General features: G+C 41.3%; 16 protein-coding genes and 1 long non-coding RNA gene across 26 annotated transcripts; 11 read left to right on the top strand and 6 right to left on the bottom strand.

Moving 5' to 3' along the window:
* The first annotated feature begins 102,245 nt into the window (after positions 1–102,245).
* Positions 102,246–132,543, top strand: lama4 (laminin, alpha 4). The gene is made up of 40 exons (XM_053445411.1): positions 102,246–102,578; positions 108,867–108,968; positions 109,096–109,223; positions 109,316–109,396; positions 110,375–110,589; positions 111,124–111,224; positions 112,268–112,448; positions 112,915–112,998; positions 113,125–113,276; positions 113,841–113,951; positions 114,248–114,359; positions 114,477–114,641; positions 115,966–116,159; positions 119,151–119,267; positions 119,887–120,035; positions 121,110–121,251; positions 121,344–121,437; positions 121,518–121,634; positions 121,849–122,034; positions 122,213–122,352; positions 122,625–122,789; positions 123,887–124,032; positions 124,373–124,535; positions 124,637–124,770; positions 125,018–125,189; positions 125,393–125,524; positions 125,611–125,753; positions 126,416–126,545; positions 126,787–126,924; positions 127,134–127,267; positions 127,888–128,052; positions 128,328–128,478; positions 128,586–128,779; positions 128,868–129,057; positions 129,169–129,324; positions 129,959–130,118; positions 130,565–130,692; positions 130,781–130,874; positions 131,769–131,888; positions 131,964–132,543. Exons 1-40 carry the CDS (start codon positions 102,471–102,473, stop codon positions 132,107–132,109), a joined length of 5,640 nt encoding a protein of 1,879 aa, XP_053301386.1. The 5' UTR covers positions 102,246–102,470; the 3' UTR covers positions 132,110–132,543.
* A 1,560-nt stretch (positions 132,544–134,103) lies between these two features.
* Positions 134,104–148,549, top strand: tube1 (tubulin, epsilon 1). Of its 2 annotated transcripts, XM_053445822.1 has the most exons (12): positions 134,104–134,279; positions 134,444–134,517; positions 137,172–137,224; positions 137,311–137,359; positions 137,888–138,003; positions 138,768–138,889; positions 139,379–139,566; positions 139,647–139,819; positions 140,656–140,796; positions 143,766–143,906; positions 144,882–145,056; positions 145,746–148,549. In XM_053445822.1, exons 1-12 carry the CDS (start codon positions 134,255–134,257, stop codon positions 145,902–145,904), a joined length of 1,416 nt encoding a protein of 471 aa, XP_053301797.1. In that variant the 5' UTR covers positions 134,104–134,254; the 3' UTR covers positions 145,905–148,549. The 2 variants fall into 2 exon arrangements, with proteins under 2 accessions (XP_053301797.1, XP_053301798.1); XM_053445823.1 differs by lacking the exon at positions 134,444–134,517.
* On the bottom strand, positions 144,399–153,622 carry ccn6 (cellular communication network factor 6). Its single transcript, XM_053445824.1, has 5 exons — positions 153,407–153,622; positions 149,054–149,333; positions 147,603–147,839; positions 146,794–146,966; positions 144,399–146,709 (listed from the first exon to the last, which is right to left on the bottom strand). The coding sequence occupies exons 1-5, from the start codon at positions 153,452–153,454 to the stop codon at positions 146,428–146,430; spliced, it is 1,020 nt and encodes a 339-aa protein (XP_053301799.1). The 5' UTR covers positions 153,455–153,622; the 3' UTR covers positions 144,399–146,427.
* Positions 153,623–165,457: 11,835 nt separating this feature from the next.
* Positions 165,458–178,203, top strand: si:dkey-119m7.4 (uncharacterized protein LOC560629 homolog). The gene is made up of 10 exons (XM_053445838.1): positions 165,458–166,005; positions 166,876–166,979; positions 167,111–167,265; positions 167,766–167,934; positions 168,454–168,577; positions 170,421–170,527; positions 175,079–175,290; positions 175,476–175,584; positions 177,170–177,382; positions 178,122–178,203. Exons 1-10 carry the CDS (start codon positions 165,655–165,657, stop codon positions 178,201–178,203), a joined length of 1,626 nt encoding a protein of 541 aa, XP_053301813.1. The 5' UTR covers positions 165,458–165,654.
* A 19,948-nt stretch (positions 178,204–198,151) lies between these two features.
* Positions 198,152–200,975, top strand: LOC128460429 (uncharacterized). Of its 2 annotated transcripts, none has more exons than XR_008342211.1 (4): positions 198,152–198,450; positions 199,603–199,689; positions 199,802–199,979; positions 200,469–200,975. It is a non-coding gene; the product is annotated as an uncharacterized LOC128460429 (long non-coding RNA). The 2 variants fall into 2 exon arrangements; XR_008342212.1 differs by lacking the exon at positions 198,152–198,450 and adding an exon at positions 199,105–199,468.
* A 5,460-nt stretch (positions 200,976–206,435) lies between these two features.
* fynb (FYN proto-oncogene, Src family tyrosine kinase b) lies at positions 206,436–274,931 on the top strand. 4 transcript variants are annotated; one of them, XM_053444742.1, is made up of 14 exons: positions 206,436–206,590; positions 220,635–220,703; positions 244,088–244,344; positions 249,707–249,803; positions 256,491–256,589; positions 258,596–258,699; positions 259,034–259,183; positions 263,583–263,747; positions 264,105–264,260; positions 265,602–265,781; positions 267,793–267,869; positions 268,496–268,649; positions 270,857–270,988; positions 273,293–274,931. In XM_053444742.1, exons 3-14 carry the CDS (start codon positions 244,098–244,100, stop codon positions 273,499–273,501), a joined length of 1,770 nt encoding a protein of 589 aa, XP_053300717.1. In that variant the 5' UTR covers positions 206,436–206,590; positions 220,635–220,703; positions 244,088–244,097; the 3' UTR covers positions 273,502–274,931. The 4 variants fall into 4 exon arrangements, with proteins under 4 accessions (XP_053300717.1, XP_053300714.1, XP_053300716.1 ...); XM_053444739.1 differs by lacking the exon at positions 263,583–263,747 and having other exon boundaries at positions 206,438–206,590; XM_053444741.1 differs by lacking the exons at positions 206,436–206,590; positions 220,635–220,703; positions 263,583–263,747 and adding an exon at positions 222,534–222,665.
* A 3,279-nt stretch (positions 274,932–278,210) lies between these two features.
* On the top strand, positions 278,211–281,333 carry LOC128460648 (probable G-protein coupled receptor 139). The gene is made up of 2 exons (XM_053445892.1): positions 278,211–278,337; positions 280,324–281,333. The coding sequence occupies exons 1-2, from the start codon at positions 278,211–278,213 to the stop codon at positions 281,331–281,333; spliced, it is 1,137 nt and encodes a 378-aa protein (XP_053301867.1).
* A 1,371-nt stretch (positions 281,334–282,704) lies between these two features.
* Positions 282,705–287,402, top strand: traf3ip2a (TRAF3 interacting protein 2a). The gene is made up of 10 exons (XM_053445053.1): positions 282,705–282,820; positions 283,181–283,224; positions 283,320–283,808; positions 284,220–284,367; positions 284,485–284,660; positions 284,760–284,848; positions 284,937–285,005; positions 285,098–285,202; positions 286,187–286,261; positions 286,805–287,402. Exons 1-10 carry the CDS (start codon positions 282,813–282,815, stop codon positions 286,949–286,951), a joined length of 1,350 nt encoding a protein of 449 aa, XP_053301028.1. The 5' UTR covers positions 282,705–282,812; the 3' UTR covers positions 286,952–287,402.
* Positions 287,403–291,089: 3,687 nt separating this feature from the next.
* LOC128460231 (uncharacterized) lies at positions 291,090–292,470 on the top strand. The gene has a single exon (XM_053445315.1). It carries the CDS (start codon positions 291,222–291,224, stop codon positions 292,398–292,400), a length of 1,179 nt encoding a protein of 392 aa, XP_053301290.1. The 5' UTR covers positions 291,090–291,221; the 3' UTR covers positions 292,401–292,470.
* A 5,270-nt stretch (positions 292,471–297,740) lies between these two features.
* Positions 297,741–367,285, top strand: rev3l (REV3 like, DNA directed polymerase zeta catalytic subunit). Of its 2 annotated transcripts, XM_053444602.1 has the most exons (32): positions 297,741–298,387; positions 324,301–324,490; positions 324,664–324,738; positions 325,681–325,841; positions 328,967–329,096; positions 329,344–329,438; positions 332,210–332,314; positions 333,413–333,497; positions 340,280–340,425; positions 340,870–340,998; positions 342,719–342,941; positions 343,373–343,515; positions 348,648–352,482; positions 353,330–354,264; positions 354,374–354,459; positions 354,704–354,829; positions 355,165–355,357; positions 355,592–355,703; positions 355,973–356,088; positions 356,282–356,400; positions 356,901–357,019; positions 357,259–357,400; positions 357,850–358,094; positions 359,642–359,750; positions 360,709–360,915; positions 361,217–361,326; positions 362,151–362,265; positions 362,515–362,652; positions 362,939–363,129; positions 363,725–363,971; positions 364,777–364,992; positions 366,387–367,285. In XM_053444602.1, the coding sequence occupies exons 1-32, from the start codon at positions 298,249–298,251 to the stop codon at positions 366,525–366,527; spliced, it is 9,123 nt and encodes a 3,040-aa protein (XP_053300577.1). In that variant the 5' UTR covers positions 297,741–298,248; the 3' UTR covers positions 366,528–367,285. The 2 variants fall into 2 exon arrangements, with proteins under 2 accessions (XP_053300577.1, XP_053300578.1); XM_053444603.1 differs by lacking the exons at positions 359,642–359,750; positions 360,709–360,915; positions 361,217–361,326; ... (4 more) ...; positions 364,777–364,992; positions 366,387–367,285 and having other exon boundaries at positions 357,822–357,993.
* On the bottom strand, positions 364,712–374,349 carry mfsd4b (major facilitator superfamily domain containing 4B). 2 transcript variants are annotated; one of them, XM_053444604.1, is made up of 4 exons: positions 373,473–374,349; positions 370,673–370,841; positions 369,567–369,683; positions 364,712–369,059 (listed from the first exon to the last, which is right to left on the bottom strand). In XM_053444604.1, exons 1-4 carry the CDS (start codon positions 373,743–373,745, stop codon positions 367,777–367,779), a joined length of 1,842 nt encoding a protein of 613 aa, XP_053300579.1. In that variant the 5' UTR covers positions 373,746–374,349; the 3' UTR covers positions 364,712–367,776. The 2 variants fall into 2 exon arrangements, with proteins under 2 accessions (XP_053300579.1, XP_053300580.1); XM_053444605.1 differs by having other exon boundaries at positions 373,455–373,529.
* Positions 374,350–375,067: 718 nt separating this feature from the next.
* On the bottom strand, positions 375,068–412,815 carry slc16a10 (solute carrier family 16 member 10). The gene is made up of 6 exons (XM_053445136.1): positions 412,330–412,815; positions 390,238–390,382; positions 388,629–389,058; positions 379,493–379,636; positions 378,782–379,010; positions 375,068–377,840 (listed from the first exon to the last, which is right to left on the bottom strand). Exons 1-6 carry the CDS (start codon positions 412,655–412,657, stop codon positions 377,614–377,616), a joined length of 1,503 nt encoding a protein of 500 aa, XP_053301111.1. The 5' UTR covers positions 412,658–412,815; the 3' UTR covers positions 375,068–377,613.
* A 363-nt stretch (positions 412,816–413,178) lies between these two features.
* rpf2 (ribosome production factor 2 homolog) lies at positions 413,179–421,362 on the bottom strand. Its single transcript, XM_053445429.1, has 10 exons — positions 421,206–421,362; positions 420,861–420,993; positions 419,452–419,489; positions 417,810–417,849; positions 417,633–417,714; positions 417,357–417,433; positions 415,407–415,506; positions 415,203–415,305; positions 414,803–414,947; positions 413,179–413,857 (listed from the first exon to the last, which is right to left on the bottom strand). The coding sequence occupies exons 1-10, from the start codon at positions 421,226–421,228 to the stop codon at positions 413,672–413,674; spliced, it is 927 nt and encodes a 308-aa protein (XP_053301404.1). The 5' UTR covers positions 421,229–421,362; the 3' UTR covers positions 413,179–413,671.
* Positions 421,363–429,927: 8,565 nt separating this feature from the next.
* amd1 (adenosylmethionine decarboxylase 1) lies at positions 429,928–443,523 on the bottom strand. The gene is made up of 9 exons (XM_053444992.1): positions 443,200–443,523; positions 437,632–437,718; positions 436,523–436,649; positions 436,283–436,385; positions 435,643–435,685; positions 433,397–433,541; positions 433,169–433,261; positions 432,923–433,078; positions 429,928–432,834 (listed from the first exon to the last, which is right to left on the bottom strand). Exons 1-9 carry the CDS (start codon positions 443,310–443,312, stop codon positions 432,691–432,693), a joined length of 1,011 nt encoding a protein of 336 aa, XP_053300967.1. The 5' UTR covers positions 443,313–443,523; the 3' UTR covers positions 429,928–432,690.
* Positions 443,524–444,629: 1,106 nt separating this feature from the next.
* cdk19 (cyclin-dependent kinase 19) lies at positions 444,630–508,572 on the top strand. 2 transcript variants are annotated; one of them, XM_053445711.1, is made up of 13 exons: positions 444,630–444,739; positions 450,090–450,165; positions 473,353–473,463; positions 475,129–475,269; positions 491,530–491,587; positions 492,820–492,951; positions 493,947–494,090; positions 494,505–494,574; positions 494,665–494,737; positions 497,766–497,863; positions 498,534–498,612; positions 500,674–500,931; positions 503,796–508,572. In XM_053445711.1, the coding sequence occupies exons 2-13, from the start codon at positions 450,142–450,144 to the stop codon at positions 503,919–503,921; spliced, it is 1,314 nt and encodes a 437-aa protein (XP_053301686.1). In that variant the 5' UTR covers positions 444,630–444,739; positions 450,090–450,141; the 3' UTR covers positions 503,922–508,572. The 2 variants fall into 2 exon arrangements, with proteins under 2 accessions (XP_053301686.1, XP_053301685.1); XM_053445710.1 differs by having other exon boundaries at positions 444,664–444,959.
* Positions 508,573–522,731: 14,159 nt separating this feature from the next.
* tab2 (TGF-beta activated kinase 1 (MAP3K7) binding protein 2) lies at positions 522,732–565,705 on the top strand. Of its 2 annotated transcripts, none has more exons than XM_053445707.1 (7): positions 522,732–523,142; positions 553,095–553,284; positions 555,681–557,355; positions 560,177–560,337; positions 561,141–561,234; positions 561,931–562,011; positions 563,553–565,705. In XM_053445707.1, the coding sequence occupies exons 2-7, from the start codon at positions 553,183–553,185 to the stop codon at positions 563,690–563,692; spliced, it is 2,253 nt and encodes a 750-aa protein (XP_053301682.1). In that variant the 5' UTR covers positions 522,732–523,142; positions 553,095–553,182; the 3' UTR covers positions 563,693–565,705. The 2 variants fall into 2 exon arrangements, with proteins under 2 accessions (XP_053301682.1, XP_053301681.1); XM_053445706.1 differs by having other exon boundaries at positions 522,740–523,142; positions 561,931–562,026.
* Positions 565,706–566,925: 1,220 nt separating this feature from the next.
* On the bottom strand, positions 566,926–576,235 carry LOC128460488 (probable ribonuclease ZC3H12D). Its single transcript, XM_053445708.1, has 6 exons — positions 575,911–576,235; positions 574,404–574,863; positions 571,516–571,655; positions 569,328–569,562; positions 569,103–569,209; positions 566,926–568,286 (listed from the first exon to the last, which is right to left on the bottom strand). The coding sequence occupies exons 2-6, from the start codon at positions 574,700–574,702 to the stop codon at positions 567,337–567,339; spliced, it is 1,731 nt and encodes a 576-aa protein (XP_053301683.1). The 5' UTR covers positions 574,703–574,863; positions 575,911–576,235; the 3' UTR covers positions 566,926–567,336.
* Between the last annotated feature and the right edge of the window lie 481 nt (positions 576,236–576,716).

The raw sequence follows: 576,716 nt of genomic DNA, 5'->3' as shown, positions 1-576,716 counted from the left end.
CCAGCAAATTTGGAAAACATAACCTGCCTCTTATTTCATCCATTATAAATTCTCTAATTGTACTTTTTTCATTATAACAAATTTCACATTTTCTCACTGGTACAATAAGCTATCAATAACAATACTGATGGAACCGGATAATTGATTTTACAATTGTAGAGTCTGAGTCAAGTGCAAGCTTGACGTAGCTACAGTCAATCGTCAAAAATTCCAGGATAATCTCATAGGCAAAATTATGTTTGCCAACCCCTAGCCTTTGTCAATGGAACATGGCCATTGCCTACAAAAAGAGAACCATCAGTCAGTAGTTAAGATAGCTGCTAGAGATAATGATTTATTAAAGCCAGAAGAGGGAATTTAATTATAAGATGCAGTACCAGATCTTTTATAGGACAGAATGCTGTTCTGAGATCTTACAAAATATATTTCTTCCACTTCAGTTTTGCTTTGCATGTCTGTTAGCTTTAACTGGTCAGGCTCTGCTTGCCTTGCTTGTCCTGGAACAACATTCTGCCCTATCTCATTTTCAATTTCATCACAAAAAGGCTGTAAGAGTGCTGGGCTCTGAGGAGATTTAATGCAGTATGAGATAGAATTAAAGACATGTATGGATGGATTCTTCAATATGGATATCATTCCTAAAGATAGCTCGATCTATCACTATACTGCCATCTTTAGTCTTGTCTAGTGGATTGCAGGGGACTGCACTGACATTTCTCCAGCTGGAATGAATGCCAACCTTCTGTCATGGCAGAATGACCCACATTCATTTATCCCGAAAATAAGTTTAAAATGCTGTTCATTAACTCCTGTAGTGAATAACACAACATTGCTGTTACATCAGGGTAGAACAAATCCTAAAAAAACAATATGTGTACAGTGACCATCTCTACAACTGTCTTATGACAGTCAATTGTTTTCACAGATTTTATCTGCAAACGGAGCTGGATGCTTACGAGATAGCTGCTAACCCCACTGCTGCATCAGTATTGTGTCCAGTTGCCTCAGCCCCTCCACCACCCCAGCATCCACCTGTAGGCTCTGACAGGGCGTTAGAAATATTTGCTCTTCAGCCCTGTCATATCTATGTAATCATATCTTGGGGAATGATAGAGTTGGAGTCTCGGCGCCAAACACTAACATGTTCCACTGTTGTAATAAACATTTGACAGTGAGTTGTCCAACTGAACTGGGTATTTTGTAAGCTCTTACTGTTTGCATATGTGTGTTTGAAAAAATTACTGCTAAGGTCAGGGGTATTCCATTGGAGGCATATATTGAGGAAAACATGTCAACAAGAATGTTCCGAGTGGTTTCTATCTCTTGATAGTTGAGTTTGTTTTCCTTTGTCAGGTGAGTACAAATTAATTAGAAGTTGACAGCCTGCACCAAACTACTGTGAAATCAGGCTTCTACCAAAAAACAATGCTGCAGATTTAGTACACTGAGAATGCAAAATGTACAGAGCACATAAAATAACAATTCAAAATGCAATTATATTGGCCTAAGGAAATAGATGTTGACATTTGATAGTCAGTTGAGCAAGATAAGAACAATTTTAGGAACAGAAACAAACTGAGAGCAATGTTATAGTCAGGAAGAGATAAACATTTTTGGTGTATGTAAGCTCATGATCAACATGTATTAATGTTTCTACCTGTTTGTTGTACAAACGCTGAAAGGAAACAACAAATCCATCATGCTTTGCCTAGATAATATTTTCTAAGGTTAAAAGTGCAAGTAAATAACTCCAAAGGTGTCATGTACACACATAACACTTGTATGTTCATGTAAATAACATTAGTTTGAACCGTTTCCCAAATGGGGAACAAAAGTTGTTGTATTTGTAAATGTGACTGACAGTGCTGGAGAGCTAGATCAAAACCCAGTTGGCCTTCTCTCCCTCAGCCAGATTTCTTTTGCAGGTGGCTCAGGACGTTCGATTTCCCCAGTCTTTGTAGAATAACGAAAATCTATCAACCAAGGATTCAGTCTACATTGTTTCAACCTGAAATATAGGTTTGTATTTAACTTTTGTGCATTTAACCCTTAGCTTGTAGTTTTTTCCATCTTCATGGTGATCGTATCAGTGTTGCCAATTCAGCGACTTTTCACCCTCCCTATAGTGACAAGTGAAATCTTGTCTAGCGACCAAGCTAGTCAACATCTGCTACTTTGGAAATCTGGGTTTTTCTTGTTGGGCAATAGCAAAATCACATTCACTCATTTGTGAATGATGTCACCTTTGCCTTTCTTAGTGTTCTAGCGTTCCCAAAGTAATTGTACTCCCACGTTGTTACAGCAGCTCACCTATGTAGAATGGTTTTCTAGTCTTGATGACCTCTCAAAGCTATTTACAGTACAGTTTACATTCACCCATTCACACACACATTCATACAGTGCATCTATTAGAAGCACTTTATTGTTATATGAGGGGCCATTCGGGGTTCAGTATCTTGCCCAAGGACACTACGGCATGCAGATGGAGAAGACTGGGGATCGAACTGCCGATCTTGAGGTTGGAGGACGACCGACCGCTCTACACCTCAGCCACAACCGCCCTGAGTACTCCGTTGTAATGTCTGAAAAGTAAATTCATCCCCATGCACTATATAGAGAAGAACTCAAGCTTGTTCACTATATAGAGGATGAATGGACATCGGACATAGAGAAAAGAACATAGAAAATTAGGCATTTAGGAGAATTAACATTTAGTAATAATTTTAGGCAACTGTCCTTTAACTACGTCTCTCAACATTTCGGAATTTTACACTCAGTACATCACAGTGGCAATGAAAACTAAAATGACGGTAAAATCTAAAGTCACCTAACATCGTAACAAACGGGCACTGCACGGAGTGGGAGAAAAGCAAGAGAATGGCTTTTATGGCTTTTACAGCATATGGGGTGATGCTTGGTAGCTAGTTCAGGCAACCAACTTGAGCTGTGCTGCTGATCATGTGACATGCATCATTGTCCAAAACCCTCTATAATACATACACTCCCATATTTGGCAGTCTATTTAAGCCACAAAGATTTCCCATCTCCCCCTTTGCTTGTCAGTGCCTCTACTGCCCTTCATCAGTATCGCTGCCTCTGGATTCAGCCCCTCCAACACCTTGCATCCACCTGTTAGCTCTGAAAGGAGGGTTAAAGATATTTGCTCATCACTCCACATTATGTCAATGTAATCTTATCTTGGGAAGTGATACAGTTTGAGCCTAGATGCAAAACTCTAGCTTTGTGCTGCAGCTGATTTCAAATGTGAGTTGTCCGACTGAACTGCGGTTGTACTGCAGGTAGTGTTAATATTTGTTTTCCATTTTGATCAAAATTGTTCTGTCATGTTCAGTTATTTACAATACCAACAAGTATTTTTGTTTACATTTGTTTAGTATTAACACAATTATCATGGTAAGTTAGTTGATATCATCAAATGTATCTGTGCAGCAATCGGCAGCTCCTCAGCACAGACGTACGTTCACCTATATGAATAAAAATTGTACATGTATGGTTTAATGAACTTTGTAGACATTTCAGATGTTAACTGCATATAGCTTTGAATTTTTCTCACATATATGGATACCTGCATCATTACATTACAAACAGTGACAACATCAAAATAACTTTCCTTAAAGGGATAGTACACCAAAAAGGAAACTACACTCATTATCTACTCACCACTACACCAAAGACAATACACCTGCTGGATGCCATGACATACACTTTAATCACATCAGTAACCGACTGTGCTGAAAAAGCGTTAAATGGATTTCGTTCTGAGATTATAATTAATAATATAAGTGATGAGTTTAACTTGATGATTTATTAAAAGTGGATATTAGAGAACAAGTTAAGAGGGAATGCACACACAATCTCCGCCAACTTATATATTGAGGGATAGCTATACTAAGCTATGGCTTCAAAGTTAGTGATTTGCTATTTAAGCAAAAATATCAGAAGTTTTTTCATCACTACTATGATTGTGCTCCTATTGTGTGTTTAAATGTGTTTTAATAAAAACAAGTATTTTGACTTTGTTTGTGCTCAGTAACTGTTGTACAATGGACAGTGATGGATTATACTCATTATGCTATTTATCTTTATAGATTTCTGCTGAATCTATACATTACAGGGTCACTGTTTACTGTCCAATCCTCATTAACTTCAAATGTGAACAACATCCTGCTGCTGCTGCTTCACATTGAAGATGTGTGAATGCCAGAAAACCTGCCAGCTTTTGTTTGGAAGGTCTGAGGACAGGGAGTATGGAAAACGAGGAAAGGCAGTATAGTTTAAAAGGGAAACAAATTAATTATTTTCACTAGTAATACACTAACTGTCATCATAGAACAGAAATAATAAGAATTTGAAGTCCTGTTCCAAACTCTAAAGCACCCAAGTCTGTCATCACAGAGACACAAGACGAGATGAGCAATTTCTGGGCAGTACACATGAAAAATGGCAGAAGTAATTTTTTTTGAAAATATTTAGTTGTTGGATGCATGTGCTAGAATTTTACCATTAGAGGGATGAGGTATGGATGTTTCAGACACTGTTAAACAATTGGACAGATCTGTTTGTTTGGAGCATACTGAGGCCACAACAGCCCTGTGCTTAACTGCCACTACTGCCCAAGACTAGTTTCCCTATGGGACAATAAAGTATACCTGACCTATTATTGATTTTAGGTTGATTTCGAAAATCTAAACTGTGACAAAAAACACTAATGACCTTTTAACCAATTACTAAAACAGGATGAGGACAAGACAGCATCAACATCATTAAACAATAACTGTGACTATAACAATATGCAATAATAAGTTGTTTTCAATGAGAATAACAGTTTGGAAGCAGAGGTCAGCTACCATGCAACAGTTTAAGTCCAGACGGAGCTGGAAAGCTACCTGCTCTGCAGTCTAAGAGGTATTTATCCAAATCTCTGTGATATTAAAAAGCAGATCTGGAATCCTGGAAATTGCTGCACATCACGCACAGGCACGGAAACTCTCCTCGACTTTGAAACCGTTCTGTAACTAAAAATACCAGTGGGCCGTGCTACCTTGCCAAATTGCCAATTTAGATAATCCTGATTATAATTATATAAATAATATATTTCATCCCCTGAGTCAAGGTGTGAATGGCTGCTGTGAGTATTTAAGGTCACAGGTGAGTAGTATGTGCCCTGTGCATCATGTTGAGGTGTCTTGGGAGAGAACTTAGGTCAGCATCATAGGTGACTGATAATCTGTACCTCAGACCACCTCGGCTGGGGCTGAGGGGTAGAGCGGTCGTCCTCCAACCTGAAGGTCGGCAGTTTGATCCCCAGTCTTCACCATCTGCATGCCGAAGTATCCTTGGGCAAGATGCTGAACCCCAAACTGCCCCCTATAGAACAATAAAGTGCTGCTAATAGATAGCACTGTATGAATGTGTGTGTGAATGGGCGAATGTTAAACTGTACTGTAAAGCGCTTTGAGTGGTCATCAAGACTAGAAAAGCGCTATATAAATACAAAACCATTTACCATTTACCTCCTTTGTTGAGTGATTGTTTTCTTTCATTAGTTTTCAAACCATCTATCTTCTTGCTAAAAATCGGAAATGAGACAGGGAAAAGTCTTGGACCTGGATATGTTGCCTTTATTATAAACATATTGTTTTAGAAAAAAATGTCCAGTCCATCCGGTTAATCAAGATTTCCTTTTCTGCTTGGTTTATTACAAGTACAATGAGGAGAGCATGTCTGCCTGTCTTTCAGCGGCCTGCAGTGAAACTGTCCAGGCTATCACATCTAAGAAGCTCACCCCCTTTCTGTAATTATAATGGATGGATGCCAAAATAATCACGTTGTAATCCGGAATGTCAATCCATGAGATGGAGACGATCCCCAGACACCGAGTGTAATTGAAAATGTCTTGGATACAGCTCTGCAAGGCTTAATCTCTGCGTCCTCAGATGACCATATGAAGAGGGGGTGAAGAAGAGTTCACTATTCTCATTTCCCTCTCCAAACGCTGCCTTGCACAGAGGCTCTGCTTGGCATCTGCTCTTCTCTGGTTTTCCAGTTTGGCAGGTCACTCATAGACGTGGCTGATAAAAACCATGACACAGGCAGATTTGTAAACTCTTGACACAAGGTCTCTTCCAACCATTCAGGAGTTCCATCTGATGGCTATATATTACACTCACGGGGCTTTGAAGACATGTTTTCCATCATATTGCTTTGGGCTTTTGTGGTAAAGTTACTCACAAATTTGATTCATTGATGTTTTTATTCTTTAACGGAGATCTGTTGAAGCTTGACTATGAGTGTAATGTGTTGGTTTTTAATAGATTTTAATTCATGACATTGGAAGCAATAAGGATAGTTTAGGATGAAGAACATCCGTATTGTGTCACATAAAGTAAAGCATAAAATGAAGCATCAAGACTCTGCACATATATATGAATTCCATTGAGCCTATGCTAATGAAGAATAACTTTTCATATAAATTATCTTAAGAGATAATTTAAGAAACCACTTGAAAATATATTGGTGTATGAGGCCCAATATTCATATTGGTATAAAATTCTCTTTCCATTTGTTCTTCCCAAATAATTCAACGTTAGTTCCATCAGTCCACAAAACATTTTCCCAGCAGTGTTATTTAGTATCAAGGTGCTCTATGGCAAACTTCAGTAATGTTTGCTTTGGAGAAAACCAGTTCCTCAGTGGTGTCCTGCGATGGACACCAGGCTCCGTGCATCATGGTTTTCAGATTGTAGACTCATGAGGAGAGACTTCAATCTAAACTGAATATTTTAAATGAGAAAAATCCAATACATATCTGAAAAATAAATTGATCTGTGTCATAAATAAATTAAGATTCCGAAAGGCTCTCTTACTTTTTCTTGACTCTGTGTAGATGCTATTAATCTTAAAATTAATTAATAAAATAGACTCCACCACTAACTTTCCAGAGCTTGAATTGGAACCATTAAAAAAGTCTACAGCCTGACCGGCCCCTATAGTCAGAACAAAACCTGAATGGATGCGATCTTGAAATTTCAATTATATATTTAATAATACTTTTTTCCTTTACAATAATGGACATAAGCAGACAAATGAGCATGTAGGAAAAAAGGTCTACATTCGTGTTCATGTGGCTATCTTGTAGAAAAACTCAGTAACCAGGACAGCTGCCAGAAGGACAGAAGCCACAGTGAGGTCTCTCTTTTATTGTTAAATAGAGCATTCAGTCTGCACATCATTGTGACAGGAATTTGGCTCCCAGGAGACTAATTTGGGCTCATTTAGTCTAATGTCTATTGAGTTGTTTTCCTTAACAAGCAATGTCTTTTCATCCACTGCAAACCCAGCAAAGTGCAAGTTTACAGCTGTAACCTAAGCTCTGTTTTTCCATCAGTCGATTCTAACATGGATACCACAGACCATTAAACACAAGTTGACTGTACTTTCTAAATAAATGATGTCTTCATGTCTAAGATACAGCTGGTCCAAGGCCATGTGACTTAACCCACAGTGTGTCATAGCACTGACTGCTCCTTCTCTCATGGAACCAAACATCGGTATTCACCTTTAATTCACTGTCTGAAACAGCTCACTTTATTTACAGAGGTTTTGTCCAGCAAACAAATCCAGCTGTATACAGTAGGTTCAATTTCTGCTCACAAGTTTTTAGGACATCATGATGACACTTTATTTTGCTTTTGACTGATATCAACAAACCTGTTGGTCATTAATACTTAGGCTGCATTGCCCTCGATATTATCCGCAACTGTACTGAATGATTATACATCTAGAGTGATCTGAGCGCTGGAGCCAGTAAGCAAAACTGGCTGTTAATGGCTTTTATGTTCATGTGGATTACTATTTTTTTTACCAGTGAGACATATGAATAAGAATATACACTGCTCAAAAAAATTAAAGGAACACTTTGAAAACACATCAGATCTCATTGTGAAAAAAAGTATGTTGGATATTTATACTGATATGGACAGTTTAATGTCTTAGGAACAAAAGGATGCCACATCTTTGATGGAAATAAAAGTTTTCAGCCTACAGAGGGCTCAATTTTATAGACACCCCGAAAATCATAGTGAAAAAGTGATGTGGCAGGCTTGTCCATTTTGCCAAAATTCAAGTTCTGCAACTCAAAATGCTTCTCAATATCTTGTGTGGCCCCCACGTGCTTGTATGCATGCTTGACAACGTCGCGGCATGCTCCTAGTGAGACAACGGATGGTGTCTTGTGGGATGTCCTCCCAGATCTGTCTAAGGGCATCAGTGAGCTCCTGTAAAGTCTGAGGAGCAACCTGGCGGCGTCTGATGGACCGAAACATAATGTCCCAGAGGTGTTCTATCGGGTTTAGGTCAGGTGATCGTGAGGGCCATTCAATTTCTTCATCCTCCAGGTACTGCCTGCATACGCTTGCCACATGAGGCCGGGCATTATCGTGCATCAGGAGGAGCCCAGGACCTACTGCACCAGCGTAGGGTCTGACCATGGGTTCAAGGATTTCATCCCGATACCCTCCATGGATATGCCTCCCCAGACCATCACTGACCCACCACCAAACCGGTCATGCTGAACGATGTTGCAGGCAGCATAGCGTTCTCCTTGGCTTCTCAAGACCCTTTCATATCTATCACAGGTGCTCAGGGTGAACCTGCTCTCATCTGTGAAAAGCACAGGGCGCCAGTGGCGGACATGCCAATTCTGGTGTTCTATAGCAAATGCCAATTGAGCTCCATGGTGCTGGGCAGTGACCACAGGGCACACTACAGGACGTCGCGCCCTGAGGCCACCCTCATGAAGTCTGTTTCTGACTGTTTGGGCAGGGACATTCACACCAGTGGCCTGCTGGAGGTCATTCTGTAGGGCTCGGGCAGTGCTCAACCTGTTCCTCCTTGCACAAAGCAGCAGATATCGGTCCTACTGATGGGATGAGGACCTTCTACGGCCCTGTCCAGCTCTCCTAGAGTAACTGCCTGTCTCCTGGAATCTCCTCCATGTTCTGGAGATTATGCTGGGAGACACATCAAATCTCCTTGCAACGGCACGCATGGATGTGCCATCCTGGAGGAGTTGGACAATCTGTGCAACTTCTGTAGGGTTAAGAAATTGCCTCATGCTCCCAGTAGAGATAATGACTCTAGCTAAAGCCAACACTAATGGAAAACCAGTCGAAGTGATCAAGAGGGAGAAACTTGAATTGGCCTCCACATGCAAAACCACTCCTATTTTGGGGGTCGTCTCATTGTTGCCCCTCTAGGGCACCTGTTGTTAATTCCATCAACACCAATGCAGTGGAAACTGATTAACAACCCCCTCTGCAACTTAACTGACCAGATAATTATAAAAAAAGTGCAATTGAATTCATGCCATACCCAGTATAAAAAAGTGTTCCTTTAATTTGTTTGAGCAGTGTATGAATAAAAATGGGGCCTGTTGTAGTCGGGCCTGCTGTAGTCTGGGCTACAACAGGCCCAAACAAACTGTCCCTTCCCTCTAGTGTTTCCACTGTGTTACCCCCTCACTAGTATTTCCTGTGTGTCTGTTTACCTCAGCGGTATTACATCCCGGCCAGCTTCCAATGTTTTTTGCCTTACCTGGTCTTGCTTCGTTTTTTGATAATATTCTCCTGCGCTTCAGGTCCACTTCTCACCAGCCTCCAGCCTGCCTTGTCCTTGCCACTTCATTCAACATGCAAAGACCGCCTGCCTTGCTCTCCACCAGCCTGACTTGTAATAGTAGGAAAACACATTAATACTACCCAATTAGGGCCCAGTATAAATTGTATCACTGAAAAACATGCTTACAGCACTTACCACCAGGGATCTACTATGCCTAAACCACACATGAGGATGCTCAGTCTAACTAAAGCTGTATTTTTTTTGGCAAGCTGAATGTCTTTCTAATGTCAAATCGGCTCTTTGTCCAAGAATTAGGGGCAAGGTTTGAGAGCTGGTTATGGGGTGAACTCTCACGCACTGATCTCTTTGTCCACCAGCCCCTCAGGGCAATGGACCTTCAGGACCCTCCTCGCCACAATGAGTGTGTTTCACAGTGGAAGTATTCAGTGGCTAAATTGGGGTCATGTAATTCTTCAAAATATGCCCCTGGAAGAACATTGCGGTTCAACGAATGGCCACTCTATGCAGGAGGTTCTTTGTGCATCATCATTGTTGGAATCCTGAATCTTATCAGGGCAAATATCATCCAGAGTCTGAGAAACATGGCCCATATGCATTTACAGCTGTATTTTTTAAAGTAAACAGCAGCACAACAATCAAACATGAAAGAATAAAAAGTACTTCATGCCATGTCATTATTCAGTCATTTTAAAGGAAGCGGTCAAGGCTCCTTTTTGATTTAACTGAACTTAAAGGGAAAGTTCACCCAGAAATAAAAAAAAATCCCTCATTATCTACTCACCCCTATGCCGATGGAAGGGTGGGTGAAGTGTTTGAGTCCACAAAACACTTTTGGAGTTTCAGGGGTAAACAGTGTAGCAGTTGAATCCAATACAATTGAAGACATTTGTGACTTCTCTTCAGACTTACTAAAAAAAAACTGAAAAACCTTGCATGCCTCTTTACTGTTCGTGTAGTGTCATCGAAGTGTCTGCAGGCCCAGACATTCATATTCAACTCAAACGAGGTAATTTCTATCGCGTTTTTAGCCCAAAAGTCCACCAGAAGTGGCTTACACAGTGGAAGTTAGAATTTCCGACTATCACTGAATGCACCTCGATGTATGATATCAGCAGACACATTTCACAAGAGTTGTTTGAACTAATTGTTTCAGCTCAATATGATTCCTGATTTTAAGACTTTATTTAACCTGCTTTCTGAAACCCTGGATACTTGTTTATAAGTGGTTGTGTTAGGGTTATTTTTTTTTTACACTTAGACCTTCAATTGTCACTTAAACCTGACTTGCCTCCTTGCATTGAGACATGAAAGTTGCATTCAGCTGCCAAGTGACACATTTCCAGACCAATAAGACGCCACTGACTGAGTCTTATAGTTGATTACATAACAGACAAAACTTCCATTAAAATTTGATTAAAGCCAGACAATAATAATTAATCCAACAATTACAATCATACTCTTTCATGCATTGCACCCAACAGGACCTGATATGAACCCTAAAATAGTGTATCTTTAGGTTCCTTATACCCAAGTGAATACATAGTGGTCGAGTCCAGCTGTGCATTGATGCAGGCTTCTAAGTGGACCGATGCTGCCTTTGTCTGGCCAAAGGTTGAACATGGCAAACATTTCATTTGCACTGAATAATTTCAGCTAATATTCAACAATTTGTGACACATTCTATTAAAATCTACTATTTTTCTAGTAATAATTATCTGAAGGGTCCTCAATTCATAATAAAGCTCCTGTGCGGTTCAACCTTACATGAGTGAGTTCACGAAATTTGCTTTTGAGCTCATTACATGCATGACTGCAGCGCATGCATGATTAATCATTATGTACTGTAATTTGTTCAGGGACACTTGCCACATTAATTGCATATGAACATCTCCTCATAGTTACTACAATGTTTCTGCAGAGGAGGCTTATGCCTAATTTTAATGCATGCTACATGCTGTTTAATTATATCTTAATGACATGAATTAGATTCTTAACGCAAGAGTTGGTTTTCTTGTTATAAAACAGTAATTTCTCTATTTTGTTAACATATCCCTAGTGAAATTGTGTTTTCAAAGGAAACAAGGCAACAGTTGTTCAGGTAGAGGTGATTAAGTATTGATGCTCTATGTTTGCCCTCTTAGAGTCACTGAATCATGCAGTACAGTCCTCAGCACTGTGCATCAGAGAGCTGTATGTAAGTACATTTTTACCAGTAAGCCACAGACAAACACAGATATCTAGTTACTGCAACATTAACTAGGATTAGGGCTAGTGAAAATCATTTTATATTAAATGTAGCTTATTTAAGGGCATTCTGCAACAGGTGAAAGATCAGCTAGTGTGACATGTGAGAGGTAATTGGTGTATGCCAAAGTTCCCAGACTGTCTTTGGCTCAACTTACGGTCTCAAACTTTGCATGACCCCAGTTTTTGATGTAACGACATGAGCAGATACTTATTTAATGAAATGTTACAACAGAACGTTTAAGTCTGCAGCGCTGCCATTTCAGGACGTCTTGTGTTGGTCAAGTTCATGAAGGTAAAATGTTGTATAACACTTATTTTCAACAAACATAGTAGAATAGGATACTGCCAAACTATTGCTACCAGTCAAGCTGGTTTATATATTTCGTTTTGAATAATAAACAGCTGATATTTCTATCTGTTTGCTGGAGTAAAATCCATTTTGTTCTCCACTGTCTTGACTTCTTTAGTCTCATCTCTCCTGGTTCAACACAATGCCAGAGCAATGGCAGAGAGGAGCTTCACACATTGCTTGTATTTTCACACATTAAATCAGCAGCATAAGCCCACTGCTGCCACAATCTGTCAAATGTTTTCACATTGATTCAAGTAAATAGCAGCTTTGCGCATAACTCTCCACAGCTGCTCTGCCATCTGTCAGCCAGTCAACTTTCAGTGGTGCAGGGCAACAAGATACTGAATATCAAAGATTTTGGACTGACATTAATGATTCTTCTGCACATTGCACACTTTTGCTGTCTGAAGGGTATAATCCTGCAAAAATAATGATGACCTAGTGTAACTTGGCAACCGTTTGACAACTTAATGGTAGAGATATCTCTCTCTCTCTCTCTCTCTCTCTCTCTCTCTCTCTCTCTCTCGTGGGGTGTCAGAACAGAGAGAGCAGAATGTCAGCAGCTGTTTTGGGTTTTGCTGCGTAAGCCCCGGCTGTCAGTGAATTACAGCTGTCAGAGCCAACATCCTATTGCTCTTTGTAAGGCCTTCACTTCATCAGCATTATGCCCTTCTGTCATGCATAACACAATCCTTAACTGAACTCAAACCCTCCATCAACAAGTTTAACTGACCCTCCACACCATGAGCATACACACACATGCATAAACACATTTATAAAATAATGATGAATCTCTTTGCACTGAAAATAGTGGGTGTGGGTGTGTGGGTGTGTGCCACTTGCCTGTATACGCATATGCACCATCAAGATATTAATAGGGGCTCACCTAATAATAAAATACATCCTTTTTCGGTTTAAGTTGTTTGTTTATCATTTGGTTTATAGCATTTTGGTCTTACATGACAAACCTATATCAATCAATTTGTGATTAAGTTCTTACAAAGATCTGCATCTCAGCAAGTTCATTCTAGGTCGAACACTAGGTACAATCCGAACATGCATGGAAATCATTTTAGCAATTACAGTCTTTTCATTCAAAGACTGACTTGCTCTTGAAACCCGAGGGGTTCATCATGTGCTCACCAAAATACAAAGCTGTCATTCATTTTCCTACTCTTTGCATTTCTGTGCTCCAAAAGACAAAACGTTGTGTTTTATCCCTGGGAACTTCATTTGTTTCCAATTATTGTGTGAGATGACTATTTGTTCTTCAAGTAAGTCAGCACTCCTTGGAGACAAGTGCACAAAGGACCTTTCTTGGTGGCTGGGAGTTAATTCATTGTCTGAAAGCTTCCTCCCACCACATCCGATCAAGCGCTCGCATAGCTTAAATTGTCTCACTAGAATTACACTGAACATCAGAATATCAACTCCAGTTCCTTGAGCGAAAACCCAGATTGACACTTAAAAATGGCCAACCATGAAACCATTATCTCACATTGAGATAATAAATCTTTAATTTCACATTGACCCTGGCCATTCTACACATGACATACTGATGAGAAATATGCATGTTGCAAAATGCAGCCTCACACTGGTAAGCTGCTGTTGTCTTTGTGCCTCAGGGGAGAAGAGGCAGAGTAAAGGATCTCACAATTCGATCAACCAAAAGCAAGAAGAGAGTCAATAGTGAAAGTCAATAGTTTGTACATTGCTGAAAGCTGTTTCTACGATGTAAGTACCCATGAATGACGGGGATTTACCAGTGTTTTCAAATTTGTGTTCTTCTCTTAGGCAAGAAAATAATTTAAAAATGGTAAAAAGTATAATAAGAAAATAAAACACATTGTTTCACAGCCCACAAATTGTTTGTCTTATCTGAGGACGCATGTTTTTTAAGTTTAAGAAACATTAAAAACATGAGTATTATCAAATATTTTTTTTTATCAATCAAATTTTATTTGTATGGTCCATATTCACAAATCACAATTTGACTCATGGGCTTACCAAGGTGTCACATCCTCTGCCTTTAACTCTCAACAATAGTAAGAAAAAACTACCAACGCCCCCCCCCCCCCAAAAAAAAATGTGAGGGATCCCTCTCCCAGGACGGACTGAAGTGCATCAGCAAAATAAGAGTATTTACATCATTGATTAAAATAAACAGTTTGTAACCTAATGGAAAGTAAATTAATTGATGGGTTATTGTCAATAATGATATGTGAGTATGTGAGTAAGCATATTGTATATCAAGCAGTCTAGTCTTAATCATAGTCCACGATCAGCTTCCACAACGAACACAATCGGTTGCCACCATAATCCACCATAGTCCATCGTCATGGTCCACCACCACTATCAACAATCAAATGCTAACACAATGCAGGATCCACCATTGCGATCACGATCTCTGATTCGTCATCCACCATCACAATTCCAAATATGGCCGCAGCCGCGGCCCTGGATCTGCAGACGATAAGGCAAAGGGACTCCGGGGAAGAAGTCAAGTCAGTAACATGTATTGATGAGATATTCATTTCTTTGATGTGATAAGGAGGGAGAAGAGGAAGGAGAAGCTGGGAAGAGAAGCCCTGTGTGTCATGTGTCCCCCAACATTCCATACCTATAGCAGCAAAACTAAGAGGAGGTCTAAGACAAGCCTGGACCAGCTCTAACTATAAGCTTTATCAAAAAGGAAGGTTTTAAGCCTACTCTTAAACGTACAGATGGTGTCTGCATCCCGAACCGGAACTGGGAGATGATTCCACAGGAGAGGAGCTTGATAACTGAAGGTTCTGGCTCCTACTCTACTTATGTTCTTATTGTTATGTTTTAGATTAACTATAATGATTCGGCTGTTAAATTTGAGAACTAAAGACTTACTATTGGTCCACTGATGCCAATTATGGTTATAAAAACCCTTGGATGATACTGTGTGCGTTAAGAGTCTCATTTGGTGGAGATACTACTCGTAGATGGCCTTACACAGAGAACATCTTTTTAGTGATTGCACAGATGAAGGAGATGAATGGCTGCTGAGCTTTTTCAGCTGCTCAGATGTTTTTCGCTATACTTTGACTTCCAAATGTCATTAGTGCTGTAGACTACTCCCAGATATGCATCAAAGTGCCCTCTCCAGATCCCTTCCTATGCTCCAGCTCCTGGAAGCAATTCTTAGTCAGTTTCTGAGAAGTGTGAACTGATCTCAGCAGTCCTGTGTGATGTTGTGTTGATTGATATCAGCTGTTCCTAGATCCCGGGATTCCTTCTTGAGGCCCCAAGCAAGGCTAAGGTTGCATCATGCATGAGTAGCCCACCAAACACACCATCAAGCTTCTGCAGGCACTTTAGCCTTCCTGTCTATGAACCCTGATTGGAGCTCCAGAGGCCTGCCCGGTCCCCTCTTTCATCAAAATCAAACCTAAATCCTGGCATGACATACATTTTTCATGTGATGAAGCTGTACATGAACTCATAATGTTCGCTTTATTTTAGAACGCAGCCTCTGTGGATGCATAAGCCAGTTGTAACCCTAACCCAGTCCCAAGCTCAGTTATCGGTGGAGGGTTTTGTCAGAAATGGCATTCTCCAAATCAAATATTATAATCAGATATTTAATCATTTAACACTTTAATGTTTGACCAGATCCCTGAGGAATGTAGAAAAAGTCAACTGGTTGAAAGACAGATTTGAAAGAATACAGGCTCTGGTAATTACAGAGGTATTTGGCAAAACAGTATGGCTGAGAGTGGCAAGGGCAAACCAGCTGTGTTTCAATAAGGGCAGGCAATAAAACAAATCTTCAAAGTTCAAAAGAAGCAGAGAGGTTGGCCAAAGCATTCTGCAAAAGTCACGGATGATCAGATGGGGGACTCCTGGTGGAGGAATCGATCCGTAATGGAATGTTTTGGAGTTGAAACTTAAGTCTGAAGATGGACTGACAGGAAACAAAGGGATGACTCCATAATCATACATTAATATAAGTAAGGGGTGTTAAATCTACATATTTAAACAACAACGCAAAGGATAAAGTGCTCTGGTTAAAAATGCCGTATATTTGCAATTTGTTCCCATCTAATTCCACAAAGCAACTTTGATGTGTAAAATCAAATGTAACGGTTTGGTGGAGGAGATGGACCCAGGATGCAGAGGTTATAACAAAAAGGTGTATTTAATATAAAAGGGGTCTTTAAACAAGACAAAAACAAAACATAACCGGTGACTACTGGAGAGTCAAAAACCCGGGGATTAAAAACACAGGTGCCTACTCTGGTGAGCAGGAGCAGAAGTTGAGCGTCAAGGCGCACAAGGAACACAGAAGATCCGCAGGGGAAAGCTGCACGAGACAGCAGTACAAAACAAACCTATAGAAGACTACGTGTAGAAACGAGTAGACAACAACGAGTACAAACCGACAGAGGACAAAGGGAAACACAGAGGCTTAAATACAGAGGAAAGGAAGGGGCAATTACGCACAGGTGAAACACATGATTGGGCACGACAATCAACAAAAGGAAGTAAAGACCGAAACACACAAGGAATGCGGGACTACAAAATAAAACAGGAAACAGAAAATACAAAGAGACTGAAATTAACAAACTAAAATGACAGGACGTCACATTACCCCCCCCTCAAGGACCGGATTCCAGACGGTCCATAACCGAGACGGGTGGGAGGAGGGAATCCGGGAGGTGCCAAGGGTCTCAGGCCGACGGCTCCGTGGCCGCTCCGGGGCTGAGCACAGAGGCTCGGGAGGACGGTGCCGTGGCCGATCAACGGCAAAGTTCTTAGGCTCGGGAGGGCGGCACCGTGGCCGCTTGAGGGCAGAGTTCTTAGGCTCAGGAGGGCGGCACCGTGGCCGCTCAGTGACAGAGTTCCGAAGCTCGGGAGGGCGGCACCGTGGCCGCTCAAAGGCAGAGTTCTGAGGCTCGGAAGGGCGGTCAGGAGCCCAACACGGGAGCTCCTCGAGCAGGTGGCCCAAAGACCAGTCAGGGGCAGAGGGCAAGAGCTCCGACCTCAGCCCCGGACGTGGGGCAAGAACTGGAGCTGGCACTGCAAGGATCTCCGACGCCGGAACCAGACTGGTGTCTGCCTTGACCCTCCGGCGTGGGACAGGGACTGGAGCGGGGACAGGAGCAGGGACTGGGAAAGCCGCCGCTGTGAAGACCACTGACGTCGGAGAAAGAGAGACATCAGACGGGAACCTCTGCCGCGAAGCAGGGACTGGAGCTGGGTGCGGAGCTGGCACCGCGAGGATCTCCGACGCCGAAACACAGGGGACGTCAGCCGAGAGCCTCCGGCGCGGAGCAGGCACTGGAGCAGGGACTGGAGCTGGGTGCGGAGCTGGCACCGCGAGGATCTCCGACGCCGAAACACAGGGGACGTCAGCCGAGAGCCTCCGGTGCGGAGCAGGCACTGGAGCAGGGACTGGAGCTGGGTGCGGAGCTGGCACCGCGTGGATCTCCGACGCCGAAACACAGGGGACGTCAGCTCAGAGCCTCCGGCGCAGAGCAGGCACTTGAGCAGGGACTGGAGCAGGTGCTGGAGCAGATGCCGCTGTGAGGACCACTGACGTCGGAGAACGAGTGACATCAGCTGAGGGCCTCCGGTGCGAAGCAGGGACTGGAGCAGGTGCTGGAGCAGATGCCGCTGTGAGGACCACTGACGTCGGAGAACGAGAGACATCAGCTGGGAGCCTCTGGCGCGGAGCAGGGACTGGAGCTGGTACTGGAGCAGGTGCTGGAAAAGACGCCGCTGTGAGGACCACTGACGTCGGAGAACGAGAGACATCAGCTGGGAGCCTCCGGAGCGGAGCAGGGACTGGAGCTGGTACTGGAGCAGGTGCTGGAGCAGGCGCCGCTGTGAGGACCACTCGCGTCGGAGAGCGAGAGACATCAGCTGGGAGCCTCCGGCGCGGAGCTGGGACTGGAGCTGGTACTGGAGCAGGTGCTGGAGCAGGCGCCGCTGTGAGGACCACTGGCGTCGGAGAGCGAGAGACATCAGCTGGGGGCCTCCGGCGCGGAGCAGGGGACTGCGACCCAGTCGGGACTGGAGGTGGCTGGTCCCTGTGAGCATGCTGCTGGAGGGATTGGCTTCTGCTGGGGATCCCCCCTCTCCAACGTCCACAACCCGCCACAGGAAACCCCTTGAGGTTGCGGGGTCCCCAAAAGGCCCCGCCCCTTCCAGCGTACAGGACTACGGCTGGGGCTGGAAGGTGGTGCCTGCGAGCTGGCCTTAGAGATGCGGGGGCACTGCTCCGACCTCTGCCACCAACCGCAGACCTCTGCTGCAGGCTGCGGGGTCCACCAAAAGCCAGGCGGGTTCCCTCAAACGGGTTAGAGGATGGGACTGCATGGCTGCGCAGCTTCCTCAACCTCTCCTGCATCTCCGGAAGGTATGGCACGGTGTGGCTCACCCAAGGGGGATCCTTAAGCCAGGCCTCCACCACCAATATCTCCTCCAGGGTCTCCGCAGGGTCTGGGACTCCCTCCTCCAGCTCATACACCAGAAACTCAAAATAATAAAAATAAATTAACCTCTGCTGGGTCAATAGTTTGGTCGGTTTGTTCTGGTACGGTTTGGTGGAGGAGATGGACCCAGGATGCAGAGGTTATAACAAAAAGGTGTTTTTAATATAAAAGGGGTCTTTAAACAAGACAAAAACAAAACATAACCGGTGACTACTGGAGAGTCAAAAACCCGGGGATGAAAAACACAGGTGCCTACTCTGGTGAGCAGGAGCATAAGTTGAGCATCAAGGCGCACAAGGGACACAGAAGATCCGCAGGGGAAAGCTGCCTGAGACAGCAGTACAAACCTATAGAAGACTACGTGTAGAAACGAGTAGACAACAACGAGTACAAACCGACAGAGGACAAAGGGAAACACAGAGGCTTAAATACAGAAAATACAAAGAGACTGAAATTAACAAACTAAAATGACAGGACGTCACATCAAATCCCCATTAAAAACTGTTGGATTGCTTGTGTTTACCTGTCCACTATTGTAGGACTGAACTATGCCGCCTGTTCACCGTATATCAGCAATAAAATACATATTTTTGGGGGTTATTCAGTTTACCAAAGGTAAATTTAAAATGTACTAGTAATTCGGAGGTGTTTCAACATAAGATGACGTCATCTGTACAGTATAAAGCAAACTATTGTTACAGTTTCTTTTGGGGTTCCCTATTGTGTTGTATATTGATTTAGAGACAACGTCATTATCCATGTGTCAAGTAATGCCTTGATAAGCACTTCCATATATTTCCTCCCACATAAGGTGTCCTCACTGAGGTATCGCAGTCAGTAAGTGGATTACTGATAAAAAAAGTGTTGGCCTGTCACACTGTGAAAGCCCTGTGTCCACAATAATGAGTCTGAGCTGCATTGTGCAGGCATGTCAGTATGTACTGTATCTGTGCCTGCCCAGTAAAACACCAATTCCCTGACCAGTAGACCATGGGAGAGAATGTTATGTTGGTCACAGACAGGCCATTTGGCCGTTTCAGGCCATGCACTGCAGACTCACCCCTCCCCTCCATTCAGAGAGCACTCAACTGTGTCCATAATCCGGCCCTCTGCTGGACCTGCATATTGATTAGGATACTGACCATCTGAAACCACACACACTGCTCAGTCCACCGAAAGAGTGATCAAATGAGACAGATCACCCAGAGAGTGTCATATATTGTTGCTTTTTTTTCCATTGTTTGCTCTCTGGCAGAAATCAGCCTGCATTAAATTACACAGGAGTCTTTTATCCACCATTCTGAATGATGAGTCTAAGGTTTGAGTTACAACATGAAAGAGTGTTTGCTCAGCTGTTCTCAGCTGTTCCCTTAGATCCTTCCTGCTGGAATTCAGAGAGTGAGTGCTGTTAGGAACCCCGCCCTAGTGTTGTCAAACCAAATTTCACTTCAGTTGATTAATTACAATGATCAATTTCCCAATAACTCTAATCTAAATAACATGTTAAATTACATACACCAGAGCAACAGTTACAGGCAGCTCAGGAATACAAATATGTTTGTTTTTTCTTCAGCGCCACAAGATAATCAAACAGAAAGCCAAGATCCACAGTGTGTTTTCTAGGAACTGTAGGTTTTATGTTTGGTATTACTTGATCACATTGTAATTAATATTAATATTTTTCCTCTCAATCATTAAAATCAAAGTATACACAAACCAATTTGAAATAGTATTATGAAATTATCTTTTAATACGTTTATTTGTACTTTGTGCAGGCAACAAAGTAGCCCTCCCTGAGCTCAAGCTCACACAAACACATGCTCAGTTTTTCCTTAGGACACCAAAAGCTAGCTGCCCATCTACTGTAATACCTGTGGTAGCCTATTAACCTTTACATAAAGCATCAAACCTCACAAAGGTTTCTACTCGGACTGGTAAGGAACAAAAGAACAGCAATTCTGTGGACATAAATGTCTTACTAAAGGAGAATGGCAAGTCTGTTTGGAGTTTTTAGGTTGGAACATGATGGCTATGGTATCTCATATAATCACTCTTTGCAATTGTTGTGACTATATCAATGCGTCATTGTTTGAATGCTGGAGCCTGTCTAAGCATTTTCTCTGGCCATGTGCATCACAGCCTTCTAATTGCTACTTTCTGCAAGATAATGCTCCATGGTCCATGTCACAAACCAAGTCATCTCAAATTGGTTTCATGAACAGTGAGTTTAATGAACTAAAATGACCTCCCCTGTCATCGGTGGCCAGTGTGTGACCAGTACAACATCTTTGTGACTGGGTAGAACAGGAGACTGGCAGCATGAATGGGAGGCAGCAGAAATGATGTGATCCTGTTAGTAAAGCCTCCAACACCAGAGATCTGTGCTACGAAGAACTGAGACTGCTTGGACAGAAAGGGGAGAAACTACCCAGGATTAAGATGGTGGTATAAAGTTCTTGCTCAGTGTAGATCACTAGTTCAAGTAAAGTTTTTAAAGAATATTAGCAAAAAAGGGACCAATTTATGTTGCATTTGTGAATCTATATCCAATATATACTTTCCTTTAGCTCTGTTTTGATCAGTCAACTACTGTGAAACTTGTTTGAGCCTTTTCACAGCCTGAAGCTACTTACTAGGTTGAGATGTCTGGAGGAAGCAAAACACAAGGTTGCAGATCATAAAACCAAAACAATAAGCCAAATACTCTTGTTGCGCAGAGAGCAGATTAGTTGATAAAATCACTGGGTAATCATCATCGCAAGTGACACTGTAACAGTTCACATTTTACTCCTAGTTTTATTATTCAAAGTTAACACAGCCAAAATATATTCACCAGAGTAGCTTAAAGTATAATGGCATGACAGCTGTGAAATAGGGATCTGATCACCTTCATCTATGTGTCTGAGAGTAGTTTGGAGAATGTCTCTCTTTTTTTGCATACAACCACCCAAACCACCGAAGTAACAGTAGCAGCATGTCTACCCAGCTATCAGCTGACAGGGCCACCCCCTCTCTCCTGAAGCGCTCCTCATTAAAGTTGCATTAGTGAGGATTCAGCTGCGTCATACCCCCTGTGAAGGGGTTTTTCTCCAGACTTTCACTTCCCCATGTTCAGCAAATGCACATACAATAGATTCTGAAAGACTTATATGCTTGGCTGAGCATTTGAATGGCCAGGGAGGATAAAGCAAAATGGGAAGTACGGAGTCTGCGAGGGGCCACTTCCTCAGCGGCTTTCTGATTACGAAACCCTGTAATGCTTTACATTTTGCTGTAAGAGAGACATTAACAAGGTTTCAAAGCCAAACATTTTGTCATAGAACATTTTAAAAACCCTAATGTGTACTATCGGAATTCTTTGGCCAACTTTAACTGATTTAATGATTTGTTAAATCCCCCACGCGATTAGCATTGAGCAAAACATGAAGATAATATTAGTCAGTCGCAAAATAAGCAAACATTGCATGAATGGATTTTTTAGCAATTTACTCGGGAGGGTATCTGCAGATTATTCATTTCTGAAGCTTATCAGTGGCGTGAGGGTGACACCACTGCAGTAGAGAATTGTATGTTTGTTGTGTGAATGTGCGCTGCAAAGGCCGTATCAATAGAGGATTCAGCTTTACTGTTTTCAAACAAAGAACAGACATGTCATTCAGTTAGCACCACTGACTATATGATGACCTGCACACACAACACCCAGCACTCTCTTCTTATCTTCCAGAATTATGTTGAATGCTGCATGCTTATAGCCTGACGTTGTCAGACTCACAATTCTAGTCAGAATGTGAGTCTGAGACCGCTCCATTGGGCTGTGATTATGGGGCGTGTTTCAACTGACCAGGAAGTAAAATTCTTCTTCGCTCAATTGGATAGACCTACAACCAATCAGAGCAACGTAGTATGTGACGTATGCTAAGCAACGCATTGTGAGTTATTTACTAACGCCGGGTTCACACCGGACGCTTCAGCGCAGCGCCAAGCCTTAAATAACAGCTGGCTCCCATCCACTCCCATGTTAAAACTTTGTGCCGGTCACACCGGAGGCTGAAGCACCGCGAGGCAGCCTTGGCGCAGCGCGGTGCTTCAGCCTCCGGTGTGACTGGCACAAAGCCGTGCAGCGATCTACTGGATCAACGGGTGATATTATTAGCGCTGCCCGTCGGTTCAGCGTCGCTTCAGTGTCCGGTGTGAACAGCCAAGCGCCGGGGCAATAGGGATTAGCGCGGTGCTTTGGCGTCGCCTCCACGTTCTGTGTTCCTCTTTCAAAATGAATGCGCTGTCGATGTCTTCTAAAACAGACTCAATGGCAGCATCTACACATCTCAGCTCGCCAGCGGCAGGCATGTTTGTTGAAAACGAATTCAACCCAAGGGCACTTCGATGACGTGGTTGATTACGTTACCGTTGATCATCTGTCAATCATCGTATAAAGCCCGCCCTGACAATCTGATTGGCCCGGTCGTGCATAATTTTTTCCCAACGGAGCGACTCCAGACCGAACTGCCCGAACAAAAATGTTGTGGGCGGGGCTAAGTTCGTCTGGCATCCAGGCTAGCATGCTTGCCCAAGATAGTTAAATCTTTATGATATTCTAATGGCCACCGGCATGAATAGGATTTCTCTTGGTGCTGCTGATGGTCACTTATTCAGGAGAGAGGGACTGCAAGGCAAAGAGCACTGTCAACCTGCTGTGTAGGATGCCATTCGGATTCAATGCTGAATGAATAAACAGTGGCAGCACTAATCATAGGATGTTCACTTTCTCATAGGGGATACGCAGATGGCAGAATTGAAAGCTCAGGGAGGGGGATGGGTTTTTTGTCATTGGCATGGTGTGTGTCATAATATGGCTGTAGGTTGTCAAGCTTTGCACACAAGCATGATGAAAAATGTGAAATACTCCCAAGTGTATTTTGCATGCATCTACACTTAATGAATAAAAGGTTGTTTGAGATACTTGATGGCGAGCACCAAAAACTAAATATGATCCGATTCAATTACAAAAGCCTTGAATTAATTCATATCATTTTTCAGACAGTTTCCAACATATACAAACCTACATATACAAAAATACAGCACATACAACATGAATGCTTTGATGATTTATAGCGGATATTATTACAATGAATATTATTGATAATATACAGTATTATCTATGATGAGCCAGTCCCAATAAATAAAACAGAGTCTCTGTGTGTTTGTTGTTGAGGTCACAACATCTAAGATTCAGATTTTCTGTTATGAACTAACTATACTTAACTGAGCTGTGTTGGCTTTACAGGGCTGCCTGCACTGTAAACAGTGATAAGCAAACATTATCTCTGGTCTAAAACTGTAAGCATCTATTCTGAGAGTTTCACAGATTCCTGGTGGAAATCAAAACAAACCAGACGACATAATCACAGTGTGGACATATTTGAAACAACAAAACAATATTGTGAGGTCAGGAGTCCAGCCTGGTCAGCGTGGTGGGCCGGTGTGTTTACTCTTAGAAGAGGAAGAAATTGGAAGTGTGACCACAGTCAAAGAATGTGCGTGTTGATTACTATCTCACATGTTCCATATACATTCTGAGAGCAGGAATGTCTGTGGTTTTTCCTGATAAATGGTAACAGCTGTTTCTGAGTGATGTGTTTGATGGAGGTCGAGAGAGCAGTCTGCTTTTATTTACTTTGGCCACAGCCTTGGAAGGGGAACACTTCAAAAGGATGCAGTCTGCCATCAGACGCCAGGCCCAGCGGTAAAACATTCTTTGGTTTCCTGCAGCAAAACATGGCATGTTACCCTGGGCATTAGGTTTCAATGGGAAAGACCCGGTTTGCTGGGATTTTACAGGTCAGCACATTTCAGCTGGAGGATTATGGGAGGGAAAAGGACACTAAATAGATTCACTTCTGCTTGGGAATGTGTTTAAAGGCAGCTGGTTATTCACACCCCAAAGACAGTTTAGTTGTTTATGGTTTTATCTCCCTATTTTGTGTATATGTGTATCTGAACTTATATAATTGGGTTGCTGCTTTTTTCCTGCAGGAACAACATCTTTTTTTCAGTCACGAAAATAACAAACCCTGTTTCTGTATTCGGGGCAAGGGAGTAGAGAAAACATGTAAGAAGCTGGAACCAATACATTTGAATCATTCTTGACTGAGAAATGACTCAAGAGATTAATTGTAATTAAATAACTATTTACAGACTAATTTTTGTTCTGGCTGTAAATAGCAGCATTAAGTGTCTTTAAACCCTTAAAAATGACACAGTGTAGGAAAGCACTACACAGGTTTAGAAGGTGCTGACAGATGTCAAATAAAGGGTCATTTCTAAAGAAAGTGTTATTCAGAAGAATTGGTATCAGAAGGTTAAGACATAGATCCAACAAAGTGCACTTCCTCTTTGAGTTGTTATCCAGAGAGTACTTCACATACAACAGACACTTTGCTTTTACAGCACCTATCCTGAAATAACAGATAAATGTATGAATTGTGATATTATCAGGGGCGGTATATTGTTTCGGGAGCATTTTAGGGGTTAAACTCTTAATGCCATATTTTTTCATGTCATAAATGGACTGAGCTGGATGAACATAGATTTAAAGAGATGATGTTGGAAGTAGAATCCAAATCGATCTTGTCTACTTTGATCATGTTCTTCTCAATCCACCTTTGTCTGGCTGTTATGTTGTTCTTTCTTGCCTCAGCCTCTGCCATGACCAAAGACTGTATAAAGACTTTATCTCAATGTGCAGAAATGAAGCCAAAATTTACCCTGGATACTTGTGCTGCCATTTTGCACTCGTGATGCAGTTTGGAGCCAGAGTTTGCACAGTGATCGTAAAGTGGAGCTGTGGTATCAAAGCCCTGTCGTTATAAATGCTCGACCAATAACAAGTCAGTATCAGCTGTAGTTTAGAGCAACATATATCTGAACGATCAATGGCTGGAATTCCACATGATCTTAGGGGGATATTTTTGTTTATGTTTACTTAAATTTTGATGGTATTCTCTTACTATAATGGGACAGCCTCTATCTACCATTCACTTGTTCTGCCTGCATGGATGCAGGTAGCCCTTCGTCTGTTTCTGCATTGAGTCTACCACTTTGTATAGCTCCTGACTATTCATATTTGGTATTTTTGGAGCCAAATGAATGAATATTTTATCTGCATTGCCCCATCTCATGAATATTGTTTATTGTTTATCTCAGCTTTGTCTAGTAAACTTGATTAATTAATTTTTTAAGGAAAAGCTAATATGGAGTCCTGGGTCCACGCCCCTTTTTTCCCATGTTGCCCACTCCTTTATGATGGCAGGTGAATCCCTGCAGAGGGTGGCCTCAGGTAGAGTGGTGCTATACAGTTTTTGACCGCATCTAATTGAGTTTCGCACTCTTTTTTTTTTTTTAGGCCAGATGATCATTTTCATTAGTTTTTACTCAGTACACCTATTGATGTTGTTATTTTGGCTCGAGTAAATATCGATTTTTTTCAATTTTATAGCAAATCTTGTTGGATCTTTTGTTCATTGTTAATCCGAATTGAAGCGTGTCTGACAGCTATCACCCAGACAAGGATGGTGGTAGGAATTGCTTTTATAGGTATGAACATACTATTTTATCTGCCAGATCTCCTTCCATACATGTGCTGTGACTCCAAAATCCCCACACGTTTTACCATGCCAGCTGAGTGACCTTTACAAAACCTTCAATCATTTTAGCTGGGAGAAGCTAACCAGTTTACATATTTATCTCAATTTATTTCCACTATTTCATGGAAGTGGTACTCAAGAGTAACCCTCATTTTCCAAATTTAATAAAATGTGCAATAAACTGCTGTAATCTCTCTCTGCGTGGGGAAGTGAAAGTGAACTAAGTCAACCCTGGCGGTAATGTCTTCACCCTCCTACCCACCTCCTACTCCCCTCAAAGACACAGGGTAGACAAGTGGGAGCTGAGCAATGCACTTCAGCACTGGCACAATGGAAAGCTTTTGAGGAAGATCAAAAGAATATTAGTCACCACTAATGAGATTTGATGTAGGACTGCCATTGTCAGTTCAGGCCAGATGGGCAGGATACACAGCGAAGCAACCAGTCTCCAGACATCAAAGACGAGGTGATCCCTGTATTGCGTACTCGAGGTGATCCCTGTATTGCGTACTCTTCTGGCATTTACTGCAGTGACAGAAATGAAGAGAATCATTAAAAGCATGGCTTTTGTCAGATCCAATGCTAATGAGGAAGCTGCTCTGATGTGCGGCCTCAAGCAGCAGCCACCTTCAATCCATGACTGGGTTTTCGCTTTGAACTTCACAACAAAACATCCTCTTGGGTCGTATTCTTTTCATCTACAACAATCCATACTGCGCCTCCCTCTGACTGTCCCCTTATCTTGGTTCACTTTTCCTCGCCAGCTCTGTTTGCTCACTCCACTACTGTATGATGACACAATCCTAAAAGTGGTGTAATCATCTTCACGAGATAGAAATCCTCTAAATGTCTCCATGAACAACAATTCAGTAAAGTCTCAGTTTCTATATAATAAAAGCGAATATGGCAGTTGTGATTTTTTTATTATTTTTTATTCCAGTTGGTTACAATGTAAGTCTTATATTCGTCATTTTGAGTATATTGTATATGATTACCAACCTATTCATCAACTTTAAGACCGATCCAATGAAAATCAAATGTTTATCACCGTTAGCATGTACAGGTGTTTTTATTTGCTATATACGGTGGCCCTGAGAGCTCAACGAACAGCAACTTAAGAAAACACATGCAAGTTGACAAAACACCAGCAAAGTAAGAAAACATCTTCATCAATTTCACAACACAACACAACACATTACAGAAACGCGCAGCAAATAGACAAACGCGCAGCAAATAGACAAACGCGCAGCAAGTAGAGGAGAAAACACAACGGAAGTGTTTCCAGAGGACAGCTAAAAGTGATGGACACTGCTGCCACAAAAACGTCCAATACACCATACAAATTCGGTTCAACACAGGGTTCGGCCACCCACGGCTCTGGAGCCGAACGCGGCTCTTCAGCCCCTCTGCAGTGGCTGTACAGTTCAGTGGTGTTCATATGTTTCGCGAACGCTGAACTTAACGAATCAGTTTTCATATTATTAACGTGAACGTAACGATGAACGTAAGTGAACGTCACGTACATTTTTTAAATCATCACCGTATCAGGCCATCATGAAATACCAGGAGCGGGCGTGTGTGTGTGTGTGTGTGCGTGTGTGTGTGTGTGTGTGTGTGTGTGTGTGTGTGTGTGTGTGAGTGTGTGTGTGTAGCCAGCGCTCCGGTCCAGGGCATAACTGTATGTAGGTCCCGGGTCCCGGCGCTCCGACCCCGCCCACTCACTCGGAGAGACCCGTCTGATCACGGAAGATGGTCCGATCTAGAGACATGTCGTCTCCTCCTGTTAAACTGAATAAACAGCGCTAACAAGCAAGCCCCTGTTTGTGAGGCAATATATTGTCCATAGTGTGCAGGGGTACGAAACCTTTACTAACAAAAGAGCGAGTGGGCGGGGTCGGAGCCCCGGGACCCGGGACCTACATACAGTTATGCCCTGGACCGGAGCGCTGGCTACACACACACACACGCACGCACGCACGCACACACACACACACACACACACACACACACACACACACACACACACACACACACACACACACACACACACACACACACACACACACACACACACACACACACACACACTCGCTCCTGGTATTTCATGATGGCCTGATACGATGATGATTAAAAAAATTTAACGTGACTGTTATGGCGAAAAAAACGTGGTTGGGTTTTTCCTATAACCCCAAGATTCCAAGTTGTCCTTTTGCCACACGGAGAAAGCTGGTGATGGCATTGTTTGACGCGCAGTTTGTGTCCAAAAAAGAGTAAGAGTTTGACTGTCCAAGGCCGTCCTTTGGCCGTCATCTATTGTAAATAAAATATAACAAATTAAGGATGCATATATACATCAAGTTGCACAGTTCACAAACAGACGGTCAATAACTGTATCTGCTTGCCAGCCTTCTCCTCGTCATGCACTTCCGTGTCCTATTTAAAGGGTGCACCAATCAGCCCTTGTCGCAGGTGTGCACTCAGCAAAGGTGGGAAAGAAGGAGAAATTAGTGAGTCACTTAAATCATAAGAAACTTAAATGCGGCTCCTACACACCGGCCCCTAATTGTTCTCTATAGAACCAATTACTCAAATTAATAATAAAGGAGCCATAAGAGGGGCAATTATCGTTGAATTGAATAAGCACTTAATGCTTTTAGGTATATGTAATGCATAATGTTTTTTTTTAGAAGGTGTGAAAACATATATACATTACATTCCTTTGAAAGGTGATCAGGAACCCTGGTCACTCTTCAGCTTCAAGGATTGGGCACAGTTTGGTAATGGGCCTCTCAAGGACTGAAGTCTGTGTCTGGAGCTTCACTGACCGCACCAGACCCCTTGCATCAGGTTTGGTCTCCAGCACTCTTCCTAATGGCCAGGACCCTCGTGGAGCGGTGGGGTCAACGACCAGGACAATGTCTCCGACGCTCAGATTCTTCTTTACTGCAGTCCATTTCTGTCTCTCCTGCAGCAGTAGAAGATATTCTTTAGTCTACCTGTGCCAGAATAGATCAGCCATGTACTGGACCTGTTTCCAGCGGCGCCTGGCATAGAGGTCGGACTTTAGGAAGGTTCCAGGGGGTAGGATTGGCTGGGTTTTCAACAGGAGGATGTGATTTGGAGTCAGTGGCTCAAGGTCATGTGGGTCTGAGGACACTGTGGAGAGAGGACGGTTGTTCAGGATTGCCTCTACCTCGCAGAGCAGCGTTTGAAGGCCTTCATCATCGATGGACTGCTGTTGGAGAGTGGAGTTCAGCACCTGGCGGACAGATCTTATGAGCCTTTCCCAGACTCCTCCATAGTGTGATGCTGCTGGTGGATTGAAACTCCATTCGATTCCATCTGGGAGCAGGGCATCTTGGATTTTCCGCTCATTCAGTGACTGCAGGGCCTTCTTGAGCTCCACGTCAGCACCCCTCAGGTTGGTTCCATTGTCTGACCTGATGTGCTTAACTTGGCCCCTCCTGCAGACAAATCTCCTCAAAGCATGGATGCACGAGTCTGTGTCAAGTGAAAAAGCAACTTCAAGATGAACAGCTCGACTAGACATACAGGTAAAAATAACTCCGTACCTTTTGATGGTGGTTCTTCCTCACTTCACTACAATTGGGCCGAAGTAGTCCAACCCGACATTTGTAAAGGGGGGGAGGTCAGGTAGGATTCTTTCCAGCGGCAAATCTGCCATTTTCTGTTCACCTGCTTTTCCCCTTGCACGCCGACAAACGACACATCTTGAGAGCACCTTCCTTGCTACCAAGTTGCCCTTTACAATCCAGTACCTTTTCCGGAGCTCTGACAGCATGTGGTTTCTGCCATTGTGGCCAAAGCGTTCATGGATGTGTCTTAAGAGCAGTATGGAAACGTGTGAATCTTTGGGCAAGATGCAGGGGTGTTTTGTTTCCTCGGGCATTGCAGATTTGTGCAGTCGGCCACCTACTCTTAGAATGCCCTCGTCCAGCACAGGATCAAGCCTGCAGATCTTGCTGCCCTTGTGCACTCTAGGCGGGGTCATCTCTAGTGTTGCTATTTCAGCAGGGAATGCTCTTCTTTGCATGTACGTGATGACTGACCTTTCTGCCTCTGCCATGTCTTTTACTGTGAGAAGCTGTCCACCAAGGTGAGACCTGAGATCTTCAATTTTTATCCTTAACCTTTTCCTGTTTGAGCGGGTACTTATTTGACATGATGGCTGCTCCTTTCCCCCTTTCCTAATCAGCATCAAAATCTTTCTCAGCCTGAGGTACCATGCCACTGCTTTAAGTAGTCTCATCCAGTCTGAAAAGAAAGAAATAAGCTGGTCTGTGGGTGTTCCAGTGTTCACTACTGCTGCCAAAACAGTAGCCTTTTTCCTGACCTCTGGATCGTCCTGTGACACTGATCCCAATGCTTCCTCCACCGGCCAACTTTCCTGAGTGTTCCATAAGAATTCAGGGCCATGTATCCATCTCCTTTGCTCCATGAATGTTCCTGCATTCAATCCTCTCGATGAATCATCAGCAGGATTGTCCTTGCTGCGTACATGTCTCCACTGAGACAGGTCTGTATTGTCCCTAATCAGTGAAACCCTATTGGCTACATAGGTCTTGTACCTAGCATGGTCATTTGCAATGTATTTTAGCACTGTTTGGCTATCAGTCCAGAAAAATGAAGGCTTTAGGTCAAGGTGTAACTCTCTTCTCACCATTCGATCTACCTTCACAAGTAATGCGGCAGCTGCCAGTTCCAGTCGTGGCACTGTGATGTTCTTAAGGGGAAGGACTCTGGACTTTCCAAGGACAAAATTGACATGAATAACATCCTGATTGTTCAACTGTCTGATGTAGCTTACCGATCCATAGCCGCTCTCACTGGCGTCAGCAAAATGATGCAGCTCGGCACAGTTTGTCACTCCCTAGCCCTTTGGTTTCAGACAGCGGGGAACACTGAAGACTTTGATCCTTTCCAGGCTGTTGGTCCATTCCATCCACCTTTCAGATACTGGCTCGGGCAAAGGCTCATCCCATCCGTAGCCTCGCTGGCAGAGCTCCTGTAGCAACTGCTTGGCTGGGAGAATGAGAGGAGCAAGAAAGCCTAGTGGGTCAAAGATGGAACTAACAACAGAGAGTATGCCTCTGCGGGTGTGTGGCTTTTGGCTTAATTTGATGTTAAATTGGAAATTGTCTGAATCCGCACACCACTGCAGTCCTAGTGCTCTTTCAATGGGCAAACTGTCTTTGTCAAGATCCAGTGTTTTAATTTGCTTTGCCCTGTGTTCTTTGGGGATTGATGCCAAAACTGCTCGGCTATTGCTGACCCACTGAGTGAGCTGAAACCCACCTTTGCTGCATAGTGCAGTGAGATCTTTTACCAGCTGGATGGCATCGGATTCCTTGGCCACAGACTTGGCACAGTCATCGACGTAAAAGTTGTGCCGGACTGTTTCAGCTACTTGAGGGGGGAAACAGTGTTCATTGTCAATAGCAGTTTTTCTTAATGCAAAGCTTGCAATGCTTGGGGAAGACACAGCACTGAAGATGTGTACAAGCATACGGTGTGACTTGGGTGCTTGACTGGTGTCACCTTGTGGCCACCACAGGAATCGCAAGTAATTAACATCAGACTTGGCTACTCTAACCTGATGGAACATTGACTTGATGTCGGACATGATTCCAACAGGCTCTTTGCGAAATCTCAGGATGACTCCAATGAGGGAATTTGTCAGGTCGGGTCCCTGCAGCAGTTCTGTGTTGAGGGATACACCCTGGTAAGAGGCGGCACAATCAAAGACCACTCTAAGCTTTTTCTTTTTAGGGTGGTACACCCCATGGTGTGGCAAGTACCATACTTTTCCTGTTGACTGTCCGAGTTCTTCCTGTGGGACCTCCTCTGCATAACTGCTCTCAAAGATGTCACCAAGAAATGCAACATATTCCTGTTTATATTGCTCGTCCTTGTTCATTTTCCTTTTTAGGCTCTGGAGGCGCTGTTCTGTAATTTGGCGATTGTTTGGCATACAGACCTCCGCCTTTCTGAAGGGCAATTTCAGATTGTAATGTCCATCATTCAGAACTGCCTCGTTGGCCATTTTCAAAAATCCTTTGTCCTCAATGGAAATTTCAGTTTTCTCCTCAGATGCAACTTCATAAAAATCCTGATTGTACTGGGAGATCAGAAGCTCTTCCAGCCTTGCCACTGAAATCCTATTCACAGAAACACTCCTTACATTGCCAGTTCCCTTTCTAAGTGGCCCATTTACCACCCATCCCAGTAGTGTTCTGACTGCATAGGGGCCCCCACTTTGGCTATTAACAACCTCCCATGGTTCTATCAGGTTTGGAGCATTAGTTCCAATTAACAGCTCTACCTTGGCACTAATGGAGGGGATTTTGACTTTACTTAAATACCCCCATTGCGCTAAGTCATGCTGCCTGGGGATTTTGCTAGTTGTTACTGGCATCTCCTTTTGAGTGAAAGTGTCAGGAAGAGGTGAGAAGTAATCGCTGTCCAATGCTGACACTTCAATTCCTGAAACAACATGAGTGGGAACAGATTTTTCCTGATTCATTGTGCGTAGAAGGATTTGTGTTTTCCTTCCGTTTAGATTAAGACGCGTCATGAGCTCCTCAGAGCAGAATGTGGCAGAAGACCCTGGGTCCAAGAGAGCATACACCTGCAAGACTTGGCCGCCCTTTGCTGCCTTAACCCTAACTGGGACGATTGAAAGTGCGCACTCTCGGTCTCCGGCCCCTATATGACCACATAACTCTGCTGATGCACTGCCTGTAACACCAGAGGGTTTTCCTGCTTCTTTAGCTGTGACGTCCTTAAACTCAATATGCAAAGCGCTTGGGTGAGCCTTCTCGCACACTTTACAAATAAGTCGCTTTTTGCATTCTTTGCTAATGTGGCCTGCGGATAGACATCCAAAGCATATGCCCTTGGTCTTTAAAAAACTAATCTTGTCCCTATGTATTTTCTTTAAGAAGTCTTTGCACAAGTCCAATGTGTGCTCTGAGCTACAGAAGGGGCAAGAGGGTTCAGGCTTTGTCTCTTTTTGGGCAAGAGCAATGCTAGTGGCATAGCTACTGCCATACGACTTTGAGGGCTGTGACTTAATTGGGGATTTAGCCCTAACTCTACTAGATGACTGATCCTGTAGATTACCAAAAATTGGATCAGCTGCTATACGGGCTTGTTTTTCAATGAAGGAAACAAGATCTAAAATTCTCACCCTACGTCCTTGACGTTCTTGCAGCTCAAATGCCTTGTTAAGCCATTTCTCCCTGAGCTTGAATGGCAACTTGATGACAATGCTTCTCATGCTGGATATGGTGTCCAGCTCCTGCATGTATTCCATTTCCTCCATGGCGTTGCAGCAGCTCCTGAGAAACATGGCATAATCTTGTAGCATTTTAGAATCATCAGATTTCATTTGAGTCCATGATAAAACCTTTTCCAAATATGCACAAGAGATCTTATAATCGTTTCCAAAGTTATCTTTTAGTAACTGCTTTGCTTTCTGATAGCCTCTATCTGGTGACATGTATTCACAACTCTTGACCATTCGTTGTGCTTGGCCCTTAGTATATTGAATAAGGAACAGTAACCTGTCTGTATTGTTGTCTGTTTTCCTTTCAATGTTCTGTTCAATTGAATGGATGAACGATTTGTATTCCAGAACATGTCCGTCGAAGAGTGGGATGTTTCGTTGGGGTAGGGTAGCTAGAAGTTGTTGTTTCATGAGCATCCTTGTCAGCTCACTTTGATTCTCCAAAACGTGGATGATGTGATTCCCCTGATCTGAGCTAGCATGTGGAATAACAGGGGGAATGTCAGAGGAATAGCTATGAGATGAGTGTTGGGCAGAGGGAAAGCTATATGTGGAGGTGCGTGGCTGTTGTGACCTAATATCACTGCCGGAACTGGGATGGAAAGTAGGCCTGTCTGCGCCTAAATGTTGCCTATCTGCACCTGACTTAAGCAGGGGAAATTTAACATGGGTACCCGTCTTACTCCTGACTGCTGGAGCAGTCCCATCATGAGGATGAAGCGAATAGTCTAACCTTTCCTCCAGCTTCGCTTGTGTAGCTGTTGATGTATCAGATGTGACTTGAGCTGCTTCAGCACCTAATACGGGCCCTTTAATAGAATGCACAGGGTTAGATACAACAGTGTCAGATTGCACAGGGTTAGACATATTCATTGCAGCATTTAGATAGTTGATTTTTACTGTAGCAGCTTCAATTTCTGCATCCAATTCCAATGTTTCTCTATTTTTCCTTAACATTTGTTCCTGTTCTTCTATTGCATGCTTCTCCTTTAATCTTGAAGCTTTTGCCACTAAAGCTAATCGTTCTGCCTCTGCGCCAATGCGCAATGACGAAGACAATGTAGATCTGTTGGACCTATGGGAAACTGAAACTGATTGCGCATCGGTGTTATCGACGTCTGCAACATTACCAGATTCAGCTGGGTCCTCCTCCTCCTGCATGACGGCAGAAGAGGCAACCCCACCTTCGCTAGGGGCACCAGCGTCGTCTGCCTGCGAAATCCAGTTATTCACACGCCTCACGAAAGCCATGATCTGCATTCGTCGCGGCTTATACCATGCCTCGTTATCCTCCTTGCGTGCCTCCTCATCCAAAAACTGTGCGTAATTCGAATGCAAGGTTTGGAATGAGTCAAGCATTTCCTCAAACTTGGTTAAGTTTCCTCTCAATTCCTCAAGATACTCATTCCATACCATCAAATTATTCATAATGTTCATCCTTCGTGTAAGGTGAGACATTTTACCGGACCTTGCTGCGCGTAAACGCGCTGCCTGCTCGCCGATTCCTTCCACCGGTGACATTTCGGCTTCGTCCGAACTGTCCATTGTGCTTAAAATAAACTTCCAAAAATAACGAAAGGTATTTATCCTCTTTCAGATGATTCGAAATATCTCCAAAAAAGATTTAAAACATTTCATGTATTTTCCAAAAACAAAAACTAAATATCTCAGTTGATTAACGAAAAAATCATCAACGAAACATGTTTCTAAATTAGTCCATTATTACATGTTAACGAAAAATCCATTAACGTAATGGTATCTTCACTCACAAACCTCTGTGAAGCGTTCCTTTGTTCTACTTGTTCCACGCGTTTGGCCGACGTTCCTTTGTCTCCAGAACGCATGAATCCAAATATCATTGGGAAAAAATCAAAAAATCGAAGCATAGTTATTGACTATTGTTATGGCGAAAAAACCGTGGTTGGGTTTTTCCTATAACCCCAAGATCCTAAGTTGTCCTTTTGCCACACGGAGAAAGCTGGTGATGGCATTGTTTGACGCGCAGTTTGTGTCCAAAAAAGAGTACGAGTTTGACTGTCCAAGGCCGTCCTTTGGCCGTCATTTATTGTAAATAAAATATAACAAATTAAGGATGCATATATACATCAAGTTGCACAGTTCACAAACAGACGGTCAATAACTGTATCTGCTTGCCAGCCTTCTCCTCGTCATGCACTTCCGTGTCCTATTTAAAGGGTGCACCAATCAGCCCTTGTCGCAGGTGTGCACTCAGCAAAGGTGGGAAAGAAGGAGAAATTAGTGAGTCACTCAAATCATAAGAAACTTAAATGCGGCTCCTACAGTGAAATTCACTCATGTTCATCGTAACGTTCACGTTAATAATATGAAAACTGATTCGTTAAGTTCAGCGTTTGCGAAACATATGAACACCACTGAACTGTACAGCCACTGCAGAGGGGCTGAAGAGCCGCATTCGGCTCCAGAGCCGCGGGTGGCCGAACCCTGTGTGGAACCGAATTTCTATGGTGTATTGGACGTTTTTGTGGCAGCAGTGTCCATCACTTTTAGCTGTCCTCTGGAAACACTTCCGTTGTGTTTTCTCCTCTACTTGCAGCGCGTTTCACTATTTTCTGCGCGTTTGTCTATTTGCTGCGCGTTTCTCTATTTGCAGCGCGTTTCTCTATTTGCAGCGCGTTTGTCTATTTGCAGGGTGTTTGTCTATTTGCTGCGCGTTTCTGTAATGTGTTGTGTTGTGTTGTGAAATTGATGAAGATGTTTTCTTACTTTGCTTGTGTTTTGTCAACTTGCATGTGTTTTCTTAAGTTGCTGTTCGTTGAGCTCTCAGGGCCACCGTAGCTATAAGACATAAGTAAGAGTTTCATAAATCACATACTTCAACTGAGGGCTAGCAGTTGAGAATATTATCATTATTAGGTGTTTGATTATGTACAGTACTCAAGCTGAAGGCTCTTGTTCTCTTCTGCTCTAACATTTCTAACGTTGTAGAGATGCACGTAAACTATATATCATCATTCTGATAATTCGACTTGTAGGCAACCATGTGCAATTCATTCATTGTCTTTAGATTCCATTCCTGATTTCAAACATGCCTTCCTCTATTCCTATCTTACCACTTGTCACTTGCTGCAGGTGAGCTGTAAGGCTTGCTATTCTTTATATTTTTAAATCTGCGAATGATAAATGAGGCAAAAGTGTGGAGTTAGATCCGAGCCATTTTAATAAGATGAAGTGATTTTATTTATATATTATTTATTCATAAGGAAAAATACTTTTAAATGTGTAATTCTAAGTAACATAGCAGGGTTTTTAGGTGTTTATCAGAGAAACCTTGGAGATCTGAGAACAGAAAAGATACAAGATACATGACTCACATACAGGTTAAAAACAAATCTCAAGGTAAGAACCATTTTTTGTAGAGAAAACAAAAGTGAATGCTAAAATGAATACCCAAATTTGCCGTTTCCAGACCTTTTGCATGGTGCAGTAGGCCCCACTGTCAATATACTGTCAAAGACCACTGCTGATTATTTGGAGCGTGCCCATGTCACTGCAGAAAACAATCTTGAGGAAAATTAGTCAGGAAGGATAAGGAGAGAGCAATTGACTGTGGCCAAAACATGTTAAACTATTCCCATTTGGGGATTTACAATCATTTGTGCTTCCTAAATGGACAGATTGATATCTCCGAAGTTTAACTGATAGTGTTCCCTAGCAGTGCAGTTATCAACCCACCAGTGCAAGTGTATGCAAAAGTTCAGCCGAGGGGATCCACTTCAGTATCTGTCACTTTCGCTATGAGCTGTTTTGAATGTTTGACACCACACTTCCTCTGCCCATCTAAATAAGTCACTTCTCTGGTGCCTGGAACAGAAGCTGCTCAGCCAGTTTCCACATTTCACACAGTGGAACCAGAAAGTGTTTATGCTGGAATACAGCTGACACAGATGAAGTCTGCTGTGACTGAAAGAAATGCACAATTACCATCTGACTCCTCCTCATGCCTGGAAATGAAAACTGGTTTGAAAGACACACTCTACTCAAAGAACTGCAGAGTTTAACAAGCACAGCAACATTGGTTTTCAACTTGAAAGGAAACCTTATGAGATATTTCCGGATCATACTGTCAATTAAGAAATGTTTCTTTTCGATGTTCCTAAATATAATCAGCTAAACTAATCAAGATGCTTCCTTGACGTCCTGGATGGGAACAATATGATGATTACAACAAATAAAAAACAAAAAACATTTGCTCCTCAGCCCCAGAGCCTTTATCCGAGTGTGAGAGTCTGCTGACACACATTGTGTATAATGAATTCTAACCTGGTTAAGTCCAATTTTTATCTCAATGTCGACATATCTTTTGACCTGTATCAAACCAAATCAGTGCTTAATAGGTGAATTTTAGTCAGTGAAATCAGGGTTTTCCTAAAATGTGATTTTTTTTGTGTAGTGTGGCTCATTAAAAAAGTTCCTGCATCCAACAATTATCTTATAGTTCTAACCTCAGCCAGAGTAGCTGTGCTTAAAGTGTCATGTTTTCAGAGATGACAAAGCCTTAAGCATCAGAGGCTTAGGAGAGAGGAGTGTTTTTGTTTTGGCCCTCAAAGGGGCCCAGATGCCGTCTGTCCCTCCCTATCTCCCTTCTGTCTGGCTGTGTGTGTGTGTGTGTGTGTGTGTGTGTATGTGTGTGTGTGGAGAGGGGGGACGACGTGTGTGTGTGTGTTTGTGTAGAGGGGGGCATGGTGACTTTTGACACTGGGCATCTGCCGCTAAACCAAGACCCTATTTCTGGAGTCTATGTTCAAACAAATACTTACCAACACCCCACTGCACAAGTGGCTTCTGACTCGTAACACATTGGCCACACTTCTCAGGTTATTGATACACAAAACGTCATTGGATAGTGCAGCGGTAAAACTCGCTTCAAGAAAAGTTTGACAAACTAAACTTTTGGTGCATGTTGATGTGTGTGAGTAATTTTACAGCTCATTTCCTTGCAGGAATTAGTTAACGACTCTATGTCCTCTCCAGAGGAAAGAAAACACAAACAATGTACTAATTGGGGCAGTAGCTACTTTCATTCTTTGTCTTCCATCAGAACATTAACAATGTTGTGTTTACAACAGTTCTCCCAAACGTGTTTCATAAAGCTTGTAATGAGTCATACAATCTGCCTCCATTTGGATAAGGGGGATTCCCTCACTGCTGCCAATCTTCGCCAATCTGGGCTTTTCCTCTTAATTAAACAAGGTGTTTCTTTTTTTATTTATCTAGGTCCACTGAGTTCTCACTCCCATTCATCAACGGCACTGCTGTGATTAATGGCTCAGTTTCAAGCAGGGAGCGTGCAGCATCTGTTATCCTCTCGGTCAGGGGGATGCAGAGTGCTTTTGAACGTGTAGGATCACAGATTCGGACAAGTGAAGACAGTGGGATAATACCCAGGAGCAAACAGATCACTCAGCTCTGAACAGATCTGGTTCAGTGACCATAGGATTTGAGGTTTCTTTTAGGCTAAGCCTGTTGAAGAAAGGGGCAGACAGGTTTTTAGCTTTTACTTAGTTTTTAACATCTAACATCTTTTTTTTCTACTGTGTAGTCATGCCGTGTCAATATTACAACCAGATTCAATTTTTTTTTACCTATTGACATATAATGAACATAATGTGACATATTTCATCCTCTTTATCATAAAAAACACAGGCCTTTCATAATGAAGATGCCACAGGGAGTGTTGCAATGATCCTGACATAGCAGGTCAGTATGCTAATGGTTAGCTTCAATTGAGGACTGATCTTACTCAATGTATCAGCAGGAAGTGTGAGGGAGGATTTGACATTTGTTCACAGTAAGCAGCCCACGCCACAAGAATTCCTCCATTCCTTCACAGATACATCCTAGAAATACCCCAACAACATGTAACCTTTCGACTAACCCTTTTTCAACCGCTTTAACCTTAAGTACGTACTGAAATTCTCTACTTCATGTGATTACAGCAGAGCTATTGCCATTTGCTGCAGATAGACTGAAAAATCTGAGAAAGGAGGGGAACAAATACTGACAATACAAAATACATGCTGTTTGCTTATATAGGAAGGCTGTGTCTTTAAATTTACTACACTACACACATTTTTATGTTTAGGTTTGTCCATCTTGCTAGGTCTTCATATGGCGATATACCTGTTAGCTGTTATGGGTTGAACACCAGTGAATGCTAGCACGGATCAGCAGGCCCACCCACCTTGACTAGGTAACACAGTCAGCCCCCCTGAAGGACCTGAAGACCTTTGTCCAGGAGCTGCCCAGCTCACTGGGCCAGAGAAAGCGGTCATGTGCTCCAGTGAGCCTGGTGCAACAACTAATAAATCTGCCATCAAAGTGATGTCTGATTGCACATGCGAGAAAGGGGGATGAGAAAGCAAACCAAACATTGAAGGCTTCCAGTTGGAGGTTTCGTGCTTCAATCTCTGCAGTGTTTAATGTTATACTTTATGTGAAAACAGCAATACAGAAACTGACACTGGCGTCAAGCTAGAGTAGCGTGTTTCAATCCCTATTTAGTCATTTACAGAGATAAATCTTTGGACCCAGTATTAAGTGCTTGTGGATGCCTACCACGGTCTGGCTCTGTTCCTTGATCTATTACATGTCAGAGGATCTATAAACAATGACTATCAACTAGAGTGGCACCCTCTAACTTGCATTATCTCTGTGTCCAGATCAAATGCTTTTTATGATGGATATCAACACTACCTCAACCATAGTTCCAACTGTGCCAACCATAATTGAACATTAAATTAATATATTTAATTTAGTCTCCATTTAAATCCCTCAGAATGGTGAAATGCTTGCTTTGGTATGATTTCATTCTCTATGCAATAAAAGAGGAGGTGGACTATTTCACAAAGGTCATTTCCTCCTCTGCGGAAAAGTATGTAATTTAATGTGGAAGTCATAATCCAGCTCTGACCTCCTGGTGCCCCTCCCCACATCTAACATCAGTACCACTGTCACAACAAGAGCGTCCAGAAGTCAATTGAAGGGAAAAAGAAAAGTCTGTTAAAAGGAATTGTCCAAAATGTTACTAAGTATTTCCAAAGTAAAGCCTAAAACGCTTATTGAGGGTGGGCCTCATCTGTTAGAGGAGAGACTGGAGGCTATGGGTGTGACATCCAAGGATACTGAAATGGCTTTTTCGTTCTGACCCTCTCTCTCATGGGCACACAGGCAGCTATAAGACTGAGGTCATGACAAAGCTTTGTTTGTCACTGGCAGGTCTCCGTTTCCTTATCAGATAATCTCATCATGATCCTCTCCCCCTGTACAGACTATGATGTCATACTTGCCAGGCCAAAAGCAGGAAGAATAACTCGATATTCTCGTCATTATGTTTCAGTCAAATCGCAGCCCCACCAATGAAAACACAGTCTTCCTGCAAATCCAATCAACCTCATTCACTGAATGTGGCCTCATGCACCCGTGACATTAATGTGTTTGCAGTCAGACCTGGCTGCCCATCCGTTCTCCTGAGCTATCTACCATCTGCTGCATTTTTGGACGTTGGAGGACTGCATTTGTGCATTGCTTTCTCGGGCTCATCCGTTAGTACTTTGGAACACACACACAGGAGACCATTTTCAGTGTTCAAAGCAGAGCCATTTAATTTTGCTTTAATTTCTTGGTAATTTCCTTAGCTTTTTTCTGTGCGTGTGGTTTTAGCTCTTCATAAAAAGATCAAAGTATTAATATAACATCAGAAAATCTCAACAGAAATAGTGGGCATTGGTAAGTAAAAAAGGGAAAAAAATATCAAATGAGGAATTCGACCCACCGATGGCTGAGGTGAAGAAGACAGAACAAAGGGAGGAAGGCAGTATTTAATGACTCTGATTAGGCCAAAGTTATTCCACCTGAGGGGGGCGTGTCCTTCCCAGGCAGGGGCACTTCATCCAGTTTTCCCCTTGCCAGGGGATGTCTTGTGATCTCTGAAGGGGACTTCTGACATATACATATATATATACCTTATTGGCTTTCTAGTGTTTTGTAGATCGCATCACACCAAAGAGCAGTCTGTCAAAGAAGATCCTGATATGTGGGCACTGATTTTAGGTTATTTATACCGTACGTACTTTCCCTATGATATCCACTAACCCTAACCCTATTTGTATGTTTAGTTGGTTGGAGAAAGATCCTGGCCCACTTCACATTTTGAAATAGACTTACAGACAGGACACATTGGCCTTGTCAATATCTATCACAAATCATGCAGTCTTTCTCTAACATAAGCATTGATTGTTATCAGCCTAGACCTTAAACAGAAAAGATGGGATGCATAATGTGATACCAGTTCTCCAGGCCTATTTCTTTGTTGCCTCATGTTGTCACAGATATCATAAAAAAAACCTGAATAAAACCAAATAAAAAAAACTCACCTTTGAGAAGGACTGTATTGGTTGGGCAACATGGCATTGTATGATTCAGATTGTGACATTCCTCAGTCAGCAGCACCAAAAACAAATATACAATGTGAATTTGAGCATGGAGGCATATTTTTAAGAGGTTTGATTATTCTCACCAGTAACAGTAGTTTTAATTTCAAATTAAGCAAACGCAACAACACCAAAGAAAGAACATTAACAGTAAAATTTGAAGGTATTGAGGATAAACAGAGAGCCTCAACTATGAGCTGATAAGCACCCTAATCCAGGAGATAATGGGAGTGTAATAGTTACATTTTACAGGTCTGTGTGTGTGTGTGTGTGCGTGTGTGTGTGCGTGTGTGTGTCAGGTCCAGTCATGACACACTTTAACCACATGGTATTCCAGTACAAAAACATCACTGTCAAATGAAGACAAATATATACCTGTCAGTTTCACAGACATAGTAAAACAAACCTCAGAATTGAATGGGCCAACTCTCCCAGGTCTTTCACACCTAACAGCTGTGGCCAAAAGTTTTGAGAATGACACAAGTCTTGGTTTTCACAAAGTGTGTTGCTTCAGTGTTTTTAGATATTTTTTTCAGATGTTACTATGGTATACTGAAGTATAATTACAAGCATTTCATAAGTGTCAAAGGATTTTATTGACCATAACATTAAGTTATTGCAAACAGTCAATATTTGCAGTGTTGACCCTTTCTTGCATAATCAATGCTTGGAGTTTGTCAGTATTTGTGGGTTTTTGTTTGTCCACCCGCCTCTTGAGGATTGAACACAAATTCAGAATGGGGTTAAAGTCTGGGGAATTTCCTAGCCATGGACCCAACATTTCGATGTTTTGTTCCCCGAGCCACTTAGTTATCACTTTTGCCTTATGGCAAGGTGCTCCATCATGGTGGAAAAGGCATTGTTCGTCACCAAATTGTTCTTTGATGGTTGGGAGAAATTGCTCTCAGAGGATGTTTTGGTACCATTCTTTATTCATGGCGGTGTTCTGAGGCAACATTTTTAGTGAGCCCACTCCCTTGGCTGAGAAGCAACCCCACAGATCAATGGTCTCAGGATGCTTTACTGTTGGCACGACACAGGACTGATGGTAACCCTCACCTTTTCTTCTCCGGATAAGCTTTTTTCCAGATGCCCTAAAGTTTAGGGCCTAAACAATCGGTAAGGGGATTCATCAGAGAAAATGACTTTACCCCAGTCCTCAGCAGTCCAATCCCTGTACCTTTGGCAGAATATCAGTCTGTCCCTGATGTTTTTCCTGGAGAGAATTGGCTTGCTTGCTGCCCTTCTTGACACCAGGCCATCCTCCCAAAGTCTTCGACTCACTGTGTGTGTAGTTGCACTCACACCTGCCTGCTGCCATTCCTGAGCAAGCCCTGCACTGGTGGTGCCCCGATCCTGCAGCTGAATCAACTTTAGGAGATGGTCCTGTCGCTTGCTGGACTTTCTTGGGCGCCCTGAAGCCTTCTTCACAACAATTGAACCTCTCTCCTTGAAGTTCTTGATTATCAGATAAATGGTCGATTTAGGTGCAATTTTATTAGCAGCCACATCCTGGCCTCTGAAGCCCTTTTGTGCAAAACAATGATGACTGCACGCGTTTCCTTGCAGGTAACCATGGTTAACAGAGGAAGAACAATGATTTCAAGCACCACCCTCCTTTTAAAGCTTCCAGTCTGCTATTCTGTCTTAATCAGCATGACAGAGTGATCTCCAGATCTGTCCTCGTCGACACTCTCCCCTTAACACTCAAGTTAACAAGAGAATCACTGACATGATGTCAGATTGTCATTCTTTGGCAGGGCTGAAATGCAGTGGAAATGGTTTTTGGGGGATTAAGTTCATTTTCGTTGCAATTAATTGCAATTCATCTGATCACTCTTCATAACATTCTGGAGTATATGCAAATTGCCATCATAAAAACTGAGGCAGCAGACCTTGTGGAAATGAACATTTGTGCCCAACACTTTTTGAAATTATTCCTGTTTGATGTTTTTTTTTCATCTGCTAATATTGAGGTATTGAAAGGGTAATGGGATTGCACACACACACGCACACACACACACACACACACACACACACACACACACACACACACACACACACAACGGGTCGAAATGCTTTCAGAAGTAGCCTTGGTTAGAGTGCAACTGTTCTGGGTGATTGTTAATTCAATATTTCCATGGCTGATATCATTATTGACATCTTCTTAAGAGATAACCGTCTTTAAATAACCTAGTTTGTATGAATTGTTGTCAAAACAACACATAATCTGAATGGCTGTTTAAACAACACATACATTACCTGAATGGCTGTTTAAACACTTTCTTAAAACTTGTTTTTGAATGAATCCAGAGTACTCCAGCATTTCTGTTAACTGAATCCATTCATTTGTTTTCATTTTAACAACATTTTTATTGTTTTTATTGCAGGACTAGAAGGTGTCCGGCTCCATAGCCTAGTGTCCTACCCTTTCATTGAGTACAAAGGCCTCTACTTTTATCGGGAAAATACACTAGTCATACCAAGAACCTCAAGCATCAGCTCTGCAGCGTGCCTTCAGCAGACTCGCTACCTGTGTGAACAGCAGACGTCTGTGAGACGCAGTAGATCTGCAGTGCAGCTGTCTGACACTGTGGTCAAGGCGCAGGGTGAGAAGTCTGAATAGAATTATGTACATGACAGGAAGCCACTGAAGAGAACTAACTGTGGTTGTAATATGGGACCATCTTTTTGACCTAGTGAGAAGTCTAGCAGCATAATTTTGGGTTACTTGTAGATGCTCATCTGGTACAATTAATTATTGTTGTTTTCTACCGAACACCCGGTTCTTTGGGAGATTTTTTGGCGGAATTAGACGTCCTCCTGTCAAACTTCCCAGAAAATTGCCCTGGACTTATCCTTCTTGGTGCCTTTAACATCCAGACAGACAAGTCATCTGACCTTTTACTTTTACTGTATTCTTTTGCTCTCTCACTCAGTCCTTCCCCTCCTACTCACAAAGCCGGTAACCACCTTGACTATATTTTCACCAGAAACTGTTCAACATCTAACCTCACTGTAACCCCACTTCATGTCTCCGACCACTTCTTTATCTCTTACTCTCTCCCACTATCTCAAACCGACAACCCTACCACATCCACAGAGTCTGTACCTGTCCGTCGCAACAGTCGTTCCCTCTCTCCTGCCTCTCTAGCCTCCTCAGTTTTATCAGCCCTCCCTTCCACTGACTCTTTCTCGCTAATGCATCCTAACTCTGCCACAGACATTCTCCTTTCTACTCTGTCCTCCTCTCTTGACTCTCTCTGTCCTCTTATGTCACGACAGGTCCGCAAGTCCTCCCCAGCGCTGTGGTTGTCTGACTTGGTGCGTGTTGACAGAGCAACTATGCGAGCATCAGAAAGGAAAATGGCGGAAATCGAAACACCTTGATGACCTGCTCGCTTATCAGTCTCTTCTCTCCCCTTTTTCTTCCTTTATTTCCACAGCCAAAAGCACTTTTTACCAAACTGCAATTCAATCCTCATTTTCTAACCCCAAAAAACGTTTCTCCATCTTATCCAACCTCCTCGACTCCCCCAGACCCCCTCCTCCTGCTAGAGCAGCCTCTTTCTCCTCTGTCCTCATCCTTCTAGACCTCTCTGCTGCATTTGACACAGTGAACCACCAGATCCTTATTTCCCCCCTTCAGGACCAGGGAGTCTCAGGCTCTGCTCTCTTCCTGCTCTCATCCTACCTCATTGAACGCACTTATCGGGTAACTTGGAGAGGATCTGTGTCTGAACCTTGTCCTCTCACTACTGGGGTCCCTCAAGGTTTATGTCCTGGGTCCTCTCCTCTTCTCTATGTACACCAACTCTCTCGGCTCCAACTCTTCACTCACATGGCTTTTCCTACCATAGCTATGCTGATGAAACCCAACAAATTTTCCCCAATCGGAAACACAGGTAGCAGCACGAATCTCTGCCTGTCTGACCGACATCTCTCAGTGGATGTCTGCACAGCACCTGAAGATTAACCTTGACAAGACTCAACTACTTTTCCTTCCAGGGAAAGACTCTCCCACCGACAAACTGACTATTAACTTTGACAACTCCGTGTTATCCCCCACTCAGACTGCTAGGAACCTTGGTGTGACACTCGATAGCCAATTCTCCCTTACTGCCAACATTACTGCAACAACAGAGTCCTGTAGATTCATTCTGTACAACATCAGGAGAATACGCCCACTTCTCACTCAGAAGGCGGTGCAGGTTCTGGTCCAGGCTCTGGTCATCTCACGCCTAGACTACTGTAGCTCCCTCCTGGCAGGTCTACCTGCTACTGCGATCCTACCTTTGCAGCTCATCCAGAATTCAGCAGCTCGACTGGTTTTTAACCAACCTAAATTCACTCACACTTTTCCGCTCCTCCGCTCCCTTCACTGGCTACCAGTGGCTGCCCACATCCGGTTCAAAACAATAGTACTTGCGTACCATGCTGTGAACGGATTAGTTCCAGTTTACATCGAGGACATGGTCAAACGTTACACCCCAGCACGTTCTCTCCGCTCTGCTTCGGCTAATCGGCTTGTTGCTCCCTCACTGCGAGCTAAACACTCTGAGCTCCCCATCAACATCCGTACATCAGAAAGTTTACACATCTTCCGCCGAAAACTAAAAACGAACCTCTTCCGACTATACCTTGAATAAAAAAAATAGAAAATACTAACAACTTCTTGAAACTAACATTTTAGTAGCACTTAAATGGCACTTACTTATAGCACTTTGTAGTATGGGTTTATTTTGAAGAAATTGTACTTTCTTGATTCTTGTTGTCCTGGCTATGGTCTAAACTTCCTCTCTATGGGCAGAGATTTAATTTATTTATATTGTGATTAATTAAATTTATTTATATCAGGGTATCCACGGGGTCTTGAAAAGTATTAAAAGTGGATAAATCCATTTAGACCTCTACAGACCAAAGAGTATCTGTTATGTGTGCGCCATTCGCCGCCGCGGCGTAGCAATTCTCTGTAGGCGCATTGGCCTGCGAGAGAATATACTACCTAGTGGAACTGTTATGTGAGCCATTCACCGCAGCGGTGTGGCCATTCTCCATAGGCGCATTGCCTGCAGGAGAATATACTAACTAGTAGAGATGAGCATCCGGTACGGATAAAGCACTTTTGCCGAGCACGAGTATTATACGAGTAATACGAGTCAATATCTGTGCTCGGATTGAATGAAAATCCTCACACAGCGTCACAGCGCTCCTCCCCTTCACACACCGCTCTGCTCACTCACTCACAGAACAGCTCTCTTTCTCTCAGTCACTCAGGTTCGCGGGTCTTTTCCGTTAACGTTTAGGGTTTCTTCAGCTTGAAGTTTGTTTTTATATCCGTTTGTAACAGTGTTCATTTCGTTGACGAAAACTATGACGAAAAATATTCGTTAACGATCTTTTTTCCATGACGAAGACGAGACGAAAATCTGTTTTAACTTTCGTTGACGAGACGAGACGAAAATGTTGGTGGTTGACTAAGTCACAATAATTTATAACATCATCGTATCAGGCCGTCATGAAGTATCAGGAGCGGGCGAGTGAGTGTGTCTGTGTGTGTGTGTGTGTGTGTGCGCGCCCCGGATAGCGCACTGGTCCCGAGGCTCCACCCCCGCCCCGCTCACTCGCTCAGAGATAGGTAGTAGTGGTATAAAAAATATTACAAATTAAGCTAAATAAACACACACACACTCCCCCTCTCTCTCTCTCTTACTCACTCATACACACACTCTCACACACACACACACACACACAAATCACAAAAAAATGTCATAGTTAAAAAAGAAAGTTATGTTGAGTATGAAAACACTTGTTATTACATTTCATTCATAATTGCAACAGCATGTGTTGTATTCATTGTTGCAAAACTTGTTCTGTAAATAGTTTGTTTGCTATTGTGATCAAAATCATTGATCTGAAGCTCAATGCTGATGCTGTCCTGTAATAGTTTTCTAATCAGCAATAAATATAACAATTTCTGATCAACCCATATCAATTGCATGCTTAAAATAACATACTGGTTAAAGCCCCGCCCGTTTCAAGACAACCTGGCCTACTTCCGGGTTAAATCCATCCCACTTCCGGGTTAAATCACACGCACTTCCGGGTTAGGCCCCGCCCACTCCGAGTACGGATACGGATACAGATAATTCATATGGTTAACAGATACAGATACAGATACAGATAATGCTGTACTCGCTCATCCCTACTAACTAGTGAACCTGTTATGTGCGCCATTCACCGCCGCGGTGTGGCCATTCTCCATAGGCGCATTGCCTGCAGGAGAATATGCTAACTAGTGATCCTGTTATGTGCGCCATTCACTGCCGCGGTGTGGCCATTCTCCATAGGCGCCTTGACCTGCAGGAGAATATACTACATAGTGAAGTGTTACGTGCCCCCTTTCTGTTTTGTATTTTCAATGTGAATAGCATATTTGTCCAAAGATTGTTTAAAGTTTATGTGAATTCAATTATTGTAGTCCTCACGACAGCGCAACAAAATATCTGGCATTCAAGCGGGGACGGGACTCGAGCGGCGTAGCTAGGCAATGTTTGTCCCCGAGCAAGAGGCCGCGACACGAATAGCGCTTGTCGTTATCAAATCTTCCTTGTAGAGGACGGTTAGCTGCAAATATTGCACTATTAATTCCTTATATGGCTGTAAAGGAATAGGCAATGGGGAAGTGTAAATTCGCAGAGTCATTGTTGGAACACGAGCAGTGCAAGCCCTGGTTGAAGCCCGTCGCTGGGAATGACCGGAAGGCTTACAGTTCAGGCGCTAGCCACAAATCCGTTACGGCACGCAGACAGCGGATGTCCATCGAGCATTGGGCAACACCTTCCTCGGCTACGTTGTTACACCACCAAGTGTGAGTGCGACACCTGAAGCTTGTAACGTTAACGTTACTGCTAGCGTTGCTAACGTTGACTCATTTGCTGCTGCTTCAACTTCTACAGACCTCAGAGTGACAATGGGAGCCACACCAACTAGGGCTGCACAATTAATCGAATTGCATGATCGTCAGCGATATTGACATTTAAAATGCGTGCTTTGCTACATATCAAATCAAGCGCTTTCTCAACTAACATTCACTAACCACCAGAGGGAGAACAAGATGGGAGGTGTCATGCACGCACCCTGCAGTGGTAGCCTGAACCAAAGTTCTGTCTGCAGCCGATTCCGGTATTTATTAGAAGAGTAGAGATACAGAGAGTAGACAGTCACGGTATCGTGTGAAAGGTAAATCAAATATCAGGAGCAGAAGGCGAGGAGCTAGTCCTTCAAAAAGGATCATCATCCGTTGTTTGGAAGTTTTGGAATTTAGGGCAAGTGATGTAACCAAGAACAAATCATGCACAGAGTGCGTTTAGAGTTGTGTCGGCGCCACATAGCAATACAACTACCTTGTTTAACCACCTGAAAAATCCCCACAAACCATAGTACGACAAGTGCATTAAGGCTAAAGCTAACGTTACCTCACTGAATCTCCGTCCATGTCCAATGTCAACAGAGAAAACCATAAACGACCATGCATAGCGCGACAGCGTATCCATCCACCTCCCGAAGACACACTGAAATAACGGATGCGATCGCATTTCATTTGGCCACAGACATGTGTCCAATAAATACTTTGAGCAATGAAGGCGCAATTATTTCTCCAAACAGGCCTTACCTGCACTAAAATAAAAATAAACGTTGGGGTAAATACAAAGGGATGTCACAGCTGTCGAGTATTTTCGCGACTACGACTGACCTATTGCCAAGCACAACAATGGAGCCGTACATGTCCCTGACAATTCACTGCATCGATTGTAATTTGCAATGAAGAGTCGATGCTTACAGACGTCATTTTTTCCCATAAGAACCCACAGGAGAGTCGATTGCCCAGGAACTGATCAAAGATGTGTACATTAGCTGGAATGTAGCACAACATGGAAGTGAAAGCAGTATTCTTGTGCATTTAAACATGAAAATGCAATAAAAAGAATTTAGGAATAATCATGATCATTGATCATTGATCATTGATCTAAATAATCGTGATTATGATTTTGGCCATAATCGTGCAGGCCTTACACCAACGCTGCGCGCAGAAGTGTTGTGGTGTCTCGACACAACAGTAAACCACCACTCTCTCACATCCAATGAAGGATGTTCAGAAATTTTCAAAGAAGGTTTCCCGAATCGGACATCGCCAAGACGTTCATCTGCGGAAAGGAAAACCCGGGTGCATAACCAAATTCGGAATAGCACCATACATAGAGCTACAGCTTGTTGATGACGTCAACAAGGCTGGGCAGTTTGTGCTGTTGTTGGATGAGAGCCTCAATCCACAAAGAATAACAACACGATGTCCACGTTCGATACTGGCCGATGGTAATTTTTTTTTCTTTTTCTTCAGGTTAAAAAACAGACTAGTTTCCCTGTTTTTGTCAGCTGAAAACGTTGTTGCATTAAAGATATGCCACATCGTGGCTCTTTTTGAGAAAGTTGTAGCATTATATCGGTGACAATGTTAACCTAATTTGTATTATTTATGCTGCAACATAGTGTTACTTTAATTATTTAAAGTATTATAAAAGTTCCAATTGCAAAGTTGACTGAACCATTTACTGCTCAGTGTGTCTGTGAACAGTTTCTCACACCACAAGTAGATTATGACCACCAACAGTAGATTCTGACATATTTATTTCCTCAAAGTGGACCAGATCGTAGTCGACAAAGCGAAGACAAAATAGTTGCCCGCGAAATTGATAGTCGATCATTCGTTAGTTACCTCATAGCGCGTGTTTATTCGTGCAGCTGTAATAAACTTTGTTTTACCGGAGGTGCTGATGGAAGTAGCTGAGGAGTGAGCCATCTTGCTCCCTTCCTGTCATATACGGTGGTTTTGATGCGCTTGCGCATATACTGTTGGTTATACGGTAGTTGGGACGCATGTGAGTGACGTATATGAGTGACGCATGTTGTGAGACACGGTCTGCAATAAAGCAAACTTAGCAACTGAGAAGCCTCCTTAACATTGATTTACATGGTGTCAGAAGTTAAAACGGAGTCATGCCAAAGTTCGCTCCCCCAACAAACTTTTCCTTCGATAAACCGGGAGAATGGCCGGAGTGGAAGCAGCGTTTTTTGAGATTCAGAATCGCCACCAAGCTGGATAAAGAAGAGGGCGCCGTACGAGTGAGCAGCCTGATATAAGCTATGGGAAGCGAGGCGGAGAACATCTTCCGTTCGTTTACATTCACAGAAGATGGACACAGAGATGATTATGTGAGGGTGCTTGGACTGTTCGATGATTACTTTGTGCCGAGAAGGAATGTAATACATGAACGTGCATGTTTCCATCTGCGAGTGCAAAGACCGGGAGAGAAAGCTGAAACTTTTATCAGGGCCTTGTACGAACTGGCGGAGCATTGCGAATTCGGCGGGAACAGAGATGAGAATATCCGCGACCGGATCGTAGTTGGAATACTCGACAAAGAAGTCTCACGGAAGTTGCAGCTGACGAAGGACCTAACACTAGCGCTGACTATAGAGACAGTCAGGCAGTCGGAGGTTGCTTCGCAAGTCAGCATGCAAGGAGAGACAACGGGGTTGATACAGGAAGTCACTCACGAGCGCAGCAAATACCCCAACCACTACAGTAAGCCAAAAGGGGGAAATAAAGGACAATGTGGACTGTGTGGGAAAGCGTGGCACAGTAAAGATGAAAATTGCCCGGCCAGAAAATCTTCATGCAATACATGCAATAAAGTTGGACATTGGAGTAGAGTGTGTAGGAGCAGGCAGGCAGTGAGTGAGGTTACAGAGCAAACGGAGCAGCAGCAGTCATACTTTCTTGGGGCTGTGAGTAAAGCAGGCGGGTCGCCAGAGCAATGGGCTGTCGAGTTACGGGTGGGCTCTACACCAGTTGACTTCAAAATCGACACAGGGGCCGATGTTAACGTCATCTGCGAGGAAACCTACCACTCACTCATCCCCAAAAGACCACTGGAGCCTGCGGATTTACCACTGGACAGCCCAGGCGGTGAGCTGCAGTAGTGATGGGAAGTTCGGATCTTTTTACCGTGTCGGTTCTTTGAATCTCGCTCAGTAAAATGAACGAATCTCTTTTTGAGTCATTCGTTCGTTTCAAGGGGGGGGGTGCAAACGATCCAAAGACTCGTACCCGGCAGATGAACGAATTGTTCAACTCCCGACCATGTGTTTGGATCAATGATCGGGTTCATCTGCCCACAGAGTCTTCGGCCGACGTGTCGGCCACACAGAGCGAGCTCATCTCGCTGGTGACCGCGGTGCCGGCGGCGCACGGGAAAATCGCCCGGCACCTCCATACCGCTGCACGTCCACCCGGACATGAACGGGAATCTATGGAGCTGCTGATCCGCACGCTGCCAGCACATCCAGCTGGCCCGCCGCATCCGCGGACACAGAGCTTAAACTGCTGCTGATCCACTGACTATAACAACGCCGCATTCAAATAAAAATGTGGGAAAGAATATTGTACAGTATCTAATATTGTGTTGGTCATATTTAAATCATTCATTGTTTTTTTGGGGGGGAAAGAGAGGATAAAATAAAAGAATCGCATATTAAATCTTAATCGTTCAGCCCTATTCAGCCCTATTTGTTATTTTCACTTTACATTTACACTTACAGTTTAGTGCAGTGTAATTATTTCCCGTGATAATTAAATGCCAGTGTGACAATAAATGACAATTTAAAACCATACAAACTGTCATGTTTTACTGTATTTAATAGAGGAGGTTTTCTTAAAAAATATATGATCTGCCACACAAAAGCTGTCAGTCATGGCTGCTTTTTAACAGCGGTCACGCGAAAGGGAATGAGGTAACTGTTTCCTCTTCTGAGCCTATGGAGGTCACGTAAAAAATGATCAAAAGACTCGTACCCGGCAGATGAACGAATCGTTCACCTCCCGACCGTGTCTTCAGATCAGTGTTTCGTTCTTCTGCCAACAGAGTCTTCGGATCAGTGATTCGTTCATCTACCGGATACGAGTCTTTGGATCCTTTTTCACGTGACCTGCATCAGCCTATGCAACAGTCCCGATGCGCGGCCACGAGAAAATGAACGAATCTCTCTTTGAGAGGACTCGTTAGTCCCGAGTCCTTGTAAGGATTCGTTCAAAACGAACGAATCGTTCACGACCGACACATCACTAAGCTGCAGTGCATAGGGCAGTTCCAAAGTACTGTGACCTACAAAGGAAAGACTCACCCACTCAGAGCATATGTCATCCGCGGACGTACTGTAAACAACCTACTCAGCAGGCCGTTGTCTGTGAAAATGAACCTGGTGAGGAGAGTGAATGAAACGGTGTGCGACAGAGGACATCCACAGGCATATGGCGAACATGGGACTTTAAAGACTGAACTGGTGAGAATACTGCTGAAAGACAACGCTCAGCCATATGCTGTGTACACAGCACGACGCGTGCCTCTCCCTATGCTGCAAAAGGTAAAGGAGGAGCTCCAGAGGATGGAGGGAAATGGCATCATCGAGAGGGTGACACACCCCACAGACTGGTGTGCACCCATGGTGTCAGTCTTGAAGAAAAGCACAGGTAAAGCCCGCATCTGTGTTGATCTCAAGAGGCTGAATGAGGCAGTAAAAAGAGAACAATATATCCTGCCTACTACTGATGAGATTACAGCAAAGCTGAGTGGGGCCACTGTCTTCTCTTCACTCGATGCCGCCAGTGGGTTCTTCCAGATACCGTTGCACCCAGACAGCTGTAAGCTCACTACCTTCATTACGCCATTTGGCAGATTCAACTTCAAGCGGTTACCGTTCGGAATAACAAGTGCACCGGAAATCTTCCAGAGGAAGATGATGGAGACCCTGCAGGGGCTGGAGGGTGTCGAGGTCTTCATGGACGACATTCTGGTGTATGGGACCTCTACGGAGGAGCATGACGGTCGCCTGGAGAAGGTTATGCAGCATTGAGACAGCTGGTCTGAAGCTCAATCGTGAGAAGTGCTCCATCAGGCAGAGTCAGCTGCGGTTCCTCGGGCATCTCATTGATCGGTCCGGGATCCGGCCTGACCCCGACAAGGTGAAAGCTATTCGGCAGCTGTCACCACCAGCAGACGTGCAAGAGTTGAGAAGGATACTGGGAATGGTGAATTATCTCGGAAGATACATCCCCGGACTCTCTACCGTAGGACAGCCGCTGTATGAGCTCTTGAAGGACAAGAGCACATAGACATGGAGCCACGCGCAACAAACAGCTTTTGAACACATCAAGGAGCTGTTGACAACTGCACAAGTACTTGCTTTCTATGACTTGAACAAGCCCACGGCTGTGTCAGCAGACGCAAGTAGTTATGGATTGGGGGCCGTACTCCTTCAGCTCCACGGGGAGCAGTGGAAACCTGTGGCATATTGCTCCAGACGCCTCACTGAAGCAGAAACCCGCTACGCCCAGATAGAGAAGGAAGGCCTGGCTGGTGTGTGGGCATGCAAGAAGTTCGACAGATATCTCAATGGACTGGAGCAGTTCAAGCTAATCACTGATCACAAACCGCTAGTACCTCTCATTAACAACCGCAGTCTGGACAATGTACCTATACGATGCCAGCGTCTTCTCATGAGGCTCATGAGATTCAATCCAGTGGCAGAATATGCGCCAGGGAAAACTCTGGTCATCGCGGACACCCTGTCACGCAGTCCACTGGCCGGCATGTGTGCAGAGACAGACACACACAGTGAGGTGGCATGCTACGTTGATAGTGTAGTAGAGGGGATCCCTGCGTCTACAAGCAAGATGGATGAAATCAGAATGGCGACAGCAGCCGATGCTGAACTGCTGTCAGTTGTGAACCTCATAAAGAACGGATGGCCTGAACACTTAAGCAATGTGCCCATGGACACGAGAGAGTACGTCCAAGTGAAATCAGAGCTATCACAACACAATGGCCTGGTCCTCAGAGGAAGCAGGATTGTCGTGCCAAGGCCAATGAGAGGTGAGATCCTTCAGAAAATTCACGAAGGGCACCAGGGCCTAGTCAAATGTAGAGAGAGAGCGTGCTCATCTGTGTGGTGGCCTGGACTCTCTACGGAGATAAACAAGCTTGTGACGTCATGTCAGGTGTGCTCTGAACTGAAAAGAACACAACAAAAGGAACCTCTCATCTCCACACCGCTTCCGGAGCGACCGTGGAAGAGAATTGCAATGGATCTTTGTGAGCAAAACCACCACAACTACCTGGTAATCTCAGATTATTACTCCAGGTTCTTAGAGATACTGCAGCTGCCCTCGACAACGAGTGCACAAGTGATTCAAAGAATGACAGCGGTTTTCACCAGGTTTGGCATTCAAGATGAGGTGGTGAGCGATAATGGACCCCAATTTTCAAGTGCGGAGTTCAAGGAGTGCGCAAACAGCTCGACTTCAAGCACTGCACATCCAGCCCTCACCATCCACAGGGCAACGGGCACGCAGAGAGAGCCGTTCAGACAGCGAAAAAGATTCTCAAGCAAGAAGATCCTGTGATGGCTCTGATGAGCTATAGGTCCACTCCCTGCTCCACCACAGGCTTCAGTCCAGCCGAGCTGTTGATGGGGAGGAAAATCAGAACCACACTCCCCACTCTGGAGAAAAATCTCTTACCCAAATGGCCCAGCAGGACAGCTGTGAAAGAGAGGGACGGGAGGGAAAAGGCTAAACAGGCTCACTATTTCAACCGCCGTCATGGAGCCAGGCCCTTATCTGCCCTGCGACCAGGAGATGTTGTATTCTCCAAACTGGACCACAAAAAGTTATGGTCTCTACCAGCGGTGATCTCAAGCGAGAGCACCACCCCGAGATCCTTCGTCATCAGGACGCAGCATGGAGCAGAGCTGCGGCGGAACCGCCGTCACCTTCAACCAGGGCCGGTTCCCCAGCCCATCCCAGCAGCACACAGGGAGGTTACAGGCACAGGCGCACACTCTGACGAAGCCACCATGTTAGAGACTGTTCCTGTCAGTCAGAGTGTGGCCACACCCACACCCCCTCTACCCGGTCCGGCTGTGACCAGATCTGGACGGGTGTGCAAGCAAGTCGACAGGCTTGACCTGTAAATAAGTGAAAATCATATGGCCTTTGGGGGGGTGGGAGACACGAAAAGTTGTATTGATATTGATGTGATATCTTTGATTTGCGAGAAAAAAGAAAGTTGTATAGTTTGTACAGTTGTACATGTTGAAATGTCTTAATTTAAGTTAATCTTGGTTTATGCTATGTGTTTTCTGAATAGCCATTTTCAGTTAAAGTGTTTCTATGATGTTATTGACATAACACTCAAAAGAGGGGGAGATGTCATATACGGTGGTTTTGATGCGCTTGCGCATATACTGTTGGTTATATGGTAGTTGGGACGCATGTGAGTGACGTATATGAGTGACGCATGTTGTGAGACACGGTCTGCAATAAAGCGAACTTAGCAACTGAGAAGCCTCCTTAGCATTGATTTACACTTCCTATCCCTGAAACTCGGGCATGTGCAATGCGACAAATATAGCACATGTCGCGTCCGTTGCGACACCATTGCATGCCAGAAGTTATATAAGAAAGTCATATATACAAGTTATTTACAAGTAGTGCATTCAGTATCTTGCCCAAGGACACTTTGGCATGCAGATGGGAAGACTGAAGATTGAACCACCAACCTTTGGTTGGAGGAAGACCACTCTACCCACATATATATATTATATTATATAATTGAATGTTTTCCGGAATAACAAAACAGATTACCTGCTAGCATTTGATTCCTTTGGGAAAGGTACTGTTTGTCAGGAGACAGGAGCCTCGAACCCATGGCTGGAGACTGGACTACAACTCCCATAATCCTGTTGGAGTGACGTACCAGGAAGTACTGTAACACGAGTTTGCACGCAAGTTTGTTTACATCACGTGCAGGGAAGATGGCGTGTTATTCGAGACTGAATTGTTTCATTCATAACGTTCAGTGCAGACTTCATTCAGCAGAGGAGACAGGATGAAAGCCCCACCGGATCCAGGCGCGCTTCCTCTGCCTCCGAGGGACAACATCCCGAGCTGAGGGAGCATTTGGTCGAGCAGAGATGTCCCGGGAAGAAGCAGTCAGCGACCGCTGCCGTCAGCGTTTGTTCGGCCTCGCGGAGCCGCCTTTAGTCAAGAAGTAGTTGAAACTTACTCCAGGCTCAGACCCGATGAATTAAACGCTTCGGGTGCGCAGCTCCTCCAGGATGTGGTGCGCGCCGAAAGAGGCCCGCGGGAGTTGTGGCGCAGACGCTTGATGTCCGGTTCACACGTAGTGGATCTCGAAGGACCGAGCCGAAATTTCGGAAATAAAGCGAACTTCTTCGGAGGACGAATCACTCGGATTGAGAGAGACAACGACCCACGGAGGAACGACGGTCACTTGGTCAACCGCTGAGACGCTGAAGCAACAGGTAGCAATACTGCAGCAGCAGTGCGAGCAAGAGGGGTTGATGGGAAATGTCTCTCTGGTTAAATAGACCACCTGATGAGGTGGGTTGTGGAGATTGAGGTATGTCACATGATGTATGTCACATGATGTATGTAATATGATTGGCGCAGCGCAGCTCGAGTTGTCTGCCAGAACTAGCTCGCAGGCGTCGCCATATTTCATAAAAACATACAGGGGGTCTGGGTTAAGTTACCCATGCAATATATGACACATGATCACTGTTAGAGACACACTTTGTTTACTTGTCTATTTCATTGGGAACCAAAAACGTAAGGATACTATTAAACATTTTAATCTAAATACATATGAATACAGATATGCATTTTTATAAACAACCCTTACTTCGAAAAGGTTCTCTTCTTTAGTATTTTTAGAAATTTACTCAACAAGTTCCTATATGTATATTGTAATTCATGTTTCAATAAAAAAGTATTTGAGTTCACCCCCTAACAGACTAATTAAATATGTCTTTCTTTAAATTCGTACATATATTCCTTATCCACTTGTTGATTGTTGTTGTATCATAACTAGTAACCATAGTTTATCTGCCTGGATCCAGTCACCCCTCACCTCAACAATCTTTGTTTGTGAGGATTGTATAAAACAAGTATTGTAAAACTGTTGATGTTGAAACTAATCCAAGGTCATCTTGCCTGCCTATACAGAAACAACAACACCACAAGGTCATTCTGCAAAACCTGGAGTCATTTCGAATGAACAAATCTTGAGCGTTAAATTTTTACAAATGCAAAAATTTGGCTCTAGGAATAGCAATGTTGGTCTGCCAGTCAGTTGATCTCTTGGTCAGTCGAAATGTCAGTCCAACTCAACTATAGAGCGGATTGCCATGGAATTTGGTCCAGACATCCATGAACATGATGATTGCTCTAGTGGCTCCAGACACCATCAAACACCAAGAAGTTGACATTATGTTATATTAGTTTTTCAGTGAAGTATCTTTATAACTTTTGGCTGGATTATCCTGAAATATAGGACACACATCCCTGATTTCCTAAGGATAAATTACAATAACTTTGATTTCCTGAGGCCATAATCACTAAACAATAAGGTTAAGAGTAGCTGTTAACTCACTGAAAATTCTACATATAAGGAACATGTCGGTTGTACCTGTAGGATTCTTCTTTGTTTGTTTGTGGTCTAAAACTAATCCAAAATGCATACCCTTAGATGCATGAGTGGGTCAAAAATGACCCGGTGAGGTTGTTTTCTTGAAATATCTTCGTAATGAAAAATTATTATAATTTCATATTCCAGGTATTCCTCAAAAAACATGTTTTTGATATAATGCCATTTACATTTTTAACTTACCTTTTATACATTTTAAGAAATTGTAGTTTTTGTATTACTACCCCAAGCTTCCATAAGTGGGTCAAAAATGACCCGCATGCATTTTCTATGGAATCCAATGGGAACCTTTGATTCTTATCAACTGTGGCTGTCAGGAGTAAATTAACTGTGGACAACACAGACTATATCAGAAGTTTCACCCGTCAAGATTATTTTACACAGCAAGATCTGATACGTGTAAGTATTATCTTCATATAATATTGTGTGTGTGTCTTTCATGACTTTTGTTATTATTATTTATCAACAAATTAGCCTACTTTATAACTAGTTAACACTAGCTAGCAAACTAAGTTAGCTAACATTACTATATATAGTGTGTGTGTTTGAGTGTATTTATTTATATAGCTACATATATATATATAGATTCATCCCCAGTGATTGTGTCACTGTGGACGAACAGCTTGTGCCATTCAGGGGTAGGTGCAAGTTTCTACAGTACATGCCAAGCAAGCCCGCCAAGTACGGCCTGAAGATCTTCTGGGTTTGTGATGCACGCATCCCCTATGCAATAGATGGTATAGTTTACACGGGGAGACAACCAGGGGAAGAAGTTCAGAATAATCTGGGGGAAAACATTGTCCAGCAGTTGTGTAGTAGATTTAGAAACACAGGTCGCAACATCACCATGGATAACTTTTTCACCAGTTTGCCTCTTGCGCAGCATCTCCTTCATCCCTCCTCTGATGAAGCCTTCCAAGTCCAGGGAGGTTCACAGCACAGAGTTTGGATTCAATGACAGCCTTACCATGGTCAGCTATGTCAGAAAGAAAGGAAAAGCTGTTGTGCTCCTGAGCCTGATGCACCACGACAAAGTAGTGGATGAAAATAGCAGAAAGAAGGGATCACATTTTACAACAAGACAAAAGGAGGTGTAGACACCACTGACCAGATGGTTGGCACCTACACCTGCAAGCGCCAAACACAGAGGTGGCCCATGGTGCTGTGGTACAACATAATTGACATCGCCACCCTGAATGCCTACACCTTTTCCATGGCTCAGCACCCAGAATTCAAGAGCGGCATCACCAATGCACGACGGCTCTTCCTCAAAGAGCTGTCAAAGGAGCTTGTCACACCACACATGAGGAGTCAACTGGAAGGCTGCCCCCAACTGCAAACCCCGATTATTGAAGCAATGGAAAGGTGTGGGGTGACAAAAGCCACAACCCAGCCACAGGAAAGAAGCAGACAGGGCCAACCAAAGAGAAAGAGGTGTCAGATCTGCCAAAGTAACAAAGATCGCAAAGTCAACAACAGGTCTGGGAAATGCAATGTACCTGTGTGCAATGATCACAGCCAGAAACAGGTAGTTTGTCTGAACTGCATACAGTGATGAGACAAGAAGGCAAAACAGGGAAAAGAGAGAGGAACTTTCAATGACTGGACAGTCACACACACAAACACACACACACACACACACACTGGATGTTCACATTTTTCTATTGCTGTTCTGGGTAATTTTCTTTTTCAAAAATGTCAAAAAGAGAAAAATAAAGATATTTCAAACATGAAATCATTATTGTGTGTTCCTAAATATAATACTAAATATTATACAACTGATTATTCTTAACCAAAATGACGAAAATGGCATAAAAACCCATTGATTCGAATATGGGTCATTTTTGACCCACTTATGGAAGAGTGTAGGGTCCAGTCACTCGTGCATCTAAGGGTTAAGCTTTAAAAGGCGGTTAAATCAGAGGCATTCCAAAGAACTCTTGAATCACTCAGACATGTTCACAACCAGTCATTTAAATACCAACGCTACATTACCCACAATTGGTGCTGTCTAGAATGCAAATACGCAGCTTCATGCAAACATTTAGCTCAACACTAGCATTAAGTCCAAAGCACCACTCATAGAGCTTGTTTATGAACAGCAGCCTTGACAGCAACAGTTACATTAAAGGTACATTGTGTAAGATTTAGTTGATGGGGATCTATTGGCAGAAATTGAATACAAAATAATCCTAGCAATGTTTTTTTATTAGTGTGTTTCATCTAATTCTTACAACTTGTTGTTTTCTATACCATGACTTGAGCAACAATTTGCAGTGTTCAACATGAAACCCATCCATGCTACTTGCTTTGCGATCCTCCACCTGGCTTTCTTACATTGATGACTCACTATATCTGACAATGGACATTGATGTGCACGATGCATAATGCTTCAATATGAATGAAATTCTAGTGATGTGGCACTACGGTCACACCCGTAACCAGATATTAGGTATTATAAGAAAATATGTGCATATAAATTCCCAAGTTAGATCTAACAAGAACCATGTGAAAGATGTGTTAAGATCTGAACCCTGGCACTGAGAAACACTTGTCTTTTACATAATTTCTGATTTCTGAAAAATTTATTCTGTATTCAACAACACGCCTCTATTTCTCCACAGTCTTTCTAGGCAACAGCTTTGAAGTCCTGTGAGTTGGTCTTCGCTGCCAGCCATCTGTATAGGAAAAAGGAGCAAGTTATATTTAGATCCACCTTGCATTCATGTTCATGTGTGAATTACAGTTACAGTACACCTCCTTCCTGTGTCATTCATTGGCTGCTTCCTCTTGGGGGTTATCATATGCAAAGCAAAAGGGTTACTTCACCTTACAAACATAAACTGGAGAAACATCTTCTACCCATCAATCACTTCTTCTTTTTCTTCCAAGATAATGCTTCAAAATAGGCCATGTATCATTGTTAATCAGGCAGTGACAGTGATCTTTATACCATATGTATTGTATGATAGTGGCAGGAAGATCTTTGAGTCAACATGAACATCGGTGGTTCCCTGGAAGGCAAATTGAAATCCATTCCAACGCAAAACAAAAGAATTGAGGGCTTGTTGAAGGGGACGTCAAGAGTCAATCATCATGTAGGATGTAAGCCGCTAGCACCTGTTGTTAACTGTCCTGTTGGGAGTGTTTATAAACCCAATTTAACTGTGTCAGGGAATCCCTCCTTCCCTTGTATTCTTACCAGTTTCCTCTCCATTGTGTTACATGTTTGTCCCTGATCTCTCTCTCTCTCTCTGTAATATGTGTTTGCATGTTTGCGTTAGCCTGCCTCACCCGTCCCTTATTTGCAGGCTCCAGATCAAGCTCCAGTTCGCCATCAGCACATCCTCCTCAAATCAGTCTCAGCAACACACAACGAACAATATACCAGTCATGTAGCCTTCATCAAAAATGTAGCCTCATTGTGTCTTTGGTGACTTTCATGCCGTTTGCATTTGTCAGTGAAATGTTTTATTGTCTCGCAAAACAGCAAACAGGGGAAGTACATTAACAGTAAGACATTACTTACACCACTTCCAGTTAGTCACTTTTGTTTCTCGTAACAAGAGCAGGAGAAGGTGTAAGCTCGTCCTCCTCACATGCTGCTGAATCTGTAAATCAGGTTATTCCTGATCCAAGCTTTTTTATCGTCTTTGTTAAAAAATCTATTCTATTTGATATGTCATATTATTACCAGTCAGCTCGCAGTGGATGTAACTTATTGATGTCAGACGCACCTGAGGCGGGACCTAGGTTTTGACCAATTGCATTAGATTTAAAAAACTCAAATCAATACCTATTGGCTGTAATTAAAAATGGGAGTGGGGTTAGAGAGCAGCCTCAATCCTATGGCTGCCAAACGTTTCAGGACCCACATTCACATCCACTGTGCTGGCGCCCCACACCAGGAAGTATTGTGTGTAGTTTACCGAATACAATTCGAAAACAACTTATATTGAATGCTAACAGGTGTTTACGGTCAACCAGGAGCATTTTACAAGTAAAATATGATGATATAATTAAATATAAATAAAAATTATTAATTACATGTTTAAACCGGCTTTTTTGTCTCAGGATGTTGACCCCAGCATCCCGTATTAACCAGCCGCACTGACTGATACGTATATTATACAAATCTCCGGTCATAAATTCATGTGCGAGTTTGTGCTGTTGAGAAATAGAAATACCATTGGGACAGACCAAAGTATCTGCTGGGTGCTTCACCTTTAACTTCAATTACAGCTTTTTTCATAGTCAAACATAAAACAGCACACAAATATGCAGCATAAAAAGGTTTATTTCGGTACACACAGAGAACAGTACAGTACTGTAAACCGGCCTGCTCAACCCCCCCCCCCCCCCCCTTCACAAAAATTACAGTTTTTCACAATTTCTCAAAACTGCACACAGAAAACTAAAAACCTCACACACAAAATGCTGACAGGCCTCGACACTCACGTCGCCACAAGCCTCCTCCATGGCCTGGAGCAGTGGGACCCGGTCCTGTGGGTTCCGTTCATATACCTTCCACCTCCAAGCTGAAAATAATTCCTCAATAGGATTCAGGAAAGGAGAATAAGGTGGAAGGTATAGAGCGGAAAAATGTGGGTGGTCCTGGAACCACTCACGCACTTGAGCAGCCCGGTGGAAGCTCACATTGTCCCAGATGACAACGTGATCGATCCGCTGTGGGTCATCTATCTGGCCAGGTGGTACCAGCAGGTCATGCAGGCCATCCAGGAAGACGAGGAGACGGGCAGCGTTATAGGCCCCTAGGTGGGCATGACGGTGCAAGACCCCATGGTGATTCATTGCAGCACACATTGTAATGTTCCCACCACGCTGGCCGGGGACCTCAACAATGGCCCGCTGGCCAATGACGTTTCTGCCCCGTCGCCTCCTCTTCACCAGGTTGAATCCCACCTCATCAATAAAGATGTACTGGTACATCACATGAGCTGTGTCATGTTCCTGGATCCGCTGACACAGACAGCATGAGAATGCAAGTTACAGTATGGACACAGAGAGGTCAACACAGTGGGCTACAGTGAGACACTGTAGAAAAGGAACAATATTGGATTACAGGTACAATATATGCATGTGTCAGTGCTGAATGTATGATACTTACAATCACAAACTCTCGCAATAATTCCTTGATGCCTGTGTTCTGTTCAAATGGGACCCTGAACACTTGTTTCATCACATGGCATTCCTATGAAGAATACGCTCCAATGTAGAGAGGCTGACGATCTGGACATTTCTAAATGTAGCACGGTCAGCCAGGATCCTAGTTTTTATTTGTCTGAGTGTGATAGAGTTGTTCTCACGAACCATATCTACAATTTCAGTCTCCTGTTCGGCTGTGTAAATGAGGTGAAATTGCTCAACAGACCTGAATGTTTAGAGATTTGAGTATTTGTGTGTTGTAGGTTGATGCTTTGAGATTTTACTCGAGAAGTGTGTGCAACAGCTGAACATTGTGTGTAGTGTTTTGACAACAAGGTGATGTGTAATTGACATCAGAGTGTAAAGAATGAAAGTCAGAGTCTAATGCAGATAAGGGAGTGTGAAGTAGTGCCAAATTGGGTCGGGTGATTGGTACATGAAGTAAAGGTTGTGCAAATTGTGCAGAATTTTCGCTTTTTGTGTGTTAACAACTGAGAAAAACTGTAACAATTTCCCTTGAATATGCAACTTTCATAATCCACACCTATTGGCCAGTTATTTTGTGGGATTCATGGTTTGTCCCGTATGTGTGGGGGGTGCTTATTCCTTCCTCACTCTATTCAGTAGTCCCCCTCAGCCCTGGTCGGAGCTGTCTTCCACTGCCATGTACTGAGAACTGCAAGGACTTATGGGTGCAGCCGCTGTAAATCACTGAGCTCAGCTGCACTCTTGGATCAACTGCTAGACAAGCAGGCTTTTGTAGTGTCTCTAACTGATTCCCCACCGAGGTTATCCTCCTCTGTGTTGCATGCTCGAGCTGCATAGACTTTGTCCAATGAAGCACACATACTTGAGATAGCAATGCAGAGACTTGGAATCTCTGGAACACCTGTTGCGATCCACTCTATGTGCACAGTTTTGTTTTTAGCAGCTCAGGGTCTAGAATGTGAAACCAATACCTGCAATTCATCATTTGAGAGCTCAAAGTAAATGTGACATATACACATTTGTAACTGGAAAATGTGAAAACATCAGAAGCAGACTTTTAACCAGTTTAGAGAACATTTTTAGTAACTATCTTTATCTCCTACCCTTAAAACCCCATGAAATATATCATGAAATAGAAAGTAATAAGCATACATTCTTACAGTGTCATATGTAGCCTTCATAATACTACTCAATACCATCCAAGAAACCGTATATATCCAAAATAATGATCCCTTGCTAAAGCTTTAATGCTCATTTTTTAACTATACAAATAGTTATTCAAAGATGTTATGACTGGCTGGATTTGGTCAAACAAGAATATCAGTGTGTTCGTGTAAAACAGAAAGGAGATCTAGCCCAAAGTAAATTATGTATAAGTGGAAATCACATGAGTCACTAAACATGTAAAGTTGATTAAAGTATCCCACCATATTTTAAGTGATAAGTGAGGTATGTACATGTTATCAAAAATATCATAAAAGGCCAAATCAAAGCACAAATGGTACAAGCTGCCTCTAAACAGCATCAGACTATTGGTCTGTTTGGGAAAACTTGTATCATTATCCCCCTTCCACCTCATGTCCCCAGGACTTGGCTCTATGGATGGTATTGTCTGCCGGTCAGTCCACCACTTGGGTCCAGAATGAGAGACAAAATCGTAAGTGAAGAACTTATTGTGTCGTACTGTTATTTTAACCTGCTGCTCAGTGTTGGCAGCTGATAAACCTCCCAATTAAAAGGTAATATTTTAATGGATTTCCCAGATGATATCATTGACGAAACTACAGCCAACCACTAACGGTCATGGATGTGGCCATCACAATATTGTATTTTCAAATTAATGAACTATTTGTGATTACAAGTTAAAAAGATGGGAGGTTTAATCAAAGTCAAGATCATCCTGAACAAGAAAGAGACGTTGCTGAAGGTAAAGAGGAGAAAATGGACAAGAAAAAAGCAACATACTTGTTTGTCAGGGAGTTGATCTTAGTTGATCCCCTGTTGATCTGAGAGCATGGGGGTTGTGTTGGGAGTCGTTCCAAAACCAGAATAAATTAATCAGAAGCTTCAGTCGCTGCCTGGCTCCTATGGAGCAGCCGGTCCTGTAATCAAAACAGGACTCAGGAGGGTGCATTGTGTTTCCACAGAATCATCAGGAAGATATCAGTGTCTCCATTTATCTCACCAGTTACAAAGGAGAAAAATCCGGCAAATTCCGATAGACTCTCCTAATTGTGTGATGATGCAGGAGTTTTGCTGACACTTTGGGACACCCTAATTGAAATATGTTAACCTGTACATTATCAACCCCTAACCAGCGCAATCGTTCAATTAGTCTGACTTTTTTGTAAATCTCATTCTTTCTGGATTGTTTTTTTTTAATTCGTAATGAATAAACATTTATATTGACCTTTAAACTCTTCACAGTGAACGTTCACGAAAAAACTTAATTGTCGATATATGTGTTTTTCTTTAGCTAACACCTGTGAAAATTTAGCATGATGTTATGTTCAGGCAACACAGAGCACATTGTTGGGATTAGGCAAAGATAGCGGTTTTAGTAAAATATTGAAAAAGTCAACCCGTTCATGACCCGGACCACAGGAAAAATCAACTATTCCTGTATTTAACCAACACAATAATCAGTCCCCAACCTTAGCATAATAGTTGTTTCTGTCAAAGAGTGAGCAGAGAAGATCAACACAAGCACCATGCCTGGACAAACTTAACTTGGGTTAGCATAAGCACCAGAAGCAGGGTAAAATAGCGAGCTCTGCACAGGCCTAATACCTGCTTGCTTTTTGACACAAGCCAAGTGTTAACTCCCTGGTTGAATTCCAACCAAGCTTCAAGCAGAGTTTATTGCTTGCTTTGGAAAGGCTTCCTCACACATAAATAATTGTGAAAATAGACCAAGACAGAATATGGCATGGCCTACCGGGACATCATATGTACTTCCAAAGTGGCAATGCACACATTGCAGTCAGCTACTGGCATGTAACCCCATTGCAACACAAAGTAATGAACTATCTGTCCAACAGGTCAGACGATTAACTTTACCTTTTCTCTATATCAGCCAGATAAATGTTGCCATTAAATTTGAAAATGTCTGAACATAACAACAGACAACCATAGGATCTGGAGCGTTAAGCCGCTCTGCTCCTCTGGAACTCCCTCCCACCAGACATTCATAAAATTGACTCGCACTTTTTTAAATCCAGTCTCAAACCCCATCTTTTTAAACTGGCATATTAAGTTTGATTGTTTTGGTAATTCTTGGCTTGAATAGGATGTTGAAACTGATCAAAATCATCATCTTTTGCGTTTCCCTGATGAACTAAACAACATGAAATAACTGTTTATAGATGTCTTTTGTTGGCGACAATGTTAGCATAACACCAGTGCAGTCAAAAGCTATGCATCACTGCTATATTAATATATAGTGTAAAAACACTATTTGAAGTATGGACATATAATGTACGTTAAGTATCACATTGACCTTGGTTGGAATGTGTGCTGTGGTTAATATGATTTATGTCATAACTCCAGCATGTTTTTGCTCCCAATGGCCCATTAGTTTAGACACATAATGAAACAGGAATCACTTAGCCAAAGACTTTTGTTTGTCTGGGAACAAAAAAGCTATTTTATGACACAGACACACTTCGTCTGCAGCGATGAAGAATGTCCCTATAATCCTACCCCTTAATTACATTGCAAAATAAAGAAGATTTATCTCAGTTTGTGAGTAACAATCAGGGTATTCGAAGACCCCCGTCTCACACTTCATGATGAGTGACACTGCCGATCATTGTTGTCCCAAGCACAGAGACACACTTCAACTTCTCAGAGGACTGCACTGACATTGTAGTACGAACCAACTTCAGCACTAGTCCACACTCACAGTGATTGTTATTCATCATCAAACCGTGTTGCTGGTTGGGTATTGGTCATGTTTAGAAAGTATCAATAGTGATCAGTAAAACGTATAAAATGTCTCAGCTTGTTGGTGTTCCTAATGTCTGCTTAATCAAATATTATTATTATTCATATTATTCATGAAGGAATCAACTGACCCATAATCCATTTGTTGTTTATGGGAGCAGGGGATTGTATACAGAAAGCTCTCGGCCAGAAAATGAAGCAATCCAAAAAGTGTAAACATTTCTGAGGGTTTGAAATGTGGCTCCCTCAGCCCAAATCATTACAATGGCCACGTCTAACATGCATAAAGTAGTCACGCTATTTCAGAATAGGAAGATGACAAGACAGCGCCAACATCATTAAACACTAACTGTAAATACATCAACATTAAATCAATATCAATTAATATTCTCAAGAACCAAAAGGCTAGAACGGCCCCACGCTGGGTGTCACTGTGGCACATGACGATGCCACCTGGGTCTCTCAAACATAGCCAGAGATGAACCAATCGCTTTTAAGCATAACTTTATGAAATCCGACATGAATTCACAAACTCTTAACTTACAGGGCCAGTACTTTCTGCCGGCGTCTTAGCTTTGCAGCTCAACTTAGCTCAACTTAGCTCAGCTTAGCTCAGTGTTTCTCCCGTGTGCGTCCCTTGTGTGTCTCTATGTGAGTCCCCCTGTCAGATCAGTTGCTGCCTTTTTTAATCCAGGGAGAGATGATTGGCCAGCTGGTCTCAGATGTGCCAATCCCCTCTCCCTGGTTCAGCTGGAGGTGCTCAATGAGCCACCTCCACCTCCACAGCTGGACATTAGACTTACTATTGTAGTTGCATCTTTCCTGACTAAATTGTTAAAATCAAAAGAGACCAAAATTTAAATTTTTCTAAACATTTACTTAAAACAAGAACAATGAGGTTGACAAAAAGTAAATTTGTAATCTCAGAACTAAGACGAAGACTTTATCTAAAATCAGCGGACAAAATGAATACGGGCATCATCCACCCTCCAACCCTCAGGTCCCATTTGTCTGAGCAGAGCCATTTGCTAGGTTAGTGACACAACATGGTCGAGAGCCACTCAAGACCATACAGCAGATGGCACTGGGCCTGTGGTGTTTATCTGAACCTGTGTGGGAGCGTGGGTTATGTTGGCCTTGTTTTTGAAGCCTTGTTAAGAACAAATTAACATCCTCTTCCCAACACACAGTTCTGAAGAGAAGGAAATGAGAGAGAGAGAGAGAGAGAGAGAGAGAGAGAGAGAGAGAGAGAGAGAGAGAGAGAGAGAGAGAGAGAGAGAGAGTTACCAAGGCAACTGGTTACTCAGCGACAACCTCAGCACAGAAATACACTCATGTTACATCAGTCCTATTACTCCATCGCTCCCCTCCCCCATCATATCAGACTGAGAGCTGTTTGAGTGAGATAAAACCACATGGGTCATTATTTTACAAACCTCACATACTTGTTTATGTGCCTACAGCCTCATCAAACACTTCCCATTTGAAATGAATCCTGACTTAAAAGATCCGGCTTGTTTATATTCAAGCTTTGAATTGACCGAAAATATTTGGCACCTGAATATTTGGCAGCCTCACTCAACAGTTGGTTTGAAGGAGCAGTGTTTGTGTGGCATTCTTTGCTTTTAAGAACAGCCACCTGCAAGGGCTGCTTTGCTTGCCAGGGCTGAATAGTATATAGGTTACCATGGAAACGTTGGGAGCAAAACTGAAATAAAGGGAGTGAAGGCAGCAGACCTTTTCTGGGTGACAAGGGACTGATACTCTCTTTGTAGAGGAGAGGAATGTGAAAAGCTGCCTCATCTGCATTCTGGCACATGAACCAACCCAAACATATCCTGTGCACAATTGCTGTCCCCAAGGCTCATTTAGAGGTGGAAGGATTCTCTGCTTGGCCTCTGCTCCATTTAAAACGTCAACAATTCTTCTCAAGTTATTTTTTTGGATACAACTCTTCCTGGACAATTACCAGCTTCACCAGATGAACAGGATACAAACAACTGAGTGGAATAATGCAGTGTCTGAGTCCATCCCCAGAGTCTCCCTTGTATGGCCGACAAAATGTATTTAAAGCCCCCACTTGTGCTGAGTGGTTAATGGAACATTATCGCAGACTCAGACCAGTTCCAATGTTTGCTGAATTCGATTCGACTTTGTGTAAGCCCCAAAGAAACCCATCGCTCCAGAGTAATGATCTGATTGGATGAGAACCAGCATCAGTCAGATTCTACCATTGGCATACTTGCAGGAAAATGAAATGTCAAAACAGCCTGCCATGCCAAGGAGCCCAGCTTGTTGATGTAATGAACATTACCGTTCAACAGTGCAGAGGAGGTTTGCGCCCAGGTCAGAGTAGTCACCCGTCCAACAAAGCAACTCCTTTACACTGAAAAAAATTGGTAGTCCTGGAAATCAGGAAGAGGCAGAAAGATGTGCAAAAGCAAAGAAATGCAATTCAAGGGACAACATTTGTCTGTGAGCAGGGACAGACAGGACCTCCTCCACTGACCAGGAGTCTGAAGATATGTCCCTAACATCCGCTGGTGCTCACTAACTTCCCAAAGTCCCATATGGTGGTAGGCTTTATTGACTGCGGTAGAATGTACAAGTGATATTCTCCCAATTTTGTCCTATATTCTAAAATGGCAAAGCGATTAGTTATGACCTTTAGCTTTAGCGTACCCTCAAGTTCAGCCTGTATCATTGATTACAAGGCCAAACCACTTGAAGTTATGTCCCTAGCCTCTGTCGTTGGACCCTAACACCTGCTAACATCTAATAGTAGTTGGCAATTGTGCAGAAGACCTTCAAATGTACAAGGGATATTCAACACATCGTCCTTTATTTTAAAAAAAGAGGAAAGCTAAAGAAATAATATGAATATCCATGTTGCTCATTGGCATGTTTGCTTGTTAATCATTGCACATGAGAATCATCCTGCAGAAAAACAATTGCAGTTAGTCAGTTGTGAAAAACAGAATCTACTTCCTACTCGGGCTGACTCCATTTGTGATGAACACATCCCTGGGGAGGGAGCCAACTGCAGAGTGTAGGAAAATCAGTGATAAAAACACACAGATGCCTCCGATTCCAAATATTTTCAGTGTGCCAAATGAAATGGTCCCATTGATGTCATGGTCACTCACACGTCTATTCCTACATCTTTTAGTGCTCTGCCCAGAATATTGCACTTTGAGACATTCTCCTCCTCATTACCCTCCTTACTGGGCAATTGCACTTTCCACTCCCATCTTGTGGATGAGCCACATGTGGGTAAATGGGTGACCCCTCTACTTCCCTGGACACAATAGCCTTTGATACCAAATGGTGGGAAAGAGAGCAAAAGGGGGCTCAGTGCAAATTCAACCGTATTTGGACGGCCAGGGGCTGGAGCGACAGCAGCCCCTGCCATTGATGGTTAAATCAATTTGGGATGGTGACAGCGTAGCAAGGCTCCAGACTGTAGCAACTGCAGATTACAACAATACTAAGCCCCTCCCCCAACCCCCTCCTTCTCTGGACTCCCCCTTTTTACACTGCCTTTCAATAAAGTGTGGGGACATCAGAAGGGTTTAGAGGGGCGGGGCTGGCGGATGAAGGGGTACTTTAGATGGGTGGGGAAAGTTGAGGATGACAATAGTAAAGGTTCGAGACATTGGGTGAAAGTAAACGCATAATGCTGTTTCACTCTTTTCCGACAAAGAAGAAAACACTGGTGCAAGACATTACTCAAGGATGAGAGCAAGCTGCATCACCAGGCTGATCTCTGTCCTCCTATCCCTTCTCTCTGTTGCGCACGCACAGTCATGGGTGCATGCCAAGAATATACACATTTCTTTCTGTAGATTTGACTGGTGGGTGCAGGGGTCAGTAAGTTTTAAATCCCAGCCAGGGACTTTAAGTGCTGAATGGGTGGTCCTGCGTTTATTGTGCGGGTTGTGACACAGCAGGTTTGCATGGATTTTTTGTGCTGGGGAAGTGTCAACAGGGCTTGTCAAGAGAAGGCTCAAGGCTGCCCTCCTTAGTCAAAAAAGGGAAAAACAAATTCTTAGTTCTGCATTGCCATCTCAGCATTCTTTTCGCCTGCATGTACACCGCCGTATAAAGTGTTTGTAAAGAGATCAAATGATTGACATTGATATTCATTTAAAATGTTCACAATCTTTATTGTATTTAATGTATCAGTGTTTTGTAGAAGTGGACAACATGTTACACCATTGTTGAAATGCACCATCATGCTATCAAGATGTGAGATGGCAGTGTGTTTGTGTGTGCAAAGGGGGATGGGGAGGTATTGACCGACAGATGCACTAGAAGCCAAAGGTGGCCAAAAGTTTCCATGGTGACCGTGTGAGCTGAAGGAGGTGTGAGAATATTTAGTATGCAAAAAATGGTCTCCTGAGATCTCTGAATGAATTTAAGATGGCAGTCAGAGAGAGACTAACCGGTATAGCATTTGCTGTAATGACAGCTTGAGGAGATGTATTTATAGGGTTTGCAGCTTCACTTCACGGAGCACGCTGCATACAGTAGCATGAGATGAAGACCAGTTTATGTTTCAGGATAAATTCTAATGATGAATCAACCCAAGATACTGGTTGATTTCATCTACAGTCTGCTTTTATTTCACCGCCTCTCAGCAGAACAGAACTGTCCTTCGTGCAGACCCCTGTTGCCATGGTCTCAGTTACTATGTTAGGAAGCAAGGAAGTAGATCGTTTCCAGATGCTTTCTTTTTTTTCCCACAGATGGAAAATGAAAAGAAAATATTTTAAATATGCAGATTTTCCGGATAATATATATAATAAAAGGGGAAATTCATCATATACCAAGGGGAAATCCGAGCCCTGCATTTTCACTTGAATAAGAGAATCAAAGAAACAGCTTTGCAATTGAGAATTTCTGAGGGTTTATGCAAACTTTGCAATAGTTCAGTATTACTGAATATAATCTTAATAATTATGACACAATTCTATATGGGAACAGTGCACAAACAAAGTGTGTCGCGTAGATGCATCTTGGCGTTGGTTGCCACCCGCCAGTGTTCCAAGCTAAGAAGAAGAAGAACAGCACAAAGGGTAAACATTGGGTGCCAGTGATGCGCCTTGATGCTGGTTGCCATTCAATAATAAAGTGAACAAAGAAGAACTAATTCAATTACATTTATACCGGAAGACCTGATGATTTAACTCTTTATTTCTCACTTATTAATATTTATATCTGCAGCTCCAATTATTTAAACTCTTTATTCATCACTTCTTATAATTTATCACACATGTCTGACAGCAAATACAATTGAGAGAACAGATTATTAGATCGGTAAATGATAAAAGAGGAGCCCAAGAATAAAGGATCCAGAGAGAGGAAGATGGTTGTTCTCCCCAAAGTGAATAGAGGCGACAGTTTAACTCAAAGTTCTGTTACACATAAAAGTAATAATGATGAATGTATACATGATACATGTATACAACCACTGATAGCTTGTTATGACAAAGGACCGTACAATACAGCAAATACATGGATCTTGGGACTGTCTTTGATACATATATGTCATTTTCACCTTTCCATCTGGCACCTGCTGAAGCTGTCTTGTCTCGGGAGACCCCAAGCCATGACAACCAGGGATTAAGTCCAAGATTCATTATATGCAAAGCTTGCACTCCACTACTGACCTAACTCTCTTTTATACACAATTAACATTATCTAATCCAAAACTCTTTTCGTTAAATAAAACAGAAATCTCCTCAGGGTCAGCTATGTGTCCATTTTGTGTCTGGACTGTGTAGACGAAATTGCTGAAAGGGGTAACTGAGTGCAAGTAACATATTCTAAAATGGTTTGAAATGTGCAAGGTGCAGATCCCATCTCTACATTTAAGGTTATACTTAACCCATTCCTCTTTGATAAAGCTCGTAGTTAGGACTGGCTCAAGAGAGCCCCGAACAACCCCTCATGCTGCTATAGGTCGAGACCATCATGCACTGAGCCCTCTGTCTCTCTGTCTCGCTACAGTAAAATATGTATATTATGATTTGGCTCTACAAATAAAAATGAATTGAACTGAGAGCCACATGAACATAAAAAAAGCAACCAGCCTATAGTAGGTGAAGTTTGCTCAACTGTAATTGTTCTCAAATAAACTGTATTTATTTTTAGGAGTTGATATTCATGTTTTAAAAGTTGAATGTATAGTTGAATGAATCAAATCAGAAACCATTTACAACTCAACATTCCCAGAGCTTTTCACTGTCTTTGCGTTCTTTTGTTGGACTTGATACTCTGATTTCCTCCATAGAAGGCTGCTTACATCATAGAGCTCACAGTTCCATGGGAGGACTCAGTTAAGGTGGCCTATGAATGTTAGAAGCTGTGTTACGTAGAGGCGGCTGAAAGAAGTAGCCAGTAAATTTGGCTCAAGCCGAATCACCCATGGTGCCAAGTACATCAACATAACCGACTTGAGAACCAAACCCCTGTCAGTGGTCAGTCGTGAGATCCCCCATCTGTCAATAATCAACCAATCTCAACAACAATCTTGTGGAAAGTATTCAATACCTATTGGCACAAGGGACAGCTTTTAACATCAGGTCCTGTCATTTTGATTCTGGATACTAATAATCTCATCACCCGGTCTCTTTTGTCTGTGACTGTCAGTGACCTGCTGGCCCTGGCTAGACACCGCAACCATCTCTGCCTCACCAGCTATGATAATAAGAGGGATATTCATCCTCTCCCAGGCTATGTTTTTCTTCTACTCCTACAAGCACAGACCTCACAGCTATCAGGCCATCAAGGACTCAGAAGAGGGTTCAGATTGAGGTAAATGGACAGTATGAGCTTATGTGGATAGGTGATATGTTATCTCAACTATGTCAGATGTGTCCCAGACTAGCCTGGACTGAGAAGAGTCATTGTTTACTGGGGATTTTAGATAGCCGGGAAGCATCTCACTTGGGAGACAGCAGCTCATAAAGTCAACTTTGGCTGGAAGACTCTCTGCTTTTGGTTGATGGAGCCAACTTCTCACTTTCTAACATCTGTCAACACTTTTTCACTGTGAACAATACAGTTGTGGAACAGCTGTGGACCAGCTTGCTTTTTATTTTCCGCGCCTATGTTAACAGATTAGAGCTGGCACACCGGCCGTGGAGTCGCCCTGCTCTTTTAATGATCCATGGTCTCACAGATTTTCACGTTCTGCAAGCGGTTCACATCAATAAACAGAGAACACCTACCTGAAACCTAAAGAATATAGTAGTATTAAAAGTTAAGAACTCTCTTTCTCCCTCTCCCTGTATTTCTCTCTCTCACACACACTCACATACTTATGGCCATTTTTTTATGCAAACCTTAAACAACTTAACGCTGGCAGTAGAAGCTTTGCTGCAGACCTGCGGCTGAAGTTACAGTTTCGTTGTTTGGATTAGTGGTCAAACTTCTGCTTTAAATTGTGTGATGGTGAGCGAGGATACTCCCTCTCCCAAATGTTTCTCTTTAGTGCTTAACTCTCATGACATCTCAAGCTAAAAAAGTTTGTATCCCCTATCATCATCAGCACTCACTTCATATTACAGCTGTGTGTTACTGATAGAGACCAGGTGCTTTGTTGCTGCGTATTCATTAAACAGGCTAGCTCACATTCCTTCCTCTGTCATCAACACAGACATGAACCCAGGGAGTTATTGGAAATTTCTAAGAGCATACATTGCCTGAACCGCCAATGGAAATTCCCATGACCAGTTGAGGACTGTCAAACATCTGTTGGAGGAATGTGGGGATAGAGTGGGCCCACTTCCTGTCAGTAAAGCTGCCAAGTTATACACATCCTCCCTTACATTGGCCAACTCTGCTTCCCTTAGCACAGTGGGTTCCAAAGTCAGACCCATATAACATCCGGCATCCTCATACTCACATATATCTACATATAGATGAATATGTGTATAAAGTACTTTACAGCAGTTTGACCTATAAAGCTGAAGACCACAGCCACATCCAATCACTAATATGTTATATTTTCTCATCCATCCAGGAAAGCAGATGAATTTCCCACTAAACAGTCAAGGAGTCAGTCTCTAGTTACCATGCTGACTTTGTTACACTAAAAAGAATAACAGGGATGAAAAGGTTTTGCAGAAGTTAAGTTTAGGCAGCTTGTGAAAAGCTAAGTGCATAACTTGAAAGGTGTTATTCACAGGAAGGAACCCCCTGATAATCATTGTCCTAACTGTTGTTCTCTGTGGTTCTGTTGAGCACTTTTTAAATCATTGTTTTGGTTTTCTCCCTAAAACTTTGCTTTCAATCAACTACGTTTCCAACTACTACAGCAGTTTTCAAAAATAATTTGAAAAAAACACATTGAACACACTAGAACTGGTGAGTTCGGTGCATTTTTTAAAGCAGCTCAACCAACTGCTTGCTACCAAATTCACCATAACTATATGTTTAAAATGTGATGATATGTCATTATTTGCAATTTTGCAGTTTCTGTTTGTTCTGTTAATAATAAAATCATAAAAAAGTGAAAATACTGGGCAGAACCTTGAGCTGTCATGAATATCTGTAAACCTCAAAAACTGTACTACCACCTTTTTTGTCAAATTATTGTGTTGGTGAGCTATGATCATTGGGACAGGCTAACTGCAATACTGTCAAAAGGATTGCTTTCAAATGAAAAACTTAGATAAGGTAAGGGAAATTAAACAGTTTTGAAGTAGTAGAACCGGCTGCTAATATTCAGATATGTGAGGATATTCTTTGTAACAGTTCTAGTTCAGCTGTCTGCATAAGAGCAGTCTAAATATTGACATAAAGGTGCATATACTATCCATCTATTATCTTTACTGCTTATCTTTTTGAGGATCACTGGGGGAGCTGGAGCCGATCCTCCCAGCTGACATTGGGTGACAGGCAGGCTACACCCTGGACTGGTCACCAGTGTATCGCAGGGCCTACATTCACAGACAAAAAAACTATTCACAGTCACATTTATACCTACAATCAATTCAAATTATCCAACAAACCTTGTGCCAAATCTGGATGTCTTCGGACTGTGGGAGGCTCAGTAAAAATCTCTAAACTGTAATACTCCGTGTAGCACCAGTGCAATTATTAGTCTCTAAAAATAAACTAAACATGATTTTAACCAGCTATCATTATTTTAAAGTTGTTATGGAGTATTCAAACATTGATTATTGTTCTTCTGCCTAGCATAATGAATCGCATATTCTGTGATTTAACCATGCGTACATTTTGCTGAAACTTAGCAGAAAATTCAGATGTTAGAGAAATTTACTTTAACTGTTTTTTGTGCACGTTTTAACAGAATACGTGAAACTAATTAGGGATGTGTTTCATCCAGAGACGTACAAAATAATCTTGTGGCCCCATATTCCAAACCCAGTAGGATGTCAGCCATTATGGACTTAAACAAACTCCACCATGAGGATTAATCAGATCAACATCAAATTTGTTCAGTGCGATCTAAACACCTTCATGATAAAAAAACGGTCCTTTTGTGAGATTTTCTGAGACGGCGCGTCCATGGAGTATAGTTGAATTTCAATGTTTTACCATGAAAAAGGAAGTTGCTGTAACTTCAGTGTACATTATCCAATCTGCCCCAAACTTAACATGTTTGACAGGAGTCTCGGCCTTAACACATATACATGCCAATATTCAGTCAAAATGCATGGAAATGAGTTTCTCTTTTCCGTGCATTTTACTTTAACAAACACCTCCCAGAAGAATAATCTGATTGGCTTCATACTGGGTCAGTGTAATCTGAAAACACCTTAAAGATAAAAAAAAATTGCCGTGAACAACAAAGCAGACATTTGAATGCAATTTGTGCTTGGTTTTGCTATTTTGCAGGAATTCTACTTCAATTAAATCCTCCTTAAGAGTTAATCACATCAACTTCAAATTTGTTTAGTTCAAACTAACCATCTTGACAATGAAAAGTTGTGCTAATAGTAACAACAGCATGCCCATGGATATATTTCCATGTAACAGGAAGTTTCCACATTTACTTGCCAAAATAGCCCTCAATCAATCAATCAATCAAATTTTATTTGTATAGCCCATATTCACAAATTACAATTCATCTCATAGGGCTTTAACAGGGTGTGACATCCTCTGTCCTTAACCCTCAGCAAGAGTAAGGAAAAACTACTAAAAACCCTTTTAACAGGGTAAAAATATGTAGAAACCTCAGAGAGAGCCACATGTGAGGGATCCCTCTCCCAGGACGGACAGAAGTGCAATAGATGCCACGTGTAGGAGAACATCATCAATAATCAAAGTCTCTAGCAGCATTTGATGAGGGTAGACATCCCGAAGGACAACCCCAACATGACATGCCAAGCAGTCACGCTGCAAGCACAGTCCATGCTCAGCAACCATCTAGACCACGATCCACCATCCAGACCAGACGCCACTCCAGTCCTCAGTCACCGTCCACCGCCGCCCACCAGGACCCATCATGAGCCACCACCGCGGTCCTGGTCCACCGCCCGTGCCCAATGCCAACGCGACACAGGGTCCGCCACCAGCACCACGATCAGCCCACATGACTCAGAATCCGCCACACTGGATCCAACACCGCGACCCCCGGTGCGCGATCCACAAACCGCAATCCATGGTGCGGCCACAGAGGCCCTGGATCTGCGGGTGATAAAGCAAAGGGATTCCGGGGAAGGGGGATAGGGATGGAGAAGAGGAAGGAGAAGCTGGAAAGAGAAGCTCCGTGTGTCATGTGCCATAAAATAGAACAAGTAACGTTATGGTGCACTAATTAGCTCTAACTATAAGCTTTATCAAAAAGGAAGGTTTTGAGCCTACTTTTAAACGAAAAGATGGTGACTGCCTCCCGAACTGAAAGTGGTAGATTATTCAACAGCCGAGGGGCTTGATGGCTAAAAGCTCTGGCTCCTACTCTACTTTTAGAGAATTTAGGGACGACAAGTAGGCTTGAATTCTGGGAGCGGAGTGCTCTAGCGGGTTTATAAGGTACTAACAGCTCTTTAAGGTAAAAAGGCGCTATATTATTAAGGGCCTTGAAGGTGAGGAGGAGAATTTTAAATTCTATTCTAGATTTAACTGGAAGCCAGTGTAGCGATGCTAATATTGGAGAAATGTGCTCTCTTCTCTTTGTTCTCGTCAGGACACGTGCTGCGGCATTTTGGACAAGCTGTAGAGTCTTTAACGACTTACTGCTGGAGCCAGATAATAATAAATTACAATAGTCCAGTCTCGATGTAACAAAGGCGTGGACTAGTTTTTCTGTCGTCTGTCGGCAATGTCGTCTAGCGCAGCTATATCATTAGATAATGCATCTCTAAGGTGTTTGGGGCCAAGTATTATAACCTCTGTTTTGGCTGAGTTTAATAAGAGAAAATTGCGGGTCATCCAGGTTTTTATGTCCTTGAGACATGTTCGAAGTTTAGTTAATTGATTACTTTGTTCAGGTTTTATTGACAAATATAACTGGGTGTCATCCGCATAGCAGTGGAAATTTACCGAGTGTGTCCTGATAATGTTTCCTAGTGGAAGCATATATAATGAGAATAAAATTGGGCCGAGCACAGAGCCCTGTGGAACACCATGGTTAACTTTGGTGCGCACAGATGACTCATCATTAATTTGCACAAATTGGGAGTGATCAGAAAAATACGATTTAAACCAGTTCAGGGCGGTTCCATTAATGTTAATTAACTGTTTGAGTCTTTGTAATAAAATGTGATGGTCAATTGTGTCGAATGCTGCACTGAGATCTAACAGAACGAGGATAGACACAAGTCCCTGATCTGAGGCTATTAAAAGGTCATTAGTGACTTTGGCCAAGGCTGTCTCTGTACTGTGATTGGCTCTAAACCCCGATTGAAAGTCTTCATATATATTATTTTCCCGGAGAAACTCACACAGCTGATTGGCAACAACTTTTTCTAAGATTTTAGAAATGAAGGGGAGATTAGATATTGGCCTGTAATTGGCTAAAACCTCTGGGTCTAGGGTAGGTTTTTTGAGTAGGGGTTTGATGACAGCTATTTTAAAAGACTGTGGTACATAACCTGATGATAATGACAGATTGATAATGTTAAGTAACGAACTATCAATTAGGGGCAGAATTTCTTTAAGTAATTTGGTAGGAATGGGATCTAAGATACAGGTTGTTGGTTTAGAACCTGAGATTAATTTGGTAAACTGATCACGGGTGATCAGAGAGAAGCTGTCTAAGTAATGGGTAGGATTCTCAGCCGTTTCTGAGATCTCTGTTGTTGGGAGGGTATTAGTGCTAATTGAGGGCAGGAGATGGTTGATTTTATTTCTAATAGTTTGAATTTTATCATTAAAAAAGGTCATAAAGATATTGCTATTTAGGGATCGAAGAATACTGGGTTCGGTGGAGGTGTGACTCTCTGTCAGCCTGGCTACAGTGCTGAAGAGAAACCTGGGGTTGTTTTTATTCTCTTCTATTAGTTTTGAATAGTAGGCGGCTCTTGCTTTGTGGAGAGCCTTTTTATATTCTTTAACACTATTCTTCCAGTCTATTAGATTTTCAACATTGTTGCTGGAGCGCCACTTCCTTTCTAGTTTTCTTGATAATTGTTTTAACTCATTTGTCTGGGAATTATACCACGGAGCTAATTTACTATGTTTGACATTTTTCTTTTTTAGAGGGGCTATTGAATCTAATGTTAATCGTAATGAGTCTGCAGAGCTATCGACGAGGTGGTCGATCTCAATGGAGCTCAGGGTTTTAAAGACTTTGTTGTTTATATCTACTGCTAATACGGGTTTAAATGTAATTGGGATTATTTCCTTAAATTTAGCTACAGCACTATCAGGTAGACATCTAGAAAATGAATTTTTTATTAGTGGCATATATTCAGTTATTGAAAAATCAAAGGTTATTAAATTATGGTCTGATAGAACTGGATTGCGCGGAAGTACTGTTAAATTTTCAATTCCGACACCGTACGATAATACAAGGTCAAGTGTGTGGTTACCACAATGAGTAGGTTTGTGCACACACTGACTGAAACCAATAGAGTCTAGTATTGAAATAAATGCTATGCTAAGGCAATCTTTATTATTATCAACATGAATATTAAAGTCACCAACAATAATAATTTTATCGGTCTTTAGGACTAAGTTTGATAAAAACTCAGGGAATTCCTTTAAAAATTCAGTATAAGCCCTGGGAGCACGGTAAACTACGGCAAATATGATTGGCTGTTGGTGGTTCCTGGATTGGCGTGGAAGACTAAGAACCAGACATTCAAATGATTTGTAGCTGAGTTTAGGTTTAGGATTAATTGATAGACTGGAGTTAAAAATAGCAGCAACTCCACCTCCTCGCCCAATTTCTCTAGCAACAGGATACAAGCCTCAAAAGGATATGACATTTAACTCCTTCATGTACTGTGCAAACGCACAACGCAATACCAAGCTGTGTCAACCAACCTCCAGCAACTACACCGCAGACGCAGCACACCCGGACACTTAAACCTATGTTATCCTTCAGGTAATACAAATTTGGGAGGCCCTCTCTGGAGCTAGTGTTTGGTTTGTGTTTTCAGGTCTACTATAGAAACATATTGGTACAACGTTGTGGACCCTTTGGAAGAGGTCTTGCTCGATGTGCAGCTATAAAGGGCTGAATCCATGTTCACAAATACACTAAGGTTTCTTAATTTCAGGTAAGAACATAATTGGAATATTATAATCAATTTCTGATCCCTGTAATCCCATACATTAGAGTTCTAATTGACAAAGCCAACAAAATCCTTGGTTGGCTTTGGTTGAGCTGAGCTCCCATAAGGCTAAGTCTGAACTCCCATGAGAAAGGACATTGGATGGTATCATGGGTTCCAGGAATGTGACAGAAACTACCATATTTTGTCAGTGTAAAGGTAAGAGAATGGCTTTTACTTTTTACTTTTTAGGGTCCAGGGAAGTGCAGGGTCGAATTTGGTGTTAATTGGACACACAATTAACAGGCAAAGAGCATCTTACAGTCAGTGGGGACAGGCCAATCTGTTGGCATCTATAGAGCAAGTTGAACATGTCTTTTTCTTTGTCCTTGAATAACCTAAAACAGCGGTCAGTAAGTGGCAGCCTGTGGGCAAAAACTGGCCTGTCAGTATTAATATCTGAACCAGCAGGTCATAGTTTGTTCATTTTTATTTCACCATATCAGACTGACACAGATATTCGCAGACGTTTCTGGTGCTCAACTCTATCACGTCAACAACATTCGAATTATCACTTCACATCACTTTGTCTACAAATAATGTTTGTTCTGTTGCTGCAACCCTTCATATCGTGCCGAGGTTATATTTTGAAACGTTGTGAAATGCGATCTGAAGATTGTGTCGCTTGCTAATCAGACATCTGAAATAGCCAACATGCAAGGTATGTAAAATATCCCAATTCAAATATATAGATAAGCCATACATACAGTAATATATAGATAAGCCATACATACAGTAATAAACCAAATTCAGTTTCATTTTATGAAAATAAAACGGAGATTATTAAGAGCATTTTTTAGACATATTTGTCTAATAATTCAAGAAACCTCTGGCTTGCACATCTCAAGAACCCCCCATCTTACCAGGCATGTTAACAATGTGCTCTGTTCTTTTTAATACAATATTTCACAGGGGGGCTTAAACCTTAGCTGGCTGGAAAAAGTTGTGCAGGTCAGCAAATATCTACCACTGAAATTATTTATGTTGCTCAAGGCATTGCATCTCAGTCATTTACTGACAAAACACTGAATACTTTACATGAGCCATTTCCCCAACGGGCATCAATAGACTGTAACATGAAACAATCTCTGACTCAAAGAGCAGGTGTAAAGGTTTCCATCACATGCCTCGGCCCATAGCAGGATGGACAACATTTAGTTATTTTCTTTCAATGTGGACTTGAATTTGCTCTTGACAGCTTGTTGATGGGCAGTCCATGTTGCAATCACCCTAGAGTAATGGTGTGACAACAGTTTCTGTCACTTTGCTCCATTCACATTGAGACAGCTAGACAGGGCAGCTAGGGGCACTTTTGTCACAGTAGGGCAATAACTGTGGTTCGTGCCTACCCACGTCCTCTGTCCTTATAATTCTATCTTAAGCTTCATGTCAGGTTTGTATAGAGATATATGCCATTTAAAATAAAAGAAGTAAGAGGCTATTTCGGACAGAAATGCAATGGATAACCAAGGTTTAGAGAACAGCCTACTACAATTAAGCGTCTTAAGAAATTTGATTGAATTTGAATTTTACAGTTGTGATTTTGGTTATTATTAGACTCAGATGATTATGCACGCTGCATATTTCATTACTCTGTGCCAGAATGATACATTTCAAACTGACTGTTTAAGGTCTTGTCTAAACCTGATTTGAATAACAAACGGCTCAGCGGTTTGACAAAGAAATCTGACTCAATCTTTCAACTGCCACTCTTGCAGTCTTTCTCACCGGATGGAGTTCCCTCAGTCATCATGGAGGTAAACTTGGTTACCTTAGTCATGTGACAACAACTGAACTCTCGATCACATCTTAGCAAACATGAACTGAGGAGGACCGTGAGAGGCCAATTAAAGCTCAAGGCAAACTCTATTACAGTAAATTGGCTTTGAATACATTCTTACTTTTTTGTGACACTTTTGGTGGTGTGGAGGATACATTCTGAAATGTCACAACCTGAGGGACACCTGCTCTGAAGTGTGTCGGTAAGTAGGTGCTTCTCTAACTTCTCTATTGCCAGATGGAAGCAGAACCAACAGGCTGTGTCTGGGGAGGGGGATTGTCTTTAATCATCTTCTGGGCTCTGTGCAGGCGCCTCACCTCAAAAACCTCACGGATGCTTAGTGAGGTAATAAAGATGATGCTTTGAGTGGTTTTATCGGCTGCAGACATCATGTACTGGGCCATGCACAAGCACACTAGAGTTACAAAAAACAGACTGACTTAGCTATTGTGGCCTGAAACTTCATATAAACAATTTTCAATCCTAAACTGTTTTCAGTCTTTAACCCCCTAAAAGGATGTTTTCATTTCGTTGATTTTGGCGCCTCTTCGTACAAAAAAAGCGGGAATGTTTCCACCATCTCCTAACCCGGCCAGATTACCCACAACATCATAACTTTATTTTAGGGAACCCGACCCTAACACAGACATTGAGAATAGTTTATAGAAAAAGCAAATTTTCTCCCTGATTGTCTCTTTTGCTGTTGTAGGTCACAAAGATGCAGCAATATTACAATTAGTCAGTTTCATTACCACTTAAAAACTCAGTGTAGTACATTTAAGTAAAGCAACTCAACCAAGTTGGTTAGTGTATGATACATGTTATAATATGATATGTTATTTTAGTGGATAGGATGCTTATAATTTCAATAAATATGGGGTAAGAGGCTTATGAAAACCAATTTGCCTCAAATTATTCCATGTATTTTTTGCATTTATATTATTCTGAATGAAGGTCAGATAAGTCTGAGCAAGGTTCTATTGTTCACTCAAAGCTGATCCATTAAAGACACTGGCCTCATCCCTGGCCTAACATCCATGTCTGCATGACTTCAAAAGTCAGGCAGGCCAGGAAGCAGATGGTCGAGGGTCTGATATATCACTACATGCTGTGGTCAGTTGTGATTGACTGTGTTCCTGTGTCAATGATGACAATCTGATGTTATCAGTGCAGAGTGTGAGGTGGCCATACTATTTAGATCTTTCCTGCACTAGGGCCTGACAAAAGCAGCTGGGCGACTGCACAGGGTTCCCATTATTCATGTGGGGTACTGGCAATAGCACCCTGTACTCTGCTGTGATGGGGTTGCGGCACCAACTGCCATTTGTGTGTAGAAGGACACAACACAGGAGAGGCCAGGGGGAGCAGAAGGTTTCCTGGCAAGAATCCTTAAGAGCTCATGATACTTTCAAAGTAATCGTGTTTATTTGTTGACTGTTTGGATGATTTTACGCCAATGTTGGTTGAAGTGTTATTCAACAAGTATTATTGCGATATTGTTAAAACTATCTTTCAATGTCCAAAAATTACTCATAAAATGTTTGGCCATCATCATCGGAATACAAACCATGACATACAGAACTAGAAGGGTGCTTTGAGAGCGCATATCCCTCATGTCGAACCAGTGATTCCAATTTATTATCTCTAGACTGTGGAGGCCCACCATATTCTAATTTGTCCAACCACAGTTTCAAAATGAACCCCTAAAATGTTAGCACTTCTCATAATGACCTAATTCATCTCTAACTTGGTGTTTTGCTCCATGGCTGCCTTATATAGCTGTGTGCAGAGCTATTTACCGTGTGCTCGCTTGCGCTATCTTTCACAATTTGTAACACACAGACAGTCAGACTAGAAAAGTGCTAGCAGTCACAATAGAGGGGTCTCTCCAGGAAACAGATTAAATCTCTTCTCACATTTCCAAGGCAAGAAGCACACACATACAATCAACTCAGTCTCATCAGAAAACGTTCAATGGCAGCGTTGGTCCACTTGGAACGACGTTACCATCTCACAATCTGGCCTCTCAGATTGTGAGATGGTAACATTTAGTCCTCCCATTGTTTTGCATTGGCGTGTTCTCAGGTCACGTGACTCTCAAGCTCCCGTCTGCGGAGAGGAAAACATGGCGGAGATTCCCTGTTTTTTCAGATAAAAATATAATTTTGTAACTTAGTTTGGGCATAAAAATACATTCTGACACCATTTCTAGCGAGAAATGTGCTCTTTGCTTCCACAGTCTTCAGCCAGTTCGTGCTTATGATAAATATTTTAATAGTTATCACGCATGTTTTTATCGTTGCTATGATGGTTGCCATGCCACCACGGCGCAGCTTGGTGTTTAAATCACAGTCCCTGCGTGGTGTCCTTCAGTGATCGTGAATGTTATTCATGTTATATAATAGTAATATTTGAGGCTAGATTACATCTCTAATGAGAAGGATCCTGTGAGTCTGTTCATACCGAGGCCGGCCCGAGTGCGCGAGCCGAGCGGCCCGAGTGCGCGACCGGACCGAGTGCGCGAGCGGACATGACGTGTGGCTGTCGTAAAAACCCTATTTGTAAACAACCAGTCCTCTAACTCAGCGCTGCGTCATAAACACGGAGCGCTTGGAAGACCACGATGTCATCTTCCTTCTGTCAGGTAAGTAGTTTATTGTTTTTAAAGATCGTTACGATCTAGGTTTACAGTCCGAGTGCGGAGAGAGTCCGTCAATCCACACTATGGACGCTGTTCATCAGCTAATACGCCATTGTTAGCCACATGCTTCAGCCCACGGTAGCCTGTGCTACCTGGGAGGTGAATACATGGTTGTTGAAACCAGTTCAAGACGCTAAGCTCATCATTGAGGGACGCTACAATATAAATATAAACATGAATTTGATTTATGAATGCTTAAGATTAATAAGGAGTGTATTTGTCTACCATTACTCCACAATATCAGATCAATTTGGTTTAATGTATAGTATGCAATATGACAATGTTTTCATGTTATGGAGTTGCAGCTACAGGAGTTTCGTTAACGTCAACAACTTGGACCGAACAGTTTGTTTTGCTTGATGAAGAGCAGGAAGGGCAGCCTGGAGAGAAAGAGAAGCCGGGTTGAGCCCACTACCATCATCCACGTACCACGAGGAAGATGAGGGAGAGAAATGATCCTACCATTAAAGAGGTACTTTTAAGTTATATACCAGAAAAAACATTTTATATAATTTGCCAAATATACATTTGTATTAAATCCCCAAAGTACGCTTGCTGAAATACAAGTTAATATCACACTGAAAGAATTTTGATCAATCATGCTTCCCTGCTGTGATTGTTTAACTGGGAAAACAACTTTTTCCACAGGAAGGCAAGTCAATTTAAGGAATACATGTGCAAAGTTTTCCTCTGTTATGTATAATGATGACCCCCATCAAACATAATGTTAGCAATATTTACACCTTTTAATTTATACTGTTTATTTCTGTCTACATGTGTGAATTTGCCTTCATTAGTTTCAGAAAAGAGCGATGATGTATCGGTCAGTGGGCGGCAGCACGAGACTCCGCAAACTAGTCTGTAAGCAAAGTAGACGAAGGCACCGAGGTTGCGGCCTGCCATCATTGTTATTTTGCTTAAGGGACTGAATATGTTTCATGTAGAAATATTAGCATTTCCCTTATATCTACCAAAACTGCTTGTTTCACAGACTGCAGTTTGGTTTTGATCCGATGTGGTGTGCAAATACAACCGTATCTGCAATGGGTTGTGGATATTAAGGCATCTGCTGGAAATGATATGATCAACAATTCTCATGCAAAAAATACTTTAAAAACTATACAAATAGTGTTTTGGAGAGGGGGGTTTCAGAGGGAGGGGGCAGCTCTGGAGAAAGGTCTGTCAATCCAGGTCTGCTGCTTGGTGTGATGGAGACATGAGGTTAGCATCAGGAGCGGCGGCTGCAGGAGGGACCGTGGAGCTGAGGCACACCTGTACTGCTTCTCTTGAGAAGAACTGAAGGACACAAACAAACCATAGTGTAAAATTATGAAGATGGTTCCCTCAGATTTTTTTTTTTAAACATAAACGTCAGACAGGCCACTAAAAACTAAAAATGCTGAAGCTAACAGCTACCACACAGCAAGCTAATGCCTTCCTAAGGCTGCCAGGGAGTAGCATGAGTAGCCTTGTAGCAAGAGAGTGTAGCTAATCACAGCCCTCACAGTTCTTCATCAGTGGAGAAGTACCTCGCCATGTTTTCATCTTCAGAGGAGTCATCTAAAGACTGTGCTGCTGTTCCAGAATATGTCAGGCCCGCTGCAGCCTGCTGGGCTTGAACTCTGAGCACGCAGAGTAGGCCCTCACGTCCCCTCTCAGTAAATGCATCAGTACTGCCTGAGAATATATGATAAAAGACAAAAACGTCTCAATTGTGCGTTTGTGTGTATGTATACATACACACATACAGGGCTTTCTTTTCTACAGAAATATTTTTCCTGAGTTGATGACTCTGCTTATTGCCATCTAGAATGTCAAAATATATTTTTTGGTGTACCCATACAAGATGTCCAATGTAACACCAATAAAATCCAATCTACTACACTACGGTTTTAATGCCTCTGCAATAGCGAGTCGCCGGAGGCATAACTGCATGTTTTCGGATTGTCTAACTTTGTATTTGTCTTAAAGTAAAAAGGTCAAGGCCACACTGACCTCATCTTATGGTTTCAGTTGTCAAGAGATACAGTGTCATTTATATGAGAGAAAATATGTAGAAATATGTAGACGGACACTGCACTGGTTAGCGGAATCATAGAACGCAGTGCGGTAATTCTAGTGTAGTTTTTTTGTAATAAATGGGTTATCTATTTTTACAATCTACAAAAAGTTATCTATACATTTGGTCACAGAATGTTACACAAATAAATTGGCATTAAAGTTGGCATCTTGCTGTCTCACCAGTCTGACGATGCAGCTGAAGCGTCCATCAAGGGCTTTCTGCAGGTAATTTTGATTGTTTGTTTCTTTTGAAGAGGAGAATAACATGAATTCGTACCGATATCAGTTTACAATCTAACATTTTTGTGTTGACCTTGTTTAAACAGAGTCAAAGGACATTGTACAACAATGACACACATTTTCCCACAGTACCTGTCGTTCACTACTGAACTTCTGACACCCATTACTGGACTGTGTCTTCCTGTAGAGTGGTGATGTTCTCAACGTTCTTTTCACAGTCTGTCAAAACAAAATTAGAGTTACAAATGTTAATGCCCCACAACCCATTGCAGATACGGTTGTATTTGCACACCACATCGGATCAAAACAAAACTGCAGTCTGGGAAACAAGCAGTTTTGGTAGATATAAGGGAAATGCTAATATTTCTGCATGAAACATATTCAGTCCCTTAAGCAAAATAACAATGATGGCAGGCCGCAACCTCGGTGCCTTCGTCTACTTTGCTTACAGACTAGTTTGCGGAGTCTCGTGCTGCCGCCCACTGACCGATACATCATCGCTCTTTTCTGAAACTAATGAAGGCAAATTCACACATGTAGACAGAAATAAACAGTATAAATTAAAAGGTGTAAATATTGCTAACATTATGTTTGATGGGGGTCATCATTATACATAACAGAGGAAAACTTTGCACATGTATTCCTTAAATTGACTTGCCTTCCTGTGGAAAAAGTTGTTTTCCCAGTTAAACAATCACAGCAGGGAAGCATGATTGATCAAAATTCTTTCAGTGTGATATTAACTTGTATTTCAGCAAGCGTACTTTGGGGATTTAATACAAATGTATATTTGGCAAATTATATAAAATGTTTTTTCTGGTATATAACTTAAAAGTACCTCTTTAATGGTAGGATCATTTCTCTCCCTCATCTTCCTCGTGGTACGTGGATGATGGTAGTGGGCTCAACCCGGCTTCTCTTTCTCTCCAGGCTGCCCTTCCTGCGCTTCATCAAGCAAAACAAACTGTTCGGTCCAAGTTGTTGACGTTAATGAAACTCCTGTAGCTTCACTTTGATCCTCCTTGATTAAAAAACAGAACATAGCAATTGTTTTATAAAATGAATCGCAACTCCATAACATGAAAACATTGTCATATTGCATACTATACATTAAACCAAATTGATCTGATATTGTGGAGTAATGGTAGACAAATACACTCCTTATTAATCTAAAGCATTCATAAATCAAATTCATGTTTATATTTATATTGTAGCGTCCCTCAATGATGAGCTAAGCGTCTTGAACTGGTTTCAACAACCATGTATTCACCTCCCAGGTAGCACAGGCTACCGTGGGCTGAAGCATGTGGCTAACAATGGCGTATTAGCTGATGAACAGCGTCCATAGTGTGGATTGACGGACTCTCTCCGCACTCGGACTGTAAACCTAGATCGTAACGATCTTTAAAAACAATAAACTACTTACCTGACAGAAGGAAGATGACATCGTGGTCTTCCAAGCGCTCCGTGTTTATGACGCAGCGCTGAGTTAGAGGACTGGTTGTTTACAAATAGGGTTTTTACGACAGCCACACGTCATGTCCGCTCGCGCACTCGGGCCGCTCGCGCACTCGGTCCGGTCGCGCACTCGGGCCGGCCTCGGTATGAACAGACTCGCAGGATCCTTCTCATTAGAGATGTAATCTAGCCTCAAATATTACTATTATATAACATGAATAACATTCACGATCACTGAAGGACACCACGCAGGGACTGTGATTTAAACACCAAGCTGCGCCGTGGTGGCATGGCAACCATCATAGCAACGATAAAAACATGCGTGATAACTATTAAAATATTTATCATAAGCACGAACTGGCTGAAGACTGTGGAAGCAAAGAGCACATTTCTCGCTAGAAATGGTGTCAGAATGTATTTTTATGCCCAAACTAAGTTACAAAATTATATTTTTATCTGAAAAAACAGGGAATCTCCGCCATGTTTTCCTCTCCGCAGACGGGAGCTTGAGAGTCACGTGACGTGAGAACAAGCCAATGCAAAACAATGGGAGGACTAAATGTTACCATCTCACAATCTGAGAGGCCAGATTGTGAGATGGTAACGTTGTTCCAAGTGGACCAACGTTGCCATTGAACGTTTTCTGATGAGACTGGGTTGCATACAATGCAGTCAATTAGTTACAGGTCTATAGATAGATAGATAGATAGATAGAATCCTTTAATAGTCCCACAGTGGGGAAATTTAAGGTTTACAACAGCAGCGCAGGTACAGTGCAACAAGAGAAAAAGAAAGAGCAAAAAAAATAAAATAGTAAGAAACAAAAACAACAATGAGCAACAAAGTAAATAGTAAATAAATTGTAAATAATAGAACAATTAAATAATTAAAACAATTAAATAATTAAATAAAATAATTAAATAAATTGCACAAATTGTGTTGTTGTCTGTTAAATGGGATCACAGCTGGTTGTACAGTCTGACAGCAGCAGGAAGGAAGGACCTGCGGTACCTCTCCCTCACACACCGGGGGTGAATCAGGCGGTGGCTGAAGGAGCTGTTAAGAGCTGCCAGGGTGTCCCGCATGGGGTGGGAGGAGTTGTCCATCAGGTAGGATAGTTTAGCAACCATCCTTCTGTCTCCTACCACCTCCACCGTATCCAGTGGACACCCCAGCACACTGCTGGCCTTCCTGATGAGCTTGTTAAGTCTCTTCCTGTCGGCTGTCGAGATGCTGCTGCCCAAGCAGGCCACTCCAAAGAAGATGGCTGATGCCACCACCGAGTCAAAGAAGGTCCTCAGGACCTAGGATGCAGCAAGCTGTTATACCCATGATGCTTTTGGCTGTTTGTTGTTTATGCCACCAGTGGTCTTCAACTCATTTGGCAAGACAGATGCTTAAAATTAAATGAATATTTTAAAATCATATTATTTCATTGTACTTGTTTTCAAGTCAACCTTGTCCTCTACCCAGTCACCTTGAAAATGTATAGAATACAGGTTAGACAGGACATTAGATATGCATCAGAGGGAACTGTACACATGTCCACTTTCATTACTGCTGGTTGCTCAGGTCATGTTCGTACAATGAGTCTGATTTTACCACAAGGTAAAAGCTCTCGCTCTGATATTTGAGATGGACATTTGTCTTCAGTGTGGGGTCAGTGACCTGGTGGAGGTTGATTTACAGCTCAGGGAACGCAGAGAGACAGGCACGATAGTTGACATATGAGACTGATTGAACATTACAGCCAAATCACATGAGAGTAGCCATGCCCAATCAAATGCTCTTACACCCCCACTGTCATCTAGCTGTTTTCAACGAATAGAATGCAGATATACAGTGTATGCACAGTTGTCCAGGATCCTTATAGAATTTCAGTTCCCTCTCTGTATTCACTGTCATTACGGCTTGGAAGCATACACCTTAGCATGTTATCATTACCTTTACATTTCTCCAGAGAGACAGCACAACAATTGTGAAGGACCAGTAGCCGGTACATGTAAGGGTGTCAAACCTCTACCAAGAGTCCAAATAGAGTTTTACAGTGTATCTCTATAGGCCTTTACTGTCATGGTAATTATATTAATTTCATAATTCAGACTTGACCTCTGAGTTCCCAAATAATCTGATGTATGCTTTAATAATTATTATGCATCCTGGATAAACATTAAAAAATCTCTTCTTGGCAGGACCTAGCACTTAAAGATTCCGAATTGATATGTTCCTTCCTCAAGAATCATATATACACCTTGACAGTTCTCATGGATCCAGAGCACACAGCCGTTCAGAATCTTGACAATTACACCTTGAAAGCACCAACCCTAACCCACTGTTATCTTTCAAAGCTGTATTATTCCGATGAAGACAGTATATAACATACATTTGGAGGGCTCTCAAAGATAGATGGATAGATAGATAGAAAGAAATAATCGATTAATCTCAACAGTCCTCCAGGATCATAAAGTTTACACCATGGGAGAACTTAAGGATGCTTTTCCAAAAAATGTTGACATGAATTCACTAATAATAAATTATACTATTAGTAATGAAGTTACAAAGTCATTTTGAGAATTTAATAATTACATCTTGAGAGTACTCCCACACTTTACACCCAGCGTATTCAAAACCTTTTAAGGAACTACTGTCCTCGGAGGTCCACATTATTATTTATACTGATTTAGCTGCATAAAGTTGACATACACTCCAGCCATTAGGGGTCCACAGTGGACTTCTACGGTCCTCTGAAGTCCATTAGTAGTGTAGAGGAACACATTTGGTGTGTTGTTATTTGTCTGTCTATAGAGGTAGCGCAGTCTGCTACAGATCAGGTTATCCATTTCGATTCCTAAACAAAAAGAGCCGCTGCAGAGAAAAATGATCCTCACAAATAAAATCTCATAAAACACAATATATATAAGTCCTAGTTTGAATACACTCCAATGGCTAGATTTGTAGATTTGTGAATTGTATTTTGTGCAACACAGTATTTTTTTTCTCCACCTCTCACTGTTTCAGAGGGAGGCTGTCAGGGGTACAAAAGAGGAAGATAGCCTCCTCCTTGTCGGGGGCCTTGGGTTCACGCTGCAGTCGGTTCATCCGCTTCAATCTGAGGGCAACACTGCCCTCTAGAGTGTCTATTGCTTTAGGTGCACTGCCACACAAAAGGGAGGGAGGCAGACTACCAGCTTGCTCTGTGCTGCCATAGTGAGGCAGTGACAGTTCTGGGGGGACGTCTGCTGATGATGACAAATCAGATTGTTTATTCCAACTGGGTCTGATTTAGTGCTTTGTTTTCCTTTGTAGATGTTGACTGAGCATTAGCAACAGCATCTGTGTTTGCATGTTGGAGAGTTGTGTGTGTGTGTGTGTGTCTGTGTGTGTGTGTGTGTGTGTGTGTGTGTGTGTGTGTGTGTGTGTGTGTGTGTGTGTTTGTGTGTATGTGTGCGTGTGTGTGTGTGTCCATGCAAATACCCTTTTCTGTGGTGGAAATGCTCATTAGATGGTCATCAGAGACCTCAGAGGTTAATTGTTAATTAAAGGAAAATGACACACTGAAATAATTTCAAGCAGATTTTCTGTGATTGGGTGCCTGTTGTAAACTCATTAAGCTGATTAATTGTATGTGTTGACAACGTTTACTGTGTTTGTTCACACTCAGTAAATAACTTCAATCCTACTAAGTGTTCAGACTTAAAAACTTGGAGGATTGAGGAGGTTTGGAACCTGGACCCTGGATGTAGCCTTTATTCTATAGGTCCATGAAAACTGGGAAGGTGCCTGGTTTCATTTCTAGATTCTCTTCTTTTGATCATTTTAAAGATGAGTGGTGGATTGTGAACCCAGATTGTTGCACTCATGTGACTTGGCTGGCAGATATTTTCCTCTAACTTTGAGGAAATGAGAGTTTCGGAGCAGACATTTATGTTTTCAAAACAGCTTTTTGTCTGTGAATAAAAAAAAATTCCGATGTGGTCAAATGACAGTGATGTTATACTCATAGTTTAACCTTGCTTTTGTTTACACTGTAGTTTAGTGGCACTTAGTATTGTTGTGGATGATGCATCATCTCTCATGTGCAACAGTGTTTGGATTTTGTATGAGATCACCAAAATCCCCTTTTCAACAGGATATATTCTGTCTGTATAGAAACTACAAAAAAAAATGAAAATATTTTCAATGGCATCACAGTATTTATACAACAATGTTGTCTAAAAACAGGTCAAAGGCAGAAACCCTGTAGGGCTCAAGTCTTTAAAACTCATATTTTCCAAATGTTGACTGCCAAGAAAAACAAGACCTGTACTATGGAGCTGTAAAAGGTAGTTACACTGCATCCTCCCTTCCCTCACTGAGGGCATCTGATCACAGTGTGGTCCATCTTCACCCCGTCTGTCAGAGACTACTGATATAGAGCATGAAGACACAAACAGAGTCCACCGACAAATATAGTGAAATAATTCAATTAAATTATATTTTTATAGCGCAAATCACAACACACTTAATAAGGTAGAGACCTTACAACTTAAAGAGAAACCAAACAGTTCCCACAACGAGCAAGCACTTGGCAAATGTAGTGAGCAAAAACCTCTGGCAGAACCAGGCTCAAAGTGGGCAGCCATCTGCCTCGACTGGTTTGGGTGAGTGTGGAAAACTATGGGAGAGAGGAGAGGTGGGTGAAACAGAGGGGAGAGAAGAGAACGAAAGGGAGGTTGAAGAGAGAGGCCATGTTTAAAGGACCCATCGTATGCCCATTTTACCACAGTTGATATGGTTCCTTTGGGTTTAATGAAATGTCTGTAACATATTTTGGTCAAAATACCAAAAAAAATCCTGACCAAGACTCAAATACCTTTGGATCCTTCTGAGCCTTTAGCCTACTGACTTTCTTCTTTTGTACATTGATGAGTTCTCTTAGGTGATTATAAAAGATTTGTGATAGCATCCATTGCACAAGGTTAATTTAAATGTTAATACCAGCACACACAACAGAGACCGACCACAACAGGTGTATTTAAATAGTTTTAAATCCAGTAAGTTGGTTTAAAACACAGGGCTCCCCAGGGTTGTGTTTTATCCCCCATTCTTTCCTGTCCATAATATAACATCTCCCGTAGCCCTGGCCCTGTTGGCTCACCTGACTGACATTCATGCTCCGTCTCAATACCAGCGAACAGAGTATTGAGGTACCAGGTACTACTGGTATTGAGACCTGGTACCTGGTACCTGGTACAAACATTTTGGAGCAAATTCACTGGAGCTTAACATCCTGGTTTATCTCCCTCACTATCAAACAAAAAATAAAACACTCACATATAACCAATCAGGCCAGGGAAATAGTCAGTTCTCCTCAAACTCCAATATCTGATCTTTATAGACGCTCAGTGATTAGGAGAGTCCCCGTTTCCCCCGCAGGAACATCTAATCATTCATTCCATCCACAATAACCATCCATCGACACAGCACGCCAACCTGTTGTCATGTATTGATCTTTCATATTAGTTGCAGGATGATATGCGCCGCAGAGATGTGCGCTGCAGGACAATGTGCGCCGATGTGCGCCCCAGGATGATGTGCGCCGCAGGATGATGTGCGGTGATTATGATATACGCCACAGGATAATGTGTAAGGCAGGACGATGTGCGCCGATGTGCGCCGATGTGCGCCGCAGGATGATGTGCGGCGATGTGTGCCCCAGGATGATGTGTGCCGCAGGATGAGAGAAAGAGAAAGAAAGTGATTAAATAAGTGTGTGTGAAATGGAGACTTGTGTGTGTGAGTGTGTGTGAGAAAGGGAGACATGTGAGTGAGTGAGTTAGTGTTTGTGTCATACTAACCCAGGGGTAGTCAACCTTTACTATCGAAAGAGCCATTTTGCCCCCTCTTCCCCCAAATTAAATCTGCCTGGAGCCAAACAAATATTTGATAACACAGGTTATAAAGTTATATATATAGTTATACAATATATATAAAAACTATAGTTTGTTGCATTTATTAAATTATAGAACGACAATAAAAAAACAGTTTAACTGCTATTTTAACCTGTTACAAAAAAGGAAAACACCAAACTCTTATGAAGAGGAGAACATAATACATGTGTAGGCCTACTTTGAATTAAATGAAACACAGAACTCTGCTTTTTTTGCTCATCTCCAGCTTGGTACTTTTCAGCAGATGCTGTGTGCTCGCTCTGGAAATGTCTTTCAACATGACATTTCTTATTGTTTGCTAATTCCTCGCCACATATCAAGCATACAGGTGTATGACAATGTATGGTGAATTGTCATACACCTGCATCGTTGCATCGTTGGCAGTGAAAGCAAATTAATCTGTCCACGCAGAATTAAACTCTCTATTTACCTCATCTTCCATCCAGTCTGCATCTGAGAGCTCTGGGCTGTCCTTGCCTTTCTTTTCACAAAACTCTTGAATCTCTGCTCTCAGGTCCCAAACTGTTTTAAGCACTTTGTCCAGACTGAGCCATCTGACAGCTGTGAGGTAGCCTATGTCCCCATGTTCAGTCTCATGCTCCTCCAAAAGTGCAACAAACTGTCTGTGATTCAGCTCCTGCCCTGATAAAGTTAACTAATTTAGTTACATCAGTAACATGATTCATTTTTAGCACTGACTTACACAACACCTCCTGATGTATAATACACAGGGTTCATACACATTTGTAACCCATGGATTTCCATGACTTTTTCATGACTTTCAATATCTTTAAACCAACTTTCCATGACCAAACATTTTATGAGATCTCAGTGTATACATGCAAAAGAGACTAAATTTAGTATTTAAGCTAACAATGACAATGTCAAAGCATACAGTTAACCTTGAATTACACAAATGAGTGAGACAATAGTTTGATTGACGTCTGTTGTAACATATGGCATGTACTTTTCCATTTATAGCCAAGCATGGTTAAATCTACACTTCCCTGGCGCAGTGCATTATCTCACCTGCTTCCCCACCGAACATTTCAATTAGTATGAGATAGTATGCCTACTTATATTTTGTGCGTATTTCTTTTAAAAGCATTTGAATTAATTAAAACTCAGCGTAAATGAACGACATGAAAATATGAATATAACAAATCTCCATGACTTCTCCCAAACTTTTGGGATTTTTTTCAAGCACTTTTCCAGGACTGGAAAATAAACATTTAACAATTCCATGACTTTTCCAGGTTTTTCATGACCGATGTCCTCGATCCTTCTCGTTACGTTTCGTCCGTATCTCCGTGCTTTGTCTCGTAGTGGCGGTTCAAATTGCAATCCTTAAAAATAGCGATCTTTTCTCCACAAACTAAGCACACAGCTTTCCCATTGACTTCAGTAAATAAATACTGAGCAGTCCATGTCTCGTTAAAAACTCGATCTTTCTTCTCTTAACGTGGGCTGACATGTTTGCGGACTTTAACAGCTAACTCACATCTCTTCTTAACTCTGTTCGCCAACACATCATCCGCTCGCGGCATTCAGGAAGTACGTCAGGTAAATGTTAAAAAAAGGCACCTTCAAAATAAAAGAAATGTTGTTGTATTCTCTGCATGATGTTCACTTATTTACATGTGATTCCTAATATTCCGTTGACCTCACGCGGGCCGGTCACAGACAGCCAAAGGGCCGGATGCGGCCCGGGGGCCATACAATGCCCAGGTCTGCTGTACAGTGTTGTGCGGGCGAGTGTGTGCGTGTGTGTCCCCAGACATCACACACACACAGGCCCCGGGGCTCCGCCCTCTCACATTCGCTCAGAGACACAGAGTGAGATCAGAGCTCGTTCCTGTTAAGCAGCCGGTCAGTGACAAACAAGACACGGTGTTCAAAAACCAAGTTGAAAAGAAAGTACGATGAAGCCTGTCTTGCTATTGGGTTCATATTGAATGAAGGAGGACATGAGGAGTGATTTATTTGAAAAATAAAGAAAAAAATCATAAATACGACGAGGCCCCCTGGTGGCCGAGGCCCTGGGCAACTGCCCGACTTGCCCAATGGGACGCGCCGCGCCTGTGCGCCGATGTGCGCCCCAGAATGATGTGCGCCCCAGGATGATATGCTCGGTAGGATCATGTGCACCGCAGGATGATATCTACCGCACAAGATGTGCACTGCAGCACGATGGGCGCTGATGTGAGCCCCAGGATGATGTGTGCCTCCGGATGATGTGCGCCGATGTGCGCCCCAGGATGATGTGCGCTGTAGGATCATTTGCAACGCAGGATGTTGTGCGCCGCAGGATGATATGCGCCTCATGAGATGTGCGCTGCAGCACGATGGGCGCTGATGTGAGCCCCAGGATGATGTGCGCGGCAGGATGATGTGCGCCTCCGGATGATGTGCGCCGATGTGCGCCGATGTGCGCCCCAGGATGATGTGCGCTGTAGGATCATTTGCACCGTAGGATATTGTGCGCCGCAGGATGATGTGCGCCGATGTGTGCCCCAGGATTATGTGCACTGCAGGATCATGTGTGCCGCAGGATGATGTGCGCCGCAGGATGTAGCGCTCTAATCAGTCAGGGAGTTTCAGTTTTTGGCTAAGAAAGCTTGTGTAAGTGGAGATTCAATCATTCTATTTTCCCACTACCCAAGTGGGACATTTTTTTAATCTCTCTCTCTCTCTCACACACACATAAACACACACACACACACACACACACACACACACACACACACACACACACACACACACCCCTCTGCCTTCCATCTGTTTCGAATCAACACCCACTGCTGATAGCTTGATACACTTCCCCTGAAGAGACAACTCACAAACCTTTGACAGAAATTGTTATGTGGTAGTGATGTGGTTGTAGTGTTAAGTACCAAAGGAAAATAATCCTTCAATTTTATACAATTAGGTCTACTTTAAGAGCAACCGGTGTCCCTTTGCAAGGCCCTCCCTTACCACACCCAATTCATAAAGTGTAGTGCATCACTCTGCCGCGTTCACAGCAGCAACCAATCTTGCGGAGGGTTCAGGTGAGGGGTGGTGCAGCAGAAAGAGGGAGGACGTAAGGTATTAATTCTGCTATGGAGATTTCGTGTTTTGGTTTACAGCACAGTTGGTGTCTTCTATGTTTATGGTATCACTTTTCATCCGGAGACATTTGTTTTGTTGTGATCTGTGATAGTGGATTGTGACTGTGATGGTGGATCAGGATCGTGATGGTGGATGATGGTTCAGGGATCATGGATCATGGATCTTAGTGGCATCTGATTGTGGATTGTATAGATGCACAATATCCCTGCTCACATACACTACCATAATTGTCAATCCCTCTATCATTACAGCTGCCATTACTGCATCTCTTTCAATCACTTTCTTTTGTATAAATACTTTCAAACATTGATATAACTCTCCATTTATGTTAGACACTGGCTTTTCTCGTCAATGTTGTAAATATGACACCTATTGGGATCCCTGTCTATGATGTCTCTAGTTCCCCCTAGAGACATCAGGGGGGGGGGGGAACAAATTGTGATAAGGTTCGATTGGCTGATTGATTGAGGTATGTGAGGTATATTTCTGAAGAGGGTATGTTAATGCTAATGATTCCATTCCTAAACATCATATTTATAACTTTATAAATATATAATATTAACTAATATCTAATGTCAAAAGCTAACTTTCATTTTTCTTTTCAAACTTTTAGTTCTTCTCTTCCCAGGGAGCTTTCCGCCCTGCTACAGTGTGTAGCATTAAAGAGAGGAGGTGTTTTTTGTGATAGAGGTTATATTTTTCTCTGGTATGTGTGGAGAGTGTAAGGAGACACTGCTGACCAAGGGGAGAAGGCTGAACTCCTAGACATTCTGACCTCCAGGGCCCACTCAAGGTAGGTCTATCTCCCCTGAGCTACAGCACTCATGAGTTTGGAGTCTTTTTTTAAAAGTGTGCATACATACTGTAAATGGGTTTATTTCTGCTCCTACAATTTGGATAAAGAAGTATTGTAATACAGAAGGTATTTCCCAATTTTTTGGTCAGCGAAATGTGATGGATTGTTTAGATAATCATTTTTACAGTTAACATTTGTTTATTGACTTCCTGATACAGTAAGTCTGGGTGACCATAGAGGTGGTTTAAAGCCTATTAGATCACATCTCATGTTTGCTGACCCATCTAACTTATTTTTAGTGTTCACAAATCTTAGGAGCTACTTTAGTGCAATGGCAACAATTCCATTAGAAGAATAATGACCAGAACTACAAATACAAGACCGAACCTGTAATATACTGACATTAGTCTCATGATAATATGAATATTGTCAGTCAAACGAAAGTTAATTAATGTTTCAGTAACTCTGTCGTTTTCATAATGGTAAGCTGTGCTCTATTTTTGTCAGATCTTGTGAGCTCTCTCTTCATCACTGCAGTTGGATCTCTACCTGTTGTTTTTGGCTCAGATTGCAGTGTTGCCCTGTGCCATGCCTGCTGTATCACTCAGCTTCCAGTTTCAGCAGTGGCCTTAGATCACATGAATGGTTTTAACTGAATGGGTTGGCAAAGAAGACCACCTAAGACAACCTCATCCCTTTGTGGAGAAGCTAAGAAGACCATGCTGCTGTTGTGAAACCTCGTCGCGCTGAATAAGGCCCTGGTCATTGAGTGATGCTGGTGTTTTTACTGTGCCTGTGCTGAGAATAACAATGTGCAGCGAGCCAAACATGGAGAAGTAGAAAGTCCTCTCCCTCTCAGTGAGCTGGTTAAGTAAACAGATTGTGGTTCAGCAAAGCCTTACATCTGTGTATTGGTGGTTAGTGCAGTCCTATTGCCAGTTTCATTGCCTAAAGGTGTTTTAGAAAGCCTGAAATTAGGTATTTAAGTCTGCAGTTACTGCAAAAACAGCAATTTAACTCTTTATGGTAGTACTGTCTTTTCAAAAGCAAATAGATGGGCAACAGTATGAAGGCAAAATTAGAGATGGCAATCTTTGGCTGGATACAGGATGGATATTGATGCATTATTTAAGCAATCCCTATGAGACATACAGTGTTGGACCTGGCCGTCTGAAGAATGAACATGTCTCTTAATAGAACACGCTATGTGAAGTAAATTTCCTTCTTTTCTCTTACTCACTTCTCAATGTCTATTCTCTCTCCATTGTCTCTCCAATTCCGGTCAGAGTGCTCATGAGAATCAAAGATTTAAATGGCTGAGGGGTATCACCTGAGGTCCAGAGAAGATGGCATCTGTGTCCAGATCTGTCCTAGAGGATATATAAGGCTATGACCTGCTCCCAGTAGCATACCATGGAAATTGACAGTTACTGCGTTGCTGTATCAACACCACTTCTCAGATAACATGAGAAATGCTTTCCCCAGCAGCTTTCCTCAGAGGCTTGGACTTACATGCTCTTCCAACAAATATGCCTAACTTTGTTTATCCTTTTTAATTGGAAGACATAGCTGCAGTCACATTATATATAATATTTACTGACACAAAAAGTTAAGAATGTTTGGAATAACAAATACAGCCTGAAGTCTTGTTTTGCGCTTGTGTGGATCACATCTCTGCCATAGATAACTGGAATGTGGTAACCTGTTTATTAGTCACTTGAGACATATAACTTCCTCATGGTCCGATGGGCTGGGACAACATAACTTGGATGTATTTGGAGCTGTGATCATTGTGGAGTAAAGAAAAGTGTGACAAGTCTGCACAGGGTCATGAGTTTCAACAACTTCCAATTGGCCTTCACTGTGTCCAGCAATTCATATGTTAGGAAACAGTATCTGACAATACTTTGTCTGTGCTGGAAGTTTGACAGTCAGGCTCTTCCGTTTAAGAGTCTAAAATAAGGGCCATAAATTTAGCAGCTTTTGATGGTCTGACCTTGGAAAACAAACAAAAGCTCATGTCTGAGGCTACGAGGTAGAGGGGGAGCTGGGCCGGGATAGCAGCTGTTTTTTCTATGCCTGTGGAGTACAGAGTGAGTGCTGAAGCTTTAAACCCACTACCCACCATGGCCGAGCTATCTGTGTGTGTGTGTGTGTGTGTGTGTGTGTGTGTGTATGTGTGTGAGAGGGGGGGGGGGGCAGAGGGAGGAGGTGTAGCCTGTTGAGCCCAAGGTGAAAGGGTACCACAGACCTGCAAATGGAGACGAGGACCTAACACTCAATCTGACTTTGCCAGTAAAGGGGGGTGAGGTGTGGAGTGGGCAGGGGAGGGGGTGGTGGTCTCGGTGCCGTTTGGATGTGTGCACTGTCTGCCAGAGACAGAAGCCCTCTGTTGCTCAATTGACTCTATGTCATTCTTTCTCTCCTTTCTCTCCCCCTCGCGCTCTTTCCCTCAGTTTCCAGCCTTCCCATCTGTTTGTGATTTGGGCTCAGGCTCAGGGGAGAGGCAAGTCCGCTAGGGGAGAGGAATCAGGGCAGGGAGGGAGGGAGTGAAAGAGAGGAAGTCCACACAAGTTTGTTTTACAGGACTCAGCTCGGGCCGGGACTAGGCACAGTGCCGCATCTGGAGGTCGGAGCAGCAGGAAAGTGAAGCCAACGGGTGCAGCCGAGCAAGAGGAGCTGCCCAGAGGTTTTCCTACGGCCAGGACACACTGACAGAGACAGGAAAGGGGGCTCAGTGGTCCACTGGGCCAACACACAAATATGGCTGCTAAATCTCTGTCCTGCCTTTGCCTTCTTTGCATCCTCTCAGTGATTGCCTATCCAGCTTCTGCCGCCAGGCTCGGGGAACAGCAACAGTCACAGCTGAAAGTAAGACAGATTTGGTTTTCTCTTTATGGCTGCTACACTCTGCATGCTAGTACGGCTATATTTAGTCTGTACAAATACAGAATGTAATGGGGCTGATGATCATGTACACCAATAATTATGTGAAAAGTGTCAAGGATGATTTGGGAGTGGTTATCTGGGTGAACTTCACAATGTTCCTGATCTATGTTCATCCATGTGTGTGTTTGTGTTATCAGAGGTACCCCAAGGCTGAAGCTTAGATAGGCTCTGAGTTTACTGTCTGCACCACTGTCATGCCCCTCCCTGACAGTTCCTTAATGGAAACCAGCTGCCAAATGTTGAGCAACACCCCAGAGAGAAGACAAGACTGAGAGAGAGCACAATAGACATTGAGGGCATGAGAAGCATAACAGAACAGTCGGCACAGAGGCCAATATTTCCTTGATTTAGTATAGCTCAAATAGTCTGATAGGTCTATCAATTAAATCTCCTGACAATTTTCATTTTATACAATTTAACTTATTACATCTTTTTCAGATTGTGGGTTTATCTGTCTGCTTTTAAGTTATAACCGGGAATCAATCACATCAAACCCGTCTTTGTATTTATGACCAAAGAGCCATAGAAGATATTTGTAATAATCTATTTACCTCCCCGCTTGACAGAGGTGGATGTTTGATTGCATGCATTCACACACGAGTGTTGCATTGGACTTTTGAATCTAATTTAATTGCTTTTATAATTGTCATAATAATATAATATGGTTGTAGGTTTGCACAACGACATTTTCTGATTTAGTTTTTCTCTTCATTTCTGTTGCATTTTTATGATTTTAAGTAAATTGTTGCTTGTAATTCATTTTTACTTAGAAGATTGTAATTGCATCCCCATTCACAAAATATTAAATAACAGGACGTGATGTATACATGTATTGGAAATTATAGGGAAGACAAAAGCCACTGCATAAATGTGATTTCAAGCTATTATCTTAACTACATGCATAGACAGGGTTCAACACTACCTTGTAGGCTGACAATGTTTATTATCATCATCAACCATGTAACATGATTTGGTTTTTTTTAATCCTCTCATCCTACTCCTTATTTTGTTATGTTATATTTGTTTGCATTCCAAACATTACTCTGGAACCAGTATCTGTTAAACGAATGTAGCGGTCTCCTAATCAACCAGAATTGTAATCCAGTATAACTTTCATGGATTTATTTTGGGTGATTGGGTCTGCATACAAAGGTTATTGACTAGAGTTTCTAATGTTTTTTATATATGATTTGATTTCTGGATATAATCTGGCGATCCCCCCTTGGTGTTGTGCAGCCCCCCCAGGGTTCAAACATTATTATTTATTATACATGTGCAAGCTGCCTTTCACTAGAAATAAATGGATAAAGTTGTAGTTTATAAGTGGCCTTACATTTTAAAATCTTCTTTAATGCTTTGACTGTCATTATGTGGTTGCTGTGGATGCTTTTGAGGTTAATGTTCATCTACTTGGCCATTAGAACAGCACAGAAATCCAAAACTCTTAAGTAACATTTCTCTGAAGTAATCTGTACAAAAAGATATTCTCTGGAAACATGCTGTGGATCAAAAATGTTAAAGAGAATGTAGAGGGATACATTCCCAAAGCTTGGTAGGGCTAAAACAGTGCAATTATTATTTCGACGCACATGTGTATTTCTTAATATCTGAGCTTGCTGTGTGGCTGGTCCCCTGAGAGCAGGCCTCACCCCTGTAGCCAGACTGTCTGAGAAGTTATTGAGATGGGATGAGATTCCCATGACCCAGGATCTGTCCCATACTCTGGGTTTAGCATGACTAAATCCAGTGTCTGAACCCTTCTTCAATGTCAGTACAGCAGCCAGCTTTGGGAAACTAAACGGAAATGAGACTCGACCTTCAAGCATTAACACTTAATCCACTTACGTCTCCTACTCTTGGAAAAATCTGTAAAGAGTTGAGGCAGATGTATACAGTACAGGACACAAGCACAGGACAAATTACATAAGAAGTTATCTCTTTAAAAAAATTAAAAACTTTTAGAGGTCCAACTCCAAACACTCCATAATAGCTGTATAGCTGAACAGTTTTTAAGCCACTTAACAAGAGAATGCGTTGACTTTGGATATCAGACATCGAGGTCGATCTAAGCTTCTTTTTGTTCAGCTCTGTATCGCAGAGATGGAGACCAAAGGTCTAAGGGCAGGACAAATGGGAGAAGAACAGACACTGAATCAGTGGAAGAGGCAGCATCACATGAAACTGAGAGACTTTATAACATGTTGAATGTCATCTTTGTTCTCCACTATAGTGGGTACAGTGAAAGGGCCACAGAAATAGTTCACATTACTGATTGTGCTCATGGTTGGCAAAAGGAGGCTGACATCAATTTTAATTCCTTTAGTTAAGAGGCATGTCCACCATTTTGAAAAATCTGAAAATCTGAAAATAACAGATACAAATTTGGAGAATTTCATATATATTCATGGAAGTAAGTTGGCAATATTGACATTTCAGTCAGACAACTCACGTTTAAACATTTATTGCAGCAGTAGAACAGGTTTAGTGTTTGGCGTCTGGGCTCCAGCTTAATCACCCATATGATTACACAGGAATGATGGGAGTGATGAGCAAATACATGAAACCCCCCCCCCCCCCTACAGGTGGATGCTGGGGTGGTGGAGGGGCTGAAGCAACTGGTAGCATTACTGCAACAGCATTGCGAGCAAAGGGGTTGATGGGAAATTTCTCTCTGCTTAAATAGACCACCTGATAAGGTAGGTGTGTATGATAGATGGTTGTGGAGAGTGAGGTATGTCACATGATGTATGTCACATGATTGGAGCTGTGCAGCTCGAGTTTGCTGCTTGAACTAGCTCGCAGGCGTCAAATGGAACTTGTGAGCTTGTTGTAACGGCCCAGGAACCTCTTTAGTAGTAAATTCTCTCAAGGTTTTTCTTGATCCATTGTGTCCGATTTACAGCACTGGACGTTTGGAAAGTAACAATGAGCTTCACATGATGCAAAAACAGTGGTTCTCCTTTAAAAGATAACGTACACACCAATATTTAAAAGTTAACAAGATATAGGTGGATAATGTAGTACAGTAAATTGAAAGGCAAAATGATGGATAAAGATAAAGATCAGTATCTTGTAAATATCAATATTTTCCTCAGATATTTAATACAATTGCTAGAAAAGGTTTATACTAAATTATAATGTTCTTACCGCCATTGCCTTAGTCATTTCTGAAAATACCAGACACATACAAACACAGTTTATACTATCCTAAAATATAACATCTTATAATGTGGTCATATTAGTATTATAATCTTATAAGGTTGGTTTTCCTTAATGTATACTATGCAGTGGTAACCTAATCTATACATCCAGAGTGAAGCAGCATAGCATTAGATTTCATATATTATGGTTTGGTGCAAAAAAAAAAAAAAAATTGGAATTTCTTTTCCTATACGTGTCTAAAATAAGTCAATCATTTACTACTTTTTTGTTGTTTTTTATGTGTCCAGCACTCCTAAAAAATATTTGAGTCTGTAGCTGCTTAATACTTCACTATAGTTAACAGCTAATCACTGACTTTGATGGATACCGTAAAGTGGATTTATCAAAGCATTTTGCTGCATGGATAAACTTCACTAAGTTTGCCAAGAAGTAGCTCTGACACAAGTTCATATACTGTCCTTTTCACTTTCTGTTCACGTCTAAATTAAAGACACAAGATATTGGATATTAATGAAAGACTTTTACAGATGAGGTAGGCTATCACATGGTGACTCCAGCTTCACTATCAAAAAGAAACTACATCAGCGTTTTTTTTCAGAATGTTGAACTAGTCCTTTCAAGATAATCATTTATCCTTCATTGTCCGACAAGGGGGGGCTTTGCCATGTCACACAAGCAATGGGGATAGTAAAATTGGAAGCATCAAAAAGTAAACATGGATTATAAACTTACTTAAAATAGAAAAAAAGAAATGATGTACATAATTTTAACAAAATATACAGTGTGAACAAGCACATACAAGATATTGCTTTCTTTAATCTTAAAATGTTAATCATGGAAACATGTGGAGAAACGTGTTGTTCCACAAGCTGCCGGGTTGTATACTTGAGATGCATTCCTCTCAATTTAGAGGAGTCTAAAGGGTCCACATCCTTCTTCTACACCATCTGCTCCTGGTCCCACCAACCCTTAACTCCCCGTCCTACACTCCCCTGTGTATACACACCGCAGCTGTTCTCACCATCAGCAACTGTCACACAGTTTCAAACTCCTTTAAGAGGCTTTACAAATGGTAAACAGCACTGGATCTCTGTGGTTTTCCCATAAACGTGTGGTTTACTGCTCCTAATGGCTGGGACAACCATTTGGAGTCAAATTTCTTCTTTCTCTCATTTGCATCATTAATTGAATTTTCAGAGTGTGTTGACATGGAAGGTTCCCACATTGAGAGTTTCAATGGTGATCCTACTCATGAATAGGTCCTCTATCAGTGTATGTGCACGTGGGGACAGGGGAAACCACAGGAAAAAAGGTCTGCAGGAAAACTCAGTGCTGCTGTTCACAGGATGTTTCACATTATCTGGCTACAGCAGAATGTTGTTGCGTCACAGCCCGTCTGTGAATAAATCAAAGGGAATCATGAATCACATGTAGGCCTAATGTACTGCATAACTGGGGAATGTTCCATCTTCTGGCCCACAATATCAATGTCCCGTTGACTGGGTGGAACAAGGAGGTCAAAGGATGAAGATCTTACAGACTGCTGCTATTGTATGTTTGCATGCCTCATTGAATGGTGCTCCCTCCAAAGCTCAAAGTTGAGAGTGTTTGTGTGTGAGTTTGTGTGTGTGTGTGTGTGTGTGAGTGTGTGCACGGTGTGTGTGAGTGTGTGTGTGCACGTTTTGAGGGCCTGTTAGAATTTTAGACCTCTGAAATGAGGACCAAACATCGCTTTTTGACACAACGGCGACTATTTGAGGACTAAGACTCAAAGTTATGTTTAAGTTTTAAATGTGACGGTCACAGAAAGGGTGAAGTGTTCAAGAATGCAGTGTTTCAAAGTGTGTGGGAGAGTATGTCTGTGTGTCTGGATGGGTGGTGTCAGGGGGGTGGGGTGGGGGGATGTACACGGCTGTGAACCCTGACATCACACCATCCTGAGAAACTGTGGTGAACAAACATCAGACAGGATGCAGGTTTTAAATTGAACGGCACAATTCAAAAGAGTTTCCTCTGAGTTCCCTTTGTGCAGTTATAAGAAATGCACCTTTTTGCCTGAAACACTCAAATCAATGCTTTTCACTAATTGATTATCTATTATCAGTATTTCACTACATAAATGAAAACGGTGGTTATTTCAGGTGTATAATTTCTACATTGATTTTGATTGTATTTCTAACAACATAACACTGTTAACTGCTGATCTTATCAACTACTTTACTTTTCAAAATGGACTGACAACTGCTGTGCTTTGAAACACATTAACTATCTTTGTTATTTAGTAAGATACATTAGTAGTCATGTAATTAATAATTATATAAAAATTACTAGCAGCCTCTATGCAGTTAGTATATAGTATAGTATATATATAAAAAAAGGATAATTAAAAAATTCTGAAATACCCAAGTATAAGTTTGTATTCTGTGATTATCCTGTTGATGACATATCTGTGAAGGATCTCAGTCACCCAGGTCATGGTATCTATAGGTGTTGTACATGTTTACATTGGCAACTGGAATTTATTGCGAATGAGCATGTCTATTTCCTGAAGACTTGTTAATGAAAGTCTCTGGCTCTGGCCACTGGACATTTGGGTGGGTTGGCCTGTGGTAGGTGCACATGTACAGTAATGTAGTAAAGTGAGATTTTTTAAACCAAGAGTTAAATATTTAGGAGATTCACCTAGTTTGTATTGGAAATACAGTATCGGGTTGCGTGCTACTCTCAGTGGTCATAAATACTTGGATTCATGTTGCGTCTCTATCTGCTTGAGAGAAAGGGATTCATCTATAATTGCTTCTCCCATGATGTTCTTGTCTCCTTTTGTTGTGTTATAAATTGTTAGGGGATTATTTCATTCTCTTTAGCTCAGGCTGGCTCAGGACCCTTTGAGACACTATACTGTATGTTTGGAATCTATAAATAAACCTGACGTATTAATGTTAATTTTGGTCAGTTCGTGGGTCAGTCTGCCCTCGTTTTGACACAAAATATGAATTAGAAATCTGAAATTCAACTTGTTATTGTACATTTCTGTCCCCATTTCAGGACTGTGCCAAGGGATTTTTCCTCAGTGAGCGAAACATATGCTTACCATGTAACTGTAAAGGCCATGCTGACTCCTGTGAAGACATCACTGGCATTTGTATAGTAAGTGATCCATGCCGATTGTCATGCTTTAAAATGATCAACTATTTCATTCATATTCATGAGACCCGCTAAGGTTTGCTAACACTGTGAGAAGCAAGGTACCATTAGTTTACCCTTTCCCTTTCAGGACTGCAGGGACCACAGTACAGGCGATTTCTGTGAAATGTGTGAAGATGGTCACATGCTGAGGCCCAGCGTGGATAGACAACACACCTGCCGACCTTGCGCCTGTCCCCTCTCAGTCCCCTCCAACAAGTAAGTCAGTCTGTTCTTGTTGTTATTCAGTGCTACATGTTGGCAAGCAGTATGTAAGTACTGAAATACCTTCCCCCTGTCTGTTTGGCCAGCTTCGCAGTGCGCTGTGACAGAGGAAGTGGCATTCTGCGGTGCAAGTGCCAAGAGGGCCACGCCGGACATTCATGTGAGAGGTCAGTGCTGACAAGGATTCAAACAACCAATTGAGAAGTTTTCCTGTCCAAGGGGTTTTACTGTAGGTTATACAGCAAGTCCCAGTAGAACTTACAACATACAATTACATTTACGTACATGTACAGCAGCCAAAGGGTTTCATCGCACCCTTTAAACTGAAAAACTACTTTTAAATGGGGTTCAAGAAATATAGATAAAACAATACTTTATGAAGCCCGTCACTTACTACCTGCAAAACCTTTACAAAGTGGGCCTCATGAGAAAGTGGTACTGTTAATTGTACTCAGAATAAAACAAACAATATCTACCTCCCTCTAAAAGGGAGTAGGTTAACCAATCTCAGTACACCAACACACACAGCATGGAAGCTGTCAAATGGCCCACTGCCCCCTGCAGCATCCCCTCTCCCAGCCTCTGAACTGACTCAGATGAGCAAGCTGTGTGAGGTGTAACAACCGGCTGAAGGAGGGAGCTGAATGAGTCGAGAGAGGAACACATTCATCAACAAGATGAACTTTTGTTTGCCCGTTCCTTTGCTTGCAGCACTTTGAGCCTCCTCTGCCTAATTTCTACATTCGATGGCCACAAGTAATGTGCATGACAATATATATATATATACATATTGTGGCTTCAATTGTGAATGGTCTTCCACTGGAAACCAAACCAAAATACAATGCTTCCACAAGATGGAGCATTTTAACTGGGTTGAATGGCCAACAGAAAAATCAGCCACTTATTGCATTTCGCATGCCATCATTATTGCTTCCTACACTTGTTATAAGTAATTGAATGCACAAATGGTCCCTTGTCTCTGTGTTCCTTAAAAAAAATAGGGAGCAAAGTTAAAAAAAAAACTCCCCACAAAGAAACTCTTCACACTGAAGATCAAGGACCGCATCTTAATGGGAATAGTTCCTTAAATGTTTCATTGCAACAGGCAATGATATTGTCACTCATCTACAGTTCTCCCCATCCAGGTGTGCACCAGGTTACTATGGCAACCCCATGGAGATTGGTAACTCCTGTAAGAGGTGCGACTGCAATGGTAATTCCGACCCCAACCTGATTTTCAATGAGTGCCACAACATGACAGGCCACTGCCAACACTGCTGGGGAAACACCGCCGGGGCCAACTGTGAGAGGTGCACTCCAGGTTTCTACGGCGACGCCATCAGTGCCAAGAGCTGCAGAGGTGGGGGCAATGAGCAAACTCCAACATCTTCAAACCCTCATTACAACATGTTTGATCTAGACTTTAATGACTCTGTGTGTGTATGAGTATGTTATGCTATAGTGAATATGTTGTTGTTGCTTAATGTTGTATGAGACCTGAAAAAATCTTCTTTTACATCTTTACCATCACACGCCAGGACCTAAAAATCTAACATTTGTTTGTTAGTTCGTTTTCAATTACAGCAGATCAGCAGTCTTCAATGCCAGTGTTGGATATTAAGTTATGAAGTTACACTATATTGGAGTTAATATATCATTATGTTGAATTGCTGTATAGTTATCTGTTTTAGAAATATCAAATATCAAGCACCTAACATTTTAATGGCTTTGTGGTCTAATAGTGTTCAGTGGGAAAATAAGACAAGGTCACAATCCAGGATCCAAGGACTGGGTTTTCCCTTTTGAGGCCCAGGAAGTCCAAAAATAACTGTGCTGGTGACATAATTTGACCTCTGCTGTTCTCATCACTGCATGTGTCCTGTGTCTGTCCCAGCGTGCTTGTGCAATAAATGTGGCACCTCCTCATGCGACGACAGGACAGGAGTGTGTCACTGCAAACCAGGTGTCACAGGTCGACTCTGTGACCAGTGTGAGGTGAGCGAAAGCATGTGACTCTGCACAGATCCACTGGTATCTCTTCTGAGGGACCCAGTATTAAGGAGGTTTAGAAGAGAGTGTAGATGAGATTCGTTACAACCCAGGTATGTTCATGGTATTGATTATACAAAACCAAGGATAACAGTATGGTTGGTAATGAAAAAAATGCCATATATAAGGTCATATTTAGCAAATGCAGAAACAGAGGATAAGAAACACCTCATGTTAGCCAAATATATTTGGATGGGGAAAAATTTGAAAAATATGTGTAGAAAGGTGTATATTATCTGAAAAAACTGAAATGAAATGAGTTGTCATCAGGAGTGAACGCTCTGACTAACTGTGAATTGTTGATCGGTTGAGTAAACGAAGACTTAATGTTAATATGACGCTTTTATCTCATACCAAGCACTGAAAAGAGTTCAAGTTGTACTTTAAAAACTGTCAATTGACATAAATTTGGTAAAAAATTAAAACTCTATTAAAACTATTTGAAAGCAGTTGAAATGTCAGTTAAAGTTGAGGAGCTTGAGATTATTCTTATGTTTATACTGAAGACAGTGTAGCATGTGAGCATTGAGAGCAGTGTAACAGCTGAACACTTTTTAAATTGTCATTTGAAGGGCAGAAGCTGGAAGTACCCTAAAGCTCACCTTATGTGTAAGCAATGTTTTGAAGAAAAGATAATGTAACATCCAGCAGCACCAGGTTTACTGACTGACAGATGCAAATTCGAAATAGGATCTACTCCATCGTTGGGTGGTCTAGATAATTTGAATAAAGTGATAGTGTGTTGACAACCAGGCCAGTAGTCCGTCTGTGTGTTTCTGTCCAACCAGCTTTAGTAAAGTCAGTAATATCAGCGCTCTGAGTTCACATTAATTACCTTAGGGTGCATGATCGAAATGGTGGCCAAAATAAAACCCATCTGTTGGAGACGAGAATGATCCTTTAAATGAGCCACGACAAAGTGATAATATAAAATAACTTAAACAGGCAGATGCTTGGATCTAACAACGTTTCCTTTGTTTGTAATCTAGGAGGGCTACTCAGGTTTCTCCAGCTGTCAGGGCTGTCGGAGGTGTGAATGTGGGCCAGCTTCCATTCGCTCCACCTGCCATCCTCTCACCCACAGCTGTCCGTGCCGCCCGGGGGCTGGCGGGCGTTACTGCGAGCGCTGCCTCCCAGGTCACTGGGACTACAGCCCCTCCGGCTGCCAGAGTAAGTCTTCTGACTCTCCTACAGCATGTCTTTTTCTCTTACGCCCCCAGATCACTTGTCGAAACAATCAGTGCAGTTATCACTTTCCCAGTGAAAAAAGCAAAAAAGCTGCAGTAAGGGTTCACATTCCCACACCCACTACCACAGTAGTACACATGATGTCAGAGAAGCATCTGCTGAGAGCTGTGACCCTGTGGCCGTAGACTCTCTCCGGAGAGGCGGATGAATTCAACATGGAACCCAAATCTACAGTATTCAAACAAACAGCTGCTAAAACAGACCCTCACAAAGAGAGGCCACGAGACAGATGTGAAGGACTGAAGCCAAGATGCCGTCTGTGGTCTCATATACAGTATATTTGATGACGCCACTCAACCATTTCCAGCTGGTCAAGAATTTAAAGAAATGTGTAGAACGTTCTGTCCAACACTTTATGATGAAATGCTTCTGCATCTGTTTTACATAGAGTGCGACTGTGAGAGCGGACACTGTGATATGCACACGGGAGAGTGCCTGTCAGAGGCTGCAACAGTGAACCTGTGCAACATCAGTAAGTGGAGTTCTCAACAATAGCTGAAATATAGAATATAAAAAAGGAAAAACAAAACCTGGTTTGTCTTTTCCGCCTCAAACTGTTTGAAACATCCCAAACTCACATTTCTTCTTGGGTTTTCAGAATGTGATGAGTGCATTTGGCATCTGATCGGGGACTTACGTGTGTCAAATAAGACACTGGATCAGCTGAAGGTTGGAGTGTTGAACATCTCCACTGGAGCTGCTGCTAACGACAGGCTCAAATTCTACAACTACACAGCACATCGATTGCAGGTGCAACATTTAAATAGAAGAGTTAAAGCTGCTCAATTCAGTATTTTGATATGAACACAGGATGTGTGTGCTTTGTTTTAGCTTTAACTTTTTAGTTGCTTTTAGCTGCTCATAGCTCAGTATTTTGATGTTATGACCAACTTGTTTACTGTCTTGGTCATCTCTCTCTTATCAGCAGAATGCAGCTGCTACCTGCCCAGCACCAAAATCAGCTTGCTAGATAATTAGAAGTAAAATAGCTTGCAGCTAAAGCTATAACATCTTGTATATTTATTCTGCTGAACAAGTACATGTCAATGTAGCTCATTCCTGATTTGTCAGACCACAGTTTTTTCTCATGTGTTAATTTTACAAGATCATAAGATCTTCAACATCTACTATTTTAATATGGAGTTGGAGTCAAAGTGTGTAAATTTAAAAACCATAACGTGAGTAGACATATGGTGATGCTGTCTAGATCAGGAAAACATGGCATGGCATTGGTTTGTGTTGTCTTTTTGCTTTGAATATTTATGCTGCGTTGAGCTCATTAATAATCATGATATTAAATATGATGATTTCCAGGCTCAGTTTCAAGGCTGGAGAAACAAGTCATCTGCAATGAAGGCACAGACTGGGGAGCTGGAGGAGGCCACAGACGCTGTGGTGTTAGAAATCAAACAGCTGGGAGAATCGGTCAGAATCAAAGTCATTCATTCACTTCATGTATACTCAGCATTTAAAAGTCCCTTGAAGACTTTAGAAGTTCGAGCCAATTTATCAGTGCAGCAGCTGTTCCTACGTCGCCATACTTTATACAGACTATTAATAAATTATAGTAGGTGGATTTTTTTTACAATATATAAAGTAGAGTTATATCTGACTTAATTTACAAGACACTCAGGAGTCATAGTGCTGTCTTTACAAGCCACTGATTTAGCCAGTGGTTAAAGCTACCAGCGGGCATTAGTATGTGTTGTTTTGTTTTTCAGGAGCTTGTGGTGACGACTTTGTGGAAGAGGCTTGATAATGAAACGCTAGAGACCCTAACCCTGGCCGACCAGCTCAGTACAAACCTCACTGACCTCAACATTCGCATTGAAGGTACCTACATTTAGGCTGACTCACACTTTTGACTACCTAATACACACAATGCGTGCAAGTTGCACGCTGTAATTACTGTGTCCGTATATGTTAATGTGTTCGCGTGTGTGTGTGCAGAGATGATCCAAGACTGGGAGCTGTACAGTGTTCAGCAGGATGTGGACCCAGAGGTGGTCAGACGCAACACAGACAAGGCCCGGGTAATGTTGACCAGGATGAGGAAACTGGACCTGTCCCCACGAGAGCCTGTTGCCACCGACGAGTCGACTGAGGCTCATGACTGTGAGTACAGACAAGAAACATGACAGAAGAAGAGAGAAAGAAGAAACACACACATACAGTACACAAAGTTACATGTTCTTACCCTCAATGATATTGCATGGCACTCCTGACATTGAATGCAACTAATTCACTTTTGACCGTTGTATGGAAATTGAAGGTTAGAAGAACTGTATCCTCATGTTAAAAGTCCCCCCATGTTCAGCTGTGTGCTGAACAGCAAATAATCAAATCGATCAATGAATCCAAAAGGATTATGGTAAATGATAACAGTATACAAGAATTGTTATAAAGTAAGAAAACTGATGTTTTTTTAACATAAACATCTTTGGTGATGTTAGTAATTCCCCTCAGGGTGTTGATTAGAGAAATGTGTGTTTTTATTTATTTTTGGCCAACATTTTATCTTTAAGCCCCAAAAAAGAATACATTTCAGACCAGCTACCGTGTTTTTCTTTAGTTTTAATATTACAAAATTCCAAAAACATCCAGGCATAATATACATTTTTCAGCAGAAGAGACCAACTGAGCCTTAACAGACCACTATGAACACCAACAAAACTAAGTGAAAGATTGCAGCTTTGTAGATTGTGCTAAATGCTACCATCAGCATGCAAACATTCTTAGAATAAAAATGTTAACATACTGATGTTCAGCATGAATTGTCCATTGTGGAAATGCTTAGAGTCCGCAAGCCATCATCTTGTAAGTTGTACGTTTTTAAATCCATCATTCTTGCTACAGTTCTACTTCATTGTCAGTCCAAGAATATCCATCACTGTTCTTCTGCAGGGTAGACAATGCACTTCCTGTTTACAACGCTATGCACATGATCAGTCAGAGTGAATGATCATGTGATATTTGTTTTCAAGTGTGTTAGCATGGACAGATATAATTTCATGTCGGGACGGAGAACATTATGTTTTAATATGTAAATGAAATGATGTTAGCTTTATGTTAGTGCTTTAGAATGCATTTGCTTTTAAGAACTATAAAAAAATATAAAAGATGTTTATTGGACCATTATTATTATTATTAATAAACTAAAGTTCTGACACACTGAGCTTCATCTGATGTACTAGAGGCATTGCCTCACCTCCAATCCATGAAAGCCTGTTAAAAAATGTATTGCAATCAATGCAATACTCCTATTCTTCAATGCACACATAGAGAGGGACCAGACATATTTAAATTACAAGCTCATCTAGATTTTCCCTCAGCAACAGTGTAACAGGGCTGCCCATTTTGGCCTGAGATCATATTGTAGCAAGTCACTCAAGTGTTAGACAAGTGACAATAAGTAATGTTTATCTTATTGTGTTGTCAGTGCTGAGGCGTATCCGTCAGTTGGAGAAGAAGCTGATGATCACAGAAGGCCGACTCTCCCCTGTCAGGGAGATCCTGTCCCGCTTCTCCACCAAGCTATCGGACGCGCAGACCTCTCTCCAGAAGGCAGCTGGCGACGTGCAGGACACGGAGGACATGAACAAAGCCAACGTCCTCAAATTCCAGAGGAGCGAGGTGAGCACTCCTCTCTCATTCTGTTTGTCACTATAAATTAATTTGGAAGGAGAGGACATTAGTCTGGTGCTAAATGCAGTGTGAGGGAGATCTTGCTGTACTTTGCCAGGCAAGTCAGAGGAGCATATTCTATGTGGTTCAGAACAGAAACACTAAACCATCTGTGGGAGCTTTGGACTGTTACATTAGGAGGAGGCCCACAGTGGGGGATGAGAAATGCTGCAGTGCAATTTTTTTTCCCTATGACAATATCCAGAGCTTGCACATGAACATCAAGGCTTCCCATGATGTAATATTCATCCGAAACGGTATGTAATTACTGTAGGAGGGGATTCAGTTTCTCTTCTGCCAACTTTTGGAGAGTAACTCAAAACGTAGTCATGCATTTAGACTGCCAAGCAAAGAGTTTACTCTATATATGGTTGACAGGGGGATAGAGGTGCGTATATGCAGATTTTTGTGATATTTACATACAACTTGGTAGGAAGATTTCCCTTATAGCTTAATTCATCCAGAGATACATACTGTTTTAAAGTTTAACTTTATCCCTAAATTCTGGTTGAAGTGCCTCTCACTGGAACTCCAAGAAATGCCTTTTGAAAACCATGCTTGGAGCCACATTTGTTTGTTCATCAATAGCATCATATCCCCTTTGTGCATATATCAGAAGCCAGAAGCATCAAAACTGAATTTTCATCCAGTTTTAATTCATATTTTTTTGACACAGTTATTTAATCTTGGTTGTTTTGAACTGTATGTTTTATCTGGATGAAGGATTGTAGTGATCAGATGTCCGTGTCTGGACCAGTTGAACATATAGCTAAACCAAACAAGAGGTAAAAGAGATGGAATATTGGGCCGACATGTTATTGCTGATGAAATTTGACCAAAAATACTACAAATTATGTAAAACCTTCATATAAATATGGATTAATATCAATTTATGGATTATTAAATAAGTAGAAAATCTGATTTGAAGCTCATTGTGAACTGCAGTATCTGAGAGTTCAAGTAAGTTTATGTTCACAGTGCAGTGGGATGTAGAAATCATTGGCTGCCTTCTGGACAGGGAACATAATAAAACATCTAGACAGCTTACAATTGCTTTGCACAATGTTTGGCAGTAATGTAACTATACAGGGGTTTAAATAAAAAAATTATAAGAACAATAGTATCAGTTGTTTAGTTTATATGGTGTATTGAGATGTCATCATCGTGGATTTGTTGAATTTCAACTGTGTAAAATCAAGTGGTTGGAATTTGGATCCAGGAAGTTGTAACCATGTCCTAGTTGACATTGTGGGTCTGCTGCACAGAACAGCTGTGGCTGTACAGTGTGTGTGTGTGTGTGTGTTTGTGTGTGTGTGTGTGTGTGTGTGTGTGTGTGTGTGTGTTTGCGTGTGTGTGTGTGTGTTTGCACGCGTGCATGTGCGTGTGTGTGTGTGTTCACATGTTATCAGTAATGGGGATCTCCATGATCAGGGTCTCCCATTCAATGCCATGAATGCTGCACTAACAAAACCCAGAGCGTCTCCTAATCTGGGGCTCTTCAGCACAAACCGGTTGACACCAGTTGCAGCCACAGTTTGCTCACTGCTGAGTTACCAAGCCAATCACACCATCTCAGCATTGTGCCATATTTAGTCATGCGGTGTGGGTAGTGTCAACTTCAATCGCAAACATCCAAATACCACAAATGTTAATCCACGTCCTTTACAGTATGTGAATTGATCATTGTGTTTTGTGTGATTGGAACTTTAAGATGTTAAGCATCACAAAGAACTGACACAGTGAACTGGAAGCACAGAAAACTGAATACACAAAGGATAACCAAGCACAGGTCCACACTTTAGGACAGGTGCAGACAATTCTAACTGCAGGAAAAGGGACAAAGACAGGAAATCAGAATCAGCCTTATTTGCCATGTATAATACTAAGAATATGACTCGGTGTAGTTGCATTCAGTAAACCTACACAAATAGACAACACTACCAGAAACTAGCTAAATAAGCATTACCACTCTGTGCAATAGAGATAAACTGTACAAAGCAGTAGTGCAACGGGAAACAAAACGTGAAAGGGTTGACAACAAACATTTAAATACTAATCATGACCAGAAGACAATATTGCAGTGGTGCAGAATGCAAAGATGCTGATACAAATATGGATCGATAACATACAACAACAGACCAACCAAGTAAATGGCACACAAGGAAAGTGGCCTCAAAATAAAAAAGGAAATAAACTTGAGGAGTCAAACAACTGAAAGTCCAAACAAAGAATTCAAGAAGTCATCAACAATTTAACAATATATTATAACATATTACAGTCTATATAGGAGCAGATCTTAATATGTTCAATATCTGTTTTTGTCTCCTGGCATTGTGGCTTTACTGGATTGTTGCCTGTGCAGAAAATAAGCAGGTGTGATGTGTAAACTTGAAGTCCAATATCTATTTGTTTAGTGGAGTCAAGAAGCCTTAATTTAGCATAGCACAAAATACATAACCATGAGTAAACTAGATCACACACCTTCTTCTTTGCACTACCATATTTCACATACATGAATTGAAAACAGATACATCCAGCTCATTATCTAGAGCCACACCAATTTCACACAGTATTAGATATCACCACTTGCGTGATTTCTGATATTCTGAGATCTCTCCTGAGACTCTTAATCCAATCCACAGTTAACAGGCTCTCAAGTTTAAAAAAAATCTGTTCTGTAGTTTTTGTGTAATCCTGCTAAAAGACACACAAACAGCCATGTGAACACAACCTCTTTGGCGGAGGTAAAAAGAATGTAGCTCATGTGATTCTGGTTCTCAGCTATACTCTTTTAAAGATCACAAAGTAGATCCTGATCTCAAAGATTAAATGAGGGCTGTATGTTTATGAATGACTACCCCGACTTAGGTTGCCACTATAACTCTGACACTATAACTCTGACACAAACTGTAGTTAAGGATTATCTCCCTGTGCCCCCAGACGAAGCAGCTGCTGCTGACAGAGGACCAGACTTCTGTCAATGACACACTGGAAGCAGCCAGAGTTACCATCTCTGACACGGAAAGGACTGTGGCTGAGGTGGATGCTATGGTGCAGGTGAGGCCTACATGACTGTGAGGACTGTGTTTACCTGAACCCATAAGGTGGGTGCAAGGGTAAGAGAGGAATTATCAGTGTCCCTGCTGTATAATGATGTTCAGGTTTCCTCACTGGATGAGGTAGTATTATAACCTCATAGACTGTTCTAAGGGGTTGCACTATCTCAGGCCTTGCATTGGATTAATTAACTCCTGGGATTCAGCCTATGCCAGATTCTAAAGCTGGTCAATTTGATTTGGAGGCAGTTTATGGATTGTCTGTGATTGAATCAGCAGTGTCCTTCAGCAGTTCTCTGTTGGAAATTACAAGCATCCAGCAGTAACTATGTAAACTTTATATGTGTGTGTGTGTGTGTGTGTGTATGTGTGTATGTGTGTGTGTGTGTGTGTGTGTGTGTGTGTGTGTGTGTGTGTGTGTGTGTGTGTTTGTGTGTGTGTGTGTGTGTGTGTGTGTGTTTGTGTGTGTGTGTGTGTGTGTGTGCGCGCTTGCGTGCGTGTTTTCATGAGTTTGGGTAATCACAAAGTAAATGATGATACTTGTAAGAACAACGTCTGTGCAGAGATGACTGATTACTGTCGCAAGTTAGTTAAATGCATGTGTTCATTTGTCTGTACAGAATGTGACTGAGTACCATGCAGCGATCGATGGCGCCAGCCAAATGCTGACAGAGAAGACGCAGAATCTCTCTCTGGCTGACAGAGATCTGGTTCAGAGGGCAGACGATCACGCCAAGGAGCTTGAGGAACAGGCCAATGAACTGGAGGAGTAAGACATACTTTCATACACATTATCAAGCCCATGCACATCAGCAAAATGTTCACCCTGTTTGCATCACTGAGCATTTAGCCGACTGAAGATCTAAATCTTTGAAAATGAAATATTGTGTACTTTTACTTCTGAAAATGGATCAGGTGCCCACTGTAGTTCATAAAAAATAGTAGCCAAACAGGAGAATTATAGTATTTGAAGGAAGCAGCAGCACATTAATAAACCTGTGGTGCACTAGTGTGTGTTTCTGCAGATGGCATATGTAAGAATGTATGTAAGATTAAAAATAAACTTCACTGACAAAGCTCTATGACACAAAGGAGAAAGATTTGGATTCACAAAGCACAGTATTTGTTAGTAGGACACATTGCGTGTTATTTTTTTAAACAATAAAATACAAAATAAAAAATGCAATTGCAATCCATATTCTGAAATAGCAGTTTAGTTATTTATTTCCTAGTCTTGATCAAAGACATTTTGAGCCAGTGAGCCAACAACAACAATACTAAACAGAAGTAGCTTCATGGAAATGCAATCATTAATTTTGTTATTATCAATTTGGCTTATGGTTCTGTTAGATGTCAAATGTCTACAAAATGTCTACAAAATGTCAACAGCAGAAATCAAGAATACAGTTTAAGTGCTATTTCTTATTTGGCTCTGAAAAAAGCTGCTTTTGAAAAATTGAAAGAAAAATTGGACACTTGAAGGCAGCAGAACATGCTGAAATCATGACATAACGTCATCAGTTTGTAATGCATAATGAGCAAGCAAACATGTTACATACTCCCACATGCAGAGGTCACAGGGCAACATTAGCAGTCATGTATTTGCTGCTGGAAACCGGGTTGATAGGAGTATTGAGCAAAGACGAAAAAACACAAAAATCGTCACAGTTGGAATGATGATTCTTTGTGGGGCTGTTACTACGAGCAGCCTATTTAAAGGAAGTCATTTGATTCATTGTAATCATTTTCTCCGATTCAATTATTGCATGTTTTATGTGATGTCCTGTTGCAATGTAGACTCATGGAACAAGATGGTAAATTATTACCCTCCTGTCTCATCCAGGGATCTGAGAGCGAGCGATGCCAACGGCTTTGTACAGAGAGCCATAAGTGCTGCCAACGTCTACAACAACATTGTGAAATACATTGACGATGCAAATATCACCTCACTCACAACCTTCAACTTATCACAAAGAGCTGAAGATGTAAGTTACATTGCAGAGCTATGCAACATCAATCTGCTATAATTTAAAACTGATACAATACAAGTTTTCACCCTGTGTGTTCTGTGTTTAAGGTTGTCGCAGTGATCAACACTCAGCTCGGACTCCTTGTAACACAGAGTGACAATGTTTTCAAGGAATCTGTGTCATTACACTCAGAACAATCTGGTATGGTATGCTTTATTCACAGATATAATTATAGTCAAAGTCCCAATTGGATGTCATTAACAATTTTTTTTCTTTAACAGAGGTTGAAACTGAGGTGATTGACAAGCTTAAATACATTGAGGAGACCAAAGAAACCATGGATAAGAACACCAAAAAGCTTGCAGACATAGTGCAGGATATCGGTGGAATTCAGAGAGGTAAGATGACGCTTGGTTGTTTTAAAGTTAATTGTGTTAACTGTGTGTCCTGTTTTTAAAAAGTAGCTTGCCAGTGGGAGAAAGCAGCCAGCTGACACAGTCTGAGTTCTGCCCAGTTGAATGATAACCCACTTTTCATCATCAACTATATGTCGCAAACCCTGTAATACTATTCCAGAATGTACGCTCTTTCATCCTCTGCATCCATTTCCAGACGGAACACCACAGCGGCTGGAGTTCACACTGGAGGTGGCCGAGGGGACGCTCAACCACTCAGCAGAGGTCCTTCAAACCATCACGCCCATAAGCAGCAAGGTTGAGGAATGGGCCAAAAACATGAGAAACAATGAATACTCTGCATCTGCTTATGAAGAGGCTGTTTCCTCTGCCGGAGAAACAGGTATCAGACTCAGGCCAACACACATGTATCTTGAATGCTGCAATGATTATCAGCAGGCAATTAGTATTAAACCATTTATCATGTGTCGACCCTGCTAACCATTCAATCTACTGCACTGACGGTCTCTTAGTATAAGCATCATGCCGAAACCCTCTCTTTCTGTTGAACTGTTTTGCAGTGGAGACCCTGAACGTGCTTGTTCCCGAGCTGCTGAACAAACTGAGGGTGGTTGAGGAGAAGAAGCCTGTCAACAACGTGACCACCAACATCATGAGGATCAGAGAGCTCATAGCCCAGGCCAGGAGCGTGGCCAAGAAAGTCAGTTGACTTTAAACATGGTTAAAGTGCAGTAGAACTAGGAGACACATGCTTAATTTTAGCCCAAGAAGCCCACAGCAGTAGTATAGACTTATTGTCAGGACATACACTTTTGTATGATTTACTTACAATATTACTTTTGGAGTCAAAACTGTCCACACATTTCCAAACCTTTTTTTATTGTGCACCTCATGTTGATATCTGTTTTCTTTTTTTCTCACACAATCATCAACTTCATTGGTCTGGTCTCTGTGGTTTGATTTCAATCCCAGGTCCAAGTGTCCATGAAGTTCAACGGCCAGTCCTCGGTGGAGGTCCACCCTCCCAGTAACGTGGAAGAACTGAAGACAGTGACAACAATCAGCTTGTTCATGAGAGTGGACCCTGACAAGGATCCCATTGAGGATCGTTTCATCCTTTACCTGGGAGACAGACATGTGAGGATAGAATTAGTTGTTCCTTAGTGAATTAACAATGCTTAACAGGAAGAATGCTAAGCAACAGCAAGTACACTGCATGTACTTGCTGTTATTGTGCCAACTGCTTAACAACCAACTGCTTAATGTAGTGGCTGGGTATGTGACCCACAGCCGTTGCTAAGACTTTACAGGCCTGCACACAGTGGCTGAGGTCAATGATGAGATGCAGGGAGCAGCTTGTGGATATGAATAGTTTGTTGTGTTCGTGGGAGCAGGAATATCAGCCTTTGAAAATGTACAGTTGCCCCATTCAGGAGACGCCTGTGACAATGCTGCATGTGAATAGCTTCAAAGTTAGAGTTCATTTACATAAATACCGTTAACCCGCCCACTGGGGGGGCACAGAAAGAGAGCAGCTACACAATGTGAGGTCTCTGTGTTCTCTGACATTTTACCTTGGCGATGTTACTGCCAATGAACTGTAGTGCATGCAATGGTGTTGGTCTACAGCAGAAAAAAGCAGTGGGGATAAAATATAATGCGGGAGGGGGAGGGGGAGGGGCGGCTGCTGTGCAATGCAAAGCCTGCCGCAAAAATGTTGCCTCATTGTGTTGTCTAAATGACTCTGGCAACTCTCATACCGTTTGCATTTTTAAGAGGGATGTTTTGGGTCTTACACCCCGTCACAGTTACTCCGTGCTGACACTTTGAAACAGCAAGCAGGGGAAGCAATACAAGTTATTACTTATTCCACATCAAGTTAGCCGTCTCTGTTTCTCAAACCTCTTGTTATGAGAAACAGAGTTTACACATCCTCATCACTTGCCAGCTGCTGAATCTGTATGTCTATATGTTTTAGAAGGAAATTAACCAAATAAAGATTGAATACAAATTTTATTGCATGCTCACAGGCACTTATGGTCTACTGGGAGCATTGTACGAGTAAATTATTATTATTATAAAAATTAAATTATGTTAAACATGTTTATACAGGCTTTTTTGTCTCAGGATATAAGAGGAGGCGTGTCATATTAACCAGCCGCCACTGTTGTAAACTAAAAAAAGGCCATGTTCGGAAAACTCACTCTGTTGTTTTCTGGTGATTATTCCCTCAGGGTAAGAAAGACTACATGGGTCTGGCTATCAAGAACGACAACCTGGTGTACGTGTACAACCTCGGGGGTGAAGATGTTGAGATCCCGCTGAGTTCAAAGCCTGTCAGCCAATGGCCTGCAGTCTTCAACTACATCAAAGTAGAGAGGTATTGTATATGGGCCATAGAAACATCCACTTTGTGCAAGAAGCACTTGTACAAACAGATCTGTTGGCCCTTACAAATTATTTAACTTATATGTCAGATTCCCTTGTTTAATCTGATTGAAGCTGAAATTTAAAGCTGTTGCTGCAAACCAACAAATGTATAATTAAGATAAACTACTTTTAGAAACCCTGTGATTCACTGGCCACTAGTAGCACTGTAATGTTTTTTAAGCAATAACTTTTAAATGTTCAACAAAATTATTTTGGTTGACAAATGTGTGTGTCTCTTAGTGTTAAAATGACTTTTGTTACCTTTGCCTCTTTGTGATTTCTGCCTGAAGGCTAGGCAGACATGGAAAAGTCTTTCTGACCGTCCCCAGTCAGAGCTCCACAGACGAGCAGAAGTTCATCCAGAAAGGCGAGGCTCCAGGCACAGACTCAATGTTTGACATTGAGCCCAAGGATATAGTGTTCTTTGTTGGTGGTGTCCCACCAGATGTCAAGGTAATATATGAAAAAAATGCCCTTAATACAAATAAATATTTATTTAATCGCTAGGTTATTTTTTACATGTGACTGTGTTGTTGTAATTGTTTTCAACCTAGCTTCCTCCTCCTCTGAGTCTCGCTCCTTTTGTGGGCTGCATCGAGTTGGCCTCGCTCAACAATGATGTGATCAGTCTGTACAATTTCAAGGCGACTCACAAAATGGATGAGGTGACATCATCACCATGCCCCAGGTACACATGTGCATGTCTGGATTAAGTCCACATTCTCCGTTCTCTCAAAATACAATCCACAGAGCAGACTAAAGAATATCTGCCTGTGGCTCATGCTTGTCAATCAGTACAAATGATCACACTACAATCAGCAGGATAATTTGGCTGCAGTTTGTTGTGTTTTTGAGATGTATTATTTCATTTGTGACTTTGGTATTGTTCTTTGGTGGATCACATATCCAATCACATTTCTTGTTTTTTCTCTTAGGTACAAGTTGGCATTCTCACAGAGTCGCATCGCCAGCTATCTATTTGATGGAACAGGCTACGCTCTGATCAACAATATTGAGAGGAGGGGCAAATTTGGTGTTGTTACGAGATTTGATATTGCAGTGCGAACAGTTGCAAACAATGGCGTCCTTTTCGTCATGGTCAATGAGGTAAGTCCAAAGACTGTAGTCCCCCTTTAAGACTCCACATGTGTGACATCTTGAAATGTATTTTAAGACAGGGATTTGCCCTATACAGCAATTTGTGTGGTATTATATAACATTTATTTCACGTATTATAATGGTTTAAGTAGAAACACGTTTAATTATACACTGCAATAAATTATTCTGCATTTATTTTCTACTTTTTGCAGGACAAATACTTCCTTTTGGAAATGAAGAATGGCTTTCTGCGTCTAATGTATGACTTCGGCTTCACCAATGGACCAAGGGTTTTGGAGGATAATTTACCAAAACTGCAAATAAATGACGCACGATACCATGAGGTACGTTTTACATTTGTAATTTAGTTGGCTGAACATGCATGAGTTATGTTTTGCTGTAACTGTTGGTGTTTGGTGTTTGTGCACAGTTGTCAGTCATCTACCATCAGTCAAAGAAGGTGATCTTGCTCGTGGACAAAAGCCATGTTAAATCGTTGGAGAATCCAAAAACCACACTGCCGTTCTCAGATATATACATCGGTGGGGCTCCATCAAGCATCCTCAAATCCAGGTGAGCAAAAATAAAAAGGCATTAGAGAGAAACTGATTGTTATTCTGAAAGTCTGAAGATAATTCATGTTTCTACATCAGTCATTACTCTCCCTGTAACTCTGTTTTGGTCTTCATTAACTCTAGTTATGCCTCCAGCTACAGTTGTGACTAGAGTTTCAGTTTCTCCGTACTCGTGCACAGACTTCCTCCCTTTCTGTTGAACATAATATCTCAGAAATTTTCAGATTTGGCCCAAAGTTTGATTTCGTCTCAATGATGAACTGATTACATTTTGGCAAAAAAGGTCAACGTCTCAATAACCTCACAAAACAAGTTTTTTGTCATGACAAAGGTCCAATAGGATAAAAATATGAAGTGATAACGTATTTCATTTAAAAGCTCAAAGGTGAACATCACTGTGACATCATAATGGTCTCCAAAAACACTTTCTCTCTTTTGTTTATCATTTCGTATACCTCACGTACAGACATTTTGGCAATAATTCCTACAACTTGCCTGGTTGGTGGAGCCAAACAACCGCAAAGCAGTAACTACAGTTAAAGTCATAACTCAGGAACAGGCAGACATTGTCACTTTCATGTCCTGCATATTGACGTCTTGTTTGAGCATCATAGAGATTCTCCACTTATTGGTGACAATACTGTGTGCATATCATCCCAGGCCAGAGCTGTCGGCTGTAGTCGGCCTTAAAGGCTGTGTGAAAGGTTTCCAGTTCCAGAAAAAAGACTTCAACCTGCTCGAGGAGCCTGGAACCATTGGCATCAGCAGTGGCTGCCCGGAGGAGTCCTTTGTAAGTGCTCCTTCACATCCCCTTCTCACTTTGTCACTGAAGATGCACTGTTTATGTCCCTATTGAGTCAGTACCTCATAGATCAACACACATCTGCACCCACACTAGCTTTCACTGTCAGGATGAGAGAAAATAGGTGCACTACAGCTTTGTTTTGAGTTTGTCAAATCGTATCTTTAGGCTGCATGGTGAGTGAAAGCTTTGGGGTGATGAAAGTTACATGTGTTTTGTATCATGATAGATGTCCCATAAAGCCTATTTCACTGGAGAGAGCTACCTGGGATCCACAGGAAAGATTTCACCCTGCGACAGCTTTGAGGGAGGACTCAACTTCAGAACACTTCAGCCCAGCGGACTTCTGTTCTACCACAGTGAAGGGGTACACACAAATCCATGTTTGTATTGTGAATCTGTTAGTTGAGGACAATTTAATTTCAGGATGGTTTCTATTGGTCTAAGAATGCTGTGATGGAGAGCAGGACTTTTTCTTTTTAAGACCTTCTTGTGCTGCTGAATGACAAATATGTTCCATAGTATCTATATATCTAGTATCTAAATTATAACTACTTTTATTTTCTCTTTCTACAGTCTGATGAGTTCAGCATCTCCCTGGAGAATGGAGCAGTGGTGATGAACACCAGAGGCACAAGAGTCAAATCCCACAAGAAACAATACAGTGACGGAAGGACACACTTCTTAGTGGCCTCAGTGAACAATCAGAAGTAAGTGTTTGACTGAGCAGCTGCAGAATCAGCAGTTGTTCAGCCCCCATTTGCATCGTATTTCCACATTACTATATGAAGTTAAGTCATCAGACTTTTATTCATTTTCCTGTACTATTGGTTTATTTTTCTTGTGTTGTCCCGTCAAAGTTTAATTTATATTATTGTTTAAGTCATTTTTGTGGCATGGCAATTCTCTTATTAATCTAATTGCTTGATTGCTTAACTACAGGGCGTTTTAATGACACGCTTTCATGTGATCATAGACACTTTCAGATCTTGTTAATCAGGTACATTGTTTCTAGTTTCACTCCAACCCTACCAGTGTGAAGGTTAGATCACAATTACATTAACAATGGATGTGATGCAACCCATGAGTATTGTGTAACCATACAATAAAGTAATAACAGTTACTGACTCCTCAGTTTTCAGAATGTCAACATGTTGATGGCTAGCTGTGATCCCATTGCAAGATGGTCTCTAGTTTAAATACGCAAAAAAAAAAAGGGTGGTAGGTAAACAGTTGTTAGGAAAAGTGGGTGGTGTGTACACTAAAGCAGGCCATTAGAAAATTTGTATCAGAACCAATAATTGGTTAACTGGTATACTGTGAACTTTAGGTATTCTCTGTTGGTGGATGACAAAGACAAGCAGGAGAAGAAACGTCCATCATCAGCCACAAGACCCTCATCAGGCTCTGCTGTAAAGACCTTCTACTACGGAGGGTCTCCAAGCAGCAGCTTCAAGAACTTCACAGGCTGCATCAGTTATGCCTACATCAACAGGTAAATCACTACAGCTGAGAGTATGACTGGAAGGAACATATTTATTCTTCTCTTTATAATAGGCAAACTGCCCCCTTCATATCCCTCCAGTCTGTAACAGGGAATATTTAACTCTAGTTGCTGCTTATGTTCTGAGGATGTCACTCTCAAATAAAGTAGGTTAAGGACATGGTGTGTTTCAATGAAGACATGATAGCATACTGAGAGCATCTATAACTTGTACATGGCACTATTGTACTCATGCACTCACACTCCTTCTGTCTGTGTTTCTGTAGACAAGACCGGGACATTGAGCCTGAGGACTTCCAGCGGTACACAGAGAAGGTGCAGACCTCCCTGCAGGACTGTCCAGTCCAGCGCCCCCCTGCTGCTCTGCTGTCAAGGCAGAGGGTAATCTCCAGGGCCAAACATGGCCAGTCGCAGAAGGTATAAATGAAAGATTGCCTTCCATTAAGATTTGCTTTTTGAGGATGTATGCTTTTCGTTTGGTTGTAAATATTTGAGCCATGCTGACATTTAGTAAACTCTTAAAGGTTACCAGGGATAAGTCCAGCCTCCCTCTAGGGCTGATGGAACTGAAGAGTGATGACCAGGAGCCATCTGAGCTGAACATTGAGCCCTGCTACCTCTCCTCAAGTCCCAGAGCATCTCACCAAGCCTTCCACTACGGTGGCATCGCAAACAGCAGACAGCACTTCACAGATCTCCCAGACTCCCTTTCAGAGAGGTACATGTAGCAGACCTATACGTCTAAGAGTCTTTCAAGGATTTCTGTATGTCTACACGCATGACTAGATGCACCTTTCACCTCCCAGGTCCCACTTCTCCTTGTCCCTGAAGACTTACTCATCCTTTGGGCTCATCTTTTATGTATCTGATGTCCAAGAGGACAATTTCATGGCTCTCTTCTTGGCCCAAGGGAAGCTGGTATACACCTTCAACGCAGCAGAGCAGAGAGTCAAAATCAAGAGTGAGGAGAAATACAATGATGGTGCATGGCACAATGTAAGTGTATGAAGGTATTCCATGTCAGTAATGAATTTATGGTTGTGCAAGTGCTTGTTTAGTTATGTGGCAAGATAAGCAGTGACGACCTTCTCTTTTCTCCCACTGAAGGTTATTTTTATCCGTGATGGGAGTGTGGGGCGGTTAATAATTGATGGGCTCACAGTCCTGGAGGACAGAGTACAGGAAAGCAACATCTCCTGGCATGTCAACAGTCCCCTCTATGTCGGAGGAGTTCCTCCTGGGAGAGCTCTGAAGAATGTTCAGGTATGGGTAAAAGCTGATTTGGTTTAAAGTTTTAAAATTAAAAACAGACACAGCCAGGATCACTTGGATCACATGAACATTATATCAAATATCTGTTATTAAGAGCCCCTTTGGCATCTGCTGGAAAACACACCATATAGTAACTCTGCTTTTCACACTGACCTAAGGAAATCACCACTGCTACACTTTCCCCTAGAATTACCATCCTGATTTTTAAAGATGCATGAAGACGTTTTTCCCCCAACTGACTTATCACTGAATAAAAAAAAGCAGCAGATCTCTATAACATGACAGAGGTAGGGCGTTAACCTTGGCGATGATATGTGCTCTCTAGTTACAACAACAAAGGGGGTTATGTTTTCATTACAGTTTATCTGTTTGTTTGTTTGTTAGAATGATTAAGCAAAAACTACTAAACTATTTCCATTAATTTTGGGACGTGGCTATGGCCAACCCATTACATTTTGAGTGGGTCCATATAAATGGACAAATCCAAGATTTTTATTTAAAATGGCAATAGGGAGTTAGCTTTCTAAGCACCCTGCTAGTTGCTTATGATCTCACTTTAATTTCTATACTGCCCTATCCTGTTTGTTTCTACCTATGATATAAGTTTCCTTGCACTTCTCTTTAGAGAAACTCGGCATACAGCTTCACCGGCTGTTTGAAGAACCTTCAGCTGGATGGAGTGTGGCTGCCCTCTGTGACAGAGACGTTTGGTGTCACTCCTTGCTTTGACGGACTCTCTGAGGCAGGAACATACTTCTCAGAGGAAGGAGGATACATTGTGCTAGGTAAGTGTCTAGTCGGCCCAGGCTTGTTAATCCTCAAGCTCCAATCTGAAAGGAATTGAATACTACTTTTAAATCTTACATTTTCTAAGTGTCAGTTTGGTTGAGGATGGGGGGTGGCAAGGTAAAGCTGTGAGGAACTTAGGACTGGAGCTATGGCTTTGGAATTTTTCAAGTAATTTTACATAATAATATTGATAATAATAATAAATAATTACTTTTTAATATAAGTAACAATGTGCTTTACAAAAAAATATAAACCACATCAACATTACTAAGAGATAACGAAAGCAATAGACATCACATGATAAAAGCTTTTTTACTAAGATATGTCTGCAGCATGCAGTGCAGAGAATCATGGCTGATAAATCCAGTAAAAAGGTGGGTTCCAGAATGGATACAGTACCATTAGCTCACTTCTTCTTGTCCTGTCTGCTTCTCTCTCTCAGATGACTCTTTTAACCTGGGGATGAAGTTTGAGCTGGTGATGGAGGTGCGCCCCCGTGTGGCGTCTGCGGTGCTAATGCATTTGTTCACAGCCGATGGCTTTATTACCATATACACTCATCAAGGAGCAGTAAGTTGTTTGCACAGTTATACAGAAAACTGCACACACAATGTATCGTTTTTTCAAAGCATGGAAACAATTTTCATGTTTTTTCCAGGTTGAGGTTCTTGTCAACGATGGAGCCCATGAGTTCTCCACAAAGGTGTCTCCAGAACAAGGTCTGTGTGCTGGTAACTGGCACAGAATTACAGGTGAGAATCTTCTTTTTGACCCTAAAAATAATAAATAATGAATCCTTATACTGAGCTCTATATCATCTTTAAAGAGTGCACTTAGCTTTTCACTGTCACTTGCTTGTGCTTTTTGCTTAATAGATACTTTTTTGTGATTAATTTAATTATTCATGTGATTACTGGGTTCATAAAACTAATTTATCGAATTAGTTTTGAAAGTTGGAAGAGTAATAATGCAAATTAAATCATATCCAGTGTGAATAATAAAAATCCCTTCAAGTTCAAATTCTGTGGCTGGTTCAGAATAATTGTATTCATCACATCAAGGCAACATAATTGATGGTCAACATTCAGTGAAGGGAGTCATTTGAAATATTTTCTTCTACAATAGAAAGTAATTTGACAGAAAGAATATAGAAGTATGTGTTTCCATTTGATGCCACCTTTATGCTGCTTTGTATTTTTCCATCTTCTCTTCTGCTTTTCAGAAGAAAACAATTGTACTTTTTGCTCTTTACTTTGTAAACACAGTTGTACTGTGGTGGCAATTCCTCTTCATATAAGAGCAAGTCAGCGCTGGTCTGTAAATTGAATCCAGCATCTGCAGATTGACTCACAAATGTCTAATCAAATACATGAGATCTGCAAATGAGAACAGAGACAAGCAAATGTGAGCATTTTATACCTGCTGGTTGAGTCAGGACTTTGGCTTGGTTGAATATTTTTACTGGGAGACATTGGTAACCCCAACCCTTTCTTGTGTAAAGTATCTGAAAAATGTGATCACCACTGGAAATAAACGAGATAATCACAGCACTTTGGCTTGAATAGAGAAACAGCCACACTGTACCACAGATTAAAGATACTGAGGAGCTCTTTGACTAAGCTATTGCATCTGTTCTGTATATCCAGTGATCCGAGATGCCAATGTTGTCCAGCTGGATGTGGACTCTGAGATCAGCCACGTGGTGGGACCTCTGAATGCCAGCTCCACGGACAATACAAGGCCAGTGTTCATAGGTGGAGCTCCAGGTGAGTAAAGAGCATAACATCTTCTGATTTCTACTTTCTCATTTTAGTACTAGCTGACGCTCTCTGTCCTTTCAGATCTGTTCCTTCCAGAGAGCCTTCCCACCAGAAAGCCCTACATTGGCTGCATGAGGAACCTGACCATCAACAACAGCCCAGTGAGCTTGAGCAAAGCGTCCGTGGTCAGTGGAGCTGTCAGCGTGGGAACCTGCCCAGCAGCATAAAAGATAACATTGTCAATGCCATCAATATCCCCAGTAGAGCAATGACCAAACACATGTCTCTTTCTGTTAAAAATAACCATTAAGACAAGTACTGTCATTCTTTTCAGTCAGATTTTTTCTTTGTGTATGTCTTGAATTTGTTTATACAGGGAATTGTCCCACTTATGACCAAATCCTCCAAATGTAATCATGGAAGAACAACATCCATAAATCGGTCATCTCTGTAGGATCAGGATCAGAACCTTCCTCAGTGATCCACTGTGTGTCAATGGTTTAGGCTTTTATTGTTTTTACAGTCTGAAAGACACATTTGATGATGTGACATTTTATGGTCGACGACCCAACTTTATAATTGGCACATTTTTATACGAGCTAAAAACCTTCACAGTTTTTTAGTTTTATCTCTGATTGAATAAATAATGTGTAACATCCAAGCTTTGGCTTCTTCCCTGATTATTTTTAAAGTATTAGAAGTCTGCTATTTTGTATTTGTTGTTTCTCATAAAATGAAAGCATGAAGTTTTTGTCTGTGTGGGTTAACAGCCTTCATTGAACACTTATGTTATGTAGTTAAACAATAAGTATCCTTGCTCATCCATTCATCGGTTTATAGCTGTTGAATTAAAATCGTAATACAAAAACGAGACTTTTTTTTTTAATGACTATAGTTCACTGCCTTATCTAAAAATGTTTGCAATACACATAGTTGTTTAAAACCTCTGACCAACCTTCAACCTCTTATTAAATGGATTTGAACAACGCAATATATGCAGACGCGAACAGTCACAAAACAATAAAGGGTTTTGAGTATCTTATACCGTATATAATGTATATATATATATATATACATAGACAATCTTACCACAGGCATCTCACAGGACAAATACTGCATATTTGTTATAGCTTCAAACTGATTGGTCCATGTCCCTGATCATTAAATAATGTAGGCTGCAAAATCCCCTGAAACAAGTACTCCACCTATCATACATCAAGTTCTCTGTGGACAGAATCATCCCAACCTAAACTGTCACAATCAAAAGGAGATCATCAACAGGAAGATATGAGTCTTCACCAAAGAGGTCAAACGTGCCATCAAATCTGCCAAGTGGAAGAACAAATAAAAAGTGGAGGAAGAATTCACATAGGGGATCCTCCGCTCAGCTTGGCAGGGCCTGAAGAACATGGCTTCCGTGAATACTGCTGTTGTTGTACAACCTACTGTGGTAGTATCTGGGAAGCGTCTTGTATTTAAATTCTTTTGTGCTCTTCTCATTCCTTGTGCCTTTTTGCTCCTTGGCTGATTGCTTTCTCCCTGCATGCCTCAAGACCATTGACCACCGGCCTTCTGCTGTTCCAAGCTGCTCACCTGCCCACGCCATGACTCTCCACCATCTTCTCCCTTTTCCAAGCTTTAACAAGCCTGCTCCTGCTCCCACACCTCAGGATCATCTCCCCCGTCCTTCATCCATAATCAATACCCCTTTTCTCAATAAAACCTCTTCAAAACCTTCTACCCCTGTCTCTGTGTCTGTGTTTGTTACAGTGTTCGTAACAAGGTTAAGCTTTACAGGGTTGAACAGTGCATTACCTAGGATAACATAACACAGGAAGGTCTGAATTTTACAATCAAAAGGGAGCTTTAGAACATTTTATGCTCTACTGTCCAAAATATGAAGCTGAGAGAACTGATACTGAACCTTGAAAAAAACAACTGAATTGATTATGATTCATGTGATCCATGTTTGTTTCAGTATCTCAGAGGAACCAATTTTATGGACAATTATATTTTATTTTCCTTTTTATTTGTTATTTTACTTACATATAAATGATAACAATGAGTGAATATAATTAGGTTCCAGATCCACACTCCATACCAGCTGGAAGCGGTAATGCGCCATAAAGTTGTTTGTCAACCGCCATAAAACATCAGAAAGAAGTAAAAGAAGAAGGCGTTGCCCTGGCAACCTCTCCAACATGCCAGTTTCCAACACACGTCATCAGCAGCCGACCAAACAGAGCTGTGGCGCGCGTTTAAAGAAACATTCAAAAACTTTGATCAACCTTCGTGACGGACGGTTGTGGATAAATGTGAACATGAAGTATTGAGGCGTGAAGGTGTGTGACCGTGTGTGTGTCGCTGCTGCCATGACACAGTCAATTGTTGTCCAGGGTGAGTAAGACACTCCGAGCAGCTCTTTTAGGCGGACGTTAGCTTAGCTAGCTGTCAGCTAGCTGCTGTTTGCTGGTCCATGGAGCAGATGCCCTGTTCGTTCACTTGGTTCACGGCTCATTTTACGAATCCTTTCCCTAACAAGTGACACTCGTGTTCTTCAGTTGGACAGTGCGGGAACCAGGTTGGCTGCAGGTTTTGGGATCTAGCTCTGCGAGAACATGCTAACGTCAACAAGGTTTGTGCAAATACACACAACAGAACTCAGTGACAACTCAGTGAGGGACACAGAACACCACAGACAGCTCACACTGTATCCGTTACTCTGTATTTGAGAAGACGTGTACTAGGGCAGGGGTAGGCAACCGTTACTATCGAAAGAGCCAATTTGCCCCTTCTTCCCCCTAATTAAATCTGTCTGGAGCCGCAAAACATATTTGATAACACAGCTTATAAAGTTATATATATAGTTATACAATATATATAAAAACTGTAGTTTGTTGCATTTATTAAATTATAGAACGACAATAAAAAAAACTTGACACTTTATTGGTATTTTTACCGGTTACAACAAAGGAAAACACCAAACTCTTATGAAAAGGAGTACAAAATGCATTGGCATGTGTAGGCCTACTTTGAATAAATGAAACACAGAATTATGCTTTTATCGCTCATCTCAAGCTCGGTACTTTTCAGCAAATGAGTTGTTCCTGCTCTGGAAATGTCACTCAACATTACATTTTTTGATGTTTGCTAATTCCTCAATACATATCAAGCATACAGGTAAACCAGCATCGTTGGGGAGTTAAAGCAAATTAATCTGTCCACAAAGAATTGAACTCTATATTTTCCTCCCAGACTTTACTTTTTGAGGATTAGTCCCTGGTTAGTTTACCGAGGCTGGTGGTAGAAAACTCTAGATTAGCGACCTGCAGGGAAGAGCGCCGGGCCGTAGACGTAATAGGATTGACGCATATTTTAGTTGACGAAATATTAAAACAAAACGTGAGAGCAGGTCAGACTGGAGGCGTCCACAGAAACTGAGGCTCGGTACAAACCAACTGTAGCTTCTGCTCTGATCAAGAAGCTGCTGCGCTGATCTCTGAGCAGCTTTGACAAGAGAAACTCTGTGTTTTCACTGTTTCCACTGATAAGAAGCAGCCGGTCAGTCACTGACCGGCTGCTTCACGTGAACGAGCACTGATCTCACTGTGTCTCTCTGAGCGGGGGGTGAAGCCCTGGGGCCTGTGTGTGTGTTTGTGCGCACTATCTGGGAACACACACACACACACACACACACTCATCAATCACATGGTTTTATATGTTTGAAGTTCACCAACATGTATGATATAAGTTTTTCTACCTGATTCAAGTTGATTTGACACAACAGTTAATTAAGTTCAAAGCAAGCAAATTTACTTTTACATGCAAAAAACAAATTTTTGTGAAAAAAAAATACTTTCCACAGCACCAGCACCAACATGCCTAGATACAGGGGGTGTCTCACATTACCCGATGTCTCACATTACCCCGCTCTCCCCTATCTCACTCGCAGAAGAAAATGCACTGAGCTGAATTCTGTATTTTACATAAAACTTAGCAACGCAACATCTTCCAATTGTTTTTTTTGGTGCTGTCAAACATAACCACTGTGAAACACTCAGAAAATTACGGTTTGTGTCCTTGTTTCACTGCTTTAGGTTCAATATCAGTGCTCCCCCTCTTCATTCAGCCTGTAGGTCTCTCGACCACCACTGTTCTCTCTCTTTCCCTCTCTCTCCCCTCGCTGAATCAGGGACGTGACAGTCGTGCGAACATGTTACGTGAAAACCTCAAACGAAACTTGTGTAAAGCTCATTTCACATGACACAGCAGCACATTGCTGCGGAATCAACCTACAGTTGTTTAAGATTAGCCAGTAAACCGAAAGAAGTAGAAGAAGAATGTTTCCAGCATGTTTTCTCTTCAGGGATGTTTTTCCGCTGTTCAATGTGAAATCAGCTTTGTACATTTTGCAGCGGTCTCTTAAGACTTTATTGTCAAGTATACCCACAGTTTGGCGACTAGTCTCAGATTTATCGTTAGCTGTGCTTGCATTGAAAATTTTCAGCCATTGACTTCAGAGAGATGTTGTCGTCACATGACCCACACAAGAGAGGGAGGGGTCTGTGCGAACAGTGTGTGCCGTACATTCCAACAGACCCAACTGAATGATTACTCAATTAGGTGTCAACTTTTCGATTATAATCAATCAAATCGGCTGGTTGTTGCAGTCCTAGTTTTAATCAATAAAAACAACTCTGCACACCTTCACTAATAGCTACAAAGCCTTATTTGGTCTGAATACAGCCCTCTCCGCTCAACTTTCCATTTATAATCAAATGTATCCACTGGGTCTTCAAATCCTCAGATGTAGGGAGAACAGGGAGACTTCTGAGTTGGTTGGCGCAGCCTACAGACCTCTGGGCCTTCTCCTCATACCTGCTGCATCTCTGTCTACTGGAGCTCTTTTAGCAAGGCAGTCCATGAAGGCGGCTGCGAGGTAGGATACTCAGATACTGTGGGTGGAAGGAACGTGCAAAAACCTAGCTCCGGAAGTGTCATTCAACCTGGAGCCCATAGGACCTTATACGGTGCTCGAGAGGAGAATGAGTCGTTAGGGGACATTTTCAGAAAGGTGAAGCAAACAAAAGAGAATGAGCGAGAGAGTGTGTTTTTCAAATTTTTTGGGGATCTGCTGAGATGTTTAAAAACCATGAAAGTGTATTTTGCATGATATGGATAGGCCTTGGAAGCCTATTCTTTTTTTGTCTTATTCTTTACAGACAGAAATGCATCACCCTCAACAATGTCTAAGCACATTCCTAACAACATTCTTTGTTTCCTATGCAGATGGGAGAATACGATGAGGCTCTCGGTAGCTTTTTCCGGAATGTGGACTCAAGGTATCACAACAGTTACGGTTACATGGGTTAGGGCAGTGTCTGCCAGAGTGGTCTTAACGTAATCCTTTTCTTACTGGCTTTTCCAGAAATAGAGCCTGTGGTGTCGGCGGGAGAATCCAACATCTTAAGGCTAGAGTAAGTCCTGTCAATTTCAAGATAAACAGCTTGAAAGAACCAGCTCGGGATGGATGGTCAGGCTGTAACAATCCACCAACAACAGCATCAAGATCCATGCAACAATTCAATGATTAACGATTCAATATAGTTCATATCGCTGTCTTTAATATTTTGTCTCAAAGAAGAATACTGTTGATTTTATGACTTGTCAAGATCCCGTCGTGGGATAGGTTACAAATGATTATCATCAACAAACTCCTCTGTATTACGTACAGAAGAGCTTGTTAAAGTATTTACTCGTACTATCTGCACTAAGAACATTTGGAACCATTTTGAACTGGAATTGAAGATTTTTTTTACCCGAAGTAAAACTGAATAGTCTGTATCCAATTATGCAGGGGACCTCTGTAGGGATTTTTTACAGCTTAACTTCAAAGAGTTTTGGGAGTGGATCATATCCATGGATGATAGTAGTGGATCAAATCAATGTGCTGAGAGTCTGGAAATTAATGTGTATGCCTCGTATTCTCATATTTAATTCCACAGGCGGTGCTGGTGGACATGGAGGAGGGTGTGGTCAATGAGATCCTGCAAGGCCCACTAGGAGAAGTGTTCGACAGCACTCAGCTACTCACAGACGTGTCAGGTTCGGGCAACAACTGGTGAGAGACAGATGAGCCATGGGATACCACCTCATAAGCTCACATGGCCTGTAGCAAGTGTTCTAAACCATAGTTTTTAACATAGGTACTTGTCGCAACATGCAATTGCACTACTCATACGACTCAGTGCAAAAAAATGTCCCTTGGTTGAAAGGATTAATTCTGCTTTCTTATACAACCAACACTTTAAATCCTCGAGTACAAAAGAGCAAGAAACATAGATTGCGGTAATGCACCTTGACATCAGATGCCACATGCCAATAAACCGTACAAAGAAAGGGTTAGGGTTAGGGATAAAAGCTGTAGTTTTATGTCCCATTTGCCTCTCTTAAACCCATCTAATACAATTTAGGGGAAAGGTCAGTGGTGTCTCTCAACAGGGCTGTTGTGGATATTCCCACTATAATTTGTCCTTGGCCTGACAGCCATGACAACTCGAGTCTGTTTCAGATAAATTCCTTCACACTACTTTCAACTCCTCAAAGTTTTTATCATCTGTTCAATGTGTGTGTCAAAATTAGGATTGCAAAATTCCGGGAATATTCAGAGTTGGAAACTTCCCATGAAAAGTTTCCGGAAAGTTTCCAGAAATTTACCGGACATTTTCCGCCCATTCGCAACTCTAGTCAAAACTGATTTAAATTGCTTTTTTTTTTCTTTTTTTTTATAATCAATCCCAATTAAAAAATCTCATAATTGAGTTTAAACGCAACACTACTCATCATATGAGAACTTGACAGTAACATACCTTCTTGTTTGTTCAGGGCGGTTGGACACATGACATACGGCTCATGCTACAGGGAGCAGATAGTGGATACACTGCGAAAGGCAGCAGAGCACTGTGACTGTCTGCAGTGCTTTTTTCTCATCCACTCCATGGGAGGAGGTAGGGCATGAAAGTGTTAGAGCATATGTATTAATGGTGGCTAAAAATCTGTGTGTAAAACATTACCCCCATTCATTTATTTTTGCACAGATTACAGTTCAGATACATTTATAACTATCAATTTCAACTATTTTATTGATGCAAGACATACTTTCTTAGAGTTCATACTGTTAATCAACTGCTCATGCGTTGAAACAATCATGTTTCAATTTCCTGTGACCAAGTTTCTGTACTTAAATCTAAAGAGTCTTGAACAGAAGGAATCAGTTCACCATTGCTTGTACTGATGTGTCCTGCCATCCCACAGCACAGCAATTGTTTCCTCATTGGAACTTAACAAATTTGATCAAGTTACGACCACAGTTGGAAAACATGTTTTCTTTGATCCTCTACCCTGATTTCATGGTGTTCAGACGTTTTCCTGATCAGGTTACTGTTTGATAGAGCTTCCTCCCTAAGTCCAAGTTATTCTTCCTGACTGACTTTGAGGTACTGGTTCGGGCTTGGGGACCAGAGTGCTGAGCCTGCTGGAAGAGGAATTCCCAGAGGTGTGTCGAATTGTTACCTCAGTCTATCCATCTGCTGAGGATGACGTCATCACCTCCCCTTACAACAGTGTCCTGGCCATGAAAGAGCTGACAGAGCACGCTGACTGTGTCATTCCAGTGGAAAACCAGGTTTGTTCATGTGAACATCTCCATTGTATGTATGTATCTTAACAATCAATAACTTTTGTCCCCCCTCACTTTTCCTCCAGTCATTGGTTGACATTGTGAGTAAGATTAAACACATGTCTGACGGTGGAATGCCGGGGCGGGTGATCAAGAGAGACAGCACCATCATCTCTGGAGAGGGCGGCCTCAGCGGAGCAGAGAAGCCTTTCGATGCCATGAATAACATTGTGGCTAACCTGTTGCTCAATATTACCAGGTATAGTATTACTGCGCGCGTCCTGAAATAGGGTCAACCCCTGTACACCGAAGGAGTGGAGACTATCACAATATTTACTTTACTACTGGACATGCTGAGTTTTTCTCTTTTTTTCGTGGTGATGGCAAGTGTAATATATTAAAGCCACTTCTATAAATGTAATACTAAACTACTAGTATAATAACAATACTGAAATGAAACCAGACATAAAGCGATTCTATAGTCAGAGCAACTTGTCATAGATTTCCCTATAGATGTGGTGTTCAGCTGGGTTGAAGGATGGTTGTGAACACAACATAGGATTTATGTTACTACATTCAGTGAGAACCTGAGACATGTGTAAGTCTGTTTTCTGTCAATAAGTCACGTCTTGTCTTTATTTGTCTCTAATCTTATCAAGAGTATGTGGCCAATAGTAGCACAGTAGGGCAACAGTCCATCCCTGATTCATTTGTTTGCACATTGCACAACTACAATCCTAGCAATGGTTTCACACTATTCCACTGACTGATAATGCATCACATCAATGTGCAAAAACAGATAAGAAGACAGCCTGCAAATTTTAAGATTCTAGTCTCTAGCCTACTAAGATTACATGAGATTTGAAATTTGTTCATCTAGTGAGAACACCTCAATGCTACTCATAATGCATTTTGGTGATAAACAGTGAGTGCAAACAGAAACATTGTGTATTTATTTCACTTAAACATTTGATCGTCACACAGAATTGAAAATTTCCTGATAAAGTTACAGTATATACCAATTAAATTTTCCGTCTGTGCAAACGTTTCTAAGTTGTCACATGAAGTGTCCTGTGTTATTTATCTTGGTTTCAGCTCAGCCCGTTTTGAGGGTTCTCTCAACATGGACCTGAACGAGATTGCCATGAACCTGGTGCCTTTCCCTCGTTTACACTACCTGGTGCCGAGCCTCACCCCTCTGTACACGCTGGCTGACGTCAGTATCCCCACCAGAAGGTTGACTGCATGGCTGCCATGGCTGCTATCTTTACCTCACAGTTGTTCAGACTCCTGCAGAGCTCTGGTTTACTGTAGCTCACATGAACTCCATCATCCTCTTAACATGAGCCTAATGTCGACCTCAGTGATGAATGATTGGGAAAGCCTCTCTACTGACGACCTTACCAGTGTGAAAGGAAGAGGGTACATTGTCATGTGATCGGTTATGAAACGGCAGGACACGACAACGATATTATTCTGATATCAATATATACAGTGGATATAAAAAGTCTACACGCCCCTGTTAAAATGCAAGGTTTTTGTGATGTAAACAAATGAGACAAAGATAAATCCTGTCCGAACTTTTTCCACCTTTAATGTGACCTTTAACGTGAACAATTCAGTTGAAAAACAAATTGAAATCTTTTAGGGGGAAAAATTAAAAATAGAAAACTTACAATAACCTGGTTGCAGAAGTGTGCACAGCCTTAACCTAATACTTTGTTGAAGCACCTTTTGATTTTATTAAAGCACTCAGTCTTTTGGGGTAGGAATATATTAGCATGGCACATCTTGACTTGTCAATATTTGCCCACTTTTCTTGGCAAAAGGGCTCAAAATCTGTCAGATTGCGAGGGCATCTCCTGTGCACAGCCCTCTGCAGATCACCCCACAGATGTTCAATTGGAATCAGGTCTGGGGTCTGGCTGGGCCATTCCAAAACATTAACCTTCTTCTGGTGAAGCCATGCTTTGTTGATTTGGATGTGTGCTTTGGCTCGTTGTCGTGCTGATAGATGAAATTCCTCTTCATCTTCATCTTTCGAACGGAAGCCTGAAGGTTTTCTGCCAAAACTGACTTGTATTTTTTAACTGTTCATAATTCCCTCCACCTTGACTAAGGCCCCTGTTCCAGCTGAAGTAAAACAGCCCCAAAGCATGATGCTGCCACCACCATGCTTCACTATGGGTATGGTGTTCTTTAGGTGAATGTGCAGTGTTGTTTTTGCGCCAAACATACCTTTTGAAATTATGGCCAAAAAGTTCAACCTTGGTTTCATCAGACCATAACACATTTTCCCACATGCTTTTTGGAGACTTCATGTATGATTTTAAAAAGTTTAGCCGGGCTTGGATGTTTTTCTTGGTAAGAAAAGGTTTCTGTCTTGCCACCCTGCCCTATAGCACAAACACATGAAGAATACGGAAGATTGTTGTCACATGTAGTTCACAGACAGTCCTTGCCAGAAATTCTTGCAGCTCCTTTAATGTTACTGTCGGCCTCTTGGAAGCCTCCCTGACCAGTTTTCTTCTTGTCTTTTCATAAATTTTTGAGGGATGTCCAGTACTTGGCAATGTCACCGTTGTGCCATATTTTCTCCACTTGATGATGATAGTCTTCACTGTGTATCATGGTATATCTAATGCCTTGGAAATTATTTTGTACCCTTCCCCTGACTGATACCTTTCAACAATGAGATCCCTCTGATGATTTGGAAGCTCTCTGTGGATCATGGCTCTCGCTGTAAGATGCAACTAAGACAATGTCAGGAAAATCCTACTAAAACAGTTGAACTTTATTTGGGATTAATCAGAGTCACTGTAAATGATGGCAGGTGTGTACTCACTACTATTTAACATGAGTTTGAATGTGATAATTTTGAATACAGCCACATCCCCAGTTATAAGAGGGTGTGCACACTTATGCAACCACATTATTTTAGTTTTTTAGTTTTAGTTTCCCCCTTAAAAGATTTCAGTTTGTTTTTTCAACTGAATTGTTCACGTTATAGGTCACATTAAAGGTGGAAAAAGTTCAGACAGGATTTATCTTTGTCTCATTTGTTTACATCACAAAAACCTTGCATTTTAACAGGGGTGTGTAGACTTTTTATATCCACTGTATTGTGATTGAGCAAATACGGTCAAGTCAGTAATTCTATTTCGCTTCAGGCTCTGAGCTTGAGCACATTCAGTTTGAAATAAGAGTCTCAGCTTTAATTTGAGCAGGTTTACATCAACATAGGAAGAACTGTGTGAGAAATAGAACCCACATGTTAGGTGGAAAAATGTATTTGGACTCTTTGGTACCAAATAAAGTATTGGTGGATGTTGTTGCATCTGCGATTGTGGCTGAGGGGTAGAGCAGTCTTCCTCGAACCAGAAGGTCGGCAGTTCGATCCCAGTCTTCCCCATCTGCAGGCCAAAGTGTCCTTGTGCAAGATGCTGAACCCTGAATTGCCCCTCATAGATATTGCCTCTGCTGCTAATAGATGCACAGTATGAATGTGTGTGAATGGTGAATGGCAAACTCCACTGTAAATCGCTTTCAGTGATCATCAAGACCAGAAAAACACTATATCAATTCAATCCATTTATCATCTTTTTCCTTTGAAAAACATGGCTGTGAATTTTTCTTTTGATCAGAATCATAATCTTACCAAGAAGCAAAATATTCTCAGAGCCTGGCTTTCACATTATCTGGTCAAGACTGCTGCCACTTCAAGTTGAGAGCAACAGGCTTGTGATAGGGTAAAACACCATCCACCCACCACCCAACCCACCACCTCATAAACAACTGCCATGAAAGTGGCCTTGTCTGAGCCATTGAGAGCAGCTCATTGGTCAGACAGAGTGGCGGCTGCACTGAATAACCCCCAGAGCTGAATATATGTGACTCTATGAATGCGGTGCAGAGCTGGGTGTTTCTTAAAAATATCTTGCCTTCTCAGCAGAACTTCCCTGTATAAATACAGGTTCAAAAATGTTCCTCTCTCAAACATTGCCCCATTGGTCCTCAGTCGAACTCAATTGTAACTGCAGTCTCTGCAATGCCTTTTTATTGAGTTAAGCCAGGAAATAGAGACTGAAAACCAAGGCTTTTACTCACCAGTTTAAATATAATATCTGAAATGAATTTACGACACTGATTTTTTTATTCTCATGACGTGAAAATGTATTTTTCTGTGCTTACACCCCTAACTCTAGACTGGATCAAATGTTTAGCGACGCCTTCAGTAAAGACCACCAGCTATTCCGATGTGATCCGAAGAACAGCCTGTACCTGGCCTGCGCCCTCATGGTCAGGGGGAACGTGCAGGTGTCGGACCTCCGCAGGAACATTGAGAGGTCAGAGTGCTGTACTCCCAATCAGTCCCTGTCTGCACCAAAACAGGCGGCGAGCCAGTGCACCCACCCTGATAGGCCCAAAGACCTTCACGCTGTCTCAAATAGTAGGCCCATTCAGCAGCGACAGCACTGAATCATGACTAGTCCATTCAGTAGCCTCCCCTCCTCGGCTCTCCCTTCACTGCCCTCCCTGTAGACCTTGTTTTCATATGGCATGTTGTCAAGAGAAGCGGGTGTGAGAGCAGAAATTTAAATGTAATCATGGTGTAAAAGAGGAGGAAACGGATGAAGAAGGAGGAATGACTGACATTTTGCCCTAGAAGACTCAAGGGCACATTTAACATGTAATCACTGGACATTTGATGTAGCATTTTGTGATTTAGGTCCTTTACATGGGTCCACTTTCATGGAACGAAAAATAATTCAAAAGTTGGTGCTGTGTTTTTAGTACTCAAAAAAATTACACTCCACAGAATGTTGTACACTCTTTCATTTATTCTATCAAGCAAAACTCCTAAACATTGTTGGTTCCAGTTGCTCAAACGTGAAGTTGCTTCTTAGTCATGTCCACAGATACCGCTTATGTTTAGGCAACATTGGTAAATCGCAGCGTCTACTCATGGTTTACATGTGAGATGTTCAGGGGATAGCTCTAAACGGGACTATCTACAGTTAGCTAGCATGCAATGCATTTATGTAATATTGTCAAATTTAAATGTGGGAACCTCTGGAAAATGTAGCTTCACATGATTGCATGCACATTAACTAATACGTTTCTACGTATCTCTTCTTTTAAAATTAATGCAATTTCAACACAAGTGCTGTAAAGCTGATTCATATGTATCTGAGATTATTGATTCCTCCATCAAATGAAATGTAAAATGTAACTGCTTCAGGAAATTTTTAACCCTAAATTATTATTATTAGAATTTATTTATTTTATATTTTTTTATTTTTTTATTATCCCTGTCCTAGATTGAGGCCATCGCTCCCCTTTGTCTCATGGAACCAAGAAGGCTGGAAGACGGGCCTGTGTTCAGTGCCTCCTGTGGGTCACTCTCACGCCCTGTTAGCATTGGCCAACAACACATGTGTGAAGTCTAGATTCATGGAGCTGAGAGAGAGTTTTACCAAGCTCTACAGGAAGAAGGTGCATTTAAAGACATTGCATATTTGAGACCATGATCTATGATGTTTTCATGTATTAGGGGTGCAAACTAGCAATTATTTTATTATTTATTCAATTATCAGTTATCAATTATAGTTAAAAAGCTATTGTTCTCAAATTGATTAAGTAGGGTATATATTCAATTTAAAAAATATTTAACAGAGACATTTGACTGCACAGGGGAAAGCCGTGTCCAGAACGTGTTTTTTTGGGTTGTCCCTTCATATTTACACACGTCTGTTCCACTCTTTGAAAGAAATATCTCTGCAACACTTAAGGGAATTTTTTCACATTTGCCACAAACATTCACTTGGTGTCCAAGATGAGCTGATCAGATTAGGTTGCCAAGGTCACTCTGACATTAAAAGATTTTTGGTCATAATTCTTACAAATTTTCAGGCACTTTGTCTTGTAGGATAAGATTAAGATTAAGATGCATTTATTTGTCCCAAAAGTGCTTTTGACAATGCTATTATACAATCAAAATGATCTGCAAATCAGTTTTCTGGTCATTATATATATCCAAAAGTCGGGAACAGAAGGGAATGTTGTGATGATATATGCCGTAACCTAACCCAGAAAACTCCAGGCAGTAATTTCAGTTTTAACCATAAAAAACTTGAATATTGAAGTTTATATTTAGTGACTCTTGGTTTTTGTTTTTTTTGAAGGCTCACTTACATCACTACCTGAATGTAGAGGGGATGGAGCAGAGAAGCTTCTCAGAGGCCCTCAACTCTCTCAGCTCCCTGATTGAAGAGTACGATCATCTTGATGCCACCAAGGGGAAACTCATGCGTGACGCAGCCAGGCTCAGCATTGCCAGATGAAGGTCCACTCCGTTGCTAACCAATTTAATGTTTGTTTGTTTGTGTTTTTGTTTCAAAAATGATTTCACATGAACAAATTGTTTATATACACCTTTATAAGTTAGAAATCAAAATTGTCAAACTCATGACAAGATTCAAAAATAAACAGTCACATTAGTAAGAGTTAAACTCTGATTTGCCATTGCGGTCTCCCTGACCATTGTATAATGAGGTACTATTATGAGTCAAATCTGCTGTTACAGCTACTCCACTGGCCATAGCCCATGTCGTTATTGCACGTACTTGTCCTGAAGACATGGTTTAGTAAAACGTTTTATCATAGCCAACAGCATTTTTCAAGATTTTCCATGCATTTCATGATCCCAGCCATCCTTCATTATGAAATGAGGTTTTGTAGTTTATATTTTTGTCTTTGGTCTCGGGTCCATCACCACTGCTGAGGAGAACTTAATAACCAAAGAATGAAATATTATTCTGTCCTTCAGATCACCACAGCAGGGCTCAGAGCCTGTGTCTGGCTCCACTAGAGTAACCGCAGCTCAGAAAACATGTCATCTGGATTGTTGCACTTCCTCTGGCACACGCAGGATGTTATCCACTGCATCTTCCACTGTGTGCTGGAGCCTCCTTTGCAAGTGAAGTTGACTTTGATCATGAGGGACTTGTTTGGTACACAGCAGCGTTTGTCTGTACAGACGCCGCAGTATGTGGGCTTAAACTTTTTGGTACTAGTACAGCCAGAGAGTGTTAGTTTCTCAGCTTTCTTTGCCTGGAATTTCGGCCGGCATGTCTTTCCCTTTGGCATCTAAAGTTGAAAACAGTGGTTAGTACCTTTTTATAATAGTTTATACAACATAATTAAAATATTTGAAAAGAATTTGGTTTTAACCTTAATGCTCCGAATAACACTCCTGTCACATGGTCGCAGCAGGCACAGGCGACGGTCCTTCCTCATCTCACATTTGCTGTTGTCGTTGTTCACGCGGACAGAGATTCCCAGGCCACAGGTCTTGGAGCACGGACTCCAGGGGGTGGTCTGGACCAGGCAGTTCCTCTTCCAGGCTAAAGGAGGATCCCTGTAAGCTTTCAGTATTACAATTAAAGGGCATTGTGTCAACAACACCCTACACAAACATTTAACCTTTTTATTACCAAACCGCCGAGCAAAGCACAGGTCAGGACCACCAAACATCAAATATCTGTCGTGAGCCACCAGAAGGGTCAATATACGCTACTAAACCTACAACTGTTTTCCTCTGAGCTGCAGGTTTAACAGTGAAAGCTCATATTGCAGCACCCAATTCTTTGTTAACCTCAAAGAAACCCCTAAGCCAAAATTACCTTTTCAAATACTTTCCCGCCTAGTCTGGATGTCAGCTCTTGTATTTTAAGTCATATTGACATGCTTTGTTTTCTCAAGGTGACATATTAATGTTTTCTAATATCAGAATTTCATGTTAATCAAAGAAAATAAATAACATTGTGCATCAGAGTCAGATATTTACTCTTAATAAGCAATTCTTTCCTCCTGCTCTTTATAGCAGGAACCATCCATCTTCCTGTTTTCCTTTTGACAAGCGGTCTAACTACAATCATTATTCTGTTCACGCCACCAGAGTAATCAAGTCAACTCTTAACAGCAATTAGCATTCCACACCAGCTATCTTCCTCCACTTGGTTTACTGTGTAAACACATACCTGACATGTAGCTAGTGTCCTGCTGGTGCTTCTTTGGGCTCTGACGACCGCGGAGGCCAGCTGGCAGGCTGCCCGTCAGTGGGACGGGGCCTAAGAGACCAGCAGGCTTTTGGATGAAAGCAGGGGTGCAGCCAATGGCTCCAGCAATACATGTGCACTTATAGAGGGGGCTGGTCTGGAAAGCTTCTCCGTTTTCATAGTGGGCCCCATTTAGGTCACAGCCCACGGCCATCATGTCTGAAAGAATGAGGGAAATCTCAGGGATCTGCTGAGGCACCAGATGCAACTGAATCTTAAAAGCTGAGCAAAAAATAAGCTTTTTTTTGTGATTGTCCATAAACTGCAGCATACTTTTCCCAGACATGGAAAAATGTCTGTAGTATATGGTCACATTTGTACAAAACGACATTCAACAGTTTAGCCCCAACAGTCCCCCAATGAAATCACCAAATTTCTCACATTTATAATCTACGAAAATGACAAAAATTAAATCTCCCAATTTTTTAAGTTAAAAAAAAGTCTTGATCAGCCCTGTTTGACCTACTGGTACATCAAAATGGAATGGGTTCTTTCTTAGCCCATGCCCCTTACACCAAGTGCGGTGAAAATCAATTCATTGAGTATCTTGACACCTCTTGAATTTTCAATTATCATTTCAAATTTTGCACTTTGCAGTTGAAACAGGTCTATCAGAACCTTAAATTACCCTGATGGCTGTGTCAGCAGTGTGTGAGTGATGTGAGATAGAAAATTCCCTGTGTAAAGAAGGACTGTGTGAATGTGTAAGTGAATGGGGAATACGACCCTAGGTGTCTACTGCATTGAGTCCTCAATAAGAATTTAAAAAAGCACTACACAGGTGCAGTCCATTTACAAAGCAGAAATGGATACAAAGACATTCTAAGATTGTACCTTGTTTCTTCCAATAAAGTTGCCCACGGAATTCACATGCAGCAATAGCCTCTTAATTTTTTCAGATTTGATGTGCACATCCAACACTGAACTGATTAAATACTTTGATATACTCTTCAAAACGAAGAATTATATCATGGGGTTTTGTCATATAATAAGATATGGTATATAGTCTGTATTGATGACCTCTCAAAGTGCATTACAGATAAAATGTTTGGAACCCAGAAGTTGCTGTACTCTGCGGGCACTACACAAAAATTGCTTCACAGCTTAGCGTCATTCCTTGACGCTTAATGAACATGCAGATGGATTGTAAAGTGAATTCTAATGTTCTACATTCATATTCAGCTCCGTTTCAGTTTCTCACTGTTGCAAAACACCCAAAACAAGTCAGTCCCTCAGGCATCTTTAAAACAAGGCAGCCTTCCATCTAAACGCCTGCTAACATCATAGATTTAGTTTGAAACACTAAACGTGTAGCTTCCTTGTTACTTTTCACCCTTTCATGACTAATTCAAGAAAAGATGAGAGCCACTCACATGCGCACACTCCAACCTCAAACTTAGGCTTGTCTGCTGAGAAATCGCAGTACATGCCCTTGTGCGGGTCACATATGTCCCTCTCGTTGCAGGGTTCCCCAATCTGCCTGGCACAGCTCTTGCAGCAGCCACAACCATCCAGGACGGCGCTCACCCCCGGGGCACAGTGAGGTCTCTCCCGACACTTGCAGGGCCACTGGCAGAACTGCCGCCTTTCGGCCACAGACTGTCCACCTCGAGGAGCAGGCAGCTGGCCATTGTTCTGAGCCCTGCTGAGGCACTGCCCGAGGACATAGATGCAGTCAGATTAGTTCAAAGTGCATTTTGCAGATAAGTCCTGATCCTGGATTTTATAGTAATAAGATGTCACAGTTGAAAACACATTTTTCACACATAACACAAACAGACTCCTAACCCTGTCAGAACATCACACCAGTTCAGCTCCAATGCTTATATTGCACTGAGAATAGTAGTTTATTAATGAATCAGTATGTGTTTATACATATATATTCATATTGATAGGTCATGGATTCATTTTGTTCATTGACATTGTTGGTTCATAATTTCATTAATAGTAAAATGCAGATTACATTTTTTATATTATATTTTTGTGGCTTTTTATTGCCTTTATGCATAGGATGGAAAATAAGCCGTGAAGGGGGGACAGGGAGAGAGGGAGGGAGGACATGCATATATGGCCACGGGTTGGAATCGAACCAGGACCGAGGTTTGAGGCTCGTTGGGGCCGCAGCTCTACCAGGTGAGCTAGTAAAATGCAGAACATTAGGTCGATTCATGAACAAAAAAAATATGAATCAAGTCCGCGATGGTACCAGTTTTAGTGGTAAGAGCATGGCACGTATGAGATGGTATGTTTGAATTTCAGAAACCTTCAATGTGCTATTTGTACGATTTCTCTGTCTGAACGGGATTTGTAACCAAGAGCGGGTGGTGGTAAACTTCACATATCGTTGAATACAAGACAAAATGTACTTCACGCTCTGAACAGTGCCACGTCTCCAGACTGGATCCTGTGGGGTTACAGTTAGCTTGCTAATTACAGTTGAAGCTAAGAAATGAGCAAAACAAGAGCTCAAATTAGAATTGCTTTCCACAACTGGAAACAGCTCTTGCTGAAGAGATTAATTAGACTGGTAAGTAAACATGTTCCCCAGTCCATATGATACTAGATACCACAACATACCAAACGATTGCTGATGTGTGAATGGATTGTATTATCCAGCACTTATTTACGCTTAGATACCACTCAAACAGTACGATTCACATCACACAGAAACTGTAGATGCAGTTATATACATCCTATTGACACACAACAAGCACGGTGGAGGAGCCAGGGATCAAACCAGCAACCTACTGATTAGTGGACAACCTGCTGTAGAAAGGAAGGTGAGAGTGATAGGTATGTTGATATAGAAGCATGGTATGATTGTGTGTTAGTGGCTGAATGTCAATATAGTTTAAAATGCCTTGAGTGGATTAGAACACTAGAAACAAATTCAAATCTTATTTGAAACAACCTTGAAGTATCTCATTTGGAGCCAAGGTCTGTGATCCTGAGGCAGAGCTGCCATATTGAGGTCCCACCAATACACCCAATCACGAGCCAACCTGAGCTGCCAATCACAGTGACTCACCTCGTTTTTATAGCATGAAATTACTAAGAAAGAACATTTAATAGAAACCATCTTAGGGAAAAATGTATCCATGATATTTTGTTTGATCTTGTCCCAATTGCTGATTTGGAGGAGGCGGATTTATATGTTTGATTTTCCCTCTGTTGGCAGTCAGAAACCCACTAACATCTGGATTTTATCTGCAATGGGTATCCCCGGTCAGCAGTAACAGGCTTTTTATCAACTCTGGCTCTGATCGGAAGTGATGGAGACACATCACAGGGTGAACTTGTTATTCAAGACAAGACGGAGAGGTGAGAGAGCTCCTCAGTTTTCAGAGTAGATTTGCAATCTTAAATGTGGCGCATCGGGGGAAATAAACCCAGTAACTCCTCTACTGGCATCGGAAAGGAGTCAATGCCATCTTTTAGCCAGTTTATCTGCGATTAGAAAATCACATATACCTGCTAATTTTGGATTAAAGGCGCATAAACTAGAATCTAAACATCCTTTTACTATAAGTCCTGATCATGGATTTTATAGTAATAAGATGTCACAGTTGAAAACACATTTTTCACACATAACACAAACAGACTCCTAACCCTGTCAGAACATCACACCAGTTCAGCTCCACTGCTTATATTGTACTGAGATTAGTAGTTTACTAATGAATCAGTATGTGTTTATACATATATATTCATATTGATAGGTCATGGATTCATTTTGTTCATTGACATTGTTGGTTCATAATTTCATTAATAGTAAAATGCAGATTACATTTTTTATATTATATATATATTTTTTTTTTATTGCCTTTATTGATAGGATGGAAAATAAGCCGTGAAGGGGGGACAGGGAGAGAGGGAGGGAGGACATGCATATATGGCCACGGGTTGGAATCGAACCAGGACCGAGGTTTGAGGCTCGTTGGGGCCGCAGCTCTTCACATATTGTTGAATACAAGACAAAATGTACTTCACGCTCTGAACAGTGCCACGTCTCCAGACTGGATCCTGTGGGGTTACAGTTAGCTTGCTAATTACAGTTGAAGCTAAGAAGTGAGCAAAACAAGAGCTCAAATTAGAATTGCTTTCCACAACTGGAAACAGCTCTTGCTGAAGAGATTAATTAGACTGGTAAGTAAACATGTTCCCCAGTCCATATGATACCAGATACCACAACATACCAAACGATTGCTGATGTGTGAATGGATTGTATTATCCAGCACTTATTTACTCTTAGATACCACTCAAACAGTACGATTCACATCACACAGAAACTGTAGATGCAGTTATATACATCCTATTGACACACAACAAGCACGGTGGAGGAGCCAGGGATCAAACTAGCAACCTACTGATTAGTGGACAACCTGCTGTAGAAAGGAAGGTGAGAGTGATAGGTATGTTGATATAGAAGCATGGTATGATTGTGTGTTAGTGGCTGAATGTCAATATAGTTTAAAATGCCTTGAGTGGATTAGAACACTAGAAACAAATTCAAATCTTATTTGAAACAACCTTGAAGTATCTCATTTGGAGCCAAGGTCTGTGATCCTGAGGCAGAGCTGCCATATTGAGGTCCCACCAATACACCCAATCACGAGCCAACCTGAGCTGCCAATCACAGTGACTCACCTCGTTTTTATAGCATGAAATTACTAAAAAAGAACATTTAATAGAAACCATCTTAGGGAAAAATGTATCCATGATATTTTGTTTGATCTTGTCCCAATTGCTTATATGTTTGATTTTCCCTCTGTTGGCAGTCAGAAACCCACTAACATCTGGATTTTGTCTGCAATGGGTATCCCCGGTCAGCAATAACAGGCTTTTTATCAACTCTGGCTCTGATCGGAAGTGATGGAGACACATCACAGGGTGAACTTGTTATTCAAGACAAGACGGAGAGGTGAGAGAGCTCCTCAGTTTTCAGAGTAGATTTGCAATCTTAAATGTGGAGCATCGGGGGAAATAAACCCAGTAACTCCTCTACTGGCATTCGAAAGGAGTCAATGCCATCTTTTAGCCGGTTTATCTGCGATTAGAAAATCACATATACCTGCTATTTTTGGATTAAATGCGCATATGCTAGAATCTAAACGTCCTTTTACTACTTCCACAGTTAATGTTTAGTTAAACTGTTGAGTTTATATTTCCAGTATTCTATTATTCTTCTTAGATATCCATGTTTAAATCAAAAGGCTGAATCTTTTAAGATGGCTATAGATTCAGCATTGGGAAGTTAAAACTGCTTTGGTGGCATCCCAGCAGCTGTTAACAGTGTTAAGAGCTGTAATAGTTTTGGTTTGCTTAGTTTTTGCAGTTCTTGTGTGGTGCCACTTTTGCTTCAGTTTTCCTGGCTGCTCAGTGCTCGCAAGGGTCACTGGGGGTTATGCCAAAAATCTGAAGCCTGTCTGCCAGGTTCACTGAATGAGCTCATTTCGTGGTGTGAAAATGGGTCCACGGGAGCTTTGAGTATGAAGACCTCTGACCTAGTTTCTCTTGTACCAGCAATAAGATGAAATAACAAGAGTGAGAACCACTCAGTGCATCCCAAGAGTTTATGAATAAAAAATGCAAATCCTGAAAGTCTTATAAAAATTATTATAAACTTACTCATTGAGAAAGAATGGGAGCTATTTAGTGTTTCCATGTTTGTCCTATCAGAAACCCCAGTCTGTCTGTAGTATTAGAATACAAAAATATATCCTTCCTACCTGTTGAGCAAGGATGAGCAGCAGGGAACGGCAGAGAAGCGATGGCATCTTTCAAGGAAGAAGGTCTGTGTGAGCTCCTGGAGAGTGCAGGGGAACGAGGGAGCAGGAAGGTGGGATTGAGGGAGAGGGAGAGAGGAATGGGGGGAGATTGGCAGCGCTGACCTGTCAGAGAAGGGGACAAAGCACCCCTCTGTCTCCTCTCCAAACACACCTTTCCGTCCCTTACTGATCCAGTGGGGAAATATTTGTCTTCATAACTGCAGGGCCATTCCGTGGCCTTCAAGTCCTGCCCACTTGTTTAACCTCAGTCTGCGGACCCGCTCCCATTTACCTGGGTGCTACTAACTAACTAACGTAAATCTGTAACCGATGTGTGACATGCTGTTATATACCTCTCAGCGAGGTACATTTCAACCAATACTGTCTAGTTTCTTTCTTTAATGGACAAAAAACCCAATTCATGAGTTGAGGTGCAGGCAGTGAATGCAGTCACTGTATGTTGTTTGTTTAATGTGGTGCCAAAGCTGTATGAGCCCACTTAATGTGGACTGATGTTTTTGAGTCCACATTCCATGATTATTTACTCAGCGTAAAGAGCTCCCTCTCAGAGGCAGCCCTCCTCCTCCATCCACGGAAAGCCAACGCCTCTTTGAGAATTGAAGTTGAACGACCAAAAGAAAAACTGCTTATTTGTACGGTAACGCTCTTAACTAACAATGACAGCCTGCACCCAGTGTGTCTCTCATACACTGTCCACATGAGCCATGCGGAGTTCCAGGGCTGTGTAATGTGTGCAATCACCAGTCACCAGTCAGATTTGTCCACTAAGAACTGATTTAAGAAGCTTTGCTCATTGATTGTAACAATACAGGTTTGTCTTTTAAACAGTCTTTCTTATGGCACAAATGTTTACAACTCTAAAAAATTGAATTAATGTCCACTGAGAGATACAAAACGTCACCCATGTAGACATTTACTGGCTACTTTGTTATTTGTGCTTGAGTTTAACTCTTTACTTTTGCTGTAATTGATTGAAACATGTCACAGTGGGGTCCTGGCTGAAGGCATTGCCCTGCCAATGTGTACAAGGGTTTATCCTGGTAGAAACCTGAAGATACATGCTCAACTAATTGTGTTTCTCTAGGGGGGACATTTTGAAATGAAGAAGTTGAATTTCCCAAATCCCCTGCTTCTTGTACTCCACTTTATGCTACTTCATATTTCTACTCTTATACTTTTCAGAGAGAATAATTGTATTGATACCACATTATCTGGATTTGACAGCTTTAGTTCATTAAAAATGAATATTTTAAACAACAGATTATAACAAGCTGTTGAAACACATTGTTAGACTGTTTGCTTCTGAAAAAATATTGTTATTTTAAATGTCTGAGTTGTTTAAAGCTTTTTCCCTCTGAAGTTCTCAAATGCTTTAATGATCCACTAACTCGCCTCAAATCAAAGAGAGAAACAACCCCTCACATTACATCTAACATCCCTGTATATCATACTCTTTATAATGTATTAACTGTAGCTTCACTTGCTGCAGTATAAATAATCTAATGATTTCATACATTTTTATAAAATAATAATCGTTCAAACGAGTACTTTTACTTTAAAACTTTAACTAGCCTATATCTGACCGTTTCAGGTGTAGTTCAATTTAAATATTTAAGCAAAATATTACAAAATCTTTTTGACATTAAATGTGCCACTGATAACGTTTTTCATGTGACCGGTTACGTACACTGGGCCAGTGTAAACAGGAAGTAGATTGTCTAGTCTGCAGTTGTTTGCTTAGTAACAGGAAATACTACTGACGGGGAACGGCCAGGAGCAGTTTTCGCACATGACTGTCAGAGAATGTGCACAAGTGAGTCCAGACTTTCCACAGAGTTTGTTTTTTTCACATTTAAACAACGCAGCAACAGATTCTGAGAGCCTGATTTCTTCTTCTTCACATCTGTTCTGTCAATAGTCAAAATAAACAAGCGGATTGAACTTATAGGTCACAACATCATCATCAGAACTAAATACAAATATAAAAGTAAGTTCAATCCCCCAGAAAAGTCAATACCCCATAATGGACAACATTTTCTTCTTCACTTTGTGGGAGCCTGGCTTTCCAAAAGCAAACAGTGGGTACACAAAACCGGAAAAAGAGCAGTCAGACGCAGGGGTTGTGCTGAATATAACATAAGGTTTATTTATAACTTGAGAGGAAAAGGGAGGAGGGCGTCCAAAGGTAAGTCAAAACTCTTCATCTGATTGGCAGTTTGCATCTGGGGCTCCGTCGGATCTTCAATTATGAATAAGAAAAAACACTGGGTGTAAGTGGAGTGAAGTTTTTTTCACATTGCAGTTCTCCTTTCCTAACACCTTACGGCTTTTCCTTGACCTTGTGACGTTTTCCATTGAGGTCAAGGGAAAGGTGCTGAGGAAAGGAGATTATTTTCACTTCCTGAATACAGCCATGGATCCTTAGATGGTTTGTTAACCTCAGTTTAGTTAAAGGATCCACAATTTATAGTATTGTAAACATTTGCAATTCTGTTTTGTTTACTTGAATGAAGGATTGATATGGCTAAATAAAGATGTGAAATTAACCCAGGCTTAACCATGTGTCCCAGCCTTTACTGTTCTGTCCCTAAAACAAACACACACACACACACAAACATACACACACGCGCGCAAAGCTGTCAAGAGCATTTTGGAGGGTCTTGCCCAAGAATACTTAAACATAAAATGGAGGAGCCGGGGATTAAACTACCGACCCTCTGGATGGTGGACGACCTGCACCAGCTGAGAGACAGCCTTGGAAACAAATTAAATTTTATTTTATGCTTGTTGCAATAAATGATACAAAGAAGAAAAAGTTTAAGGAGGACTAAAAATCTATTTGCATTAACTGAACACTAGATTTAGAGCAGGACACAGAGCAGATGTTTAACTAGATTCAGCAGAGGAAAGCGCCTGATGTTGGCTACATGTTGTACAGTTTAATTGAAGCACAGAAGGAGGAAGAAGAGATATCTGATAATAGAGGGGGCAAAGGCGATTAAGCAACACAATCCAGACCTGTATATCAATCAATCAATCAATCAAATTTGATTTGTATAGCCCATATTCACAAATCACAATTTGTCTCATAGGCTTTTTACAGGGTAAAAAGAACGTAGAAACCAACCCAACACACCCCTGACCTGCCACGCCCCCTGCCCTGAGCTACGTGATTGAGGCGCACTGTAAACAGTCCACTCCAGGGCAGGGGGGCGTGGCAGCGTGAGTGGCCCAGACCATTCGTATTTTTTTCTGTATGTGGACCTCTAGATAAAAGTTTGGACACCCCTGATCTATGTTCATCAGCCAGCAAGATCATGATCCACCATCAAGATCGGATGCCATTATTGTCCACAGTCATTGTCCACTGCCACCAGTTAGGATCCATCATCAGCTGCCACCTCGATCGTGGTCCACCACCATAATAAGATGCCAACACGATAAAGGATCCGCCAAACCAGTGTTGCCAACTCCTCAGTAAGGAAAGTAGCTATTGGCTGTCCTAAAAGTCGCTAGATGTCGCTAAATGACGTCATCGCCTAATTTGCATAATGTAATGGTCGCTATAGGACGTACAGAAAGTGAGAAAAATGTTTAGAACTTAAAATAAGCTTTCTTCTACAGAAGCGTATTATATTCACTTCACAAAAAAATTGTTCTGTTTTTCTGGTATAATTATCTCGGAAATGCCCCAAAAAATTAAAAATAAAAGTGAATGCAATACGCTTCTGTATTCTTCTGTTGAATCTTTTGTTTTTTTATCTTGCCATTGAAATAGGCCATCACTTCTCAAAATAACTTCATGACTTTAATGCTGTATCTAGACCCACATACATAAATCGATTTTGTCCTGTATTGTTAAATGTTAGAATATCAAATTTAATCAAAAGGCTGTTATGTGGGGTGGAACTTCTAGCTCTAGGTCCAACCCTCCTCCTTTTTCCGGGCTTGGGACCGGCAAAATGATCCAAAAGAGATACTCTGGCAGAGCAAGTGTTAGTCTTTCTCAAGCAAGGACCCAATCGCAGACCAAGATGCCAAAAAATACTTCTTTATTAAAAAAAAAAGGGTTAGGGTTAGGGTTAACTAGCCTATATCTGACCGTTTCAGGTGTAGTTCAATTCTAACCCTAACCCTAACCCTAGTTCAATTCTAACCCTAACCCTAAACCCTAACCCTAACCCTAACCCTAAGGAAAACCAAGGATCCAAAAAGGCAAAAAAATTACAAGAGCCAAAAAACTGAAAATCCAATTCAATAATTTGGCAAAATAGAGTTGCAAAGTCGCCATGAGGGTTTTGAAAGTCGCCAGATTTAGCGACAGAGTCGCTAAGTTGGCAACACTGCGGCAAACAGGATCCACTATTACGATCTCTGATATGCGATCCACAGATGTGGCCACAAGTAAGCCTGAATTCTGGGAGCGCAGTGCTCTAGTGCAGGGGTCACCAACTCTTTGACTCCGGTCCAAATCCGGACCACGAGAGGTTTCCATCCAGACCGCGACTCTCCATTAAAAAGAAAAAAGAATAAATACATCAGCGGCCTTGTTTGATTTTTAAGAGACTTTTAATCAGGCATAATGTCGTCAGCCCAGTGGAGCAGCTTGGGTTCTATGTGTTGCTATCATATCCTGTGTAGCCGGGTTGCTAGGTAGAGAGAGGGACACAGACGGAGACACACGGATGGAGGAGAAATATGGCGTTATCAAAAGTTAGGAAAGTGGACGTTGAAAACCGAGTCTTCCGAGCAGAGTGTGTGTGTCAGTTCCTCCTGCAGTGAGCTCAACAAGACCGGTGCGTCTCATTTGCTCTGAGTCTTTTGCGTTTGTGTAAAATGAAACTTTGAAAACACCATCATTAAACCAACACTGATACTTTGAAGACTCGCACCCGCAGCAGTCCGAGGTGAGGACGAGTAAATAAATGAGCTCAAAGCCCACACAAAGTGTGATTGGGTAGCAGCTGTCCCGTCTCTCCAGCAGAAGACGGACATTTTCAAAGTGGATCTCCAAGAGAGCTTTACACATTTTCCAGCAATGAAGCAAATTCAGGGTGAGAGAGATATTTCTTCACTTGTTGAGTTCATACACAAACTGATTGGAAACTTCAGTGATTGTTTTGATGACTTCAGCCCTGAAGAGCAGGTTCTTCTTGGCTCCACATAAGTTGCGAATCTGCATTCTCAACACTTACTGTCATTAAATGTACATTCCTGTTTGAGAACAACACTGAGTCATCCAGTTCACCCTAAAACACTTCACGTTTGTCTTTTAGTATATTTCATCTTTGATGGTTAAAAGGAATGTAGGCCTGTATGCAAATTCCAAGACAGAATGTTTATGGCACTTTGTGTCATGTTTGACTAGATTAGGCATTGTATTTTTGCAAGTTTGTATTTTTGCCAATTTGTGTTTGATTTTTTATTATTACAAAAGCAACCTTGTGCAATAAAAATGTTAATAAGATGATTTAGTCAGAGCCCATATTTGTATGTCTCTAATTATCTGGACCCCAGAAGGGGAGGAGGGTTGATGTCTGGACCTCTTGCAATTTTAGTTGAAGACCCCTGCTCTAGTGGGTTGATATGGTACTATGAGCTCTTTAAGGTATAATGGTGCCATATTATGAAGGGGCCTTGAATGTTAGGAGGAGAATTTTAAATTCTGTTCTAGATAAGCTAATACTGGAGAAATGTGCTCTCTTTTCTTGGTTCTTGTCAGGACACGTGCTACAGCATTTTGGACAAGCCGCAGAGTCTTTAACGACTTACTGCTGGAGCCTGATAGTAATGAATAACAATAATCACCTTTGTGCTATAAACATGAAACAAAAGCTATAAAATTAAATAATTAATCCATTTAACAAGTCTCAAAAATCGAAACTCTTCGGGGTGGAGTGTGGAGGATGAATTCAGTTGTCTCACGACCTGAGAAATTGAAGTATCGTGATATACCAGTAAATACAAAATTACCTCTGAAATTGTCTATTGCTCTTCTGTAAACGTTGACAATAATTGACACGTGGGTAAACAGATGAAAATGTAACTTTTAACATAACTTAAGCTCGTACATATTTTTCATCATAGTTGATAATGCATGATTTTGATTTCTTAAGAAAGTCTACCTCCTCAGTAATGGTGTGTGTGGGGGGGGGGGGGGGGCTGTTTGTGTGTGTCTGTGTATGTATGTGTGTGTTTGTGTGTTTGTGTTTGTGTGTGTGTGTGTGTGAGTGTGTGTTTGTTTGTATGTATGAAATTCTGAGATAGTTGGACAAGCAGGACTAAATGTTTGTTGTGCTTGAGGGGGGGGGGGGGTGTCCAACTTCTTCCTTATCTCACCTTTACAGCCTGCAAATTCAGGGTGAGAGAGATATTTCTTCACTTGTTGAGTTCATACACAAACTGATTGGAAACTTCAGTGATTGTTTTGATGACTTCAGCCCTGAAGAGCAGGTTCTTCTTGGCTCCACATAAGTTGCGAATCTGCATTCTCAACACTTACTGTCATTAAATGTACATTCCTGTTTGAGAACAACACTGAGTCATCCAGTTCACCCTAAAACACTTCACGTTTGTCTTTTAGTATATTTCATCTTTGATGGTTAAAAGGAATGTAGGCCTGTATGCAAATTCCAAGACAGAATGTTTATGGCACTTTGTGTCATGTTTGACTAGATTAGGCATTGTATTTTTGCAAGTTTGTATTTTTGCCAATTTGTGTTTGATTTTTTATTATTACAAAAGCAACCTTGTGCAATAAAAATGTTAATAAGATGATTTAGTCAGAGCCCATATTTGTATGTCTCTAATTATCTGGACCCCAGAAGGGGAGGAGGGTTGATGTCTGGACCTCTTGCAATTTTAGTTGAAGACCCCTGCTCTAGTGGGTTGATATGGTACTATGAGCTCTTTAAGGTATAATGGTGCCATATTATTAAGGGGCCTTGAATGTTAGGAGGAGAATTTTAAATTCTGTTCTAGATAAGCTAATACTGGAGAAATGTGCTCTCTTTTCTTGGTTCTTGTCAGGACACGTGCTACAGCATTTTGGACAAGCCGCAGAGTCTTTAACGATTTACTGCTGGAGCCTGATAGTAATGAATAACAATAATCACCTTTGTGCTATAAACATGAAACAAAAGCTATAAAATTAAATAATTAATCCATTTAACAAGTCTCAAAAATCGAAACTCTTCGGGGTGGAGTGTGGAGGATGAATTCAGTTGTCTCACGACCTGAGAAATTGAAGTATCGTGATATACCAGTAAATACAAAATTACCTCTGAAATTGTCTATTGCTCTTCTGTAAACGTTGACAATAATTGACACGTGGGTAAACAGATGAAAATGTAACTTTTAACATAACTTAAGCTCGTACAGATTTTTCATCATAGTTGATAATGCATGATTTTGATTTCTTAAGAAAGTCTACCTCCTCAGTAATGGTGTGTGTGTGTGGGGGGGGGGGGGGGCTGTTTGTGTGTGTCTGTGTATGTATGTGTGTGTTTGTGTGTTTGTGTTTGTGTGTGTGTGTGAGTGTGTGTCTGTTTGTATGTACGAAATTCTGAGATAGTTGGACAAGCAGGACTAAATGTTTGTTGTGCTTGGGGGGGGGGGGGGGGGGGTGTCCAACTTTTTCCTTATCTCACCTTTACAGCCTGCAGTTGTTCTCCTTGATTGATCTTACACTCTGCATCCTGCCATTTGTGTTGGTCTAACATTCCAGCTCCAGGATGAAAACCTCCTACTCTGACAGTGGACAGATAATTTACAGAAAAATAACATATCATCACTTTCCAACAATATTCCACTGTATCTCCGCATTATTATATTGTGACCAAATAATTCTCATGCCGAGGTTTACTTGCATTAATGGGATGATCGAATTTGTTTTTCATGTTAGTACACATAGTGAGACCAAATAACTGTGATCTCTTGTGCTTTAACTCAACATTTTCAGTTAACATTGAGAACATTAAGTGATTTGGAGGCAGTTTACAATATATAGAATATGAGTGGGCTGGCTCACTTTAGTATTTTCAAGTGTCCACAGGACTAGAGTCCTTCACGAGGCGAGGACTTTAGGTGAGCTTAGGGAAGGATCATGGTTTAGATTGAATTCAAATAGACACTTTGTGTCTGAACTGACTGTGAACCTTTTCTGTATTATCCACAATCTTTCTGTGACCCTAACCAAGTGCTTTAGTTGTCCAAACCATAAAAAAAGTTTAATGATGCTAGAGTCAAAACAAGTGGATAATATACAGGTATGTCGTCTACAAACATCTTACTGACTGGTGCTGTGCTTCTTCCTGAGACTTGTGAACAATATATTATGGAATTTTCGGAGAGACTGTCTCCGGGCCCCTCTCTGGGGCATAGTGCAGCTGGCTGATTGGGGAAGTGCGAGAAGTTGGTGAAGGTCAAAGGCTTCACTCCCATAGACATCACAGATATGAGACTTGCGTACTGTCTCCAGAACTAGACAAATACATTTGATTGTTAAGGAACTAGCAGACCCATACATAAAATGATCTGTAGGCTATTAAAGTGTGACTACAGGAAAGCAGAGTGGAGAATATAAGTGGACATCATGCACAGTTGTTTGTATTGATGATTTCTGACTTTCTCCTTGGCCAGGCTTCAATAAATATTTCAGCATAAGATGTCAAAGGGCTCCTGAATGCTTTCTTCACTAATGAGTTGACCATTGATCTGCAGATTTGCAACAAAAATACATGTGTATTAGAATTGTTTAATCCAAGGCTTGCAATGACACAGATCCATCATTACTCGACAGTTGAAGACTAGAATATGTAGCCTATTCCAATGAATTGATGAATCTGGATTTCTGCTTATTGACTGTAGATGGACAACGATATGAGTCCATGGAGCCAAGAGTCCAGGCTGCTGGTGGTGGTGTAATGGTATGAGGAATGTTTAGCTAACACACTTTAGACCCTCAATACCAATCAATGTAGTATTGTTGCTGACTATGGTCATCTCTCTATGGCCACAGTTTATCATCTTATATGCAGGATAATGGTCTGGGTCAAAAAGCGCTCTCAAAGTCTCAAACTGGTTTCATGAATTAGTGAGTTCCATGAACATCAGTGCCCCCCCCTGTCACCTTGTTTACTTTCTTGTTTAAAATTTCTGTTGACTGTTTATCTGCCTTACAGGTCGACTCAGTACTTAAATGGTTTTATTTTGTATTTGTCCAGATATAAGAGATGTAGTGTGTGTGGATAAGATCGAGAACCCTTGCCTGTTCCTCAAATTAAAATGTTTTTTAATAAATGTCCCAGACTCCAGCACTATTATATGATTTGAACACATCACCTACAAGGACAAATTGATCATTCATATTTGATGCATAATGTTCAAATCTACATTTGTGCTAGATTTATTTTTTGTTCTTTTTTGTATGTATTTATTTTATGTGTTTTGATGTGAACATATGATTTTATTTCAATGTGTAAAGCAAAAAAAACACTAACAATACAGATGAGAAAAATATATGATAATCCTATAGTATATCATTGACAAGGCCCTATGTGGCAACAAGAAAAGTATAGATTCTATCCAGGTTTTTTATTTATCAAAGAATGAACAGCTGTACTACTGAGCTCCAAGTTGCACCTGATACACAACTATTATGTTTAAATGTGTGCGTGCATGCATGCATTTGTCTGTGTCTATGACTTTCAGGAGGACAATTATAAGAGTATATTTACTAATTCTCTGCACCACGCTATCTGCTTTAATGTTATGCCGTACTGTGTTTTGGAGTTGGGAATATACACCCTTGAATAAGAGGCCATGGACCGTCCCTTCACAGTATGAGACTTGAACACTGGTGCCCCACACTTCATCAAAGAATGCCAAATGTCAGTCCTCTCCAGTTACCAACAGGAGCTCTGTTCCACTTTTGTGAATTGTTTAAACAGCCAAGTGTCCACTTTGAACTTGTGAAGTAGTTCGAGGCTTATCCACAAAAATAATCCCTCCTATGTTCAAATGATGCGGCAGCAGGTCAAAACAGATACTCTGAGTTGGCTGTAGGGCAGTTACAACCTCCCGTAATCCCTCCCTGCTGCATTCATTTACTTATTCTGTGTCACCATTTTAGATGCCTAACCCCCTTGCATCCCAGGGTAGATTAAGTTCAGTTGGAATGTGCATGTCTGTAGTCAGTATTATTGACTGACTTTTGGCAGCTGAAAAAAAGGTAATGTGATACCTTTGCAGTTGGTCAACAATGTCTAAATATAGTTTGTAGCTGGAAAAAAATTATCTGTTTTTATAATTACTACAAAGAAATATTAAGAAAAATGTCATCCATCTGCTTTTGGATTTCTTTCAAATTACTTCAAAATAACTGAACAAACTGAGGCCAGACTCAACACAAATAACACAACACACAATATTCCAATCCAGTAGCCTTCATCGAGCTGCTGGGCAATGCTAAGCCTGCTCCAGATGTGGCCTCATTGTGCCTCATTCACAGACAGTGCATACTCACAAATCTGTGTTAAAAGCGTGCCTACGAACGTTTGACACAGAAATCTGTGACTCATCAATATGTTCTTACCCAAACTTGTACAAACATATTTTGAACTTCCTCAGACCTTGTGTAATCACAAATAATGAAGGCCCGGCTGTCCCTGAAAACGTTAACACACACCATTTAAATGAAATGCTTAGTTTATTGAAACTCAATTTTTTCAAACTAAAAAAGGGTTTAATAGACAACAATAACTTAATTTACTAATGCATTGACCAAAGGTATTAAATTACCATGAAATTGACGCCCCTTTAATCCTCATCATTGATTGTCATAATTCAAATCTTCAACTATACCAGTTGAGAGAATTATGAGAATGTTCATATTTAAATGTAACAGTTTTGGCTTTCGATAAATTGTTTTTGTCCTATAATTGATAGGTCACTCCCAACAATTTCTATTTTCATGAAATTGCTAATCTGTAGGTGAGTTTAACTGATTAATAAGTAGCAAAAGAAAATCCGATGTGAGAGCTAATAAAATTATATATATAAATATAATATATAGTTCTGCTCCAACTTGCCAACCCTCAAACCCCTCAAGAGGTGCGCTGCAATGACATACACGCCCATACATGCGCAGTAATAGAGCGCACATTTGGGCAGCTTAAGAGTCGTTGGATGTTCTTGGACACAGATGGCAGCAAATTCCTTTATACACCTAAGAAGGTGTGCAGAGTTCTGCTGGCCTGCTGTGTCCTGTACAGCCTATGGCTAGAGTCATCCCCTTCCCAACCGGAGCAGAAGCAAAACCAGGCACAAAGACGTACAGTCAAATGTGAGGCTTCCTTCCTGCAGTGCTGGTTCGCGACGCCTTAATGCAGCGCCTCCAATGATGGTTAAAATGCCTTGTTTCAAAATGTATACTAAATAAAGTTGTGAAAGTCTTCACTTTTCCTTATGGGTTTATCTTTCTAAAGCAAATGACACACACACATATTCAGCCAAAAACTTATTTAATTGTTAAGACATCCAGTAATTGTTTCAGTGTTTCATCAATGTTTTTGTATTACTGTCGCAATGTCTCTCACTGCATTGAGGAGAGCCAGCTGATTTAGCAAAACCTCCAGACTCCAGGAGAGAGGACGGGCTGATTAAAATTGTGGTGGAGATTTTTTTCTTTCTGATTACATAAAATCCATAACCACCCAACCCGAATGTACACATGGGAAGTTTGTGTCACCTATGTCAAAAAGTGACCAGTTAGCAACTGGTCGATGTCAAAATTGTGAAAAATCATCAGAAAGTTGGTTCATCAGATACATTTTATGTTCTGAAAGATTTTTTAGTGAGAACGTGGGGGGCCTAGACTGCAGCTCCTCCCTCAGAGGACAAACACCTCCCTCCTGCTTTTGTTCACTCCCATCCTGGAGAATATATCCGCCTCAGAGAGCGCAACAGTTCACTACAGATAGCCAAGGCTGCAGTGCAAAGTGTTTGCAGGTGTGACTGTATCTGAATGAGGACATTTCTGTACCTCTTAATTGGGCTTTATCTTGCATTTGACTGACGCTTGGTTTACTACCTTTATCTGCTTGTGCATCTTCAGCAGCCTCATCTTAGGAGCAGTTTTGGACACTGTTTTACCCATTTCAAGTGGGAATCGGCAAAGCGTGATCAAAATGAATTTTGATGAAATCCTCAGGCTTATTGGAGGCTTTGGGAAATTCCAGAAGACGTTGTATGTATGGATCTGTCTACCTCAGATCTTTCTTGCATTCCACATGCTGGTTTCAGTCTTCACCGGGGCTGTTCCTCCTCATTTATGCCGCCCAGCCTGGCCCTCAACAGGTAAGCCAGCCACTTTGAACTTCAGCCTTCTGACACTACCTGATGGCCAGTCTGAGTTGTCATGCAGTGACCACTTGAACCACAGCGATGCTGTAACTCTTGGTGATGGGCATCCTCGTGGGAGCTGCCAGGGACGCTGGGAGTACAGCAACAACACTTTCAAAAGCACCATAGTAACTGAGGTAAATTACTCTATGATTCAGGATTTAAGTTTTCTTGTATCTATATTTTCACCATATGGGTTTATAATGCTGCATAGAAAAGTCTAAGGGCTTAAAAGTTCTATCAAAGTGGACTGATATCTGAGAGGGTTAAATAAGACGAGGGTTCTGCCGGCAGTGCAGGCACTTATATAATTGGCCCGTTGCCAGGTTATAACACATGAAACTGCAGGATGGGACATGTAAGTGGCTACATGAGTGTTAAGACAAAGCAGTGAGCACAGTAAGCGGAAGTCAAGCATGATATTAGCAGTTGATTTAGAAAAATTCTGGAATCTTTCCAGTCTGTGACTGTGGACCCTGGTAGGCTGGGGCTGTGTGGATAATATCAACGATTTAAATAGTTTAAAAAGTAGCTTGCTCTCTAACAGAGCAAGTCGCTTATATACCACCTCAAGGACAATGAATGTTCTAAATCTAGCCATCACATAACTAGTGCCTTTATTAAAACATTGATCAAAAATAGCACTGTTGTCTAGGACATAAGCCTCAAGAGTTGTCCTGCAATACTGCAATATTATGGTGCAATTTATTGAGTTTCTTGCTTCTTATAGCTTTACTATATTTCCCTGACTCACTGCAAAGGCAATGAGGACATCAAAATCAAACAGGTTTATCATGTATAAAAATATATATATAGATAAATGCATATATACGTGAAAATATGGCCTGAGTAAATATACTCCATCTTCATCAGCTATCTCACTCCAGCAGTCAAACTAATAACAGTTTTACATTCGAAGATCTTCTACTTTTGCCCAACTCTTTTAGGCTGAGTGAGAGTTTTTGAAATGGAAATTGCTTTCACATTTTGTCCTTTGATCATTGCAGTGGGATCTGGTGTGTGACAATGCTAGCCTGAACAACATGGGCTCCTCCGTCTACATGTTTGGTCTCCTTGTTGGTGCTGTGTTGTTTGGGAGCTTAGCTGATAAGTAAGCAATCTATCTTTAGAGCACCATCTAATGTATGACATTACTCTGAAGTCCTTGTTCCCTGGTTTTATTTTGTAATTAGAAAGTTTTCGTTTTGATGAGCAAATTGTGAAAATGTTTTTTTTTTCCAGGTATGGTCGCAGGATCATCATCCTCATCAACCTGGCCACCCAGGCAATATTTGGGGTTGGTGCGGCTTTCGCGCCAAATTTTTACATATACACTGCCCTTCGATTTATAGTTGGAACGTCCATCTCTGGAGTTATCATGAATGCGTTTGTTCTAGGTCAGTGCCATGTACAAATTGTATGCATTTTTTCTCTGAATTTACAAAAGAAAGCTATCCACAAAATCACAGCGAACTGGCTAACAGGTTGTGGAAACCTCAATTGTTGAGTGACATTGTGCCTTTATATGACAGTCAAGATGATAGAAAGCGGAGGGGGGGGTGTATAACTGACAGAAATTAGACTTGCTTAGTTTCAAAGTTTGAGTACTCAAAATTTTACCCTAAAAGGGATTCATAATCAGGGTGAGACTACAAAGTATTAATGCACAGTACTTTGAAGTTTTGATTGCATTATTACAATTTAGGATATTTACTGGTCACTAAAACCATAATTGTAAAGCCTCATGACACTGATAGAATTGAAGACAGCTAAAAACTTGATGAAATGTTAACAGAAAATGTATGTATGTCATAGCCTAATATACACTTTCAATGTTGTTATTGTGGGTACATTCAATATTTTTGTGCATCTCTTGTCATATTTACGTTCCATACAGGCACAGAATGGACAGGACCGAAGGAGCGAATGCTGGCTGGTATAATAACTGACTATTTCTTTGGTTTTGGCTACATTCTGCTGGCCGGGTTGGCATATCTCATAAGAGACTGGCGAAAACTGCAGCTGGCCATTTCAGCTCCTGGCTTCCTCTTCATCTTCTACATCTGGTAAGTTCCATGGCCTTGCTCTAGTTAAGTGCCGTGAACTGGCATTTGAATACGCAGAGAGAAACAATATCCCTGTCCCTGCCAATTGGACAGAGAAACAATGTGCAGGTAAGCTAGGGTGTGCAAGAGATCACATGAATCATAATAATCATAAATGTGCTTAATTGACCAATCCCCATGATTCTGTTACTAATCCGATATTAGTGGTTGTCAATCTAGCTGTTGGGATTTTAACTATCACAACAGGTGTTGTTATGGTAGTTTTAAAGTGGAAAAAGTAAGTGTCCCACTGTACCCCGTAGCTGGGGTAAAGTGGGACACAAGACCACTTTTTTTAAAACAATCATATTTTCACTGCCCTTTGACATTCTGATCATTTCCATTGCTAGAATATATCCTGAATTAATGGGAAATGTGTAAATTTTACTGATATATCAGTTTAGCTCGCCTAGAGGGGAGCAAATGTAAAAAATGTCCCACATTACCCCGCTCTCCCCTACCATAATTTTCTCTTTTAAGGGTGTTGCCAAAGTCAGCTCGCTGGTTAATGGCGAATGACAGGGAAGAGGAAGCATGGGAGCTGATCCGGAAAGCAGCACAGATGAACGGCAAGCCCCTCACCAAAGATCACGAAATGTGTCCGGTACAGGTGCAACAAGTAATTTTTATTTATTCAATCTTTGAAAAAAAATGTTGCTGATGTGCTCTGCCTTACACGTGGCATCTATTACCCTTCTGTCCTTCCTGTGGGAGGGATCCCTCACATGTGACTGAGGTTTTTAAATTTTTTATTTTCGTGGCAATTCTGCAATCCCATTCTGACAGCGAGGAATGAGATAGAAATCTCGAACAGCATTGTCCCACTTTAATGCTCAGAGCATATGCACACCGATGGGAAGCTGTTCTTTGTCTTTATACATTTGGCTCTTTCCTCCCCTCGTTTAGGTTATTTCTCAGGCAAAGGTCAGGATCTTCTGATGACATCAAGGCATCAATGCCTTAGTTCAGGCAATCACGCCAAGATTTTTTTAGTTGTACAGTATACAGCACGATCAATGTTGCATTGTATAAGATTCATTCATGATCAGTCAAAGGAGAAATTAAAATGATTACATTGTGTATGATCAAAATTTCCCTAACGGTTCCCTGCTAAAAGGTTATCTTTGGCGGTTTTCTAGTCACAGTCTAAAGGCAGAGGATGGTACACGTTTTAAAATCCTATGAGGGGAACACTGATGCATGAATATGGGCTTTACAAATATAAGTTGACCCAAGACTGGTTTCCAAAAAATATCATACTGAGGTTCTTAAAGGGATAGTTCCCCCAGAAACTTGTTATCTACTCACCACTATCCTAATGGGGGGGTCGGGTGAAGTGTTTGAGTCCACAAAACACTTTAGGAGTCTTAGGGATAAACAGTGTTAGAGCCGAATCCAATACAATGGAAGTAGCTTGTGACCAAATCTTTAGATGTAATAAAACAACAGAAAAAACATAGCAAGCCTCCATTCTGATCGTGTCGTGTAATCCAATTGTCCTCAAGCCCCAACATTCATGTTCGACTTGAAACCGTGTCATTGGCAAGTTAGCGGAAGATAGCACGCCCGATGGTCCCTAAACACACCTTGTCAGAAGATATCAGCGGATATTTTGTCAAGTAAGAATGACAATGAAAACTGTTATGTCAGATTAATATGTTATTTCAATATATTCCAATTTGACTGCTTAGATTACAGAATTGTTGATATTTCTAAACAATGAATTTTAACTTAACAAGAGTTGTCATTGATACCGGTGATGTCATTAGTCTTATTTAGCAGGAAACTTGAAGTGAGGTGTGGGGTCAGCTTTGCCCCAATTCTATCCGAGGGGAGGCCACAGTCTCCAGACTTTCTATGCATGGCCCGATAAAAAAGTCCATAGAACGTTTGTCTGACTGACCCCTTCACTGAGAAATATTGACAGCTACCTTCGAGTGAGTCTGCTGGTAGTTACCTGAAAAATAAATAAATAAAGAGGTCTTGAAAATCACCCAATCTATACTGAGACCTGTCAAAACGCTGAGAGCCTCAGGACCAACTTGTACAGAACAAAGTGGATATGGTAGTTGTGAACAAGGCTTTAAAACAAAAAACAGTTGGCCTTGGAGGTATCACTATGTTATGACTACTGGTAGCAACATAGTTACTTGCATACTTGTTCTGACCACCAAAAGGCCATCAAGTAAATGTACTGTCTGTCAAAATGTAACTATTTTGTATTTTATATCAAGAGAATATCAAAATCATTAGTAGTGAAACACATCATTGTAGTTCATCTTGCTTTTCTAGAAGTGATAGTTAAATATTAAAGTGGCACAATCTCTGAAACAGTCAAACTGGTTTCATTTAAATATGCAAACCATTGAAACAGCCATGCGTTTGAGTCACTTTGTAATCCTCTCTCCCAAGTCTCCTACTCACTGTGTTATTCACTCTTTTACCAGGTCTATAAAACTGAAGAGAAAACAAAGGTGAAGAAAAAACACTCATGCATAGATCTTGTTCGAACCCCAAAGATGAGGAAGCAGTCGTTGATTGTTTTTTATCTCTGGTAAGTATCAGAATAACATTACACTGTATATTACATTACTCTCTGTATACATTACATACTAACAATACATCCCCATGGGTATATGTCAAATTAAGTTTCAGTCGGTTTTGTCCTTACATTCTATGACAATGCTATACACAATACAATGAAGCTCTTCAAAGTTTCTGTGACTGAAGACATTGCCCTGTATTATTGCTTATGCATTGAAAACCTTTTTTTTTTTTTTCATATAAAGATACAAACGTGCCCACTAGGGATGCACCGATATGGAAATTCTTGGCGGATACCGATACCGATATTTAAAACAACAATCTGGCCGATAGCCAATACCGATATTTGGTTATTTTCTTTTTGTTGTTATTCACTCACCCTTTTGTGCCAGAAAAATAATTAAATCATTATTTAAAAAGCATTATTTAAAAAATGTTCAGCCCTTTATCACTCTTATCTTTTAATGAGCACAAATTGAATCAGATTTATGAAACAATCTTTGATTTAACTAAACTTTATTTAACAGAGACATTGTATGTGCATTTACCGCAAGTTGAAATGGTTCCTTGGGGTCTTAATGAAATGTCTGTAACATATTTTGGTCAAAATACCACAAGGATCATTTAGAAATGCACCTTTTTACCCTGTCTAAAACAGCCCTCCTCAGTTTTACATGTTTTGAGTGTCGGGCAGAAATCACACCGCGTCAAAACCCACCGTTGCTTGTGTGTGCTTGTTTTAATTAAACAGTCGGATTCCCCTGGTCTGCACCAGTTATCAGTCAGCTGCTAGGCGCCACCTGAGGCGCACCGTCGGAGGGTGCCCCCCCGCGCGAAAGGAGGGTTCCCCCGGCGGGCGTCGTAACTGAGGTGATCCGCGAGAAGGGCCCGACACGCGTCCAGAGTCGCCGCCGCCGACCGCCTTACCCGGTCCCCTCCAACCGCACCGGCGACGGACAGCGCCCCGCGGTCCAAGAGAAAGAAAGCCCCCGCACCAGCAACGCCGTGAGGCGCCACCGGACGAGGACCTCCTCCCCCAAAGACCTCGAGGCGTGCCGCACACTGAGCCTCTGGCGTCGCAGAGAGGAGAGGAGGGCGACAGCTCCCCCAGCCGCGGCACGTGCCCAGCGGTTTTACCACAAATATGAGTTTATTACCGATAAGCCGATATCAGTAAACGAGGCAAATATCCCCACACATGATTTGGAACAAAGTGGCAGTTGACCCTAGAGGAAAAAATCTTGCCTGGTGACAGCAGCAAGAGCTGCTATCAACCTTTGTAAACATTTACAGGCTGTAGTCAAATTAGAATATAAACTCATTGAATTGTATGCAAATGAGAACCTTTGAGCTTGGCTGGAACAGACTCAACAAAGAAAAGTTATTTGCGGCTGTTTTCGGAGTGAAATAGGGCAAAGAGGAAAATATATCGCTATTCCTGGACTTTTACTGTGGATATAAATATAATAACCTGGCTTGCTAATGCAGGCATATACTTTTCACAAGTAAACAATTTGAATTAAGTTTGATGAGGCTGGAAAACAACAAGTTTTGTATGACATTTTGTCCAAAGACATGTGAAGTGGTTGAAGGGTGGCGTTCCATTGTGCTATTGTGAGACCTAAGTAATTAACAGTTATAAAAGAAGAGAGTATAGAGAGAAGTTCCAACCCAGCTTACTCTCTCACCTCTGTACAGCCAGCCAGTCACTATATGAAGTATGGGCATGAATGTAAATAATTCATCAAGTCATCATTTTGATAGGATGTACCCATGCCTTTAATGAGGACAGACTTTTTCTGGGTTGTTTGTACATGTTATAAATACACAAGGATTTATACATTAATATAGCAACTCATGAGACATGATAGATCTATTTTACCGGTCTACATCACAACTAGCAGCTCCCTCCCAGTCTTCACAGGTAAACTCATCCACTGACCATTTGATACGTTCGTAGCTGGTTTTCCTTTTTTCCTTTTCTGAGATTTATAGCCCTATGACTTGCTTCAAGGCTAAAACTTGTCTCTGAACTCGCTTCCTTCTCTTAAGTGCAAACGTAACTTGATGGGAACATAATATTACATTTGTTTTTTCATTAGAGACAGGCAGTGAACTTGCTGTATGAAATGACTATAAATTACAATTCAAATAGTAACATAATTTCAGATCTGAGTCAGTTTCAAATGGGCCATTCAGTTTATATCTGATTCAAAGCAATGCAGCGGTTTTTATTCATAAACTATAAAGAATTATACACATTTATGAATAGCCACAACATAACCATAAAGTACGCACAAAATAAAACATTTTAACATGCATGACTCCCGCGAAGATATTGGTGGCACAGACCAGAAGTGGAATTAAGTTCATTAGGTTGCATCTAGACTGGCACTTAGGCCCCTTTATAAAACCCCATTTAAATCCCCACAGATATCAGCCGTACATTTGCCAGGTTTTCTTTTTTATTGAGATCTCGCGTTATTCTCAATATCCATAAAACTCAGCAATGTTGAAGTTCTGAATCCCCCTATTTATCCAATCAAAGTAGTCGTTTTTACATAATCCTGTTTACCTGTTTTTCATCCTGTTTGTCATCTGTGATGGAAATCTGGAGATACAAGAGGCTGGAAACAACATAGTTATCTACGTGTATTTAATAAGGGACTTTCTGCAGAAAGGATCAACACAGGGAGTCACAAGGATCTCAGAGTGAAGATGGAGAACAGTCAAATAGAAGGGTCTTATATAGGAGGACAAGGAAGTTTGCCTGAGCCAGTTCAGACTGGTTCTGTAGCAAACTAAAGCACAGTAACAAATGATTTACATACATTTCCATTGGGTTCTTTGGACAGTTAATTAGTAATGGAAAGGTCAAACAGGTATACTGAAAGGTCATGCAGGTTTCAGGTCATAAACATTTAAGGTCATGGAGTCTTAGACAGGTCTGCAAAAAGTTACTCTTCAACTACTAAATAAGTTTCAACCACTCTTAGTTAATTTTTCCAATAATATAATAATATATAATAATAGGGGGAATTGCAGTTCGAAGGATATTTTCCATGGTTTCTGCAGTACAAAGAATCATTAATAATAATGAACTAAACACCAGTCATCGAAACAACAATAAATACTAAAATAAAATGAATACTGATAAGTAACTCAAATTAGCACATTAATCAAAGATACTGCAGCTAAATAATGATAAATATGACATTCTTACATTCCATTGACGCAGGGCAGGGAGCTTCGATGGCAGTGAGTCAAAGGGTCGGCTCAGGTGTGTGGAGGCCTCATATAGATAGCTGTGCCTGTGCAGAGTTACTGTCTGTGTCCACCAGGAACCACCATTTAGATGGCTCAAGCGAATTCACATCAGCCGCCCCCACAGGAGTCCAACTGCTGAGCTAGGGAATGAATTCCTTGATGCTGTCAGGATGGTTATGAGGGTAATGGGATGAGACGTCCATCAGCTCTGGTGTATGCCTGCTTTTGAATTTAAGATCCATCGATCTGACTCTTTCATCCGAACTGAGATGGACCTTTGTGATCTTCCCATTAGGCCACTGGCTTCTGGGCAGTTGAGCATCCTAAACAAGTACCACATAGTTTTCTTTGAGGCTTTCCATTGTAGCTAGCCATTTGCTCTGTACTTGTAAACTGGGAAGAAAGTCACGAATGAACTTTGACAAAAACTGATCTACTATAATTTGGCTTTGAACACGGAATCTGGAGTGTAAGTTACTTGAGGTAGTGTGGAGACACCATCGCCCCATGAGCAGCACAATCCAAGACTAAACGAGGTAATTTACACCATATTTTAAGCCTTAAAAGTCCGAAGGAAGTAGCTAAACTAGCAGACTTGGTTAAACGATGGTGTGTCTGTGATTGCACCTAGTAGAAAGATATCAGAAGACATTTAGGATAAAAACTTGGTGTAAATGACCTTGATTCCTTTGAATATGAATTTCGGGGCTTCAAGACACACAAGCGGTATGGAGGTACACAAGTTGTATTAGGTCTGAAGAACACCGTTCACTCCTATTGTTTTGGATTTGGCTGCAACGCTGTTTGCTCTTGAAGCTCCAGAGTTTTTTTTGGAGTCAGACCCTTCACCCACCCCTCCATCGCCATAGTGTTGAGAAGATAATGAGTGACTTTACATTTTTCAGTGAACTATGCCTTTAAGTCTCTGTTGAGGACTCGAAAATGCCTTAGTTTGGCCCCATCTGGTGGTGGTTTTAAGAATGTGTCAAGCAACACATTTGACAATTCTGTTGCATCATAACTTCTGTCTGCAGGAGTCGGAGTATGTGTGTGTGTGTGTGTTCCACTTCACTGTTCAGCACACGCTATCGTCATGACAAACTGATGTCCTTATATGGAGAAATAGAGGCGGGCAATTTGCTAATTGAAAAGAGCTGACATGCGCCTGTCAATTTAGAATGATTCTGACTCACAAACATACGCATGGTGGTGAGAAAAAAATGGCTGGTTGGTAACTATGTGAATGACTTGAAATCTCCCATCCAAAATGATGCCATTTCCCCACCTGTCTCAGGTTCGTCAATGTGCTGGTGTACTACGGCCTGTCCCTCAACATCTCTGACTTTGGAATGAACATCTATCTGACCCAGCTTATTTTCGGCCTAGTGGAGATGCCTGCACGCACCATCACCCTGTTCACCCTCAACCGCTCTCGCAAGATCTCCCAACTAACTTTCCTAGCTGTGGGAGGCACAGCCTGCCTGCTGACCATCTTCATCCCCAGTGGTACAGATGCTCACGTCCTTACTCAGGAATTTAGCATACATTAGTGAGAGTCAAATGTAGTAAAGTTCTGCAGTCAGTGGTGATTTTTTCTATTCTAAAATGGTTGGTTAGAGGGAAGTTTTTTATTACGTTATTTGTATTGTTTTCCAACTGTCTGTGTGACTTTTCTTTGTCCGCTCCTCTAGAACTATCTGTTATCAAAACAGTCCTGGCCATGATTGGAAAGTTTGGAATCACAGCTTCTCTGTCCATTATTTATGTCTACTCAGCGGAGGTGTTCCCCACTGTGATCAGGTATGGGGGGTCGAGAGACCAGGAACAACATCAGGTTTCGGCTCTTAGTTATACTGGTTATAATGAAAACAATTAGAGTAATAATTATGGATGTAAAAATGTTATTAATGATAGCACCAACAATTCATATAATAATAATAATAATAATAATAATAATAATAATAATAATAATATGTTCAAAAGTCTTTTATCAAAAAAGACATTTGACTCAAAGCAATGAAGGAAATCTCACGTTTACAAAGCTGCTCTCTGATATTGATGTCAGTGTTAGACTTCAAAGCTCTATTATCAAAGGGGCTCTATAATTGAACATTGCAACAAGAGTGAACTCAATCAAATATGGAGCCATTGAGAAGAGGCAGAAGCTTAAAAGCCTTTTTTTAGCTCTGTGTTTTTGTCCTGCTCTATCACCTATCACTACAGAAACATTGGTGCTGGATCAGTAATGTCTTATATAAGTTACATGTCACTATAGAAAAGACAGGATACAGGTTCCACTGACTTTTTGCTGATAGGGTAAATGACAGATCAGGGGCCTCGTTTATAAAACAGTGCGTTCGCAAAATCAGATTTGTAAAACCGTGCTCAGCACGCACACCTGATCGCAATGTTCTCTTTATAAACCACAGTCCACCTGGAAACCTGCGTACGTGAATCTGCCTCATACTCCGCCCTTTGCATGCCCACTTTCAATCATTAATTATCAATGCAAAGCACCGCATGAATATTAATGACCCTGCTGACTAATGGGTATCCAAGGTGAGTCATTACAGAGTCATGACTGAGTCACAGCATTAAGTTATGAGAAGAGGAAGCAAAACTTTCTGACCCTGACATCGAGGTGTTTGTTACTGAGGTGGAGGAGAAGAAAGACTGATTGTTTGGTGGCCACAGAAGCGATAAACAAAACAAAATCCAATTCAAAGGTGGAGGCAAAAATCACTTTACGCAAAATCACTCACACTGTCAGAATGTGGGGGAACTGTATCTCACGTTCCAGCTTTAATCATCCATAACTGCAGGATTATTAAATTCAGAGACAGCTGATACTAATTTGACAGAATTACTATTATAAGCTTGTGTTTTTACTGGGATAGTTCGGTTCCATTGGTAGATCTGTGTGATACTGGACTCAGCTCAGCACAAAGATCCAAGATCACAGATCTTTAGATTCTATATCAGCTGATCATTCATCGTTTCCTCCTCCTCCTTCCATGTGCGTACATCTATCACGCAGCATTATGCACAAGTGTCACCGCAGTATTTATATATTTAGAGCAATCTATAAATAATAATAATGAATAACTCGGATCTGAAACTCTGCTGTTTCTGAACATAATTTGCTGTAAGTTATTTTTTATATCTTATTCAATTGAACGTTCGTTTGGAACAGTTAGGAGCACAAATAACACTGTTTGTTTTAATGTTGAACTTTATAAAATGAGGCCCCAGATGTTTCTCTGAAAGCCTTCTATAATAACATAGAGACAGGGCACAGAATAAGTGATTCAGCAGACGCATTAATGATTTGCCTTTGGGTTCAGACTCAGGTCTGTCTTTCTTCTCATTAAACTCTAATTTACAGACAGAACGGAATCGGCCTTGGCTCCATGTGTGCTCGCAGTGGAGGAGTCTTGGCTCCCATGATGTACCTGCTGAGAAACATCAGTCCTCATGCTCCCATGTTGCTTTGTGGTCTCTGCCCTCTGCTGGGCTCTGCCCTCACCCTGCTGCTGCCTGAGACCGCCAATAAGCCCCTACCTGACACTATAGAAGATATAGAGGGAACCAACCTCAGGTCTGACACCAGCACTTTTATACATTGTTTTGAAAGGGTCAGTTCACCCAAAGTAAATTCAAAACAACCTCTAGTGGTATGCCTTCAGATGTGTGTTTGTTTTTTTATCAAAATGATCAAACATTATATTGCCATCTAAGGCAACCTATTTTTTGTTGTTGCCGAGTATTACAGAAAAATGTAATATTTGGTGAAGACTATGAAAATGTTTTTGCATTAGGCAGATGATCTGCCTAAAGAAATGCTGATGTAAATGTTCCTTTTAACTTTTCATCTCCGCTGTACTTTGGAACAGACCAAAATCTCAAAGAGTGATATCTGCACTAAAAGATACTACGATGGGGCGAGAGAATTGGTTATTTATTTATTTTTTATATTTTGGTGAACTGATCCTTCAAATATTGTATGTTGTATTTTTATGCCATTAAATATTGGGATCAGGGTTTTTTATTAATTAGTGCAATAATGTAGCTTTGAAAGGTAAACTAATGAGTGGAAACCATATGGTTATGTTCTGTGAACTCAAATATTTTGTTTATCAATTAGGGAATTCATATTATAGAGGTGTAGACTCTTACTTTGGTACTTTGTACATTGAATATGACTTTACTCCTGATGATTTACTTGAACCTTGTGGTCTTACCTACTGGTCATCAGCTTTGAAAAAATATAGTGATTGAGTTTGAAGATTCAGTTATAAACATTTTGAATAGAATCGTTTTGTCTCTTTCTCTGTCAGTGAAGAGGACGGCGGAATGAAGCCTGAAATCTTTGACACGTCTCTGAAGAACATGAACACCGGCAGCACCACGATGGACTGACAAACAACGGCAGCATCAGTATGAGCTGCTACATGGGCGGCTGTAGCTGAGGGGTAGAGCGGTCATCCTCCAGCCTGAAGGTTGGCAGTTTGATCCCCAGTCTTCCCCATCTGCATGCAGAAGTGTCCTTGGGCAAGATGCTGAACCTGAACTGCCCCCCATAGAACAACAAAGTGCTGCTAATAGATGCACGGTATGAATGTGTGTGTGAATGGGTGTATGTAAAACTTTATGTAAAGAGCTTTGATTGGTCATCATCAGACTAGAAAAACGCTATATAAATACAAAACCATTTACATCCCATGAGACGGTCAATGTTTTTCAGTACTCTACCAAAGACAATAGTCTGTTTGTGGTTTTGTGCTGACTGAGCATTTCATGTACATTATGTGTCTCAAAGCTTTTTTGCTGGACGCAGCTTCCTGCTGCAACTGGATAGAGATTGGTGAGCAAAAACACCTGATACAACTGATATAACTTTTGCTGCATTGTGTTTCGCATTTGTCAATCACATGAATGCAAGCACTAAAGCCTCTTCCTCCAACTCAACTGCCTGGACAAACCCCCACCTGTGCATCCCTGCTGTTGATTTACCACAGAAGAAATCTCACTAATCCTCAGTGTTGGACTTCTGAAAAGGAGAAAACTACAGTGTTCAACACAAACCTGCATTGCTTAAGGTCAATACAGCGGCAGCACATTAATGATTCTTGAGTTGTTTCTCTATTCAGTCTCAGCTTGGTTGTATTTTGAAAGTTGTAGCTTTATCAGTACTACATGTACAGTAAGTTTACATCCCTCTCCGTGCAGTCAGTTACTCCTCCTCTCTTACGCAAACACACTCCCCCCTATGATATGCACAGGAAGAAGAAGTGTGTATTTGTCTTGTTCATCTATGTAAGAGACCACAAACTCTCACCAGCATAGGGGTTAGTATTACTGATTTCTGTATGCTTTTGTTTATTTTTACTTATATATTTCTGTCATTTAAAATGTATGTACAATGTTATGGAAATCTGGAAATACAAGAGGTTGAAACACCATATTTGTCTTTTGTGTATTTAATAAGGGGCTAAAAGGATCATCACAGAGAGTCACAAGGATCTCAGTGAAGATGAAGGACAGTCAAATACAAGGATCTTATATAGGAGGACTTAGGCTATCTCTCAGAACCAGTTAAGACTGGTTCTGTAAGCGCAGGATGGGAGAGGAATCTAAACACAGACAACTGATTTACATGTGTTTCCTTTGGACATAAACAGACATACATTCAGTTCTTTGGGGAGTCTAAAGGGTCTGACAGTTTTCAGGTCAACACAGTTCAGACCATAAAACGGCTCAGGTCATAAAGTATTTGGACAGTTTGTATATGTATGTAGATACAGGTCATAAAAGCCTTACTTTCCAACTACAACATAGGTTTCCCACATACTTAGTTAATTTTTCCATTACAACATAAACTGCTTGACACCAGCAAAACACTGCTGTCTCTAGGTGTTGGAGGCATAGTGGGGTTTTTTTTCAAAACGAAGGGGTATGGCCTAAAATATTAAGATGACCAGTGTTGTGCAAGTTCACACCTCTCATGAGCTACTTAAAAGTTCAGTTCATACAAGTAAACATGAATAGTTCACGTTCATAGTTCACCATTTAAATTCTGAACTAGTTTATAGTTCAGTTAATTTCAATATTTTTAAGGTGGAAAGTGAGAATGAAAGACCTAATTATTTTTTTTTTAAGAAAACTTGATCCATCACTACCACTTGCCTTAAACTGTACTTGTATTAATTCCTAAAAGAAATGTTTTTTTAAAATTAGTGCTCAAGCACCATATAGTAGGATACAGTGAGAGGCCTATTGAAAAATTCAGCTAAGTACACCATGTTAAATAAGTATTGAGATGTCCTGAGGGTCAGTGAACAGGTCGGGTTGGGGCACGTGACAGTTCTAGACCAAGGCTTGTGGGGTTGGGTGGGATGGCAGGCTCTCATTGGCTGATGAGTTGGCGGGTCAAGGGTGAATGAGGAAAGGGATCCAAGAATACGGTGGTGGATGTTAGGTGTGTCGGAGTTACGAATAAGAAGTGTGTCGTGTTCGTTGGACTTTAATAAAGTTACACATAAAGAGAGAAGTTCCCTGTCATTAACAAGCGAGGACGCTACAATATGAACGTGTTCACCATTCAAATTCATTATTTATCATTAAGTTGCGTTCAGTTCATCGTTCTCATAAAAATGTATGTGTTCAATGAGCGAGTTTTCTTGAACTTGTTCTTGCACAACACTGAAGATGACAATATCTGAATTTAAAGTTGATCTGATGAAAGCTCTAGGAGAGGTTGGTTCAAATACAACATGTTTAAATGGCCACTTAATTAAAGATTTGGGGGGGCTATTGTTACACAAATGCAGTTTGAGGGATATTGAACAAAGTACACTGACGTTATTTACCACTAAGATGGTTTTCAACGAAAGCTCACAATTTCCATAAGACTTTACCATCAATGTCTTGAGGCCCTTCTCAAAAAGTTTGACATGGTTGTCTCAATTTAAGTCATGATTTCTGTGTAGATGTCATACATTTCCAGTTTTGAGGTTAATTGGGCCATGTATGTCCGGCATACAACAGCCTCCTGTTTTGTGGGAGAGTCATAACAATTTTACACTACGCCACGGTCAGCCCGTGTAACAAAAACCTTTGTGTCGTTTATTGGCAGGTGACAACAGACATCAAGGTGCATTAGCGCCATCCACTGTCTACACTGAAAAAAGTCTAACAATGCTGTTGTTCGTTTAATATGTTTTTTTTTCATTCCAATGAATAAAAAAAAATACTTTGCTCAATTAAACTAAACTTTCTTATTTATGTGCATGGTTTAATCCAATTTTTTTACTTTACTATAATGTAAACTGACAGGGAGGCACCGAACTGATTTTTTTTATTTTAATCAAATCATTTTTATTAGATTGAGTGATTCGCGCATGCGCATTCTTAAAATTTCTGGCGGCAACCTACTTCCGACGTGGTGAATAATATCAGTCCCTACGGCGTTGTGGTAAGGTTAAGGTAAGTCATTCCAATTTTTGTATCTGGGGGGAGTTCATTTTTGCCCCCAGACAAAGAGTCTTTCTAAAGTTTGTGTGAGTTTGTGTTTTTCTGGGCAATGAGTCGTTCAGCTAGGATTTGCGCTGGGGGGAGCGGGTTCGCCGTCGCAGTTGGCGAGGCGGAGGTTTCACCGGAGCTCTGGCGCGTTTTTGTGGGAGCAGCGAAGCTTGAGCTCGGTCTCATGAGCTCAGCAGAACTGCGGTGTATATTTTGCGGTGAATATTAATTAAATGTCCGCTTGGTAAACGTAGTGCACCGCGTTCTCTCACAGTATGACTTTGCTTTGAGCTGGAGTCAGACGTGCGTAGACAGACCAGCGAACTGATGTCGCGGACGTACTCTCACACTGTTGGAAAAAATAAATAAAAATGCCGTTGTGTTGTGTGACGGCAGATACAGAAGCGGGTATTTACTCAAAGTTATAGAGGGAGATGGAGCGAGGTGAGCCGGGGCAGGAGGGAGGGAGGTGAGCCGAGGGAGTGGGGTTCACACCGGACGCGGAAGCGACGCCAAAGCGTGGCGTAAGCGCTAATCCCTGGCGCCCCGGCGCTTGGCTGTTCACACCGGATGCGGTAGCGACGCCGAAGCGCCGCGCATTACTAATAATATCACATACTTCTGCCGTTATCAGCCTGCAGTAAAAACGGCATTTAGTCATTTTTTTCAAGCATATACTTACCTGTTGCTCCAACATTTACTGCAACAGCGTCCCAGCATGTGTCTTTTTTAGTGTTGTCTTTATACAACATATGCTGAGAATCATACAACTCAAGTTACTTCTTCACTTCAATTATTCATTTAATGTCATCCATGTTGAAGAACTTCTCCACTGTTTGCTCCGTTAAATGTTGGGTGTCGAGGGTAAATTACGTGTTCTCCACTCAAGCCTATGTGGAGAATACGCAGCCCCCCCCCCTCTCTCTTTTTATCTGTATCACTGCTTGTGTGGCTGTAGTGAATGGGCAGAGGGGGACATTTAATAATGTGGTTGGTAAAAGTGGTAAAATTAAAACTCCAGGACAACAGAAGGGGAATTCAAAGTATGGGATGCATATTTCATAATTTATATCATATAAAATATGTCATCTATATCGTTTAAAATCATTTTTCAGTGTGTTTCCTGTCACGATACGCTCGCGTCAAGCGGAAAAAATAGACTCGACGCCGAAACGATCGCTTCACGGCGCTAGGCAGCAGCGGCTTGGCGCGGCGCTTCAGCGTCCGGTGTGACCGGCACAAAGGTTTAACATGGGAGTGGATGGGAGCCAGAGGCTTGGTGCTGCGCTTACGCCACGCTTCGGCGTCGCTTCCGCTTCCGGTGTGAACCCGGCGTGAGGGAGGGAGGTGAGTGAGGTGGGAGCAGACAAGCAGGAAAAGGTGAGTTAAGGGGAGAGAGGATGTAGATTATGAAAGGCAGATAAGCTATTTTATTTTTGAGAAAATGTTCTTGTGTTTGACTGATGGATAGTGGAATACATATTACGGGTACTGTGGTGCTTACTGTGCTCTTGTGCTGTGTTTGTGTGTTATTGCTTACTGTGCTGTATTTATTAAAAAGCAACTGAGTCATATTTATCTCTCTCTCTTTCTCTCTCTCACAGGCCACCATGATGGAAAATACATCCGTTTGATTGCTGGTTATCCTGAGTGAAGATAGCAGCGTGAGAATGGAGCTACGTAACGGGATTCCCGATTCACTGGAAGAGTTTATCGATGAGGTCAAGAATGCATGTGGATTAGGGGGATTCATAAGGTTGCAGTACAAGGACACCGATTTTGGGAACACATTTGTTAATCTGACCTCTACAACTGTAATTAAGGATCTTACAGTTCTCAAAGTACTGCAGTTTAGACCCTGATTCAACTGTTGTCTTGTACGCACTTGATCCCCCAGTGAGTAGCATCCCTTTGGTTGGACTGGACAGTGATGACTCCTCAGTGTCTGCACATACAGACACAATACTGCTTAGCAGCACTTCCTCAGACTCACTAAGGACCCAACAGTGGCCACGACATTTCCCAATCCCACGCTTCTCCTATGACACAGAATGTCAACTGCAGAGGGGGAATGCAGAGTACATGAGAAGCAAAACTAGACTGACACCTAGCTCAAAAATGCTGTCAGACATACTGGAGAAAGTAGCTGAAAGTATCTACGCATACACACCATACCCTGAAGATTCTGACGTCAGTGATGTTGCTGAAGCACTGACAAAGAAGCACCCCTGCCTGAAAGAACCAGGGTCTTTCAATGAGAGCTATGGTTGGAAGTGCAGGATGAAGATGAAAATGGCCAACTACAGGACCCAACTTAGGGCACACGGTACATCTCCCGAGGTCACAGTGAATTCTTTGAAATCCAAGTCTCAAGGGGACTCCTACCCAGCTAAGAATGTCAAGAGACCTAGACGAGCTGAGGCCAATCATTTTCCACCTTTGCCAAGTGGTGAGACTACAGAAAGCCTGGAACAAGAGAGGGTTTCCCTTTTGACTGAACTACAGAAAAAAAACAACCGTCAAATAATAAAAGAAAAGATGGCAAAGACGTTTGGATACCGCAGACAAGAAATAGTGCATAAGCAGCCGAGCACTGAAGACGTGTTGGCAAGATGGCCAGCACTTTTTCAGATGGAAGAGGTATGTTTTTATATGTAGGGCACCTTAGACCTTTTTTTGAGAGGAGAGGGACTTAATATATTTAATAATGCCATTAATTAGACATTCATGAACGATGATTTTTGAACCTTCAAAACTTAGGTATTTACAGAAGAGGATTTATTTAACTCCACTTTCAAAGCTCTTTCTGCATGCTCTGTTTTTGTTTCTCCAGATTAATGCTGAGTTCATGCGGGTGACAACAGTTCCCTTGGAGACAAAGTTCTTAGCGCAGTTGGACAAGCACACGTCGAAACTGCTGGAGGTCATCAGGAGCAAGGGAGGTCGTGTGAAAGAGCAGACCAAGGCAACTTTGCAGGTTTTAGATGAGGTATCTATGTATGAGTTGGTTCTCAGTGGGATCCATAGTTGAATAGTTGGGGTGTATGTGCTTTTAATAATACATATTCTTCTTCAGACTGTGGACATCACAATTAGAAGAGAGTGCATCTTCAAATCTTTGATGATCTACCTTGGTGAACCTGTTCATCACCTCATTAAAGAAGTCCAGGTAAGGGCATCTCTCTTACTAACACAGACAATACCTATGTACCAACTTTTATTTTGAGATGCAACATAGCACTGTATATATATTTCGGGTAATAAACATTCCTCTAATTTGTGACTATTTAAAATCATGGACAATTTTGTCCTAAATTACCCATTTAATTTATCAAAATATAGAGACAGTCTCAGCAAATATGATTGACGAATCTAAATCCACTGTTTTACACTGGACAATTATTCAAACTACTCAACTATTACACTTAAACATGCATTTTTAACAATTCAACTGCCTTGAGTACTTAAATTCATCACCATTCATCTCTTAGCTTACAAGTTATACTTTTCAGCTGTTGCGTCAGCCTTATCAGCATTGCTTCAGCAGTTTCTTCAGTGGTGGTCAGCATTGACATGCATTGTCTTCAGGAAATTCTCTTTCTAATTGTCCTCATTTGTTTATTTTTTTGTGTGTGCAGGATATGCAGGAAAATGAAGACACCATGGCAATAGTCAGTGGAACTGAGGACATTAAAATCTTCATTGATGGAACAGAGGTCCTCAGAGAGGTGCCCACAATAGTAACGGCTGTTGCTATGTTCTTCGGGCTCACCTACAGCCGATACTTTATGTTTTTTTTACAACATAAAGTATCCCAAAAAACTGCAGTACACCCTTGAATTTGTTCAAAGGGTCCTGATGGAGCTTGGTGGGAAAAAGATGTTCCCAAAAATGCATCGGCTGGTTACCCAGCTTTGCAGCCAAGAGTAGGCCCAAATGCTGTTTGCTGCTTGTTCATTTGAAAATTCATGTCTTGAATGCATGTCTACTGTTTGTATTTGAGATCAGTATATCTGAAAATGTTTCCCTGTTGCTGTTTGTTCAACCAAAAATGTTGAGAAGGACCGTTAAGCTTGGTCTATGTTCAATTTTTTTTTCATTCAACAATAAATGTGTTGAAAAGGAATGGCTTCTGAGTGTAAATCAAAAGGTTTTTTAAAATTTTTATTAATTCCGGTCTATAAACATTAAATTATGATGACTTTAAATTTTTATTTGAGACAACTTAAAAAAAATTGTTTGCTCCCATATTTAAAAGTTGTTTAAATGAATTTAAAATATTCAGATTTAACAAAGTAGATTATTTACATTAAGTAATAAAACCAACCATTTATTTTAATTGAGGAAAATTTGAAATAATTGCTTTGGTTCAACCTTCAGAAATGGGTTTACATGAAGTTAAATATTTCAGGTCAAATCAAATGAAATAATTTATATTGTATCACACTACAATATTAGTTGTGATCGATTACCTCAATTTTTTTTAATTTTAGCCAATGTTAAAAAAATTTCAGTGTACCAATGAAAAATGGGAAGTAAAGGAACGCCTTTGAGGTCTTCCTATTTGTTCAGTTTATTGGCGGGTAATTTGCGGTGCCAGTTTACCTTTAGATTGCATTTGTTAAACAGTTTGAAGCCACTCTTATTAGCCTTTAATGCCTTTGATACATGCCGGCCATAATTAACTTGTCTCATCTTATAACTCCGTTCTCACCATGGAAATATACGTGTGTTTGCTTAAATGCCTCTGTATTAGCACAACTTTAACTGACTGAGTTTCTGGCAGACGATCCCTTTTTTGGCAAAGCACCGTCTACAGATACAAACTACTCCTCTAGTCAGAAATGGCTGAACCTCCTGCACAGCCCAGCCTTTTCCATTGTTACCAGTGTTCAGCAGAGCTAAGTCCGGCTTCATGGGTAAGAACCCAATAGACAGGGTTGCTTGGTTGAATAAGTAGAAAGTATATTGTGTTTTTGTTATTGTTTTATTTCTGTGTGTGTGGGTGCACACGGCGTCGACTGAGACTGCTGCTGCTCACCTACACTAGTTAGCACCAACAGTCCAGAGTGACAGTTAAATGGTAGTAATTAGGTTAGTGGGCAGGCTCATTGAATGATCCTGTGACTTAGAGGCATCATCATACTATATTGAATATCTGCAACTTAAAACTCATCAAAGAACTATCTTGGAGAGGTGGTGTTTAACAATAGAGAGTTGGCTCAAAGAAGAACACATATTTACACTGTTAATTATTATCCATCAGATTTCAGTTTGCAAGTTATTGTTTTTATATTGTCACCTCCAGCCAGCTGTTATTAAAACTCCAGAAATGCTTGTTAGCTTTCTGTGGTTATATGGGGAAGAGAAGTAAAGCTGTCAAACCTTAATGCGCCTCAACTGCTAACATGTAAGCAGAAATGTTTTTACTCTCCGCAGAAAGTAAGTGCTTGTGCAAAATCGGATTTATGACACGTGCTCACCACCTGATTTGGTTTTCACCACCATGCGTATGTTGGTGAATCAGAATCATTCTAAATTGACGGGCTCGTTTCCGATCTTGGCAATTAGCATACTGCCACGCCTCTTTTGTCTCCATATAAGGACATCTGTTTGTCATTAACAGAGTGGTGGGCTGAACAGTTAAAGTTATGAGAGACTGTCCCGAAAGGTGTTTCTTTGATTCTCTAGTTTATGAGACACACGTTTAGACCTGCTGCACAACACGAGATGTATCGTGACGAATAGGGATGCACCGATATGGAAATTCTTGGCCGATACCGATACCGATATTTAAAATAACAATCTGGCCGATAGCCGATACCGATATTTGTTTATTTTCTTTTTGTTGTTATTCATTCACCCTTTTGTGCCAGAAAAATAATTAAATCATTATTAAAAAAGCACTATTCATCACTCTTATCTTTTAATGAGCACAAATTGAATCAGATTTATGAAACAATCTCTGATTTAACTAAACTTTATTTAACAGAGACATATTAGGCCCATTTTACCGCAAGTTGAAATGGTTCCTTGGGATCTTAATGAAATGTCTGTAACATATTTTGGTCAAAATACCACAAGGATAATTTAAAACAGCACCTTTTTACCCTGTCTAAAACAGCCCTGTTAAAGTATCATTATAGAGAACGCTCTTCTCATTGATTTACGGTAGCAGTATTGCCCGTTTATTAGATGTGTTACGGCTTCTGTGTGTATAACGTATGTTGTCAATTCCCTTGTTACCTGTGCATGAGACGGATGAATAGAGCCGGTGCACATGAGAATAAAGTACTTAAGCAGACGCTACGCTCATACTTTTTACGCCAAGTTACACTGCGTGAGTCAAGATAACTTAACCTCCTATCTGTCCGTGTCCGTCAAAACGCAGAAGCATACATTGGCCTTAAGCGGTCAGCGGCGGCCACTCTGGACGCGTGTCGGGCCCTTCTCGCGGATCACCTCAGCTACGGCGACCGCTGGGGGAACCCTCCGGCTGGCGCCTAGCAGCTGACTGAGAACTGGTGCGGACCAGGGGAATCCGACTGTTTAATTAAAACAAGCATCTCGAAGGGCCATGGTGGGTGTTGACGCGATGTGATTTCTGCCTGACACTCAAAACAGGTAAAACTGAGGCCTTTAAGGCCAATGTATGCTTCTCCGTTTTGACGGACACGGACAGATAGGACCGCCCTCTCCAACGTGGAACGCCCTCTCCGTGCCTCTCCGAGGCTCCTCGGAGAGCTTTTCGTGCAGCTCTCATTTTTCTAAAGGCCTCAGTATGCTTCTCCGAGTCCGTTGCGGACTGACGGGCGGACGGATCGGACGGACCCTTTTTGATTTATAGTTCTACGAGCCTTTTTGTTGTGAAAACAATTCACCGCCAGAACAGTAGATGGCGAAACGGAAGTCGAGCTTAGACAAGCCTACCTCATGAGGTATATAGAAGAAGTCCACGCTGGTTTATTTACGTCCTCCCGGCTCCTCACACACAGTGAACGATGGCAACTAACAGAAAAAGGATGTTGATGACGCGACAGTTTTTGCTGAATAAAGTGACACCCAGCGGGTCAAAATGCTTATGTTATCGTGTCTTAACGCAGCGGTTCCCCGGTCTTGTTTCCAAACTGCGTTGCTAATTCAACAGCTGCAACAGCTTGAAGCTACACGGAGGCAGCTAGCTCCCCCCAGCTTCCACACACAGTCAGCACGGACACCCGATACTAACTACTACCAAGTGTTTGCTTCTAACCTGACGGTGTTTGAGAAACAGTGTCATGAGAGCCGTGGGATTAAAGTCAGCGGGTTTTTGCGCTGTTCCCACCGCAGTTAGCATGGTGGCTAGCCCGCTACCCCCGTTATCAAAGTTCGTTATAACCGTATGTGACCGTACACACATGCTGTAAGTGCTCTAACCAGCCACCGTCAGCCGGACAACGCCGCTGGCTTAACACACTTGTCACATTAATCATAGAGTCGTAGTAGTGATTTTGGTTTATTGTGATGTAGGGAATGGAACAGGAAGTTTCCATTCCGAAATGCTGGCGTTAGCGGACCAATCACAGCCAAGTGCTATCCGTGGGCTGTCCGTCATTTCGAAGAAGGCAACTTCAGAATAGTCCAATGTTTTAGTCTTAGTCATTCTCGGGTGTTTTTAGCTGTGTTAGGACCCATGAACTGCGAAAGGGACCAAGTCTTTCTGATACTGGGCAGCGCATTGCGCTCCAGAATGCCTTGATAGTCTTGAGATTCCATTGTACCCTGCACAGCGCGCGCCAATTTTTGTTGGGCTCATTTGGGGCTGCGGATATCCATGTTTCTTACAGTTAATAGATTGGTTCAATCAGAAAGAGTGTGATTTTTCTCTGTATCTTTGCTTGCATTCATTCAGTATAAGATAACAGAAGAGACAGAATTTCAGGGTCATTGTGAAATTTGACAACACAAATATGAACTGATTATAAACAACAACATTCTATAGGCACTGATATTATTGTTTTAAAATACTAGAGATAGATATTAATGCAAAGAATAGAGAGCTGGCGATAGTTATTTCTTGCATTTCAAATTTGCTCGTTCACACTCTTGCTCACTGGAGACATTTTCTAACAAAATATCAGTGTTAACATAGCTCATTACAATATTCCCTTTCATTTGCCTCAAGTAAACCTAAATTGAAGCAGGTAACAATCGTTAACAACTACAGATAGCCACATTCAGTAAATACCTGTACTTACAATTTCACTCCGTGCATCATTTACTATGAGCTAAACTCCTTGGCTGTAATCCTGCTGTCTTGATGAGAGACGTTACTTGGCCGAGTGAGAAAGCCAGTGCAGCAGCCCTAACCCTAACCCTAACCCCGGCATGAAAAAGCCCATAATGTAGCCCCCCCTGTTCCTGCAGGATCTCTGGAGGCCAGTGTCTCTGTGAAGCCTCCAGGGCCAAACATCTACCTGGGTGAGAGTGTGCTCCTGCAGTGCACAGTGGAGTCCCTCTCCGCTTTGGTGAAGAGCTACTGGTGGTTCAGGTCCAAACCACACAGGGCTCCCCCCAGGCACCTGGTCTCTGGTGACAGCTACTTCATCACAGCGGTAACACAGGAGTACGCCGACAGGTACTGGTGCCAAGCCGAGTGTCGGGAGAACCGGACTGAGGTTGAGCTAAAGGCCCGGCCAGTCTCGCTTGGAGTGTCAGGTGAGCAGCAGCTACGACTGCAGCCACTGCAGCGCGGCATCAGGTTTCTGCTTTGCACAGGACGAATCAGATGATTACAGAGGTTGTGTATTCTCAAACTGACTAATGCAGAGACACATAGAGGCTCTTATTTTCCTCAAAACAGCTTCTGTCACTCCTCCCTATCATTGGTAAAAACATGGTTTTTACTATTTCTAATTGATCAGAAAACTGTCAGAAGATTTTTTTTTTATGTGTTTATTCATTTAAGCTTATTTTGGCTTCATGACTGACTGTGTTTAGCAACAATAAAATGTTGAAAACCCCTTTGAGGGTCCCTGGAGCGAACCCTAGCTGACATTAGGTTAGAGGGTACACCCCGGACAGGTCAATCTCAAAATGTAAAACTGTCAAAAATAATGTATATTAAATTATCAATAGGATATCTTCATCAGTCATACATTTTTTTGCCAAACATTGAATCCAAAAACAGACACAACTCTCACTGTAGTACTTGATTTATTACAAAATGTTGCTGCACTCGACACAAGATTTGTTTTGTCTCTTTACTATTCAGAGGTGTGTTTTGGGCATAACATGCAATAAACCAATAAGAGAGCCATCTACCATTACCTTTAAAAGTATTAGTGTCCTTGCATCAGCAAGGTTATTATAAGAGCAAGTCATAATATTTAACACCCTTTTATTACTCAATGGTAATATGTCTCATTATTATAAAATCCTATGTCATCACTGTGAGATGTGAAGTCATTGTCCTGCTTTAACAACAGTGAGCAGGACACAGCATGCTAACATTAGATACATTGTTGGTTTTATGTTGTTTATGTAGGAATTAAATAGGCAATCTGACCCCTAATGGAGAAATTCATGTTGACTGGGTTTGGCAGATTATCACATGAGAAGGGTGTTTCCTAAATGTATAATTGTTAGTGAAGTGTAGGCACAGGTGATTTTAGAGACTACAGTCGAGCAAGTATGGAGATTAGAGTACAGCTGAAGGCAAATCACATTAAGTGAGAGCACAAGTTTCACAGACAGCAGAGATTTACAGTTAAAACTAGAAGGGCATTTGGTGGAGCGCACCTCCGCCAAGGCCCATCAGTCCCCTTAAATTCAATCAAGCTGCTACATTCACTCATAGATATTAGTTCAATAAATGTGCCAGATCTTTTTTCTTCAAGATTGCTCCCTTGGAAAATGGTGAAAGTGTTGAAAAACTTAGAATCTCAAAATGTTACAGGAAGATCCAAATATAATGGCTTCTTCTATGACTCAAACAAAATTGTTCCACCAAGTTCCCTGCAACTCTGTTGGGTTGTTCTTGTGTTATTTTCCTTACAAACAAACAGACAGGGGTGAAAACATGACCTCTGACCTCGGCAGAGGTAACAATGGCAGACACATCGATGGATTGCTTTCAAATGACTTTACTCATCCCTGATTGGTTGTCCAAACTTTCTGACTATGCCAAACACATCTCTGTTTTTGTGTTGTTTCTGACATTTTGTCAAGATATGTGGCTATTTCAGTTATGTCCATTACAGATTGACCAATCGTCAAACCAGGAAACGTCTGAAAAGCCTCAATCTCAGACTGTTTCTGTTGCTTCTCTCATCTTCTCTCCCCTTTTCCCCCAATTTCTCTCTATCAACCTCTGTCCTAGAGTTGCCCCCTCCCTCGCTCTCTCTGACTCCTGACACCAGACAGATGTTCAGTGGGGAGTGTTTCACTCTGCAGTGCCTCACATCTCAGACTTACTCCTCAGGGTGGAAGCTGGTGCATTTCTCTCCTGACCTAAAAGCAGGGACCTCAAACCTCAACGTTCACTATTCACCGCCAGGAGGTAGCATGAGCCCTTAAAAGTCTGAAGCATTTGTGTTCACTGCTGCCAGTGGGACCAGTGGAGTGTACTGGTGTGAGGGCGCCAGGGGCCGCAGCAACGCAGTCAACATTACAGTAAGCTGTTAGTCTTGTGTAACAGAGAAGTTTCAGGACGAACTCAGGAAGAAACCACCGACTTCTGTGTAGCACTGATGATTAAATAGGACTGTATTTAATACAAAGGTAACATAAAAGAAGTAGGAGTTCAATCTTGCCTTCTATTTTTCTTCCACAGATGGCGACATCATTCTGAAGACCCAAGCCTCCCCTGTGTTTACGGGTGACGATGTCACCTTGTGTTATCAGCATCAGAGCGGCAAACACAAACAAACACAAAAACAGAGAATTGATTGACTCTAACAGTTCGTCCGGTTCAGACCGAGTCATAAAGACGACTCTTAAGAATGTGACACGGGAAGATGAAGGCTTCTACAGGTGTGCGTCCCACGACAGACAGCTGCAGAGTCCAGAGAGCTGGTTATCAGTGAGACCGGATAGAGGTCAGCTGAACATCATCACTCTCCTGTGTGTTCTATAGAAGTGGATCAGTGTCACATATCAACTGTTGTTTCTTTTAGGAAACTTCACATCAGAGGAGACTCCAGCCTCCACTTGTATTTTTCTTATTTATATACATCTACTTGTTTTGGAGAAAATACTCAATATTAATCAACACATTTTCCATTATTGAGTGAAGCCTTTTGGTTGTCTGGTTCTCCTCCTGCTCTGTCATTCATGAAGGTCTAATTTCATCAGGAAGATCCCTCAGGATCTAATGAGATGAAAGAAACTACTATGGGACTCAGTAGAGCGCATATTCACCAAGGCCCAGCAGTCCCCTTAAATACAATCAAGCCGCACCAAATTTCACACACTCATAGATATCAGTCCTCTACATACGGCAGATTTTTTTCATTAAGGTCCAAGAATTATTCCCTGGGAAAACGTTTTAAAGCACAATGTTAAAGAAAGAGATAAAAAATGACTGGATCAGCTTAATACCAAAATACAGTGGGCCCTTTCCTGACACTTACTACATCTGTCCGCCAAGTTGAATGGAAATCCAATTGTTATTGTTATTATAACTGTTTTATTTATTTAAACAAGTATTATGTCGTCTTGATCAGGTTCCTGGAAATGGATCATTGCTTCATGTGGGGTTCTACTTCTGATCGTCATTCCTTTGACTGTTTGGCTCGTTTGTCACTACAGGTTAGTATTTATAAAATCTTCATCCGTCTTGACTTCCTACTTTCTACTGCATGAACGACAAGCCCAACAGGTGGTGAAGTAAATGATTCACTGCCTGTTGTATTTTCTTGAAGGTACCAGAAGTTCTGCACTTGGAGCTGCTGGCCAGTTTCCAAACAGGAAGTTCCAGCAGGGGTGCTTCCTGCCACCAAGTTGGATGTGACGGAGGTGCAGTGGGACCTGTCCTGGATGGAGATGTCCAACCTGTTGGAAAAGGATTCTTATTGTGGCACTTAAAGGGAAACTCTCTTCTGAAGCCAGAGAAAGTATTAACTATTGGGTCAAACCTATGAGAAAGCTCAGTCAGTGCTGCAATTTGTAGTATTTGATGGTCACATGTCAAAATAGTGCTGCCTGATATATTTTTGAATTGAATTAAATGAGATGTTTAGGATTTATAAGGATGACTACATTTGCTGATGGTGCAGATTTGATAGCTTCCAATACATTTTGCACATTTAAATGTCTCTCTTTGAGTACATTTTGAAACTAAGAATCGTATTTGTTATATCTTATTATCTTATCATTAATATAATTGACTGTTCTAAATCATTTTACATGTATCATTTCTCCTGTGTTTGTTCGAGGTTCCATGTTGTTTGCTCCCTTTGAATCGTTATTTGCTATTTCTTGTCGTCTGAAGTTATAAAAGTCATGGAAATCATCATGCTTGTTTTATATCTTTTAAGGCAGAACAAACAACTACCAAGAAACTAAAAATAACTATAAAGATTAACCAAACAAATACAATTTGACACAAATCCACTGCAAACAGACAAAAAAAAGACTAAGAGACACAACACAAGTCTGAAGTGGCACAAAATGGCTACAGAGAGACACACAAAAGTATTACAAACAGACAAGAAATGTAGAAAGAGAGAGAAAGAAAGAAATACTCTACATATATATTCTACATGCACCTGATAATATATTTCCATTAAGCTGATTGAGTAAAATGGGTTTTAAAAATTTCACAATTTACTTCGCTAATTTAGGCTCTGGATTTAAATGCTAAATTTTTTTAGAAAGACCCGAAACCATTATGTGTCTGTCAAGATAATTAAGATGCATGCCACACTGCATTATCCCTCATATACTACACTGTTTATCATTTAAAAGAACCACATTACTGTAAAATAAATACATGTGCATGCCTTTAGAAGCCGGCATCTTTGGTAGTAATTTAATGCAGTCGATTTTATTTTCAGTTCTTCTCTTTATTGCATAAGAGGATGAAAAGGAACCTGAGAAGAATAGTTTTTCCACTTTGTTTGATAAGCAGGGGTTTAAACAAACGGAGCTATTTCTAATAATGTAGAAAATATTGGCTGTGTCAGGGATTACATCTCTTTGCGAGGACTTCACTCTTATAATGACTGATATAACTCACAGTGTGAGCAACAAAGTAAAGACTCAAGATCATCCAGTGCTGCTGTGTGCACACAGTTTGCCATGGATTTTCAGGAAAGCATTTGGTCTGAGTTACCAGAGGAACAGAGAGGTGACGTGAGGTGCAGGACAGAGAGCAACATTAATATTACAGCCCTGCACTGTAAGACACGCTGAAGAAGAATCTGTCAAAACATCAGGTCAGAATTTGATCTCATAAAAAACTTCTCTTACATAATGAATGGTGTGTTATGTTGACAAAGAAATGAAGTACAAAAGGTTACTCCTACAGTTCTTGTTATCTTTGTACAATAATACACATTTCTAAAGAACATCTGCAGCAGACATTGGTTCTTTATTGTCGTTGATATGCCGTTCATATAAAGTTAATATATTCCAAAAGCCTCTATAGCGGTCAAACCAGTTAGGCCTCATTGATAGACCATGTTAGCTGCCAATTTGTTGCATTTTTGCATTAATAGATCACTACAAACAGTACACGTCTACTTAAATAGACCTAAAATCGACTTTAGACAGAAAGATGTTAAGGATCTCCAGTACTAAGAATCTAAAACAGTAAAAATTAACTCTGAGATGTTTTTTAAATCTGACATTCAAAATCATACTCTCATGCCGTGTGTAAGGTAGGGCAGTCGGTGGATGAACAGAATGTGTGTCCATTCATCGTTGAGGAAGATATCAGGAAGTCCTACTGACAAACATTGTTGTGCATTTTAAAGAACAAAGTATTTTCATGTGAGAGAACAAGCATTTCAATGAAAACTAGGGCTGCGCAAAATGATCAAAATGTCATATCCTCTTGTAGAAGTCATTTCATATCCAGTTAGTCATATGTATTGTAATTGGTCATCCGTCTTCGTGATTCTTTAGGTTTTGTTTGATCTCTGAGCTGTATTACTCTCATCCATAGACACCTATGAAGGTATTTTCTGCTGCAAAACACTTGTGCAATGGAATTTGTTGTTGTAGAAAATCGTCTTTTCTTAAATATTCTCCATACAGTGTGACATGAACCTCTTAGTAAAATAAATTTAAACTATTTAAGTCTGAATTTTGCTTGAAAATATCCTGGGTTGTATAATGTTCACATGTTCGTTTGTGATGAAATACTGCGGCTAAGAGTTACACGACGAAATGAACAATGTATTTTGTTTAATTTATGTATACATGCATATGTATATGTATATAAACATATATGTAAATATATATTGTATATATGTATAATATATATAATATATATATATATTAGGGATGCACCGATTTATCGGCCGAACATCGGTAGCGGCCGATATTCGCCTCGTTTACTGATATCGGCTTATCGGTAACAAACTTGACTTTCACCGATATCATTGCCCGATGTTCATATTTGTGGTAAAACCGCTGGGCACTTGCCGCGGCTGGGGGAGCAGTGCCTCCGTCGCCCTCCTCTCCGCGCCGCCGGAGGCTCAGTGTGCGGCACCGGGAGGTCCTCATCCGGTGGCACCTCACGGCGTCACTGGTGGGGGGGCTTTCTTTCTCTTGTACCGCGGGGCGGATCACCTCAGCTACGGCGACCGCTGGGGGAACCCTCCGGCTGGCGCCTAGCAGCTGACTGAGAACTGGTGCGGACCAGGGGAATCCGACTGTTTAATTAAAACAAGCATCGCGAAGGGCCACGGTGGGTGTTGACGCGATGTGATTTCTGCCCGACACTCAAAACAGGTAAAACTGAGGAGGGCTTGTTAAGTTATCTTGACTCACGCAGTGTAACTTGGTGTAAAAAGTATGAGCGTAGCGTCTGTTTAAGTACTTTATTCTCATGTGCACCGGCTCTATTCATCCGTCTCATGCACAGGTAACAAGGGAATTGACAACATACGTCATACACACAGAAGCCGTAACACATCTAATAAACGGGCAATACTGCTACCGTAAATCATTGAGAAGAGCGTTCTCTATAATGATACTTTAACAGGGCTGTTTTAGACAGGGTAAAAAGGTACTGTTTTAAATTACCCTTGTGGTATTTTGACCAAAATATGTTACAGACATTTCATTAAGATCCCAAGGAACCATTTCAACTTGCGGTAAAATGGGCATAATATGTCTCTGTTAAATAAAGTTTAGTTAAATCAAAGATTGTTTCATAAATCTGATTCAATCTGTGCTTATTAAAAGATAAGAGTGATGAAGGGCTGACATTTTTTTAAATAGTGCTTTCTAAATAATGATCTAATTATTTTTCTGACACAAAAGGGTGAATGAATAACAACAAAAAGAAAATAAACAAATATCGGTATCGGCTATCGGCCAGATTGTTATTTTAAATATCGGTATCGGTATCGGCCAAGAATTTCCATATCGGTGCATCCCTAATATATATATATAAATACTAAGACAAGAAGGTGATAAGACAGGAGCCATTAAAACAATTAAAGATCAGATGCTGCAAGAATGACGCAATTAAATGTCCACCAAAATGAAACGTCCTGTTTTTATTTACAGAAATAAATGATCGCAAAACTTCCTCATCAGTAGGTGGTTATATCACCATAGCAACCAGATGCTAAGATTTGAAATAGAAGATTATTTTGATTGACAGGGACACTCTCTCAATACCTCCTTTGATGCTTTGATGAACAGCATCAAAGTTGGTATTTTGATAGGAGACCTCTGATTGGCTGTTGATTGCTTTAAATACTGTTAAAGTTTAAGACAGTTGCTATTGCACTCTGACCTTGACTGAGGTAAGTCATGTCTCACTCTCTCTCTGTATTTACCCAGCATGCTAACCAATACAATTCAGGCTCATTATTCAAGTTTGAAATTAAACCACTGTATAATATGAAGCTTCTGCTGTTACATGTTGATAATGTACTGTTTTCTGTTGCTTTTATGACAAATGTGAAAATATTGTTGCTGGCTTCTTTTATGTTTTCTGCTGCTTATCTTAATGGGTGATATGTGTTAACGTAATGCTAAGTAGCGTTAGGTCGCCGAGGCCAGGCAGAGAGAGGCATTGTGGACAAAACACCTGTAGCACCAGGACATTTTCCCATTTCACAGCTTATTCTACCAAACGATGTGTTTTGTAACATTGGGAAGATTAACATTGGTGTTTAACTTTAGTATTTAAGAACAGGTAAAAAAAAAAACAGCTTCCATCACTGCCAATCAAATTCAGATTCAAATTCAAATCAAAGGGGCTTGGTGCCATGGTGATTGATGAGGGAAGTTTTATTTCCAAAAAAATTTACTGGTGATTTTTTGGTTAATGTGTAGTTTGAATGTGTTGAAGGACAAGTTGACGGAAGCTTAAAGGGGACATATTATGAAAATTCCACTTTTGTAGTGCTTCTACACATTAGTTTGGGTATCTGGCATGTCTACCGTCCCAAAAACTCTGGAAAAAAATCACTCCCGCGATTTGTTGTGGTTCCTCTATTTCAGAAACTATGTGCTAAAGTGCGTCCAATGGAATTTCCCCCGAAATAGACGTCATAGTCGAAAAATGCCTATTTAGTACATTCCCCCATAGCTCTATGCACTCCCCCACTACCACTCGACCCACCCCTAGATGGACCCTCCCACTTTATAGAATTTCGGTCCACCGGTGTCCGCCATTTCATTCTTGCAAGCCTTGGAAACACTTGGATAAGCTAACAGCAGCATGAATCAATTACGACAACCGAGATGCTCAGTGGTCGGCTGCACAAATCAGCACAAATGTCTTCATGTGACTCCAGCTTCAGAAGACACAAGATTGAGATGGATTGAGTTCATATATGATGGCAACGTTCCTGCCACCACTTTGAATCGGACTGTTTTATCAACCTGGGCCAATATAACGCTGGATTCTCTAAAAGGTTGTTATTGAAAGAGGGGTCGGTGCCATCTTTCCATCGCAATACTGAAGACGAGGGAAATGTAAGTATTTTTTTTAAATAATTCTGGTATTTGCTTCTTTTAGACATTTTGTGTGGAGGCTAGTGCCGTTAGCATGTTGTGCCATGTGTGAGGGGGTGGGGGGCTAGTATGTAGTGGTGGGGGATAGGGAGAGACTTTACAGGAGTTTTCATTAATCGAGGACGGCTGGCGAGAGTCCACTGAACGGTGATCGCACAGCAGGTTCGTGAGTGTTGCGCTCTCCACGCTCTTCCCCCCCCTCCGCTTGAGGGGCCGTAGCAGCTACTACGAACCCCGGTAGTAGCTGCTATGAGCGTCGGTAGTAGCTGCTGTAGCTTGAAGTTAGCTACGGATGCTTGGAGCAGCTGCTACGAGCTCCGGTAGTAGCTGCTGTAGCTTGAAGTTAGCTACGGATGCTTGGAGCAGCTGCTACGAGCTCCGGTTGTAGCTGCTGTAGCTTGAAGTTAGCTACGGATGCTTGGAGCAGCTGCTACGAGCTCCGGTTGTAGCTGCTGGAGCTTGAAGTTAGCTACGGATGCTTGTAGCAGCTGCTACGAGCTCCGGTTGTAGCTGCTGGAGCTTGAAGTTAGCTACGGATGCTTGGAGCAGCTGCTACGAGCTCCGGTTGTAGCTGCTGGAGCTTGAAGTTAGCTACGGATGCTTGTAGCAGCTGCTACGAGCTCCGGTTGTAGCTGCTGGAGCTTGAAGTTAGCTACGGATGCTTGGAGCAGCTGCTACGAGCTCCGGTTGTAGCTGCTGGAGCTTGAAGTTAGGTACGGATGCTTGGAGCAGCTGCTACGAGCTCCGGTTGTAGCTGCTGGAGCTTGAAGTTAGCTACGGATGCTTGTAGCAGCTGCTACGAGCTCCGGTTGTAGCTAACTTCCAGCCCAGTGCTGCCGTGGGAAAAAATCAGCGGCACAGTACTAACGGGAGGACACGCGAGCGGGGGGGAGAGCGTAGAGAGCACGGAGAGCACAACACTCACGAACCTAACTTCCAGCTACAGCTGCTGCTACGGCCGCTCGTTCAAGATACCGGAGTATGTTGTTGTCATAATGTGCGGGACTAGAACGATTATTCATTACCAGCCCTAGTTGGGGAAATGTGCCCTTGTATCCTTGTATGCATGACAGTAGTACAAACATGAATAACATTGCTGCTTTTGGTGTTCAGGCAAGCACATCTGTTCACGGTGCTAGGCTACATCACGTAGCATGCCAGACGGACCCACCACACTGCGACCTCACTACAAAAGTACAGGTTGGTTTACCCTCAGTTACTTCTTCATGTCATTGATTGTGTCTCCGTGTTAAAGTTGTAACAGTATCTCAATTGTTGTGACTCCATGGATACTGTGTCTGTTTTATCATAGGCACACAGAAAACTGTGCTGCACTGATGTTGGTGTTGGGACCTCAGCTGTAAGAGACCTCGCTTGGAGGAGGGAGAGGACAACCCAAGTTGTTCAAGTATGGACTTCGGAGAGCCACAGGATGCTACCTATGATCCTGATGACTCAATCACAGTCTTGACTGAGTCAGCAGATGTGACGTGAGTGACTCAATATTTAATCTAAACATTTCAATAATCAGATGGATTACCATCCTACACTTTTTTAGCTGTTGCAGCCTTTTGGTGAAATCTTTGTCGTTCTAATAGAATGGAATCTTCCAACCCTGTTCATAAGACACCCACATATATTGTCTATGAAAACTGCCTCCTGGAGCTGTTTGAGGTGTGTCCTGTGTGTCGGCGGGGACAGATGTAATATATAAGAAGAGCGAGTGCACAGAAAGCCGGTGAAAGCAGATGCAACCTTCCGTGATTCTCACAGGCTCTATTTAAAAGCCAAACAATGTACAAACAGTATGTGAAACATAAATAACGTATCGATTAACTGCTGTCTTTAAATGGTCTTCACGATTTAAAGACCATTTATTTATCGTCTTCACGATAAATAGAATAAAATAATTATAAAAAGAAAATGATAAATACAAAAAGTGCAAAATGTCCAACTTTTCCCCTCAATTTGTATTACAGATTACGTGGATAACCTGTTGGACCTCATCTTTCACGAGGTTTTTCAGGACCCGGCCCCATATGTGAATGAGGTGCTGAAGATCTCAAAACCTGAGGACCTCTCTGCTAAGTATGAGAAACCTGACAAGCAGGAAGTTATAGGCAGGTCTGAACCCTGTATAACTTCCCTGAGCATCAGGGAACACTCTGCGTATCTGGAGCACCGAGCAGGAGGGCAGGACCACCCTGATTCTCCGGCCCAGGTGGCCTCAACACCAGCTCACAAAGCTTCTGTACGCCAAATACCTGTAACGGCTGAGCAAAGTTTACATTGTATTTAGAGAATAAAGGTGACACACAAATATAAAGTGTTCCTTTGTTTACAGTATGGCTACTGATGGCACAAATTGTATTTTTGTAATCAATGTTTTCATTATACTTGGTATTTTTTGTATTTATTACCTCTGTCCCAGCCAGTACATTTAATAACTATTTTTAAAAAGCTCTGTGGCATTCTTTTTAGCAATCTTTCTGACAATAAAAGTTTATAGAAACAGTTGTGTGCTTTTAATGTTTGATATGTAACATGTTAACAATTGACACGTGTAAGATGAGCAGTTAGCAAAGTAATACAGAGGGAAGAGTAATTTATGTATTTTATTCCTCAGTCATATTTGTATTGCAGAAATGACTGATATCTCATGCATAAAAAAAACAAAACTTACTGCTCTATTCCTCTTGGACATAAAGGCCCATAATCTGCCCTATAGATGTTGAATGCATTCTGTAGTGAGAACACATTCAAACACACAGGCTAATTAATGGAGGTAAAAACGTTATGTCCTACACCTCCATGAGAGGGGGGAGGGGTGAGGAGGGGGAGGGATGAGAGGGGTGAAAGGGGGTGGAGTAAGATGGGGGCGGGCTGAGAGGGGGGCGGGGCCCTCAAAACAGGTCGATCTGAGGAGGTCTGTTTTAGACAGAGTAAAGAGGTGCTGTTTTAAATGATCCTTGTGGTATTTTTAGCAAAAAATGTTACAGACATTTCATTAAGACCCCAAGGAACCAAATCAAATGTGGTGAAATGGGCATAATATGTCCCCTTTAAGTTAATGCTAGGAGCACATTACATGAGGTGTGTAGATCCTTTAAGGAAAAAAACAATCCCTCCATTGGGTCTAATGTTATTTCAGAGAAAACTTTTCACGGCCCCATTTTTTTATTCCTACAAATTTCAAATATATCTGTGTGTCCGGCAAAGTCTTGCAATTCTGCCGATGTCTTTATTTCACAGATAGGACTTATAGTTTCTGAATTATAGTTGTTTGAGTGGGGCACTCAGAGTTTAGATTTCTCTCTTCCCAGTGAGGAGAGAACAGGTGCATTCAGTTGAGTTTCCATGGCAACCAGATACACACGTAGCAGGAGGGGAGTCTCTCTCTCTCTCTCTCTCTCTCTCTCTCTCTCTCTCTCTCTCTCTCTCTCTCTCTCTCTCTCTCAATCTCTCGCTTAAACCAGCCAGTCTGTCTCTCTCCCTCTCTCTCATTCTCGCTGCGTGTGTCTCTCTATCTGTGTCAATTGTTTTATATTGAATGTTTGATAGATCAAATTCACCTAAATCTTACACACTATTTCATCCTGTCACCTGCAGACATAAAGCCATTTGTCGTCAAGATCCAGACAAGAACGGAAACTTCTTCTGAAATAGTGCATCCACTGTTCCAACAGCTTCATCAAAAGATAGATCTACTCTCTGTGGTAAACCATGGAGAAACCAGATATTCTGAAGATCCTCAATGACGAACTCCTCCAAGCCTACAGGAAGATTAATGCTCTTAAGGATGAGGTGTGGCAGCTGGAAAACCAGCTTCAAGACAGAGATGATGTCATAAAGATGGCGATGGAGAAGGAGAAGGAGAAGGAGAAGGAGATTGAGACCGAGACCGAGAAGGAGAATGAGATCCAGGCCCTGACGGAGAAGGTGGAGCAGCTGGAAAACCAGCTGAAAGAGAAAGATGATGTCATAGCGAAGGAGGTCAAGAAACGACGCGCTCGCCTCAGGGCCTATCTTGACTGCCTTGCTGAGCTCACTGACTGTCAGGCCAAGGTTAAGCTTATGGAAGCAAGTCTGCACCAGGAGCCACCCCAGCCTGATACAAGCTGTAGCAGTGAGGTGGAGGTGGAGAAGGAGAAAGAGAAAGAGAAGGAGAAGGAGAAAGAGAAGGAGAAGGAGAAAGAGAAGGAGAAGGAGAAGGACAATGACAAGGAGAAGGAGAAACTTGTGACGATCTACAATGTCGAAATCCTCCGAGCCAACAGGAAGATGTTGGAGCCAACAGGAAGATGTTGGCTCTTAAGGAGGAGGTGTGGCAGCTGGAAAACCAGCTTAAAGACAGAGATGATGTCATAAAGATGGCGGTGGAGGAGGAGAAAGAGAAGGAGAAGGAGAAGGAGAAGGAGAAGAAGAAGGAGAAGGAGAAGGAGAAGGAGAAGGAGATTAAGATTGAGACTGAGACCGAGAGGGAGATGGAGACGGAGAAGGAGAATGAGATCCAGGCTCTGAACGAGAAAGTGGAGCAGCTGGAAAACCATCTGAAAGACAAAGATGATGTCATAACGAAGGAGGTCAAAAAATGGCGCGCTCGCCTCAGGGCCTATGTTGACTGCTTGGCTGAGCTCACTGACTGTCAGGCCAAGGCTAAAATTCTGGAAGCAAGTCTGCACCAGGAGCCTGCACCAGGAACCTGAGACAAGAAGGAGCAGTGAGGTGGAGGTCAACAAGGAGAAGGACAAGGAGAACGAGAAGGTGCTTGCTTCAGGCAAAGGAGACGAAAGGAGACGAAACTGCAGCAGGAGAAAACTCCAACTATGGGACTGAGCTACAGAAAGGAGGAGGCCGAGATGAGCTGGAGGAGAGAGAAGAGGTGGAGAAGCCCCCCCCCACCCTTTTTCTACTCCTCAAAACAAACCCCTCCCCTGTCCCCCTTTGTACATATTTGAAATGATCTAATGATGTGTTGTAAATATGTTAAACTTTTTGAATAAAAATAACTAGTACAGTAACATCTACCTCTGTCTTTCTGAATATACATACAGGATTCATTGATCAATTAACAGTGTTGGAGTGAAACAAATCAGTGTGATTCATTTAGTTTGCTACTATTCATACGAACACAGCAGAGCATAGACAAACAATGTTTCTTAACTTTTTTACATTTGGTCAAATCTATAAATTAATTATGACAACAATACAATAATAATACTATCATCTCATCTGAGGGCCCACCCATCACACTGACCACGCCCATCTGACAAGCACACACACTCACGCACGCACACACACACACACAAGTCATTATCATTTATATATTTACTGTATATATACACATTTATTTCAATTTATTCATGGTTGAGGTCAATATCAGATCAGAAGACATGTTCATGGCACTGAAGTCAATTTAAAATGACATGTAGCATGTTAGAGTTATAAATAACTTCTCCATGTGTAAAACAATAGTTTAATTAAAAAAATAAAAAATCACAATAATTATTTTGGGGGGCTGAAGCACATTTTAGGGGGGCTTCAGCCCTCCTAAAACAGGCCTAACGACACCCCTGCCCAGAACATAACACAGCCCCCTCCATGTTTCAATCCAATGCAAATAGGAGTGATTTTAATTAGTAATTTGTGCGCAGGTTCATGATGTGTGCTGTTACAAATATTCATAATGTCTGCTGTTACAAATATTCGATTTTGACTCTTTATTTGAATACACTTCGTATTGAATTATTCAAACAAAAAGAAAAAGCTGATCAGATCATCCCTTACATCTGTGCTACATCTGTAGCACAAGGGGATACTGTTGATCATCCAGAATAAAACAGTCATCTGAATTTGTCTTTATAACATTTATATTGATGGTGAACAAACTATAGGACTCTTTCGTCGACGTTTTTACCCACAGCATGATACGTGTCTTGTATGCAGGAAGGGTGTTAATGAACAGAACACAGCCATGGATCCACCAGGGTTAACAGATATGGACTCATTTGGATCCTCCTCTTCTTCTTCCTCCTCTTCTTCTTCTTCCTCCTCTTCTTCCTCCACCTCAAGTTCATCTAGCGATTAGGACACTGCCGGAAACTAGCTAGAAAGCAAGTGTGAGGGTCAGCACTTTCGTCATGTCAGCTATGTGGAGTTGTTTTATGCTCCAGGGAGAAAAAAGCAAAACAGCTGAATGCAATCTATACCACGCAAATGTTTCAAGGGGTGGCAGCAGCTTTGGAAACTTCAACACTACAATTTTGATCAAACATCTGCAGAAGCACCAAGTGTTTATGGTGGCATCTGATTGTGGTGGTTGATCCTGATCGTGGGGGCAGCTAATAGTGGACTATTATTTTCAACAATAATAAAAGGACTGCTTGATATACAATATGCCTACTCCGTTGAATTACATTACTGACAATAACACCTCAATTCATTTCCTTTCCATTATGTTACAAAATGTCTGTTACAATCAATGTTGTAAATACTCTAATTTTGCTGATGTTGTCTGTTACACGGGCATGTATTGGGGAGAGGGATCACTCACATGTTTCTCTCTCTCTGAGATTTCTGTGTTTTTTTTCTCCTGTTAAATTACGTTACATGTCATTTGGCAGATGCTTTTATCCAAAGCGATTTACAATTAGTGAATTCAACATCTATGAGGGGCAATTTTTTTAGGGGTTCAGTATCTTGCCCAAGAATATTAGGCATGCATGCGGAAGAGTAAGGATTGAACCGCCAACCTTCTTGTTGGAGGATGACTGCGCTACCCCTACGCCACACCGCCCCAAAGGGTTTCATCCATAGTTTTTCCTTACTGTTGTTGAGGGTTAAGGGTAGAGGATGAGGCACATTGCTTAGCCCTGTGAGATACATTGTGATTTTTAAATATGAACTATACGAATACAATTTGATTGATTGATTGATTGAAATGAGTATGACAAATGTATACAGACAACCAGGGCCATGAAGATCAGTGTGTCATTGCAGGAGACATTAAAATGGAGCTGGAGATGCCACCCAAGCATCTTCAACAAGATGTACGAACAGGGTGAACCAGCACATATTACATGATCCAGAGCCTATTATTTTTGTAAATGCCGGCTTCTGAAGAGAGGACCAGCTCCTGATGTAAATATAAAGTATTTGAATATCAAGGCCCCATTCTAGGATATAGAAAACAACAATTAAAACAATTAAGAGGATTACAAAGTAGCGAAAACATAACTAGAATTTGTTATATGCAATTTCTGCCAATAGATCCCTTTCATCTAAATCTTACACACTGAACCTTTAAATGCGCTCGCAGTCCAGAAGGCAAGGCCGACGAGGTAATAAAGGTGCTGCAAACATCGGGGCTTGTCCCTTGCCGCTTCCCGTCACCTGCCTTCATCACATCCAGATGCCAGACAGAAGATGGCGCTACAATGTTAAGTGAAAAGAATATACATACGTAGGTCAAATGTTCTATCTTCTGATTGGACGGCCGTGCTGTCAGTCAATGGACCAGACCCCGGGTTTGTCTTTAAATGCTCCTAAGAAAACTCTGCCATGTACTCTGCCAGTATGAAAATAAAAGCGATAACGTAACAATTGATGCAAACGACCTTGTTTGAAAATGTATATCTGTTTTATTTTGTTTTAAACAATCATCAAAACATTGACATATAACGACACTTCTTTGAGTAAGGCAGTTAAAAGGCTCTATGTTTTCAAGAGGTTTGTGGCAGTTTCTTTTCCATTAAGTTAAATAATTAGCACATATTTTTTGTCCTCTGCCCCTAGCACGTCACATCTCGACGGCATAAAACCCCGAACCCTAACTATACTTGTTTTTTCCCTCCGCCGACGGGTTGTGTTGTGAGGTTTTCTGTACGCGCGTAGGAATATGTCCTGTAGCCCGTGAAGGCAGCAGCGCTCTCGCCGTGGCCCTGCTGATATCGGGGCTGAGCGCCATCACCAGCGGACACGAGCAGGAGGCAGCGCGGGGACACCAGCTCCACCGCAGCAGCTCCACGGCCCCACAGCTCCACAGTCATCTGACAGAGGCAATGGGAGGCAGCGCCGCGCACCACTAGACGCGCTTCCACCGGTAAGAGACCCCGTGTTTTCACTCACAATTCAACTCGCTTCCATCTCTGAAGCACAATGAATCACTTTGGGCGTTTGTTGTTGTTGTTTTTTTTGACATGGCGTTACTGTTGTTATTATTGACGTGTCTTCGCCGTGAACGTGCTTGGTGTGTTAGCTACAGCTACGTCTGCACTGGGGGCAGATGGAGTGAGGCGTCGGCTGCTTTTGACGCGAGGCTCCGCGTGTGTTCACTGAAACCTCCACATCTAGGGGGCTGAGCTGGAACGAAGAGGCGAATGACACGAGTAGCTCATCCGCTGGGTTTGATATCACACAGGCGGCTTCACATCATCTTGGCGCAATGGTTTTTGATCGTCTCTGCTCCGTTGTTTACCAGGGTGCCCCCCCCCACCATCAGCATCTCCTGGGATGCTTGTCGGTGGAGTCAGCTGAAGGACGCAGCCTCACATCATTCAGGATTCACATCTCGGGTTCTCTTACTACTGTGCATGCAGATGCGGCGGAGGGGACACACACACAGCGCACGGCTGCATTCCTTCACATGAGCTGTGTTATGCACTTGACGTGCACTTGCGTCACTCAGATACAGTGAAGCCAGTCTTTGAGGCATTTGGTTGTTTCCACGGGATAATGTGGTGTTTACTCGTTTGGCATGACACTGCTGCATTTAAGAAAAAACAGAAATACTCCCCTGAAGTACAAGCCCTTTTCCTCTAGCCTTCCCCGTCATGAAAGGGAAGTTCCTCCCGCCTCTCCTATGGGAATCCAGATAAATTGCACCTCTCCTGTCACCTCTTGTCTCCTTTTGAAACATTGATGGGCATCCGTCCTTCGATTCCTGCCAGCCCATGTAACCTGCCCAGGTCTGAACCACAGCTATTTGTTCTGCACGTTCCCTTTGCTAAATTGGTGTAATTGATCACATTGTCATTAGGTGACCAACACCTTCTCTCCCATGTTCCTTAATGAATCAGCCTCTGTTTGACAACATGCGACTAACAGGGCAAGGGTTGCTAAAGGTAATGCATTAATTTTAAGTGGCGAGCAAGGGCAACATGTAGAAACTACTGTCTGATGTCACGTTGGAATCTCCCTCATCTTTGGGGTTTGAGAGGTGCCAGCATCTGGCCCGCAGTTTGCTGTTATGACCATGTGATGATATGGTCTGCTGATGTCTACTGAGCGCAGGTGCTGCAGGTGCAGCATATGGAATGGTTTCAGGGACTCTTAGGTTCTGCTGCCAGGAGAATCAATCAATCGATCAATCAAATTTTATTTGTATAACCCATATCCACAATTCACAATTTGTATCATGAGGTTTAACAAGGTGTAATATATATTCTGTCATTAACCCTCAACGAGACTAGGGAAGAAATAGACCAAAGAACCCTATTAACGGCAGAAAAGAAAGAGAAACCTCAGAGAGAGACACATGTGAGGGATCCCTCTCCCACAGAAGTGTAAAAAACGCCACGTGTATCAGAGCACATCAACAAAATAATATTATCACTGATTAAGACAGTGGCTTACATAAATGGAGAAGTGTTTTAATGTTTACTGTGTTTAATTTAGTATATGCATAAAAGAGAATGTCTGACAAAGAGGAAGGGAGCAGTAATGACAATTGTAATGATAGAGGTATTAACAGTAATATATATGTGGGACAGCATATTGTATATCTTATCAATCTAGTTGTAATGATAATCAATGATTAGATGCCGTCATGATCATGATCCAAACTCACAATCCACAATCATCTCTGCTGAGATGTGGCAGTCTTGAAAACTTACCTCAGGAATCAGTGCGCATTGTTAAATATTGTTATTTGTAGAAGCTTTATATAGGCACACAGACTCACAGGGCAGATTGCATTATCTCGGTCTGAGGATTATTTATTTCATATCTGTTGAAGTTCGAATACATTCTGCCAAATTTCAAAATTCCAACTCTAAAAATGAAATCCTTGCTTACACGTTTGAGTTATATTTGGCTTGTTTTCAGGGGAGCTCTGTATTGCAGATGTCCCCATCTGAGATGTAGCAGGAAAAAAAACATCTTGTCAGGATGAGTTATGAGTTAAGAGCTGCTCTTTTTTATTCTCTGTGCTAGAGCTATACAATAGGAAGAGACATGCCAGGTATCACAGAGGAAAATCCATTATGTTAAGCACATTGGCCCATTTAGACAGACAGTTTTAAACAGCTTCATCCTTTTACACTTTGTGACACGCTGCCACTGAGGCCTTGTTCCTCACAATTCATGCCATCACTGACTGACAGGAGGATACTTTGGGCAGGCAGGAGAGCTCTGAGCAGGCAGGTCATCACAGAGAGGACCGTAGAGCACAGGAAACCTAATTCAGTAGAAGAAGTATGTGGATGTAGTGTCTGCTAATGAGCTGCTTTTGTAATTTCAATCGTTCCAATAAAAAACTTGCGGGACTGCAGTCTGTTTTTAATATCTTGGACTTGTTTTTTGTTTTCATAAATGGATATGCCAAGAATAATCAGTTATTCCTCCTAGACCCTGTTATGCCGGTGTCTATCTATGCCATGTGTAATACCACTGGTTTCAAATATATTACACATTGGCCCTCTTTGAGACAGGGCCCCTGAGTTAGGAAATAAACCAAGAACTTAAAAATTACAAAATAGTGCAAATTTATTGACACACGGTAAGGTTACTTTGCTTTTTCCGCACTGATGAACCTCCAGGACCCTACTACGGTGGCCTACTTGGAAATTGCCCCCACCCCATGTACTTTCATCTTAGACATGAGTTATTTAAAACGTTCACTGTACCTGTTGGTGCTGGAGTGACAATGCTGGAGTGAACGTAATTTACTTAGGTTGATTCTGTTAAGGACATTCTGGTGTCAGTAGCTTGATTGTGGCTGGGACACTTTCAGTATTAGAGAACTTTTACACATGGCGATGCAGATGGTCTTAGTGTCCTTTTCTTTTCTCCAACTGTGGAATTTAAAGTAAAAAAAAGAGTCTCATAGATCTATTTTGCTGTGAGGTCATTTTTCCCATCTTATAACTGGAAATTCATTTAGGTACAGTAGATCATGGGCCAAATGATTCGATTTCTCTACAAATACAGGAAGTAAAAAAAAATTGAACAATAGGGTTAATGTTTTAATGCTTCACATTTTTCACTGCATTGGAACCAAACTAATGTACACATTTATTCCTTCTGCATAACATGGTGCATATCTGGATGAAGATTGAGAGTGTTGTTATTTTGAGTGATCACTATAACACATTTTAAAGACTGTAGTGTGCTGTGTTTATTCATGAATTATCTCTTGGAGTTTTTTGCTTATAGCCCTATACCTTAAGTCTTGCCTTGGCATTGACCCACTTTGGATCCAGTCTGGTTCAACCTGCAGCAACTGGTCATGGAATTTACTCAGATGGTTTGATGTTGCTCCCGCCCCCATTATTGCTTATTATGTAGTTTGATTCATGCTGCTCAGGTGTACTTAACTCTACACTTCAAATGTACTGTATCACTATACGGTGATACCATTTGTCTTCTGTGGGTCTCAGAGAGGGGAATACACTTGCATGAAGATGTGAAGCAAACTTACAGTGGTTACATCAACCCTCATGTCAAGTTTCTCCCTGTGCACTTTACTGTGTGGCTGAACAGATTTGGTCTTGACTCGTAGCCAGTGCAAAGAGCTGGTATCATCCATGGTGAAGCTCTGAACTTCATGTTACTTCTAATCCCTGTTACTTTACAAATATACACTGTCCCAACTGTACACAGGTCTTGATGGGAGCATTTTACCACAAGTCATGGCAGCTGGTCAAACTCATTTAACGTTAATTACAAAGGTCAGGTAATAACAAGTGAGATCCATGATAACTAAGTAAATGATTGAGAAAAAGCAAGTAGACCATGAATTTTCTTTTACAGTTTATTTGCACAAAAATTTAACTTGCTTTATTTACGTTTATGAGTATATAAATACCATATTAAAACAGTACACACCAAACCAACACACATATGCTAGTATGACGTATGAAGTGTGTAGGTTCATTACATTTGAATATCTGCGATGCAGACATAAGTTGCTGAGAAGAAAAACAAAAAAGATCTCAGCAGTCTTGCTGACTGTTGAATAATTAGTAATGGGAAGAAGAAGTAAGGTGATCAGTCTCCAGGTCAAATAAATGTACAAATCATTTTTCAAGCAGATAAGCAGAAGAAACACTTTGTTTGTGTTGTCTGCCTATACGTCTACAGGAATCCTGTTTTTTGAACTTGTATCTCCCTCACTAAAGAGCTTCAGAGATTTCAAATAGTGAGATATAAATCATTTATTGTGATAACGCCTAAAAATATAATTTAAAGCCCATATCGGCGAGTCCTGATAATATTAACAAAGTTTCCTGGTCAGTTCATTGTCACTTTCTATGTGAAAAAGGTCAATTTGTCTGTTAAACTCAAGCCTTGCTTATTGAATGAAACCCAGTTAGATTCATAATTAAATCGTCATCTCATTAACAAAAGAAGAATAAAAAACAACTTCTCAGCTGTAGGATCCAGTCCAGGGGTTGACGTCATCACATGGAGCTCGCAGTGGGTTAGATGGCACCGGTGGAATAGAGTCATCCTCTGCTCTGTGCTCAGCATCACGCCAGAACCTCAGAGGTCAGAAAGACACCACAACAATGCTGTCCTTTTTGTCACGCCTCCAGTGGAGTGGGATGAAATGTGTCTCTCTTCCCTGCAGTTGGTGGCTGAGTCGTGACGTAGTCAGGCTCAAACAAAGTTATTGTTACAGATGAATACATGTTGTAACACAGATGAATGAAGGCTGTAAGGAACTGGGGTTGGATGTTCGTTGACATGTGAGAGTAGAGCTAGATCATATGATGGCCTCCGAATGCATGCGATCCCTCCAGCATCTCCCTCTCACCATTTACAGATTTTTTTTCACGCTGCTTCTTTTAAACCCAGAGGTTTCACCTCTTCTAACATTTTACACAATCCGTCAGCTTCATTAAAGAACAGGAGTGTTTGTGAGCCTGGCATATGCCTCTGGGTCATTGTTAAAGCGATATCATTGGAGGAAACGATGCGTGTAAGTGATACACTTGCATGAAAGTATATCAGAACTGGGCCCACGGAAATGTCGGTCTTAGAGGGTTTCTTCAAAGGAATTCAATTAGCAGGTTGTTTTTCTGACTTCACCGAGCTGGAGTGACACAGATCCTATCACAGCGATCACAACGTGCAATGTTCTTTATCAGCCCACCACTTCCACCTGCCACGGCTCGTCTTTACGTTTGGTTCCATGCACGTTGTCTTGAAATGAACATAGTCAGTCGCTGGTAGGTGAGTGTGGCTTCATTTCCTCTGTAAAGAATCACATTTACTCATTAACATGTGGAGCAGAGCAAGCATAGCTTCCTCTCATATCCTGCTCAACATTTTCTATTTTTAATCTCCCTCACTTTTTTTCTTAATCTCTCCAATTCCATTTAGCTCTCAAGTCCATTTAGCCTTTATTCAGGAGTTCAGTAGTGCATTGGAGCGCCTCAGACTATATTTAAAGCCTTTCCACTGAATGAATTGAGCAGAAATCTTTTAATTCTGCCAGCCACCACCCATCCTGAAAGTTTATACTGCTGCAGAAGCAGTGGAAAGCCAGTGGTAGGCTCCTATAACAGCTTTTAGCCACATGCGGTGTCTGAGCAGCTAGCCAGAGATGCAAGGAATCATGTGGAGCATGTGGTGGTTAGAGGAGCAGCTGGGAGAGCACAGAGTTCATACTCACTCCATGTATTATGCTTTCTCAAGACTTTTTCTTGTGTATTGTACGCTATATTTGTCCAGCTGAAATTGCCGAGTGTGTTTTCAACAACCAGTGGCTTTTTATATTTTTGCTGCCATTTCACTAGTAACACAGCCAGACTTCAAATCTATCAGTCCTGCTGTGGACAGTTTAGTGGAGAGAAATAAAAGCAGAAACCACGAGCTGAAACAGTCTTTTTATTTTGTTACGTGTTGGTTGTACGAAGATGTTGAGAAATTTATGGATATTTCTCGACATTGTATTTGATTAAGAAAATTTGTTTCATACTGTTTAGGAAATTAATTACAGCAAATACTGAGTGATACACAAATCAATACACAACACAAATCAAACATTTTGATAAAGATTCCTTGGTTTTGCTATGTAAAGATTTGTGATCATTAAGTAGAATTCAAGGGTAAACTTCTCAGGGCACTAATGCCCATTTTTTACATTATTTCCAAATCTTTCAGTTTTTCAATTGACATACCACTATGCTTACTTCTGGGAATTAGCTAGCAGAAATGCTAAATTGGTGAATATATTTAATACTCAATACCATTTTCGATATCATGGGGGAAATACCTATTTTTTAATAAAGATAACATTAAATAAACAATAATATCAACATCACTGTTTACGTCCAGTTGCTTTCTCAGTTTCAGTCTCGGACTTTAAGGGTATCGGCTAATTTCTAATAGTTAAATGGCCTACGTTAACGTGTGCAGCCAGCCAGGTTAACCTTTATGATAACTGATTAATACTTCAATGCAGTTGAAACGAGAGCTTTACTGACAGGTCTAGGACTACCTTACAACTTTCAGAGATGTTTTGGCTGATCTGATCACAATCTGTCTTGAATGCATCTTGAATGCATTCACATATGGTCTTTCATGATGTCAAGCTCTTTCTGATTTCAATCTGAAAGATTGAAATCAACACAATATTGCCACAGGACAGAAACAGAGGAAAGTTTATAAAGTTGCATTTTATGACCACACAAAATGGCTGATAGAGATTTGTTATAGCACATAACGCAGACAGTTTAGCTGAAAAATGTTGTAATTTTGTATTTTTAATCCTTATTTATTATCATGCTCTAGTGATGAGACAGTTATAGGATGAAAAGCATTTTCTAGTTTGCTGTCTAGCATCAAGTAGAAGAAGTAGACAATTTTTTTTCTTTTAAGTTTTTTTATTAATCTCAACCTTATCATAATCTTAAAAAAATACTCTTCGATCTCTGTGTGGCTATGATGAGTATTTATGCTTAAAAATGTGGAGTAGATTTCCCCTTCTTCTCATGCGAAGTATGTGATATCTGGGATGAGACATGTTAAGGATTAGCTACTCTCTTTAAAAGCACACAGTGAACATTGGGGCATTCTAAGGCTCTATGTCTGCCAGAGAGTCATCATAAGGGGGTTGATCTCCACGCTGAGGTGACGGGCGAGGCGGACAACAGTTCACTACACTGTATTGTTTATTAATTGTATGCTAACCATGGTTTCAAGCAGACTGATGACAAGTGATTGCATTTTGAGGGAAAACAAAAGTGCATTCTGAATGTATGTTAATTGCCTTGAGCGTTTTCATACATAATTAACTTGTGAAATATTCTGCTTTGTTTAATGTCATGTGAGTAACAAAGGCTGTATTCTGTCTCAACAAAGCAGGCCTGTGCCGGACGTGTCCAACTTTGTCAGAAAATCTGCATTGCTAAGCAGCTTCTATGCTTTATGTTTTCTAGGAATTTTAGTGTGAACATGCTGCTTCTGGTTCTCTTAGAGGCTTTGTGTGGAGAACTGAAGCCTTCATCTCATCTCAGAAAGAAACAATGCTTCCACGTCTTCCTCGCCAAAACATTCCACTTTCCACTGCAGTATACAGCCTTGTGAACTCTGCATCCCCTGCCTCCCTCTGTGTGATGCTCTGCTCTCTTTTTGACTGTGCAGCGTCATTTCTCTGCATTGCTGATGCAGCTGCAAGATGCTGACAAAGAAGGTTATTGCTTGTCCTGGCTGTAGCACCATGTTGGCACACCAGACCAGGACCCTGACCAGGCCCAATGCAGGCCATGTCACCACCAAGGGATAAACCCATGTTGGCAGAGTCTTCAGGATGCTCTGTAACATGTTAAATAGTTCCCAAAAGCCAGAAATGTGATTCTCACTGTGACCATTTTGTTTGTAATGTACAGTTTGTTAATGAAGATTAGGAAATATATATAGCTTCTTTATTATATAAATATTTTTCTCAGTCTTACTAAACTTAAGAGGCAGGGACAGTATCGTCTCTGCTCTTTTGGTTAGAATACTCACCATTATCTTTGACTGTGTGTTCATTTATAACTGACATGCATCGTTTCGAGTCCAATATAAATGTCGGGGCCTTCGGATCATTGAGCAGCTTAGGATCCTAGAGAGAACTCTGTGTTTTCACTGTTTGTTTTGTTTCAGCTCCTCCTAGCAAAGACACACACAGACACAAGCGTTCACTCTCGCTGGAGTGAACACAGCTCACGTCCATCTTTTTGTTAACTAATTCGTTCGCTTCAGCGTTCACAAAGAATATGAACAAAACTGTCAATAACCGTCTCTGAACTCTGTAAACTCACTGGGACATTTCACTTTCCTTCTCTCCGTGCTCTCTGAGTCTCTTCCCTCCTAATACACAAATACTCCTGCATGTATATGAATGGCTATGGGAGTGAGCTGTCTGCTGTGAGAGAGGCATGAGAAGAGAGAAGCGAAACTTAAGCAAAATGCTACTTAGAAAAATTTATACTTGATGGTCGCGATATAGTCATTTTATACATCTCACGTGGAACAAGCCGCGATACATTGAGAAAATTCAATATATCGCCCAACCCTACATGCATGAGCTCTAGTCCCACACTTCAGTTCAGTTGGCGGCAGTTATGGCAAGAAGTTGTAACATGTAATCAAACTACACTCCTCTGTGTTATAAAGGCACTTTTGTCAGTCAAAACTGAACCACCATCTCTTAAAAATTTTTTTTAACAGAATGAGTGGCTGACTGTAACATTTAATCTGATTTGATTTATTGGCAGTCAAAAAGACCCAACTGACTAATCAGATATTCAAAGCATCATTCATTCTGGAACGAATGATGTTACTCTTCCATTCATGTGTTGGCTATTGGGTTACTGATATCCACAATTAGAATTTGTTATGTCCATAATTAACATATTTAATATTTAAAGGTCTTACTAGAAAATATTCCTATTTCAAAATGTTATAATCCATTTGTTCCTTTTAATATTGCATATTTAATATGTCTAAATCCCACATCTCAATAATGTCACTTTGAATATCCACAAAAATCCATTTTGATTATTAAAAATTTAATTTTTCTATTACAAGTAGTTAAGATTGTATCCTGGCCTTGCTCCAGGCTACAGACTGTGGGTGACAAATCAAAAGAGCATAGATGAGCAAGCGTCATAGAGTTTCAATATGAAAGGGACAGTCAAATAAGCACTCATCACAGCTCAATGATTGTAGGAGTGATTGCACATATGTCGAGCAAAAAAATGGTGTCCTGTGATGATCGTTTTCCAATCACAAATACTGTTCCCTGAGCTCATATTCATTGTACGGTTGTGGGTACCATACTCCTGAATTGTATCTGCAGGATTTTATGCACTGCATAAGAATAAGATCAGTTGTTTATTCTGTCTTCTCATGAATACACAATTCTAAGGTCTTGACTTTATTATGTTATGATTTGACCCTTTACGAATGAACTCAATTAAATACCTGTTATTTTAGTTTCATTCATCCTTTTTCCATGGATTTTTATGAAGCACTTGGTAACCTTGTTTAGAAAAGTGCAATACATTATTATTAACACAAAAGCTGTTCAGTACCTCAGTCAAAACCCTGTTCTATTTCTCTTCCATACACTGGTGTATAGATTTCTTCATTGTGGCAGTCCTTCTAGTTTTTACTTAATAGCTGAGTTTCTTGATCGGTAAATTAGTGAGTTTTAAGAGTAGCCTCTGCTTGAACACCAAACCTTTTCCGACTCTCCGATTCCGCTATAGAATTTTTTCACAAATGTTTGAATTTGGAATATGAAGTTACAGTGGTGGTTGAAGCAGAGAGCCAGTGCCCATAGAGCACAGATTAATCTGCTCATGAGTTGTGTCTGTCAGTCAGCTTCTCAGTGAGGGTTGGTAGCCCAGTGACTGACATGACCTGTCAATCAAATCACACCCCTCAGGGCTCATAGGAGCAATGCTCTATCATGTAGATTTACCATGGAAACCATGACAATGTTTCAGAAAAACCACAGGCAGGAGAACATACCTCTACAATTCTAACCCACAAGTTGTATGATTGCTCTAAATCCATATAAAGGCTGTAGCCTGCAGCTGGGGCTTTGCAAATCCAGCTATTATTGAAATGGCAAAGTGCCCTACTTACCCCTTAGAGACTAGCCATGAAATGAACCAGAAGTGGATGGCTGACAGAGAGGTTTATTCTAACTTGGACAGGGCATGATGCGTCTGTGCGCACAAGGAAAGCGGTTGCCTGCCCAGCACTAGAGACTTGGGTTAATTTCCCAGCAGGAGCACCTCCGCCTTGACCCCTGGTCCCAAAAGACTATTTGTGGCTGTGTTCATGGGTGAGAAGCCACTGAGGGACAGTGTCCCTGTCACCGAGACCGTGACTTCTGCAAAGCCATTCAGTGAGGTTGGCTGCTTGGTTCCTGTCCTCATAGAGTGAAAAGGGCACGAAAAAGTGAATAAGAGGATGTGACAGCTGATCCCTGAAATCAGGCCGATATGCCAAGTCTGTATCCGTTTTGGAAAACTGTTAACTCCAAGAACAAAGTTCATAAATTCTCTTTTTTCATTATGTGGCTATGAATTTTAAAGGCATACCGAGCCTGGACATATACATAAAAGCTGTATAAGTATGTTTAATATAAAACATATTAGGAATAAAACTAACTTTTCCTAATGTGGCAAACCTTCTAATCAACACTCTTTCCTGTTGTGACTTTTAATAGTTAATACAGCCTTTGACAGCTTTTAAGGACAGCAATTGGGGATCTATTTTTCTTATAGCGCTCAAACCAATTAATATTTTTTTTTGATGAAAAGTGATTAAATCTAGAAAGGTTTACTGTACCGTGATAAATAACAAGTGAAATTAACTGATTATTCCAATTGTTGATACATTTTCCGTGGATTATTTAATTGATGAGTAATTGCCATTCAATTGCATTATATCAAAGGTGGCTCTGTGAGGCTCTGGATTCACTGCATTTTCAATGATTCTGAAACTTCTCTGATACTAACATTTGTAGTGGTTTACAGGTTTACCTTTGAACATAAATAGTGGAAAAGTGTATTAATAATTTGAATTGCCTATGTCCTTAAAGATCATTATGTTTTATATGTTCATTCTGTCGTGGTCATCAGTGTACTTGTCATATTTGAGACAGGCATTTTATTTTATTTTTTTACAATTTGGCATTATTAGACCAAATTATTAGTAAGGTAATACAGTTACAATTTTGATAAATTGGCAGATGGATAATAGCAATATTCTAAACAGTTGCAGCCCTATGAAAGCATTAAAAGGATTGCAGAAGGTACTGCATGACTGCCAGAATATGTCACAGCTACTCCAGGCCATCAGACTTGGGTTGGCAGCGACAGTGGCTCCGATTGATACATATGGTTTTGGGATTTGGCAGTGTACATACTGTACACGATGTGCCTGCTTTCCTGCCCACAAGTCTGGTACCTCCTGTATGGATCCTGCTGTGTGTCTGAACCGTTCACTGGCCTACTCCTCTATCCCAGGAGCAGAGCAGCAGCAGAATGACTGAACCCGTTGTGCCTCAGCTCGTCATGTGACAGCGCCGTGTGGATGAATGACTTCCCCCTCTTCCCCACTGCCATTATGTTTTATTGCATGGGTCTGCTGATGAAAAGAAAGTCAGCTCTCGCTAAGGGGCTAGGGGGAGCACACACTCACAGCTAAGCCTGCTGGGAGCCTTTCGCCACGAATTCCTGGACCGATTGGGAGAGAGTGGAGAAAGGGATGGAAGGAGTCCTCAGACATGTGGAGCAGCCAAATGGCAATTTTCTGCTGGTAAAAAAGACTTAAATCACATGTTTCAGCTGGAGTATTTTGGGACAGCCTCACAGTCCTTATGTGCAGACGTCTCAAATAGAAGGAAAACCATCTAAAATAGCTGTTTGGATTCTGGCTGAACATTTGGGTATTACCACTTTACACACATCCTACTATAGTAACCGTTGGCACTACTGGTACTTTCTGACCTTCCAATCAAACATTTTAAGTAAAAATGTGTGATGACATTCAAGGTACTTGCAAGACGTCACAGACTTTAGTGGAAAGGGAGTTTCAAACCTGAAATCTTTCATCCTGTTGTCCTCATCAACTTTCATATTTTTTTCAACTACTATGTGTGTCTTTGTGTTCTGTGTTGTCTGCTGAGAGCCAGTCAGCACAATGCTTCATTTGTAGCACTTCACTATCTTCGCCTCTGCCATTTAGCAGTCACACTGGGAGATGTTAAATAAAAGAGGTGTTTTGATTTATAGTTGTGTGTGTGTGTGTGTGTGTGTGTGTGTGTGTGTGTGTGTGTGTGTGTGTGTGTGTGTGTGTGTGTGTGTGTGTGTGTGTGTGTGTGTGTGTGTGTGTGTGTGTGTGTGTGTGTGTGTGTGTGTGTGTGACAAGCAGGTGGCTGCAGTACCATGATATTGGCAGTGCCAATCTAATAACCACTACCTTCTTGAGCATAATGTCGACATAGATAAAAGATATCCATGCAAACTCATATATTTTTCAGGTGGTTTCCCGTCACGCCCTGCCTCACTTGTATTGATCGTGAGCAGTAATACCAAGTCAAATTAACTGTTCAGTCTGTGGAGGCCTAATACAACTAATGACAGGAGATGTGGGTGGCTGCCATTGCAGTGCAAACAGTTGCATCACAGCAGAGGAGGCACTTGCAGTGTCATTACCTCTATGCTCCAGCAATCAGTGGAGCCACAGCGACAGATTAAATTAGATTAGCAGGGCTGAGTTTTAAAGTCAAATCAGCAGCTAATGAGTTCTACCATTTTTGGCAGTGGAGACAGCAAAGAAAGGGCACTTTGGAGACACACCATGCAGTTAACCCCAGCCCTCCTGCCACACAGCAACTGCACTGTGCAATTCTGCTGTCAGTCAAAGAGCTGTCAGTAACTGTAGAGTGTGTCCACTTTATCCTGTAAATCAGAGAAACCATGTAGCACGTCAGAAATGCCCTGTCTGGTTTAGGTTCTGCAGCTCTGTTACCTTCACTGTTTTTAGATTTACAAACCACTACTGTAGAAGTTATGTAAAGGCTCTATCAAGGACAAAAGGCAGCAAAGGTCACAAATCTACTGAACGCATCAAGTAACTTAAATAGAATGTATGGTTGTTTATATCCATTCACTTCTTCAGTCAAACATTTTTAATTGTCTGATATGTTAAGTCTTGTGTGTTTGGAGTTCCATAAATGAGCGCGTCAGGTAAATGATGGAGTCAAGAAACAGTCTGGAGTCACTTTTTGTTTGTTTATTTGTTTGGTAGTTCTTTATTTCTTCGTTCTGTAGAAGCACACAATCCCTGTTGCCAGATGGCAGTGGGGAGTTGTAATTTTTTTTAAAGCCTACATTCCTAAGTGTCCTACATTTTAGAGAATCAACTCATTCACACCTGGAGAACTGAATGGATTTCCAACCTCCTCCCATCTGCTAGAGAGGCAGCGAAAAATACAACTTAGCAGTGAAATGGGCCCATCATGCAGGCGTTTGAGTCAAGCTGACTGCTCATGTGCGTTCTGCAGCATCCTGTTGTTTAGTTGAAATATTATCTATTATCTATATCTATTATCTTTCTGTGACTTTTTTTTTCTTTTCTTCAAATGTGATTGGATCATTCAACCTGGTAAAATCTGTGTTTATATCAACCTCTTTCTTATTGTTTGTCACACTTTCATTTAGTATTACCATGGTAATGGGTCAAAAAACGCTGAACTAACAGAAGTTAAGTCTGGCATTACCCCCAAGGCATTCTTGGGGGAAAAAATTGCAAGACCTGTTTTCTTGAAGAAGCGTGAATGATGACACTGTGGATATTCATGTTTTATTGAATGGGACGATGAATAATTGAGCATCTCTGTATCCCTGCAGGGCCTCTGTTTTGGCGTCACACAAAGCAATGTGGAGAAAATAAAGAACCTGATACGCTGAAAACCAGAGGTATGACTCTTACACACTCCACTGGACTTGTGTACACTTGTGTAACTTCACACAAACACGCTTTTAGGTGAATTCAGGCCTGTTTACTCACCTTATGAGAATAACCTCATGCACTGTGCATGATGACAGCAGATGGATGGATGGTAAAGCTCATTCTGGAGAATTTTCCTTGTCTTAATACGCATGTGGGTCACAAGGATTGCAGAGCAAGCACATGCACATGCTCGACATTAAACCACGCAGAGATGCCCACATGCTGGCAGCAACTAGCTGAGATTGTGTGCCAGTGGCAGGCTTGCTGTCCCAACTAGATGCACATACCTGTTGTGAATAAGCGTGAACTGTGTATTCTATAGGTTGCAGCAGGTGTACAGCTCCCTCAAAAGAAGAACGAATAGAAGACGCCACCTTGGGTGTCTGTTATCACTGAAGCAGTACTGTTGTTACAGGTTGACTCGCAGCACAGCAGATGATACATGTCCTGTCACAGGATATGACCTAACTCTAATGTGTATTTCTGCTAGGGATGGGCATAATTAATCGACGATCGATTAATTGATCATTAAGAATTTCGTCGCTGAAATAATTTTTTCATTGAGAAATTCGCTAATTACACATTTGACCACGGGGGGCAGTGTTTGAAAAAAAAAACGCCACAGTCCTACTCAGTTACCTGCGACTGGCTGCGAGTTACCGTGTAGTTCCATTTCCAAAGTAAACATGAAGAGGTCACGGCGAAGGGTTTGCATGGGACCATTTTGAGTTAAAAAATGTCTTGGTTCACTGCCAATACTGCGAAGCTATCCCAGAGGCTGGGGGAGACGAGGAGCCTGCGTTGTCTGACACGGACGAGGGGAGCGCAAACACCGGAGCCGCGGCCAGGCTAGCCAAGTTAGCACGGAGCTACCTGTGTATCACGGCGACGTCAGTCCCCTCAGAGCGGGTTTTTCGGCGGCTGGACTGACGGTCACCAGGCTGCGTTCGCGTCTGACCCCAGAGCATGTTAACATGCTCATCTGTCTCAACACAAATCCGTAGGCTGGTGCTGAAGTTGTATGAGAGTTACTGGTTATTTTTATGAAGCTTTCTCGACTCGGTACCTTGTTTGATAGTTTTGAGCTACATTTGGCAAAACCTGTCAGACCTAAGTATTATATATTTGTAGTTGTTGTTTAACATTATGTTTTTTAAATTATTATAATTTTATTTTGGAGAAAAAAAAAACGAGGGTCAGTTGTGTTTAGTAGCACCGGCTTCTAGCTGTCGGATCCGCTGCTTAAGATTACGGCAGCGCATATTTTGTTCATCTTGTAATAAAGATCTCAATGAGGAAACAAGCTTTTTTTGCATTTCTGCATTTAATGTAGCTTATAAATAGTGAATTGTTGAACTTGAAAATATTAATGATTAATCGAAAATTCGTCATTAACTCTCCCGACGATCGACGAAGACAATTTAATCGAACGCCCATCCCTAATTTCTGCTGCTGCTGTTTTTGCCCCACACTTGAGCAAGTTAGGTCAGCCCATATGTTGTTGCAGGATGGGGGGATCAACAAGTTCTCAACACATACAGTCAGCTGGAACTCAATCGCCACTGTATCTGATTTCTCATGTTTCTCCTCTGATCTGAATGTTTTTTCGGCCTTATCACATGCAGCATATTTCTGGGCTAAAGATGCAGCAGATACAACATGTTTCAGTTATTTCCTAATCCAAGTGTTCACATGCCGGGTCCTCACTAGGTTAGACTGGAACAGGATGACACTGATGTCAGATTAGTCATTGACAGCAGGCAGCTATGTGTTCTTTGCATCTGCAAGTCAGAGTGCAGTGACACAGTTCAGGACCACAGCAGCTCTTCACAGGTCTATGATGTAACTGGTTCCATTGACACTGAGAAGAAAAAAGAGGTGCTCTTTAACACCACTCACTGATTATATGAAGAAGGGCTGCGACTGTGGTAAGAACATGAAGTTCCCTTTCATCCTGTCTTTGACCTGGATTTTACTTGTATGTAGTTTGAAGACATCTCACATTATCGGACTGCTACATATGTCCTGACTGAGAGTGTAGTGGTGGCCAGAGGGATGATTGAGAACATCCTCAACCAAATTTGTATTTGTTTTCTGTAACTTTGTCTTGCATAAAGGTGAGTAACACACGAGACAAGTCTCAATATTTGAGAGGTAAATACATAAAAGCAGGTGTTGCACATGACCATGTGAATGGCTTGATAAAGATGATGGGTATCATTTTGTGTTAACAGCCCAGCGAAGATCCTTATCTATACTATGATAAAGGCAGAAGAACCCCCTCTTGTACTAATAAGTAGGCACATTTTGTTTCTGGTAGAGCTGAATGTCAATTTTGAGCCCCGTCAAGTCCTGGAGCTCTCTCTGCTGAGTCAATGCCCATCCAAGGTTCCCTCTTCTTTGAGTGTCCACCAGTTCTTTCACCATCTACCATTGACCTGGTGAAAGTTTCCAGGGGATAACAAAGCACGTTCCTACACCTGCTTTGGTTATGGAGTATTGATGCATTTTCTTTGTGCCGTAAATGGAGGTTTGGTGAGCAGACACATTAATATTGTGAAGGCAAGACCTATAGGAAACCAATCTAAACACAGTTTGTTGCCATCACTCAAAAGTCATTAGATTGAGCAAATCAATATTTACTTCATAGTGATTAGTTCAAGGAAAAAAGATCTTTTCTGTTCCAACATCACTTTCCATTAGAACACAAAATCAATATATTTTTGAATAATGCTGTTCATCCCTTTCTTAGAGTCCCATAAAGAGTAGGTCTCTATGACATGAGCATAGAGATTAATTTCCAACCATTGGTAATGAAAACAAGATTTCTTATACAAAACCTGTTCCTGCCAAACCGCTTTCTACCAGAACATATCATATTTTTTGTTTCCTGAGCAGTTTCTATGGAGTACAGCTCACATCAAGAACCTTCTGTTCTACACAGCTTCTCTTGTGCCACCTGTTTTGAAGCCTAATAGATGAGCGTGTCCGGCCTGGTCAGAGGCGTCTCAGTCTGTAGCTTCCTCTTTTTCAGTGTGAGCGGAACCTCCATTATTCTGATAAAGAAGATGCATTGTGAGAGGTCCAGCAGAGCAGTCGACAAACAACTATAAATGGAGCATTTTGGGGGGTAGATTTTATCAATGAGTTGTTGCAAACAGGCTGAACAACGGAGGTCTTCCAGGAAACTGGAGTCATTTGAGGATCCGATATTCATAGCAACTAGGTTTATCTTGCATGCTCAGTCATCACTGCGCTAATAGCTCCTTTATAATGTGTACTACAGTTCCCTACAGTGCCTCTGCGTGTTACACTGCTCGACAATAGAGCCAGCAGAGTGGGCTTGTTTCGGTGCAGAATCCCAGTTTTGTGTGTGACTCGGCACTATTTCGGAAGAGACATGTCATAGTACACAGTGGACATTAGACGCAACGACATTAGCACACAAGACGAACTGCAGAGCTGCAATGGTAGCACATCAGAACCACTATGACTGTGGGAACGTGGAGCAGATATACTGTGTGGGTGTGTGCCTGCATATGTGTAAGTGTGCGCCTCAGTGCTCTTGCTGGGTGGGTGGTATTGTAGGCTGGTGAGAAACGGAAAATGAGACACTGGTTCCAATCGTGTGTGTTCGTGCTCCTTGCTTGTGCAGAAGGAAGAGCTGAACTGCACTGTGATAATTATCCTCACATTGTCCAGACATTGATATTCATTGCTAGAATAGTTTGCCATTTGCATCATCACAGCTTCAAAGCTCTCCTCCTCCCTCCTTGTTGCATCCACGATAATGATTGCCAGAGTGGGCTAAGCAACTGTGCGCGGAAATGTCAGCTTTGCCATCAGACTGTGGCTTCATTGTGGTTTCCAGTTTGCCTGGTGGTAGGGACGTAGTTAAACTTCACTCCATTATATTGACACATCTGGTGGCATTGCTTTTCCTTTGTCCACCTAATCAAGATCACCGTAGCTGTGTCCCACCCAAATTTTCACACAGGATGAATTATACATGTCAGCCCTCCTTGCTTCTTACTACCACTGTGATAGAAATCACTGACTAGTGAGTGATATATAGGCCACCATATATTGAGTTGTGATCACCAATTTGTAGTGGTTCAGAGAATCGGAAAAAAAGAGCTAAAACTGAATAAGACAGAGTGACAATAAAACTTGCGATATTGTGTGGGACATGGAAAAAAACCTTCAAATGTGGCTCATGAAAGGCAGCAGCAATCAGAAGAACCTGAAATCAGAAAAAAGAATTGTAGTTGTGGCTCAGGAAGTAGAGAAGATCGTCCACTAACAACAAGGTATGCAATTGGGCTCCCCCATTCCATGTGCCTAAGTGTCCTTAGGCAATATACTGAGCTCCCCTGACAGCTGTGATTAGCTCAATGCACCTCTTTATCTTTCTAGACAGTGAGTAGGTAAGAGTGAAGTAGTGTGATTTCTGACACAACCCAAGGCTTGAAGAGACCTCTTGAGACCTCAGCGTGACACATCACCAGCAGATTCTGAACATAGAATCCGCCCCTACCATTCCTTTGCCCATTTGATGGCTGGAAGAGGAGAACTCTGTCTTGACCAGGAATTTGACTCATGTCAGAGGCAGAGCACCGTTCTCCCTCATCTGTTTGTGAAAGTGGAAACGTCAGCAATTTAGCTGTTGCAGTTGCACTGTGCGAACCCCTCAAAGACGTCAGCTCTAGAAAACCTCAAAGTGCTGCTGTGCTGCACCGGATCCGGGGACAGAGATGCGACACTGCTGCTGTCTGCTTGCAATAATTGCTCTAGGTTACAGTAATCATATCCATGTGTGACATCTTCATGTGTCAACAACACATAATGCAGGATGTCTACGCTGTATATGAATATAAATATCTTACACTTTAAAGGAGGAAAGACATTTAGTCGGATGTCTTTATTAAGGTTCAAGTCCTACAGCATAACTTTAGTGTTTTCATTTTTATAAAAACATAATCTTCTTCTAACATATCATCTCAAATTGCAATGGTTTGTTACTTTCAGCTGGTAACAACAGTCAGTGAATAGAGACAATGGGCAGAGTTTTGACAAAAAGCACAAGTCATGCCCTTTTCTTAGTCTGACTGTGATGTACTGGGATCTGTTAATCTTTTCTAGTCTTATCGACCTCAACGCGTTTTATATATTCTCACAAGTACATACATTCAATCTGTGTTTGTATTGTGTATGGAACCAGAGACCTTTAGGTTAGTGAACTATTCTTCCTTAATGTAAAAAAATATACACCTAAGCGTGTGTGTGTGTTCTTTCACCTATATCTTTGTGAGGACCATTGTGAGGGATCATTTTAAGCATATTTTGGGAAAGTGTGGACATTTTGACCGGTTGTCAGGGCTGTTTGTGGGGTAAGACCTCTTGCAAGTTCTTAGCAGAGGTTGAAGTTGTAAGCGCATTCTATGTTGCCCTATGTCACAAAGCAGTAATAAATCTCTACAAAAACAGACCAGACTGAGCTCCCTGACAATATGTATGTAGATGGAATGTCAAGGCTACCATATTGCCAAGGAGAAGATAACATTACATGGATTTGTATTGGCCAATTTGAAAAATAAGGGGCGGGAACAGCAGCAGTCGTAGCTCCTCATTGACAAGCCTTCAGAGTTACTGCCTAGCCCGCTGAGTGCCATGACAGGTATATTGTCACAGAAGCTTCGAGAAGCTCTGGGCATACCAGGCCTACCAAATGCTTCACACTCGGATGGGCTTATTATGGATAGCAATGAAGTCTTTCACTCGAACGTGGCACAGCTGAAAACCTCACGCAGACACATTTCTGCCTTGCAAATTATCCTAATCTTAACCCACCCAGGCAAGATGGCCATCAATCCCACAAAGACAACCCCATAAATCCCATCAGGTTTAGAAATCACTTCACAGAACTTTATTTGTTTAAATCCAGGACTGGACTTTGATTGCTCAATGCTCTCAGTGTTCCTGCTCACCTATGTCATTATGAGTTATTTACTCATGTGCTGACTGAGGGTTGTCAAGTGGTCCAGTGCTGTTAAATGATGCCAGCTCCGACGTTAAGACAAGAGCACTTTTGATGTTGCACTGGCTTCCTCTGCTCCAGGCAGTGTGGACTGTCAATAACGCAGTTTCCATCAGTGCTCCACATTTTGGAAGTTTCGTGCGACGTGGTTTTAATTATAATGGGGGGGGGGGCTGTTGGGCTGTGGCCATATGCAGGCCTTTGGTCCCTAGGGACTAAGGCCAGTGGCTTAATGAGCAGCCCCGCAGGAATTAGTGCTGCTTTAACCTCAGTGTTTAGGCTGCTGGAAGAGGCATACTGCTCATCTGATTTACTGCCACTGATGGGAGGAAGTGGAGGTGCAGAAAAGGAGGGTGGGACCCCAGCCTTAACAGACATTTTAACCTTCTTCCTAACATCAAAGTATCACAGTTGTTTCCTCCTCTACTGAAAAAAGCCTACTAGCACCAATACAAAAGCAGTTTCAGTACTGATAACAACACCCTACTCGTTTAATACCTTACTAATATTAGAAACTAAATAAATAAATATATTAAATATTCAGTTATTATACAGACACGTATATAATTTATGTTAACATTTTTATACAAGGCCTCTTAAATTTAGCAAAAGAAGCTTACGTTCACACATAAGCAGCTGTAAAAGAACATCATTCTGATTGAAACAATAAGATTATGAATCTGCGCCAGCTTGCAGGTTTTAATACTATACATACATTTCCGAACTACAAAAAAACTTTGGGGTAGTAGTGAGTGAGTATACCAAGTGATGTCGATAGCAAATGACAGCTGTTGATTTACACAGAACATTTGTAATTTAAAGGTCTTACACAAACACCGGCCTTAACTGAGAAACTGGATGTCACAGATTTTTTTTTTTCTTGATTAAAAGCATCAGAGCTTAATGATCCTGTGTATTTTTTCCCCCTGAGTTTCAAGAGACATTCACTGTTTTAGCTAAATAATATTGCACCCAGGAAGCTGCACTGTTGAGTGTAAACAACATGTACACCTCTCCTGGCCATAAAGGCTAAAGTCTTTTCATCGTTATTACTGTTGTTTTAACAATCTTGCGTTGAATTTTGCTGTTGTTTTAAACACACATGCCACTAAATACATTTTACAGTTTGCTCACATTTTTAGTTTGCTATCAAGATCAGATACTTAGGTCGTTTGATGATTACTACACAGAACAGTCACATCCATGCTGTATGTTTTTTATTTCCTGCCAAAGCCTTTGATGTGATGACCAAGTTCTGTGACTGAATAACTTCCACAGTCACACAGACAACCTTCATCTGTCGCAGGTGACATCTGCCAACTGTGTTTCACCCAAATATCTGTACATTCAATGTCAACTGGCAGACTGCACTTGCTTTGGATATAGTTGTGGGTAACATACATATCCTGAATTCATTCGGAGAGGTGTTTATTTGCCCCTCAACTATAAGAGCCATATGATAGAAGCACACAAACAGTGGTGTTGTGATGTTACTGATGTGAGCTAAGGTCCGGAGCAGGCAGAACAAACCACCACAACAATGACAACGTACCATCCATGACGGCGCCCCTGCCATCGATGAAATTCTCAGCATGGTGACCTCTGTCAGCATGTCATTCTTTTGCACTGTGGCTGTGCAAATTTAGAAGCTCTGGTCCTCATTGTACTGTAAACATTATCTAGAGGGACAATTTAAAGATAATAGCTTCAGTGAATGGCCCCTAATCTGCCATAGATTTTTAAATAACACATTCACGAATGCACAGAAAACGAAACAGGAAGAAGGATGTGGGGGGTTGTAAAGTCTGTAATGTTGAGTATATCGAACATCCGTCCGATCAGTCATATTCTTATCATTGATAAGATCAATATATAGAATTCAAAACTCACTGTAGATAGTCAACCATGCATTAAGGGTTCTTCAACAAGTCCCAGTCAGATTTTAAATTGTCTTTAGGTTTTTCCACTGGTTAATCTGCATCCCATAGTGTCATGCTTTACTTTAATTAAGAGATCCTCTAAGAGCAAATGATAATTGATTTCAGAATGAATGGATGTGTAATGAATGAATGAATAATTATTTTTCTGTCCTTGTTGTTTTGTCTTTAGCAGGCCCCATCCGGCCTGTACAGTTGTAGCAGCAACAGTAAAGCTGTAAGCACTTACTATCCAATCTGACAGGCTCCCATCATGCCATTACTGCTATAACAACATCATAGCCCTCTTCAAACATTATCTGTTGATTGATATTACTTGAGCCCACCCGCTGTGTTGTACTGTGGCCGCAATACAAACCAAGGAAACCCAACAGGGGGTAAATTGCATCAGGCCTGCCTCCCTCATATAAAATGACTCTGGTCTAAGAGTTAAAGAATATACTGTTTTGGTGTCTGTGACACTTAACACATAATGCTTCCATCACACAAGGTGCACGGCATTTTAAAGTTGTTACAGTATCTGTGTTTCATGTTTAAAGCTATTTATAGATGTACTGACTGGGGCTGCTTGTGCCCGATGTCGCTCCACCTAAGGACAGATGAGGCCACTCCAGAGAGCGAACTCAGAAGCAGCAGCAGGATTGACAGGCTGTGTTAGTTTCCACTTGGCTTCACATGATTTTACTATGATTGATGGTCAATCAATCACACAGGAAGCCCCAGCAGCCCATCACTCCTGTACCACCACTGTCCCAGCTGTCAGTTATTTCCAATGATGGATTCTGCTCTAGTTACACTTTCACCACAATGTTGTAGTTGTTGACAGTTGGTCAGTCGGTCTGTATTGGTTTGTACATCTTTCTGTGCAATACTGTTAGATATTGCAGCAATGACTGATCAAACTAACATTTAACATGAATTAATGTCATTTGTTTTATAAAAGTAAGAAAAAAAATGGATGGTCGTGGCACAGTTTATGGTCCATGTTCAAGGTTCTGGCTATATGATTGAGGACACCAGGGTCAAATTCAACGTATCATTTCTTTTAAATTTGAGGTGATCTAACAATAAGCTGATTTAACACTCTGTTTCATACAATTAATATTTTTGTTTATTACAATCATGCAATGGCCACAGACAAAGTTTTTTATTGATGTTCTATCAGGAGCTTAAGAAGATTTCAAAAAATCCGATAAAAAGTGTTTCAGAAAGAACTCACCAATCCTACCTTTGTGTGTAAGCTGAGGAGCTCAGACCTACAGTGGGTACGGAAAGTATTCAGACCCCTTTAAATTGTTCACTCTTTGTTTCATTGCAGCCACTTGCTCTCCATTCTCTCATCCAACTCTCAGTCTGAATAAGCTTTTCTCATCATATCATTTTTTTATTATTTATTTTGAAAAGGATACTGCAAAACAATAGCATGGTTTGCTCATATTGACTGAAACTGCAGGTCAGTAAACAGCAACATTGATTTATCTTCAAGGTCTATATGCTGTATGTTTATATTTGTTAGTTTTTCTTTCATTTCTTTCATTTCAGGTGATAGATAAACTGTCTTTAATTTGAAATCATATCTGTCAATTTGTATCATTTGTATTCTTTTAGCTCATTGTGTTTGTGTTGAGATTGCTCACGCGTGTACACATGCATATCATTCATTTAAACCATTTGAAGACAAAGAATGATGAGCCTTAAAGATTATCCCCCAGCCAGAACACAATCTTCTTCGGAGATGCTGGGCGGTGGGGGCGTTTCAGAGTCTGGGTGCTGTCTAGACGCTGCTGCCTCTCTGGGCAGGGACGTGCTGTGCTCAGCCAGGCAGCTGCAAACACTGACTCAGGGAGTTACAGCTGGATCACGCTGTCTCCTCAAAGGCACACTGTATTCTCATATCAGAGGTCACCCACTCACACGTGCACTGTTGTTATACATAGATGTGTATTTTTATCTTCACTGATACATATTTGAAGCAGTTGTGTCAAAAACGTAATGTGTCACTAGCGACCCTAGCTACCAAAATGTGTCTCCTCGTCCTGCATCATTCACAGGCTCTTAAATCTTGGTGGCTACTCCGTCATCTTCACTCTCTAGACTCCAGTCTGGCTCTGCCAGCAGAGTAGGGACCCATATTACTCACTGTGCTCTGGAATGGGGTAACCTAGCAACGCGGCTATAGCGACATATCACTGCGTTGGGTCTGTGATGCGCAACCACGTCTCATCGGTAAACCCTGCTTCTAAGATGTGATGCCACCCTCGGAGCTTTATCATCTGTTGTTTACTTTGTAGCAAACAGAAATGTGAAAAAGGCACAATTTCCCTTTTTAGATACCTTTTGGACTTTTCACATTTACCGACAGGACAGTGCAAGTGTTAAAGGAGGGAGAGAATGAGGAATACATACAGCAAAGGGCCAGGTTTGAACTGAACCTGCAACCTTTTAAATTTGTGAAAAAGATAAAAGTATATAAAACAAGTGCAAAACAGATATTAAATCAGAGAGTGCTTAAGGTTAGAAGTGGTGGGTGGGGTTGTCCGGGTGGAATAGTGATTAAGATGCATACCCTATAACCACAGCATCCCTGTGCTCTATCTAAAATATTCTGCCATTGTCAGCCAGCATTACAGGTACAGGTTTGAAGGTAATTTGTCGTCATATAAGCAATGTTTTAAAAGATAAGGCAGAATATAATTTTAAAGCCACATTGTAACTCTGAAAGCACTATCTGTGAGTAAAATTCAAAGACTGCATTTTTGTTCTCATTGTTAATATGAGGTGGAGAGCAGAAGTTAACAAGGTAAATATAACACATGCAGTCTGTAACTGTGGTGCTTCCTTTTCATCTGCATCGTGGAGGCAGGTTCTCAAGAACAGAGCAGTGTGGCATCAAACTCATTTACCCAGTCTGAAGGCCATGAAGGATGTTTGTGACTGCTGGGTAATAAAACATGCATCTGCTGTAAAGGGGAAAGCAAAATGGCTGATGTGAATGGCTGTGGTGTTCCGAAGAAAGCGTTGTGCCTTTCTTCTGCTGTTAGAGGCTGCCTGCACAGATGAGGTGGAGCAGGAAGGACGAGGAGCAGCAGGAGCCAGACCCAGGTTTGCCGAGCCAACGAAGTGAAACTGTAAAGATGAATTGCGGAGAGTAGGAGCTGGACACAGAGGCCTCCTTGGCCTATTTATAGAGGGACTGATCGACTCGGCTGGGAGCCACTTCATCAGCACGTCTGCCTTCCTCCAAGTGGAAGAATTCTGTGGTTATTCTCAGCATAATGGGGCTGAGCCATATTATTACAGAGCTCTCGCATAACATTGTTCACAGTTAGGTGAATGGAAACTTTGCACATTTGAGGCTTTGAACCACATCCTGTAGGCAGTCATATGGATGATGCTGAGATGGTTGTCTGTCATGGAGGTTTAGCAGAGTGTTGCACTCCCTGCACATCTGCACATCTTTCGGCTGGTTCCACGCACACAATTTGAAATGCTTATATTGCAGCTTTTGTACGTTCTGACCTTACCGTTCCTTTAGGCATGTGGGCCCTCAAGCATTGCTATTTCCAAACCGTGTCCATCTACAGGCTGTTCTATTCATGCATGTACATATACCATCTTGGGTGCCTGGCATTACCGTAAGACCATACATATTTAATAGGGAAAGTCCCAGTAGTAAGCCAGCTATAGCTGCTTCCATCCATCTCAGAGAAAGCTGTTTCTTTTCTAATAAACCCTTATTTAAATACACAACAATCTGATACTATGATGTTGAGGACAGAAATATGTTCTAACAATTGTTTATTTCCTGTGGAGCATGCAATCAGGGCAGCATCTGCCTCAGGATGTTCTCAGTAATCTGAGAATGTTTTGACACTCAAAGTGTCCCTTTTAACTTAATATGTTCAAAGGGACACTTTGATCTGCATTTTTGATCTGTAAGCGGCTCTAGTACATTTGTCATTTGTCTTTATCTGACTCACTGCACAATGAAACTAATGGTTCAACTTGTGTAATCAGAACATCATAAATCTTGGTAATACGGTAATAATAATAGTATTGGTAATCATGAATAAAATACTGAATTATATCCCTGTATCTAATGAGGGTTACACCTTTCAAAGAACATGCAACACTTTATTCCACGGTACCTGACATAAGCCATTTTCAGCTCAAAACTTATATATATGGTTTTTTAATGTAATAAAGAAATTTAATGGGAATGGCTGATAAGGTTACAAGTCCTTAGGGAGATGTAAAATGTCTGTGGACGTGATAAAATAGTATCTTCTTTACGCCCTGTGTGTGTTGTAGATTTCCAGCTGCAACAACAACAGCCAAAGTGCCACAGGGCTCCAGTCATCACTGGCTAGATAGGTGCGAAAATTAGAAGCTGGTTAATCAATATGAACAGCTCGTGGTGGTAATTTTGCAGTCAGGCATCATTAAACCAGTGTAGAGAAAGAGGCCATAACAAGATAGGGTCAAACCACAAAGGAAATCACTGAAGTAATATGTGTCACATATTCAACAGAGGAAGGGTGTAGTCTTCTCATCTTTCCACCCTTATCTTATCTTTAAGACTTTTTGGGGATTTTCTTGTGGTTGTTTATGTATAAATTAGAAAATACTTAGGTGGAAAACCATGTAGTGTCTCTCAAAACAATTTCTAAAGTGACAGTATGGTTGAGGTGAGAGGGGCGGGATATGTGTCATACAGCCACATCTTTTCAATTTTTTTCCATTTTCTTAGCTACAACCTTTAATATATGATGTAAAATAGTAATATTCTTAATATTTTTCAATAAATTAACTTTATTTATAAACTAATTAAAATTGACAAAACGTTGGAATTTCCAGATTGCTTTCCAAAAAATGAAAAAGCATATCAGAGGCTCACACATAGATAGACATGTAAAGATGACCTACTCCTCGAAGGGTGTTTATAAAATGAAATCTGCTGGTGTCTCCTCTTTTCTCTGCTTTTGTGCTACATTGTTCCTGAGCCAAAACTCACTGGTGCTGCCAGCCTGCTGTGCACCAAACTGATCAGTGTCACTGCACAACAAGCATCAGCTCTGTGGAAGAGCATGTGCACACCGTAAATACATCAGTGCAATATGCTTATGTACTCAAGGAACTAAAACGGACAGATCAATGTTTTTATTCAGCTTATCATTGATCTAGTCACAGCATGATAAAATCGCATATCTAAATGTTAAACTCCATTGGAAAGTAAATTTCCTGTCTGGTGCCATGAAAGCACAGCAGTTGAATGTAATGGAAAAATAATTGAGGGTTTCCTTTGAGGAGCAGATGAATATTTTAATGAAGAGAGCAGAGGCAACATCTCGTGTTGATTAATCCCAAGCCCAGGGGAAGGAAAAGAGTGTGGGGGCTCTCGGGTCAAGTCCTGGACACAGCTGCATTATTAACAGAAGGTCAGCTGTCAGCACACGTCTGCAGGGCTCACATCAAGCAGCTCACTCAATTTTGCGCCTCTAGCTGACAGGTTTGTAACCTTGTTGGCCATTTAATGAAGGTTCACAAGCCTTCTCTTCTGCTTTCAGCTTCTTTCCTGTTCTAATAAAACAAAGCCAGACCACAGGGAGCATATAATCCACAGAGCATCTGGAACTACTTTTATTACCTTGCCATAATAAGATGTATATGATGTATTGGGCGGGGGCCACCATCAGCTTATAGTGCAACAGCAGAAATAGGCTCCAGAATAGATAAGTCTCAAAAATTAATCTTGAAATGATTAAAACACACATTAATGCTGTTTATTTAAAAAAAAGTCCAAAGCAATTATAAATCCTTACATCAAGGCTCCCGTGAGATCATGTGTGACAAACAATGATGGCTTCTTTTTAGAGTGCTAGATTAGTTAGTGGACTCATAACCAACAGTCTCCTGTTGCGTTCACTGTCTGTGCAGTGAACTAACTCTAAACATAAACAGTAAAAAGTAAACAGTCTTTTGAATCCCTCGTTAAAAACATGGCATCAATATTTCAAAGTCGTCAAGCAGCAAACTGTCACTTTGACTAATTAACTAAGATCATCCCAGCAGGCAGATCTGAGAACTGCGTCATTTTAGATGATCTACCTCTAAGTGTCATTGTTAAGACATGACCGAGCAGCAATTTTCATCATTGTTGCAGCGTCATTTCAATTTAATGGTAAGTTATTGATAATTAAAAGGTTTTGAATAATTAGTAACTATAAGGGACTAAATAAGTATATATCTGTATTTGCACTCAGTGTGAACTCTTTGCCGGATTTTCTGACATTCAGTTCCATGTAAATCCCATGCTAAGTGAAATATTTCCTAGTGTAGTTGAGCCTGATAACAAAAATAGGTTGCACTTTCCTATTTATCATATTTGTATTCATTGTTAGTATTCCCCTAACTATGCGACTAATATTGGTTGTTATATCAAAAGGGGCTTCAGTTTTGTGAACTGCAGCATGTCAGGAAAATTGTATTCTTACTTGATTATTTAGTGGGTTTTTAAATAAAATTAACAGACAGACAAACTACAGAAGAATTGTGGCTTGATGCCTTCACTCACCATATGTACATGTGAACAATTCACAGTTTTGACCCCCTACCCAGATGGAGCAGTGACCTTACTCCTCCCAGACAATTCAGCAAAGAAACCAAACAACTTATTAATGTATACAAAAAACTGTCTGTAATTTGTGTCCTGTTTAATAGCCAATCAATTGATTAAAACTAATTGTTTTAGTGATAGCGTTTAGCCCCACAGTTTGATCAAGAATGTAGAGATGTGGCTGTGAAACAGTGTCGTTTTTCTCTCATGAAGGGATAGTTAGCTCTGAGTCAGACCACCATCAGGTGTCCTTTGTCGTCCTCCTGCTGCTCCTAACAGTGCTGCTGCTGATGCTGAGCTTCACTGACACAATGGTGTTACCACTGGCCCTGCCCAGCTTGAGTTTGACTGACAGGAGCAGGGAGGACAGAGGCTGGCACCCCTCTGCTGTGTGAAGATAGATGAGAGGGAAGCAAAGAAGAGAGGACCATGGGGGCAGGCATGGCTGAGGCCTGTGTTGTTGTGATCTGCGCTTAGCCAGCAGGAAGAGATGTAGACAAGTATGTGGCCTCTCGACTTCCCCGGTGGAACCACAGGGCTCGCCTGTGTACAGCAGGCAGAAGGGTTGTGTGCGTTCTGACAATACATAACTCTCCGGCAGTCACAGAGGAGAGGCGGCCGACTGAAATTCACCATTGGCAACAGCCTATTTTATAAACTCTGAGGCGACCTGTTTGTGCAGAGGAGCTGACACTTAGGGATCTAAACAGAATATATTCTGTGATCCAGTGAAGGGGGTGGAATCATCCTCAGACACACCTCCTGCAGGGAGTCCAGCTCCTTTACTTTGTAGACTCCGCTCCACCCAGCTTCTTTGAAACAAACTGAAACCACACATTGCGGGCACTAGGCTTTGAATTACAGGAATGCTCACTCAAGGCCCAAATAAGGTCTTTAACTCTTTAAATGTCGACCTTGGCAAGGCCAGTAGCAGCTACTAATGTAGGGGGAAGTTCCCCTAATTGAAGTATTTTGTGTTTTTGCAGTATTCTGGAGTACAAAAAATGTTTCAAATTTCAAACCAACTAAAAATAGCTGTGCTGAGAATGTTCTTTTTCAATTCCAGCCAGCTAATTCTTGGTAAGTGTCTCTGGTCGGCTGTGTGTATTTTGCTTTGCTAGCCTGGTTCCTCAGGAAAAGGGAGGCTGCTCTCTCTTATTATGGTTAAGCGTGTGTGGTGGAGGCTGCCCGGGAGGCAGCAGGAGTGTATGGGGATGCATGGATCCCAGCTGCAGTGCCTCCTCTGCAATGTGCCAGGTAACCTCAGTGAGGCGTCACGCTATGAAGCCATGATTGGCTATGAGGGCTACACTCAGAGGGCATGAGCTTATTTCAAATGATTAGCAACATTTTAAGCAGTAATTTTATACTGTTTATTGAAAAGTAAAGGACTAATTCAGTCGGTGTCCTATCGGAACACAAATAAACACACAACCTTATTCAGTATAGGGCATAATTTTTGTTATGTTGTTAATATTCCATTCATATTCATGTTTATATCTTACAGAGCATAGTCTGGTTATGACTCACGTCATTATGTCTACTAACAATCTGTTTTAACATTTTAAAACCTCAATCTGAAAAAGCATAATGCTACAGAATACCATTTGGGGTGTTTTCTTTCCAATTTTAACCCTAAGGTCTGATGTAGCGGTTCAGGACTATTGGCCCTCAGAGACTATGTCAGCCTTTTCTAATGTAACCTATAACCCCACTGTTGTAGTTTAAAAAATAGCATACTGTCTCTCAGACTTGAAAATCAAGCAACGTTGCCATGAAAGTTAACCACTTCATTCTGTATCCTCTTCTGTAATATTTTCCTCTGTCTCCAACACACTGTGAGGGAACAGTGATTAATGAAATACCTTCACGGTGAGGCTAAGTAAATATTATGCTTAAGTGATGAGTCAACTGCAGTGATCCTGGTCTCTGTCCAGATTATCTGACCCAAACGGCAACACGCCGCTGTGCTGATATTCAACAAATTGCAGGCATTGTATGTGCATGTGAATTGATCAAATGTGCCATGATTTAGAGAGAATGTGTTTTTGTGGTGCCTTCGATGTGGTTGTTTGTACATTCCTCCATTTTTTGTGTTTGTGAGTCGATAACTTTGAGTGGCACAGACCTCCTCCCTCCGCAGGATGCTTCATGACTCTGGCAGGGCAGAATTCTTGGAGGGCAGAGGTCATACCCTTTCATTAGTGGCTCTCCTCTTTTGCACCCACTTTGTCTTTTTTTCCATTCTGGCCTGTCCATTCCATCACTCACCTCACTCTCTTCCCCTCCCCTGTCAACTCTCTCTTTTACTTGACTTCCATCTCTTTCTCTCTCACCTCTTCTATATCAGCCAATGTTCTTCCTCCACTCTGTGCTCTTTTATCTTACCCCATAATTGTTTTCTACCTGATTATTACCCCAGGCAGACCTCCACACCTCCTCCCCTCTCTTTTCGAAGGTGAGAGAGGGTGCGATTACATCAGCTTTGTCTTCATTATCAGTGGTAATGCTGGTTCACCAGGGGAGAAGAGGGCCATTGTAGACACAGGAGTATAAATACAGTGGGTGGTGCTGGGGGGTTTTGTGTAGATATATTCAGTCAACATGTAGGGGGTGCCACATTGCTGTCATGATAGATTCTTCCATGTGGCTCTCTGGTTCTTTCTGTTGCTCTCAAAGGTCACCACTGTTGAGACAGTTTATAATACATGAGCAATGATACTGCGCTGGGCCAATTACATGCTGTAACAGAAAGTACATTGATAAAGAGGACCATACATTCAAGCTTTTTTATATGGATAGAGGGACATGTGAACATGTGATGTAATTGACAACCCCTCAGAAAATTGCCCCCTCACCTCTGCACCAGGTAGGAAGAATCAGGAAACAGGCTAAAATTGCAGTGTTGTGGTGAATTAAGTGGGTCTATGTCAAGGATATATGCTTCCATATGTAAGCTCCAATCTGTGTGTGAAGCAAATTACTAGCCAGCCCCTCCACCCTGTTTCCACTCTCTCTGGAGGTGTTTTCATTCAGACGGACACATTCCTGCAAGACCCTGATGACTAAAGGGATGGAAAAATCCTTCCCCTGAGGGGATTATATACACCAGTGTTCCCTCCGCCTCTTCCTATAGCAGACCCTCAGATTCCCATCCCTCCTTTCCTGCATTCAATGAATCCCCACCCTATCACCTCATCATCAAATACAAATGCAGCAGAGAAGGATCCCTCCCCCAAACACCATCGCATACGTTCAACTCTTTCCCATGAATTATTTACCTAGAAGTGGCACATGGACGAGGGGGGGCCTCTGGATGCCCCACCTCACCTACATCTTTTTCCATCCCTCCATCAATTTATATACATCGAGCGCATACAGCTGGCAACTTATTTCACGCTTGAGTTAATCAATGCTTTTCATCCCATGAACTCTTTGAATCACACTCATTACATCTTCAAGTACTTCAGGTCTCCAATTAAAGAAGCTAATGAATTTTCCCTATCCAGTGTAATGTGAACAACCTTTTGTGTTAACTGATTATAGATCCGACTCCAAAACTGGTCATGTCCTGTTCTGTAATTGGATTTTCCCTGAGGGTTCATTGATTTCATGTTGAAAGTGGCTGAAAAATGGGAGGAGGTACTTGGTCAGATATGAATCATGAGGAAGTATCGAAAGTTTTGTAGTGTACAACGTTTTATTTTAGTGAAATAATGGTTTGATGCCCACCCAGTTTATGTTGCTTTAGTTGCCTCTTGAGCTGTTTTCTGAAGCTCTGGAGACCTGAAGGAGCACAGAGCAAAACAGCCCCTACGGCAAGCAGGTGCCATCTTTTTCTGTGAAGCAGGAAGAATTAATCAGCAGAGGAGTCTGCGTGAAAAGCAGGGAAGGAAGGAGGGAATAAAAAGATGAAAGGGCCTTCAGTTCAAAGAGAGCAGTCAGTGATGGCATTGGCCACTGCTGGGCTTGCAGAGGGATGAGAAGGAAGACAAGCCTTCTGTCACAGCCATCTTTGTCAGAAAGCATTTAACATGATTTTAATAATCCGACAGTTTAAACCATTGTTCAAATTGATTCGAGTTGCTGTAATTGAATTACAATTACAGAATGTAGTAATCTGAACTCATATGACAAGAGGCATTGAAGTTGCTCAGGAGGCTCATGGTTGAACAACATCTAATTTCCTCATTTCATCTGTATATGATCCATTTTGGTCTCAACAGTTTCCAATTTAAAGCCCTGAAAACCACCTTTTCCCAATCAGCTTCTTACTGTGAGCATTGGCTCCTTCAAGAACACAACATATTCCATATAAGAGATCTCTGTCAGTATTGTTTTGGCTGTTCTGTTCACAATGGTTTGAAGTGGGTGGTACTGGAAAATGCGATGTCACATACACAATACACCAGTTAAGTTTCAGGAAAGAAATGTGAAGAGTGTGTTTTTTTCTGATTTAAAGTCAATAGATAAGAAATCATATTAAGTCAACATGCTGGTGAAGTAGCAGTTGCTTTACTGAACTCACTTAAATCACAAAAATATACAAAATGTAATACCCAAATACATTATCCTTGCGTGTGGCCTGTTTTGTGGCCATTATTCTGAAGCTTTTTTTGCATATTATTTTTTGGGCCTATTTTTGATAAAGGTGGGACATGACTGGGTGAGACAGGGGAGAGAGTAAATGGATCTGGTAGTTTGCACTTTTGCGTATTGCATCCATGTTGTCTGTTCCCAAACAATTCAGCTATTGGGTCAGCCCGTTGATGCCATTTTGTACAGATGGCATGAGGCTGCCATCTTGCTGAATAGGAAGCTGAAACCCTGTCTCTTAAATAATGCCTATAAAGCACTGATTATTAGATTTCTTCTACAAGTTGAAACTTGCAATCAAGCAGACCACCAGACCTTTTTTCAATTCTTGAACAAATCTGGTGGTGTAGAGATTCTGAGGTCTGGAACCAACCTAAAGTATTTGTAACCTTTACTGCCCATCACAAGGTGTTCTCACAGTATAATTATCCCAACACAGTAATAGCTTAATGGATCATTTGATTCATTAGGTCTGTGATGTAAAAAGGTAATGTAGGAATGGGTAATTAAGGTAATCTTCCCATTTGGGTGGTTTTGGCTCGGTGTGCTCTGTCTGTCACTGCAGCAGCAGAATAGATTAATAATGCTCTGAATGGGCCTCTGGAAGCAGCAGATACAGTCATTACTTACAGTTTGACATGTGATGTCACACCAGGTGACAGCAGAGCCGCCACAGCACTTTACACATCACTGTGGTGAGAGGTACTGTGTTTGTGGGCTTGCACATGGACGGGTGTATTTTTATGTGTTTTTGTGACTGTAATCATTTGTGATCTGCCCGTAATCATATTCAATCGTCTATCAAAAGCAGCTACCTCCAGCTCCATACAACCAGTAGGCATGTCTATCTGTTCTACGTCCAAAGGTTATCATTTAACAACTGCACCGGAACAGCTTTCATTCCAGCTCAAAGGGATCAATACACTTGTTTCCCTACCAAAAGCCTATTCAGTCTGCCTCTGCCAGTCGCCGGTTATGTAAGGAGTCAGAGAGCAGAGCAGCTTGTGGTTTTCACTCGGTGCTGGCTTCTGCAGTGAGCATATACGATTAGAGATGCTCTGCGGTCTTGCACTGAGCATAGCATTGGTGCTGTTGTCGCCTGGTCCCTTGCCTGCGCCCCCTGCCTGCCCGTGTTCTTTCACACAGGATTATAGCATTGGTTGACAGCATTGTCATGGCATATTCTACGGCACTGCTGCAGCATATGTGAGACAGCCATTTCACTTTGCCTGTGGGTTTGATACTAGGTCATTGACATGGGTCATACAAAAAGCACCAAGGTGATATTTCTGGGCCAAGAACTGCACCACCTGCTGTTGTAATTGTGTCAAACCTACTTCTTGGGGATTTGCCACGAGGTAACATTGTTTCGTTTTTTATGTTTGTGGATAAAATAACTGGCTTTATAGTTGGATATAAAAAATTTTTTTTAGTAAGTTAACCATTCATCTTTTATGTGTTTGATTGCTACTAACAATCTCCCTACCTGGTATGATTAATGCAGATATGGAATAAGGCTGCTGTGCTCTGAGAGCTCACACTAAGAAAAGCTTATCCCCACACCAGCTCTGACATTTTAGAATTGTGAAAAGTAAAAGGATTTTAAATTCTTTTACTTTTACTGTTATTTCTGTTCTCTGATCTAATCCTATAACATCATTCAATTTTAAAAGATATGCACCCAAACAGGGAAGACAAAACATCGGATGAATGTGTAAGGTTCTACAAAGGGAAGAGAAATGTGTTTTGTTTGAAAGTCCCATTCTTGGCATAGACTTGAAAAAACTCTCTCTCACACACACACACACACACACACACACACACACAAATAATACGGTTAGATTCTCTGCCTTCAACAGCCGCACTTCCTGTGACAACCTCTGATTGTACGGACGGGCATTTAGGCTTCTGTCTGCACCAGCGTGCCATCTAAGGGATCAGTCTGTAATTATGTTGAAAGAGAGTGATCACGGTGTGTCAGTCAGTGTGGGGCTTCTGTGCTAATTGGTGGAAGGTTTGTCTGTGTGATACTCAGGGATTAACAAGGACTCAGCCTATAGAGGTTAGCACTTGATCATTGTGTGAAAGCTTTGATTGCGAGAATAAAAGCTGCATGTAATGTCAACAGGATTACAAGTTTAAAGACTTCCTTGTCTGCTGGAGGATTCCATTTAACCTTTCTGACCATTTATAGACATTGAGGTAAATAATGTACAGCATACTATATAATGGAGTGTAGTTGGGGGCGGGTGAGAGGAGAGAAATTGGAAAGAGAGAAGATAAGAACAGATAAAATGTAATAATTTGATAAAAGCATGTCTATTTAAAACACCTCACCTTATCTTTCTCATTTTGTCATCTGCAAATTTGGGATTTCCTTATTCAGAACTATGGATTTTATAAGCCAGAGGTAAGACCAGAATAACAAAGCCAACAGCTCTGAGTAGTTGCGTAAAGGACAAAGCCTTAGATCCGTCTGGGACAGAGATAAATAACTAGACTAACACCCTTCCAAAAGAAAATGTTGGGCTGAAGGACTTAAACAAAGCGGATGTTCTTCATGTAGCTGGTGCCAGAAAAAACATCATGGAGGAGTCAAATTGGAAACAGTTCATCCTCTGGGCAGCATGCTTGGCATGTTTCCGGACAGTCTGCCTACATCAAGCAGTGGATCATTTCACATGAACCTCCAATGTTGGCCTGAGGAACAGTCATGGTGGTGAAACCACGAGGAATCTTCCACGAGAAGACTGTGTCATTGTCATGATATTTAGTTAGTTACAGTCTTTCCTCTACAGCAGCTTGTTACACTGTGATTATCATGATTTAGAGCAGACATTTGAGGACTGGAGCTGAAGGAAAAGACTTGGACTTTGTCTTGAGAGGAGAGTCTGTTGTGTCTGCACTGATAAACCACACAGTTATTTTCATCCTTGTTTTGCAGAGAAATAATTTGATGGCATTAATTCCTCTGCTAGTGCACTTTATTGTCTGAGGGTAGCCTAGTAACCGACTCCATTATGACATTTTTTTTTTTAGATCTGAGCATTAAATTCTGGGGAGGGGACGACCATCCTAGTATAGTCATGAATAAACTATTCAACGAAGTGTTTCAAGATGTTTCCTCTGAAGTACTCTGGAGCTGTAAGTACAGCAAGCACATGTACAACAGAAAAATGCCTTCTTTTCTTAAACAAAGTTGTCTGTTGCTTTGTTGCAAACCACAAGTTTTGGTTTATTTCAATGAAAAGTCAGATCTTATGCAGTACCAAACCACAGTTACCGCAACAGTGGTTGTTTGGCACTTCCATAAGGTTTTGGGAACTTGTAAAATTCAAATTTGGAAAAATGAAATAAAAAAAAACTGCAGGAGCATCGCTCAGGGGTCAAGCTTGAAAAGCCTTTTAAAATTCCCAGAATGTAACCTGCCTCCAAGCCTGAACGACACCTTGGATACCCCAGTGAGGTCACTTGTGTGACTTCACAAACCTGACGGCTCGGACAGAAACACAGAACATGTTATACTGCTGTTTGAATCATAAACAAAGTTTGACATGTAAAAGTGGTGGAGAACTCAGAGTTTGAACAAATCAGACACTGTTAAAAATTCAAAATTTTTACATTCCTTCCGCAGGCCACACATTGTGCTTTTTTTATTCACCTTGTACATTTCCTGCAGAGCCAGGACCTGTAAACACAGACACACTCACACTGAACGTAAATACGGAACCCCCTGTTTGGTTTTGTACATTAACAATAAGTTTGTTCACATAAACACCCTCCACAATGCTGACAAGGAAGAGGAAAACAGGAAATATACGAGCTGCCGAATGCTGGCAATGAAAGACAATAGGAAGCAACGTGCAGCCCCATCAAAAATCGTCTAGACTAAAATCACTAAAGAAATTACTACTAAGAGAGAGAGAGAGATATTTAAATTATTTATTTTAAATCATTTACGTTGTTTCGCATGCATGCTTAGATTCTTGTTCACCTGTGACTTCTTTGTAAATCCATAACTTGGGGTCTTATATAAATCTGTTAAATGGAAATGTATAAATGTGTTTGGATTCTTCTAACCACTTCTCTTGCAGTGTTGTCCCTCAAATCCAGTTTCTTCTAAACCAAACTAATGTTTGTTTTTTTCTTGTCGTTCTCGCTCAGATTATAGAGAATGGGCTGTGTCCAATGCAAGGATAAGGAAGCAACCAAACTTACAGAAGACAGAGATACCAGCATCTCCCAGGGACCCGGCTACCGCTATGGGGCCGACCCCACACCACAGCACTACCCCAGTTTCGGGGTCAACGCCATCCCCAACTATAACAACTTCCACGCCCCAGTTGGACAGGGGATGACCGTCTTCGGAGGGGTCAGCACTTCCTCTCACACTGGAACCCTGAGGACCCGCGTTGGGACGGGTAAGGGACATGATGATGTGATGTTCAAAGATATCAGCACGAATTGATCAGAAGTGTGTGAGAAAACCACTAACAGTAAAAATCGTATTCCTGCTTGCACATTTTGCTCAAACTTATATTATCAAAACTTCTCAGTCAGTGCACAGAGGTTTATTTCCTTTCATTGGAATTGAAGACAACACATACTCACTAACACTTTCAGATGCTTGAATGAATGTGAAAGTAACAAAAATCTATTGAAGAGGATGTACAGTACATGTTTATCGTAAAAAACATGCTTCAGTAGAACAGATTTGCTGTTGGGGTAAGCACAGTTACTAAAGAAGTAAAAGCACATCCAAGGTCTGATGCTGATCCGTTTCCAGGTCATGATGCCCTCAGACTAAGAATAGGTAGCCTTCTAACTACAGTGCCTTTGTCTTTTAGTTGCTCACTGGGGATTTTATCTTATGGGTTCAACCTCGGGTCCCCCCAACTTTCACAACTGTAAATATTTAAAGAGAGGTTCATGTTGAAGCGCCCTAGCTAATTTAACATGAAGGAGCAGTAAGTTCTCTCAAAGGTCCTACTGTTCACTTTCCTCATCGTGACTCCATAGGTAACATTCACGCACATTTGACAGCTGGACCATTTGTGTTTATTGGCACCAAACTGAAAGTGAACCAAAAGTACAGATGTTAGCTGTAGGCTTGCTGCCAACAACTAGTGGTGTGTGTGTATGTGAGGGTGCCTGGGTGTTTGTGTTAAGTCCCCGACTGATCTCAGAACTCATTAGGCTCCAGTTCTGTATGTTTCCTTCAGTCTCATTCCTTTTCTCCTTGTGTCTTCATAGATTCATTGAAGCAGGTTCATTAAGCCTCAGCATACACCCTACTGTTTACGTTGAAGCACTTTCAACGTGCAAGTTGCTTGCATGTACACAACAAGGCGGGACACATCACAGTGCAAAGTATGGTGTCGGTTTATGATAGCTACATAAACCACACAGCAGAAAAGTGAAACTTTTTTATTTAGTGGTGGGTACTAACCCTAACCCATGTTCCTGTAATCTTCATTCCAAGATGGTGGGATATTATGTTGGTGTCATAGAGTTCTGGCAGCTCCAGAGCAAACAGTGTTACATTTTCTGGCTGACCATTTATCAAAGGTTGTTCTCAGGTTATGTCACAGACAGCTGTGATCACATTAGTTGCACACTGAAAGGTCAATGCCAAATAATGTCAGAGTTGAAACTGATTGAACTTTGAGCAACAAACACAGTGAGGTGTAAAATCTGAACAGAGTGCTACACAGAGTGCAAGGTAATGCTGCAAAGTTTAGGGCCTCGCAATGTTGATTGAGTGGATCGGTCATCAATCAATCAATCACATTTTATTTGTATAGCCCATTTTGACAAATCACAATTTGTCTCATTTGGCTTGAACAATTGTTGTGACATCCTTGGCTTTAACCCCCAACAAGACTAAGGAAAACCTACAAAAAAAAACTTGAACAGGGTGAAAGTTAGACCAGACTGTCCTGCGGAGGAATGAAAACAAAATCCTGTTTTTACCTATAGAAGTGAAGTACGCTAATATAGCACTTTTCTTGTCTTTTTGACAACTAAAAGCTCTTTACAGCACAGTTTTGCCATCCACCCGTCACACACACAGAGTCTCTCACACAGTGCAAGCTGTTACTTTCTTTTTTGGGGTTCGGTATCTTGCCCAAGGACACTTAGGCATTCAGTATGGGGGAGACAGGGATCAAACTGCTGACCCTCTGGTTGGTGGATGACCCGCTCTAACCCCTGAGCCATAGCTACCCCAAACAAATCAGTGGATAAAAAATTGGCCAAGCCTTTCCTGTCACAACTGAACAATCACAGGCGCAAGTGTGGACAAATACTGAGACAGATGTTATTTTCCAAATAACAAGTAGAAGTGAGAAGGGAGATTATTAATTTGAAGGTTCCTTGTTTAGTCTTATCGGTATGACAGAAGAGAGAAAATATTTGCCACACAAACTAAAGTGCGAGAGTCATTTCTCTCATCTTTATCTCCACACAGTTAGTGTTCTGTTCCAGCTGCTTGCATATGATACACACACACCTCTGAATGCAAAAGCACAAACATTGCTTCTGCTGTGAAGACTTCCCATTGGATCCAAAATACTAACAATCATCCCAGCCACTGCTACAGCTCCACTATTGACCCCCTCCCTGGCCCTGTCAGGAACGTCCGGCGGGCATTAGTGCAGGGCTTTGTGCAGTAGGCCCATTGTGTATGTAGGGTTTATTCCTACTCAGGATATCCTTTATGTTTGACTGAGCCCGGGCGGCTGTGCAGAGGAACTCAGCATTTCCACTCAACTTGGCAGGAGTCCTCTGCCTCAAAGTATGGATTATTTTCTGCGCTGGATAATCCAAATCCCGACTGTGGCAGTGGAGGAGAGAGAGGTTTAGCTTTTTAATTTTCACCCAGTGGGATCATTTGGACATAAGCCGCCCTTCCCTCCCAACCTCTGTTCGAAACACAGCTGTCCAGCTTGTTTCCGTAACAGCTACAATCACCCCACCACACTCACACTGCAGAGGAGCCCAAACTACAGCTGGCAGCAGACAGTGTATTGATTATCAGTTGATCTTTTGCTGATGATGTTTCTCACCCAAATGGAAAGTTACAGCTACTCCTTTGATATTATATAACTAACTTAGTAGGACCCTGGTAGACAATTGTGAAGTGCAAGAACAAACCGGTTTATACCTTATGCCCACCTTTGCCGACCTAATGGAACGTCCTAACAGCATATGCTGAGATGCATTCAAGGTCTTGTTACTGTCGTGAAGGTTATAAAAGCAAAAAAAGTGTTTCAATCAGATCTCTTTTTTGACCTCCTCCCCCTCTCTTGTTTGTAATCACATGAATAGCGGCAGGTCCTCTCTATCTGCGGTCCTATCAGCAAGAGCCTTACATATCAACATTTCCCAGAAAGCCTCAGTCTGGTGAGAGTGTCTGAAGTGAAATGACTTGAATAAATGCTGTAAAGAGAGTTTAAGTGGACTTTGGACAAGTGCCCATTAAACTTCCATCTGTCAAACACTCATGAGGCATGTAACAGCTGAGAAACACTTTTTTTTTTATCTCAACATGCTCCTGTTATGAGGCAAACTGAATCAAGCTATTGCCAAGATAATGAGCTAGATGGCGCTCCAAATGTTTTCAAGGATAATTATTTTTTATTACAATTTGAGTCTTAATTTGATAGCTTTGACTATATTTCCTAACAGTATTACATTAGTCATCTGCTCACCTTCTTCTCATATAAAAAACTTTGTGTAATGTTTTTTATTATTCAATGAAAAAAATCTGTCCTTTAATCTTAAAACAAAACAATACACTGGAGTGTTCGCAAACCTATCAATGACAGGTCAGTTTGTATTTATTTTATTCAATTTTTTCAACATTGTCTTAGTTCCTTTTTGTAATGTCCCTAACGTTTCAACTGTGTACTGTTCAGCAGTAGCAGTAGGTAACAAGTCTTATACTAATGTGTCAGGCAGGGTTGTGTCCAGAAGGGATGTAAAGATAATACAGGCAAAGGGCTCAGTTCTGGTGCTGAGCTTTGCAGGTTTGCAAAATTGAAAAAGTGGCAAGAGTCTGGACAGAATGTGAAAAATAGCATCCTATTCTGCAGGGTTAAACGTTTCAGTTACATTTCTTGTTTTTCCGCTGCATACAGAACATGATAGGCATATGGGATTGTTTCTGTTTTTGTATTTCGCACACTGTAGAGAACGTTCAGTCTTGAGAACTTGGAAACATTACTTTGACCATAGCATGAAGACTTAAGGTGTATTTAACACTTCAATAATCCTATCGTTTCCTTTTAACTAGAATATACACTTTTGTCTAAATGGTAAATAGACATGAGCTTTAAGGAACTCACATGAAAACCTGGAAAAATACTTTTTGCAAACAAATTCTATATTCTGGGCCACTGCCTGCTTCCAGCCGTGTCCTTCTGCAGAGCTGTCAGTGAGATAATAATGGAATGGCTGAAAAGGTTTTTCAGGTCACTGGTCTGTATCGAGAGAGGTTTAGATTCCCTGTCCAATGGCGGTCAAACTGGAGTAAGAAAGTCCAAATCCCAGAGTCTGTCCCTGGACAGTTCAGTGTCAGAAGCACTTTCCCTGGCTGCTCTGGTTCAACTCAGGTTTTTGAGACAGGCAAATGTTTGGCAGGGTTTTTTCTGTCTAAAATACTATAGGGTTTTATCTGATGCACTTTTTTAGAGAAAGACTTCAGTCTCCTATTAGCTCATCAAGGTTTGACAGTAAAATCCTCAAAGTCCTCAGACTTCTATTTAACCCTAACCCCCATTGAAAGTAAGTAGAAACTGTCCGTCTTTTCACAATGTATATTTACATTGTACCTTAATTTACTCCGAACATAAGTGAACAGATTACACAAATTCAGTTTAAATTTCGAGATCTCAGCAACATTCAGAAAGGTTATTCTGCCGTCATCAAAGCTGAAGTAAAAAAGTAAGTGGAGGTTAATATTTAATATATATATAAAACAAGACAAAGGGGTTTAACATAATTGAAATGAGTTAGTTTATACCCCATGCCACCTTACCATATATAAAGACAAAAGTGTTGTATTCTGTTACTACCACACTTGAAAAGCCCACTGCTATTTCCATCCTCTTTCCTCATTTATCTCTCTCAAAGTGTCTTGCATTTAGCATGTGAGAACGAAACACACTTCGGTACAGATGGAGCTGATGGCAGTGTGATACGTTTTCAGCAGATTATGGTGCTTGATGATAAGTAACAGGTTATCACAGTTATACAGTTCTGCACCATGGCAATTATTGAGACATTTCATTTGAAACATAAGGATCAACAAAACTGTTCCAATTCACCGAGTGCTAAAAGATGTCCACTTAATAACTGAAGCTTGGTAGCACTGACTCAAAAGCAGGGACAGAAATTATAATGATTTAACGTCTGGTAATCTAGTAGCTATTAATAAAAAGTCATGATAAATGATTCTAGAGTCTAGATATTTCTGTCTGGATCAAAGTGGTAGAATGACCAAAACATTCATGATCCTATTTCGACCAAATGTAACCTCCAGCAAGCCTAAGTACATTACAATAATTGTTGGGAGATAAGTGCTTCTCTGTTATCAACCGTTAAATTTGATGACCTCCATATTAAATTCAAAACAACAGACTTGCAATTAATCCAGAGATTGGTCTTTGTGTTCAGTGTGCAGAAGCTTTCATCAGTCCAGCGTGTGATTTTGAATTCTGAACTTCATTTTCTCATGCTAATCTGCCGAGTGCTGACCCTGAGTTTTTATTGCTCCTGCAGGAGTCACCCTCTTTGTGGCACTTTACGACTACGAGGCGCGGACAGAAGATGACCTCACCTTCAGGAAAGGAGAAAGGTTCCAGATTATCAACAGCACGTAAGTAGCTGCAGCTGCTTATCACGCTGTCTGCACTTGGGAGGAATGCCCCTTTTACCACTGTCTTACAGGGAATGGGGCGAGTTGCTAGAAGGGGAACAGGCAGTGCTTCACACTTTCAGCAGTGAAAGTAGCAGATCCTCCATGGAAATTAAGTGTTTTGGTATCATAATCTGGAGCAAATTATAACCCAAAATAAATCAGCTTTACCGCATGTTGTGGAACAATACTGCTACCAACCTGTCAGCCTCCAAAAGTGAATAATTTTAATTGTGAAAAAAAAGGCTTAAATCCACTGAATAGCTTCAGAAAGTCTGGATTGGCAGCAGCTTTTTATAAGGTACAACTTTAAAGGCTGCAAGGCAAATCAAATGAGGTTAAAGTGGTGGCTTGAACATGTAATATGACAATCAGCAATAAGGTTTATTTGAGATTTCCAAAGGGTGAAGCAGCTTCTCTCCAGCCAGCAGTGATGAGTGTGGTGTTCTGCTGATTTTAGACAGGAAGAGACCTATTACACCAACTGTGATGTTGGCCAGTCTTTTTTCCAAATAAAACACACACACACACACACACACTCACACACAATCTAGGTTTGTGTGTGTGTCTGTGTGTGTTTTATTTGGTTGTTATTTGGTGGAAACAGAAGTGACACCATGGGAATGGTTCTTGTATCAGATAACACAGTATGACTTTATGACTTTAGTGGTGGTGCTTTTTATAATGATTGTAGTAGGACTTGATACTGGCACTCATCAAACTCGTTTTTAGAACTGTTCCAAAAAATGTCCAGGTGTTCATTCATTTCTGCACTCGCCTGAGTTGTCTAATCTGTCTCAGTGATGAGGTTTCCTTGAAACTACTATGGTTTGAATACAATGAAAGAAGAGAAAGTGAGTCAGCATTTTTTTTCTAATGAATTGATTCTAATTTAGTCATTGCTAGCATAAGGCAGTCAAGCTAACAATTCAACATATATGAAGTGTATAGTTTCCTAAAGCAAATTACGGATAATTGAATATTTACTTGGATTTGAATAAAAAAAAGTAAAGGATTTTATTTTCAGAGAAATCATTATTTTCTTTATAGTTTCTACCAGAAAAAGAGAAGTTCTTTCCCAGAAAGTTCATATGACCGCCTTTATGGTGTCGGTGGGATGTTTTGGGGAGTCATCGTCTCACTGTTACTAAGATCCAGGCTACGATACTGCTTCAGCGGGGGAGCCTGTTTGTATCTGCTCAAATCCAGGGCAAAGGGCAAACATTCCCAGACGTCTCCAGTAGAAATCACACCCTTGGCTTAGTAGTGATGCATTGTTTGCTAATATTAGTTAAATTAATGATGGTTAGGTAATGTTCATGGCATGTACTGTCAGCCACCCTCTTCAGAACAGTAAGAACTCAACTGTACATGGCTGCCTTATCGCTTCAGTGTGGGGCCCCCGCCAGGTCAGTCTTCCTCTTACCCACAACCAGTAGGCATCCTGTCCAAGCCAGCATCATGCACATTCCACCACATACCTGGGTCCCTGCTGGGCCTCTGCCAGAGCAGGAAGAGGACACTCTCATAGCTGCCGAGACTGCCTCCACCTCCTCTCACCTCCTCAGCAGGAGCCAGACAGAGCATCATATTCAACCCTTCTCTCCTCCTCCCTCTCACTCTTCTCCACTTCACTCTATCTGCCCATGCCTTGGAGGGCTCCTTCTCCCCAGCCAGACTGACCCCTACTGGACAAAGGCGGAAAGACTCCTTAAATCCTCATCTGCTCCGGCATGTCAGAGTTGGCAGGGAGTGAGTGACACATGTCAAAACAGGCAGGGCTCATGTGATGTAGGGTGGGCAGAGTTCGCGGTACTGGCTCAGCTGACACATGGCAATGTTGTCCCTTTTTGTTTTGGCATGACATCCTCCAGGAAATAGACCCCCTGCTCTGAATGTTTACAAGGTTCTGCATTCTGCTCGGGCTGTTTATGATCACTGTGAGCGTGTTATTATGTAGCTTCTCCAGACATAGTCAAAAAATTGCTTCGGTTTTGACTGAAAGCTGGAAGTCTGCACTGTAAGTAAATGTAAATAGCATTGTTGTGATTCAGCTGCAGGCTATGAATAAACACAGTGTGTTATAGTGAATGTTGCTGTACTGTGCACCTCCCCTCTGTCAACACAGTCGTGTGTTTAATTATTCTCTCATCAGCAGTCACCACGTGGAGAGGATCTGAATCCTTTTCCAGACAGGAGGGAGGCTCTTTGTTTACTCTTGTTATCCTCTGTCTTCTTGTGGTGGAGTTGCTTTAAGGGGGTTTGTTTTCTGGAGACAAGAGGCAATGGGACAGACTGAGGCCTACTCCGCCCTGTCTGTTTATGTCTCTCTGTCTTCATGCAAACACACATACCGGGCACCTCTCATACCACACATCCCCTGACTCCGACATACTTTTTCTCCCTCAGAAGACAGATTGTTGAATGCCTCCCTCCCCTCCTGAGGGATCCTCTGCGAACAAAAGGGAAGCAGGCCTGTTTCTGCCTGGGATGTCGTCCCCAGGCGATCCCCTATCATTGCTTCACCCAGCATAAATGAAGGACCTTACAATGCTTCTCTCCTCCCCCCGTCCTCTACTGCGTTCTCTCTCTCTCTCTCATACACACAAACACACGCCTAAAGACAATTCCTCCTGGTGTGTAAGGGATGTGATAGAAGCAAGCACTGGGTAGTTGAGTGAGTGAGAGGGACCACTGTCAAAGCTCGGGGATGGGGGAAGGAGAATGAACATGTGTGATTGTGCATTCATGTGTAAGCATTGGTAATGACGGACAGTGAACCACCACTGCTATCTGTCTCTAAGGGCAGCTGGATACTGAAGTGTGGAGGAATGAAGAATGAAGGGAGAGGGTGGAGATGTACATAGTCTTTGCAGAAGTGAGAGTAAACCGAAGTGGATGTGAGTAACAACATAGAAACCGCCATTACTTAGTTTGACTACTGTCTTCTGTGCTTTAATGAACTTAAAGGTTATTAATTTGTTTTCTTTCTTATTCTATCTGTCAAAATAAACTAAAGTAATGGCTAAACATGTCCCCCTCTCATTACCTCCAGTTTCTCACAAGCACATTGAGCAGGGAACGAATATATATATAAAAAAAAAAAAAAACCTCAGTAATTTTCTAAAACAACTTGGCTGTCATCTTTAGCAAATGTTCCTCAAAGAGCAAGAAATGTCACATTTATTTGGGACTGTTTTCATCAGCTTATTGAGGTGTATGTGCTTTTATGTGAATTTTCAAAATGTGTGAAAAAGGGGTGATAAAAACCAGAATTTTTTTTAACAATCAAAGTTAAAGGGGGAACATGAAATGAAAACAAACTTAGCAAATGCATAATAATTTGATTATTGGCATTAGTGATCAATTGACCTATTGGTTGTTAATAATTTGATATATTACAAAATAGAAAACATGACAATGGAAAACGGCTCAGACTTTGTGTTAATTGTCACATATGTTAAGTCTGATCTAATGTTTGTTCTATAGTGAAGCCAAATATTGCCACAGACATAACTCTGCATTTTGAAATAAAGTAATTGTTTTGTGTGGTTTTAAAATTCAGAGTTACTAAAGTGTTGTGGTGTCTTCTTAATCTTAATGCCTAACACATCGATGCTTAACAGTTAAAATGGTTATTAGTAGAGAAAGACTAATGGGGAGGAATCATGGAGGAACAACACCGTACCAAGATACCTGTGCTGAAAATATCTCTAGGTGGCGTCATACCCTTTTGAAATTGAGCAGTTGATAGGAGCACAGTAAACATCAGACAGGAGATAACAGAATTCACCTGAAGTTAGCTAGTAGTGTCGAGTGAAGCTACCAGAGTAATTTAGTCTTTTCATTTTGAAAATCTGACAAATATTAGATGTAATGTAATGGTTTAATATGACTTTAACCATCCAGGTACTTCAAAGTAATGTGCCCAAATAAAGAGCTTTAATGTCTTTTAAGTGAAAACATATATTGGGGGAAGTATGATGCAATTTTGGGCATCAGCCACAGGCAATATGAAAGTTGAAAAAGTAAAATGTGAGGAAGATGAGCAGCTGAGATGCTGGACAGATAAAAGAGTCAAAGACTCATAGAGTAACAGACGGGCTGAATAAGAGCCGTGGCTGGTGAGGAAGAGATGCACATCAGAGAAAGACACAAATGGTTCTGTGGGCGTCAAGGCTGAGAGGTCTTTAAGGAGCCTCGCCTCCCTTGTCCTCTGCCCTCTTTTCCACTTTCAACAGTTTCAAAGCAGCTAAACTTCAAACGTCAGCCCCAAGCAATTGACTGCAGACACTGAAAAACACTGTGAAGTTCATTGTGTCCTTACAAAATAGTTCAGGATTTTAGTGAAATACTTGTATATGCTTTCTTCCAGCACAGACAGATCCATCCCATGTCTGTGTAAGTAACAGTTCACAAACACATAATATTGTTGTGCAATAGTGCTTAAAAAGTGTTACCATAGAATGGTGTGCCTTTAGGCACTCAATAAATTTGGTTATCAATATAAAATGTAAAACATTAATATTTAAAATATTAATATTAAATCATAACTTTAATTGGTTAAAGTTCTCGCGGGGCACCACCCTTCATAGAAGGGAAAAGATAGCCAATTTATTGATTAAGATGAGTTTGATTTAGATCTAGTTCAATTAGAAATCTCAATATTTTACCATTAAAGATTATATAATGAACAATGAAGGTTTATGGAGTTCTTAACAGTGTAACAGTTGCCAAGATTCACTTATGCAATATTAATGACAGAACATTTGTGAAAGAAGAACATTTATTATGAACATAATAAAGTATAAAAACACAAATTACTAAACAATCAAACTAACTAACAAGGAGGTGTGTGAGTGTGTGTGTGTGTGTGTGTGTGTGTGTGTGTGAATGTAAATTAGCATGCTTTAAAAATGGTCCATAAGATAAGAGCCCCCCCCCCCCCCCCCCCCCCTTCTTCTGAGGTTGCTCTACGGGGGTGGGTTTAACCAGGTGGAGATTATGCGTGTGTCTGTGTAGATGTTAATCAGATAATGCAAGAGTCAGAGAGACCTACAAAGGAGGCCTGTGAAGGGCCTAACTAACAATTACTTTCAAATAACTTGTTGCCACAATATCACAACACATATCAAACTTATAAACACACACCGATCAAATAAACAGTCTTGCTTAGCGTAGTATAATTATTAAGCCCAGATTATGTTACCAGTCCGAGGGAAAGGGGAAGAGAAGTTGCAGTCCAGTTGCAGTTCTGTGACGTCTCCTGGGTTTGTGGTCGTAGAGTTCTGCATTCGCGATTCTGTCGAGCCCGTGTGCTCAGATGCTGGTTGAAGTTCTCCTGCAGGACATCGCGTCGCTACGAGGAGTTTTGTAGAACTTGAAGGGCGAGGAGATTTCCTTGAGAAGATGAGCTGGGAGCTGCACCTCTGACCTCCGGTTGTGGGTTGGATAGAGAAGGAAGCTGGATCAGCCAGGCCCCCCCCTTGGCGATGTAGGAGAGAGAGGCTGTAGCAGCCTTCCGTCCTTGGAGGGATGAGAGAAGAGAGAAGCCTTCCGCCCTCGGCAGGATGGAAGAAGAGAGAGATTTTAGGCAGACCTCTCCTTATATTGGCCCCGGTGACCTCACAGGTCTTGGACCAGAGTGACCAATAGGAGTGACCCCCCAGGTTCCTCACACCTTTGTGTGATATTGCCCAAATCCCAGGACATGCAGCATCCTGTTACATCCTCTGGGAGACTGAGTTCCTTGACTGTCTTAAGACAAAGGGAACATGTGGCACTCTGGGAGACTGAGTTCACTCCAGAACATGCGGCTCCCTTGTTTCAAGTTTGACTGAAGGGAGGCCTGTGGTTTGCACAAAAACCATGTCCCAACAATATATAACATGACATGGAATTTCTACCATTAAGTAATTTGATATATTTACATTTTAAAATAATACGTAAATATTAATTCCTGTATCCTATTATTCTGACTTCTGAGATCAATCAATCAATCAAATTGTTGATAGTATACTCAAAGATGTTAGTATACTTAAAATCAATGTTTTATTTCCTTTCGCTACAACAACGCAGATGCAATCAGAATATGTGTGAACCTAAGGGATTCTTGTTGAACACTTGTCATTCAGGAAAGTGAAAAAAAATTCTCTGTGGAATGATTTCAAATCTTTCGTAGTTTTAGTCACTCTGGGAAAATCATATAGGTCGGATAACTGAAGATTACAAACTCCATCATCGATCATGTTGAATGTATATTTATTGGTTGTTCTATGTGTTGCCATATTGATTAGAAGGCAGCGGGTAACTTAAGGTTTGTTCCCGCAGCTCTCCCATAATTATGTGAAATGTACCCTTTCCCAAAATATTGAAATACTCTGAGGCAGCTCCCATTTCTTTGTGTAAGCAGTTTTAAGTATAGGTGGCTCCAGAACTCGACGAACCCCATACTACCTTTCTACAGCCGTGTTATACTAACTACTAACTCCTGGGTGTCTTCCACGTGGACAGAAAAAAGGAGGTCAAACTAAAGCTGCTCTTTTGTGTGTTCAGTGGCACAGAGACTGTCACACACACAGTATGAAGTAAAGTGTATTAACTTGTGTCTATTGTGCCCCTCCCCCCTCCCCACTCCCTCTCTTTCAGCGAAGGGGACTGGTGGGACGCTCGCTCGCTCACCTCTGGTGGCAGCGGCTTCATTCCCAGTAATTATGTGGCTCCAGTGGACTCGATCCAGGCTGAGGAGTAAGTTGTGTGTTTGTGTGCGTGCGTTGTGTACGTGTATCAATGATCCTGAATTACGGTAAACAACGGCAAATGTGCAGAATTCTTCTCTCCCTGTAGAGCAGTTTCTTCTGGCCTGATACAATGACATTTATGTGACGCTATATTAATAGATTTACAGTTTGAAATGTCAGCCAGACTGTGGCTGGGAGGTAAATGTCTCTTTGGTGGGACTTCTCTTTCTATCATATAGTTATATTATACATTTTACATGGAAATGTGTGCGCACATAACTAAGTTCCACTCAGAAATATGATGAATGGAAAAGAAAGAGAAAATGTAAGTATTAAATGTTGGTTCCGTCTGGATGTGCAGCATCAACTGTTGCCACAGACCTGAACCCCAGCACCCGCCTGCCCCCACCCTGACCCTTCAGTCAGACTGAGGTTTGTGAATGAAGATGTCAGTTCACAGTAAGCCCACTCAGAGCATACTGGAATTTAAAACAGGGGAGGAGTAGGTGCAGCTCCTCTCATCAAGACACATCTTCCTCTGTGAAACACGCACTGTGCTGTCATGCTACACACATGTCCTCTCTCTGTAGTTTCAGTCCATGTGAGGACCTCTCTGAAAAGCTGTTGTCTGACAAATGTTTCAATGAAGTTTTATAAATGTTTAATTTGTACATCTACCATGGATTTTGGCTGCAGTGTCACAAGAAACAAATAAGCATTGTGGGAGGTTTCTACTGCCTCTGTATTAGTAACGTGTTTCATCCAGGTTAAGACACCGTGACTCAACAGTTATTGATGAAGGGAAGAAGGTAGCTGGCCTTGAACTGGTCACAGTCTGTATGACTGTACAGCTGTCGAATGCTAATAAAATACAAGGAAAATACAACAAAAACTATAATTCTCTAGTTCAACCAACAGTTCCAAGAGGCTGCAGTTTTCATGGCATCCCACAGTATGAAAGTCTGTGACAGAATTAACAGCCTGCAGCGACTTAGTCTTAGAAGGAAGTCTAACCTAGCACAGTGAAAAACATGGTTGTTCTGAGTGCAACTAGGTAGATATCTTTCTATGATGTCTGATCATTTTTGATTAATGATAGTTTTGAATGAATCAAGAAAGTAATCACCAGATTATCAACCAAAATTGGTTTTGTCAGCTTTTTATTTATACATTACACATCCATGCAGGTAACAGCGTTTTCAGGTTGTCTGTATATCCATTCACCCCTTGATGGACTTTCTTTAATTTTGGCACAAAACTCCACCTGGACTCAAAAGGGAATGATTAAACCTTTGTGGTCAAAGGTCAAGGTCACAGTGACCTCAGTTAATATGTTAGGTTTAGGGTTAGGGTTAAGGGTAAAAAAAAAACACACAAATTATAACAAAATTTCACTTAATAATTTCTAATAAGTTAAAAGTAATGACATTTTCTAGCCAGCTCCATTACTCAGGGGCAGAAGGGTAGATATTTGGTCACATGCTGGATGGTGACACTAATCTTGCTTTTCCACCTTGAAACTTTTATTTATCAATGCACAAACACACTGATACAGCAAAGCTTAACAGTCAAATTAATTTTAGTCATATAAATTTACATCACTAATGAAACATTTATACACAACATATATTAAATGAGTGTGGGCAGACACAGATGTAAACCGCAACTTGGTTGGCTGTTAGAAGCAACAACAAGGCAATAATTCTAGTTTTACTTTACTTTCATTTGTGTGTATATTTCTTGACTATAGGGAACTTTGTGATAATGATTCAGAGGTTTTACAAAACGTATTCGGAAGAATCTTCACAACAAAAGTTCCTTCACATCATGAAGATGGTGCATATAGGATCTCCCAGAGTTGACTAAGAGGGAGCCAGCAAATCCTGTGTACTGCTGATGGGTTGTACTTTCCATTGAAGTGCATGCAGGATGAGAGCCGAAGTAAAAGTGCCTGCAGTTCATCATGGTCTTGTAAATCTATTGTTAGAGTTGACATGTGTCTTCTAATTGCAGCTGGTACTTTGGTAAACTGGGTCGTAAGGATGCAGAGAGGCAGCTGCTGTCCACAGGCAACCCAAGAGGCACATATCTCATTCGGGAGAGTGAAACCACAAAGGGTAAAACCACAAACACAATCTCGCACCATTAACCTTTGGGACTCTGAGTGGTGTGTGGTTAATGCAATGAAACCTGGGGGAAAACAGCTCACATCAGCCTCAGTGAATAAAGGAGGAACCTGTGGAATTTTATTTATCGCTAAGTTTCTTCAATGGCTTTTGTACTTAAAGTAGGAACTGAATGCTCAGTCATACCCATAGTCTTTTGATTGTAAAATGTGATTAAATACATCCCGATTTAAATGATCATTTTATCCATTTGATACTTTATCTTAGGTAGACAAGTTCTCAGTGTTTAGTCATATTCCTTTAATCCCTGATCTGTGTCTCCCAGGTGCATTCTCCTTGTCCATAAGAGACTGGGACGATGTAAAAGGTGACCACGTCAAGCACTATAAGATTCGTAAGCTCGACAGCGGCGGTTACTACATCACCACCAGGGCTCAGTTTGACGCGTTGCAGCAACTCGTTCAGCACTACTCAGGTATGAAACCTCATCTTCCCACCAGCATATACACTGTAAGTAGGGCAGGGGCCGGGGTGATAGCCATTAGATGTTGGACCAGAGCAAAAGTCAAAGCCCGCTTCAAGAAATTCAAAGAAAAATATCCCATGACTATGTGACAGACATTTGTTTAATGCACTGCTCTGCTGCCATCAAATTGTGTTGTGCAGTCAGAAACAAACAGAGCCATAGATGTGTGCTGGTGTCCTGGTTTTGCCAAGCATCAAGGAAAAAGGCCTACAATAGAAGTGACACATAATCTGATCAACACTGAACACCTTAAGACACACGTGTGTATAGATACAGACGGTAACCAGCGGGTAGTGCTGTGGAGTGAATATTGAGTAACTCCCTGAGAGGCGTGTAACAGGCAATAACATCCATTGGTTTTAAGCTCCATTTTAATGAACAGACTTGGTAGTCAATGTTTTTATATATAATACAATTTAAATTGCTTTGTTGCTGTTCCTGTATGTTGGCTTGAATTTAAGTTGACAGATTTACTCACCAATGTTTTTTCCTCACCACATATTTCATGGCGGCTATTTCAGAGGTCTGTAATTTAGCTGGAAAAAATTACCGCAACGAAAAAAACAACATTCTGCTTTTTTTTTGTAGGCAGAAGTGGAAGTGCTTCTATGAATGTTGTTGCCATGGCAGAGATCAGCACCCATGGCACCCCTGAATGTTATTGTGAAATAAAAAAAATATTAACAATAATACAAATGATCTTGCAGGGCAGATATTATCTGTCTTTTTGAGGATTTACTCTGATTTGGTGAATTTTAGGCATAAAAGGTATTTACCCCCTTCTGGGTTTCTTCTACTTTTGTATATTTCTCACATATGCATGTTTCAGACCATTAAACTACCTTTTATACTAGTCAAAAATAACTAAATAAGTAAACTTAAAATGCAGTTTTGAAATTACTTTATATTTTGAAGGAAGAGAAACGGTTCAAACCTACCTGGCCCAATGTAAAAAAGCAATTGTGTCCTCACTTTCTAAATCAGCCAAATAACCAATTTTAAAGATAATTTGGTTGGATATCCCTACCCCCACCAGGCATGATAACCACCAGAACTGTTCAATCCAAACATCTCTTAAATAGAACCTGTATGGCAATTTGAAGTGAGCGCAGTTCTGAAAAAGAGAAAATTAAGTAAAAATGATCTGAAACATTTAACTGTGACCAAGGACTAAGTCGGGAGGGGTTCAAATATGTTTTTACAGCAAAGTATCTTGCTGGTGTTTCTGTTGGGCTTCACTGACCTGTGCAGCTTAAAGGCTACAAGAAAGAATATCAACTGTTAAAGAGCCTGAAAACTCAATGGTCTCGCTGCATTCTTTCCTTTGGTAAAGGCACTGAAAGGGCAGCATGGCCCACTCTCCATTAAAAGGGGAACAGAGATATGTTGCCATAGAGAGATTTGTCATGGTGACAGAGCATCGATTCGGTTGACTCATTGATACAAGCCCAAAACCAACGTTAAAGTCTGTCCGGTGTCCATTTTGTTCATCGATCCAGAATGCATTAAGCAGACACTGTTCCATTATATAATTCCATTTAGTCTGCCAGCACATTTCACATTCAGAATTAAAAGGTGCCATTTACAACTAGGAGGCAAAGAAAGTTCCCATGTAGGATTATTGGCTTTCGCCATCGTCATTGCGTTTATATTGAGTTATTTAGAATCACAGTCATTTTTAATGCAGCCAAAAAGAAACACAATGTTGTAGTGGTGGTGTGGAAGGCAGAGGGAGTTAGTGTGTCTGAGTTCAAGCTTGCGTCACTGTGAGCTCGTCCAGATGTGTGTACTAAGCGTGTTCCTCTTGTCCGCGAGCTCTTTCGAGAGCAGGCCGCTGCATCTGTGCTGCTGACACACATATTTGTTAATCAGATTTACAGGATGAGACAACGATTTTAGTTTTAGTTTTACTCTTCAGTTCTCGAATCTGTTCTTATTTGTGTCTCTGTCTGCTTGTTATGATGACGATGTATATCTGAGCATATATGCTTTGTCCTCTTAGGTCTGTTCTGTTTTATCACTCTCCCTCTGTGAAAGGGATATTATTGCCGTTATGCTCTACTTGGCACATTGACATATCGATGTTTCAGCCCTAAAATCAACACCATGGATTTTCTGTATGTGTTTGTGTCATGGAACATTAACTGTCCTTATACATTTTATCAACTCTCCAGGGGACATACTGAGAGAACACCACACCTTTGCAAATAACCTTGCCTCTTTTCAGGGCTTATGCTTTTATGGCTTTCTGCTTTCTTCGATTTGTCATGTCTTTAAAGAGCTAAGTGGGACATCTGGCCTTGTGTACTGTAGAATAATCTTCACATGTACCTTAAGACATCAGAAAACTTATAGATGTTTTTTACCTGCAAGTTTGAATGAAAACACATTTGAAGTGACTTTATTGAAGCAGAAAAAAGTCACTTTAAAACACAGACCTTTCTCGGTTTAGGTGCTGCAGCCTTAATTATTGAGTGATATATGTTGGCGAATCTTATTAAATGTTTAGATAGATGCCCTCTGACTTTAAGACCCCATTTTCATTAGGATAAAAAACGATGAAAAGTTAGACATGAAAAAGCAGTTTTTAGATGTGTAGTAAGTGGTAAGCCATCCAGTCATTTTGCTTCACTATGTTAAATGTACATATTGGTTTTGTCTGGTTTTCAATTTTTGTCATTCATTTAACATTTACATTTTCAGTTTTTTCTTTAAAAATATTGACACTTTTAACATCTTACAGATAGAAAGTTCAATGGTTTAATGACAATTGTTTTAAAAGTCCAAAATAGCACTTTAAAGTGGTACTGATATAAGTTTTTGTTTGAATGAAACAGTGACACGGATGTTTGTAGTCAGTGTGTTGCTTTCGGTCTAATCATCCATTGCCCACAGGTTGGATCGGTGTCTATTTTGTTTTTAACTACTACATGGAAGCGGTCCACATATTGACAGGCTCTGTGAACACAGAACTGTATTGATGTCTGAGTGGAGTGCAGCAGGCAGGCCAGATGGGCTTTAATGGCCGAGTTGAATGTTGAACACGGGCCTTTATCTCATCTTTACTGCCCCATGCAAACACCCTGGGGAACCTCCTCCCACAGCCCCTCACTACAACAACCAGATATCAGCTCATCTAGAAATCAGTATGGATGCATCAGTGGAAACTCTGCCCTAATTCACCGGTTGAATCAATGACTAGCAAACACGAGCACTTCCTCTGCAGCCAACGCAAGAGATGCTTGATTTCCTGACACAATAACATGGTGTCATTGGTTAATGTGACAACCTTACGCAGGAAAGAGCAGCTGGAGCACCACTCATCTGCCCAAACATGCACGGCTACTAATGCCTCTCATGGTGCATAAAGTCCCTGTACTTTATCTTTATTTTTAACCACTGTGACAACTGTACATGTAAATGTACCCGATGAGTGAGCGAGGTCTGCAGCTATGTCTTATGAATTACCCCCATTATCATAAAGTGTATTTGAGCTATAGATGCCATTAGCCAAAGTGAGTCATAACATAGAGCCTTTACTTTTACTATGACCTGCACCCATACTTGCTGTTTTGTCATTCAGCTAGGTTGGGCCACCATAACAAGGCAACATCAAATGGAGAATATTGGGCCTCAAATAACAAGTTATTATAATATATCTCTAAAATATTTAACATTTATAATTATGAACACCAGCTTATGGCTAGAAAGCTACATCTTACTTAGAAAAATGGTAATAATCGAACAGAAATTAGGGAAAAAGACAAGATTGCTTATGGTGATTACTCACATCTAATAGTCAGAATGATAATGGTGTCGGTATTTTATTTGTTGCTGGAGCTCCATAACGTTAGGGAGGCAGATTTAAACACTCTTAAGGGCCTAGAGCTTCATGGTGGCTCTAGATGAAAAATCAGGGGCTCAAGTAATTACAATTAATCATCTGGGGGCTATGAATATAAAAGTTCATCTAATATTTGTAAACTAAAATAACAGATTTTTTATTTATTTGAGAAAATATTTTTGTCTGGATTAAGAAATATTGGGTCTGAAGATTTTTCTGGGTCTGTGAAAGAACCTCTGGCTTCTGCAGATAAATGAGTAGTAGCATTAAACCTGTGCTGCCAGGCAACTCACTGATTGGTTTGATGGGAAAACACATAAGATTACTGCTGGATCATCTGCCTGAAAGCAGCCTGTGTGCAATCCAGGAAGCAGGATGGCAGGAAGGGATTTTTATGAATACTCCACCACTGGTCATCTTTGTTTCTAGATGTTGCTTTGATGCTTACTCTGTTTACATCTTTCTATATGCGCTTGTTTGTGCTTCACTGGGCGGTGTGTGCAGACCGAGCTGCTGGGCTCTGCTGTCGCTTGGTGGTTCCCTGCCACAAAGGGATGCCCCGCCTCGCCGACCTGTCCGTCAAAACCAAAGACGTGTGGGAGATCCCACGGGAGTCACTGCAGCTAATCAAGCGTCTTGGGAATGGGCAGTTTGGGGAGGTCTGGATTGGTACGGAACCGGTCGCCTTCTGGAGATGGGGTCACAAGGAAAGGGCCACCCTGTACAAGCAGAGACACCAGACGGGCTCCAGAGCACAGGAAAATACTTAACTCTAACCTTAGCCCTGGGAGGGGAGGGGATCAAATGAGAAAACAGGCTAAGACATTTTGATAATTCTTAGTTTGGGGATGTTGCCGGGGAAAAACCTCAGGTTTCTGACCCCTTCCTCTCAGAATCATCTGGTAAAGACATGCACTGTGTCTGGAGTCTCTGCTCTCACAGTTTAAAGATGGCTTCCTTCCATGTCCCCTACTGCATGTTCCCCATTAGTTAACCCTCTGTGCCTTGCCTTCCCTCCCCCTGTAGAGAGTGCGGATGGTTTGTGCTATAATTTAACGGGCGTGTGTGTGAACTACATCCCTGACACTGTGGGCTTGAATCACGATTCCTGGGAGATCGCCAGACACACACTTGAATTGGAAGTAAAGCTGGGAACAGGATGTTTTGCTGAAGTGTTTTATGGTAAGAAAATCCTTAATAGGAAAAAGTACTCTTCTTTTTTCTCTCATGGTGAGCCTCCCTGGAAATAGATGTATTCATCCTTTTTATGTTTTCTTAAGGGCACCAAGAAACAATTAGCAATTTTGTTAACTAATTTGGGATGAAAGCAAATGCTGTGTTTCAGCTCTGCAACATTCCCACAGGATTTTAAACGTAAACAGCTCTAGTTCATGGTTTTCTACCTTTCAGATTTTTCAAGTAATTCACTGAATATGCTCTGCAGTATGGCACTCTAACATTTTTAATATTAGATAAATGTATAATTGTGCATACATTTGATCAAAGAAATCCACTTTGAGAATTGTCAAATGATGCTTCATATTGATCAGTCAAGTTGTAACAAAGTAAGAAATACCATTACAATTCATCAGTTGATTTACTTTGTATATATTCAATATTTATTACATAACTTACATAACGTGTTTTTAATATTTGACATGTTAGACTTCCATACTGCAGAACACCAGAGTGTGCACTGTTATCCTGTCCCAGCTGGACAGATACCGGGGCACAGTCAGTCCTCTCTGAGATGACACTCAGCCTCTGGGATCCTAACCCAGCAGGTGATCATCAGCCCAAATATCTGCACAGCTGCTTCACTAAAGAAGCCCACTCTGATTTATGAGCTTACTCATACATTAACCTCTTAACCCCCTAACCCACGAAACACATGGAGACAACATGTTCATTGATGGTCTCTGTCTACCATGTTGGTCACTACTAACATCCCTGCATCCCTTAGTGTCACAGAATGAGATAAAGGGAGTACTACTCCATTGAAGAGAATACAGTGTTCCATATCTCATTATGCATACTCTGACACAGGAGCTAGAGGCAGTGTACAGTGCCACATTTGGTGGCACAGCCATCCTGTGTTACTGTAGCTGCCATACAAGCAATGAGGAGCTTACTGGCTTGCTTTAGTTAATCATCCTACAAAGGATGATCTGCTCCTGTGTTGGTGTATTGTGTCTCTCAAATCCCTGCTGGAACTCTCCCTGCTTTTAAAAGCCATTTCAAATCAAGGTCCACTCTAAATCTGGAATCCATTTAATTATCCATCAGCACAACCTCTTTGCATTCAAATCAAAGATGGACTGATTCTCATACTGTCTCCTGATCTCATTCAGTGTCGCATGTTTAACTCATAGTTATTTCAAAGACCTGTTCCCTTTGTTTTGGACTAGAGTTGCCTCTCAGCTGCCAGTCATCTCCTCAGGCTACACAGCAGAGGTCTTGATTTGAATATAATCAATGTTTGGTGTGTACTTATGTGTGTGTGTGTGTCTTTGCGTGTGCCAGGAACGTGGAATGGCACAACTAAGGTGGCGGTGAAGACTCTAAAGCCTGGCACCATGTCTCCAGAGTCCTTCCTGGAGGAGGCTCAGATCATGAAGAAACTCCGCCATGACAAGCTCGTGCAGCTCTACGCCGTGGTGTCTGAGGAGCCCATTTACATTGTCACAGAATACATGGGCAAAGGTAAATGAACATACATACAAATATCTGCATAGATGTAAATTCACCCCCCATTAACATGGCATTAACCTCTGTTTAACCAAAAATATATATATTTTTGAGAGTCTCGTGAAAACAAAACCCAAGTTATAGATCATCCTCAGACGTAAAGGACAAGAACTTAATTGAACAAATCTCAAATCCAGTTAGGCTTAGAATCAAATCAAATCATATATTTGTCAACGGCATGCTGTTGTACAATTCAAGGCAGTACACAGACTTAATCCCAGGTTAGATTGTCAGTTTGTCAGTCAGTTTTCAATATACTCTCTCTTTATGGGCGGCTGTGGCTGAGGGGTAGAGTGGTCGTCCTCCAAACTGAAGTTCAGCAGTTCGATCCCCAGTCTGACCCATCTGCATGCCGAAGTGTCCTTGTGCAAGATGCTGAACCCTGAATGGCCCACCTTTGAGTGGTCATCAAGACTAGAAAAGCGCTATATAAATACCGTTTACTAAAACCATTTATGTAGTGTTGCACCACAGGATGTGCCTCTAAGCATTTAAGTGCATCATGGTGACCTTCTGCACTTTAACCAGGGGACTGGTGAGCTGGAAAGAGCCTATCTCAGGCTATAGAAAATACATTCAGCAGCATTTATTGACATTTGTTGAAAAAATGTAAACTGAAATTGTAATATCATAATATGTATCATTCTCATCTGGAGCAAAACGTGTAAAATGACTCACTTAAATTCAGTGGCTCATCTTGTTGATCGGTACACTGGATAGAGAGTTACAACTGTATGCAGTGTACTGTCTGCTTCTAGTTGTAATCTTAACCCAAGATCAGCTGCCACATCAATCCCGATCCACCATCGCGATCTATGAGTAACGATATCTGACACAGAGACGAGAAGGCTCCTCTAAAGGGAGAATATATTCAGTTAAGTATTCTCCATCTGTCAATTGGAGATATTTTACATAACGCTAATATTTTGGCCCAAAAGTGAAGGTCTGAGTGTTTAAAAATGGAAAGGGTTCATCCTCTTGTACAACTTTTCCACCAAGACAGTTCCTAATCTGAAACCGGTTCTTTGTGTTTCAACGGCCAAAGAACTGTCTCCCAGAAAAAGTTGCTCCAGGGTAAAACCAACTCGCTGAGGCTGATTTCAATACACGAGAAAGATCACCAGGGGTCCGTTCAATAAATAGAAATAATCCTCTGGGGACCATCAATGCACAGTCCTGGTAGCTGCAGGAGACCACATCAATTCCCAACCATTTGCATTGTTGACAAGAGGAAACATTTTTATAAAAACATCGTGACATGTGAGAAAGCCCTATGAGACAAATTGTGATTTGTGAATATGGGCTATACAAATAAAATTTGATTGAATTTGATTGATGTGAACATCTAAATCTAAAGCAATTTGTTTGTGAGCTTAGCCTATGGCACTGTGCACATGCATGTGTGCAGGCTCTTTAAAATGTATTTCATCTATGTGTTTTTGTTCTATTCCTGTTATGATAAGTGTAACTGATCTGATATGGAAAGCTCTTGTTTCAAAGAGGCTGAGGATGATTAAAGTCTTCAAAACAATACTGCAAAAGCCTGGACGTTAGAAACCCCACAACAAAGAGTCACATGAAACAGCAAAGAGAACAATAACGAAAACTTTGATGTGCATTGATGTCTGTTGTATGAAGCGGCTGCCACATCGAGGTCACTCTGTTAACTTGGAAAATGTGTTTTCCAAAAGGAACAAGCAGAAGGAAAATGTCCTAAGAGTCAAAGTATTCAGTCATCCTGTATTTATCCTCTGTCATCGCTGTTTAGGATAAAAAGTGGAGGTGAACAGGCAAATTACAAACCTCTTGTCTCTGAAATGTTCAGCTTTACAAACAGTTCCTGAAGAAGGGTGGGGGCACCACTGATTTGTTGATGGATGTAGGACACAGCAGGAAGATGTGTCCTCAGTGTGTATATGAATAAATGAGCTATCATGAAACTGATATGTGTTTATGTCCTCTGAAGGAAGCCTGCTGGAGTTCATGAAGGACGGAGAAGGACGGGGGTTGAAGCTGCCAAACCTGGTGGACATGGCGGCACAGGTAAACCCTCAACATAGACCTTCCAAGTTTTATCTGCAAATTCTTGTGTGTTTGTGTCACATTAAGTAAGCAGAATAGAGGACTTATTTCTCATCATTGGTTTCTGGAAAACCACTGAAGACTTTAGATACTACTTCCTTGCAAATCGTAACTGCAGAGCCTTCATTTGAAACAGACTTGTTAGTTAATTGACTGTGTTTCCACTTCCCTATTTTTATATTTCCTATGTATTTTAGTACAAATCTCCTCATTTTTAACTTACTTCATTATAGTTTCTTCATAACTACAAGCAGCAGTTCATCCTATTTTGACCCAGATTTCTAGCAGGTAATAAGTCATCTGTAAAAGGACACCTTAAGAGTGTAAGCCTCCTGAGCCGACCAGGTCTTTTGTCTTCTGCAGGTGAAACAGCATTAAAGTTTAATGAAAACCATCAGAATATGAGCTTTAATGCTGTGCTCTATTCACAGTGGGATCCTAAACAAACTGCCTTTCTGAAGAATCACTCCAAAATCCTTTTTATTAACCTGCCTGGAAGTTATGTTTTCACGTCCTGCCAAATCATGTGAAGCAATGTCAGGGGAGCTGTGTTCGAGCATTGATGCAGTGTGCTCACTGTGCTGCAGGTGGCAGGAGGCATGGCCTACATTGAGAGGATGAACTACATCCATCGAGACCTGCGCTCTGCCAACATCCTGGTGGGAGACAATCTGGTGTGCAAGATCGCAGACTTTGGCCTGGCGAGGCTCATTGAAGACAATGAATATACTGCTCGGCAAGGTGGGGCTCAGCCACTCCCCACTCACACACATACACACATTATGTTCTGATGTTCACACTTACATTCATTCACACGATGACTGCATTAGGTTGTAGAGAATATTGTCTCAATGTGCCTCAATCAGAATGACGAGCAAATAGCAATGAAGTCACAGTCAGTCAGTCCCTCTGCTCCGGAGTTCCTAAGGAAATTTCAGTTTTTTCTAGTATTGACCACTGACAGTGAGACTGGATTAGGTTTTTAGTGTCTTGGGAACGGTTTATTTTTATCCAGACCGGTCCCATTATTGTAAATTTTGATATCTCTGGAAGTACTTCATGGAATCTCTTCAAATTAGGTACAAACATTAACTTAAACTCACAGATAACCAGATTTAATTCTGGTAGCCATAGGTGAAAGGTGAAGGTCACAGTGGCCTGACAAATGTGTTGATATCTTAATCAGCTTGAGAAGATGTTTTCAGATTTGGCACAAACATTCACTTGGACTCAAAGATTGAACTGATTCGATTTTGGTGGTCAAAGGACTGGGTCTCGGTGGCCTCACAAAATATGTTTTTGGCCTTGTGAATGTGTATCTTCACGAGGCCTTACTCTTACTGAGGGTTAAGGACAGAGGATGTCACACCCTGTTAAAGCCCTATGAGACGAATTGTAATTTGTGAATATGGGCTATACAAATAAAACTTGATTGATTGATATCTAAAGATACTTTCTTGAACTTCAAAAGATCAGGTGTTCACTTGGACTCATAGATATACTGATTATTATTCAGTGGACAAAGGTTGTGGTCACATTGAATCTGTTAAACTAATTTATTACCAGGCATACAACCATAGTGTGGTATTTTTCCATTATAAAAATAATTTACTCTTTCCCAGTGGTGTGAGTTATATGCACATGGTGCACATATTCACGTTATATTAAATAAGAAATTTGAAAAAAAGATTAACTTGTGCACTCTGCACTTGACTCCAAAACTCAGAGAACTGAACAGAAAATGTCAGAGTGCAGCTTTGGCCAGTTGGTGTGTCACTAGAAGATAAGGCCCAAAGTGCGGGACTCGCAGGAGGCTTGAAGTAGAAGAGGCAGAGATGGAGTCAGGTCCATACGACCCACTTTATTGCAGTCAAGCAGAAACGGTACAGCTCAATAACATCTCTCCTACCCTGCTTGATAAAGGACACATAAACACATGCTTAAAAGTGATCTACTTTCTTAACCTGAACAAACCTCAACTAGCTGTGTAATGGACCAGGAATGATCCAAATGGATCAACCCTTATTGTTCAGAGCGTATGTGAGCAGCGAATTAAAAGCAAAGTTTACATATTCAAATTTTGTGTTAATGTCGCTTTCACTTTTTGAAGCAATTACATAAATGTCAATGCAGAGATGCAGTTAAATCAAGCAGCTGTGTTCACATGAAGCCATGGCTACTTGAGGGGCAAACTGCATTATTGATAGCACGTATGAGAGTATTTAGGCTTTCCAGTTAAATATAGGGATGACAGAAGAAAGGTGGTGAACAAAACAGTTGAAGTGTGTGAGCGTTGTGCCACATGAAAGCCGCATGACACATGTCACAAACATAAACGGTTGCAACACTTTCTGCATACATTTCAAAATGAGTACTCAAGCATGTCTGTTTACCAAATCCATTCTTTTCTAAAAAAAAAAAAATGGGGTTTTATCGTGAAATATTTGCAGGAGTGAAAGATGCACGGCTTCATACTGTCTAGTACTGGTATTTATTTGAGTACACAGGACTTCATACACTTTCATACAAGGAAATAGTAATATTAATAATCAAATTCAAGGCAAAGCCTATATGTAAAAACATTGTGCTGCAGAAGCAGCTCCTCGCATAACATGTTGTTGAACTGAGAAGATAAATATTGTGCATTGAACAGATGCTGTTAATATGAATTGATATCAATGTGAATATTGTTCATTGAATAGATACATTTGCATACCTGCCTTTCTTTGGTGACCACTGCTCTAGACTCACAGGAGATAGATTATAGGCTGAGCAGCACAACCTAAATAAAGGTAATAGTTGTAAGTGAAGAACAAACAAATACAGCAGCACAGAAACCTGCACGGTCAGCTGGACCAGAGTACCACATGTTTTGTCACGAGCAAGAGAAGATGACATGTGACACACATTTACTGACACACTCTGTTCATCTCTCTGCTCTCCTGCAGGTGCAAAGTTCCCCATCAAGTGGACCGCTCCGGAGGCTGCGCTGTACGGGAAGTTCACCATCAAGTCAGATGTATGGTCGTTTGGCATCTTGCTCACGGAGCTGGTCACCAAGGGCCGGGTGCCTTACCCAGGTGAGGGGACTGAAGTTAGAGGCTCAGTGTGGCTCAGCTTTCACCATAAACCACTGGAAACATGTCAGTGAAGTGGTCTAACGAGGAGAAAGGTCTCATATCAAACCCAGAGTTGACATCAGGGGGCCATTCCTGCTGTGTGAGAGAGTGCTTTCCCTGCCACAGTATGAGATAACCCATTAGCTTTGCCACTCAGCAGTGGAACAAGTTCAGTTTCAGACAGAACCAAAAAGAAAAAGTGAGTGAGAGGCTGAGAGTGTGTCTAGAGGGAGACAACACGTTGTTTTTCCAGGTGGAGCTGGTTGTGCTGCAGGGAGGAGCACAGCTGAGGGAGTAGCATCATGCTAGCACATGTGTTTGCAGATATCTGTTACTCAAATATCGCCATTGTGCTTCTTTTATTTTATGTGGGCATACTGGTATTCAGGCCAATAAGAGAACACATGCTCTGTATTTACGGTCACTTTGTGATGTATTGTAACATTGTCACCTCATGATTAGTTATTAGCAAAAATAATATTAGTCGCAAATTATATTATTCATAGCTATGACCGTGAACACATAATCAAATTATGATATAGTTTATTTTATATTTGCACCTCAGTAAGTTAATACATTTTTAATGCTGCACTTCTTTGGTTTGCATCATCCCATTTATGTTTTTGCTCCCTCATGTGCTTAAGGTTGGTTTATGATTTATTTAAATTATGCAAAGTACCCAGAGGATCATTGACTGCATGTAAAGATGGACAACTCTTCTCCATTTTTCTCGCACTGTCAAAAGATAAATCCAAAATATACTGGCTATGAGCACTGCCATTTTGCATTGGTGACGTAATTTGCCAGAGTCCATGGTCGTCCATCCTGATTTAACGACCTACTGCAGTGCAACTTTAGCAAGATGGCTCACTTCTTTATGTTTAGATTATGAGAGAAAGCCAGAGAAGTCTTAGGTTTGACACCTCATTGTGGAGGTGAGGGGGCTGGAACAGCACCTTCACCTGCACAACAGAGGATCAGTCCACCCAGGGGAGAGCTGTTAGCTGATGATCCTCAGGTATAAAAGCCATTGGCTGAGCTGCCTCAAGGAGACACTCAGAACTGAGACACAAGAGTCACGGACAGAGACACACGATGGGACACGGAGACTGAGCAGAGCCAATAAACCTGAACAGGATATGTTTGTTTGGAATTTATGTTTGCTCTGTAATAAAGCAAGTGAAAATGTTGAGGAGTGAATGGTTTGTCTCTGGCTGCTGTGGTGAGAGCCCTACGGCATGGTCAACTGCCACACTAACATACTGCAGATGTTTAGTGTTGAATGTGGGAGCAAGACAGTATACACACAGTTTACACTGTCAGCTCAGAGGTAGCTGTTCTCAGATCAGCTTTTACATCCCAAGATCACTAGGAACATGGTTTGTATTTATATAGAGCTTTTCTAGTCTTGATGACCACTCAAAATGCTTTACTGAACAGTTTGCCTTTCACCCATTCACACACATATTCATACAGTGCATCTTTTATCTTGCCAAAAGAAACTTGGGCAGATGGGGAAAACTGGGCCTGCCGACCTTCTGGTTGGAGGACGACCGCTCATATACATATACACATAAACATATATAGTTAGAGAAATCTGCAAAGGAAATCACAAAAGGAGTGTGCATTTAATACTATATGGATAAACACTACAAATGGATACAAGTAGTAAGTAAATGGTAAATGGTTTTGTATTTATATAGTGCTTTTCTAGTCTTGATGACCACTCAAAGCGCTTTACAGTACAGTTTTACATTCACCCATTCACACACATTCATACAGTTCATCTATTCGCAGCACTTTGGGGGGCCAATTGGGGTTCAATATCTTGCCAAAGGACACTTCGGCATTCAGATGGGTCAGACTGGGGATCGAACTGGCGACCTTCAGGCTGGAGGACGACCACTCTACCCCTCAGCCACAGTCAAAGTGTATTTGAATTCCACAGAGTAGAATATACATTTTTTTTATTTATTGAGTAAGTGAAAATTGACATTCAAATTACACAAACATGTACCTGAAGTTACTTTAGTACATGTAATTGAATAACTTTAACTCATTAATTCCATTAATAGTGGACAATTTTTTTTAAATGAGCTACTTGTCTTGTTAAAAGGCTTTTAAAGATTCAAGATGTTGGACTGGTGCCACTGGGATGTTAAAGCTCACTGTCAAAGAGCTTGGTCTCTACGGAGCTGTCACACGGATCAGTGCAGGAGCCCCTGGCTATGCTTACTTACACTCTTTTTCTCTTCTTTTTTCAAGGGATGAACAACCGTGAGGTGCTGGAGCAGGTGGAGCGGGGCTACAGAATGCCGTGCCCTCAGGACTGCCCCATCTCGATGCACGAGCTGATGCTGCAGTGCTGGAAGAAGGACGCAGAGGAGCGGCCCACCTTTGAGTACCTGCAGGCCTTCTTGGAGGACTACTTTACAGCCACTGAGCCTCAGTACCAACCGGGGGACAACCTCTAGGCCCCCTTCAAACCCTGTCTATCTGGTGGCGGGTGGGGGGGCGTCTCAGGGCTGGGACCACATTGACCGAATCCGTACTGTTAAAAAAACTCTGGAACCCTCCTGGCTACGCCTGCATTTTAGGGATTTGTACAGCTTCCTCAGCTCAACCCAGTATTTTTCGCTTTACACCAAGCCCCAGAAACACAGCCCTCAGTCTCTGACACCCCCCCTGTTGTCTGAACTCTGCAACTGCGATAATAAGGGAAGCTGAGGGATGAAGGATGGACAGAAACAAGTGGGGTTGTGATAATGCAATGAAATACATGTATTCACTGTAAATAAAAGGCTTGTTTTAGTTTATTTGTTTGCTTCCGTATAAGAATTTTATTTTCTCCTGCACAAAATAATAATTATAAAATAATAAAGGCAAAGGATGATGAGCACCTGAGCGGGCACAGTTAATCTGTACGTGTATTATACTATAGTTCATGTATTATTTTCTAGAGATTGAATTGGTAGCCTCAATTTTCAATTTGTTGCCATAATGTAAAATCACTCACCCTCAGTTTATTGCTTCTTTCTTGACTTTTCAGTTCATAATGTTGCTGAGGCTTCTTCGGACGAGCATAATGCAGTCCTCCATCTGCCTTTTTTCTCTTTTCTTGCTCCCTTACAAAGCTTCCTCAGAGCTGTAGTTGTTTTTTTGTAAATTAAAGCCAGGCGTGCAAGGATTTTGAACATATCCCTCCTCGCTTATAATTTTGAGATAATGTGGGTGGAATATTTCTGTCTTTGTACCATACGTGTTTTTTTGTTGAACTGGAAGAAAGAAAGGTTGACTTAAGTTTTCCATTACTTGAGCTTTCACTCTGGGGCATCTCATCATTAATGTTCTATTTTTGGGGGGTGTATGTGGACTGTCGGGTTCTTCCTTGTCTTCTGCACATCGTCCACTTGAGCCTGCAGGGTCCTGACCTGCAGCCAAACCTGGACCAACTCACCTTCTCAGTTATTTCTGCTTTAATCTTTTACTGACAAGGTTTTATTCGATCAGTATTTGAGTCTGTTATAGTTTTTTTTACAGATTAAGTTCTTGTTTAACCTTATAAGTGATCCTTCAAGAGTCAGTTATTCTGTTGGTTCAGAGGAGTTTTGGGGTCAATTCATGCACAAAACTGAATAGAAGAAGGATTTTAAGGTTTAAGTTCATAAATAAAACCACTGATTTGAAAAAGAATTGAACCCTTCCGGATCAGGTCTTAGAGCAGATTGTTTCATGACAAAGATAAAGCCCTTTTTTTCAGTTGTATGGCTAAATGGTTTTGAAGTGTCGCTAACTTCCCTCTTTTATATCATTTATTTCAATTTTTTTATATATAACTTGTTTTGTTAATTCAGTGATTTGGCGTTTGAAATTCAGAAAAGAACAATAAACATTTTACACTCTTTCCAAGACACTTCTTTTCTACATGCCAGTGTTTGTGTACTTGCCTTCTGCGTGTGTGTCACTCACTGGACCTGCTCCTCTGGGGAAGGGTCTCACTGCGAATCAAACGACGGGAGTGGAGACCGGCCCTGTGACCCTAAACAGTTGAAGCTGACTAGTGATATGTGTTACTTATAGAGGGCGTGGTTAGTTGTATTGTGGTCTGCAGGTGTTCTTCAGTATCTATCTGTGTAAATATTGGACTTCAGTATTGATAAGGATTACTCATGACATACAAACTCATTAATGGAGACCACAGAGTGATGACTTCAGACAGGGTGAGGCTGCTGCGTCAGAGCCAAACTAACACATTGTTTCATTGATTTATTTGATCCGCAATCGGATTCAAGAAAATATTAATGCATAATATCAATTATAATCATCGTTAGTTGAAGAGGCAGATAATCAGTCGACTCTTGTGTGTGATTTGCTCTCTGCTTTGTGTTGATAGAAAATGTAAAAATACTTCTCTTGGCCTTGTGAGATTGTAACTTTAAAATATTTGGGTAAAGACTAAGTGTAATCAATCTATTTCTCTGTTATTTGAGATAAACACATTAATTAAAATTAACCCAGTATTAAATATAATCAGGTTCTGCCATAACAAAAATGTGTATCTTACAAGAACTAAGTAAGAAAAAATACCAAAAATGATATAAAGAAGGTTAAAATATGCAGAGGACATTAAATAACGTAAAATAATTCAAAGACAAAATAAGATCAAATGGTGGAGCCGAACATATTTCTGATTGTCGCTGAGCGGCCCACCCAAAGTCATTCTTTTATCAACTCATGAGCTGAGAAGATTTGCAATGCATGCTTAATTTCCCAGAGTTCACACTCATCTCAAAAAGATGTGAAACAAGGAGGAGCTAGGTGGGCCAGTTGTTCCTATCACAAGAATGAAAAAATAAGGGGTTGCTGTTGTCCCTGCTCTCATCCTACCTCAATGACTATACCTCCCGGGTAACTTGGAGAGGAACTGTGTCAGAACTTTGTCCTCTCACTACTGGGGTCCCTCAGGGTTCCATCCTGGGTCCTCTCCTCTTCTCTCTGTACACCAACTCTCACATCTCTGTCATTAACTCACATTGCTTTTCCTCCCACAGCTACGCAGATGACACCCAACTAATCCTCTCTTTTCCCCAATCTGAAACACAGGTAGTAGCATGAATCTCTGCCTGTCTGACTGACATCTCTCAGTGGATGTCTGCACACCACCTGAAAATTAACCTTTACAAGACCAAACTACTTTTCCTTCCAGGGAAGACTCTCCCACCCACGACCTGACTGTTACCTTTGACAACTCCATGTTAGCCCCCACCCAGACCACTAGAAACCTGGGTGTGACACTCGACAGTCAACTCTTTCTTACTGCCAACATTACTATAACAACCTGCTCCTGTAGATACATGCTGCAAAACATCAGGAGAATATGCCCCCTTCTCACTCAGAAGGCGGCGCAGTTTCTGGTCATCTCACACCTAGACTATTTCAGCTCCCTCCTGGCAGGTCTACCTGCTGGTGCCATCCTACCTCTGCAGCTCATCCACAATGCAGCTGCTCGACTGGTCTTTAACCAACCTTAGTTCAATCACACTACTCCGCTCCTCTGCTCCCTTTACTGGTTACCAGTGGCTGCCTGCATCTGTTCCGGTCGCTAGTACTTGCGTAACGGATGGGGCCCAGTCCACTGTACATCCAGGACATATTCAAACCTGACACCCAAGCCCGTCCCCTCTGCCCTGCATCGGCCAATTGGCTTGCTGCTCCCTCACTGGGAGCTAAACGCTCAACAAAATCCCGACTTTGCTGTCCTGGCTCCTAAATGTTGGAACGAGCTCCACATTGACACCAGGACAGCAGAGAGTCTACACATCCTCCATTAAAGACACATCTCTTCCGACTATACCTTGGTTAAGAAGATGATGTCTAATAATCCACCACCAATTCTGGTGTTTATATATTTTTCTTTTTATTCTGTTTAGTCGTACTTATATGGCACTTAAATGTTGCACTTTTTAATGTACTTACATGATTCTTGTTGTTCTGAGCTCTTGTTGTTCGACCCTCATGGTTGAATGCACTTATTGTAAGTCGCTTTGGATAAAAGCATCAGCTAAATGAAATGTAATGTAACAGTTGGCTTTCAAAGAACATTATTTCAAATCGAAAGATAGTTTTGCAAAAGACTTTCCCACAAAAATCACCACTTGAAGTTGATTCATCAAAAATATCTAAAAGTCTGTTTAAATACAAAGGAAAAAAATATTTTAATTCACAATTTTATTTCATTTTTATGAGCTATTGATCTCACTGAGTATCTCGTTCACGAAGAGTGGATGCCTCACCTAATTCATGGACCATATGAATCCCTCCTCCTGAAGCTCTATAAGGGCAGCAGCTGAAGCTGTCTCACACATCCTCCTCTTATCATTGATAGTCTTGTCTTGGTGGAAACGTTTCCAGCTGCTCTGAGGACAAAGCCACTTCTGCATGAAACTTACAGTCCTGGGAAGACACCAAGGAGGAAACACACACACACCAGGTTTGTCTGTTTCATTTATCACTGATCACAGATATTTTCACCCAGATGAAGACAAATAACACCTGTATCATTTTTAATAATGCACAGAAAGGTCATAAGGATAAATAAAAAATTGTGAATGTCCTTAGTTTCTTAAAGGTAATTTTGTCAACTTTTAATCAGTGTTGAAAAACAACCATTAGACACATAGCTATTATGATCTGTTAATGATCAGGATAAAGGTTGATGCTGTTATCATTATATTTTTACAGGCAGTTTTGTTTGAAAAAAATAACTGCACTGCTTCCTTCTCAGTGACTCTCAGGTGAGACCCAATCAAAGCTGCCTGATTCATTTTCACCAAACATTTATTAGCTTCTCGCCAATTCGAACTTTTATGACTAAACTCAGATTTTTTGCTGTAACGTGTAAGAAGCAGTATGATCTCTCCGGACCAGACCAAATGTAGGTAATATACATATCCAAAGCTTAATAAATTCATATTTCTAAGATGTAAGACTCTTCCTGAATTCACATTTTACATTGCCGCCATGTAGTTGATGTTTTGTATTTACCTTCAGTTTTACTCATTTTAAATGTGAAATCAAGCCAACTGATATATAGTAGACCTTTACCTATAGACCTTTACCAGTGTTTGTTCACTGTACCTCCCCTCTCTGTGCCCAATCAATAACAGCTCTTCATCCGCCTCTAATGGCTTTATTGCAGGTATTAGCATGTGAGAAATTGCCTGGCAGTGAAATGGAGGAAGCAGGCGTCAACATCTTTGTCACTGTTCAGAAGATCTACTACCCTACACTTTGCATCATGGGTATTCCAGGTTTGTAGCTTAATTAATCTTTGGCTTTTCCATGTCCGAATAGGTGTTGTTGGCATCTGTCTTGAGAAAAGGTTCATCTAATGTTAAGCTTCGTGTAAAAAGTGAACTTTCAGTCATTTGTCTTGTCCTCTTTGTGATAGTACCTTTTTTCCCACATTTCATTGCACTTGCCTAGTTTTCTCTTGCTTCCAGTGTTTGGGCTAAGTGGGCCCTAACATTTTTGACAGACCCCAAAATGTTAATTTATTTATACACTTATATTTGTGCTAAATTAAGCACATTGTTGTTAGTTCAATATGCTTTTTCACATATTGCACCAATCAGTGTAAATCAGTGTCATATGATTGTTAACTTCTACCTCTTAACAGTGAGAAAGGAAAGTCTGTTGAAGTAATTTTCTGACAGAAATTATACCTGCAATGTCCTAATGCAGCCACAAGGGCGCAGCAAACTACAAGATGAATGTAACTATAACGACATATTTTAGAGGAAAAATTATTGTTCTAAGATCAGATGTAAAGAGAGATTTCAGTATAGCTGCATTTCCATTGCAGGAATTTTTCCCAGGAACTAGGAATATTTGGATGAACTCTGTGCATGTCCGCTGAGACCACGCATTTCGTTTCAAACTCTTTTGCTGGACAACACTATCAATTTGCCTCTCCTCCATGTCTGCTGTTGTTATAATGTTGTACATATAGTGTAATCGTTGTTGAAAATTCTTCTACATTATCATGGGTTTTTAGAGTGGAGTGAACAGCTTGTTGTAGCCATTATCATATGTCAGCATAACCGCCTTATCTCCCCCTGGTCCTTAGACCACGCTTGAAATGCAGGCACACAACAGTCGGCAGGAACAGTTTAGTTTTTTGAGAAAAATTCAAGAGACTGAAATTTCCTGATACTTTTGGTAAAAATTATATCACTCAATTTTGAGCTAGTTGTCGAGCACTGCCATGCTTGTCCTAACAGCATGCCCCTGCTGGGTTTGATAATGGGAAAGTTCATGAATTGACAGAAAATATTGCCCATCTCTACAGTTCTTGTAAACTACTCTCTGATATAGAGCTAAAAAGCAGCTGTTTTTTTGTAATAAATAAATTAAAGCAAATAAAAGCAGGACCAAGAGGAGAACACGTCCAGTGGAAGCTGCTCTGCACTAGTTGCTGCAACACAGAGGATTGATTTTAAAGTTTTCTTGCTTATATTCAAGGCTCTGAATGGGCTAAGACGGAGTTACATAGCTGACCCTCTAGTTAACTATGTCCCCTCTTGAATCATCTGCAGCAGGTCTATTAGAGGTTCCCAGCAACAGCCGAAAGAAAAGCTTTATATTAAGCAGATATTATACCTGCCTGTGCTCTATTATTTTGACGACTTTGTTTCAGCATTTTTTACGTTTTTTTTATTTTCTTATGTTCTCTTCTTATTTGAATTACATATTATCATGCTTTTATTTATATCTATATTGTATGTAAAGCACTTTGAGTTTCTTGTGTGAACTGTGCTATAAAATTAAAGTTTATATTATTATTATTATTATTATTATTATTATTATTATTATTATTATTATTGTTATTATTATTATTATCAAAACTTTGAGACTGAAGAAAAAACCTTTTGGACACCACCTGCCCAACACCACAAACCAGACGGACAAAGTTGGTTGGTGAAGACCAGTCTAAAGGTAAATCAGACTAGACTGCTTGATGGACTAGACTTGGATTGGACAGTTTGTCAGTGAGCCACAATAAATGCATATGATTCCTGGAAATATTTGAATGTAAGCAGGATGTTTAAGAAAGCAGTTGTTTGCTTAAACATGCCATAACCGGATGATGCTGTCTCAGATGAATTTTTTGCTACTGCTGCCTCCAAGTTGCCAAAAAATTAATATTGGTAAATTAATCTTGAACAACTTCATGTAGCACCAGACAAGTTGTGTGTATTTATCTGAACTTCTTTATTCTTGCCTTTCCCTTCCAGCCAACCTCTTCACATTCTATATGGTTTGCTTCCGTAAATGTGGGATGTCCGACACAGCAACCATTTACCTGAGCTGTCTTGCCATTGTGGACACATTCTACCTGGTGTGGGTGATCCTTCTTGACCTGACCCTCAACTTTTGGCTACTGCAGCCCTTCTGGCATTCCCAACCCTGGTGTGGCATCCTGGGATTCCTGCAGTATGGATCACTGTATAGCTCCTCCTGGATAGTGGTGATATTCACCATCGAGCGCTACCTTGTCCTCCGCAGCACAGTAGCCAAGCAGCACTTCTCCCAGCCCTGGGTCACTAAACTGACTTGTATTGCTGTTGTCCTCGTGTCACATATTGTCTCTGTGCCAGTGGGCTGGATCAATAATGTCACACCTGTTTCCTTTCTTGTGGACGGGGAGAATGTGACACAGCCCAGGTGTCATTACCGCGATGAGACCTACACTACTGTTATAGTGTGGATAACCAGCTTCCTCTCTGGAGGAATACCCATTGTCTTGGTCATCATCTTCAACTACCTCATAGGATATCACCTTTGCCGTGCGAGCAACCTCTTCACCAAGGAGGAACGCCGGGTCATGCATGGGAGGAGCACCAGAGGCATGTTGAGGAGGACCATTCTGCTGCTGGGCACTGTTTCTGTGACCTTCGTTGTTCTTAGCCTTCCTCGTTTTGTCACATACTGCATCCTTAGAACCAAGTACAACCACGAGTACTTCGACAGGGATGACTACAGAATCCCAATCAATGTGGCCGGAGACTTAGCCAACATGCTGCAGAACCTTAACTCCAGCACCAACTTCCTGCTCTACTGTATGGTCAGCCGGCGCTTTCGACGGGAGCTGGTCCAGGTGGTGACTTGTAAGGCAAAGGTACGTGAGCTGGGCTCTGTTCTCACCCATACTACCATGAGAGTTTTCTCAGTTATGGATCATAAGGCCTCACCATCCAACAACCCTGTGACTTTGAAGCTTGCTAATTTCAAACAGACAGAGTAGAAAGGAACCAGAAAAAAGACCAATAGGTATAGTTGTTGGAGACTAAAGGTTTAGTCTTGACCTTGGACGTGTCATTTTGCAGAAATAAAATGGAACCATGGTAAATAGACTGTAGACTATATAAAGAGCTTTTCTAGTCACAAAGAACTCAGCGAGGCCAAGGACACCTGGACACACGCACAAGGCATGCTGAACTGGAGATTGAACCACCAACCCTCTAATAGATAATTTATCCACTCTACCTCCTGAACCACGGCTGCTGCTTACTGCATATCCATGTCCATGAAAACTACACAAACGCTGTGGAGTGATCTGGTTGATCTGGGTGATGGTTGTCTCATAATTGCTGTTTTTAGACGAGCTAGCAGAGCAATTCTCAGGATTGCAGTGTTGGTCCTTTCAACCACAAGACTTAAGAACTGTTTGGTGGATTGCTATGGAATCTGGTCTCCAAAGAGTGAAGCCTTAAGACTTTGGTTATTCTCTGACTTTTCATCTAGCATTTCTAGCAGGTTCTGTTGTTCAAAACAATTGTAATGTTATTCATTGTTCCCAGACAATATATTCTAAGGACTTTACTTTTTCACTATTGCCACATGAGGTCGACATCTTTGGTTTTGAGATAGCCGATTTCATAATCTTGCCTCACAGAGAATTAATTATCAATGTCTTTTGTAATCCTAAAACATTTAGTCTTTTATTATCATCATCAGGTAAAAAATATGATTTTTCCACGAGTTTGCTTTGTGTGCGGATGACCACCCCATCAAGCTCATCTGTAGTTTTTGTGATGATTAATGTTTGCATGCACTATAAGATGGTGATCATTTTACACAATGAGGTTAGCAGGCTTAGTTGACTTTTAGTGTGTCCACCTACAACCTCACAGACCTGACCATAGACTCTTTGTCTCGTAGATTATACAACACATGTATGAAATAAATGCATGAAATACGCTCTCATTGTAACAATAGATGTGATCAAGTAAAAAAAAATGTTTTTTCTTAGTCATGTAGGTCCTGTGTGGCAGTGTCATAAAACAAGTGGTCTATTAGCTTTGATAATGTTTCACTGTTAATCCAAAACTGATGAAGCTCAGTAGTATTGTCACTTGTTACGTAATTTGTTTGTAAAATTTGAATAAATGTGTAAATTATATTCACGTACATATCAAAATGAGTTGTTTACTACTCGTCTTATTGTAAGTTACTGCTTGAGGATGTTGTCTTTTTCAAGGTTTGGTTGAGAGTGAGGCCTGACACATTTCAAATCATGATAACAGTTCAACCTGGCTGGCTGGACAATGCTCCTAGTGAAAAACAAGCTGATTGGACGCCGCAGGCTCATGCCCCGCATTATTTACATAAATGGGTCACGAGGCTTGTGAGCTTTGCATAAAACAGAAAAGGACAAGCAGTGGGAATGTTTCCTGTTTGCTGCAGAACAGGTTTGTGCTGTGGCTGAGGGATAAGACGTTCTATGAAAAGGTAGGTGTGCGCAGTTTAGGAAGTTTACTTTATTCTTTGTATGTGAATTTACAGGGGGGAAATTCCTGGAAACTTTGGAGATGTTTTTTAGTAGACATACTTGACAGACTTTAAGTGATTTTGACCTTTGTACTTGTTTTCCGGAATCGAGTTGATAGAGCGAGGAACAAGCTTTTTATGTCTCGTTATTCTGTGAATTATTATACTCAATCTGTTATTTACTTATTTTTCCTCAGTGGTGGACTGTTAGGTGTACTGTGAATCTCTTGACTGAAACTACAGTTGTCTTCGTGCCGTGTGCGTGTCTCTTTAAGCAGTATTGAGTTCCCTTAACGCTGTTTTCATTTTCACTATAACCAGGGACAACAGACACTTATGGTCTGTAAAAATGGACTCGTTCAAAGGTAGGAAACAAAAGCTGCTCTGACTCATACATCTGTCACTTTATCCACATCTCTTGTGAGTGCAAACCTGTTTTCTTGTTCGCTCCTGTTGTCAGGACCTTGCCCTCATCAGAGTGTTCCTGTTGAGACCGATGAGAGTATGTCGTCCTCCACTCTGGACTTGGTCTGGCCTCCTCCTTGTAACCAGTGTAGTGGACATGTAGAGAACAGCAGAAAGCCACAGGAAAATTGCTGTGAAACACCCAGAGAATATGATGCCGGAGAGAGGACAGTCCCCGAGAGCCGCTTCCAGCAAGAATCTAGGGCCGCCTGCCGTGCTTCCCCGGAACCTAGCTTTACACCCCAAACACACTTCGGACACATGAGACCCCCCCAACCTGCAGAAGTCGGGCCTCATGGCCTCAGAGAGCAGGGGACACTCTATGAATGGCAGCACAGGGTGAACCACAGTAGAGGCTTTGCAGGCCCTTCAAACTGGCCACAGGACTTCTCTGTTGAGGAGGCAGAATGCTTGGAGGCCCCTCTTCCACTCATGTCTGACAATAACTACACCTCCTATGTCCTATCACAATACCCTGCTCAGAGTAAGTGTTTGGTTATCAATAAAATCATGATTTTTTGTTTTTTATACATGACAATCTGATTCTAGAAGGATATATATATCTATATCACTGTCTTAATGAGCTGCTAAAATAATTAAATCTGTCAGTCTCAGTGGAGACTTCTAGTGTCCTATGGCAATTATCAAATAGCCAGTGTCATTAGTAGAAGGCTACATAATATATACATGTTTTTCTTTATATTGATAATCATGAGTAATATTGACTGCAGGCTACACCGACCTAATTCTGCTGTTAAATTGACTTTACTTAAAACGAATTAGATTCTTTACAGATCTGGTAATCATGACAACCCTGTTAGATATCGTCTGGCTGCTGTTCATTGTGTTGGTGCAAACTAGTAAATCATGTCTGCACTCCAATGTTTCTCTGCAGGCCCCAATCCAAAGCAGGGGAATTTCCCCAGGAATTGTGCTTGTTGTCCTCAGAGAGACCTGCACCGTCACAATAATCGTTCTTGTCATTATAAGCATGGCCACCCAGCAGATCCACACCACGAGCCTCAAGACCGACAACAGTCCTGGTAGGAGAGCAGGTCCTGTCCTGTTTGTCATGATGATCCAATAATTACAGGATTGATTCAGACAATACTTTTCACATTAATCACTCTCGAAATGTTTCTTGTTCATTCCATTCACAGGAGAGTCTCCCAAAAAAGGCAACAACCTGAAGATACTCCAAATGCCTCATCGCCTCAGTGCATGGCGCCTCCTAGAGATGTGATGCATGAGGTCAGCGTGAACTGCTCACTGCGGCCAGGTCCTGCAGCTTTCACAGGGGAAATCAGGAAGACCATTAGCCTGCCTGAGGAGTGCAGTAAGTCACATCCAGGTCGCCTCATTAACATGTGGTTGTGATGTTTCTCCCACTACACCTAAAGGATGTATGTGCTAAGGATGTTTCACTGATCTACAGGGAGTGTTTTCATCACGTATTCAGTGGACACAGCCAACGAAATTATTGTTTTTACCAAGTTTCTGACTGATCAGGGATTCAAACCAGCAGTAAGTACATTCATTTCACCCATCACCTCTGCTTCCTGGTGATTTTCCATACAAAAACTCACACACTGCTTATGAATCTCCGATTTAGATTGACATCTTTGATAATCCAATCAGGAGAATGGGCATCACTAAATGGATGGACAGACATTTGAATGATGTAAGTCTGACCGTTAAACTTGAGCAGAGAATAACTCAATTCATAATGTAGTCTTCTGCTAAATCTGACAATGAGAATATACTTTCTTACAGAAATCAGTGCTCATCATTGTGGTCATCAGCCCCAAGTACAAAGAGGATGTGGAGGGAGATGGAGATGATGACCATGGCCTGCACACTAAATACATTCACAATCAGGTAAGCACTTGCTTTTACCTTAAATATTTGCTTGCAACATCCCCTCATGTGGTCGGATCCTGTCATTACACTCCCTCCTCCCACGTGGAAGAGTGGAATGAGGAAATGGCTCCGGGGACTTGAGAACAGGCCATTTCATTCCCCAGCTCCACCCAGTGTCCCCTCACTCACAGTCCCATAGTGTTAAATGGTTTTGGTTTTGTATTTATATAGCGCTTTTTTAGTCTTGAAGACCACTCAAATCTCTTACAGTACAGTTCTACATTCACCCATTCACACATACATTCATACAGTGCATCTATTCGCAACACTTTGTTATTTTATGGGGGGGACATTCGGGGTTCAGCATCATGCCCAAGGACACTTTGGCATGCAGATGGGTCAGACTGGGGATCGAACTGCCGACCTTCAGGTTGGAGGACGACCACTCTACCCATCAGCCACAGCCGCTGTTAGTGTGTCACAGGTGCTGAAACTGTAAGGCTTTCCCAGCTCCATGCTGCTTAGTCCAAATCTGTCTGCTAATCCTGTTGTCTGTTGATGATGCATCTAATTGTTATCAGAAGAGAAAAAGAACGTCACTTTCACGACTGTCGGTCAATCAATCAATCAAATTTTATATGGATAGACCATATTCACAAATCCCAATTTACGGCATAGGACTACATAAGGTGCAACATCCTCTGTCCTTAACCCTCAGCAAAAAGAGTGAGAAAAGCCACCATAAATCTATGTAACAGAAAAAACACATCAGAGAGAGTCGCAGGTGAAGAATCCCTCTTCCTGGACAACAGAAGTGCAATAGACGCTGTGTGAAACTTCACAAGAAAACACAGTCCAGTCTTCAATAATGTGAAGGCCACAGTGGCTCTCATTCAGCTCATAGAATGAATTGGTTGATTTTGTTGCCTGTTTTATTCATTGAAACACTTTACGTGGTACAGCTCTATGAACACTGAATATCCTCTTTCGCTAATGGCACAGATCCAAAATGAGTTCATCCAACAAGGCTGCCTGAACTTCAGACTGGTACCTGTCCTGTTTCCTAATGCAACCAAGGTACGTATAAGCAATGTGGTAAAAAGTAATTGGTCTGTGTTTATCTAGCACTTTTCTAGTGTTGATGACCACTCTATGTGCACCTTCTTGATCACACATCACTCACACACTGCCAGCCCAGTTGTTGGGGGCCATTTGGGGTTCCATATTCTGCCCATGGACACTTTGGCACGCAGGTTGAACGATTGACCTTCTGTTAAGTGGACACACAAGGGTCCCTTCACACACTTATACATACAAGAGTATGGCAGTCCAGTATATACATCAAACAAAATCTAAGCTCAAAACACTTTCCTCCTAACTGGAAATAATGTTTATAATACTCGCTCACTTTTCAAATAGAATGCATCTTCTCATTCTGGACATCCCAAGTAAAACTTGCATGATATGGCTATAGCACAGCAAATAACAGAACAGATGAATGTAAGAAATTACATCAAATATGAATTGGAAGACCTACAGGTATACGGTGAGGGGTATGTCAAACTGATCATGTAAAAGAGATTTTACCAACTGACTCTCTGGGCTTATTCTGTGTCACAGAGACATGTCCCCAGCTGGCTCCAGAGCACCAGGATCTACCGCTGGCCCCAGGACACACAGGACCTGCTGCTTCGCCTGCTCAGGGAGGAACGCTACATCATCCCACAGCGGGGGTGTGACCTCACCCTCACTGTCCGGCCCCTGTGACACAAACTGAAAAGTGAGATATACAGGAGCAAACTTAAAGGACACGGTTTATTTTGTCAGAAGCCCGCCACTCTGTCAGTGTGACTCATACTTCAATGAAGACTGTTACTCCTGCAGCAGATGAGCTGTACAGCCTTTACTCTTTGTCACTTGTTTTCAGAAGACCTTTCATTCTACATCTTCGATGATAGCGTCTGAAATGAGAACTAACTAACAACATATCATGTATCAAAAAATCATGTTTTAATTTGACTGAGAATATAATTTTCTCTCTGTTATTTTCCATCAGAACCTTCATCTTTATATAATGAGCAGGAAGCCAAGGAGAAATGGTTTGTGTGAGCTGGACATTATCTGTTATATTCTTTTACTTCTTAAAAGAAAGACTGTGTTCTCATGTACATTTTGTAATCCTTCTTTAATAAAAAATAAATATACAAGACAACATGCATATTATATGTTTTGAAAAGCTGCTCTGATGTATATGATTGGGTAGTTTTCTGTAGTGGCTGACCAGGCTTTAATTTGTTCATTCTTAGCCGTGTTGTGGGCAGTGGAACAATCTGTAAACACAAGACCTGACATAGGATTATTATAATATTAATAATAACTATAATGATCCTTGTCCTTATCGTCCCTATTATTACTACTGTTATATGTTAAACAACAACCAAACAGACAAAAAGCTAAATGTGCATAATTTAGAGATGTTTTTCTGGCAACCTGACAAATGCAAGACTAATAGTCATAGGTTAGATTAAATAACAAATGACGCAACAAAGTAAATGTTAAATAATCTTTTCCTGTAGGTTCATCATTACTCAAGACTCCTTTCTCATTATATTAAGTCATTAGATGCATTTTTTTTTTTTTACAAATATGTTTATTGAACTTTTTATATATTGACATAACAACAATAAAACAACACTCAGTACAACATTGGTCTAAACAGTCTATACATACTTACATTCACCCAATCAGTGCAATGACAACAAGATAAAGACAAAGAGCCTAAGGCTAGCCAAGGACAACATTCGAGAGCAAAACGTTACGGAATGTCTTCCTTCTCCTGAGGAGAGACGCTGTCTAAATCGAATGCTTGCACCATGTCGTTGCTCAGTGCCCGTGAAATGTCCGTGATGTAGCCTAACCTGAACCAAATAACTCTACTTCGCACTACGTTACCCATGATTCATCGCACACACACATACACACCAAACAAGCAACGTATTCCAAGTGTTGTCTTCTTTGGCCAGTGTCTCGGCTCCGAGCCGTAGTCTGGAGCTCGGCTCCCGGGTTATCTTGGCTCGCTGTCCGGACCGCTCCGTGAAGAAGGAGGAGGAGATGTTTCTTTACTTGGAATGCGGCCACTTTATTTCTCGGATATACAGCAGGAGCAACACTCGCATCACCTATAGGTGCTCCGTCACTTCTCGTTATAAACACACTTTTAGGGTCTCTTCCCAAAATGCCCAGGTGCACTACGTCACACACTACAAACTTTCCTTAAAGGGGCAGGCCATACCTGCAACACAACAGCTCTGGTCTCCTACAAAAATTGCTCACTTTCCACCTTAAACTATGAAATGAACTGAACTATGAACTAGTTCAGAATTTAAATGGTGAACTATGAACGTGAACTATTCATATTTACTTGTGCGAACTGAACTTTGAACTAGTTCATGAGAGGTGTGAACTTGCACAACACTGCAAGGGGAAAACATTCCATAATTATCTTGTGCCAGTTCGATTTAGTGGGGGGTTTGTCGCTTATCCAAGACAAAAAGATATTCTTCCTGGCTGCATATGTGAGGATATTATACAGTCTGGCAGCGTTGGCATCCACAATAGTATCCTGACTGGTGTAACCCAGGATTAAGGAAAGAGGGTCCATGTGCAACACCACACCAAATATTTTTTCCAAATCTTTCAAAACACCCATCCAATATGCTTGTATTTTAGGACATGACCAGATACAATGAGTATAGGTGCCCACTGACATTCTACATTTTAAACATGCAGGTGAGAGTTGAGAGTTAATTTTATGTCTTTTGTTAGGAGAGATTTGTAAACGGTGCACAATCTTAAATTGCAACAATCTGGCACGGTTACACACAGATATTTTCTTTGTTTGAGTCCATATCTTAGTCCACTTATCCCCATCAATATCTATACCAAGTTCACCTTGCCACTTCTGCATAACATCCTGTACATGTATCACATCAGTCTGGCTTAAGACATTGTAAAAACGAGTAATGGATTTCTTAGTTGGGCCAAGGAGGAGTAATTGTTCAACAGCAGATGTAGTGGCATCAATATTAAGAGTAGTTTCCCTGTTTATGAAGTCCCGGATCTGCAGGTATTTGTAAAAGTCATGCCTGGGAAGATTATATTTTTCTTGAAGTTGTGCAAATGACAACATGGATGCACCCTGAAATAAATCACGCAATTAGATGCATTTTTAGTACAAAATATAAATTAATGTATCCTGATATCGTCTTTATTTTAATCAAATGATAAACATATATAAAGCTTTAAATTGTTCAAGTGCCATACCCCACAGTGAATCAGTGTGTATTGGTGAAGCACGTGTTTAACCAGAAGGTGGCAGCATGTTCCACAAAATGAAAACACTCCCAAGCATTTGTCTTTTCGTGCAACAGCTCTCATTAAACATTTAGCTTGAGCTTCTATTACTGATGTTTTATTATTGTGTTACTTTGGATCAGAGGGTGTGATGGTGGGTCACAGGACACAAGGTAACGGAAACAGCTGGTGGTAATACTTCACACCATCTCTCTGATAAGCCTGAGTTGTTAGGGCCATGTTTTGCTCTGTACTTCATCTTTTCTGTTACCCCCGTTCAGTCGGTTTACCAAACCTGCCAAAAATGATTTGCTCCAGTCAGTGTGTGTGTGAAAGGGATTCCAGTGATGTCTTTAAAAACTTGCTCTGCCAGGTCCAATAAATCAGATGATTGTTATTACCCTGGGACAGGTGGGCCACCTGACTCAGCCTTATCTGGTGAGTCCAGAGCAACCAGACACAGATATTTCCTCAACAAGGCCTGGATCCCCTATTTCATCTACTCTGTTCCTTGAACACACTCCCTGCACTGACTCATTTCATGATTTCCTATACATCTACAGTATATTCATGACAACGTGCATCAGTCTATTGAAGTGGCCTTACATGACTAAAACAACCTTGATTCATGTCTAAAGAGAGGAGCTCTTGTCCTATCCTGACTTTGGTTTTATTCCTGATTTCTTATTACATTTCCACTCCAACTTTCTCCCAAAAACTAACATGAGTCTTTTCAGGTTCCAAAAGGACATTATACATCTACTGAAATCCCCCTAAATGAAGAGTTTTATTGATAAATGTTTTGTTCCGGGATTTTCCTCACTAGTATCATTCTGGTTGCATGTATCGTACAGAATGATGGGTTCGAAAAATGAAACATTTAACTACCATAACCATTTTATGCTGAACATGAAAGTCAATGTTTGAGTTCAGAGACAGAAAAAATATGTTTGTTTTCAACTTAGGTAGCAGCTTTGACTGCATCTCATGGTCTCCATCAAAAGTTTATATTTTCAAGTCATTTTCATGACAGCGATGCAAACACCAGCAGGTAAAGAATTAATTACAATGCAAATAAATAATATTTTTTTATTCTGCGCATTCTTCTTCCTTTTCCTGTTATTTACTCACAGTAAAATCCACCCATTGACATGTGTTATGCTGGTAGTGAGAGATCTGGTAATTTGCTTCTTTCTAACTCCTCTTCATTTTCAAGCTTGTCAGCCCCAGCCCACCCTGACAGGTGACATCACATGAGGCAAATTACTAGAGTGAATGCACATACTTGTGCCTGGTTCTTAGTCTTCCACGCCAATCCAGGAACCACCAACAGCCAATCATATTTGCCGTAGTTTACCGTGCTCCCAGGGCTTATACTGAATTTTTAAAGGAATTCCCTGAGTTTTTATCAAACTTAGTCCTAAAGACCGATAAAATTATTATTGTTGGTGACTTTAATATTCATGTTGATAATAATAAAGATTGCCTTAGCGTAGCATTTATTTCGATACTAGACTCTATTGGTTTCAGTCAGTGTGTGCACAAACCTACTCATTGTGGTAACCACACACTTGACCTTGTATTATCGTACGGTGTCGGAATTGAAAATTTAACAGTACTTCCGCGCAATCCAGTTCTATCAGACCATAATTTAATAACCTTTGATTTTTCAATAACTGAATATATGCCACTAATAAAAAATTCATTTTCTAGATGTCTACCTGATAGTGCTGTAGCTAAATTTAAGGAAATAATCCCAATTACATTTAAACCCGTATTAGCAGTAGATATAAACAACAAATTCTTTAAAACCCTGAGCTCCATTGAGATCGACCACCTCGTCGATAGCTCTGCAGACTCATTACGATTAACATTAGATTCAATAGCCCCTCTAAAAAAGAAAAATGTCAAACATAGTAAATTAGCTCCGTGGTATAATTCCCAGACAAATGAGTTAAAACAATTATCAAGAAAACTAGAAAGGAAGTGGCGCTCCAGCAACAATGTTGAAAATCTAATAGACTGGAAGAATAGTGTTAAAGAATATAAAAAGGCTCTCCACAAAGCAAGAGCCGCCTACTATTCAAAACTAATAGAAGAGAATAAAAACAACCCCAGGTTTCTCTTCAGCACTGTAGCCAGGCTGACAGAGAGTCACACCTCCATCGAACCCAGTATTCCTCGATCCCTAAATAGCAATATCTTTATGACCTTTTTTAATGATAAAATTCTAACTATTAGAAATAAAATCAACCATCTCCTGCCCTCAATTGGCACGAATACCCTCCCAACAACAGAGATCTCAGAAACGGCTGAGAATCCTACACATTACTTAGACAGCTTCTCTCTGATCACCCGTGATCAGTTTACCAAATTAATCTCAGGTTCTAAACCAACAACCTGTATCTTAGATCCCATTCCTACCAAATTACTTAAAGAAATTCTGCCCCTAATTGATAGTTCGTTACTTAACATTATCAATCTGTCATTATCATCAGGTTATGTACCACAGTCTTTTAAAATAGCTGTCATCAAACCCCTACTCAAAAAACCCACCCTAGACCCAGAGGTTTTAGCCAATTACAGAACAATATCTAATCTCCCCTTCATCTCTAAAATCTTAGAAAAAGTTGTTGCCAATCAGCTGTGTGAGTTTCTCCGGGAAAATAATATATATGAAGACTTTCAATTGGGGTTTAGAGCCAATCACAGTACAGAGACAGCCTCGGCAAAAGTCACTAATGACCTTTTAATAGCCTCAGATCAGGGACTTGTGTCTGTCCTCGTTCTGTTAGATCTCAGTGCAGCATTCGACACAATTGACCATCAAATTTTATTACAAAGACTCAAAACAGTTAATTAACATTAATGGAACCGCCCTTAACTGGTTTAAATCGTATTTTTCTGATCGCTCCCAATTTGTGCAAATTAATGATGAGTCATCTGTGCGCACCAAAGTTAGCCATGGTGTTCCACAGGGCTCTGTGCTCGGCCCAATTTTATTCTCATTATATATGCTTCCACTAGGAAACATTATCAGGACACACTCGGTAAATTTCCACTGCTATGCGGATGACACCCAGTTATATTTGTCAATAAAACCTGAACAAAGTAATCAATTAACTAAACTTCGAACATGTCTCAAGGACATAAAAACCTGGATGACCCGCAATTTTCTCTTATTAAACTCAGACAAAACAGAGGTTATAATACTTGGCCCCAAACACCTTAGAGATGCATTATCTAATGATATAGCTGCGCTAGACGACATTGCCCTTGCTTCCAATGAAACAGTCAGGAACTTGGGAGTGATCTTCGATCCTGATTTATCCTTTAAAAGTCACTTAAAACAAATTTCTAGGACCGCTTTTTTCCACTTGCGTAATATATCCAAAATTAGACATGTCCTTTCCCAAAAAGATGCAGAAAAACTAGTCCACGCCTTTGTTACATCGAGACTGGACTATTGTAATTCATTATTATCTGGCTCCAGCAGTAAGTCGTTAAAGACTCTACAGCTTGTCCAAAATGCCGCAGCACGTGTCCTGACGAGAACAAAGAGAAGAGAGCACATTTCTCCAGTATTAGCGTCGCTACACTGGCTTCCAGTTACATCTAGAATAGAATTTAAAATTCTCCTCCTCACCTTCAAGGCCCTTAATAATATGGCGCCTTTTTACCTTAAAGAGCTGTTAGTACCTTATAAACCCACTAGAGCACTCCGCTCCCAGAATTCAAGCCTACTTGTCATCCCTAAATTCTCTAAAAGTAGAGTAGGAGCCAGAGCTTTTAGCCATCAAGCCCCTCGGCTGTGGAATAATCTACCACTTTCAGTTCGGGAGGCAGTCACCATCTTTTCGTTTAAAAGTAGGCTCAAAACCTTCCTTTTTGATAAAGCTTATAGTTAGAGCTAATTAGTGCGCCAGTACGTTACTTGTTCTATTTTATGACACATGACACACGGAGCTTCTCTTTCCAGCTTCTCCTTCCTCTTCTCCATCCCTATCCCCCTTCCCCGGAATCCCTTTGCTTTATCACCCGCAGATCCAGGGCCTCTGTGGCCGCACCATGGATTGCGGTTTGTGGATCGTGCACCGGGGGTCGCGGTGGTGGATCCATTGTGGCGGATTCTGAGTCATGTGGGCTGATCGTGGTGCTGGTGGCGGACCCTGTGTCGCGTTGGCATTGGGCACGTGCGGTGGACCAGGACCGCGGTGGTGGCTCGTGATGGGTCCTGGTGGTCGGCGGTGGACGGTGACTGAGGACTGGAGTGGCGTCTGGTCTGGATGGTGGATCGTGGTCTAGATGGTTGCTGAGCATGGACTGTGATTGCAGCGGGACTGCTTGGCATGTCATGTTGGGGTTGTCCTTCGGGATGTCTACCCTCATCAAATGCTGCTAGAGACTTTGATTATTGATGATGTTCTCCTGCACGTGGCATCTATTGCACTTCTGTCCGTCCTGGGAGAGGGATCCCTCACATGTGGCTCTCTCTGAGGTTTCTACATATTTTTACCCTGTTAAAAGGGTTTTTAGTCGTTTTTCCTTACTCTTGCTGAGGGTTAAGGACAGAGGATGCCACACCCTGTTAAAGCCCTATGAGATGAATTGTAATTTGTGAATATGGGCTATACAAATAAAATTTGATTGATTGATTGACTTGTTAATCCCAATGACCTCGTCGCAAGTCACGTATGTGTTCCATGGAAAATAAGTCTTATAGGTACATTTCTCAATTTCAACTGTTGAACAGAATTCTTTGTGCACTGTCAAAATAGTTCCCCTTTAGCAGTTTGGGATCAGTGCCATGTTCTAAGTGCAGATTTGAATGACATGGGGTTGATTGCTGATGTCTGAATTTTAGAACAAACTAGAACAATTGTTTTGTGATTGGCAGTGAGTACAACGTGGAACTTACGCTCTAACTGTTTGAGGCTCTGCTCAGACTGTGGCCAACCATGCTTAAAATATATATACACCTGTACTGTAATGCCCCGACAACTGCCTTACATATGTATACATTGATAGTATTTCTCCATATGCTCATAGGTCTTGTACGTGTTGCTGGCAAATGCAAGCGGATGCCTGCTGATTGGTTAATTAAGAGGGCCAGGCTCTAACTCAAGGTCAGCACACTCCAGAAGACAGAGGCTCCGTCCCCATTGTGATTAAATGCAAATGAAATGTTTTTCATCATCTGGGAAGTCGATGGCAGCCATGTCCTGAGTATGAACCAGACTGAGCCAGCTGTTCAAAGAGCGTTATGGCTCTTTCAGTGCAGGAGAGAGAGCAGCGAGCTCAGCACATATACTACTGATGCCTGCCATGAAAAGGCTATTACCGGAAAGTGACTGGAATACTGAGCAGCTCTCATGACTTGTAGAGGGTCGGCATCATAAAATACACCAGCCTACACGTACATTTGAAAGTCTAAAAGATTAAAAGGCTAGATAAACCTTTAATTTCAAAGGGTTTCAGATTGGGTTTCAGTTTAGAACATATTTTTGATTAATCTCTTGTTATGAAACAAATTAATTGAATCGAAAAGTCAAAACCAGTATTTCACTATTTTGTCACCGCTGAACTCACGGGTCCAAATTCCTATTGAGGCACTTCACAATAAGAAATACAAATCTGTATTTGGTCTTGATCACATTTTCTATGTTTATGTTTTCTGCAATGTTACAGTATATCCCCACATTTTGCTCTAACTCCCATTTTAAGACTGAAGCAAAAACAGTATCGTTTCAGTATATCGATCTACAGCATATTAACTGTCTAATACATTAATAAAACAGAATACTAAATGAAGACACCATGTTAATATGTAAGAAAATGTCAACTTCTCCACAGGTCATTAAAACCCCTAAATTCACAATATGTCCTTGGTGATGTCAGATGCCCTAAAGAGGCAGCATGCTGCAGAAGACCATGTTCAGCTGTCTATAATATTAATCCTTGACCTTAAGCTCTCAGTCATAGCAGCTTCCCTGAAAAATCACTCAATATATACAAAAAATATAAATATTTGATAAATTACAACACATCAGTGTTAGCTTGTGGCGACTTTCTGTTTATATCACTGTACATTGTGGCGATTTTGTTTAAGCTTATATATCAGCATTATATTCCATTTCATTTTCCGTTGGTATGTGGAACTAAATCAAATTCAATTGCTGTTAATATAATTTTTGATGAGGCCTAAAATATTATAAACATATTTTATCAATGTCTTTATGCAAATGTCCTTGTATGAGATGCTTTGGGTGTGATACATACGAGGACATCTTTCCTCACTCACATGAAATATATTATCCAATAAAAAACGTGTCCCTAACAAACCTCCAGAGAGGAAAATTATGTTTCCTAGCTCTTTGATCAGAGTCTCAGTCTGGCTCTGATGCTGCAGTGGCAAATAAGGTGAAAAGTTGTCAAGCTTTGCTCAATGTTCCAAGGTCCTGTTTCCGGTTTATATGTTTAAACGTATGCAGTTATAAAATAAGAGTCCTCCAAAGGTATCTGTAAGCAGGGATGGGCAAAGATATATCCAAATGTATTTTAAACTAAAATACCAAGTACCCTAATCGTAAGAGAATCAAAATTAACTCCAAAATAAACAAATTATAATAATTTAATTTAAAAACTGTATTCTTGTATTTAAAAAAGAAAATACTTTCTCAAGGGGGCATGAATTCACATTGGCTACTATGTATTGATATATATATACGTCTATTTGATCTACTCTCTATGTAATTAATGAATCAATCATTCAATTATTAATCATAAACATAATAATTACTTGTGTCGACACACTGAACTGAAGGAGTAGCCTACAAACCAAACTCAAACCCCTGTGAGTAGCATTGCTTACTTACCATTTATGAAAGTATTCTCCCACTGAGCTTACATTGTAATTTATATGTAATACTGGGGTCAAATTACACAAGTGGCTTGTCAAGTGTGATCCCTTATTTCCTTTGCAGATTTAAAATAATGTGAAGAGTAACGTAAGGGTCAATAATTGAGCTTTGAGTGTGGTTTAATGGATAATGTATAATAATAAACTTTAGGGACGTGTGGTTTAAAAGCTTTTCGATACTATTTAAATGTACTTTTCAACGATATCATTGGTTTTAATGCATGCATTTTATCTACCATAATTCCTTGCTGAAAACGATTTTTGTTTACCTGATCTGTGATTCTATCTATTTGGTGTGTTTTAACATGTTCCCTTCTTGTATTAATATTAGAAACTTGTTTCATGTCACTGCTGTCCATCTAGACCAAGACTGCCTTGCAGAAGAGGTATTATATGGGCATTGTGTACGGGAGCTGCAATTTGTATTTTTCTATAACTAATAACACCCTTATATTAATAAGTTTTCTATGCGAGTTCACTTTAAGAAACTCCAATTTCCCCCCGCTCTAAAATAGTTTCCTCCTTTTCCCCCCCTGTTTCCAGCAGATTGCTTCTTGTTTAGGAGGTGAGAGTTTCTCAATCCTCAATCCTTGGCTATTGTCGGAACTGTCTCCTCCTGAACACTTTGGAAACCTGCTCTATTGAATTCACCATAATCCAAAGCAAAGATCCAGCCATTGTTTTGATGCTCAACTGACACAGCCTGCACATTATGTTATTTTAATCAATGCACAGTCATTGATATTAGGTTATCACATGAATTTGGTTTTAGTGGGATGACAACACTTAACGTAATGTTGTTCTTTTATACTTTTACCACTGCTAGTGTCCGTGTAGTTACTGTAATTGATGTCTTACTTGTTATGATCACATATTTCATGGAATCTTGAATCTCTATTGTTGGACCAAACAGGACGATTTCTGGTTTTACCGGTATCATCTTACGGATATTGAGATGCAGTTTGTGGTAAACAACAGTGCTATTCCATCCTTTGGTTTTAGCAAATAGTAATTTATAAGTAAAGAAACAACCTATAAATGATTAGTGTGCCGTAAAGAACCTCTTGATATGTGGGCACTTACGTCCACAAAACCACCAACTCTGCCTCTTAATTTATTGCCCATGAAAAACTGTACCCAATGTGAGCTTGAAAAATGAATCACTTATTTTTAAACGGGTAACATGAATCAGTGAGCTCGTGCCGCCTCGACATTGCTTTTATTCTGAAAGCTGCAGCCGGATGTAGTATCCGTTTGTGTTGTTCGCGCCTGTTATCTGTCACGGGTTAGCTAACGTGGGTTAGCCTGTTATGGAAGCGGAGGGAGAAACAACGCAGGGGCTGTCTGATTACAAGGGACTGGCTGCGACTAGTTCTGGGACGTGATTCGGAAAGATAACGCCACATACCGGAAGCCCGGGGAACGTCTTCCTGGCTGGAAATCAAAACAGCAGAGAGAGAGAGAGCTCTAATCACGGGACAGCCACAATTAGTACAACATGGACCCGGCAGCCACGCAGCGTTCGACATTCACCGGCCGCCGTCGAGTGTAGTTCTCCGCAGCCGCAGTTTGACTTCAGAGGCTGGAGCCACGGGAATCTTAGTTGTTTGTTTTTTTTCTCCATGGGGCACGGTCGGGCTTCCCCGCCGCTGTGTCGTTGTTTCTCCGTCGCTGACAGCTCTCCCCTCGGTTGGTATCGACTGGCTAACGAGCCGCCCGCATCGTATGGACTCCTAACAGGAGTTTGTTGGCTTTTCTGTCGGTCGGTTCCTCTCTGACGGACGCGGCAGTCATGTTTGCGGTGCGCATCGTCACCGCAGACTTCTATCTAGCGAGACCCTTGAAGGACCTGGACGTGTGCTACTCTGACTTCAGGGAGAGCGACGTGAAGAAAGTGCCGGTGGTGCGGATATTCGGATCAACACCCGCAGGTCAGTCATCCGCCCGCTGCGTCTGTCTGTCTGTGCTCTCTACATTAAAGAGAATGCTTGTTGTGCTTCCAGCGCCGCACCACGCGGCAGTGGCTGCATTTTGAGCGCGCGCGCACCCACACACAGGCACATACAATCACATGCATGCACCCGTTGCGTTGTTTGGAGGAAACGTTACGGGCAGATTGTGCACGACGGCATCAGGAAGACGATCGGGGTGTTGACACGTCTGTATGTAGAGTCTGTGGCGGACACACGCTACCAGCGGCGTGCACCGCTGTTGCTCTGCAGCGGTGGGAGACCTCCTCTGCTCCCCCTCCCGCACGGCTCGGCTTTGTTTTCGCTGTCCTGCTCCATCATGGTACGGTGGCGGCGCAGAGCTCGGGCTCCCAGGGGTCGACTTTACACCTCCGCCGGCTGCCACATGTGGCATTCAGGGACAGCTCGAACTTTGCCTTTATGGTGGTTTATATTTCGATGAAAGCAACCTGTGGAGTGTTGACACGGGGTTGATGACAAAATTCTGCCGCCTCCTCGGGCTTTTTCCACTTTTACGGAAACGAATAGACCAAAGAACAATGAAATTACACTTCCGTCCTCACCACATTTAAATTTTGTTATTGAAGCAATTTAAACAGATGACATGGATTGAACATCTGCAGCAGAGGAGGAGGCTAAGGGGGGGGGGGGGGGGGGGGGGGTGGTGGTATGTAAAAGTATGTGCTCCATAGAACACAGTGCAATCTGAAAAGGCAGGAGCCATCATGCACAATCGTCATGACTGAAATAAGAAAGAGAGATCGTTATTGATGAACAGCATCTTACGTCGTGTGAAAATGAAAAGCACAATGTAGACTTTGTCAGATTCTCATTTAGAAAAATGTCATTTCGCACAGATAGCTGCAGTAAAAATTGCTAACAAAAGAGAGGTTTGATTTTCTATGGATCAGTGTTTTTTCTTGGGCTTTGGCCCATCCTCTGCTCTCTATCAAAGCCATTACAACTGAGCACCCTGGGTATCTTAATTCCCATGCCGCTAAACAATAGAATAATTTCCTGCACAATGGCTCGGCATTAGCATTCCAGCCAAATCCCCTTGCGATTGCCCTGCCCCTCTTTAACCCTTTGTGACAGGTGAAAGCACCATTGCAGGGGACTTTGTCAGGGTTAGTCCACATTGGTAATGAAAAAATGGTGGTCAAACTTGTCCCACATACTGTGTCAGTGCTCCTCCGCAGGGCGACCTGGAGCACCCAGCAGAGAAGGAGCCACCTCAATAAGGATTAAAGGCTTTAGAGCAGATACAGGCAGGACAGTTAGCCTTGGTTAGGGTCAGGGTGTCATGTCTAATTTGGTCCCGTCATAAACCTGCAAGTTGGCATGTAGCTATGATGATGTGAAGGGGCTAAACACACACATACACACACATTGCAGCAGATGCACTCTGGGTATCCTGTCAGGTGAATGTATGCTAAACAGCAATCCATCAGCACTGATTCAAGCAAAATATAACCTAATTAACATAGCACTGCAAAACTGGGACTGCCTGACATAAGTAGCATCATAATATAAAAGCATTATCTAAATAATAACCTTCAATTTCGTTTCAATCGCTTTCCTGAGCTTGTTAGACAGTGCCAGCAATAGTGTTGCAAGAGAGTGTGCAATTAATTGTTCAGTTGTTACATTCATGGACAGCAATGAATTCTTCAAGTAATTTTTCAAGCAAAACCCCCAAAGCAATTGCTGGTTCCAGTCTTGAATTGTAATCTTTAGCTGCTTTCACACATGCCTTGAACTCGGAAGAACCTCCAAACATTCTCCGAAGGTATGTATGTGAGAGCCTCCGGACTTTCTGCAGAGTTTCTCTGTCTGGCCCCCTAGTAATACCCTGCAGAAAGTCCAGAAGAGCCGATGTGAGAGGACAGCAGGAGATTCAAAAATGAGGAAATAAAATGAGGTGTGAATCTCCCGCTGTTGTTGATGTGTGGAAGGCAAAAGCCGGAGAAAGTCTGGACCCAATGCTGCATACGAGCTCAGGAGTTCATGTCTGAAAGATGCTTCAATTATAATGATAAAACATTGATTGTCTGTATTTAATACAAGTGTTCAAGCATCACCCTGGGCTGTGAGTGAACCCTTTCATTTTCTGATATTCTATACAATAGACTAAAACCCAAACATATGCAAATTATCAAGTCAGCAGATTTCGGTGCAGTAAAAACTACATGACTTCCTGTTGTGTGATCGGGAGTTTTGTAGTTGTTGTGAGTTCATACTACACGACTGACCGGCAATAAAGGCTTACACACCAGACGATCTTTCACCAGAGCTGCTTTCAGACATGCACTGGACTGGTAGTTTACTCCATAGTACGTCATGTGTTAACACAAATGTCTGGGTGAGAAGCTCCACAGTTTCTACAGACCTTATCCGCCTGACCTAGTCCTAGTATATAGTTCGTAGAAAATCAGGAGAATGCCATTTGGGATACCCCGCTGTATTCACTGTGAGCCAGTGAGGGTTGATGACTCTTCAAACATGTGAATGTGTCATAGTTTGGTTTGGCCCCTAGTATTCCATTAAAGTGAGCCAGCTAGAACACTGGGCCTTACCTATATGGAATGCAGCCATTGTAATGTTATTAACTAGTCCTTCTACTTCCTGCCGCTTTCCTACCATGAAGAACAAATGGCTGCTGTGAACATGGTTTACATGCACAAAGGTGATTCCAGAGGAAACTCTGATACAGGTTTGATAACTGTCATAACAATTGCTCTCAGTTGGAACATTGTCCAGATGCCAACAACTCTCATCACGTCTGATAAAAGTTTACACAAACACAGTAGCTGGCATTGTTTCTGTTGTGGTTTGAACCCGAGTCGTTGTTGTTTTGAGTCACAGTATTAGAGTAGCCTGTCTGCAGTTGGTGTGCTGTAGTGGGAGCCCCGCACGTTTGCACAGTTTGACTATCCTCTTTCTACGCTTATGTCACTCGTGGCGAGTTAGCTCAGCGTTTTCAGATATAAAATTACATCACCATCTGGAATACATTGAAGCCAAGAGGAATCTCTTTCTTTCCTTCTCAGTTTCTCTGAAGCTCAGAATCAGGCCACACCCAGCTAGAAAGAGTGACTTTTTAATATTTCCTTTTGCCTTTATGGTATTTTTATTGTTTGGCTTGAAGGGAGGAGCTCATGAGCAGTTTTGCTCAATGTGTGCCGACTTTTATCTCATCAGTGTGTTTACCCTGATCTAAGCGGCCAGTGCATGAGCACCATGTGGCTCTGGCTACAACCCCAGGGCTCATATTCCCTGTCCTTTCCTGACCTAAGCCGTGCGCACTCCCACCAATCAGCCCTGTGTAATTCGATGCCACGCTTCCCCCCCCCCTCTCTCTTTGTTAGAATTCAGTGGCTGGTCTTCCTGTGCTGCACTCATCCTATAAATGCATGCCCATCTCTGAAGTATCACAAGGAGAGGAGGATACAAAAACAGATATCTCCTTGTTGTGAAAATTGCACACCTGATTTATGCTTATTAGCTATCGGTAAGGTTGGGTATCGTGAAAAATGTATAGATTCTGCTTATTGATTCCTGTACTTTTTTATAGATTACAAATATATCGTTATTGGACTGGACCGATGCAAAGTAGCTGTGCTTCATGTTACACCGGGGCAACTAGTAGTAACTGAGATAGAGGCAATGTTGAAACGTTTTCCCATGAAAATACTGGTGTTTAGATTAACTTAACAACACATAGTTGTGTTTGTGCATATTTAGTATAAGAAAATGTTCCAATTGTCCGTGTAATATAATCTAACATCAATCATTGTCAACTTTAAGATCTGTGATGAATATTTATATCTCATATATTCCATAACAACACGGTGGAAATCAGTAGCAGTTGAACCACCAGCTTCTGGTTGTACGTCTTATTTATAGGAAACCAACTGACTTAAATCATACAAATCATGTAAGTCAGCTTTCCCTCGAATGATATTGAAAACGGTGTGTCGCTGCTCGCTCTACCTTGCTCTACTGGAGGTGCTAGCGAGGTGCTACTAGTGCTAGCTGAAGATGACACACTTGGACTCGTAGAAAACAGGACATTTAACGCTGTACAGTCTTCCACATTAACGCCGTGCTGCCCTAAATGTTTGGTGAACTTCCCTCATCCATTTCCCTTTGCCTTGTCGTCGTTGTCTTTTTTAAAGTGAGGCCATACTTCTGACCGTTAATCGCGTGTCAGCTTTGCCATGTGAGCCATCCATGCTAGGTTGTGTCTAAACAAATAGACAGGCTGTTGTGTAGTGTGGGACGTAGTCACGTAGGCAGGTCCTGGCAGATGCATATGGCCTCCTTGCATTTTAGGAACCGATAAGCAGAACCTATATTCTATTTATTTTAAGGGTACCCGGTACTTGGCATTTTGGATTCGGCTCTAATTTGGAACTGAGTTTTGGTTCCCAACCCTAATTATTGGTGATTAAAAAAAAAATCTGTCAGGGCGGCAAACAGCCAGCCGCTGGATCGCTGTCCGAGCGGCTGTAGCCTTTTGAGGTTTGACAGCATTGATCTCCACCCGACAAGCTTGGCCCAGATGCTTTGAAAGGCCCTGGGGTCCCTGTGTCAACAGGAGGCCCACTGTTGTGGTCCCTTGCGTGTGCGTGTGTGTGTGAGCAGAGAAGGAGGAAGTGCATGACCAATTGACCTGAATGAGGGGGGCAAGAAGTGAGGTCCAGTTAGAAGTAAAACCGATCCCTCCGCCCGGGTTTAGCTCTCCCCAGGGGAACCTTTAATGCCATCTAAAGGAATTCCTCCTGGATCCATTAATAGGATAATGGGTTGACTCGAACACACTCTTTTGCTCATTAGGATTAAGATTATTGTCCCCTTAACTGTTTACTTTCTTCTCACTCTCAGATACTTGGGTTCAATTATCATCCCCTAACCCCTGCTCTAGTTGTTTCTAATTATATCACAACTGAGAGAGATGTATGTTTGTTGATGTGCTTTTTTGTTAGGGTGGAGCTGAATATTTGGATCAAACAAGTATCTGTTACGGATAATGTACTTTTACAAGTACGAGTAACATCCGAGTAAAATGTGTCGGTATCCGAACTCATGATGAATAAAAATCCTAATTGGATAGCTGTGTCCACATCATTCCTTGATAGGCCAGCCACACACAAAGCTCCCTCCCCTACTCAGGAGTGTCATTGGACTCATGGTCAGCCAGCAGAATCAAAGCAGTTACGGGCCTGAACCCTCTAAACGGTCATATGGGGTCAGATCAGACCAGGCAGCCCGCTGGCATTCATACCCAGTGTCAGTGCAGCAATGCCGCACGGGTGACGGAATCCGAGCCGTGCTCGCAGCCAGCTTCAGCTTGGTGAGGCAGGCAGGAGTGGACACCGACCTGGCCAGCAGAAGCTCCATCAGCGCCATCTTCCTCTCCACCTGCCTCTGAAGAGCCCCCAGCCACCTTCTGCTCTCCGCTGCCTGCTCCTGGTATGCGGCTGCGAAGTCCTCCACCAGCGCCAACCGTACCGTTGAAACAATTTCTTATTCTATATAGACCAATCAGTTAATACTATGTTCTTCTGATCAACTCATATCCATGTCAGGCTTAAAATACAAACTTCCGGTTAGGTTCCGTCCACTTCCAGAGGCAGGCTGTGGCTGAGGGGTAGAGTGGTCGTCCTCCAATCTAAAGGTCGGCGGTTCGATCCCCAGTCAGAACCATCTGCATGCCGAATTGTCCTTGGGCAATATGCTGAACCCTGAATGGCCCCCCCATAGAATAACAAAGTGCTGCGATTAGATGCACTGTATGAATGTGTGTGTGAATGGGTGAATGTAAAACTGTACTGTAAAACGCTTTCAGTGGTCCTCAACCCTAGAAAAGCGCTATATAAATACAAAACCATTTACCATTAGATTTTTCTCACTCTCAAGTATAGGGCTGGGTTATAAAACGATAGCCATAATAATCGTGATATAACTTGTCCTCATAAGATATGGTTGATAGAACTCATTCCATCCATGCTTTGACAGACAACACAAACAGCCAATCATTATGAGAATAGCGCTGCACCTAATCAATCAAGTGGCTGGAATGGAGTTACAGCCACGTTGGGTTAGGTTGATGGACACAGCACAGAACGTAGGAGGAGCAGCAGCACACATTCTAATGTTTGGGCTCCTGCATGGAGGTAAACAACTCGGCCGCGATGCAATGACCGCACATAATTGATTCATGTTTTCCGCTACGTTCATTGTTTTAGTGGTTTTCCAGCGCTTAATTATTATAACCACTGCTCCTCAAGGATCAGGACACATCAAAGGTCTGGTTGTCCTATATGTGTCTGAGTCTCTGTCAGGATATTATTAGGACAAAAACAGTGTCCTAGGACCATAGATATGTTGTCCATTCCAGATTGTACCCTGGTTACATCAGGGGCTTGGAGTGGTGTAGGGCTGCTGCGATTAGTCGACGTCATCGATGACGTCGACGCTGAAAATACGTCGACATCAATATTTTAAACCGACGCGTAGGAGCCACACAAATATTTATTAACCTTTTCGATTTCTAAAACGTATCATTTCAATTCATTATAACAAATGTTCCTCTTCAATACCACTACGTAACGCCAGGTTTACACCGGACGCCTTAGCGCTGCGCCGAGCAGGCGCCCGGCTGGGACGCGCATTTCTCAGAGCCGGTCAGCCAACGATTCTGCTTTTTCCGCTTGTTGTTGTATGTAACCCGTTCAATGTACTGGTTTGGGGGTAAATGATGATGGTCTTCATAGCCCCCCCCGCTCTTTCTCTCTTTCTCTCTCTGTCTATCTGCTTGTGTGCATGTAACGGATGGGCAGAGGGGATCATTTAATTATGTGATTGGGGAAATTAAATCTCCAGGACAACAGAAGGGGAATACAAAGAATGGGATGCATATTTGATAATTTATATCATATAAAATATGTCAGCAATATTGTTTAAAATCACTTTCCAGTGTGTTTCCTGACGTCATACGCTTGCGGTGAGCGAAAAAAATAGACCGTGGTATCATTCAATGTAATTCACAACAGTTGATTGACATGTAGGTGTAGCTAATAGGAAGCCCCTATGTTGGTATGTTGTGGACCAATAGGAGGAGGCAATGAATGTGGGGGGCGGGGTCAGACACGGAAGTGAGGACCCGAATAAAGATGTCAACATTAGTACACAGTCTGTCTCATGCACATTATTAAGAGAACTCGACAGACTAGACACCGAAACCATCGGTGCAGGGCGCGAGGCGCATCGCAGCCCATGTGAACCGCACAAAGGTTTAACAGGGGGGTGGATAGGAGGCGCCTGGCTTTCCTTGGCGCTGTGCGGCGCGGCGCTTCAGAAATGAAATGAAATGGTCACTGTGATTTTTTTTTTTTTGTTGGAAAATTAATCATTTAGATAAATCGACTAATCGGTAAAATAGTCGACAGATTATTCAATAGAAAAATAGTCGTTAGTAGCAGCCCTAAGTGGTGGTTTCCATTCCCCCCTCTTATTTTCCAAACTTACCTTTTGAAATCCAGAAACCCCACCTCCAGACATTTATAAGATAAGTAGAATGACATGGGCTGAGTGACAATTTGTGTCTGAACAGGTGTTCCCATTGTCTTCATCAAAGTTGTGTAACTGTAAATATATTGTAACGACTTCATCCTTACCCTAATCATTTTGATAGAGAAAGGACAAAACCCGATCCTATAGGAGTTGTTGTGCTCTAGTAGCTGTGTTCCGGATGGCTTTGCCAATGAGGTAATGGGATTTAGTCCATCTCCATGGTGAGATGGATGCACATTGCTGAAGAGGGAATGGGGGGATAGCAGGAAGTGTTTTGTCTTTCTATGCATCTGTATTAAAAAGCCAGTGTTTGATGTGAAGTGCCGTCTAATGCAGGGTCTCCGCTAAGGGCCACTGTTGGTTGGTGTCTGTAATGTCCTATATTCTGGAAGTACCTCTTAGTTTTCCAAAACAGGTCCTGTAATGTGGTTCTGTGTGGTCTGAAGAGAGAGGCCTGTGTTGGCACGTGGTGTTGGGTCATTTCAGGTCCTACGCTCAGTGTTGTCCTTACCTCTATCCTCCTGCCCCGTTCTCCCCACAAAGGGAGAGAGAGAGAGAGAGAGAGAGAGATGAGGGGCCCTGTTTTGTCCACTCTCATAATGAGAGAGGGAGACTTCCCACTCTGTCTCCGCAGGGCCACTGGTGTTGCTGCAGTGTTTCAAGGCAGATTTAGACCTTGTCTAAAAATAATGAAAGAATTTGGGCAGACTGAAGAAAGCATGAATCTCAGCTTGAAAATGGGAGAATGCTTTAAACCTGCCACACTGTGCCTTTTCAGCACGGTTTTAACATGCTCACAAAGACACACAAAGTATCTGTAACATTGGGGTATCTGTGCAAATTAGGATTCAGTAGAAGCACTCCTGTTATTTCAGTAATGTACTTGTGCTTTAGTGCATAAACCTAATGAATTGACTGTGCTGTTGTCTAAAAATAGAATTCATAGGGTTTTCCCCATGCAGGGTAAATGTTTTTTTTGGTCATATAGCTCTAGATCAGACCTGATTGAAGGCTTTTAATTACATAGACCAAAAGCGATACGTTTTCATGGTTTCAGTTCAAGCTGTGGGAAAGTAGTAGCTAAAATTGTAAGTTAGTTGTTGAGTTAGGGAGTGCCACTTGATTGAACTGGTGATGCTCGATTTGAGTTGTGTGCGTAATGCTGGTGCCAGGTGTAAACAAATAAAAAAATAAAAGGAATTTATCGTGAACTCGAAAATTCATGACTAGTTTAATGCTTTTGATAATCTTCTGTAATGTATTGCACACTAAAGAAAAGGGGCAATGTGTTGAGTAATAATTTCTCGCATACCAAACTACTCGGCTTTCAGCATTGTGAGTCTAAATGACTGAAGAAGCAGTCTGGGGAGCTGACTTTAGCTGACCAGTATTCAGTAGCAGAGATGAGAGTGTCAGAGGGGGGAGAAGAAATGAGGGCAAAGAATCTACAAATCCTTCAGCATTGTGCTTCTTTGTGTGATAATGCATTTCAGTTTTTTTTTGTTGCTGTTTGTATTTAGATTAGGGCTGTGAAATGATTACAATTTTTAATCAAATTAATCACAGGTTTCTATGGATTAATCATGATTAATCACATTACCGATTTTTTTCGGAATATTTTTGTGAAAACAAGATTTATGACATTTAACTTTTCTTTTGTGCTGCAACTCAGCAGTTCTTCAGCAGTTATCATTGCTTTTCCATATGGAACATTAATATAATCTTCATCCTAAACAGAATTCGGGCTCCTTAGCCATTGTGTGGTTGAATAAAACTTTTTTTTTAAAATTAAACAGAAATTATTTGAGCTTCTTAGCCATAGGATGGTTGACATTTTTTATATTTTTTGTCACACAACCATTAACCACACCATGATACAATCTAATGCCTCTAAAGGCCCTCTTAGCTACTCGGTCTTTAGCCAGTTGGTGAGGCAAACTAACTTGTTCAAATTCTCTGACAGTAAAGCTGACCGCTTCTTTTGCACAATGTGTCCGGCGAGTGAGTCTGGTTTGGCGCATTCCACTTGAACGCCCCTCGCCGACCAACACATGCTTCGCGTTGCGGTGGTTAGGCGGGTATTGCTACGGTGAAACGATAACGTCTTCTCGCAGAGTGTGCATATCACCTTGGTTTTACTGAATGTTCGATCTTTGTTTTTTTGGAACACGATCTTCCCGTCCAGAAGGTCCTCAGGTTCATCAGAATTATCCATGTTTGTTTGTTTGAATGGCAGCTGCCGTCTGACTGCATTAGAGCGGCAACTAGTGCAGAGGCGGCGGAATTGGAAGGTCCTTCTGCGCATGCGTTAAATGCGTTAAAAAAAACAAACAAATTAATCCTGTAATTTAATCATAACGCGTTAACGCGTTATTTTTCACAGCTCTAATTTAGATATAGCAATTAGGAACATATAGCATAAGGAACACAAGGGTTTGTGTTCCTTATGTTGATTGTGACCTACCACAATATCAACGTTTACTGTCAAGCAATGATCTTCTATTTCTTTGACTTACAAATTGGTCAAATTGGTAAAATGTTCGTTCACTGTAGAGCTGATGTACCAATTGACAACAGACCGGCCTGGTGTAGATAAACTATCAAATTGGAGCACAGGGGAAATCCTGCTGCATCAGTGGGCTGGTGCAAGATCAAAAAATCTGGTCTGGTCACTCTTTCAGGATGCATACAAGAGCATGCTGCGTGTGTTTGAGAAGTGGCCTCACTGGCCAATCACAATATCTAATCATCCTCACTGAGTCACTGAGGAATGTTATGTGAACCCAAATGAATGTAGCGCTTTTCTCAACATAACACAAATCATTGTCCGAACAGTGTTAATTCGGTCAGATGAAAATACAGGAACTTGAGCTTGATTGTCAGTTCAACCTGTAGTGTCTCCCAAACTGCCCTTGGCGTGTATGTGTCAAATTAGTAGATACTAACAGGGAGCTGGACACAACTCTAGGATTTTGATTCACTATTGCAATGTAAGTATTTGTAAGATTTCTGGCGAATGCTGGTTTTACGCAGTTAGTTTTTTTGTTCTCTTCTTATAAGGACTGATTAGTCATTACTGGGAAATGTTAATCACTTCTTAAGTCTCAATACAATACAACAAATAGAGATTTTACTAGACTGTTCTGGATGGATTGTTTGTAGCGCATATCTGCTTAACGTTGGTGCATTCCTGTACATTTGCCAAGTCTGTTTTTCCTTTTAAAAGTTGTGGACCAACAGTCTTTCTGCCTCTGTTCTATTTCAATCTGGGATTGCAGTGGGAACTGAAAATGGTCTGGCTCATCAAATTTTTATTCAATATCCCTGTACAGTCAGTTTGAGGGCAGGCTTATTATAAAGAGGGAAATACTGGAAGCCCAGCTCTAAAAATAGCTCTGTGTGTCTGTGTATTTTTATGCAACTACGCTTGTGTCTGCAGATAGACGTTGTTTCTGCGTAACAAGCCACAGACTCTTTTTACGACCACCTCCTTATACTATCTCTGATGTTAGAACTAACACTTTTTATTCCTTAAGGAGTAACCTTATATTTGGATCTGCTCTGTTCTCCAACGGAAATCTGCTTGAGTCCCAGCTAGATCCCTGCTGCAACTTAGTGTCTGCGTCGTCTACAAGGATGTCCATATGTTACATTGAGAGGCAGTGCTTGGTAATCTCCTGCTGCCCCTTTATCAAAGAGAAAGTCTGAGCACAAACCAACATACAGACACGTTCACATGGCATCTTTTTGCACCATGGCAACCACTTGGCTCTAACCAGTTCTCCTCATACTCATTATGAAATCTGTAGCATCTCTCTGCAGCTCTCACTGTCTCACTGTTTGCTCTATTCATTCATAATTAATTAATTCTCATTTCTCCTCAGTGGAGTTCTCCTTTCTTTTGCAGTTTATCCTTATATGGCCAAGAATAATCTGAAAAAACTAAAGGTCACAGTTTCTGGTCTCATAACTGTTTATTTTCATAATTAATCTGTCATTGTGAAGGAAGATTGCTATGGGACGTTGTATGTAATGAGGGACTGCTGAGGGGAATTTGCTGTCAGGATGAGACACTGAATCAGTGCACAAATTGCTCAGAACAACATGTTAAATCAGCTCTTGAGCTACTTTATGAGATTTTTTTTAAATTAACATACACTTTGAATTGTTGTTGCTCCTGGAGCTAGTGCTTCCTCTAGGATTTTTTTTTAGCAGCAGTGCAGGCTGTTGAATAAATAAAGTGGAAACCGTGATTGTAGGAGCTCTTTTTGGAAGCGGACCCTTCCGAATCACACATTTAACTTAAAATGATGTATCTCCCAGAGAGGGGGAGGAGTTTTACGTATTGCATTTCACAAAGACTCACATCTTGCCTTATTCATCCACAGTCTACATCATGATGTAGCATGTTTTAGAAATTAAATGCTGTCTCATACAGACCTGAGATTTAACGAGTACTTTGATCAACTGAAACTGAAAGTTTGCATCAGCGGTGTCATATCCTTGGATCAATATCAAATAAGCAGTGTCGGATCATTCAAATACATTCTTGTTTTTCGTCACAGCACATTAACGCCTGCATCAACCCACATCAACCTTTATTTCCAAAAACTTTCTCTTTATCATCCTCAGTTATTTGTAGTTTTGAGCCCCCCTCGCTGGCGATGAATCCCGTGGAGGATCTCTTGATGTAGTTTTTCTCATGGGGTGGTCGAGAAACTCTGGAGAAAGTCCAGAGGCTCTCACTCGGACATTTCCATTCTCACATGCAGCCACTCTGGAGAATGTCAGGAGTTAATCAAGAGTTCAGTACATGCATGAAAGCAGCTTTTGTGATCAGCTACAGAGAGTTTCATGCATGCTTGCGAGAGTGGGAACAAGAATATTCCTGCATGTGTCCCAGTAACTGCAGATACCCTGAGGGTCTCCCGCTGCTGGTCACAGTCCATGGCTCTCAGTGTTCTCCCCCCCCGCCTCCTCTGTTGTATGCAGCCTTCCCTTCCTCCTGTCGTCTGCATTCCTTTGTTTTCCTCGACATACTCTAACTCTTTGAAGGGTTTTCACCATCGCGCGACCAAATTGTCAGTTAATTTAATGATATTTAGAAAGCAGGGCGGCAATGGGAAATGTATGAAATACTGTTAAATAACAATTGAGACACAAAAATGAGAATTCAGAGTAACATTTATTTTATACACTAATTTATATTTTGAAATAGTGTGGTTTGACTCTGTGCACTCTACTTATTTCTTTAAATTGAAACTAATGTATGGTGGCCCTGAGAGCTCAACGCAAAGCAACTTAAGAAAACACATGCAAGTGGACAAACACAAGCAAAGTAAGAAAACCTCTTCATCAATTTCACAACACAACACATTACAGAAATGCGCAGTAACTACAGAAACGTGGATGTTTTTGTGTCTCCTATGGCAGCAGTGTCCTCTGGAAACACTTCCGATGTCTTTTTTTTTTTCTTGCTGCGTGTTTCTGTATTTGCTGCGCATTTCTATATTTGCTGCGCGTTTCTGTAATTTATTGTGTTGTGAAATTGATGACGATGTTTCCTTACTTTGCTTGTGTTTTGTCCACTTGCATGTGTTTTCTTAAGTTGCTGTGCGTTGAGCTCTCAGGGCCACCGTACTAATGTCTACAAGTTATTATCCACAAAATGCTGTTAAGCGACCTAGTATGTGCAGGCATCGGCGGATACAGATGTTCTAAACGCCAGATATCTCTATGATGTATCCATCACCAGCTTTTACTTTCTTCCCTTGAATCACATCAGCACCTTGTTTCATCTCTCTTCCCACATGGTCCTGTTTCCCCTCTTCCTCCCCCTCACTCTTCAGCTACCGTCACATTGTCCTGGACTGCCTCTGTGGGAGAGCTGCTGCATGGCGCACACAGAGAGAGGGGGTGTTTACAAGTGGAGCTAGTTTGGCCTTTGGCCTCATACCCCCATACCCCTCCTCGCAGTCCTCTTCAATTCAAGCTCCACACTCTTCTAAATCCCCCTGCCCTCCACAGCACCCTATTCTTATCTTGTACCCCCCATTCACTTGCATTCCTGAACATTAGGATGGTGGCAGTCATTAGTGAGGGCAAATTAAGACCTTTAATGGGGCCATGCTTGTCGAGGCTATATTCAGTTTTTCTGCTTTCCTGCTGTGTGCTGCCATAACACAGCCCGCCACAGAGAGTTGTGTTGGTACTCTTCTATTCTGGATGGATTTTGTATTCTTTCTTTCTGTCTGTCTTTCTTTTTGTCACTCTTAAGCAGATTACCAAAATATGTAGGAACTGCGGGCTTCAGTGCATGTCTGAAAGCAGCTATACATGGTGTCCATCACCACAACAATATGTTATGATGTGAGTCAGACTCTAGACTCCTAAATCTATACTTTACTGACTTTTAGTATTGCAGCCTAATTGGATTTCACTCCACTTGTTTAGAAAGGATTTCATTTTTCCACATTGCATGTTGGTGCAGCCTAATTTAATTAGGCTCTTGCTTATCCTCCTGTTTCCAGCCCCTCCTCCTCTGTCTGCTACACTCTCTCTTCCTGCTGTCTTTCCTCCCTCATTCCTCCTCCTCGTCATGCTTGGCTGCAGGACTCAGTCCTCCACCAGTGTGTGGGCCTCCTCTCCTGGTCCTGCCCTGCCAGCCCAAGGGCTGTGCCTGGCCTAGGCTGATGTTCCCCATATTTCTTCACAGCACTCAGCACAACAGTTGTGCTTTTTTCCTCCCTCCCTCTCTGCTCTCGGTCGGCTGAGGTTATATGGGAATGAAGTGTCCTAGTTCACAGGGTTCTTCCTGTAAACTATCAGACTGCTAATTACACTCTCACTGCATGGGCTGCTCTTTTCTGTACTGTAGATTTCTATGGTTGCTCACTCGTCCTCTTTCTCTGGCCTGACATTAGCTTTTTCTTCTCTTCCTTTTCTCAGATTGGTTCCTCTAACTCATGCTCTCTCTGGTCTTCTGTTTCTCTATCTCTCGTGTGTGTCTAAACTGAAGTACAAGCCTATGTTTTTTACTCTCCCTAACAATCCCTTGCATCCTACCTCTTTACTCTGCAGCTGGTTTCCTTCAAATGTTGCACAATTATGCAGTGGATTTCCAAAATGTTAGCAAAAAGCACAGGACAATATTACATAACCAGTATATATTTGGCACATTGGCACTTCTCTCTTTTCTTCTTTGCCGAAAGTCTGCAGCTGGACTTAATCTGCAAAAAGCATCCCAGTGGTTGTTACAAATATTGTTACATACTGTATACTGTAGGGGTGCATGCCTTTGTATACTCTATTGAAATACAAAAGTATTAACTTGGCTACTATAATTTCAGATTTCACCTGCTGACTTAAGGCCGAATTATAGTCTGGTTGTACGCAAGCACGCATGTACGCAAGACACGCAACACGCCCCTTTTGTGCCCTCTGGCGGCTTGAGTGCGTCCGCCAATTTTTCTAACTACACGACAAAGCGACGCGAGCCTCACGCAGCCCGCAAGGCTTGTGATTGGTCTGCTTACTACATCCCGTCCGGAGTCTAGTTTCCGGTTTCATGCCCCACAATACGCAGAAATCACGGAAGATTTAGCAGAACGAATATGGGCCAAATAGATGAGCACTTAGCAGAAGAGATCCGAAAGTATGACCACTTGTATAACCCGTCACTGACTGGCCGATTTGTCCGCCAGAAATAGGCTATGAGGAGCCGGAGTGGCAATCTAAATAAACAGTCAACGAAGAAGAAGACGTCTCTTCTTTGTGTGTTTTGTCTTCGACAAACAACGTTACTCCGCCTAGTGTTCTGGCGGTGAATTGCGTTGCAATACGCGCAACACGTTAGAGAAGCATAAACCAAAACGAGTCCGTCGATGCAACTGCGTGGCCTTCCGCGGTTGCAGTTGCAGGACTATAATTCGGCCTTTATACTCTCAAACTGAGCAGTGAATGCTAATGTGCCCTCGAGCAAGTCACTTAGTTCCTGTGACAACAGAGCTGGTCAACAGCCAACACTGTAAGCCAGTGACTGTGCAACTCTTAGGTTTTAAGGAGTGAGCGCAAAATGAGTAAAGCGGGTCAGGGCTGAGAGAGCATTTCTGCTCAGTCAACCTTTAAGCAATATAAGAACAAGAAGGTAAAACAATCGTATCATGTCAAACAGATCAAAGCCTGCAGGTCTCCAGTCACCCAAGCAGGAGTCATACGAAGGGCAGACAAGGTATGAATCACTCACAATCAGTGCAGAAAGAGATAGATACAGAGTCGTTTTCAGACATGACCTGCGGGTAAAATTCGGAGAATTGGCTATGGAGTTCACCTGCAGTCTGCCTTTCAAACATCTACAACACATCATTTAATTGTTCATCTGTTGTGCATAAGAAGCATCATCAACATGCACACTCGCTTGCGTTGAATTCAGGCGGTTAGAGTGAAAACATATTTTCTTTTAGACGTACACATCACTGACCTGAACTAATAGTCCGTTAAGAAATCTGACAGGGATTTAGCACCCGCTACACTCATCTGCTGTAGGAAGTCGCGCATGCACAAGTTACTGGAAGATGTTGTTCTCATAATGCGCGGGACTAGAACGATTATTCATTAGGCTTGGATTTTTATTCAAATGAATTATTAATGACGAATAATCGAATATTCGATTATTCATTACCAACCCTAATTGACTGTGTATTTTGGTAAATCTTTCAAAGTCTAACAGGAGTGCTGCAACAGCTAATTGATTTAATCGTTTATAATTAATCATAAAAATAGTTACTTAGTAATCAATAACTCGGGTCTGCTATAATGCATCTCACACACTGTTGCAATATCTCCTGAGGTGGGGTTTAGCTAATGCAGTGCCTTATGTACCACAACGGCGTCCCCTCTAGGGAGTCAGTGGTTGAAAATGGCATGGATTGCTAGAAGGTAGAGAGAATAGCGATTTTTCCTCTGCAAAGAGACCTAAGGGGAAGCACTATACTGTTATATCTATGGGTCATTGTTTGGGAGGAAAAGAGTTAAGCAAGAGTGGGCTTCATAAATCAAGTCTGGTCTGATTGGACTGTCATTTGTGATTCCTGTACATCCCAGATTGTAGGCTCTTGATGTTTGAAGAAGAAAATAATTTGCTGTTCTGTTCTCCTGGTTTTAGTGTCATTTCAATCAAGTCCCATGAGTTGCCTATCTTGCTTTGAATTATCACTGACCCAGTCCAGATCTGTGAAGTCTGCTGCCACCATCTACACTGTGTTCTCACAAGCCAGGCAGACATACAGTTATCTTAAAAAGAATAAAAGGCAGGAAGACCAGCCTGCACAATCACAGCATAGGCCGGCCAACATCACACTATAGCCAGCCTTGATTTAAGTGGTCATATTTATGAAGACTGATATATCCTTGCTTTGTCTGCTTAACAAAGTCTGGCATGAAGCACAACCAAGTGACCATCTGGTCAGTCTCATCCTATCAGCTCAAATGACTTACTCTACTGTGCTCTCTGTCTACTCAGCCAGGGCCATGCCAGGGATGGCTGGCGTAAAGGAACATCCTTGCTGCCCTCTCCTCCTGCAGCCTCAGCTTGAGCAATGGGGAAATACTGGCAAGAAAGTGGTCATTAAGGAAAAATGGGGAGGTGATTGTGTTCCCTGTCATGAATGTGGGGCAGGTAGACAATTCATTGGTTGCCATTCATCCTGTCCACCCATCCATCTGCATTAACTTAGACACAGGTGACTGAATTTAGATAAAACTTGGGTAAATTGTGCACTGTGTAATTGTGTTCTTTCTTAGTCCAAATTTACACAAATTACAGCATGTCCATGTGAAGTTTTTTCTCATAAATTGGTCTAGATGTGTAGCTATGTGTGCTGTTGTCTCACATATAGTAAGGACTGGTCACAAACTTCAAAAGAAAAAGTGAGAAAAGGCATCTTTACTCTGCTTGAACCAGAACCAGGTTAAGGGAGGGACACACACACAAAGAGAGAGAGAGAGAGAGAGAGAGCAGCGGAATCAGTGCGTCTTACCTTTTCCTTGAATCTGGGATCATAAACTCATTAAATAATTTGTTCATATAATCATCCGCTCATAGTGATGAATGTGACTCGGGACAAACGTGATCACTAGAAGTTGTACATAAAGCTTTAAGTACTCAAAATGCACTTCTGGCTAGAATGAGTGTTATAATATTGGAAATGTATTTAAGTGTGTCAGTATTCATAACTGAAAAGGAGGCGGAGGCATTTTCAAATTCTCAGTGTTCTTTCTCTCCTCTCTTTTTATTCTCTTCATCCAACAATGGATCATTGGCGGAAAACCCCGAACCACATTAATGTGCACCTGGACCAGTTAAAGACACAGAGGGTATTTGACTACCTTCACCACTCAGGATTACATATTTATAGAAAATAGTTGTTAGCTGATAATGTTTTAAATCTTGTATAACTTTAAACTACTATGAACAGAAGCAGCGTAAGACGTCCTCTCGCTTATTTAGGAATAACCTGGCTGAGACGTCATCTCTCCTCAGCTCCTGGCTTTTTGCTCGGGCATCCAGCCAGGACAGGGATGCCTGGCTCAGGAGGGAAGGGCCTGCCCTTTTCTCTGCTTACGTAGCCCAGACACAGATACAGAAGGAGACATTCCCACCCACCCTCTGGCCTGGAAAACCTCTTTGCAGCTCTCTATACTGCCGTGTTGATTTGTGTTTTTTCGGAAGATACTTTGTTAGTAATAGTGCAGCCCTAATTGAAGTCATATTGAAATAGAATGAGGAAATTATCTTTATATCATGACTCTATCTTGTATGTTGACTTGATGGTCGATTGTGGTTGTTGTTGGAAGGTGTTCAATTATAATGCGTTAAACAATTCAATTTAAGAAACAAAGATAAGTCATTGGGAATGTGTCAGCTGTGTCTGTCATGAGCTGCTTTAAAATATGCATTAAACTCTGCTTCCTGGGCCAGATTCAGGGGCTGTATGTCACACATCAAATATCAGAGTCAGAGGCTCGGTGAGCCCATTTGAGAAAAGAGTGGGTGTGTTTAAAAAAATATATAAATAAAAAAGAGTGGGTATGTTGATGATGCTTCTACATGCAATAGATGCAAAACTAGAAAAACAACTGAAAAAGAATACAATTAAAATGAATGAAGTAAAAACATGTGCCACAAGAGTAGAATATGCTGTCTAAGATGTCAACCTGAAACATCAACATTCAAGATTTTTTTGTGATAAGGGCCGAAGCCGTGTCAATGTGCTGTAAACAAAAACACTACTCTGCGATGGCTGGCCTAACTCCTGTGCAAAGATGCGAGCATGCAGATCTGCCTTGCGTTATTTGTTTCTAATGCAGGAAACATAGTCATATTCCACTCATCATTCATATGCTGACTGCTCATCTGTATCTTCCATCTCCTCTCTCTTCTGCAGCTGTAAATTCAAGGAGCAGATGATTGCAGTAAACACAACAGAGAAAGTGTTATTTCGAGGGTGTTCATGATCTTCTGTTCACTCCTCTTTTTAATCCAGTCATTCTGAACGCACACATCGGAACGTTCCTCATTTTGTGGCTATATCAATGCATTTCTGACATCAGTGACGTTGTGATGTTTGTTTCAATGTTCCTCTGTTGACCATTCTATAAGCATCTTAATGTTGGAACTGTACTTATATTTACTGCAACCAATTTGGAAGGATCCCAGAATCATGGGGGACATTTCTTTATTAACTCATTAGTACAGTGACAGAATATGAAAGATGATGCCACTGATGCTACCCTGACAGGGGAGCTATTGATTGGCTGCTATCGTCATGCGGAGCTGAACTATATTTCTAAATTTGCACAAAACAGGAACACTTCCAATTGCTTGAGAATATTGTCTGCGTGTTTTGAGTTTCTGTGAAGGTATAGACCACTGCCAGTATCGTAGAAAACATTGTCACAGTTACAGTAAGAGGAGGAGTGCAGACTGAAAACCATATGACCACATGCTTGATTCCACTGAAACTTTGTTGGATTTATGAACCCCTCTCTCCCTCTCTCCTTAATCTACCCTGTAAGCTATCTTGTAAGGCAAAATGCCAAAATATGGAGGATGTCATAATCATACAGGCTCAATTATGGCATTGGATCTTGCACACTTTGGGATCTGATATCAGTTTGCATGTTCTTCTGCCTGCATAGGTATTCCAGCCTCCTCCCACAGTCCAAGGACATGTAGGTTAATGAGAGAATTGTCCATAAATGTAAATGTGTGCATGAGTAATTGTCTCAAAATGTCAGCCCTGTGATAGGCTGGCAACCTGTCCAGAGAGTGCCCTGCCTCTCACCCAATGTCAGCTGGAGTTGGCTTCAGCTCAAAGGATAATGAATGAATGAATTAATCTCTGGATTAGAAATTGATTTGATTTTCACATAATTTTTTCTTTCTTTTTACTTAATTTAACCATCTGGATTGAAATCAATTCTTTCAGAAGCATGTTGCTTTGCCTCGCCCCTAAGCATCTCTTTACCTGCTACTCTACCATAACCTCTCCTCCCGCGCACTTCCTGTATCTAATGTGCTTGGCGCCCTAACAGGCTGCTGAGTGAGCTACATACTGACTTGTTTAATCTAAATGTCTTTAAACCACATGCGTGCGTGTGTGCCCCCCTCTTAAGGACCCCCCATTCTGGTCATTTACGTGTTAACATTTTGACAAATGATGCGGGGCCTGAGGGAGAGGCAAAACATTTTCAGCTCCTCCACCAGCACAGTGGCTTTGAGTAGTAAGCACAAATTCTACAATCCTGATGTTCCATCTCCAGGCGGTGGGAGTGCTCAGTCCTAGATTTCACTCAGCTCTCCCTGGGCCTTTTAATTAACACCAACACTGGTTTTATTAACATGTTCCTCCACTTCTCTCTGTGGCAGCTGTCTGATTACAGAAAGCCTGACTACTCCACCAGACCTAAAGCAGAGAGATATGAAGTCAATGTTTTATGTTTAGATTTAGAGTACACCATGAGTGACTGCTGTGCGTGGACGTATCTGTTGCTCTGTTCAGGACAGTTTGAGCTAGAAGATAACTGGAATTGCCAAATGCCGCATTCTAAAACATTATTCAACTCATAAAAGTATCTGCAAGGCAGTGAATCATGAATAACAGCAGCACAAACTCAATCGCTTCCTTGTTTATCGAGTTGAGTGTTGCTGGGGTACGATAGTGTCGTTGTTGTATAGTCATCTGCATTACCAGCGCCTGGAGCCATCTGTTGTACAAACATCACAGACAAACAGTGATTTACTTACTTGAAGGTTTTTGGTACAAAATGTTCCCAAAAAGTATTTTTGATTGAAATGTGGCTTTGGATCAAAGTTTACCTGACTAATGGCATCCTACACTGATACCTAAATAACAGGGAATTCCAAATAAAGTTGCTTCTCTTATACAAGCCTGCCTGAAATATGGGCCTATTATCATCTACAGTTGTGGTAAGGCACTAGTCACTATTTGAGGGAATAAGATGATGAAGTCGGCTATTCACTGATACCTAAATAACAGGGAATTCCAAATAAAGTTGCTTCTCTTATACAAGCCTGCCTGAAATATGGGCCTATTATCATCTACAGTTGTGGTAAGGCACTAGTCACTATTTGAGGGAATAAGATGATGAAGTCGGCTATTCGGCCAACAGCCTGTGCTTATCAAAACCCTACTTCCTGCTTGAACCTTGAAGATTTTTTTGTGGCTTTGGATCAAAGTTTACCTGACTAATGGCATCCTACACTGATACCTAAATAACAGGGAATTCCAAATAAAGTTGCTTCTCTTATACAAGCCTGCCTGAAGTATGGGCCTATTATCATCTACAGCTGTGGTAAGGCACTAGTCACTATTTGAGGGAATAAGATGATGAAGTCGGCTATTCGGCCAACAGCCTGTGCTTATCAAAACCCTACTTCCTGCTTGAACCTTGAAGATTTTTTCCCCCCCGAAATTCTGCTTCTGTGTTCTACTGGGCAGTCATGCATTTTGAGGTTGGAGTAGTTGTCGCAGTCCTGTATATGGACTGCGTACATTCACCAGCTCCAGAGTAGAAATGAAACCAAGCTTCAGCACCATCTTTGACAGATCGTGACATTAACCAGGAAATGTGCCAGTTTTTTCCATAAAAAGAGACACTCTCAAACTGGAACTTTATTGGAACTGGAACTCTGTTGGAAGTTTCTGTTGGTTACCAGGCAAGAGCGCCCGACAGACAGACTTTACCGCCAAGGAAAAAGTTAGCGGCATGACTGATGATCAGTGTTGACGATCAGAGATGTGTGTCACATCTAGATGACCCAAGTACAGGACATTGCACACACATAATATATTTGAAATTAAGCCAGAAACTGTAAGTTAACTTAACACACATGATACACAAAGTCACAACTGACACAACACATCAGTAACACATAAGTTGGTTCAGTGTACATTCCCTCCAACCTCTGTTTAGTCGTTTGGTTTCTTTTACAAATACCATAAAATGTGCAGATAAAAAATACAGTAGAAAATGATAATTGATTTTCTGAAGTGATTCCATCACCAAAAAAGGAGATCACAACCTCTCACTTGGACATTTGCATTCTGAAATACATCCAGACAATGACTTTAGTGCATGTCTGAAGGCAGCTTATATCACTGCTATTCTAACTAAGCTTCAGGCTGACTGCCTTACTTACCCAGTGGGTAGGGGCTCTTCTTGCAATGGCTGCCGATTCATGGAGTCCTGGTGGTGATTACGATCAGAAAGTGGGGGTGGGAGGAAGAGAGACAGAGAAAGGCACTTTGCTGAGTGGACCTCCTCTGCCTCAGTGCTCCTCCCATCTGAGATAAGTCCCTGAGGCTGGAATAGCCCCTCCCTCCCCCATTCACAAATCCTCCAACAGGAAACTGCACATGTGGCTGAGGAACAGTGGGAAAAACAGTCCTCATCTCGTACACACTCTGCAGAAAAGCTTCAGCGAAACTTGATAACACTGATAATCAGTTTCATATAATATTAAAGTTAAGCAGCTGCTGGTCCACCTTCCCAAATGTCAGGATGCATTGCTTTTTCCCTATTGATCGTCATAAGTTCAATACGTTAGGACTTTTGTTCCAGATAAATCACGTAATTTGACACCTTGGGCCCTTTCACAAGTGTTCTCACACAGGACAGAGGAATAAAAAAATAGAGTAATTGTATTTGGAATGATAAATTGGGAAATGGGTTTTTCAGACCATGTTTTTGTTGATCTTGACCGTGACCTTTGACTGATCAGCCATCTATGTGTCTAAGAGTTATTTTGCAAACACACATTTTCTCCCTCTGTATCTTTATGTGGCCTGACAAGCAGGTTGGAAATAATCCTCCCTCCAATCATGGGCTTTTACTTTGCTGACACTGTTGCCTAGCAACTGCAACTGAAGCCAGCATAGGCTGTTCGCAGTGTACGTTGGCGTGTGCATGTGAAAGAAAAAAAAAATCCACGTTGACATTAAAGGCTTAGAACGAACACACAAATGTCGTCCTTGCTGTTCCCTAAATGCTGGAGTAGTGGCCAGCCTTTGTGTTTCTCACGGTGGATACAGACACCTTGGCCTCGTTCTGTGGTAAACGAACAAATACACCCTGTGAATGAGAAACACTAATGTCACTGGCAATAATCATTAGTTGTAGGCCTCCTCAACTGTTTAGTGCCTGTTTAAGGAGAATGCTACTGTAAACTTCACCAAACCTCAATCTGAATATGACAGTTTGATTATACTGCACAGTCCGATCCAGTCCACAAAGTAACCAGAAAACAAGGAAAAACAGTCAAAAGTTATTACAACTGATAATTGTGAAATGGTTACGGTTAATAGTTTTTTAGAGTTGGATTACTTTTCTACTAATGAACTCCTCACTACAGCTTTTATATGCATATCAAAACATAATGAGATACAACAAGTATGATACTTAATTTAGTTCATATCATGACTAATGGTGAGATATACCAACTGGCATGTTGCATCCAAACAGGGGGCAGAACATCTTTGTTCTGCTGGACTCACAGGATTATTATGTCCATCATTCCCAATTTTTAAGAAATGAATGCGACTTCTTCCATTGGTAATTTTGACTGGACAATAAATATTTATTTGACTATATGATATAAAATTGTGAAAGCAGGTAATCTTCACATTAGAATGGCTTGAACTAGTAAATAATTTACCCTTTAAACTTAATAAATTGCTGTTATCTAATATATCGCCATCTTATTTTCTCTTAGGATCTTTCATCTGGGTTCACTCCAATGTGACACCTTAGGACTTCATAGATTTTACACAGTTTGACATTTATCTTACAATGCAGCCTACATTAAGTTGAGAACAACAAGCAAATAAACACTATTTCTCCATCAAAAGCAGAAAGACAAGTTTGATCTCAAAGTGGTGATTATGTGTGTCTCCCCCTCACATGCTGCCTGCCACAGGGAGCTCTGCCTGTGAGCTTCAACATTTGCAGCTCCCTCAGTCGAAGCAGTGCAGTAGCTTGAGATTCAGGATCACACCAGCTCATTGTCTTTCATCACCACCTTCCTTCTAGCATCACCCTCCCCTCATGTTTGTAGGCAGTCATATGTATTATTGTGCAAAGAGACGCAAAGAACGTTTCTTCCGCATTTGGAGCCTCTACTTTGGATCCAGCAATCTCAGCAATCAAGCCCATGGCACTGCGGCATTGCGTCGCACGCAGCATCTGTCACGCCATAGCATGAGGATAGACAATTGGCAAGTTGCTGATGTATGCGAGTGTATGTGTGTTTGAGGTGGAGGAGTAGTGCCAGAAACCCCCTTTTGTTCCTCTCCTGAAGATCAGGGATGGTAAGGAAGGCAGGCTTGTTTCTGGGCATGTGCAGACAAGCCTGGGCAAGAGTGGAGCTCCTGCTCAACACTGCCTCCTCCCGTCCAGCTGTCTGTCAGCCTGTCAATGTTGCAAGAAGATAGCGGAGTGAGAAGCTTCGATTTGGGTGAGCCTCAGCACCCCTTGCATTTGTTGTCATAATTTTTACAATGCTCTTATTATTCCTTTTATATAACTGAACTAAACACCACACAGGCCCCTGCAGCATTGTATAGATACAAGCTCTGGCCCATGCTGATAATGGTATAAAGGGAATGAATCAGCGTGGTGTCTGTAGCACAGTTCACCTCAGATGACTCTTCAGCAATGTGAGTGTCTGTCTGGCAGTGATGATGTCACACCAACACTATTATAACTACTGTATCTCCCTCTCTCCACTCTGTTACCGCCACAGTCCAGAGCCATGTTCCACTCGGTTTATTTGTAGTTATTTAGCTAATTGACTGGTTTAAACGTCTGCATGTACGTCATGAATCATGGAGTTACAGGCTTTTGTCGCATTCATCTATCGATGCTGCCTCACAATGATTGGAGAAAAACTTACTGGTGGAAAAAGCTGTTTGCTCAACCTTCAGAACACTCCATCCATCTCAATCGCAGCCTGTCAGTAGATTTAATAGTGTCTGTGTAGGAAGTCAAATCAATGGGAGCTACAGCACATTGGTGTTTGTTCAGGACTGTGTCACTAAATGCTGGCTAATGAGTGTTTGATCAGAGTGGGTTGATTCATACGGTCCTGCTGATCTCTTTTTCATTTGAGGTTAATTTCTTATTTTTCAGTTTATTTCTTGCACTCCTGGACACATGTTTTATGTGGCTTTTGCAGGGAAATGTATTATTCCTGCAATGTAATGCTGCACTTAACAGCCACAGACTGCCTCCAAAAGGATAATACATTTCAATCAACAACGCTCTAAAACAATTTTAATAGATGGTGAAGGGTGGAAGGATTTAATTGTGGGACTGTTGTACTAGACTCTATTAGTTTTGCTAGATTTACTTAATAAAATGGCAACTGAGTGTATATTTGTAATTATCAATTGTATATGCAGGCTGGAATTTATTGAGGTCTAGATCTGATTTGATGTTTAAGAATATTGACTTCTATTCCTTGTGTTTAAAATGTTGTTTAGATGTTAAAAGTTGTATCCAACAAAGTAAAGACTTGGAGTACAAAATAATAACTTTACCACGCTTAAACTCAGATATAGATTTTTAGCTGCCGCTGTCAAGTACTCAGATACTGTATAAGTAATACTATGCCATATTAATGCAAAATTGAACAATGTCTACAAATCAGAGGGGAAGATTAATAGAATGGATCAAGCTAAGTCTGTTGTTGAATGTATTTGTTTGTTTGTTTTTAGGCCAGAAGACATGTCTTCACATTCATGGTGTGTTCCCTTACATCTACGTGCCATACGATGGCTATGGGCAGCAGTCAGAGCGCTACCTGCGGCAGGTGGCCTTCAGCATCGACAGGGCCATCAATGTTGCCATGGGAAACCCATCCTCCAGCAATCAGCATGTCTTCAAAGTGGTGCTGGTCTCTGGCATGTAAGTGACTCGTCATCTATTGAACTGAGCTAACAAAGGAGAGAATTGCCTAAAATTTGCAGTACAAAACCATTTAGAATTCATAAAATGACAACGAGGGTGAATCCTTTCAATGAATGATGATTGTTGACATGCAGTAGGATGATGTCTCCTGTCTGGATGTGTTTTTACAGGCCTTTCTATGGCTACCACGCCAAAGAGAAGCACTTCATGAAGATCTATCTGTTCAATCCTCAGATGGTCAAAAGGTAAGACTGCTGCCGATCGATGCAGCTTATGTGAATAGAGATAATTCCAGACTCCTGCTGTTTGCTGTTACTGAATACCAGAGTGTGGGTGCATGACTCCAGCTTACTAAACTGAAATCGATTGCTGCACAATCAGTTGTACAAATTGATTGAACAAGGGTGTATTTGCATGGAAGAATAAAGGAAGAGGCTCGAGGAGAAGACAGTGAGCTTCGGGAGAAAAAAGGAGAGGGTAAGGTAGAGATTTTGGGAAAAGATAATAGGAAGACAAAAAAAGTCAGCCATTCAGGCAGAGAGAGAGGAGAGAGAGACCACACCTGTGCAGCATCAGGTATTAGCTCTGGATAGTAATAATACATAACAGTGTAAATATGTTATTGATTATTAATGATGGCAGCAACAATTCATATAATAATTGATAAATAAAATGTATTATTGTTAATAATAATAATAGTAGTTGTTATCCTGCAACACTGGAGTCAGAGATACCTGCAAAGAGAGAGAGAGACTACGTGAGGAAAGAGACACATAGTTAGGGACATGTATTAAAATATATAAATGAATGAATGAATGTGGGGGCAGATTGTCAGTCAGTCAGTGAGTCAGTTAGGCAGTCAGTCTGCGAGCCAGTCAGCAGACCAGCCAATCAGGCACTCAGCCAGCATGGTGCTCTGTACCTTAAAGGGGAGACATGACTCCAGGACGGACCTCAAACAGTCACTCAGTGAATTGCTCCTTATTCATCTTAAAAATCAAGCAAATGCTGTAAATGCACAGATGGTCCTGGAAAACATTCTGAGCAGTAAACACAGGGTTAAATGAAACGACTACTGTTATATATTTAAAGGGGCACTACATGGATTAATAATGTCAGTCAGTTGTATTATGTGTGTGTGTGTGTTTATATTTACATATTTTTTTAATTGTTTAATGTTTTTGCAGGGTCTGTGAGCTGTTGCAGAGTGGTGCAGTGATGAACAAAAGTTACCAGCCCAACGAGGGCCACATCCCCTTCCTTCTGCAGTTCTTTATAGACTACAACCTGTATGGCATGAACCTGGTTAACTTGGGAGCTGTGAAGTTCCGCAGGAGCCCGAACAAAGGTAGGGGTGAGAAAAGAAGGGACTCTGCATTTTGAGCATCATACAAAATTAAGAATTTTCCCGTCATGTCGGATTTTCTTTGTCTTTTCGTGATTATAATCATCTAATCAAAAATGAAAATCATCATAACAATTTCAACATTTACTCTGATTCTACACAAAATAAACAAATTAGATCTGACATTTTCTCTTACATCCTACCTTTCTCTTTGGGGAAGTTCCTTAGCTACACAAGTCTCTGGGTATTCCCCAGTGCCGTTGAGTGAGTGGCCTATTTTAGCCCTCATCAGCTTCACTACACTGGACCCACTACTGTTTTTGTCTTCCCTGAACAGTGTGGGCAGAGCTTGGCTACTTCGTGCTCACTGCATTGTTCTCTGTGGCTCAGCAGGGATGGAGAGCGGGCGAGGGATGGCCGCCATGCATTGTGTCATATTGAATCAGTCCTGATCTCAACTCAGCCTCAGGATCTCTCTGTGGTCTTTTGAAAGCTCTCTGTTTTCCTCCTTCATGTTGCCATTTCTCATCTTTTCACATGTTTGATCGTGTGGTCTCTTTTATTTTCTGAGTCTTTGCTTTCAAATTTCTCCCTCTCTTTTGTTAACACTATCTGTTCTCAATTCAGCTTGTGTGCCCAATTTACAATCTCCAGAAAATGTAGAAGTTTACGAATTATGAAAGGACAAGAACAAGCAAGCAGATACTAGAGTTGCTTTCAGACATAAACTATAGACATTCTTCAGCTGGCTGTATGTGAAAATGCAAATGTCCGTCTTCCAGACTTTCACTAGAGTTTCTGTGTCCAGCCCCATAGTAAAAACTCTAGAGAATGAGCTGATATGAGCAAACTCTGCAGGTTTCACATAGATCAAGTGGGCCTGCTGCACCACCCCTCACCTGAACACACCAGAACACACCTGTGTTGTTATCAACGCGTCTGTGCAAAGAATCTCCCGCTCGATGTTTATGTGTGAAAGGCAAACATCAGAGAAAGCCTGGACTCCATTGGTCACACGCGTCACATGCAACTTTGCTAACCGACTCTTTTGGAACAGAAACAATGCTCAAACTGGCAGACTGGTACCATGCCGGTCAGGTTTAGGTGTGTGAACCGTCAATGTGTTCTGGGGTGAAACTTTCAACAAAAGAGGCTGATTTTTAGCCTGGTGCTTAAGTATATAATAGCTAGTCTTTCACAAAAGTGACAAAATATAGCTTTGCGTTTTTTTGTATTAATTTCTATGCTTTGACTGCCAGCATATACTGTCAATAGATTACAATAACAAGCGTCCAAGAGAGAGATATGACATGAAAAAAATTGTAGTTCAAGGGTGCTGCCTCAATACTTAGTCCACCAGGCCTTGTTCTCCTAAAAGCATTGAACAGGTAACTGAGAAAGTGCCAAAAGTGCATTTGCACCCACATATTTCTTAATCGTTTGTGTTCTCTGGTTGGGTTGAGTAGGGCTCAGTACCATTCACTGTTCAACCAATAAGGTGCTGTTAGTCGTAATGTTGTTGTCATCAGCACTACTGACACTACTGATAGCATAATGATTTTCCATAAATAATACCAACTAAGAAACTATTGGATTGTATGCTGATGTTTAGGATATACAAAAAATGTCACATACTCTTTAAATGTGCCACATAGCATGTTGGTCAGGAATACTTGATGCAGATATGGCTGAGTTTTGGCAAGTAAAAGTTAATTTCAACCATGCTAGTGATACAAAATCATCAACAACTCAAACCAGCTAATTAATTATCTAATATGTTGTAGATACCTCACATTACATTTAGTATTCCATGCAGGGTGTATCTTAAGCGTGGGCTGCAGACATGCTAATTACACACTGCTACTGCTTTCGGCTCACCGTTGCCGTTAGTCTATACTCTGTACTCTTTAAATGTAAAAGTACAGAGTTTGGTACTCAATCGTAATTTAAAGCTCCCCCTTCTCCTTGTGCAAGTCTTGCAGACTTTTTAAATAGTTTGGTCACTTCACCAGTTCAGAGAAATGAGACCCACAACTAATGGGTTTTCTTCTTTCTTAACACTTACAACTTCTGAATTTGTCTATTCTTGCTGCTCTGTTTTGCCCTTAAATATTGTTCAAAATTAACATCTGTCACTAGCTAAAGCAAAGCACCCATTGGCTGATCATTTTATATCGGTGGTGGTGGGGATACAGTTTGCTCTTCAGGCACATTTGCAGTCAACTCCATGGTCACTTTGGCCTCACAGTGGGAATGTCAGACTGAGGGTTTTTGTGTGAACCTGACCCTCACAACTTCTACTGCAGAGTCTAAACCCCAGACAGCTGACTCTGTTGATCAGAGATTAGTCTTAATCTCAGAGCAGTACCTCTGTCTCATCGTCACCTCATCATGCCCATCCGAGCTCTCTCTCCAAACTCTCAGAGAGCTTCCAGCCAGCCAGAGCTGCCTTCTTGTGTGAGCGCATTAATGATTCAGGACAGAAAATTACACACTTGAATTTAATAAAGTACCTCTTTCAAAGTCCTCACGCTGGACTCTCCTCTGACAAAAGCTGCGTTCCCATGTTTGATCCACCTCTACAGTGTAGAGTCTACACTGATGCAATCAATTGAAAGGGGGCTTCATTGCCCAAAACGACAAAGAAACCAAAATACTCCAATAATGGGTACACCAGTTTACCTTTTTTTCTACACTCAAACTCAAACTTGAAAGCAAGTTCTTAATCTGGGATAACGGGAAGAATGGTGGGGCTGGACTGGAAAATGTGCCATTTAAAGATGAATAGAACTCTTAATGTGTTTTAAAATATCCTTCAAAATCCGAAACACCCTAGTGGGATTAGTCTTTGAAAGGTCTCCTTGTGTCAAATTATGGTGTTTTGTTGTAACTACCTACGTATCTAAAAGCCTTTTCATTTATCAGTGTCTGGAAGACAACATCTAAATAACCAGTCTTTTTTCTTTCCATTATAACACATATATTTAATATTTTTACTTGTTTTAAGCAAGTGATGAGTGTTTTTGTTTTTGTCTTCTATTGTCTCCTTACCATTCAAGACCTCTTGGCAAATCCTTCTAGAGAAGCACTATAACACCTTTCACTCTGCCCTGTTGTTTGTTTTCCAGAGGCACCAGACAGGCAGACGCCAGGCAGTTGTCCCAGCATTAGCCCCTGGAAGAGCCCCTGCAACTCCAAGCTCAATGACAGCACCCTGGGGGGCACGTTTGTCCGCTGGGAGGAGAATGCCCTACCCTGGTGAGTCCCACTTGCACAGACTCTGCTGCATTTATCTCTCACTGTGAGAGTATGCCCAGACAGCAAAGATTGAATCCAGTACTTTTACTGATATCCTTCCTTGCTACATGGGATTACAATTATATATATCAACTACATCCATGGTGCATTATATTTGTCTACTTTATATAGAAATGTTCATATAACTTTTACAGTTTTTTGGGGCATTTAATTTGACATCAGTTGTCCATGAATTCCCTGCCTGCAGCTCATTAGTCCTGGAAGAGGTGGAGAAGCAAAGCACTTGTGAGCTGGAAGTTGATGCTGTAGCTGTAGACGTCCTCAACCGCCTGGAAATTGAAAGTAAGTTCTGTCAGGTCCACATACTCACTTGCTGCACCTCCTCCACTCATCATCTTCAGTACTGTAGCCCACACTTACACAGTTGCAGGAATGAGACACAGGAGAGAAGGACAGTTGAAAGGTCTTCTGCTTAATCATTTGTTCATAAGGTGCAACAAGTTTGGTTCAGAGTGCTGTTGGGGCATTGCTGCTCAGAGCAGCTCCCTCTGACTGTCTACACCAGGGGTGGGCAAACTTTTTGACTCGCGGGCCACAATGGGTTCTAAGATTTGACTGAGGGGCCGGGCCAGGACCAGATGGATGGAGTATTTTTGTGAACTAATATAATACATGGAAAAATCATTACATGAAAGGATTTGACCTTTAACAAGTAGCAAAGCATTTATTTGTAAGGCAATTTAACAAATACTCAGCCAACCTCTGAGCTTTAGCCGCCCATTCTTGCGTTGACTGCTTGCTAGCTTAGTTAGCATGCTTCATAGCAAAGTGACGGCTGATGTTGTACTCCTTGAAAACTGCGACAGTTTCCTGGCATATCAGGCATACAGCTTTCGTTTGGATATCAGTGACATAGTATTTTGTTGTCCACTCTGTGTTAAACACTCTGCACTCATTGTCCACTTTTCGTTCCTTGATCCGCTCACTTTACAGAAGGGCTCACAGGGCAAAGCGAAAAAGTGAAGGGAGATCATGTGCCCTTTCAAGCCCTATACACCACACTCCCGGTCAAATTTAATTTAGCGGACGCTTTTATCCAAAGCGTCTTACAATAAGTGCATTCAACCCGAGGGTACAAACCCAGCACCACAAGAAGCAAGAAAGTACAATTTCTTAAAAAATAAAGCAAAACTACAAAGTGCTATAAGTAAGTTTCATTCAAGTGCTACTAAATTTTTTATATTTGGAAAAGTTCGGCGGGCCGGATTAAAGAGCCCAGCCGTACTTTGCCCATATCTGGTCTACACACATCCCACCCATTAGCAGCCTTAAACATGAAGGCTCTGAGGCTGACCTAACAACCTGTCATGGGGCAGTGAAGAGAGGGAGACATTAGCAGAGACACAGGGTGTCCTCAAATCTCAAGATTTAGTCAATGTGTCTTTAGGCTCTTTGCAAAATACAACATTTATTTTTGGTAATTGAACTTGCCATGGTAGAAAGAAAACTCTTCGCTTAACCACAAAGCTAAACTAGCCGTGGATTTGTATTAAAGATATGCATCGGTCCTTTCAGCCACCTCCTCGTGAACTGGGATGTCAAAGATTAGCTTTGTGGTGGTTTTAGGTGTAAAAAAATTATCTTTGCCCACAGTAACAGTCAAACTGATCAATGGGCCTCATTTACCAATATCTTAAGAAGTTTAAGTTGAAAGCTAATGTCAGTCTTCCCAATTAGCATAGGCCAACTCCCCGTAAATGCCCATATATAAAGGCAGACAGAAACTGAAAAGAACATTTAAGAAGCCAGAAAGGATTCAATACAAATCTAAAGACGGAACTAAAAATTTGCATCTGTGGATAATCTATTGAGCCTGACCGGACCCATCCGCACCCAATCCCTCTTGGGCCATCACTTGTCTCAGAACAAAACTTGGTTTTCAGAATTAAATGGCCACACTTGGACGTAACATTTTAAATACAAGCTTGTGAAATACATCACTTTGTGATGCACATGGACACTTTGTCAGTGACGTTACCTGGGGTCATTGGGTGTTTCAGATCATCCTCACCCAGGTGACCCAATCCAGGTAGTGCTACCCTACCCACGGCTCTCCTCTCCTGATCCACGACCACCTTGATGCAACTTGTGCTGCCTCCTTGGCCACCGTGAAAGCCCTTCCCCTACTGGCTCTAGTGATGCCCAGCTTCGTTGAACTGGAGCCACTCCTTCTTCTTGTTGGGCTAGGGCCACTTGGCCTGCTGCTGTTCTGTTACTCTGGGTGGAGCTGAGCTTGCGTCACCTGGAGGCTCTGGGTTCTATGGGTTGACTCCATGCCTAGCTCCTTCTGCATCTCAAAGTAGAAGTTAAACTATAGAGGGTTAGGGTTAGTGTATGTGACACATTTAATATGTAAACACCAGTGTATTACACCTAAAGATTGGCAACTGTTTATTTGACACCTCAACATGTTCATGTGGTTAAAAAAAAGTATAGGCAGTATAGACCAAATATTCTGTAAAAATAATAAAATATTATTGTAATTTAGTCTTATACAACTATAAAATGAAATGTAAAAAACACTAACTGATTATTATATAAAAGCAGTTCAGTTGTCAAGTGTGCATAAGAGTGCAATTCAGTATGCGTACATTCTGTTCTTACATAAGAACAAATCCCAGATAAAACCATTGGTGAATGTTGGAATCTTAATAAAAACTGCATATGTGGGTTTTAAGAATAGATTTATTCTCAAGATCAGTTGGTGAATGACGTTCATTGCTATTAAACTGAATGCCAAAGATGAAGACACAATTGGTGTCTGAAATATAGGATTCTTATTCTATTACAGTAAATGCATACTGAAGATTTGGCTAGAAAGAGGTAAACGGTAAACCACATTAAACATCCGCCTTAGGGTGAAAAGAGTAAAGGGAGGCCACTCCAGGAGAGGCAGTGCATGTGATTTAATCCGCTCTTTAATAGTATAATAAATCGGCACCGATAAAGTGTAGCTTATACACAAAAATTAAAAAGTTCTGATGTGGATTAAAAGACATGGAATATGGAGTATCATTTGCTGACACACTTTGTTGTGTCTTATCTCTGTCCAGATCAGATTGGCAGGAACCCCGGCATTCAGGCTATCTGGGAGGATGAGAGGCTGAGGAGGAGAGAGAAGAACCAGGCCACCCAGATAGAAACCCCTGAGTCACAAGGTGAGGAGATCCACAATAAAATCTCTGTTCTGTTATCACTTCACACATCTATCCTTATTCTCACAGTAATAGTGACCTGTCTTGAATACAGATTTACAGGAAACATCGTTATCATTAGGTTCTATAAGTGCTAGCAACTTATACAATTGCTTATTATTCAGAATTTAGAGGAAACAATTTTGTGTATTATAAAGGAATAGTTTTTTGCCATCGTCTTCATCAATTATGTTACCACTGTTGCAATGAGTTGACCCTGGTCATACCACTGTCTGAAATCAATCACTCACATTTTTTGTACAGGCCACATTCAGGATTCCCAATTTGCCTCGTAGGGCTTAACAAGGTTTGACATCCATACAAAAAAAACTAAATCCCTCTCCCAAGATGGACAGAAGTCCACTAGATGCCGCGTGTAACACAGCTTATCAACAAAATAACAATATTAACAACATTCACGAAAAAGGACATTGTCTAGCATAAGTTGAGATGTGAATCAATGTTTTTATACTAGAAAAAGATAATCAGTGTAAGCGCTTGCTAGCATTCAGCAGTTCATGGGAGAGCACTCTGCTCTCTGTTTATGAAAGAGAGCTAGAGAGAAAGTGTCTTTATGCTTTCTTGTTTCTTCTGAAAGCAGACTTAGTTACAAAACAAGTTTGGGTGCCCATGTTTTATATAATGTGGCTAAACTGAGGCTTTTTTAGGAGCAGGATGCTTTGAAATATTCTCGATGTAGGTACATCAAATAAGAAAAAACACTTGTTATATAACAATGTGTAGGATTCATACTTAAAGTGTATGACAGTGTAACGACATGATGATGATGTCTAGGTCTGACACAGATTATACCAGAAGTATGACACATGTGGAAAGATCTTGTTTAATCGTGATACGTTGAATTACATCCAGTCCCATTGTATTATTGTGAAGAAGAGCTCTAATTTCACTGACAGCAGAAGTACCCAGAGGCACCACCAGCATACTTAACAGCAATCACTGCCCAAATGTTTTAATTGTTTTTAAAACTGGAATCTAAGAACAGATAGTTTCAAGGAACGATGAAGGCAGAACTGAAGTTGTTTGTCTGATGTGTTCCAGATCGTGGTTCCGTCACTTCAACAGGGAGCGAGAAAGTCTTCATGAAGAGGTTTAAGGAGATCCTGAAAGAGAACGAGTTTGACGTGTAAGTTCCTCATCTTTCCTTCGATCTGTTGTTGTGGTGGCTGTTGGGGCGGCGCAAGAGGCTCCTCAGACATTTCAGAACTAATTATTTCTGAAAGTCATTGCTGGACAATTATCCCATTTCCCTTGGCAAAGCCAGAGTTGCTGGCAAAGAGCTGGAATTCATGGTAGCGAGAAACAGTCTTTGAAAATAAGTACAAGATGTTTACAGTCACAATAGTGGGACTAGTTTCCCACAGTGTCAGACCACAATGAGCTCAAGTGTCTCTCATATTTCATTCTTTGTGTTGAGCTATAATGAAGCTGATGCAGTTCCCCAGTTTGCCTGTGCATCTCCGTTTCATGTAAGGTAGTCCAACTCATGTGTCCTCTGAGGGCAGAGAGGGAGGGAATGAAAACACAGGTTGGAAGACTTGGAAAGAAGGGATGGAGAAAATGAGTCAAAACAGATGTAGGGGATGGCAACAGAACAGGCTTGTGCACAGAAAGGGGGAAGGAGAGACTGACATGATGTTGTTGAGGTTACACAGTCCTCCCTCCTACTCCCACAATGTTCAGGCAGAAACTATTTCCTGTTATAAATAAAAGTACAGTTGGCTGTGCGTGCATCTGCATCAGATCCAGATGGCTTCAATTCACTGGCATATCAAACAGGAACAGAGGGGGGTAGGGTTGGGGAGCAGTGTGGGGTGTCCATGTAGAGTGGGGCTTGTCTCAAGAAATGGAGCGCACCCACAATTTGCTGGCGGCACTCCCAAGGTCTGGCCGTCTCAGTCCCCTGCTCTGTGAATACTCACACAGTCTGTCACTTGTTGGCTTTCCTTTTAATCTCATTATTCACTACTGCTGATTTGCTGTTGCTGCTTTCTCCAGGTCTGACTTGGTGCTGCAGATTGAAAGTTCTTTTTTTCTCACTGTTACAAAACTATCTTAAGTTTAAAAATTTTCTAATGCACGAATTGGTATTTGGGTAGTTGGCATAAATAGGTATATGTGATATTTTTTTGTTTGAATCAGAGTGCAAGTTAGTTAACTTTCAGCTTATGTGTAGAATTAGATTTAAACTAGGGCTACGTTGTAGCACTGATGGGCCCGAGCACCCGCACGTTGAAGCCTGTTGCGGTCGGTGGAGAGAGCGATCGATGACCAAGCACACCTCTCTGTGTTGCATGCGTGTTGTGCACTGCGACAAGGATAAACACTTCACTTCCTGCGTCCGTCACGCGACGTCGATCCTTGCCTGCTAATTGCTCATTACGGTCCAAGCTATCAATTGCACATCACACTGTGAACATTTTATGTAAATCGAATGATAGTTGTAAAACAAAGCTTACTTCCTGTTGCCAGTAGGTGGTGCCATCACTATTATTATACAGAGACATATAGATCTGTTCAAGTAGGGTCTGATGTAGCGTGAGCAATTCTGTGTCAATTAGATAATGTTACCACATAATGTTACAACAACATCAATGTTTACACGGTTTGAGGAAATGTCACAATTCTGACTATGATCCAATGACTTGACTGAGCTCATTTGAGCTGTATATTGTAAAGCAGCCAGGGGCAGTTCATCAAAGTTTAAAACATGTCACTTCCTGTAGCCACCAGGGGGCACTGTGTTTTCAATTTATAATTTCTGTGTAGATGTCATCAAGCCGGGACTCTTGTCTTACATGTCTAGTTTGGACTCGATTGGACAATGTATGTCCGCTATACAGAACCTCGTGTTTTGATGGCGTTTAATCAAACTTTGATGCCACGCCACGGTCACACGGTGTGATGACCAATAGATCTTTAAGTCAGTTTTTATCTCCATCTTGTTGTGATGACACTCATCTCAATTGATCTGATAAAAGCCCTGGGACAAGTATGGCAAAGTAAAAATTAAAATGGCCACTAAATCTAAAAATGGCCGGCTTCCAGTCGTGCTTTTCATAATGCTCCTTGAGGCTTTTTTGTATATGAATAGTCATGATACACATTTGATCCGATTTGGTGAAGATCTGTTGTGTGGAAACCAGTGTTGTGCATGAACAAACGCAAAAGAACGCGTTCATTGAACACGTTCACTTTTGTGAGAACGATTAACTAAACGCACCTCAATGACAAATAATGAATTTGAACGGTGAACATGTTCATATTTCAGCGTCCTCGCTAATAGACAACAGGAAACTTCTCTCTTTATGTGTAACTTTATTAAAGTCCAGCGAACACGACACACTTCTTGTTCGTAACTCCGACACTCCTGTCATCCACTACTGTGTTCTTCACTTCGCTTCCTCATTCACCCTTGACATGCCAACTCATCAGCCAATGAGAGCCTGTCATGCCAGGTAACTCTCCAGCCATTGGTCTAGAACTGTCACTTGCCCCACCCCGACTGGTTCACTGACCTTCTGGAAATCCCAATACTTATTGATATGGTGTAGTTAGCTGAACATAAGTCATAACAAACACATAGCAGTCAAACAGAACATAAACCTAACTACCAGTCCGTTACAATATTATCTGAGGTCTAGCTAAAACGTTACGGAATGTTTTCCTTCTCCTGAGGAGAGACGCTGTCTAAATCGAATGCTTGCACTATGTAGTTGCTCAGTGCCCGTGAAATGTCCGCGATGTAGCCTAACCTGAACCAACCAAGTAACTCGACTTCGCACTACGTTACCCATGATTCATCGCACACACACATGCACACCAAACAAGCAACGTATTCCAAGTGTTTTCTTCTGGCCAGTGTCTCGGCTCACGTTATCTTGGCTCGCTGTCCGGACCGCTCCGTGAAGTAGGAGGAGGAGATGTTTCTTTACTTGGAATGCGGCCACTTTATTTCTCGGATATACAGCAGGAGCAACACTCGCATCACCTCTAGGTGGCCCGTCACTTCTCGTTATACACACACTTTTAGCGTCTTTTCCCACAATACCCAGGTGCACTACGTCACACAATACAAACTTTCCTTAAAGGGCCAGGCCATACCTGCAACACAACAGCTCTCGGTCTCATATTCAGATGGCAAGAGAAAGCAGAGAGGGATTTTTACACACTGTCTGATAAAGATTCCGACAGGAAAGGCAAAGGGTAGTGATGGAAAAGGTTTTCTTTTACAAGTTAAGTCTTTCATTCTAACTTTCCACCTTAAAACTATGAAATGAACTGAACTATGAACTAGTTCAGAATTTAAATGGTGAACTATGAACGTGAACTATTCATGTTTACTTGTATGAACTGAATTTTTAACTAGTTCATGAGAGTGTGAACTTGCACAACACTGGTGGAAACCTAGGGGCTGCTTTCCAGGTGACGCTGTTGAGCCATTTTTTACACGCCCATTTCCGAATGCTCCAGAATACGTACATTTTCACCACTTTCTAATTTACTGCAAATTGTAGAACATTTTTGAACACCTTGAAGCCCTCAAAAATCCCATTCATTCGTCGGGATAATAATAATCATTTCAATTTCAATCCACGGTTTCAGTACTCGGGCCCTAGGTAGTGTTGGAACAAGAATGGAACACAATCTGATGTATTATATGAATAATACAGTACTGCAGGAAGTATAACTGTATATTATGAGATAGAGGAAAAGGCAAGTAGCCACCGAAGTCAAAGTAGTTAGTTGTTAATCCAGAAAAAGCTAGCAATAGCAGGCTGTTCTTCAAATTCTGTGATAAATCCCACCCCCTCCCATCGGCCCTCTCGTCCAAGCTACCAAAATCAAAATCTGGTGAAAGCGCACTGCCTAACAACTTCTAGAAGCAGACTTTTCCGTGACTCGCTTGCTAACTTCTGGCTATTGACTCAGCCTTTCTAGCTTGGGAAGACTCTAGTCATAAGCAACAATAGCACAGCGCGCTGACAGGTCGATGCCAGCTAATCATTTCATTTGGTGAGAATAGACCTTGGCCCGAATTAGAGTTAGGGTCCCCATGGCAAGAGAGTGCTTTTTAAGTTAAAACATTTTTTTAGGGTAGAGGTTCTGCATTAAGTTGCGTTTATTAAGGCTCGGGTAAAAAGCTATTAAATACATTGAATCAACAAGTGTAACCCAAAGAGATCATGAGGTGCTTTTTTACTAAATAAAAATGTTTTGTCAAAGGAAATTGTTCTCCCCATAAACATTATACCCAGTGTAGGTCCTCATTTGATTTATTAGTACAATGCAATCAGATACAAAATTTAATATTTAAGGAAGAATGGGATTATGGTTAAAAACACCCTGTTAACACAACAGTATACAGTAGAGTGTTGTCTTTTTCTTTCTTTTCTTCTTGTCTTCTCTCTGTTTCTCTTTGCTCAGCTCCATCATTTAAACTCTCTTAGCAAAGCAGAACCACTGAAGCCAATGAGGGAGGTGTGTGTGGCTTGTTCACGAAATGTGTTAATCGCAGCCGTAATCTCCGGACGCCTGCCAGGCTCCCTCCCTTGTCGCCTCTAAAGTTGTTAGCTAGCTGACTAATTAAGAGACAGCCATACAGAGGCACGTGCACATTGATTCTCTGGAGCCCTTTCCTGATACAGCCCAGCAGAACAAAGTCTCTGGATGACAATGTGACTGCAGTAAAGTTTCTGCTGATGTAAACTCATTTATTTACAGCCATGTTTTCATCATTCATCCCCTCTGAAAATAATTCATTATGTATCACCCTTGCTTCCGGGTTGGGATTTCTCATCTAGAGCAAGCAGTGTATGGCTCATTCATCATTTATAGCAAGTGAAGGGATGACCATGTGGCTGTGACTTCTTGGTAAATGCTCTGTGGTATTTGTCTGAACATTTTTTTGCCTTATCCCTCACCTGTGCTGTGTCTCTCACTGGACTGACTATACATGGGTTTTTTACCTCCCCTAGGCTGCTGCAGCTTCACCTGCAACCTTCACTGTTTTCACTCCGTTTCGTCACAATGTGGTTTTAAGCTTGAATTCATCAGTCAAAGTTTGACAGTGCATGTCTACCATCAGTAGCAACAGTGGTTGATTCAGTTGCTTGAAGGCATTTAATATTCAATTTATCCTTCTCATTGTGGGATTTAGACCTACAACCTCTTGAGCATGATGCTCTACTCTTCAGGCTGTTGCTGCTCAGTCAGATATGAAAACCCATACTCTATACAGGGTTTGGAGGCCGAATTCACAGTTGAATAATTGTTTTATTTTTTCTGACCTATCCTGTGAAATGTGTTCTAATTACGAAGGCGACTGCCTGCCTGGTCTACATTTCAATATTTCAGACAGTTACTAAGTGGTGAGTTGCTAGGCGATGCAGAGGAGGGCAGTATGGGTAAAGGAGTGTGATAGCCAGCTTGTAGCTGAGAGCGATTTGGAGGGATACAAAGCCCAGTTGGCTTCCTGCCCATTTTCCATTCATATTGCCTCTAGAACACACAGACACACACCACTTAACTGCTCTTATATGCTCACACAAACAGACACAGCCCAAGCTCCCCAGACTCGCACACCACCTCTGTGTTCACATACAAACAGACTAAACAAATCACTTCCCCTGATTAAGACCCACAGTAAATAGATGCTAATAAAATATGACTGCATTTGGGCAGATACCATAAAGTTGTCTGCTATGTGAGTCAGGTAAGGGCAGCCCAACAGCTCTGCTGTTGACTCCGGTGTTATTAGAAGAGGAGAGAGACAGAACAGAGAGCAGACGGTCGGGGTGTCGTGTGAAAGGTAAATCAAATGTCAGGGGAAAAGGATCATCATCCGTTGTCTGGAAGTTTTTGGGATTTAAAGAACAAATCATATGCACCGAGTGCGTTAGAGTTGTGTCTGCGACGCATAGCAATACAACTAACTTGTTCAACCATCTGAAAAATCACCACAAACCACAGTACGACAAATGCATTAAGGCCAAAGCTAACGTTACCTCACTGACACCGTCCATCTCCAACGTCAACCCTGAAAACCATAACAGCGACAATGCATAGCACGACAGCGTATCCATCCACCTCCCAAAGAAACACTGAAATAACGTATGCAATCGCATTTCATTTGGCCAAAGACATGTGTCCAATAAATAATTGGCCAAGTAGCAATAACTGTAGCTTTCTTTTAAAATGAAGCCTTGAGGTGAGCTTATGATGCTTCAGTTTAAGGATGATCAATTATACTGTAACATTTACAGTTTAATTTATCAATAACACCTTGTTATTGTCTTGTCTGCATAGGCCTGAATTGTTTTCATTTGGTTGCATTCTGTGATGGTATATTTATTTTTAGCTGGCCCTTTATTTTGGGGAAACAGTTTATTCATATTTTGCTTCAGATGAATAAGAAGAACGGTATAAGTTTTATTTTGATGCAAAGAAGTGTACATTAGCTGGAATGTAGCACAACAATGAAAGTGGAAGCAGTGTTCTTGTTCATTTAAACGTGAAAGTGCAATAAAAAGATGTTGTCCCTAAAATTAATGAATAAACGTGATAAATAATCGTGATTATGATTTTGGCCATAATCTTGCAGCCCTAATTCTTCTGCAGATGTACTGCATATTTAGGGGGTTGGGGCTGACCTTTATGCTTCTTTTGAACATGCTAAGGTCCTGGGTATTACACTTTTCCCATGTTTTTTCCACCCGAACTCTTAAGGCCTCTAATAAGATGTGACATCTTATCAATGCATCAAAGTTACAATTGCTATAACTAGCATTCTTTCTGTTGTTGATATTTTTAGGCAGCAATTAGAAATATGTAATAACAGCAGTAACTATTCATCATCATATTTTATTTGTTCTGAATTATTCTGTGTGCATTTCTCTGTCTTCTCAGGACACAAGCCTCCTCCATGGCTGACGAGGAGGAGGATCAAGAGGATTTTCTCGGTGACCTCACTCTCCATTTAGATGACCTGACTCCAGAGGGATTACCGTGTACCCCTGCTAACACTGTGGAGGTGCACAGGGACTCTCAGCCAGGTAAATAAACCCTGATGGGATGAACGAGAATACCCTCAATTGCCTCAATATATGTATGAGAAGGAATGTGTTAGCTCTGGTGTAGCCTGCTGCAATCCTTAGTCTTCACTGTTAAGTTAAATCTTAACTCAGGTGAACTTACCATTGAAGTACAGTTTTATTCTTGTTACAATCTGGGTTTTCTCTGTGTTTGGCAGAAGAGGTAGTTGGTGAGACAGACATTTGTTTTCCTCATCCCCATCAGTCCTACAGTGTCAGAGGTTGAAATTGTGATGCTGTTTGATTAGCAATGGACTAATCTGCAGGAACTCTCTCTGCCAAGTCTTCTGCAGGAGCATAGAAACATTAACCTCATTCTCTACTAGAGGGCTCCAATCAATTTCTTTTTTCAATCAAAGTTTGTCTGATGCATTGAAAACTGTTATTTCTGCTTCCCTTCTTTAGACTCAGTGAGAAGCAGTGGTAAAATCCCTGAGGAGGCTGTGGTTGATGAAGAGGCCATCTTGAGTCTTCTGGAGAATAGCCAGACCTTCCTTCCGCTCTCCCAAACGTCCAACCACTCACCTCTGTTAGGTACGTTAGACATCCTATTCAGGTCGACACACAGCTCTGGGGTCTCATTTATAAAACAGTGCGTGGGATTCATACTAAAAGTGTAGGGGAGAGCGGGGTAATGTGAGACATCGGGTAATGTGAGACACCCCCTGTATCTAGGCAACGGTACACATTTGTGGTCATGTGACCATTATGTTTTCAAGCCCCTCCCATTCCCCCCTTGCCATGAAGGAGAAGTTGGTGCTGGTGCTGTGGTAATTATGTTTATTCACAAAAATGTAAGTGTATATTACATTACATATGCTTTATTTTTTAATGTTATAAACATTGTAGAAAAGCCATCATGCCAAGAAACTACACCAAGAAGACAACCTGGGGTCAAACACCCCTCGCAGAGATGGAGAGTGCAGCCGCTGAGGTCATGCAAGGAAAAAAGTCCTTAAGAAAAGCTGGAAGGGATAGAAATATTGATAAGACAACCCTCAAAAGATTCATAAAGAGAAAAGAGAAAGGGAAAGTTAAATCAGTAGCCTGGGGTGCAGTAGCTGAGGCAAAGAGAATATTCACAGATGAGATGGAGGAGGAGCTTGCCAAACGCTTGAAACAACAAGCTGACCAGTTCCATGGCCTTGCTCCAGTTAAGTGCCGTGAACTGGCATTTGAATATGCAGAGAAAAACAATATCCCTGTCCCTGCCAATTGGACAATGCAACAATGTGCAGGTAAGCTAGGGTGTGCAAGAGATCACATGAATAATATAGTAATCATAAATGTGATTAATTGACCAATCCCCATGATTCTGTTACTAGTCCAATATCATTTTTGGAATGTGTGGTTGTCAATCTAGCTGCCAGGATTTTAACTATTACAACATGTGTTGTTATGGTAGTTCTAAAGTGGAAAAAGTAAGTGGATCACTTTACCCCCTTGATTTCTCTGGTCTGTCTCACTTTACCCCTTAGCTGGGGTAAAGTGAGACACAAGACCACTTTTTTTAAAAACAATCATATTTTCACTGCCCTTTGCCCTGAAAACATTCTGATTATTTCCATTGCTAGGAAACATCCTGAATTAATGGGAAATGTGTACATTTTACTGATATATCATTTTAGCTCACCTAGAGGGGAGCAAATGTAAAAAAATTCTCACATTACCCCACTCTCCCCTACGGAAATGGCGTAACCTTGCTCACGCACACCTGAATTCAATTTTCACATTAAATATGACAGTCCAACTGGAAAGGTTCGTCTGTGGATCTGCCTCATACTCCTCCCTCTACACGTCCACAATCAACCATAAATGGTCAATGCAAAGAACATATTAATTTATACTGCTGACCAATGGGTTTCAATTGGTAAACTAACCTATTTGAATGACAAGGTGTCATTTTGATTCACAAGCTACAGCCTGAGGGCTCTAAAGGGGCCGATAGGCTGTAGGTCTCTCAACTTTCAATTTGACAATGTGAAAACATTATCAATGACCACCTATGAGTTTTTTCAGAGCATTCCTGCAAAACGTAGCCCAGAGTGCATCAGCAGCACATCAAATCCTTACTGCTTATAGAAAATAACAGGGAAAAGATTCAAGCATGTGAATACAGGAAAACCATTCGAACAAAAAATCCAAAAGTAAAGGTTTGGCAATTTTATTTAATACATTTTATTATTTGGGGGCTCACTTAAAGTTGTGACTTGCAGCTTATTTATATATGCCATGTTTTTTGTTGTCTGTGCAGACAGCAGCCAAGACCATGCCATCATCGATCTGCTGGCAGGCCTGGAGGACGATGGTTTCTCCATTGGGCAGAATTCCCAGTCTCTACCTGGTGCCAGAAGTTACCACTGCAACAGTGATGAGGAGGAGGAAAGTCCGGAGTTGGACAAAGAAGAGGCAGAGCTCAGCATGATTATGTCACAACGATGGGACAACAAGGCGCCTGAGATTTCGTCATTACCAAGGCATGTTGTTTTGGTCACACACATTGTCTCCTTACAAAAAGTCTGCCAATTTTCTATTCTTGCTCAGGTAATACCTTAAAGTCTTAGATGACCTCAGTTTACTGCTCAGTCAAACAGAACGATGTGTAAAAAATTCTGTTCTATTCCCAAAGGGGTTTGTCTGATTGCCAGATCATTGATCGTGAGGGACGATCTGGCAGTCAGGCAAAGTGACCCATCAACATCTTAGTGAATGACAACAACTTATCTAAAGGAAAATCCATTTGACTCTCACAGTAAATAATCTGCCTTCTTTTAGCCAGTAAAACACTAGCTCTTGCTTGAGCACAAACACAAACAAGTCCATGACAAGCAGTCAGATGTAGGTTGTTCACAGGGAGCTGAACCTGTGCATTGTCTTATCAGGGGTACTGTCTTTTCTGTCTGCACAGGCCGGGTGTGAAGGAGGCAGAGGAAGGCTTCAGTGAGGAGCAGCAGGACTCCTCTGATGAAGACATGGAATGGAGTGGGAATAACTCTCTGTTCGCCAACCTGTCCATTCCCCAGCTCGATGGGGCGGCAGATGAGAGCAGCGGTGAGTCATCTCATGCTGAGATATTCCGACACAGTACTTAAATGTCAGTTTGCTTTGATGCTTATCTTACATCTCCTGCTGATTCTTGTTCCATAAAGCATATCAGAAAGTGGATCTTACAGCAGCTGCATAAGAAAAATTGGGTTGACACCAGGCTTTAGCCATATGATCTGATATCTTTATGACAGAGATGTGATTTAGTACTGAAACCAGTCTGCTGATTTCTATGATCCCCTGGAGTTCAAATTATTATCAGTCAAGTTTTCAGTGGCTTTGAAAGTTTGTTGCATTGTGAAAGCAAAATTCTTATTACACTGATATATATTTGTGTGTACCTGTCAATTGATATCTGAGTGGCAAGCAAAACATTATGCAGGTCTACCAGAAGCATTTGCTAGAGGTTGTTGCTGCCAGAGGAGGTTTGACCAGCTATTAAATCTAAGGATTCACTTTTTTCACCAGTACTGTTAATATTAGATGGTTGTGTTCAATAAAGGCAGGACAAATTATAATGGTTTTTGTGTTATTAGCTTAAGCACATTGTTTTTGTCTAAACTTATGGCGGACAACCAGGATATTCTAAAGGGTTCACAAACTTACCACTCTATTGTTATGGGCGGCTGTGGCTAGTAGATAGATCATGTTGTCCATTAACCAGAGGGTCAGCAGTTCGATCTCTGTTCCGCATGCTGAAGTGTGCTTTATGTATGATAGAAAAAGTGCTGCACATAAATTATCTATAAATAAGTGTGAAATATGGATGTACTCTAGAGCAGTGGTTCTCAAATGGGGGTACGCGCGATTTTTTTTTTTTTAAATCTATTTAAAATTAGCATCCATTCAAAAATCCTTTAAAAATTGTGATTTAATAAACATTCAATAAAATAAAAGTGTACGTTCATGAACGGAATTTTATAATCAGTAGACTATTCAATTTCATTATCCTACAAACCCAGAGTCTCCCTCATACCGATGGTTTGACCCAACCTGTCATCAACTTTCATCACTGCCGCCTTGAAAACTCAAACAATGGAGTCGGGGTTGAGGCGCAGCAGCAATGCCGCTGAAAACACGGAGGGACAAATGCCAAAGAAGTCGAAACCAGAGCCGGCAAAATTCCGTCAGTATTCACAAGAAGGTCGAGACTTTAACTGATGTTTTCAGGTTTATTTGAAACTTCCCTAAACAACACCGTGAGAGCTTGTGCCGGGTCGCTAAAACATCAAACTTTTCCGTTGTGAAGCTACAGATTCATAACAGGAAGTCCGCATCTCTACCGGAAAACTTTCAAAAATAAAAGCATGTAACACAAAAACAAGAATGAAATGTCTGACCTTAAAGCGAGCAAATATTTCACAATAAAATAACAGTAAGACACTTCAACAATATTAACAATAACATAGATTGGGTTATTTACACTTTGCGTTTTTTCTTTGGGGAGAGATAAGCCAACAGTGACATGCAGCCAGCACATCTTCAGCGGTATCTCCAGACAAAACATGACAGTCATGTCGGTAAGCCACCTGAGTTTTTTTAAGAGGAAACTTTCTGAATTCAGGTCATCTCAAGACACGATGCGAAAAGCCTCCCCGAAGCAAACGGAAACAAGCTACCTTATCAGGAAGAACTCCTGGAAGTGTCCTCTGACCGTGGCCTCCAGATGAAGTTTACCACATCCACACTCACACAGTTTTGGGTGTGTGTGAAGCAGGAGCACCCTCACCTGGGACAGAAAGCTTTGGAGCAGCTACTACCCTTTGCCTCCACATATTTATGTGAGGCCTCCTTCTCTGCAACGACTGTGATCAAAACAAAGCAAAGAAACAGGCTGTCTTTAGTTATTTTTATATAATTTTATTTCAAAATCGTTCAAGAGAGACCACTACAAATGAGCAATGTTATGGACATTGATGGAGTTTTAAACTTGAAAGTGTCTAGTTACAAGGTTCAAAATCAGACACTAATGGCAAAGCACTGTTTTATTACATCTTTCTTTCAACCAAAAATGCTTGCGCTGGTTAAGGGGTACTCTGCTGAATTTTTTTTTCAAAGGGGGTACATCACTGAAAAAAGGTTGAGAACCACTGCTCTAGAGCACTTTGAGTGATCATAAAGACTTTTTAACTTACACCATTTCTGTATGTAAGTTTCATGTTTTTGTAAATGTTCTTCAGTGTTATGACCCTCCTGAGCCACAGCTCAATTGCACACACTGAGGCGAGTGTGTGCAATTGTTTCTTCTTTCAACTGTGTTTATTTCCATCCCTTTTTAAATATACCCCTCCTAACATTATTATTTTGCCCATGAGTATTACGTTTAAAAAAAGAAATTGGGAAAAATGTAATGCTGCAGTGTTTGCAGGCCTAAAGGTCAAGCAAGTGATAATACACTTTGGATAAGGGCTGGGGGATATGGCCTAAAACAAATATCTCAATATTTTTATGCTATTTCGCGATACACAATATACAGTGGGTACGGAAAGTATTCAGACCCCTTCAAATCTTTCACTCTTTATTTCATTGCAGCCATTTGCTAAAATTTATTTTATTTCTCATTAATGTACACTCAGCACCCCATCTTGACAGAAAAAAACTGAAATGTAGAAATCTTTGCAAATTTATTAAAAAAGAAAAACTGAAATATAACATGGTCATAAGTATTCAGACCCTTTGCTGTGACACTTATATTTAACTCACATGCTGTCCATTTCTTCTGATCCTCCTTGAGATGGTTCTACCCCTTCATTGGAGTCCAGATGTGTTTAATTAAACTGATTGGACTTGATTAGGAAAGGCACAAACCTGTCTATATAAGACCTTACAGCTCACAGTGCATGTCAGAGCAAATGAGAATCATGAGGTCAAAGGAACTGCCCAAGGAGCTCAGAGACAGAACTGTGGCAATGCACAGATCTGGCCAAGGTTACAAAAGAATTTCTGCAGCACTCAAGGTTCCTAAGAGCACAGTGGCCTCCATAATCCTTACATGGAAAAGTTTGGGACGACCAGAACTCTTCCTAGACCTGGCCATCTAGCCAAACTGAGCAATCGTGGGAGAAGAGCCTTGGTGAGAGAGGTAAAGAAGAACCCAAAGATAACTGTGGCTGAGCTCCAGAGATGCAGTAGGGAGACGGGAGAAAGTCAAAGTCCACAAAGTCAACTATCACTGCAGACCTCCACCGGGGGGGGGGGGGGGGGGTTTAGCTGCAGGGACTGGACGACTGGTTGCAATTGAAGGAAAGATGAATGCGGCCAAGTACAAGAATATCCTGGAAGAAAACCTCTTCCAGAGTGCTCTGGACCTCAGACTGGGCCGAAGGTTCACCTTCCAACAAGACAATGAACCTAAGCACACAGCTAAAATAACAAAGGAGTGGCTTCGGAAAAACTCTGTGACCATTCTTGACTGGCCCAGCCAGAGCCCTGACCTAAACCCAATTGAGCATCTCTGGAGAGACCTGAAATTGGCTGTCCAGCAACGTTCACCATCCAACCTGACGGAACTGGAGAGGATCTGCGAGGAAGAATGGCAGAGGATCCCCAAATCCAGGTGTGAAAACTTGTTGCATCATTCCCAAGAAGACTCATGGCTGTATAGCTCAAGAAGGTGCTTCTACTCAAAACTGAGCAAAGGGTCTGAATACTTATGACCATGTGATATTTCAGTTTTTCTTTTTTAATAAATTTGCAAAAATTTCTTCATTTCTGTTTTTTTCTGTCAAGATGGGGTGCTGAGTGTACATTAATGAGAAATAAAATGAACTTTTTTGATTTAAGCAAATGGCTGCAATGAAAAAAAGAGTGAACAATTTAAAGGGGTCTGAATACTTTCCGTACCCACTGTATATCTCGATATTTTGTAATGTCCTCTGAATCACCGTGCAAAAATTTAATTCATAAAAGTCCACAGGAAGTGGCAGCTAGCGGACGTTAGGATTTCCGACGGTCCCTTAATGCACCTCGTCGGGAGATATCAGCGGACATTTAGGTTTGAAACTCTCTGTAATTTACCTAGTTTCGAGGCGAATATAATTGTATCATCAGCTCAGCTGAGCTAAAGACGAAATAGCCAAATTATCAATACGATGAGCTGTGTTCACTTATAATTAGGGCTGTGAAATGATTAAAATTTTTAATCAAATTAATCACAGGTTTCTATGGATTAATCATGATTAATCACATTACCGATTTTCTCGGAATATTTTTGTGAAAACAAGATTTATGACATTTAACTTTTCTTTTGTGCTGCAACTCAGCAGTTCTTCAGCAGTTATCATTGCTTTTCCATATGGAACATTAATATAATCTTCATCCTAAACAATATTCGGGCTCCTTAGCCATTGTGTGGTTGAATAAAACTTTTTTTTTTTTTTAAATCAAACAGAAATTATTTGAGCTTCTTAGCCATAGGATGGTTGACATTTTTTATATTTTTTGTCACACAACCATTAACCACACCATGATACAATCTAATGCCTCTAAAGGCCCTCTTAGCTACTCGTTCTTTAGCCAGTTGGTGAGGCAAACTAACTTGTTCAAATTCTCTGACAGTAAAGCTGACCGCTTCTTTTGCACAATGTGTCCTGCGAGTGAGTCTGGTTTGGCGCATTCCACTTGAACGCCCCTCGCCGGCCAACACATGCTTCGCGTTGCGGTGGTTAGGCGGGTATTGCTACGTCGAAACGATAACTTCTCGCAGAGTGTGCATATCACCTTGGTTTTACTGAATGTTCGATCTTTGTTTTTTTGGAACACGATCTTCCCGTCCAGAAGGTCCTCAGGTTCATCAGAATTATCCATGTTGTTTGTTTGTTTGAATGGCAGCTGCCGTCTGACTGCATTAGAGCGGCAACTAGTGCAGAGGCGGCGGAATTGGAAGGTCCTTCTGCGCATGCGTTAAATGCGTTAAAAAAAAAAAAAACGAATTAATCCTGTAATTTAATCATAACGCGTTAACGCGTTATTTTTCACAGCTCTACTTATAATTTTATTTATATTATATTAACTTGTGTTTTATATTTTGAATTTAAAGAGAAACTAAGTCTTAGTAAAGGAAATGGGATGTTAATCTGTTTCTTGCATCTATTAATTGTAAATGAGACATTGCTTCTTCTCTTCTGTTGTATCCATAGATTCATCCTTAACGGAGAGTAGTCCTAGGTCCCAATCTTCTCTCATAGTTAAAGAAAAGATGCTTGGGAAAAGAAATCCCTTCCCTGGGGAGACAGTCTGCCTGGAGCCACCTTCTTCTGCCAAGATCCTTCTGGAGTGCAAGCACCCTGAGCACAGACCAGTTCATATGCTGGACACAGAGCAACCTCTTGACAAGCACTTTCAATCAAAAAGCTGCCAGGACAGCAGTAGTGAATGTTCAACAGGGTTCAAGGTTAACAAAGGAATCCCCTACATTCCACCAGTCAAGCATCCTATCCCCTGCAATATAGTCAATCACCCAGAGGTGTCTCCCATCTGTGTTAACAAAGAGGACATGCATCCCATTTACTCCTACGACAAGGAACCCTCTATAGCCTTGGATAATACAGATGTAGAAAGTTTCTCATTTAGTAATGGAAAGGTGGCCAAAGGTAGGAAGAAGTATGACAGCATAAAGAATGTAGAAACAAACTGTCTGTCCATTCTTCAGAACCACAGGACCTTCTCTCTGTGTTACTCAGAGCTAAGAAACTGCTCTTTGAAGACAGATTTGGAGTTAAGCCAGAAGGACAATAAAAGCCCCATCATAAGGAACATGTCCTCAGCCCCGTCACCCATGGAGGAGGATGAGTTCCTTGATCCTCAGCAGGAAGAAATGGGCCAGGACAGTGAGGAGGGAGATGTTGGTGAACTCAAAATCAGGTACGAGGACTATCAGGAAAATAAGACGGAGAGGACCATTGTGGCCCAGCAGGAAGCTCACTACAAGTTCTTTCCCAGTGTCATCCTCTCAAACTGTCTCAGTAGGAAGAAAGTTGGGAACAAAAAGTTGACTGATTCCTGCAGTAAACCAGTAGAGGCCCAGCCTCGCAGGTCTAGGCTGACAAAAAAAAGGTTAGGAATGACAGGACAAAAGAATACATTTAACATAGTTGAAAGCTCTACCTCTGAGAGCCAGATTACCAGTAGCCTCACCTCAAACATGTCTGCTTGTTCACAGACTGTGGACACAGAGATGCCTACTTCCGATGAAAAGTCAAACAAGGCTGAGCCACTGAAAGATGGGCTCATCACAGATGAAAAGTCAAACACAAAAGATGAACCAGAAACAAATGGGATTTGTATAGATGAAAGGACAGAGCAGTTTTCACAGCCGCCTGCCACCAACTCCACCTCTGTTTCCTGTTTTTCTGAGGAGAGTAGAGAAGCTGCAGAGGATGGGTTAAGCCCATTGCTAGATAAAGTCACCTATACCACACCTTCAGCCCTTCCCGGGAGTAAATACACTCTGAGGGCCAAACGGAAGATGATTTATGACAGTGAGGAAGGAGAACAATCAAGTTCAACTCCTTCTAAAAATGCAGCTTCAGACAAGGGTAGCAAGCTCAAGGGCAGCAATGTCTGCAGTGGGCCAGAAGTAAAATACCAGAAACGGTGCAAGAAAGAACCCCCTGTCATCATCAAGTACATTATTATCAACAGGTTTAAAGGACAGAAAAATATGCTGGTCAAAATGTCCAAACTAAATGCTGAGGAGCAGTTGGTGTTGCTGACACCAGATAAGCTACAGCTATACAATAAAATGGCTCCTCTCAGAGAATTTTGGCCCAAGGTGCCAGAATCCACTGCAGTCAGGTTTCCTTTCATTGAACCAAAGGCCAAGAAACAGCCCAAAAGAAAAGCAAAGGTCAACTCCACCAGTAAGAAAACAGACAGCATCTCCACTAAACCTAAAGTCAGGATGGGGGAAAGTGTTAAAAGGACTAAAGGTTGTCAGAGAGGCCCAATTATATCCTCTCTACTACCGCCCAGGCCGTGTTACTGTGAGCAAGTTGATGACCAGGACATTGAGTATACAGATGTCATGGCCGAGTTGGGTTACCTCTCTGATAGATCCCCAAGCCCTACAGACTCAACTCCTCCACGTTGTTGGTCCCCAAGTGACCCTTTTATGGACAGCTCCAAGCAGCTGATAAACCCACTCAGTGACCCATCTCTTAGTTCTACTTCTCCAGATTCGAGCACTGTGTCTTCAACCAAACAAGCACAAAATACGTGTAGAACTGTCAGATCTAAGAAAGCTGCGGATAGTAAAAGAAAAGTTAGCAAGTCAGTTACTAAGCCTCCAGAGGAACAAGAGCTCAAAAAAGAGAAACTAAGGCAAAGGAATGTTGGTGCTCCAAGGCATAATAAAAAGGCTAAAGATGTTGCTGAAGGTACAGTCATCAGTTCTACAACTACCACAAAACCTAAAAGGTCTCGCAAAAAGAAGCCTGAGGAACCCAAAAGTCATGAGTTAAGTAAAGACAGCTCGCAGCTCCTTTTCCCAGAAGATGACCTGCCTCCCTTTGAAAACTCCTCTCAGGAGGTCACTTCGTTTCAGCTGCCAGTGAGCACAGATTGCAACAACCAGGGCACTTCCCAGCCAACATCCACATCAGACTCCAAATCAGTTGCTCAGTCATTAGAACCAAAGGTCGAGGATTATGAGACTTCAATAACGGAAGTAAACCAAAGCTGTGCACCACCTGTTCAGCTGAAGCAACAAAGTTGCCAGACCACTGTGGTAAAGGCAGAAGCCTCACAGGAGGAGTGCACAGCTCCTACACCTCCTCTGCTTGGTCGACTTTTACCGGAAGACAGTAAAGATCCCCAACCAGCAGTAACCCCCCCACACTCAGGCCTTAAAAATGGGGAGACCCCACCACTACATGATAACCCTTCTGGCTTGGCTGTTCTCAAACAGCTTCTCCAGAAAAGGCAGCAAGCACAGTCCCTTCCCCTGCAAGTGGTTGGTACAGAGAGCCACTACACTGCCATAGCTCAAGCTGCGGCACTACTAGATCCTACAACTAAAACAGCTAAAATCAGAAAAGCTCCCTCAACCTATAACCGTAAACCAAGGGTCCCAAAATCTACCACCACTAAGGATAAAAAGCCCAGAATTAGGAGAAGCAAGATGAGCAATACTCAGCCCAATGTTACAGACAAGGACAGTATGTCAGATGACTACCCCCTCATTATGTCAGATCCAGGTCTGGACACCTGCAACTTAATAGAGGACAGCTTGTCACCAGAGCTCCCACACAACTATAACTTTGACATAAATGCTATTGATCAGACTGAATTCTCCAGCCCTTATAGTGGTAGCCAATTTGTCCTGACTGATAAAAACTTACCAGTGAAGTTCCTAAGTGATGTTAGCCAGGAAGCTGTATCGGCTCAGACACTGGACATTGAGAAAAACAATGATAGGTTGTTTGGTTATGGAGATGAGCTCCAAAGGAGCTCTGATTGGCACAAAGCAAGGCCTGCCAGTCCTGACCTCTTTGATAGATCTGAGAACAGGGTGCCTGTAACTAATCACCTCACATTTCTTGACTCTGAGAGAATCAAGAGCAAAGAGTGGGACTTCTCTTTATGTAAAGCCCAAACCCTCAGCCCCTTTCAAGACTTTCACTGTGAGAGAAAAGAGCTGCTCTTCTCAGTTTTTGATCCTGTCCTGCCACTACCTTTAAGTTCAGCATCCTTTCTTGACCATGAGGGCTCACCAATAGGGGAATTTCTGGAAGGAACTGACGGACTCACCTCCACCACACCTAGTAGCTCCCCCCGATCCATCGGCTCAGTGTCCCAGGTTAGGGCGAGCCAGCTGCCACGGGGGACAGGAGGTGGAGCCCACATTCTCAAGCCCCTCATGTCCCCTCCAAGCCGGGAAGAGATCTTCAACACTCTGCTTGACCTGGAGATATCGGAGGCTACCTTCCAGGAGCCCTTCTGCAGCGACCCGTCTGATGCCCCTGGGAAACCAATGTAAGACTATTTACACCAGCGCCACAATCAGCACCTGATTATACAAACTCTTAGATCTCAACACCATAAATACAGTATGTCTTATTTTTTACATCAATATCCAGACGTTATTTCCTGAGAAATGTATATAGTTAGAAAGAATCCTGGATCTGTCCCTGGATTGGCACAAACATGTTATAGGTTCATCTATGGCCCATTCCCCATCTGTTCACTTAGTTTGATGCAAGTTGGTTGAGTACTTTTTGCATAATTCTGCTGAACAATCAGAGACTGCTAAAAAACATTATCTTCTTAGTAGGAATAACATATGTCTGGTTTTATGAGGAATTAAATAACTGTATATAACTATATATATATACTATAACTTATATACTATAAATAGCATACTTTGGATGTTAGTGAGTAACACAGCATTTAAACTAACATTTAGTTTGCCAACAGAAAACTATACAGGGCACCTTTAACCTTAATAACTAAAATGGCACTTAGAAGGGTACATACTTACACCAAGGCCCAACAGTCTCCTTATAAGACCACATTTTATTTCACTAGATCTAGATTTATTTTTATATTTGGATCTGCAGCAAACTGCAGACACTCATCAGGTATCGGTCCCCTAAATGTGCCTGGTTTCATCAGCATCCATGAAGCTTTCTCTGTGATAAGCAAAACACTGTGTCAGATGTTTTTAGACTAAATTATAATTTGAAATGATTATATGAATTATATGATGAATATGTTCCATGTCATTCATTTTAAATTGTTCCATAATTCTATAACAGTAATCAGATCACAGTAATCTATGAAATATAAATAACTCAATCCCATGCCCCTGTGTTTTCTCCAGGGAGGTTGGTGGCCGTAAACTAACGGTGGGTACCAGACTGGCAAAGGAGCTATCTGAGTTCAGTGGAGACCTGTCTTTGGAGGGCCTCCATTTCTGGAAAACAGCCTTCTCAGTCATGACACACCCTCCCACCACTATTACCTCATCCTCCCAAGCCCAGGGAGCTGAACCCTCAGTGGGAAGTAAAGGTCAGGCTGAGTCTGACCCTTCCTCAGCCAGTGACAAGAAGGTCGTTCTCCTGCCTTGCAAGAACCCACCAAACCGAGAGCATGTGTGCCAGTGGCTGGAAGCCAAGAAACAGTACGAGTGTTTACAAAAATGGCGCAGAGACACAGGGCTGCTGAATAACGACAGGGCTGGGTTGAAGGTTGAGGAGGAAAACCCAGCAAATTCGGTGCAGCCGTCAGCTTCCTGCTGCTCTGCAGTGAAGTTTGAGCTGTGTGGGAACCTTTCCAGCACCAGAAGTCAAAGGAGAAAGAAAAGGAGCCTGTCCTTAATCATATCTCCTATGAAGAACACAGGCTGTCTAAGTAAATCCTCAGAAGAAAGTCCAGTTTCAGATGAAGATGCTCTGGATTTTGAGCGGGAGGAGGAACAAGTTAAAGACACCGATGACGACGATGGTGATAATAAAACTTCATCTCCAGAGTCACCAGAGCTGCATCCGTGGCAGCAGGCCTGTCAGCCCAGCCCCTCAGGCCCAGAGCAGCTCAGCGAAAAAAAGGAAAGTGAAAACTCTCCAGAGCCACTGTCACCGAGGCCCTCTAACTCCCTGGAGAGACTAGGAGACAACTACAGTCTCTCACCCCTTCATCGTAGTAATATGGACGAGGGAAGGACGAGTCCACATCTTCTTCACAGTACCCCCTTCCTAAGGAGGAGACAGAGAAGAGAGGAAAAGTTCGAGCCAGTGTGCAGTACACCGATTTCCGAGGGTAGGAAATCTAAACCTTAATCCTCTGATGAACACATGGCAAAGGATTGTTATCAGTGACTACTTTATACTTTTGTTCTTGATTTTTTTTGCTCCTTCACTTGCTGCAGAGAATCCCATTTCTGAGAGACTCCAGCAGAAGAGGAGAAGCCAGACAGGCACCTTGAGAAGAGTGTTGCTGACCACACAGATACAGGTCAGAGAACAAATGTACATTTTTCCCACCTCTCACAACAACAGCCAGTATTTCACCAGTCCAGCCTGGCCAAGGAAACCTTGTTACAATGCCGTTACAGTGTGTAGTGCTGAGCATTGACCCCCCCCCCCCCCAGCCAAGCCCTTTCAGTTTGCTTCATGAATGGAACCTCAATAGGTGTTAATTTTTCATCTGTTGCGGCTTTCGTCTTGTTCATGTAGATATTTCTCGTTGTCTTCCACAGAACCAGTTTGCTGCTTTGAATGTGCCAAAGAAAGAGACCTCTCAGATTGAAGGGCCCAGCATAGCCAACTCCTATGGCTTCAGAGTCAGCATGCAGAACTTGCAGGATGCCAAGGCTCTGCATGAGGTGAGCGGCACACAGACTCTGCTTTGTCAATGCTCTCATATCAATATTTTGTTTTTTTGTTAGTTTTGTTTTAAGTTATTTTAAATCATGCAGAACTTGGGAGGGGGACTTGGGGGATGACATGTTATCTTGTTTGTAGAGCTAGGCAGTGCAGCTCAATACTTTTTGGTAGCAAAATGTGTCAAGGACTGAAATCTGAAGTCACTTGTGGTCAACTTTGTGTGTTCACTTATTCTAAATTTGAGACCATCCTTCGTAACTACAAAATCCAAGTCTGAAGATACAAGCTTCAGAAGGATGTTTTGTTCTCACACAACACTGTTTTCCCTCCTCAGGTCCAGTACCTAACACTGATGGGCATGGAGCTCCATGCAAGGACCCGCCGTGACCTCGAACCTGACCCTGAGTTCGACCCCATATGTGCCTTATTCTACAGCCTCAGTTCTGATGCTCCCCTGCAGAGTATAGAAAGCACCGTTCTAACTGGTGCCATTGTGGTGGACAAAGATTGTCTAAATTGTGATCAAGGTGAGGTCTTTCATTGCACAAACCCTCAGTTGGAGTCTTTGAGTCTTTGTATTAGATTTTTCCGTATTTTCCTCCCTCTGCACTAGGATTCAAAAATGCGTGTGTAACCAAATTCAGCCAAGTTTAAATGTTGCTGTGAGTTATTGAGGTGTTAAATATCTTGCCTACAATGTTTCAAATTAAAATAATGTGCCTGTCATCACTCTGACGAGTATATTTAAATCCCCTTGACAGGTGACAAACGAACAGCGCCCCTGCTGGTCAGGTCGGGCGTCTATGGGCTGCAGGTTAAATATGCCACCGATGAGAAGATGCTGTTTCAGGAGCTGATTTCTATAATAAGGAGGTGGGTGTATTCAGTGCCTTATTGAGTGGAACTGAGAGGGTTGATACAGCTTTGCACCTGATCCTCGGCTGTGTTTTAGATTGCTTCCATCCTGAATTTGATGGGGGAAAAGCCAGACACTAATATGTAATTTTTTTAAACATTATTATTTATGAGAATGTGTTAAAATGCTTTACCTTTCAGTGATATAATAGGAGCATTATGTGCAGTACTTTGATTTGAGGATATGAAAGTGAACGTCCTCTGCTTAAATGTCTGTGTTCTGTCAGGTATGACCCTGACATCCTGCTGGCATACGAGGTGCAGATGCGTTCCTGGGGCTACCTGTTCCAGCGGGCGGCAGTGCTTGGTGTGAACCTATGCCAGCAGCTGTCACGTGTGCCAGGTAGGGCTGGCTGTCAAAACTGGTGTAAAGAGTTAATTTAGAAGCTTAAGTATCGACACAATAGCACAATCTGTTCGTACATTTTCTGTGTGTGAGTGAATGTAAGTGTTTGTGTATTTGTAGCAGCTGAACGTAGAGCCTCTGGCACCACTTCTCTAATCAGCTGTCTGTCTGGCTCTGTGCGTGTCCTCAGGTGACTCTGTAGAGAACCGCTTCACTGCAGACAGGGATGAGTACGGAGCCGACACCATGACTGAGATCAGCATCATCGGACGCATCACCCTCAACCTGTGGAGGGTGATGAAGACTGAGGCAGGTGTCCTTGCATGACCTCCACCCAGCTTTCACACACTGCCGTCAGCCAGCAGCAGTTGTGACTCATGACCTACTTTCTCTCATTCCTTCTTCCAGGCAGGATTTTCTTCTGCCTGCACAGTGCAACAGTGTCTGTTGCTTTTGGCTCTGAGCTCACTCTATTTTTTATTGTGGCCTTAACTAAAGAAATTCTAGAGTATGAAATACAGAGGCATTTTCTCTCATAAATGTTTGGCCCTTGATTCCAGTCATTAGTAGATGTTTCATTTTAACGGCTCACCAAACAAAAATGTGAGGAACCATAGTCACAAAAGAGTCGGATGTCCTTTTACAAACTCTACTTCATGTCAGACTACTTTTTTTTTCACTTGATTTTCACCACTTTAGTGTTTGATCAACATAAAAAAAATTTGCCAAAGTCTGACTGGACTTGATAAAGTCCTGTAAAATTGGTGCTGCCTGACATAAATATTCTGACTTCATATTTTCTTTTCCAGGTGACATTGAACAACTACAGTTTTGAGAATGTGGCTTTCCATGTGCTCCACCAGCGCTTCCCCCTGTACAGCCCCCGCACACTGTCTGACTGGTTTGACCACAACACAGACTTATACAGGTTAGTGCCACAGTTCAACATAAATATCAAGCATCATATTGTATATTCTATTTTATTTACTTTTTTTCAATTTTTAATTGAAGCAGTGGCTTCGGCATTGTCTTTAATAAAACATGAACACTTTAACTAAACCAAATATAAATACACTAAGTGGTGAGGGTTTGTCATCCTGTCCAGTCCACCTGTACTGATTGTAACACAGTGTCACAGGGAACCTACCAATGTGTGTCTCATTTTAGGTGGAAGATGGTTGACCACTACGTGAGCAGAGTGCGCGGCACCATGCAGCTTCTGCAGCAGCAGGACATCATCGGCAGAACCAGTGAGCTGGCAAGGCTGTTCGGGATTCAGTTCTTCCATGTTCTGACCCGAGGATCCCAGGTACTAACACACACACACACACACACACTTGCAGACAGGAGTAAAGTCCTTCCTGCAGATAATGACACAACGCACCTTTTTATCTTCACTGATAGAAGATGTGATGTCCCCTTTATCCTTAAACACATAAATATGAATTCAGTAGGTTTTATGAAGATCAGTGATTAGAAAAGAGCAGAGGTAAGATAATCGTTCATTAATTATAATCAAGGTAAGCATTGAAATAATGGTGATATTGATTTGAAGTCCTATCGCCCAGCCCTATCTTCTGGTTAGTGGACATCTACTCAACCACCCCAAAACAATTTATGTGATACGATGGTGACGTCAGTTGTTTATCAGGTTTTATCAACATTTTGCCCCACAGGGTTCAAATATATCTGTGCTCACTGATCCTAGTGTGAGTGTCCTCTACTCATAGGTGGGTTCTGTTCTCGTCCCCTCTACAGTATCGCGTTGAGTCCATGATGCTACGTGTGGCCAAGCCTCTGAACTACATCCCCATCACACCCAGCGTCCAGCAGCGAGCCCAGCAGAGGGCGCCTCAGTGCATACCACTTGTGATGGAGCCTGAGTCGCGCTTCTATAGTAACTCAGTGGTTGTACTGGACTTCCAGTCACTCTATCCCTCCATTGTCATCGCATACAACTACTGCTACTCCACCTGCCTGGGCCACATGGACAGTCTGGGAACGTAAGGTCTACACACCTACAGCACACTGCCTTACTTCCCTCATTATTTAAATGCAGATGTGCTGAGAGGTTTGTGGGTTTTCACTGCAAGTAAAAACATCTTCAGTTTTTTTCCACCAGGATTATTGTAGTTGCATAGCAACAGCAGGAGCCATGAACCTCCAACATGCATATTTCTACTACTCCAATACTGGCAAAAGAGGAGACATGCACTGGCTCCATGCCTTTCATTTTCAGCAGAGCAGAAAGTGACAAATTAGCTCAGGGGACAGATGGAAATTTAATTTCCTCGGTTTTAAATAAATGTTTTATACAATTACTTATTTTTCAATAGTATTTGCAATTTGCCACATTTGTTGGTAATTGTGTCAACATGAATATGAATATGGAAAATAGCTCTGAGCTCCACTCTACACACTATGATACAATAAGTGTGAGGCTGGAGCTGCTCAGTGACATGGAGAGTCACTCAGCTTCACAGGGAATCTGTGCTAGATGGCTCTTCTCAGTTGGAGATATTTTACCCTCCAGAATCCCCTGAAGCTAATATCAGTGCGTTAGAGGACCATGCGGGTCCCAAGCAGAGGTGGGAATTTGGGTTACAGCAGAACTAGACTGTGTCCAGTGATTTTTTTTCTCTCTCTCTGTACCAGCACTGTGCAGGTTGTTGAGAAAAGAGGAAAACTATCCTATTTTGTGTTCCTAAGACCTTATTCGTTTGCCGAGTTATCATAAAGGGTATTGTGTATCATTTTTATTTTTGCACTCAAGTACAATTCAGTGCCTGTACTTTCTTACTTTTACTTGAGTAAAGATGTTGAATCGGTCATCATCAGTCTTTGTATTAGTACTTCTACTTAAGTAAAGAATGGGAGTACTTTTGCACCCTCTGGTCCCAAGCCGTCTGCTCCAGCCCCAATAATGACCAAAGATTGCACACTCAGACCTGAAGCTGGCTTCTTTGAAACTGAGCGCAGTTTCACAGACACACATTAATATTTACATGCATAAACATAATTTTTTTTATATTTTAAATTTCTGATATGAATTTTTCAGCATTTTCCTTGAAAGACCAGGATTAATTTAATGGTTGAAGGTTTTTGAGCCATTTATTTGAACCATATAATGCCGATTTATTTATAGTTATAGGTAAGAAATGTCCACATCAATGTCAACAGCACTGATGTTCTTCATGATAATGCAGTCATAACATTAACTTTACTATTGAAGTTAAAAGTACCTCTATAAATGATATTGTAAGTGTCTTTATCATTACAATTTTAGCCTGATTGTAATTTCATCTTGAATATTTTTTCAGATTTGACCTAATCCATAGGTGATGTTAATGGATCAATGGATGTTAATGGACAAACCTGCTGTCACTGCTGTAGCTTTGTGCCTCAGTGTGGCCGATGCTATTCATGTTTGGGTGATTTAGTGGTGATTAGCTGGAGATGCTGCGGTGCTTGCCAGCAGCCACTACTAAGTTCTGTTAAAGCATTCAAATGTATTTTCTTCATGATATTCATGCACGTATGTCTTTCTCAGGCCTGATGAGTTTAAGTTTGGCTGCGCCTCTCTGAGAGTTCCTCCTGAGCATCTCTACCAGCTCCGCAACGACATTACTGTGTCACCCAATGGCATCGCCTTCGTCAAGGTACAGTCCCTTCTGACCTCTCCTCAGCTTCCACCAAGGTCTTAATGTTGTCCTGAAAACCCCATGGCCCCATTATGAATCATGTCTCTGAGTCCTCCAGCGATGCAGATTTATTAAGCTGCTGTGAATGCTGAGCACGTCAACACAAAGCCCACTTCATGCTCTGCATCCCTCCATTCAATCTTTTATTTGATTTGCTTATTGCTCAACATTCCAAACTGGCTCCCGTCCCACAGCACATTACCTAACACACACACGCACATACATACCACAGCACAGTGAACTAGTATTATGAAGTTATACTAAGACACAGAATGACTCCAGATTCAATTCGACTTTTCTCTACAGCTGGATTTTGGCAGAATCCAGCCAGATGATGCTAAAGCAGGCTAACCGGGTTTTGCCGTCTCCCTGTACTAACTCATTTGCTAACACCCTGAAAGTGGAGAAAGGGGGAGGAGAGAAGACAGAGGGACCAGGTACCATTGTGTAACTGTGTTCCAGCACCTTCACACTGGTGTTATAATAATGAATTAGATTTGTTTGTCTATGACTTAACAGTGAGTGTCATGAAAATGATCTGACAAATGTGACAAAAGTAACAGTTGGTTACAGTTTTATTTTCATAAAGCATAAGGTTGTGAAGTCTTGTAATGGTCAGTCACAGCGATTTATGAGATTTATGTCAGAACTATATTTTTGAATCAGTTTATTGTCGTCAATCATTCCAAAAATATTTATTTTCAAAATAGATGGGCTTTGTTACCTGAGATAAGATGGAAGATTGACTGTCTGGATCATGACCGTTGATATATAGATATATAAGTCAGGGGACATATAGATCCGATTGGGAGCCTGTTCCACTGCTGGATTAATGCTGCCGTACACACTTATTCACACTGACTTGGAAGGTGCCTCCACTTGCACACATTCTCATATGCTTAATTTTCCTGTTCAGTCCTCAGTGCGTAAAGGAGTCCTTCCCAGCATGCTGGAGGAAATCCTCAACACAAGAATCATGGTGAAGCAGTCAATGAAAAGCTACAAGCAGGATAGAGCCCTCATGAAGCTGCTGGGTGCCCGACAGCTTGGACTCAAGCTCATTGCCAACGTCACCTTCGGATACACTGCAGCCAGCTACTCTGGCCGCATGCCCAGTGTTGAGGTAAGCAACGATTGCTCCGCGAGAGTGAGGGGGAAGGAGAGAATGATGAGCCTGCAGATTCATAATATTTAAATGATGCCAAGGTCTAACAAAGCTTGCATTCAAAAGAATAAACAAGGAAGAGGGCAGCAGATTTCTTTTGGTTATTTTTTCAAATTCCAGCTTTCTGTCCAAAGCCCGTTCTGCTTATATTAGTGTAAATAAGCAGAGACAAATAATCGGGGCAATAGTTGAACCAGTGATTCCCAAATCTTTTCCAACAAGATTTGTTCATCGGGTTCTTGTCATCTGTCATTTCCAGGTTGGAGACAGCATTGTCCACAAAGCCAGAGAAACCCTGGAGAGAGCCATCAAACTGGTCAATGACACAAAGAAATGGGGAGCGCGTGTTGTGTATGGGGACACAGACAGGTAGGCAGCATTAATACTTCCTCCAATCCTGATTCAGTGACACTCCACTGTCTCTCACTGTGTTTTGACGCAGTGAGCAGGTCTGTTCATGTGTCACTATTTTCACTGATGGCACCTGAACTGTGTATTCATGCAGCTCCAACATTCTCAGTTATCAGACACTACAGTGTTTGCTGTCATCAACGTCTGTATCGTTTTAACAAGTAGTTCAAAGGTCTGAATCAATTCTCTGTATCACAATGCCTACAGATACCACATTCACAAAGCTTTGTTTTTTATTCTTGCTGTGATGTCTTAAACTGCGGGAATAAACTTTTTGTCTCTGTTTGTACATCAGTAATTAAACTAAATTAGATCGTCAGGAAAACAGAAAGAGATCTGTGCCCACATTTATCAAGTGTGTCACAGGAATCTGTCTACTTGAGACACTTAATGTCAAACTTAATATTTTCAGTATTTTCTTCACAGCATGCCTTCAGGCACAGTATTGAGTGCAAGTCATCTGCATTTTGGCAGCAATTAGGGAGGAATCCTGCCCACAAACGCATGTGCTATATGTTTCTCTAACCACTCTAGATGCATATGTCCATTTGATGGAGAGTCACAGCTAATCAAGTTTAAATTGTTACCCTGAATGTCATACTATAAAATGCTTGCTGCTCTTTGTATGGAGAAACAAGATTGTCACCAGCAGAAATCCTGGTCTGCACATACAACATGGTACATTAAGACACAAGAGAGAAGTCAGATTAAGTCTCAGCTCTGTGGCGACGGGCTGAATTCATGGTGACAGCAATTAACGAGCTGCTCTCTGTTCTTTGCAGCATGTTTGTTTTGCTGAAGGGAGCCACCAAAGAGCAGGCGTTTAAAATTGGCAACGAGATCGCTGAGGCAGTGACTGCAACCAATCCCAAACCTGTCAAGCTCAAGTTTGAAAAGGTAAAACTTCACAACAGGACCCACTACACACACACACACACACACACACACACACACACACACACACACACACACACACACACACACACACACACACACACACACACACACACACACACACACACACACACACACACACACACACACACACCCACACACACACACACAGACAAATTATCTGTGCAATTGCAGCAGCAGGACATCATCGGTCGGTAAGAGGTACAATTTAATTCTGTGTGTCTGTCCCAGGTGTACCTCCCATGTGTGCTGCAGACAAAGAAGCGCTACGTGGGATACATGTATGAAAGCCTCGACCAAAAGGAACCCGTGTTTGACGCCAAAGGAATCGAGACAGTGCGCCGCGACGGCTGCCCCGCTGTTTCCAAGGTAACAAGCAAATGATTTCTCTGTGCTCTACACCAATCACAACCATGCCAGCTTTCTTCCTGCTCTCGTCTACTCACGCTTGTCAATCAGGGAAAATGCCGCTAGTATTGTGTCTAGACGGAAATGTACCAGTGTTAATGCCATTCAGTCTGAGTCACACAGTCACTCCGCATAATTCTATTTAAATATGAAATTAGCCCTATTTATTTAGTTTCATCTCTGTCTACCGTCTTCTTTCTCTCCTCATGTCTCATGTGTTGTGTTGATTGCTTCATGTCCTCCTCAGATTCTGGAGCGTTCCATTAAGCTGCTGTTTGAGACGCGGGACATCAGCCAGGTGAAACAGTTTGTGCAGCGTCAGTGTATGAAGGTCCTGGACGGTCGGGCCAGCATGCAGGACCTGACCTTCGCCAAGGAGTACAGAGGCAGTGCCTCGTACCGGCCCGGCTCCTGCGTCCCTGCACTGGAGCTCACCAGGTGTGTGTGTGTGTGTGTGTGTGTGTGTGTGTGTGTGTGTGTGTGTGTGTGTGTGTGTGTGTGTGTGTGTGTGTGTGTGTGTGTGCGTGTGCGTTACAGGCAGACAAACTTCCCACCACAGCGAAACAAAAATCACCCATTCACACACACATTCATACAGTGCAGCATTAGAAGATAATGAATGACTTAAGTCCTTAGTTTTACTTGGACGAATATGTGTGTGTCTGTGCGCGCACCCGTGTGTGGTCATATGCAGGAGAGTGGAGAAGAGTGTGTTAACTACTGTTACAGTACTCAGTGTGAATCCAATTATTCCCTCCCCACAGTGCTCGTAGTCTAACTGCACTAGCCTGCGTGTACAGTACCTGAGTCTGTTGCTAGGCAACCCAGCTCTTAATGGATGGGGGGAAAAAAACAGATTTCAGAGGCATGGGTGAGAGGGAAACAGCTCTTATGTTGCTGCAATATTGTACAATATAAATTATTAGAGTAACTTACAGTCAGATGGGAGATTTAAAGCTCAGCACTTATGAACAGTTTTTTTTTTTTATGAGTTAATCAGTTTTGTCAAGTCTTCTGTTTTGATTGATCTCAGGCGTATGATGGTGCATGATCGTCGACTGGAGCCCCGTGTGGGGGAGCGGGTGCCCTACGTGGTGGTGTACGGGATGCCCGGCTTGCCCCTCATCCAGCTGGTGCGGCGGCCGATGGACGTTCTGCAGGACCCCAGCCTCCGCCTCAACGCCACCTACTACATCACCAAGCAGATCCTGCCGCCGCTGGCCCGCATGTTCCAGCTGATCGGAGTGGACGTGTTCAGCTGGTACCAGGAGCTGCCCAGGGTGAGAGGACCAGCTCGTTCCAGGAGATGAGCACCCACTGGGATTCTTATGTTACAGTTACCACTTCGAGGCAGCTCACATGATAATTCTATTATCTAACAACATGAAAACCTTCTTAACAAAAGAAGGAAGCAGAGGAATTCTAGTAAAAACTCACAGATCTGAATGAGCTTGAGTTTAATTAATTCTTGATTAATGAGGTAGTGACTTGTCAGCTTTCTGCTAAAGTGAAGATATGTTTCCATTCCTGTCTCAAGCATTTGTCTTAGTGGAGAGAGAACAAAGGCTGCGGAGAAAATGTCTCTCCTGCTTCCTGCTGAGGATCGAATGAATCTCATCAAACTGCTGTGCTGTTGCCTCAGTCTGTGTCTATACTTTAGTGAATATGTGCTCTGATAGAGCACACACGCCACCTGCTGGTCAAGCTGATGGAGAGTTCATCAGAGCAATGAATGTGACCACAAGCCAAACCTCAACTTGGCATCTTATGACTCTGCAGATGTTTAAAGGGATTAATAAAAAGAGAACACCCAACCTTCAAAATATGAAATTGTCTGTAATTTGTGTACAGACAGCTTTATTTCATACCCTCGTAGTCCACATTATTACTTGGATTAATTGTATGACATTGTAGATTTGATTACATGGAGACACAGACTGATGTTTAGTGTGAACACATACACTGACCTGACCGTGAGCACAGAAATCCCTCCGAAAAATAACAATGAGAGAAAACTAAATAAAGCATCAGTTTTTTAATGATATTCAGGTTTTTTTGTAACATGTGTCCTTCATCTCTCTCCAGATCCAGAAAGCCTCCTGCTCTGCAGGTGCCGGAGGAGAGGAAGCGGGGAGAAAGGGAACCATTTCTCAGTACTTCACCACGCTCCATTGCCCCGTGTGTGACGAGCTGACCCAGCTGGGCGTGTGCTCGCGGTGTCGTGCTGAACCCCAGAGAGTTGCTGTCACACTCTACCAGGACATCAGGCAGTGGGAGAGTCAGCAGGACCAGCTGCTGAAGGTGAGAGGCTGGACCTGAGGGGACCGATCCTCTTGCTCAAGATCCACTGCTTGTAGTTGTTTCAAGATATAGCAATATGGATCCTTTCAATGATTAATACTTAGATTATATGGGAAATTATTATTTAAAGTTGTTTTATCTACTTCTCCCATATTGAAAAATAGAGAATACTTTTATTTACAATAATTTAACTGCGGAAAATGTTCATGTTCATTGAAGGTTTTCGCATCACCCTTGTGCACGTTGCATAGTAGACTGTGATTGGCTGCTAAGTTAAGCTGTTTTCAGACATGCACTGAACTCTGGAGATGTATAAACACACACATCTGCACAGTGAATCACAAACATCCAAACAAAGGAATAATAAATGAAACACACACATAAACGGTCTGTATTTATAAAGCGCTTTTCAAGGTTTGATGACCACTCAAAGTGCTTTACAGTACAGTTTCAACCATTCAGAAAGGGCATATTTATGTCGCACTATTGTGGGACACTTTTGGGGTTCAGTCTTCAGTCATCTTGCCCAAGGACACTTCGGCATGCAGAAGCGGACCTTCCGGTTCGAGGATGACTGGTCTACCCCCTTGAGCCACAGCCGGCACTTAAAAACTAAGAGTAGCAAGTGTCCTTCAAGCTCTGCTGCTTACTGGACTTTAAACAACAGGGTTCGATATGACTAGAAGTCAATCAGACACAGAACCCTGCAGCTCCACCCTCATGTCCTTGGCCTTAACTGTAATGTAGAGATTTGAGATGAAGCGAAGGAAGTCTATCATTCTTGTGTAAGTCATTAGAGTCTGTGTTTTACATACAGCATTTCTGTCAGAACACGGTGGGGGAGAGGACAGGATTTGATCATTAGGTGGGACTGTAACTGAAAGTTAAGTTTTTACAAGGTTGGTCCATTAACCAGTTTTCCTTGAACCAATCAGGGAGCGAATGTGGGTAGTTGCGTCATCGTTTCCGAATGCCTCATGTAGCAGCCCCAGAGTTTTCAAACTAAAGTTGGGCCAACAATGTTTCCAGACTTTTCTATTTGAGGCACTCAAAAACTCCAGGATTGTTTAAATATCAGGCGTAAACTTAGCAGCAGTGATGCGTTCTAAAACTAAGTCGTAGCGGTGTGGATGTAGCCTCAGAGTGGGATACTCCCTTCTTTTCTAACAGTTCATCTTGTCTTTTTACAGCAAGTGTTTTTAAGTCTTTGTTCTTACTGATCTCTGACCTTATCTCAGAGGGTTGTTTGGACAGTGGTTTGGAGGAAACACCAGTATAACTGTGGATTCAAACACCTTTCAGATCTATGTGAATATATAAAGTGTAAACTTCATCATAGCCTCTGGAGTCCGACCTCCCTCATCGAGTGTGTATATATGTGTGTTTTTCTGCAGGTGTGCAGGAACTGCAGCGGCTGTGCAGAGCGGCAGGTTCCCTGTGTGTCCCTGGACTGTCCTGTCCTTTACAAGCTGGCCCGGGTCAACAGACAGCTCTCCAAGGCCCCCTACCTCCGACAGCTGCTGGAGCAGTTCTGATTGGCTCCTGAACACAATGCTCTTTGCTGATTTGGTGCTAACTGTTGCCCCCACCCCATCTCAGTGTTGGATTGTCAATTCAGTTGTATAGTTAAAATGGTGCTTTGATTAAACCCTGATGGGTTTTCATCGTCCTGTAACTGCTACTTGCTATTCAACAGTTTTTCTGCATTTGCAGTCTGTCTGGTTTGAGCCTCCTGAGTGTGGGAGGGCTACAAATCTCAAGACAACACTCTGCATTTCTATATGACGACTGCAGGCATGTAAATACTTCCTGTACATCTCCATCTGTGACCCCGCTGTTCACTAGCACCAGAGAAACTCTTGCTCTGGCCATGAAGGCAATCAAACTGTCTTTATGCGTTCTGTTTTTCATTCATTTCACCTCGATTGTACTGATGTCCATTTTGACAGATTTGACTCGTCAAACTCTCTTCAGAGTGGAAACTGATACTATTTCAGTTTTTTTTAAATCTGGGACTGTTGCAATACTGTATTTTGATAATGTATGTCATGAAGAGTATTATTTCCCTGTGCATATGGTTTTGTGTACATTACCAATTTTCTGTGCAGAAAAAAAGCTGTCATCAAACTCTGTAAAGTCCTGATGTTCAGTTCTACATACAGCCATACACAGGATCTGTCTATTTGTATAAATTGTAAATAGTGATTATGAAGGAGTCGTTTCTGTGTTTTTAATGGACATTGCTGTAGGTGGAGGTTTGAGATTGATATAATAAAAAGTCAATGTATCTGAACGTTTTCTTTCAATGATTTAGTTCATTAAAAAACTTCATGAGTCACAGTAACAACACATGGTTAAAGAACCACCCGCCACCGGACACTTAACAGGACATAACAAAAACTGCCAATTACAGAAGTGCATACAACACGTAAACAACCATCACCGTCACACATTCAATGCAGAAGTGCAAAATCAAATTCCAGTTTTAAGACATCAGTTTTTGGCAGCATGAGGATGAAGAGGATACGTGTCCATGGCTAAACTCATTCACTCTGCTCATCCGTCCTTGAGCAAGGCACTGAATTCCTACCAGCCCTATGGCTTCTGTTCAATAGCTGACCCTGACCTTTGACCTCATTGTGGAAGGAGCAGGTCGACGCAAAGTCCTTCACAATTAAAAAAACTCGTAGTGTCACAGACTTCAGAACCTTCATCCAGCCGTTTTAAGACTTGAAGCTGCCGATGTTCTGTGAACGATCAGAAGTATATTGAAGTGTTTTCAGTTCAGTCTCTCTTCTCTCTGTCTGAGAGCAGCAGCTTGCGTCTGGGGGAGTCTCCTACCAGCAAGATGGAGTCTGAGGAGGAGGCTGCTCCTGCGGACATAGGCTCCATCCCACCGCTGACATCGGGGGGAGACAAAGCCTTGCTGGGTGAACTCAGGAGACTCGCTGTGTCGTCCATCTCAATCACCTCAAAGTCTGCATCATTCCACTGATCCGCCTCCATGTCTGGCTCCTCCTCCTCCTCTTCTTCATCATTGGCTTCTGAATCCAGCAGCGCCTGACGGAATTCGCTGTCGTCAGCTTCGGTTCGACCCGTGGTGCGGGGTTTCCTGCTCTGGCCATTTGGGGCAGAGGCCAGCTTGTACATGACAGGGAAGAGGATGGAGGTGAAGGTGGCAGTGATGAGTGACAGGTACATCAGTAAGGGGTAATGGTAGAACTTTCCCAGGAAGCCTACAAGAGCGGGCAGCACCATCTCACCCAGTGCTGAGCCCACCACAAACACTGCTGCTGTGTTGCCCGTCACTGTGGTGTACTGCTCCATCCAGGAGATGCCACTGGGGAAGATCGTGGACATGGAGGCTCCATAGAGACCAGTGCAAACCCACAAGACTACTTTCTCCGTGCTGAAGAGGCAGAGGAGCAGCGAGGAGATGGTGGAGCCCACCAGGCTGAACAGGATCAGGGTCCCCGGGTACGCACACGCCGCAAAGAAGATGGCAAGCCCTCGACCGGCAGCAAACGTTGCCCAGAACAACGAATTCAAACCGGCTGCTTGTGACTGTTGCATGTGTGCGTAGTCCTTGGCGAAGTTGAAGATGAAGGTCCCGTATGCCACCTCAGCACCTACGTAGCCAAAGAAAAAGAAGAAGAGCAGGACCACAAGAGCGGTGTGGTGCTTGGCCACCAGGGGCTTTCCTGACGACGTGCGAGCTTTGTCACGGGACATGCTGCTGCGGGTGTAGAGGAAGAAGAAGAGGAACGAGATGAGACCGACAAAAGAGCCGATCACAATGTAGGACCACATAGACTTGAGGGTGCTGCTCCTGCTGTTGATGAAGCTGATGAATGTGTGAGCATCAGAGACTGTAGGGATTTGTTCTGTGGCGGCAGGAGGTGTTGAATTGGTTGGTGTGGGTCCCATGCTGCTGTTTCCATCTGGCCCAAACAGCATCTTTGCTATGATTGGAGACACAAAGGCCCCAGCAGCAAAGCTGAAGTGAAGAGCCTGCATGTGAGGGCCTCCCTGCTCACCCCAGGTCTGCAGGATGAGCACGTTCCCACCTGACAGACAGACAGACAGAACCACTGATTATACAACATCCACCAGAAGATCTACCTTCTTGCTGCTGCTGTTTACTATTGTTGTGCGAAGTCCTTTGTTAGTGAAATCAGGGTGTGACCCAGAGACCAATCAGCAGGGTATAAAGAACGACACACAATGGATTTGGCCTCACACAAGCACTGTGCCAAAATCAGGTCCACTCTCTCCCATTCTCGAGTGGTTTTGTACTTGTTTTGCTGCGTTTCCAAATCACAGCACAGATGGATAACATGAACGTGTCTCTGTTGATATGATTCACCGGGCTTTTACAACGTGACGTGTCTTAATTTCATATTTTACACCCTTCCCACAGTGTGACAAACAGTAAACTTATACAATCACTTACACAACCTGTTTTTCCCCTGGGGCCAATAAAGTGTCTATCTATCCATCACTCTCTCTATCTATCTTACCTTCTATCCATCAAAGAATATATTGTCAATCCATAAATCTAAGTGTTGTCTTACCTGTGTCCAGAACGCCCATAGACATCCCAATGCTGGACATGAGCAGGGTGAGGAGCAAGGCCTGGGTACAGAACGGGATAGCACACATTCCAAAGGATGTGACCAGCATCGATAAACCTGGAAAGACAGATCATTTCATTTCAGCTGAAGTCCAAACAGTCAGAAGAAGTGTGACGTGTCCAACATCTATCAGCCATCTGGATGTGAGGACTTCAGACACGTGCCACAGTGATTAAGTTTACTGCTTGATGACTCATTGCCTGGATGAAGACAAAGTAAAGTTGTACTTTTTGCAAAATTAGAAAGAAAACATCTAAAATGATAAACGGTAGCATAGTGCACTCTTTCAGGTTTCAGTTTTAAAACTGGCAGAATAATGTTGGACAGAATGGCATAATCTGGTTATGCTCTATAACATGTAGACGGGAATATGAACGGAATATTCTTGTTCTGAATAAAGTCAAAAGAGGGAATATTGGTGTCCATGTAGAAGCAGTCAGTGAAAACAAAGGATGATGCTGCTTACTGAGGGAACTGTTTAGTTTCTCTATAATTTTCTATAAGTCTTAACCGTACTATGTTAAGAAGCCTGTGATGATGCTTGTTGTGATTTGGCTCTATAGAAATACAATTGAATTGAATTAAATCAATGCCTCATCCTACTGCCTGAAAATCACATGAGCTTCTTTCAGACATGTATTGAACTCCTGGAGATCCTCCGAGTCCGAGTGAGAGCCTCCAGAGTTTCTGCAGACTTTCTCTACCTGACCTCCAAGTAACTCCACAGGAGTCGATATGTGAGAACACAGCAAAAAGGTCCTCCAAAGGATTCACCGCGAAAACTTCCCGCTGTGGTGTGCATTTGAGAGAGGAGACCTCTGGACTCCAGAGTTCCTTCGGCGGTCACGTCTGAATACAGCTATGAAGTCATGCAACTGTAGAGTTTTACACTCCTCCGACAGGCAGCTGTGGTTAGCAGGTTGCCTTTGAGTGGCTCTGGGTGTGCGGCTCAGACTATCAACGCTTCTTTCACCAGCAGCAATTTGCAGTTACAGCATAATGTCTACAAAACCACATAGAATAAACACATTTGAAGGAGGGGTTACCAAGCAGCAGGTGGGGGCTCATGCAATCGAAGAGAAGGCCCCCTACGAGGGATCCTCCTATGTATCCTGCAGAGCGACCGACGAAGATGTAGGACAGGTTGCTGATGTTCTTCTTCACATTCACAGCCAGGTCTTCAAACGTGGGGCCAAGAACTGAGATACTCATCCCCTAGAAAACAAGAAAATTGGTTGTGAAGGTTTAGAACAAGGTCGAATCTGTCAGGGAAGGTCATGTGACTGGTTCTCAATCTACCAGCTGAAATATCATGTACAGTGCTGTGAAAAAGTAATTACCCCCTTCCTGGTTTGTTATGTTTTTGCATATTTGTCACTCTTAAATATTTCAGACCATTAAACAAATTTTTATATTAGACAAAGTTAACCTGAGTAAATATAAAATGCAGTTTTTAAATAATGATTTCATTTATTAAGGGAAAAAAGCTATCCAAACCTACCTGGCCCTATGTGAAAAAGTAATTGCCCCCCCATGATAAATCATGAATGAATTGTGATTAACAAAAAAATTTGGAAAGCTGAATTAAATTTCACTAGCCACACCCAGGCCTGATTACTGCCAGACCTGTTGAATAAAGAAATCACTTAAATAGAACCTGTATGACTAAGTGAAGTAGGCTAAAAGATCTAAAAAAGCAACACATCATAAAGAAATTCAAAAAATGATGAGACGCAAAGTAATTGAAATGTATCAGGCTGGAAAGGGTTACAAAGCCATTTCTAAGGCTTTGGGACTTCAGTGAACCACGGTGAGAGCCATTATCCATATATGGAGAAGACTTGAAACAGTGGTGAACCTTCCCAGGAGTGGCAGGCCTACCAAAATTACTCCAATAGCACATCGACGACTCATCCAGGAGGTCATAAAAGACCCCAGAACAACATCAAAGGAACTGCAGGCCTCACTTGCCTCAGTTATGGTCAGTGTTTGTGATTCAACAATAAGAAAGAGACTGGGCAAAAATGGCATCCATGGGAGAGTTCCAAGGCAAAAGCCTCTGCTGACCAACACAGCATTTCATAAAAACAACATCATACCAACAGTCAAACATGGTGGTGGTAGTGTGATGGTCTGGGGCTGCTTGCAGCTTCAGGATCTGGACGACTTGCCATAATTGATGGAACCATGAATTCTGCTCTCTACCAGAAAATCCTGAAGGAGAATGTCCGGCCATCAGTTCGTGACCTCAAGCTCAAGCGCACTTGGGTTATGGAGCAGGACAATGATCCGAAACACACCAGCATGTCATCCTCTGAATGGCTAAAAAAACAAAATGAAGGTTTTGGAGTGGCCTAGTCAAAGTCTGGACTTAAATCCGATTGAGATGCTGTGGCATGACCTCAAACAAGCCGTTCATGCTCGAAAACCATCTAATGTGGCTGAATTAAAACAATCCTGCGAAGAAGAGTGGGCCAAAATTCCTCCACAGCGAAGTGAAAGACTCATTGCCAGTTATCGCAAATGCTTGATTGCAGTTGTTGCCGCCAAGGGTGGCACAACCAGTTATTAGGTTTAGGGGGCAATTACTATTTCACATTGGGCCACGTAGGTTGGGATAGCTTTTTCCCCTTAATAAATTAAATCATCATTTAAAAACTGCATTTTATATTTATTCGGGTTATCTTTGTCTTATATAAAAATTTGTTTAATGATCTGAAACATTAAAGTGCGACAAATATGCAAAAACATAAGAAACCAGGAAGGGGGCGAATACTTTTTCACAGCACTGTATCTGAGAGGTTGTTACGCAGCCCTCCTTCTTGTTAATGAGCACATGTATAAACTACCCTACCTTTCACTGTGTCAACCAATATGTGACAGTAGTAACCATGGGAACATGCTAAATGAAACTTAGAAGATAAACTGATGCTAATATTCATATTATATGCATATATCTACCAGATATCATGTCAACTCTCTGTGCCCTCTTGTGCTGAAAAAGGTGCTTGTGTGGATTTTAGTTGTTGAACAACCAGTGTGCTGCAGTGAACCTTCAGTGGGAGCTGCTGCCTCACTCCCATGTTCAGTTAACAAGTGAACCAGGCCTGCATGACCCAGAGGGTTGAACACATTTGAATGTCATGTCTCACTCACTGCTCAGGAACTGATAACCTGACAGTTGGTCCGTACTAACCCTGAGCAGTTAATGATTAGAGATTTATTTTATTACTATACCTTTGTAACATGATATATGAGTCACAAAGAACGCATCTGTACACGGTTCAAATCAACTGGTAATACTAATCAAATAAATATCCCATGATAGCTCAGCCCTGCTGGGATCTGACTGGCCCCTGTCCTGTCAGTCGTCTAAACTTACTAACAATACGAAGTATATTATACAAACATGGCCATTTGTTGAGCAGTTCCAATTTCAAAGTTGTTTTTAATGAGCTTGAAGAAGTAACAATTTTCAAGATGTATTTAATGATGTCTGGCTTTGCTCATAGAATTAACAGTGGGTGCACCCCACTGAATCAGGAACTGGACATGGATGTTTACATATTACATATATTTGACCCCTCTGTGGATGTGGTGGCTCCTTATTTAGAAAAAAAACTTGATCAGCCATTTTAGTGAAGTTATTTTACTGAAACAATGGTTTCCTCTATCATTAAATCGCTAAATGTTGTGAATGTATTAAGAGAATATTTACATGCCTGTCTATCAATTCCTTATGTGACAATGGACATTAACAGGTATGTGGAAACTGAGCTTGTTATTAGATCCCTATGATGAACTGGAAGTATTGCACATTTGAAGAACCTTCATTCATTACTGTACCAGGCCCAGGAAGGAAGCGGAGAGAAGCAGGGTGAGCATCCAGCGGCCGCACGCTCCGGACCCGCCCCTCCCTCCGCCGACCACCTGCACCCGGTCGTCGCATCCCGGGTTCGTCGCCCTCTTGACCGCCTTCAGCGCGCTCTTCAGTCCTCGCCCGGAGCCGCCGTCCTTCCTCTTGTCGAACAGGGTGTCCTCCTCCTGCTCGTTTTCATCCTCCTCCTCCTCAATGCTGGCGAACCGAACGTGCTTCTTTCCCCCCGCGGAGGAGGACATACCTGTCGGTGTGTTACTCCGCTGCTGCTGGAACCTTCGCGGCCGAGCGGACACCGACACACAGCCGCTGTGGGGGATGTGTCTGCCGGTGTGGTTCCTCCCGTCAGACGCTCTCCTGCAGTAGAAGCGTGGTGAAGTCGGTCATGTCTGTTGGCTGTGAGTCAGTGGACAGCAGCAGCGTCTTTATTTACAGTCCTTGGTCTTGAGCCTTCATCTGTCACAGGCACAGCCACTGTCAGTATGGCTGCTGGAGCCAGAGATCGTCTATTCACAGTGACTCTCACTCGGTGTGGGCTATATAATGAGAAGTCCCGTCTCTCTGATTTTCAGGATCTACCAGAGTTCAGCTGCACATGAGTCTGATGGTTTGATCTGTGTCGTCTCCTGATGTGTTAATTAATCAGTAATATAGAATGTATCAGTCATATAGAATGTTTCAATAATATGAGTTGACTAATAATCTTTATATATACAGTCTATGCTAATAATCTGAAAAAACAGAGCAGCCTACATTATGACAGGTCACGTGACACTGTGTGTAAAACAAACCCTTTGGTGGCCTGAAGTTAGAGCAGAGGGAGACCTCCTGTTTTCGCTTCCTCTATGATCCAACTGACGCATTCAAAACTAAAGGATACAGGAAGTGGTGTAAATTGTAAAGCATTCAGAGGAAGTGGCGCCCTCTAGTGGGACATAACAATAGGACTTGATATGAAGATTAAGTCATTCTAAAGACCCCTGTTCACTGACTCCATCTAAATCTACTTCACCGCAGTCACTTGACAATGATGTTTAGTTCTTGTTCATATGGAGGAGGTCTGCATTCTTTAAACGTGGCTTTAGATAAAAGCATCTGTCAGATGAATAAAATGCGATGAAGAGTAGAATGAAACATATTGAGGGTCATCCTCTGTAGGGGTCTTTCAGATATTGATTTTGTAGTTTTTCCTTACTCCTGTTGAGGGCTAGGGACATGGATAGAGGATGTCACACCTTGTTAAAGCCCTATAAGACAAATTGTGATTTGTGAATATGGGCTATACAAATAAAATTTGATTGATTGATTTAATAAAAGAACAAATTCAGGTCACAAAAGTCTCTAATTCACAATGTACTCACTTAACGACACAAATATGGGAGACCAGAAAGTGGCAGTTCATTCATCATCTTCTTTCTTTCAGCTTGTTTGCCTTGTACTTACGTCTCATAAACTATTCAACTAGAATTCTATCAACTGTCCAATAACTGCAGAGCTGAAGCTCACTGATGTTCATACTGTACCAGGCACACACACGAGAACACATTACACAGAAAGTCACCAAAAGTGTAAACATATATTTTTTTACTGTCTTGATAATGTTGAAATCTGATTATGTTTACAGAAATTGCATATACTGCAGCTCATCACACATCCTGCAGTAGATATAAAATATATTTATTTCACTGACGAGAGAAATGAATAATCACACATGCAAAAAGAGAGCAAACAACACATATCAAAACGGAGCATTAAGGAAAGCGAGCAGAAAGAAATTACGCACACATAGAGCAACAAAGAACAGTAAAAGAACAGTCAAATTTTAAGGAAGGAAAACTATCTGCACTTGAAGCAATAAAAACATGCATACACATAGAGAAATGTTCTTGACAAATCCAGTGGCTGGATTGGACGGGATCGAGCCAAAAATAATAACAGCAAACAATCAAATGCTAATAAACACTGAGGCACATAAGCTCATCCAAAAAGGCAAACATGGCCCAGGAGTCCCGTTTGCCAAAAAGTCCCTTTGAAGACACTCTTACCACAGATAATACATCTTTTTGGACTTTTTCTTTGGATGGCAGAGATCCCTTCAAGAAGCAGATATAAGCCATGACTCAACTTAGTGAGCCACTGAGCGTAATAAATCAAAGAAGGTTACAATCAAAACTCAGAGGTACGGATTAAGTAATTTCTCTAACAAGAAATTACTTGAGGCTCTCATTGGTGAATATCACAAATTTGAATCAATCTAAAAATAAACTTTGAACACAGAGTGTGCCTTAAACAGTCATACATTTCATTTAAACAACAGGCTTGAAAAGAGAGGCAACTGATGTGATTTATAATAAAAATATAGATTTAAAGGAGAAACGCTGCCTAAGTTTCTCACATGTAAAATAAGACATCTCATTAAAGAGCAAAGCTTCAGGCAGCAAGATCATGTTCCAGGACGTTGTGTTTTATTAGGGTTTCTCCGGTCACACCACTCCAAAACAAACACTGGAGCAGCGCCTCTGATGGAAGAACAGGACGGTCCAGGATGGGGAAGCTCGTCTCTTTCACAACATCTGAGGTAGAGTGTCCCAGTTCTGCCACATCAACCCACAGCATCTCTGTAATGGTGTATTGTCCTCCAAAGGGTCTCTGGAGTTTTCCATAGATATGTGACATGATAGGATGGTTCACTGACACTATCTGTGAGCATCAAGATGATGCATGACAACAAGCAAACAGGATTAACACTCAAATTTCAGACATTTGCATTTCAGTACATTTGGTCTTCAATAAGTGAAATGAATGCTTCACAGCATTATTTCTCCACAAAATCTAAAAAACACACACATATTTAAAACACACCTTTTCGGGTTGAAGGTTAATGACATGGACATACATAAGAGATTCAGTCTCTCAAATGAAATAATACCATAAATGTGTAATAGCCTTTTTATAAAGAAGAGAGGAACTACATATACACCAGTAATTGCAGTTCTTTGTTGATGTTTTGAGGTCATTCATCAAAGCTCACATGATGTTAACAGAGTGAAGCTTGTTTTATGACCTGGACCCTCAGGCGATTGTAGTAGAGTATAAAGTAAAAAGTAAAAAAGTTCGGGCCAAATAACAGAGAAAACATAACAAATAAAAAAAACTACTACAATCAGTTTATATAGACCTTAACACACTGTTAATATGTTCCTCATTTAATGTTGTATGTTTAATGTTTTATGCTTCAAGCTGCTTCCCTTGAAGTGTCTGAGCACCGTTACAGCCGTTTGAGCCCAGAGCTTCACAACACTGACCCAACTATGTCTGTAACTTCTCTTCTATGAAGACATTCTCTCTGTCCCTTTAAAATACTATGAACACCTCATCCCTGGATATGACATTTGGCTTGCTCTAAGTCTACACTGAAGACAATGATAAGTGTTTCCGTAGAGATCTTTAGCAGGACTGTTCCCTTTAAAATGCGGCAAAACAAAGATGATGATTAAGGCAAAATCAAGTTTTTTCCTACCCAGAATTGGTTTCATTTCCTGTGTAATCTAGTCTTTTTATTTTTTTATTTGCGTGTATCCAAATGTGTAAAAAATGACTTATTTCCCTCATGATTGTCATCTTTGGCAAGACTGTATAGCTTTCACACTGCATTTAAACTAACACATACCACAGCATGACTTCTTTCCCCGGTGACAAATATGAAATATGCATAATTTCTTCCCATTTTCATTTAAGCTCATAAAGTTCATGAAGTTGTCCTGTTCTAAGATTAGTTCAGTCCAATTAAAATGCATAGTTCTTCAGGATCACATTCATGCACTTCAACATGTTACTCTTTCTGATATGTTTCATCACTTTGGCCTTTTCTGACATTCTCCTACTCAAGGCAGTCTCTATAGTGTGGGCTGAACACCAACACACGGAACCACACACACATACACACACACACACACACACACACACACACACACACACACACACACACACACACACACACACACACACACACACACACACACACACACACACACACACACACACACACACACACACACACACCAGACACACACACATAGCATGTCTCTCTCTGTCTGTTCAGAGTGACACTTAGAGGATAGACTCTCCAGTTTTGCTTTTTTCATCCTCCCGAGCCTTCTCATGCTCTATCATCGTTTGGGTGACGTCTTGCTCCTTGCTCAGGACTTTCTTCTCCATCCTCTTGCGCCTGGCCTCCACCCAGGGTATCAGACACAGCACAGCTCCTCCGAAGATCGGTGGGATGCCTGCCAGGTAGAAAGCCACGTCGTAGCTGCCCAGTCGGTCCCTGATGAAGCCTGCAGCAGACGAGGAAAGAGGAAAACAGGGATGTTGCCATGATTCCAGCAGGGGTAAGAAAAACACGGATGAGGTTTCAGTGTTTACAAAGTTCTTTGTGAAACACTAAAACAGCCGCCTTTTCACATTTGATGTCTTTGCACTCCACACATGAAGCTGATGTTACTGATTTTGGTACTTATATCTAGAGAGCCTTATGAACACGCACAATGCAGCTTTAGTCATATATGTCTCAAGATCAGGCCTTTTCACAAACAAACAACTCTTACTAAACACAATTCTTAATCACAATGTTTGTTTCCAGCACGCGCACTGCAAATTCAAGGTGCCAAAATGAACACTAGATGGTGCTGTGGACCTGTGAATTTATGTGGCGGGAGAACGGATTGGGTTTTTTCTTTTTTTCTAGAATATCTGTGCATGTCTTGCCATGTGTTGAGTTCCATTTTTAGGATAATAAAAAATGTAATTTTAAAATAAATAAGTTATATATAGAAAATGAAAAATTTGCTGCACTAATAAAAATGCTGTATTAAATGGTTCATAAGGGTATCATTAATTTGGTCTTAAATTATTGAAGAGCTTTGTAATAATTATGGTAAAATGTATTTTAACAGTGACTGTTGGTTTCCACTCTTAATCAGTTGAGTAGTTTTTTTGTATATCCACAGGGATGTGGCTTTGCGAATCTCTTTTGGCAGTTTTCTACAAGGCTGGGACCTCTGTCCCAGCCTGTCCCCAAAGCTCTTGGGTATAGTGAGCTGACTCTGGTTAAAGGATCGTAGATTCTTGGACGTGTACCCCATGTCCGCAAATCACAGTTTTTCTCATGGGGCTTAACAAGATGTGACATCCTCTGCCCTTAACTCTGTCCTCTGTCCTTAAGTAAGAAAAAACTAAAGAAACAAGAAGAGGTGAGAATTGCAGCAGTTTATATTACCTGCAATGGGAGGGCCCACAGTCATGGGCACGGACATCAGACCCAGCAGGAAGCCGATGGCCTGTGACACGTCTTTATCCCCAACCAGCTCGAACGCGATCGGAGCCATGATGCAGATGAAGCAGCCGTCAAACAACCCCATCAGCAGACACACGGCAATCAGCCCACCAAAGATGTGGCACAGGGGGATCATCATGGACATGAGGCCAATGACGAAGAAGGAAGCTACCTGAGAGGAGGTGAGAAAGGGCTTCTTTTTCATTTCTTATTTATCTTTTTTAACATTTCAATATAGAGACACATTTTCCTCTTGACTTATTTTTTCGCATCTCACGACCATGGAAAATGGACTGTATTTATAAGGAGCTTCGCTTATTTGCCCCTCACAGCTCCTTACAGTAACACTTTCATTCAACCATTCACACAAGAAAACGCAGCAATTCTATGACACACCATTCCTACACATGCACAGCCACCACCTTCCCATCCCCCATTTTTTTTATAGAAACAGAATCATATCATATCAATCGATCAAGATTTTTGATATTTGCATTAATTGTAGAATATTTTCAAATTTAGCTTTAGGAAACCCATGGTTGAACATGGCACACCATGCAAATTGGATAGTTTGAGGGAGACACATTATATCAGCAATAGTATTGCTAGTTATTATAAGTATTAAGAATGTCTTTGTGACAGCCAGGGGCTCACCTGCAGGTACACTTTGTTTACTCCATTGACGTAGTCTGCCACTCTGCCAAAGATGAGACGGCCCACACAGGATGTGATGCCAATGCACATGAGTAGAACCTCTTTACTGGCATCTTGTCCAAAACGTTCCTCAACGTGCTTCATCTGTGGACAACAAAGGCAACAGATGAACGCAGCTGTCGCATGGCTCTAATCCAGAGGATCAAATTAATTTGGAACATGTGGAAGAGGAAAGAGCAAAATGAACCGCATAGAAGGACAAAACTTAAAGGGCACATATTATGCCCATTTTACCACAGTTGATATGGTTCCTTGGGTTTTGAATGAAATGTTTGTAACATATTTTGGTCAAAATACAACAAGGATCATTTAAAACAGCACCTTTTTACCCTGTCTAAAACAGCCCTCCTCAGATTGACCTGTTTTGAGTGCCCCTTGAGGCCATGTAGCGAGGCTGTGACGTCAATTCAGGTCGTAATCCTATTCGACGCACTCTAGTGCAGTGAATTTCAACCTTTTTTGAGCCGCGGCACATTTTTTACATTTACAAAATCCTGGGGCACACCACCAACCAAAATGACACTCTATGGACTAACACAGTACATATAATACATATAGTTAGTAATATCATTTCTAAATGTATTAAAAAGCACTATTTTAAATTATTTCAGCCCTTTCTTACTCTTACCTTTTAATGAGCACAAATTGAATCAGATTTATGAAACAATCTTTGATTTAACTAAACTTTATTTAACGGAGACATATTATACCCATTTTATCACATTTGATATGGTTCTTTGGGGTCTTATTGAAATGTCTGTAACATATTTTGGTCAAAATACCACAAGGATAATTTAAAACAGGACCTTTTAACCCTGTCTAAAACAGATTGACCTGTTTTGAGTGCCAATAGTTACTCCCGCCGTTTAACCGCCCTTCATTGAATTTCTTCACTTTGACATTCAGAGCACTGGGCAGAAGTCACATCGCGTCAACACCCACCGTGGGCTTTCGCGATGCTTTGCTTTAATTAAACAGTCGGATTCCCCTGATCCACACAAGTTCTAAGTCAGCTGCTAGGCGCCAGCCGAGGCGCACCGCCGGAAGGGGCCCCCCGCGCGAACGGAGGATTCCCCTAGCGGGCGCCGTAGCTGAGGTGATCCGCGAGAAGGGCCCGACACGCGTCCAGAGTCGCTGCCGCCGACCGCCGTACCCGGTCCCCTCCAACGGCCCGCCTTCCGCACCGGCGACGGACACCGCCCCACGGTCCATTAGAAAGAAAGCCCCCGCACCACTGACGCCGTGAGGCGCAGCGGAATAGGACCTCCCCCCCCCAAAAAAAAACGTCGAGGCGTGCCGCACGCCGAGTCTCCGGCGTCGTGGAGAGGAGGGCGACTGCTCCCCCAGCCGCGGCACCTGCCCAGCGGTTTAACCACAAATACCAATGATAACGGTGAAAGTCAAGTTTATTACCGATGTGCAGATGTCGGTAAACGAGGCAAATATCTGCCGCTACCGATGTTCGGCCGATACTTCGGTGCAACACTAGATATTAGATAATTTCCCATGGCACACCTGACGATCTCTCACGGCACACTAGTGTGCCGTGGCACACTGGTTGAAAATCACTGCTCTAGTGTATTGTTTCTGACATAGAGGAACCACAACAAATCGTGGGAGTTGTTTTTTTCCAGAGTTTTTGGGACGGCAGACATGCCAGATACCCAAATTAACGTGTAGAAGCACTAAAAAGTGGAATTTTCATAATATGTCCCCTTTAAGCTTTAAACTTTTCAGTCTCAATCTTCATCTCTTTTACACTAGAGACTTGGAGAAAAACTTTACATATATAGTGATAAAGTGATTAGATAAAATTGAAAAGAGGAGAATATTTATCTACAGTGATTTATATTTGCTTAACGCTTGTCATGAATGGTATGGTAAGTATTCTGCATACTTTTTGTAAGGTTATCTCGGTGTAATCATAACTGAGGTTTTGAAGTGTTTGGCAGAGCTTAGGCCGACTTAGCAATTCCAGGAAGTTCCCAGATTTCCAGGCAGAGTGGTGCCTCCCCCTGCTCTGTCCACAGGACACTGCAGTTGTTATCGATGACTGTATATAAAGATGGAGGAGATGAGCGCTGCCAATAGTGTGTTTATATTCCCTACTGCACAGACATTGGCTGCAAACAACATCTACCTAACATCTATATACAGTACCAAGTTACAACACTCATATCAGACTTTCAATGGTCTTCATTTGTCCTCTGTGTTTAATCTAGTTTCCACCTTAGACCGTGAGAAAAGCAGTCCAGATGTTAATTTCCCTGACAGATTACTATATCTGTGTCCCTTCCCCCACACGGCACCAATCTGTGAGGCTCAGAGTTTGTGAGCCACAGGGAAAGAGGTGCCAGCTGTGTGGACTACTGCTACTTCTACCTCCAGGCAAATAGTGTCTGTCCTGCTCAAGGAGCCATCTGTCTCCAGCCTCTGTGGTCCCCCTCACCACCCCCTATACCCCCTGAAAAGCACAATACAATGCTGTGTATTCAGAAGTGTCCTGCTCAGAGGGGATTCTCTCATCCAAGAAGCAGTATGACGCTGTATATGTGCATACATGTATCAGCATGAGCATCAGCAGAGAGACGGATGATACACTTGATCTCAATCGAGGCTGACCCCTGCAGAGGTTAGAGGCCCAAGATATGACTGGCCTTCTCCAAGCTGAAGTTTGGTCTGAAAGGTTCATATTTATTTCACATTCATAATTTTATTATATTTGTATTACTTGCACTATGATGTATTACGTTTTACTGTCCTTTTGTTGTACCATTGCACCTATAAAGCACTTTGGTCAATCGAGTTGTTTTAAATTTGCTATATGAATAAAATTGACAGGCATAACTTAGTGAATCCTGAAATCAATCAATTGATTGTATTTTATTTGTATAGCCCATATTCCCATATCACATTTTGTCTTAAAGGGCCTTACAAAGTGCCACATCCTCTGCCCGTAACCCTCTGCAAGAGTAAGGGTAAAACTACCCAAAAAATCCATATTACAGGGGTAAACATTTAGAAACCTGAGAGAAAGCCAAATGTCATTTTATCCTGCATGGCAGGTTCAGACCCCGAGAGGCGTCAGAACTAATCACACTCTCACACATTCCTTACTATTTCTTCACAACAGCACTGTCAAATTTTGTACAAATGTAAAATGTATGACTTTGCTTTATCTTAGTTTTTCATCTTGAGAAGCAGTTGGATGGTTTTTCATCCGTAGGAGTTCACTGTGGTGTCATGTGTTGATAGTGTAAGAGCTTCAGCAGACTGTGATAGTAATGGATCATCATGAGCAATGACCAAGCAAGGCAAATGCAAGCAGCCAAAACAGCACATACCTACTGCCTTCATGATAAGATCCGCCTGGTGAAGCCTGGATAAGACACAGTGTTCCTCTGCTGTGACATAACACTGCTAATCACTGTGCAGACATGGGGTGGTAATCTATTTAACATGGCCCCTGTGTAATAGTGAGCAGCTGAGTAAATGCTACTGGGTCTCCATGCACACAAGAAGACATCCCTTACTGAACTCCCTGGCACATTCACACATTGCATCAGTTATGTCTGTTATGTATTCGAGGCTCCCTGCGAGTTTGCAGGATGGTGCTGTGTCACGCGTTGAGTTGTTAGAAATAAAAAGAAGGAAAAACCAAGTGCACCTTTGCCCATCCTCATATTTAATGAAATCAGATCTTATAGATCGAGCAGTGCTTGCAACCCCCAAGCTCCAGTCTGATGTTTATCATGGAGTTTTGGCATTAAGACACAAGCTGATCAAGCCTGACTAACTACCAGTCTGTCTCCAGTATCCAAACTCTACAGCACCCTATCTTACACCAACATTACAATACACTGACAACACGGATAAAACACCAGGCATTGATTTAAAAAGTCTGCAAATACTTATAACAGTATTATAGTTGAATTGACTGATAGCACATGATTAGTTGTCAGACCGGCATCAGAGAGCACCTAAGACTAGAACAGGATGTCATTTGGTTGTTTGCTTTTTGAGGGCCTACGTGTCTGTCATAATTTTTTCAGGAACACAAGCTCACTCTCATGTGATGCAACATGCCTAGCAGAGGGGATTGTGCCATAGACATTGTCATTTTTTTTTTAGCGCGGTCATAGTCTCAAGATGAGTGATGTATGTATATTATGACTTAGCATCTCATAATTATGACTTAGTATCTCATTATTATGAGATAGGATCTCATAATTATGACTTAGCATCTCATTATTATGAAATATTGTTTAATTATTATGACTACGTATCTCATAATTATGACTTAGTATCTCAAAATTATGAGATACTAAGTCATAATTATGAAATGAGATACTGACTGTGGGCGGGGCGCAACAGAGCCGGGAAGCCGTGGTTGAGCGGCTGCGGGGACAGCCGCCTGTCACGCAGAAGTGAGCGACTATGCATCGAGGCAGAGACCTAACATAATCGATTCATGTTTTCTGCTCCGTTCATTGTCTAAGCGATGTGCTGCTGCTGCATAATTATAACCAGCGCTGCTCCAGGATCGGAACAGACGCTCGTTAAAGGTCCGGTCGTCCTTTATGTGTCGGAAATCTGTTTCCGCCTCACTTCCCCTCTGACCTGCGCTCACTTTATACTTAACAATAAACACCAGCGCTGATCACCAGTTATTAGGACACGTACAACACTGACATTTACTTTGTGTTTGTTTGAGTTTATAAGGCACTGGTTTAAGGCACTGTGTGCACGCAGTTGCCGCACCGCACAACACGAGACGTTACGCGTCAGGATATCAGGGTTGAAGTGACGGAACGATTCAAAGTCATTATCCGACATCATCGATTAATAACTAAATAATATGATTATCAGTTTGTGTGAAGAGGGACAGAGACGAGCACACAAACACACACACACACACAAACGCACACTCCCGCAGACAGACCCTGCAGTCAGTATCTCATAATTATGAGTTAACTATGTCATAAAATCTAAGGACTTGCCAAATTAAGCTTTTAGATTTTTTTGACAACAGAAAAATATAAAATATCACCAGACTTGACTTACACAGCAGTGATCAATAACATTAACAGTGCACGAGTTTCATTCTCATGTAGCAGTTCTTGGTGTTTTAGTGGTCATTAAACATGTATAGCTCTTCCAGTCCACACACCACAGCCCTGCAGTGCTAGTCATTAAACTCAGTGAATCAAACTTTCTTTGCCAACAAAGGCAGCTTTGTAAAGAAAAATACCTTTGTGTTCTACTAATGTGAATACTTCATGATTCAGACACACTGAATCAGCTGGGGACCTGTTTTATCTGAGTGGCTGGTAAGATCAAACTTTGCTGTTCTTCAGTATGTCCATTTTTTTGCAGAGTAAGCATGCAGCAGAGAGTCTATTTATGTTCATTTAGTACTCTGCCCTCAGCAGTGCCACACCTTTAATCAACCATTTCACAGAGCAACAGTCCTTTTATCTCAAATCAGCAAGACCCGAGAAAAGTGTGTGCGTTGCAAATTGGACTTTACTCTTTTATAGGCTTCAGATATGAACAGCTTTATGATGAACAACAAACACACACACAAAGAGGGGCCATGTTCCTCTGAAAGGCTGCACTAAGCATTTTTCCGGAATGCGCACGCGCACGAACGCGCACGCACGCACACGCGCACACACACATGCACACACACACACACACACAACTTTGGTTTGACTTTCACTCAAAACCTCATACCTAAACTTAATCATCACCAATTATGCATAACCATAGCCCTAACCCTAACCACAACTGATACCTGACCAATGACCTTAACCAGGATCTCAGAAATTAAGTATTGTCTCATTAGGACAGGGCTTTAGTCCCCATAAGGGACTGCTTGTCCTGACAAGGAGAAGACAAGTATGGAGCTTTCGAGGGCCTGATAGGACTCCCTTCCTGAGCGGTTGAACAATGTGCTGTTTGCCCCATGTTTTTTCCTCCCCTTTCTTCCCATGCAGTGTCACAGGGATTGGGGCCTGGCCTTAAGAGCAGATAAGTAGGTTGGTGGTGTCTAGGGGAAAGAGGTTTATGTCCAGGGCTGGCACAGAGGCTTTGCCCCCTGTAGTGCCCAGGTCGCAGTAGCAGACTGGGGAGAGAAGTGTTGAGAAAACAGGCTGGGATCCCTGAGACAGGCGGATCTCCCTCCAATCAAAGAGTCACCGCATGATCCCTACCAACACATCCATGGTCTCCTCTGCAGCCCTCTCAAGAAAAATGTTTTCCAGTTTCACAGTTTTTAACCAACATATAGGCTACTTCAGGAAAAGCGACACCTGTTTACAGAATTAAGTCTTGACTGAAATGAGAGCTGCAGATTCCATCTTCCTGTGATATTGGACTACTTTCTCCAAGACCGCACAGGTAGTATCCCATTATGTCATGTTGAGACATAATCCTTCTGTGAGAGAAGCTACCAATGTACCAATATTTAATTCTGTTTACTGCGACTCTACTCGGATTACTTTCACGATGGACGAGCTTCTTACCATCAGGGACACTACACCATCCGATTTATGTCCCAACTTCCTCGCCTCTTCCGTTGATTTAGTGGACTTACTCATCGAAGGTGCTGCGATCCTCGGCTACGCAGCGAGACTGCGCGGGGGACAGAGAGGAAAGCGCGCCAGGGCTCTGGTGTGCTTCAGGGAGAGACGATTACACTCACCTCTCCCGAGCACACTGCTCTCTAATGTCCGCTCGCTTTGCAATAAGATGGACGAACTGCGCCATCCCCCCCATCACACCTCTCTCAATTCAGGAGAGAGATGTCAACAAACTACTGAAGAGACTGAACCCCCGCAAGGCAGCTGGACCAGACGCTGTCTCCCCCTCCACACTAAGGCACTGTGCGGATCAGCTGTCTCCAGTGTTCACGGACATCTTCAACACCACACTGGCTGAATGTGTTGTACCCGCCTGCCTCAAAACATCCATAATCAACCCCGTTTCCAAGAAGCAGAGGATCACAGGCCTTAATGACTACAGACCAGTCGCCCTGACCTCTGTAGTAATGAAGACCTTCGAGCGCCTCGTGCTGACCCACCTCAAGACCATAAAAACCACCTCCTCGACCCAATGCAGTTTGCCTACAGAGCCAACAGGTCAATAGACGATGCAGTCAACATGGGACTCCACTTTATCCTCTGGCATCTTGACTCCCCCGGCACCTACGCCAGGATCCTGTTTGTGGACTTCAGCTCCGCATTCAACACCATCGCCCCAGCTTTTCTCCAGGAGAAGCTGACACAGCTGAGCGTGCCTGACTCCACCTGCAGGTGGATCACTAACTTCCTGACCGACAGGAAGCAGCGCGTGAGGCTTGGCAAGCTTGTCTCTGAGACCCGGACCATCAGCACTGGAGCCCCACAACGTTGCGTGCTCTCCCCTCTACTCTTCTCCCTCTACACCAACAACTGCACCTCCAGCCATCCCTCTGTCAAACTCCTGAAGTTTGCTGACGACACAACCCTTATTGGATTAATCTCCAATGGGGACGAGGCCGCCTACAGAGAGGAAGTTAACAGCCTGGCTTCCTGGTGCAGCCAGAACCACCTGGAGCTGAACGCTTTGAAAACTGTAGACATGGTAGCAGACTTCAGGAGGAGCCCAGCTCAAACAGCCCCCCTCACCATGTGCGACTCCCCAGTTAAAACAGTGGAGTCATTCAGATTCCTGGGGACGATCATCGCACAGGACCTGAGGTGGACGGAGAACATCACCTCCACCATCAAGAAGGCCCAGCAGAGGATGTTCTTCCTGCGGCAACTGAAGAAATTCAACATGCCGCGGAAAGTAATGGTTGACTTCTACACAGCCATCATTGAGTCCATCCTCACCGCATCTATCACCGTCTGGTTCGCTGCCTCCACTGCCAAGGACAAGGGCAGACTGCAGCGGATCATTCGGTCAGCTGAGAAGGTCATCGGCTGTGACCTGCCGGCTCTCCTAGACCAGTTCCACTCCAGGACCAGTAGGAGAGCACGCAAGATCATTGCTGATCCTTCCCATCCGGTCACCAACTTTTCCAGAGACTCCCATCCGGAAAAGGTTCCGGGCCATCAGGACTAAAACCTCGCACCATCTGAACAGTTTTTTCCCCATGGCAGTGGGGCTCACAATCAAGCCCCCTGCATCACACAGACTCTGCATCACACTGACTCTGCCCCCCCCCCGCACATAACTTATAATTGATATATTATTGGCACTATCACCAATCTCTGCACCTTAGCACGCACGTGCCCATAACTCTGGTACTGTATATATTTTGTTCTATATTGTTGTTTTTATATTGTTTTTTTATGTTCAGTGCACCAACGAACGACACCAAGGCAATTTACTGTATGTGCAATCATACTTGGCAAATAAAAGAATTCTGATTCTGATTCTGATGTGAACAGTTTGTCAGTTTTTAGAATGGACATAAGAGTCTCTGCTTTTGGTAGATGTCTTATAAATGTCAAAAGCCAGGTTAGGTTAGAATTGGTATTATTCATATCATAAAAGATTTGAAAGTTCTTAAAGTACCATTGCCTTACTTCATCATGGGCAAAGACAACCTTATAATCAGTGTATACAATAAGTTCCTAAGTTCACTTTCATAATAATAAGCCATCAAGTGAAAAATCCTCACTCAGGTGGTAACATTCCAAACCATCTCTAAGCCTGGAAGACTCCAGCTGGGGTTTCAACTTCCCTTCCTCTCACCTTTCAAATTGACAAGACTCACGTTGCTAATATGTGTTTTGATATCTGTGTTGTTGAAGCTTGTTAGTTGACCTCTGACACTGACTCGGCTCTTGTGCCAATGAACACATCGTAAACATGGGAGTAGGATACTGAGAAATCCCAACATGGAACACCTCAGTTGGCATTTATGTGCTGTCATTTTTCATCACACTGACATTTGGCCAAGAGAGTGAGGTGATGGTACCCAGTAATACAACAATATATGAACATGCACTGTATGTAAAGGGGCCATAAAAAATGTGATGAATTTAACGGAAAGGAGAAACTAGCAGAAAACAAAAAAACTTGCCAGGTGAACGTAGGGCACAAAGTAGCCATAGAGGGCGGCGGGGATACCAAAGGCCCAAATGCGATATCCCAAAGACTTCCAGATGTTGAGGTTGAAGACCTTGCTCATTGGGGGGAACTTTCTGCCAGTCTGTGTGTTAGTGGATCTGACGGGCAGGAGGGGCCTGTAGGTTAAGCCAGCCAGCATCAGCACAAACATAAGGATGCAGAGGACACGCATGGTGTTATGAAGGCCCACTCTCTCCAGCAGACCCGACAGCGCAAACGGTAAAGTAATGGTGAAGATGCTGCTGCCGGCAGTAACGATTCCATTTACCAGGCCCAACCGCTTCTTGAAATAGTGGCCCAGGATGACCAGGCTGGGCTGGTAGGCAAAAGAACACCCGCAGGCGAAAACTATGCCATAGGTGAAGTACATGGGACCCAGGGACCTGCGAGGGAAAAAACAACAGCATACATCAATGTACAGCTTTTCAACTCCTTGCTGACATTCATATTTGACATTTGATAAGCCAATTTTTGGTGTATCTTGACAAGTGGTTGACTTTTGTGTTTTCTCTCAACCATAGAAATTAAAACAAATAGTATGTCCAGTTAAAAATGATTGTCGTCTACTGGTGTACATCCAAGTACAGGTACAAGAGCTCCCAATGTTTTAAAAGTCTTGTCTGAGATATAATAATCCTGTATCTGCTGTATTTGTATCACATAACTAAGACATTTTGCACCAGAACGTGGTTGTCAACATGCCAGAAGTTTATGAATGAAACTTGTCAGTTACTTGATGAGCGGTTTACTACTTATATGTTGCACATGAATGTGATGAAAACGTGGCGGTAACAGACTGGCTGCTTTGCTTGGATCAGATATTTTTGTATGTAAGTGTTAGTGTTTCCTCACATGTAGAAAGGTATGGGTTTCAAGGAAATGATAAGATTTCCTTGAAAGATTTTTAAACGACAGAGTGGCTATGCACAGAGCCTCTCAACAGCAGAGTAATGTTGAAAACCATTTTGGAAGCCTGATCGTTTCCCAAATATAGAATGAATAAATTCCTCTCTAATGTAGCTGTAAGCAGATATAAAGTCTTTTAAAGAGTTCCACAACTATAATTCAACATTTACAATGTCGAAAAGAACAATTAATAAATGTTAATTAACAAACCATTGTTGTCGATTTCTGGGTTTTAAAGCTGCCTGAGACGTTGATGCAGATTGTTATCTTATTGTTACAGTTATTGTTTTGTATTTAACTTGATTATGTTTCTCATTATATGCACAGGGTTTCATGCACATCTGAACACGATCACATGAACATGAACATGAACCTAATCCTAAAAATTTCAGTTTCTAGTTTGTTATAATGAATTGTAAGCCATGTTTAAAACGATTGCAAAAACTGCTTCTAATGAGAATGATGTTAAAGATATGTGTTAGGTAAACTCCTCATTCAGGAATCACATATCCAAACAGATAATGAAATAAGTCAATCTCTTCATTTGGTAGTATTAACTATGAAGAGTTAACTAAATCTACTGGCTGACTAATGTCATAGTTTATGTAGTTATAGTACGATCTTGCTTGAATTAACAAATTTATTTGCTTCCTTACGTGACAAAGGAGCTGGCCAGGAGGCCAACCAGGCCGACCGCAGCTCCGCTCACTGCAGTTATCCTGCAGCCAAAGATGTCGGTGAAGACGCTGACGATGGGAGAGCAGAAGAAGATCATCCCCATGGAGAGTGAGCCCACCCATGCTGCAGGAGAAACAGAGTGAGAGCAAAACAGGGTGAATGAATGAGGAAATCTGACATAACAAGCTGTAAGATTATCATTCACATTCAAAACGGAACACTGCTAAAGACACAAAACAACTGCCTGCGGTAAGAGGGTTTTAATGATAACAAAACAAAGCCGGATGAGGAAATAATATATCACTGTATCCATGCACACATTCACTCACACAAACATATACACTGTACAGTCTGTTTACTCAGGAAACTTTCTTGGGCATTAACTATAATCAACATTGTTTGTATCTGAATCCATTTTTTTGTGTAGCCTTGAAGAAAACATTTATAGAGCTGCCACTTGGCTTTCCAAACCAGCAATGACTAAGACCTGCAACAGCAGGAAAAGAGAGAGTTGAGAGGACATGTAGGAGTGGTCAGAAAAACACTTAGGCCTAAAATATAACCACAACAACAACACAAAGATAGCATGGAGATATATTTCACCTCTTGGATACATGATAACAAAACACCTCAATTATTCTCCCCATTATACTTAAAGATAATCGCAAAATAAATATTGTATATATTACTATAAAGAAATCCTGCTCTTATGTCAAAAACTGTACAGCAACCTCTACTGGCTGACACTGTCTACCTAAATACTATCTTTCTGTACATAATACGTGTAAAATTGACTTTGAAAAACTGTTGTGACGTCTGTTGCTCTAACAGAGCTTTTTAAAGTTTGAACTAGAAATACGTTACAGTTGTGTGTATCATAAGTGAAGTGAGAGTTTACCTACACATCTGTCCACCCTCATATCTAGTGAAGACATGGTCCAAAATAGTCATATTTTTAAAATAATAAATACATTTTTAGTACACTTATAATTTACTATAAATTCATATATGACTTCATACGGAGTCAGCTGGAGAGAACCCAGCTAATAGGTTGACATATGTGATTGAGGGGGATAAGTGAGAAACCTTGCAGAGGAGGAGTATAGAGAACCAATGGAGAACATTGTCATGTGGTGCAATGACAATCTCCTGTGGAATAATCTACCACTTTCAGTTCGGGAGGCAGACACAATCTGTACATTTAACAGTAGGCTTAAAACCTTCCTTTTTGATAAAGCTTCTAGTTCGAATTAATGCGGCAGAAAGTTACTTGTCCTATGTTCTAAAATAGGAAGCGTTTACTTTAAAAAGGCATAGAGGTATTGATGGCTGATCTACTGAGTGGGCCACATGATTTTCATCGTACTACCATACAAACTAGTAGCCAGTCAGATTTACCTTGAGCCTCAGTGTACCCCCAAGTTCGGCCTGTATCATTGTATCATTGATTACAAGGCAAAAACCCCTGATGACGCTAAGACGCAAAGGGAATTTATGACACATGACACACAGAGCTTCTCTTTCCAGATTCTCCTTCCTCTTCTCCATCCCTATCACATTGAAGTAAGTCACACCTCATCATTACATGTTACTGACTTGACCCCTTCCCCGAGTCCCTTTGCTTTATCGCCCGCAGATCCGGGCCTGCTGTGGCCACACCATGGATTACGATTTGTGGATCACGCTTCAGAGGTTGCAATGATGGATCCAGTATGGCGGATTCTATATCGTGCGGGCTGATTGTAGTGGTAATGGCGGATCCTGTGTCGGGTTTGCATCATATAATGGTGGTGGACCACAACCGAGGCGGCGGCTGATGAGGGATCCTAATTAGAGGCACTGGACAATGACTGTGGACTATAGAGGATCCGATCTGGATGCTGGATCATGATCTGGCTGGCTGCTGACAATAGACTATGATTGCAGCAGGACTGCTTGACCAATAGTATTGAAGTTATCCTTCTAAATGTTTATCCTCATCAATGCTGCAGAAAACTTTAATCTTGATGATGTTTTCCTGCACTTGACAGCTATTGCACGTCTGTCCGTCCTGGGAGAGGGATCCCTCACATGTGGCTCTCTCTGAGGTTTCTACGTATTTTCACCCTGTTAAAGGTTTTTTTTGTAGTTTTTCCTTACTCTTGCTGAGGGTTAAAGACAGAGGATGTCACACCCTGTTAAAGCCCTATGAGACACAAATTTTGATTTGTGAATATGGGCTATACAAATAAAATTTGATTGATTGATTTTTTGAAGCTCAATATCAGCAAAACCAAAGAGCTTGTGCTGGGCTAACAGAGGAAAAGAAGGCTCCCCGAGCCTGTTCTGGTCGCTATCTGGGAAGGAGGAAGTGCAGAGGGAGGACTCCTAAGTCAAATTCCTTGTTTGTGCTCACATGCCAGTAAAGGGGATTCTGGTTGAACACACAGTTTTAGCCATGGCATTTGACTTCTTCAAATTTGGATTATAATGTTAAATTACAATGTTATATTATATACCATGAGTTTTGAGTTATGTCCAAACATGTCTTTAATTACAGGGACGCGTGACCTTTGATCACCAAAATCTGATCAGTTCATCCACGAGTTCAAGTGGAAATTTGTGCCAGAGGTTTGTCCTCTTTAGGCTAGAATGGGACAGTGAGGTCACAGCAGCCTTGACCTTTGACCTCAAAAATCGATCAGTTCATATTTCAGCCTAAGAGAATGTTTGTGGACAATTTGAAGGGATTCCCTCCAGGTGTTCTTGACGTATCACGTTCATGAGAAGGGAATGAATTTAACAACTTATATATTATATAACACCAATATATAACAGAGCTGTTATACTTTGTGATTTTTTTTATTTACATGCCTTCTAATCCCCTTTAATCATGATTTCCTAGATACTATTAAATATTTTTGCTTAAATCAAATTGTTAAAGATGCTACACATTTAAAAGATTGTACTTCAACCGCTAGTGGTTTTCTCCCCATGATTTGGAATATTATTGACTTTTATGTCTCAGATCACAAAGCTGTTGTTTTCAATGTCCCCTCATCTCAACCCACTGTGTTTCGCTGTGCCTCTGTCCTGTCACGAGTCATTATTGATGACTCGGCAGGAAATTCTGCAAAGCTTTCTCCAACCCCTTTAAATCTAGCTCTCTTGTGCAGCAACAGCACCATGATGACTTGGTAAAGTCATTCAGCAATATCTCCCTCTCTATCCATGATGTAATCCCTTCAGACTCAGACAAAAACTAAAATGAAGAAAGACTAAATGTGAATAGAAGTCTGAGTATATCTTGACATTCGGTTCCCTAAAAACCCCATGGTCTGATATCAGGCTTCCGAAAACCTCTTGAAAGTTAATGCTGACGAAACAAAATCCTCATGTTTGCTAAACTAAATAATATCAGTCCGATAGACTGGCAACATGGGAGCCTGATATTATTAATAATAATAATATTGTGCCAATTTCAACAGATGGTTGATATAGATGTCCCTAAAAAATATATGTTGGTCCCCTGATAATTTACAAAGACAAAATGTATTATCCGAAAAAGCAATGCAATTTCAATTATAATATCATATTTTATGCAGAAGATAGCATCTTTTGTGTCACTGGCTCTACATTAATCAATAATTCTGCAGTTTAGTTTGCTTTGCACAACCTTCAGAGACAATTTTTTATCAATTAAGCATCTTTTCTAAAGTAATAGACACATATATTGATTGATTGTTATTTGATAAGCCAATTTTTGGTATATCTTGACAAATGGTTGACTTTTGTGTTTTCTCTCAACCTTAGAAATTACATCAAATAGTATGTCAAGTTAAAAATGATGTTGTCTACTGGTGTACATCCAAGTACATGTACAAGAGCTCCCATTGTTTTAAAAGTCTTGTCTGAGATATAATAATCCTGTATCTCCTGTATGTGATGAAAACATGAGGATGACACACTTGCTGCTTAGCTTGGATCAGATATTTTTGGTATAGGTGTTAGTTACACACAAGTACCTAGTCTGGACCACTAAACTCTGGAATGACCTACGAACTGAGATTAGATTTGCTGCATCTGATACTGCTTTTAAACCCCTTCTTTTTTTGAATAGGCTTTCATCTCTGCCAGGATTAAAATTGTATTTAATTGTTTAATGATGATAATTATGATGCTGGTTGTTGTTATTATCATTGGAAATGTAAGGAGATTCAGATAACATGTATATTTCTGAGGCCTTATCCAAAGTTGTTATTATATTGCTTAAGACAAAGGGACAGCATAATATGCCTACTCATGCTAGCTGGAAACAACATTATTTACTCTGCGAGTGCCAGGTACATTGTTTTTGGCTTTTATTCCTACAAAGGAAAAGAAGGAAACACATGAATATGGAAAGGAGAAAACCTTTTAACAATGCTGACAAAGCATACAAATTGTGCAAGCCCTAATGGAGCACCCTTTGACCATAAAGAGGATAGAGAAGCTAGGAGTGAGTGACATGTGTTGCTGGGAACCCCTGCCTGCCTGGGAACCTTTAAGGTCTCCAATAATATCACGGTCTGATACTAGATAATAGTATAGAGAGGATAACAATGACTAGACGGGTGAGGAAAAAGTCTGCACATGTGGTGCAACATATATAGACTGAAGGGCTGAAGTTGTTTTTCTCAATTCTGAGGCCGGGTCAGGGGAAAATATTGGGAAAAGGTAGAGCAGCTGGAGTTTAAGTGTTTTTGTGGTCTGTTTTTTACATGAGAGAGCACTGTGTCAGGTTTCAGAGGTACTACTGGTTTTACCAATGTCTTTATTCTCTCTAAGTCCTCATCTCAAGTCATGCTGTCAGAGTATTACACACTCTCACGTTTCCCCAAGAGAAGTAGTGAAGCAGCTTAGAACAAAAACACCCTGCTATCATGATAAGATTAATCACAATTGTACAGTCTAGCCAGTAAAAACATCTATTCACAGTTAAGAAAATCAAACTGCTAAATTAATAAAAGTTGATGAGGTTAATGTTTATTAGTTTTGTAACCATGTGGTTATAACGGGACACATTTAAACTGACCTGATGATGGTACATTAAAAATCAATAGGGATCACACATTTTATTTAACTAAATTCTGAGGGAAGCATTAACATCTTTAATATATGAATCAGAAAGTCAGGTAATTTCTTCCCTAAAGGCAGTACGATTCATCCTTCAGGTATGTCTGTACCAAATGACGTGGCAAATCATCTCTTACTTTTTGAGACATTTCACTCCAAACCAAAAAACTACAAACTCATTCTTACACTAAGGAAAATGTCAGGGCATCACCAAAGACAATATCATTCAACCTCTGGTGACAAGATTTAATGTCAACCTATCTAACATTTTAAAGAATTCCAATTTGGACAAAAGCGGTTAACCAACCAACTGACTAATATTGCCATCTGTTGACCTATGCCTTTTAGTGTGGCCAAAATAAATCTACAGGGAATTCCAGTTTGTTTCAAGTAATATATTTTCTACAGACATTTTGCACAACTTTGTCACACCAGAGAATGTAAAAAGTCAGAGATATTGAAATGATCAGTAATTATATAGAGCTTTTCTAGTCTTGAGGACCACTTAAAGTGTTTTTAAAGTTTTGCTATCCACCCATTCACGCAAAAAATCATATAGTGCATCTTTGTACTTTTTCTCTCATACGTCGCTCATACACTGCCGTCACAGTTGTCAGGGGCAATTTGGGGTTCAGTATCATTCCCAAGGGAATGGGGGGAAAGGGGATCGAACTGCCGACCTTCTGGTTAGTTTACGATCCGCTCTATCTCCTGTCATAGCTCTCCCACAGGCAGGCATTTTTGTACAGACTCTTCAGAACTTTTCCTCCCTCTTAACCACTCGGCTGTAATTGATATAAGTTGTATTCTTTACACGCATGGAGAAGTTTGGTTGGTTAGATAAAAAAAAAATCTGTGGCAAATACAAAGCCAAACTAATGGGATTGTTGATGCTGGAGGGAGTTGAATTGAACATATTCTGATGAGCAGCGATATCCCTTTGTCAAAGGCTACACATATTATACTTTCACATGAAAAAACACAAATGTGTAAGCTACATATAGTTTCCATCCTCTTGCTAAATACCAGTGTAAGCCAGCACAGTGCCAAAACTTCATAAGATTTCTCCCAGACACTGTTTTCGGAAGAACGCCCCAAATTCAATGGGATCTGCTCTGCCTGGTCAAATACTTCTGGGGATAATAGCTCCCTTTAAGCAACATAATGTAATAAATGGCAGTGGACAAGAAAGCAAGAGAGTCCCTCAAAGACAACAGGAAATTGTTGTTATGGTTTCATCTGCTGGCTTTCTTGATTTAAAAAGCATTTACGCTTCAGACAAAGGAATTCCACATTGAAAAATGTAATTTCAGGACTCTCTTTGTCCCAGTGACCATCCATTGGTAGCCGCGGGACACTGACAGATCAAGCAGAGTTGCCCTAAGACGTCTGTCTGCTCTGCTGGAAAACCCCTCTGCTCTGAACTCGATCACCCCACAATGAGTCAACCTACAGCAGTGAACACTGTATAAAACCCTGCCTCTTAAAAACCTGAAAGGATGTATTCAAAAGCAACTGAAATGACAATATAATGACAGTTCTTGGACTGTACAGATGTAGAATGCAGGTCCTTGTTGTCCAGTCCTATCAGCAGTTTGCTGTTTGACCCTCTTGTGCTGCCTAGAATAATTGCTCCTCACCTTTTCTGTTGCACCCAATAACCCTCCAACACACCGAATATGACTCCCATCATATTCCAAATAGGTTTTGCGAATATATTACAAATGATTACAAACTACTATTTACCATAATAATTTCATAAAATGGATATTGTTACAGTTAGGGCTGGGAAGTTGACCTAATAATGTATAGAAACTGACATTTATAACCTCTAACTGACTTAATTTGTTCATGTCGGTAAGTTTGGTTACTACTTTCCCCGATGCGTGCTTACAAGAACTATCAGGTTTCCGGTGTTCATTTTGCAGCGGCGGAGCAGGTAGATTGTGTCGTTTCCTGTCCGCCCACCTCTGCTGACCTACAGTACTTGAACTTTAAACTGTGTTTGTGTGATTCGCTCTAGAGTTAATGAGACCCGTATGTAGCATTGAAGAAAAAGTCCAATATTGGAGACGTAACGTGACACACAAAGCCAGAACATAAAGTTACCTGAATGATCCAAATTTATGATCAGATGCCTTTGATTAGTTACTAAATAAATGTGATTGTGTGAAGAGCAACAGAGACAAGCAGACACACAGAAACTCTTGCAGACAGGAGAAAAGTTCTTCCTATAGATTATGACGCAACTTGGTGTTTTAACTTCATTGTTGCAGAAGAAGTGATTTTAATATTTAATATTAACATTAATATATATACAGCACGTTTTTATAAAGGTCAGTTGGCATAAAATAATTGTTCATTAAATGTTATCGAAGTAAAAGTTTGAAATCATTGTGATATTGACTTGAAGTCATATCCAATGAAACAGTCAGGAGCTTGTGAGTGATCTTCAATCCTGATTTTCCCTTTAATTCACACTTAAAACCAATTTCTAGGACCGCCTTTTTCCACTTGCGTAATATCTCAAAAATTAGACAAGTCCTTTCGCAAAAAGATGCAGAAAAACTAGTCCACACCTATGTTACATCCAGATTGAATTATTGTTATTTATTATTATCAGGCTCCAGCAGTAAGTCGTTAAAGACTCTGCAGCTTGTCCAAAATGCCGCAGCACGTGTCCTGACGAGAACCAAGAAGAGAGACCACATTTCTCCAGTGTTAGCACCGCTACACTGGCTTCCGGTTAAATCTCCTCACCTTCAAGGACCTTAATAATATGGCGACATTTTAACTTAAAGAGCTGTTAGTACCTTATCAATCAACTAGATCCCTCCGCTCCCAGAATTCAGGCTTACTTGTCGTCCCTAAAGTCTCTAAAAGTAAAGTAGGAGCCAGAGCTTTTAGCCATCAAGCCCCTCTGCTGTGGAATAATCTCTCACTTTCAGTTCAGGAAGCAGACACCATCTGTACGTTTAAGAGTAGGCTTAAAACCTTCCTTTGCGATAAAGCTTATAGTTAGAGCTGGTCCAGGCATGTCTTAGACCTGCTCTTAGTTATGCTGCTATAGGTCGAGAAGGTCAATAACATCAGCTGGCGGTATGCATTAATTAGTGAGACAGAACTTAACTTGTCCTATGTTCTAAAATTGGGAGCGTTTAGTTTAAAAAGGCATAAAGGTATTGATGTCTAATCTACTGAGTGGGCCACATGGCTTTCATAGTACTGCCATTCAAACCAGTAGCTAGTCAGGTTTACCTTGAGCCTCAGTGTACCCTCCAGTTCGGCCTGTATCATTGATTAAAAGGCAAAAACGTGATGACGCTTAGGTGCAAAGGGAATTTATGACGCATGACACACGAAGCTTCTCTTTCCAGCTTCTCCTTCCACCTCTCAAATAATTATCACATCAAAGTAATTCATATCACATCAATACATGTTTCTGACTTGACCCCTTCCCCGGAGTCCCTTTGCCTTAACGCCCCAGATCCAGGGCCGCAGCAGTGGCCACATCATGGATTACGATCTGTGGATGGCGTAACAGAGATCGTAATGGTGGATCGAGTTTTGGTGTATTCTGTATCATGCTGGCTGATCGTAATAATATGGCGGATCCTTTATCGTTGGCATCTGATAATAGTGGTGGACCATGACCGAGGTGGCAGCTGATGAAGGATCCTAATTGGCGGCAGTGGACAATGACAGTGGACTATAGTGGCATCCGATCTTGATGGTGGATCATGATCTTGCTGGCTGCTAACCATAGACTATAATTGCAGCAGGACTGCTTGATATATATATAGTACACTTGACATCTATTGCACTTCTGTCTCTCCTGGGAGAGGGATCCCTCACATGTGGCTCTCTCTGAGCCTCTACATTCTTTTTACCCTGTTAAAAGGGTTTTTAGTAGTTTTTCCTTACTCTTGTTGAGGGTTAAGGACAGAGGATGTCACACCATATTAAAGGATTAAAACAAGGGTTGAGACAAATTGTGATTTGTGAATATGGGCTACACAATTAAATGTATCTGATTGATTGATTGATATCACCTAACCATAGTGACTTGTCAGCAGTTTACCCATGACTTTTATCGATTTATTCAAAATATTTTGTAATTTATTCTGGCTAATCATTTCAACCCTTTATTTTAGGCATTTGTCTAGTTTCTCCATTTGCCTCAGAGAACCATTTCGAACATTTATCTTTTTGACACACTGTGATGGCCCAGCCGGTGAGCAGTGCCCCACATGGCTGAGTACAGCCAAACAAAGGAAATCCAGAGGCGTGGTGTTGGATGGGCGGTACTACCCCAGAGGGTCCTCATAGGGAACTCCTCCCCTCCCAGGTGTCTCTGATTGTCCCTCACAGGTGGATTGAATCAACCAGGCAATCAGGAGCCATCTTAAACCTCAACCAGAGGATACGGAAGCCAGACTGTCTTGAGCTACAGAGGAGTGAGAATCAGACGCTTTCCCAGACAGTCGCAGGGTAAGATGCCTTTTATATTAATGAACAGGAATAATTGCTGTCTCTCTCTCTTGGACCAGGAAGAGCCCGACGGAGCCCCTGATGCCACCTGCCAGTCCGGTGAAGCTTTTTGAGTTACCTTTATGTGCCCCCTCCCTTTTCCCTCTCAGGTTAGAAATAAACTCCTAAGTTATATTCACCACAACCCCTGCTTCTGACTGCTCTTTTTTCCAGTTTGTGTACCCACTGTTTACTCTTGCAAGGCCACGTTCTCACAACACACACTTTATCTCATAACTGTAACTGTGTTCCAACTAGGGTTACAGTGGTAACGGTTTAACAGTTTACCATGGTGTTAAAACTGATAATTATCACTTGTTTTTTACTGGTTTTGAAAACGTGTGCATATGTATCTCCTCGACGGCCTGTCAGTCTAATCTGGTGTCAATGCAACAGGCACACACACAGACTTAAATATAAATTATATATCACTTTTCCAGTCTTGACGACCACTCGACAGCTTAATCACCTTTTTCCATTAATGCAAGGGTAAAAATAATCTGAAGATATAACATACAATAGTAAAACAGTCACAGGGGATATTTTCCTTTTAATTTAAGTATATAATTCATACTTGCATACGTAATCTAACCACTGGTAAACAATGGACAAGAACATCGAATAAGACCATATGTGTAAAGCAAAGAGTTGCCCTAATGGATCCCTGATGATTTGTGAATAAATTCAGGAGTGCATTAAAGCAGCTGGCTGGAGTTATCTACTAAAGTAATGGAAACCACTAATGGACAAGCATACCCTGGCTCATATAACAGTTGAGGTATGTTCAAATAAACAGCTTGTTCCTGTTGCACATTCTAGGAAACTGTTGACTGAAGATGCTCTGGGCAAAATCTGGTTCCAACATGCTGGAGAATGAAGGCAGACGGACAGACACACACGCACCTGTGCACTTTGTAAACTGATGAAACTACCATTTTCATCTTTTGTCAAGATTTGACAACTTCCGTCTTTCTAATGCAGCAAATAATAAGTGTGCAATTGTTTTTATTTTAGATAAACTGCTGTTTCTCTCGCTAGAAATACATAAACTCCTGTGGTGGAAAATAATTCTCCTGAGCTTTGCTATAGTTCAACTTCTTTCGATGTCAAAAAGTTGTAGCTTTATTTGAAGTGTTGTGCTACAACTCACCTCACATTCTTTCTTCCAGTGTTACCTGCAGGGAAACTAACACCTCTGGCCTTTACTGCTGGATGGGAACACACAGTGCACAGCACTCACTGGGTCTGCACTGACACACATTACGGATGGCGCAGCTCAATTATTTCTGAAGTTGCTGCTGCAGTAGATCTTCCACTCAACAGCTTCAACAGGCAGCTGGCTTTACAAGCACATTTTTATTTTTATATGACTTATATGGTTCAGGAAGTGAATCACACTGTACTTGAACTCACTTTTGGCTCACACAGGGCAGAGTAAAATGTCCTTGGGTTAGGACTGAGAGTAGAGGACAAAGAAAAAAAAAAGAAAAAAGGCAGTTTTTAAAAAAGGCAAAGAAAAGTGTAGCATTGTGTGTAGAGAGCTCTGTGTTTCCTAGTAGGGCCTTGAATTGCATCCTGCCACAGCTTTGTTTCTTACCATTTGTCTCAATAGAAAAAAATTGGCAATGCACTCTCCCTCTAAAAAAAAACAAAGCAGAGCCAGTGGCAGGGTTAACGGGTTTACAAGCTGTGGCCTATGACAAGCTTAACATGTTTGGCAGATAGCTGAAACTCATTACAAATTATCCCTACTGAGGGAGTATTAACAAAAGAACCACTGGAACATCTCCCCAGCTGACTTCTGTCTGCTCTGAAATGTATATCCATTGCCATGATAAACCATAGATGAAGTTCTTTGAATAAACAAAATCTTGCCTGGGTCGGACTTAAAGACACAGAAGCACTGAAGTTAATGTTGAATTTGTGTCAAGATGATGCATGTGTTGTCAGGTAAACAGCTCTCTCATTACTACTGACAGCTACAGTAAGTGGGAGGATGATATTAAAAGCAGGATATGTGGGGTTTTTTTTAGATAACAGGATTACATTATTAGAAAAAAGCCAATTGGTGCGTGACTGCATGCACCTTGGTGTTACACTGATCCTTTCAAGCCTTAATCAAAGAAGCCCAGGTTATTACTTTACTACAGATCATAATTAATCCCTATTCAGACTGGACTGGCTCAACAGGAGGAATTACACTACAAAAAATATTCAGCTAGATTTTAGAAAAAATACATGAAACAATTTAAACAAATGTCTCATGCTTCATAACGGCAAAAACAAAGGTTTTATTGGAATTAAATGGAAAGACTGAAAGAGTAAAAATCTGATAGGTCTTCTTGGCCCTGAACGCACAATGAAGCATCACAATCACTACTCCAGCTCCTGCTTTGAGGAGATGGAAGCCATTTGCAGAATGCCATGTGCTTGTATCTGAAGTTGTCCCTTGTGTCCCACATCCGTTTTCTGGCCTCACACCACAGGAAGAGAAAACTTCTGCTTGATGATGCAGCTAAAAGTTCAGGGGATCAGGCGGAGAGTAATTTATGGCTGCGTATAAAACAGGGAGAATTCACATAATATGTAGAAAATGCTTGGAATGACTTCCCGTATTCGAGAGGTCCATAAGAGAAATGGGAGTTGTGTTCTTTGTAAGAGGAGAGAAAAAGGGGTGGTGTGGCATAGCTGGTTGGTGATTGGGGGAGCTTTTCATCCACCCCATTTTAAGTGCATAATATAGAAATGGCTACAAGACATTTGGATTTGCCTTAGGTTGCCACGATGTCTGCAGAGCCTGACTGGTCCAATTTTTGCCTGCATAAAGTTTGAAGATGGAATAGTCTCATCAAAATGAGTTAAGTCCTTCATTGAGGTTACTGAACTGCAGACAAAATGTGACTTTAGATAAACTAAACACAATAGAGAAAATAAAATCTTTTTTTTATCATTGCATATTGCCAGCAGCAGTGCACATGTACTTATAATCTAACTTTAAAATGCAGATATTCCCATTGCAGAGGCTGTCTGTGCTAACTTTTTAAGCTCATTAACTGAGCTGACTGATCATATGCCTCTCATGGTGCTGCATGTGATGTTTGATGAGGTCTGAGCTGTCATTGACAAAGTGAACTACCACCAAGACAAGACAGAGAAGAGATCAAAGTTAAATCAGAGTTTGCCTCCTCTACCATTTATGGGCTTTAAAGACACAAATTAAAGCTTCATTCATTGCTAAATAGCTAAAAGCTTGACTGCTACAAAATAAGTGGCTGTATCTTTGATAGCTATGTTTCTTATTTTACACATAAAGGATTTGCAAAAAAAGCAGAACTGTGATGGAAACACAGTCAAACACCTTAAATCGCATCAACTGAGTCTATTCCCATTGACTGCGTTGACCTTTCAATATCAAACTAATACCTTATGGCACTGACTCAATGACCCCAGCAGTAGAGATTCAGTACATCCCCCACCGTTTCAGTCACTCAGAGGTTGCCTGACAACAGGCCAACATATCAATCTGCTCATGTTGTCTTCCAGCCCCTCAGGCTGTGGCCTGATGATGTGTGTCATCTGCAGAAGCTCTAACAATTGGTCCTTCTGCTGCCACTGAAGGCCTGCTCCAGGCTTTATCTCTTGGCAACCTTCACCTAAACTCACGCTTACACTCCACTGAGATCAAACAGCCAGTTAAATATTAACCTGTGTGTGCTTAAAACTTGTCATGCCTTTTTGGACTGCTTAGATCCTTATAATGTTTCTGTTATTATGACTTAGGTTGCCCAAACAGGCCAGCAGTTAGAGCTCCACACTCAAATGTTATTAAGTCTGTAACTTTTAGATCTACTTGAAATGAAATTAACAGAATGAGACTATTACTAGTTGGGTTTCTGCTGGAAAATGACACAAATCTACAAAAAGTGATTCCACACGGCAAGACTATAGCATTTCAAATGAGGAAAACAAAATAAGAAAAAATGTCTGAGGAGTTATATCCTTGGAGGGTTACAAAGACCTCCATATCATAGCCAACGGTACCCTGAGTGCTGTTAGGTGCCGGGATGAAATCCTCAGGGCTTGGCAGTGGGCCCTGGGTTCCTCCTGGTGCAGGACAATGCCCAGCCTAATGTGGCCAGAGTGTGTAGGCAGTTCCATGATGATAGAGGTATTGGTGCCATTTGCTGGCCCTCACATTCCCCTGACCCAAATCCAATTGAGCACCTATCGGAAGTAATGTATCATTGTAAACAATGATGCCAAGTACCTCCATGGACTGTCCAGGCGCTCACTGATGCCCTGATCCAGTACTTTATTATGTACTGAAGACCTGCATTTTCCGGTCTTGCGATAACATTCAAACAAAGGAACAGATTTAGGAAGTGAAACGCTGGAGTGCTTTTACTTTGAAATGGTTTCAGTGTTGAAAGTGTTGGAAATTCATACATTACAGACATGGACAGATACATAGATTTAATAGAAAATTATCTTTCACCCGAGTTTTAATGTTAATCTGTTGAATTTATGTCACAAACATAAATGTTTGTGACATAAAAGCAGGTTTGCGTTTCAAATAAAGTCATTTCATTTGTTTAAGAAAAATGGGGTTTTATTGTGAAATATTTGCAGGAGCAGAAGATGCAGGGCTTCATATTGTATAGTACTGGTAATTATTTGAGTGCACAGGACTACTTTTATACAAGGAAATAGTCATATTTATGGTAATTTTCAAGTCAAATTATGGTTTGTAAAGACAAAAATGTATGCTTGATCCTACAAGACACAGAATAAGTGGCTGCATTTTTAATAGCTATCTTTCTTCTTTTACATATACAGGACTACCAAAAAGCCGAACTTTGATGGAAACACAGTCAAACGCAACAAAAACATTGTACTGCATTAGACGCTGCTCTGCAGAATAAATTGTTGAACTGAGAGGCTTCATATTGTGCATTGAACAGATGCTACAAATAAGAATAGATAATGTTAATTTTGTGTGTATATATACATTTTTATAACTGCCTTTATCGTGTATATTTATGCTAGCTCATATATGCTTTAGTGAGTCAAGATCAAGATCTATTTTGTGATTTAAGGGGTCCCTTAAGTTTTTTGAGCAGTGTACTAATATCCTCGTACTTATTATTGATATCATTGTAATCATCAGTCTGACAATGCTTATATACAAAAGTAACACTATTGTTCCTAGTCTCTGTCTCTTATTTCTCCCCCTTTTTTTTCTATTCTTCCTTGTTTCTCTCCTGTTATTACAGCTAGTTGAGGCAGATGTCACTTCTGATTCAACATTGACTTTATGACCACCCTCTGCTATCGTTACCCTAAACTTGCCCTTCCCATTATCCTGTAATTGTAAAAGGCCAGGCGGTCTTACAGCAGTACGTCAGCTTATTGCATTATGGAAGATTGGCATTTGTGATCTTGTGTGACAGGAAAATAGTGCACGAGCAACATCGAAGTCTCAACATCGGTCTGAGTTGCAAAAACACACTAAGATCAGGGTCAGAGTTCTTGTTGATGGATTTATGACTGCCACACTTAAACTACCTTTCATCTAATGCTGGCAGGGGCGGGTCAAACTCCAACCAATTACTGCAGTGTCATCTGCCTAGCTGCATTGGAGCCTGTTGTTCTGATCATACTCAGCGTGGTGGCATTCACTGACAGTGATACTGACTAAATGTTTCAGCTTAACTGATGGATGAGACAGTTTCACATCCAGAGACAAAATAGCAACTCCAGCTTGATGTTTTACTTGTGTTCTGAGTGAAAAGGATTTTCAGGAAAAGTATGGGCACCTGACTTCTTTTTATTGACCTAAAAGTATATCCATCACAAGAGGTCAGGTTACTTTAGATTCATCAAAACAGCCAAATCAAGGACTGTAAACCCTGTGTCTGGTCCAAAGGTCTTGGTAAATGCGGGTAAGTTGTTATAATGGCATGAGGCCCAGGAACATCCTCCATCTGGCATTCCCACAGGGCGGGAATCAGGGTCTGGAACACAGATGTGAAGGCCACGGGCCTCAGTTCAGACCAGTCTATGAGATGGACCTCCCTGCCCCAGCATTGTGCATCATGATTGGTTGATTAATCAAACTAATATCCCAGGTTTTTGTGCATTATCTGTGGAGTCAGAGAAGAAAACAGCTGTCGTATGAGAGCTGAAGATGTCAAGAAGCCTGTCATGAATAGCTGGTCTACACAGAATGTGCGTTTGGAAACTTATTCATGCCACAACACCAAGGATTTGATATTTTGTCTAATACAAGGTTTTAGAGAAGGAAGCTTTTTTTTTATAGTTTTCTTCAGTTTTGATGTCACAGGCTATAAGATAATAAAGTATTTCTTTAAATGACGAAGGAGATCCTGCTGAAAACTAATTTTGCCTTGCAGCACATGTTTGCAATTAGCTTTTTTTGTTTGAATTTCATTATGTTTAACCATAAGGATAAGATAATCCATGTTCACCAAAGAGCTCTAACAGTGTTAGTTAATTAAACAACACTGAGATTTGAGGGGCAGTAAAGAAGTAAATGACTGCCTTATCAGACCAGAAAACTAAGATGAAACCATGCACCGAATCAAGAGAAAATATGACTGCCTACCTTATCAACTGAAACCGTGCACACTGCATTTAGTGCCATGTTGTGCAAGAGGTCAACTCCAGCTTGTCACAGCTCACAGCTAAGTAATCCAGGGTCATATTCATTCATCCATTAAAAAAAGCCAAGTCATGGTTCCCAGAATGAATGGACACATACTAATTTCATCAGAATCAGATCAGAATCAGTATTGCCAAGTAGGTTTACACCTACAAGGAATTTGCTCTGGTAATTGGTGCTTACAATTAACATAGAAACATAAAAACGCAATAACATAAAAACGCAATAAATACAACATACATAGGAAAAGCAATAAAAAATAGAAAACCAGTATATATTTACTCACTGTTTACTTCTTATTTACTCACTTTTTTCCAATTTAACTACAACAGGACTTGAAGCATTATTCTTAAAAAAATAATAGTAAGGAAGTTAGATCTACCCATTTAGATGAACAAATGATCACATTCTCCTGACATATCTTTAAATTAACATATAGTTGCCTCAATCCATAAATTATTCCTTTAATAACTTATTCATATTCAGATGTGGTCTATATATTAGTATTTCAATCAAATATAAAGTGTTAACAGGTTTTTAATGTTGAAGTATTTTCTCTCAGCAAGGGAGTTTGAATGTGAGAAGAAGCGTGTTGCAACATGTGTGTTGGTATGACTCTGTTGGGTCTCACAACACAGGCAGCTCATATGTGTTTTTAAAGAGCAATCATGTCATGTCCGCCCAGCAGACGGACATGAAATCAGTCGATATTATGTACGATTTGCTAATGATAATTATTGTTACATAGCTATTAATGCATATTAAAGAACATTAATGAATAAATGAGTAAATGTTTGTGTAGAAATGGAGTGAGTTGGTTGTTTCTCCTTGTTATGTGGGAGGCTTTCATCTGTGTTTTAATGACTGGACCTTTTCATACATACTGTTCAGTAAAATTACCCCCACATGTATGAATAAATATAATCAAGATAATATTGTCCCCAAACATAGTGACTAATGGGACCATGAGGCAGAATTGGAGCTGTTTCCAGGTCTTGGGTTTGTATCCAACTGGGTTGTCCCAGGACTTCGTAGGTTATCTCATCACGCAACAAATTTACATTATGTTTGGTGTGAATGCACCATACGGGTTGGACAAACTGGTGAGGCAAATTGAAAATCCTCTTTAAACTGTCTGATTTCAGTACAGCCTTTGAAGTCTATTGCGGTCTGTTGTACTAAGGCCTTCAGCGCACTTCTTCTGAAGGATAAATGGTAAAGGGTCTGTATTTATATTACGATTTTCTATTCTTAACGACCATTGAATTTAAATGCAGCTTATAACAACGGTTCATTATATACTGTAATGTACCACAATAACACTGAAACTCTTACACACTGCTCCTCTCTTTAAGGAGCAACCCCATGCAGTTTCCATATCTTCAAACATCTAAAGAATAGAAACCTCTCATCATGCTTCTTTATTTTGTCACTAATTATAAGCAGCCCCACGTCATATCTTAAGTGCAGAAGGGCGGGTTCCTTGCAACTGTAAATGCCAAAAGCAACCTCCTTATATTGAAGTCATGCAAGCCCTAGTATGCAATGAGAAACATACTAACACATCTGCTAAAAATTCAAGCCGTGGTCATAAATCTTCACTCGGTTCCAATTTCTCCACAGCGGTGCATAGTTTCCCTATAAAACCATAAGTGCAGGACACAGAGGGAGAGGACTGCTGGTTGAAGCTGCTGTGTTTAAGTAGATGCAAGGCAAACTGCTGTCTTAAGACAAATTGAGGGTGCAGATAGGTGAGGTCATCTACCGAGCAAATTAATGTGAGTGTAGTGCCTCTTCCAACAGTGTGAGCACAGCTGATTCCTTCTGAGAAGACTAACTAATTGTAACTTAAATGCGAGTTTAACTTAAAAAGTAACAAAATCCTCATCAAACCTACAGTTACTTGACAATTATACAAAAAAAGGCAAGCATAGAAGAGCAAGTGATCATTTAATGGCTTGTTTATCAATTCCATTTTTGACACTTTATAATAATTTTTAAATCGGCCTTGCTGAATTAAACATAATTGAGCTAAAGTAACTATGCATATGACTTCATAAGTAATAGAATGTTGTCATATAGGCTATCATTTCTTAAAGTTGGGTAAAAAGAGGGTAAACACTATTTTTTATCATAGTAGCACAAAGGAAATCTTTCTCAATGAGGATGATAATGACAGATCATATTGTTTTGTCCAGCTGTAGATCACCACCAGACCTCTCACAGAGATAATCAAATCAATCTGTGCTAACTATCGGTCTTTAAACTGCAGGTCTTACCTTACAGAAACACCAATATTAGAAGGGCAGGGATCCTATCATAATGATACATGATGTTTATTAGGTCTTTCTGGATTCTCATTCGGACTCTCAAAGTGACTGGCTCCTTCGACTTCCCCCTTGCGATCCTCTGCACTTCTTCTCTGCCGGTTTCCCACTTCCCAACCATTCAACTGGGTGATTAATGCAGGAAGAGCTGGACGTCATGTTTATTTTGGGAAAATGTAAACAGGTTTTGTAACAATACACAGATACATGTGTGCTCAGGTCAGGAGCTGGACCAATGCAAGGAAAAAAGGGCTGACCCTAACTTCCATTGTTATCACAAGAGCATGAAACCTCTAAATCAAAGTTGTACATCCTTGGTTACACACACATTGTCGCTTTCCCCTGCAGGTTTTTCATCTTAAAGAAGAACATTGTTATAAATCTTTAGGATATAATTATTAGGTTTTGTGGAGGTTAGGATTTTATCAGTGATATGACTGCACACACACGGAAAACCTGGTTTCCCAATAACTGCAAAGGCTCATACCAAGGTGGTGATGTCATACAGCAGAAGAGAAAGCTGCTCACCTCCTGCTGCATTGTCACAAGCACAGCAAAGCGGGCTCCAAAGAAGGTGTGCAGTTTGTGAAACGTGACAGCAGGTTAAATTGTAACACTTCACGACCAGTTACTAGAGCTCCTGAGTGATTCTAACTGGATGGGGGCTGACAGCTGGGTGAGCTCTCACAACAGATTACAGTGTAAGAGCAGAGAGAAGAGAAAGACTCAATGTGCATGGTACTCACATCAGAAACACGCTTTTCAAACCGAAACAGTTGAATCTGAGAAGTGGGAAACACATTCCCACACCATGAAAGGATAGGATGGCAAACTAAACATATGTTGCAGACGGAAAACAATAACGATAGTAGGGAGGGTAGAAACAGTTACTTTTGTACACCCAGAGCGCTCAACTTTTTTAAGTCAATTCAGGTCAAGTTTGTAGTATTTCAAAAGATAAATCGGCAGAAATTGAATATGGTTTACATAATGATGTTTTGGAAATCATTTAAATTGAATTACCTTAGGATATACCCTTTGTATCTACAAGTCCTCTACGACAGAGTCCGCCAGATTGCACCACCATGTTTTTACAGCAGCCCAGAATGGACAAACCAAACACTGGCTCTAGAGAGGACCTACAAGTTTTCATATTCAAAGCATTTCAAATGCTACATTTTATGTCCATATTGTTGCTTGCAGTCTTTCTCTTCTCTGTTTATGTTGGTGCATTGCAGAGTTGGCACACTGCTGCCACCAGTAGATCAGTGGAATATTGTGAAATCATTGGCAGGGCTGTGTATCACATCCCAACTGCCACGTGCTGGGGCATGCACAAGGTAACAGTGCCGTAGCAGTCAAAACCTGGAGGTCTACAGGGAACATTTAATCTTCAAATAACAGATGAAAACTAATATTGATTTCAGTTGTGTGCCACTGCACATCGGAGCCATCACAACTAATGTGTTAATGGTAAATGTAAAGGATTTTGGCCTTATTGTAGTGAATTCAGTTAGGGCTACCCAATCAAAAGACTATAACAGCAATAGTGGACAATTGTGCTAGAATGCTGGATATCCTACATGACAATTTTTTTTATTCCAATACAATACAATTTAGTCGGAGCTGCTTCATAAGTCCTTTATGAACAAAACCCCCAGGATATCACTGGTATGAGCAAAATGTAATGTATTGATCACACACACTGCTTTTACTCAGTAAAAACAACCTTTAAGTCAACACACATGCTGCCTTCAAATGGGGTCATGTTTACTGATTTAACTAGAAAAGATCTACGACCAACCTCTCACTCTTCTGCTCAGGGTTCACACGTGGTGACGTGCTGTTTTCCGAAATGATGAACGCTATAGAATTTTTTATTAGAAGTTGATATTTTGTCATACATGTCTGAGGAACATATTTATATTCCCAGAGGCCTAATCTTTTACCGATGTCATTACCTTTGTATTCATTGCAGTTAGCGTCTTTGATAGACCCAGACAGTAACATTACCACTAGTGTCCATGATGCCACTGTTCACAACTTAAGAGAATAGGTCACCCAAAAATGAAAAGTTACTTAGTTACTTCAATTGTATAGGCATTGTTTTGGTTGTGTACCCCTGAAACTCCAAAAGTGTTTTGTGGAATCAAACACATCGACCAACCCCTCCATCAACATAGTGGTGAGTAGAGAAGGAGTGAATTTTCATTTTTGGATGAACTATCCCTCTAACCACTTGAATACCAAGCACTCTGGGTACAAAGCTTTCCTCATTGTCACCACGAGCTCCCTAGCTCCATGTGAGAGCAGCAACAATCTTTCCCTGACCTGTTTAAAGCCCCGACAAACGGTGTCACTCTGCTCTTACATGCTCAAACACCAACAACATGTGGTTACAATCAAAGCAGAGCAACACATGGTCATTACTCTTTGGGTGAGTCTCTCTCTTACACACACTCACACACTCACAGTAGTATTGACCCTGAAACACCTCCCTATCTTAACACATCTTTTCATGGATGTGAATCCAGACAAAACAATCCATCATTCATATTTACTGTGATGGAGATAAACTGTCAGCCCTTTCACCATATCCAGTCCAGAAACAAATGTATTTACAAAGGTATAATACCATATAATACTATGATCAATTGTGGCTAAAACCTACATCTAGAAGTAGATTACTCAGTAATAAGGGGAACAACTTTTCTCAACGTGATTCCGTTTCAGACGTTTATAATTTAAGATCCACAGTGAACTTCTCTCGAGAAGATATGCAGCAGTTTCCTGCACACACACAACACACACACACACACACACACACACACACACACACACACACACACACAGACACACACACACTCACACACAGTGATACCCCTGGTTTAATACCAGGGGTATCACTTCTCTGTCTCCAACTGCTGTGTCACTCAGCCGCTGTTTCATTTCTCCTTCCCTCTCAGCTGTCGCTTTGGGGCAGCTGCATGATGGAGTTTCCTTGGGCAACGTACTGAGCCCAAATTGCGCCTCGAAGACAAAGTGCTGCTAATAGATGAACTGTATGAATGTGTGTGAGAATGGGTGAATGTCAACTAACTGTACTGAAGCCCTTTAAGTGGTCATGAAGACTAGACAAGCTCGGTGTAAATACAGACCATCTTTAGCTGACTTACAATTGGTGGTAAAAGCATTTGAACTTTTGTTGTAAAGACATGATATAGTGCAATATAGTTATTTTTAAACACAGAAGACATGTTGAAAGGTCGAAGGTCGTGGTTCCTGTCGGCGCCACTAACAGTCAAGGACACCTCTTCCTCGGGGAGTTAGCTTACAGCAGCACGTTGTTCACGCTCATCATTACACGCTCACTGAGCCCGCGTCACCTGAGGAGGGAGGCCCCTCGCCGGCCTGCCCACTGCCCGCTGACCGCTCACCTGTCTTGAAGCGGAGGTCGTCATCGTTCTCGGAGCCGAACTCCCGGAGGAGAGAGAGGAAGAGGATACCGAAGGCGTTCTGGATCCCGAACACCGCGCCGTTACACCACATGGCGGCAAGCATTACCACCCATCCCCAGCCGCCCTCAGGGTGCACGAACTCGACCTCCTCCGCTCCGGGAGCCGCCGCCTGCTGCGGGACTGTCACTTTAGTCTCCCCGTTCTCCTTCTTGTCCTCTTCCGGCTCTCTGTCCACTGCGGGTACACCGACGGCCCCCTCACCTTTACCGGCGGCATCACCGTCCGTCATATTGTTCCCTTCTGTCATTGCTGGTGTTTCTAACGGTGTGGAGGTCAAACCAGTGCTAAGCAGAAAGGTGGACGCTCGCGTTGAGTGTGAGCAGAGCAGCGTCAGGTCAGGGGAAGCTGAAGTATGAGCTGGGCTGCTCAAACACGAGCTGTCCTTACTCTTACTGCTCCAATGCTGCTGTTGCAATATTATATATAGACAGCGAGGGGCGGGGCTCTGAGGCACCCGGCATCTGATTGGATACTGTCATTCAGGCTCAAAATGAGAAATGATCAATGATCTTCATTGATGACCAATATGACGTATGTACGACTAGTAATTAAATGCTGATAATAAATTCACAGGTTACAGCACATTCCGTGGCACCTTAATGCTGATATTAACAGTCTCGCTTCCTCTTCCCTGCTGCTGAAATAGATATGTGCTGGATAAGCAGTCAGCCGTGTCCATGGATGTGGTTTACAGTTTTAGGAAAACGGGTGAGAGGTTTGAATTTATTTGGAGATCACGAAAGAAAGAATCAGACAAATACACAACACTGACATTTGAGATTGTTTTATGTAAATTATTGTCCCCAGAGGTTTGTAGACAATTCTTGAATTAAAAGAGGATTTATCAATAAACATTTAGGTGATCAAAAGAACAAAACCAACGATCCTTAAGGACCCAACAATTAACATAGGAAAAAATTTGTTAAAAACAAAACATTTAGAAAGTTTTATTTTATGCTGGTTAACTTACATTCTGATAATTCAGTGGATGACCTTTGTTAGGACTGAACTGAGCTCACATTTACATGTCAAAGAACCATCACAAGGTCCCATGGGAAAATACAAGGGGCAAAGGAAAGTCAGGGAATAATAGATCTGTGTCCTGACAGCCTGGTGGCAACTCACATGCTAACTCCTTCTAACAGTAAGATCTGGCAATAAAGGCACATGGTTGGTGTTATTGACACCGTGATTGTCCAGTTCTGGACACTGATCCACATGCATGAGTGAAAAACGCAGTCCAGCTGTCCCAACTCGGACATCAGTTCTCTTCTTTAGCCACTTTGGGTGCCTGTCCAGCCTGGTCTTCAGCGACCACCTCTCCCTTCCTCTTCCTCAGGCCCTTCATCTTGCGTGTGTGCAGCTTGGTCAGATCCTGCTTCTGCATGTGCAACCGGCCAAACTTTGAACCAAAGATGTCATGGGAAATGTTCTTCTTCTTCTTTGGCTGAAACAGAGAAAAGCAGAAGCTTTAAGAACAGAAAAAATGATATTCAGAACTTTTTGCCAAATGTTTGGTCATGGAAATTATACAGAGTAATACGACATAAAATAAAAAATAAGAAACATTCAATAATATTAAATAATACTAATACACCAACTGTACTGCAGGTCCCACTTTTATACTACTGAAACATCAATACCTAACCCCTCCTGTGAAACGGTTACATTTTCGGGTTTTAAGCAATGTAGTTTGAGAATAACAGACATTTTCATATCTCATCTCATAATCTTTCAGATATGTTAGCAGTGTGGCTCTATAGGGGATCATGTTGGTAATTTATTCTGTTCATTGGTCTATCATTCAATCATTGGTGCCAGTCTTAGTTTTCACAGTTAAATCATCTTCCTCCAGACTTTCGGACAGCATCTTACATCAGCTTGTTCCAGGTTTAAATGTCTCAAAGCCAAGAATCCATGACTTTATGGCTGCGTAATTTCTTTAAATTTAAATATTAAACAACTTGGTGAAAATTTTTAATCAAATTTGAAATAATTTTGATATATGGGAACTCTACAGCGGTTTACCATTTTAAAATATAGGTAAAAACATGGCCTCTCCTCTGCACCATCTTTGGAAGAAAGTATGATTCAATTTCGATTTCAAACCTTCCAACTATGTTTTTTTGTTGAGTAATAAGCAGTATCATGGGGACTTAAACCGGTTAATAACAGATTTTTCCTGACTGGATTAAGTGCTAAAATGGACCGACCTAAAAATAAAATATGAAAAACTAAGTGAAGCTCACGAAAATTCAAGACACTTGATTTCTGGTCATCCAGGTTTCCCAGCACTGGGGCCTCTCATTGTAGTTTGTTCCCATTTTCCATAAAAAAAAAAAAAGACTGATTTAAAAAGGATATACAGGAATCTTATCCCAGTGACGTTTACCTTTAGGGCCTTAGGCTGTCTGTGGGCCAATTTGTACAAGTCGTCTGAAGCCAGATGTGTTCTTCTCATGACAAAGTCAAAAGACGGCCCAATCTCCTCCAGCTCTATCCGTGGTGTCCGACACCCAGACTTCTTCAGCAGACACCTGCAGTGAAACATTACAACCGTATTTCTGTCATGGTGGATGTTAGCAGAGAAAATAAGAATGGATAGTGGTGCATACCAACATCTAACAGAAACTTAATGTTTTTTTTAACCCATTTCTAAAAAGGATTGAAACACGAGCTAGACACAGGCCGATGTGACAGAGTTGGCAATGTGCTAAGTTTTCACCCAAAGCCTAACTTCTCTGACTAGCTGAGATGCAAGGAGGATTTTAAAAAGACTTTAGTTTCAGTACCTGTAGCTCCGCATGAATATTTTCCCATCCAGGGCAGTGAAGTGTATGACATGCTCTAAACCTGCCAGGCGCACTGCAGGCACAGTGGGGCCTCTGAAAAAGTCTGGACAGTGGGAAAAGGAAATGGACAAGGGCCAGCATTAGCTGACACATCATTTTCACCTAAAACAACTGCAGGGACAAGTTTATATCCTTTGCGTGTACCTAGGAGCAGACTCTTCAGACGTTTGTGCTCAACTTCGGTATCAAAGGCATCTCCAGCAAACACAAGCATTGGTTTAGTTCCCTCAGGACATTTACTCTCCTGCAACAGATTATAACAAATATTTTAGGAGACTTATGTTATTAGTGAAAACAAAATTCAACACATGTATGAAGAAACTAGTTTAAACAATCTTAGACAAGGACACTGTGGCCTTACTTTGTCAAACTGGTTTGGTTGTCATTGTAACGCTATAGCTGAGCCTGTGTGCTGGTTTAGAGTGATACATTGTTAACTTGAGGTTTGTTACTTGATTCTATGTGGACGATATACTGTCAACCAGTACGAAAAAGGATATATCAGTGTAAATTTTGTTGTCTATTCGGATAAAATATGATGTCACAATAACATCCATTTGAAATTAAAGCACTGAAACGATTCACTTTATTTGTGGTCACCTGCTGTCCTCTGCTGGACAGTCTGCATTTTTCAACATCAGTCTTGTTATCCAAGGGACTGGATAAAAATAGAATGCAGCTGTGTCTCAATTCAAGGGCTGCATCCTTCGGAGGCTGCATATGTAGACCCATTGTGTCACAGGAGCATAACTTCGTTGTTTACTTTACAAGATTCCTTCAATATCGCCCAACAAATGTTGTTCCATCACCGAGAAACAAAGGCCCAAACTGCTGGATCCTTCCCAGCCCAACCTATTCCGGGGTTCATTGCGTTTCAGTGTCTAACATTTGTCAAAGGTGTAATGGCACCGGCAAGCAACGAGACATGTAATGCTTGCGAATCACGCTTCAACTTACAGTTAATGGTACAAATGTTTAAAAAACAAAACAGGGGCATTAAAACTTTCGGTGCATGTCCAACTTCACTAAGGAGCACGTCTTTGTGGGCCCCGTAGACGCGACCTCCAAAGGAGGCAGCCCCTGAACTGAACCGCAGACATATCACTTTTATTGTGAGTTCCAGACAGCAGGATTGATTTTTATGGTTTTCAATTCCATTCCTTTTAACTGACAAATTAGTGGTGATCTGCTTTAGGTGGTGGAACAGGATTACCTTCTTAAAATTTTAGTCGACACTTTGAGTATAAAAAAGGTGAGCCCCTTTAGAATTATCTACATTTATGTATAAATGTGTCTTCAAATATGGTCCTCTTAATTTAATCCTCGTCTAAGCTTAACACATGAAAAAGGCATGTGAATCACGACACTAATGACATGACTGAATCTAACTAAAAACCAGGCAGTGATACCAGATTTAAGCTGTGTGCTACATCTACTTTGACTTACACATAATTTGAGTTTGCTGTTCACAAAAATTCCCTACGCTACGCCGACATGAAGAGTAACTATTACTTTCACATGATCATAACCTCATGAAGGCTCATTTAAGAGGCCACTAAAACAAAGAGGTAAACAACCTTAAGTAGCAGAAAAGTATTTAGGCTGCAGAAACTCAGCTGGAACACTAGCACAACAAAGCACAACAGCAGATTCAACACATACCCAAAGAAAGAGGAACCAGATGTTGACATCAGCTGATCAAATGCTTTGCTTCTCAGGCTTAGAATGATCATTATAATTATCATAAGGTAAAAGTTTGCAATAATCGTGATATTGATTTGAAGTCATATCGCCCAGCCCTATCCTGTTATTCATTCTAGGCTTTCCCACTGCTTCCAGCGATTATGCTAAGCTTATCAAACTGTGTCCTGACTCCAGCTTCACATTTTAATATGAGACTGAAATACATTTCAAAAATAATATATCCCTTTAATGTGAAATCCTCCATAAAACTATGGGTAGACGGAGTTCATGTAAACTACAGATATATGTGGGGCCACCTCATGAATAAGATTAATGTGAAGGTTTCATTGCCAGCTGGTTTGTCTATAGAGAATGCAATTTCCTTGACAACAGAATAACTGCAACGGTTACCTTAATCTCACTCAGCGAGACAAATTTCTCAATCCCAAGCTCGATCATGTCCAGCACATGGAAGTCGAAGAGGCGACCTGCAAACAGACCAAATTAGCTTTTCAATCCACACAACACAAACTCATCCATGTTGTGACATATTTAGTGTTTAGACAGGTTTACATATCATTGATTATTATGCTGACATAAGATTCTGGGCTATATGCATGTTGACTATAAATTACCTGGTGTATACATGTTTACTTTACAACAACTTGAGAGTGAAAGAGAATTTACCAAATATGAGATTATTGGGTCGTTTCTTGTTGTGAGAGCCAAACAGAAACAGAGAGCTATCTGTCTTCTTGGAGAAAAATTCCTGATGGAGTTCAAATGATTAGTGATACACCTGGAAAACATTCACACACATTTAACTGTAGTTTGCTGCATTTGCAATGTTTCCTGTACACATACCAGTGAAGTGGAGTCCTCAAACGGCCGAGTTATGTTCTTTCTGAGGAGAAGAAGTAGCAGATTTTATCCACTGCAGATGGACACTCAACATATCTGAAGTTAGTTTGCTATGATTGCTTCACTAGATTAACTCAATATTGATTCTGTTGAACTGTTTTTACACATAGATGGATTTATTTTGTATCAAAAAAGAGGAGGAATCCATCCAAACAACGCAAAATTCTAACACACTGACAGAAGACAAGACTACAAAAACCATGACAAAAAGTGCTAAAATGCTTCGCTATCAATAGAGGATTGGATAAGGCCAACTGTTCAAATATAGCTATAACCTGTTCAAATGAACAATTGCAGCTGGAACAAAACTATTCCTATAGCGTTTTGGCTAGAGGGAAGAAGCTGAAATACCACCCAGAGGGTGCGATTCATTTGTAGTAATGGAGCTGGCTATCCTAACTGTCTGCTGAACAGGGACTTTGGGCTCCTCTGTGGCTCATCAATCAGCCGACTGGACCATTTCAAAACCTGACTCGATCTGTTTCTATCCTTCAAAGACAGGTTACCAAACCATGACACAAAAGAAAAAGATAAAACAAACTCAATAAAAGCATGATAACAGTGTCAGCACGGTTTAGTCAATATGAAAATTTGACATTTTACTTAAGCAGTACAAACGGTGGTGCCCGCTTCACTGTTTGCTTCAAAGTTCAGTCTGGAGTCAACAATAATCACAAGGTATTTATAAAAATGCACAAATTCAACAGTTTAATCTTTAATAAATGTGTATTCATGTGTGGGCAAGTTTTCTGAAATCAATGACCATATCATTGGTTTTTGATATGTTAAGTTGGAAGAATGACTCATCGCAACACTTAACAAAGTGCTCAACAATTGCTCGATGGCTGTTCTCATTTGCCTGAAGCAGACTCACATTCCTAGAGTCAACCTCGTCCTTTAAAATGATCAGATCACTAAGATTGCTCCGACACATTTGTCTAAATGGATAAAAAAGAAAAAATGAGACCACGAGCCCTTGTGGTGAGCCAGTGGGAGAGCAAACTTTATCTGATAAAAACCCCTTCACTCTGACTCTTTGCTTCCTGCTTGTAAGAAAACCTAAAACCCACAAGTTTAAATTATTAAAAATTTTCTAAAGCCTAAGGGTTTAAATGCAAGGTTGAATTGTGTTAAAAGCAGATGAAATTCTATTATTAACCAAAAACTTTTCCAAAAGATAGTTATCAGTCTGTCCGTCCTGGAGCATAACAATCCTGATGTGAAATGTCATGGAGACACCAGAGAATAGAACATTTAGGAGAAAACATAAATGATCATGATAAATGGTCAAGCATCCACCTCTGCTGTCAACATCTCTCACTCAGCTCTTAGAGAATGCCATACAAAATAGGGTTTGTTTTGTATGAACAAATAAATGCCCACATGCAGTAGGATTGTCATATTAATAATATTTTTACTTTGAAAATTTAAAACCAGTTGTGATGTTGCATAAGGTTACATCCCACATTTGGTCATTTGCAATACACATGTAATTATCATCTAACGGCATGAAGGAGACTATAAAAGGCGTCCTTTTTTCTGCACTTTAAGTTTTGATCATTACTGAGATATAAAGGCCACTTACTTCTTGTACAGCACAGCATTGGGTTTCTTCAGGGAATACTGCAGGAACACATTTATTTAGTTTCAAAAGTGTCCCAAAGTCATCACTTCATTCAGACCATCACAAAGCACAATAAAAAAAACTCAGTCACAAGTTGAAGTCACTGACGATGAATGTGAGGAAAAAGGGAGAGTACCACTCTGCTCTTCAAATGAAAAATACATTCCAGCATTTCACAATGTTATTACCACCATATTACCAGTCTGAATTATAGTGGTCAGTAGGTCACTGTTAACCTGTGGTCGAATTTAGATAACACATGTATGTAACACACTAGTTAACTAGTGTTTCTGCTATAATCATGTTGGATGTTACACATGGAATGTTTTAATAAATAAATATATATATACTTGCAGCATATGACTGTTTTCTTTGCTGTGCTTCTCCACACATTTTCCAGGTTTTCCTTTTGTCACCTGCCTAAGTATATATATATGTGGCCTGCACAGTAATTATACATCTGTAATGGGAGAATTTGGACTGATGTGGTAGACAGGACTCTCACCAGAAGTAGCTATTGGCTCTCTGTCTCTACGTCTAATTTGCATAGACCAAGCTGGCGACCAGCAATTTTTATCATTGAACCATAACTGATTAACCCCTGTGTGAGATAGGTGTTTTGTGTGTTTTCTAATAATAGTTCAATAGAAGTTATATTACTTTACTTTTGTAATGATTGCGAACCCATGCAGGAAGGTTACTGAGCAAGTACATTATAGGACTTTGGCTTTGCTCAGTAAACTCCAAACATGAGTTTGAAGGACAGGACAGGAAGGGTAGCGGAGCTCTCCTACTGTTACCTTATTGCCCACACTCTGTGCAGTGCAAGTGCATGTAAATGCCTTCGGATTTTAATTTCATTTTAGTTTAGAGTCTGCATTGTCGAGGTGTAAAATGCTGATATGGCGATAGACGTAGGTACAGGACAGTAACCTAAAATTATTACTGTATGTATGTTTACCTATATGCCTAAATTTGTCTGTTCTTTTCTCTATGTCTGATGCCAAAGTCGATAAATTGGCAGCATTGCCTGACTTTGATGTAACTGGACTACAATACTTTTTGTAATCTGTCTCCAGGATTAATTTACATATTAGTAATTTCGTATCAGAACTACACATTAACTCCCAAACACTAACAGTTAAGGACAAGGAGAGTTAAGGGAGGTGATGAGAGCTGCTGTCGGGGACCCCCCCCCCCCCCGCCCGACACAAGTGGGGATGTTTTCCTGTAAACCTGCTCACAGTGTTAGCATCAGGAGGTTGACTGCCCTTTCAACAGCAGCCTCCCTCAGTGAGTGTGTCGTGTGCCTCCTCACATACAGCCACTCTGGAGCAAGAGAAGCTGTGAAAGCAGCTCCGGTGACTTACCACGTCCTTGAGAGCCTGTGTGACGGTGAGACTGGTGTTCCCCCCCTTCATTATCATGGCAGTCTTCAGGTCCTCACTCAGCTTCGGCGCTCTGGCATCTAAGAAGCGCTTGGCCCGCTTTGTCTTGGGTTTTCTGAGGACACACACAAACAAACAATTCCAGTATTAGCAAAACATATGTTTCCTAAACCACACTTCTGCCCATACGCGAAGCTAATGTTGGCATGCTACAGTCTTCGATGCTAAGCTAATAAAAGATAGCTTCGCCGGCACAAACCAAGTTAATTCTGTAGGAAATAAAAGCGTTAACACGGTGATAACCAGAGGATGAAGTGTCAGACTTACACCACATTGTTTAGCTGCGTCATTTCTGTGCCTTAGTTCGTCTTCCTCACATAGACGGTAGCTCCCACGTTGCTCTTCTGCCTCCACGTGATAACCAGCAAGTCTATGGGCGGAAGACAACACTGGTGTTTCTTCTTCTATGGCCTTTACGGTGGTTGACATCCTGCTCTAAATCTATCAGCGCCATCTAGTGTCGCAAGATACTCCACAGCACCCACTGTCCACCAGAGGAGCAACAGACCAAAATAACTGACACGTGATGAGAACCCGAGCACTGACCATGGCACTGACTCGTGGTGCTCACCATCTAATGATATGACACTATATGGCAAGCCATTTGAGAATGTATTCCATATCCTTGATATCACATGTCAGTCCCCTCCTCTAGATCGGTTTTTGTCAGCACTATGACAATTGGTCACACTAGTACATCGTATTGTACTAGTTGAAGAAAAACTCTAACTAGTCACTCTTTTTCAACAACTACCGTCACTTCTGTCCAACTAGTTTCAACAGAAACCTTACTAGTAACAAAGCTTTTGACGCACTAGTGGCCCTCTGGACAGAACTAGTAATGCTGAAAGGCTTACTAGTTAACTAGTGAGTTGCAAAATCTCTGACATGTTAACTAGTCAAACATGGATTCAGCTCACTAGTTAACGAGTGACCTACAATTGTCTTCACTAGTTAACTAGTTAGAGTTTTGTTCAACTAGTACTATACGATTGATTTATGAAGTCCAGTGGGGAGAGGCGGTGGACTAGTGGCAGAAAAATTGGACTATGGGGCGAAAGCTACAGATATCGGACAGGAAGGTCTCTGGTTCGACTCCTCGCAGTGATAATAAAAAATATACCCGGATGGACAACACCTGGATCTGTTCCAAAGAGCACTCTGCCTACCCCTGCTCTCTAAGTGCCCCTGAGCAAGGCACCTTACCTACATCAACAACATCTGCTCCCCGGGCGCTGTGCATGGCTGCCCACTGCTCTGTGTGTCCGGCGATGTTCACCAGATGGGTCAAAAGCAGAGGACAAATTTCCCTCATCTGCATGACTGTGCATGTGTTTGGGATCAATAAATGTATCTTGTATCTTGTAATGTACACTGGGTCATTACATCTTTATCTGGCACACTCAAGGCCGAATTATAGTCGGGTTGTACACACGCATGCACGCAAGACACGCAACACGCCCCTTTCGTGCCCTCTGCGGGCTTGCGTGCGTCCGCCAATTTTTCTAAAGGCCTCAGTATGGTTCTCCGAGTCCGTTGCGGACTGACGGACGGACGGATCGGACGGACCCTTTTTGATTTATAGTTCTACGAGCCTTTTTGTTGTGAAAACAATTCACCGCCAGAACAGTAGATGGCGCAACTGAAGTCGAGCTTAGAGAAGCCTACCTCATGAGGTATATAGAAGAAGTCCACGCTGGTTTATTTACGTCCTCCCGGCTCCTCACACACAGTGAACGATGGCAACTAACAGAAAAAGGATGTTGATGACGCGACAGTTTTTGCTGAATAAAGTGACACCCAGCGGGTCAAAATGCTTTTGTTATCGTGTCTTACCGCAGCGGTTCCCCGGTCTTGTTTCCAAACGCGTTGCTAATTCAACAGCTGCAAAAGCTTGAAGCTACACGGAGGCAGCTAGCTTCCCCCAGCTTCCACACACAGTCAGCACGGACACCCGATACTAGCTACTACCAAGTGTTTGCTTCTAACCTGACGGTGTTTGAGAAACAGTGTCATGACAGCCGTGGTATTAAAGTCAGCGGGTTTTTGCGCTGTTCCCACCACAGTTAGCATGGTGGTTAGCCCGCTAGCCCCGTTATCAAAGTTCGTTATAACCGTATGTGACCGTACACACATGCTGTAAGTGCTCTAACCAGCCACCGTCAGCCGGACAACGCCGCTGGCTTAACACACTTGTCACATTAATCATAGAGTCGTAGTTGTGATTTTGGTTTATTGTGATGTAGGGAATGGAACAGGAAGTTTCCATTCCGAAATGCTGGCGTTAGCGGACCAATCACAGCCAAGTGCTATCCGTGGGCTGTCCGTCATTTCGACGTATAGTTAGAAAAATGAGCACGGCACGAAAAGCTCTCCGAGGAGCCTCGGAGAGGCACGCAGAGGGCGTTCCACGTTGGAGAGGGCGGTCCTATCTGTCCGTGTCCGTCAAAACGCAGAAGCATACATTGGCCTTTAACTACACGACAAAGCGACGCCAGCCTCACGCAGCCCGCAAGGCTTGTGATTGGTCTGCTTACTACATCCCGTCCGGAGTCTAGTTTCCGGTTTCATGCCACATAATACGCGGAAATCACGGAAGATTTAGAAGAACGAATATGGACCAAATAGATGAGCACTTGGCAGAAGAGATCCGAAAGTATGACCACTTGTATAACCCGTCACTGACTGGCCGATTTGTCCGCCAGAAATAGGCTATTAGGAGCCGGAGTGGCGATCTAAATAAACAGTCGACGAAGAAGAAGACGTCTCTTCTGTGTGTGTTTTGTCTTCGACAAAAAACGTTACTCCGCCTAGTGTTCTGGCGGTGAATTGCGTTGCAACACGTGCAACACGTTAGAAAAGCATAAATCAAAACTAGTCCGTCGATGCAACTGCGTGGCCTTCCGCGGTTGCAGTCGCAGCACTATAACTCGGTCTTTACTCTGGATAAAAAAATATTTTTTGATTAATATTAGCAAAGAATAGATAAATAATTGACAGTAAATCGCCCTATTTACGTTTCAATTCAAAGCTCCTGTTTCAACTACAGTTGTATACATGTGGTCTAACAACTTGCCTTTGTGGATAAGTTCCTTTGATTAGTAAGAACAACAACATTTTATGTGCCATGTCTCAAGACTTTACTCAAGATAATGAATCATTTCTTCAAACTCCAAAGCTCTAGGACATAAGTATTACTAACTACTATTTCGAGACTTCTAATGTTTTTCAAGATCGGAATTAGTTGTCTCTAACTTCAAGAAATTTGATCCAATCTGCAGAAACTCTCAAATAAGATGTAAATACTTCATTTGAAACCGGTTCAAAAATCTTGATTGTCACTTCCGGACACCTAATGCTTTATTTAGTATTTTGAATTTAAATTAGATTTTTTTATATTTTTTCCTCTATAAACTGTCCAAACCTTTGAGTTATTATTTCTGTTACAGTCAGTCGTTGATTTATTGTGGGCTCAGTATGACTAGACTGCATTAAACTATAGAACTGGAACAAGTTCATAGCACCTCTTTTATGGACAGAGCTGGAAAAGTCTGCTCTATATACAAAAAATGATTTAGGATGTGTAATAAGGCAGAAAATTGGTCCCTGCAGTGTGGCGTGTACGGTGTTATTTTTACAAAATAAATGCATAGGAATGACTGGGATTATTTCCAATTTAGATTAAATCCTAACCTTAACCGAAATGATTGATGAAATGTCAGTTTCAGGGTCAGGGTGTTGTCGATGTTGGCTCACTGTATCACTGCCACAGCTCACAGCGACACTTGATGAGGACCATTGCAGCCAAGCAGAAAACACATGTGTGCACTCAGAAACACTCAATACTAAGATGCAGATATAATGGCTCATGTAGCTGGAGACCATCACTTTAGATAGAAAGTAATACGATTTGTGTTGTTTTCTACGTTATTTAAAAAACAAACCTCTGACACTATGCTCATTTCTTTCAAAGCAATTTTTTTATCCAATTGGCACGTTGATTAGACAAGTTCACTCACTGGCCATCAGATGGAAGCATAGTCTAGCTCATGAAAATGAAATGTTATAATGTCCTGATACAAATTTTTCTAATGCTGCTGTCATTTATTATTATTTGTCTTTTAGTTTTTATTTAGACTCCACTTCTCCCCAAACCCTGATTCCCATTCAATTGGTTCCATTTAGCTTTTCTTCATCTTAAATCGCAGACCTTCTCCAAAATGGCAGAGGCCATGAACTTTCATTTATAAGCTTAGTGCATACATTTATATATTCTTAATTTTATCTCAAAGTTTTCTTTGTAATTTAATTATCTGACTGAGGGAAATGTTGATCTTCCCGACAGCCTCATCTTCTCTCTCTGTTGTTAACCTGCATTATTTTGCATGGCTGCTAGCTTGCTGAGGTGTTAGCCTCTGTAATCTTTAAAGGTGACAATACGTCCATGTTGCCATCGCAACAGCTGCGTTCTCATGACTTAACCACTTGAAAGCCAAGCACGCCGTGTACTCAACCCTAAGGTCACAGTCAAATGTCAATTAGTACAAACACTACTTCACCATCTGCTTCTAGCAAATTCCTGTCATGTCATTGATAAAGTAGACAGCCATAACAACAGCCAAGATCCACAGTTAGTCCCTTAAAGTCTCAAGGTCATGGATCTCTTAGTGGGAGAGACGTAACCGTGAGCTACAACATGAGGCTGAACCTTGTGAGGATACCCAGGTTTAAATAGAGTAGAGAACAGCCTTCAGTATCAGGGATCATTACACAGTGTTCAAATGTTCTGCTAATCTCCCTTCTGAGCATCAATAAACTGCTTCTGCTTTGCGAAATCTGCGTTTCCAAAACCCTTTTCCAGCAGCTCACTTTTTTTATTTTGTGTCACAACATTGTCCCTTAAGCATAAAGGTGTAGCATATGCAAATTGAAAGTTTATCCTGGATGTTGCCTTTGCCATGTCTTTGTTTGACAGGATCCTGAACAAATTGTGTCCAAATGTTAACGACATTTGGCTGTGAACATCATTTACAGTCAAAGTTGATGAATTTTAAGTGACCAGGAAAATGAGAGTCCGTTGAGCTTGAATTTGGATCGACTCAATGTACCACTACAGTAACACCACTTCAGGAGTTGAAGGAAGAGGAAGATGGGGTCAGCTGGGTTTTTAAAAATGATGGTGCATTGAGTTTAATGCTTTCACTTGATGTATGCGAGTCAACCGCATTGCTTTTGCAGACGACTTGTGACCAACTCTGCATGGTCACTACCATTGAGGCAAAGTGACCTGGCTCAGTCCATGAGACTTCAGGGAGTTTGCACTTTGTAACACTAATGATTGGAATATAACTTTTTCTCTTCAGGGGTGATCAGTGGAGTGCTGTTGGGGAACAGGGGGTATGCCTGCCAGCCCCTCTTTATTGAACCTTACGGAGGGTCAGAAAACAGTTTTAAGGTTGCAAAACCAGGGCCAGGATAGAAATGACATTTGGTGTTTTAAAGGGTTGACGCTTTACATGCCTGTCTATGACAAGGGTAGGCTCAGACTGGACTTGCAGGATAATTTCTGCAGGTACAGTGTTGCACAAGATTGCAACTATACACGCAAGGAGAGGACCCCCTGTTTCAAACAACAACCCTCTGATGTTGTGGATTCTGTCACCCTAGACCAGGGGTGGGCATTTCATTTCCCCAAGGAGCCACATAGGAAACAGGGACGGTTGTGGAGGGCTGGACCAATAGGCTGAACTCAATTCTGCTCAATACTAATCTTATCTGCAGTCAATTTTTTTGATATGCGTCTACTGGTAAGAGTAAATGTTAGGATTAGGCAAGTGAAGAAAAATGTAGTCTGTCTTGGAATTGAAGAAGTGCACTGAAGTCTCGTTGAATGTCTGAGGTGGATACGTGAAGGACAGCTGAGAGGTGATCGACAGTGAGAGAGGATCTGCATTTGGATTTGTTGAACTTCATCACAGAACATGTTTGTTCACATATCCAAAGAGAACCAACATCTTCTGAGCATGCCTCCTCATGTAGGGAAAGTTATCCTCTTTGGGAGAAGAATAAATCTCCAACAGCAATCCTGACCTAAAGTGCTCTACTAGTAATGTATCAGACTGCAGGTCAATTAGTTTGAGCTGAACCTCACTGGCTGCATTATCCACGCTGCACGTGAAGCGAAAATATATCATATGTATTTCTATCTCAACTGTTTTGAAGTCCTGAAATCGCCTTGAAAACTCACCATGCAGTGTCCCTAACCTGGATGAGTATCTGCGGTGATGATCAGCTGATTGTGTGTGGCTTTCATTGTTGGCATGTGCGTGAGAATGTTATCGTCGAACTGGTTTGAAAGAACACAACTTTCTAATGAAAGCCTTCACCAAGCTGTTCATTCCATGTCCAAATTGGCCCTTGCCTTATAGTTTGGTATTTAGCTCATTCATTAGTGCAGTGACATCAACAGCAATTGCAAAATCTGCCATCCAAGCTGAATCTGAGAGCTCTTGGATGTCCTTGCCTTTCCTCTAACAAAACTCTAAAATTGACGCCCTCAGGTCACGTACTGTTTGAAGCACTTTGCCCAGGCTGAGCCGTCCGACAGCTGTGTGGTAGCCTATATCCCCATGTTCAGTCTCATGATCCTCCAAAAGCGCAACAAACTGTTTGAGATTCAATGCTATTTTAGTTACAACATCAATAACATGGTTCATTTTAAGCACTGACTTACACAACACCTCCTGATGTATAATACAAGGCTAAAAATAGCAATTTCAGTTCTGGGTTCATGTCACTTCTTTATTTTGCATCCGCCTCAAAAGTCTGACATTTTCCCTGTCAGATTTAGACAACCATCGGTTGTAACACCTGCCAGTTTGTCCCATTTCAGCTTGTCCAGGCATAACCTCCATGAACAAATCACGCTTAGTCATTGTCTCTTACAATGACCGCATTGATGCCAGCTCCTCCGTAATCTCGAAGTCTTTCGTTATCTCATGTACAAAGGTAATAAACTTGTCGTGGACATCACAGCTCTCATGCAGAGCCAAGGAGAAAAAGTCGAATTTGTCTACTTTGTTTAACTGAAGCTCCAAATTTTCTGTGATGTCGTCGATCCGTCTCGTTGCATTTCGTCTACAAAGGGGCACCTTCTCAAATGCTTCTTTTTTCTCAGAGCATATTAGTGCAGAAGAGTCCACCAAAAACTCTTTGATTTCAGAGAATGGCTTACTCTTTTTTCAGTAATGTGGGATATCACAAAGCCTGCTCCTTCCCTGGATGTGCTTTTACAGCTTGGTTAGCAAAGCTTCATTTGCCGTGTCTGCTCTTCATCAGTCAAATTTTTTATTTCTCTTCATGTTTAGTCTGACAATGGCGAGATTGTAATCCTAAAACACATCAATCTGTTCTGTTTGGTGGCAGCAACAACAGTGTCTCACCATCAACTGCAGAGAAAGTAAATACATGTTACTCATTTCCTCTAATGATTCGTAAAATATAGGCTGCTATAATGATGGATTGGCTACACAGTAGTTAACACTGACACCTACCTCGTCCTTTTGGGAGCTGCCACTTCCACCAGTGTCTGAGTAACCCCTTTTTATGCTTAATTTTGATTTGCTCCAAACTTTTGAAATTTGTCAGATTTACTCTTGCCCTAATGATAGGACAGTTTAACTATAAACACATTCATTTATATATTCAGGTTGTCCCCGTAATTAGCAGATTTAACTGTGTTTCTTTTAGCCTGGATAATGTGTTCTTACACTCTTCGTACTTTTTAGTCCTCGTTCGTATTTCTGCTGCCAGTACACTTGCCAATGTCAGTGATTGGTCCCAGTAAACTTCATCCCTTTTATGTGAACGAGCTAATATCTAGATTAGCACTATAATCCTGGGTTAATTTAACTCACTTCGTGGTACAGGCCCATACACTTCAAGCAGGAAAAACACTAGACTTGCCAACAAGCAACAAGGTATCTGGCATAATGGTGATGTTTGAGCCTGTCCTTATGTTCTACATCAGGTGAGTGTAGATTGATGTGCGTGAGATGGTAGGAGATAACAAACACGATCATTAGAAGAGAATATCAATCAATTAATCAAATGTTATTATGTAACCCATATTCACACAATTTCCCGCATAAGTTTAAACAAGGTGCAGCATCCTCTGCCCTTTACACCAACTTCTACCACAAAAAAAATCTCCTTTTAACAGGAAAATACCTCACAGAGTCACATGTGAGGGATCCCTCTCCAGGGACGGACACAAGAGCAATAGATGCTGCGTTTACAAGAACAGGTTCGGGGCAGAACACATGCAAACATTCAGAAGTGTCCACAATCCTAGCTGTGGGCATCTGACAATTTAAAGCACAAATACAAACTAGGGTCTTTATATAAAATCTTTTTTGACATGGTTCAACACGGCCACAGTTGCAACTGCAACCTATTACCCCTATTATTCTATTAATGAAGGCTTCAGATGAACCACCAGCATACTTATCAGAGGGGGGGACTTGTAGAACAAAACAATATTGACTTAGTATTTGATGAGGTTGGTGCCATCTGATTATCTGGTGGCCTTCAGTGGTATCGCTTTCTAAGTCATTTTTCGCATTGGCTGACCTTTCTTTTGGAAGTTTCTGCCATCTCCGCCATGTAAGACGTATTTCTTATAAAACATCCATCACACTTTACTGCACTGTAAAATTATTTTACATTCTTGTCATACAAAAACTAAATTACATACTTGACCTGTAGTGCATTTATTTCTGAAAATGGGTAAGGATAGCATACTTGCATTGTATATGCTTGCAGATGGTATACTTTGTTAGTATATTTTACAGTGTACTAATACTGTGATTGTATCTTTGAAATATTCTTTTCCCCACCACAGCAGTTTTTGTATACCCGCTCTAAAATAGTAAATGTCTACATTTGTTGATCCTAAAGGCTATACAAGTTCAAATAAAGAAAGACAACATTTGCACAGATAAGTATCTTTTATTGAAGCATCAAACTCGTAGCACAGATATTTAGCACATCTTGACCATCCAAAGAAAGAATTAGAACAGCAAAGTTTCTCCTTTAGTACACTGTGATACATCCTGCAACTGTACCCTCTCACACAGGGAGGGGGAGGGGGGGAGGCGACTTTCACATTCCCTTCCTCTGGAATTTTTCATAAATTCACAAAGGAAAGGAAGTGAAAAAACCCCCACATGATTTAGTCAAGTTTGAAAAGGATCATCCATTAATTCATAATAAACTAGTTCTGAATATTGGTTTTTACATTTGGACAGAAATGGGGGAAGAAAAATAAAGATTGGTCCGCAGCAAAAATACAAAATATATTTTGTATAAAATTCTGTTACTGTTCAAACTGCAAAAAAAATGCTTAGAGTTCACAGTATATATACACACACATATATATATATACACACACATGTATGTATGTATGTATGTATGTATATATAAAATAATAAAAAGTCGCTATCATCCACACCAACAAGGCTAAACTGTAGTTAATCCCAGAGCAGTCGGCATTTAACTTAGTCAGTAGTTTTAAAACAGTGATAGTTTAAATGTGACAGTAAGGAGTTGTTCATGTAAGAGCAGAGATTGGTCCTCAGGAAAAGAATGAAACCACTCCAAAAAGCCATGACGGACAAACTAGAGCGAACTATTCCAAGTGCCAGTTCTTACATAAACTGTTCCATCCTTAAGTTACCATAGCACTGTAGTAGGTAATTATATGTAGAGAAAGTACTGCAGGGCTGAAAGCAGGTTAAATTCCCACTGTGTCTTCTCTACTTCAAAATTCAAACTGCATTCTCTGGCAGAAGCATCAGGAACCACCACGCAGCTCAACGGCAGGCGGAGGAGACAAACCTTGGACGTTTGACATCATGTCATAAATTGGGAAACCTAGCCTGCTTTCAGCACATGTCCACAACTTGAAATAAGATTATTACAAATTAATCTGACCCCTTTGAGAAAAAAACAAAACAACTCCCGCCTATCCAAAATAAATCAGGATGGGGCAGTTCCAACTACAATTTCAGCTGGTGAAACAAGAAGGTGAAGCACACAGACTTACTGACAAATTGGGAAGAAGAGACGGTGCTACACTACACTGTCAAGCAAGCACGGCACTAGTAGTCACATGCACCATAGTGTCACAGGATTTTCCTCCTCAATGAACAAAGGGCACTGATCCAAACAAAAAGAAAAGAAACTGCTACTCGACCAATTCATTGCAAAAAATGTCTGGACACAATAAAATGGCAGTTTATGCAGCGGTTACATGTGGAATGATCCGGGATCACCCTGGCATGCTCAGACTGGTGGGCCTCTATTGTGCATTTACAGATTTCTGTATGGGGCGGAAAGAGACAGAGAGGATGGATATTATGTGGGAAAAAGAAAAATGCTTTGCTGGGCAACTAAGCAAAAAGTGTCTGATTCATTATTTCCCATTCAGAGTGGGGCACAGCCGTAGCCAGGAGCACCGGCTCTTGTTATGTCATGGTGCTGGGGCCAGCTGACAGTCTGACTCTGGCAAGGGGAGACCTGCTGCCAGTTGGACAATGGCTGGTCATCAGAGGGCATTGTGAGCGCTCTGCGTGGGTGGTGTCGTACATTCAGCCTGGTCCAGGCTCTTCTCTAGAGAAGTGTACATTCTAAGGATGGCTGGACAGGCCACTTCACATGGACTGTGCTACATTCAGTTTGAAAACTTTCCCTTTAACCAATTTATGTGAATGTAGAAATTTAGAGTTAAATGAAATTTGGGGTGGGGGATTAAAGACCCAGAAGCTTCTTATAGATACAGCACACTGTAAAACACAGAAGCCTGGGTGCCAAAACGTGCGTAGATCTTAAATGATTCATACATAAATACACATTTTCCAGGCATACTTTAAAAGCTTGTCCATTTACATCAACACAAACTAAATGATTGTACAGGTGAAGAAGCATGAATTATTGAAAGCATGCAGGTGCACTGCTTCAAAGCCCAGCAAAGCAGAAATCTGCTCTAGTGCAGTTTACAGCTAGCAAAGACCACACTGACCAACGTACTGCAAACCAATCCAAAATTGACGAACAGCAAGTATGGCATTCGTTTTCATCAAAACTCTAATATGAAATGCGACAACGATAAGAATGGCCAAAAGCTTACCATGACTTATACATTCAATAACGCCTGAGGCAAAAGTTTGGCCTAATTTTAGAATCATGAGTAAACTGGTTTTAAAGTGCTTGCAATCATTGATAGTGATTCATTAATAATAATTGTCACACTGGAAAGCAAACCAGTTGGCGCGGGATGGGTTCATAAAGAGGCAGACGGATCTGAGCATGTCAGGGCCCCAGCCTAGTGCGGGCGGAAGCCTTGTCTGTGGGGGATGAGGGAGGAGACCTGCAGGAATGGACTATTGTACTGGGCACAGGTGGACAGCCTCAAACAGAGCATGTTTAATTCCTCTACATGCACTTCAAGATCACAGCAAGAGTGAGCTAGAATATCGAAACAGAAAAAAGAGCTTTCATGCAAGAGATCTAAGTCACAGGTACAACAATGCAAAAAACTCAAACTGGAGGTTAAACTAGGGCTTGTGACTGCATCAGCAGATTCTAAATGATGACGGCAGCAGAGGGGGAGGACGAGGGGGAGGGAGGAGGACAACAAGCTCTCTACTGGGGGATTCTTTTTACGCCTCTTTCTCTTCCTCATCCTCAACCCTCAGCTCTGTTGGTTCTGCTGCCGGTTCTTGGCGTAACTGGTGAAGACAAAATTGTAATCATTGAACTGAGCCAACTGGCGGTCGAGACGCTTGTAGCCCTCAAGTTTCTGGGCAGAAGTAAAGACACTGCGACATTTGGAGCTCTGCAGGGGCAAACAGAAGAAATGAAAAGATCAGTTACTCAGTGACACTTAAAAAAAAAGTTTAAACATGATTGCGTTTTATACAAACCTGATTGACAAAAAGGGTAGTCACAAATTTTCCTGGCTTGAACACATCTACCACCTTCCGAACCAAATCATCATACGACGTTGTGGAGAGGTTGGTTTCGAAGCTGACATAGGAGAACTCCGGCTCAGGAGTAATGTGGATGGTCCAGTATGTTCCCTACAGAGAACACAAGCAGTGGGAAATAAAAAATCCATGCAATTACTTGGCACGACATAAAGCAAGTGATTACGAGGGAGAGTCACTAACGTCAGTCTTCATTCCATTCATTGAGTATCCACATGGGTTGAACATTGTGGCGTCGATCACAGAACCTGGTATCAGGTCACGAATTCCACTCATCTACAACAAGTCATGAAATAAACCTGTCAACATCGATGGACCGGTCAGGCCAGATTCTCTAAGAGGCTCAATCTGTTCCTCCACAACCCACTTGGCTGAGAGTAAGCACAGATGCCAACAGTTAGAGCTACTCACACGAGTGACATCACTTGCAGAAACACCATCTTTCATAAAGAACTGGTCCATAATGGCTGGTTCAAGGTCACTCATCAGAACTTCCAATGTCTGATCTGCATGCTTGTTTTCCCAGAACTCTGGCAAGTCCAGGGTGAAGAGGTACCTGTGGGTGACAACACAATGAAGATCTTTATGTCTCTTATCAAGGACACTGACTTAATAACAAGACCATGGAAGAGGAATTAAATCAGCTCACATGTTCATGTCGAACATTAAAATATTAATTTTCAACGTTTGACTGAGCCAAATGTAGTATATTGACATGTTTGACTCCAAAATGTTATTTTAACTTCCTACGAGGCGCATTTAGGGACCGTCAGAAAATTTAAGCTACGCTAGCCTTTTTGCTGTCATGAGTAAATAAGAGCGTTTGCAGTGACTATTCTTAAAACCGGATGATTATTCAGGGCTCGGCGTATCTAGAGTATTTATCTATCCATCCATCTATGAGTATTCATTCTGTTACTACAAATTAGACTTATCTTTAGTGATGCAGCGATTCATCGGCCGAACATCGGTAGCGGCCGATATTCGCCTCGTTTACTGATATCGGCTTATCTGTAATAAACTTGACTTTCACCGATATCATTGGCCGATGTTCATATTTGTGGTAAAACCGCTGGGCACGTGCCGCGGCTGGGGGAGCAGTCGCTCCGTCGCCCTCCTCTCCGCGCCACCGGAGGCTCAGTGTGCGGCACCGGGAGGTCCTCATCCGGTGGCACCTCACGGCGTCACTGGTGGGGGGGGCTTTCTTTCTCTTGGACCGCGGGGCGGTGTCCATCGCCGGCGCGGAAGGCGGGCTGTTGGAGGGGACCGGGTAAGCGGTCAGCGGCGGCCACTCTGGACGCGTGTCGGGCCCTTCTCGTGGATCGCTACGGCGACCACTGGGGGAACCCTCTGTTCGCGCGCGGGGGGCGGTGCGCCTCGGCTGGCGCCTAGCAGCTGACTGAGAACTGGTGCGGACCAGGGGAATCCGACTGTTTAATTAAAACAAGCATCGCGAAGGGCCACGGTGGGTGTTGACACGATGTGATTTCTGCCCGACACTCAAAACAGGTAAAACTGAGGAGGGCTTGTTAAGTTATCTTGACTCACGCAGTGTAACTTGGCGTAAAAAGTATGAGCGTAGCGTCTGTTTAAGTACTTTATTCTCATGTGCACCGGCTCTATTCATCCGTCTCATGCACAGGTAACAAGGGAATTGACAACATACACAGAAGCCGTAACACATCTAATAAACGGGCAATACTGCTACCGTAAATCAATGACAAGAGCGTTCTCTATAATGATACTTTAACAGGGCTGTTTTAGACAGGGTAAAAAGGTGCTGTTTTAAATTATCCTTGTGGTATTTTGACCAAAATATGTTACAGTCATTTCATTAAGATCCCAAGGATCCATTTCAACTTGCGGTAAAATGGGCATAATATGTCTCTGTTAAATAAAGTTTAGTTAATTCAAAGATTGTTTCATAAATCTGATTCAATTTGTGCTCATTAAAAGATAAGAGTGATGAAGGGCTGAACATTTTTTAAATAGTGCTTTTTAAATAATGATTTAATAATTTTTCTGGCACAAAAGGGTGAATGAATAACAACAAAAAGAAAATAAACAAATATCGGTATCAGCCAGTTTGTTATTTTAAATATCGGTATCGGCCAAGAATTTCCATATCGGTGCATCCCTACTTATAATTGTTGTCATTCGCAAGACCCTTTCCATTCTTTCACACAATGTGGATGCAGGAAATGCGCATGAAGGCAACAAAAACAAACATGGAGTGTGAATGTGGTAATTCAAGACTAAAGAAGGAGCTCTGACGTGTACCATAAAATCCTCACAACTGACTCAAACCAACTCAACGCTCTTTTAGAAACTCCACAAGACTCATGTCCAATAGCACAGAGTCTACGGATTAGAGACTAAATGACCATAGAACGCGCAGAACAAAGCCCTCACTACAAGAGGTTTCACCTCAGAGGAATCAAAGGCTGTTGGTCCAACTTAACATCCACAAACACCTGGACATCATGTACACATCTGAGAAAAGCTGAATACAAACAAGGTGCATCATTATCTCGTGATGAAATTACCTCTATTGGAATTAAAACTTTTGATAACAGCACACAGGCCTGGCCACTGACAACTGTTTGGACAACACATTCAGTTTCAAAACTAATACACAAGAGGTGCATGATGCTTACCAGCAGTCAGAGTTCATACGGCCCATGCAGTAGGCTGCACCATCTGTAACAGGCAAAAATAAAAATGACTTCACTTGTGGTTTCAGTTCAGATGCAGATTGAATTCATTGTTATGAGATTTTCAAAAAGGCCCAGGCAAAGCTTCAGACGCAAAACAGAAATGTCAGATTAAACATGAAAAGACAGTCATGGGGATTTCTGCAGATTTGACATTTTCATGTTTAAGACACATTAAATACCCAATAATCATTAATGGATCTCTTTCATCCTGGCCACAGTATCAAATAAGTCAGTTAAAATCTGTGAGCATGATGAAGGCCGGAATTTTTCACAAAGTAAATCTACTGAGGATATTTTCAATACATTCTAGCAGTAAATAAATCCTAATGATAAATATATTACTCACTGAACAGGCAATGGGCTGATAAGGAGCAGAAAATGGGGTATTTTAGGCTTTGATCGAAGTCAGTATATTTTTTTTATCAACTGGAGCTGTAATATAAGTGAGTTTCCAGTCAGTTCTTTGATAAAATGGTGTAAGAATTTATCAAGATTTTAAACTTCCAATTACTTGTTGAAGAATTAGACCTGCCGGTAAAAGGAAGGAAAACTCGACTGTCAAAGTGGATGTTATACATACTTGGGAAAATCTGGCTGAGAAAGTCCACCTCCTCCTGGAAGTTTCGATGAGGGAACTCTTGATGAGTTGGCTTCATAAAGTTCTTGCGGGAGTAGAAGAAATTCTGGAAAAAAAACTGAGTCTGATCAGTGCCATAATTACTACAGCCATCATATAAGAGCAGCATAAATCATTATTTGAATTTAAGGTCACATGCACATATAAGAGTAACATATATGCATATAATGGTCTGGGTCAAACCTCGATGGCGTCAAAGCCGCAGTACTCCCTGGCCAGTTCCAGCAGAGGGACCAGTGCTTGCAGCAAGAGGGTGGTTCCGCACGTCTTCAAAATGAAACGTCTCTTGGAGACAAACATGCTACTCTCACTGTGGAAGCAAAAAAAGGACAAGATATGGAACTTTAGTAATGAACGGTTTTAGGTGCCACCACAATTCATTATAAAAAGGTGTTAAACTGGAGGTTGTCCATCAACTCAGGCTATATAAGGTTATACACTCAAAGATCATACACTCTCTGCCACACTGTACATCCACTTCGCTAACCGGCCTGAACTAAGAGAGGGGAAATCATATGTACAGACAGTTTTGACCAATTTTTATAACTACATTAGAGATGGATGATTGCAGCAGTTCCAATACTAGGAGTTACTAATATTGGAACTAAACTAAATGAAAGCACAGACTAAAATCTGTGCTTTCATTGAACTTTTGAGTCAAATGAATTATCAGGGAAATACAGATAATTTATATCAAGGGTACCTGAACTGAAACTCTATATTTTAACATGACACAAATTCTTTAATCACATAGTAAAGCAGTAAAGACCGAAGGCAGATTGGAAAATGTTGTATATCCAATATATGCCTGTAGGTGGGCAATACTCAAGTGTGTTTTAAGAAAATCTAAAAATTAAACGAAGGGCTTGCTCATTCTAACTAAGCCTGGTTATGCATCATTTGTAATATACTGCTTGCAATCAGTATTAGAAAAAATAAATTAAAAATTAAACTCCATCACATGAGTCGGGCTGTTTTGACAACAACAAGAAAGCAATCTCTTCTTGGTTGCTATGACAAAATGTTCAGTTGTTGGCAACTGTGGTCTCGGTGCAGGCTCCAGTTTTATATGCCCATCAACTCTTTCAACCTAGGTTCTTTTTTTATACACAACGCTTAGGATTTATACAATTAGACTGCAGCATGTACCCATAGTTAGTCATCAGCTGAGACAGTGCTGTAAATAACAAACAGCTTACTGGTGACCTCTGTCTAATCCTGCCCATCTTCTAGTCAGTAGGAAAACAGAGGTGGTGAGTAAAGAATTGTGCAATTGAAGACTGAACACTCACCTGAGTATATAAGCTTCCTGCTTGTCAGTCTTTGTCACACTTATGATCAAACAATGCACATTCTCCAAAAGTTTGTCCCACTCAAACCTAAAGGAAAGATGAAAGGATAACCTTTAGTGTTTGAGATACATTTATTTGAAATGACCATGTGGAAGTGAATCTCACCACAAGCAAGAAAAATGGATTTGCTGGTTGACTACCAAAAAATACACACTAAAAGTAAACAGACTTGTTTTGACTGTCTTTGTAAGAAAGGCACACACTCTTCTGCAGCAATGCCCTGTAGGAAACACATAACAGGGAGAGAGGGTTTCTGGAAATTATGGTGATAAGGGGAAACAATCGCGAACGAATACAGAATAGATATGTAGCGGTTGGTGGGGGGCTACTATAATACAGTACTACAGTATGAATTCACCAAAGGAATTGTTCTGCCAGACATATCAGGTTCTCGGTATTTGCAGTGAAACTGCAGGGTTATGCAAATTAGAATTTTGGACATAATTTGTAGGCAGACTGAAAAAATCACAGGCTGGGGTGGACATAACAGACAGCTCCCTCTGCAACAAGAGGGCTGCTCCTGCCGCTGCCCATAAGAGCAAATACTGCTGCGTCACACTCACTACAACCTTGGAAGGGCAGCACGAGCAATGGGGAATTTTCAAGCAGCCGATGCTGCATAGTTGGCCCCCTGAGAGATGTATAGGGCTATGGGGAGCAAAGGCATTTTTTGAGTAGGAACAAGGAATAGGTCTCAGTGACCAACTAGACTTTTAGCAGCTGTCTCAGAGAGCAGGTGATAGAAGTAAATTAGGAGCTTGCTGGCTTGATTTCCATTTGACATTTTGATGCAATATATAATGTGCATAATGTTCGTTCATTCAACTGTGATGGCTTCAGGTAATTACTGTAAATGTCTCACGATAGATACTCCAAGTAACCCAAAAACTAAACTACCCAGTTCACATCTGGTTGGGATTTTTTTTTAGCATGCTAGCCCTGCTCCATCCTTATAGTAACCAGGCTATCAATAAATAACACCAACACAACACGTCCTGGTTATTTTCAGTAATGTTTCTCTAACAATCATTTACAGATATGGATTTGCATCATCTCTGCAGCCCTCATACATTCTTGTCTAACATTTAGAAGGATTGACAGACTGACCAAAGTACACCGTAATGCAAGTGGAGAGAAACCAGGTTTTTACAGAACAACCAACTTTGACTAAACATAGATAATCATTCTCCTGAATTTCTAAATGAAAAACACAATCTGATAAAGATCTTTTATGAATACTGACAAGATTCTGGTTAGTATATTTTAGGCCTAAGTCTGGTAAAGCACATGATGAAAAAGAGGCACACACTAACCAACAACAGTTTGAGAACACCTCGTACAGGGGTCCCTAGACTGTGTGCACTACAAGATCTCTTAGAAAAAAGAAAAAGCACAGTCAGTGTACAACACCACAATAAACACGGCATGTTGTCCCCTCTGAACAAAGAACGACATATTAACTTTGTAGTAATAAACCACCTTACGTCTCGCCCTTAGCCAGCATATTGATAAATGGGAAGTGAACTAGAACCAGTTTACACATTAACATTGCAGCTCCTTCAATAATTCTTAACCCCAATCATAATATTTTGATTGATGGCGGCTATGTTTTCCAAACGATCTAGCTCAGTTTTGATAGAAATGTTCATTTCGGTCTCTCAAAGGCTAAATACAAATTTGGTATAAACAACAAAATCGAAAAAGGAATACATATTTAACATTTTGCTAATATAGAGAAACTATAGCTCCACAATATCCATTAATGCTTCTTGGGTGATCTGAGTGGACCGTTCAACATACAGATGTTAAAGTCTACCAAGATGCATTGTGATTCTATCCCACCGCCCACATGCCAAGATAGTCAGGAACACATATCATAAATTCTTCAGTGTCCTGATGTGTCCCCAACAAGGAACTAACAGGAAAATCAATGGAAGAAGTGTTGAATGTTTTGGTGACATGGTTTTGTATTTATATAGCACTTTTCTAGTCTTGAAGACCACTCAAAGCGCTTTACAGTACAGTTTTACATTCACACACACATTCATACAGTGCATCTATTCGCAGCACTTTGTTATTCTAAGGGGGCCATGAACGCATGAAAGCATTCCCCAAAAAATTATGGAGGAGAGCACTGATGTACACAGCTAAAGTGTAAGCAAGACAAGACCCCAAATCTCAGACAAAAGATGATGTAAGGCGTAGACAGTAATTCAATCTGAAGTGGTCCGCTGAACACTTTGAAGATGCATGAAGGTGACAGGTTTAAAGAGCAATGGATTGCCTTGTGGTTGCCTAAAACATATGTCCATCAGGTGATAGAAACTGCCTACATCCTCATTAGTACCCATATCCTGAGCAGCACTCATAAGATTACCCACAAAGTCCATCTCAGTGTGCATAAAAAAAAATTTATTGTCTTTAACGTTAATTCTATCTTAATGGATATTTTGGAGCTATAGATTCTTTATTGGCAAAATGTTAAAAATTAAGACTTTTTGGGATTTGGTCGTTTACACCAAAATTGGTATACAGTCTTTGAGAGACCGAAATTAACATCTCTATCAAAAATGAACAATTTCGTTTGGAAAACATGGCCACCATCAATCAAAATATCATGGTTGGGGCTAAGAGACGATGAAGAATGTTTGCATTAGCTGCAATGACTCAGTTTGGACCTGAAAGCTGCATGTTGACATTTGTGTTTGAATTTTGGCTGAGCCGCAAGGACTGGAATCCCTAAATAACAGCATGAGACTACAAAATAGCTCGTTTTGGTTGGGTTATTTCAAGGGACCAAATGTAAACTTTTATTATACAATCTTGTGCTGCACAATGATCATTAAAAAGTGTCTATGATTCACCACCAGTCATCATAACTTGTGCTACCATTAAGAAATATCATTGAGATGATATTGATAAATAGCAAATATATTTTCCTCGCCAGTTTGTGAAAACAGTAAATCAAGCCAATTCTTCCCCTTTTTACAACTGCCTAAGAAAAACTTAGTGAAAGCCTGGGCCAGTGTTTGACTTCTTCTGGTCAAAATGTGTACATGATACAAATTTGCCTGAGAAATTGATGAAGCTTTAACTCTGGTAGAATGGAAGTTTTGCCCTCATCTTGCATTTTATCTGAGCCGATACGACAAACAAGTCACCCCTTTATATGAACGGAAAAATGCAACACTGGTTAGAATTATGGAGTTTAGAATCTTATGAATAACATTTTTTCCAACGCAAAGTGACTTCATAGCTGTTGCAACATGCAGAGGGACAGCGGTACTGGAGACCTGGGGCAGCTCCCGTTGCAGAGTGAAATTTACACCACAGGCTATTTCTGGTCACTCACAAGGATAAGATTTTCCTCAGAGAAAGCTTGATCTCCAGGAAAGGACCAGACTGCTAAATACTACGGCGTTTATCCATACACATACGATAGGGACACATGGTTAACTAAGAAGATAAGAGATTCCTAGAATTTTTGTCATAGTTGTCATTAAAATAAAAGCAACCAGTAACAACAAAGCAATATTAATTCTGAAATGATAACTGCAAAAAAAAATCCTGTGTACACGGAACATCCCTTCTTGACATGTGCAGAACTTTAAACACTGACAGGCCTTCAGGACTAGTTGCTTGACAAATACTAGAAGATTCAAGCGTGTGTTGAGCCCTAAGGCAGGGACAGTGAAGGTAATGCGAGTGAGCTCCACATTTGTGAATCAGATGCCCTTGTGGACTTATTTGGACATTGGCTGACGGCCAGTGAGCCCGGTTCACCGACGGTGTCCCTCTGAGCCTTTAATCTGCCCTCTGGCTGTAAATTAATGCCGCTCCTCATTCATCCACACACACGTCTTCAATTGACCTCAGTGATCTGCTTGGTTAGTGAAGAGAAAAAGTCAATCAAAGTGGTGTCAGATTGGGCAGCAGGACTACTACAACAACAGGTGGCAGAACAAAGTGGTAGACATTTCCAAAAAGCTAAACCTAAGGTAATTTAACAGAACATGAAGATGACAAGATTTTAAACTCCAGAGAGGAGGTATGTGTTGGGGTTGTTGATTTCTAACCCGCTGTTGTCATCGTAAATCATTCTGGACATTTACCAAAACCTCCAGTTGCACAATGTTAAACCACCTATGGGGGTATTTTATTACGTGCAAAACAGTGACATGATGTCTCACCTAAATAATTGTAATCCATTCACTCATGACTAAATGCTGGGCTTGGTACAAGCTCCATGGTGTTTAAAGCACAGTAATAAATGGATTCTGTGGTGCTGAACGAGGTCAAAGGTCTTTAGACCACTCGCATCCATTTCTCTGAATATCTTCTTACCCTCATGGACCCTCACAGACGGGAGATCCTCTGACCAATCACAGTAACTGGGAGGGGAGTGCCTGCATGGCTGGGAAACGTGACCGGAACAACGACCACTAGCAATTTTAGACAAGAAGCAGCTCTTGGGGCTGCCATGCTGTAGAGGGAATAGCTCTGGAGGGACACCTCGTCATCGACCAAGGCATCTGCTCCCATACACTCAATAACAACTCCGGGTCTGTAGTAACGTTCATGTCAGAACAGTCTGGTAGCATTTTACCTCAACTCTTCCCTAGCCATCAACACTCATTAAAGTGAGAAAGAAATCCCATCATGGTTGACTGGACATTGAGCTTCCAGTGGTCTGATTTGAATGTGTGCGTGTAGCTGTAGCCGAGGCAACACGCGGTGCCTACGGGCGACCACATGCTTGACATCCACAGTGAAGTCCCCACGTAGTTGAATTACGCAGATAAAAAACATGAACAGCAAATCTAAACGTCACCACAGCTACATTGAACCCAGATGACCACGTAAAACAGGTCGTTAAGTGCATTTGGACACATACGTGTAATGTAACCAAACGATATTCCCAAACTGCTGTGGGTGGTAATAAAACGTCTACGCACCAATAAGGGATCGAGCCTGGCTAATGTAAGCATTTAAGTCGAGTCACACACACACACACCGACCAATAGAACAGCCCGAGAAAGATGGATATTTCTTCCAGGAACTAGCTAGAGTTAGCTAGCTAGAAACGGCCTGCCAACTTGCAGTCAACGCGGCTTATAAACAGTTTACCCACTTCGCTGTCGCCCACCGAAACAAGTGAGGGGTCATATTCATACAAGGTTATTTACACTAGTATACATTTCCAAGGTGAATAATGAATTACCGACCTCAAAGGGAAAGGGGGAGGTGGCCATTTTTGACTGACGATGTTAGCTAGCTTACTAATAATGTGCTCTGGTGTCAGAAATGTGACTGCCCGGCTAGCTAGCTACGGATGAATGAGTGATCCCTGCGAGGAAACTACCCATCGAAAACAAGAGTTAATCACATTTAGACGGTTACATGTCACGTATGTGCTGAAGGGGAAGAGGACAAGCATGTGCCCGACAACGTTTTCAATATGCTGCCGACTGAGACTGAGAGCAGCCTAGCCGTTCAAATGACACGAACCTTGGGATGGTACGGAGGTCCCCGGTTCCTTTGGTCTCATCCTGCCGAGAGAACCACACCTCCAACAGCTTCTCGGTCCCCTCAAAGAAATGTGCACCGTTTTCTTCCATCATGAGACAACAGACACCCAACAAAAATATTAAACGTCGCTTGTAACGTTTACAGCTTAATAATCCTTCCTCGGTCGGTATTAATGAATTGAGGTACAGTCCTTTAAACAATCCAGGTGTTGATTTTCTTGAGTTGCCGTCTTCCCTTTTGCAGAGAATACCGTGAGCGAGTGCTAGCTAATATCGCCGGCCATACTGTGTAAAGCGCTGAATGCAGATGGCGCGGGGGTTTTATATACCAGCCACGACGACGTCAGTCTTACGTTGCGCCAACCCATTCGCCAGGCTCTGTCTTGTGACATTTGCTTGGTCCGGAGAGCCGTCAGTCATTGCAAAAATAAACCTTTCCTCACGTGACTTTTTGTTTTACGGTCTGCACGGGACGTTGTTGATAAGAGTGAGAGAACGGTGTCGTAAATTACATTTTAAAAGTATTACATAATGATATTAACAGTTATTAATTTCCATTCAACTCACCAGTTTCAAAATGTGGGACTATTTTTTCGGTTTGTCGCGTAAAAAAAGTAAGCTGCTCCAATCATATTTGAGCGATAACATACACTATTTATGCATCTGTCCATATGGGTTACATCTAACTATATGTTATCACTACCACCATCAGTACATGGTCACTATGCATTCATTTATTATCTGTACTTTACGCGGACATAAACTAATACACAAGTTTTACTCAAACATACACTTTGAATACATCATATTGTAAAAGGGTAAATTAGGACGGGTTTCAGTTAGGGAAAAGATAAATCTGAATGCATTGTATGATCCACAAGCCGGATATTCAATTCAGTGACCAAATGTAAAAATATAATAATAATGATAATACAAACATTTGTATTTGTTAAATGCACATTATTAAACAACAACAACAATAATAGCAATCTATCAGTGATACAAATATTATAAATACATATCAATATATCTATATATATAATGAAGGTGCCATGACAGCTGCAATAATTTGGCTGTCTATTTACACTTTGTCTGACAATAAAACAAAACGGTATATTTTATAGAAACCTTCGTTTATATTTTTCTGTGAGGACAAGTATTGTATTACTTTGATTATATTGGGGTATGTGCTATAACATCACTGCCAATAAAGGTTTAGGGATCATTTCAGCATTTCTAAAAAGGGTTTGCAACTGTCCATAGGTATAAACTTTGAAGGAACAGCTCTGGAAACCGCCGATGCCTGCATGTTTGAAGAGCGTTCATGAGTACGCACAGCGCAGCAAACCGCAGCGAGAAACGCTCGTTGTAGTTTCCTTCATCTTTGCTTCCAAAAAGGCGAAGCAAGGCGCCTGCTCAGAACGAACTACACTACCCAGCGAGCCCTGCGCGCCAATTAGAAACGTCAACGAGCCAGTGAACATTAAGCGGAGCAGACCAAAATCCCAAACAAGGAAATGGTGGGGGAATAAAACGAGCAGATTATTTAATTAATGCATGTAATAATTAATATTAAATTGTATAGTAAATTAGGACGTATTTATGGGTTAAAATGGATTACGACTTCAAAACAAAGCTGGCGGCCGAGAGAGAGAGAGTAGAAGATCTGTTCGAATATGAAGGTTGCAAAGTGGGTCGAGGCACCTACGGGCACGTTTATAAAGCTAAACGCAAAGACGGGTAAGATAACCGTGGACGATATTGTTTTTGCTGTCATCTCACTGACCACAGGCTGCATGTGCTCAACAAACGGATCGGCTGTGTTTAGAACGGGGCTTTAGATTGAACCCTGGCCGAAGCGCTAACCCGTGTTTCTGTGTTTTTGTTTTCATGTAACGCACTCACTCACTCACAAACGGCACCCCCACTCCCCGTCCTCCTCCTCCCAACCCACCTAAAACGACACACTAAAGCAGCGGCGGTGGGTTTAATGTTTGGGACAAGTGTCTTCTTTACCGTCGCCAGTGAATGCAGCCTGATGTTGATGCACGTAAACCGAAGCCACCGCTCGTCATTTCGAGCGATAGTGACAGTTCAGCGCCTTCTGCCTGGACAAGCTGCCCCCTCCCCCCTCATTTCAACACAGTGCACTGCCAAACTTTTTTTTCCTTACGCTCACAGTGGGTAGTGATCTCTTTTTTACAGTCTAATGCATGTGCATATAATGTGTACAGTACATGTTCTGACATGTCCCTCATGCTGTGCCAGCAGTTTGACTGTACCGCTGGCTTCAAGCTCCCTATTCACAATAATACTTGACATTGCGATGTTCTTTTCATAACTGAAATGTGCAAGTTTGCCAAAAGCTTAATCCCTCTGCCCTGACAGATTGCAAAGAACGTGTCATTAAAGAAATGCTTTGTCCACCGTGCATGACAAGTAACCTTATTACAGTGATACGATATTGGCTATGTATAAAACAATCCTGTTTAGTTGTTGTTGCTACACAATTGCAGCAATGCAATATAATTACCATTTGCATTAGCCTAAGACTATTACAGGGATTGGGCTAGATGTGACAGATGATCATATGTATATGACCCCATGAAATAAACACTCTTAGCGGCTTTTCAGCAATATAATCAGGCTCTACCTTCTAGAACAACATAATTCAAATGATACAGGGAATGGGTACGAGCCTATGTGACTGATGATCAGATGGGATTGAAGAGGTGATGTTGTGTAGTTAGTTAGAGCCTCATGTGATATTGAATATCATGTAACATGGAAAACAAAAAAGAGCTGATAATGGATCAATGCTCAGCTTTGAACAAAAGTTTAACTCTTTGTATTAGGATATTAAAGTGGGATTGATGCAGCCATGAATCTGTGGTTTGCATTTGCTATAACCAGCCGAGGAATCAGAATAGCCTTCGCTCCATTCAGCATTGACTCACAGAGTTGTAAAGCTGAGTCAGGCCGTGCCCTGTTATCTTCTGGATGGATAATAGAGATGTGACGTGTGGTCAAAAGGTCATCACAGGCAGGTCATGGGCAGCCTCTCTGCAGCAGTAATACCTGACAGTGTGTGTAATGCTGCAAAGTAACACAATCCTAGAGGGTGTTTGATACGTTCTATAAATTTAATATATAAGGTAGCTTACCTGTGGGGTTTCTTAAAAAATCATGGTTGTCAATGTTGTGTTGTTTACTCCACCTAATTATTGTTAACTGGAGATACTATAGTAACTTAATTGGATGTGGCAGTGATTTACTCTGTTGTGCTTTGACCCCACATTGAAGTAAACCAAGCAGTCTAGCAGTATCATCGGATCAGCAGTTTTTTCAGCTAAAAAATCAAACAAAAGATCAACTTGTTCAAGTTTACCGTCTGCTAGCTTTGGGCACACTCGTCCTGTAAAGCTTTTCCCAATAAAATGGATTAGAAAAAGAAAAACAGCATTCACACCTGAAATAAATCATGGAAGGTCGTAGCACTTCAAGGGCCACTGTCCAGCTCCAAATGTGATTGAGTGAGGATGTGACAACTCTTTTCCACAAAATTAACTCTCATGCTTGAACCAAACTCGGTGCTACCCAATGATTGAGCCCTCATGTCCACCAGATTTGAGTGGACCTTGGTCCTGTTGATGGCAGACAAGGAGTTCCTTCAAAGGTTCCTATTTCCTGGGGAAAGTTTCTGCATCGGTTACACAGCACTTTATTTTCATATGTGATGATTTAGTCAGACAACGTTGTGGTTATAAAATCATGATTTTAGCAGAGTAGAGCAGCAGTGTGTGACTGCTGGTTAACACGTTACACATCAGTCACTATGTCATACAGCTTTTATTGTCTGACAATTGACAAAGAAAAACGTGCCAATAGGAACAGCTTAAATTGTATTAAAATACTGTAAATGTGAGAACAGAGAGTAAGAGATAAAGGTATGAAACCACCCTTACATTAGGAAGAATGCAATATGATGAGGTAAGCTTATCATCACATTGTGTAACAGTGTTCAACTACGTCCTCAGCCTTGCACATTGACAATACTCGGTCCGGCCACTCAGTGGGTTTTGTCCTAGTCTTATAAATTTTTCAGAGTTTTTCATAAAGCAGATGTGATGCAACACGGCCATCGGTCTTTGGTGGTGTTTAGAGGTTGATCCGGTTTGTCAGTGCCATCAAAGTGCAGAATCAGACCTGCTGCAAAGATATTTTCCCCTGGAAAACACTGGAGAAATTATATGTTATGTCTTTTAGGACATAACATTTATGAACATACCTCTCCTAGTCTTATAAAGATACTGAGAACAACAACACCACTGAAACGGGAACCTGAATCTGAACTCCTGTAAAATAGCTAAATTAGTGTCTCAATTCAGGTGCTGCATCCTTCGGAGTACGAGGCCTACCTCGCTTCATAGACTGTCTTCTTCGTGGGCTGCGTAGACTGCAAAGGGCGAACCGAAACAAGATGGTCTGGTCTGGATAACAGAGGCCTTTTGTGATTGGCATCACTAGCTCATTACGTTCTTATAACTGTTGCCTAGCAACAGCGCTGAAGCTGGACACTACGAGAAAATATTTATGTTTTTGAACAATATTCAGTTGAATTGAAGTTTGATCCTCAACCATTGGATGTCTCATTGTATGCCAGTGGCATTACCTCTTTGAGAAACAGTCCCTGAAGCACGAAAAATCCTGCGATAACTTCAGTTTTTAATTTGGATGACACCTTCAGTCTAAGAAAACTGTGTTCAGACATTTGCAGTTCTTCTTGTCTCTGGTGGTTTTTAAGCATAGGGTTACGATGCTGGCATTGAATAGTACTCAGTGAGTGGCGTCATTGCTGATTCTGGCACTGGCATTGAAGACACACATTAACCAGCAAAAAACGCTATGCAGAGACCTCAAGGGCCCTCACCAACAGAACTGATAGTGGTGCTTGGTCATGTGTGGCCTATCATTGGTATTAGATTTTGTGATGCGTCTCACAAAAGCTGGTGCAATCTATTTTTAGCTGTTTTGGCATGTTATGGAAGTATTCTTGATGGCTGTCTATTCATGAGCTACAAACAACTATGCCAAAAGAAACATTTTGTTAAGCATAGTCTAAATTTGGATACTGAGCTTTGAGTGTGAGACTCCATCAGATTCACATTGACAAAAAAAGAGTTGACAAGCCTTTGGTCATATTTCCCAGATGTTCTGAGTGCACGATTTTTTCATGTCAGGAACATACAAAACAGACCTGTGTTGATGTGGTCAGCCAATGCCACTGGCTGCAGTGATTAAATGCATTGTGTAGTCATAAAGCAGATGTGATGCAACAGAGCCATCTGTCTTTGGTGGTGTTGTGAGGTTGACCTGGTTTGTCAGTCCCGTAAAAGTGTGGATCCAGATCTGTTGCAAACATATTTTTTCCTGGAAAACACTAGAGAAATTAAATATGTAGTAACAGAAAAAAAGAACATATTAAAAGAACATATTAAGCTTTAGATGTTTTTCCCACCATGTTTTCTTTGCTGTTGGATACACCTTTAGAACTGATAACTTTAATACTATATTTGTTTACAGACCAAATTATTAGATGTAATGTGCCGTTTTGAGTGTATGTGCAGCTAAACCAGTATTAGATATGTGTGCCTGAAAGTTCCACTTAAACCATGACTCTCCAATGACAATAAGCCTGAAGGGGGTTAGATCTTAAAACCATGACATATTGTTTGATCTGTGCTAACTGCTATCTGAATGAAGTACTTGATGTCCAAAGACAACTGTGCCTTTTCGCTGTGTTTTCAATAGAATGTGCTTCCTATTAGTCCTTCTTTTTCTCCTGTGCTCTATGATATCACTTGTTTTTAATGCAAAAATGGGATTCACAGGGACAAATGACTCCTCAAAATGCAGAGGGGGAAACAACAACAGAGTAATGCCAAGGTAATGTGTCCTGGAAAACCTGGAAAACAGTTCACCAAGTTTTAAAGGTGTAACTCTCCTCAAGTCATGGACCATTTTAGAACTGACAACTTGATCATGATTGGGCCAAAACTGTCATGGCATATGCAAACATTGAAGACAATATCTAATAGATACCAAATTACTGTAGCTTGTTCCAACTCTATGTAGAAAAATCATTCGGTGATTCACATATAGTGTTGATTATGAAATTTAAAAAAAATGTTTTTCTATATTAGTAAAGTGATTAGAGCTCAACAGGCTGCACCTACAGCGATGGCAGTGGGTTGGGTTTAGTTAGGGTGTCAGGGCTCTATAATCAGTTATTATCATATGTAATTGTGGATGGTTTAATCACAGTTTCGGTCTCAGATTCACGATAGTTTCCTTTCCTGCAGGCATGAAAACACATGGGTAATAAAGAGGAAGTAGAAAATGTTGCATTGCTGATCAATTAGTGCAGTTTCCGTCTACATACATTTTTTACACATTCATGTAAGGTCACTGTGACCTTTGACCTCTGGGATTTCAGGTGATCTTTGAGCCCAAGTGACAACTGATCAAAAGTTGTAGAAATTTCCTCAAGGCAGTCTTGAGATGTCACATTGAAGAGGCAAACAACCTGTTTTGTGAGACCACCATGACCTTGCCATTGAACTCTGACCAATCAATTCACTTAATCCATTAATCCAATTCCCAAGACACATTGAGATCTGATCATTTAGTCCACTGATCCAAGTAGAATTTTTGAGAATTTCTTTAATTTCTGTTAACACCGTCCTTCTGGCTATCCTTGGCTGTTCAGCTACATCATCCTGGAACACAATCTGCAGAACAGCGTGGGAACCCTGGAAATGTTCGGGTGTTTTCTGACAGTGCATCTATTTTCTCTGTTTGTCCCTACAGGAAAGATGATAAGGAGTATGCACTGAAACAAATAGAAGGCACTGGAATTTCGATGTCTGCATGCAGGGAAATTGCTGTAAGTTGATTGCACATTTATGCATATGTGTTTATTGGTGGGGCAGGGTACTGTTTTATTTTATCGCCCAAATTTAAAGTTCAATATTTTATGAAAAATGCTACTTTACTTTCTTTTTGAGATACACATGCTCGCACACACAACATAATTTGGTCTTCGTGAACCGAATTTATTTGTTCGGAGTTTATTTCCCCACAGAGCAGGGAAGTGAGATCTGATCACTACAGACACATCCAGGATAGGTGTGGACTAACCATAGACTGTATATATAATTGGACGGAGGGTCCTTGACGTCACCCATTGGTTTCTGCAGAGTGAGAACGAGGCTAGTAGGAGGCGTTCCCCCCTGCGCCATCTTGCCGTTGCTGACTCCTCCTAGTGCCTGGCTAACCAATCAATGGGCAAGGACGAGGAGCGCGAGTGTCGACTCACAGCTGAGCGACGGCAGCGGAGCTCTATTTACCTGGTTAGCTCAGGCTACGGCTAACCTGCTACCGGCGACATGCTAACCGGCTAGCATCGGAGCGCTGTAGCTGCTCCGGCTGGTCGCAATCTTTACCAGGAACTAGAGCAGAGGTAGCCAACACGGTGCCCGCGGGCACATGGTCGCCCGCAGGGATCCCGCGAGTCGCCCGCATGGCATGCTCTAAATTAAACAATAAACAAATTAAAGAAATTGTAATTTTTTAAAATTTTTTATTTGAAATAAAAAAAAAGAACTCAAACCGCCATCTCACTCTAGGCAAGCGCCTGCCTGCTAATCCCTAGCAGGCAGGCGCTTGGCTGTTCACAACGGATGCTGACGCAGCGCTGAAGCGACGCGCACCGCTAATAATATCACATACTTCTGCTTATATCAGCCTACAGTAAAAACGGCATTTAATAATTTTTTGCTGAGGATCATACAACTCACTTTGCTTCTCCACTTCAATTGTTAATTGTCATCCATCTTCAAGAACTTCTCCGCTGTTTGCTCCGTTCAATTACGGGTGTCGAGGGTAAATAACTTATTCTCCAGTCAAGCTTATGTGGAAAATTGAAATATTAATTGATTTAAAAATCATGTTTCAGTGTGTTTCCTGGTGCGATAAGCTCTCGGCGAGCGAAAATAATAGACTCGACGCCGAAACGAATGCTGCACGGCGCGAGGCACCCTCGGTGCGGCGCGGCGCTTCAGCCTCCGGTGTGAACCTGGCGTGAGGCCCGGGGCCTGTTTGTGCACTGCCCGTTCGATAAAAATATCCGCGACATGCAAACACTGTACAGGGAGCCACTGCAGAAGGGCTGAAGGGCCGCCCGCGGGCTACGGCGAAAGAACGATTTGTTTACTGCTCCGCCGTTAAAGAGATGCGGACGTCAAAATATCACATTTCTCGCTCCCAGTCGCATGTGACCTCGTGGGCGCGCCGCACAGTTTGAGAATCACTGCTCTATGCTGAGTCAAGCTAGCGGGAGCTAAAGAAAACATGGCAGAAAAGCGTAAGAAAACATACTATTTTCATTATGAATGGGAGGAAGAGTTCCTGTTTACGACAGTGAAAGAAAAGTTTGTTTGTCTCATTTGCCGGGGAGCTGTTGCGACGGCAACGCGGCACGATGTGGAGAGACACTTCAGTACGTGTCACAAGAGGTGTGAAAAGTACTGAAATATTGTACTAAAGTAAAAGTACCTTTCCTTTGATGAAATTTCTCTTAAAGTACCCATCTAAAAATCTACTCAAGTAAAAGTAAAAAGTAGTTCATTTAAAATGTACTTTAAGTCAAAGTTACTTAGTTACTTCCAACAACTTGATGGGGGCCACTCCTATACAGTTCAAAAAAGTACAAGGGGTCATAAATCCAATCCAAAAACAGAATCTTTACAAATATAAGTGCAATGACATTAAACTTGTCAAACATTAAACATTTAACATGTCAACACAACATTTAAGAACTTTTGGGAGGACATTTCAAGACATGAACCACATGACAGCTAAAATAAAAAGTTAAAATGCCGCTGTCCCACTGTATATTTAAACTTTTGGTTAAACTTTGGTCCACCTTTAGAGCACTAGTCTACAAACTTCCTTTTGAGTTTGAGCATTATATAGCTGTTGCCTTTTTTCCGTTTGAAGGCAAACTGCTTGCTGAGATGTGGCCACGGGTTTTCTTCATCGGCATTAATCTCAACTGGCGGTAAGTTCGATGCTTCCGCTTGTTGGTCGTCCGCAATATCATCTTTCTCTAGCTCTCGGGACTCGGCACCGGCGGCTTGTATCGACTCCATCATCCACTCTATGCAGCATCTACCACCGGTGTTGTGCAAGTTCACACCTCTCATGAACTAGTTCAAAGTTCAGTTCATACAAGTAAACATGAATAGTTCACGTTCATATTTCACCATTTAAATTCTGAACTAGTTCATAGTTCAGTTCATTTCATAGTTTTAAGGTGGAAAGTGAGAATTAAAGACTTAACTCGTTTTTTAAAGACAACTGTATCCATCACTATATCTTGCCTTAAACTGGACTTCATATGTATCAATTACTTACATACATGTTTTCTTTTTCTTTTGTTTTATTATTGCTAATTATGCCTGTTTATTTATTCATACCCTGCAAACAAAAGGCACAACAAATCAAAGTTTCAATAGATTTATTTTGAAAAGGTTTCTTTTATTTTGAAAAGGCACATCCTGAAAAATACGGAAAAGATCGCTACTGGCAGGTGTGGCTCGCTGTTGGAATTAACGCGTTCTTTGAACGCATTCATGCACAACACTGTTTACCACTGCAGTGAGAATTGCCTTGCGCCTTGAACTATGTTTTTTTTTTACTCAGTAACGGATGTAATTTCCAATGTAGCGAAGTATAATACTTGATATCTACTTAAGTAAAAGTAAAATTACCCATTTCAAAAACTACTTAAAAAATTACAGTGTACACAAAAAACTTCTCAATTACAGTAACGTGAGTAAATGTAATTAGTTACTTTACACCTCTGCGTGTCACAAAAGCTTCCATGCTAACTACCCACCTGGCAGCGCACTATGGACAGAAAAAGCCTGTGACTAAAAGACAGCTTTGGGCAAACAACAGTCTTTTTTCACAAGGCCGGTAAAACATCACAAAAAGCAACTGAACTTCGTTTAGAGCTGCACATTGTTTGATAAAGAACAAGAAATCCTTTTCAGACGGGGAGGTCTTGAAAGAAGCAATGATGATAGTTGCAAACACTGTGTTTAAAGACGAGAAGAATGGTCCTGATGCCATCTCCGCTCTCTCCGATGTCCAACTGGGGGCAAGTACGATGGTTAGAAGAGTGTCGGCTATGTCCGAAAACTTGACGGAGCAACTGGACCGGGATCTGGTTAAGTGCAGGTGGTTTAGCATCCAGTGCGACTAGTCCGTGGACAACACCAGTACAGCTCAGCTGATGATGTTTATCCGAATGGTTTTTGAAGATTTCTCCACAAAAGAAGAAGTCCTGACACTTCTGCCTCTGAAGACAACAACGAGGGGAATTGACATCTACAACGCGGTGAAGAGGTTCTTCATGGAGAAAACGGTACCATGGAAAAGCTGGTGTCGGTGACAACCAACGGGACTCCCGACCATGACGGGCCGGCATGCAGGCTTCATTGCACAATGCAAAGGTGACCCAGACTTCCCAAAATTTCTACATTACCACTGCATCATTCACCAGCAGGCGCTATCTGCAAAAGTGACCGGCTTTGATCATGTGATGACTCCTGTCGTGAAGATCATAAATGGCATCCGCTCCAAAGCCAAACAACACAGGACATTCAAGAATGTTATTGGAGGAGCTGTCAGCCGAATATGGTGACCTGTTACTACACACAGAAATACGATGGTTCAGCAGGGGACGAATTTTGCAGCGTTTTTTGTCACTTTTGGGCGAAATCAAACAGTTCATGCAATCGAAAGGTGAAGACGCCTCGCTGCGCGAGGACCCTGAGTTTTTAACGGACATCACTGGGAAACTGAACCATTTGAATTGTGAGCTGCAAGGCAAGGGTAAGACTGTCGCTGACATAATAAGTGCTGTAAACGCATTTAGAGCTAAGATGAACCTTTTCTCTGTGCATTTACAGAGAAAAAAAGTGCTGCACTTTCCCTCTGTACAGTCAATGTTGATTGACAATACTTCTGCATCTGTGGCTTTTGACAAAGCTGTAGAAAAGTACTTTCAAGTCATAAACAGACTAGGGCAAGAGTCTGAGAACAGGTTTTGTGACTTTGATCAACTTTAGCCATGTCTGTCATTCATTTCAAATCCTTTAATGCAAGTGGACATGACATGCATTGCTGAGCAACTAAGTGCTATGTTCAACTTGGATGTTGGACAGGTGGAGATTGAAATCGTAACGTTGCAAAATGACCTCCACCTCAAAACCCATCAGTCTGCTCCAAACTTTTGGTGCCTTGTGGCCAGAAAAGTACAAAGTTGTATGCACAGCATCTATGACAGTTGCCTGCCTTTTTGGTTCAACGTATCTCTGTGAATCAGCCTTTGCTAACATGAACTTCATCAAGAACAAACACAGAACACGCCTTACTGATGCACATCTACAAGACTCGCTCAGAGTTGCAGTGTCAAATTATACACCAGATTACAGTACATTGGTGAACATGATGCAATGCAGTGTTAATTTTGGCAGCTATTTTTGATTTAGTCTTAGTCTTAGTCTTTTGACGAAAATGCATATTAGTTTTAGTCACCTTTTAGTCATTTTAATCCTTCTTAGTTTTAGTCTAGTTTTAGTCGACGAAAACAAATTCCATTTTAGTCTAGTTTTAGTCGACGAAAACTAATTCCATTTTAGTCTAGTTTTAGTCACATTTAATAGCCACATTAAACTCCTTTTCTATAAAAACATATAGCTGCAGCCTAATAGCTTAAAAATATGTATTTAATTTTAAATGTGAAAACAAAAAGGGAGAGCAGGTCAGACTGGAGCCGGACACAGAAACTGAACATCGGTACAAACCAACTGCAGCTTCTGCTCTGATGAAGAAGCTGAAGCGCTGATCTCTGAGCAGCTGAGACCATAGAAACTCTGGTTTTCACTGTTTCCATAGTTAAGAAGCAGTCGGTCACTGAGAGGCTGCTCCACGAGAACGCGCTCTGCTTTCACTGTGTCTCTCTGAGCGAGTTCGCGAGGCGGGGGGCGGAGCTACGGACCGGAGCCCTATCTGGGGCGCACACACACACATACACAGACACACACAGACACACTCACTCGCCCGCTCCTGATACTTCATGACGGCCTGATACGATGATGTTTTAAAAATTATTGTGACTTAGTCAACCACCAACATTTTCGTCTCGTCTCGTCTCGTCAACGAAAATTAAAATAGATTTCGTCATAGTTTTTATTTTCAAAGATTCGTTTTCGTTACGTCTTCGTCTCGTCTTCGTCATGGAAAAAAGGTCGTTAACGAATATATTTCGTCATAGTCTTCGTCAACGAAATTAACACTGATGCAATGCCAGGCTTCCCACTACTAGACATCTAGACAAAGAAAGAGATAATGTGTTTTCATTGAAATGGCAACATTAAACTCTAATATTGCACAAAAATGTGAAAAATAATTTGTTCAAAAAGTGTAGCAGATGTTATGATCTGTAAAAAATGCTACAGATTTAGTGATTAGCACTAATGTAATAGGATTCATCAAAAAATGTGAAAAAGTTGATTTTTTTTATCTTACATAACTGATAATTTGTATAAACATGGGACAGAGTTCATGATTGTTCAAAAATATTACAATGGTAGTGGCTAGTTAGTACAAACGATACATGATTTGAAGATATGACAGTTAATGATTTCCTATTGATAATTTGTAAAATAAATATAAAAGGTGTGATTTTGAACAAAATGCTACAAATGTGCTTCTTCTTACAAAACTGTCAAGAAAGATATTTACAAAAAATACCAGAGATGTGATACGGCTGACTTTCAAATGTTGAAGCAGATTAACAGAAATAAATGTTGCATGTTTTTATATATCTGTTTCTTACCATCATTGTTGTGGAAATCATTGTTAATAACATTGTTAGAAGTAACTAACATTGATGTGATCAGACAGTCTCTTCACATATATTATCATTATTATTAATAGGTGATCTGTACAACTTTGTTATTCAGGAAGTTTATATCTAACAAGTAGCCCTTCGTTCTACTCAGTACCTTCGAAGTAGCTCTGTCTCAAAAACGTTGGTGACCCCTGAACTAGAGGTAAGTAACCTTGAAACTATACAACAAAAAAACTATTGCTTTATCTATAATCATATGCTTACATGCCTCAAGTGTTTTTTTAAATATAATTGTTATAAAAGTTACCGTTTATTTAACACGTCTAATGAATGAATTGAAGCAAGTTAACTATCAATCAATCAATCAATCAGATCTTATTTGTAGGGGAGAGCGGGGTAATGTGGGACATCAGGTGATGTTAAACACCCCCTGTATCTAGGCAACGGAACACATTTGTGGTCATGTGACTATTATGTTTTCAAGCCCCTCCTATTCCCCCCTTGCCATGAAGGAGAAGTTGGTGCTGGTGCTGTAGAAAGTAGGTTTTTTCACAAAAATGAGTTTTTTGCATGTTAAAGTAAATTTTCCTGCTTTGAACTTAATCAACTGTTGTGTCAAAACAAATTGATTCAGGTAGAACAAATTATATCATACATGTTGATGAACTTCCAACATATAAAACCATGTGATTGATGCTAGCTGAAGATTAGCCTGAATTGATAAGAGATGTTGTTTTTCTAAAATTGTGGCTTCGGGGTAAAGTGGGACAAATGCTGTGGGGTAAAGTGGGACAGTGTCTCACTTTTCCCCACCATCAAGCACAAGTTAAGTTTAGTCTTAAACATATTTTAGTGTTATATTACATTATATATGTTTTATTTTTAATGTCATAAACATTGTAGAAAAGCCATCATGCCAACAAACTACACCAGGAAGACAACCTGGGGCCAAACACCCCTCACAGAGATGGAGAGTGCAGCCGCTGAGGTCATGCAAGGAAAGAAGTCCTTAAGAAAAGCTGGAAGGGATAGAAATATTGACAAGACAACCCTCAAAAGATTCATAAAGAAAAAAGAGAAAGGGAAAGTAAAATCAGTAGCCTGGGGTGCAGTAGCTGAGGAAAAGAGAATATTCACAGATGAGATGGAGGAGGAGCTTGCCAAACACTTGAAACAACTAGCTGACCAGTTCCATGGCTTTGCTCCAGTTAAGTGCCGTGAACTGGCATTTGAATACGCAGAGAAAAACAATATCCCTGTCCCTGCCAATTGGACAGAGAAACAATGTGCAGGTAAGCTAGGGTGCGCAATAGATCACATGAATCATTATAATCATAAATGTGCTTAATTGACCAATCCCCAGGATTCTGTTACTAGTCTGATATTAGTGGTTGTCAATCTAGCTGTCGGGATTTTAACTATGGTAGTTTTAAAGTGGAAAAAGTAAGTGGACCACTTTACCCCGTAGCTGGGGTAAAGTGGGACACAAGACCACTTTTTTAAAAACAATCATATTTTCACTGCCCTTTGTCCTGAAGACATTCTGATCATTTCCATTGCTAGAAAACATCCTGTATTAATGGGAAATGTGTAAATTTTACTGATATATCATTTTAGCTCGCCTAGAGGGGAGCAAATGTAAAAAATGTCCCACATTACCCCGCTCTCCCCTATAGCCCATATTCACAACTCACAATTCGTCTCATAGGGCTTTAACATTGGTGTGACATCCTCTGTCCTTAACCCTCAGCAAGAGTAAGGAAAAACTACTAAAAACCCTTTTACCAGGGTAAAAATACGTAGAAACCTCAGAGAGAGACACATGTGAGGGATCCCTCTCCCAGGACGGACAGAAGTGCAATAGATGTCAGGTGTAGGAAAACATCATCAAGATTAACGTTTTTAGCAGCATTGATGAGGGTTAACATTTTGAAGGATAACTTCAATACTATATTTCAAGCGGTATTGACTACAGTTGTGTGTTTGGTTATTTTAATAAGTTAATATCATTACGCTACATTTGTAAGTTGCATGTGATAGTAACTATGTTTCACAAATGTTCTGATACAGGCTGGTATAACCACCATTACTATTGCCACCTCGTTTATTTAGCCTGTTATGGAGTGAATTAGACAGTTTAGATATGTTTATAATCTCCACACACCAGTGTTGTAAATAGTTCTCATATTAATTATATAATTATGTTTTCACACTGAGGGAAGTGGAAAGACCTGATGTGGACTGTTATCAACAGGTCTGTGGGAGATTATCACCTTGAATGTTACAGATGAGGTAGAAAGACATTTGATTTATTTGTAAAATGTTTTATTTCTTTCATTACTTTTATCCAAAGCGACTTACAATATGTGCATTTAACCATGAGGGTACAAACCCAGAGCCCAGTACATCGGTTCTGTCTGACATCTGTGGTGTTTCATACACAACACAAAACATTCTTTAATAGTGAGTTTCTTCTTTTTATTAGATGAAGCACTGCAGCACCTGATGTCCTCAGCAGCAACATGGTGGAGATCTGCAGAATCAGGCTGGTCAACACGAGGATGACTGCACCAGCTTCATGTTTTCCTCCCTTAACTAAAGATGGCCTGCAACTGTTTAGAACTGGCTCATTGCTAAGTGTCATCGATAGTAGAGTTAATTTCTATATTCATTATGTTTGGTTAAAAAAAATGAACACTTATTAGAACTATGTTTATCTTTAGCTTTCTGATTTGATACACTTTAGATAAGAACCCAGTGTTTTATTTTTCTTATTTGCCAAGACTGAACATGGTCATCACAGCTGTGTCCTTCAGACTCGTCCGTCCCTAATAAAATGATAGGAAACATAAAAGTATGGCATTATTGTAGAGGAAGTGTTACTTATGAACAAAGTTTGTATCCTTATTTTCTGTGGATATTCAACTATGTAATTGAATATGCTTTTGGATTAAAGTGTATTACCAAGACAATTAATGTAGAGTATGGAGTTCTTTCACATGAAAAGTAATGCATATATTATTTAATACATTATGTATTATGGGCAATACATTGCTTTGATTGTTTGTAAGTAATGAAAACAGGTCCGTACCTGGATTCAGCGTTGAAGTGATGACTCAGTGTTCAGTCTGGTTGGATTCCAGTTGTGTTTGATGTTGGACATCCTAGAAGAACATTCAACACAAATACACAGACATGTAAAGTCATACATGTGCCAGGTTAACTCCTTAACAGACTATTACATGGTAAAAATAATAGTTTATTACTTCAAAGTTCACCAGATCATAATCATTTCAGTTTAAGAAATTGGTGGTGGACATCAGCCTCAGGTTCTCTATGTGACTGTCTATTCTAGTAAAGTAACACCTCCTGTAATTTATTTATAATTAACACAATAATTCAGTGAAGTCTGCCTTAGATTAACGATGTAAAACCGAAGGTAGCAGACAAATTTAGATTTCACTGTGACACATTACAACACAACAACACCAATACTCTGAATAAAGAGCTTTAGGAGACGTAATGCTTCTTTAAACAGCTGCTCTTACAATGCAGATGTGAGTTTAAATACTCAGGTTTCAGCTAAATCTGTTTCTGCAGAATAAGAATCTGTGTAACATAGTCAATTCAAATGGTTTGGCCAGTGAAAAAACGTCACATAACATTAGATATCTTACGTGGTGGAGCTTATTCTCCAGACACACACAGTCTCTTGTCTCAGATTCACCCTCATAAACTAACGCTTCTCTCTGTTGGGCAGACCGGCTCATGTTGGTTCGTGTCGGTAATAACTCCTGTTAGCATCGCCAGTACTGCTGGTATCTTGCCTCCGGGCTAGCGGAGCTAAGCTAACAAGCCAGGTACACGTACCTGCGAATCACTCCTAACACATAAATAAAATAATAAACTTTACTTACCACAGAAACGGGAGCGCAGACGTCTTTAACTTTTCCGTCAGGAGACCAAGCAGAACATCAAGCTGTGTTATTCCTCCGATGTGTGAGTGAAACTGTTTAAACGGTCTCGGGTAGTGTTCAGTGCCGGGAAGTAGCCTGTTAGCTCAGGTGAAGCAGGTGAAGCCGTTGTCTATAACAATTAGTTGTACACAAAAATGTCATGTCTTCCATATCACTTTTGAGTTTGCCACATGCACTACTGCAAATTATCCACTCAGACGCGTTCACAACAACACTGACATTTTGAAAGGCAGAATGTAATGTATTACTCTGGAGATCAGGTTTTTGTTTACAGCCGATCGACACTGGCATCAGCCCCATTCACCAAAAACTCTTGTGACATCTTCGTCTGTGTCTTTTATGTGTTAGGCTCTGTTTTTTTTCATCCTGAGATATTTTTTTCTTTGTTTGTTTTTTATTTTTGTGTTTGCCGTGTGATGGAAACTTGATCAACACGCCCACTCGCTAGGGGTGTTTCCTGCAGAGGATCTCCTGTCGGGTTGTCACATCAGCTCATTCAAACTTTCTGCAGAGTTCTAACAAGAGGGCTGGCTGGAGAAAGTCCAGAGGCTCGCACATTTGCATTCTCCCCTCTGGTTAATATCAGGAGATTCTCCCATGTTCAGTGTATGTCCGAAAGCATGAATCTCAAGTTTGAAAAGGGCTTCTCACTGCTTTATTGCAGCCAAGGTCAGCTTATTTTCGTAATTAACCATCTATAAGACTTGTTGGATGGACGCAGCAAGCCAGCCAGCACTTTTGAGCCTAAAGTATTTGTGTTGGAGACGGTGCGGCCTGAGGGTGAGTGAGTGTGCCACTCAGCCAGACCTCTCAGATGCTGCAGATATAGAAAGCATGTGGGCCTTCCCTTAATAGGGTGGAGCTGTTATGTAAGTGGCTCTGGTTTCCGCTATAACATGTTTACCTGGACAGGCAGGGATATGCCATAAGGTGCAAACGCTGTCTGTGACACTATGCAAACACTTGCAATAATATTGAGCAAACTCGTGGCAGTGCAAATTGCATGATCTTTTAGAGAATGTTTTTATTTGCACCCAACTTTAGCTGCAAATTGAACAGTTGAAAAGATGTTACCTATGGGAGAGCGTGGCCTAAGGGATAGAGCAGATGTATGCAACAAGAAGGTTGCCGGTATGAATCCCACTCTTTCCCGACTGCATGCCTAAGTGTCCTTGGCAAGATACTGAACCCCTAAATGGCCCCTCATAAATGCTGAGTGTTCTAAAAATGTAAGTCGCTTTGGACAAAAGCGGCAGCTAAATGACATGTAATGTAATGCTCACAGTAGAGGGTGGTGGGTAACTAGGGGGATAGAGCTTTTGTTTCCTTGAAATCTACCTACAGAGAAAAGTGTTATGTTTCAGGCACACACAACACAGAATGAGATTATCATCTTCTTTTCCACATCATTCATCAAGTCGGAAAGCTGCTTCTGTAACTGTACATTAAATATACATCTACAAAATATGTAACCTACATATTATATAACATTTAATATGAATTTAGTAAATGGGTTAAGTTAGCATTCAAAAGATACTGAAAAGCATTGACAGGCTGACCATACATAAGCCAACAGGTGCTGGCTACATCTGCAAAACTGCTTTCATACATGCACTGAACTCCTTATTTTCTGTCAAGGAGGTTCATGTCGCAAATGTCCAAGTGAGACACTCCTCAGTTTGTGGCGAGCGATTTGGAAGAGTTGTTAATGTCTGAAACATGCAACAGACGCAAACATTTAAAAAACAAAACAAATATCTCCCAGCGAAAAAGCACTGACACACCTAGAAGATGTCAATTGGTATTTTTATTGAAGGAAGGCCTCATGACTCTTCTTCGCACACTGTTATGGTAAATATATATTATACATATTACATACAGTACATAGTGTAAAAATTGTGTAAATTATTATTTCAATAATGCAAGTAAAAGCCTGCATCTCTGAATGGCTGTGGTGATTTGCGCCACTATTTATCCTTTGAACAGCCAGGTTTCCATCAAATTGTATTTCTAGGTGAACATCAAAATAAAGAGGTTAATGTGCAATTCTTTTCTCTACTGTTTTGAAAATTAAATTAAAAACTTTCATTTGTCTCTTAACATGCTATACATGAGTAAGTGATTATTGAAAACATGTGAGAAGAATGCGAAGTATGTAACGTTTTACAGCTTTCCTTGTTTCCTGATTGAGTCTAAAAAGTGGACCGCAGATTGTTATGATAAACTTTATATGTCCACATTCATGACGATTTGCCCCCCTCATTAGCAGAGAAATCTGACGAGAAATCTTGGGTTGTTTTTATTTTCTTCTATTAATGTGGTGTACTAGGCAGCTCTTGCTTTGTGGAGGGCCTTTTCATATGCTTTAACACTATCAGGTGATTTTCAACACAGTTGTTGGAGGGCCACTTCCTTTCTAGGATTCTTGACAGTTGTTTTAATTCATGTGTGATGGAATTACACATTGAAAAGGAAGAGAGAAAACACAAAAACTAAGTTTGAAAATTAACGCACTTTTAAATTGAATAAAGACCAAAAAATCGAGTTACCCAGGACACTTCAGTCCCGTAAGCCTTCGCAGTTTTGTTGTCTAAACAGAGCAACTGGCTCACAGATCGCTACAATATGGTGTATTAACTTCTCCAACCAATAACATTAGAGACAACATTTTTATTGTAGATTAACATCTTTGCTGACATCTTTGATTAACCAAGCATAATCGATATATTATAAATGATGAAATTATTTCCTTAGTTAACAATGTCTGATTGAGGTTTATACAGCAAATGCAGGTTATTGTTGTGCTACAAAATGTTTTGCTTTCACAAAGGTGATAGCCAGTTGCCGGAGGCATTATGTTTTCAGGTTTGCCCGTCCATCCGACTGTCTGTACGTTCGTCCCATTCCTCCCATTTCCTCAAATTTGGTACAAATATTCACTTGGACTCAAGGATGACCCGAAAGCTCAAAGAATAAGGTCACTGTGACCTCACAAACCACATTTGAAAACAACCTTGTGAATGCAGTATCACATCGACTCACTTATACATTTATTCGATTTCAGTGGTCAAAGGTCAAGGTCACTGTGGCTTAAAAAATAATACCAGCATGTCTCCCCCTTTGGAGAGGCAAAGTGTTGGCAAAGGTGAGCCCACCTTTGACCAGAATGTCCAATAACTCAAAGGAATTCACATCCCTAAGCCACATCAACTGGATACATGTGCAGGTTTAATAACATAACATCTATCGACCAATCTACATAACCATGAGATGTTTCAATATCCTTCATGTAAACATTAGTCACTACTGGCTGGGGTCTGTGGTGCTTTTTATTAGGTTCATAGAATCACATGGTTTTCTAGCTAAATTGTCTTACATGGTTGATTATTGTTTGATTGTTTATCGGTTGGTTCAGCCGGTTTCACATGTGTCTTTAACATTGTTTGCATAGTTGGATAATATTGAAAGAGAACTGGAGTTGAAGTAAATGATGAGAGTCCAACCAATTTGGTTTCATTGTTGTGGTTTAATGTTGTATTGTTGTGGTCTTAATATGGTTAATCATTTTACAACTGCATTCTTCACCTCGATGAATCTGAAGACCGTATGTAGCAGCGACGGTGATCTCCCAGCAGAGAAAAGCCTTGCTTTACTTGTCTCTTAAACATTACAACCAGAAGATTTTGATCTTGCTTTAAAAGATTTTCTAGGCTTGCCCAACAGAACAATGGAGTGTTTATGCCTCCCAAACCACCACCTCGCTTCGTTTAGCAAACTATGCAGTCCGGCAGATGGCATGCCACATGAAGCGGAGCTGAGGCGGGAAGGGAGGAAAGAGGTTGGTTTGTCTGCAGGATGTTTTTTTGTTCAAAATGTTTTCACATTAATGATATTCTGCTTTATGATTGGATACATGAGAAATAAAACACTTTGTTGGTTGCCAACAGTCTGTTGATCTGATGATTTTAACAAACATCAAATAGTAAGACACAATCGTTATATCAAGTGCTGCAAGTAGTGTGTGAGCACCATCAGATAAAATGGAAAAACTAGTAAGTAAATTACTTGGAATCATGTCTATGCTTCTGCAACAGGCCTCATTGTCTTTGGATTACATTTTTTGGGGGAAATGTTTGGAATGAATATCCCAAGTTTGTTTCTTTGTTGTTGCCACACATTCATGTGTGAATTTTAGTTTCTCTTTGTATTTTGATGATAATTATGATTATCACATATGTTGTATCCCCCAAAAAAGTTAACAATTCTTATTGATAAAGGTGATGACATTTTTTTGTCCTCTTCATATGGAGCTCTTTTTTGCACCTCTGCAGGGTCCTTGTGCATGTTCATTTTTCTTCTATTTCCTACACCACACTGCTGCTTTTCTCCAATATTCAGGCAGTCAAAGCCCCACTGCAGTCTATATGTCAGCTCAACATTGGCTGCAGATTGCATAACAAGGCCTGTAGCCTTTAAACTCCTTTGGCAGTCCTCTTTGTTTAGATAATACTTAAGAACGTGTGTTAATCCTCACCTGACGTCTAAACGAGGTGATATGACTTATGTAGGAGGAGTAGAGCATTGAGCAGTGTTTCCCTGAAATGTTTTTGAACAACTGACAGAGTCCCTCACAGAGACACAGATGTTACATATTATTTGGATGGGAATGAGGCTTCCTGTGTGTAAAGAGGAGAATGTTGTGTTTTAGATAAGTTGTGTTCAAGAAGTGCATAGTCCCCCAAAACAGCCCTGCCTCAACTCTCCATTGCCAGTAGCAAAGATGACAAGATGACAAACCAGATTTGAATACAAATACAAATTGCCTCATATCAGGGGTCTCTGCTTATCATCAAGGGGCCCTGAAATTCTTCAGTGTCTAAAGTTTGTATTGTATTGTGTAAGTCATTTTGCACATGAGTCCTGAGTCCCTGTTGAATACAATGGCTTTTGTTTCGTTAAATGTCCTGACCTCTTAAATATTCCCCTTTTTTCCTGTCTGCCACAAAAGAACACGTGGGTAGATACAGTGTGAGCAGTGGCTCAAATAAATGAACGGGTTTTGTTTTTCCATGTTAGGATAAGTGTGCAGTCACTCCCCCAGTCACACTGATCTGCTTAAACTAGATGACACAGTCATAAATTGTTTTAGCGATCCTTTCATCTCCAAAGTCGAAACCTAAAGTTATGCTCCAGCTTTGAGATGAGCCCTCATGTTTGTTTTCCCACCAGTCTCCACGAGACAACCTCTGTTCTCCGGCTCAATCAGCTGCTCATTCCCAGCCTGCGGACAGGAACATGTTTTTGTTGTGTTTGTGCAGGGTGGACGTTTAAAAGCTCAAACACGTGGTTGCTAGTGATTAAATGAGCATCAGTTAAATGATAATCATAAATTGAAGTGTGATTTAATGTATATTAATAGATAGCTGAAAATATTATAACTAGTTTTTTTATATTTATATGATATGTGTAATTCATACCAATAAACCATAATGTTGTTGAAATTAACTTAGGAGGCTTGTCAGAGATTGCATGTGTTTCATCAATAACAATAGAGTAATAGGTTTGGTAATTTCTAAATATGTTTTGGTAATCACAAGTATAATTAAATGTGATTAAAGTAGTAGGATGTAGGCAGCATTTGCATCTGCAGTCCTTGGTCAAGAAAATGTAAGAGCTAATACAGTACAATACAAAATATAATGGCAACATTAAAAATAGGAAATATTTCTGTTTGTTGACAGATGCATGTGTGTGAGTGTGTGTGTGTGTGGACCTGTATACATTAAATATGTGATTATAAATGGAAATAGGGTAATATGCTAGATGATGCCGTAGAAATATAACATGCTAATGAATACATTATTACAATAAAAAGTATAGCGAATATGCTTACAAATGTTTTATATATGCATTCCTATTTTTATACATTTATATAATTTACATGTACATTAATTTTAAAAATAGTTTTGTCAGTAATACATTACTGATTTTAGTATAATAATTGTTTGTCTGTAGACGTCTTAATTAATGTCATGTTTTAGTTTTTTAGTTGTGTGACCCCAGGAAACAATCACAGAGGCTCAACATCTAACAGGGAATACTAATAATATCCCAAACATGACAAAATATAATACAATAAAAAACCACACAATATGTGTATACAGTAAATGCATGAGCATATCTGCTAGTTTGCGTGTTGAAGTAAAATAAATGTATCTACTGCTTAATCTGCTTCAGCTCTGAAACCTAATTTTGTTAGTTCTTAAGGATCCTGCTCTTAACTCACCCTTCGACCTGCAGCTTGCAGTCTGTCAAAGACACAGCTGAGTCAGCAATACCAGCGAGTGGCTGCTGCTGCTGCGGGCGCACTGACGTCTCACTGAGCCAGTGGCCGTCACTTTATGCATTCTGCAGGGAGACGGCTTGGCGTATATATGGCCCTGCAGACAGAGCAGCGGTGTTTGCATCTCGCCAGTGGCAGGCGGAGCCCTGCACACAGCATCCTGTAGTCAGTGTAGTGGATCTATCGACCTGCTGCTTGCCAGCTTCATCAGAGGAGTCATTAATAAATCCCCAGGAGCTGGTGGATACAGGGCAGTGCTAGTCTCCTTGTTTCTCCTTATCCTTGTCTCCTTACCGTTTTACTTATGAAACCTTTGTCAGCCTAATATTTGAATTTTTTTGAATTTTGAAACATATGCCTATGTCATGTAAGGTCATGTCAGGTCATGTAATGATTTCATGCAGTTTTTGTTGACTGACCATATTTACTGGCTGAAATTTGCCAGTAGGGTTAACTATTTACATTGTGTACACATATGCACATACATACTGTGTATAGAAAGATGGATATTACCCATCCACACCTGAATATGAGACATACGCTGCTTTAGCACATGCACTGCTGCCCTGCATTATTCATCAACAAGAGGAGCTATATGTGTGATTGCAACAGACTTTAATGCCTGTTAAAATGACAGGTCATTCTACACATTTTATCGTGATTCATGCTCATTAATCAATGAAAATGTAAAATTCACAGCAATAACACAGGCCTGCAAGGTTCTGGTTGAAAGAACAAGCTTCACTTACTTAGTAATATCCACATTGGTTCCTACAAGATGAACATCTTGCTTTCACCTTTTTAAATTTAGATGTGGCATCAAATTTTTTCAATCCCCAACATAAAACCATGTTGGCTTCATGTCTTCTTTCCGATCCCTGCTGCAACCCAAGTTTAAAGCTTCTCACAAGTGTTAAGAGCTTGAAAGCACATTTGAGTCTAAGTAGCCTGTGTGGAGGTAGACTGGCAGCCTGGGTAAGACTCAGTCTTAGCTGTGAATATTTGGAGGCTGTCCAGCCTTTCTCTGAGGCCTTTACAAAAACATGACCTATTTTACTCAGAAGGGGGAGAAGCTGCCTGTTCTTTTGTTCTTGGTGTGTTCATATTCTTGCCATGCCATTCTAACCATCAGTTTACATATAGTAATCCGTCTCTCTTTGATGTTTGGCGATTTTTGTGTTAAAACACTTTGGTATTTTGATAGGAAAGTGGGGTATTCATTGCAGAGTTTGATTTTAATCTGTAAATTCTATTCAGTCTCTTTAGTCTCATTGATAAACAGCATCTCAGCAGCAGAAAACAGAACAACCACATTTGCAGATTTGGTCACAGCTTGCCCTCTATCCCTGCACATGTTGAAGCATGGCCTAAATGGCCTTTGCCTAATAGGGCATGAAAATGAGTCACAAGATTTTCTGCACATGGAAATGTTTCCCACAGGAAACCCGGCTTGCTGTGGCTAAGGCTGGATTACAGATGTGTGATTATGGCCTGCTGCAGGATTTTCCCAAGAGTTTTGTAAGTTTTTTTTAATGCATCCTGCTAACTTCCAAAACGAACAATGTAAATCCTTTCAAAAAGGTGTTTGTTTGCAGCCGAGATAATTATGTGTTTTACATACAGGACTGCGTCAGAAATTCTGCTGCTGTTTTGCAACTTTCAAGTGAGACCCAGCACTGTAGTGTTAATATTTGCAATACAGGGTATAGAGATGCTCATTTTCAATGTGTTTTTCTTACTAAGAGCTGATGCCCCAAATATTAACGATAACTGACAAGAATTATAGGTAACAACATGTAAAACAGCCCCAATACATACAACAACAGGTTAATTTTTACATGTGCAAATAGCAGCTTAAACGATTAACATGAAACACACATCATCGCCCACCATCAGCGCTGCTGTGAACAGAAGTCACAGAATAAAACAAACCAATAGGCCTATAGAGTGTTTTCCATTTATTTCATAGACTGTGGCAGACCTCCGTTGTTTAATTTGTCCCACCATAGTTTCATAATGACCCAGGAAATAGAAATCACCAAGACTTGAAAAGTAAAGTTTTATATATTAACGGTTAAATGGTTATGAACCGGGCAACAGGGAAAAATGTATTGATTTATTTAACAGACAGCACACGTTATTAACAATGCTGTAAATTCGAGTTTGCCAAGACGCTATTTTTCATCTGAAGTTCTCTGGAAAGTTGTTCCAAATTCATCCTTGAAGTAACAAGTATAACATTTTAATGCCAAATTTACTCAAATACATTAAAAAGTAAAGAAAACTAATGGAAAGATCATTCAGGAGACGTGTGACACTTGATATTAATAATGACAAGTGCAGATATAAAAAGCGAGTGCTGTATAAAAACACATATTAGTCTGATATTGACACCACAGCACAATTAAAGACATGAATGACATGAATGATAAAAGCTTCAGAAAAACAGTGGGTCAACTAATCTGTTCAGTCAATACACAATTTTTGGAATCATTTTGTGTTACAGTAGCAGTGTGTTTGTGTTGCGGTGTGAAACCGCTGAGTCAGACCCAAGTCTAATGTGAACAGAAACAATCAGGAATTAACTTGCGATCCTGTGCACAGAAAATGGGTTAAACACTGCTCATTATCAAGCATCAAACACTGGGCTTGTGTGTGAAAGTGGTATTTGTGCGACATTGAGTCAGTGATCATATGAGGTCTCAGTGGTTCTGTCTTGTCCAGCCTATGGTCGTCAGAATTCAAAGTGGTGCCACAGAGCTGTGGGTTTACAAGCCCTAAGCCCAGGGCTCATTGACACAATGCACTTTTATATCCTGTGGATTAAGGTTGTGATTAAATACAAACCTAATTTCCTCATCCAAAGGCCAAATCAAAAAGCTTTCATATGATCCACAGTTTGCCCCCACTACCCTCTCTGCCCCTATGTCTCAATTCTCAATTGTGGGTACAACAGAAATAGCAATACAGTACTGTTGCTGTACGGTTCATTCAATTCTCACAATGTATCTATTGTGTATTTGTTTGACTTTTCTGATGTTTATATTAGTTCACCAAAAATCACCGGCTTCAGGCAGTGGTGTTCAGATCTATTTTCTATGCTGTATCTGAAAGGGTGTCTGCAAGTTAAGAAGCAGGTTTGTCCTGAACTTAGTAAAACCAAGTGTTCAGATCAGTATTTCCTCTTTACGCATTAACTGGCTTGGTCATTTGTCCCAATCTGTCAGACCATCTAAGTAAAGGTCAGTGTCAAATCCAGTAACATAAAGGTGATTTGTGTGTCATTCATCTCAATACAATACAAATGTTCAACATGGGAAGAGAGAAACTTTTTGTTTGATAGTTGTACAGTATGCTTAAAGGGATAGTGTCGTCGCCAGGCACTAAACTTGACCTCGCCTCCGGCAATTGGACAAACGTGTTTGTTGATCCAGGATTTGAGAAGGAATAATTAGACACTTATACATGAAGTTCTGGAAATTGAACATTTATTGTAAAACAATTAAATACTTACAGAGAGTCTCTGGGGTTCTGCCGGACACGTCACCAGGTTCACTGGATCATGTCGAGAAGAAGCGCACACTCATCCTAAGTCCACAGTATTTATCAAGACACAGGGTGCAGCACAGAGGCGGGTCTTTTTCTCTGAGGGAATTCAGTTATTGGACAGATGTATACTGTTTCCTCAAAGTGCAGTTTTTTGCAAGCACATCACTTGTAAGGGAAAATTCAACCGACCAGGTGTCCCACTACTGTGGCCTCGGCAAACAGGGAGCTTGCTACAGTGGAGGGACCCAGCAGATTAGACTTAGAGGAGGATTTCATATCTTTTTCTCACCACGTTTCATGAAGCACCTCATTGTATTAGCTCTGGCACGTCCTCTCTCTTTCCTGAGCACCCGTGCTTTCAATATTTCAAATCTCAAGATGAATTTCCATCACACACTTTTCTCCGAATTGTATTTTGCAGTCAGATTGACACTCAGATTGACACCTGCTTTCTGTGGTCGTGCTCTGGGCCTGACCCTGTGTCTGAGTCAAAAAGATATACATCATTCCAAATAAAAGAAACAGTTGTAGCATTATTGATTATATGGATTATACAGCTAATATTTGTTCACAGGATATAGGTAAAATATAATCACAAGATACAGAGAAACATAGATATCTCAACAATAGTTCAAACAAAAAAATAATTCACTCGTTTTGGTAAAGGGCTTGAGTCCACAAAACACTATTGCAGTTTCAGGGCTAGACAGTGTTGCAGCCAAATGTAATACCATTGAAGTAAATAGTGACCACTTCGTCAAACGTAAAAAAAGCTATAGTGTGATCCAAGTGTCTTTAAGCCCCGACATTCAAATATGGCTCAAAACTTTACACCACCAGCATAAATTTCCTCTGATATCCTGCTCTGGAGCTGCTCATGTTCATATCACATACACCGCACACACCACACACTGCACACAAGATCTCACCCAAGGGTACGCACAGGGTGCGCAGTAGCACCGCTACTTCTGCTATCATTGCTAATTCTGGTAACAGATATTTAGAATAAATCACACAGTTTCGGGTTCGCATTTGACCGTCGGCGCTTGGTTGGCACCACACTAGCAGTATGGAGGCATTTTATGTTTTTTTCTGCTGTTTTTTTGTTTGAAGAATTGATCCCCATTTTCTTCAATTGTATTGGATTTGGCTGCAACGCTGTTATCCCTGAGACTCCATAAGTGTTTTGTGGACTCAAGCACTTCACCCACCCCTCCCTTGGCACAGTGTTGAGTAGATGATGAGCGAATTTTAATTTTTCGGTGAACTATCCCATTAAGCACTATGAGACAACTTGTGATTTGTGAATATGAGCTATACAAATAATATTTGATTGATTGATTTTTTGATCATATTGAAACCTTATTGTCATTATGTATTATAGCGAAAGGACAACAAAGGGTTTTCTTTCACAGATACTATCAAGAAGAAAAAGCAAATCCTGTTTGCCCACTGATCAAGTGAACACTATGTCCTTTTGTAATCTTTCACATTCCTTTGAGTGATCGCGCTGTGCTCCACACAAAATAACACTGATAAAAAAAGACGCGTAGTGAATTGATTTGTACTACAATTTTCTCATCCTCCCATAACTATCTGAAAAACTTTTGGATGCTTACCAACATTTCAGTTTGTTTGGACGTCTGCAGACAGCTCACTGTGTCACTAGTCAGCTGACTGAGTTACTGTCCTCTGGCTTAATTATTTTCACTGACATTTATCAATTTTAACACTCAAGTCTTTCTGAGCTCATCTATCTTTGGCTGAGAGATTCTCTTGCAGTGTCCCTGAGGGTCAAAACACAACATTTCACCAAACGCTACAACATTTCACCTCACGATAACATTTGAGAAAAACCATTAACATCTCAGATAACGCAACATCTTCGAAACCACAGTGAAATTTCATATTACGCAAACAGTAGGACAACACCATTTTTTGGTGATTCGATAGATTTAGAGTTTATTTAGTGGATGTGTTGAGGTGGGTGGACTCTTTAAACTCTCATTGTCAGGTAACTGATGATGCTTTGGTTATGTGTTGACTTGTTATATTTGGACTAATGTATACATGTTGATAAAATCTGCATATGTGCGCTGGTTTTGGAGTAAAATTGTGTTACAATAGGTGAAGTACAGTCAGAAACTTGACAGCCTGTATGAATGAATAATTCATCAGGTCAGGGATTCACTGTTTCAGTTCTGTCTCCCCCTGAACGCAATGCCCTGTAGACACAGAGGCCTGTTTTAAGGGCATGATTGATTATGGATTGCCTGTGGTGTGTCAACAAATAGTACACTGTGAATGGGAGTGGGTGAAACCAATGAACCAGTGACAAAGACAGAAGTAAAAGGAGTGGTTGAACGATACGACACAGCGTGTAGCATTAGCCACGATTGAAGTCCTCCATTATGCATCTGCCTCTCTGCTAACCTCCGTTAGGCCTTCAGCAGCTGGTCTAACCAGGGGCTCAATGATAATTGAAAAGAAAACATCCGAAGTTTCAGTCCAGTTCGTCTGAAAATGTCTCAGTGGAATAAATGGATTCTAAATCTGAAAACCTATATTCGTTAGCTGGGATGGTTCGATACAACATGGTGTCTATTATTATTTATTTGAGGTACTTTGTTGGAGTGCAAATGTCAATGTCTAGAGTGCGCCAAACCAACCTACCATAGTGAAAAGGACAGTTGACTACTTGGAAGTTTGTTATTGTTGTTTTGCCCTAATAACGAGAGAAGTTGTGTTGTGCTCCAAGGCAGAAGTCAGTAAGATGCAGCACTGAAGTGATTCACCTATTAATTCTACGAGCCTCTGTATGTGTAACGCATATCTTGTGAATCATTAATCTTAATAGCCTAACACTTGGCATGTACAATGTGCCTACTTTGGTGCAATTGGGACACGCAATATGTTTAATATTAATAAATATGGCAACAACACTCTGTAGTAGCGATTGCTTGTGTAGCAGTCTGCCTTCAGTTTGCAGACCCGCCGGTCCGAGTTGAATCTTCTTCTACCTCCTCAGATACACCACAGCAACTGGCAGCCTGCGGCAAATAATATCTGGCCCACCAGATCATTTTGATTATTTGACTATTTTCATTTCACAATATCGGACTGAGATTTAGTCACGGTTGTGGCAGATGCGGATATTCGTCATGGCAGCAAAATTCATAGAAATCCTGTTCAGCAAGTTTTCAGTACATTCAAATGCTATCATATCTTCCCTTAAAATGATCCCTTTCCAAGTCATTCAAACAGTCTTGTGTCTTCCAGCTCCTGCGAGAACTGAAACATCTTAATGTGATCGCCCTGCAGAAAGTGTTCTTGTCCCACAGCGACAGAAAGGTCTGGCTGCTTTTCGACTATGCGGAACATGATCTTTGGGTGAGTCTCTCTGCACGAATGCTACATACGTTTGATATGTGTCTCAAAAAGTTGAACTGAGACAAATGCTCATTAACTGGTTTTGTGTTTGGACCATGTAAAGATTATTATTACTGGTGTATTCTATTGAAGTAATTAAATTCTGTTCAATGTATCTGGCAAACATTTACTTGAGTATTCTGTGCACTGTGTGAAGCTCATTCAAACCTTAACACAATATCCACCAGTCATCCATCCGATTATAGGCTCAAGAAGTTGCTTCTAACACTTTTCTATACAATATATTTTCACATGTGACTAGTTGATGCACTGTGACACAGAAATAATGCTTGACCAGGAAGATATCAAAAATGTACTTTTCCTGTCACGTCAGAGTTTCAGTTTCGTATATTTGTCTGGTTATATTGAAACCTTGGTCTGAGGGGGCTGTGTCCTCTCAAAACAAACAACTAAAACATCGGTGGTTTGATCACAGTCTTCCCCATTATTCCAATCAAGATACTGAACCTGCATTGCTCCTCACAGAAAAAGTGTTGCCCATAGATGTACTGTATGAATGTGTGTGTGAATGGGTGGTTGGCAAGAAACTGACATCAAGACTAGAAAAGCTCTATGGTAAAAATACAGACCACGTATCAATACTTGTTGGGCCATTGTTTTCTTTAATGTTTAATTGATGTAGTGACATCTTCTATGTGTGGTAATAACCTGAGAATACTGGGTTTTAGGTTTTGTTTTTTACTTTAAATGAACACACTGATTTTGAAGTTTATATAATGACAGACAGTGATAGCGGACAGATCTAGAGCCACTTATCTTAGAGAAATTGTTGGACAGTTTCAAAGAAAAAAAGTGGATTGTGATTTGATCAACAATATATAATGTCTAAATTAATGAGCTCTAGAGATGGTGGTTGATGTGTTTTTTTTTTACCATTGGACAGAGTCAGGGTAACTGATCCCCCATGTTTCCAGAATGTATGGCGAGCTAACAACCTGCTGAAGCTTGAAGCTTTATATTCAACACATGGTGAGGAGATTTGAGGATTGAACTCTCCACCAGGAAACATTTTGAACTACTCCCTAAAAGCTCATTCAGCAAAAAGAGATTCACAAATGTGAACATATGTTCTTTGTTGCTCTTATGAGACTAAAGTGTAACAGATTGACACACTTTACACACATGATTAGCAGTGACCTGCTTAATTTATGACTATATGAATTTACAGTAAAGCCCTATATGAATACAAACCATTTACCAGTTTAAAAAGTACCTCTTGTCCCGTGTCATCAGAAGTTGTCCAGTTTACCAAACATTCTCTAGTAGCCACCCAGTACGCACATTTTTGACAATGGCCAACTACCAAGAATAGTAATCAGTAAATTAGATAAATCCATCTGAATACTTGTGTTGACTTTGCAACCTTGTGTACTATAAACCTAAATGAAGGGAAAACATTTTCTGTACCAACGGCTGCCAAAAAGCTTACACAATAAAATCACAATATGTATAAATCACAGCATTACAATTTACCCATAGTTTATCAGGCACCACTAGGATGTGAGGAAGCTGTTTTTGCAAAGGATGTGGCTACACAGTCTGACCTGACAAGACATGCTTAAGTCGACAAGCACAACTGAGGTGCATCCTTTCTCTGCCTCGTAGCACATCATCAAGTTCCACCGCGCCTCCAAGGCCAACAAGAAGCCCATGCAGCTGCCCCGAGGGATGGTGAAGTCTCTCCTTTATCAGATTCTGGATGGGATCCATTACCTCCATGCCAACTGGGTGCTCCACAGGGATCTGGTGAGTGGCTATATTAGCTTCACTGCCCCAGTTTCTCTTTTCAGACACACTCCAACTCAAGCGTTGACTTCATCTCTGAGCATTTTCCAAAATTGACACTGTTGAAATCACAGAAACCCTATTAGGAGTGCTAGAAGTTTTTTCTTGCAGTAGCTGTGTAGTGGCATCACACATGGTGACATGGAGATTAATAGAGACTTGGAGATGAAAATATGTTAAACATATAACAACCAGGCCAAAAAGAAAATATTAATAGAACCCAATGACTTAGTTAGGCATATATAATGAATAATCATGTTGATAAGTGGAAGTAAAAAAAAAAAAGAGAAAAAGGTGGGTATAAGAACCGACTCTGTCCTATACTTTAATTTACACAAATAAAAAAACGTAAAAGACTATGAAGCCCCATGGTTTAGTCAATTTCCATATATTTACTGACTGGTTATCTTTAGTACTACTCTCATGGGTTTGCTCAAAAGATTTCCAGTTGGCTAATTTCGGTTGTTTCTTGTAGTAATTTCTTGTAGTCATGTCACAAATTTGTTACAGAATAACATAGAAGTTATCTTAAAGTTAAGGTTGATGGTGTTTGTTGACTTCTGTGAAACTACAATGATCACCAGCTTGCAGCTGGCTAATAATCACTATTCATAAAAGAGACATTGTTCTATTACACTGTTTCGCTCTCTGCCACATGCCACATAAGGTATTTCAACTATCAGAGCCGTGTTATCTCAGAGCATATGTTGTTATGTCTTGGTGTGGTATAATAGTTTCAAGATTTTCGATTGTCTGGAAGAGAGTGATTATAATTCTTGAGGAGTAGAACGTCCTGAGGTCTGAATGTTGTCTGACTCTTGTCAAACCTTTAACCTGGCTACGATATCCTGCTGGTTCCTGTGAGACTCTCTCCACCTCTGTTTTCCCACAGTGCTTTGGTTAGGGGGAGATTTCATTCTTTCAGACTGGAGCCAGGACACAGATTCTCATTGTCTGTCTTATTGCAGTTGAGGTGGAAGAATGGCAAGAATAAAACTACGATTGTTTGCCACAGAAAGAATCTTGCCGCTGAATTAAGTTTTGGGTTAATTTCCACAGTCTTAGTAGGCAAAGCTACAATAATGTCAGCGACCATGTTAAACTGTGTAATGTCTTTTATGGAACATTTACAAAGAAAGAATGTGCAGTCTTTTTAAGGGTCCTGCCTCATTTTGACTGTTGTGGTAAAAGCATCAGTGAAGTTCATACGAGCATTGATGAGGGAGCTTTTTTTTAAATGCAACTAGTAAAGCCACAAGAAACTGTCCAATAGTTAAGCGACAGAAACATGTCACCTTTGTTGAAGGTACAAGCTACAATACAAGCAGCTCTGAAAAGGTATAACATACTAAAGCTTTTTGGCATCCAGAAACATATCTTGTTAATATAGTATCAGGAGCAAATGCAATCTTTAGTTTATGATTTAATTTACCACAAACAACACAAAGACATAGTCTGGATGACTGCTTGTTTTATACAAAGACGGAGAGGTGTAGAAACTGTGATAGAGCAAGAGATTGCTGGATGCAGTGCCTCGTTTGAGCTATTTTCACTCAAAGAAAATAATGTAAAATGTAATTTTAGAACTAGGAAATTAGTTGCATGAACCCTCTTCTAAGTGGAGAGGTTAGCCTGCTGTCAGAAATACTGCATTATTTCAAATGTAGCTCGACACTACCTGAACACTCCTTTAAATATATAAAGATAAATAAAGAAGTCTCTCACTGTCTGTCATTTCTTCTCACAACTACTCATATTGCTATTGGGTGTATTGCTAGGAACCAAGGAGGTGCTGTGTTGACTTTAGACGTTTTCTTGGGATGAGTGTTTCTGAGAAAAATGTCTGATAATAACAGTAATAAAAGCTTTATATATAGAACTTTGAAAAATAATACGCAAATGGTCTCGCAGAGAGTCAACATGAGATAATTCCAAATGGACAGCTGTTAGTACAGCTGTGAATTCACCTAACATACAGGATGCATTTGGATCCAATCACTCCGACCACATTACTGGTAACATATGACACACTTGAACACATGCCGTCAGCAAACTGAAAAACCACCTACTCAACTGACATCTTCTGCTTAAGCAGAAGTCTGTACTCATTTGTAATCATTCAGTTGGTTTCCAGTTGTTTGTCCACAATGTAAATTTTGTTATGACAAAACCATACAGATTATATGCATTAAACATTTTGGGTAATTTAGTTTGCCTGGAACATTCCATGGAAGAGACTTTTTATTCTTATAATTTCTGACAGACCAGGCACAGGAAGCACAATATCTTCTACCTTCAGTTAAAAGCAACAGCTGATTGGGTTTCAGCACGTGAGAATTATGTATGTTTACATACATACATAGTGAGATTCCCTCCAAAGTGGTGACTCGAGACACATCTGGAGATGTATTGTTTGATGCAGTAGCACTTAGGCTCTTTTGGGGTTAACAGGTCAGAGATAAAAAATTGGGCTCAGCCCCATGGGTACTTTAAAATGAATCAATTTTCCTAATTTTCTGGGGTCTATGGGGTTATGCGTTTTCTTATTTTGATCTTGAAATTTTTTGCAGAAAGGGATCGTTTCCCAAACAGGACTACAACAAGTTAGTGACACACAGATTTCCACAATTAATGCAAGTGGGCACGAAAAAGTCTGGACCTATAATAGCATCTTCTCTATCTTAGTTTTTTTTTAATTGCAAGGCAGGATTGGAGTGTGCTCATTTACATGTAAAACTTGTAAACTGTTGTGGAGCTTTTGAAAGATTTGACCTGGATAGCATATGCATTGTAACAATAATAGATCAAGGACTGAACTCTGAGGGACTCCATCAATGACATTCTGTGAATGCTGGCTCAGGTCTAGTTGCTAGTTGGTTCGAAACAATGGCAACTTTGTAAAGAGAAGAGTTACAGCACTGAAATGAAACTAAGTGTGATTCGATTCTATTTTAGTGTTTTATATGTCAAACTTTTAAGATCTTGAATTGTATATCACATTCATTGCTGTCACTCCCTGCAGCTTCTGAGATAACATCAGATCTTTATTTGTCTCGTTTATTACTGTGTCCTGTAACTCCCACAGTCCATCTGCAAGTGTGGCGTCTCTGCCGTTATCTCTCTGTGCATCTGTCACTCTAGTAAAGGAACATTTGTGACTTTGCTTGTGGATGAAAAGAGTGTAAGTAACCAAACACAACACAGAAGATTCTGCCGCAAAACTTTTATTTGATTGCCACCATGACTGCTTTGACGTCAGATGATCCAGAGAGAGGCTATTTCCAGCTACAATCATGGAGGAATGCATGACTGAGATTTTACAGTTTGGTTGAAAGTTAGCTAAGCTGTTGGTTGATTTCTCTGAATGAACCTCTTAGTGGATAAGTCAGGTTCAGGAGTCGGAGGGCAGAGGACTTACACAGTTCAGGCGCCTGTCTATCTATACAGGGTCGTCCACTCTTACATAATCCTTGGCAATCCCCAATGGTCATGTGGTGGATGGATATCACATTATGTAAACCCCCAGGGATCAGGAGGCATGGCCAGTGTTTTGTACTTTGGAATAATTCAAATGGGCATCTCTGCAGGCATTAAATAATATGTCTCTCTGCCACTGTTATTTTATCAATAACCGAGCTCTTTTTTTTTTCCATTGCAGTTGAAATGTTTTTTGTTTTTTTTTACCTGAAAATGACGAAGTCCTGTTAAAAATGACCAGATTTTCAGCTTGGAGGAATTCAGTCATAACTTAAAGTAGATATTAGGCCCATTCAATTCTTAGTATTAAATACTTTGTACTGTACAAGTTAATCCAGGTGAACCACTCTCACTGGCAAAGGACTCCAGGCTAATGTTTTACATTGTTGTCATTGGAAGCAGTGGATTTGGGGATTTATTTTCTTTCTTTGTGTTAACAGAACTACTAGCATAACATACTAGCAGCTCTTTGAGGTTGGAATTTGGCAAATGAGCATTTTGAGCTAATCTTGCTACGCTCTCAATGACAATCCTTGCATAAAGATTTTTAACAATAATCGGTATGTTATTCAACCTGTTATTTTAGCTTTTTGGCACGCTATCATTTGCTGATTAGCTCCAAACACAAACTAAACCTGAGACTGATGGGAATGTCATTATTTGTGCAGGCATAAACCAACGACTGGACAAAATCAGAATTCTAAACTGATGACGGAGCAGCGATAAAAAGTCAGAGGATAACTGGAGTCTTTAGACTTTGTTGTCGGGAATCATTATTATTTGAACCAAATTTAGTGCCAGTCCATTAAATGCTTAATGATAGAAGGATATTTTTGTCTGTACCAAAGAGGACTCACTGACACATACAATAATACAAAAATACACAACTGTAATAAGAAAAGTTTGTCAAAGACAAACAGAGTTCATGCTTTGCTGCGATGAAAAAAATTGGGTATGGTTGAAGAGAAGAGCAAGTAAAAACTGATTGAAACTGTGTTTTTAAACAAACCCTAACCCTTGTTATGGATGCTAAGCTCTATTTGTGCTATAGACAAACCAGTGAAGTCTTTCTACCATGTGTCAACATAATCTTCCTCAAATAATCAGTATAAAATTGTGAAGCTTCGCACAATGCATTGACTCGCTCTGCCCCACCTGGCCCCACTCTCTCTTTCCCTTTCACACCAGCCAACACACACTCAAGAAAATGAGTCTTAAGTAATGACCAAATGATCTATAAATTGTATAGAACATTTGTTACTGTCAAAATTAAACTCAGTTAGTTTTTTTTATTTGACTTCACGTGAATCAACGATTAGTGACATTTGATGTTGAGAGCTAGTACGGGAAAATCCATGCCGGAAATTGGCCAGATTAACAAACAAACAACAGTCCTGCAGGCTAATATCAAGTCAAAAGGAAGATAACAATGGCCAAAAAATGTGATGCCCTAAATGCATGAGTCCAGGATGCTGTTAACTGTGAAACGTTGCAGAGGCACTGGATATTGAGGCCAAGTGCAGCTACAACAATAACACCAGAGCCACGTACCAAAGCCTGATGAAAGTTACCATCCCAGGCCTGTCATCCTCAGCTTCTTCAGCTACTGGGTACCTGAAAGATGGCTGGAGAATGTAGAGAGGAGGCTTACAGGATGTTGTGCGGGGAGGCAGCAAACTATCTTTCTTCCCAGATACGAACTTAAATGACAAAACACTTAAATGATAAAACAAAGGTACACAGCTTCTTTTTCATGCTTGCTTTTCACCATACCAACATTATGACCTGTTAACAGTATAAATGTTATGGCTCAGTGTTGAGACACATAATATGTCATAATACAAACTACAATTTTATGTTCTTGACCTTATTTTAATTTGTTAATGGTTGGAGGCAATCATAACCACAGTAATAATGAAGAGGTAACACAGCAATAAGAAGAGGGGAGTCCCCTCTCCTTTACATCAACATCAACTGGTTGGTTGTTATGCTCCCTGAAGGTCACACCACTCTTATCAGTGCACCAACTCTTCCGGCCCTTTGTAACTACTTTCACCACAGCCGGATAAAATTCACCGCCATCCATGTCGGACTCTGCCCTGATGTATTGCAGTTAGTGCTGTTGTATTGCTGTCTTATTGCCAGGGCTTCCTGCCATTGTGACTAGACTACATGACTATCCTTCTTTTTATGCAAGCTCGCCAGCGGCAGTCAGTGGCCGGTGGTACTCAGGTTTTCAGTTTGTGTGTCTGTTAGTATGTCTGTTCCATTCTCATACATCTCAAGAACGCCTCGAGGGAATATCTTCAAACTTGGTACAAAAATTCACTTGGACTCATGGATGACCTGATTCGATTTGGCAGACAAAAGTTGGAAGGTCAAGGGCACTGTAACCTCACAAAGCAAATGTTTTCCCTGTGAACAGATTATCTCTGAAATGCCATGAGTAAATCCTTTCACATTTGGTCTAAACATTCAATTAGGTCTTAGGTGTGAGTTTGATAGCCAAAGGTCAACGTCACAGTGGCCTCTCAAAGTGTGTTTATGTTTTCAATCTTCAAATTTGGTACAGACATTCACTTGGATTCAAAGATGAATTTATTTGATTTTGGTGCCCGGTCACAGTGACCTCATGTTCCTTTGACTTGTTTTGTGAATGTAATACCTCAGGAACACCTCAAGGAATTCTATAATGTTGGCATTGACAGGGCGGCTGTGGCTGTGGGGTAAAGTGGTTGTCCTCCAACCTGAAGGTCGGCAGTTCGATCCCCAGTCTGACCCATCTGCATGCCGAAGTGTCCTTGGGCAAGATGCTGAAACCTGAATGGCCCCCCATAGAATAACAAAGTGCTGCGAATAGATGCACTGTATAATCTTAATCTTAATGAATGTGTGATTGTAAAACTGCACTGTAAAGCGCCATGAGTCGTCATCAAGACTAGAAAAGCACTATATAAATACAAAACAATTTACCATTTGGCCATACACGTTCACTTCGATGGAAGGATTCATTGATTAGATTTTATTGGTCAAAAGGTCAAGGTCACGGTGGCCTCACATAACATGTTTTTGGCTTGTTGAAGGTGATATCTGCAGACTACCTTGATCGAATTTCTTCAACTTTCGTTAAGGTGTCACTTGGATTCAATGACTAACTTATTCGATTTTATGTTCTTGTTGTTGGTCAGATTATCATCTTTATGCAGATACCTGGCTTTTTGTCAGTTCTCTCTGTGAATGTAAGTAATAACAATTGAAAAGCAGGGAGCTACTTATTTCTCACATGTTGCTGCTTTATGAGAAATGTCACAAAGGCCTTTTATTGCTTTGAAAAAGTATATGAAAGCCACACGTCTTACGATGATTTATGCTGTTAATACATGTTAGGGGAAGAGCAAGGAGACTGACATTTGATCTGCTGTGGTCTGCTTAGCTGCAGGGGAAAGGTGCCCTCACCAGCACAGCTGTAATGGCTTCAATTCCTCTGCTGTTACATAAATGTATGCGTGTGCTGGTGTGTAACATGTTCTGCTTCTATGCACTGCAGGAATCAGGCATGTGCTTTACATTGCACCACTGCATGGTGCTCAGCCCACACTTTGACTGCCACTCCTTCCCTCTTTCCTCCCTGTCCCACCCACCAGAAGGTCTTGCCATACCTCATTCACCCTCCCCCACCTCTAAGCGCCAAGGGTTATATAACAGCCTTTAGCTATTACTGAGCCCACCGTCCTCCATGGTTAGCTGAGTCAAGAAGCTGATATAACAACTCTACTGGCCAAAGCAAGAAGCACACACCTCAGTGGACTGTACCAACAGTCTCTGTCAGGGGGGGATTACTGAAGGTGATATGTTGCTGCAGTAAATGCAGACTAATCTACTGTATAAGCACATTACTGTATGCCTGGCTGTTAGGAGCCGTCTGTTCCACACAGTCAGACTGCAGCAACACCGGGGAGATGATAATGCTGTTCTCAGGACTGATTCATGAGGATCGGGGAGGGCCCACTACTTTAAGCAACCTATGCTCAGAATGACACAATTTATCAATAATATACAAAAAATATCTTTCTTCAGGCCTTGCTTTGTTTTTCATTTAATTTGTTTGGATACATAATTTCATACACATATATAAAGCAATGACTGATCATTTCAAGTAAGGATATATATATCACCATTTAAGTAAGAACAGTATTGATGGTTATGGGATATTCCGAATATACTTTTATCATGAGGGATTGAAATGGCAGACTTTCACACCTGTAGTTTGGCTCATTTTGTTCCGATTTAGGAAAACATCATACACTGTAGGCTCTCAGTTGTGGTTTGTTTCCTTTTCACTTTTATTACAAACTAATTATTATGTTAAATGATCCAAACTTGTATTATAATCAAATGTAGGCCTAATGCAAGTAGATTTGTATATCCTTAAACCTTTTAGGAGTTATGTTCATATGAGCATTCCAAGTTGCGTTCACTAAACTAATTTCAGTCCTCTGAATTCTATTATAAAGTCGATGAGTGAACACAGCGGAGGATCCCCCGATGGATTCATCGCGAGCGAGTCCGGGGTTCTAATCCGTGACAAACAAAAAACCTAAAGGAGAATAATAATCTCCAAGTAAAAAAGGGACAAGCCATAGAGGTGGGGAGGCATACACTGCTGAAGAAGAGACGATAGCCAGGAGTTATGAGTGAACCTGGGAAAAGTTTCTAGTCAGGCAAAAGAGGGCCAATTAGAGGGGTTGGCATGTTGTAGCCTGTTCTTGGTAGCTTTTCCAGGCTTACCACCTAAAAAGGGACTCAGTAAATTAGCAAAGCACAATGATAGTTTTTTACTGAACACAATCAATCTGTCATTATCATCAGGACATGTACCACAGTCCTTTAAAATAGCAGTAATCAAACCCCTTCTCAAAAAAAACACCCTAGACCCAGAGGTTTTAGCCAATTACAGACCAATATCTAATCTCCCCTTCCTTTCTAAAATCTTAGAAGAAGTTGTAGCCAATCAGCTGTGTGAGTTTCTCCTAGAAAACAATGTACATGAAGACTTTCAGTCTGGGTTTAGAGCCAATTATAGCACAAAGACAACCTTGGCAAAAGCCACTAATGACCTTCTAATAGCTTCAGATCAGGGATCTGTGTCTTTCCTTGTTCTGTTAGATCTCAGTGCAGCATTCGACACAATTGACCATCAAATGTAATTACAGAGACTACAAAATTTAATTAGCATTAAAGTAAACCGCCCTAAACTGGTTTAAATCGTATTTTTCTGATCGCTTCCAATTGTGCAAATTAATGATGAGTCATCTGTGCGCACCAAAGTTAACCATGGTGTTCCACAGGGCTCTGTGCTCGGCCCAATTTTATTCTCATTATACAGTGCCTTGCATAAGTATTCACCCCCCTTGGACTTTTTCCCATTATGTACTGTTACTAACTGGAATTCAAATAGACTTAAATAAACTTTTTCCCGTTTGATCAACAAAACATGCATAGTACTTTGGAGGTGCAAAATACATTTTATTGTGACACAAACAATAATGAGAACAAAAAAGTTGACATCTGTTGGGTGCATAAGTATTCACCCCCGTGTCAATACTTGGTAGAACCCCCTTTCGCTGCAATTACAGCTGCAAGTCTTTTGGGGTATGTCTCTACCAGCTTTGCACATCTAGAGATGGAAAGGTTTGTCCATTCTTCTTGGCAAAAAAGATGAAGCTCAGTCAGATTGGATGGAGACCGTCTGTGAACCGCAATCTTCAAGTCTTGCCATAGATTCTCTATTGGATTGAGGTCTGGGCTTTGACTGGGCCATTTTAAGACATTAACATTCTTTAATCCAAACCATTCCTTTGTAGCTCTGGCTGTATGTTTAGGGTCATTGTCCTGCTGGAAGATGAACCTCCGCCCCAGTCTCAAGTCTTTTGCAGACTGCATCAGATTTTCTTCAAGGATTTCCCTGTATTTGGCTCCATCCATCTTTCCCTCTATTCTGACCAGTTTCCCTGTACCTGCTGAAGAGAAGCATCCCCACAGCATGATGCTACCACCACCATGTTTCACTGTTGGGATGGTGTGCTCAGGGTGATGGGCAGTGTTGGGTTTTCGCCACACATAGCGTTTTGCATTGAGGCCAAAAGTTCCATTTTGGTCTCATCTGACCAGAGCACCTTCTTCCACATGTTTGCTGTGTCTCCCACATGGCTTCTGGCAAACTCCAAACGGGATTTTTTATGGATCCCTTTCAACAATGGCTTTCTTCTTGCCACTCTTCCATAAAGGCCAGATTTGTGGAGTAGACGACTAATAGTTGTCCTGTGGACAGATTCTCCCACCTCAGCTGTGGATCTCTGCAACTCCTCCAGAGTAACCATGGGCCTCCTGGTTGCTTCTCTGATTAATCTTCTCCTTGTCCGACTCTTCAGTTTGGGTGGACGGCCTCCTCTTGGTAGGTTTGCGGTTGTGCCATATTCTTTCCATTTTCTTATGATGGATTTTATGGTGCTCAGAGAGATGTTCAAAGCTCTGGATATTTTTTTATAACCTAACCCTGCTTCATATTTCTCCACAACTTTATCCCTGACCTGTTTGGTGAGCTCCTTGGTCTTCATGATGCTGTTTGTTCAGTAATGATCTCCAACAAACTCTGAGTCCGTCACAGAACAGGTGTATTTATACTGAGATTAAATTGCAGACAGGTGGACCCTATTTACTAATTATGTGACTTGCAAATGTGACTTGTGAATGCAATTGGTCGCACCAGATCTTTGTTAGGGGTTTCACAGTAAAGGGGGTGAATACATATGTACTCAACACTTTTCAGATTTTTATTTGTAAATAATTGTGAAATCCATGTAATATTTCCCCCCACTTCCAAATTATGCACTATTTTATGTTGGTCCATTACATAAACTCACGATGAAATAAATTTTAATCTGTGGTTATACCATGACAAAATGTAGAAAAGTCCAAAGGGCGTGAATACTTATGCAAGGCACTGTATATGCTTCCACTAGGAAACATTATCAGAACAAACTCTGTAAATTTCCACTGCTATGCGAATGACACCCAGTTATACTTGTCAATAAAACCTGAACAAAGTAATCAATTAACTAAACATCAAGCATGTCTCAAGGATATAAAAACCTGGATGATCCGCAATTTTCTCTTATTAAACTCAGATAAAACAGAGTTTCTACTACTTGGCCCTAAACACCTTAGAGATACATTATATAATGATATAGCTGCACTCTTCCTCTTCTCAAATCAGTATCACATCAAAGTAATTCATATCTCATCAATACATGTTACTGACTTGACCCCTTCACCGGAGTCCCTTTCCCTTATCGGCCGCAGATCCAGGGCCTCAGCTGTGGCCACATCATGGATTACGATTTGTGGATCGCGTATCAGAGATCGTAATGGTGGATCCAGTTTGGCGTATTCTGTATCATGCTGGCTGATCGTAATAATAATGGCAGATATTTTATCGTGTTGGCATCTGGTAATGGTAGTGGACCACGACCGAGGTGGCAGCTGATGATGGATCCTAATCGGCGGCAGTGGACAATGACTGTGGACTATAGTGGCATCCGACCTTGATAGAAGATCTTGATCTTGCTGGCTGCTGACCATTAGACTATAATTGCAGCAGGACTGCTTGATATATAGTACATTTGACATCTATTTCACTTCTGTCCGTCCTGGGAGAGGGATCCCTCACATGTGGCTCTCTCTGAGGTTTCTATATTCTTTTGACTCTGTTAAAAGGGTTTTTTGTAGTTTTTCCTTACTCTTGTTGAGGGTTAAGGACAGAGGATGTCACACCATGTTAAAGCCCTATGAGACAAATTGCAATTTGTGAATATGGGCTATACAAATAAAATTTGATTGATTGATAAAATCTTTTAACCAGACAAGGTAAAGACGTAGTATATTGCTAAGCGGGCAAAAGATTTGACTGTTGTAGCATTCATAAAAAAAAAAAAAAAGACATTAAGTTGGTGTCTTGGTCATAACTCAGTTAGTAAATACTACTTCACCGTGACTCTCTCCTCAGTCTGTGCACCTCATGACACCTGAGTTTCTAATTAAGCTTTGAACCCCCCTGGGCAGATATGCAGTTCAGGCTCAGTGATGACATTTTGAAAGGCCAATGGGAAAAATTCCAACAAGTTACCACCCAACGAATGGAGTAGCTCACTTACTGATGCTACTCACAGCTGGATTTTGCCTAAACATCTTCATCCTTCATTCTTCTGGTATAGCCATACATGGCTTGTAAAGACAATAATTCCACCCTCGTATCATCCTCAGTAGTGATCCCAAACAAATATCAACAAACTCAATGCCCCAGAAAAGTCAACTCAGCCTTCAGACCTTCACATGCTGTGAATCTTAGGCAGATGGCCTGGGGTTTTCTCTTCTTTCTTTAAAAATGGGACTTTCCAAACTCCAAAATGTACCCCTTACCACGTGCTTCAAACTTGACGTTCACAAGGGACATTTGAAATTAGCTATTAGGATATCCCTTTTTATCAACATTCTGTTGTAGTAATCTGCCTGTAGCTGCGGACCTGGCCTAGTTTATGGGACAAAGATGTAGATGGTTTTGTTAAAGAGGGCCTTGTCCCAGAGGAGTGGGTTTGCTGGTCCGCTCTGGGATGGTGTTTTTTTCCCTCAGGTCCTGATCCATTTCTGGAACCAACCGACTGCAACTGATTAATTTCACTGTACGATTTCAAGAGGAAGTCTATATTTTGAAGCGTGAAATACAATTTGGTGCATATTTTTTAAATAACTAGTGCATGTCATAAAATCATTCTCCATTTCATCTGGTTCATTCTGGTACACTTGCCTTTGTGTTTGCCGATCGCTGCGTGTCTTGTTGTGGGTGTGAATAATAGACCTCATTATTAGTGCTGTTTCTATAGCAGCAAGGCATGCAAGCCAGGAAGATCTAAGTCAAGCGAGCCAGACCGTTCACATTCACACACACACCCAGGGAAAATCCACAGGCCTTTTGACTACAAGCAGACACTGTATCTGGCTGCATGATAGAGTCACTGTAAACTTTTTTTTTAAAACACCGGCCTAGGACTTGGTTCCTGTGATTAAATGTGCCGCTGTTTGTATGATACTTGTGGGATATTTGGTAAACAACTCTGTACACATAACCCAAATAATATGGAACTGTAATTGTTGATTGGTGTGGAAGAAAAACCCACTACTTCTTATGTTTGTGTGTGTCCATGTTGACCTCATGGTGACCCCTGTGGTGAAAATCTCTACCAATATCCTCATGTGGTTGATTTGATGAGGAGAAATTATAGGTTTTTGTTTAAACCTTATTTAACAATGATGACGCAAATAATGTGATGATGAGGTATCAATCTATATGACCACATAAATCCAAAGCTATTCAGGTTTTATTCCCTTTATAAAAGATCATCTGCAGTAGAATGTGAGAACACAGCGTTTGCATCACAGTGCATTTCAGGAATTAAAAATGTAATGACATTTGTTGTAAAGAAGTCAATGATTTGAAGGATTGATTAGATTCCGTGAATCAGCAAACAGTGCACAGTCATATATTATGCCACAGCATCCTAACACAACCCTGCACAAATCCGAGGCTGCAGATTCATCCATGTACAATATTATTTTTGCCTACAGATGGCTGTAGGCATTAGACACTGTAAGAGTCACTCATTCTAATTTATAGATAAATGCAGACTGACGTTTCTGCTTTATTAAATATTGATTTGAAGTAATAGTTATAATGATAATAATCCTGCTAAGGGATGGATCAGTGGAACTCCAGCTCTCTGTCAGACTGGCTACAGTGCTAAAGAGGAACCTTGGGTTCTTCTTATATTCTTGAATGAATGATTACAAAAAAAGAGGTTCATGCATTTCAGAGGGCTTTATAGTTATCACACTATTTGTCCAGGCTAGACAAATATCATCCAGATTTTACAACCCATCCATTTTACCTGCTTTTATTGATCAGTTGTTTTCAACCAAATGTTCTGTTAAACCCAACTGATTGTCTGCTCCGTGCCCAACTCTTAACTGCAAAGTCACTATTAGGATGGTTGAGCTTGAATTTAGTTGAATGGAGGTTGAATTTGGATTTCACTCTTCAGGTGACCAGAATAGAGTCATGAGGACAGTTACAGTTGCAATCAGAAATATTCAACTCCCTAAATATTTTAAGGCTCTTTGAGCAAGATTCTGTTTCGGATGACTTCTTCATGAGTTGAGTGATACAGAAAATCAACACGGAAAATGCATGATGTAGTATTTGTGTGTAGCAGTATATTTTGTTAAGATAGCCATGTCACAATTATTCAACCCCTATATAATATTGTTGTTTTTAAAGCTGTCTGACAGTTTTTTTGTCTTAAAGTTGAGTTTATTAAGCCTTTGGGAACTTTATACTGATCCTTCATTTGCTTCAGCTGTGATGCATATATAAACCCCACCCATGAAGGTATTCAAGGTGAGTTGCAATCATGGGAAAGACAAAGGAGCTTCCACAAAAGCTGAGAGAGGAGATTATTTCATCACACCTGAAAGGCCATGGGTAGAAGAAGATTTCCCCCAAAAATTATATTCCAAGAGACACAATTGGGAACATTATAAGGAAGTTTAAAACTGATGGAGCAGCTTCAAACCTGCCTGGCCGTGGAAGAAAGCCCAACATTTCATCAAGGACCCTCAGCAACTTAGTCAGAACAACTCAGATAAACCCCTGTGTGACTGCAAGACACCTACAGGATGACCTGATGAAGGCTGGTACAAGTGCGTCAGTGGCAACTATAAGACGTGTACTGAATAAAAAAGGACTTCATGGCCGGCTTCAAGACGCACTCAGCTCTTGACCACAAGGAACATCAAAAGTACTGAGTTTTGGGTGACAGATATGGACTGATGAAACCAAACTGGAACTGTTAGGACGTATGGACCAGCGGTATGTCTGGCGTGTGAAAGGCCAGGCTTAGGACCAGAAGAATACCATCCCCACAGTCCAGCATGGAGGTTGGTCAAAGATGATGTTTGGCTGTTTTTCTGCGGCAGGAACTAGCAATCTTTATTGTGTACATGGCATCATGGATTCACAGAAATACCAGGCCATTTTAAAGAGGAATGTGATGCCTTCTGTTGACAAATTAAACCTGGAACGTCCTGGAGTGGCATTCACAGTCACTAGATTCAAATTTGATTGTAAATCTTTGGTGGGATTTAAAGAAGGCAGTTGCAGCATGGAAGCCATCAAACATCACTGATCTAGAGGCTTTCGCACTTGAAAAATGGGCAAAGATTCTAATCGAGAGGTGTAAGAACGTTGTACGCACTTACCGAAAACATTTTTTAGAAGTTATAAAAGCTAGAGGATGCGCCACAAAGTACTGAAGCTGGGGGGTTGAATAATACTGCACATGCACATGTGTTGAAAGAGTTACATTTTTCATTTGAACTTCAAAGTTAACTAAACTTCTGTTGTCAAAATAACTAAAATACGCATCAATAAATATCCTTTGTTGTTTGATGAGGTTTTTTTGTCATTTATTGTCATTATCTGTCATCCACATCCCTATAATGTCTATTGAGTTGAGGGGGTTGAATATTTCTGATGGCAACTGTACAGTCATAACAACCACAAGTTGTTAAAAGCAGTTCTGCAGTTTCTTACTTTCTTATATACTCCTCAATTGAACAGACAGGAATGTATGTCATACATTTAGTTGCAAACGTTAACTCAGCTTTTTTTTAAAGATCCTCAACCAAAATGACACGGACACAGCCAGGTGTTTGACCCCATTCTTGTGTGTTCGGCAGGTTTCCACAAGCACTATAATGCACTCTCACAAAATGGCTGACGGGGTCATGTGGTTGTATGTTATAGCTTAGTGAGGAAGCAATAGAATATTTGATATATTGTTTAACAATCAGCTTAAGTTTTAAGTCCAGTTGCTGTAACGATGCATGAACTATTGTGACACTATTTATCAAGGCCTGGTTAAGTGAGAGTTTTAAACCCAGCTAACTGTAATGTATTAAACAGAAACTCAAATATATGCCAACACACCAATTTATTAAGAACCCTTCCCAAACTTTAGTTCAAAGAAAATAATGTCCGCTTTAATGTCCATAAGGTAAAAGCAACAAGGGGAAAAAAATCTCCCAATGCAGCTCGCATAGTAAACGTCCTCCCTCCAAATGCAAAAATGTATCTCAGGAACGGCAATGCATTGCATGGGGGGAAAAAACAACTCACAGGCTGAGACACAGGGGAAAAGTAGTCCAACCAAGACATAAAAAAAAGCCTTGTGTTCACTAGTTATGGTCCACCTTGTGGGTAAAGTATCACCATAGCAATGAAGCAAATATCCTTTCTGTCCTCAAATGCAGAAACCAAGGTCCTTTCTTTCCTCTATTCCCCCCTCATTAAAAACCTCCTGTCTCCCCCACACAGTTCACCTTCCCCTGTTCTCCTAAATCCCAGCCCCTTTACACCTGACTGGGAGTAGAAATCACCTATGAGAGTGATAACAGCAGGAAACTACACAGAACAGCCAAGTGACCGCTCATGTGATGAGGATAGAGGTTAAACTTTGCAAGGATTCAGTACTAAACCATCTAAAATACATATAAACTTCCTAAACATATATAATAACACTTACATATTACTTACATACTGATACACAGTGTCTAATATTTATCTTTCTCCAGAAACCGGCGAACATCCTGGTGATGGGGGAAGGCCCTGAACGAGGAAGAGTTAAAATCGGTAAGGTGGATTGACAAAATATTTCTGAAAAGTGCTTGACTGATCCTAAGCTCTACATGATACAGATATTACTATCTCCATGACAATGGATCAATGAGGCTTTTGACTTGTTTGAGTGTGTGACAGCAACAGTGCTTAACCTTCTGTCTGAGAGGTCAACAGGGAGCTCAGATCAGTGCTGTTGCATAAACCAGTAGGCCAGGGGACTGTTGAAGGGTAATGCTGCAGTGCTGCAGTCTATTTTTAAACCCTATGCATCTAGTAATAGTATACGGTTTTTGTTTAAGTGCAACTGGACCCTCAAATTGTGCTGATGAGTATTTCTCTTTACTGAGTGGCTGTAATATCTCTATCTATGATCAATTCACTCTTACTCCTTGCTACAAAATTATAAATAAAAGCTATTGTCACATTAGAAATATGAAAAGGGTTTTATAAAAACAAGTACTTTAACATCAAGGATCTCTGAAGGTGAAGACTTGAATTTTAAATGATAGGACTACAGAAACAGAGAAAACACGACCCCTCTGAAACATGTTTTTGTGTGAATATACAAATATATATTTCGACATTAGGTACACTCATTAGCTAGTAGCTTGGTGTGAGAAGTGATTGTCGAGAAATTAAAAATAAAATAAAAAGTCCTTAACAACTAAAAATTAAATTGTTTTTGTGTTTTCCATATTATTGATTGTAAACCAAAAATCGTATATGTATAAAAGTCGAAAGGCTACATGAACCTCAGCTGTACTGTCGTAATGTTAAAACCCTTAAAAGTTTGCAAACCGCTTACTGTTCTAAGGAAATGCTATTAAATAAAGGCCGCTTAGAAGACCTTGTCAACATTTTAATCCCCTCTGCTCTTTACTTTTTTTCGCATCTTGGACAGCCAGACAACACTGAGTGTATTTTGTAAGAAAATCAATCTGAAGCTACAAAAATTAAATAGAGTATAGAGTTATAGAGTTTAGGAAAGTGAGTGGACATAAAAACACTGAGGCAAGGAAAGCGAAATCTCTTCTCTTTTGACTGAAGATTGGGTGCCAACTTGTTTCAGGTGTAGCAGTCAAATCTGCATCTCAGGTCTCAGGAAATGAGCATGACAATGAAAGGCTTGTCTGGATGGAGATTGTTTTCGGTTTTAATATGCCATTTTAAACTGAAATCATATAACTGAAGGTGTAGCCTTTGTTTGCTGACTGCATCTACTGTATCTTTTCTTCCTCCTACAGCTGATATGGGTTTTGCCAGACTATTCAACTCTCCCCTCAAGCCACTGGCGGACCTCGATCCTGTAGTCGTAACTTTCTGGTACAGGGCCCCTGAGCTTCTGCTGGGGGCCAGGCACTACACCAAAGCTATTGGTGAGTACAGGGTAAAATGTGCAAAGTATGGAGAATATGTGTGTTTCACTGACTCTGGACTTATATCTCTCTTATATCTCTCTGGATTAGTTGACATTTTGAAGCAGCAGTTGGATTTTTAACTTGTTTCCATAGGGTCTCAGCGTAAACAGGAATGCACATTGCTGACTTACAAAGCCTGTATTTATCATTCCTGGAACACAAGACCAAACTGTCAGCCTGTCGTCACTTTAGTTCATACAGTTCATACAGCACCTTCTGTGTCTCATGCATCCACTGTATTTATGATTCTATGAATGTGTGTGAACTGTAAAAGAGTTAGATATTGAGATGGTAAATATTCTTTAGTTATAGAGAGCTTTTTCTAGTCTTGATGACCACTCAGACCATTCATACAGCACATCTGTGGGCAGCACTTTTTTTTTTTTTAGAACGGCACATCCATCAGGGTCAATTTGGGGTTCAGTATCTTGCCCGAGGACATTTCGGCTGGTAGATAGGGAAGACTGGGTTTAAACAGCCAACCTTCTGGTCAGGGGAAGAGATTTGTTTGACATAAAAGTGCTTATTTGATTTCTAAAATTAACTGTAGAGATTGATGTTTTTTCTTGCTTCCAATTCATATTAGACTACAGCCAGCAGCTGGTTAGTTCAGCAGAAAGAGAAACAAGGAGAACAGCTAGCCTGTCTCTGTCTGAAGATAACACAATATCTGGCTTCATATGTAAGAGTGGTTTTAATCTAATACAAAAAAAATATATTTTCACGTTACTTTGCAAAAAAACAGTTGTCATTAACACCAGGAAGATTAATTTGCTGGAGTGAATGTACCTCAAGAACACTTTGTGTGTGTGTGTGTCTGTGTGTGTGTGTGTGTGTATGTGTGTGTGTGTGTGTGTGTGTGTGTGTGTGTGTGTGTGTGTGTGTGTGTGTGTGTTTGTGTGTGTGTGTGTGTGTGTGTGTGTGTGTGTTTGTTGGTTGTTCATCTGCTTCAGACATTTGGGCAATTGGCTGCATCTTTGCGGAGCTGCTAACGTCGGAGCCCATCTTTCACTGTCGCCAAGAAGACATCAAGACCAGTAACCCCTTTCATCATGACCAGCTGGACAGGATATTTAGCGTCATGGGTTTCCCTGCAGGTCTGCACAAAATACACAAAACTAAATCTCTGAACACTTGTGAAAAACGACCAAGGTCTGATCTGTTAGCCCTGATGCTTTAGTTGGGCTTTCACATTACAACCTCTACAGGATTTGATTACCAGATCAAATGTTTAATTTAAAGATGAGTGAGCAGGTAGAACGGACACTCACTGATGTATATTAGCTTGGCAGGTTATTAAATACAATTTAATTATTAAATACAATTTAATAACCTGTTAATGACAAATATTATAATATTTTGTGTTGAAATTGGTTCTAAAGAAGCAGTGAACATAGTATTCAGACCATATAACTTTTAGCACATTTTGTGTTGTGTAGATTTCCTTCTAATTAGATAATTGTTGTGTTTGTTAAGCCATAAGCATGGACGTGTGCTTTTGTATTCCACAGATAAGGAGTGGGAAGACATTCGGAAAATGCCAGAGTACCCCACACTACAGAAGGACTTTAGGAGGACGACGTGAGGAGACGCTGAGATGATCATCATCACAAACTCATAGAATGACACAGCTTTTTTTAAAGTGTACTGCTGTGTTTTCTCAACCAACAGGTATGCAAACAGCAGCCTAATCAAATACATGGAGAAGCATAAAGTCAAACCAGACAGCAAAGTATTCCTGTTGGTATGTGCACACACACACGCATGCACACACACACACACAACATACACACACACACACACACACATACACAAACACACACACTAACAGACACACACACACACAACACACACACACACACACACACACACACACACACACACGCACACACGCACACACACACACCCACACACAATGGAAGTATATCGAATGATAGACTTACTGGATTGGTTTACTTTTTGCAGGACAAACTTCCACAAGATTTTTTTGGCGTCAAAGTCACAATTACACTACCGCTCAAAAGTTTGGGGTCACTTAGAAATCTCCTTATTTTTCAAAGAAAAGAACAGTTTTTTTCAAAGAAGATAACATTAAATTAATCAGAAATACACTCTATACATTGTTAATATGGTAAATGACTATTCTAGTTGGAAATGTCCGCTTTTTAATGAAATATCTACATAGTTGTAAAGAAGCCCATTTCCAGGAACTATCACTCCAGTGTTCTAATGGTACATTGTGTTTGCTAATAAGCTTTTAAATTATTTACTTAACAGGACATTTAAGGATGAAAGGAGGAGAGTGAGCAGGGAAGACAAACGGCCGGTTCAGAACCTATGGCTGCTAATGCGGGACTGAAGCCTCTGAACATGGGGCACCGATTGAGAATAAGAAAACATTGTTTACAGGGTTTATGTATGATGGCCACAGCCATACTGGTGTGCTAGAGAAACATTTGGTCACGTCTAGAAGGGCCCAATTCCTCTAAGTCTGATTTGTTTAACGTGTAAAAACATTATTGAAATGGAAAGATGAAAGGTGCCTTGAGATAATGTATATTACGATTTGAGGCTAAACAAATAAAATTGAATTGAAAGATGAGTGAAGCGCTCAGCATTATATTCAATATGCTACTTATATTATGATAGATATCGACTAGAATCAAATCTGAACATGACTTTGTCATTATCATAAGCCAGGACCACTAGGGAAATAAGTTATATTCACTTTTAGTTGAAAGTCGCTCAGATCACATGGTGTTTTCAGCTACTAATGTGATGCAGGAGCTGAGGAGACATCTGTATCTGGCTCTGTGCTCACCTTTCCTTCTGATTGCACAACAGAAATGTTTTTTTTTTTTTTTTAAATGACGCTGCAGCTACTATCAACCTTCTATCACCTGGAATACTGAAAATGTTCATCCTACAATGATGAGACGCCAATTAAAACTGACAAGATGCTAAAGAGGCTAAAACTCAAGAGCTTGAGAAATAAATATGACTTAGTGAGCACAGCTGAGAAAACGACCAGCCACCAGAACAGTTAACACAAAAACATTACATGAAATAATTATAACCTAATATGCTGAAAGTTATATATATATATGCATTTTAATACGGGTTCTCATCATTGTCATTCAGAGCTGCAAGGTATTCTTGGTTTTGAGAGCAAGATATAACGTTAAGTATCAAATGTATTTACACAAGTGGAACAATATTCACTTTTAAAACAAATCTACAAAATATTCTCTTAAATGGAGAATTTGTATCCAGACATGATTATGTACTCAATGCACTGTGCATTTAGAGTATGTACATATTTCCACTTTCCAATTGACCCTCTAAACCGGATTTGGGTCAGATTAGGCCCCTAGACTAGCTTTACCCCTGACATTAAGATGAATCTTGTGTTCAAATTACATATAAATATAATTAATTGAATATGATTCCTTTAAACCTAGTATTAATACAAATTATGAAAGCCAATCATGAAGCTGTGTTATTGTATTTTAAATGTGAAGTGTAATGCTGTCCTATCATTTTCATTTATAAATTCAGGGATGTGCAGGCGATGGGTCACACTTATTGCATTGAAGGGGTGATGCATACCCACACTTTAGACTTTATTATCCCCTTAGGGAAATTAGTTTTCACTGCAAAAACACAAATAGGCACACTTAAGGACATCTTCCATTTAAGGGCTCTGTACATCCGTCAAGATTGTGTGCAGTGTGTGCGGTATTTCCGGTGTGTGCATGTGAACGTGAACATCGCCCCAGAGGAGGATATCAGAGGACTTTTAGGCTAAAAGTGTGGTGTTAATGACGCCGAGTCAAACTTGAATGTCATGGCTTCCAGACACTTAGACAACAAAGGAGAGGTTTGGAGGCATTTTGTGTTATTTTTCTGTTGTTTTTCGATGTTTGAATAGTTAGCACTAAGTAAGTCATTGAAACGTATATATTAGTGCTGTCAAATGATTAAAATATTAAATCGCGATGAATCGCATTTATGTCACAGTTAATTCAAAATTAATCGCGATTAATCGCAAATTTTTATCTATTCTAAATGTCCCTTCATTCTTTTTTTTCATAATTTTTTTTTCGTTTTAATGCTCTTATCAACATGGAAAAGTGGATTGGCTTGCTTTATGCAAATGTTTTATTTTATTGAAAAACAACATTGCCAAACAGGGCGGTACAAAATAAAATTATAAAGTGCACATTTCAGGTAAACAAGGACTCAGCCTATAGTGCAGTGAAACCATGGCTTAATATTTTCTTTTCCAAGTTTGCTGTGAACATAGCAGTCCGGCCAACAGTTAGGCTACCAATAAAAGACAAGCCTACTACTTCTTTGCTTTCAGCCAGCTACACAAACAGACAAGCACCAAAATAACAAACAAACAAAATATACAGGCAAGTGTCGGCCTACTTTGAAACAAATTAAACACAGAACTTTGTAGGGCTATTTGAGTCCTCCCAATATTTGTGGAAAATGTATGAAATAAGAAGGCCCCTATTTTTAAATAAATAAAAAAATATAGCTGCAGCCTAATAGCTTAAACATATTTTTAGTTGGCGAAATATTAAAACAAAAAGCGAGACCAGCCAAGCAAACAGCCCATTACAGACAGGCAGGTTGAGAACGGCCCTGCACTAGTTATTTCCATTCTAGTTTCATTTGTACTGAAGTAAAGCCCAAACAATAAAACAATCAATGTACCAATACTTTCTTTTTAACACTGTGTGTGTTTTCCTCTCTGCCTTCAGCTTCAGAAATTCCTCACCATGGACCCCACCAAAAGAATCAAGTCAGAGCAGGCACTGCAGGACCCATACTTCCTGGAGGACCCACTACCAACCACTGAGTGAGTCTTAGGCTGTATCACTCATTATTAACTATATAGTGAGTTCACCATTTTGTAGTACTGTCCAAATGTTTAGTGAAATTTGTATACCCTATATAGTGGACGGATTATTTCTCCAAATGTATTGTGAACAGATGATGGTCACTAACTGACCAATATATACCATGATGCATTGTGCTGGCTTCAGAGAGACGATAGGAGAGATGGCAGCAGCATAACGGCACAAACTGCAGCCAACTAGTTTATTTCTACATTAAAAGATGGTCATTATACAATCTTCTTACATAAGAATATTAATTGTAAGCATTAAATGAGGACCCTACTTTACTGCGGGATCTTCCACCAGCCGATATTGTTGTTGTTGTACGTAGAGAAAATGAGAGGAGCAGTGCTTTATTTTCAGTGAGGTGAAGTCAATGTAGTGAAGTAGTGGTTACTAAGTGGGTGGTTTCGGGCACAGCCTATGTCAACTAATGCAGGAAGAATTTGTTTGTCTTGCTTCAGCCAAAAGAAAAAAGACGACACTCCTTTACACATGACAAACCAGTGTTTCAGGTTTAACCTGTTTTTTTAGGCAGGAATTTGTTTCGGTCAGTATTATGAGCCTTAGTTTCACATTGTGTTGATAAAAATATGTTTAAATATCTGATTTCTCTCTTATTGCCGGTAGCGTGTTTGCTGGGTGTCAGATACCCTACCCAAAACGAGAGTTTCTCAATGAGGACGAGCCAGAGGAGAAAACAGAGAAGGTAATTTTCCACAGTCACTGTCTCAGCGAACAAGTCACAGCATGAACACAATTCACAACTCCACAAAGCCTTCGCATTTCATACTGTCAGTCCACTTCTGCTTTGCTACAGTCTAGATATGTTTGAAAGTATTGACATTCAATCAATCAAATTTGATTTGTATAGCCCATATTAATAGATCCACATTTGTCTCATAGGGCTTAACAAGGTGTGACATCCTCTGCCCTTTACCCTCAACAAGAGTAAGGAAAAACGATTTTAAAAAAAAATAGCTATTAACAGGGGAAACACAGAAACCTAAGAGAGAGCCACATGTGAGGGAGCCCCTCCCAGGATGGACAGAAGTGCAATAGATTCCATGTTTAACGGAGAACATCAGCAAAATAAGAGTATTTACTACAGGTGTTGGCAGGTGATCTACTGCTGCTATCCACGATTACCTGCCAACACGATCCGTGATCCACCAATACGATCATGATCTGCCATCACGATCTCTGATTCTGAAACTGGTAGAAACTGAAACAAGTAGAGGACTTTACATTGGTGGTCAAGTTTGTCTGACAAATTCTGTAAACTCTATGCAGCATTGTGCTCATACAATCAAATCATAATATGTAATATATGCTCATAACCAGGCAGGTTTGTTGAGGGGAGTGAGTCACTCCTGGAGTGTGTGAGCAACGCAGTCACAGACAAGTGTGTCATATTAGCAGTAGTCATGTTACTTCAGTCAGCTCAAGTGTTTACTTAAGCTCAGGTTGCAGTATAGTAGTGTTTGAAAGGAAATAGAGCCAGGATAAGAGTTAAGCTAACCATTGTCCTTCATCTAACTCAATGCCTGCTTAGGCAAGTCTCCATGGTGTTGAATTAAATTATGTATTGGTTGATTCGATTTTTTTAGCTGTGGTGGGCCACCAGAGAGAAATAGGACAGTAGCAGGTACTGCCAATCGGCAGACACATGCTTGCTCATGCTCACTGATAGATTTAGCGCAGTTTAGTTTCACCTGCCCTAAAAATGACATACTTCTAACTTTAGAAAGAGGAAATCATTCAAGTTTAAAATTGTGCCCCTCTTGGTGTGTAAGATGGTAAACACATAGGATCAGTATCCATAAGCAGCATTTCTCTCCCCTGTTTGAGGTTCTTAAGTAGTTTTTTGTAAAGAAAGCAGCTGTACAGCTGTTTAAAACTGTGCAAATATTTTACCAGGGCGTTGGCATATGTTTTCATAACATATAGGAGACAGACCGGCACTCGACACAAGACAGAAAGGCCAGACTGCAGTTCACAGAAACCACACTAAAAGAAACTGAAGAGTTGTGGAGCAAAGCTCTATAAACCGATAAAGTCATGGATGCAGAGGTATACAGGAGCATTCTCTGCTCAGCTTCAGTCAAATGTACCAAATTAATTTGATTATGTTTCATTATCAGCAGGACAAAAGAACTTAAACATGCAATCAAAGCAACAAAAGAGCTCTTCATGAGGAGGATGTGCAATATGGCAGAATCATCTGAATATGATGATTTTGTTTTACTTCAAGAACCTGTGTTCAATTACTTCCTAACCCCAAAACTTTGGCCACTATGTGTATCACACAGAGTTCTTTCTATATCAACATAAACCTGCTCAAATTAAAGCAGAGATTTGTATGTATTATTTTATTTCCAGTTGTATGTGCTGTCAAGCTCATAAAAAAATGGAACTGAAACAGTCCAAATATTTCTGGCCTTGAGCAAAGCGGCAGTGAGACTTACTGTGTCAAGTCTGAGTCTGTTTCCACATATTGTGATATCAAAGACTATAAAGAGGTTATTTTTCAACAATACAACAATGCTGAACTTTATGAAATTATAACTGCAAGTATATGAAATTATTTGGAGGTAAACCTGTATTGCCATTTGCAGTGTGCGAGCAGCTGCATCTTTACATCCTGACATTTCAATACATCCGTGAAGAATTGAAGTAGTTAATCGAATTGATATAAAAGCTAAAAGCTCGGGTCCGACTCACAACACCAGTTTGATCCAGTTTCATCTTTGCTGGTTGCTGTCTGCAGAACCAGACCCAGCAGCACCAGCAGACGACAGGCCAGAATCAGGCCCAGAACCAGCAGCAGACCACAGCCCAGCAGGCTCTCTCCCAACAGAGCTCGGGTCAAACAAATGGGACCGGCGGAGCCACCGGCGGAGCCACAGGGGCAACCACTGGCGGGGGTTTACTACACGGCCAGGACCAGGGGCCGCCCAACAAGAAACCTCGGATCGGGCCCTCTGGGGCCTCCTCAGGCACAGGGGTGTTACAGTCAGAGTACCAGGTCAGTATGATTTCTATGCTGGCAGCTTCAAGAAGGAAGTGGTTGCTCATTTCTTTCTGTCAACATTCTTTATGCTGACGGTTTTATCTAAAACGACTTATAATAAGTGCATTCAACCATGAGGGTACAAACCCAGAACAATTTAATACATTTTATGAAGTGTGTAAATCTTTTAAGTCATATCATTCACCAGAATGGTCATATATATATATATATTGAAGACTTTAATCTTGATGATGTTTTCCTGCACGTGGCATCTATTGCACTTCTGTCCGTCCTGGGAGAGGGATCCCTCACATGTGGCTCTCTCTGAGGTTTCTACGTATTTTTACCCTGTTAAAAGGGTTTTTAGTAGTTTTTCCTTACTCTTGCTGAGGGTTAAGGACAGAGGATGTCACACCCTGTTAAAGCCCTATGAGATGAATTATTTGTGAATACGGGCTATACAAATAAAATTTGATTGATTGATATATCAGACAAATCCAAATTATGATTGAATCCACAGTTACATGCAAATGTTTGAGCACTCAAAATTCATATTTTCTTGATTCTTTTTGAAAGTAAGAAGAAGCAAATAGAACCCCTGCAGCAAGGAGCCAAAAATATGTCCAACACCACTGCACAATTCCTTATTTAGTTCTGTCATTCCTTGTTCGCTGTTGGCTCTATACAGCTTTATACAAAGACACCCATTATTGAATATATATTCAGTTATTAAGTGTTGCTTATTCAAGCTCTTTGTTTATTTCAAGAAGATTAACCCGAAAGATAAGATAGAAAATAATAATATTATTATTATTAGAATGTATTGTTTTCAAACTCGGTTGCATAGGAACCGAATACATATTACACTTTTTCAGATATGTAATACATAAAATAATGATAAAACACTAAAGTGCCACAGTTTGGCGGAGTCAGCAGTCAATCAGATGTGTGTGTGTGTGTGTGTGCGCTCGTGCGCGGGTGAGTGCCTGTTGCCTAACTGATAAGGATTGTACATTCCACATAGTCCTGACAGCAAATCACTGAGGTGCCTACTCGCTCTTGTTCCCGGCCCTGGTGTCTGTTTTATCTTCAGCTCGAGTTTTATCACGAGGCCAGAGAGGGGGGTATTTCTGAGTGGGGGAGAGTGTGATGAAATGAGGGCAGCGACGGGGGGAGCATGTGTCACTAAGCACTGCACAGAGCGGTTCAGTGTGATAGAGGTGACTTGTTTGACCTGTCCGGCCTGTCCGACCGTGCTCTCTCAGCGAGGCCACATGGGGTGACACTACAAGTATGTATAGCACATCTAGAGATAAACAATCAGCTGGTGGGTTACTGGGAACACCTATCTGAAACTCATATTGCAGTAAGTCCTGTCTTTCTGTGTTGAAATAGTGTCACAGAGGTGCCATTAAACATTATGCCCATTGTGGAAGCTGCAGAATGTTCTGCTTTTGAATTATGATTCATTCTATGGACAGATGGATGTTTTAGTTCAGTGAATGTGACTGTAATGTAAATAAGAGAAGCACATAATGCAATTCAACCAATGCCTTATTTCAATATATAAACATTGTGTTCATTATGAAGGAAGGGTTTCTGGCATGACAGCATTTGTTTTAGCTAAGTGTTCCTAATAAACTGCATACTGAGTGTATTTAGCAAGGGCTGAGGCTGCATGTGAGACAGCTGGTCACTGTCAGGCTTCAGCAGATGTATAAATAAATCAGTTGGGTGGCCTGGCCTACCAGAAGGGTGGCTAGCTGTCTGAGTGTGCGTCACTGTCAGCGTCCTACATTTACCGTCATTGATCCCACATCCCACTAGCCCACAGACTATCCCACCATGCACCACTCCAATCATTCTCCTGAAGGATGCATTGTTGCACAAGTGTAGACCTGAAGTGCCTATTCCTCACAAGCAGTTTCTTGTCATCCTCTGACTCTGCTGCGCTCTTATATCTGTGAGTTAATGGATCTGGTCCTGGCCTGAACTGTTGCTGTTATTCCTTAAATGAGAGCATCAAATTGGGGACCAAGTGAGGACAGAGACAGACTTCTGGAAAAAGAAATCAAAGCAGCAATGGCCAAGATATTCAAATTTTTTTCACATAGTTTGGGTCAAGCTCCTAAACACTTGACCTGCAATTCCCATAGTACTGAAAAAAAAGTATAGCTATTGTAATTGTAGATATTAAATGAATACAGTGAAGTATTTCCCTTTGCAGTGTAGTGCATTACAAAAGGCGCATGAAGTAACATGAAATGCAAATCTTAAGTGCATTACTTTTTTACAAGAGTTTGATGACAGTGCTTTTACTTGTTTAGAGCCGAAGTCAGGATGTGATGAGCTGCCCAGAGTCGGTGGCCAAATGCTGGTGACAAAGGATTCCCCCAAAAAGCACAAATACTTTAATTGGGTAGTACTAGATTCCTCATTAGGAGAATCGAATCTTTACTGGCACTGCCATTAAATTTCTTCTTGTGGTGCTGTTATTGACCTGCTTCAACCAATGCCACTACTCTGTCCACCTCTCCTCGGGGTCATTTGGGGATTAATACAATCAGAAAGCTGCTGTAATAGTTTTGCTAGCATGATTTTATTCTTAGTTGACTATTTTTGTCTTTTATAGCTATTAATAAAACATAGATATTTTTAAATGTTATATGATTCCTCCCCACCCTGTGTATTATGACCCCCTGAGGGGTCCTGATCCCTTGTTTTGGAACCACTGCATTTGACGCTCTGTCAACCTGCTCAAAGCCACATTATATTCACTACACACACGCACATGTCAGAGATGAGATGTAATGTGTCGGATGGAACGAGCTGCTCACTGCTATGTTTTCTTTCCATCCTTCTCTCTGCCTCTCCATCAGCACTCCGGCTCCCGTCTTGGTTACCAGAGCAACGTCCAAGGTTCCACCCAACCCCAGAGCACCATGGGATACTCATCGTCATCCCAGCAGAGCTCCCAGTACAGCCTGCAAACACACCGTTACTGAGGCTCCCAGAAACTCGTAAACCAGCAGAGGAGTCTGTTCCTCCTCCTCCAGACACCCTCAACAACCTCAGCAGACGTCAGCCGATGCCCTCGGCTCACGCTTCCTTGTCGGACCTCGCTCTGTGCATTAATCATTCCAAGTCAGCCAACCTCCTTTTCAACCCTCCCTTGTCTCTGACCTCTTACCCAACAGCCTTCAGCATCACTTATACATAAAGGCAAACAAACATAGATGTGAAGGCATCACACACAGACTCAGAACCATGGAACTTACAAACACAATGCTCCTCACGAGGATGAACATATATATATATATGTACATTATCTAGCACCTTTTTTTTATTAGATTTTTTTTCTCGCTTGTTTGCTAGAGTTTTCAAGTTTACCTTGATAGTTGATGTCATTGTACATATTGTTACATATGGAAACTATCAGATGAAATGAAACACGGGAGGAGAGGGCCTTTCATCCTGTCATCTCTAGTGTACTATAACTTTGGATAATCAAAAGAAAGGCTAAGCCTGTCCTTTTAAGAAGGAGTCAATGTTTCTACATAGAGAATAATCAGCTTTTTAGCTGTTGCTATTGCAGGGAAATAATAAATGCGCAATTTAACTTAATCTTATTATAGTATTTCTGTATTTAGAATTCTCTCTATCTAGATCTGGATTTGGAAAGTAAGATTAGTACACAGTTCTGTCTATTCGGACTAACTACATCCACTACATGTAGAGATAAGAATTCTCGGACAGCCAGGCTTCATGTCCTCTGACCGCCACAGCGTATGCAGGGGGTTGGACACCATTTGTCTGTGGTCAGCAGAGCTGTTGAAGGACGCTTTTTTGTGACACCCATCTCATCATGGACCCTAAAGACTCCCAAGGTTTGTGAACACGAATGTGCACATAAACGTACAGGGCAGCTAACAGTACAGCCCCCTATATGCTTCTTGAGACTGTTTCTGCTGGATGTCAGATTGTTTTTTTAAGTTTCTATTGTCATTATCTTTGTTGCCCTGTGTGTGTGTGTCTGTGTGCGCACACGGCAGTATGTTGTTTTATGTTGTATATCCTTTTACTTACTAGAATTGCTGCTGAACCAATCTGCAAAAAGCTGGAACAATTATGGGGTGAGGTTAGTCGCCTTTTCCACTCCGACCCTCTGGCCGAGCACTGAGCCGACGTTTCACAGAGACTGGGAACATTTAAAGACAGTGGGTGTGTTTTTTAATATAAGCCAAGGTCATCAATGTGCGCTGCGCCTACAGCGAGACTTCTTATCTAGTTTGTCCTTTTTTTATCATTCCTTTATACACACTCCTACATGTTACTAAGTACATTTCATGTCTGTATCCTAAATGTTAACAAAAACACCAGCAGCCAGCTAGTTTAGCACAAAGACTGATCAAAGGGAAACAGCTAACCTGGCTTTGTCTTAAGGTGACAAGATCCACCTGCGAGTGCTTCTTCAGCTGATAAACACATGATATTGTGTTTGTTTAATCTGTACAGAAAAATATTAAAAACTGGAAGACAGTACTTTGCCAATAAATAGGCAGGAATATAACATGTACACTGGCAAATTTGTCAAAATATCCCAAAATATATAAATAATTTATTACTACTTATAGTTCCTTTCATGCTAATTTTTATTTAATTACGAGCTTCAGATGCTAATTTTTTTTTTTTAAATCAAGTTTTATCTTTCAAAAGTTCAGACTCAGGTTCAATTGGTATGACGGCATTTACAATAAAGAAATATGAAAATAAGGGTTTTAGGAAGCAGCTATAGTCAGAATTGTATTTGGAAGATTGAGGCAATGCTAGAGACTGAACTATGTGAAGTACTTCATATGAGCTGCACCACAACTATAGTAAAATGCTACAGAGATTATCATACACCATTAGAAATACTCATTCATTATATTCTATATATTACACTATGAAATGGGCCACTGTACAATTTTAAGTTGGGATACTACATTTTGTTATTAACTAATTTATATTTTTACAAATGTGTCATTACCCCGCAGCATTTTTGCTTCACACTATTGATTCCCCACATTTTGCTCCATCCTCACTGGCCCTGCCCAGTCACATGACCGGCCACAGGGCAGGCTGTAGTAAAGAACGCACCCAGTGACTCAACTGTTTCTGCTCCTGCATGTTCTCCAGCAGGACAGACGTGTACACTGTAGGAGTTGGAGGGAGGGGGAGGATGTGTTTTTCAGACGTTTCGGCGGCAGTGGGAAACACTGACACCCTTTGGCTGAAGAGAGAACTGGACCTCTGTCGTTGGTCAAACTTTAAATCTACAACCCAGAGTAAAGCATTCTTCATCAGAAAACGCAGTTTTAGTATCAAACTGATGTTAATGTTGTGACCAGAATTCCATTAATTTGTACAGATGTAAAGAAGCCGCCGGCCTCGCCCTCAGTCAGACAATGGGTATTTTTATGGGATCTCATCGCTTAAAATAACTCGATATGGCTTTTTTTTTTTACCATGCAATGATGAGTGTGATGCAAAATCTCTTCGGTGACTCCTCCGATCCTCTACACTGTGTCGTTCTTTGAAGATGCCATGTGGCTCAATTACTGTCAATGTCACAGGTGGGAGTCTCTCCCATCCAAACTCTGTCAATTCTGTATAATGACAGACATCTTTTTTTTCACTTTCGGCAAAAAAACATCTGAGATCATTACTGATGAACTTCAAGGATTTACATCCAACCCTTTTACTTTGTCCTGAACAGTTTAATTCCGAAATACCACATTTGAAGATCTATCTTAAGTGCTTGGTGGACTAAAAACGTTTGCAGAACAGATACTTTAGGTTTTTAAGTTGCATTCATTTACAGTTTTTCACAAGTGTAACGATGACCAAGCCACCTTATAGAGAGCCAAAGTCCAGCTCCAGGTTCAACTCTGATCCTGCAGCTTGTTTTATTTCTAAAATATGTAGTTCTGTTCCTGGGTTCACTATAATTATTATAAGAAAAAAGAGTCCTACAGCACTTGTTATTAGAGCAGGAACCTCGCATGCAAATGTACCAGTATGGATACTATCATCATAACTTCTTTACTGCTTCACTTGGCTCTTTATAAAGTTGGTACATATTTTTAAATGGTTCCTTCTATGGCCACCTGAACACAAGTCTTCTTTTACCTCTGGTTTGGTCTCCTCTGCTTCTTCAGCTGACACTTTTTTGCCTATGGCTGTAAATGAAGGTGACGAGAGTGGCAGGCTTCAAAACCAAAACAATGGGCTAAAAGGGGCAAACATGCCCAACAGTGCAGCGTCAGATGATCATTTTCTTTGGCTTCTTCGATGTCTTGGCACCTTTCACATTCCACAAAGTAATGTGATCCATTGTCAGTGTAAAAATAACTATTAGTGCAGCTTTAAGGACAAACTCCAGGTAATGAAATGTACGTGTAAACTTATTGTTTCATTGTTTTCACTCCTGTGTTGCGACAGTCTAGCAGACACACCCAGGTGAACACGACCCGTTGACTCACATTTGATGGGGATTTAAAACCAGCTGCTATTCGAAGGTTTTCCCCTACCTTTAGTGTGTTTGTTTGAAGTCACTCAGTGAGGATACATTCAGACACTTAGTTGTAAATGTTCTCTATCGACTCAAACGAGGTGTCACAAGTATTATTGAGCACACGGCTCTGTCGGACAAATTGCTCTGTAACAACTCCTATGCAAAAATCAGAGTACATCCCAGTGTAAAGCTTTCACCTGTGCTTAGGATTTGGCAGTTGACAGGCTTTGTTATATTTTGATGGTTGTATTCATTTCTTGCGTAATACTGCATTTAGTAGTTCAAGACAACACTCACTTATGTCCTTTTCTTCACAGCATTTTTTAATATTCTCTAAATGAACCATTGTAAAATATATATATATATATGAATAATATACAATCATATTTATTATTTCCATACATCTTTGTAAAAAAACAATTTTTTTAATGTCCTCTGCCTTAACTATAGTAGCTATAGAAAGGGACCTCTGTCAGACAAACCGGACATCTCCAGACCATATGTCTTTTTATCTCATGTCTCTATGGTCACATGAAAGCATGTCTCCTTACTGAATGTTTTGATGCTTCCTCGATGTACAGTAGGATGAAGATGACGTTGTTTTGGATCAGCTTCTTGTGCTCTGTTTCATGCACATATTCCACAGAATCACTGTTTCTACAGGAATGATAATTATCCACGTTTTTATTTGTGTGGATGGTGCCTTTTTCACTCGATTATTTGTTTTTGTAAGATTGTGTGTATATATTTTTGTAATTTGCCATCTCCTTTGTCCGCTCTTTGGGTTTTTACTATGTAGCATATTATTATTTACACACTGTTGATGCTAGCAGATATATATCAGTGTTTTGTTTCACATTATCGTGTCCCACCTTGGAAGACTGCAAACAATCCTGACGGAGGATTATCTCATGTTCTTTCTGATAGATATCGTCCTCACACATGACTTAAGCGCAGTTAATCGTATCGTTTTGAAATGCTGTACATAAAAACACATTTTAAGAATTTTTCATTAAGACATTGAGAGAAGAATTGTCTTTTAATGCAGTGTTGTTGCTCAAATATTTAGTGGTAAAATAAAAATTACATATTTAATGTTTTTTAATGTCTTGATTTAGACACTAATATTCTGGCAGTGCTTTGAGAGATAGATAGATATGGACAGACATACATTAGCACACTCCTATAGGAAATCTAGTGCACTACTCAACCATTTTCTCTTCCCTCTCACATTTCCTTCCTTTTAATAGAAATGTCCCCCTCCTTACAGTTTGTACAGACAGACTGACACTCTATCTGCAAAGCTCAGTTTCTGCGATGTGTGTGCGTGCGTGCGTGCGTGCGTGTGTGCGTGCGTATGTATGTATACAGGCGGGTGTGTTCGAGCACAAGTTTAAAATATCGAAATGGCCTAAATATATTGTCTTTTCATAGCATTTATTGATAGGGCAGCAATAGTTTGACGCAGGAATATAAAAAAATTAAACATTTCTTCAGTTGTTTTTTGCAAACTTTCACTGTACAAATGACTGTTAAATGAGAAATACATGTATATTTATTTTATATCCTCTATAATAAAAAAACTCTTGTCTCAAACACATTCATTCATACAGTATTTGTTGGAAGTGTTGCAGCTCTGTTTCACCACTTGATGTCACCCAAGGGTGATGGTTTCTTTACAAGGAGGCAGCCACCTTCTGAGTCCTCCAGCCCTGTCCATTTAAGAAACATGTTATTACACACACACATATAAAATAATATATATATATTTATATTCTGCTGACTCTTTTCTTAACAACACTATATTTTTTAAGACAGCCCTACTTTTTCTAATCAAATGCAACATTATGAATGAGCATCATTGTCCTGAAATGTACATATTGCCTGTAAATGTGTCCTTTTAAGCTTTAATTCTGTGCAGCAAAACATGTCAGGATTAATTTAGCTCAAGTGTTTATAAAATCATACACACATAAAATATACAGTTGGTAAACAATATCCTATCAGCAGCATATATAGTATGATGTGGAACTGTGTAGAATAACCTTTAAGTTTAAAGGATGGGAAAAAGCGGGAAACTATGTAAACGATATAAAGGTTCCAACATTCAAGTAAGTGGTTTCTTTAATTTAATACAAGCTTAGGCTGTTAACATTTACTGTCTACATCCTCGCCAGGAAAAGAGTTCAGGTTAACAATGTTGGAGGTAGTTTATTTTCTCATTGTGTAATCAGCACATATCTCAACTCGGCTCTCTGGAGCTTTCAGCTACATCTCGATGATTGCATTAAGTGGTTGTGGGAGAGATGATAACTTCTGACACTCTTCAAAGATCATCTCTAGCATTGGATTAAAATGTCCTCCTAACGTGTCTCCAACCATCCTCTTCCTCCAGTTTAATAGCTTTACCTCGTTGTCTCAGTTGTTTGTTGTGTTATAATGTTTCTAAACAAAATGAATAAAACAGCTATATCAATTTGAAGAAACAGTATCACTGTTACTTTGAATTGTCCACAGGTAGGTATCATTACATAATATTATTTGGATGCACTAAAGTTACTTCTAACAAGATGATTAAATCTAAAAACTATTTGACAGTAAACACATTTTCAATGAAACCTCTTTCCCTACATCTTAACAGCACATACTTCAGAATAACATGGAGGTTGTTCATAGAAAACCGTTGACAAATCTCAGCAATAGAACCTGGGCAAAACTACATCTATCTGAATAAAGGGATCCCATCAGGGGCAAGTTAGAAAATGTTTGTGTGTTTTTGGTTGAAACAACCCTTAAATGTTATTTAAGCCCAGCGACAGAGCTCTGCACAGAATAAATGATAAAATTCGAATTTACTCATCCATGAAAGGACAGCTGTCATGTTCTGTCAGTTTAGTTTGTTTATTTCAGCCTCTGTGTTTTCTGTTTCCTGTTTTATTTTGTAGTCTCTGTTCCTTGTGGGTTGTTTCTGTCTTCACTTCCTGTCTTGGTGATTGTCTTTCTAACTCCTCATGTGTTGCACCTGTGGCCAATTACCCCTGCCTTCCCTGTGTGTATATTAAGCCTCTGTCCTTCCCCTTGTCCTCTGTCGGATTGACTGTTTTGCTTCCTGGTTTTTGTGGTTCTTGTTCCTCGTGCCGTCTGGTTAAGGATATTCCATGATGCTCTCCTTTTCTGCGTTCCTGCCCTGTCCTGATATCCTGAGCCTCTCGTGTAAGCTTCCCTGTGCTTTTGTTTAGTTAAAGACTCTTTTTGTATTAAATACACTTTTTGTTAAACATCTCTGCTCCTGGGTCCATCTACCTTCCTCAAACCGTGACAACAGCTGTAACCTAATGTTATGAGATACATATAAAACATTTAATCTGATTGATAGCGAGTTAAAGTAATTCTTATCACAAACACTATTGTTACTGAATATATGTGGAGGATCTGAGCACTTATATATTTAATGTTTTTTAATGTCTTGATTTAGACACTAATATTCTGGCAGTGCTTTGAGAGTTATAAGGCAGATGATGCTCCTGTATGTGTAGCTATGGACAGACATACATTAGCACACTCCTATAGGAAATCTAGTGCACTGCTCAACCATTTTCTCTTCCCTCTCACATTTCCTTCCTTTTAATAGAAATGTATAGAGAACAAAAGCACTTATTGTCCCCCTCCTTACAGTTTGTACAGACGGACTGACACTCCATCTGCAAAGCTCAGTTTCTGCGGTGTGTGCGTGCGTATGTATGTATACAGGCGGGTGTGTTGGAGCACAAGTTGGAAATATAGTCATGGCCTAAATGTATTGTCTTTTCACAGCATTTATTGATAGGGCAGCAATAGTTTAACACAGGAATATAAAAAAAAAAGCTAGATAATAGTAGATTCACCATCAACACATTCCAAAAGATGCGTCAGGTAAAGGCTACATGCAGCAGAACATTCTTTAAGGGCTGGTGGTGTGACTAGTGAAACCAGTGGAGACAAGCTGAGACTTAGCACCAGCCTCAGGAGTTCTAGCAGACGCAGCAGATCGACGTCCCCGCCTGCAGTGTTGCTTCCACCACTTGAAGAAAACGTATGACTCGGAGAGAGCACAGGAGAATGATGCCTTTTTCTTCCCTGTTTGTGCGGCTACTGAGGAGCAGACTGGTGACTGCAGAGTAAATGTCACTTCTGCACGTTATGTACATGTAAACTGCACCTGTTGTACGAATCAAATCGCTGGGGTCCTAAACAGAAGAAATGCTTTAGTCTTTTTAAAAGTACCAGCAAAATTGAGTATAATAAATGTCCACAACACTATTCAGAATGATCAGTGCCTACATGCAGGTTGATGTGACGAACAGAACATGACGTGACACAGCATGAAAAGGTGCTGGTATAATAACTACATGACATTCCAACAACACTCTCCGATGGGACAGAAGCATGGTGAAAACATGAATGACACGCACTATAGTACAACATGAACATCCAACAATAGAGTTAAACTTAGACGGACACACCTTCTGACAATGACTACAGAACAGGCGTTTAAAGGACACAGAATCCCCTTTCAAGGATGAGGTGAACAACATTCTTACTGTCAACAAATCCCATGAAAAGACAAAAAGCAGCAATATGTTTCTGCATTCCTATGTTGCCAGAATCCTCTGGGCTTGGAGTCCCACAGACAGGCTGATGCTCAATGACTTTAAAACAGCCAGACAAAGTAGCTCTTAAGCAAAGGGCATACATGAATATATTCCACGTTTGATTCTCTGATCAGTTATGATGGCAGTATTACAGTGTAAGTGAGGGTTGACGTAACAGTGTGACTTCCTAACGCGTTGTATCAGGCTCTGGAATTAAATGCATGAATTGTTGATTTGGGTGTTTTCATTGGAATAATGAACAGACCTTTTAAAGTGCAAAGTACACAAGTATCTGATAAGCTTAAAATTAGCCTGACGGACCAGCTGTCAACTTTAACACCATTGCTGAAAAGGGGAGAACCTGGGCTAAATCTAATCCATACCCTGCTACTTCATTGCCTTACTACTATTAATATTTCAGAAAATAAGGGTATCAAGGGGTAGACCCAGAAGGGACTACGTATCCCATCTGCCCTGGGGATGCCTCGGGATTCAACGGGAGGAGCTGGAGAGCAGGGCTGGGGAGAGGAATGTCTCTAATATCCAACATAGCTGGGTGCCTCTGTGACTTGATAAGCAGAAGACGATGGATGGATAACAAAGGTATATCGTGTAATACATATCTCTTTTGTAACCAGAGTAATGTTCACTTAACCCTAACTTCCCTCAGCTAAATGCAAATCAACAGCTTGCTGGTCGTCCTGAACCTCTCTGGATCAACAGAGGAGGGATCGAAAGAAAATACAATATACCTAACCCTAGCACAAATGACATATGAGGAATAAGGAAACTATACAAAAAGTGAAAAATCGAAACAATCGGAAGGATATGAAATCTTAATCACAATTATTGAAAAAGTTCAATAAAAGCAGTTCAAGTAAGATGAACAATGAGGGCAGGAGACCACACATGGAGTAAACAATTGTTTAGCTTGTGACGACGTCACCCTAGAGGTAGGGTTGGTAATTTTGTTTATTTTATTTTATTTGTGGAAATCCTCTTCAAATCCCGACAGCCATCAATAAATAAAGTTGTACAATTAATAAAGTCAAGGGAAAGTTGTTGATGTGTGTATCATTTGCTGTTTATAATACATGTTACAGAATAAGCCCAATCTGACCCTGCTATGATCCCAGATTACACTTTTACAGAGTATGCTGTCAACACAAAATATAGGGGAAATGTTCATATTTGCATTCCATGGAATCCTGCTCATCATCACTGTGTGTTGTTTAAACCTCTGACTGCAAGAGACCCTTCCAGACAGATTGATAATGAAAGAGTAGGAAAATGAATGAACCAGCAGCTGGGTCAGAGTAACCCAACCAGCTGCTCATCTGTGACTGAACCTCTTCCTACTCCCTTTGACCCAACAGCAAACATTGTGCTTCTTAGTAATGTAAATGATACTGCAGCACAGTTTAAAGGACATTTTCTTGCAGTTGATTCTTCTTTTGTTTACTTTCTATCTAAAAGCACTTTGAGTCTATGCTTTTCATATGAAATATGCTTTTGCGTTTAAATAAACAAAATGACTCCAACACATGAATTTAATCCCAGAGAGAAACTATGGGAAAGAGTTTCCCATCTCTGTCTCGGCTGGATTTTTACAGGAGAAGAACCAGCGTGGTTGATCACCTCAGGTAGCACTTTGGATTTCTGATATGGTCTAATAGCATATCGTCGGCTGTAAGGGACTAGCCTGTCTTAGTTTAGTGCTAAGCTTGATGGGAATGAAAAGTTAAGGAATCACCAACATTATTAACATTTATCAATTCAAACAAAATATCTGAACTACGTTTTTGGTGATTCTGAGCTAAAGTAATTCTTGACTAAAACAAAATAAACCTCAAATTGCCATATAAAAAGTAATATGATCCCCAACGTCAATAGAAATCATCCTTTGGGGACCATGAATTTCTGCCAGAATGTTTTAATCTAACTGCATTTGCAAAGTATTCAGACCCCTCTACCTCCAAAAACAACCAGGGAAGAGGACCCTCAGTAGGAGAGGTGACCCAAACCCTGATGGTCACTCTGGCTGAACTTCACATGAATGGGGCATACAGGGGATTTTTTTCCTAATGTTCTATCAGCCATTCATCAGCGACAATAGCAGCCATTTTAGCCCTGCCACAATAGATGGGTCCTTTCTATTCACTTTATTTCTAGTGGGAAAGTACTGGACCCATCCACACAGTGTCAGTTTGACCTTAGGGCAGGAGATCTGCATCTGGAGCTCTGCCATCTCACCACTCACTCCCAGTCTGCTCTCAGAGCAGCCTCCAACCACAAGTTGATGCTTACACTCCACAGACCTTGACATTTCAGTTACCTCTCAGTAATAAACTCTCCACTCTGCTCAAAACAGGCCCAGGCTGATTGTGTTGTTATCTGTTACATCCAACTGAGTCTTAGCTTAAGTTCAGTACAGTATTTCTACAGATATTCAAACATGAATTAGTTTTGAACGATACCATCAGTTGATTTAATATTGTGTTAATATCTTTTTTTTATCTTTTACGATCCATTCTTTTATCTTGCAACTTTTCATGAAACTATGCAGCTTATCCTCCCGGCAGCTTACTTATTAATTTGCCTGATGGAAAAAAAAAATTTCTGGTAAAGGCTTTAGTATTTCACAGTTGCAACTGCCGTTTGATCAGGACAACAAGGTGAGCAGTACTTGAACAGGCAAAGTTACAATCAGACATCCATCAGAGTGTTGCTGAAGTAGATGTGATATTTCTATGTACATCTCACAACAGCATTCTACAGACTAACGTGGTTGCCAAGTCAGTTAAAGTTAATAAATGAATACATTTATAAAGGGAAAAACCTAAATGTCCTGCAGCTTCATGAGGCTTAAGCATACAGGTATCGCTGCTGCTGAGAGCACAGAGCCTGAGAACATGCAAAGAATGTAGCTCACATTGAAACTGGAGATCATTGGTCTGCTTTGGTGTGGTGTAGGATACAACACTACATATGATTTGGCAAAACAGCTACTTGTTGAGGTGTGGAATAAAAACCACTAAAGTATACATGGAACAGGAGGTCACAGGTTAAAGAATCAAGGAAATATTATTACAAAACTGAGGTTTGACAGCGGTAACTTTTCATTTTCCTGGTTTTTAATGACTTTTAAAGAGTGAGCTAAAACAAATCATTAATTCAGGGTTCAGCAATTCAGGGTTCAGCATCTTGCCCAAGGACACTTCGGCATGCAGATGAGGAAGACTGGGATAGAACTGCCAACATTCTGGTCAGTGTTTTCCAATGTTACATTGATTTTTTCGCATTCATCCCCAAAGCTATAGATAAATTAAATATTAGGAACCGATGAATCTCCTCCTGTACACTCTGCTCTTGAGGCTACAATGCGTTACGATCACTCTGCTGTTAATATTAAATAAAAATAACCTAAAGAGCATGCCTGTTACATATATGATTATATATACTACTGTGGAATATTGATTTATTTACTATGGCCTAATTTTACAGCTTTCAAAGAAGGAAAATAGCCATTAGAAGTTCAAATTAGCTGGTCATTATTATAAACTATGAGGAATGTGATAACATGTGGGGACCTCTGCTGGTCACTATTGACCAATTTCAATCAATCAATCAAATTTTATTTGTATAGCCCATATTCACAAATTACAATTCATCTCATAGGGCTTTAACAGGGTGTGGCATCCTCTGTCCTTAACCCTCAGCAAGAGTAAGGAAAAACTACTAAAAACCCTTTTAACAGGGTAAAAATATGTAGAAACCTCAGAGAGAGCCACATGTGAGGGATCCCTCTCCCAGGACGGACAGAAGTGCAATAGATGCCACGTGCAGGAAAACATCATCAATAATCAAAGTCTCTAGCAGCATTTGATGAGGGTAGACATCCCGAAGGACAACCCCAACATGACATGCCAAGCAGTCCCGCTGCAAGCACAGTCCATGGTCAGCAACCATCCAGACCACGATCCACCATCCAGACCAGACGCCACTCCAGTCCTCAGTCACCGTCCACCGCCGCCCACCAGGACCCATCACAAGCCACCACCGCGGTCCTGGTCCACCGCCCGTGCCCAATGCCAACGCGACACAGGGTCCGCCACCAGCACCACGATCAGCCCAGAATCCGCCACAATGGATCCACCACCGCGACCCCCGGTGTACGATCCACAAACCGCAATCCATGGTGCGGCCACAGAGGCCCTGGATCTGCGGGTGATAAAGCAAAGGGATTCCGGGGAAGGGGGATAGGGATGGAGAAGAGGAAGGAGAAGCTGGAAAGAGAAGCTCCGTGTGTCATGTGTCATAAAATAGAACAAGTAACGTTCTGGCGCACTAATTAGCTCTAACTATAAGCTTTATCAAAAAGGAAGGTTTTGAGTCTACTCTTAAATGAAAAGATGGTATCTGCCTCCCGAACTGAAAGTGGTAGATTATTCCACAGCCGAGGGGCTTGATGGCTAAAAGCTCTGGCTCCTACTCTTTTTTTAGAGAATTTAGGGACGACAAGTAGGCTTGAATTCTGGGAGCGGAGTGCTCTAGCGGGTTTATAAGGTACTAACAGCTCTTTAAGGTAAAAAGGCGCCATATTATTAAGGGCCTTGAAGGTGAGGAGGAGAATTTTAAATTCTATTCTAGATTTAACTGGAAGCCAGTGTAGCGACGCTAATACTGGAGAAATGTGCTCTCTTCTCTTTGTTCTCGTCAGGACACGTGCTGCGGCATTTTGGACAAGCTGTAGAGTCTTTAACGACTTACTGCTGGAGCCAGATAATAATGAATTACAATAGTCCAGTCTCGATGTAACAAAGGCGTGGACTAGTTTTTCTGCATCTTTTTGGGAAAGGACATGTCTAATTTTGGAAATATTACGTAAGTGGAAAAAAGCGGTCCTAGAAATTTGTTTTAAGTGAGAATTAAAGGATAAATCAGGATCAAAGATCTCTCCCAAGTTCCTGACGGTTTCATTGGAAGCAAGGGCAATGTCGTCTAGCGCAGCTATATCATTAGATAATGCATCTCTAAGGTGTTTGGGGCCAAGTATTATAACCTCTGTTTTGTCTGAGTTTAATAAGAGAAAATTGCGGGTCATCAAGGTTTTTATGTCCTTGAGACATGTTCGAAGTTTAGTTAATTGATTACTTTGTTCAGGTTTTATTGACAAATATAACTGGGTGTCATCCGCATAGCAGTGGAAATTTACCGAGTGTGTCCTGATAATGTTTCCTAGTGGAAGCATATATAATGAGAATAAAATTGGGCCAAGCACAGAGCCCTGTGGAACACCATGGTTAACTTTGGTGCGCACAGATGACTCAATCATTAATTTGCACAAATTGGGAGCGATCAGAAAAATACGATTTAAACCAGTTAAGGGCAGTTCCATTAATGTTAATTAACTGTTTGAGTCTTTGTAATAAAATTTGATGGTCAATTGTGTCGAATGCTGCACTGAGATCTAACAGAACGAGGACAGACACAAGTCCTTGATCTGAGGCTATTAAAAGGTCATTAGTGACTTTTGCCAAGGCTGTCTCTGTACTGTGATTGGCTCTAAACCCCGATTGAAAGTCTTCATATATATTATTTTCCCGGAGAAACTCACACAGCTGATTGGCAACAACTTTTTCTAAGATTTTAGAGACGAAGGGGAGATTAGATATTGGTCTGTAATTGGCTAAAACCTCTGGGTCTAGGGTGGGTTTTTTGAGTAGGGGTTTGATGACAGCTATTTTAAAAGACTGTGGTACATAACCTGATGATAATGACAGATTGATGATGTTAAGTAACGAACTATCAATTAGGGGCAGAATTTCTTTAAGTAATTTGGTAGGAATGGGATCTAAGATACAGGTTGTTGGTTTAGAACCTGAGATTAATTTGGTAAACTGATCACGGGTGATCAGAGAGAAGCTGTCTAAGTAATGGGTAGGATTCTCAGCCGTTTCTGAGATCTCTGTTGTTGGGAGGGTATTAGTGCCAATTGAGGGCAGGAGATGGTTGATTTTATTTCTAATAGTTTGAATTTTATCATTAAAAAAGGTCATAAAGATATTGCTATTTAGGGATCGAGGAATACTGGGTTCGGTGGAGGTGTGACTCTCTGTCAGCCTGGCTACAGTGCTGAAGAGAAACCTGGGGTTGTTTTTATTCTCTTCTATTAGTTTTGAATAGTAGGCGGCTCTTGCTTTGTGGAGAGCCTTTTTATATTCTTTAACACTATTCTTCCAGTCTATTAGATTTTCAACATGGTTGCTGGAGCGCCACTTCCTTTCTAGTTTTCTTGATTATTGTTTTAACTCATTTGTCTGGGAATTATACCACGGAGCTAATTTACTATGTTTGACATTTTTCTTTTTTAGAGGCGCTATTGAATCTAATGTTAATCGTAATGAGTCTGCAGAGCTATCGACGAGGTGGTCGATCTCAATGGAGCTCAGGGTTTTAAAGAATTTGTTGTTTATATCTACTGCTAATACTTTGTTACTATTTGGCAAGAAGGACACAGTATATTTCAATGTAGGTATTTAATTAGACAACAAATGCGTGCTGCGCCAGGCAAATCTCCTCTCAAATACTGTTATTCATACAATATATTTAGCAAACAGTAAAATAAATGCACATTTTCCTAGAGGCTCTTTACAGCCACTAGACGACGTACCATGAGCCAACCTAGAATTCACAAACCGACAAACAAAATCTGAATCTATACCACCTGATATATATGATGTGTAATTTTCTCTGTGTTCCCAACCACTGGGAATGCCTGAGTTTTTCCTTTAAACCGTTCTGAACTTACAAGATGCAGCTGGGACTGAAAATAAATCTGTGGATCAAAAGTCAATCTGCAGGAGCTACTCTCTTAATCATTTTCAAGGTTCCAATAATTAAACATGTTTTTGTAATCTGTATGAGTGCACATTGTTTTTCATTTATATGACACCTTAGGAAGCTTGAGAACAACTTCCTACTCTCTCTGTTGCCCCTGGTAAAAACAACAGTGTGAGGTTGATAGCACTGGAGTGGCTGCATAACCTGCTCAAAATGACCAGTGGACAAGCACGGAAGTGTGCTTAAAAGGGGAATAATGATTGGAGACCCTCTGCAGAGCTAAATCTAAACTGCTGACCCATGACAAGCTGTCCTCAGACTGTGAGAAACAGGCCTGTTTCCATTCCAAGACTGTGGGTGGCCGACCTCGTTCCTCCAAAAGGCCTGAGGAGTGTAGCTGATTACAGCCGCAGAGTGCAGCAGCAGGTTTTTATGTCTGCTTTCTTAGACTGCTGCTGTTGTGTACATGTTAACCTTTGGTGTAATAGCATTGCTGTGAAATGTTGAATCATTTGAATGCTGTGCTTTGAGCACGACTGTATATAATACAGCATTATTCACAAGGTTGAGTTACTGGAAATTCTTAAGAATTTTGATTCTGCTGCTTGCCTTTTTCATTCTAGGTTTGCTGACATGCTTTGTTTGAAACATTATTCTCTCCCACGACACCCCAATATCAGGTTTTGTCTGAAGTAATAAATACTCATATTGTGAAAGGACTGGTCAGAGAGGATAAGAGGCTGCCCTGTGCAGTCAGTCTGTTGCTAGCACTGAAGGGGATTTCTGCTCCCGGGGCTTCAAACCTAGAGTCAGGGAGGTCACGGTCTGTGGGAGATAGCAGTTTTGTATGTGTGTGTGTGTGCGAGTGTGTGTGTGCGAGTGTGTGTGCGTGCGTGTGTGCGTGCGTGTGTTTGAGTCACTGCTTTATGCCGACACAAGAGACACATATGTTTCCACCCAGTTCACCGAAGAACAAATGCGGCATCCTTTTTCATGAGGGTTCCCACAATCATCTGTTTTCTCCCTCACCCCATGTGTGGCTTAATGCATCCAGAGGCAGTGAGTAATGGAAGTGTTATACATCGATGTGTATGTCGTAGAAACACAAATAAATGGGACACCTGTTGATGGTGCCCACCTAGAAGGAAAAAAACTAACCTGATGTCTGATTGCAACCAAACAGAATTCTTTGAACACTCGAATCTCCTCTCTTTAGCAGAATGGTCCTGACATCCAGCCAAAACATGACATAGGTCTTATTTAAAGGCTTAACCCTAACTTCCAGCTACAGACCGGTAAGCCTGATTAATTGTGAATCACTAGCCAACAGATAGAAACTACTTCCCGATGTTTTTTTACTTTATCTTATGCATGATAACTACATTCTAATAGAAACATAGAGGTCTGCTAGGAGATCTTCACCAGTTCCTGAAATAGGAACAACAAATACTTAATCCTTTTGATCAAATAACATCGAAAACTATATTGAAACAAAAAATGAAATCCCATAATACCCTGAGGATTTACGCGATGAGGCCTCGGCAACCAATCAGCAGGAAAATAATGTCATTGACATCAAATTTTATCAAAGCATATTTGTATTGCATAACAATGTTTATTAGTTAAGATTTTTTTCAAAATACAAATTCCTCTGTTGCATTAAATTTTTTATTGTTTCATAGTTACGATAAAATCATCAAGACGGGGCATAACATTTCTGTTATTAATTCACATTAAAACCAAAATGTACATAATAAATATATAACTGAAACATAAAACCAGTAAAGGTTCATTCTGACAATGGAAACCTCTGAAAATACTGTTACAAACTCTTCACAGCTTTAAGAGCAGCTGTTGCTCAGTTGTCATCCTACATTCCAGAAAAAGAAACGAAAGTTATTATATGAAGTTAATTGAATTGAGAAAAGATGAGAAAGCCCCCCTGTGTGACTGGACGAACAAAGTGCGTTAACAATCTTCCAATAAATACACACATTGTGTTTTGCTCTCAGTTGCCAGATTCTCTCTCTCCGCTCTTCAGGCTTGCCTTCCAGCACATAGCCCAGAGAGCTAGTGCACATCCAAATAAAATCTTGTCAACTGTTTACAAAGTTGGATGAGTCAAAGCAGATACAGGGTAAAAGCCTCATGGTTATAAATCAGTCATTCCCATTAATCCTGTGGTCTAGCTTGAACGGAATACTCTCCACAAATTGTGCTCTGCAGGTATCGTATCACCTATAACACCTCTTGAGAAAGACTAGTAACAATCCACAGAGATGTACGAACCACTTCAAAGTATGATTCCATCTCGCTGATGCTCTTTGACTGGCCGTCTTGACCCATAGCTCCATCAGTGTTGCCAACTTAGCGACTTTGTCGCTAAATCTGGCGACTTTCCAAACCCTCATGGCGACTTTTTTGTCAAAAGCCACTAGCGACAAATCTAGCGACTTTTTCTGGTGATATTAGAGACTTTCTTGTGTTTTGTAGACTCTCACATGAAAGCACGTAACGTTATGCAGTTATTGTCCTCAGCGAGCAGTGGGTGCTGCCATGAGCCCCTCCGCCGTCACAACGCACTCACAGGCGGTCAGTCTCCCAGTAGCCTTGCGCAGCAGTCCCAGCTGCAGTCAGAGCAGAGAGGAGACCCACACTCCGCGTCCTCCAGACCGCAAATGAATCGCGCATGCGCAAAGCCACCGCTGATCTTGCCCTGTCTTACAGAGAGGGATGTAAGTGTCAATGTATCTTCACTGTGACTGGAAAATATGAGTCATGAGTCATTGAAATCAGTCTCTTCATCGATGTAGAGTCCACATCTCCCGTGTGGAACGAGGTGAAACTGAACCCTATCAGGGCCCTGAAAACTAAACCAAAACTTAAGAAGAAAAAATAAATAACTTGCTCTGCCAGAGTATCTCTTTTGGATAATTTTGCCGGTCCCAAGCCCGGATAAAGGAGGAGGGTTGGACCTAGAGCTAGAAGTTCCAGCCCACATAACAGCCTTTTGATATTTTTTTATTGATAATTTGATATTCTAACATTTAACAATACAGGACAAAATCGATTTATGTATGTGGGTCATTGTCATGAAGTTATTTTGAGAAGTGATGGCCTATTTCAATGGCAAGATAGAAAGAAAAAAAATAATCAACAGAAGAATACGGAAGTGTATTGCATTCACCTTTAGTTTAGTTAAATTTTTTTGGGCATTTGTCTCGGAATTTCCGAGATAATTATCCCAGAAAAACAGAATAATTTTTTGGTGAAGTGAATGTAATACGCTTCTGTAGAAGAAAGCTTATTTTAAGTTCTAAACATATTTAGGGTGTTTTTTTCTCACTTTCTGTACGTCCTATAGCGACCATTACATTATGCAAATTAGGCGATGACGTCATTTAGCGACATCTAGCGACTTTTAGGACAGCCAATAGCTACATTCCTTGCTGGTGGACTCAAATACTTCATCACACCTCCATTAGCATGGTGGAAAGTAGATAATGAGTGAATAGTCATTTTTTGGTGAACTATCCCTTTAAACAAGAAATGAACACAACAATCGTTCTGTAGCTGACCTTTGACCTCCAGCCTTCATGTTTAAAGGTAAGATGTGATACAAACATATATTATTCAGATTGTTGTCCCTATCTGCAAGTCCGACCAACCCGTCCTTCCTAATATCTCCGGTTTCTCTCAGATACTCCTCACATCAGTGTCCTTCTCTCTCTACCGTCCATCCACAGTAGAACTCGGCTCACTCACAAGTTTCGCCTCCCTCCCACAGCACAACTTTGGGAAAGTGAAAAAAGAAAAAGTCACTCTCGCGATAATAGCGTGCTTATGCAGCCGCCATATTCTGTGACAGTATTTTGATTCGTATCTGCTGGAAGTGAGGAAAAAGAGAAAAGTGAAGGGCCGTCGAGGGGAGGGGGGGCTGAAAAAGAGGAGCTGTCAAAAAGGTATTCCCGAGTCTCTGTCAAGCGGCGGAGGGCTGAGGCGCCGTGTCCCTCCCCTGGCGCTATTTCGAGGACACTCAAGGCCCGGGGCCTCGGTGCAGTTGGCTCTTCGTCTGCCTGGTAGTAGCTGGAGCCCTCCCGGCTACTCCTCTCCCAGCTCCGCGGCCCTCTGGAGGTCCGGCGGCGGTCTCGGGTGTTGAAGGCGGCCCGGGGAGCGGCGGCGGCGGAAGAAGCAAAGTAAGTTGCATTTAGTTAGGCTTCGCGAGTTAGCGACGGAGGAGATACCCGCTTTAATAACGTAACTAAGAAATGTTGGCGTGTTTAAGTGTTGTGCGATCAACGCCGCTGTGTACGGCCCCACGCTGTTTGAGGGGAAAAAGTTCTCAGATGTGGAAAAAGTTTTTGTCTACAGCAGACTGCTAGCTTAGTTAGCTAACTTAGTTAGTGTTGAAGGCTGCTCTCGACTCGGCCGAGTTACAAATCAGTCTAAAGTTTAAAACACGTTCGTAAACTTCCACCACGAGTCTGATTTAACATGAGTATGTGTGATGTGTTGTTTCTTTTTATTTTAGTGTGACGCTGACTGACGCTACATGTTGTGTAGCCCATGTTGGGCTAATTTTTCCATTGAGCTCTTCGTTGAAACGTCGCAGGAGCAGCGGTGGATGGAAACGTTAAATCACAAAACTGTAGCTCCACTAAAGCTCCAGCACAGACAGTGTTAGTTCTACCAGGCGTCACAATAAAGCCACTTCAGGCAGCCATTTGTTCCTCTGCTAAAACACTGCAGCTATTTTGTGTAACATGGGAACTTTCTTATGAGTCGTATCCTAGCAGGCTAGGTGGTCTGGTGCTCTGCTCTCCTTTTCATAGGGAATGCAAACAGGGCTTCCACCGTGAACATTGGCTTAGATTGTAATATTGAACTAAATGCACACACTATTCACAACTGCGTGTGTGTGTGTGAAATGTGTGAGGTGTTGAGGGCGTCACTTCACCTGTTCTCTCTGTCCCCCATGGATCCGATGATCAGTGATTGAAACTGATGAAGGAGACGCATCTGCCACCTTAGTTGTTTTCTCTGTATAGTTTATATGAGAGCTCTTTTTCCTGATGTAAACTGACCTAACATGTTAATGTCTTCTCTGTCCTGTTTCTTTGTGTCTGTGAAGCAACCATACAAGCTCTGGGATGAGCCACAGGCTGCAACATATGTCTTATGATCTTGCTCGATACACGGAAGTCGTTTCAAAGCTTTCGATGGAACATAATCTAGTCCCATTTAAAAACCTTTTCCTGGTTTGCAGAAGATCTTTGCTTTCTTCCCTTTCCCTTTTTTTTAACGTGTGGGTTATTTTCATGCTCTACCAATCGTATCTAATCATTGTGATTGCAACACAAACTGGCTGATTGTGACACCATGTCAGATTATTTACGTGCAGAGTGTGGAAATAAAGCCTATTGCAAATCGTTGTGTTCTGCCATTTGTGGTTGTCCACTTGGTATCAGGATGTGTTGATGGTGTGTTTCTCCATGTCATATCACTGTTACTGGTCTTCATATTAACATCTCCAGTCAAATTATGAAGATTGTTGGTTGTTGCTCTGTCGGCTCAACCAGACATTTTGGCAGGTAATTGGCCTATGTTCATATGTTCATACACAGTATTTTATTCTTACAACAGCAATTAAGAAATGGAAGTGTCCTTGTGAAATACCAAATCTGAAATCCCAAATAGAAATTATGCACTCGTAGCACTTCATGACTGTGGTTTTTATAATGCTGGCTTCTTGTTTGACTCTCTACCCTCACAATCATTTCTCTGTCGGCCTCTAAACACCTCCAATCTAAACTGTGTTTCATTGCTAGACTGTAGGGGTGTATATCATTCATTAGCAGCTTTTGCCTTTCTTGACTTGCAGTCAACATTGCACTTCCTGACCAATAAGCTGCCATGGTCAACTGTTTATAGGTGCAGACTCCTAACTGGAACCATGTGTGCCCGTAGCTGGGCAAATATGTTGCTAGGAAGCCTTGCTGATTTGCCACTCTTTGGAGACTCAGCAACGATTGCTTAGAGTGTGTATGACAAGGATCTTGTGCTTATACTGAATGGCAGGATGCTAATTGCTTTGTTTGGATGTCATTAGCCATATGCCACTAAATCAACATGACTAATGCACAGATTACAGATCTAAACTTTGAGTGTGTTACCTAAGTTGCCTCAGTGTTTGTTGATAGAGGTAAAGAAGCAGGCTCAGTAGTTGTGTCCTTTCTTACAATAAATAAGCATGAGCAACACTTGTGTCTGAGAGCTTTTACAAGAAGCAGAGTTTGTGGCATGTTGTCGTGATGTCTGTGCCAACATTTAAACAGTCTTTCCTGAAAAACCTGTTTCCTTATTTTTTTTATTTGCAGTGTTGTGCACAACTTGTCATCACAGATCGAAGTGTGGGGGTGTGTAGTTTGTTCCTTACTCACAAAGGGAAGGATAATTGCTGCATTCAAGTGTGTGTGGATGGAGCACAAATGCTTGTAGTTTGGATCAACAGTGCAGAGCCAGTTGAACCCAGGATATGATTGGCGTAACTTTCTCCGTTTTTGGGTGTCAGAACATATTCTCTTTAAGAGGCTAAAACCTCTGAATCTGTGCGATTATAACTTGATATGTTCTCTCAGGCAGCTCTGCGCTCAGCGAACTGTCCATATAGGTTCGTATTTTTAATTTTTTATTCAAAGTAAGGGTGTCAAGTTTAACCCTATAATGCCAAATGAGAATCGTCAAGGTGGGAGGTAAGGATCTATCACATTATGCCCATAGCTGTTCATTTCAGAAGAGGGCATGGTGTTTTTAACCCTCCCCCACTACAGTTTGTGGCTGTCAGGAAGAGAGGCTCTTACTGGAGCCCCCTCCCCCTGTTGAGTTCTCCAGACTTCTTCGCTTTGAATGGAGTCCTCCATTACACATACTGCTCATGGTCCTCTTCAGTTCAAGCTTTAAATTGTATGCATTGAAGTTCCCAGCAGTCCACCTCTAACTAGGGCTGCTCGATCAATCAAAATGTAATCGTGATTACGATTATTGGGTCAAACGATCTCCAAACTACTATAATCGAGTTGAAACGATTATTTGGCATTTTTTCCGAAATGCCTAATTCAGTCCTTCCCCCAAAGCATCCAGCGGCCCAGCTGACTGGCTCTCACTCTCAAGCAGCCGTGAAGTGGTGACCGGCGGTATTTAAAAAACAGCGCGAGTGGAAAATGGCAGAGGGAGGACAGCCCTGTTTGATCGACAAAAAGGGTAGAAAAGTTCTCCTGTATGGGAAACCCTTCGGAATCGAAGAATCTGACGAGCAGCAGCACCACACAATTTAGCGGCCGCGCCGCGTCCATTCTGCAGCGCGCAGCCGCCTGGCTGTTCACCGCGGACCCCCGATTCTCCGCTTTTTGTTGTATGTAACGAGTTCAATGTCAGGGTTTGGGGGTAAATGTTGATGGTCCTCATAGCCATCCCCCACCCCTCTCTTTCTCTCTCTGTATGTGTGCTTGTAGTGGGGGGCAGATGGGGACATTTCGATTTACTGGAACCGGAAGGGACAGGTACTTCCGGTCCAGTCATTTAAAGAATAAAGCATAGACTTCAGAATAAAGGCACATGAATAATCGTGATTTCGATATTGTCCAAAATAATCGTGATAATGATTTTTTCCATAATCGAGCAGCCCTTCCTTCTAACTGTTACCTTCCCAGTGCTTGGTCCCTTTGCAGTGTGTTTTTTGTGGGCTTTCGACGTTTGCAGGGGCTTCACAAATTATCCACATTTATGACACTTGCACAAGTCTATTTTAAATATGTGTATCTGCAGAACTTTATATTTGTAAAATCTTAGTTTGATTAGATAAAGTTGTATTAAGTAATATTTTGCTATACCGAGACAGAAGAACTTGATGAACTTTGAAGCTGGCTTGTTTTATCATTATCCATTAACACATTGATGATACACAGCATTAACATTCATTTGGAATTGTGTGTTTCTGGCCTCTTGATACATGCAAGCCAACTTCTGCAATATCTGGGTATTTGTGCATACCTGACTTTCTCAACCACTTGGTCACTACTACCCTTTTTACTCTCAAATTAGTTAATTTTTGCATGTTTTTCAAACACAGGTAGACCTGCTTAAAGAAGGTTGTCTTAAGACTAATCATCATGATCATTACCTGTCATTTGGCAGACTCATTATCCAAAGTGACTTACAATTAGTCCATTCAACGTCTATGAGGGGCCATTTAAGGGGTGAGTATCTTGCCCAAGGACACTTGGGCATGCAGATGGGGAAGGCAGAGGATATAACCGCCGACCTCATGGTTGGAGGATAACCGCTGTACCCCTCATTTTTCCAGTTTTTTCACCCTGCTTTGTCATGTTTGGCAACAATCATATTACTACATTTTCATTTGAAAACTTATCAACTCTGCAACAGATACGCATGGATGGGCAAACCTTGCTGTAGACAATCACTACGGCATTGTCTGCTGATTGGGTCTTTTCAGTCATGCCGCCGCTTTTGCTGATTTGTCAGGCTCCTATCACATGACCCTCTTCTGGAAGTAAACAACGGGCATTGGCCCTGGCTACAAGTGTAAAATGCAACTTTACACATCAATTTAAAAGCGTCGCTGACACTGTTGTGTTTGTGAACATCTGTTGTGCAGGTAAATTCTGCCTTTTTAAACTGATAAAATGCTTAGGAGATGAGCTTATTTGTGCAATATGTGTACACCTTAGTCTGAGTAAAAACCACAGACTTTATGAACTTATTAAATGTATGTAGAGCTGGAGGAGGCTGGCGGCGCGCACTGTTTGGTTTGACTCAGTTGGTGCAGCGCACAGCACTACTCAACACATGTTTACTGTTTTCCTGCCTCCTACTTGATTCTGGAAAATAAAGAGTAGTGCCACAGACAGTTTTCTTTTTACTTTCTGGGCAGATTAACGTCGGTCTTAGTGCCTTTTGCCTGAACAGGCTGTGCCTGTTAGTGAGTTGCATTGCTAAATTATAGGGCTCTAGGGACATCCGCTCGTCCGGAACACTTGACAGTTTACACCGCACATTCTAGGGAAACCAGAAATACACCTGCCAAGGTTAAAGTTGATTGGAGAGGTTTTTGAGAAAATTTAAGGAAAAATTTACTCAAAGACAGATCTTTCTGCATGTATTAAATAATTATATTTTTTGGATGCGTTAACATTAAAAAATGGCCCCTCCTCTGAGGAAATGGCCATTTGAAACATTGAAAGTTTGAAGTCTTTGAAGCCATCAATAAGGTGTTTGCATATGATGATGGACTGTGGTGAAGCATGGGCTCATAAGCTGCTTTCAGACATGCACTGAACTCCAGAGATTCTCCTTGCTTTCTCCGTAGGAGTTACATGTGTGAACGCAAATGTTCGAGTTAGAGCCTCTGGATTATCTGCAGACTTTCTCCGCCTGGCCCTCTAGTATAAAGCATAAAGTTGGGAGAATTCCATGTCAGAAAACATCAGGAGTTCCTTTGCTGGATTAACTGCATGAGGGTAGGGGGGTTGATGTCTTCGAAACGACAGACGCAAAAATAAAGCAATAAATCTTGTAATGAAGTAGCAGAGCCACTCACAGAGCAGACAGAAACAAATATGTCTAGAGAGTTGATAAGAGCCGATGAAGTATCTGTGATCAATGCAGCAGAATTAATACTTTGCTTTAGGGCTGCCACTAACGACAATTTTTCTATCAATTAATCTGTCGACTATTTTACAGATTAGTCGATTAATCAAAACAATAAATTTTCCTCCAAAAAAATCAAATTGACCATTTCATGAAGAGAGGGGCTATGAAGACCATCATCATTACCCCCAAAGCAGTACATTGAACGGGCTACATACAACAACAAGCCGAGAAAGCAGAATCGCGGGCTGGGCGGTGCTGAGAAATGCGCGTCCTGTGTGAACAGCCAGTCGCCTGCGTGCTTGAGAATGGCGCTGCGCGGCGCTTCAGCATCCGGTGTAAACCCGGCGTTACATAGTGAAATTGATGAAGAACATTAGTTATAATGAATTGAAATTAAACGTTTTTGAAATCAAAAAGGTTAATTCATAAAATAAAAAATGCTGGAAATGCATCGACATCAATATTTTAAACAGACGTATCTTTTTTTTTTTTATGGATGACGTCGACTTATCGCGGCAGCCCTACTTTGCTTCCTGCCTCTGCCTGCTGCCACTGGCTCTACCAGCCCCCCTGAATAAGTGTGTCAGTGCAAAGAACCTCCCGATGCGTTGTGCATGTGTGAAAAGCAAACTACTCCGAACTTTATCTGCTGGTCATGTCTGAAAACGGCTGTACTGTGTCAAAGATACAATTTTTGTGTTCTCTGCATCGCTGTAGCCAGATTTGTCAGACTATTGGCTTACAGTTTGTAGATCTACAGTTGTAAGTGAAGATCAAATGTTCATAGTACCGAAAACATCAGATTAAATGAAGGAGAAGTTTTTTTCAACACAATGCCATTCATGTAAATGTTGCTTCAGGAATCTCTGTAAATAGTTATTGTAACACTGTGCACATCAGATGTAGTTCCACTTTGATGGCCCTCTGTTGTCATACATTTGAATCCTATTATATACTCTGCAACCTCTCTCTTGATAACTGCATCAGTAAACAGGAGAGGAATGAAGAACCACATCCTATACAAGACTGAGTGTGCATAACCCTCCCCCATCTCTGTGCCCTTGACCTGGCCTCTGGGTTTCTTCTCTGATGCTTTTCTTTTCCTGTAAAGTAACTGCCCCAGCTTCTCTAAACTGACACATCCTCTGTCACAAGCAGAGCAGACCACAAGCTACTTGGGTTGATTAATACCTCAAGACTTTAAAGCTTTACTTTTTGCATTCATCCATTTTTTTTTATCAGTCCGCCAGCTATATTGCCAGTTTGCCATTTAATAGTCCTTTCATTATGCTGGCTCTGCTTTTTAACACTGAACTAGGGATGGCACAATGACACGGGTTAATACACTCACACAATACCAATGTAAAAGACAAAATCATTAAAAGATGTATCGACCCAAAGTCTTTTGTGCACTTACTTTAATCTATCTTTGAAAGGTGCTTTAACTTTTCACTTGGACTCCGAATTGACTGCCTTACCCTTCAGCTCTCCTCATCATGTTATTTGACCCGGCTACTCTTTGATGTGTCGCTGCTTTGCTGCTGCACTGAACAGATACGTTTAGGTTGCAATTGTATGTATTCAGCACAAATGTGCAAAAGGCTACACAGACCTGTCACAACCTGATTTTTCACAAACACCTGAAATCCAAATCATGCATCATGTCGATTTCATCTAATGCTTTTGCAACAGAATGAAAGAGATCATTTACTCTATTCACTGGCAGATATTTTACAATGTTAGACTAAAAGCTATTATAATACTATTCTTCATTTGTGAATTGGAGGTTACATATTTTTGAATTCACTATTAATCTTTAAAACTTGATGGAAGCCTTTTGTTTGCAGTAACTCTTGTTTTCAATGATGAAAGCAAGAAAACCGTAATGTTCCCATGTCAGTTGTGTATGAATGAATAATAACAAACTTAAATTGCTAACATCATTATTAATTAGCCTAGGTTTGGAGACAAGGCTACGATACTACCAAAGTTTAAGGACTGGTGAATAGGTCCACTAAATAAATCAACTCAAAATAGACATCCTGTGCAACGGCACTTGTAAATCACAGTGAAACGCAGTGGAATAATTAAAGAGGAGCATTTCATGCTAATGAAGTGTTTTTCAAGTTTATTTGACTGACACCCAACTATGAAATAGGATAGTAGGGAAACTATCAATTAAAGGAGTATAGTAACGCTCCTCTGCCGGCTCCCTTTGGATGTACCATTTATACTAATTGGAACCAGAGTTGCTGGTGTGTCAAACAGGCATGTTTGGAAAGACAGCAGTGCAGCTCTTGAGACACTCTGACTTTGTTTGCGGTATCGGATTTATTCTCGATTTTTCTCTATTATGTGACTTATTGGACAATAAAAGCTGGAGAACTGTAGGATTAGGTGGCTCTTACTTCTGAGTGACAAGAAAATGTGTTGTCACAACAGCATCATATTGGCATACAACTAGCTGAGTCCACACAAAACTTGTTTAGTTCCTGTTGTCCTGTTTGCAGTGTGGTTTATTTTAACATAAAGCAAGATTCTACATGAGCATTTTTACATTTTTCATTTAAAAATTATTGTTAAAAGTTAATGTTATCACCATCTTGGTTTATCAATAAAAACTAAAGCTGCCAGCTGTGTCACATTCTTCCGCACAAGTTAATAGATGTTTTGAATTTTCAAGCAGAAAACATATCTAAGATTGGCTTGATGCGACTTTTCCTAAAACCCACCTGCAGACCAGACCAGTGCTTTTCAGCACTGACAAACAGGCATAAGTACCCATGCAGTTCTCATTGACATTCTCTTCCATCCACAATTCCACTGATCTGATATGTAACTGCACTGCTGATATTTGAATGTACCCCCTGACGGATGAAGATTGTTCAGTGGTTATCTTTGGCCTCTTTGCTCTTCACAGCAATGCTGACCATAGCGCGTGCATGCATGCGTGCGTGCGTGCGTGCGTCTGTGTGTGTGTGTGTGTGTGTGACACTAACACTTCCTCTCATCGTGCATTGCTCTGAGAAACACCTCAGTTAGTTTTTTCACATTTGGGGGGTGCAAAAACCAGCAGCATATTATAACAAACATAGTTTCTATGAAAGATGTAATCACACCTCTGAGTAGTGGTAATGTTTGAATTATAACTAGATTTGTGGTTGTTCAGTTTACTGTAAACTGGCTCCTTTTGATGGTGAGACATAGACTGTGTTTTCACACGCACAAGTGTCGCGGATTTCAGGCTTATTCCGGTTTTGGTCATATTTGGGATATTGTAGAAACATGGAACATTGAGAAATCTGGCTATTCATATCCCTGCATGATAAATACAAATACTCTGGTTACTTATGTGTGCTCTTTGCACATGCGTCAATGATGTTTACTGTTACTATGGTTACCACAACACAGCATACCGGCAATGTTGATTCCTGTATGGTGGCTATTGAAAATGAGTCTCATAGAGGGCTTAGCTTACTTAAATGCCAACATCCAGGGAAATAAAGCTGTAATCTGTGAAAGGAAACTTCTCACTTTGTGCATAGTTAAAAAAAAAATCTGAATTTCGAGGGTACCAGCCAGATAACATCTGTACTACCAGGTAAGATTCACATTAATACAATTGTTGCTAAATTTCGCCAGCTGTGAGTGCATCTGGTAGAGACAATATGTATAGGTGTGAAAGAGAGAGTACACATTAGATAAAGAGTGAGAGAGCAAGACCATGTGAATCCCCCCTGGAACATGATCAAGCCAAGTTCATTTCTGATCAGTGCAAACAGTACAATGGCGAGTCAATGGCGCAGACCCAGGGACTGTCACAGTGCACACTTGCCACCCACAGCTCCACCAAGGCAGACACCCAGGAAGCCATGCACAGCCCCACGCTGTTTGCTTACAGAGTTCATTTGGGTTTTTTCATCATGTTTGGACCATACATTGTTTTACTGGATCTGTCAGTAGTGCGTGCTTGCTTGTGTGCGCAGCGTTACGTAACCTTAGGTAACCATCGTATCGTTTGGGTTCCAGAATCGTTAATGCCTTAACATAGACACATAAGGACAATCTTAAGTTGCATTTCACTGATTTTTGGTTGCATGTGCAGACCACCACCCTAAAATGTTACACTGCTTACTTCAAAAAGCCATACTTGTGTGTATGTTAACAAAGTCATAGAGAAAATATATGATTCCATTTACACCTCGCATTCTAATGTTTTTTGTATACAGATGATTTTAATCTGATTTTGGTATTTAATTGTGATCTCATCATTCTGATCAGCTCTCCACACATCCTGCTATCTGTAAAGCTATGTTATATTTGTTTGCTATTTGAGGGAAAGAAGAAGAAGCCAGTTGTGCAATGAATCACCACATTTGCCTTGTATACTGTTGTTTGACCAAAGTGAAAGCAACCAGTTGGTCTCGTCTCAGCTCCATCAACAAGTGTCTTGACTGCTGTTCATAGCTGAGGACTAAGAGGAGTGCTTGGTATGTTTACTGACTAATTGCTGCTTCCTGCGTAGCAGTTACTTTCAAATAGTCATATTCAAACCCACATAGTTGTAGACATCTGCACTTAGTACTATCCTGGATCTGATCGCTCAGGACAGATGTGAATACCAGGACAACCTGTGGAGGTGGTTTGGCTGATAGGATCACAATACCACTTGTGTCTTTTTAAACCTGTACTTCCATCTGGTCATATTTTGCCCATTTTAGTCCAGACTGGAAAAAAACAAATACATTTTAATGCAGGTGTAAATGGAGTGACAGTCATGAAACTGGCAATCCATTTTTTTTTTATATACATAAAATGTATCTCTGAGTCTTTACTAGGTATGAGACTTCATTTGACACAGATACTTTAGATTACATGTAAGCTGTGTATAATATAGTAGTTTAGGGTCTGCACGATATATCTATCTATCTATCGTCATAGTGATATTAAAGTCCATGATAGACGCATTCTAAATAAACTGCGATAATTGGTGTTCCATGTGCCACGCTTTAACGCTCTGCATGTCAATACATTTGGCCAATAAGAAAAAGCCCTACTGCCCTAGATAGTAAATTAAAGACATTCAGATTACTGACAGGTTTTTCCATCAATGAATCATTGTCAGAAGAAGAGAATAAGAAGAGAATAGAGACAAACAGAGATTTGACGTCAAATCTCGCTTCGCCTCCTACCAACTAAATTCTTAAGTCTTATTTGGTGCTATTTGTAAATGCCATACAGAGGCTGATCTGTCCTTCATCATTTCTCCCACAGTCTGTTGATGGTCTTTCATCTCTCTCAGGTTTTTTGTACTCACTAAGGATTGGAAGAGGCTTTGATTGAGTGTACTATCAGAAACAGCGTGGGCCTTAGGCTCTCATACTCCCTTGCAGCTTCACTCTGAAAACATATTGTCAGGGCGTGGTGGACAACGGAGTACAGCCAGAAGAAATGCTTTTGTTTGTTGTGGTTCAGTGTCGCTTTGCCAAGGGCAACTGCCTCCTGTGTGGGAAATTCTTACTTTAGTAGTGGTCTTTTAAATTAGATAGTACATTTGTCCCTGTTTTGCAGCATTTCACGTCAACTATCAGACACAACTACCTGAGCAGAGGAAATAATACAAATCTGAATTGCCATAATTTTTTTTAGGGGAATCTTCTTTGTTTGATTCACTGCAAATTGCACAGCAGAACTGCAAAGACGTCACTAGTAAAGCTTGTGGAAGCCTCCCTCAGATCAGAATGTCCCTCTTCCCAACTTATATGAGTCCATCCTCCCTCCCAACCCCCAATCCTGTTTAGAGGTGTCACAAAACATCCTTTCTGCTTAGGTACACTTTAGAGAAATTTGCTGCCTTCGGTTCTCGTGTGTATCTGTGTGTGTCATTTGGCAGATTTCTTTGCAGCATATCAGGCAGACTGGCGCTGGCACCCTCCAAGGCACACCTGCTGGTGCCATTCGAGGCAAAGTCCCGGCCACTGCGTTGTTCCTCTTAGCAGGCACCAGCCTGTGCATGTTTCACATGGCCCAACTGTGGGTGTATGGTAGATGAGAACCATGTTCGCATACAATTTCTTATCCTGCATTACTGTGTACTGAACAACTTGTATTGCCCTCATAGTATAATGTCTAATAATAATGTTTCATAGTTAAAAGGGTTCTTGACTAAATGTATTACTGGGAAGCTGCTCAGACACTTTTGCCTTGAAACTTTCTCTATCATTTGCATTTGCAAGTCAATAACAAAGAAAGATTGATGACAAAGCTGACCATATATATTGTCTCTAGCATTTTGTGACTCTACCCTGGAAATCTAGTTTGAAATCTATTTACTGATTTATTTTATTTGAACAAGAAAAGAGCATTAATTTTATTATTAGAATATACTCTAGTTCAGTGGGAACATTTATCATAAACATTGTTTAAATACTATTGAATTGTACCTATTTTATTTGTTAGTTTGCCAGTTTTTGACTTCATACAGACATTGATATAAGTATTAGGCTACAGACATTCTTAGATGTCGAGATGCTGATCTCTGTCATGGCAACAGAATTAAGAGAATCATTTCCTCTTTAGTAGTTTGTCTTCAAAATAAAAGCACAATGTTGTTCTGTTGATGCAATGTCTTACATCAAGCTGAATTACAGAGCTTTCATTTCACAGCAAAATGAGGTACAGACTTTTCTCAGGAGAATCCTTTCACACATGAACAACGCTAGGGCTGGGTATTGCCTACAACCTCACGATACGATACGTATCACGATACAGAGGCCACGATACGATACGTATCACGATACACGTTGCTTTTGAATAATGACCATGTCCTGCACAAAATTTACTACAACAGTTCTTTATTATTCCATATAACAGCAAAGGCGAAGTCTTAGGGATCGCACCACTCAAAATACTTAAAATTCTGGCCATTAAAAGATCTTAAAAGTAAAATAAAATAATTATCATTCTAATCCCAATAAAAAAAAAAAAGGCAATGCACAGAAAGGATCTGTCGCTCACGCATCTCTTCCCAAGATTCCCGGATATGGTGTTTTTAATTTCCCTCGTAAGTGCCGAGTCTGTTGCTTGAACATGAGCGTAGTTGCACATCTGGGCATTCAGACGTGCTATAATGTTCTTCGGCCATTACGAGTGTTGCAGCTTTTAGCGGCTTCAGGGCTTTAGCCTCATCTTCAGCCAAGGCCAGGTCCGTTCAGTTAAGGTCCACAGCTCCTTGTCATTCTTCCACACCTCAGTGGAGAATAAGTAAGAAACAGTGTTTGTCTCTAGTGCACGTTGAGCGGCCATATTCAGACTGCGAGCAAAGCATTTCACGTGCAATAACTCCGCCAGTTTTTCCCGGTGTTTCTTCCTTGCTTGTTTTGAGTTGAGACGTTTGCTGTTTTTGCCTATGCTGCCCCCTTTGGCATTATTGTGCACTGCACCATAGGTGAAGTTTCGTTTTCAAGACGGCCGTCAAAGCATTTGATGCCGTATCGATACAGTAGCATCTGCATCGATGCGTGCATCGGCATGACGACGTCACGATATATCGCCATATCGATTTTTTGAGCACAGCCCTAAACAACGCAGCAAGAGATTCTCTAATCAGATACTTTCAAAACATCACAGAATATTGCTGTGCTGTGGTCAATCAATCATAACACGTATCTTTAAAATAGTGGGAGAAATATTTTCTATTTAAGGGTGCACTCTCTGCTCTCACAGAGGCACAGACAGGTGACCTGTAGTCTCTTAAGTGAGCTCTGATGTCATAGTGAAAGATCCTTCCTCACATTTAGGAGCTGATCTACAAAATCTGGTGGTATTTTTAAAATGTCTCACAGCAACACACTATATACAGACCTTTTAACATAACATTTTCTCCATAATTGATCATATTTAAAATAAAAGCTTTAAAGAAAGTTTTTAAAAACAGAGGTAGTTGACAAGTGGTTGCTCACTGAACACACTCACAGAACACTACCAGAGAGGGCAGGTGCTACGCGGTGTTTTCCCTGCCCACTGAGGACATAAAAAAATTAATAGGTGTTTTGACTTCCTCTGACCCACTTACGCATTGGGATTTGTCCCAGTGCTGCAGATGGCTAGTCTGACTATGACAGACGTGTCAATGGGTTAGTGCATTTGAGAGAGAGAGAATGAGTTGGGCTGCACACAGCTATTATATTTATTGGCATTATGAGTATGTTTGTATTGTTGTAGTGTGTTTGTATTATAAGAAGTGTGAATGATTTTAAGATCAAAATAAAACTTAGGTGTGAAAAATTGGACTGTGGGGAGCTGCCACATTTAGGCCCAATCCTATTTCACAACTTCTCCATAGCCCTTAACACCCCCTCTGTTTTGCGCGTTCACGTGTAGGGGAAAACTGACCCAAACTTATAACTGAGGGCTACGAAAATTTCCCAGAATACCTTGAGATACACCAGCAAGATCCTTTAATATGGATTTTAAATCAGTTATTGTAATATCGATGTAATATCGTTATTTTTTAACTTTAAAACAAATTTATATCATGTTAGATGTTTTGTGTGTGATAATCCCGTATTGTCACGTCACATTAGGAATGTGCTCAAAAATTCGATATGGCAATATATCATGACGTCCTGCTTGCTGATGCACGCATCGATGCAGATGCTACTGTATCGATACGGCATCAAATGCTGGGACGGCAAATCTAGAGACAAATAATTTCTGATCCATTTAATAAATGCCAAAAGATAAATTGATCACAAATTTTGTATTACAAGTCAGTTACCCTGATGAAGGTGAGCAGGGTCGGCTCACTGAGGTCAACAAGTATGACTTGAATGTTTTGACAGGGCAGGAATAAGACTGAAAGGTATCCCAGCAGCAGAGCCGTCACGTGACTTGGCTGCTATTTGTCTTTTGGTTGGCCTTAAGGTGGGGAATGATACTCCTAACAGCTGCTGGAAGCATTTCCGGCTGAGGGTTTCCTCCTCAGCCAAGCACACAGAGGTCCAGCAATACACTGACGCAGGGATGCGTTATTCACTGGTGTTCAACCACTAATACACACTATGTGCTCTCAACTTTAAAAGTAAGGAATGTGCTGATCATAGCCAGCCTTTACACTAACTAAACAGAATAATGTAAAATAAAATCTCTCTACCTTTATACTTTATTGTTTAGATTTGTAATTGCCTTCTTTTATTTTCAACCAAAGCCTGGCACAGCTTACAGTGTGGTTAAAAAGCTTTCAGAGAGGCCTTGTTTTCTTGTGTAGACCAGATAATGCCACAAGCAGTGGAGCAAACTGATGGAATGAGCTGACCATAGACAGAAGTGTGGCTAATGCATGCTTCAAAGAGCATGATGACATACAGTAAGTGCATTTCCTAATGCAATAAAGGGTAAAGAGTTGGTTGGTGAATACTTGGAATGTCATCACTAAGCGGCAGCGTGTAAGCAGCCTCATTGTGTTCAATTGCTTTGCAATGAGTGTTGAGAGACAGTGCTACCACCCAGGCTATAGCTACAGTCAGCCTCAAGGTCACCAGTTAGAATCCTATGCCAGCCTGTTGAAAGAATAGCCTGAGATGTGCTTTCCTATTCCTCAATTGTTGAAGAAGAGTTGTCTTTGTGCAAGAGAAACAACACAAAATTGTAAATGAAGAGGAAAACATAAGTGAAGATTGTACTTATTCAGTTTAGTGACTAATTGTTGCATCCTAAATGAATATTTCAGATTTTTGTGTCTAAGTGAAAATACAAAAAAGTTATGATTACACCTTTAGTGATTTCTTGGACTTGTATGTGATTTCAAAGTAGTATTTCACAGTAGAAATCTACCCTTAAATGACAACATTAAGCTATACTTGAAGGTATAGTTCAAAGAAAAATGAAAAGTCTGTCATTATCTACTCACCACTTTGCCGATGGAGGGGTGGGTGGTTGTTTGAGTCCACAAAACACTTTTGGCGTCTCAGTGGTAAACAGTGTTGCAGCCAAATCCAATACAATTGAAGTCGTGGCGATGCATTTTTCAAACATAATAACTCATAACTTGCTTCCATACTGCTCGTGTGGTGTCGTCTTAGTGTCTGGAAGCCCTGCCATTCATATTCGACTTAAAACGGCGTCATTTACAAAAGTCTGCAACCCAAAGGAGCAATGCTAGGGCATGTAGCGATGCTAACGCGCTCCCCGCACATGCCCTTTGGCAAGAGCTTGTGTGCAGTAGGTGTATGTGCGAGGAGGATATCAGAGGACATTTAGGCTTAAAACATGTGTAAATGATGCCGTATCGAGTCGAACATGAATGTCTGGGCTTCCGTACACTTGGATGACACCACACAAGCAGTAGTAACGTGACAAATATCAGTTTTATCACGTTTGAAAAATGTATCACCTGTTCTTCAATTGTATTGGAATTAGCAGCAACACTGTTTACCCCTGAGACTCCAAGTGCTTTGTGGACTCAAACACTTCATCCACCACTACATTGGAAAAATTGAGTAGATAATGAGGGAATTTACATTTGTCTGTGAACTATCGCTTTAACAATTTCTCTTTTGATGTAATCTGCTTGGATATGATTACCAAGAAACAATCCAATACTAGTTTAATAGAATGGTAAATGGTCTGTATTTATATAGCTTATTTCTAGTCTTGATGACCTCTCAAGCACAGAAAAAGCTTGAAGAAGCTGTTCTATGGTTTGACTATAGGACAATGCCATTGTAGGGCACCAGGGTATTGGCGAGAAAGGAAATGGAATGCTGGTGAGTATTTTACAGATGAGTACAGGTAAATACATATTGTCAAGTTTTAGGCAACACTAAGTGTTTTCTTTGGCTCTCTTATTGTGTGTTTGCAATAATGCAGTACTGTAAAAGAGGGGTGTGTGAGTGTGTGTGTGAGGGAGACTTCCCTTTTGAAGGTGGGGCTGTGGAATGGGATTGAAATGGAAGTTATGTATGGTATTTATGGCATTTTGTATGCTGCTTTGTTATCTCAGGGACTGGTGGAAGCCTTTTGAGGTACAAACCAGGATCTGCGGAGGACCGTGCATGTCTGAAACAGGAATATAGAGAATCTATCAAAAATCACCACAGTCTGTGTCCTCCCAATCCTCACTGGTTGGATCAGTTTCAACAAAACTGGAGTATCCTTCCGTCTGTGTGAGTTGACAAAAGAGAGCAGTAATGTTGTTTTTTAAGAATAGGGCTGAACGGTTAATTGCATCTGCGATAAAATCACGATATGATAAAACGCGATTTTCTAATCACAACATGCGCAATTACAACGTGCGAAAGAGAGTAGGGCTCTGGGCCGCTGTCCTCACCCGCAGCCAGAATGCCGCGGGACAACAAAACTCCTCTGATCCAGAAGATAGCGAAGCAGGCCTGCATCACCTACAGGGGCCTCAAAGTCTTTGGCCGACTGGGCGGACACACAGAGCGAGCTCATCAGCGGTGCGGGCGGCGGACCTGAAAATCGCTCCTCGGAAAAGCAAGCCGAGCTCCGTGGCGGCGGGGCTCCAGAGCCCCCCGGTCTCCTACATGCACATCTGCGAGACGGAAGTGTTCAGCATGGGGGTGTTCCTGCTGAGGCCCGGCGCCTCCACACCGCTGCACGACCAACCGTCTTTACACCGCCTCATGTATGCTGTGTTATGGCTCCACACACACTCTGTGTCTGTTAGGTGACTTGTGTTCGAAAGGGTTAAAAAACAAAGTCTGAGGAGTGGGACCATTTCATTAGCTTCAGGAAACTGTTCATACATGCGGTTGTGCTGTTTGACTTTGTGACCTTTTCATTTCTCCGTTTTTTATTTAAAACTTTATTTACTTTGATTTTACAAAATATTTTCATAGTAGTAGAGGCAAATTCTATGTTTCAGTTGGGTGAAATGTTACTGACTTGGGAGCATTAAGACACCTATAATTTAATTTTTTTCTTTTCTTAAGATGGTAAATTTTGCACACAGCATTTAAAAAGTGCATGCCTTGTGTTTATACTTACAATGACTTTGTTAGTCATATATAGTCTAATATGTACATCACGTAATATTGATAAATCTTGCATTCCAATATATTAAGAAAATTAGGAAAAATATTTACACCAAACAGTGAACACACTGAACTGAAATATAAGAAAGTGCTTATTGTGCCACTTAAATTAATAGTTTACTGCTGGGAGGATGGCCTTAATTAAACTTTAGTATTTATGAAGTAGAAACGTACAAATACATGACTGAAGAAAAGGATTGCGGTATTCCCTTCTGCCCAAAATAAATACTTCAACACCAAGAATTTACCAGACTCCCAGGCCTCACCTTTTAGATGCTTTACTTGAGCTTCCGGTATGTTTACGTATGCTGCTTGTAGGAGTAACAAAAAGGTACTTAACATTTGCTTGTTAAGCCAATGTTTTTGATTGCAGTTCCCTCCAGCAAGGAACACAGCAACTTCTGTTTCATTGGTGCATCCTCAATGTTAATAAATAAAAAAAATTTACACTATCATGGATTTTTCTTTTCCGATATATATCGATATTTTTAAACAGTCTTACTATTTACTCTAAGTTGAATAATTACAATACTTAATTGACCAAAACGGAATAACCTCCAACAAAGTAAAAAACATAACCGCCATAACCCCCAATTTGACAGACTTTCCCATCGTTTTTGCTCAGTTCTTTTTGCTTTGAGACTTGGGTCAGGTCTTTAGAAAATTGCATACACAATTTTTCAATAATCTATTCACTTCCAAAATTATCAGCTTCAATCAAATTTTGAGATGCAAATTATTTCCATTAGTGATAGTTTGTTATCATTTGACTATTTTGGATCCACTCTGGGGGGGAAAATGGGTCAAATCAACCTTTCGCTTGAAAAAAATATTATTCTACTCGAGTTGTAATTCCTTTGAGGACACTATGTAGTAGGGATGGGGGAAAAAATCATTTCAGTTACGAATCGCGATTCTTATGAATGACGATTTTAAATCGCCACGCTGCCTCCCAAATCTTTTTTTTTTTCTTCTTTTTTTTTAAAACATATATTTATTGGTTTTATATGGGGGGCAATATATGGGGGGGAGGAACAACCTCAACCCAGAGCATGTTGACCAGCTCTTGTTTTTGCACAAAAATCCTAACATATCCAAGCACTAGCTTTGCATAGCCTACATGCAAACAGTGAAGCATAGCAAACTTTTTGTTTATTTCAAAGTTTATATTATAAGTAAACTTTTAATAATTCTTTTTAATTTACTTTTATTTATTGTTTAAAAGTAGCCTAATTGGCATACATTTCTTAATCTGTCAGTTTGTGTGCATTTGCACACAAATAAAGGTGATCTGTCCAGGTCAAAGTCACAAAGTCCCCCAAAGAAGTCAAAAATTAGATCTCCCTTAGTTGTGATTAGAGGCAAGTTCATTAAGATATGTGGCAGTGTGTCCCCAAAGTGGGATAACTAAAGCTCTAACTAAACATTTGATTTTCAGTTATAGGGGGAAATTTGAGAGCTATTGTGCATTAAGTGTGCAACACCTGACTGGTGTATCACGGCTCACTTTCCCTGGCTCTACAAAAGGCAGGACTGGAGGTGCAGCAAACACTGACAATGTTCAATATCAGTGCCATTGTGCATTTACTGTTCTTTGACCGGGAGAGCAACGACAAGACAAAGTACTGGCAGACTTTGTGTCACTGTCCATCTTTCACACTGCTGCTTGGATGTTAATCATGCGTAAGCAGCGTTTGAATCTTAGATTAGCTTAGCCTGAATCAAAACAGAGGTACGTTTATGTTGATGTACACATACATTAATAAAAAGCTCCCAGCTAAAAATCCTTGCAGACACCTTTTTTTTGTTGCAAAAATTAAATGTATATCTTTCAGGATAAAATGTTTTTAATGTTTTTTGGGTTCTTATTTGGAATTTCTGTTCCTACCCTCTTCTCCTGGTGGTGCTAACCGTAGCCACATCTAGCAAATGTTAGCTGTGTTAGCACGGAGTTTTGATAGTTTCTCAACAAGTGTTAAATTACAATGCATGCATAGACGACATATAAACCCTGTGTGTGTACACATAGGTACATACGCAGACAAGTATTGTGTGCATACTTATTTGTCAGTGTTTTTAGTGTTTTTTTTTTTGCAGTTGCCAGTGAAATAACTGTGTTGGGTTAAAGCAATAGGAAGAGTAGGGGCTTTTTGTGACTCGTAGCTGAACTGTTTCTCTCATCCGCCTCGGTAGACAAAGGAAAATCCCTTTGTCTGTCTTATTACCCCCTCCTGAATCCCACAATCTAAATTTGTGTCATTTGCATCCAGCATTCAGACTTTTTCAGCATGTGATGTGACACACCTTGTTGTTGCAGCATGTTGTTTTAGGAAGAACGTGTGAAGAGTTTCCTGGACAGAAATTAAAGATATTTTAGTGGCTGTCCAAATACAAGATGATCCACTAAGACGTGCAGTGATGGGAATATTATAAATAACAGTATCTGGAGCAGAAAGCCAACAACTATTCAGTGTTTGGTCAGGCCAGAGCCCTGCTGCTATACTTTGCTGAATGTGTGCTATCATGTGATATAAATTATCAGTCATGCATCCAACTGTTTTATATAACAATTTTAGAGGTTTGCATTGTAGTTTTTTGTTCTCCCATTGTCTCGACTTGGATTGGTTGGGAAAACATCCACCCTCCTCTTGGCCTGTGGCAGTATTTGGAAGAGTACTCCATTGCTGGCATTGAATGCCAACACTTTGTAAGGCGTTTGGCTCCTTCCAAGCACACCATCCCAATAAGGTGTGAAAGTAATGTACATGGTCACATGACTTGGATGTTAAGGGCAGAGGATATCACACCTTGTTAAGCCCTATGAGCCAATTGTGATTTGTGAATATGGGCAATACAAATAACATTTTATTGATTGATTGATGGATATATCGACTATATCAATCTAATTTTATTTGTCCAACAGAAAATTAATGCAGACCACAAAGAAAAGGATTAGTGTTTGTATATGCAAGTGTCAAATGCATCTAAATCTGAAAAGGTCTATTCACAAAACACTAATGACAACAGGTGAAATTCCACATTTTTCCACTACATAAAGAATTTCGTCAGCCATTCTTTTTTAGCAGAAAATGGTTAACTATTATTTTCTTAGTTCCTGTATTGTTAATTATCTCATGCCTGTGTTTTGCTGTTTCTTATGTCCCTCCTGGTTGTATTGATTGCAGGTGGAAGCAGCTGTCAGGCTTTATAATGGAAGACACACAGTTGCTCTTTAAGAAGCTGCTGGATGAGCTCAGCAGTTTGTTGCCCACAGAAATTTTGAGTTGAGGTGGTGGTGGGAGGCGGAGGAGGAAGGACAGAAAAAGTGGGAGGGATTTCATAGCCAGCTAGTGTCTGAACCCAAGCACACAGTCACACTCAGAGAAGCAAGCTGCAGCAAGCACAGCTTCACATACTTACCTCTTCCAAATACCCTTCTTCTCCTCTTCCTTCCTTATATGGTCAAAACAGACACAACCAAATTGGTGGCTCTTTAGCCGTTATTCGTTTGTTAACAAAAGGAAAACAAATGTCAAAAGTTGGACTTGCAGTTTTATTGACTTCACAGAGAGCCCAGTATAGAGGCAATCCTATATGTTTGTAAGACCTCCTATTCCCACAGTGCCCTCGGAGTGCTTGGTCGACCAGGGGAGTTGGTGCCTTTGCCTGCTTCCAATCAACCACCAGCTGCAGGCTGTGGTATTGAAGAATGTTTTATTTCCTCCACACACTCGCATACACACACACACTCCCACCACCATGCACATACACATGCTTGCATACAAAGACTCATACCCCTGTTTTCAAAAGAGGGAAACTAAAAGCAGAGCAGGCTGTCTTGAAGAGTTAGTTCCAGCTCAGTGTGTACTTTGAGGCCCAGGCACAGTTAAGTAAAATTTTGCTTCTGCACACAAAGTGTGGTTTGTTTGTGTTCTGCAAACATTTGTTACAACAAAAGATGTGCCTCATACTGTATGTGGCTTATGTGCAGGCTTATCATACTATCAGTAATAGGCGTTGTCTATTAATGTTGTCATACCCATGATGAATTTAAATTGAGTAAAATATTGTCTGAAGTGTCGGGATATATTAAGATCGTCTAGTTGAAGGATGGAAACTGTTAATGGAAACTGTTTCAAGTTTCCATTAATGATACAATTGTAGTTTAAGTAAACGTTTGTGACATTAACATGGTGGGAAATCCCTTTGATTCAGTGAGTCACAGCTTTTGTGATGACTGAAGAAGCTCTTTTGTTAATATAACCCTTCTTAGTAAAGTTTCCATGCCTATGTTCCTGTGCTCTGTGGGAGGTAAGGTTAAGTCCTGTGATTCTTCCGAGTAATTGAATCAGAATGAAATGTAAAAAAAACGCCAGAAGATTTGCATTCTTTATGAACAATGAGTATAAGTAGCAGACAGAAAAATGAAGACAGAATAGCTTTAGAGAAAATTTTGCAGCTGCTGTTACCTTGTTTCCATCAGGGCTACAACCTGAGGTGCACCATGCTGCAATTTGCACAGCTAAATCTGCATTAAAGCTCAACACAATTGTCAGTATTCCAAGATTATATACAAAAGATAATCTATTACCATTAAATAAATGTCTTGTGTTCTTTACATGTACCGTTTGATATTTTGAAGTGACAAATGTCACCTCTATATCAAACCCAAGGTCACTTCAGTATACAGAAAAAGTTAAACCATTGACCTTCCAATTAGTGGCTGACCAGCCCTATCTCCTAACCCTAACAGTTAAGTGGTTGTATTAGCTTTGTTTCCTGTTGTGAAAATAATGATCGTGACTCCTGCTGTAATTGGATAGCGATCCTTTGAGCAGTAGCTGCTTGCGTTTCATGCGTCAGTGAGTGCACTACACGTACACAACTATGTCTAGCTTCTTGGAAGAGTGGGCTGCCTGCCAGCAGCCCTAAACAGCCTTCTCTGCCAATTAGTCCTTTTATTTCTTCAAGTTCTGCTGGACCAAGACGCTGCAGTTAAGATATTCCACTGAGTTGCTCCTTAAAACTACAGTGAATGCTTCTGATCGAAGCTCAGTTGGGATCCTTACTCTTTCCATTGTATTACATTTCTTGTCATAATTTAACTAGCATTTCTGCAGAAGACACATATTTGGAAGATGCCTAACAATCACAATCAAACATTCCAGTCTGAAGTTTGCATGATGGCATGACATTTTGTTGTGTGCTTTCTCTTCCAGTAATGTGTAGCCTCTTTGTTTTCATTAACTGGTTTTGTGTGGGCTTTAACACCAACCACAGCATCAGGTGCTGTGCTGATATATCTGCCATAGGCTCCTGTTGATTATTTATCCACATTTTAGTTGGACTTAAATTTATTAAGACATTTTTAGGGGCATTTACCCTGGCAGAGTGAATGAGCCCATTGATGTAGCATGGCATACCCGCTACCTCCAGAAATGAGTGTGGGGTTGTGGGTCAATGCTTTGGCATGGTGAATAACAGCCTCAGCAATAGAAGCTTTGTCTCTATCTTTGCTGGCAGCACAGCGCTGCCTCAGGCCCGGTTCCACAATCGCCTCCATGGACAGCAACGACTAATCTGCCTCCTTCAAACCTCACCCACACATGGGCCTGCTGCAGGGCTGTAATTATGTACAGTGAAGAGGTGCAGACCTTTTTGTTATTGAAGCTAAGATTCAATCTGACCACACTGTCAACCTGTAAAAAACGCTCAGCTGCAATTTAGTGAATTTCCTTTCCCCAACAACAACCGGCCACAACATTTACAGTCACATGTCATGTTTTTGTGCAAAAACCTGATCTGATTTTAAGGTCTAGTTCTTAGTACGTAAAGTGCCCTGAGTTGCTGTATTTTATATTTTGGCGCCATACAAATTTAATTTTATTAATGATTTATAATTGAACTAGGAGTGGCTTAAGTTCATTAGATAGTCATCAACATGATGGTCCAGAGTCGAAACTAGGAGTTAGAGTTGTAGGCCCAATCCCATTTCACCCCTTGACCTTACCCCTAGTTATGAAATCTTCCTCTACGAATTGGGACAGTCCTTCAAGAAGCCGCTACATCATAAGTAGTCATCGCGTAAACCCGACATGTCATTAGTAGTCATTGATGTAAACAGACAAGACAAAAATACCTTATTAAATCCTTATTATTGGAGAAAATACTGCATTTGTGAGTCTCTTTCCCAGCCTGCGATGATTTGCAAGGCATTCTGGGTAACCATAGGTTTGAAGTAAGGGGCAGGAAATCTCAGTTTCCAGGGCAATAAAGCCTTACCCCTTGGACCAACCCCTCTGTCCCACGAGATATTGTGTCACCCCACCTCTATACGTGAACGTGCAAAACGAAGGGTAATGGGTATGGCCAAGGGGTTGAAATAGTCGTTGTGTATTTTGCCCAGGCCTGTGTGAGCCATGCCTGTGCGTCACGGAACGTCTTGTTTTTCATGTAGCAGCACGTCTCTGTGTATGGTTCCCATCAAAGAGTGAAAATGATCTTCAGTTGCAATGTCTACCTGTCAAATATGTCACAAACATAAATATTTACAAAACGTCCTGTACCTGTTTTAAAGTAAAAGCACTTCAGTCTTTCTTTTGACTGAATGGTCCAACTGTGGTCCAACCGTCATGCGCTATACCCCCCACAATACAATAAACGGTGTCTGCCTCTAAGGGTGGGAATCTCTGGGCCCCTCACGATTCGATCCGATTCAGAAGGCTATGATTTGATGATAAAAGGATTATTGATGCATCACAGAATTTTATTTCCATACACGATATATTTTGTCATATATTGTGCTCCAATGTTCTTTGTAATCATTCACGCAATCACTCACACTTAGAGCAGAATTCATATTTATGTTCCTGGATAAGCGGGGCTGCTATGTGATATAATAGCTTCGGATTAGTGTTGGTTACGGCTGGGTGATAAATCAATATCGATAATGATCGTGGTATAACCTTTCAGCGATAGAAATTTAAGAACGGTTTTGACGGACAGAATGAACAGCCAATGAGAATAGCACCGAACCTATCATTTGGCTTGAATAGAGTTACGCCCACATCAGCAGGTTGACTGCACGATACAGTGACTTAACCTTATCATGTTTTCAGTCATTGTTTCAGCCGTTTTCCACGGTTAAATAATTATAGCCCTGCTGATTCAGGATCAGGATAGACGCTCATTAAAGTTCTGGTTGTCTCTAACAGAGTGTTGGGCCAGAGCCCAGCGGATGACCGCAAGACACAGGTCAGAGGTCAACACAAAGAAAATCTAAACAAAGGCCTGTGTAAATCAAGGCCTTGTGGAACATTCCTATCCACCTGTGAGTACTTTTTCCTGGCAGTTTCGAGAAACCCCAGCAGGTTTCAAGGCCCCCGCAGGAACACGGAACCCCTGCTGGGTCTGAAGAGACCAAAGGGGGGTCCACCAGACACTGGAGCCGAGAGGAGCAAAGGGTTGTTAAACTTTCGGCGGGAAAACATTCTCAAGCAGGCTCAAGAATCTCCCCCTGGTGGTGGAAAATGTTCTGGGAATGCCTTGGAACCCCCAGTGAGGGCCGAGCCCCTCCCACTGGGGTCCAGCTCTGACACTCAATTGGCTTAAAGCCAGCATCATCCTATGACCAACTCCTCAAGGAGGAGGACCTCTCAGGTAATTTAAAAGCCCTGGCACCCCAAAAATCGCTGCCATTTCCTGCTCTCTGAAGACGTCAATAGACCGTTCCCGGTCTAGCTAGATGGTTTAGTTGCTAAAGGAGGCAATCGCCATTTCTCCCTGCTAATGATTTCGACCAGATGTTCCAGCTCTAAAGGAGGCAACCAGAGTTATTTTCGTTTATCTTAAGTTGAATCTTATTTTGATAGGACTTTTTGTTATTTTAACTTGAAAGAGATCGCTACAGGAAGTCCACTCGCCGGCCGAGACCACAGACTTTCTTTTTCACGATCCCCACAACTGCGCCACAGCTGATCATCCCTGCAGAAGAGACGATGTTTCATCCCGTAGAGGAGCAAGACGAATCCGTTCCTATTCGGCCCAGCCGACGCCGCTGCAACCAAGGAACCAGCGCCACCGAGCTTGAGAGGCCACGATCATTCACTGGACTTCTGGAAAATCCGCGCACCACGCGCAAGCAAAACCGCGAAGGTCACAGTAAGAGGCTTTATTGTCTGGGCAGAGACTAGTTTAAATACTTAGCGTGTCATGTTTATTTGAGTGTGTTTGTTTGTAGATCGCTGATCTGTTTTTAGCCGTGTAACACGAGGAAACGATGCGTCACTTCCGGTTCCTTGTTTACATTGGCGAATGTTTTAAAGTGCCTCGCGCCGTGACAGAGAGCCTCCGGCAGCACTGTTATCGTCCGACTAAGTTTGCAGAGACCTAACCTGTTAAAAGATCGGTGCGCAACTCTAATTTGTGTACTGAGTGGTGAAGTCACTGTAGCTGGTCCCAGACGATGTTTTTGATGTCTCTCTCTCTTTCTCTCTCTCTCTCTTTTCTCCTAAACCTGTTTCTTACACACGTCCCGACCTACACTTACATATTTCATGTGGCATAGAAAATTTTAGATTTAAAGAGCCTTAATACATCTCGACGCCATTCGGCGCCAGAACCAGGAGATAAGAAATCTCTTTGTCTAAAGTTCCTTTGTGTAACAGGCGACCGACCGCCATCTTGTCTTCGACCTCATGTCGTCACCGGGGTCATAAACCTCCATCTTGAAAGTACGTGAACGTAACATCTTGATCCTGGCCAGACTACGTCACCACGTGATCTCGTCATTACGCCATAGCCACTCCCCTTTCTCTTTAGACACACACACCCACACACACACAGAGACACAGACAGGCAGACACACACGACCACACACACACCAGTAGATACTCAGTATTAAATGTGTGACCATTGTGATAAGTGCTGCTGCTGCTGTTGCCATCTTTGAAATATTGGAGTTTGTTAAATGAAGAATCATGGAATAACATTAACTTTATTTTCCTTTAATAAATACTTTTGTAATTAAAGTATTTGTATTTCTGTGATTATTTGTACATGTGTATGTGAATACAGCTGGATTACTATAGCCTGTGCTCGAACTTAAAACCCTTCATTGTTTATTATATAATCATTAATATTGAATATTGAGATTATTAATATAACGTATATCACTTGAGACTGATATTTAAAGATTGACTTGTTGGTCCCTGTAACCAGGGTGGTGCCCCGCAACGATAAGCAATAATTACAGATTGTTTCATTCTTAATTGATAATTTTATTGTTTTCATTAATTATTTAACCATTATTGATGGATAACCGTATCATTTCTAATTAATTATTTTACTATTCTAAATTAATAGCTTTATAATTTTTAATTATTTTTAATAAATAATTTCTATTTTAATAATCATTTCTCATGATTATTAATAATTAGCCAACGTCAAATCTACTACTACTATTGCACAACAAGAGTGTGCTTCCTCCTGACTCCTCTGACCTACGCTCACTTTACACTTTAACAATAAACACCACTGTGATCGCAAGTTATTAGGACACGTACAGGACTAAAGTTTACTCTGTGTTTCTTTGAGTCGCTCCAGAATTTATGAGACGCATGTTTAAACCTGCTAAAAACACGAGACGCGCAAAGTCAGGACATCAGATTTAATTTGAACGGAACAATCCGTAGTCATGATCCAACATCAGCAATTAATAACTATTTTAGAATATAAGACTAGATGGTGACTATCCCATGTGTTCAGTTTGTGTGTGTAGAGGGACAGAGACGAGCGGGGACACACACACTCACACACTCCTGCAGACAGAAGTTCCCTCCCACAGTTTATGACGCAGCGCTTTAATTTGAACTTTTTTGTTGCAGAAGAAGCGCCGCACCATTAATTCAGGAACATAAACCCGTTCTAGAAAAAAGTATCTCCCGGTGAAAAAGTTGTATCAAACAAGTAGAATACACCGACAAAGATGTCCAGAGTTTGTGTTGATAAGAGCAGACACTGTCTGTGTGTTTTCAAGAAAATCACATGATCTCCACAACGGAATTAATACATGACTTCGGCCTCTGCCTACTTTACTCAGCTGCACCACTTCTCACCTGAATAATGCAGAGGATTTATTGCTGTTGTGAACACATCAGTGAAGGGAATATCATTCTGGGTTGTAGGATATGTCTGAAAAAGGCTATAGCGAAATGGGCTGCACATAGATGCACTGTATAAGTTCGTTTTTGAATTGGTAAATGGCAAAAACTGTTCAGTAAAGCGTGGTCATCAAGCCAAGAAAAGTGCTATACAAACAGAGGCTATTTAACATATTCACAACTATATGATGCCTTAATAAAGGCAAAATCCTTTTGCCAATCAATTCCACCTTCCATGCCATGAATATGATCCACACCTTTTAAAAAATGTGCTAAACTTAGCAATGATACACTTCTTCTAGCAACTTGACAGTTGTATTCTCAGTGTTTGTGAATATAGCTTCAGGTGTCTCTGTGTTAAGGCTCCCTCTTACAGCTGGCACCCTACTATTGACAGTAGCCAAATGGCATCTCCTGTTATCAGCTACTCACAGATGTTTTGCAAAGCTGATTTATGTCTTCTCAGTTGTGACATTACATGTCTTTAACGCACAGCGGCTTGGACTTGAAAAACTCTTGGCTGTTCTTCATCATTAAACAAGTGTATTCAAATGTCTCTAAGTTTAGTTCCGGATTGTTTCAATTTACTTTCTCTGCACGTCAGAAGAAAAGTGTGGGGTAACACAAGATATGGCAATAGGCTTCTCCAGTGGCCTGAGTTGCACTCAGGAGTAAAGAGTGCGTTTGCCGTCCAGCACCCAGGAATGACTACTGTATGCACAGAAGGATAGGAAACAACCAAGCACAACTGTTGGTGAACACCCTACCAGCAAAACATTTTTCTCAATAGCCAATGTTAAAAATGTACACTCATGTTGGTTAGCTACAGCAGCTAAAAATAAGTGTAGTGCTGCAATACATCCCTCTTTCATGAAGGTTATAATAAGTTTTCTGAAACTGTTCTAGGAAGGCATGGATTCAAATGATTGTCTTTTTGTATTTCTGATGTGTACTCCATCCAGTCAGTTGCAGTGAAGGCAGACAAAATCAATAAACCTTCTTCCCCCTGAAGCAGAGAGTAGATTTAGCATCTTGAAGATGCCGGGCAATAGTACATCCTGAAAAGGAAGGTTTTGGAGCATTGCAGTTCGATAGACATGTTTAAATTGGGATAAATAATCTTATCCATAAACTCACTCTTAACCTGTTCTGAACAACATTGTATTAAAACATTTAGCAAACCCCGAGAAATAACCAAGGGATTTTCTGATAATTCACCTTAATGATCATTTGACTTAGCTTCAGCAATGCAATAATTGTTTGATTATTATTCTTATTTTGATATTATTGTAATAGTTATTCTTCACTAAGCAGTGTGCAGTCGTCACATCAATGATACAAGAAAAAGCACTTTCCTCTCGCATAAGGGCATGAACTTATAACATTTGTAAAAAAAAATTGTTGAGAGCAGCATTAAGTCTGTTGATACTTGTTTGGTTTGATTGATATATTGGCACAACAAAATTTAGTAATAACTAGCAGTGAAACACAGAACTATGATTTTTATTTAAGAGCTTGAAAGAGAAGAAAGATAAAGTTGATTCAAGAATTGATGGGAGCATATATTAAGACGTTTGAGTGATTAGAAAACATCAGAGGAGCATAGTCTGTTGTTGACCAGCGGAGCAATGTGCCTCAGTGCATTGGTGCTGCGCTCGAACAGATAGCTGATAAACAATGTTTATGAATTATATTTTTGCGTATTTTCATCTATTATAGGTGTAGAGACACTTTACCAGGTGAGCCAGTGGTTTGACTGTAAATGGTGTTTTGTTAAGGAGCAGAAAGATCTACATTGGCAACTTTGGAGCACAAGAGCATAAATGAAAATGCTGCACACAAGTTAAAACAGCTTCATCATTGTTTAAACCTGAATTAATTAGGTGCACTCTATGTGCAGAAAATATGCAATTGGGAAAGCCTTTTATTGTGTTCAACTAAGGGTTAATGGATGATTACAGATTCATGTGTGTAAGACAGTAAGTGGCTAAAACAGTGCATTGCCCTGCAGCTCTAGAGATCATTCTGTTGTTGTAAATAGCATCTAAGCAAAGACGTCTGGACCCCACTGTGGACATTTCTGGAGCATGTCAAGTCGTTGTGCTCCTCTGTCTTACTTTTCCATTGACTGATATGCATATGTGAAGCTTCCCATCTAAGTATGGACTAAAGAATGGTTGGCGTCTGTGAACTTTTTCATATGTAGTTATATGTATGAGAATTGTCATCATGTGCTTTCCTGTCTTTGTTTGTTTCCATTCAGAAAATGTTCAAGATGAAAGCAACTTGTTGCCACGATTGACGCCCCAGTGCGCTGAACTGAACAAAAGTCCTGACGCGGTAACATACGAATGGCCCAGGGAAGCCACCAGATTGACATTCAGGTTTTGCATGACCTGCGCCAGAAGTTCCCTGAAGTCCCAGAGGGTGTTGTCTCCCAGTGTGTTCTGCAGGTAAGCAGGTTGAACCCTCCGAACCCAGAAGAAATTTGGTTTTATCACAAAATGCGAATTAAAAAGCATTATCGAAGAATTAAGATTTTAGTAATCCTGTAAAGGCACAACATCAAGGCCAATCTTTACATCTCCATACTTTTTTATTTTCTCTTACTCCCTGTTAGACCTGGTATCAACATCTGTCCCGAATTATCTGGTCACAAGTAGAAATTTCTAAGTTTGTCAGTTCACACCTGGCATACTAATGTGTCTCCTGTGACCACTTGTGATTAGATCACTCCCCCCCCCACTATATGCAATTAATTCTGAATGTCAGTTCAGTTTGGGAAGACCAAATTATGTTTATGCTTTTAACAAGGCTGACTATACAGTCAGCCTTGTGTCCAATATTAATGTGTTTTTAGGCATATCTATGATACAGATGTGATTAATTTAAAATATGTTAGAAGAACAGCCCGCTAGGCTTTAGTAATTGGGTTAACTGTGTACGCCTGGGGACTTTAGCTTGGTTGTACCCTGTGTAGTGTTTAGGTTATCAACAGCACCTGAAGGCAGCAAACTTAAGGGATCAATGTCTTTTTGTCGTCTTGGTTCCCCTGTGACTCAGAGGGAGCAATGGTCAGCACTTTTGGATGTACTACAACAAATACCAGCCATCAAAGGTGACTAGCAGCAGAGCTAGTGCCACCGAACTAGCCAAATGCCTGCCAGGGTATGGCTGGGGTCTGTTCGTTTTCTCTAGGGATCGGACAGATTCGGACAGAATATGTGTCCCCAGCCGCTGTCTCTCAAACACACTGACCTGTCTGTCGTTAAGATGTAGACCCCTTAAAATATCCAACATTTCAGTTATCTTTAAACACCAAAACCTCATCTTTCATGTTGGTCAACTCTCCTCATCATTTGATGAGCCTCTTTGATATGACTCTGCTGCTTCGTGGAGCAGAAACTTTCACATAACTGCAGTGTCAGACTTACGACTGTAGCACTAGATATGTGAGCGAGCAGTGTGTTAGTCTTAGTTAGATTCTCTTACTCATTGACTTGGGTGCTGCCACTAATGCACAAACATTACCAGGTTAAACACACTTACCTGGTAATGTGATTAACCTGGTTAAACCAGCCACAGCCGCCCTCAGCCTCAGCCACAGAGCGGCTATGGCTGAGGGGTAGAGTCGTCGTCCTCCAACCTGCATGCCGAAGTGCCCTTGGGCAAGATGCTGAACCCCGAATGGCCCCCCATAGAATAACAAAGTGCTGCGGATAGATGCACTGTATGAATGTGTGTGTGAATGGGTGAATGCAAAACTGTACTGTAAAGCACTTTGAGTGGTCATCAAGACTAGAAAAGCGCTGTATAAATACTAGGGATGAGCGAGTACAGCATTATCTGTATCTGTATCTGTAAACCATATGAATTATCTGTATCCGTATCCGTACTCTGAGTGGGCGGGGCCTAACCCGGAAGTGGGTGTGATTTAACCCGGAAGTGGGCTGGATTTAATTGCGATGCAGACGTAAGGAGTTGATTTGAAGCAGAGTATTGTTCCACTTAATTATTATTAATTATTATTTACCTAATGATAATTTTTCTTTGATTAATTCATCTTTAAACAACTTGTGTCATTTATATTTATTCAATCTTCTCTTAAATGCAAACAAATCTTACTGATAACCATTTTTCACAACAAAAATAGCCCAGTCTGAACTGCTTCTGCCGTCCCATACCTCACCAAAGTAATTTAGTGTGAGCTTGAACGTTTAGCTGAACGTTTCATACGAATAACACTATCATTATGACATTTGGGAAAAAATACAATTCTTTTCCAGTTCGAGATTTTCGGATACTACAGCTGTCTCTGAATTTATTAATCCTGCATCATAATCTGATGATGAGAAAAATATAATTAATAAATAATTAATTATTTAATAATTTTTTAAATAATTTTTTTAATTTGACCAATTTTTTATTTCTTGCACTGTCCTCTCTGTCGTGTTCACTCCCATTCGCGTTAAATACATTTACAGAGTAGAAACACGTTACCACTTTCTTTCATTAATGATGTCACTGCTGTTCCAACCAGACAATGTCTGTGCATGTGCACAGTTAAAAAAAAAATCTGAATCATGTTTTGCGTATGGCCTTTTTGGCCTTTGTTCGCATATACACTTTTAGTATGAATTCTACACACAGTTTTATTTATAAAGCCATTGAGTCTAAACAGGGCCTGAATTATAGGATCTCAAATGTTTCATCAAGGTGTGCTTGGGTGTGTTCACACCTGAACTTAGCGCTGTCCACTTTTAGCGCTGTCCGAACAGGCTCTTAAGTTGCCCCATGTGAAACATAAACATTGCATAATATTTCCACTCTCTCTCTCTTCTTCCTTCAGAACAACAACAACCTAGACGCCTGCTGTGAATACTTGTCTCAAGTCAGTCCGGGCTACCTATACAGTGAAGAAGGAAATCTCAGCTTTTCTGACGATCCCAGCTTTCCAAGGCTCCGTAATCACATGACCCAGCTGAACCTGGGACTGCAGTCTCAGAATGTGCATGTCGCCCCGGTTCGGGACGGCCTGAGAATGAACGGAAGTCGGACTCTGGCTCACAGCCCGAGTGACGGGCCCCTCCAGACAGGCCAGGCCCCAAATAGTGACTTCTTTCAGCAGGAGTCCCAGTCAGCCTCAGTGCAGGTGCCATCCAGCCTCCATGTATTTGGTGGGATGGAGCCCACGCGCAAACCGCAGCCTCCACAGCACCTTGGACTGTACCCTCTGGGTGTCAAAGGAACAACTATGGGTGCCCAACAGACACCACGCTACAACCCATTTACAGTGACGCTAGCCCCCAATATCCAGACAGGCCGTAACACCCCCACTTCCTTGCACATACATGGTGGGCCACAGTCGGGCCTCAGCAGTCCACAGGGTAATTCTATCTATATCAGGCCCTATGTTAGCCAGACCGGTACAACTCGGCAGAACCAGCAGATAGGGGGCAGGTCCCAGTACAGCCCCACTTCCCAGCCCCAGCAGCAGATCTACCAGATCTCACACCCCTCCTCACTGTCTGGCTCCTGGTCCGGCCCTCAGCTCGCCTCCTCTTCACATACCTCACAGCACCAGGGACACCAGACCTCTCATGTCTACATGCCCATCAGCTCCCCCACAAATCCCCAGGCCCCCTCCATTCTTCCCACTGGAAGCCAGGCCTCTTCCTCCGGTGTCTCCTCATGCTCATCTTCCTCCTCTGTCATGCCCACTTCTTCTACCATCAGCCAGTACAACATCCAGAACATCTCCACTGGCCCAAGGAAGAATCAGATAGAGATCAAACTTGAATCTCCTCAGAGGAGCAACTCCACAACCACAACAGCAGTGCTGCGGACAAGCAGTGGGCCCCGTTCATCCTCCACCTCCTCCTCCTGTCCCTCCTCTTCGTCCTCCTCGACGGGGGTGGCTACTGTCCCCACCACCCCTCTGTCAATCGGATGCCCAGGTCTGAGCCGCAGCCAGCCAACTGTTTACATCTCTGCCAGCCCACCTACTGCTGCTACTACTCCCTCTGAGGAGGCTGTCGTGGCCTCAGGCGGCTCCCGCTCCCAACCCAAGTTTTATATTTCTGCCAATGCCTCCAGCGACTACGGTGGGGGAAGGAATCCTCCCACAGTCTACATCTCAGCCAACCCTCCTTTGCAGGGGCCATCAGGGCCCAGGAACATGGGAGGCCAAGTAAGCATGGGCCCCGCTTACATCCACCACCATCCACCTAAGTCTCGTGCCTCTGTGGGAGGAGGAGGCACAGCTTCCCCTCGTGTGGTGGTGACTCAGCCCAACACCAAATACACTTTTAAAATCACAGTGTCCCCCAACAAGCCACCAGCTGTGTCCCCTGGGGTAGTGTCTCCTACTTTTGAGCCCAACAACCTCCTCAGCCTACCCTCAGACCACCACTTTGTGGAGCCAGACCCCCTCAATCTTTCAGACCCACTGTCAGCACACGGGGACAGGCCGAGTGAGCCTCGCAGACTCAGCATGAGTTCCGAGGATGCGGCATACACACAAGGTGAGCAATGCTGTGTATCATCACTGTGATAGTAATCTTTCTAGTAGCCTGTCACTTCTTATTTCCCATTGAAAACAAAAGCACAAGACTAAGCATTAAAGGTTCAGTCTGTAAGATTTAGGTGAAAGGAAAATATTGGCAGAAATTCATAATAAAATAATATCAGTGATGTTTTCACTAGTGTGTTTCATCTAAATTGTATAATTTTCATTTTCTTTACCCTAGAATGTGCCCTTCATATTTAAACATTTTATATTAATATCATGATCGGGTCCTCTCTAGGGAGGACGCCATTCTTTTTACACTACTCCAAACTAGTCAAACTAAACACATTTTGAGTATTTATCACAACTGAAGTCTTTCATAGGTTCTCTTTCATGTTTGGAAGGGGAGGGTGATGTGAGGGGTGTTCAGCTGCAACATGCAACTTCACCACTAGATCTCACTAAATTCTCCACACGGAACCTTTAACGATTCCCTAAGGAACGTTTAAGTATAATGTTCATACTCAATAGAAGATTGTAAATACAATATTAAATTAAAAACTTTTTTTGATTATGTTTTAATGCACGTTATTGCTAACATTTTTAGGAAGATCAGCTCAGCTCTTTTGCTAAAAGGCCTCCGAATACATATTGTAGATGAAGAGGTGTTGCAAGCATAAAACAAATTCCAAACCTGTTTGCCCGGTGAATCCTTTTATGAAGTACACTTCTGATGTTCTGTTAGAACAGTTTGCTTCACTGTTTATTGGTTGTTTAGCAAATGTCAAGAGGCCTGAAGTGTGCACTTCCTCTGTGGCCATTTGTGCCTTGTTGCGGCAAAAGGCCAGATTTTTATAAATAGTAAATATAGTTCTTTGCTACCAGCTGTAGACTTTAATGCTTTTTCCACTGCATCCTGCCAAGAAATCAATTTTACAATAAAAGTATTCTTTTTGGTTTTAGGAGACACTTTCCATAACATGACTGTAGTACATTTTTTGAGCCAAGCTGTGTATACTTGCTGTCGCTAATGTTCAGTCAGTGCGGAAATACTCATTTGCATGTCCATCTCCATGAGGTGGATAAGAGTGACTCGCTGAGTAAGGGCTTGTAAGATGACTAAAGATGATAATGTGAGTCCTCTACACTAAATGTTGCGTTTTCTCCATTAGCCCCTGAGACTGGCAGATTCTGTAGCATGAGTCAAATGTATCAGAGCTCACTGTTGTTGCCTTTTTTGGGCTTTTGACTGTATAAGTCACTGACTGTGGCTTCAGCACTGCAGTGAGAAAAACTAAGAGGGGCTTCACACTAGACATGTTGCCTCTGGTACCGACCCTCAACAGCCCAGTTTCCCTTTATTAGAACTTTTCTTGGCTTTGGAATAGAAAATGTAATACAACTTTTGTGTAACTGTGCTATATTTCCCATACATTAATTTATTTGTCAAGGCCCAGCATAGTATCAACATTGATGGCCACATATTGATTTTATACAATGTGGAGCAATGCGGGTTTTGTTGAGCTGTTGCTCAGTTATTTATTTTTCACAAAGTACTTTGCAATTAAAATATTTGCAGCCGACTTCCTGCCACAAATCAAATCCAGAGATGCGCCTGTCACCACATAATTGTAAATCAAACATAAATGTATTAATTGTCACCAATCACAGCAGAATTATAATAATTATGTGATTATATTATTTAAGCACTAATAATATATAGTGGTCAATCAAACAGAACCTCACATCTGGTGCCAAAAGATATAAGCCTTGTTTATGTTCATTAGTGCTTTGCTCCTAACACTTTCAAGCTACCAAGTAAAAGAAGGGGAAAGGAAAGCAAAGATAAGTTCAGAGTCAGAGATGTAGGCGATCACAATGGCACAAAGTAAAACTGTAGGTCTTAACATGAAGTAAACATGTAAGATGACACAGCTGCTTGAAGATGTCTGGCTGCCCCACTGATTTAACACGGACTAATACAGCCTGATAAACACACACAGTAAAAAAGAGTTCACACTGCTGTGAGGCTACCACCAGACACTGCATCCAGTTTCTTTTCGTAATCCTCTACGACAATGTCTGTACTCAACATGTTATAACTTGCTTTGGTTTAATTTCTTGCCCTCTCCAGGCTCTGTTCCCATTCTCCCCATGTACAAACACAACAACATACAAAATCACAGTACCATTTCAAAAGATGTAAATTTGTTAAAGCCAACATTTGGCCTTCTGTGTTCAGTATAAACATTTACAGTCAGATTTTCGACATTTAGCTGTTGCACTCTCTCATTATAGTGTGTATTGAGGAAGCAGGCAGCAGTTCAACTTGAGCATATTGAATGAATGAATGAGAAAGGGGCTGTAGAGCATGTGCATGGTTCAGGCTCTGTATTAACACTATGTTCTACAGCAGAACTAGCCTGCAGCAGTTTGCTCACTGAGGTAAGAATGATCTCCTCATTTTACCACAGTAGGTGATGAAACATATTGAAAGACAACAGTAAGGAGTCTATGTAGTTCCCCTTCTCTCCTTACAGTGAGTTGTTTTGCACAGGCAATTATGCTAAGAACTGGTTTGGCTGGTGTTTGTAGGTTGTGTTCTGCACTCCTGAAAATGTGTCAGTCATTTAGCTACAGAAATGTACCTGAAAGTTGTTGTTGTCACCAACAATTTTCGTTTTGTTCTCGGCTTTGATTTTTCTATTTTATAACTATCAATAAAACAATATTGCCAACAACATTGAAAAAAAATCACAAAACAGATTTGCATTCTCTATAAAACGGTAACAGTTGATGACAGGACTGTCTCTGTGTGGTCTTGCTTCTTCCTCCAGCATTGTTGGTCCACCAGAAGGCGCGCATGGAGAGGCTGTGGCACGAGTTGGAGATGAAAAAGAAGAAGCTGGAGAAGCTAAAAGAGGAGGTGAACGAGATGGAGAACGACTTGACCAGGAGACGGCTGGAAAGATCCAACTCAGCCTCCCAAATTCCTTCTGTAAGCTCAGTTCACATATTTTGACAGACAGAAATCAGATGCAGTGTGATGTTACGAAGTCGGTTGTATGCTTCAAAACTGGGATACTTTTTATGGCAAGATGTCGAGGGTTTGTCACCAACATCATTTAATGCCACATTAATCTATTTACAAAACAAGTTTGTAAGGATTTTTGCAGTAAAGGTCTGGGATTAAGAGTCTTCAGACATGTTCTTCATAACTTCAAATACATGTTTTTCTGGTTATTACCAAAAGATAAATGGAATCTGGGTCACTCAACCACTCGTGTTCACATCCGTGCTGATTACAGGGTCTGTTTATGATTTGGCTGATATCTCTCCACATTTCAGACTGACAGAGCACACAGTCTAGATCAAATTCATTCCACAGCTCAAACAGCAGCAACCTCTGCAGCTACATCAGAAAACATATAATCACAAATTGGACATGTTTTTAATATTTAATGTCTGCTCCGTTTCATCTTGGTCTTTGATCTACAGCTGTGAGTTTGTTGAACCCTCTCTGGTTCAGATGAAGTGATACTGGCTTTTTGTTGAGTCAGCTGTTTTGCCAGCTATAACAGTCAGAGTGAGCAGAGGAAGAAATGGGCTGTGGCAGGTTAATTCGCTGCTCTTGCTGAGTGCAGTAGCTCTTTGGTTTAGTGTTGTTTACTGAGGCGAGCCAGCGCTGGAGAGTGGAGCAGCTCTCCTCCTTGACTCTGTCATAGATCCACTCTGCTCTCAGAAGCTTAATGTCTTGTGTCTGAGGACAAACTTTGAGCTTCTGGTGTCCTTCTCTGTCAGATCGAGGAAATGAAGCAGTTGCGATGCAAAAACAGGTTACTGCAGATCGACATCGACTGCCTCACCAAAGAAATTGATCTCCTTCAAACAAGAGGTATGAATCTGTCTGTCTTTCCTTTCTTTGCAATACAACATTTAATACTGGTATTTTGGAATTTTCTACTGGCATCCAGCCAATGTGCCGGTCTGTTTTGTTTAATAATAAAGTTAACAGCAAGTTATTAAGTGTGACTCAGGACCTGCAGCAGTAGCACATAGGTCAGGCCTGCTCACATCCTCTCTGTACACACAGTCATGGTGCTGCCATTGTACTGTGAACCACAAGCCCTTCCTGAATTGCATCCTTTTCCTGGTTGCTAACAAGGGATTTATTGGTCCCCTGGCAACACTCTGCTGTTGCCACCAGCCAGCTGGTTTACACAGGTGTAGGAAGGTCTGTGGCGACACGAAAAATGTATTTTTTTACAAAGTAGAATTTAGATATAGGGTAAATATAGAGAAGCGAAGGATATTGAGGGAATTCATCCAGTTGAGGCAAACTCTAGTCTCAGCATCTGTGCGGTTTCCACCTTTTTATGAAATGAATGTGTTTATGACATGTATTTGTAGATGCATATTTTTAATATTGCTATTAAACTCTGCACATGATAATAATTACCTTGCTAGCCTCTGTCAGTGTCCCCTCTGCAGCACAGTGATGCTTATAACATACCTACTGATGATTTGAGTGGACATGTGTGCTCTTACTCCAGGTGTTAAGTTTTGGCACTCTGCTTCCTTCCATCTGCAGGACCACACTTTAATCCCAGTGCAATCCATAACTTCTATGACAACATTGGATTCCTTGGTCCTGTCCAACCCAAACCCAAAGGTACTTTATCTATTGGTAAGTTTAATATGGTCATATTGTCGACATTCCTTTCAACCATTTTATCTGATGTATTATTGATCCTATTGATAGTTTATAACTAACTACATCATGTAATATCTGTCAGAACTCCACCTTGCCTCGTTATTAAAGCCGAGGTTTACAAGCCCGGCACTTAAAGAAGGGTTTATCTGTAAAGCTGATACTACTTCAATTTTTTTGGCTACAATGCCAAATTTGAATAAACAAGCGACTAGCTAGTCAGTGGGGTGGTACAGTATGCCAACAGTCAATCTGCTGACTCAGTTGATTCTATGTCCTCAGATAAATCACAGCATTGGTCAGTATCTGTCCTCCTGTGGCCAATAATATCTGTCCCGCGCAAGCTTCATTTTGTCTCTTAAATGCTTTATATGGAGCTGAATTACAGAGCTTTTATTTTGAAAAGTTGTGAATTTGGGACTGAAGATTATGTGGATTACTTAAAAGACCTCTGAAACAGCTGACATGTAATGTATGAAAAAATTAAGCAAGTTAAGTAAATTATTCACTCATTCATTTAGTATTTTATTTTAAATACAAAATAGTATTTTGTTATTTGTATTTGATAGGTTTGATGAAAGATCATTCATAACAAAATTCTTACTAAAATCTATGCATGCAGCCTCTGTTTGGTATCTACTCAGTAATTTGTTCATGCTTGTTGAGATCAGAACATTGAGGTTGAACAAAAATGTGATGATCCAACGCAAAGCTAGACCCAAACAAGAAGAAGCACCTGATGAGAAATGTGTTGGTTGCAGCTCTCCATCGATTTTTAACATGAATTGCTACAATTCTCCACAGTTCCTGTTAGGTCTTTGTGTTTGTTTAGTATCCATGACAAAATCAAATATAGGTGTTCCAACTTAATATTTAACCTGCGTAACGTTAGCAGCCCTCAAAGTTAATGTTAGCTTGCTACTTTCAGCCTATGTGAAGTTGTCGTCGATTGTGCAAAGGAAAACACTCTAAAGGACGGCTGTGTCTGAGGTGTAGAGTGGTCGTCCTCCAGCCTGAAGGTCGGCAGTTCGATCCCCAGTCTGACCCATCTGCATGCCGAAGTGTACTTGGGAAAGATGCTGAACCCTGAATGGCCCCCCATAGAATAACTAAGTGCTGCGATTAGATGCACTGTATGAATGTGTGTGTGAATGTAAAACTGTACTGTAAAGCGCTTTGAGTGGTCATCAAGACTAGAAAAGCGCTATATAAATACAAAACCATTTAACATTTAAAGCGTTTCAGAGTACAGTTAGGGTATTTGGTATTTTATTTGTAAATACATGTGAATGCGTCTTTGCCCATCCCTGGGTGCAGCAAGATGCCCTATGGATAGAAAGCAGAGCAGTGGAGGCAGTGCGATGCTCTGAGCATTGTTTTCTGACTTGACATGTACTATACATACGCACTGATGCAGACCAAGCACATTTCTCTATGGCAACTATGTGTTCCTATATTATCCTGCACTGACCCTCTTTTTTGACTCCTCACTCTTGTCACAGACTCGGGCAGTAAGATCGTGAAGCCTGTAGCAGACCAGGAGGAGGACGAGGGGACGCAGTGGAGCTGCACAGCCTGCACCTTCCTCAACCACCCCGCCCTCAACCGCTGTGAACAGTGCGAGTTCCCGCGGCACTTCTGAGCCAACCAGGTTGCGCCGCGCCGCCATCTCCTCTGCCCACCTGTGTTTCACCAGACAAGAATAGAAAAGGGGCTCCCTCCTTCTATTTCTTTTTTCCCTACGTGTATGAATACTGGGACAGGGCGTGGTCTTTGTGCATTGTGCGGCCTCCTTGTTTTATTTTTCTCCTATTTTCTGTTTCCTCTATAAGGTTTTTTGTTTAATGCTGTCCACTGAAGGCTTGACTGGATAGTGTTTACAACTTGTTTTTTTCCTAAAGGATGATACCTCACCTCAGAGACTCGGAGTGCGTGGGGTCACTTCCCCCTTTGTTTCTGCTCCACGGGTGACACTTGCGCCCTGGGCTACCTCGCTGCTCCCAATTACAGTATTACGAGCGTGGCCCTGCAGTGTGATGGCACACACACATACACACACACACACACACACACACACACACACACACACACACACACACACACCAACACACAGGTGCCAATGTGCCTTTTGCTGAATGAATACATTAGTTTTTCTTCCTTTGTGGTGGCATGACTGGGGGATCGGGAACTTTTCAGCCACCGCTCTCCTTCTGAAGGGCAAACTAACAGACTACTCTTGGACTTTTAAGTTTGTTTGCTGTTTTTCTAGAGGATGTCAAAGGGGGAACAAAAACATGCCTCTTGTCCTGCCCCTTCAGCTCTCTCTTCTGTCATGAGTTATTGAAAAAAGAAATTAAGTTGCATGCTTTGTGTACAGTACACGGAGGCAGAAACTCCCCATGAGCTTTTTACTGTACATAATTTAGAATGTGCCTTAAAAGCCTTCTTCCTCACACTATGAATCACTTGTATTTCTTGTAAGTATAGCTTTATAGACTTTATTAACTTTTTTTGTCTTGTTTTGTTTCCCTCTTTCAAATCAATAAGCACCGTGCTCCCTTTTAAAGCTTTTTACTTGATATCTGTGAGAGTTGAAGCCTTGCAGAAGGAGAGGAACAGAGCAGTCATCATGAAGCTACGCCTGCCAGGTCCGTTCATCGCTCGTGAAAATGCTGAGTTCCCTGTGTACGATCTGCAGATGCAGCAAAGTGGAAGGCCATGGAGGAGTCTTTATTTTTTTTAACTTTATTTTCTTCAGGACGCCAAATATGTTCAGGACTGTCGGGGAGGGAATAGGACAAAAAGCAAATTACAAACTGCCATTTTATCTGACAACTGGAATGTAGGTTTAATGTTTGGGGACGAAGACACCTCAGTGCAAAGAGACTTTCATTTTCAAGTAGAATCATGGTTTCACTGCAGAGTATTGTCATAGTGCTCCTGGAACAGCTGATTGGATGAAAAGTGTCCATGTTGCTGTGCACCTGAATTTGGTTTCTGTGAGGTCCACAGATCAGTGAATGTGTTTCTGTTTAAATTGTTCCTATAACACAGAAATATACATATAAGTCGCCGTCGTTACAGCATCTCTGAAGCAGAAAAGACGAAAAACAAGACCTCATGTTTTTAGCACAATATAAGCACTACGTTACTGTCCACTTAGTATACTCTTCCTTTTATTTGGCTCCATTCAATCCTCCAAAGTGTGTATTGTCAAAGGGGGGTCCTAAAGTTTCCTTATTATCATTAGCTTACCTTAACTGTGGAGTAGTTACCTTTTTTTCCACCTTTGTGAAATGCCTTGCATTAGTGCCTTTATTAAAATTGTATTGATAATCTATTTTGTCACATCCAAGTGCCATTTTTAAAACCAAAACCTTACTATTATATAAACCCATTTAAGAGTAGATGATGAATTATTGTCTCTTAAGCACTTACATCAAACCTTTTCCTTTTTCCAAACCAAAGAAACCAGTTTTCAGCTTTGTCTGCACCTTGTTGTGTAGAGGCAGTTTATTCATGTTTTATTAAATGGAAAAAATCATTTGGATATCTAAAGTGTTTTTTTGTTGTTTTTTTAACATTTTAGCTGGGAAAACTTTCTTTGTAACGGATAAGTTATTTGTAAAAATGATAAAAAAAAATCTATTCTGAATGTTTGTGTGTCTTTGTGATGCTCCACTCAGATTGTTAATATTATGTCTGGTATGTTATTTTCTCCAGTAGACTGCAGAACAAAGGTAGGCTCATGACAGATATTATCACTTACCACCAGCTAAGACTGTCATGGACCAATATTAATGGGTCAAAGATTTTAAAGGGTCACTGCATATTTTAAATTTTATCATATTTTGTTTTACACTGATATGTTGCAACTTGTCAATAAGTTCGGTGATGTCATCTGTGGAGGAGCTGTCGATTCCTTGGAAATAATTCTCTGACGACGTCATCAGGTTTCTTTTGGTATGGAAACAAACCGATAATTGTGGAGCTGTGAAAAGTTATCAGGTGGGTCAAATGTGTATGTGTGCGTGCGACAGAATCCATAGATAAATACATATATGCACTTTTTATGAGGAAAGTTAAAGACTCAAACACTGGTCCCAATCTCATGGTCATATTAGCATGAGAAGGATGCCAGGGCTCTGAGAAAAGGCAGAATAGATCAAGTATGAATGTGTTCTATCATTAGTTTTAAATTCATTTTATCCATTTTTTAAAAATAGTTTGGAGGGGAAATCAGTGAAATGTCAATGATCCAAGTCAAAATCTGGATCTAGTGAATTTGAATGTGGTCTCAAAGAGGGATTGTTTGGCCTTGATTGAGGCATGTGCTGGACTGAGTGCCCCTTTAGTTGTCCACTGAATTCATTAGCTTGGTCACCAGGTGGAAATAACTGCCAAGGAGTCTGCAGCTCCAGTCCTTGAGGCTGAGATACCCATTGCTAGATGGCTGCAGCTGAAACGGGCTGTGCCTTGGTGGCTGGCGTCTTAAATTGTTCCCAGGCTTTACTGATATATTGTCCTGGGTGGAGGAGGGATCCCATCCACTGATAATCTGAATTGTCTGCACAACCTCTCAATATCTCTTAGTCTTTTTACAACTTAATAAACTGTGAGTTTGTGGTGCATTCAGGATTTTATGGTTTCTAATTTGTCCCTTGTAAGTTCCCCCGAGTTTCTGGTCATACGTTAAGAGCTACATCCCTTTGAATCAAAAACAGTCAACCAGGACTGGAAAGTGCTCTCTAAGAACAGGTTTGTGGCAGCTAACCTTGAAGCTTTTAACCACTAGAGAGCAGTGCAACAGCATGACTCAGTTTCACAGTACACGTCATGAAGTATGTGGACACTAAATGACTATCAAATCCCAAGTAATTTAGTGCTTTTATTTCAAAGGCACAAAAAAACCAGCACAGGTGGATGACATTCTTTACAGAAGTACAGAATATTGTATTCCTCACTGTGAGGCAACATGAGAACAACAACACATGCTGCTTTAATAAAACATTTGTCTGTGCTGCAATACGTAACATGTATGGAGCTTAGTGCATTGCACTTGTACACAGGGATAAAGAAAATGTAATCTGTCTGCTACAATTTCACGACTTCCATTCTTAATGCTTTGAATAAAGTGGAAGTTTGTTCAGGGAGGAGTATGAATTATAATAATATAAATTCAAGGTCACTTTAAGACGAATAAAACACTTTTTAGATTTTTCTTAGTTGTCTTTTTGCTGCTGAGATGACGAGGGGCTCAATTTCAAGAAAAAAAAAAACAGTATCTCAGAGGGAGAAGTGGCTGGTCCTGTAGCTCTGGATGAGAGGAATCAGTTCGGACATGTCTGAGATTTCTGGGTAAGCATTCATGACCTGCTCCACTGTGCTCTGGGGGAAGAGGTTGCTCAGCTGGCTCCTCATGGCCTTCCTCTGCTTGCTGCATGGACTCTTGTCCCGGCCGTTGACCTGGGCATCAGAAAGGCTGCCCTGCACCCATGGGTCTCTGGGCATGGTGTGAGTCTGTCTGTTGGAGGGCTGCCTGAAGTACTGCTTCTCAGAAACATGGCTGGAACATTCTCCGTTATGTGGAGGCAGAGATGGGCAGGAGGACCATGTTGTGTGTTGCTGCTGCTGGTGGTGGTGGTGGGGGGACATCCTGCTCTGCTGGTGAGGCCAGCTGTACTGGCTGCACACAGGATGCATGCAGGTCAGCGAGCAGCTTTGATGAGGGTGGTAACAACCTCCGCTCAGACAGGGCCTGTGGGTGCTCCGGCTGTAGGACCCTGACAGGGAGAAGTCGTCCTGGCCCAGGCTGCAGCTGGCCACTCCACTGCTGTAGCTGTGGGGAGGGAACTCCATGCTGTAGGGCACATCATGGGTGTAAAGCCTGGACATGGAGCTCTCTATGGAGCAGAAGGCTTCGTCCATTTCTAGGCTTGGACAGAGGTGGAGGCTCCTCTGGCTGCTGGAGTCTCTCTGATGGATGAACTGCTCACTGGGTGAAGCCCTGTCTGACTGCTCCTCTGTGCTCAGAAGCGGGGGTGTGGACGAGCTGTACCCGTGCTCCGGCTCATACAAAGGAGGGAAGAAGTGTGTGTCCTGCAGGGTCGGTTTGGGTGAGAAGTTCTTGGCTCTGTCTCTCAGCGCCCTCAGCTCATCGGCCACCGACAGCTGTGATTGGTTGACCCTCTCTGGGTGGTAGAACTTACACTTCACTCCATAAGTGCACTTCTTTCCTGTAAGAAAGAAACAAGTTCTTTACAGAACTTTACAGAACAACATCATCATTTAACATCCGGGAGAAAATGACGTGTGTATGTACGTGTGCTGCCTTACTGCACACTGCCTTACAAACAAATTAGCTGTGGCTCTGACATAAAAACAATGAAACTGTTACATGATTCTGCTCTTCTGTTTGGCTCCTGTCCCGACAGTGAGGGACAGGTGTGTCTGTTGACTGACACTTCTCAGATAATCTCACAGACCAATGTCCCTCCATAACTTCCATGCGCTCCAGCTCAGAGTCACAATGGCTCCATTCTTCCTTGGTATTCCGAGGAAATACAGTATGAGGTTAAAAAATGTTTTACAATCTAGAATGTGAACAAGATTATGTTGTGCTGAAATCATAGAGTTAAGGCAGATTTCCCTTTAAAAGGAGCCTTCTAATAAGAAGCAGAGGGGCAGAATTTTTTTTCAGTTTGGAACACAGCTTTATTTATCACTTGCCTGTTGAAAAAGTCAAACCAATAGTTAGGGCGATGTTTGGGGACTTCCTCTATGTGCTCAGAATGTTCAAGTCTTGTGAAATGTTTTCTAAACCAGCCGGAAGCTTAAAATATGACACTGTATCTGTCCTGCCCCTCTCACACCATTTACAAACACAGACATGGAGCTTCCTGCAGACTCATCATGACGCACAGAGTTGACGTTTCATATGCTGCACTTTCTCATATTTCTCTTATGACCTAGTGACTGGTTCTTGATAGAACAAGCAAGTGGAACCTGAGCATTGCTGCCTGTTATGTGCTGCAAGAGAAATGTGAACCAACCATATGGACAGTGCTGCAGCTTGTGGTCTGGGGTCTTGGGCTTCTTCTGTAGAAAGTCATCAATGGTGGGACCGTTTCTGCCCAGAGGATCGTATGGAGGCATGAACCTGCGGCAGCACAGAGACACAGTTAGGATCAAGTCACATTGATATTGGGGACAAAATCAACTTTTATACAAATGATGATGGCCGCCTTTTATTCTCCTTCCAGAACCATCACTCTTACTTGTCGTTGGCAAAGGTGTACATCAGCAGCCTCTCCTCTATAAACTTCTTCCACTCGGGATTCTCTGTCTGCAGGTCACGGTAGTTGTCATTGGACACGATAATGCCGTCTGAGTCAAAGCCCAGCTTGACAATGAAGCGATCATCGTAGCAGACCACCCTCTTTCCGTTTACGCAGCGAGACGGTGTGTAAACTAGGATCTTCCTTTTCTCCAGCTCATGCAGAATGTGCTGACCTATGACACATATGACAACAGTGTAGTTTATTTTCAAGCTCGTCTCCCTCCTCATACACCAGCTTCTGAAGAAAGTGTATTCACCATTTAAAAAGAAAAAGTCGGCCTGAAGGCAGATATACATATGTTGAGCACCCTGATAGTTTGTATATGCAGCATACGTGTGTTGCTGCAACAGCAAAATAGTATATATTCATGTCTTTAATTTCATTTATCAATCTTTTTCAAATATTTCGAGTTCAAGTATGAAAAACGTGTTTTGTCCATGAAAAATGAAGAATCAATGAATGAATTATCCATTTATTTTGTTTTATTTTGCCCTTTGCTGAGCTTCACAATCCCGTTTTCTATTTTTTTTAACTAAATACAAATAAATGTGAAATATTTATCATAGTTTTTTCTGAGTAAGATCATTGGAAGGTTGATATAAAACCCTGTCATGCGTCTCACGACCATGTTCCATATTCACAAGATAACAGCAAACACAACTGTGAAAACAAAGTCAGGGACTCCTTGAAGAATGGCTAAAGGTTCACTCAGTTAGATCTTGGTTGTAAATATCAAGCTTGGTATTCAATTTCAAATGCTCACTGAAAATGTCCCTGCAGACAAACAGCCACGCACAGAGACAGGTGAGCTCACTTTGCAGCACATATGAGTTCCTGTCTTTATGGCTTCATCCTTGTTTTGATAGTGAGCTTTACAGCAGCATCATTAAAGGTTGTGAAACTGTATTTGGCACAAATGGTCGTTCCTTGTGAATTGCTCATAATCGCTTTCAGGAAAGAAAGTTATTTTTACCGTCCGTCAGTCTAAACTGGCTCGAGCTACCAAATAAAGAACAGGCAGGGAAGAGGGATGGACATTTACCAGCAACTGTCAGAGAAGTATTTAAGAAGTTCAGAACGCCTTGATTATGTTTCCGTGATAGTTCCAGTTAATGTAGACACTGTCCTGACAAGCTCTGGGAAACAACCTCAGTGTTATGGCCTCCACTTCTTCAGGTTGTTGTTCTTCTTTAATGAATGTACTTGTTTTGCTCAGTGTAAAATTTTCATTTCCTGTGTGACTTGTTCCCCCGGACTTGTTCCCCCGGAAAGTGCAGCTGTTTACAGGCACTTCAAATTGACAGTGTGACAGCTTCACTTCAGTCGCTGCACAATTTATGTTAATTTGGAATTTCCTGAGAGAAGCAAAGCTGATATTATCAAGAATATATTAGTGTAAAGTGACTGTTAAATTTGTCTGACTGACGGACTATGAAACATCATAAGAATGCTTCTTCCTCCAAAAGTCTTTGTTCCAGAATAGTTTTTCTTAAAATTAAAAATAGTTCTTCCTAAATAGTTTTTCAATCTGCACTTAAAGATATTTATTATTCTTATTAATATTGTTAAAATATTATGGTTTACCTGTAATGGGAAATGGTAGTAGCAAACCCTTCAGCTCTATTTTAGTATCTTTAGAGACTCTTAGCCCATTGCTCTCACCAGCCTCTTTTCAGCCAGCAGCAGACAGATGTTTCAAGCTCAGAGCTCTGACACAGCCTGTGTACAACACAGCACAGCACCAGACATCAGGCAGACAAAGCTGGCAATGAGCTGGGGAACATGGAGCAGCTACATGCGCAGCAGAGACCAAAGCAGAGCTAAAAAGAGAGGACATATTGGCCTCAAATATGACAGATGGACTGACACACAACTCCACTGGACACTGATGATTATTTCTGTCGCCCAGATATATAAAAAAAATGTGTTTATGTATGTAAATAGGAAGGTTATTGTGTGGCACTACTTCCTCAAGAAAAACGTTCTGTTACCAACCACATGTCATGTTCTAGGACAATTATGACATCACAGCTGGGTGAGGTGACAGTCGAGACAAATATAACTCTTCACCAGGCGTCATTATCATCTGACCTCAAAGGGTGCCAACTGGATCACATGACCATACCTGTGATGGGTGCATCTGGTCGCGGCTGCTCCTTCCTCCACAGAGGAACGAACACTGTGATGTCGCGCAGCCCTTTGTCCCAGAACCAGCTCACTGCCAGCTGGAGACCCTGACACGAAAACACCTTTGTGTCACCATGGCTGCAGAAAAACAGAAACCAGATTAAAAAAAACATGTAACTACTTCTTCTTTTTGTGCTTCTGTACACAATGTGTACACACACACTTTTTGAGGAAGTACATTTGTCACGAGGCCTCTGCTCAGACTTCTTTGAAACACAATACTAAAACACATGTATGGGTTACTTGGCACAGAACAGAGGCTGTTCACGTTCACATGGCCTCAAGAAGTGATTCTCATTAATCCTAAAATACCTGAAAAGAACTATGTATAGATACAATTAATCAATAAATCAATGAGCTTTACCAAAACCAGTGGAAACTTTTCTATATACAGTAGTGGAAAAAAAGCAGATTCTCACACAAAATAAAAATCATTTGTTTGGCAGTCATTTTTTAAAGTCATTGTCATTTCCCATTGTCAGTTCACAGTTAAAATAGGGAGAAAGATGACAATGAGGAATTCTTCATTGTACACACACAGCACACACACTGACACACACACAATCATTGGATGATATCAAGAGGAAAACATCAGTCCTCAAAGGTCCTTAAAGCTTTGAATTGTTTTAGTAAGAATCAGATTAAAGGTTTTTTTAGATGTCTCGAGGGAAATGTTATGATGGGTGTTTGATACATTAGTAGTTTTACGTGTTTCTTTCATTTGACAGGATCATGAGCAGAAAAAAGCCTCGTTACTCATTTTGATTCCTGAACTGAGCCATTTCTTAAAACTTGACCATGGCTGTTTAAAAGTTAAGGGATTAGTGTGGGAATCCTTGCCCCCTTGTATTTGGATCATCTCGGTCTCATCTGCTTTCAGTTCACTGCAGCTCAGGTAGTGCAACCTAACAACCATTTGTTCTCTTCAGTCCACACATGTCTTTCTTTCTTCTGCCATTGAAACTGTCCAGCTTACCTTTGAGCACATTCCAGTAATAAGAGTGCGTGTGCATGTCGTTGTGTGCTCAGTGCGTGTGTGTGCGTGCCTATGCTGGGTCCTGTGGGGGTTTCCCTTCTTTCCATCAGCAGGAAGTGCTTAGAGACTTTGCATTTGCATGTGACAGGTACCAGAGCTTAGCATGAGATAGTTCGTATTGAATCTGTCTGTCTTGCATAACTTTGCAGGTTTCAGGAAAAATCTTAATACATATCTTAACCAACCTTACAAAGTTAACCAATATGAAATGTTCTTGCTTACCCAACTTCCATTTCATTTATAATTTATGATCACATGACTCATACTGTCATTTTTCAAAATACAATATAAAAAAAGTAGCATTGCCTGATTGGGGTATATAGCACTGCTGTAATGTGTGGCTCACCAGATGTTCTCTAACTGTGGGGGTGCTGCTTAGTGCCGTGCAGGTGGTGCATTGCGGCATTACCAGAGATGTCTGATCTTGCTGGACACTGGGATGAGACCAGGTCGCCCTTTATGTGAAAACCGGTCTGTGCATGTGAGTGTAAGAATCAGATTCCGAGAAACCTTGGTTTGGGTTTGGGAACTGCAAATTGATCAAAGAAAGCCAGTAAAAGACAAGGAGGTTGAGATTTTGAATTCATATCTATATTTTGACTCAGAACTTCCTTTTTACTGGATTAAGGTCAGGTAACACTGGCGATTCCGAGATCATATGATGTAGGAATTTAACTTCAGCGATGTTACACTTTTTGAAGTCAAGGTAGTTAAACAAAACCAGCTGGAATCTGATGTGAAAAAAAATAATGAAAATGTCACTTTTTCCTTCAGGCATCAGGCAGTGTTGAACTGAGTGGACAAAACCAGAAGAACATAGTACGCACACATTGTGTTTTCACTTCCCCCATCTTAAAGAGGAAGTGGGGTGTGATCACATCAAGATTTGATGCAACTTGAGAGGCTTAAGTACAAACAATTGCCTGTTCTTTCATTCAACTAGACCCTTTTATTTGAATAAGGGCTATTCAAATATAATTTTTTGATTGATTTAACTGATGTATCATCTTTACTCCAACCTCAAGAAATACAATGTAATTTTGTCCCAGGAATGACAAGTCAGAGAGACAGAGATGGAAACTAACAGTTACATTTACTCAAGGATTTAAAAATAGGGACAATGTTTACGTTAAATGTACTTTACCTGAGCACTTTCACTTTATGTTTCTCTTTATGTGACTTATACTTTTCAAACATGATGAATAATAGATTATATGTTTTAACAACATTTAAAGTTGTTTTAATCAGCTGCACTTTTCCTAGACTTAAAAAACAGCTGCTTAAAAACAAGTCGTCTGTATTTATATAGTGCTTATAATCTTGACGACCACTCAAAGCGCTTTACAGAACAGTTTTGCCATTCACCGATTCACACACACATTCATAAGGTGCATCTATATGCAGCACTTTCTCTTTCACATATCACTCACTGTCTGCACTATCAGGGGCAATTTAGGGTTCAATATCTTGTCCAAGGACACTTTGGCAGTGTTATGGGGATTGAACCGCTGACCTTCCAGTTAGTGGAAGACCCAATGTACCTCTTGAACCACGGCCTCCCCAAGGCAGCAGTTATTATTATAATAATATTACCATAATCATGATGACTGAAATGGACCAGCCTGCCCAACAAGTACTTCTGATAGTTTAGATACATTTTACTAATATGTCTGTAAAAAGATCTAAATTCAAATAGTGTTTACAACGTGGCAAAGATCTCTGCAGTTGAATTCAAACACACAGGCTGAGATGTAAGACAAGTGCTGTTAATGGAAGATGAGGGGACTCACCTCATGGCCACATTGCTTCCGTCTATAACCACAGGTCTGAAGCCAGCTGCTGGCTCACGGTCTGCTCCAGGTCTGGGTTGACTGGGACTGGGACTGCAGCCTCTGGACACCAGCTTGGGACTGTTGGGGTCACTTATTTCGTTGTAAGTGCGAGTCTGGCAGGTCTTTATCAGCTCCTCCAAGATATCATTGGTCTGGGCATCATGGCGGAGGCTCTCCAGGACCCTCAGGATGTCTGTGTGAGAGTATCCTAACTTGAGAAATCGCTCCACTTTGGCATGCTGCTGCTGGTGGTCCATTGTGAACACAGAGTCAGAATGTGTCTCTCCTCTCCTCTGTCTTGTAAGGACTGTCTTTCAGGGGAAATCTTCTCGCCTCCTTATTCTGGCTCATCCGTGTCGCCACAGTGACAGACTGTGTTTTGGAACAGTTGACAGGTGTCAGAAGGGGACCTCTGTCACTGTAAACACAGGAAGCAGAGTTGTGGTCTCACAGGAGTTTTCATACAAATCAAGTGTGGGTTTGCTCCTGCTGACAGAATCTGCTCTGCTTACCACAACCTCATGACTGTTAACGCAAGAGCAAGCAGCGACTGACGTCATGCTGGTTAAGAAAGCCCCTGTCACACACAGCAGAGGAGTAAGCTGAGGGTCTGCACTAATACTCTGCTGTTATGTATTTTTGTTATTTTATGAGCTCAGTTACCCAAATAAACATTCATGAGTGGACCTGATGTGAATGATAGTGTGGGTTTGTCACCCTCACCCAAAATCAAACATGTCTGGAAACCCCCTGAACTTCATAGCCAGAGAGATCACACTGATTTATCTGAAGGTCTAAACTGTTGAATGACTCGACCCACTTCTTTTACTTTTCCTCCCACGAGCAGAGTTATTCTTAGTGCAACACTTTAACACAACTTCATGAAACCCAGAAAATGAGAAGGCATGTTGATTTAATAGGACTTAAATTCCAATCACCCCGAAGTGACCTCACACATTTCAAGCACTTCTCTTTGTAGAGTGTCATGCGAGATGGATGATTAGCATTCGCTACTTTTAACTGTCAACTTGACATTTGAAGAATGAGGAAAAAGAAAGATATGACGCATATTATGTCAGATTTACTTTACCCTACTGTAGCCATAACAATCAAACATTTGATTTTAAAACACGTCATAAAACAGACCTCACAGTTACAAGTGTTTTATCTGACACATTCTGGCTCTGCAGGGGGCTTTGCTGAAGACTGGCTTTCTACAACCTGCACCAAACCACATCCTCTGCTGCTAAGTTAACACTCAGTTCATTTACAAGTTCCCACTAACTTTTTGTTTCTCACATGTCCAAACTCCAGACCCTGACACCTACTAGTTCCTTGCAATCGGAGACATGACAAGTCTTAACAAGACACAGCTACAGGCTGTGTGGCTGAGGATTCGTGTTTAACACAACTAGCAGAGCTACACCGTCCCATGACTCAAATGTTTCGCCTACTTTGTACTTACACATTCAGCGTGCTGTGGATTTGGAGCAAGAGTCCCTCTTGAAATCCGGGTGTTGTGTGTGTGAGAGCTGCACACAGTCAGTCAGTCATTCAGTCAGCTGCTCTGACAGACACACTGGTCTGTGTGAATCTGCCCTTGTTACTCAGAGGAGGAAGTGAGTGCTCGCTGCTGAGAAAAAAGTATTTGTGACCAGCAAGGAAGAGACACTGTAAATATGTGATGCACTTCCTCGTCAGTAGGCTGCCTGACCTGGGAACCTGAGAGATTAACTTTCCCCCTGTTTCTCTGAGCTCTCCTGGTCTGGTGTGGTGAAATCTATGCTGATTGGATGTCTCTGACGAAGCAGTGAAGAGCACCAGGAAGCCGGCTAAGGGTTTTATTAGTCATTCAGACTTTTCATTGGAATTGTAGTTTACGACGTCAAATATGTATGTTGTAGGAGCTGCTATCTGTCATGATATTTGAGTAGAATTTCATAGAGGAAATTAAAGTGAACCTCAATACTTTGGGGATTATGTTTATTCCATTTCTACAAGAGGGTTCAAAGAGTTCAAAGGTGGAAACTGGGGTAAACAGGGTCTGTCAACCATTGATGAGCCTGAAGAGTCCTGCATATGATAACCTGATGTAAAACTGCATTTCTGGTTCTAACACTTGATAGGTTTTGTACAGAAAGGGGCTGGCAGGGGGAGTCAGAACCTCATTTTCCTTGTGTTAGCTATGCAAACTGCTGGCTGTAGCCTTATATTTGGCTGCACTGACCATGGTCCAGTGCTACATCCCTGAATGTCCATGCATGAGTAACA

This window comes from Pleuronectes platessa, chromosome 17, assembly GCF_947347685.1.
Source record: "Pleuronectes platessa chromosome 17, fPlePla1.1, whole genome shotgun sequence".
NCBI lineage: Eukaryota > Metazoa > Chordata > Actinopteri > Pleuronectiformes > Pleuronectidae > Pleuronectes > Pleuronectes platessa.
This window is presented reverse-complemented; position numbering and strand designations above follow the sequence as displayed.

Coding starts and splice junctions, on each gene's coding strand:
- slc16a10 (XM_053445136.1), bottom strand. CDS start 412,657: ATGACAGAAGGGAACAATATGACGGACGGTGATGCCGCCGGTAAAGGT. Junction 390,383..412,329: donor CGACCTCCGCTTCAAGACAG/GTGAGCGGTCAG, acceptor TTTCTCCTGCAG/CATGGGTGGGCTCACTCTCC. Junction 389,059..390,237: donor CTGGCCAGCTCCTTTGTCAC/GTAAGGAAGCAA, acceptor TTTCCCTCGCAG/GTCCCTGGGTCCCATGTACT.
- LOC128460231 (XM_053445315.1), top strand. CDS start 291,222: ATGCCACTAATAAAAAATTCATTTTCTAGATGTCTACCTGATAGTGCT.
- tab2 (XM_053445706.1), top strand. CDS start 553,183: ATGGCCCAGGGAAGCCACCAGATTGACATTCAGGTTTTGCATGACCTG. Junction 553,285..555,680: donor TCTCCCAGTGTGTTCTGCAG/GTAAGCAGGTTG, acceptor TTCTTCCTTCAG/AACAACAACAACCTAGACGC. Junction 560,338..561,140: donor CAGCCTCCCAAATTCCTTCT/GTAAGCTCAGTT, acceptor CTTCTCTGTCAG/ATCGAGGAAATGAAGCAGTT.
- rev3l (XM_053444602.1), top strand. CDS start 298,249: ATGTTTGCGGTGCGCATCGTCACCGCAGACTTCTATCTAGCGAGACCC. Junction 324,739..325,680: donor AATCCTCAGATGGTCAAAAG/GTAAGACTGCTG, acceptor ATGTTTTTGCAG/GGTCTGTGAGCTGTTGCAGA. Junction 360,916..361,216: donor GCCGCATGCCCAGTGTTGAG/GTAAGCAACGAT, acceptor TGTCATTTCCAG/GTTGGAGACAGCATTGTCCA.
- cdk19 (XM_053445710.1), top strand. CDS start 444,832: ATGGATTACGACTTCAAAACAAAGCTGGCGGCCGAGAGAGAGAGAGTA. Junction 450,166..473,352: donor CTGCATGCAGGGAAATTGCT/GTAAGTTGATTG, acceptor TGTGTCTTCCAG/CTCCTGCGAGAACTGAAACA. Junction 473,464..475,128: donor ATGCGGAACATGATCTTTGG/GTGAGTCTCTCT, acceptor TCTGCCTCGTAG/CACATCATCAAGTTCCACCG.
- LOC128460648 (XM_053445892.1), top strand. CDS start 278,211: ATGGCTTTATTGCAGGTATTAGCATGTGAGAAATTGCCTGGCAGTGAA. Junction 278,338..280,323: donor TTGCATCATGGGTATTCCAG/GTTTGTAGCTTA, acceptor TTTCCCTTCCAG/CCAACCTCTTCACATTCTAT.
- mfsd4b (XM_053444604.1), bottom strand. CDS start 373,745: ATGTCCTCCTCCGCGGGGGGAAAGAAGCACGTTCGGTTCGCCAGCATT. Junction 370,842..373,472: donor CCGCTTCCTTCCTGGGCCTG/GTACAGTAATGA, acceptor CTTGTTTTCTAG/GGGATGAGTATCTCAGTTCT. Junction 369,060..369,566: donor TATGGGCGTTCTGGACACAG/GTAAGACAACAC, acceptor TCTGTCTGTCAG/GTGGGAACGTGCTCATCCTG.
- lama4 (XM_053445411.1), top strand. CDS start 102,471: ATGGCTGCTAAATCTCTGTCCTGCCTTTGCCTTCTTTGCATCCTCTCA. Junction 111,225..112,267: donor GACTCTGTGACCAGTGTGAG/GTGAGCGAAAGC, acceptor TTTGTAATCTAG/GAGGGCTACTCAGGTTTCTC. Junction 130,693..130,780: donor TATACACTCATCAAGGAGCA/GTAAGTTGTTTG, acceptor TGTTTTTTCCAG/GTTGAGGTTCTTGTCAACGA.
- LOC128460488 (XM_053445708.1), bottom strand. CDS start 574,702: ATGGACCACCAGCAGCAGCATGCCAAAGTGGAGCGATTTCTCAAGTTA. Junction 569,563..571,515: donor ACCAGATGCACCCATCACAG/GTATGGTCATGT, acceptor TATGTGTCATAG/GTCAGCACATTCTGCATGAG. Junction 569,210..569,327: donor TACACCTTTGCCAACGACAA/GTAAGAGTGATG, acceptor GTGCTGCCGCAG/GTTCATGCCTCCATACGATC.
- amd1 (XM_053444992.1), bottom strand. CDS start 443,312: ATGATGGAAGAAAACGGTGCACATTTCTTTGAGGGGACCGAGAAGCTG. Junction 437,719..443,199: donor GACCTCCGTACCATCCCAAG/GTTCGTGTCATT, acceptor TCTTTCCTTTAG/GTTTGAGTGGGACAAACTTT. Junction 436,386..436,522: donor GCGGCTTTGACGCCATCGAG/GTTTGACCCAGA, acceptor TTTTTTTTCCAG/AATTTCTTCTACTCCCGCAA.
- ccn6 (XM_053445824.1), bottom strand. CDS start 153,454: ATGCCATCGCTTCTCTGCCGTTCCCTGCTGCTCATCCTTGCTCAACAG. Junction 149,334..153,406: donor TGCTCATCCTTGCTCAACAG/GTAGGAAGGATA, acceptor GTCCTCGGGCAG/TGCCTCAGCAGGGCTCAGAA. Junction 147,840..149,053: donor TGAGGTTGGAGTGTGCGCAT/GTGAGTGGCTCT, acceptor TCATTCTTTCAG/ACATGATGGCCGTGGGCTGT.
- fynb (XM_053444742.1), top strand. CDS start 244,098: ATGGGCTGTGTCCAATGCAAGGATAAGGAAGCAACCAAACTTACAGAA. Junction 244,345..249,706: donor GAGGACCCGCGTTGGGACGG/GTAAGGGACATG, acceptor TTGCTCCTGCAG/GAGTCACCCTCTTTGTGGCA. Junction 265,782..267,792: donor CACAGAATACATGGGCAAAG/GTAAATGAACAT, acceptor TGTCCTCTGAAG/GAAGCCTGCTGGAGTTCATG.
- rpf2 (XM_053445429.1), bottom strand. CDS start 421,228: ATGACGCAGCTAAACAATGTGGT. Junction 417,850..419,451: donor AATGCTGTGCTGTACAAGAA/GTAAGTGGCCTT, acceptor TCTTCTCCTCAG/AAAGAACATAACTCGGCCGT. Junction 413,858..414,802: donor GACAGCCTAAGGCCCTAAAG/GTAAACGTCACT, acceptor TCTCTGTTTCAG/CCAAAGAAGAAGAAGAACAT.
- tube1 (XM_053445822.1), top strand. CDS start 134,255: ATGACACAGTCAATTGTTGTCCAGG. Junction 134,518..137,171: donor AACATGCTAACGTCAACAAG/GTTTGTGCAAAT, acceptor TTTCCTATGCAG/ATGGGAGAATACGATGAGGC. Junction 139,820..140,655: donor CTGTTGCTCAATATTACCAG/GTATAGTATTAC, acceptor TCTTGGTTTCAG/CTCAGCCCGTTTTGAGGGTT.
- si:dkey-119m7.4 (XM_053445838.1), top strand. CDS start 165,655: ATGAATTTTGATGAAATCCTCAGGCTTATTGGAGGCTTTGGGAAATTC. Junction 170,528..175,078: donor TTGATTGTTTTTTATCTCTG/GTAAGTATCAGA, acceptor CACCTGTCTCAG/GTTCGTCAATGTGCTGGTGT. Junction 177,383..178,121: donor ATAGAGGGAACCAACCTCAG/GTCTGACACCAG, acceptor TTTCTCTGTCAG/TGAAGAGGACGGCGGAATGA.
- traf3ip2a (XM_053445053.1), top strand. Junction 283,809..284,219: donor ATCACAATACCCTGCTCAGA/GTAAGTGTTTGG, acceptor GTTTCTCTGCAG/GCCCCAATCCAAAGCAGGGG. Junction 284,849..284,936: donor ATCAGGGATTCAAACCAGCA/GTAAGTACATTC, acceptor TCTCCGATTTAG/ATTGACATCTTTGATAATCC.